Source organism: Rhinichthys klamathensis, unplaced genomic scaffold (genome assembly GCF_029890125.1).
Source record: "Rhinichthys klamathensis goyatoka isolate OS25496 unplaced genomic scaffold, OSU_Roscu_1.1 h1tg000281l_1, whole genome shotgun sequence".
Lineage (NCBI taxonomy): Eukaryota > Metazoa > Chordata > Actinopteri > Cypriniformes > Leuciscidae > Rhinichthys > Rhinichthys klamathensis.
Window position 1 is genome coordinate 2,443,137 of NW_026606800.1, and position 556,790 is coordinate 2,999,926.

The window sequence follows — 556,790 nt, forward strand, 5'->3', positions numbered from 1 at the left end:
AGTGACGCATGGCTCCCGCCGGCAAATCGCCTTGTGCTAATACCGAGCTTATAGCTCTCAGAGGCGCGGGCGCGCGCTGAGCAGCTTTGTTGAATGCCGAGTGCAGGGGTGCGTGTGAGATTACAGGCACGCTCGCCGTAAAGCTCACAGTGTGAGATGGGGAAATGTTTAAGACTGTATGGACAGTGCTTATGGGTGGGGGTGCATAAACTGTGGTAGGCACGCGCGCCACTTTCATAAAACTTCCCGCCCGTGGCGGGAGGTCTTTGGCCATAGAAACAGTGTTTGTGAGTTGGGGTGCGTGCATAACAGCGGGCACACGCGTTACTCTTATAGGATTTCCCGCTTTTACTGGGGAAGTGTTTATAACTGTGGGTACAGTGCTTATGTGTAGTGGTGCATACGTGACAGTTGGCACACAATCTACATTTATGGGGCGTCCAGCCTGAGCTGGGAAAGCATTTGGCACTGTTTTGACAGTTTTGATATGTGGGAATGCGCACTTTGGTGTGGACACGTGACCCTTTAATGACACAGGCAGAAAATGGCTCTTTATGTGATTTCTGTGTGTCGCCGTAAAAACGGCATTTGTTTGCAGGTGAGCGAGCTGTGTGGCTGGCACATTGGCTGATGTACAGACATTTCCAGCCGCCTGTAAGGGGACTGGGTAATGCTTTAAGCGTTTTGGAGAGAACGGTCCGGCTTTTGCGAGACACGCGCTCTCCCTTTTTCTCCCTGTAGCTAGGAGGACTTACGAGGCTCTGGGTTCAGCACAATCTTGGGCCGAGGTCCCCGTCGCTCGGGCGGTTGCTTCCTGTTGGTAGAGCGCGAGCGGCGTCGAAAGTCAGTTTCAGGTCTGGGCTGAGAGACGGGAGGCTCCGTCTTAGCTCGCTGCTGCTGAGGCGGCCTTTGGCGGCTCTGCGATGAGCTAGATCGCTTGGGCAGGAAGTGACGCATAGCCTGCGAATCCTTACGGGCTTCGGTGAAGCGCTCAGCGAACTCCTTCACCGCTGGTCCGAACAGGCCGCTTTGGGAGATAGGCGCGTCGAGGAATGACGCCTTATCTGCATCCTTCATCTCTGTTAGCGTCAGCCACAGATGGCGCTCAAGGACAGTCAGGTTAGCCATAGCACGGCCGATGGATTGGGCGGTGGCCTTTGTGGCTCGCAGTGCTATGTCGGTGGCGCTGTGCAGGTCTTTGAATGCCTCAGGATCAGGTCCAGACCCGTCCATACTGCGGAGAAGTTTAGCTTGAAACACCTGGAGGACAGCCATAGAGTGAAGCGCTGATGCAGCTTGGCCGGCGGCGGCGTATGCGCGACCGGCGAGAGCTGAAGTAGACCGGCAAGGCTTCGAGGGATGAGAAGCTTTAGCTTTCCATCCAGCGTTGGAGGGTGGACACAGATGATTGGCCACAGCCTCCTCGAGGGGCGGAGTCCCCTCATAACCTCTTTCTTTCGCGCCGTCCACAGAGGAGAGCGACAAAGAAAAAGAAGGCTTCAGGCGAGCGGAGTGCGGGGCTTTCCACGACTTCGTGAGTTCGTCGTGAACTTCCGGGAAGAAAGGGGAGGGCCTTTGTCGAGGGGCCTGTCGGCGCCCCTGCAGGAACCACTCGTCCAGTCGGCTGCGGGCGGGTTCTTCCGGGGAAGACCAATCGAGCCCGAGGTCTTCCACGGCCTTAGATAGGATGCGGACGATCTCTGAGTCCATGCTGGAGCCCACGCTCGTGCCCGCTAATGTCGATGGCGCGGGGTCGAAGGACGAGCCCGGCCAGTCGTCGGATGCAGCATCACAGGAAAGGCTGTCATCCTTGTCGTCGTCATCCCCTGACGCGCCAAACGAGACGAGCCCCATCGCTCCGCTGGAGGGGTGCTGGTCCGCCTGTGTGAACTGGACTGGCGGCGGGGAATCTTCGGGAGGCTCTGGCGGCCTCTGTGAGCGGCGCTTCTTCTTGCGCGGCTCGACCAGAGGGGATGGCAGCACGGAGGAAGTGGGCTCTTTCGCGGTGAAAACGGCGAAGCGAGCGCGCAGCTCGGTGAGGCCCAGGGCGTCACACTCGGGACATCCGCCTCGAGTAAGGGCAGCCTCTGCGTGGTCCGGTCCCAAGCAGCGGGTGCAAATGATGTGACGATCCCCGTCCTGAAGAGGGCCTCGACACGAGGCGCAGGAAGGCATTTGAAACAACGCCTTGTAATTTGCTCTTTTAGAAAGTGTCGCGGGGGCCAACACTGTTAGCTTTGAAAAGGATATAAAAGGTGATGCGCGCCGGATGGCTTAGCAGAAGGCGATCGAAGGCGGCTGAAGGCGCCGGCGTCCTCGAAGCAGTCCTGCTGTAGGCTTGTCGACGGCGGCGGCGAAAAGACTCCAAGAAATCCAGAGGATCCAGCGAAGAGAAGGTCTTTGCTGAAGGAGATTAAATCTAAAGAACTCAGACGACGGGGCGCCCAATATATAGTCCTTGGCCATCTTGGCGGGCTCTGACGCGCGCGGGCGCGAAGCACGCTCATTGGAAGCAGGTTCAGAGTCGCCCCGTCATAGGTTCGTGCAATTGCCGCAGCACAGCCAATGACCGAGCTGCCTCACTCATTGCTGTATGCTGTGCAGCTGCTATGCGTTTTACATAAAGACTTCAATATTTCTCGAGAAAAGGAGTTTTCCCATTGCGTAAGCTACTTACGCAATAGGAGGAACCTCTCGAAAGGGAACAGCACCCGTACTTCCCGTGCCCCTGCCCCTCCCCCATCATGAGTGGACACGCCCCTACTGCTGATTGGATACATGTTTGTTGTGGTGCTTGGTCAGATCCACTTATAAACAGCCTTTCTCAGAATTCGCTTACTTCACCTTTAAGAAAATATCTTCATTAGCATATGTCTTCATCTGTTACTTCAGTGCAATTAAAAGACTTATAAAAAAAGGCTTTCCCATTGATTCCAGGAACCCAAAGAGGCATTTCTCAGAAAATTATGAATTATTTGGTAAGACTTTACAATAAGATTTCATTTGTCCATCAATGTCTTAACCAACATGAACTAAGCAATACATTTGTTACTGTATTTGTTCATCTTTGTTAACGTTAGTTAATAAAAATACAGCTGTTGTTCATTGTTTGTTCATGTTACTTCACAGTGCATTAACTAATATAAACAAATACAACTTTTGATTTTAATAATGTATTAGTAAATGTTGAAATTAAAAAAGATTAACAAATGCTGTAGAACAGAAGAGCAGTTCATTATTAGTACATGTTAACTAATGTAGTTAAATAATGTTAACTACTGAAAACTTATTGTAAAGTGTTACCAATTATTCTGTAAGTGTTCAGCTATTTATTTTAATTCACATTATTATTGTTATTAATAATAAAAAATTAATCAGCAACTGACACTTCAATGCATGATGAATCAATTTGGTTTGTCTATTAATATCCATGCAGTTACATAATAATAATAATAATAATAATAAGGTGATAATGATTATTATTATTACTATTTTTAAAATTACTAAATGTTAAAAATTAATAATCTGAAAGTGGGGAGTTCCTCTATGCAGCTTTCCTATAATAGTGCAGCTTTCAGAGGAAGTGTGTGAGTCTGAATCACTACTGTGTGGAACCACCGTCATTACATGAGAGGCAGTGAATTCGAGTCACTTATATTTATTTTGGCACGTTGACGGATCATGAGAGGAGCTTTCTACCAGACTATGCAACTGAAAACAACGGGTGAGGAAATAAAAATATGAGATTAGGGTTTTTTTATAGTTATGAAAGTGTTAATATGTCAAACGAGCATGTTCAAAAACAATTGTTTTTAGTAACAACTGAACATACCGGTATTACACACCCTGTCTAGACAGTGAATTTCTTAAGATGTTCTTCACATTATTTGAGGATTATTAAGTCAGTTTATTAACTGAATGAAAAGAAAAACGCCGTTAAAACGTGATTAGCCTAATTACTAAAAGTATTTACATTCGTGTTTTGTTAGAAATCGCTCACAATAACAGACTGGAAAGCTACACGAAAAGCATTTTTCACAACAATGGACTGATGTCATAACACCAACAAAACCACAAACATGTTGTTAACTGTACCTATAAATGCAAGCAGTGTTCAAGTGCAGCGGGATCTGTTTTGAATCTCATCTATGTGCTCTAGCGGTAGGCCTCACACCATCCTGGGGCTTTCCTACTGAGAGTGAACGGAAAGTAGCGTCCGCTTGCTTGGCGTGAAGTCCGGCTTTGGACCGCTGGACGCCGGTGCGTCGCAGTAACTGGTGGAGTGCAAGAGCGACATCTGGCGTTACCTGAAAGCAATCATGACCGGTATGAGCTTTATTCTACATTATCCAAGGTTCAGTGCATGTGAAGTATACAGGTAACATTTTGTATCGCATCATGAATGTATTGAAAACCTACTAAAATCCACCATGGTAAACTAGTAACTACAGTATTTAGTTACTATAACCTAATTGGAAACTGCCTGGTTACAACAGTTAGACTTAGGTGAATGTTTGGTGGAATTTGGCTGTGCTGTTTGAGTTTTGCAGGTATAACAGCATCTTTATTTAAGAGTTATTTGAAAGGCTTTTAATTAGCTGGTTAGCATTCAGAGTATGTAATACTATTGTGCTTAATTGTCCACATCATTTAGTGTGTCTGGTGGAAGCATTTATGGCCAGTTTCCCCGAAATGAGGATTGTCAGTTCTTAAACACCACATCTTTTTTTCAAAGAAACTGTCCTTTTTAAGTTTTAGCAGAGCTTTAAAGTTGTCTTGAAATCAAAATGGACCCTATTTACTTTGTAAGAGCACATTACTAGTCTTGTGGTGATCAATTAATCCGTGCAAGTTAATACACAGAAACAAATTGTTTGTCATGGTAATTTTGAATCAAAATCTGAAAATTTGCTTCTGCTCTGGAATGGCGTTCCTTCTCTGATAACATCAATTTGCCATCTTGGGTTGAATATCTTTCTGTCTTTCTGAATATATTTATCCGTCAATCTGCTATGAGCAAGGGATGGAGAGGAGGTGCGCTAAAGTAAAAACCCGCCCTCTATTCAATATTTTGTTTCACTTGTTTCACATCTCATTGATCTTATTTTGAATAATTCATTCATGTTTATGTTTCACATTTGGCTGAAAAAGTTCCACATGCAGATTTAGCTCATGTTGGTCATCATACAAATCCGCTGTGATGACCAAAAGAAAGCTGCATGGTTTGAAAGTGACTTCAGTGTGAGCCAGCAAAGTTTTGACTAAATTCTCAAATGTGACTGCACTTTTATCCAATCAGTTAAAAAGGGTTGGTTCACCCAAAAATGAAAATTCAGAAATTACTCGCCCTCATGTTGTTCCAACCCCATAAGACTTACGTTCATCTTAGGAACACAAATTAAGATATTTTTGATAAAATCAGAGCTGTCTCACTCCTTCATAGGCTTCTAGGCAATTTCATTCTACCGGTCAAGAAAAGTTAGTAAAAACATTGTTAAAATAGTCCAAGTGACCACAGTGGCTCAATCTTACGTTTATCAAGCGACGAGAATACTTTTTGTGCGCAAAAAACCCCCAAAATAACAACTTTATTCAAATATTAATTTGCGTCATCTTCTCAGTTCTCGCTCATGCATCGTGGCGCTCTCGGGAACTCACATCAGAGGCCCGGCAGAATAAAATTCTGGAAGAAAACACGGAAGAAAATGAATAGTTGAATAAAGTTGTTATTTTTTTGTTTTTTGCACACAAACAGTATTCTGTCTCACTAGCTCTCAGATTTCAGTCTTAAGGGGTTCAGATTTCAGCTCTCAGAAAGTTTTAAGGGGTTGGAACAACATGAGGGTGAGTAATTACTGACAGAATTTTCATTTTTGGGTGAACTATCCCTTTAAGATATTTTTAAAGGAGAACTCCGGTCAATTTTAACATTGAGCTCATTTTTTTGTACATTTGGAGTGCTGTCAGTACAGACAAAAACGACAAAAATCGGTGTTGCCTAGACCGTGTTATCCTCTTTTTAAAATTCGCACCCTGTTGACTTCAATGGGGCAAGTTCTAAACCTGCTTTTAGCCTCTTAACAACCTTAATGTGTCATTACAAGTGCACAGCCATGTGAGTGGTGTTATTAAGAGTGACCACGGTCAATCTGACTGCAGTAAATGTGAAAGATATGAATAAAAATGATGTTTATTCAGCCAGCTCACATACCCGTATTTACTTCCTGTTTTCGTTCGAAGTCCACAGTAGTCGATTGTCGAGTTCGCGCGCGCGATCATTGGTAACTAATATAACTAATAGTAGTAGTAAAGACATCGTTAAAATAGTCCATGTGACTACAGTGGTTTAACCTTAATGTTATGAAGAGACGAGAATACTTTTTGCACCCTGCAAAAAACCCTGCATAAACCCGGCCCTTCCTTACAATCGATAGCAAGATTGCATTCAGATCAAGTCCCCACCCTAGCGGCCCTATATATTTTTTGATAATCTGTTTGGATGTACACCACAATACGTAAGAAAAGATCCATTGCTACTACATCAATCACTTTATGACTTTATGGAATCTGCAAACTTTTGTTCAGATTTTGATAGTGCTGTGCTACTAACTGGAAACATTTGTCAATTATAGTCATTTCTATTCTGCAAAAGACTCTGGAGGTTTGTTTTTGGAAGGTTTCTGCTGGTGCAGATTTCTTTTGGGCCTACTTCTTGTAGTCCTGTTTGTTAGGACAGACCTTGGATTTTGCCAGTTTGCATCTCTCTCTCTCTCTCTCTCTCTCTTGCTCTCTCTCTCTTGCTCTCTCTCTCTTGCTCTCTCTCTCTCTCTCTCTCTCTCTCTCTTGCTCTCTCTCTCTCTCTCTCTCTCTCTCTCTCTGTCTTGCGCTCTCTCTCTCTCTTGCTCTCTCTCTCTTGCTCTCTCTCTCTCTTGCTCTCTCTCTCTCTCTCTCTCTTGCGCTCTCTCTCTCTCTCGCTTGCGCTCTCTCTCTCATTAATAAACATCTCACTGACACAATGAGTTCCACTATTCCTCCTCCATCATTGTCTCAATAAACTCCAGAGAGAAAGAAAGTGTGGGAGTTTGTCGGACCGAGGAGACGCTGTCAGTGAGAAGGCAAGTGAGACGAGGCACAGGAATCTGCCCAGAGCTGAAGGGATGCCGTGAGCTGAACACCCTGCAAAAACCCAGTGATTGACTTTAAAAAGAGAGATCTGAGAAAGCGCAAGAACCAGACGCTTTACAGAGGATTTAGTTTGCTTGCTTGTTTTTTTGTTGTTGTAAAAAGATTTTGAAGGATTTAATAATTTTATTTCAGAAGTGGTTGGTGGGAGCTTTTCAGGGAGTTTCTATTTCGGTTGATTTGGCTTTCTGAGTATTGGATCAACAAGTTAGTTTACTTTCTTAATTCTGTACTTTAGGACATTAGAGGATAATGTGAGTTGCAAGACAACAGGCTGCTCTCTTATATATTCAGCATTTGTTAGTTATAGATAACCAAGGGGTTATCTAAATAAATATTTTTGTGACTTTAAGAGTTGTTTGTGAGCTGATATTCTTATGCCCATGGCTGTCCCGGAACATGTTGCCACCCGGAGGTTGGCACTGGACTGCCGTACCCTGCTGGATCACCGCCCAAGCCGTGGTAAGAGGTCCTGTCTCTGCTAGGATACTGATGTATTCTTCTCACAGAATCAGATTTGCTCAGTAGAATGCCATTGTGCTCATGGAGCAACTCTGAAGTGATGTCATTTCACATTTAAGTGCAAATGGCTTGAGAATCTCTAACTTAAAGGGATAGTTCACCCAAAAAAGTCAATGGGGCCAATCATCTGTTTGGTTACCCATATTCTTCAAAATATATTTTGTGTTCAGCAGAAGAAAGAAACTCATACAGGTTTGTAACAACTTGAGGGTGAGTAAATGGGACCCATTTTAACAATCTACGCACATGGTCTAAAGCACACGGCGCAAGTGCACTTAGGGCGTGTCCGAATTTCCTTTTGCTAGTTTAAAGATGGGGAAAAAAGGTTGGTTGGTGTGTTTTGGGCGTAACGTGCAATAAACCAATCAGAGTCTTATCTCCCATTCCCTATTTACATGGCAAAATTTGCAAGTGGAAAGACTGAATGCTTCTCCAGAGAACGGATCTGCTCATGCGCGAGGTTAAAGCGCTCAAGCAGACCATCTACAGGACAAGCCTAATTCCACCATATCGCTATGTACACAATAATAATCTTTTACATTGTAATCCTTTTATTTTTTAATATTTAACAAGTTTATGTGCTGCTGCGTGTCCCTGTTTGTGTAATAAGCCTTTTAAATAACAAAATACTGCGCCATTGACTTTAGACCAGGTTTCAGTTGGTCAATGGCGCAGTCTATTTCAGTTGCCTCAATATAACAATGTGCCAACAATGCGCCTGAATACACCACGTTTTCAGACCAGCACGTCCATGGGCGCACAAATGTATTTGCTTTATAAACAACGTGGTGCAGGACGTGAAAATGATAACTGCGTCAGGCTGAAACTAGCAAAAAACACTTGCGTCGTGCCGCATTGCGCCAGGGTGTATGATAGGCCCCAATGATGACACAATTTTCAGGTTGAACTATCCCTTTAAATGCAGTGTCAGCTGGTGGGTTTTAAAATAGAGGAAGCACACTAAATAATAGAGGTCTGGGGATCCCCTCCCCAGGATTTTTTCTTCTTTTTTTGGGGTCACTTTTAGACAGAAAATGGCACATATTCAGGACAGCAATATAATTTCACTAACCTAGCCTATCACTTGAAGCAAACATCTATCCTTCTGTCCCTTTAAATGTCCGTGTTAAAGTGTTAAGTGAAGCTGATTGATTTCATTTGTAGCTGCTGTTAAACGGTAGCTTGGTAAATGTGTTGCCGATCAAATATTTGATATCTCTCTCTATAATTAAGGTAGTTGGTACATTATCAGTGGTAGCAGTTCAAACTCATGTAATCTACGTATCGTGTAATTTTCGTCTCCACGATGATTGGTTGATATACCAAGGCCAAGGGTGGCTGTAGGCTCCTTTGTGATTTTTTTGTTGTTGCTCTTAACACTCTAACCGCTGAAAGTGAAATACTCAAATGGTGATTTGCATTTTTTATTTTTTTTTTACCAACAGAGACAAGTCTCCTGCTATGGATTTTGCCTTCGCTCGCCTTAGCACAGTTTTAACGATTGTAATTACACCAGCAGATTTGGGACGTTCGGGAAAGAGCAGCGGTGGTTCCGACTTACTTCAGTAATATTTTTTGGTGTTACAGTGGTGAAATTGGATGTCTGAGAAACACATTCTGAGAAATGAAATTAATAACTTGCAATTTTATTAACATTAAATTGTCCTTCTTCCATTTTTACCTGACAAGACGCCACTGCTTATGTATTGTATGTTTTGAGGTGAAAAGACAAGTACAAAGTGTAAGAATGTTGTCTGCAAATGCAAAGCGTGCAATGAATGCAATGGTGCAAGATTGGTGTGGATCATGGATGCTAGTGTTGCTAATGCTATGCAGTTGCTAAGTTGTACTGGGTCATTGCTAGATGGTTGCCAGGGTATTCTGGGTGGCTGCTATGTGGTTGTTTACTAATCCAAGTCAAAAGCACCATTATTTCTTGCAAGTGATGACAGTGCGGAGATACCTGGAGTCTGCAATCTTGACAGATTTATTTATTGCGTCGTCTTGGAAACACTCATCTGTGACACTTGGCATCTGTGCTCTGGTTGGTTTTAATTAAGCACATTTAGTTGCTAATTGGCCAAGCCAAATTCCTGTATAAATGTCACAAAAAATGTGTGCATTCATAATTGCTCCAGCACAACAACTGGTGTCAAATGAATATTATCTTTTTAGTTTTTTGACATTTTTAGTATTTGCATCAGATTTGCTTTGACATTCAAAAAAACCTTTGATTACTATTGTAGTCCAGCAGTGTTGATTTATATATTATTGTACTATTTATTCGTATTTTAAAATGGCTTTTATTTTTTTATATTATCAGTTTTTAGTTTCATTTTAGTGTCAGTGATTTTTTTGTGTTTGTCATTTTTTAAATAATTCAGTTTAGCTGTAATTTATTTTTATTTCAGTTTTTAGTCATTTTAGTAACTTATTTTTTTAATTGCAAAGGCAAAAATTCTTTCAAGTTATTCATCTAATATTTATATTTGATTTTTATCTTGAACAAAAGCCATTTTAATAGTTCTGTTTTAGTTAACAATAATGACACTGATATATTCTAGTTTTGATCTTGTTTAGATACAATCACACCATGTTCCTTTAAAAGTGTTTCAGATAAGATGTCTGTCATTGTATTTGCATAACTCGAAGGCAATCTAGTGCCACTGCCAGCAGAATTTTTAGCATGTGTGAAAGCCTACACATCAGCGGTGCTGTTTGTGTGTAGCATGTTTTCCACAGCACACACATGTGAGAGGAGGAGAGAGTGTGTAGGAGGAGAATGATGGATTGCAGGAGGAAAACCATGCAGTTTGAGAGAGAGAAAGGCTATGCTTGGAATAGCATACTAACATACTGCTCTAAAGCCCTATTCTTGCGGTAATTATTTCCCAGGGGGACGTTAAGTAATTTCAGCATTTACAGGTGGTAGTCTGTGATTTAATTGCCATCTGATTCGGAAACGTTAGTGTTTTTTTCTTATGTCCCTGGAGAAAATTCCAGGCTGAATTAACTACTGTTTTTAGACAAACTCCAAGGTCGTGTGGGAATTTAATTCCTGTCTGAATCAATAAAGTTTAGAAGGAGGAACTGATGGAAAAATCTTTTTCAACCACTGCTATGTGACAGCCATTCACACTTACAATGGCTGAATTAGTTGCAACAGGTGTGTAAAGCATAACATTTTCTATTTATTTATATATTTTATTAAAGAGTTTCTCGTAAAGGCCAGAGATTTTAAATATTTGTACAATTTATGATTTATATGAATTTATGTATAGTATTGTGTATACAGTAAATTAAAATAATTGATCTTTACTTATATTAATATATAATGTCGTATCTAATCCATACCATGTGAGAAGTAAACTTCCAGGTTTGTTTGTCCTGCATGCATGATCGATCTGAATGCGTGAGTTTGTTGTTCTAAAGAGCGACACAAATTATTATTATTTACAGACAACCTCCTGATGAATAATTACTGTCCGAATAGGGCTTTTTTCTGCTATTTATACACTACCATTCAAAGGTTTGGTGTAAGTTTAATAAAAAAAGAAGAAGAAATTATTATTTTAATCTAGCAATAATGCATTAAATTGATCAAAATTTACAGTAAAGACATTTATAATGTTTCAAAAGATTTCTATTTCAATGTTCTTTTTAACTTTATATTCATTAAAGAATCCTTAAATGTATTCACAAAATGTATTTCACAAAAATGTTAAGCAGCACAACTGTTTCCAACATTGATAATAATAAGAAATGTTTCTTGATCGGCAAATAAGCATATTAGAATGATTATTGAAGGATCATGTGACATGAGTCAAGAGTAATGATGCTCAAATTCCAGATTTGCCAACACAGGAATAAATGAATATAAATACATTTTAGAATTTATTCTTGAAATATATTAAAAAAGAAAACAGTTATACTAAATTGTAATAATATTTCTCAATATTACTATACTGTATTTTTGATCAAATAAATGCAGCATTGGTGAGCATGAGAGACCTCTTACAGAGTCACAGACCCCAAACTGTGGAATGGTAGTGTATGTTTTTTTGCAGTACATACATTGTTTTCAGTATTTTCATTAATATTTTTGACAATATTGAGAATAAATGGCTCTTTTCTCTTTCAGGACATTGTAATGTTTCTTTAAATATGGACATTATTTATATGTCAGTTTTTCTTTTTTTTCTTTTTTTTCATTTATTAAGAATCAGTGATACTCTACTGTAAGCAGTACACTAGTATTTGATTCTGAATCTGAACACAACCAGAGAGAGAGAGAGAGAGAGAGAGAGAGAGAGAGAGAGAGAGAGAGAGAGAGAGATGTTGAGAATGTGGGAGGAGCTTCTGCTGAGAATGAATGAGCACAACCCACTCTCTCCTCCTCTCTCTCTCTCTCTGGCTCCTCCTTCTTTGAGTGGTGATTGGCGAGCAGAAGGTGTACACTCGTGCATGTAAAATGAGCTTTATTCTTTTGAGACCTGTATGTGCAGGCGTGTGCAATAGCCAAAGTCATCCCAGCAGCATCATAGCTTTCTCCATCACTGTCCATTAGCATGTGTGAATGCTCCCGTTTTTGCATCGCATCAATTCCAGACGTCAGAGCAGCAAGACCGCATGTGTATGAGCGTGTAGATTGAGTGTCTCCAAAAATCTCTCTGTGGCTGCATCTAAGACGCTGCAGGGAAGGATTGAGAAGAGAGAGCACCTTCACTAACATCAAGAGCAATGTATGGTAAGTGCTGAGCTTGTCTGTGTGTGTGTGTCCTGCAGGCTTAATAAAGGGAAACCCGAATCTTTCCTGACAGCATTCCTTGAGTGCTCATGCATGACTTCTCTTTAGTGCACTCAGTAACTCGTGATAAACGCAAGTGTGCATGCTGGATCTGTCCAACAGACGCTGTCATGAGATTGATTCATGGTAGGTTTCTTTGATCGCTATCATGGTGATGGGCTTCTTATGAAAGACAAAGTTTTCTAAGTGTGTGTCCATTTGATCTGCTGAATTGTCTTGGAGATGCCTTGGATGTCTTGGAGACACTGTGTATGTTCGGTGACCCTTTAGTGCAGTTACTTAGTTGTGTTGTTAACAGATCACATTACGAATGGATGTTTATCAATTCAAATGTGTCAGGACACAATTCACCTCCTGTTGACAAGTTAACACGGCATGCATGTCAGCTAATTATGTCACAGTAGAGCTGATTAATGCAATCATAGATATTGCTGTCAGGCGCTTCCTTAAACTGCTTTCAACTCTTGCAGGTTCTACAGTTACATTTTTAGGAACACAGCCAAAAATTTAGGGCGACCTTCTGACAGAAATTAATTTTCTCATTATGGGGAGATATTTGCTCCATTAAATTTAATTCCATGGGCTTTTTAAAAAAAGCTTTTTAAGGGGATTGTTTTTACCTTAAGTGCCATCTTTTATGTCAAATTATTAAACTTACACATTTGTTTAAAAAAATAATTGGTAACACTTTATTTTAAGGTGCTTGTAATAAGCAGTAATTAACAGTTAATAAGACACTTATAAGACCTTATAAGATGCATATAAGATGCATATAAGCATTAACTAATTATAATAAATAAATTAAATTAAATAATACATTTCTCAAGTATCAATACATTGCACTTTTAGAACAGCCGAACAAACATAAATGGTAACACAAACTCCCAGTCACTTAAAAAATGTACCTTCCCAAGAGGGAGTAGTTTCCCTGATCTCTTCAGGGCCTGAACCTTTAATTAACCCTTATATGAAGTAGTTAATGCTTATATGCATCTTATTTGCATCTTATAAGGTCTTATAAGTGTCTTATTAACTGTTAATTACTGCTTATTACAAGCACCTTAAAATAAAGTGTTACCAAATAATTAAAACAAATTAAATTTGAACATGAAGACACAATCTGGCTGTTACTAGTCAAATGAACCACCGGTAGTGTTAGGGGACAGATTGATCATCTTTCTATATTTATATTAATGTGCAGCCTTCATTGAAACGCACACACACACGCACACAAAAAGAGATCGGAGATCACGTTGCACAAACACATAAACATTCAGAAGCACAGAAACATACTGAAAAGCTAAAAAGCTACAGCAAAGTGGTAATGTATCTGTTTTTGAAGCATTTAAACTTGCAGCTTTATTATTATTAGAGAGATGCTGCACAGACTAGGGATGTAAACCAATGACCGTTTGACCGATGGTTGACCGTATCAACATTAACCGCTCAAAGACGTCGGTAGTCGGTAAAAAAAAAGTGATCTCTAAATTAGGCTATTATATAGACAGTGGACTAAACGCTACTACAGTTAGCCATCTCATTCCAAGATATTTTTGTGTGAAGTGAACAAATCCCTCACACTCAATTTTTCATAACTCGCCTGTTTGTACTTAATAAACCAATAAAAACATTTGGCGCGAGGTCACAGCGTTTTGGGTTCGCGCGCTCACAAGGTTTGCGAAAAGTAAAGGCTACAGGCTAAAACACTCGAGGTTAGAGCCAGGGCAAACGACAGGATGAAGCGTGCAAAGAAAAGTAGTATGTGGGACCATTTCACCAAAAAGAATGACACAGATGTAAGTTGCAACTTGTGTGATACGGTGCTTAAATACAGTAGTAGCACATCATCTATGATGTATCACCTGAAAACGCGACACCCGCAAGCCTCTTCGGGTGAGAAAGGTAGCCAAAGCCAACCTACCGTGTCATCTATGCTAGCTGGTAGGAAATGTGATGAACAGCGCTCAGAGACTATTATAGTGTGTGTGTGAGTGGGAGGCAGAGAGATGCGACAGAGTTGCGAAATTGCAGGTGCGGCTCGAAATGGCTGTTATTTCAAATAGTGTAGCATATTTTAAACTAATCTGTTAACCGGTTTCAACCGGCTAATGAGGCTCGGTGGTCGGTCAAGAAAATGTTTAGTTTTCGCCATCCCTAGCACAGACGCAGATAATGCACATGCACAACCTCTCTCTATCTGTCGATAATTATTTAAAATAAATTGGCTGTTATCTTTCCAAAAAAACTTTTTTAAATCAGACATCTCTGTACATTATACTAGATCAGAATACTAGATCCGTTGCTAAAATAAAGCATCGGGTGGTTTCTTGCCATCACCACGGCGTTCATTCAGATCCAATTTCTGGGAAAATTTCGGCCAAGCTTTATCTGTCGGACAGATGGCTTCACATTTGACTGTAGAATACTGAATAGAGTATGATCAACTCAATGACTGCAAGGTGCCCAGATGTGGCTGCAAAACAAGCCCAAATCAAAAGTGGTGCTGTACATTATGGCCAAACGTCTCCACTTTATTCTCGTCTGTCCAAAGGACATTGTTCCAGAAGTCTTGTGGGTTTGTTTTTCAGATGCAACTTTGCAAACCTAAACCGTGCTTCCATGTTCTTTATAGAGAGAAGAGGCTTTCTCCGGGCAACCCTTCCAAACAAGCCATACTTGTTCAGTCTTTTTCTAATTGTACTGCCATGAACTTTAACATTTAACATGCCAGCTGAGGCCTGCAGAGTCGGAGATGTAGCTCTTGGGTTTTTTGCAGTTTCTCTGAGCAGTACACGGTCTTACCTTGGGGTGATTTTTGCTGGGACGTCCACTCCTGGAAAAGATTGCCAACTGTCTTGATTGTTTTCCACTTGTGAATAATCTTCCTCACTGTAGAATGATGGACTTCAGAATGTTTGGAAATGGCCTTGTAACCCTTCCTAGATTGATAGGCAGCAACAATTGCTTCAAGATAATTTCTGATGTATTTTCTCGTTGGCTTTGTGTTAACACACACCTTGAATGCTCTAGACCAGCAAACTGCCAAAACTTCTGCATTTATAGAATTGGTCACTGATGATCAATTAATTAAAGGCATTTGATTAGAAGCTCCTGACTGCTACTTACGGTACCCTCTTAATTCCTATGGAAGCAGTAAGGGTGTACATAGTTTGTCATACATGGCTTCTCCATTTTGGCCTAGTTTTTGTTAAATAAACCATGACACAGTGTAATATGTCATGTGATGATGTTCATCTGAGGTTGTATTTACCAAAATGTAAGAGCTATCAAGGACCAGAGTTTTTTTTAATTATGTCCTGATACTTAAAACCATAGAATTCAAAAGGGTGTACTTTCTTTTTCACATGACTTTATATAGCCAGATCACAAGAAAGAATACAAAGCCCACATATGGCTTAATATTCATTTCTTTGGTAAACAAAGCTTTGTACTTAACTTGTGTCCCAATATCCACGTAAAACTGCATACCACCGCTGCTGGTATCATGCCATCGTGGTGGTGCGATTGTCACGCTCACTGGCACAGCTCTACATTAGATTCACCTTTACTGTCAATGTGCAATCTATGATCATTGTGGAAATATTCATCGATTTTTCTTAATTCAATTGACATCATTACTTATATAGGCCCAGATTTACTTACAGCGTGTGTCAGCGCAAACCCTTTTTTGGTGTTAAAAGACTGCTGTCAGGATTTACTAAAGACATGCAGTGAAAAATCTGTGCTGAAAAGGCATGGACACAATTATCTTTGCGACTGACCTTATTGCATATGCATTTGTTGGAGTTTCCCCTTCAGGTGCAAAATTTATGGGAGGAGAGTATTTAAATGAATCATGCAAGGTGATTTACTAAGGTTTGCGCTCATCAATTTACTGGTATTTTCACCATTATTTACTGCCCCCAAAAATTACGTCTTAAACCAGATGTTAATTTGCGCTGCTCTTGGTAGATTGCGTTGGTCATGGAAATTATCCGGATGCGTCTGTGTTCTTTAATTTGAGTCTTGTCAGTAGATCACGCGCAGAACTTTCCACTCCCATCTGTGCTTTTTTTTTTTTTTTTTTGCTCTCATGCTAATTTGCTCTGTTTAATAAATTTGGCCCATAGTTTTTGAAATCATGTTATTGTCTATCCTGGGCAGCTGATGGTTTCAGGTGTGTGTGTGTGTGTGTGTGTGTGTGTGTGTGTGTGTGTGTGTGTGTGTGTGTGTGTGTGTGTGTGTGTGTGTGTGTGTGTGTGTGTGTGTGTGTGTGTGTGTGTGTGTGTGTGTGTGTGTGTGTGTGTGTGTGTGTGTGTGTGTGTGTGTGTGTGTGTGTGTGTGTGTGTGTGTGTGTGTGTGTGTGTGTGTGTGTGTGTGTGTGTGTGTGTGTGTGTGTGCTGAAGATGTCTGTTGAGACGGCCCTTCTCCCATCTCGTGTAAAAATAGAAGATTGTGGTCCCTGGCTGTGTGTTATATAACATTCCTGAAGGGCAGCACAGCATCTCCTAATGCTGACCCACTGAGCTGTTCACATTGCTGAATGTGTGTGTGTATCCATATGTGTTTGTTGCAGTTGTATTTCTGTACTAATAGTGAGATCTCAATACAAATAGTGAAATTAATATGTAGAAACAATTATAAGTTGCAGATTTGCAGATGGTTTCCCCCTGAAAGGTAAAAACACAATATCTCTGGGGTCCTTTTAAAACAATGGAATTTGAGTTTATTGTCTGACCAATGGCATATGAGATTTATTGTGTTTCACGTAATGCTCTACACTTTTGAGAGGTGAAATGAATCTAAATAGCTTAAAACTTCTTACATTTTGTCAGAAATTACTGTTGCAAACTTTAAAATGAAAATAAATGCAATTTAATTTGCAATATATGTATTTTTAATTGTTACTAATAAAGATGCCAGTAGCTTTTGAAATGAAATTTATTTTAGCCAAACTTCATGTAGGGCTCTATTGATATATTGATGTAAAGTTGTTTCCTTTGCAAAATTATGACATTTTCGGTAACGCTTCCTTTTACAGTACAGTACTTACATTTGTACTTACCTAGAAAGTACTGGCTAATATAAGGTAAGTACATGGGTTAGGGGTAGGTTCAGGGTTAGTACCTAGTTATTACCCAGTAATTAAAATTACTATAATAAGTACATAGTAAGTACATGGGTAACAGGACTGTAAAAGGAAGCATTACCAAATTTTCAATGGTAAAGACTTGGTACCCACTGACGCACTGCAAATAGCATTGTAACTGGCTGAATACCCTGTGAATGCCCTGTGTTGTAGGGCAGTCTATTCGATCGAGTGATTGTAACGTACCCTGAGTAATCGCAGCGAACATATTCTTACACTGTAATCAGGGAACCTTCTCTACGTAATCAAGGCTCTTTTGCAGCTGGGAATGGTGTGCTGATTGTGAATTTACACAGGTGCCTGAGAGAGGAAGCAGGAGGTTTCTGGATTCAGCCTTAAAAATGCCTCATGAGCAGCACTGATTGCTGATAACTGACAGTCTGTTTGTTTGTGTGCGAGAGAGACACTCTGTTTAAAGGGGTTATGACTTGAGAAAACAAATTTGCCTTGATATTTTGACATATAAGAGGTCTTTGTACAACATCCTTCATGTTTCATAGCTTAAAACGTCCTCATTATAAACAAAGCATTTATTTAATCAAGCTTGAAAAATAGCTCGTTCTGATATTGGGTGACCTGTGAAGTCACACGGACAAATACATTTCCATATGCATGCCTCCAGAGCAAGTAATCAACGAATAATTATACATCATCACACCATAGGCCATGCCCACTGGCATTCACTCGCGTAACTGCTGACATTTGCCTACACTGGATGTGAGCATTGCGTTGCATCAAAAGAAAATAGATCCAATTATAATCACTGTGACACTGTCACACTGGATACAGTATAGCGGGTTCAGTTTCTGACATTCTCAACGTACTTCAGTCTGTCAACAGGACTAATGAAAGAATGAAAGAACATTTGCTTTGAACATTGTCTAGTTTAAACAGCTCGTTTGCGTGTCTATACAGACTTCAGAAGGATCCCAGCGTCGGAAACAAAGTGGATGGTTTATTTTAAGTCCGGATCGTGTCGGAGGATTATATGGGGGGGGGGGGGGGGGGGGGGTTTAAGCATTTTTTTTTGTAAACGAGACACAATGTAATGAGAGCTCGCAAAGAAACTTTTGTTGAAAGATAAAGCAGTCAGCTGTATTAAATCTGACAGCAGCTGCATCACAAACCGTCAGTAAATGATTTCATAATGCTTTGTCTGTAAATGACGGTTTTATTTGGATAATGTTTTCAAAACACTTACTCACGTGCAATAGCGAGTGGGTGCTGGTATTGTTTCCTATGGAATGACGTTAGCCAATCATAACAGTGGCCGTTTACTGACAAGCCTTGAAGGAGCCGCCCCTTAAAAACGGATCATTTCAGACAGAGGGTTTAGAATGAAGGTTGAAAATAATTGTTTTTCCACATATTTATTTGTTTAGGTTTTTTTTTGTACTATAAGTGAACCTCAAGGTACATTATTAATTATTTAAATAAAAATTCCATGCCATAACCCTTTTAATCCTCATGTACCCTTAGTATTTACGATATCTTGAGGTCCAGAGGCCTTTAGTTGACTTGTGTTATCATGGCTTTGACAGAATGAAAGACTAAATATTTATTATATTATTATAATATATTTTTATTGTATTTATCATTTATATAATTGATAGATAATAATATACAGTATAATATATATATATATATATATATATATATATATATATATATATGTATATACAGTACAATAATACATTCCTGTTTTCTTTTTTTAAATATATTTTATTTATTTATTAATCTACAATTTATGTTTTTTTTCCCTGAAGTTAACAAAGGTTTATCAAAAACAATTGGTAATGAATGTTTGAGAGTAGTATTGATAGACTAATTCATACATGTCATGATGGTAAATGTAGATGATAATCCATCTAAAGACATAAATCAAGATCAGTGAAGCATGTCTGGACTCTGGACAAGTCAGCAGGGAGTCACATCCACTCTCAATTTAAAAAGTATACCAAAAAAACAGAAAAGAAAGACAAACTCTTCTGGCACATAATATCAGATTTTAATTTTTACACTGAAGATTATAGATGTTTTTAAACGTGCGGAATCAGTACATTTTGCCTTTAAAAGTAAAGGATGATGTATGTATGCTTTTGCTCGAAACCATGCAGAGAGAGGAACAGATTTGTTTCTACTACATCCTGTGATGGAGGAAACCACTTCCTGCTGTTTGAATGACCGTCATTAGCACCATCTCCTTTCTTCCCTCCTTCTCTAATCTCATTCCTTCTGTCTGTTTTTAATTGCCATTTTCTTTTCTTTCTCTGTATAATATTTTACATTCTGTAGAGAATGTGTTCGGATGTATTGATTTCCTCCACAGTTTTGCCCCTGAGACACAGTTTGGTTGGCCTGTTGACATCGATTAATCGATGGTGACAGTTCTGTCTATATTACAGATTCTGGCACAAGAAAAGGACACAGAAAGTTCACTCTTTCCCATCTGTGGCTAAACTCCTGTGATAACTCGGCCTTGCTGTCTTCCTGTACTCTACTCTACAGAGGAACGACTTAATGACACTGAACGTAAGCCGTTCTGCTGTCTTAGTGGTGAAATGCATCATTTGTCAGTGTGAAAAAAACCCAACTTGCCAGACAGCAACAAGGGAAGCAGAAACTATATGTAGCCAGGAACACCCACACAGGGAACACCAACAGCTCCATGAAGTTATAAACACTTATAGAACAAAAAGGATGGCCCTCTGGCCCAGGACCAGTGTAAGAGAGTTTCTGACCAGTTTACAGAAATGCCTGCTGCAAAAAAAAAATTGTTTTACATTATAAATGTCTTTACTGCCATTTTTAATTAATTTTGTGCATCCTTGCTTAAAGGTACAATATGTAGGATTTTTCGCCGCTAGGGGTCACTAACCTCTTACAATAACAAAGGCGTATATATCGATGACGCAAAGCATTAAGCGGAATTATGGATCTTGTCGTCAAGCTGATGGATCTTTTATGGATGAGTGCATAATACATTGATGATTTTAACATGACTGTGGTGTGAAGCAGGGCGCGATTGCTAATGAGAGACGTATACCAGTGTCACACGCAACGCGAGTCCCGTGGATATTAAAGGTCCCGTTCTTTGTGTTTTTTTTAAGCTTTGATTGTGTTTACAGTGTGCAATATGACATGTGTTCATGTTTCGCGTGTAAAAAAACACAGTATTTTTCACACAATTTACTTATCTGTATACTGCTGTTTTCACTGTCCAAAAAACGGCCTGATGACTTCCCTGTTCTATGAAGTCCCTCCTTCAGAAATACGTAACGAGTTCTGATTGTGCCAGCGGTTCCTGTGTTGTGATTCGACAGCAGCTTATCGCACGTTGCCCGGAAAGGTCACGCCTCTTACCATAAATTGGAGATGCATGCGCAGCTGAAGTGCTTCTTCTCCGTGGGAGCGCAACAAGACCACGCCCCCTTTTTTTGTGTATTCCTGTGGGCGGAGATTAGTCAAAAAACTGTTCTAGTTACGTCATTAAAAAAGGAAGTAGAGGGATGTAGTCCAAACCGGCCGTTCGCTGTATGCTTTGAAAGGGGACTTCTGTTAAATAAAATATCTCGCTAGGCATTGAACTTTGAGCTTTATCATTTTACAGGTATTATTTATGCTCTAACAGCAACATTACACACTAATTAAAGTTTGAAAAATGGAATCGCGAAGAACGGGACCTTTAAGGAATAAGGACATTTCATTCTACCAAACTTCACGCAAGTGCTGAATTAATACTCACACAGTTCAGTTTATTAGACGAATTAAACTTGAGGTAACGCAGCGCTGTTTCACTTGCTCTAACAGTTACACTATCACACTAAACGGCATTTGAGTGTGTTGAATGTTGTTAGTTAGGTTTTTTGTTGGCTATATGAGACTAGCAGTGAGCTAGATCAACATTAGAATAACATACAGATCATATTCTAACATTTCATCATGTTGAACTAAATAACATTGATTAGTTTTATGTACATTTGCTCACCTGTCTAAAAAAGTATATGCAACACTCGCGTCTCTGTCAAGTCAAAGTTAGTCGCGGACGTGGAGCTCTCGGCATCTCGAAAGATGTTGATCTTCGTTCCAGTCCTCTTTTTGTCTCAAAGTCTGCTTGCCATGGTTCAAAATGTTTGAACAAAACAACAACAGCATGAGCGTCCTGCTAAGCATAACCCAGTTGTCCACGTCTGTCGCCATGGTTACTATGGCAGTACGAGCGGAAACCGAGGGTAACGCGGATATGACGCCATTGACTGGCGACTCCTCACCCCTGCTCACACGTCCCGTTTCCTTGGTTAAAATCGCAATTTTCTCACGATTTACAAATAGTTGGAAACATTGGGGATATTGTAAGTAATCAACTAAACAAAATAGCCTAGTGGCTTTTGGATATTTTACTGCAAAAATCATACATATTGTACCTTTAATAAAAGTATCAATTTCTTTCACAAAAAAAAATCTTACTGACCCCAAACTTTTGAACAGTAGTGTTCACCAATGATGAGCCAAAATATTATGACCATTATGTTGGTCCTACATGTGCTGCCAAAACAGCACCGACCCGCCAAGGCATGGGCTCTACAAGAGCCCTGTAGGTGTCCTGTGTTATCTGGCACCAAGACGGAGCAGCATAAAGCACCTTACGTTTCTCCCTTAAGTATGAGACTTAAGGCATGATTTCCCCTTACCCAAGGGAATGACTTAAAGGAGAACTCCGGTCAATTTTAACATTGAGCTCATTTTTTGTACATTTGGAGTGCTGTCAGTACAGACAAAAACGACAAAAATCGGTGTTGCCTAGACCGTGTTATCCTCTTTTTAAAATTCGCACCCTGTTGACTTCAGTGGGGCAAGTTCTAAACCTGCTTTTAGCCTCTTAACATCCTTGATTTGTCATTACAAGTGCACAAAGCCATGCGAGTGGTGTTATTAAGAGTGACCACGGTCAATCTGACTGCAGTAGATGTGAAAGATATTAATAAAAATTATGTTAATTCAGCCAGCTCACATACCTGTATTTACTTCCTGTTTTCGTTCGAAGTCCACAGTAGTCGATTGTCGAGTTCGCGCGCGCGATCATTAGTTATATTACTTTACCAATGATCGCGCGCGCGATCATTAGTTATATTACTTTACCAATGATCGCGCGCGCGAACTCGACAATCGACTACTGTGGACTTCGAACGGGGCAAACTTGCCCCATTGAAGTCAACAGGGTGCGAATTTTAAAAAGAGGATAACACGGTGTAGGCAACACCGATTTTTGTCGTTTTTGTCTGTACTGACAGCACTCCAAATGTACAAAAAAGTGAGCTCAATGTTAAAATTGACCGGAGTTCTCCTTTAAGGGTGTTGCATATAATCCCTAAACTGTTCTCTAGGTGAGGGAAACTGTTAAGTTTTGCGGAATAAAATTCTGTTGTTGCCATGGACACGTTAACAGCATAACAAAGTGGCCGCTCAGATCTTTATTCCTGCCCATTTCTCCTGCATCCAACACGTTGATTACAAGAACTCATTGTTTGCTTACCATCTATTCGCTTCACCTGTGACTGGTCATACTGTTTTGGAGCTCAACTCAAAATTATAACTACTGGACCAACTGCAGAAAACATCCCTTCTGTTGAGCCTTGATTGGTTTTTAATCATGAAATATCATTCACAGCAGTGCATTTACAAAAATACACACTTTCCCCTTATTCGTTTTTTATCAAATTTGTGATGTTGTGGAATAAAACTTTGAACCGGTGCAATATACACAGAAGTGTAAACTATGTGGATTGTTTTCGCCTTTAGGCTATATCAAGGAAGAGCCAGCTGTGTTTTCATGTATATTTATACTCATATGTGGCATGTGTGTCGGTGGTGTTTTGCTTATGACGTTGAGCTGAGGCATGTGGCGGATCACCGTTTCAGTGAAAACGGAGCAGCCTGAGTCTTGACTAGCCAAGCAAGAGGCCAGTGCCTATCATGACAAAGGTTAAAGTTTGTGCTTGGGCTTCATTGGCATGACAGATAATACCACTTCTGCTTTGCCAAACCAGCTGCAGCTTATCAGCAGACAATGAATAATAAAAGATGCATAAATAAAGTTTTCTGCTTTAAAGACTCTCTCTCTATGTCTGTATCTTCTAGATGGAGATTTAATGAGTGGGAGAGAGACACAAGTGTGAAACACAGCTGTTTGTGAGAGGGTGGCTGTCAGTGTGGTGCCATCTCTGTCTGTTCATGTGGGTTTAGAGTCACGGCGCAGTGCAGCAGCTCCTCTTCACTCACGTGGCAGCAGCTATCAGCCTCCAAACCCATTATCATAAAACCTACAAACCCTAGAGTAGTCAAGCCAACTATGGAAATTCTGTCATTTACTCACCATGATGTCTTTCCAAACAGGTGTTTAGCAGAATCTCAGAGTTGCTCTATTACTTAAAATTAAAGTTGATAGGCTTTCAAGCTCCAAAAATGACTAAAAAGCTTCATAAACGTATCATGGAAGTAGTTCATAAGTCTCCTGAAGCTGTGTGTGGAACAAACTAAAATTTTGACTTCCAAAGTCTTTATTCAATGAAAATGCACACTATTCACACTGGTCAAAAGGTCAGGAAGATGTTTTTTTTTTTTTAGCTAGAATGAATTAAATTGATCAAAACTGACACACACTGAACACATTTGTAATGTTACAAAAGATCTCTATTTCAAATAATGTTTTTTTATGAACTTTCTATTCATCAGAGAATCCTGAAAAACAATATACAATGGTTTCTACAAAAATGGATTGCAGCACAACTGTTTTAACATTGATAATAATAAGAAATGTTTTTTAAGCACCAAATCAGCATATTAGAATGATTTCTGAAGGATCATGTGACTGAAGACTGGCGAAATGATGCTGAAAATTCAGCATTGCATCACAGGAATTAATTACATTTTAAAATATAATAAAATGGAAGTTGTTTTAAATTGTAATAATATTTCACAGAATTACTGTTTTTACTAAATAAATGCAGCCTTGGTGAACATAAGAGACTTCTTTCAAAACTTAAAAAATATCTTGCAGATATTTTTAGAATGCAAACGATAGTGTGTGTTCCACTGTTTTTACAGTCTTCTGAAGCCATAGAATAGCTTTGTTTCAGAAGACGGATCAAAATGTTTAGTCATTATTTTCAAACAATCTTCCCCTCTGTAGCAGCTTTGAAATTGCATTCCTTTTAGAGGACTTGTTTGCTTTAAGATTAAAAAAAATGGCGAGGATTGACTTCCTGTGTGTTGTAAACAGTTGCATTGCAAAAAATTTGAATATGCTATTTACAAGAGCTATTTTCAACGAATAATTACGTTTTCCCTTTCATTGTATTCAGATAAGCAGCTTGAATATTCTATTTCTCCTTTTGTGTTTTACGGACAAAAGGAAGTCATTCACATTTGAAACAACATGAGGATTTAACGCACATAAATGGGTTCAACATAAATGGGGACATTTGAAGGCAATAGTTGAGTTGAGCAGCAGGGTTTTCTTTGAAGTCAAAATAGAGCAAAGGCTAAAAATAGAGACTCCTTGGCTCTTTTTTTTCTCAAACATTCATTTTAGTGGAACAGATCAGAAAAAAACATTCACAGATCGGAAGATTTTCCTCTCAATGACGTCGTTTAGAGATTAAGGTCTTTCTTTTCTCAACATGAGCCAGATCTCCATGAAATCTGTTTGTTTGTTTTTTCCAAAAAGGGATTTTATCTTACCATAGTTTTCGGTTAGCAGTGTGGAAGAAAACACTTCATGCAAGTTATGCTTGCCTCCAGAAGTTCATTGTTTTGCCGTCACGCTGTTCAGTAGGACACGTGTGACTCATCACTGCTGAGATGCGTGGGCCAATCGGATTGCAGATTTCCCCTCTGCATATTGGCAGCCAATGTCAGATGATGTGTTATATGTTGCATGATTTTCCTTAAGGTTGTCTGTGTTTGACAGATTTCTGACCTACAGGAAGGACCGTCCACAAGCCCACACACCGCCATGTGTACATGTCCTCAGTTATTGAAGTTTGCCTCCTTGGTCCACTAATAGCTTGATGTCCTGTTGTTATTTTTTTCCCTATCCAGGGTCATAGCCAGAAAAGGTGTGGAAAACTGGATATTGGGAGCAAAAAATTATTACAGTATTGTCAGCGATAAATATTTAAAAAGGCTTATCTCACATTTGAAGAAATGTTGTAAGTTTTAAGATGACAGCAAGCAGGTTGCGTACTTCCATGTGGGCCTAACAAAACCAGTGCTTGTGAGGAATATGATATTTTGTCAATATCTTGAGATCGCTTTCTGTGGTGTTGATGACAACCCAGAACCCTTTTTATGATGCCATTTGTGGGCGCAAATTAGCTGTCTTCCTAAAATCAATGGCACTTTTCTTACAGAAATTAATCCTTAACCACATTTCTTCTTGATTTCTCTCTCTCTCTCTCTCTCTCTCTCTCTCTCTCTCTCTCTCTCTCTCTCTCTCTCTCTCTCTCTCTCTCTCTCTCTCTCTCTCTCTCTCTCTCTCTCTCTCTCTCTCTCTCTCTCTCTCTCTCTCTCTCTTTCTTTCTCTGCAGGGGTGTGTGGTTGTTGTGGGGCACTGAGGCCACGCTACAAGAGACTGGTGGACAACATCTTCCCCGAAGACCCAGAGGTTAGGACATTCTCTCTCTCTCTCTCTCTCTCAGCTCCATCCTTTAACATGGTCATTTACACTATCGCAATCGCAGAGAGTCTATTTACAGTCAAACAGCCCTTGTTCGCCTCTCAAACCACCTATTTACAATTGCCTTGATGCTCTTGGCAGATGCTTGCTTTCCGAGACCACTTAAAATAAAGTGTGTAAGAGGCAATTACCTAAGCAGGTGTCCGAGGATATGAGCCAGGAGCGGATCCACTCGCACTCGCAGTCTTTGCTGAGGCAGAGTTCAACACCATTTTATGTTATTTGCTGAGATATCTGAAATGTCTCCTTCAGTTCATTTTTGTGAGCCTATGTGCTGCAGTAATCCAGCAAATTAGCTGTGTTCAATGTGGGTTAAAACCAGCAGGGGTGAGCATTACAATAATAGTCTTCCAGCTACCGAACAACTACCACTAGTAACATTAATCTATAGCACCAAAAACTGTCCATAGCAATAGATGAATAGATGAAGTACTTTCCACATCTCCATTTGCTAAATAATTTTTTCTCCCTAAAGTTTGGATTAAGTGGTTGACTCAACTAGTCAGTTAGGTCATTTACAAGGTTATCTACAATGTTTTAGCTTTAATATTTCATATTTATAGCAGCAATGCAAATGAGTAGCGGAACCAATGGGTAGGTGAGTTAAAGGGATACTCCACTTTTTTTGGAAATAGGCTCATTTTACAACTCCCCAGAGTTAAACTGTTGAGTTTTTACCGTTTTTGAATCCATTCAGCCGATCTCCGGTTCTGGCGGTACCACTTTTAGCATAGCTTAGCATAACTAATAATCAAGAAACTTTACTGCCGTACCATGAGTGCAGCAGGCGTAATGATATGACGCAGCGCCTGAAAATAGTCCCCAGCTGCGTCATATCATTACGCCTGCTGCTCTCATGGTACGGCAGTAAAGTTTCTTGATTATTACGCAGGAATGAGAGTATAGTTGCTAGCCATATCAGCCTAGAAAATCGCAACTTTACATTTTCCGTCGGTCTTAGTGCACGATGTAACTACAGAAGAGTCAAGTTTTAAATAGGAAAAATATCGAAACTCTTTGGTCATTTTTTTTTTTAGAAATGCTAATGGTCTTGTCCACTTCAATGATGTATGCTAAGCTATGCTAAAAGTGGTACCGCCAGAACCGGAGATCGGCTAAATGGATTCAAAAACGGTAAAACTCAACAGTTTAACTCTGGGGGAGTTGTAAAATGAGCCTATTTCCAAAAAAAGTGGAGTATCCCTTTAAGTGAGATGATGACTTGTAACAGACTGTCAACTCACTAAAACAATTTTAGAAAAGTTGCATTTCTAAATTCATCACCCTTTAAAAGCACTATAGCCATCAAAGCACCACTTTTATAGCAAATCCGCTGTCTTCATTTCAAGACAATAACTGTCGCTACCTTAGGTCACCTGGTGTGACTGTGAGCAATGTTCCCATTACTATGCAGAATCTGTAAGTCTTCTTTTGGGATAAGTTTGTGCAATTATTTATGTATTTATTTGAATATGTGTCATTTGCCCTGTTAAAGTGTGTTCTTGCATAATTTCTGTCTGCACTATTTTTAATGCAAATATGCTTCCCATGTAGGGATACGCAATATAATGGTACCATATTAATTACTGGCTGATATTAGATTTTTTTTTCTTTCTATATTGAGTACAGTATATTGAGTCTGTATTGAATGTTTATTTATGCATGCTCATTTTCCCTTTTTTTAATTTTTTAAAAGACTAATAAATAATGCTGCTAAATGCCATCACAGGAATAGATAAAAAAGAAAACAGTATTTCACAATATTACTTTTTACTGTATTATCAAAAACATTAAATCTTAGTGACCCCAAACTTTTGAACGATGTATTTTATTTTACAGTTTCTCAAAGGTTTTTCTATATACTCTAATGATCATCAAGATCAAAGGTTGAAACAAAACTGGATATTTAATTCTTACCTATTCCAGGTCTGTTGTGGTTATTGATTGTTTGTGTGTGTGTGTGTGTGTGTGTCTGTAGGATGGGTTGGTAAAGGCTAACATGGAGAAGCTGACTTTTTACGCCCTATCAGCTCCTGAGAAGTTGGATCGGATCGGGGCGTACCTGTCTGAGAGACTGTCCCGTGATGTAGCTAGACACCGTTATGGGTACTGAAATTTATAAGGCTGATCTGAGACTTCCCGTCTTGTATTTTGTAATACAACTCTTTGACTTTCTCCTGTTCCTCCTGCCTGTATTCAGTGTGTGTTTTGTCTCGTCAGGTACGTGTGTATTGCGATGGAAGCCCTCGACCAGCTGCTAATGGCCTGCCACTGTCAGAGTATCAACCTGTTTGTGGAGAGTTTCCTGAAGATGGTGCGAAAACTCCTGGAGGCTGACAAGCCCAACCTGCAAATCCTGGGAACAAATTCAGTACGTACACACTGTTGTATGGTAGTTCACTGACACAAAGGGTAAAGCACTGAACTTCAGTCACTTACTCTTCATGAGTGCAATTTCCATAAAATTTTTGTTTTACAAAATCCTTGTCCAGTAATCACAAATGACTGGGATAGTAAAGAAAATTCCTAAAATCTAAATTATCACTTTTTGTAACATTGTGTAAATGTGTGTAATATGTCCCTTTTAATGTTCTGTATTTAGGACACCATGTACATACTATATAAAATATGTACTATGTAAAATGTACTATATAAAATATTTATATTTATGTTTGCTGATAAACATTGCAGATGAGCCACAAACACACACACACACACACACACACACACTGCAGTGCATCCATCTAAATGCAATAAAGAAATGTAAATAAAATCAGACTCAATTATAGATCAAAATGAGTAATCTATGGCATTGAACATGCACCCACATACAACATAAAATGCAGTGCTTAAACTCAATGTGACTAACCCATTTTAGTATATTCTGTATCACCCATAACCACCTTAGCTACTGCACACTGCAGATATCAGTCACATATAAAAGCCCTTTTTAAACTGATTTAATGCTCAGTGGCGTTTCACAATGACCTTATTTATCTGGAAATGCTTTAGGATAGAGATGCGTTAGTCAGAACTGCACCCACATCTGTTCTCTGATGGGTCATTTGGGTTCTGCAAAGGCCGCATCACATAATAAGAAGGAAATGTAGGTCTAGAGTTTATGCAATTATTCATTAATAACAGATTTAGTATGCAGGCGCTAGTTTAAAATGAGTCATTAAATCATCTTAGTGACAGGGTCTCATCCATCAGTTCTCTACCATTTCTATAATAAGGCATTTTATTTTTGTTTTATTCATGGCCTCAGTGATCTTGACTCAAAATAGCTAAATCTAAAAATAACCTAAAACCTGTCAAATGATAATAGATTGGGTTCCTTTTTTAATCTGAAACACTAAGTAAGACTTAGTATGTTACAGATTTGTTGTTAATGCTCATCAAATATGAATATAAATGCAAATATGTGAAATTATATGTGAATATAATATATGATACATGGTTTAATAACATTAACATTTAAAAACATATAAGTATTTGAATGAGCATAAACTAATGACCCTGTCCTAACCTTAAAATAGTGTAATAATGTTATTAATTTAATCAATTTACTTCCATGCAGGTGAAGTTTGTTCCTCTATATGGATATTTATTATTCTTGGTTGTAGGTGTCAGAAAAGCTTTTATTGTTCAGTAATGATGATGAGGTCGACCGAGGTTAATGTAGAACAAAATATTACGTTAACATTTAATCTTTGTTAATACTGTCTTATAATCACTCACAAGCTGGCCCTGGTTAGAGCAGCATTTGCAGTCTTTTCAAGGAAATGGGTTTTTAACCTGATTTGACTTTGGTTTTCCTGGCTATGTAATTAATTAGTTTATTTTTATTGAATTGCTCTTGTTTTCCAGTTTGTGAAGTTTGCTAACATCGAGGAGGACACTCCCTCATATCATCGCAGTTATGATTTCTTCGTGTCGCGGTTTAGCGAGATGTGCCATTCCAGCTTTGAGGACCCTGACATCCGCACCAAGTGAGAGAACACACATGTACTGTACACGTCTGACTGTGTGCAGTCAATCTAGATAGATAGATAGAACATTTAATAGAATATAACTATATACTGTATACACTATACACCTTATTTTTAACATAAGAGCATTGCCATTTGTAAGTTAAATGTTCAAGGCTTCCAGTGTCATGTGTTTCCAGTTATTTTACCTATGCAAAAACAGTCTGTTATGCTGATTTATATTGCAAATTGGTATTTATCATATTAGTTTAATTTATTATCATACTCATAAACACACTGTTTTGTTGCACAAATATTTTCACCATTTACTGCACTTTGTTATTCTTATAGTTATTTACCTATAGCAGAGCTAATGAATCAGAAGTCTTGCACATTCACTGAAAACTACTTATTTCCACATAAAAAAAAAAAAAAAGGTGGATACACACGTTTTTCCAAACTAACTGAGTACTTCCTCATCTCAGAATCCGAATGGCTGGCATTAAAGGTCTGCAGGGAGTAGTGAGGAAGACCGTGAACGATGAGTTGCAGGCGAACATCTGGGACCCTCAGCACATGGACAAGATCGTCCCCTCGCTGCTCTTCAATCTGCAGTCTGGTGAAGGCACAGAGAGGTGAGAGTGTTGGGCTTTAACTAGTTTATAATTGACTTCTATGGGATATAAACTTTTCTTCCTCAAGGGACACTTGGCAGCTCTCAAAGCTGAATCCTCCTTTGAGCTGCATCATTTAAATTGACTAATTACATATCATACAATTGGAAATCCAGCAATATAAGCTGTTACGGCAGGCTCGCAAGCTGTGACGAAGGAGGCAACACATTGGATAATGATAAAAAAGGACTGACATTTATTAAAGTAAGAGGAAAAAAATAGGAAAAGACAAACTAAACAAAACAAACAACTGAAAAGGGAACAAAAACGGCACGAAGAGGGGAGCGCCATCACAACTGAAGGGAACTGCTCAAATTGCCGGGGTCAGCTCCAACACGGGGTCACTCCTCAGTCATAATGACGTCACTCACCCAAAGTCCATCCTGCAAAACAAACAGAGAAAAACTAAGCAAACACACTGGGTTTAATACAAATCTGTATGAAAGTATCTTTCAAAGTCTTATCCAGTAATCACCCATTATCCAGATAGGTTCAGCCATTAAGTCCCATCCATTTCTAGGACCATTTCATGCAAACTGCTATTCTGTGTGGGTGAGAAGCAGCATCTTGCTGTCTTTGCACCTACAGTCAGATGCCTACAAGTTTGACATTATCCTATGGGACACGATTGTCCCTGCTGACTCAACTCTGAGCCAAGTGGTTGGGAGGAGGGAAACAACAAAAAAGGAGAAGAAGCTAGGAACAAGCTAGGACTGAGGTCACAATTATGTCAGCATAGCTGCAGTTATCATGTGAATCTATAGTTTCCTTTGACTATTACCGCCGGTAATATATTTGAATGGACTGCTCTGCTTTAAATTTTAATTTCTGTCAAATGTTAAATCAAATATTTGTAGATAGTTTATGAAAAAAAAAAAAATTGTATTATTTAATTATTTTGCCATGAATATAATTTTTGATGCTAATATGGCTATAAAAAATAAATAAATAAGATATATGTGACTATATGAGTAGGGATGGCCGGTATGACCACTCATGGTATTAGTACTTTCATACAGAATCTCAGTAGCACCATATATATCACAATATAGTTTTTTTGCTGATAATTCAACAATTATTTATATTTTGTATAACCATGTAGAAATACCTATACTATCATTCAAAAGTTCGGAACATTGAGATTTTTTAATGTCTTTAAAAAAAGGCTTTAAGCTCACCTAGGCTGCATTTATTTGATCAAAAATACAGTAAAACAATAATTTGTAAATATATATAAATATATTGTAATTTATTCCTGTGATGGCAAAGCTACATTTTCAGCATTATTACTCCAGCCTGTCACATGATCCTTCAGAAATCATTCTAATATGCTGATTTGGTGCTCAAGAAATATTTATTCTCATCAATGTTGAAAACCGATGTGCTGCAGATATTTTTGTGGATAATAAAATACTTTTTTAAGATTCTTTGCTGAGTAGGAAGTTCAAAAGAACAACATTTTGAATTTGGGGTTTCACAGTCTTTTTTAAAATTATTTTCACACCTGTACATCATTTAAATTTTGTATTGATATGTAAAGTTGTGGCGTTTGAAACCATAATTGATCTACAGCTACACCGCACCAAATGTGAGTGGTGTGTTGTGAGACGTCAAACTAAATTGTTGCCATTATAATCATCAAAGACCAGTCTTTGTTGATGTGCCCCCTATGCAGCCATAATTACACCGCAGGAAGAGACTTTAATTACCCCTTTTTGCTGTTTGGTATGTGCTAATTGCCGTTTGATGTAAAGGGCAGCTGATAATTAACTCATCCTGTCAGATGTGCACATTTCAGATTGGCAGAACAGCAGCCACAGCAGTGGACTAAAACACAGTGTGTTTGTTTCTGGTAAACTAAACAGTCCAGCATCCTTCTGGATGTGTGGCGAGAGGCATTTAGCTGAAGTGAGAAGAGCTTCTGCAGATTTCGACAGTCGTCATGCGGTTATATAACCGAGGGACCGTGAGCAGAGCAGCAGACTGACTGACAGCAGGGTGTGTGAGGGCAGAGGAACAGTGTGATTAATTAATGATGAGACGAACCCTGTGAGACCCAACGCTCTTTTTCTGACACAGACAGTGAAGCTCTCACAGGACGTATTCCTTTATTTATGACATATTGTCAGACTTTCAGGGTATTTTCTCAATCTCTATTTTCTATAAAAAAAAAAAAAAATCAGAACATACTTAAGATAAATTTACTTGGGAAGAAAAATATGTATGATGACTTAATATAACTCATGTGACTATAGCTGGACTGTCCTGCTTTTTATGTTCATAGCATAGGCAATGGTTTTATTAAGAAATTTCAATAGTAGATGTTTTTTAAAATGTTCAATTTATATAGTTCTAATGTTGTAATTTAAATATATTAATATATTGTATTATTTTATATATATTATATTGTATTTTTAATTTGAGATTTTCATGCTTATAAATTACACAAACACGTTTTGTCTTGTTTTATTGTATAAAACAAAGCCCATTAGAACATATTTAATGTTTTACTTTAGAACGTACTTAAGAATTACTTAAGAAGCAAATTATGTATGATAATAAAACTTGAATATGGCTAAGTGGAGATTAGCCAATAATGATAGAGGTCATTTTACATTAGTCTTATAATTTCAGTATCAAAAACAGACAGTTTAATTTTAACAGTCAGAGAAAATGTCTAAATTATGAGGTCTTTAATGCAAGAATCATTGCCTAATATTAGAAGGGCACTGCTGGAAATTTGTTAATTTCCTCTTTAGGCCTGTTGTCTTATTGAATTACTGGTGGTCTTTTTCACTTTTAAACACTCATTTGGTGATTTGATATGTCAGTAGTTTTTTATTCAGCTTCTTCTCCGAAACCCAAGCTCTTTTTCAATTCTCAGTTGAGAAGAGCTGAAAACTAAACGTCTCCCTCTTTCTGTTTCCTGTGCAGTCGCTCTCCCTCTCCGCTGCAGGCCAGTGAGAAGGAGAAAGAAAGCCCAGCTGAGCTGACGGAGCGCTGCTTTCGGGAACTGCTGGGCCGTGCCGCCTATGGCAACATCAAGAACGCAGTCACCCCTGTGCTTATGTAAGAGATCTGCCACACATCACGCCTGTCAGAATAGGTTATGAAATATATATTTTTTCATTTATGCTGGTATTTCTTTAGTTTTTAAGGTATAGCTGTATTCTTACATTACTTCCAAGTTAAGATTTAGGAAATTTGCTTTATAATTATCCAGTCTGTTAATGTTGGCATATTGATTAAGAGTAACTCAAGAATATTTAAAACTCATCTCAGTTCTGGATTATTTATGAGTTCATAATTAATCTCACTTCGGGTGGTGTGAATCTCATTTTTCAGTCGCTTCTGGCTTCATTTCTCTAGCTCAAGCTCTCTCGGTTCTCTCACCGCAGGCATCTTGATAATCACTCTCTGTGGGAAGGCAAAACATTTGCAGTGCGCTGCTTTAAGATCATCATGTACTCCATTCAGGTGAGTTTAGTCCTTAATTGAAAAAAGAATCTAAACTTTAATAAGAAACTTTTTATAATTTATGTACAGCAGATCTATCATATTATATTATATTATAGTATACGTATTATATTATAGTGGTACAGAAATTATACACACTTTCTCATACACACACACACACACATATATATATATATATATATATATAAGGTTATAATAATAATATATCTTAATATATTTTATTCTTGGGGTGCTGAACAATTCACTTAAGATATTAAAAACTTTTAATCACCAAGAATACCAACAATTGGGCATCACACACTCAATGTGAATAGTTTTACTTTATATTAATATGTTATCCAATTCTGTTTAGTTCTGATTATTAGTGATGCAAAGATTATCCTTATTAAAATATTTGAATTTAATTACATTTTTTAATAAAGATTTTTAACCTGGTCATTTAAATCTCTCTTCTTTTTCTCTCTTTCTTTCCATCCCTCCAGTCTCAGCATTCTCATCTGGTCATCCAGCAGCTCTTGGGCCATTTAGATGCCAACAGTAAGAGCTCAGCCACAGTGCGTGCTGGGATAGTGGAGGTCCTTCTGGAGGCGGCTGCCATCGCTTCCAGTGGCTCTGTTGGTGGGTGTGGATTTACAATGCCGGTTAAAATGAATCACGGTCATTATTATACTAAACATTAAGTAGTGTAGCCAGTATAAAGCTCATTGCACAGGAACAGAGTGGTGTCTTCTGAATATTTATGCACAAGCTATAACATATATCACATATTTCCTGCCTATGCTCAGTATCTGGGTCACTTTCCCCCAGACGTTAAGCTGCTCCTCTGTGAGAAGAGAAGTGTGACATTGCATCTGACCCAATCTAGATTTCAGCCAATAATATACATTTTTATAGCCAGACTCTCCTCTCTGACGTCAAGACAGTGCTCACACCTAATGTCCCGTGTGAAAGCCCTGTCACACTTCTTCTGGCAGCACTGCTGCTGACCCAAGGGGGCGGCGCCACCTGCAGCTCGAAACTAACTCTGAGTCATTTCATCCGATTCATTTATGTGAATCAGGTCCTTTTGGACATTTTGAAGATTTAAATGACCTGGTTAAAAAAAATATTTTATTCATTTGCTTTATCACTGATTTTATATATTTAAAAAATTATATAAATAATATAATTTTATATTTTATCATATTAAAAAGTATACTTTTTGCATCACTACTAGCATCATCAAAAAGAATTGCAACAAGAATTTTTTATTGCACTACAGAGTTTTTTGTCAAATATTTAGTTTTTTGAAAACTGTTCTTACCGCCCAGAAACTTATAATCGCTTTGCATATTGTTTTGATTAGTAAAAAGAGTGGGTGAAAATCAACTATTTGTTCAAAAATTGGACACTAATATCTCTAGTTGTACTGATTTAGTCTACTCTGCTTAGCTGCAGATGGCTAATGTTAAAAAAGTGGCTGCATATATTAATGTGTGTGTCTGTTTGTTGCTTATTTTAGGCCCCACGGTGCTGGAGGTGTTCAACACGCTGCTCCGGCATCTGAGGCTCAGTGTGGACTATGAACTCACAGGATCCTATGACTGCACCAACATAGGCACCAAGATCATCAAGGAGCACGAGGAGAGACAGCTACAGGAAGCCGTCATCAGGACTATCGGTGTGTTTGTGAGCATAATACGACAGATATTTCACGGTCTTCTTTAAGTTTCTTTATTTTTCATTACTATGGTCTGTGTCTTTTGAAATAAGGCTCATTTGCAAACACGTTACCCACGTATCAGTGCTCGGAAGTGATGCTGTTCATCATGGGAAAGATCCCTATTCCAGGCATGCATTTCACACTGCCCTCTACAGGCTCAGGGTGAGCACTGCAGCCACTACATACTGTTTTTTTTACTAAGAAAATCCCACAAATTAATATTATTAAACATTATTGTGGTAGATAAAAGCATTTATGAGACATTACATTTAATAGACATATGTTTTCTTTATTTTCATACCATTGCATTTAAGTTCGTGGCAATTGTTGTTTGGCTAAAGTCTTTGCAAATCCGATTGTCTGAATTTTCTAAAAAGAACCCATTCAAACAGAATTACTGTTTTATTTGAAAGCTCGAAGGTCTTCACTTTGTACATTTTCTGAGGTGAACATCATTTCTTGTGTCTGTACTGCAGGCCTGAAGGAAACCGAATGATCCAAGTCATGCTGTTGAAGTCCTTGAGACAGGTAAAGTCTACCTGCTTGATGCCTCATGAAAGAGAATTACATCATAGCAAAGATTTGATGCTGCAAAGGTAATGTTTCTCTCTTCTTTTTTTTCTTCACCGTCCAGGTCACATGTGGTTTTCAGACGACTAACATGCTGACAGCTCTGCCCAACTCCTTTCTGGACCCATTGCTGTCATTTGCTCTGCTAGAGGATGCAGAAATTCGGCTGCTGGTTCTGGAAATTCTGGTCAGCCTCATCGATCGCCACGATAACCTCCCCAAGTTCTCCACCATCAGGTTAGTGTCTTTATTGGATTTAGGTCTAGGTGTTCTGATCATGGTGTATACACTACTGTTCAAAAGTTTTACATTTTTTCATGTTTGTTTTTAAAAGAAGTGTCTTATGCTAACCAAGGCTGCATTTATTTGATCAAAATACAGCAAAACAATAATATTGTGAAATATTATTACAGTTTAAATAACTGTTTTTTATTTGAATACATTTTAAAATGTAATTTATTCCTGTGATGGCAAAGCTGAATTTTCAGCATCATTACTCCAATCTTCAGGGTCACATGATCCTTCAGAAATAATTATAACCTGCTGGTTTGATGCTCAGGAAACATTTCTTATTATTATCATTGTTGAAAACAGTTGTGCTGCTTAATATTTTACGAACAAAATTTTATCAGGATTCTTTGATAAATAGCTGGTTTAATTAAAAACGATTTTTAATTAATTTATTTTAAAAAGGAATCTATTGAAACATTATAAATGTCTTTACCGTCACTTTTAATCACTTTAATGCATCCTTGCTGAATAAAAGTAATTTTTTATAAAGAATCTTACTTTGACCCCATTCTATTGGTAATATGTGCTGATGAACTAGGGGACTCTACTGGTCAGCTTCCATCTGCTAACACTTTAAGAGAGCATGAAATCTAAATTGACCCTATTTACTTGAATAATAAATGTCCTATTGTGCTCAGTTCATCAGTGCATATAATTGTAATTAATAAAATAAAATGTATGTAACCATTAAACAATTTATAACAATAATTACTTGCACTTTTCAATGACCATTGAATATTCAGTTTCAAATTTGAAAAATTTCACATTACAGGTAAATTCATTGTAGCGTTTATACGCACGTATAAATATGACTAATTATTATTCATAACGGATTATGATCAATAATTAATAATTTAATTATTTTCAGAATTTACTGTAGCAGAATCAATAGTATGATCATTTTATCAGTTCATCCAATGAACGGAAAGCATAAACAATTATTAATTCTAGGAAATATAATATCTTCCTGGCCAAGAAAGACTAATTCCCAGCTAACAGCTAAATTAAGAAATAATTCCAGGGTAAAAGCATAAGTAGCTTAGATCGCAGTTCAAGACAATAAATTCGTAAGCACATAACACAAGTAATGCTTTTCTTTTCAAATACAAACAATACTTTATTGATTATAAGCCTATGACTAACACATAAAACTAATATCTAACACAAACACACGCACACGCATTCATACAAGTTGAAGAAAGAAAGAGAGTGAGGAAGAATGGGTTTTAGGAGTCAGATGGTGAGATCCCAAGTTTCTATATGCACTTAAAAGACATGACCTGAACAAATCCATCAATCATCGATTTAACCCTTCTATCGTTTCTTAGGCAGGTTATTCAATTTTATATTAAACACCAGTTCAGCTAGAGTCAGGAGGCTACTTGCTTGTCCTTGCTTTGGGGTTCCCTTTTGTCGGTGTAAAGTGGTTTCCCGGGTCCGTTGCTTGGCTAGTGGTCTCCTCGTGCCTGCAAGATCTTGGGCAGCCAGTCACGTGGTGTGTTGGCGGATGGATGAAAGTCTTTGAAGTTGGAAGCGCGTTGCAGTCGAAACGTTTAAACGAAACTTTGCAGCAAAACTTAACTTAGAACCGAGACTTTTAACGGAAAAGAAAAGAAAACTAAGGAAAAGAAAGGAAAGTGAGACGAGTTAGATGGCTTTGATCTTGATTTGGGTCATTTGTCTTCGTTCGTCTACATGGTTACTTTAACCATCGTCGGCTCCACCCGGCTTGTTGTTCTGCCGAGATATTTTCCGAGGGAGAGAGCGAGGGCAAGAGAGTGGGCGAGAGAGAGTCATGAGCGCGTCACATGATGGAGGAAGAAGCAGCCAGCAAGAGAGCGAGAACACAAGAGATTCTGTGTTCGGGTCTAAGATTTTAAACTCAAAGTTGTCCAACCTCCCGGATGGGTTCTGGCCAATTAGAAAAGTGGCCCTATTTCATGTAAATCATGGGTTATCTATGATCTCCTTGTTATCCAGCACTAGCAGAGAGAACAATAGGCCACAATTTAGACATTATTACTACTATACGAATACAAAACATTTTACACAGATTTCAATCGAGCCATCTTTTGAATTAAAAACGTACAATCCTGCTGACATGAAGCACGACACACTTTCATTCACACCTCTAATATTTATAACAATTATGAATTGTTATGGCATCTAAGCATATTAGGCACACACATATAACATAGAATAACATAGAATTGTGCAGTTGCATGATGTTTGAATATAAGTCCATCGAGAATTGTTCTGGGATGAGTTTATGGATATTGGAGAATTGGAGGAAAGTCCTTATGTGTGTGTGTGTGTGTGTGTGGGTATCCTTATGGTCAGCATTTGTCACATCCGTGGTGTGTACCACGTGAGGGTTTAGTTCGCAAATGGTTTACTTCAAGACAAAGGGTAGTTTTGTATGTAACTCCACTTATCAGCCTAAGGAGACATAATAATTGATGAGGGGGGAAAAAAGTTAGCTCGAGACCCTGAATGGAGCAGTCTTATTCTTTGTGACCGAACACAAATTACAAGCAGGGTAAGGGTTCGAGAACAACGGGGACCTGTTTCTTGATTGCGCAATGCGTCATAAACGAAGTTAATCAATCACCTGCATTGGGGCACCATATCACATGATTCAAGGTTTTGTGAATTAAACGTATATGTGTTCATATTTGTTCAGCAGTGAAAGGAAAACAAGCAGGATTCGGTCAGTCGCTACAGTGATTATGTATGACAGCTTCAATTGTGTTCGGTTTATTCACGTAGTCGCTACAGCATTAAAACTGGCTTTTCATGCAGGCTTTACTAGTTTTTCCTGTGGTTTCATGTGTCACTTTGTCCCCATGCAGTATCATCTCTGATATCTCTGTGCTTAAGCTCAAAGTGGACAAGTGCTCACGTCAAGACAACCTCTTCATGAAGAAGGTACAGCATTCTTCTATCCATCACTCATCTCCCCGTTGTCATGATCATTCTGATCTTATATGTCCAAAGGGCTGATGTTGTGTTGATATCTCTGTTTTTAGCATGCGCAGCATCTGTACAGACACATTTACCTGTGCAGTAAGGAACAGAGCAGCGTGCAGCCTCACTTTGAGAAGCTCTACTCACTCCTGGCCCTCATCAGCATGGAGCTGGCCAACGAAGAGGTGGTGGTGGACCTTATCCGCGTGGCGCTCGCTCTACAGGTGTGTTTACACTCCTAAAGTCCTAAAGTTTTGTGACTTTTACTATGAATATGTTTGCTCCTAAACAATGACAAAATGCACTTTTAGAAGATGTATGCATTCAAAATTTACAGTCTCAAATCTTAGAAAGTATTTTAGTCTGATTTGAACAACTGCACACATATAGTACGTCAGGGTCACCGATTCCAACCAGGCAGAATTAGGGGTTACCAAAATCCTTTACCTCACTCTCGGTCTGTCCCAATCGTTATGAGTTGTTATTTAGCTGTTGTGTCCTCTGTACTGGCCTGAATTTGTGTTACCTTAGTTGTAAATTTAAAGGGTAACTAAACACTAAACCAACTTTTTTAAATGAATGATCTGTAAGACTGGGGCTTTATTAGTGCTGTTCATTGATTCGAGTAACTTTTTTGACATTTGGGTATAAAGTGTTTTAATTCTACAATATATGGTGTAAAAACGTCTGAGTGCTGCCCTCTTCAGGTTGAACGGTGGCTAGTGCAGTTGAATTTTCCTATTGGATGTTTGCAGTAGTTCGTGACGGTAGCGGTGAGAGCTGACGTAAGCAGGTTCCAGCTTACCACGCCCTTGGTACAAGCTACCACATTTACATTTATTCACTTAGCTGACGCTTTTATCCAAAGCGACTTACAATTGCTATATATGTCAGAGGTCGCACGCCTCTGGAGCAACTAGGGGTTAAGTGTCTTGCTCAGGGACACATTGTTGTCTAGCAGTGGATTAGAACCCGGGTCTCTCACACCAAAGGCATGTGTCTTATCCACTGCGCCATCACCACGTCCATGGCAGTATAAAAACCATCTTGTTTCGTCAAAACCACTGTAGCGAGTCAGGAGTTGGAATTGCAACTATTGAAAACGATCAGGATAGAGTATCCGTTCATCCCCTCTATCTCCGCTGGGCTCCGCCCACTTTTCCAGCATTTTTCAAATATTGCCAGTTGGTGGAGTCAGGCTCTGACCAGGGGTTTAGTTACCCTTTAATATCTCTTTCTTCTGGCTGCCGTAATCGCTCTTTATTTTTTTTAATCTTTTGTAAAGTCATGGAAATTCAATATTAGTTCCTTTCTTGTGCTGATGGCACAAATGGGAACACATAAAAACTATATTTGCAATGGTCTCCATTACCCTACTATAGTTTACATGCGAGTCCATCAAACCACACATACCGGTAAACACACAACATGCACAAAGAAAACAAAACTAAACTATTAATCTTTGTCAGCTCTTTTACACAGAGTGTGAAATATGTTATGGTTCTATCTATTTATTGTCATATTTTTATTATGAAGCTAGATCATTTTTTCATTTATTTGAAACTCAAACTGTTTTTAAATTAGAAATTCAACATCACATTTTTGAATGTTAAAAATTTTGTTTTTTGTTTCATCATGACCTACGTGGTTTAACAAGGAATTCATAAAGACTTTGGTTTCAGAGTTTCTTCTCATCTTCCTGTGTTGCTTTCCTTCCAGGACTTGGCACTGAGCGGTGAGGAGGCGTTACCGGTGTATAACCGCTGTGCTGTTCATGCCCTGTCCTCTGCTTACCTCAATCTCATCAGTCAGCTCACCACCGTTCCAGCGTTCTGCCAACACGTTCATGAGGTCAGTGCCATATAGATGCTGAGCACAACCGCCTGATCTGTAGTCACTAACAGTTTCTTTTTATCAGATCTATTGCATAACCATTTTAGATGAATAAAATGTATTAACCTTTTTGCAGGTGATTGGAATGAGACAAAAAGAAATTCCTCACCTGTTACCTGAGGATGTCTTCGTTGAAAACCCAACGTAAGACAAACTGTTTAATGTTTTATATTATGCTCCATATTATTCAGCGAGAATTGCGGTTTCCACTTGAATATTAAGCAGAATCATTTTTTCCAACATTGATCAAAATAAATGTTTCTTGAGCAATAAATCAGCATATTAGAATGAATTCTGAAGGATCATGTGACTGAAGACTATAGTATTTTTACATATTTATTTAAATAGGTTAAGTTATTTTAAATTGTAAAAATCTTATGCATATTTAAATTGATTTATTTGATTAAAATACAATAATATTGTAAATTATATATTCTAAATTATGATTCCCTTGTATGATTTCCCAGGATTCCTAAGACACTGGAGAAGCTGGAAGGAGAGGTGTTGTTCCAACAGGCCAAGATCACTGAGGTTCTTGGAGGAAGTGGCTACAACACTGAACGACTAGCTACACCTTACGTCCCTCAGTTTACAGGTGCATGAAGGAGCATTTTGTGCCACACCATACATCATATAATTTCAAAAATTACCCTATTTTTTTAATAGATAAATTTTTCTTTATAAATGTCTTATTGTGTACAAATTATCATTGTGCACCAATCAAATCCCAATGGATAACCTGCTCTTCATTGTTTCCTGCTGAATATTCTTGAATTCTTCGAAACACGTCACATGGCACACTCTAAATGCACTGTGTGTGTCGTTCATATTGTTTTTAAGAAAACAATGTAATTCTTATTGTTGATAAGCGGCTACTCAGGCTTTAGCCAATGCAATCAAAGCATTTGCATTGCAAATGAACTGATTAGCTTAGTCTGATTAGTGTTAGCCTAAAGTTATTTCTGCTTATTATTAGCTGACTGACAGATATTGGTTGAGTAAACAGTTGATTAATTCCACCCTCTTCCCTTAGATGAAGACCGGCTGTCAAAGAGAAAGAGTGTTGGAGAAACAATATCTCTCCAGGTGGAGGAAGAGTCCAGAAACAGTCCGGAGAAAGAGGAGGTAAATGAAACCATACAACCCTTACAGGGACGTTTATGAAACATTTTTTACTGGTTACATTTTTTTTATTGAGGACATTTTCAGAAATTTGGCATTCCCACGAATAGCAAATCAAGCCAACACAGGTTTACCTAGTTAAATTTAACAAGACATAAAAAAAAAATGTTTTAAAATATTTAGCATTTTTAGATTAAGAATATATAATATATATATATATATATATATATACATATAGTTTTAATATATAGTTTTACCTTGTTCATAGATAGTCAGATATAGCTGACTTCTGGGGACAGCATTGCTCTGATGTATGTTTTCTTTTCCTACAGAGAACACCAGCTGAAGAAATCACTTTTGAAACACTGAAAAACGCCATCGGTGGGTTGATTTAATGAGAATTGAACTTTCTCTAAATTGTCTCTGCAGATATTTCCAGAACCTGCATGATGTAATTGTTTGTATGATTATTGCTTTGTTAACTTCTCTATTAGCTGAACAGTGCTAAAGTGTGTATGTGTGTGTATTCTCCAGTGGACAGTGTAGGCGTGGAGGAACAGGAGAAGGAACGCAGGAGACAGGTGGTTGAGAAGTTCCAGAAGGCCCCCTTTGAGGAAATAGCTGCCCACTGTGGTGCCAGAGTGAGTTAACTATAACTTCATGAAAATGTATTCCACTGTTGTCTTCTCTCACACTGATCAGCTCAATATTGTAATTTAGGGCTAATACTTGTTCGTCTGTTTCCTCCCAGGCTTCAATGCTGCAGAGCAAACTTAATCAAATCTTTGAAATCACGATCAGGTAGGTTGCAGCATGGCTCATTTCAAACATCAGCCGTCTCTGGTAAAGATGTTTGTGGTGATAAATCTTCTTATCTTTTTCGCTCTTTCTTGCTTGCAGGCCTCCTCCCAGTCCATCTGGAACCATCACATCAAGTTACGGCCAAACCCAGAGTCGCTCAGTTCCCGTTTATGAGATGAAGTTCCCGGACTTGTGCGTTTACTAGTGCAGCTCAACTCAGGATTCAGGAACCTTCAGTAGCAGCCAGAGGTGCAGAGAGCTGGAGGGTTTTAACTATTCAATGATATTTTGATGTTATAATGCAGGAGAACTAAGAGGTCATCCCTCCTCTATCCTATAAACCTCATTGCTGGATTGTCCCATTCCCCGACCTATGCTGTTACTGTAGAGTGTACACAGTAACTGTTGGAAGAATTTTGGACATTTGGGTTCAGTTACACTGAAGTTTTCCCGATGTAAAAAATATTTCCCACATATTCTTAGTTATTCTGCTCCTCCATAATAAAATCAGCTCACATATATGTATTTGGGCAAGTATTGAAGCAAAATTCCAACTCAACTGGGGCACAAAACCTATTAAGAACATGTCCGAGTAATATTTCACCCCAAAATAAATAAGTAAATTATATTTTGAACATTTTAAAAACTATTTTAGGACCTTTAAGATTTATTTTGCATTGTATCATTATTTTCATGACAATTAAGCACATTTACCCCAAATTCTCATAATTGTAATTTGAGAAAAACATTTTTTTATTGTAAATGATGTGTACATTTATTGTAGGAATATACTGTCTTTGACTATGCGTATTACAGTGCATTACAGTAATTCCTTATTATAATAAAACTATAGTAAAATCACCATTGAGACTAATGAGAATTTTGAAAAACACATTACAATATTGAGACTTTTGGAGGTAAATATTATAATGCCATGATCATGATGCAAAAAAATCTTAATGGTCATTAAATAGGCTTCATTTTCTTTATGATCAATATATATACACACATTTTTTTTTTACTGTAGAATAAATGGTGACCACATTTTGTTCAGATGCTTTTTAAAGGGGAGTTTCATAGAATAAAAAGGGGGAACTTCCCCGTATTGAAAGCTCTGATAAATTGTGACAAATCCCAAACAACCTACAAACCTTTCTACCAAGAGTTTAAATGCAATTAGTATCAGTGAAGTTAATTTATTGCACAAAAAATCTCTGAAATGATTTTTACTTGTTGGTGCTAATTTTTGTTTCTAGTAGTTTGAACATTTAGTGAATCAACTTTGTATTGTTTTCTTTAAACATTGGTAGCTAATGTTTATCACACAGTGTTCTGCAGTCTGTGTAGATATCTGGAGTTCGTATCACTGGAGGTGTGACGCCTGTCTTGTGTGTTAAACACTTTTGTCACTAAGTGGCGTTAAGGAGCTCTCTGGTGCTCAAGGAACTATTTAATTACCGGTAACACTTTTTTCTATTTATCTACCCAGTACCCATACTCATTTGCTTAGCATCTGTAACCTGCTATGTTGTGCTTATTTTTGAGTGCTTCCACAGTCTTGTGGCATCGGACAATTTTTTAAAATTATTTTTATTTTGTAAACATAAGCATAATTTTTACTGTGTATATAAAGTTGCGTATAAGATCTATGAATATATGTAAATAGCTGTTTATTAGTTTTCGAATGCTCTGGTTTAGTCCTGGTTAGGTCATTGTCTGAATGAGAGTGTGTATTTCCTTATAATCATAAGTCAGTATGACACCTTCATTTTAAAAGAGTTTGCAAAATTCGTAGATTTGTTTTTGTGATTGACTACTAGCTCAAGGGTTCAGAGGCAAATGAAGAAAAACAGTCTATCAGGAACGGCAGCATTGCCATAAATCACACCTCTGGTCAAGTTGTGTGTCATCTGATTCACATAAAGCTCTGCAAATATCCCAGATCATGCCGAGAGATGACTGTTATTTTAGTGCTGATCTGTGTCTCTACATTTACATAATATTTAAAGGATAATATACAGCCAGGGTTTATTTTGCTATTGTGACCATCTGACTGTACATTATCCTGCTTATTAATTACTGCTAATAACCAAATAAATAAATATATGGATATGAAATATATTCATTTTGAGTATAAAAACTGCATTACAACGTAGAAAACTGTCAGACTAGCAACAAAACATGCAATGCAACAATATTACTATATTAATTTATATATTACGTTTAATCTGCAATCCAAGTTATATTTTTCATGGACTAGTTAGCTAACATATTTATCTACAATGTAACAAGTCTTCCTCTGTAATAAGTTCTCTCTCATCCAGCTCTTTGTGTTTCTTACCAGTTCATTGTTCTTCCACGCATTTTCTTTAAATTATTTTCTTGCTTCTATACTTGTCAAAAACGATAAACATGCCATGGTTAGATTCACAGTTTAGCGGTCATTATACAAAATGTTTCCTGTTGGCCAATAAGAATCAAGTATTTTAGAGGCTGTATAATAAATTCTATATTTTTATCATTTGATGAAAAGCATTATACCTGTAGGTGTGGAACCTTCCATTTTCCTCTTTTATGTGTTGTCTGCATATTTTAGTCCCATTATGCGAAAGGACTATTTTTTGTTTGGCTGTGGATCTTTATAGTGCCATTAACTGCTGTGCTTTTTCTAGAGGATTCTCTCAGCATGCTGTTATTTACGTCATCAATTGGTGACTGCATACAGTATATGTTTTAAGTGTTACTTTTTATGTTTTTAAGAGCATATAACATGAGGCCAAGTATCAAAACAGATTAAATTATTTTTGCCTTTAATTCATTATTCATTTATATTACACAGACAGAGTAGTAGATATTTTAATGATCCGACAAAAATAACCAGAGATACCTAAAAAGTAAATGCTATGATTCCTGTAGTCAGTAGTGTCTTTACCCCACAAGTAGACCTCTGCCGTCCTTAGTATTAGTATGAATTTGCTATACGAGTATTCCCTTGAAATTAATCTGAATTGTAGCCCCGATTATATCACTGTAAACGCTCAGTGGTTCTGTAAATACATCTCACATTTCTTCAGCAATGAATTTAATGTCTGTGAGAATGTTTTTGGGCTGTGACGTGTCAAAGTTAGTCATTTGTTATAATACCTCTGCAGTTTATGTCTCATTTCTGGTGTAACTGGAGTCAAATATCAGTCACAATGTATGTTTCTTTTTCTAACGAATTAAAGTTTTCCCTATGAAATGCTTGTGGTTAAACTGCAAATAGACAATAAAACATTTTCAATAGAATGCAGTGTCCTCATTGGAAATGTTTTCCCACAAAACTCAAAAAGCTTTGAACTGGGAGTTGTTTTAAACTTATTTTATTTGTTATTTTATTTGTTATTTTAGACTGTTCTTAGCATCTGAAGTTAGACTGAGAAATGTTTAATTTCACAGTCTATAGCTTCGGTTATATACTAGTATATGAAACATATAAAGTAAAAGACATTAATGGTCGTTATAATGTAGTTCAAATGACTTATATAATAAAGTGATATCTCATTTGTAACCAGGCACTAAAGCGATTACCCATAAAACGTGCTTTGAACCAATCGGATTGCTTGGGTCCTAAGCTGGGACTCATCTCTACGGTGGGACTCACCTCTTCACCACACGGGAAAGGGCCTCATGAAGCCTCCGTAGCGCTTTTACTCTCTGACCCCTGGACCATTTGTAATTCATGATTCCATGATTCATGGTCTTTATTTAAAGGGGTACTTCACCACTGGCAAAATGAGCTTTCAATAAAGCTTAACTGATTATAAAGTAGAAAGGCAGAATTTTTTTTTTTTTTTTTTAATCAGTACTACCTGACTTGAGAAATGGAGAAAAAAGTCTGTAGTCTTCCCTTTTGCCAGATAGGTAGGAAAACTTCAACACCCATAATGCACAGGGGATGTTGCTGCCCAAGGCCACTCCCACCAGTCTGCTATGGATACACTTACCAGTCAAAATACCCCCTTGCTTTAGCAGGGTTGGTTCACAAAGATTGTGTCATTAATTACTCACCCTCATGTCGTTCCAAACCCGTAAGACTTTCATTCATCTTCGGAACACAAATGAAGATCTTTTTGATGAAATCTGAAAGCTTTCTGATCCCTCCATGGACAGCTATGCAACTACCAAGCCCCAGAAAGGTAGAAACATGAATTCAACATTTAACAAATAGTTAAACATTCAAAATGTAAAAATGTACAATCTACTAAATTTTACTGCAAAAATAGAATTATTCGAATTCAGCCAAGAGGTCATGCCGTGATGTATCCATCTTCTACTAGTCACACGTCTTCAAGTGATGCGAAAAACTTTTCGTAGCTTGCCGTTTGCGGTCTGACGCATTCACATGTGTATGAATGGAAGTCAAGGGAATGAAAAGTGAATGTGACCGGAAAAGGCCATTATATTACCTGCTTTCCATAATGATCATTTCAGACCAATCAACAAATTTGCAGTTTTTACTCCAGGATATTAGCCATAAAAACATATTAATACACAGATGGGAACATTGCAAATTCATTTTAATGTAGTTCATGTACAGTATATTACAGTAAAACTAACTCAGACATATTTCTGAATATCTTTTCTTTTTAAATCCCAGAGATGGTCAGTACAGTGCTATGTCGAAATAAACTAAATGTCAAGTAATGAGCTTTAATATTCATGTGAAATACCCTGACTTAAATAACTAAGTGATTTCGCCAGTCTTCTTTCTCTTTATTTTTTTCACAGGACAATAACGTTTGATGCCCCTTAATACCGTTATATACTAGTATATGAAACATATAAATTAAAAGACATTTAATGGTCGTTATAACGTAGTTCAAACGACTTATATAATAAAGTGATATCTGATTTGTAACCAGGCACTAAAGCGATTACCCATAAAACGTGCTTTGAACCAATCGGATTGCTTGGGTCCTAAGCTGGGACTCATCTCTACGGTAGGACTCATCTCTTCACCACACCGGAAAGGGCCTCATGAAGCCTCCATAGCGCTTGTCACGTGGTGCGTTCCAGCGGAAGTGGGTCATTCGATACTTCCCTTTGTTCTTTACATTGTTCCTGTTTTGAACATTGAGCGTGCCGCCCTGCCCTCGCTCCACCCGGATGCTTTCCTCCAACTCCTCTGGTTCCACCGGCTCCTCCTCCAGAGCGCCGTTAGTAAAGACTTTGACTGGTCGACGCTTGCGGCCCATGGGTTTACCCCAGCGGAAGTGCTCCATGGAGTAAGACCTCCTCTCGTCATTGCGAGGGCTTTCTCCATTGGGGTCTTGAAGCGCGATCGAGTCAGGAGACAGAGCAGATAAGAGCAGGCCCAAACTGAGACTCTCTTTCTCAACCTCTTCTTCACTGTTCGGCTGTTCAGATGAAGACACACTTCCGTAATTGGAGGATTCTTGCGCAGATCTGCACTGCCTGACACACTGCTGCACAGTACAAGAGGACATACACACATTAAACACGGATGCAAATTTTGGCAAAGGGATAGTTCACCAAAAAAAATTAATTAGCCCATGATTTACTCACCCTCAAGCCATTCTAGGTGTATATGACTTTCTTCTTTCAGACGAATACAATCTGAGTTATATAAAAAAAATGTCCTGGCTCTTCCAAGCTTTATAATGGCATTGAATGGCTGTTTCTGTTTTGAAGTCCATAAAAGTGCATCTATCCATCATAAAAGTGCATCTATTCATCATAAAAGAACTCCACACGGCTCCGGGGGGTTAATATAGGCCTTCTGAAGCGAAGCGATGCGTTTGTGTAAGAAAAATATTCATATTTAAAGGGATAGTTCACCCAAAAATGAAAATTCTGTCAGTAATTACTCGCACTCACGTCGTTACAACCCCGTAAGACTTTCGTTCATCTTCGGAACACAAATTAAGATATTTTTGATTAAATCTGAGAGCTGGATCACTCCTCCCTATAGGCTTCTATTGTAATTGAAACCTGCCGGTCCAGAAAGTTAATAAACACATCGGTAAAATAAACAAAAATAACGACTTTATTCAACTATTCGGTTTCTTCTATGTGGGCTTCAGAGTGAGTTAACGTAGTGTAACAGCGCAGCGCTACGTCAGAACGTAGGCTCACTATTGGCCGACGCTGGTCAAGAATGTGATGCTGGCCAATAGTGAGCCTACGTTCTGACGCCACTCACTTGGACTATTTTAACGATGTTTTTATTAACTTTCTGGACAGGCAGGTTTCAATTACATAGAAGCCTATGGAGGAGTGATCCAGCTCTCAGATTTAATAAAAAATATCTTAATTTGTGTTCCGAAGATGAACGAAAGTCTTACGGGGTTGGAACAACATGAGGGTGAGTAATTACTGACAGAATTTTCATTTTTGGGTGAACTAACCCTTTTAAAACTTTATAACTAGCTTCCAGCCAAATGAACGCACAGATTCGACTTAAGTCTAAGTGCAACTTATGCGAGTAATGCGACGTACTGCTGATATTTACGGCACGCCATGACATACTACGCTACTTCTGACGTCATAGGTTGCGCTTTAGGCATAAGTAGATTGCGTATGGCTGTTTGGCCGAAAGCTAGAATTTTACATTGTAACATGTTAAATATGAATATCTTTCTTACACAAACGCATCGCTTCGCTTCAGAAGGCCTTTATTAAGCCCCCAGAGCCGTGTAGGGCACTTTTATGATGGATAGATGCACTTTTATGATGGATAGATGCAATTTTATGATGGATAGATGCACTTTTATGATGGATAGATGCACTTTTATGATGGATAGATGCACTTTTATGATGGATAGATGCACTTTTATGATGCATAGATGCACTTTTATGATGGATAGATACAGTTTTATGGACTTCAAAACAGAAACAGCCATTCACTGCCATTATAAAGCTTGGAAGGATAAAGCCAGGATATTTTTTAATAACTCCGAATGTATTCGTCTGAAAGAAGAAAGTCATATACACCTAGGATGACTTGAGGGTGAGTAAATCATGGGCTAATTTAAATTTTTGGGTCAAATATTCCTTCAACAAACATTTACATTGTACAAAACTTAACAGATTATTAGTTTATGTGCATTCAAATTGTTTCTTTTGAATCTTTTCGTATGTATTCATTATACCATAATTGGGGGAATCTCATACAACTTGAGACTATATTGGAAAGAAAATATTAGAGTATAAAAAATAAAGTAAGTCTCATTACCCTACTCCTTTTTAAAAAATTATGATTTTTCATTTGTGTTCATGCATTCATTATTTAAAGTACACCTTTGATGCTGATTTATTTCAAATATATTGTGTTCATTTAGTTTTGTACTGTTAAAGTATAAAAGTAAAAATATGAGAATCACCATTGAGAATAATACAAATCAATTACACACACACACACACACACACACACACACACATATATATATATATATATAATATTTATTGAGCAGCAAATAAGCATATTAGAATGAATTCTGAAGGATCATGTGACACTGAAGACTTCAATGATGCTGAAAAATCAGCTTTGCATCACAGGAATAAATTGCATTTTAAAATATATTAAAACAGAAAAAAGTTATTTCACAAAGTTTTACTGTATTTTGAATCAAAGCAGCCTAGTGAGTGTCTATCTTTAAAGTGGTGTTATTAATGCCTTTAAATGCATCTTACCAATCTTTGCTCATTAGATTTAAGGCCCATGCAGTCTATCAAATCCAGGCAGCGGCCGTCTACATATGGGCTGTGAAAACACAAGACTGCTGCAGCCAAAAGCCAGGAAGGACAGAGCATCTGAAAACCAGGAACAAGACAAGATCTCATCAGTTCTTCCATCCCTCAGGTATCATTCGCATGACTCAGAATGGAAAGCTGAAAAGAAAATGGCTGAGACTGAGATAGATATATAGATATATATAAAGTCAAGGACGAGTTTCATTGCTCAGGTATTTATCTTGAATGGCCTTTGATTTGATTGTGCTGAATGGAGTCACTGAATCACAATGATGGCGTGTGGGAAGGTCGCATATGCTTAAGACAAACGGATGTCTTATTTATATATGACCAAAATGTTCTGTGATTGGTGACATTGACTTTGACTGTTCTGGGTGTTTAAAAGAAAGAAGAAAAATTAACTTACAGACTTATATCTACTCATTCATTTGTACCTGGTCTTTTATGGCTAACCGAGAGCTTTTTGGGATGACGTCACGGCACACACAAATCTGTGAGAAAGTGGTCCATTAATATCACACCACGACGTCAACAGCAGTGTTGTGTCAGGGATGAAAGGAAAGGAAAGGACATAAACCAGCTTCAGTTGGCAGATCCTTGCAATTTTGAGACTCGTTACTAAGATTGTCCATGAAGTCCACAAAAATTGGTTTTTGGAAAGGATGATGAGTCAGTTTTTGTCTGAAAACACTCCAGTTCAAAAGCCTCTTATGATCCTGTTATATATTACATTATTTCACAGGGGAAGAAAAAGGTCTGAATATTCTCTAGAAACCAGAAAAGTGGATCAAGTTATCGGAAAAAAAAAACATTTTTTGTTCATTACATTATTAGATATTGCTTGATGATTCACCTTGGTCAACCACATCCTCGCTTGCATGCCATCCACTTTGGGATCCACATCAAATTAATTTGAATAATTTTCATGTATGGTTATACAAATACTATATTTTGATATACTATAAAAAGGCATATCATAATAAATAGAATGATTAAATGTAATATATTACTTGTGTGTGTGTATATATAATTATATATATATATAAACATTTATTTAAAAATTGTATGTAAAAACAATTATTGAATTTAATAATGTTTTTGTCAATGAAATTCAACTGAGGAATAATAACTGAATAATAATCTTAATACATAATAATAATAATAATGTTAACACTTTACAATAAGGGTTTATAAGTTAACATTATTAACTACATTAGTTAACATGAACTAATAATGAACTGCTCTTCTACAGCATTTATTAATCTTTGTTCATTTCAACATTTACTAATACATTATTAAAATCAAAAGTTGTATTTGTTAACATTTTATTAATGTACTGTGAACTAACATGAACAAACTATGATGAGCTGTATTTTTATTAACTAACATCAACATTACGTAAAGTCTCTCCATTAATAATAATAATGACGTTATTTCCAATAAAATAAGTAATTCTCAAGAACATCATTAAATATTCAATCGTTTTTGTCTTTAATTTGAATGCATATTGTTTCATTTACTCTGTATCACATACCTCTAAAACAGATCAAAAACAAAATCGTAAAGTTTGGATTATGTTCTTTAACATTTAAAAAGATAATCATAAATGACACATTTTCTGTGACACTGTTCATAAATAAAGCTTTATAAGCAGTATTAAACAATGATTTAATCATACTAATTCCATATTCTTACCTTTCTAAATGTGTCGATGAGTTGAAGTTCTGAATCTTCTCTTCTTTGGGTCTCCAGCCCTTATCGAGCTCACCTCCACTGCTCTCGGTTAGCACTTTTCCCCCTGGCGTCTGTGAATGAATCTCTCTCTCTCTCTCTCTCTCTCTCTCTCTCTCTCTCTCTCTCTCTCTCTCTCTCTCTCTCTCTCTCTCTCTCTCTCTCTCTCTCTCTCTCTCTCTCTCTCTCTCTCTCTCTCTCTCTCTCTCTCTCTCTCTCTCTCTCTCTCTCTCTCTCTCTCTCTCGTTGTCTTATTTTCTGAATGAGCTCAGTTCTCTTATATACTCACAGGTGCATGGCAACCCCTGAAGGCTGGAAGATGATCAGGTGGGACTCTGCTGAGGTGAGTGAGGGGGTGGATGCACTGGGGAAATTACTTATAATAAAAACCTTTCCTACTTTTTACATTCCTATCTTTATACTTCTGTTTTTGACACATTAGGACATCCGCAGGACGTGGCAGGTGTTTTATGGATGCTGCGGTTCTGTGTATCCGTGCCTTTTGAGACACCTGGAAACCAATGGGACGCTGTTTTAGTCAAAATGAACTCTCAGATTGGACAGGAAATGAAGGTGAGAGATGACGTCATTTCACATCAAAGATTCCTTGTCAGCATCTAAGCAGCGTACAAATCGATCAGACTGACCAGATGTGCATTATCCAAGCCCAACAACTTTTCTAACTTAATTTCTCATCTCTTTGTTGTTTCTTTTCTCAATGAAGCCTATTTATGCCCCAAGGTTCATTAGCAGCGAATGTAATTACTATTGGAGGAAAGGTAATGTTGTGTTGTCGTGGTAACGCATGATAAATCAATTACTCCCTTTTCACTCTCATATGCTCACATTAGTACACCGAAAGAGGAGGAGGAGGAGGAGGAGGAGGAGGAGGAGGGAAAAAACGACTTAAGTGCAATTAAAAACATCATCTTAGCATAGTTTTTCAAGGTCTGGAAATACTCATTTAATAAATGAAGGATGATTATAAAGAGCTTTTAAGTACAAATGTAAACACAAACTTTTTATTGTTACTTGAAACAAAAGAAATGTTAACTAAAATTAAAATACGAAAAAAAATTCTCATTTTTGTTCAGTTTAATTTAAAGTACTTTAATAACAACAAAAAAAACTAAATAATTTAATTGTTAATAATAAACAATTATAAAAATATACAGACAAATTAAAATAAAAAACTAAAACAAATAACAAAAAAGTACATAAAATAAAAAGTACCGGTAATTCAAAATATTAACAAACACTATAATAGTATATAATATGATTCTGAAATTACACTGACATGTAGAGAATGTTTTGAATTTGAAATTTAATTATAAAACTTAATAGTCAAAAACACACATACATATATAGTTATATATAATATACTGTGTGTGTGTGTGTGTGTGTGTGTGTGTGCGTGTGCGTGTGCGTGTGTGTGGTTTAATAGAGACGAAGGTCAAAAAACAAAAATAAAACTTCTGTGGAATTCAGAAATTCATTAAAATTGCACTTATATTGAAACATAGGCATATACACTCACCGGCCACTTTATTAGGTACACCTGTCCAACTGCTCGTTAACACTTAATTTCTAAGCAGCCAATCACATGGCGGCAACTCAGTGCATTTAGGCATGTAGACATGGTCAAGACCATAGACATAATAAATACATAGACGCCCTATTGGCCGCTGGAGCGTACGTCAACGGCGCCGCCATGTTGGGGATGGCAACTTTCCCATACCTCTCATACCGGGAATTGAGAAAAATGCCTGTTTTGTGCGCTGCTGTTTGGGGCTGTACACATCGCCACACAATTGAAAACAGCTTTCGAGGAATTACCTTTCACAAGCAAGACTGAACGTTTGTTTTTGGTTGTATTTGGTCATGATTTAATTAGTAATAGTAACGTTCAGAGGATAAATTTAAAAATACTACTGTTATTGTGTCACGAAATGTAGTTTAAATAGTTTTTCAGTCGACAATGTAGTTGTTTAAAGCTCAAATATGTGGTTTGTTTATAAAGATAGCGCCTATTTAAAAATTTGATCTGACGTTTTCGGAGTTGTAAGATGCGCTCAGCGCTCGTCTACCCCGCCTGGAACAGCCGTACCTCGGCCAGTGCTTCTGAAGTTTTGCCGCTGACTCGGATGTCTGTAGTCTAGTGGTTAAACATGAGATATAATTCGTCTTGTGTATATCTAACGGGCGATCTTTGGTCTCATTAATCTATAAATGGTTCCCTGGTAAATCGTTTTGGCTGAGGGCAAAGTGAAGTTTCATAACTTTATATTTAGGCTATTTTAACGTTGTATCCTGCTGTATGTTTGACTGAAGCTACTTCTGTTATACTGATCAATAAAACTGAAATTTAACAAAAAGAGTTAAATATTAAAGTCACTATTTAACTTATTTTTTATTGTGTATATTCTGTAATTGAGATTTCTTATTCTATTGCTATTATTATAGTATTATTAATAAACTATGCTATTATCAATATTTTTATGATTGTATTATTGTACTTATGATATTATATAATTATACTAATCATTACTATTTTATTTGCTGTATACTATTTGTTTATTTTATTGACTAAACTATTTACTATTACTTCTCACTTTATGTTATATATACTTTTTGCATTGCACTATAGTTGTACCATAACCTATTATTATAAAGGATCCATCAGTTATCTTTGTTATTGCTAAAATCTGGTCAATCACAGAAAATGCTTTTTCCACAATAAGAAAACTTAAATTATATCTCAGTATGGGGGTCTTCACCATTCTTATCCAAGAATAAAAAGCCAGATACATGACAAGCCTGAGCTTTGACCATTCTTTATTAAAACAAAATATTTTACAAGTCTAACTATCGAGATTTTAAATAACTAGAGATGGAACCTTTTGTACACCACATACAAACCACTGAAATCGGTTGATAAATGTAAAAACAGTTTGTTTTTATCCAGAAAAAACGCAGCTCCCCCGTTTACTTACATTTGATTACAGTGCAGTCTTGCCCTCAGCAAAATGGCGGACCCGTTGACGTATCGCAGCAACGTTCCAAAGCGGCCAATAGGGCATCTATGTATTTATTATGTCTATGGTCAAGACAATCTCCTGCAGTTCAAACCGAGCATCAGTATGGGGAAGAAAGTTGATTTGAGTGACTTTGAACGTGGCATGATTGTTGGTGCCAGAAGGGCTGGTCTGAGTATTTCAGAAACTGCTAATCTACTGGGATTTTCACGCACAACCATCTCTAGGGTTTACAGAGAATGGTCCGAAAAAGAAAAAACATCCAGTGAGCGGCAGTTCTGTGGGCGGAAATGCCTTGTTGATGCCAGAGGTCAGAGGAGAATGGCCAGACTGGTTCGAGCTGATAGAAGGGCAACAGTGACTGAAATAACCACTCGTTACAACCGAGGTATGCAGCAAAGCATTTGTGAAGCCACAACACGCACAACCTTGAGGCGGATGGGCTACAACAGCAGAAGACTCCACCGGGTACCACTCATCTCCACTACAAATAGGAAAAAGAGGCTACAATTTGCAAGAGCTCACCAAAATTGAACAGTTGAAGACTGGAAAAATGTTGCCTGGTCTGATGAGTCTCGATTTCTGTTGAGACATTCAGATGTTAGAGTCAGAATTTGGCGTAAACAGAATGAGAACATGGAACCATCATGCCTTGTTACCACTGTGCAGGCTGGTGGTGGTGGTGTAATGGTGTGGGGGATGTTTTCCTGGCACACTTTAGGCCCCTTAGTGCCAATTGGGCATCGTTAAAATGCCACGGCCTACCTGAGCATTGTTTCTGACCATGTCCATCCCTTTATGGCCACCATGTACCCATCCTCTGATGGCTACTTCCACCATGTCACAAAGCTCTAATCATTTCAAATTGGTTTCTTGAACATGACAATGAGTTCACTGTACTAAAATGGCCTCCACAGTCACCAGATCTCAACCCAATAGAGCATCTTTGGGATGTGGTGGAACGGGAGATTCGCATCATGGATGTGCAGCCGACAAATCTGCGGCAACTGTGTGATGCCATCATGTCAATATGGACCAAACTCCCTGAGGAATGCTTCCAGCACCTTGTTGAATCTATGCCACGAAGAATTGAGGCAGTTCTGAAGGCAAAAGGGGGTCCAACCCGTTACTAGCATGGGGTACCTAATAAAGTGGCCGGTGAGTGTATGTATTATTGCACTTATTATGCTCATTGTTGTAAAGTCATTTTCATGTGACAGCTGTATTAGTATCAGTGATACTGGCCTTCATTCATAAAAAAATGCCATTAAACAAGTATTTTCAATATACTGTCTTTGTGTTGTTTCTGCATTCATTTGAAGATTAACCGTGTCATTCATTTCTTTACTTTTTAAATCATTAAAGGTTTTACAGCAAAAAGACCACAACCTGAGGGTCGTTTTTAGAATTATATATTAAATGGCCGTCTACATCCTAAAAAAGTATAAACTATCAATCAGAGGACAAAAGATCATCATGTTGATCATTTAGATGCCTTATAAATGTTATTAAATATAATACAGTATAGCTTTATAAGGTCAAGTATACTGATGGTGTACATTAAGTGTATTAATTGCTGATAAACATGTTTTGAATACACAATACCATCAATGCTTTTTCCTAGTAAAAAATAATTTGGCGTGTTAATTGTTTGTCCGTCTGATGTGATTGTTCAGACCTCAGCATATAGAGTAAGGATAGTCTGAGTTGCTGTTGTTCAGTGCCTGGATTGTCTCTCCTCCCTTTATTCTAATCAGGAATCCAATTACACCGGATTACAAGGATAAGATGCCCACTCTGCAACACATAGGGTGTAGAGAGAGAGAGAGAGAGAGAGAGAGAGAGAGAGAGAGAGAGAGAGAGAGAGAGAGAGAGAGAGAGAGAGGATGGCAGCATACGTCTATATTTCCTCAGAAGACAAACAAAACATCTCCAACTATTGAAGCAGGTAAAGATGAAGCCTTGTAACTGTTTCCCTGTAGAGCTTGCTTGCATTATCTCTGCCGATGACATCTTTTGTAAAATGTTGCCGCTGATCGTAACTGTGTCAGCAGAGCTTTAACAGCTCTCTAAATAGTTTGAGAAATCTCTCATGTGAGATGGTGTGAATCATGAGTCGTGGTGTCATGATAAATCAAATGCCCTCCAAACAAACATTTACTCTAAATTTACACTTGTAATCAAAATGTCACTTCAGATACGTATGATGCTTTATCAATATGATTCATTCTCAGTGTTATTCTTTTATTTATACTGCAGGACATGAGTTTAGTGGCTCTCAGGCATTGCTCTGTATGGTTTGGCATATTCAGCATTCCTCTGTTGGATCTAGTGCACTAGGCTTGGGTCAGAGCCACAAGGTGCTTTGGTAGACGTGATACTTTAGCATTAAAAGGTCTGCTTAAGGTGTTGGTAAGTATGGGTCAGCTCAAGGCATTTCCTGCACATTTTTCCTCCTGAGTTCACCTCCTGTGGTAGTATGACAGGAAAGATTGAATACATGTATGCATTGATTTTGTTTTTGTATATAGATTATATATGACTGTGCAACTAAGTTCCTTAGTGAAACAAAAGTTTGTTTTCTACAATGTATAGGCCTACATTTAGCATAGTAGCCCCATAATGTATTTGTATACTTAAAGCCACACTAAAAAATGGGCGAATTGTATTGCATATATAACAAAACATAAAATATAGCCTAAAACTTCAAATAGTAGCCCGGGCTTTTATTTTCCCAAATCGTCGAACTGGACCGGCTTGTATTTGAGACAGGTGTCTATATGAGACAGGCCTTTATAATTTAGTGCACTGTAAAACCTGATGAGTTAGTTCAACTCAAACCGTTTGAGGAAACCGATTGCCTTAAATCATTTAAGTTTATTAACTCAAACAATTTAAGCTTAAAAAAATATTTTATTTGTGTTCAAGTAACTCAATAACTTATTGTTAAGATAACTTGGGTAAATAAAGTTAATAGTACTAATTCCATTCAGTTAATATAACTTAAATCTATGAAGTACACTGTAAACCCAAATAAGTTGGCAGAACTCAAAATACTTTTATTAGTATAAACTTAGTTAGCTTTAAAAAGCTAATCTGCTAACATAGTAAATGCTAACATATTAGCAATAGTATGTTATACATAAACACTTGCTGTATGAGCACAGCAATATAAATGGTTATTTGCTCTCAAATCAAGCTGCATGCACCACTTGTCACCATGATGGTAACTATCCTAAAGCCAACATTAACAGAAATTCTTCTAAATTAGCATAACAAAACATGAATCACTACTAAATCTCACACATAACATTAATCTTACACACAAACTATATTACACTTAATTTGATCATTTACTCTCCCTTTCGAGTGCCATCGGCAAAGCATGCTGGGAAATAGACATCACAGCTGTTTCAGTTAAACTTAAGTTCGTCTAAATTAAAATAAATAATTTCATAAAACTCAAAACAATGAAACAGTTCAGTTTACTTAATATATATTAGTTCAGTGAACTTGAAAGAAAAAGAAAGTGCTAAATACTCATTAAAGTTAATTTGACTGAACTAATTTGTTTAATTTAAGTTTGTCCTACTCAAACCAATTAATTATTTTGAGCATTAGGGTTTACAGTGTGTTGAGATGTTGTTCATTGAGTGTATAATGTCTCTAATCTCTAAAAATCTCCAAATGCTCCACGTGAAACTGCGGTCTTCCGACCTTTTACTATCGCGTCAATTGATTTTGATTAATATGCGCGAGCGCGAGGGAGAGAGAGCAAGACAGCGCTCGTGTTGTTTGAAGATGGGGCATGCGCGCGCGCGGCCGGGGCGCTCTCTCTCTCTCTCTCTCTCTCTGCTCGTGAACGCGCCCTGTCAAGCGCAGCAGTCATTCTATTCTACATCACTCATCGATCAAAAAAGGCTTTGGAGGGACAAAAATGTGCTTTGGCGGCCGCCAAAAAGCGGGCGATCTGACGGTTTTAGAGGATAAAATACAACCCGAAACTAAAAAAAACAGACCCGGCCTCTATTTGAGACCGGCCTTTATTTACCCAAACCTGCAGCCACACCAGGCGTGTAAGAGACAGGCGTCTATTTGGGACTCGGCTATTATTTGAAGTTTTACGGTATACTCTCTACCCTTCGAAAGTTTGGGATTGGCAAGATTTTTTTATGTTTTTAAAAGAAATCTTTTATGCTCACCAAGGCTGCATGTATTTGATTAAAATAGGGTAAAAACAGGAATATTGTGAAATATTATTAAAATTTAAAATAACCATTTTCTATTTGAATATTATATCAAATCTAATTTATTCCTGTGATGCTACGCTGAATTTTCAGCGTCATTACTCCAGTCTTAATTGTCACATGATCCTTTAGAAATAAGAAATGTTTCTTGAGCAGCAAATCAGCATATTTGTATGATTTTGTATTGATTTGTCACATGATTTCTAAAATCATGTGACACTGAAGACTGCAGTAATGATGCTAAAAATCCAGCTTTGCTATTATTTGCCATTTTATAATAAGTAAAAAAATAATAAAATAAGACAGATAAAACAAAATGAGGTACAGGAAAGAATAAGGAAAAAGTATATTAAAAACTGACTTATGTAATAGTCATTATGTGGTACACCTAAACACCACAACAAATGCTTGCTGAGCATTTCATATTAATAGGGTGTTGGTCCTTGCTGACAGCTTCCACTCTTCAAAGAAAGGTTTATATGTTGACCAACTTGACCATGACTGTGGGGATTTGCTCTCATTCAGACTCAGACTCATCAGTGAGGTCAGGCGCTAATGTGGACTGATTCGAGAATTCAAAGTTCAGCCCTTGCGGCTTTGTGCAGTCAACTTATCCCACACCAGACAAAATCATTTTTAAGGACCTCACTGTGCACAGCATCAGTTTCAACATTTTTGAAATAAACTGCATTTGGTTTGATATTTAGTTATCTGATGCAATAACATGCAGACAGGCTTAGGCTTTTTTCAGGGCCATTGTACATGTTCAAGCTCTTTTTATTGAGAGTTTGACATATTTCTCTAAATGAAAGAGATAAGGGTGTTATAGTTTGAAACCAGACGCCTACTTCGCCTATTTTTAGCGTGCCCGTCCTCTTCGAGGTTAAATACTTTCACTGCTGCTGTGTTCTTGAACCCACATAAGCACATAAAAAAGTGACATGAAAGCACCATAACCTGTGCTTTAATCAGGACAACCAGGCTGACCTCTCATAATAGCAAGGACATGTTTAAAGATGTGTTTGTGGGATTTATTTCAAATACCACATTGAGATTTTATGACAGATCATGTACTTTTTTCCCCCTTAAGCCCAAACCCAAGATGGCCTCTTCAAAACTGTGTGATTTTTGACAGCTGACCTATAGTTCTCTGACAGGGGTGCATTGAGATGTCACAGCGTCAAGTGCTTAAAAAAAATGACCTATATGTTATCATAGACCGTATACATATCTGGCCAGACTTAGTTTTTCCAACTTTTTCGAGTGATTAAAACATTGTGTGGGTTGTATAACTTAATGCTTACAAATCTAAGCTTATAACCCAAAGTTATATTTCTTTGAACCCCAGAAGTGGTGAATCACTGTATCTTTATGCAATATAAAAAAGTTAATAAAAAAGTGGCTGCTAATAATAATTAGATTTTTTAAATTCAAAAGAAAATGTAACTGGTGCTTGCACATGGATTTGCTGCCATAAAATTGAAGTTGACCTAATGATTATTGCAAGATTTCTATGTCTGTGATATTCTTGTCTTTAACTTTATTGATACAATAAGCAGCGTTCAAATTTGTACAGTGCATGTCAGTTTATCTTGTTGCAGTTTATTTCAAAATTATTTTGTATCATGTGACTGTCAACAGTAATACATGTTTTGAAATATGATATATAATAATCATATAAAATAATTTAGAAATAATAAATATTAAAATATAACAAATATCAAAATAAATATATATTTTTTACAATATATATATATATATATATATATATATATATACTAATACAGCAAAAAATATTTATTTATTCAGTTAGTTAGTTACACTCACCGGCCACTTTATTAGGTACACCTTGCTAGTAGAGTTGGACACCCTTTTACCTCCAGAACTTCTTCATGCCACAGATTCAACAAGGTGCTGGAAACTTATCTCAGGGATTTTGGTCCATATTGAGATGCTAGCATCACCCAGTTGCTGCAGATTTGTCGGCTGGACATCCATGATGTGAATCTCCTGTTCCAGCACATCCCAAAGGTGCTCTACTGCATTAAGATCTGGTGGAGCCATTTGTGTTTAGTGAACTCATTGTCATGTTCAAGAAACCAGTTTAAGAAGATTTGAGCTTTGTGACATGGCGCGTTATCCTGCTGGAAATAGCCATCAGAAGAAGATGGGAACACTGTGGTCATAAAGAGATGGACATGGTCAGCACAGCAACAATAATCAGGTCAGCTGTGGTGTTTAAATGATGCTCAATTGGTACTAAGGGGCCCAAAGTTTACCATTACACCACCAGGAGCCTGAACCGCTGATATAAGGCAGGATGGATCCATGCTTTCATGTTGTTTACACCAAATTCTGACCCTCCCATCTGAATGTCACAGCAGAAATTGAGAGCCATCAGACCAAGGAACATTTTTCCAGTCTTCTATTTTCCAAAATTGAGCCAGTGTGAATTATAGCCTCAGTTTCCTGTTCTCAGCTGACAGGAGTGACACCGGTGTGTGTCTTCTGCTGCTGTAGCTCTTCTGCTTCCAAATTTGATGTGTTGTGCGTACAGAGATGCTCTTCTGCAGACTTCGGTTGTAACAAGTGGTTACTGTTTGTCTTTCTATCAGCTAAATACAGTCTGGCCATTCTCCTCTGACCTCTGGCATCAACATGGGATTTTCACCCACAGAACTACTGGATATTTTCTCTTTTTCTGACCATTCTCTGTAAACCCTAGAGATGGTTGTGCGTGAAAATCCCTGTAGATCAGCAGTTTATGAAAAACTCAGACCAGCCGATCTGGCACCAACAATCATGCCACGTTTAAAGTCACTTAAATCACATTTCGTCCCCATTCTGATGCCTAAACTTCAGCAGATCGTCTTGACCATGTCTACATGCCTAAATGAATTGGGTTGCTGCCATGTGAACAAGCAGTTGAACAGGTGTAATAAAGTGGCTGGTGAGTGTAGTTTAATGTTTCTGGTTTTGTTTTCAGGTGAATTGCATTGGAAAAGTTGACAACTGAGTCCTAGATCGTGTTCCTGTGTGACAAGCTCTTCCCAAGACTTGAGACTGGAGGTCAGAGAGCTTGTGCCCTGGCCTTCTCCCCCAGGGTCCTTCCAACAAGGTGGGAAGGGGGGTCAGCCGAAGCGATCACATGGAGGACAGGCTTCTCTCGCCCCTCTTGCTGGCCATATTGTTTTTGGCAACATGTGCGAGCGATGATGACCACTCACTGCACACACATCAGGTCAGTACGGCTCAGTGTGGCGAATACAGCAACCAGGTCCTGGAGGACGGCATGTGCCGAATCATGGCCACATTGCCCCAAATGGACGACCAGCGCTGCCCGGACATGTTCCGCTGTACGGATGAGGTTTCATACTGGCTTCATGAGAATGAGGAACGCAAACAGCAGATTCTAGCCCTGCGGGAGACAGTGTCCGAACTTCAGGAGGAGCTTCGCAACCACCGTCATCGAGTCAAAGTGTTAGAACTACAAGTGAGTCCAAGAATCTTTATATACATGTCATGATTAAAATGCGTCTAACTATCATTGGGACTGACTGATTCATCATAAGCTGTTGGAGAAATATTATAATTAGAAGATAAGATATTTATAATTATAAACAAATAATATTTATAATAAGAACAATTATAAATTACAATATAATTTACATTTAAATGATAAATTAATTGTTTAATTATAAATAATTATAATTTTGTGCATTAGTATCTGTTTTTTGTCCTTCAACTGCTCTTCATCAGAATTCATGGGTACAGCAAAGGAATACAAAAATCAGTATGACCTGTACCTGACTCAATGCCCTTAATAACCTGTGGGTCAAGCTTTTTCTGATTCCATGATTAAATTCGGACAAGTGGCCTGACCTGTTCCCGCTTGTTCTATTTAAAGGACTTCCCATCTAAACAGTAAGGCATGGTGTAAAGAGTATATCTAAAAAACATATTTGAGTAAAAGCAGAGAGACCTTACAGTGAAAATGACTCCATTACAATTCACCAATTCCAATATCACTTGAGTAAAAGTCATTTAGTATCTTATTACAACAATACTTATTTTACTTGTACTAAATGTAGGATCAAATATGTATAAGTTCTCCACACCTAAAATGCATGCCAGTGAAAAACAAGAAATAGTTTTTTGTTGAGGAGAGCAATCACTTATTTATTTTATGAAATTTTAATAAAACTGAAGACCTCAATACTGCAATTACAAGGTCAATACAACAGCCTCTTAAACGTCTAGTCTCAGTTAAGTTCAAGTGCTCAAAAACCAGTAACCTTCAAAAAGGTCTCTTCAATAGAACTGATAAATAGTAAATGAGGACAGCCATGTCCTCATCTCATATATGAAAGACCTGCGATTCAGCAACTACCTGTTAATGCACTCACTTTCGCGTAAAGTTGTTTGGGTGAGTAAAGTCAAAATGCACAAGATACAGTACCTTCAATGCCCTGTAGATGGCGATATTGCTTATTTTGTAGCAGAAATAAACTGCTGCAGAAAAAGTTAGGTACCATTAGGGGTGGGAATCTCTAGGCACCTCACGATTCGATTCGATTCCGATTCAGAGGGCTCCGATTTGATGCTAAAGCGATTATCTGAATCTTTTTTGTGTGTGTGTGTGACTATAAATACTTTGCTTTAAAAGTACAAAGTAATGACCCATAAAGAATTAACGTACAATAAATTTTATTAACATTGCAAAGAACCAACAGGAAAATAAATGTGTGCCTGAACTAGCAGCATACTTGTAGTAAATTAATAATATAACAACGACCGGTAGCCTACAGCCGAGTGTTTTTCCTCCTGGGTGGAAACGTGTCATATGGTTTCATCATGTTTCCGAAATATTTTAGTTTTATTCTATAAAGCTTACAAATAGTGTGGCTCTTGTCCAGCTCCTTTCCCCCTTCAACTTCATAGAAGCCAAAATATTTCCACACGTCAGCTTTTAACGCGGAGGGTGTTTGGATTTCGCGCTCAGCCATTGCGGCTCTGTTATGTGCACGCCACAGACGGTCTGGGCACTGCACTTCTGTCCTTCAGAGTTCTGTCTTTTGCGTTCCGTCAGTATTACGTTATTATAAATATATATAAAAAATGTTTTTTTTTTTTTTTTTGAAAATCGATTTTTGACATTTGTGAATCGATTCAGAATCGTCCTCGTCCGCATCGCGATGCATCTAAGAATCGATTTTTCCCCCCACCCCTAGGTACCATGCAAAATGCAACGAGTAATTGCATTAGTAATTATGAATGTATTGGAGTAAAGAGTACATACTTATTCAAAAAAGTAGTCAAGACATGCAGAGAGTAAAAGTTGCTAACATCTTTGATATATTAAAGTACAAAGTAGCAAAAAAGATACAATGTAACTTCTGGCCCCCTAGTGGTTAAAAAACTGCATGCATTTTAGTTTAAGATTATTGTTTTGGTTGTGCTGCGGCTCTGCGTGACTGTGCGGATGTATAAAACATTCAGTACTCGGCTTAAGAGATATAACCAGCTTATATGGAAATGATTTCAAGCTGACTAGCTGAAGACGTTACTGTAGCTTTACCCATTAATAGACACGGTACTTCCTAGAACAACAGCAACCATAATGAAATGAACCTTCACAATAGATAATGCTTTACAGTCAACTCTTTTAGAGAGCTACATATGGCAATTTATCTGTTCGATAAAATACCTCTCTCACCTGTTGAGTAATAATAACGCCATCTCCTCTTGGCTTTTACTACATTTTAAATCCCTCAGTCTTTGCCATCTCTGAAACACCAAACCACTGTTGATTCTTGTTTTATTACGAGCTCTGCCATGTTCTCTTTTTGCCAGCAGACTCTCCTCTGTTTGGCGTTTGTTTAAAACGTGATTCGCCGGAGGTTGGAGTTTTAGCTGCTCCATGTCAATCTTTCTCACTCGTTGTGACAACTAACCAATGCCGCTCCTACACCAGACACGCATCAGAGTAGCCGGAGCAACTTTTCTCTATTTACGGATATGACGAGACACACGGGCGAGTGACGCATGTACGCAATTTCCCACGAGAACCATCCCTTCGGGTCTAAAATATAAACTCTAATAATAGGCTTACCATAGTGAATCAGGGTAACACAAAAACACATTTTTGACTCAAATGAATTTTGTACATTTTGAACAAAAAAAGTTACAGTGTATCATTAAGTACAGTAACTAATAACATTTACACCACTGCAGTAAGGTACTTTCTGACTGACTTTTACGCGAGAGTTAAATCGGAAATGAATCATGCCACAACTATCGAACAGCATGCAACAAATGGTAGATTATACAAATAATGACAACAAAAGAAATCTGTCAAAAATGTAGTGTAGTCCAAAATAAGTACAGATTATTTTACTGACAAAACTCTGCGTGAAAAAGTTAGTAACTGTGATACAACTTAACTTTTTCATTACTGTGACAGTAGCTCAGCTGATTTCAAACATTATTCAAAACAAAAGCTGATTGCAATAATTTCCCCAATGATTCACACATTTTTGAATGTCCTGTTGTACTGTGGATGCACCTCTACTGCCTAGCGAGCTGCGGTAATCAAACCAACTTAAAGGGATACTCCACCCAAAAATGAAAATTCTGTCATCATTTACTCACCCTCAAGTTGTTGCAAACCTGTATGAGTTTCTTTCTTCTGCTGAACACAAAGGAAGATATTTTGAAGAACGATTGGAACTTTGACACCATTGACTACCATAGTATATATATTTTTTTTCTACTATGGAAGTCAATGGTGCCAAACAACTGTTTGGTTCCAATCGTTCTTCAAAATATCTTCCTTTGTGTTCAGCAGAAGAAAGAAACTCATACAGGTTTGCAACAACTTGAGGGTGAGTAAACGAGGACAGAATTTTCATTTTTGGGTGGAGTATCCCTTTAACTTTCGTCTCTCTCATGTGTAGCACTGGAACATCCTATGCAGTCCATGGAGTGCCATGTAAATACATGAATTTCAGTACATTTCAAAGTATCATTTAATACTGTTACCATGGTACCACTACAGTACTTTTTGTAAGTTCCTTGGACTACTATGTAAATACCATATTTACATAATGGTATATCATAACTGTTCAGTACCATGGTATACTTTAAATTACCATGGTATTACCATCTGATACCTTCGAGTGCTTCTGTCGCTCCGGCCAACTCGGCTTGACGTTTTCAGCCTAAAGTCTCCTTGACCCGAAGGCTAATGAGATTAACACAGGAGACCTTACCTCTCTCCACGTGCCTTCATTAGTATGCACCCTTAAGCTCTTCGTGCTGTTTAAATGAGGGGATGATTCACAGCTCACACTCACACGGCCTGATCCTGTCTGCCTCTCCCTCTCTGCTTTTCACTCCTGGCCTTTCATGCAAACACACACAATACGCTGCAGCCACTTGAGAAGGTCTCATTCTGCAAAGCTAATGGGAATTGTTCTTCACATCACTTTTTTTGATTACGATGTCGTGATGTTTGTCTGTTTGGCCTCTCACAGAGTGAAGAGAAGAACCGCAATAGTTCATCTATTGAGCAGCGCTTGCATGAGCTGGAAGATCATTACGCCGAGGCCACGACCCTGTTGCACATCCAGGGCTCCTTGATCTACGACCTCCAGGCCCAGATCCAAAACCTTTCCCTGCTGGTGGAAAAAGTCCGACGTAACCCTGGCTGCATGATCAACATAGTCCGCACCAGCCCTCTGCTCAGCGCTCAGGAAGCCCTGCATCCCGGTAGGCCACATCTGCGAATTTTGAAAAGCTACATTTTTAAGCTGTATGGTTATATCCTAACCAAATCAACCAGGACTAGCCATTGTTCTTATAAAGTTGCAGATAGTTCATAATATATTAAAAAAAAGAAGCAATTTTTTTCCTTTTAAAGGCGACTCAAACCTCAAGTTTATTATTTTTTTTTTTAATAACCCAGTGTATTAAACAATGGGATAAATGATGGACCAAACATAATTTAAAAAAATAGTTGTTTAACTTTATTTTTTGTTTAGTGTTATAGTGGGTTTTGGGCATGTGTCTCAATCACTCGTAGACAACCTTGATTATGTGCCTAAAACACATAAATCATAAAACACATCCATCACAATAAATGACACATTGCAATAGTTGTTACAATGTACTATTACACTGTTACATTGACCTCTGTGTAGAAGTTGGTGGGCCCTTGGCGATTTCTATCAAGGGGGAACTTCAAAATCAGGTGAATAGTATTATTATATAGTAATAAATCAACTAAGGCTACGTCCACATTAATCCCAAAAATTATTTCTGAGGATTTTAATCATTAAATTGTAGTGTTAGGTATCAGGTAACAAATGTTGTTCAGTGTTTTAAATTATATTTTTTACATTTGCAGTTAGATTAAAGTGTAGGACACTTGGCACAATAATAAAATGTATTTTAGAGTTAATTTTCATGCAAATTTGTGCTTATAATGTCCTGGTGATGAACAGCCTGTTTGAGTTTAAATCTATTTTTCAATAAATTGCCTACTCTCTATTTTTTTGTCTGTTGCTCCTGTTTCTTCTTTTGGCATTTTGAAGTAGTACTTACAACCCGGTTACGATCCACCAGCGCGAAATGCGAATACTTGTAATGTTTACCCCGGTCTAAAGATTTTGTTCAGGAGTGTATCTCTATTGTGTTTCGGAGATTAACCAATGTCTAATTGGTTTAGATCGACATGAGGGTGAGTAAATTATGACATTTTTGTCAGCTCGCCCAAAAAATATCAAGTTTTTGACTATAGAATCATACTGGCATGAACCAACAGATGGTGACAAATCATAGCACAGTTTATCAGACAGAATCCGAAGTTTAATAAGAACTGAAATCGCTCACATACAGTATATCAATGTTTTTGCTTATATGAATGTGTTGTATGTGTTTTTCACTCCAGAGGTGCAGCATGTCAGGAACTGCCCCATCGACTGCGCTTCCATCTACTATAATGGAGTGCGTCGTTCTGGGATCTACACTGTTGTGCCCTCACTGGGGGCCATGCCTGTGGAAGTCTACTGTGATATGGACACAGAGAGTACGAAACCACACAACACATGCAATCACGACTGTCCAGGACTAAACAATAAGGATGAGCCCAGTGCTTTGTGCCAGTTGATGCCGTTGGGCCAGTTTTTATGCCTTATAGCAAACCTATTTGAATTTCTGTGGCACACTGACGTATAAAGTTAATGCATTTTAATGATTATGCATAACTTTATATATAGCTATATTATATATATAGTTTTTGAATGTTAACGAAATTACTAAAAATTCAACTAAAATGATGCGCTTTTGTCATTTTATTAGCGTATAAAAAATATTGCTATTTAGGTTTATTTTTATTACAGTTTTCAGCATTTGTTTTTATTTATTTCCAGTAAAAAATTGTATTGCTTCAACTTAAACTTATTTCAATTCATTATTTCCAAGACAGGTTTTCTAATATCCATGTAGTTTAAGTCTTCAAATAATATTTATATTTTATTTTAGCTTTATTTTAATTAACAGTTTTTAGTAGTTTTAGTTAACGATAACCACCCTGATAAATACATTTGTTTTTTATGCTTGGACCAGTGAAAAAGTTCAAATCTGAACGTTTGCAGTTCACACCCACTGGACTATTAGAATATTTTTTGTTTTGCTAGAAATCTACTGTGGATGAATCATTGTTTTATTTTGACATTGTTTATTTGAAAATTTTGTGACTTTCCGTAGCAAATGAAATTCCGGTAATGAACATCTAAATGATTTCCCTTTTTATGTCTAATGAGACTTCAGTTTTGTGCTGAAATTGCACCAGTGGGGCATATGAGGAACCTCTCAGAGGCTTAAAATAGCATGTGCAATCTTTTTTTGATGACCTGCAAAACACTGTAGTATAATTTCTGTGGTCATAAGATGAAACCTAAATTATCTGGCGTGTCCATTAAACTCATAAAAAAAAAAAGATTTGATTGTTGAATGCTTGAACGTATACTCATTTGGCATTTTCTCCCCAATAGAAGCAATAATTTGATCATTCAAGCACATGCATAATGTATGTCTCAGGTGGCGGTTGGACTGTGATCCAGCGTAGGCAAGATGGCTCCGTGAACTTTGACCGCAGCTGGAAGGAGTATAAGGAAGGCTTTGGAGACCTGCACACCGAATACTGGCTGGGAAATGAGCACATACATGACCTGACCAGCCAGGGAGACTATATGCTCCGTATCGACCTGGAGGACTGGAGCGGGAAACACAAGCACGCTGTTTATCAGAAATTTAGGTGAGGCACATCAATCACTGACTGACTGGAAGGACTTCAAATGGATGTTCAATAGTGACTAAACATCTGGCCTGGTTACTAGAAACCCATCAAACCCTCGATGAATATCAGCATTGTGCTTGCGAGGAATCCATATTTTTTCTGTGCGTTTGTTTGCAGTGTGGAGGACGAGGCCACTCAGTACCGTGTGCATGTGACGGGCTTCAGCGGGACAGTGGAGGACTCCTTCAGCTGGTACCATGACAAGCAGGCCTTCAGCACACCCGACACGGGCAACATCTGTGCCGAGATCTCCCACTCCGGCTGGTGGTATAACCAGTGTTTCTACGCAAACCTCAATGGCATCTACTACAAGGTGTGATGTGGCCTATTGGTTAACTGTTAACCCAAAGGTTGTAGGTTTAAGCCCAGAAGTGTTAAATCATGAGCTGCTGCTGTTGTCTCTGAGCAAGACAATCGAATGCAATTGCATTTAAAACCTTGTTTTGATTGATTAACATTTTTTTATGGCTCTGTTATGAAATTGTGGAACACTTTTTATGTGTTTTGGCCATTCATTTACACGACAACAGCATTTTGGAGGCCTGAAAACGCTAAATCTGCGCATTCGTGAAAACTGTGACGTCGTGCGGATGTGTATTACGTGTTCAATCTTTAGGCGCGTGGGTTTTTTTTTTTTACAATACAGTGCTTTTGTTTTCGCAGATCTGTGACGACTTTGTCTTCTGTACGCGAAAAACGGGAGGAAATGAAAAACTTTTCACATATATAATAAATATATTATTTTGCTAGTTCATATCCAGGTCATTATTTTCAAAAACATTTAAAACTTGTCCAAACTTGTCTAATTTTCTATATATGTTTTGGAAACATGCTCACAAAAGTCTGCTCTGTGATATAATTTCCTGTTTTATGGAATTCTTGTCACATGAACAAGATGGCTTTTTGCAAAAAAAAAAAAAAGAATCTAAAGAGATAAATAATTCAAGATTAGTATGCTGGCATACGAACTCGGGACAATTAAACCAACTAGACATTTTTGACCTTACAAAAATCCCAAAATAAATTTTTATCAAGAAAATCATAATCATCATAAAAGATGTGCATTCAAGTGATTTTCTGAATAAATGCATAGATTTAAAAAGTGACAAAGTAACTTGTATAGACATCCTCACATTTGAAGCTAAAGGATCTTTGATGACGTCTAAGTGGTGTTCTGTCATCCTGATCGACAGGGCGGCCGCTACTCTCCGAAGGGGAAGAACCCTCTTGGTCCGGACGGTATCGTTTGGTACACCTGGAAAGATTCTGATTATTACTCTCTGAGGAAGGTCAGCATGATGATCCGACCCAAAACCTTCCGACAGCATCTGTCACCCTGAATCAGGCCCGACCAATGAGCTTGGCCTCATGATGTCAACCAGCCAATCACAGTTTTCAGAGCCACAGCGATGTAGGGATGCATGGATTCTTTCATGGTTATACAGTAAAAAAAAATATGTGTATGGACTGGTTCATTTCTCTGAATGTACTCAAAGGAGCCCATTTTTTGCAGCAGGTTTATACCAAAGAGTAGCCTAAAGACTAGTGAAGGACTGCTGCTGAAACAGTAAAGTCAGAGTTTGCCATTCAGTGAGCCTATGTGTTACATGCCTATATTTTATATACCCATGGTTTTAACATGTTGTTGACTTATTTTATAAATGTGTATTAAAGTAGATTTCCCTTTTTTCTCTCAAAACACACATGTAGGACTTTTTTTGTATTATACATTTACATTGCAAAATGAATTCTGTTCTAACTAATTAATAAACCACAAAATCACACAAAAAGGTCTTATTGGTGTGTAAAGCACATTCAGACAAACAACACGTTTAGAGACGGCCTCATTCATATTCTCCATAAACACACAGCTGACTCACGAGTCTCGGTCTCTAAACCTTGAGAGCCGATTCGCTGTTAACCAAGTCCTCACTTCGCTGATTTTCAACCCGCTTTGTATTGTTACAATGTCAGCAGTATGAACAATGTTTACTTTCGCTCCGTGTTTCGCCAAGACACCGGCGGACTTTGGCAGCTTCAGGTCTTTAGTGAAAACTGATTTTTGTATCCATCCCCACAGACATCAGATCGACAGAGGGTTATTAATTACGGAGCCACTAATGGACATGTTGGTGAAAAAAAAGTGCATTTTGAGAATTCTCTAGCCGTTGAGCGTACACCAGTTGTACACTCATTGCAGTGCATTATGGGATTGAATGAGTGCACCCGATAATGTCCACTATGTTTTCGGATACAACTACGAATGCCTGTCCCCTCAGATAATCCCCTATCTAAGCTATAGGTGGGAATTTCAGACTCTGTATGAGTGAGTGTCTGTCTAAAAATGAATGCTGTGTAAGTAAAGACAAAACAACTGCATTGCATACAAATCAGTATTTATTAAATCATAATCTCAATTGTTTTGTCATTCTGTGTGCAAAAGACTTGCAAACACTGCTATACATATAAAATATACGAACAACTGGAAAACATGCACCTGACGGAGTATAATTTCACTTTTACAGGATAAGAAAATGGTGATAATTGCACTGAGGTGGAAGCATCAAACGGAGCACCATCTCTGTTTGTAATTTGGCTTTGGGGAGAGAGATAAAGAACTAATGGCAATGTCTCTTATGGGGGAAAAAGGACCAGCCCTCCTGAAATTACCTCCAGGACCATCTAGTGAAAACGATTGGGTTGTTTTTGGCCAAATACAAACAGGATGATGCATCTTAAAGGCCATAGTAAAGTGCAGTGGATAAAAAGCATGTTGTTTTGAAGGGTCTATACAAAAGAAGGCACAATGAAACAAGGCTTAGCCTCATAGTTCAAACGATGGCACCAGTATATGTTCAGATCACTTGTATAAAAGTAGTACATTACATTATGTCTCTTTAAATGCATGTTCATATTTATCTTATATCAAAACTACAAGGGTCATAACAAAATGTGGAACATCCAAATTAACAACCAGACAATTATAATAATTAAAGCCCCCATATAATATGATTCTTTAGACAATCTGCAGCTGCTGTTAAAAAACTCTTGAGCTTGGCCAGTTTTCACGCAGTAGCATGCTTTCTGAGACACTATCTTTGGCCTGAGATCGAAAGGGTATTTTTATGGCACTGATATCATGACGCAAATAACAGGAATAGAAAAAACAGAGCAAGAATAATCATGTAAGAGAAACAGAAAATGAAGAGACACCGAGGCAGCTTCCGAACGGCCGCTCCACCGTTACATCGTAGTGAACCGACTGTGAGCGTGTCGTAGTTTCTCTGCAATCTGCCAAAACACACAGCATTTTAATGGCTTTTACAGAACGTCCATAATGTTTGGATATGTCACTTTTACTGTCATTTAGACACTTTACCATCTCATAGAATTTGACTTGCTCCTCCAGGTACTGCTGCATCACCCTGTTGTAGTCATAGATACGGTTGCTATGGAAGTGGTTCATCTCCGCTGCAAAGAGGACAGATGTGTTAAAGTCATCATGTAAAAGTTTCCAGCTGTGTGAATAAAGACTTGATCACAGACGCCTACAAACACCAGATAGTGTTGTGTGTTGGGTTGGGTTAACACTCTTTCTGTCCAATGAATTCACAGGATTTTCTTTCTTTTTAAATAAATTATTATTTTGTAGAAAAATACTAAAGCATATATCCAGACTGAGATTCACACAAACCCCAAATTACAACAGAGCTAAAAAAAATTACATTAGAGAAGAGAGAAATAATAATAATATACAATACTGTTCAAATGTTTTGGGTTATTACAATTTTTTGGAAAGAAAATTAATACTTACATTCAGCAAGGATGCATTAAATTGATCAAGTGTGACAGTAAAGCATTTATGATATTACAAAAGATTTCCATTTCAAATAAATTATGTTCTTTGTAACTTTCTATTCGTCAAAGGAAACCGATTCCCCCAAAAATATTAAACGTTTTTCAACATTGATAATAATAATAAATGTTTCTTGAGCAGTAAATCAGCATATTAGAATAATTTCTGAAGGATCATGTGACACTGAAGACTGATGGCAAAGCTGAATATTCAGCATCATTACTTCAAAAGGAATAAATTATATTTGACTACATATACAAATAGAAAATAGTTATTTTACATTGTAATAATATTTCTGTTTTTACTGTATTTTTGATCAGATAAATGAAGCCTTGGTGAGCATAAGAGAGTTACAGGATTTATTAAAATATAGGATTTTATACTGCATTTAACTGTGTATATAGTATAAAATATGTAACACATACAGTAAAATACAGTATAACAATCCATCCACCCATTTTCCACAATTGCAGGTAGTATAATAAAATACAATAAAAATGTTGTCCATACATTTGAACTATTCAATATACACTTTTCTGTATATGCACAAAGAAAAATGTCCTGGTCTGAAAATCACACTGCAGAAATTCCAATATTTCCAGGCCTGTAGAAACCCTGTAATTAACTAATAACTCTAGTTTATCTCTATTGAGACTGTTGTAAATTATAGTTTTGTTTCCAGCGTTCTAATATCGTGTTAAGTTGGAGAGTCATAATTACTCTAATTGTGACATGATGTTGTGAAAACCATTCACATCAAACGTGATTACCTACACCTCAGTTACTATATATACATATAAAGGTAGTTAGTGTCTAAATGATTTTTGGGGTCAGTGCAAGTAGGTCACAATACCTTGCAGAGCGTATGACATGGTGCTGGCACGTTTAGACATGGAGGTCTTATCTGAGGGGCTGATTTTACCGGCGGCCACTAGTTTATCGCCTTCCTTGACCTTCTCTATGGCAGCCTGTGCAAGAGAAAGACCCCCAAAAATGCAGTAAGCCGAATTAATTCTCCAATTTTCTGAGCTCCCATCCTCTTTTTATAGATTCAGTGGCTGTTCAAACACCTAGTGAGCTGCCTAAAAGGTCACTTACGCGATTCTATGATGGTCAGGATGCTCACTAGGTTATAATACAGTGTGTCTATTAGAATGAAAAGAGACATGGTGAGAGTAGTAGTTCTTTCATTTACCTTGTGAACTCCAATAGTGTCAGGAAAGCATCCCAGCAGACCTTTGTACTCATTGTTGGTTTCCATGAGGAAGTGAAGGTCTTTCCTAGGCTAGAAAGAGACAGACAAAACTAAATGATTAAAGCAGACAGCGCACAAACACACCCAGGGTCACTTCATTCAACCGCTCACGAAAGGTTTACGTCACTCGAACACGTGTGTATGCGCACACACGGATGCGCTCTTACTCAAACACGAATTGGAATTCAACTGGACAAAAACAACCATCAACTGTGGGAGAAAATAGCTAACTAAACCAATTAATTCCCTTACTCAACTAGACTCAAATAATCTTTAAGCAACAGGCAATTCATGTAAGAAATCAGCATTAAATGCAGGTGTAAAAAAGTTCACATTCAGAAACGCATATAACATTGCATTTGTAGTGTAAACACTAATACACTACAGGTAGTATCTGTCTGTTATTCAGCTGTATTTTTAAACGTAATATCTTTATAGACGCATTGGATCACATGAAGGGTTAACAGAGCTCTAAAAAATATTCAATGTTACACTGGCGCCACAGGACCACTTACCAGACGAGTCCTTCCAACAATCACAGTGTGGAGGCCAAACAACCACCAAGTTTTCATTCATTGCATTTTTCATTCATTGATACCGATGACGATGAATAGCACAAGGCTAAATGATTGTGGACGGGCCTGAGGCAGAGGCTGAACACTCACAACTACGGCTTTCTCCATCTATATAGCAGCTTTTAGGGTCCTGATCATCCTGTCTGGGTTTATTTTGAAATTACCGTACATATACTACTGTTCAAGAGTTTGGGGTCAGTACTATTTTTTTTTTATATAAAAGATTTGTATATTTATTCAGCAAGCATGCATTAAAGGGTTGGTTCACCCAAAAATGTAAATTCTGTCATCATTTACTCTCCTTCGTGCCGGTGAAAAAATCTGTAAGACTTTCATTCATCTTCAAAACACAAATGAAGATATTTTTTAATAACATCGGAGAGATTGTTGTCCCTCCATTGACAGTCCAGAGATATGTGAATAAAAGCTTAAAGGTGCAGTGTGTAGATTTTAGCGGCATCTAGCGGTTCGGTTGCGAGTTTGCACTAATGGCTCAGCCCACTGCTCACCCCTCCCTTTCGAAGAAGCTACGGTGGCTAAAACGGGACAAACATATCGTCGTCTGAGACAGCAGAGAATAGCCAGAGTAAGCCAAGTTTCTGTACAACAGTCCATTATAAACCACACCTGACTATGGCTTTGTAAACTTTATCCATGATGAGGATCAAGGGTCTTAATATAATAATAGTAATCAGCTGATTGTCTCACAAACGTAACCAGCACATTTCTCCCCACATAGCAAACCCATAATACAGCGAGGGAGAAGAACCACGTGAAACTATCCAACTACATATTTTTTCTAACAGGGTAGTAAAAGTTTAGCTGGCTAATATGAGCTGTTATGCTGTAGGGCTGTGGCTGAGCTGGTTAAAGCGTAAAGCATTGTTTATACTCGACGCGTCCGCATGAGCGCAAAGGTATATTCAATGTTCAATGCGCCTCCGCATCCCCTAGACACCATTTACTACACACAAATGAATAAATAATAATGAATACAAATATTGTTTTTTTTTCTCTGGTTTTGAAAACACGATCGACTTGTCGACCGCGATCGACAGGTTGGTGACTCCTGTAACGTTACTGTTTTACGGTCAAGAGTACTAATCAGCTGATTGTCAAAGCCATAACACAGCGAGGGAGAAGAACTAAGTTACATGAAACAATCCAACTACATATTGTACACCACTGACAAGGGAAAAGTCACTACTCACGGTGTCTATGGCTAGCTTCTAGCTTTCTGCTGCTTCTCTTTCAAGGTAGTGACGAAACGCGCTCTGTAGCGCTGTTTGTTCGCTGTCGGCTACGGTAGAAACATGACGTCACAATATGCCGACCTTCATAGAAGGGGGTGCCCGCGGTGATCTAGATATAAATGTCTCATTCTAAGGTAATAAAACATAACGGTTCATTGAGTAAGGTTTTTATAAACCACTGAACACATAGTTATGGATGTCATATTGCATTTCTGTCAATAGATCCTCAGAAATATTACACATTGCACCTTTAAATTAAATATGTTCATCATATAAAGCGATCAAGTCTCTTCAGAAAATGTGGTCTTGATTCATATCAGTTTTACGATGGAGGGACAGAAAGATCTTCATTTTTGTTCTGAAGATGAACGAAAGTCTTATGGGTTTGGAACGAAGGGGAGTAAATAATGACAATTTTGATTTTTGGGTGAACTAACCCTTTAAATTGATAATAAAGTCACTTATGTTACAAAAGATTTCAATTTCAAATAAATGCTGTTCTTCTAACCCTAACCCTATTCATCAAAGGATCCTTAAATGTATTGGTTTCCTCAAAAAGCTCAAATGTTTTCATGTTAGAATGATTTCTGAAGGATCATGTGACACTGAAGACTGGAGTAATGATGCTGAAAATTCAGCTTTGACATCACAGGAATACATTACATTTTAATCTATCTTGAAACAGAAAACCGTTATATTAAATTGTAACAATATTTCTTAATATTACGTTTCACTGTATTTTTAATCAAATAAATGCAGCCTTGGTGAGACTTCTTTTAAAAACTTTTTTAAAAATCTCACTGACTCCAAACTTCTGAATGGTAGTGTAATTTCTTGGTTACCAAGAATGTACAATACATAGACAGCTACATTTCCCCTATCACGTATGAGGTTAAGATATGGTTTAGAAACTTCCTGATATAAGAGAGAACTGAGATGTTCTACAGTGTTTTAATACCTGCTCTGCCACCATCTGAGCGATCTCCTCGTAGGTCTTCCCTGCTGCCGTCATCGCGTCTGTGAGCGCAGCCTCTCCTGTGGGTCAAACACAACCACACATTCAGGATAATAAAAAACTTACTAAAGGTTGAACATCTACTGTAACACAAAGACTGCTGGTTGAATCTCAAGCGAGGCGACAGTCCTGCTTCATCATCATATGGCGCTTTTCCACTGCATGGTTCGGAACGGCACGCTTTGGTGCTTTTCCACTGCATGGTACGGTACGGTACGGTACGGCTCGCTTTAAATGGTACCACCGCTGTCGAGGTTCCAAGCGTACCGTACCGATACTAAAATGTGACGTGAACACACTGCAGATCACTGATTGGTCAGACGGAATCGTCACTACCAGCGTCATTGTATTTGCGAGACATCAAACCCGCTAGATTTAAATACAGCCACCGCTGTAGCACCCGTATTAAAACTACTTGCTTGACTTACTTGAAGAAAAAAGAAAGAAAGAAAACTTCCAAAAATGAAATGGCTGAATCGTGATCAGTGGACGAAGTGCAGACGTTCCTCTCGTTGGTTGCCGAGGAGCGGATAAACTATAACGGTCAGACTATAATCCCACCCACTTTGAAGCGGTACTAACTGCAATGGAAAAGCAAACCGAGCTAAAGCGAACCGAGCCGTGCCTTGCTGAGCCGTACCAGAGACAATTTATATAGAGACATGCCACTTCCTCAATCCTCAATACAACTATATAGGGAAAACCCGTAACGCCAAAGATGGCGGTTGTATGCACATGCCCCGCCCCTCCCGCTGGAAAGCCAATCGTCTGCTTTTAACAGTCAAGCCGGGAAACATGTAAGCCTATCGTCTGGTTCCACTGACGTATGCGCACAGTGCAGTTCTGACTCTCTGCCCATTCATTTAGATAGGAGCCTGGTCTTGTTAGTCCGAAATAGCTGCCCGGAGGCGTTGCCAAGATGGCGGCCGAGTGGCATGACTTGCCTAAAAGGACTTTGGCCGTACCGAGCCGTACCAGCAGTGGAAAAGCGCCATTAGTGCCCTTGTCTAATCTTTCAGGAAGGCAATACCTGCAAATAATATACTACTTGTACAAAGTTGCTTGGTACAGAGGAAAAAAGAAGCTAAATAATATTAACAGGGAACAAGAAGGTGTTTGATAAAGTTTCTCAGAACTAGACCAGATGGTAAACAGAACATTTTTTACCTCATTGACTTACTTCAGTAAGAGGAATTGAATAGTGATACCTTGATATCCACTGCTGATGAACACGGACGACAGGTTTTGGAAAGCTTTGCCAATGCGTTGATATTCCTTTGGAAGGGCTGAGAAAAACAAGCATAACCGGAAATAAGTCTAATCAGCCTGATTATGAGATTTCATTTGTAGAGATTTTTATAAATCACAATACACTCCATCAGAATATAGTTTGGACATGAACAAAGTACAAAATATCAGAAACTGTCACTTTGTTGGAACCATATATATATATATATATATATACACACATTATATATTAGGGGTGTAGCAGTACACAAACATGACGGTTCGGTACGTACCTCGGTTTTTAAGTCACTGTTCGGTACGTGTTCGATACAGCAGGGGGGAGAAAACTAAACAAAATTGCTTCTTTATTTAAACTCTTTGTTTTTTTTAACAAATGTGTATATGTGTTTAAATAAATAGCTTAGTTAATTAATACATTCTATTATAATACATTTTCTCAGCTAATGCTGAAAAATATATGGGGAACCCTTAATTACACATTACTATAATATTAAAGGTTACAATTAACAACAGCGCCCAAATTATTAAATTCAGTTGGTATTTATTTTTAGGTTTAATAATCAACTGTCAAATAAAAAAAACGTACTGTAAATTGCACATAAGCCGGGTTTTGTATTAACTTCTAAATGTAATTTTCTACTACAATTCATTTCTGAAATATAACCATTTACATGTCAAGTGGCTGTCATAACTTGCTTTCATGACAAATGTATTTAAACATACATTAAATAAGCAAGACATTACTAACAGGTTAAGTAAATATAATGAATAGGCTAATATAGTGCAAATACAAAATGCTTCTGTCTAGAGTTAATTTCTCTAGCGAACTAACCTGCTGTCGACACTAAATGCCTGAGGTAAATGTAATGCTACATGAGATAATATTCTCAAGCTGTTTTATTGATATCTTTCCGCAGGTGAAACGCTGGTTGAGAGATGTAAACATAACGATCATTATCTTTTTTTCCCTGCGCTTTTTCCTGGTAGCAAACAGCGTTGCATTAATGCACGCGCCCCGTCTGGATTGAAGTGTGGATCGCCTGTGACTGAATGTATTCGTCGGGCGACTACATGCACCGAACCGTGACATCCTTCCTGTACGGTTCGGGACAAATACATGTAGCATTACACCCCTAATATAAATACTAATTTAATGCATCTTTGCTGAATAAAAGTATTAATTTCTTTAAGAAAAAAATATTTCATACAGAGTGCAACTTTAAGTGTCATAACGAGCGATACTCACGGCCTGTGCAGCGTTTCCAGTGTTCATTTCCTATGGTCAGCAAGTCTTTCACACCGTCGTCCATCGTCTTGGTGAAACGGTTGAACTGCTCACATTTCTGCTCTCTGATGGCAACAAGACAACACAGATGAGCAATGATCCCTCCAATTTTTTTTCTTGCTGAGCAAAACTTTTTTCTATTGGGCGGACATTTTTCGCCACCTGAGCAAAAATATTCTTTATACCTGACCTGTACAGCATAGAAACACAATGGTTTCAACATTCAGTTGTAACTTAACTTGAATGTGCCATTTCTATTTTATTTGACCCTTGATGTAACTTATTGCTATTAAATCATATTTTCGAAAAACAAGCAGTTAATTAAGAAGTCACTAAATGAAGCACATTTTAGGTTACCTGAGATTTTTTTTTACAGTGCTGTTAACTGTACAGTCTTCACCAAGAAATCCTATGAAAAATAATTGACAAAATCTTCTGCAGGACAGTTCAATTCTTTACAATAATAGAATATAGTATGAAAGAAAAGTAGGCTGTTACACTGAGATGGTTTGGGAAAACCATAAAGTGTTTTTGTACAGTCAATTAATTGTGTACAGGAAGCATTAAACCATCAAAGTTAAATGATTGTTTATTGCTTATGAATTTCCAATATTTTCTTTAGCAGGGGGTTTCAAACCTTTTAATGGCAAGGAGCCCTAAACAATACCCTTGTGAGATTCTTTATTTAGGCTTATAATACAATAAAATATAGGCCTAATATAACCTTAACAATACCCTTGTGAGATTCTTTATTTAGGTTTATAATATAATAAAATATAGGCCTAATATAATATAATATAAAAAAACGAATTGAAGTATTTGAAGTGATATAATATATCAGTTTAAATTCTTCAATTTGTTTACATATTACAGTATATTATTATAATATGAAAACAAACTGAAGCATTTAAATAGATCTAATAGCTAAATATTTTCAAGAAAAGTGAATGTGAACTCTTTTATAATCTAACCATGCCTGAAACTCCCCCACACACAAAAACATCTATTTAAACTAATGATGTATTTTGAGTTTGCACGCAGGTGGGTGTGTAAATGTTACCGTTCTGTGTCCATCAACCGTTATTTCCACCACTTTAATCAAACCGCTCTTCTTTAAAACATTATGATGTGATTTTATTTCACGTCTTTGCGTTTCTCGTTGCCATTCGTATTGAGCTATTTGGTCCGCACACACACACTCACTGCCAATTACATGCGCTCACATCGTTCTCTTTCTATGAAACCTGTAAACTGCATTCACCAGTTTTCACTCTATAGCGGTTGACCAGAGCACTGAAATTATTTCTCACTTAAACTACAATCAAATGGATTTCCCCACACATTTCGCATCAGTCCTCTGAGTGGCATTTTATTCTTTTCTGCGCGGCCGCCGCTTCAGAAGTGCGCAGCGGAGGCATCAGAAGTGCGCAGCGGAGGCATCAGAAGTGCGCAGCCGAGGCATCAGAAGTGCGCAGCCGAGGCATCAGAAGTGCGCAGCCGAGGCATCAGAAGTGCGCAGCGGAGGCATCAGAAGTGCGCAGCCGAGGCATCAGAAGTGCGCAGCCGAGGCATCAGAAGTGCGCAGCCGAGGCATCAGAAGTGCGCAGCCGAGGCATCAGAAGTGCGCAGCCGAGGCATCAGAAGTGCGCAGCCGAGGCATCAGAAGTGCGCAGCCGAGGCATCAGAAGTGCGCAGCCGAGGCATCAGAAGTGCGCAGCCGAGGCATCAGAAGTGCGCAGCCGAGGCATCAGAGGTGCGCAGCCGAGGCATCAGAAGTGCGCAGCCGAGGCATCAGAAGTGCGCAGCCGAGGCATCAGAAGTGCGCAGCCGAGGCATCAGAGGTGAGCAGCCGAGGCATCAGAAGTGCGCAGCCGAGGCATCAGAAGTGCGCAGCCGAGGCATCAGAAGTGCGCAGCCGAGGCATCAGAAGTGCGCAGCCGAGGCATCAGAAGTGCGCAGCCGAGGCATCAGAAGTGCGCAGCCGAGGCATCAGAAGTGCGCAGCCGAGGCATCAGAAGTGCGCAGCCGAGGCATCAGAAGTGCGCAGCCGAGGCATCAGAAGTGCGCAGCCGAGGCATCAGAAGTGCGCAGCCGAGGCATCAGAAGTGCGCGGCCGCGCACGCGCGCAGCTTTGAGGGAACATTGCAGATGAGCATCTCCATCAAGAAGTTGCTCATTATTAGCTGGAAGACAATCTCAGACAAGCACCAAATCAGCTTCTGGTTGATCATATCAGCTTGAGTTTGTCAAACTTCCAATAGATCAAGCTAATGGACCAGCTAGAAGCCATCTTAAAGTGTGTATGTCTTTTTTTTTAGATATATTAAATAAGGGTTAGATCTCTGAGTGAAAATGTAATTATCATTAAAATGATTAATGTAATTGCCCTACAGTAAGCTTTATAGCCATTTCTGTCAAGATCATATTTTTAAAACACAGCTGAGCTGTGACGTCAAAAGTTCTATTCAAGTATGGAGAGTTTTGAGTCTAAGGAGATCCAAAATCCCCCTCAAACCTACGATGGCCCACAGCCATACAATTTTGACCCTCCCAGGCGTGAGACAGATGAGGAGCCAAACAGAAATTTAAATAATTCCTATCGAAGAAACAAACATAAATATCTGGTGTGAAGAGAACCAGTGGAGTTGGTCAGGTGTCTTGGTAAGTAGGGTATAGGCATAACTTAAGAGGTGGAATGGTACATGTATTCGTATTGAACCGAAATGGTACGGGCATCACGGTTCGGTGCATGAATATACACGGAGAATACACGGTATAAAAATAAATAAAACTCGCGTGCAAATTAATTATTGCGGGTTATTTAGGGACACCTAATCTGTAGCTCCGCCTTAGCTCTGAAGCTCCGTGGGTATAATGAACAGGCTGCGATGTCAAGATTGCAATGCTGGAATATGTGTGTGTGTGAGTGTGTGAGAGAGAGAGTGAGAGAGTGAGAGAGTGAGAGAGAGAGTGAGAGAGTGAGAGAGTGAGAGAGAGAGTGAGAGAGTGAGAGAGTGAGAGAGAGAGTGAGAGAGTGAGAGAGTGAGAGAGAGAGAGAGAGAGAGAGAGAGAGAGAGAGAGAGAGAGAGAGAGAGAGAGAGAGAGAGAGAGAGAGAGAGAGAGCGCGGGTGCGATCAAACAGTGGAAACATAAAAACTGGAAGAAATGGGCGCTGCAAATGACCGAGGTCTTGGATACCGAAGCAGCACTGAAGTCAGCGCGTTTGGTCCGAACAAAGTTGACCCAGGCACGGAACACAGACCTGCTTTTTGGGGAAAAGTGGACTCTGTGACCGGTTTTAACGGTGTTTTTGCACCCAGCACAAACTCAGTAATTCACCATCGTGAAAATACGCCTGCGTATACCTAACTAACTACCTAACTTAAATAGCTAACTAAATAAATAAATGTCCTAATCACTAATTCTCTCGCTCTATCACTCGTACAATTATCAACACAGCTCACAAACTCACTTTCTCAACGACCTGGGGAGACGTCTCCCTCTTATGACGTCAAGCGATTCGTTTGGGGGAAGGAGCAGTTTTAAGTGAGTACTGAAATAAATAACTTTTATATTCTGCCTTTAGGTATCGAAAAACATACAAAACAATACATCAACTTTTCAAAAGTGTATTTCCTAGGGCTGTTTTCGACTAAGGATTTTCATAGTCGAATCTGATTCGTTAGATTTTGCCGTAGTCGACTGATAGTCGAACCTTTTTTTTTTTTTTTTTTTGATAGCAGCTAGACGTTCGGTTGAATAACTGTTCGTCTGTTATAGGACAACTCGCTCTACGTTTATTTAAAATGAACAGCAAGACAACTAGAAGTGAATGTGCTTTCCATTAAATGAATCCTTAACAAAAAAAAAAAAAAACGTTGCAATGAACGTGCTTTTTAGATAGCAGCTAGACGTTCGGTTGAATAACTGTTCATCTGTTATAGGACAACTCGCTCTACGTTTATTTAAAATGAACAGCAAGACAACTATAGAAGTGAATGTGCTTTCCATTAAATGAATCCTTAACAAAAAAAAAAAACGTTGCAATGAACGTGCTTTGTTTTAAATAAATCACACACAGTAAACAAAACCTTAACAAAAAAACTTTGCAATGAACTTTGCAATTTAGACGCGCAAACTGCGAGCCGGTGCGGTGAGACGTAGCCTACATGCTCGGGCAGATTCGGCTTGAAGTCGTTCATCCTCGGATGCGGCGTCGCGCGCGCTATTACAAAAAAGCTGTGCACACAGCTAAGCGAAATGGGGTCTTGCCGGTCTTGCGCACCCAACGCGTCATTTTTTGCCGTGCGCACCTTCGCGCTCGTGCGGACGCGTCAAGTATAAACCATAGGTATAAACAAGGCTTTAGCCTACTCCGTGTCAGCGCGCGCTCTGATCGGTAAGGTGCACAGACCTCTCCCGAATCATCTCCAGCAGTATAGCCTCTGAAGCACCACTAACTCCGCCTCCGTTTCCCTCGTGAGATGATATTAGTATTTAAACATTCTCTATGATAAAGTATGTTTACAAACAAACAAATAAATGTTTGTAAAAAATATTTGAATAGCACGGTTTTGGCGGTTATAGAGTATAATGACGGTGTTCAACTATAACCGTCGGTCTCACAGTTATATAATAACCGTCACACCCCTATTGGTTACGTAACATAACACTTCCCTACTATTCGACTATGAGGTTCACAGTCGAATCAGACCTCTCCGAATCGAATCGTCGAATCCTCGACTATTAGAAGTCAGCCCTAGTATTTCCCCTAACTATTTTGTGTTAATCATAATTACAAATTTAACCTGACATACACACTTTAAGCTGGATTTTCCATCAGTGAAGTGATCCTAAGGTGGGCTGTAAGACTTACACTTCAACCATGTCAAGGTCTGGCAGTCCCTCAGGCTCTATCGTGGAGAAGACCATGACTCCGACAGTCTCGTCTTTTTCTGCTTTTCTCTTTCCCGTTTTCCAGTCCTGTAATACAGATGTGTAATGAAATAATGCAACAACAACGGCTTCGTCTCAAAACCTACTAAGCAACAAATTCAGATTAAAGATGGAAACACATTTACCTTCTCATCTTTGTAGGAGAGAAACAGCTGGAAGACGTCACTGCAGGAGACAACCGGATGCCGGCACATTCGCGACATCCAAGCCTGAAGCCTCTCCATACGCATTTTTATAAACTCTTCCTCAAATCTGCCTAAAAAAGGGGGCATTAATCAACCTCGTTTTAATTTTAAACTTCTTTACAGGGAACAATGGGTAATGAAAAGTGCTCACCTGTCACCTGTTTATCAGGCAAGCAGGGGATTGGAATCGCCGACCCAAATTTATCCAAAAGCCTTTCATATAACCAATCGAAGTGCTTGTATCTGTGATTGACAGGCTTGTTTGTGGTCTGCAAAAGGATGGCATGAGACAACATCAGCTGGAATGAAGTTATTCATTTAAACATGAATGTTTCTGTACTTACGGTAGGCGTGACTTGGTACTCGATATAACTCTTGAGGCCGTACATTTTGGTGCCCTTTTTAGGGTCAGCGACAACACAGTCCAGCTGATAGTCTGGATACGCCCACACTGGCCCAACTTCTCCAATCTGAAATACAGTATGTATACATATTCAAGTCAGATATGTACTTTACAGAATACGATACAGTATAAACAAGCCTTGATGAAGTCGTGAATACCATTTTAGAACTATTTTAGTAGCAAGTTTAAAAAAAAAAGTTTAAAAAAAGCATTATCAATCAAAGAAACAATACCATAAATGGCACATTAAATGAGTGACTTACATAAATGGGCAACTTGGTTCCTTTAGCGGCTTGTTTGGACAGCAGGTACAACTCAGGACCTGATTTGGAGAAGCCAGGGAATCTGCAAAGAGAAGATGGGGCTTACAAAGGACAAAGCATGAAATGATCAAAAAATATAATTGCTAAATTAATAAACCAGTTATTGGAATCTAGAAAGCATACAAGAAAACTGTGAAAAAGGACATCAACTGGAAAACATGTTATACAGTACGATTTTTAAATAAAATAGCAGTGAAAAGTGTTGGGAGTAACACATTACAAGTAACATGCATTATATAATCAGATTACTTTTTGATGTGTCGAGTAAGGCAACTCGTTACTTTATAAATTTTACACAATATTAGAGTTACTTTAACAAAAAAGGACTGCACGTTACTTTACAGTTTAATTAATTTGCTTAAACATCTTCCATGCGTGTGCAGGAACAGACAGAAAGTACAAAAGTAACCAAACACATTACTTTTAACCAAGTAACGCAATTAGTTACTTTTTTAGGTAGTACCGCAATATTGTAACGTAAGGCATTACTTTTAAAAGTAATTTTCCCCAACACTGATAAATGGACAATGTACATTTACTTTTTTGAGTATATTAATCAAACTTAAAAATAAATATGGTGTAAAATAAGTGTATTTGAGCAGTTTCGTGTGGATCTTGTTTGCTTTATTATGTGTATTATTATGTGACTCTTGGATGTGTGTCCAATCTGTGTGGCGCAATCATCTGACTTACTTATTGAGGGCAATTTTCATGGATGAACCATGAGCTCCACCTCTGTTCATAGCGCCACCTTCTCCAGCCTCAGATTCAGCATAACCACCCGATGACTTTACATCATCCCACTCCTCGTCCCATTCATCGTCTTCTGCACCTATAAACAGTCATTAGACGCACTTCAAAACATACTTCAAACTAAAAAGCACTATGAGAACCAGGTGTTAGTAAGCCAAACCCAAGTGTCAGGACAAATCAGACATGCTAACTAACCTTTGACAAAGCTTTATTGGTCTAGTAGTAGAAATGATGCCACAGCTGTAAATAATATTCAACAATATTATTGATCTGACTGTACTGACACTGTTGTATGAGAACTGAACTGAGTTGGATGATGATTTTTTCCAGACCTGCTTTATAGATGAAATTAATTTAATAATCTTTACAACGGAACTGAATCAACACTGAACTGACTTCATCTGAACAAAAGCCCGAAATGCATCATTTTTCCTGTTTATCACTTTAAAGCTGATTTAAAACAATTTGTTTTGTATAAAGCGCTATATAAATAAAAGTGACTTGACTTAATTTGTGCAAAAACGAATTTATTCATTTTCACACAAAAAACATTTCAATATGTTAGTTCGCCACACTGGGGACTCTAGTTAAAGAATACACAACACAATTCACAGCAAGAAAAACCCTTAAAAACAAACACTCTCATACACATACACAACTGTTGAGCTCATGCAGCTTGTTATTAACACCCACATCAAAGTCCTTACATGAATTTCATGATTTACCTGAGAGGTCAATAAGACATGGGTAGGGGTAAATATCTTCAGAAAAGAATGAAAAGATGATTTGTTATAATAAAATAAATCTTTTAAGCTTGTTTTTCATAACAAATATCAGTTCTACATATTCTAAAGTGCACTAATGTGCATTCCATTTAAAACTATTAAACGGATTGTGCAAGTAAAAATCAAACCATATTTAATTCCTCGATTTTTGTGAGTGGACAAGTAATTCGGTGATAAATCAGTTTTCATGGGAAACCCTCTCCAAAACAAATCTCCACACAAATCTAAAAGATTCATTTTACAGCATGGAAAAGTTGAATTTCAGCTCCTTATGACTCCAAAATGAAACATTTGATCTTCCAGAGATGACATCACTGGCAAACTTTAGCCTAACACATGACTCAAAGTCATAAATTAAATCACGAAACCACGGCCACATTTTCCACAACTAGTTGTAAACAACTTTCATACTTTCATATAAAACAATGCATACTGAATACTACATATTCCACAAAGCAACTTGGCTTTCCATTTCTAGTGTCGCATGAACCTAAAGTAATATCAGCGATTTTTAACATCTTTTGTGCGTCTTTATATGATCTGACTGCCAAGAGTAAAGAAGGTTTTACACAAAACGTTTTGTTCATTAGTCCATATTATGCAATTTAAACATAATAATACACAGTAAATTCTGCACAGTATGTTAATGTTCCATTAATCCATTCTTCCTCTCTTGTAAGTTGTTTGGGTTATAAAGAATCAGCCACGAACATCCATGTATCACAATATACAGTACTTTGGCTAGAGCCTTCCTGTTTTATAAATATGCTGGACTGAAACCCTTAAAGAGGAATGTAACAGCTCCCAGGGAGGAATAAACATTATGGTAAGTATTTGTGCCTTGTGGCTGTGGTGTTCAGTTTTCCATTTAGTAAATAATCAACAGGACAAAATCATAGAAAGAGACAATGAAATCATTGCAAATTATTACTTACAATATATAAGACATATTTGTGAACCAGTTTAACTGATTCATTAACATAAACCCATTCAAGAAAATGATTTGCTCATGATTCAGACATCACAACAGCTTGTGCTTACAAGTTTTACTCTTCACAAGAGTGAAATTTTGGATACATCATAACTAGAAAAATGTGAACCCTGAACATCACAGGCTAGCTAAACAGATCATATCATATTCCTTTGAATACTTTGGATTTTTTCCCCTATTTTAGTCATATTCAGGTTGGAGCTGTGGCCTAACAGTTGGAGCACACACACACAGTCCGGGCCTGTTGTTGAGTATTGGCACTCTTGCAGGACACACCGGTTCAATTCTCTCCCAATTGTATGTCCTCCTGTCTGTATCCTCCAGAATCCCCCAAATACACAGGAAAAGAATCACATTCTGTTTATGTTCTAGTTGCAGTTGTTTAGACCAGTGATAGGTCTTAACCACTAAGGGGCCTAAGCAAACTTCCAAGTACGACTTGATTTAAAATAAGAAAAAACAACGTTTTTGAAAACGATACAATTATCGTCTCCGTGATGATGCAGACAGAGCCGATCCTAACCTCCCTGGGGCCCTAAGCAAAATTCTGTTAAGGAGCCCTCCTACCTGACCCAGGAGCCATATAAACCATTTGCCATTGCCACACAGTCACCTGACGCCCCAGTGCTCCCACTACATTCCTCCCTCCCTCCTAGTTCTAATGAAAATGTAATTCCTGATATCAGAAATATAATTTTTTACTATAAAAAAGTACATTCTTAATATCAAGAATTCACATTTTAAACAGTACAAATTTAATTATTGATATCAAAAATGCATCCTGTGAATGAATAAAAGCTAAAATGGCTTGCCATAGCATGTCACTGTATTTTAAACTATAAAAACAATACTTGATACTTGATGGTTTTTATTTACTGAGGGATGTGCATCCATATTGACCAGTGTGTCCCGCCAATCAACATTTTAAACGCAATATAGCCTATAAATCAATAGTCAATGTCAATGCATTGCTTTCCATCTTGCTTTATTGCAGAGTTGTAACTAAACTGACATTGTCTTGTTTTAAAAGTATGTGCATCTATAATGAGGAGTGCCATCCCGCCCATTAGGGATGCACCGATACCACTTTTTAAGGATCGAGTACCGATATTTTTTTCCTGGTGCTCGCCGATACCGATGCCTGTTGTACTCGTTTTATGTGGCAATTTTCTAAGAACAACACAATGACACTAATGAACACATCAGCATCTTTATTTTAACAACTTAAATAAACTTAAAAAAATAAATCATTCTTATGTACTTATCACAAATGTTCAAAGCCCAAATTTCACAGTGTCCAATAACCTCCAAAGGGCAAAACCAAGGACATAATGAATGTAATATTTACCTGCCTGTCACAAAGTTGACAAAGTGCTAAAGAAATCACAGACATCAAATTTGTCATAAAGTGCCAAAGAAATCACAGAACAAATGTTTATAACATAACACTGAGTAACAATGTAATCACAGCCGAAAGTGTAAAGTGAAATATTAGAGTGTACTATTAAATCTAGCTACACTAGATTTACGTTCTGTCAGTTACGTCACCTGAGGTATCGGTCTTTGGTATCGGGGTATTTTTACGAGTACGAGTACAAGTACATGAGCTTGGTATCGGGCCCGATACCGGTATCGGTGCATCCCTACCGCTAGGGGTGTGACGGTTATTATATAACCGTGAGACCGACGGTTATAGTTAAACACCGTCATTAGAACTCTATAACCGCCAAAACCGTGCTATTAAAATATTTTTTACAAACATTTTTTATCATAGAGAATGTTTAAATACTAATATCAGCTTACGAGGGAAACGGAGGCGGAGTTAGTGGTGCGTCGGAGGCTGAGTGCTGGAGATGATTCGGGAGAGGTCTGTCCCCCTTTACCGATCAGAGCGCGCGCTGACACGGTTAAGCCTTGTTTATACTCGACGCGTCCGCACGGCAAAAAATGACGCGCTGGGTGCGCAAGACCGGCAAGACTTCATTTCGCTTGGCTGTGTGCACGGCTTTTTTTGTAACAGCGCGCGCGACGCCGCGTCCGAGGATGACCGACTTCAAGCCGAATCTGCCCGAGCATGTATGTCTCACCGCACCGGCACGCAGTTTGCGCGTCTAAATTGCAAAGTTCATTTGTTAAGGTTTTGTTTACTGTGTGTGATTCATTTAATGGAAAGCACATTCACTTCTAGTTGTCTTGCTGTTCATTTTAAGAGCGAGTTGTCCTATAACAGACGAACAGTTATTCAACCGAACGTCCTATAACCCCCCACCCCCGGACGCGATATTTTTTTTCACAGGATGGTAGGGGAAGACTCATGAATATTCATTAGGGAACTCATCCCTGATTGGTCTTAACCCCAGTGACGGGTAGGTTTAGGGGCGGGGTTAGGGGTAAGTCATCAGACCCCCAGTGACGGGTAGGTTTAGGGGCGGGGTTAGGGGTAGGTCATCAGACCAATCAGGGATGAGTTCCCTAATGAATATTCATGAGTCTTCCCCTACCATCCTGTGAAAAAAAATATCGCCCCCCGGACGACGACGGTTATGTTACGAACCGTCACATTTGACTCACGTCATAACCGTCATCACCAATTCTGAAACCGGCACACCCCTACCTACCGCCCATATATTGTACTGGTTCCCACAGATGTTTTGCTGGAAAGTGCGCGTTTCATTTCGTGCACCCGCATATGAACGCATGTTAACGCGCGACATGGTTATCTTTTCCGAGTTGCTGGCAGACAGACAGACAGAGAGAGACGCGCATCAACTTCACTTTACTGTTCTTTACTGACATCAAACTTGGAGAGGAGAGAACACAAGTCTACCCGATTGCTGTTCCCGAAATTCACTCTCATGGTGTTTTTTTCTCTCTTTTCGTGACCAGAAGGATAGTTCCGGTTAATTTTCTCATCGATGTTGTAAACTTTGAATGACATGCTTTGACACGAGGGGGAGGCGGGGCCTTGAGTAATTTGCGGGGCCCTACGCAACTTGCGTAGTGTGCGTATAGGGAGGATCGGCTCTGGATGCAGAGATGCATTATTTACATATGCCAAATTCTATCACCACCAATTCCAATTCTGACCTTACCTGGCATGCATAATACAGTATTTTTAATAGTTTTTGCAGATCCGTGCAAACAGGGATCGCTTTGTTGTTGTCTGTACACAAAGTAATTTTGTTCATTTTTAAAATTTTCATTTTTAAGTACACTGTTGTTGTGTAACTGCACCCTAACTCTTATCCACGAAATCACGAACGACTGGACGAGTCATGTGAATTCATTGGTTAAAAAGAGTTGAAAAATTTTGTTGTGGACAACAGGGCGCCTTGGAGTCAAAACGTTTGAGAACCAATAATTTAGACGGAACAATCAAACATGGGTTAATTCGAGTTGTTACCTGGACCCTGGTAAGCCTGCGGGTGTCCGTGTCCTCCAGAATTCCACGCATTGCTGCTGGTTTTCCCCGTCTCTGTGCCCTCAGGCTGAGCTGGCCAGTTATTAGAAACCCCCCCAGAGGCATTATTGTCAAACGCTGCCCATGGATCATTACCATTACTTGTCTGAAAGAAGGAAAAAGAACAACAATTTTACAATTCCTCAATTATCATAATTGGTAAAAAAACAAAACACATTAAATAGGAACATTTTCACTGATGGCCTCAGACCAAAACTCTTAAATTCTTTTCCACAGCATAGCAGAAGTCTGTCACAAACATAAGGAAAAACAGCTTAGTGATTCTGTTCATTTAAATCACTTTCAGCTGGTTCAGGTCAGCCACACGATCTTTTGACCTGTAGATTGTATATATTACAAATGCACATGCACACAATCTTTCATAACACAAGCCACATGTATTGTTTGCCTTTATGTTAAACATGCATTTTTGACCATTCCCTGCCAACCAGTGAAAAGGTATTTTTATCTGTAAAACTTTCCAAAGAAAAAAGAAAAGGAAAAAAGCCCACTCACATCCAATGATAAGTGCTCTAATAACCTTTGGTTGTCACTATTAGCCTGAAAAACACATTTGGCCAGCTATTTTCAGATGTCAGTCGATACAAGGACTTCTAAATAAAGCCCACGAAATGGGAATATACGTACATAGATGGAAATGTTGAATAGAAAGTGATGTTTACCTTCCAGAGATGGATGCTTTAATTAGTCAACACTGAACAATTGACTCTCAATGGACCTCTGGCTGGCCTTGATGACACAAAAACCCAGAGCCACAGAGAAATAAACCATAAGCTCTGTGTTTCCGAATCATCACCTGGCCGCCCACACATACACATCATCCAGACCTCATTCATGGTATCATCCCGTCATAATCAATAACACATTTGAGGAACTCTAAGCACAACAAGTGATTTCTGACAAATGCATGTCAAATGATAGCTGCAAATATCATTGTTATTTTACGCGAGTCGACAACAGAAATGCAGACAAAGTCCAACACTATCTGTTTGGTTTCTACTTATTTGCAAAAACCACGTCATGCATCGAGAATGTAGCACCATGCTGCGAAAGACGGGTTTAGAAAGTGTTTAGGTGTGTTTATGTGGATTGGATTCATGTGTGCCTGGAATTAGGAAATGTTTGTTTTCCTCCTCATCTGTAAGTTGCTTTGGATAAAAGTGTCTGCTAATGTAAATGAAAAATGTAATAGAGAGTATTTTCTTATTTGAGAAATTTAATTCAATAGAGGGCATGTTTTGAGCTCATGAATACGGTTTATAATTTAGTTAGAAGCCAGTACAAGTGGCTCAAAAAGCAGTCTAGATCATTTAAAAACTTGATAACAGAACAGCTTTTAGTTCAGTTCAACAAACACATGAAAAATTAAACAATGACAAACAGAATATATATATATTTTTAAATTCAGTAAGCAAATTCTGCAACATAAATCAGGCAGCTATCCAACATATGACAAAATCTTTGCATTTGTTTTAAAAGCTGGCAAACTGTGATGTGACCATTTAGCTGAAACAGTGCTGATGAGTTTGATTGATGTGTGATTTTGTAGTGAGCTCAATGGGGTCTGATTCAATCTGAATGCATTCAGACCCCAAGAACAGGGTGTTTATGTTTTGGTCTTGTTAGTGAGGGCTCCAGTATTACATCTGAGTCCATCATGCCAAATTAATTTAGGGTACCTCATCTGGTGAGGTGGAAGAGAAGCCTGGGGTAACTGGGGCGACTGGGGTTTCCGGCTGAACTACATCCACCTTAGGGGAAAGACGTGACATCATCATAAAGCGCCTGAAAGGGAAGGGTTACCCTGATATGACACTAAAGTCAAGATCTTCCCCATCAAACCACTGATTTTCTCAATAGCAGAGGCACAGCCGAGACCTTCACGCATACAACGAAGGGTTTAAAATAGAGACAGTTCGAGATATATATTATTCATCAAATAGTTTTGAAAGCCGAGTGCTGACTAATACACAATCATGCAACTTCACCATCAGCGTCCACTTGATTTATGACATTTCAGACAAATGCTTGTTTCATCAAAACTCAACCACAACTTAAGCAATTACTATATATATATATATATATATACACACACACACAGTATATACCTTATATGTCTTACAACATACAGTATATCACTACTTGATGACCCACCCAGTAAAAAAAAAATGTCTCTTGAGAGAGCTGACTACTAATTATGTCTACAGATCACAGGGATGTCTGTGGTTAACAATGCCACACATTTTAATATGACTCATAAATATCTTGCATTTCTGCTGGTTTCACATCTGTTATCAGTGATCATCGAGCACATGCAGACTACAGATAGGTTAAAGTCTGTCCCTTGACTAGTCAATCAGCTTCAGGCTTTGAGATAACACCATAAGCAACTATTTATCATCAGGAGGTGGTTTTACATGATCAGTTCTGATTAATCATGATTATATATTTTATACGCTATACACTTAAAAGGTACTAAAGAGGTATATACTTTATAAGCTTTTGAAACTTAAAGACAACATGAACTCAACATTGATCCTAAATACAGACTCAAAAAATGTACTTTAATCAAAATATAATAACTTTCTATGCATCTGAGGCTGATGGTTAATTTGTAACCAACTAAATCAGGGAACTACACTGCGACCAAAATGGTCGCATATATGCGACCTTTTGAAATGCCATTGCGACCCTAATTTTTTAATGGGTCGCAAATGTATCACTGACTATTTTTGTACCTACCTTATGTTTTAGGCAATATGCTGTGATTTACTATGAGCATTTATTAAAACAGAAATGTGTAGCCTATTTTAAGTATACGTTTTTATAACGTGCTCTGAGCATTCAACACATCAAGTTGGCTTCAGCCCCGCGAGAGAGAGTGAGGCGCAGGCGCGATCGAACTCTGTGTGTGTGTGAGAGAGAGACGCCGGCGCGATCGAACTGTGTGTGTGTGTGTGAGAGAGGCGCGGGCGCGATCGAACTCTGTGTGTGTGTGTGAGAGAAGCTATGTTTCCATCCACACGTTTTTATCCGCATTAAGTGATATCGAATGAAAAATGCCTTATGGAAACAGTAAAATTCGATTGAATTTCATGAATATCGACTCAAATGAAATACGATCGGTCTCATCGGATTTTATCTTGATCAATATACGGCTTATGCGATAAACGCGGATGGAAACGTTATTATGGTGCGAATGCGATCCATTTTGCCTAGTAAAACTTTGTTCACAAATGTTGGCTTGAATGTTGTGCAATTCGGTGAGAAAATGAATGGAAACACCTTAACATGTCTCAAATCAATTCGATCGCAAAACAGCATGTGACGTCATTACGCACAGGTTTTTATCCGCTTTAAAGCCGTTTGATGGAAACACACTTTCACCAGCTTTATTCGCATGAGGGTTTTTTTTTTACCGAACTTCAGATAATTCGATTGACAAGTGGATGGAAACACGCAGGTGCGATCGAACTCTGTGTGTGTGTGAGAGAGAGACGCGGGCGCGATCGAACAGTGTAAACATAAAAACATACTCCGACATTTTGTTCATACAGGACATGATTCAAACTGCAAAGTGTTTACTTATATTTGTGTACACTCACAATAAAACACAACATTGTGCTTTTGTCACACTCTAAACTCTTGTCAAACTGTAACCTACAACTGTAACCCAACCACACACACACACAGTATTAAAAGCAAAACATATTTATCCAACCCCATTTAAAAACAGTCTGTGTGTTCCATCTTTTGGAGATTCATCACATCGCATTGGTTTTCATTTCTTGTCCTCGGAGTCGGAGCACTAATCTGTTTATTTTTAAGTTACACATTCTACATTGATTAAAAAAGAAAATCAAATGTGTTTTTAATGGTAATTATTTTATACGGAAATCATTTATTTATAATTCAGATGAGAATAAAGTTAGGGTTAATTAAAATTAAGGAAAACAATATATATATTGATCTGAAATATAGCAAATTAATTTTAAATTCATTCAGGTACAATTACCAAACATATATCAAGGTCATTTAGTCTTTTTTATTAATTTAATTAATAAACTAATTATATAAAAACTATTGTCAGTGCACTACAAATAAACTGGTTCTATGCCTTTATTAATAAAACTTATACAACTTAAAAATACAAGGCTTAAGACATTTAAAAAATGCCTTCTGCATTTTTGTTTTGCTTTTCCCTCCATTGTACCGAAATCGTACCGAACCGTGATGTCTGAACCAAGGTATGAACCCAACCGTGACTTCTGTGTACCGTTCCACCCCTAATGCAGTACAGTTTCATTATTGTTCATTATTATCCGGAGAGCGGCTTACTATAAATAATTTGTGCGACCAAATCATGTTTTGCACCAGTAACTGAAAAAGTCAGTAGCGCAAGTGCCACCAGTGGAAAAGGTTAGTGTAGTTCCCTGTTAAATGCTTATATCAACAAGAAAATGTGAAAAGTGCTTCCCTGACCTCAAGTGCACTTAATTGTATTTCATTAAAAGAACTTTGTTCACTTAAATTCTTATATTTTTTAAAAACTGTACTTGAAGATAAAATATTACTGAAATAAAAGCCCACTTAAGTGTATTTTCACTTTACTACACTTTCATGATACACTTGCTTGCACTTTGTAATAATATCAAAATAAACAGTTTATTAATTATTTTTACAAGGGTGCAAAACTCATCGTCACGCGGCTATGATGTGTCGGGGCTTTGCTATACAGTTGCCAAAGTTCTCTAAGTGTTCTAATACATTTCATCATAATCAAACCATGATATTATTTCCTGCTGAATGTTCTGAAGTGTGTCGCTTTAAATGGAAGCTTAATGAAAGCTGTTTCATGTTGTCTTTAAAACTGGTAAAAACTATAAAAACTGAGCCAGTGAAGACAAATTTTGTGCAACAGAAAAGTGATAGTTGTCAACTAGCTTCCCACTCATCAAAATACTGCTGATCAAATCATGGTTCCTCAGAAAAACAAAGCAGCATATGCAAAGACTTCAGCCCACTCAATGAAATCCTCTGTCTCAGCACCGAAAGCCAAACCCACAGTACCTCAACTAGTCCAAACACTTCGTCTTGTACTTTAACTAAAAATCATCATCCTCCACATTTGGCCCCTCGCTGATCCTCTGAATAAGCAACACAGGATGTTTTATCCTCAGTCTTAAGAGTTTGCTTGCACACACATTTTTACATTCTGAGTAAGACATTTTATGCTTCGGCACTGGAATCTCCCTTCCTGCTCACTTCCTCTCAGGATGTTACACAGCGGGAGAAATGCACCGAGAAGGAACGTCACACAGAAAATGAACAGAACCGCGCGTTTTGGACACGATAAATAAAACCGAGTGCTTTACGTGCAGCATCAGTCAACAGACTCACTCAACCATTCACATGGGAAACTTCCCATCATACTCATTGTGGCTTACCGGTGCAGTGCTGGCTGCAGTGGATGGGGTCGGCACGTGACTGTCAAAGAACGAGAGATCGAGGGCGGCTGCATTTCCTCCAGAAGTAAAAGGTTGAGCCGGGTTAAGCTAGACGAACATGAAGAGACAAAGAGTCAAATAAGACAAAAATGTCCTGGTGCACCAATTCTGACTTTGTTCATTTGAGACTGAATGTAAGTCGTGTCATATTTTATAGTATAATGGTATAGATAATAATTATTATAATTTTAGTTTCTAATAATAGTTTGTAGTATCATATAATTCAAGATAAATTATAATAATGATTGTTATTAAATATTTTACTTTTCTCTGACCCCTGAAATTTCCTCCCCAAAGAATCCGGTATCTGGTAAGCAATGTTTAGGATAAAATATCTCATGCATTTGGATTGCTGGTATCGTATGAATTGGTAGATGCATAGACAAACTTGTTCCTCTCAAGTCCAAATAGTGCAAAGTCTTCTCAAGGAACAAATATTTTCATAAATGGCTGCTGAAGTTGGAGAAAAAGGTGAAACATTTCGAGACACAGGTGTTACTGAGGCCTTAGATGTATCCATAAAAAGATTAAACATTTTTCTTGATCTTCAAACATAAGCCTTGATTGACTATGTCATCTTTAGTCCCTATCATGCGAAAAATGTGAGATTAACATTTTAGCTGGGTGTGGTAAAATATTTTGCTCATTTTGATAGGAAAATCTTGAAAAGTGGCTTGCCCCTTGATGACTTGATATGAATGTTTGGACTAGGTCAAGGCTATTTTTTCCCTCTACTTTTCATTTATAAAAGAAGCAACTTCAGAATCCAGCAATGAAAAACAGCTTTGGGTGCAATTTGGAGAAGTGTGAACATGTGGTCATTTGTTTGGCTCTGAGAAAAGAGAAATGAAGGAAGCACGCGTGTTTGTACGATAGTGCAGCTGTGAGTTGAGGTCAGGAGGGAAATCTAAATGTATGTCTGTGGCCAGCAACAGGCAGAATCACTACACAGCCTATTTATACAGAGTAAACTGTTTACCAGCTCTCCATGTGCATTACTGCCTCAGGATGGCTTTATAATGTGATTTTATTCAGCTACACAGAATGACGCACCTTAACACAAAGTTACTGCTGCACTGAATGTTTAGATTTCGGAATGTTTTTGTAGCTTCATTTTCAATAAATGAAATTGGTGGAACTCCTATTTCAGATGTTAATGTTACATTTCCACACTAGTAAAACTAGCACATTCATTCAGCCTTAACCCTTTAACTGTCTGCTCAACCAAACGGTTGAGCACATTTTGAGTCACTATATTTTATTGAGAGGAGTACCTAACTTAACTCAAACTGATTGAGCCATCTCTACCATCTGGTTGAGGTATGTTATGCCACTAGATGTCACAGTGTCAGTCAAAAGCACTTGTCACAACACTTCTTCTAACATGGATGTCAGAAACAAATAAATCACCCCAGCCATGTGAACTGTTTTTGGTGAAATTTTGCAAGCTAAGCATATTTTTTTGTACATATTACACTGTAAGAGCCCTACCTTTACAAAATTATGTTACTTGGTGCCATGATTTTTCATGGCACCAAGTATGGTACTTAAGTACGTTTTTAATAATTTTTCAAAAACATGCTCAACCAAACGGTTGATTTGGCACATAACGGTTAACATTACAATGCACTATTAAAACTTGGTTGTAATTCAAGTATGCTTTGGAATAAAGACCTAAGTTTAGTCTTGTTTTAAAGAAAACACTCAGCAGACTATTGCTGAAGTAAAAGCACTTAAAAAAATAAAAGTATGAAAAAGTTATGGAAGTTTAAAATTCACATTAAATCAAATATACTGTACTTAATATTTTTTTCTTTTATATAAAATATATATTTTACAAAATATTTTTTACTATAAAATTACTATAAAATCAAAGCCATATATCTAACCAAGTTGTGTTCCAAATTTGAAGTTGATATAAAAAATATTGAAGTTCTCATGAGATTTTGTTTAGGGATAATACCAAAAATGACATAAATTACATTGAATTTAATTGTATGCATTCTGCTGTAACAAATTAATAAATTGCTGTCCAAATATCACTTCTGTTACAAAATATGGAACCTTGAGACTCAGACCTTTCTGGCAATGTGTTTTGTCAAGACTAGAAAAGGTTTTGATCATAAATTATGATGGGCAATGAAAAAGTATGGCAAAGTATGTGTATGAATTCTGGAACCATTTTTTACCATTAAGTGACATCAACCATTTGGTAGAGGCCGATATTAAAAAAAATTATGGGATGTGTTGAAAAAAAAATACATTGAGTGTGGTTACTAGTGACATAAGGAGATGAGAAGTACAAAAAAAATGTTTTTTCCATCACTTTTTTTCTTGGTGCGGAGGGTTAGTTCACCCTAAAATCAAAATGAAGTTATTATTTACTTACCCTGGTGTTGTTCTAATCATTTCTAATCATGTTATATGCCTTCTTTCTTTTATGGACCACAAAAGGAGGAATTTAAAAAAAATGAATAGGGACCAGCATAAACCTTTTTTAAAAAGATGCAATAGTATCACAGAATGATCCCATGCGACGTGTCGTATATTCCAAGTTATCTGGGGGTATACAATACGAAATTAAAAATATTATGGAGCAAAAATCCTTATCTTGGCCATTGGTCTGTGCATGGCTACAAGACATGCGCGTTCGTGTGACTCTGTTAGCGTCGCAGTTCACTCTTTCTCGCCCAGAAAAAGCACACAGGTTGTGAGAAATCAAGATTAACCAAAACACAACATGAAATACAATGCCTAGTGAAGAAAGTACATGGATACATTTAGGGATTTCTGAGTTAAATATCTTCGGACCAGAACTCTGATGACAGTCAGGATGACAGTTGACAGATGTGAACGCGATAACTTCTTGTTACGAAGAACACAACAGATATATTCATCACCTCAGACAAGAAGGTACATGAATCGTGTTTCATGTTGCGTTTTTGTTAATCATGATTTCTCACATCTTTTTCTGGGTAAGACGGAGTGAAATTGCGGCGCTAACAGAGTCACATGTCGCATAGCCTAGAGCCGAATACCAACAGCCAAGGTCTGGATTTTCATTGATTAATAGATTCAATTTCATATCGTACATCCCCAGAACACTTGGGATGTACAACAAGTCGCATGGGATCATTCTGTGATACTTTTGTGTCTTTTTTAAAAAGCTTGATGCTGGATGCTATTCACTGCCATTATATGGACAAGTGCGAGCAGGACTCTTTTTTTTTATTCTCTTTTTGTGGTCCATAAAAGAAAGAAGGGCAAATGGGATTAAAACAACACCAGAGTGAGTAGTTTGTGCCTTAATTTTCATTTTAGGGTGAACTACCGCTTTAACCATGGAATTGAACACTATACTAATACACTTTAACTCTGGCTGGCCACAGGAAAAGAAAACACTTCCTGTTGAACAAACAGGTCACATTCCAGCAGCGATAGTTTCTCTGTCCTTTTGGTCATAAAACACTGTAATGTGTGTATTTGTCCATGAGAGAGACAACCATAATATACTTTATCATACATAGTGAAATCCTAATACATCGCCCAAGCAATTAATCGGCTAATATTTAGCTAATATTTTGAATATTAGTTGATAAAGAGAAACCTGAACTTTGGAATTATAATATTCAATAATTTTTTTGCTGATTCTTAGTATTTATTGTGTAAAATAAATGTTCTCTTATCTTATTATAGCCCTTACTGTCAGAAAGACTTTTAAAATGTTTTTTAAAAGAAGTCTCCTGTGCTCACCAAGGCTGCATTTATCATAAACAGAAATGTAATTACAATTTTTTTTTTAAAGTTACTTTTTTAATATATGTTAAATTGTAATGTATTCCTGTGATAGCAAAGATAAATTTTAGCATCATTACTCTAGTCTTTAGTGTCACATTATCCTTCAGAAATCATTTTAATATGCTGATTTGCTGCTCAAGAGACATTTCTTATTATTATTAATGTTGAAAACAGTTGTGCTGCTTAATATTTTTTATGAAAACAGTGATAATTGTTTTTCTAGGATTCTTTGATGAATAGAAACTTCAAAAGAACAGCATTTTTTTGAATTAGAAATCTGTGGTAAATGTCACTTTTGATCTTATTTAATACTCCTTGCTGAATAAAACTTCATTTCTTTCCAAAACAGACCAAACTTTTCGAGAGTAGTGTATATACACATGATAAAGCCTTTTGGATGAACACTGCTTACCTCTAAATAGTCCTCTGGTACTAATCCGACATCTCCTCTAGAGTTCCTTGCCTCGATCCATCCTCCTCCAATGTTCTGGGAACAGAAGGGACCGGATCAGCTTTACAGAGAAGGTTCTGATCCACCCAATCACATGCAACATCTCAGAGCAGACATGGAGAGCCAGGTGTTATGAAACATTATGCAAGTGAAATAAACTCACCTGATTGGTTATTGTGATTGTCTCACCCTCTCGGACCGACAGCTCATTATTCCCAGGCTCTGCCGAGAAATCATATAAAACCTGTGCCTGTGTGGAGGTAGGAGGTAGACACCAAATGTGTTAGGACATGTTAGCAATCATTAATGGAATAGAACCAGCTAGACTTGTCCGGTTGGATTTTTTTGGACCACATTAAAAGCACAGGACCTTAGCATTAACCTGGTTAATGTTTAACTCGCACTGTTTCTGGAACCAATAAATTATCATTGGAAATTAATTAAGAGTGACTTAAATGAAAACTGTCAAGAAATCCATTCAGAACAAATTCATATATATTAAAAAATTATACATTTTAATTATAAATTATATATCATTCAAAGAAACTGAGGCTTATTTTAGGACAATTGCATTCTGATTTTCAAGACAATCAATCATATTTTCCCCACAATCTAAATGTATGCAATGCCAAAAAACTAATCTTAATAAAAAAAATTATATATTAATTAAATTTGAAGTGATTATTATACATCACTGTAGTATTTGTTGTACTGAAATTAATTTAATACTGAGTTTAAATTATTTTGTTGGGGGTAAACGTTCTTAAATGTCATGAAAATAAAGTCACTTTATCCTGCAATGAATTTTCCTTGGGCAGCGGCTATTTGCACAGCAACTAGATTCGATTAACACTAAGTGAAAATAGCATATTTTCTTAGCGACAGATGCCATTTACACGGTTTAAATAGCAATAGATTCTATTTACACCAAGTAAAAATAGCAGCATTTTCTTAGCGATATGCTATTTACACTAAGTGAAAATAGTGATAGCAAAAATAGCAGCATTTTCTTTGTAATAAGTCTAAAAATAGTATTTCTGCTATTTATAGCCTACTTATAAATAGTAGCAGATATTACTTGGACCGTGTTGTACATTAAACGGTATGCAATAATAACATTTATTAATATTATTAAATGGAAGCCACCTTATTAGGGCAATAAAGCCCTCCCTATACCTGGCCCTAACCCTAAACACTTTAATATTAAACAAACATTAGACACTTCATTTCCACTTTTCAAATCTGTTCTTAATTTTTATTAAATATAAATGCCTTTTCGATTTGATGTGTGATGGGTAAAGGGAGTAGAGTGAGTTCGGCAAAAGGCGGATTCGAACTCGGGTTGATTTGTGTCAAAACTTTCTGCCACACGGCTTACCCCTACACTCCTGCTACTGTTAGCATTGCAGCATCTCAGGTAATCGTGTCTGACCCAACCAGACGTCAGTGGGTGGAGTTAGTGTAAATAGCCTCGGCCAACAAGTCAGGCCAAAATTATATATCCCATTTTTTCTTTCGTTTTCTTTTGGTGTGAACCTGGACATTTTGTCATGAGATTCATCCATACGGTACTGACCTCCAGTGATAAAAGATGATGGAATTTAAAACAGAATAATATAGGCCTAGAGCATGTTTTTGTGATAAAACTAAGCATACAAATTTGATCACAAAACAGAATCATTCCACAATACAAAGAGGGGAAAAAACACTTTCCACAAAGCTCCCGTTATTCTAACACACATAGAGCCAACACACATCCTGAAGCTAACGAAACAGCAAACAGTGAGGTCTGTATGAACAGTTAGACAGGGTCTCTCTCTGTAGGGATTCAAAAGCCACGACTCAACACACAGAGAGTCTGTGTGTGAGAAACTTCACTTCTGATTCAAATAAAATCACTTAAAAAACGTAGCTATAAGGCGGGCCAGTGATGGATGGACCACTAACTGTCTGATGTCAAATGTCCATGACCATTTTCACAACAAATCTTCAAGTAGAAAACTAAGTGATGATAAATAGAAATCATGAGTGCAAGACAAAAGGAGGAAGTAACATGAGGAATAGAGATCAAATTACAGAGAAATTCATAAAGGCGGGATTGATAAATCAGCCTTGCAGCACAAGTGTGCTCACGACAGCATGTGTCTGAATCCCTCCATCATTAGAAACATCCTCATATAGACAGTCAAGGGAGCAGGGCTAAATTAAGGACTAAACTAAGGTTATTATAGTACAACTAAAAGAAAAGGCGAAACTAAAAGATAAAAGACAAAGCTATGAAAAACTGGAACAATGTCAAAACCTCACAATTTATGTGTAAATGCAGCTCACGTAGAATGCAGTCATTTGATTTAGGTGACATTTAGCCTAGGTGAATAATAAAGACAGTCCTACATTTCAGTCACATTTTACATTTTGATTCTAGTATTGGCTTACTTGAGTTTTTTTTTCAGATTTCATAAAAAAAAAAAAAAAAAAAACAGGTAATGATCTGTATTTTTAAACAGAATTTCCCCTTTTTTCCCTATTCAAAATTTAAATGCTTGTAGTTTTACATATATTTTGTGCAATTTAAAGCTTTACCATTAAAATTAGAGGTAATTAATCAACATAAAAAGATATGATATTAAATATTATTGTTTTAAAGACAATTTATAGTATTTTTACATAATACAATTATGTATTTGTTTATGTCTATTTGTTTCAGATCTTTAGACATTAACTTAATCTAAAAAATCATTTAAAAAATAATAATTATATATATATATATATATATATATATATATATATATACACACACACACATTCCTTGCATGGAGAATTTACAGTTAGTGTGTTGGTTATGATTAAGACTAATCTTGGTGAATGATTTACATTTTACCTACATATCCCAGCATGCATCACAAATGACGTCATGACCCCACTAAAAATGTCACAAGACTTCTAATGATCCATATTTTCCAACGTTCACCAGAAAGCCCATAAACGCCGTTAAAATGACAAAAGAGAACATTTCAGACCCATTTCGGAGTGTTAAACATGTCGGTTATGTTGTTTGAGACAGTTCTAAACACTTAAAGAGTAAATCTATCGGCGTGTGTTTGGAAATACTTTGCCAGTTCAAGCCCAGTGTGATCTCAGTGCAAAACAATGACAGACAGATCAGCCACAAACTTTAACCAAAAACACGTCAAACTAGTCCTTACCTTCGACTCCATTATACAAACATTAACCAGTCATCACAGAAACCTGTAGTTTAATGGCGATAAATTCTCCTCTTCTTCATCCAGACATTTCTCTTCTGCCAGAAACGATCCTTCTCAAACTAGTTTATTTACATCGCCAATAACACTTAATCCTCTTGTTCGACCCTAACAGACTTAAATCAAGCGGGTCAGTAATGTGTGTAAATCCAAACTCGCCGTTTGTCCAGCAGTCATGAGCTGTTCAACTTCACTGCAGCTGAGTGTGTGTTACACACACATAAAAGACACAACCGGAAACTGATCGAGCCCCCTGAAAAAAAAGCCAAACTGCTGCTGTATGCGTGTGTAGGGCCAAAAAGTGTACACGTAATATTTACATATTATCTATAATACATAAAAAACACAACAAATATTTCATGTTATGGTTATCATTCATATAAAAAATATACTATATTCACTTATCGTATATAGGTTACTTCATAGTCTAAGAATGTTAAACTAACATTAAACATGTGCTAATGTTAAATAAACAACATTAATACATAAACAAAACAAAGTCTGTTTTGTTTAAGTAGGTATTTAAGTAGTTTTTTTTATTAAATGCTAGTAGAAGAAAAAAAGAAAAGAAAACACAAACATTAACAACAATTATTGTCATTGTCATAACAAAATACAACAATTGGCTTTATGCACAGCTTCACTACTTCCTGAACTTCAGCCAGCCCTTTGTTTCCTGTCTGTCATTATTGGACAAACTGATTAATCCAGGTGTGCCTGGCCTCAGTAACAATAATCAGCCACACCTGGATTAATCAGTTTGTCCAATGACAGACAGGAAACAAAGGGCTGGCTGAGGTTCAGGAAGTAGTGAAGTTGTGCATAAAGCCTATACTCCAGAGTCCTTCAGTCTAGATTAAGTTCCTTCAGTCTTTCAGTCCAGATTAAGTGCCAAATCCTTAAATACAGCAACTCTTTTAGCTTTTAAGTTTTTAGAGAACTCAAAAGATTTAAAATACCTTTTTTGTTTCAAGTTTAAATCTTTTTAAAAAAGAGGATTGCATTTAGAAAATGTAAGTAGTTTGGTCCACAGATGTTTTAAGTAATGATTACGTCAGCTTTTGTCAAGTTCAAACTAAGAGTGGCGGGCCGAGTGTTAGAGCGGCCTCTAGTGGAAATGAGTTATATTTCCAAAATACACGACAGCGGGGGAAAGGGTTTAGAAATAAGTAAAAAAAAAAGGGGCGTTGCTTATATTTCGTTATTTATTTTTAATGATTTAGTTTATATCTAATGGTTTTTTTTTAAATATTTATTTACTTTACTTTATTTCAATGCATGCTGATTGAATGCGAATGTATTGCCTTTGTGTAATGTTTGTTATTTCAAATAACTTTGAAGAAGTTTAATAAATGTTTTTTTATAGCCTATATAGATAGATAGATAGATTTCTGTGAAACCAGGGCCTTGTGTTCAAACCTCTCTGTTAGAACAAAAGTTCCTGAGATTAAGGAGCTGCATACCTTTTTAGGGCAGTAGTAGCCTATTTTGTATTAGTGTAATGCATTCTGTTTGTTTTTAACCAGGCCCATGTCCAAACTGTAAGTGACTGATTTCATGATACATTATGGACATGCACTCTTACTGTTTTCAAATAATAATAGTATAAATATATAAGATTACAAAAAAAGGTTTCATAACCAATTGCAAATAAAACAAACTTTACAATAATTTAAAGTTTTAATTAAATGAATAAAATTTTAATCAAATGTTTAATCTACAAAATATTTATCTATTTACTTATGTATATATTTATTCGTATTAATCCATCTCTTTGATGTTTTTTATTGTTTCGTTAGTTTAACCAAACGACCCCTCATATTCATTTTGTGTAGATTAATGATTTTAAAGCTTAATTTATCTTAATTTTTTAGGGAAAATTGCGCCAAGCAGGAAGTTTATGCTTATTCCTTTCAGTTATGTGAACTTATTTACTGTCTGTCCCGCAATATAGAGATGTGAAAGAAAGACAATACACACACCCTGAATTATGACCTAAAACATTCTTTCTATTCTTTTCATTTTTATGATAGCCTTTTCTTTTTTACAGTTCTGACCGCTGCTCCTTTGCTTTGACAAGAGGATACTGAAAGGGCAAAACCGGAAAAAAAAATATTTACTTTAGCTTATGTAACATTATTAATGAATCTCTGCCATAGTCAGGAATTACTAATTGCTACAATTCTATGCTGGCTGTTCACTACGTCTCCAAAATAAATAATAATTTTTGTATGTAATGTTTGTTCACTTCTAAAGAACATGAAAGGTGCTTTTGATTGTTGATGGCAACCTCTCTTGTACTACTTGTAGCCTTTATGCTTCCTCAATATAATAAACTAACATCAGGTGATGTGGAACCTGATTCACCAGAGTGAGAGGAGGAGGACTGTGACTCCGGTGAGGGGGGACGGGTTACAGACCGCTTACAAAGAGTTCTGTTCAAGTGCCCTACTGAGCAGTTTCATGTACACTGTCTTCTCAAACATCTGACACAAAGACTTGAAAAGGTAACATGGGCCCATTATCTCTTGTCCTGCTCTTGCTTTCAGCCCAGTGGTCCTGCGCTCAGGAAGACCCTCTTCTGCCATTCTCTGAACACCTGGACCCCGAGCACAATGTGCGGCTGAAGTGGGGCTTTGATGAGATCCAGGGCACCATCTTGTTCGAGCTCACTGTCAACACCAGCGGCTGGGTCGGGTTTGGCTTCAGCCCTAAAGGAGGAATGACTGGAGCCGATATCGTCATTGGAGGAGTTGGACCGAAAGGCAGTTACTTCACGGTAAAGTCAAAAAAGACTGACACTCATAACTGTCAAAGTCACTTACAGTGGATACTATTCTTGATTCTAAATCATATATGTATTTCAAATTTAGTTAGAGTATCTCTTATATAAATTATCTTTCACATTATCAAGATTCAAGACTGATGATAACTGTCAATAACTCACTTCAAGTAGATTTACAAGCTCTTCTTTATATTCTTGATTCTGATTCATACTGAGTGATATGTAATTAATATGTAGTTCATTAAATATAAGATTTTATATTATGAACTTATTTAGTTTTCTCAGTGGCTCTAAGCTGGGATATTTTGGAAGTTATTTTATGAGTGTGACAAAGTCAATGACAAGACAAAGTACTTTTGTATTAGACGTATAAGTTAAATTATATTTGTTTCCAAACTAGACGTTCTAAATAGATGTAAATGTTGGTAAATTAACCTGATATTGTAAGTGTTTTGGCCTATTGAAAACTATAAAACTGGTTTGAACTGGTTTGGGAACTGTACATCTATAAACATAAAGACAAACACCTGTTGCTATGCGTACATATATACATCTTTGTTTTCCTGTTGTTCAGGACCGTCATTCTGAGGGGAATTCAATACCTGTGGTTGACCAGCAACAGAACTACAAACTCCTGTATCTAACTGAGTCTGACGGGAAAACTGTCATGAAGTTTCAGAGATCTATTGAGTCTTGTGATGAAAAAGATTTACCTATCACTGTGAGCATACACATTGAATGTGTTTCTTCCCCCTATACCACTACAAAGGAAGAGTGGTTTAACAACACCATGTAACCCTCCTCTTTCTTGTATGTAATATGTATTCTGCAGTTTTATTCCGAAAACAATGATGGTGAAAATATGGCATTGTTGACAAAAAAAAAAAAAAAACCCAGCAATGTAAGGGAATCCATGATGGCGGTCCTCAGGGATCAGGGTGTTTCTGAGAACGCCTTTCCATAAACAAAATGCTTATCCTGTTTGTCAAGAGGCTCTCAACTGTCCTTCTAAAAACCCTCCTCAGAAAACTCAGAAACCATAAATTACTAGATCAAACAAATAGCTGTTATCAATGGCCATAGGCACACTGCAAACTTCTGTGAGTGTCAACCCCATTTAACTGCATTGTGTAGGTGGCCAAAGAGCTTCTTATTTTCTATTTAGAGATCACGAAAAGTGTTTTCTTTGTTTTATTGCACGATCAGAATCTTCCCATGAAGCTGATCTATGCGTACGGGCAGAGCGATGACATTGTGTACCATAATAACCGAAGGGGAACGAAAGAGGTGAACCTGTTGAAGTACATGCCTCGTGTCAGTCCACCAAACAGCAAGTATTTCGACATGACTATGGTCAATGTAAGAGATTTTTATTTTTCCTTTTTGCCTGAAATTTCATGAGTAACATTTACTTATTGTCATTTAATAATGCAAAAATTATGCCAATCATTTAGATTATAAAGAAGAAAGTACTGGATGTTTAAGTCACTTCAACTTAAATTACGTTAAACTGACCTTTTTTTTGCCAATCATTACGTAGGTTATATTTGGGTCTTTAGCTACCCGGATCTATATCTAACACAAAGCTGTATTTTCAGCAGCATTACTCCAGTCTTCAGTGTCACGTGATCCCTCAAATCAATAAATATGCTGTAGTAGGCCTATTAAATATGCTGAATAAAAGTATTAATTTCTTCTTCTTCTTTTTTTAAATCACCTCAAACTTTTGAATGGTAGCCTACTGAAACTACATGTTGATCTCAAAACTCGGCAGCAATCATGCAAGAAAAAAAAGTGAGTGTGAACTTTCACTTTACTTAATAGGCTGCTTACATTTAAAATCATTTCAGTTCTCTGTACCAGCCAATCAAACCTACTATCACTGCAAGATCACGAGAGCCCCGACTTTTGATCGCAAACAGCACATTTATCGTGTAAGTGAGTATGAACTTCACACACATGATCTATCCACCGATCTGTCGATCATCTTCATCTCTGACTTACTTTCCTCATCTCCAGATTGAGCCGGTCATCACAAACTTCGACCTCGTGCATCATCTGCTGCTGTACCGCTGCCCGCCGAGTGTGACGGACCCATTTGAAGTGCAATGTTACACGGGCGACGGAGAAGAGTGTATGGAGACCGTTGCTGTGTGGGGAGTTGGCGGAGGGGTTAGTCTCCCCTGTCAATGTAGTTTTATAGCATTTTCATGTGAGAAAACAACCAAATTTAAGCAATTACTCACATAACTGATTCAGCTGGTTCACTGAAAATATCTGCTTTTCAATTTTTATAAATAATATTACTTTATTATTGAAATAGCCTACTATTCATGTATTAATATGCTAAACTTGAGGTAAAATTTTTTGACTGAAGCTCTATGTAACCTTTTAATTATATTATGTTTTTCAAGGCTTTTGAACTCCCTGAGATGGCAGGTCTTCCAATTGGAGGAAATGTTGGAGATTTTTTCTACAGGCTTGAAGTGCATTACAACAACCCAAATAAAAGTGCAGGTCAGTCAGTATAGTGCTTTACAATGTCAAATATCACACTGTGATGAATTATTAAAGTCAGGATGAAACAGAAGTTGCGATAGTCTTGTCTTCCCTATTGTGATTTGTGACTAGGCCTATACGAGTGAAACGGCTTCTCGAATGGGTAACTTTGTGGTTTGCTATAGAGTGGAACAGTCAGGTTCCTGAAGGAAAAACTCCATTTAATTTCTCCATAGGGAAATGGATTTTTTAACGATAACTTATAAATCTTTAAACAGACTTACTGTAAGCTACAAGGTTGTTAATTGATAGTATTTGCTTCTGTTTAAGCCGTTTGCCTGAATTATTTCAACTTAGTCTGAAAATAATCGTTTTTATCTGCGGAATTCGTGATGAAAAACCACATTACCCATGATGCTGTACAGAAAATTCCACCAATCAGAGAGTCGAAACAAGCAAAATGTGCCAAAAGATCTCGTTAGCTTCGCCCAAATTTCATAATAGAGTTGGTCTCCTCTCTCTCTCTCTCTCTATAATGAAAATTCTTAAATGAGTGGTTTTATATTTCTCCTTCGTTTTTGATTCAATCATGCTGTCCTCATAATGCTTCATGGAATTGCATTTCTGTAGCCTACCTATTCCGTTCAGTACACGTCTTGTACCTTTGTAGTTTTGTATGATTTTCAAATACATTTTGCTTCAAATCAAAGTTTTTAAGGTTATGATTCACCTCGTAGCTGGTCGGCTTGGTTCATGGCTTAAAATGATTTAGTAAAGACTTTTTTTGTAATCCCTATGGGAGAAATGAATGGAAAAATACTTCCGGAACCAGCGCTGCTGAAAAAGTAAGTGAGGACTATTGCTGTGATCTCATGTGAGTGACAGGTTGTCCCGCCCTCTTTTGATTTCATGATGACATAGTAAAACAATATTATTCCCCTCTACACAGGTCGAGTTGATAACTCGGGTCTGCGATTCTATTACACATCTGAACTCCGTCAGCATGATGCAGCTATTCTGATGACAGGGCTTGCAGTGGCCCCTGGGTACGCCATCCCACCCAAAGCCAAATCCTTCCTCACGTACGGCCTGTGTGACACTGCCTATATTCCACAGGTATGTATGTATTAGCTACTCACATTCTCACAATCAAAGGCAGACTCAGCAGATGACTGGATGATCTGTTATCTACAGGTTCTGGAGACGCCACATGATCTTCAGGTGTTTTCTGTGATGATGCACACACACTTGACTGGACGGAAGGTGCGAGTCGGACACTTCAGGTAAACGTTTTTGGACCAATGACTGAATTGAGGTTCACCTGAAAATAATGTGTGCTTTTCTTTCTTCTGTGGTGCATAGCCTAAAGTTACTGTAACAAATTATTATTTTTGTAAATTCTTATCCTCTTCAGAGGGGGAAAACAGATTGATCTTCTAGCCGTGGATGAAAACTACAATTTTGAATATCAGGAAGCGACAAACTTGGGCAAAACTAAGACAGTGAAGTTGGTAAGTGCGAAAAGATTTAAACTAATATATATATATATATATATATATATATATATATATATATATATATATATATATATATATATATATAAATGTATTGGTAGTAAATGAAATAAAGCAATTTTTTTTGTCTCGCAGGGTGACAAATTGCTGGTGGAGTGCACATATAACACTGAAAACCGCGCCACACTCACATGGGTTAGTACATTTACATAGAGACTCATAGTGTCTTTTATTCAGCAGCATGTAGTTTCAGTGTTGAGGAAAGTTGACTAATTGTGTTACTAATTACTAATAAATAGTACCGAATTACTTTTTATGGAAAGTAATGTGTTCCGTTACTTTTGCATTACTCTTTCTCAACTGGGCTGGGCCTCCTTGTTTGTATTTTAATAACAAAAAAAGTTATATTTTTGGCAAATGTAATGGCCCTTTAACACTAAAAGTGAAACGAATACGCCTCAGGCTGAAGGAAATGCCACTGAAACAAACCTTTCAGCTGTGCTGCCATTCTGGATTGCAGAAGAATAGGACATACTTCAGCAATAAAAACAAACAAAACAAAAACAAATGTGATGTTTATCTAAAGTCCTTTTTGCTTAGTATGGTTGAATTGGATCATCAAAGGTCAGCAGCAAAGACATTGGTTCATAAAGTGAGATTAAACAAAGTATATTTGTGTTATTTAACATATTTAATTATTGCAGGTTTGTGTATTATTCTGAGTTTGCATTTCACAGTTTTTATTTATTTTGAGGAATTCTGAATCTGTTTTTGTGCAAGTGAGATGAGTAAATGCTCACATTTAGAACTGCAATAAGCATCATGTTCACAGCGCACACAAAGACTTTTCTCAAGAGGTGTCAGTAAATAAATGGTAAAATAAACTAACCTGCATTACTTATTTGAAAAAGTAACTCGGATATTTTGTTGTAAATTTAAAAGTAATGGGTTACTTTATTAGTCACATGGCAAAAGTAATCTGATTACTAGGGGGAATATAGAGGTGTAACTCTCTTTTTCTGCCCACAGGGGGGGTTCTCAACTTCAGAAGAGATGTGTTTGTCTTTCCTCTTCTACTATCCAGCTATGAATCTGAGCAGTTGTGTGAGCTTCCCTAATTTACAGACATTAGGATCTGCAATGGGAGCAACAGATACAAGGTAATCTAATTTAAAACATTGTTAACTAACAGATGTGTAAACTAATAAAAAACAGCTCTCAATATTTGCCCTAATGATAATGTGGCTTTTATTTGATAACTTTGCAGTACCTGGCTCAATATGATGTACACAAACACTTGGAATGACACGTCTATCAATCAATACCAACAAACACTGAAGAGAATTGATCAGCTAGTCATAGTTGCTGATTCATTTGTAAGTGTCCACACCTCTACAATAGGAATGAAGCCTTTAAACATGTTTCTGTTCTGACCTCAGCTGTTACCTGACACCTTTTTCCATGTGTATTTCCAGAGCAACAGGTCATACAACCCAGGGATGATTCCTGATCTCAAAGTCATCCCGTCTGAACCCTGCATGAGCGCTTGTGCCATCAAAAGTTTTTCTTTGATATCACTGCTCCTCTGTTTGGCAGTGCATCGGGCTTCTTTATGAAATGTTTATGCAAAATACTAAACCTGATGTAACCTGATGTTCTTTCAGTGTCTGTGATGATATAAGTAAATCAATTTAACAAGCAACGACTCCTGGCTCCCAGCAGGGACATACTTGACAGCAACCTAAAAACCAGAATAACATAGAATTAAACTTAATATATGATATATAGATTTTTTAGCAAATTATATCAGGATGGAATTGGACTTTACATTTTACTTCCATTGGTTTACTTTCAGATCATATCTATTATAAATAAAATGTGAATATATAGAATATTTTCAAAAACAACAAAAATGGCAATAATAATTATGATTATTATTTTTTTTTAAAAACCCCATTTATTTAGCCAATAGATGTGAGTGTTTATGCAGTGGTAATGCATATAAAATGGTAGACGTGTGCTTATAGCGCCCTCTAGTGAGAAGAATAGACTGTCAACTGCTTGCTTAAAGGGATAGTTAACCCTAAACTGAAAATTCTGTCATCATTTACTCACCCTCTTGTTGTTCCAAACCTGTATGAATTTATTTCTTCTACTGAACACAAAAGAAGATATTTTGAAGAATATGGGTAACCAAACAGTTAATGGGCTCTATTGATAGACCTATGGTCTATTGACCATAGTAACGAAAAAACAAAAAAAAAAATTAAGTCATGATCCATAAAACAACAACAGCGTGAGTGTGCTGATAAACATTACGCAGTTGTCCACATCTGTCCAGAAACCAGGGATAAGGTGGATATTACGTCATTGACAGGCGACAAATTGGGACGGGCACTATTTAAAATTGTGAATTCCTCTATATTTACAAATTTTTGGAAACATTTAGGATAATGTAAGTACATAATTTAAAGAAATATATAACACTGTGAAAGTGGTTTTTGGATATTTTGATACAAAAATTCGTACATATTGTACCTTTAAACGCTCGTTTGTTGAGGTGGACAGCTTATAAAAACTTTTAGCTTGTTTGCTGTACACCTTGTCACATGGGAGCTTTTAGCTTTACATTGTTTTTTTGTGTTTTTTTTATAAGTCAGAAATGACAAGGAGGCAGCTTCTCGCAATGTAAAGTCAATGGAGACTTTTTTGGAGGTTGGATTGTTTTCCCCGGTGTGGGCGTGGCCTAGATGCGCTCTGTCTGCTGGGCTGCAGCCTGCGGTGGACATCCAACCCCGCCCACTTCTAAATGTGACGTTGAAAGCCACGCCCATGTCCAATATGTCACCTTCCTTGTGACCTTGTGACTCGCTTTGTTGTATGCAATTTTCCCTGTGCAAAAATTGCGCTGCTTCCTGTCGGAAGAATGTAGAAGTAGCCTAAATGTTATCTTTCGTAACTAATCTTTCGATAGCTAATACATGATTTATTATTTTTGTAATGAATGTCTTGGCTAAAAAGGCACAATTTAAATCTAGGACACCCTAGAAAAAGAATGTCTAAATATACGGAGCTAATTTCCTCATCAAAACAGCCAGTAAAACGCTTGCACTGTTTGATTAAAGTTAGACTAATTGTTAATAAAAAAAAATAAGGTATACCTTACCTTATTAATTTATGTAATGAGATAAATTAAAATTTATTATGATCGATTTTGACCAACCTAACGTTTTAAAGGTGCAGTATGTAAGAATGACAACTAGTGGTCGAAATAGGTACTGCAGTCGTTTCTCCCACCACCTGCTCCTCAGACAGGACGGCGCTCACACGGGTTGCCAGTTTGAGCACACGCAACAGGAACGAGCGCAATGGACAATGAAAATTGGCAAATTGTCAATGTGCAGTATCATAGACCAAAACAATAACAAACATTCCAGCCTGGAAACGCATATTTCAAAGTTAAATAACTGGCTGTAAAAGTGTTTTTCTGAGAAACGAGTATGTGAACTTAGCATGTTTCCTCAATATATGCAAACATATTATGGTATTTTTATACTTTAGTTGAGTGAAAAAGTTACATATAGCACCTTTAAATGTCTCAAATTTAAGTGGACTATTAGATTTTGGTTGTCACGCTTAACATATTTTCATTAATTTATAATTTTCATTTAATTTTCTAAAGATATGTTCCACTTATCATAAAGTGTGAACATTAAAATGATCGGATCGACAGTTCTCGATATGCAGTATATGCTACACATAGGCTAAATAGAGAGAGATTGCTTGCTTTGATTGATTATACAACTTAAGTGATCATCCCCCTAGTGATGGGGATTCAAATCCGAAAACAAGAGGATATGCGTTGATGTTACTTTCCCGCCAGAATACGCCCCCTCAGCCGGACTGAGTGGCAAAAGATCCTGCATGCTGCATGAATGGATTTAATATGGGAAACTGCGGAAATGTGAGTTAAACAAACAATTATCAGTTTAAACTAAAAGTTTGACTCAACATCGTGTTCCTTCTGATCCAGTGATCCATGGATATTGACATGCAGCCCATTTTAGGTTTTGTGTGTTTTTTTGCGGCATTCACACTTTTTGCCACTCAGTGGGCGTAACTGCAGTCACTCTGGCCGACGGAGATGTCACGCACATACCCTCCACAGACCCTCTTATTTACAACATGACAATCAGACTTTCAGCAAACAAACATGAAGGATGCTCGGGCCAGTTAACAGGCCAGCACTGCATTGTCACAAAAGTTTAAGTCTGGAGAATTTAAATATTCAAGCGCAAGAAGACACGAACGCGCTGTGTGAGAAGTTTAGACATCTGAAGTGAAAGTTCTTCTCCGACAGCACACAAAAACTGAATTGAGCTCTCTTTCACGTCTTCTTGCACTTAAAAGGACAAATAAATAAAAAATGTGTCAACAGTACCCGTCTCGGTGAGTATTAGTACATCGCCGGTTATGGCTTAAGTAAAACGTAAACAGTTGGGCGTTCACAATGATTCCTGGGTAGGTATAACTAGTGTGGAGAAAGTGCAGGCTTCGCTGAAGTCCGCATCGAGGGCACAAAGGCGGCGCTCGCGAGCACACTTCTGATCGCTGAAATGCCAAATGGGACACCCTGGCCTACGGACTCGTACACTTGGTGAGCACGCGTAATTTAAGGCCACGAGCTTGCAAGTCCACATGAAGTGTGCCATTTGGGATCCAGCCTATCTCTATATGGCTCTGGTGGTAAAGGATCGGTGCTCTTCTGAACGGAGGCGGGGAACAGCAGCTCATTTGCATTTAAACACACAAACACGGAGCGTTTTTGCTCACAAACAAGAAGGGGCAAATTTGACAAGCTATAATAAATGATCTGGGGGGTACTTCGAGCTGAAATTCCAGACACATTCTGGGGCACATCCTGACACATTGGCAGGTGTGCCAAAAAGTTATTTTTAGTATGCATATATTTTATACATATTTACATTTACAATTCAAATATATCACATCATATCACATTTTTCTTAAAGGAAGTCTTTAACTACATTGTAAACATTAACATTTAAAAGAGAAAACTTCCTGAGCTTTTTTTTGTTGTTCATTTCAACATTTCTTTCTAACAATATCCATGCTCAGTGTTTTCCAATAATAAAGTAACATCAGGTGATGTGGAACCTGATTCACCAGAGTGAGAGGAGGAGGACTGTGACTCCGGTGAGGGGGGACGGGTTACAGACCGCTTACAAAGAGTTCTGTTCAAGTGCCCTACTGAGCAGTTTCATGTACACTGTCTTCTCAAACATCTGACACAAAGACTTGAAAAGGTAACATGGGCCCATTATCTCTTGTCCTGCTCATGCTTTCAGCCCAGTGGTCCTGCGCTCAGGAAGACCCTCTTCTGCCATTCTCTGAACACCTGGACCCCGAGCACAATGTGCGGCTGAAGTGGGGCTTTGATGAGATCCAGGGCACCATCTTGTTCGAGCTCACTGTCAACACCAGCGGCTGGGTCGGGTTTGGCTTCAGCCCTAAAGGAGGAATGACTGGAGCCGATATCGTCATTGGAGGAGTTGGACCGAAAGGCAGTTACTTCACGGTAAAGTCAAAAAAGACTGACACTCATAACTGTCAAAGTCACTTACAGTGGATACTGTTATATTCTTGATTCTGATTCATATATGTATTTCAAATTTAGTTAGAGTATCTCTTATATAAATTATCTTTCACATTATCAAGATTCAAGACTGATGATAACTGTCAATAACTCACTTCAAGTAGATTTACAAGCTCTTCTTTATATTCTTGATTCTGATTCATACTGAGTGATATGTAATTAATATGTAGTTCATTAAATATAAGATTTTATATTATGAACTTATTTAGTTTTCTCAGTGGCTCTAAGCTGGGATATTTTGGAAGTTATTTTATGAGTGTGACAAAGTCAATGACAAGACAAAGTCTACTTTTGTATTAGACGTATAAGTTAAATTATATTGTTTCCAAACTAGACGTTCTAAATAGATGTAAATGTTGGTAAATTAACCTGATATTGTAAGTGTTTTGGCCTATTGAAAACTATAAAACTGGTTTGAACTGGTTTGGGAACTGTACATCTATAAACATAAAGACAAACACCTGTTGCTATGCGTACATATATACATCTTTGTTTTCCTGTTGTTCAGGACCGTCATTCTGAGGGGAATTCAATACCTGTGGTTGACCAGCAACAGAACTACAAACTCCTGTATCTAACCGAGTCTGACGGGAAAACTGTCATGAAGTTTCAGAGATCTATTGAGACCTGTGATGAAAAAGATTTACCCATCACTGTGAGTCCTGCAACAACATTCCCATACTACCATGTTTTGAAAGACATTAATACTTTTATTCAGCAAGAATGCATTAAATTGATCAAAAGTGACAGTAAAGATTTCTATTTCAAGTAAATGCTTGGACTTTCTATTCTTCAAAGAAAATGTATCACAGTTTCCATAACAATATTAGGCAGCACAACTGTTTTCAACAATAATAAAAAATGTTTAGCATATTAGAATGAATTCTGAAGAATTATGTGACACTGAAGACTGGAGTGATGATGCTTTGCATCACAGGAATAAATTACATTTGAAAATATATATTGAAAGTATATATTTACATTGTAATAATATTTCACACTAGTTTTTATTGTATTTTTGTGACAAATGCAGCCTTGGTGAGCAGAAGAGACTTCTTTCAAAAACATCAAAATATCATTATCATTTTAAAAAAGTCTACCTTTCAAAATGTGAGGATTACGGACTTTAACAATAGAATCAACCTATAATTTAACCTTTCAAACTACCATTTTTAGAGATTAAAATGTTTAAGGTTTGGGTAGTTGAACAAATCCAACAAAAATCCAACAAATCCAGCAACAAATGATGTACTTGAGGATAAATATACTGTTTGTTCCTGGAACTGGCCTAATGATAAACAGAACACCTACTGAATTTGATATCCTATTTTCTGATAAATCACACCCAAGGCATGTTTGCAATTTACGAACTGTGATGCGACTACAAAAAAAAGTACTTACAACACCATCAGTTTCTCTCCCCTTTTATTATGTAGTACTCAGAAGTTTTACCCAGAAAACAATGTGAACGTGAGACCTACTGCATTGATAAAACCCTGAATTGTAAGATTGTAAGAGTGGTGTGGGTGTCCTCTTTCAGGGTCCGCACTCTCATATGGAAATCCACACTGGGACCAGGAAGTTTCTACCGATTCTGTTTGTTTAGGGACTGTCAATTAGGCTACTTACTGTAATCTAAAGCTGCTGATGTGATAGACTGTCTGACTGAACCATAGACTGTAAAAGGACTGAACTCAGAAACCCTGAAAGTCTCGATCCGAAACTACTAGCTAAAGAGTTTTTCATTTTTCAGTTCAGATTTTCCAGTTGGTATCTGTGGATTAGATGTCTGTTTTGTTTTATTGCATGATCAGAATCTTCCCATGAAGCTGATCTATGCGTACGGACAGAGCGATGACATCGTGTACCACAATAACCGAAGGGGAACGAAAGAGGTGAACCTGTTGAAGTACATGCCTCGTGTCAGTCCACCAAACAGCAAGTATTTCGACATGACTATGGCCAATGTAAGAGATTTTTACTTTTTCTTTTGCCTTATTTATTTTAGTCAGATTCGTTAAACAGAATTCTTAAAAAATATATTTGCCAATTCGTTATTTGAGCTTTTGATAATCAAAAGAATGCACAAAACTTTGACCTGGTGCAAAAAACAAAGAGACAAGCAATATTCCATGTCAAAGTTCATATTTATCCTACTAGGCTGTGACCACAACAAGCAACAGAATGTTTGGTAATTGGTCCAAAATCTAGGTGCACATTAAACATGGTTATTAAGAAAAAATTATGCCATAACATTTAGACTAGACTATAGACAAGCCAAGTCACCTTTATTTTTTAGAGAGCTTTATACAATACAGATTATTTCAAAGCAGCTTTACGGTGATCAACAGGAAAATAAATCACTGTAAAGTACAACAATGTAGGGCTAATTCACTAAAAAAATATGTATACATTTCCGTATTTGGCATTCGCTTTATGTGACTTAGCATTTAAAAGGGTCATGAACTGAGAATTCAAATTTTCCTTGATCTTTTGACAGTTACGAGTTCGTTATACATTATTTGTTTGTATTTGGTGCATTTCAATGTGGATTATTTGGTAATTCAGTCGTAGTTTCGGCGCAGGCTTTACAAACAGACTTTTATGATATGGATCTGCCAGCAACGCCACAAACATGTAAGTAACCACGTTTATTCCAATGCCTGATCAGTGATTTCTGATGTGTAATCAAGTTCAGAGAGATATTCTTTCTCTCAAAGTCGCTCAATATGCATCAGTATAAATCAAGCTAGTGACTAAAAGATCAACGTCACAGTTTCTCTTAGTAGGATGAAAATAATCTTATTTAAACTGTTTATAAAATATATACAGAAAGCATCAAAGAACGATCCCTTTCAAATCACTCAAGCTGTCAATCAAACAGTGCGAGTTTATCGGGGCACTTGCCAAAACTCGTTATGAAATCAATGACGCTGTTACACTGCACAAAGAAGCTCTTTTATTGTATTTACATCGTGTTTGCACTGTTATTTGGTGAAAGCATTAGTGAGGGTGCAGAAATCTTTACCTAGAAATCTAAGATGTTTTCATACGCAATCAACAGACCATCTGTCATCTGCTCAATGCTCATCACTGCAACCTTTCATGTGATGGAATAGACCTAAATACTTTAAAAACTTCTCACGATTGGTTAATCTCGATAGCTGTAATAGTAAAAACGCTTCTTTTACTGTCTATCATGTAAAAACGTAGTAAAAGTATTCGAGAGATTTCCACATGCAATGCTAGCTATTTCATATGCAAACATGTCAGCCAATCACAGAAGTGGGCGTTTACACTGAAGTCTCACAGCAGACACGCCTCTTCAAACAGCGTTCAAATCAGAGGCTAAAATCAGGCTAGGAAAAATGCCTTTTATTTAGTAAAAGTTTTATTTTACGTAGTAAAAGTATTCGAGAGATTTCCACATGCAATGCTAGCTATTTCATATGCAAACATGTCAGCCAATCACAGAAGTGGGCGTTTACACTGAAGTCTCACAGCAGACACGCCTCTTCAAACAGCGTTCAAATCAGAGGCTAAAATCAGGCTAGGAAAAATGCCTTTTATTTCTAAATTATGACACTTTTTGATTTAAAAATCATACTAACATTACAAGGGCACCCCATGAAACATTCTAAAATAATAAAATAATCCAGTTCATGACCCCTTTAAGGTACATTTGATCAGTTCAAGCTGGGAATCGAACCCATGACCTTTGTCATTACTAGCGGCTGCTCTATGTTTGATCTACAGACACTATCTATCAATGGTTCCTTCTTAGTGAATTTCCCCATAATCCTCTTTGGCTTAAAATGTCTAATGTTGGAACTTTCACTTGACATGTTGATTAAATTCAAAATCATTTCAGTTCTCTGTACCAGCCAATCAAACCTACTATCACTGCAAGATCACGAGAGCCCCGACTTTTGATCGCAAACAGCACATTTATCGTGTAAGTGAGTCTATGAACTTCACACACATGATCTATCCACCGATCTGTCGATCATCTTCATCTCTGACTTACTTTCCTCATCTCCAGATTGAGCCGGTCATCACAAACTTCGACCTCGTGCATCATCTGCTGCTGTACCGCTGCCCGGCGAGTGTGACGGAGCCATTTGAAGCGCAATGTTACACACAATTGAGAATCAATGAGTGTATGGAGACTATTGCAGTGTGGGGAGTTGGCGGAGGGGTCAGTATATGTTCAGAAATCAAACAATCTCTTGGGTCATTTTCATCTCTTGCTTATATTTTCTCATTTTTAAATGACTGTCTAATATGCAGGGGCGGGTTTACCATTTTGGGGGCCCCAAGCAAAGTAATATTGAAAAGAATTAAGTGAGACATTTAAAAAAACATATTTATTAAAACTGCATACCAAAAATTGTCTACACTTTGGTACTTGCTCCCTTAAGCTTTAAGATATAAACCTTCTTGGTTTTGGATTCATCAAGAGTCTTAATTTTGTCCATTGTCTTCAATATTCAAAATTACACAGAGTCCATTTAGCTATTAGAAAATAAACCTCTTGGTTTTAGCTTGAACAATTGTCTTCTTATTTTGAAATATGGCTATCTAATATTCTGATTCTCAAATATGGGTTAGTAGAATGCTTAGTCGCCCTAAGCATTTGCGTGGTGGTTAACAACGACACTGCTAATATGGAACATTTGTGGGGTGTATGATTGATCAAAATATTTTGTTTTGTTTTTATATCCCTTTCTTTCAGGTTTTTGAACTCCCTGAGATGGCAGGACTTCCAATTGGAGGAAATGTTGGAGATTTTTTCTACAGGCTTGAAGTGCATTACAACAACCCAAATAAAAGTGCAGGTCAGTCAGTAGTGCTTTACAATGTAAAATATCACACTGTGATGAATATTTAAGGTCTTTTGACATGATTAAAACAATACTTTCTTCTCTACACAGGTCGAGTTGATAACTCGGGTCTGCGATTCTATTACACATCTGAACTCCGTCAGCATGATGCAGCTGTTTTAGGAACAGGGCTTGTAGTGGCCCTTGGGTACGCCATCCCACCCAAAGCCAAATCCTTCCTCACGTACGGCCTGTGTGACACTGCCTATATTCCACAGGTATGTATGTATTAGCTACTCACATTCTCACAATCAAAGGCAGACTCAGCAGATGACTGGATGATCTGTTATCTACAGGTTCTGGAGACGCCACATGATCTTCAGGTGTTTTCTGTGATGTTGCACACACACTTGACTGGACGGAAGGTGCGAGTCGGACACTTCAGGTAAATGTCTTCTGATCAATAACTGAATTAAAGGTCCCGTATTATGCCCCTTTTCACAAGATGTAAAATAAGTCTCTGATGTCCCCAGAATGTGTATGTGAAGTTTCAGCTCAAAATACCCAACAGATCATTTTTTACAGCATGTTTAAATTGTCATTTTTTGGGGCTCAGAAAAACGCGTTGATTTAGTGTGTGCCCTTTAAATGCAAATAAGCTGCTGCTGCCGGCACAGGGGGCGGAGCTTCATGAGCTCGCGCTCAGTCTCTCAGGACAATTTCATCTCACGGAATAATGATAATATCAGAAACTCTGATAGTCCAAACGGGCCGTTCGATGTAGGCGACTTCTGTTAAATAAAATATCTCGCTTGGCATTGAACTTTGAGCTTTATAATTTTACAGATATTATTTATACTCTAACAACAACATTACACACTAACTTTAGGTTACTTACGTAACCCCGGTTCTCTGATAACATGAGTGAGGTATCTCACTATGGGAACGCCTCTGAGCGTGAAAGATCTGGAAGTACCAATCACACCACTCAGTTGACAGACCAATCACGACAGTGATGCGGGAGTCCCACCTCCCTCATATAAACCACTGCCAGTGGTCCCTACTTCATTCTCTGCATATCTCTTCTCCGTGCACTGCAAGGAGGGACGTGTGGTGAGATACCTCACTCATGTTATCAGAGAACCGGGGTTACGTAAGTAACCTAAAGTTCTCTTTCAAACATACGCTCGGTATCTCACTATGGGATATAGACAACTCCCGTATTGCAGATATGCTTCCCTGTGTGTGTGTGTGTTTTTTTTTTTTTTTTTTTTTTTTTTTTTAACACACTTAAGACGGAATGAGCCAGTGATGGCTCAGTGACATCCATTCTATAAAATCGGACAAAAGTGTGAGGCGAAGCCCAGCTTGCTGCTGCACATATGTCCTGAACTGAAACGCCCTTAAACAGTGCCCATGAGGTAGCCAAACCTCTGGTAGAATGAGCCTTCAGCCCTTCCGGAGGACAGAGACCCATGCCATTATAACCTAATATAATAGCTTCCACTACCCAGTGGGACAGGCGCTGATGCGAAATAGGTTTCCCTTTATGAGAATCAGCCCATGAAACAAATAACTGATTACTCTTCCTTAGTGCTTTCGTTCTGTCCACATAATGACGCAACGCACGGACAGGGCACAAGCAATGAAGCCGCGCATCCTCTGACGAGGAAAAAGGCTGCGGATGGAAAGCCAGTAAATCCACCTGTTTACAGGCGAGAGCTGACTCGCTAACTTTAGGCACAAACGCTGGATTCGTTTTGAGAGTTACTCTCGAGTAATCCATAGCGAACTGCATACAAGAGTTATGAACCGATAGCGCGTGAAGTTCACTAACCCGCTTTGCGGTCGAAAGAGCCAATAATAAAGCAGCCTTTAGCGAAAGGAGCTTTAATTCAACACTCTCTATTGGCTCAAAAGGGGGCTGAGATAGTGCGTTAAGGACCACAGACAGATCCCACGGCGGAATCAATGGCTTTGAAACCCTGTTCAAACGTCGCGCACCTCTCATAAACCTGCATACAAGCGGGTGTTGACCTATAGTGTTTCTCTCAACCCCCACATGACACGCAGAAATTGCGGCAAGATAAACCTTAACAGTTGAAAAGGCTCTGCCCTTATCCAAAAGTTCCTGCAGAAAACATAACACATCCGCCACAGAACAGAGAAAAGGAACAATGTGTTTTGTGCGCACCATCGTTCAAACACAGTCCATTTCCGATCATATGCAGAGCGCGTCGAAGCCGCTCGTGCATTCTGAATTGTTTCAATCACACCCAGAGGCAAACCCGTCACTCTCAAGTTTAACCTCTCACGGGCCAGGCCCAAAGAGCCACTTTGTCTGGGGCTGGGTGAAAGATCTCCCCGCGCGCTTGTGAGAGAAGGTCCCTGCGCAACGGGAGAGGCCAAGGCTGGTCGCAAAGGAGTTGAATTATCTCCGTCAACCACAACTTCCCCGGCCAGTTCGGGGCAATCATTATGACTGAGTGACCGTACTCTCTTACCCTTCTTAAAGTCGGAAATATCAGACTTAGTGGCGGAAACGCGTACAGAAGTGCGTTTGGCCACGGGTGCGCTAGAGCATCCACACCCATAGGCGCACCGTCTCTCGCCAGAGAGAAGAATAGAGGACATTGAGTGTTTTCGTGCGAGGCGAAGAGATCTACGGCAGCCTGGCCGAACCTCTCCCACAACTGGCTCACTACCTGAGGGTGGAGAGTCCATTCTCCATACAGAGGATTTCCTCTGGACAGGAGATCCGCCCCCACATTCATTATTCCCGGGACATGGGTTGCCCGTAGTGAATGAAAATGCTTCACGCTCCACACGATAATTTTCTGCGCCAGACTGTGAAGCAGATGGGAACGTGTGCCTCCCTGGCGATTTATGTATGCCACCGCCGTTGTGTTGTCTGACCTGATCAAAATGTGGTGGTTCCTTAAGAACCGCACAAAATGTTTCAGTGCCAGAAAAACTGTTAACAGTTCCAGGAAGTTTATGTGTGCGTTTTGTAGCGAGACGGGCCATTTCCCCTTCGCTATCCTGCCCTCGCACACTGCACCCCAACCTGTGAGCGATGCATCCGTTGTAACCACCTTTCTCAGAGAAACTGCTCCCAGCGGAGTCCCTGACTCGAGAAATGAGCGATCTCTCCACTGACGGAGAGCGCGCATGCAGCGTGACGTCACTATCACCTTGCGGTTGAGATGGCGTTTTGGACACAAACCCTGCGCCGCCTTCCAGTTCTGAAACTCCCTCATTCGCAACAGTCCCAGTGGAATGACAGAAACTGTCGAGGCCATCAGCCCTAGAAGACGTAAACAGAGTCTGAATGGAACTCTGTTTCCTTTCTGAAAAAGGGATAAACAGCCGCGAATTGACCTGATGCGCTCTTCGGACAGAAAAGCTTGATAAAGGTCAGAGTTCAGTCTGAGACCCAGGTAAATTATCTCTTGTGTAGGCACCAAGCAGCTTTTTGTTTCGTTTATCTTGAAACCTAAGCTCTCCAAATGAGACACAAGCATTTGTGTCTCTCTCTCTGCCTGTTGCCATGACGGCGCGCACAGCAGCAGATCGTCCAAATATGCTGACACTCTTAGACCCATTATTCTCAGCGGTGTGAGCGCTGCTTCCACACATTTGCTGAAAACCCTGGGAGCCAGACACAAACCGAACGGGACTGTCAAAAACTCGTAGGCTGTGTCTCGATAGGCAAATCTGAGGAATTTTCTGTGCGCCGGGTAGATGCTTATGTGAAAATATGCATCTTTCAGATCGACTGACGTAAGCCAGTCCTTGGGACTAATAATTTGAGATAACGTTTTTAAAGGACAACATATTGAACCTGTATTTTCTGAGGTGTTTGTTGAGGTTCCGTAAATCCAGAATAGGACGGAGACCCCCCCCTCTCTTGGGAATGACAAAGTACCGGGAGTAAAAACCTAGATGGCTGTTCTCCGGCGGCACAACTCGAATAGCTCTTTTGTTCAATAAAGAGGTTATTTCTTCCTCCATAATCTGAGCTGACTCCCCTTCTGCTGTTGACATTAACACACTGTTGAAAAGTGGAGGTTTTACAGCAAATTGCAGACGATAACCCCGGCTTATTGTGGATAAAACCCAGGGGTGTACTGCGCATGCGCGCCAGCTCTCTGCGTGAGCAGAGAGCGGGCCGCAGCAGCTCTCGTCCACTAGTGACGCAGCGGCGCCATCTAGCGGTGGAGCTGGGGACTGCAGCTCTGATTTGGAATTTTTTGTTTTTGTGTGTTTTTATTTTCAAACATTGCTGTGCCCTCGGCCCACTGCCTGGATGCACAGGGAACGTGTTTATTATTTTCACAGCACACATATCTTTCAGAAAACAGCCCTCTGCCCTCTGTTTTAACCCCGTGGGTGGAGGGAGGGAAACTTTTCTGTGAGGCACTGGGGGAACTGGTGCTTTTCTGTGAGGCACTGGGAGAACTGGTGCAAACTTCACAACTGAACCGGTCATAGGGTAACTTTTTTCTTTGAACAATTCCCGTGTCCGACGCCTTCTCTTGGCGGGAGGGGGAGAAAATGACCGCTCTCTTTGAGGGAGGATAACAACAGATACTCCGTGAGTGCTGTTGCTCATCCCTTCTTTCTGAACCTGATATAATATTAGGTTGCTCGCCGTTTCTTCCCTCCCTGAGGGTTTGCTGGTCGGTGTCTGGCTGCAGCCGCTGCAAAGGAAGGTTTTCCCTTCGGCTGAGCTGACTTAGACTGTGGCTCAGTCTGGTGAGGCTGAGAAGGTCTAGGGCCTCTGAAGTCTGACCGACCTCTCTGCTGGGGGGCATCAAACCTGGATCGTGGTGGTTGAGAAACCTTAACGGTGGATCTGCGAGGGAGGCAGGTTTGGAAAGCCTCACCCTCTTGTTTCTTTTGATCACACCTTTGTCGCATAGCAGTGACCGATGCCCCGAAAAGAGCTTTGGGCTCAACCGGAGCATCCAAGAAGTCAGCCTTCTCTCTGTCTGACAGCCCTGACAGCCCCAGCCAGAGAGCTCGCTCGCCGACCACTGCTAGGCCCATGCTGCGGCCACAGCTCTGGACCGCACCTCTGGAAGTTCTCAGGTTCAGATCTGCAATAACGCAAATCTCCTCCCAGAGGGCTGGGTTTGGTGTCCCAGCATCCATTTGCCTCCCCATCTCTTCCATAAGCTCTGCTTGATAAGCAGTGAGGAGAGAGGTGGCATTAAGAGCCCTCACTGCCAGTGCAGAAGAGCGATAAATCTTCTGAAACACTGAGGCTGTTAGACGCTCAGTGCGTCCTGGCAGTGAAGCTGAAGCCGAGGAAAAGGCTGCCCTGCGGTTAGGGTGGAGATGATGTGCCACTGACAGCTCGACAGGAGGGGAATTTGACATCCCTAACTCCTCCATTTTATCCACATCCAGCCTAGAAAATCCCTTTACAGGAACCCTGTGTGAAAAGGGCTTATCCCAGAAACGTTTCATTTCTGAAACGCACGCGGGGACCGCTGGAATGAGCTGTTTAGCTGGTAGGGCACGTGCCGGCAGTCTCTTGCCGTCATAGAGATCTCTCTCCGTCCCCTGGCCCGTCTGCTGCGACGGCCAGTCTATGGAGAGTTTCGCCGCCGCCCTCCGGCACATTTCCAGTAGGTCGAGCTCCCTCTGAGCCGGGGAGGGTGAACCTTCGCTTAACGCGCTGCCTGGCCGGGAGGGATTCGGCGGGAGGATCGCATCGTCGTCATCCTCCTCACCATCGTCCTCCAACAGACGATCGATGGCCTCGTCGTCCTCATCGTCCTCCTCTCTTACATCCGTAAAGGATCCAAAAAGGGGAGGTAGTTGGGGGGAGACCTCGTCCATAAATTCGCCCCAGCTGCATGACGCAGGGGGCTTTTTAGCCTCCTCCGCGGGCGGCGGAGAGAAGCAGGGATCTCCCTTGTTAGTGGCCGCGACTCGCACTCTTCTCTCTAGCACCCTCGACGGGAAGCGAGAACAGTGAGGACAGCCCTCGGGGTTAGCGAGGGCTGCCTGAGCGTGTCTAACCCCCAGGCATGCGATGCACAAAGGATGAAGATCCTTGCCTGAAATCATCGAACCGCACGCACACGGACGTGAAGTTTCTGCTTTCGGACCGCCGCTTGCAGAACTTGCAGTTGCCATAATAATAATAACCGTATCCAAGCTCACCACAACGTGTAACTCAGAAGAAAGGAATATCCAAGAGAATTCGGCGTAACACGTTAATTCTCGTGGTATACCAGACTCAAATAAAAAATCACCGTTACAGTGGTAAAAGACCTGCTAACAAAAAATAGCTGCGTTCGGTGACGTACCTCGACGGCTCGTCTTAGAACAGTTAAACAACTATTTTGAAGACAGGTCCAACTGAAGGAAAGCTTCCAATTTTGATCTTCACGGGGAAGAGATCGAAGAATGAAGTAGGGACCACTGGCAGTGGTTTATATGAGGGAGGTGGGACTCCCGCATCACTGTCGTGATTGGTCTGTCAACTGACAGACGTGGTGTGATTGGTACTTCCAGATCTGTCACGCTCAGAGGCGTTCCCATAGTGAGATACCGAGCGAATGTTTGAAAGAGAACTAAAGTTTGACATGGGATCACGAAGAACGGGACCTTTAAAGCTCACTGGAATATCAAAATGAAATATAATTTACTCACACTCATGTCATTCCAAACCTGTGTGCTTTTCTTTCTTCTGTGGAAGACAGAAGGAGATGTTAAGCTGAATGTTCATGCTGCTTTGTCAACTTTCATATAATAATAATAATTTTTATTTGGGTGTTTATGACGGTATTTGGGTGTTTATGATGGTGTTTATTTTAAAAATGTAAAAGGTTTGTTTGACCTGATAAAAATAAGAGTTTTCTCATTTTTCTAATGAGCCTCTGACCCGACGAAATCCTCAGACATTTTTCTTTAAAACTACTAGTTCTTCTGATCCCTAACTTTATGATCCGTTTCATGTTATGTTGTTTTCTGCCCTATCTGTACTGTCTCTTTGCCTGCTGTCGTGTTTACATGCTAATATAATATTGTATTGACCTTGAGTTTGCAGAAAGGCACTACATAAAATAAACTTATTATTATTATCTTTCACTGCTCAAAATGTCTATAGGAAAAACAAAACAAAACATTTTAAGTATGTTGTTGTCTATTTCAGAGGAGAAAAACAGATCGATTTCTTAGCTGCAGATGAAAACTATGATTTTGAATACCAGGAAGTGACAAACTTGGGCCAAACTAAGACAGTGAAGTTGGTGAGTGTGAAATGATTTGAATCGTTGAACAACTTAAAGTTGTTAGTTCACCAAAAAAAATTTAATTTGTCATTAATTACTCGCCCTCGGTCGTTCCAGCCCGTAAGACCTTTTCGGAACACAAATGAAGATATTTTTTATGAAATCCGAGAGCTTTCTGATCCCACATGGACGACAACGCAATTACCACTGTCAAGGCCCAGAAAGGTAGTAAAGACATTGTTAAAATATGTGAACACTATGACGCATGCGTGTGATGCTGACGCAGGAGCCGGCGTTCTGACGTACCCGGAAACGCTGCACTGTGTTTACAACGTGAACAGCGCCAGAGACTGACACGGAAGAGAAGAAATTGTTGAATATAGTGGTTCCCCCCCCCCCCCCCCCCCGAACAAAATAACATAATATTAAAGTTGAACCGCTGAATCACTGTCTTTACTACCTTTCTAGGCCTTGAAAGTGGTAATAACGTTGCAGTTTCATCAAAAATGTGTATTAATTTGCACAATTTGTGTTCTGAAGATGAACGAAAGTCTTACGGGTTTGGAAAGACGTGTCATTTTTGGGAGAACTATCCCTTTAACATGCTGCTCACTTTACAGGGATTTAAATACTGCATCAAATATATGCAATGCACAATGCCATACATCATGCTTATATGTTAGTCGAGTCAAAAACGATGGTCTTGTCTGAAGGAGGTTTAGTTATTAATGCACAATTATTATTAGTATTATTAAGCAAAATAAAACATCCTTTTTCTCTTTTAGGGTGACAAATTGCTGGTGGAGTGTACTTATAATACTGAAAACCGCACCACACTCACATGGGTTGGTACAACTATCTAACTTTTCTTCATGCAACTTCATATTTCAACTGCTTCTTTACATTGAAATGTCTTTTGTGTGTGTGTGTGTGTGTGTGTGTGTGTGTTTGCCCACAGGGGGGGCTCTCGACTTCAGAAGAGATGTGTTTGGCTTTCCTCTTCTACTATCCAGCTATGAATCTGAGCGGCTGTATGAGCTTCCCTAATGTAACCACTTTAAGATCTGAGATGGGAACACCAAGTCAAAAGTAATTCACTTATAAACACTAGTGTCATCCAAAATGTGATCCATGAATGCATTTAGCCCCATAATGACCTTGGCTTTTATTTGATAATTGCAGTGCTTGGCTCAACATGATGAACAACATGATTTGGAATGACACGTCTATCAATAAATACCAACAAACACTGAAGAAAATCGATCAGCTTGTCATAATTGTGGATTCATTTGTAAGTGTCCACACCTCTAAAACATGCATCAATCTCTCATTTTTCTAAGTTACCGCCTAACAGTGTTGTGAATGTGTATTCCCAGAAAAACATATCACGCAACCCAGGGATGATTCCTGATCTCAAAGTCATCCCGTCTGAACCCTGCATGAGCGCTTGTGCCATCAAAAGTCTTGCTTTGATATCACTGCTCCTCTGTTTGGCAGTGCATTGGGCTTAATGAAATGCTCATGCAAAATACTAAACCTGATGTAACCTGATGTTCTTTCAGTGTCTGTGATTAAAAGTCAATCAATCTAGATCAGGAGCTCAAGGCAGCTCCACCTTCAATAACAACCAGAGGGAAATCCTACACAATTTATGTTTCATATCAGGGAATGTCAAATGTGTGATTTTCAGGCCTAGAAAAATCATAATTAATAAAATCTCAAAGGGTCATGGAAAATTCTATATTCAATATGAATTTTTCTAATATATCATCTTCATTGCATGTTAAATAAACAAGCTAACACAATAAAACTACACTGACATAAAAAATAACATGCATTCATGCTGACATATAGATTTATTTTTCTGCAAAAGCTTTAAAAAGATAACTCAATGGCTTGATTATACCTTTTCTAATGTTTTCAATTTAAGAATTCAAATTTATTGTGATTTTTGTGGGGCAAATTGGGTGTAACTGTTGTGATAATTTAATAAAAAATATAATTAAAAGGCAAAAAAAAAAAAAGGATTTTTATTGAAATGTTGTTCAATATGATGTTACGTTACACCTGGTTTTTGTAGCCAAGACTTTGTACTGTAGCCGAGAAATTTTCACTGGAGCAAAAAGTGCGACAACTAGCCCTGGTCTCCGTAGGTATAACATGTCAATTTTTGTTGGTGTACTTACATGAATGATGTAGTAGTAACCTGTTATGCAATGCTTGTTTGACAGTCACAGCGGGCACGCCCTTGCCGCCCGATTCATCTTCAGGTTAGTGGCTTTATAAAGCTGATGTGAAAAATCAAAGGGCATTACAGCAGCAGAACTTCATCTAGACCTTTCTTTTACTGTCTATGATCTAGACATGTCGCGCGCTTCCGTCACTCCACCGAACTTCTCGTGGGTTCAACCTCAGAAACTCGCCGGACTGGCGTGTCCTTCAGAAGCTCAGCATTTCAAGTTCCTGGTGGAGAATGGCATCAAACACCTGGTGTGCTTGCTAGAATCAATCCCACCGAAATATGAGACCTGTCCAGAGCTCATCCTGCATCACATCAGCATAGTGGACTTCACGCCACCGAGTCTGGCTCAAATACTGCGATTCCTGAGCATCGTGGAGGAAGCCAATGCTAAAGGGGAGGTGAGGGTGGAAAACACTTTTATAGTTAATCCATGATCGGATTAAAAGCCAAAAGCTTAATTTTACGTTTTTTTTTTGGACATTACTACATTAAAAGTATAGTCGTACAAATGTTCTTTTTTTAAAGTTCAATAATCATAAATGAATGTAATTGGTCGAGGAGTCAAACGGTGAGAAAAGAAACGGGAGACATGTGACACCGCTGAGTGCATGAGCTACCCCAACAGAGAAAACTAATACTTCACTATATCTTAGTTGTCGTGTTGCGCTACCTTTACCTATGGTAAATTTGTAAGACATAATCTGAAATCGAACTAGCATATATTTACAGATCACTGATTCTATATAGATCAGTGGTACAGATACATAGTATAGGCTACATTTAATTTTTTTTAATACGACAAATTTATTTCAATTCATATATGCCCATTTGTATTCTTTTCCGTTTTATGCAATATAAACATAAGTGCAAAAAGAACATGTGCAATTAACATCGTCAAAATCAATTTTATATAATTAAAATGCTTGAAGGCCCGTTCCGTAGAACAATAACTAAAGATAACGATAAAGATATAGTTAAACAGTTGTGTTATAAAACATATTTATTATAATTTAATAAGTACTACTTATCTGTTATGTAGTGTTTTAATGCCCTATGTTAAAATATCATAGCTATGGGTCAACAAAATGTTAAGTGTTTTCATAAACTGTTGTCAGCCAGATGAAACCCTGATTTTGGCCCTTTCTCATCCTCAGGCTGTTGCGGTTCACTGTATGCATGGTCATGGCAGGACAGGGACCATGCTAGCCTGCTATCTGGTGAAAACAAGGAACATCTCCGGTCGAGAAGCCATCAAGGAAATCCGCAGACTTCGAAAAGGGTCCATTGAGACAGAAGACCAGGAGAAAGCAGTGATAGAGTTTCACAAATACATTCAAAACTGTTCTCAAAAACATTAAATCCACACTCACATTTATATCCACATTGACAGGTGTCTGTGATCCATGTTCTTCACCAGGTGTTAAGTCTCTCTCTCTCTCACACACACAAACACACACACACACACACACACAACAAACAACAACTGCTTTGTGTAACCTAACCTACTCTTTAGGTAACCGATGATATGTGTGTGTTGGTAAATACAGAAAACATGAACTTGATCAGCTGTGCTCCTACCTTTATAAAATAACCCTGATATTAATACACAACGCAGATTAGGATGCCACAGCTACATCATGTTAGCCTCGTGAGACCATCCTGATCTCGCGAGCTTTCAAGGTTTCACTCGCAGATCAGTCTGGATACTTTCCGTTAAAGAAAATTTGGGAGCAGTTCACCAAACGAACGTCCAATCAGCGTTGGCTTTGAGGCGGGTTGAGGTGTGACGCAACGAGAAGCGCGTCAGTTCAGTCTAAAGAACATGTCGGCTTCAGCGGATGAAACTAGCATCAGCGTGGCTATCGAGCAAGTTTTATCGGAATTACAGAGTATTTCTTCACTGAAAGAAGAGCAAAACACTGCTCTGGAGGCTTTTCTCAGAGGAAAAGATACGCTCTGTTAGTACGTCATATGCTTCGTTGATCTAATTGGTTGATTTGGCCCGTCTATCACCAACATAGGCCAATCAGCTAACCAGTATTTTCGCCCCTTACCAAAACTACTTCAACGGAAGGTTTCCAGATGGATATGCGGAGCAAATCCATCTGGCGGAGTCAGGTTAACATCATGTTACATGAAGTCTATTTCTATTTAACAGTCCAGTTAATCTTGAATGCAATGCAATTTGGTCTATGACGCTTTTGTTTGTATTCAGATCAGATCTAATGATTGATTAAAAAATGCATTAAAAGTAAAGCTCATTCACAACAGCTTGATTTCACCTTTTCTAATTTCCTTTTCTGAATTTAAATCTATTGTGATGTTTGTGGGGCAAAGTAGAAAAATGGGTATAACTTTCCAGATATTACAATGAAAGTCTGATTAAAAGGCTGAAATTACAAATTAAATATAAAATCCTATAATTAAACCCTTAACTATGTCAGCATATTTTTTTCTTAATATATAAAATATAAACAATTCTTACAAAATATAGATATTTTGACTGCTTTTTCTTGTAAAATAACAGAAACATAAAAAAAAGATGTTTTCCCAAAATAAAATACTGAAATATTCAAAATATATTTAAAATATTGAATATATTTGACATTTATATATATCAAATATATTTGGTAAAATATTGGCCTGAAATTACATAAAAATATCATTTAAATAAATAAAAAAATCAACTATTGTGCAAGCATAATCAAAAAAATTCCATTCCAAAATATAAATGAATAAACATATGTACCTATATTTTTATATGATGAATGATTCTTACAAAATAGACACTTATTCAGCTTTTTTTGTAAAATCCGTATTTATTTATGATTTACAAAAGCCTATGTAACAACCATTAAAATGAATCAAATAAATTCATCTTTAACCTAAAATGTGTGTGCATATGTGTCAGTTTATGTTTCTCAAAGTGGCAAAAAAGAAAGGATATTGACATTACCCTTATGCATCATTTGAATGTACAAAGTCTGTGTTCACTGGAAAATTATTTACACAGGCGCCAACAGGCCTAAACTATGAATGAAAAGACACAGGTGCTTAAAAAACCGAAGAGACAAGACCAGATCCTTGATTTAAATAAACATCTGCAATACTGAGCTGAGGGAAGCCGTTTAATGCACCATGAAACAGTGGATAGTGACTTGTTTACTGTGTTTAATTCTCACGTTTGTCGCTCATCCATCAAATTTAACCTGCAGACTTATAAATACAAACAAATCTGTCACTATATCAATAGGTTCAAATAAATACCTGCTAATCAAAAGGCTCCTGCATCTCATCTCCACAAACCTCTTTATTTAGATCATCTCGTTTTAACATTATGCTACCATCAAACTTCGTTTTCGTCAACGTCAGAACTGTGGACTACACATCGTCCGGATCAGTTAAACACAAAAAAAAAAGGAAAATCTGGCAATTAGAAAATTCTAAACATTTTATAAAAGTGGTAAACCTCAGCGCTCTTACGGAATGACAGACTTGCAGATGATGCAGCACAAATATTCAAGAAAAAAAACGACTACATTCTCAAAAGGAAAAACTGAATTTCACAAATGGTGCTAACAAGGTTACGAGAGCTCATTTCTGAGCTAAATCATGTGAATGCAGACACGAGACGTGGCGGAAAGGTGCCCGTGTATCCATGAACGCGGAAGAACCAGCTGGAAAAAATTAAATGAAATAAACAGTGCGACAAGAAAACCGCGAGCCTCCTATATAAGTTTCGTTCACACGCTACTGTTGAGCTGTTCAATAATACACCGGGACCGACACGGACCCTGATCTGTACAGAGAGCTGTTAACATTGCTCTATAATATCGGCACTTACTTTCAAAAAGAAAACAAAAAAAAAAAACAGAGGAAAGATGTAGAAAGAGAATAAAATAACACCATAAAATATCCCACTTTACTGCCTATTAAAAAAAAAAAATGAGCAAGAAATGCGTCATTTTTCAATAACATTTCACAAACAAAAATATACCCCCTTCATGTCATTTCAATTTTCTTACTAATATAATTAAAACAATTTACAGTGCTTTATTATAATATATCTTTCGAGGGAATTTATGGAATATCATCTCTTATTGCAGCTAAATGATACTTAATCGTCCAGTTATTCAATAAAACCCAAAAAGTATGATTGGAAATGACTGGGTGGGAAGCCAAAGCTGGATGTGTTTTGTGTGTTTTTTTTTTTCTTCCAGGGATGGATCACGTACTGGCAATTAGTCCGGCTGGGGCTCTTCGCTACTGCTTTATGTTCAGTTCGTTCTCCAGTTCCATGAGCTTCCGGGACGCTTTCACTTTATTCGACACTTCCTTTCCCTGTGAGAAGAGTCTCTGGCGCTCCTTAAATGTCATATTTTCTGGAGCTCCGCCTATTGTGTTTTCCTGATCGGGGCCGCTGCAATCAAACACAATCATATGTGAGCAATGCAGGCGTCACCCGCTATTATTACTCACCCTCATGTGAAACACAAAAGGATAGAATACGAATTTCATCCATTTTCCGATTTAAATATTGCATATCAAATTGTATGGAAGCTTTTATTTTTCACTTTTTTTTTTCACGCAATTGCAATTCAGGCTTTTTTTTCTCAGAATGCAATTAAAAAAGGTAATTGCGACTTTTTCATCGATTCGTACTTTTTCTAACAATTGCGTGTTTATATCACAATTCTGACTCAGAATTACACGTTATGAACTAAATAAATAGTAATAAAGTCACATTTGACTTGCAATTAGTCAAAAAAGAAGAAGAAAAAAAGTCAGAATTGTGAGATAAACTATCATTTAAAAAAGGTATTTGCAATTTTTTTACAATACTTTTTTCTCACAAGAGAAACAGTTTTTATATCGCAATTCAAGGTTTATAACTTTTCATTTCACAGTTCTGACTTTTTACTTGCAGTTATGCGTTTATATCTTGCAATTCTGAGGAAAAAAACTCATAACTGCAAGAAAAAAAAGTCAGAACTGTGAGATAAATCGCAATTACCTTTATTTACCGTATTTTTATTCCGAGGCTGAAACACGCTTCCATAGTATCATGCCAGGTTTAATATATATATAAAAACATTGTGCTAAACATCATCTTTTGTGTTCCTTAGTAGAAAGATTAAGTTATATGGGTTTGGAATGGCATGAGGGTGAGTAAATGATGACTGACTTTTCATTTTGGGTAAACTAATCCTTTAACTTTGTCTCCAAACAGGTCCAAGATAGTTTTGCAATCAAAAACATCATTTAAAGCCTTGATAAATGTCCTAAGTAGACGGGTTCTTCTGTGTGTCTGGGTGGTGGTTCTACCACACCCAATGCTGTGAGCTCAGAGTTTGAAGGGTTAATGATGTTTGTAGAGGCTTACAGAAATACCACAGCTTATGGTCCAACCCAAGCATGACATCTTTGGTTTAAATGCAGCATACAAACGTTCTGGGTTTTAAGAAACATTTAAAAGTGCATGATTGTGCTACTCACCCTTTCATCCACTTCTCTCTCGGGTCATTGTAAACTTCTCCTGATCCTAGTCCTGTTGTGCTTCCAGTGTACGAATTAAATCCTGTTTTAATTTGGCCAAATGGTAAAAACAATGTGAAATCACATGAAATATCAAGAATATCATTTCAAGAGCGATTAGCAAGATAATTGCAAAAGCTGTTGGGCTCTTAATGATGGTGAACTGTGTATGAATTATATATAATATATATTTTAGTGGTGTCAAATTAATTAACCATGACTAATCACATATATATATACACACACACAAACTTTAATGTTAGATGCGATCTATTTATATATATGTATAATTAAAATGTATATATAAATATATTACATCATATATTACCCTAGATCCCCATCATAGACCCTTAAATCTGTTTAATATGAAGATCGTTCAGTTCAACCGCACACTAGCCCAGCAACTTGTGTTCTCCAAACGACTCCACAGACCAGAAGCTGAACAGCGAGAGGAAAGCTTGTTTAGTTAGTATGTGAAGCATTCAAAAGCACACCTGACACAAGGTCTGTGGATCACAGGTCAAAGGTGGAGGTCAAGCACCAGCTGCTTCTAAACTTGTCTGGCGTTGAGGAACGTCTTGTCAGCAAGACGCTCCCCAGCTCCGATACGACTGGCCTTTACTGCGACCCCCACCGCTGACCTACCGTAGGCGTCATCTATAAGGCTCACGTGTCCTTGTGTCTGTCAGGGTGAAGGGGCGGTCCGGATTGACCCGGGGAACGCCAGTTTGCTTCTAAGCAATGATGTGCAAGAGCACCACCGCAATCCAAATGCATGTTGACGGTTTCACTGATTGACTGATAATGGAATGAGTTTGGGCCGGAGGGAGAAAGACACAAACACATTGACTTGTGAACCAAAAAACAAACAAAAAAACAACCTTCTCCACTGGTGACAACCAAGTACTTCAAGAGCAAAACAGGGCAGCTGTGGTTTAGCCTAAAACTAGTGGCTCGAAAAGCATAAACAAGCACATAGCCAGAAGAAAGGTTTTGTTTCTAAAGGCCAAATGTGTTTTATATTGTGGTTTTGAATGCAATACAAAATATGCAGGAAAAGTCTGTAATTGTTTGTATGTTTGCACAGAGCTGTTCAGTTTGTATTCATAAAACCTGGAAGAGAATGAGCATCGATTCCCTTCAAGAACATTCAAGGATTTTTTTTTTTAAAGTTGGTTTTTGATTTATGAGCAAAATAAGATCTGTGGTTCACATTACTTTGAGGCTTTTTTTTGTTTTGTTGTGTAACATGAATTACAGAGTCAGATATTTTGAAACCATTGTGTGCTTTAGAAATGCAAGTTGTGACATAAGGACTACAACAATTCATCAAGCATGTAAACTCACATTTTGGTAGTAGTTATAGTCCTTATGTGCTTCTACACTGTCAAATATTTTACCTTTAGAAGTACAAAAGCTTGTTTGAAGCAATGTTAGATATTTTGAAAGTAGTTTATTAAAGTAAAACACTAGTTTTAAAATGTATAAGTTCTAGTCTAAACATTTTAGCAATATTTCTATATCAATTTCAAATTCATATAGATGCAAATTTCTGCATTCAGTTTTTCCTCAAAAAAGAGAATATCTTTGAAAAAGATGCATTATATATATATATAAATGCATTATATTTTAATTATCATAATTAAATAAATAAAAATAATAATTTAATAACAGGTGCATATTAATACCTTAGAGTAGGTAAATGTACACCACATTTTTTAAGGGTACATAAATAAATAACGGCCCCGATGACAAGCTACTGTACCCATAAAGGTACAAATTTTGCCCAAAAAGTTTTTTTGTGAAATTTTTGAAGTAATGATGACCAAACACCTTTTTACTCAAATCAAAACATGCTTTCTAAAAACCCATCAAAGATCCCCAAGGAAACGCATAGTGAATAAGCCTACAAACTGACATCATGACTGAACAACTCTACAGTGGTATATGACTGGGAATGTTTTTCCTTTCATCAAATCCCAACAAAGCCAAAAACAAAATTTTACAAAATTTTCTGATTTTGATAATGAACTTCTTTAACAATAAAGCAGAAAATCAACATTAAAGGCTTTAAAGTCCACAGATAGTGATCTTTTTTTGCTCAGAGACTTGGTTGTTCCAGCAGGTCGGCACACCTTCTCAGAGAAGGTGATGGGAGGGGCTGTGGAATCCCATGATTCCATGCGGCCCAATGTGAGAGGAAGCAGGGGAGGGTGGGTGGAGCCAAGCAAATGATGACGGCAAAGACACATCCATATAAAGATAAACTGGGCAGCAAGACAGCAGACAGACAGAATATAAGAGTGAGAACTACAACACAGCTGAAAGCAGGCGAAATCAATGTTAATCAGCGCTAAATCTATGTTCCAAAAACCAGTGAGCTGCCTTCTACGGTAGATAGCATCTGAATGTAATAATCTAATACACAATTTATGTTACACATTAATATTGGTTAAAAAGGTTCAAGTAAATTAAAAAAATCTAAATGATATTTTTCAATAATCAATTAAATATTTATTTATCAATATATTTTAATACATTTATTCTTATACATATAATTATCATCTAAATTATATTTTGATATGGTTTTTTGAGCAATGAAAGAAATATAATATTTATTATATAATTAACATTTACAATAAACGTTAAATCAAATATTTACTTTATCAAATACACATGCACATTATCATTATCTACGTGTTATTTTCATTTGATATTGTTCAGTAATAAATTAAATATTTATAATTAACATTTAAAATGTAATATTTATTTTACTAAACACACTTTTATTATTATTAAACATGCATTTATTTATTGTTCATTATTATCATTATTACTATATTTAACATATCCCTAGACTCGTCCATCATCTTAGATTTACCTTTTTTTAAATCTCATTTCAATGCATTCTGGAAAGACAAAGTTTAGAAGACAACGTGTACCTGCAATGCGTTTTGTCTAAATAGGCAGCTTACTAGGTTTTGGAACTGAGTGTAAAAGTAAAGATAACAACCAAAGGGTGTGTATAAAACAATGGGTTTGGGTCCATGAGGCTTCAGCAGTGTTGCAGACAGAAATAATGACATTTATATGGTAAGAGACGCATTAAGCAATGCAGCAGCAATTGATTCATGGCTTAAAAAAAAGCTTCATTCAGTCTGAGCAGGGAGAAGTGTCGTGCTTTTTATTGGCTGATTAATGCAAAGTTAGTTCCTCGGTAAGCGTAAATGCAATTCTGATCACAACAGGCCCCAATGACATTAAGTGGAGGGAAGCTTTGTGCAGATTACATGCAAGGTCAGATACACTGGGCATCTTTGTGCAATAGGCTTGAACAGCTTTTTTTGCACATGACTGTTTAAAAGTTTCACATCTGTTGCAAAGTCACTCAAAATAAGTGCATACAGACAATTGCAAAAATGAAATACTAAAATAAATAAATATACAATCAAGTTTGAAAAAGTAAAACAACGACTTTAATTTGATCAAAATATGAATAAAATATAATATAAAATATGAATATAATAAAATATTTATTTAAAATAGTACTCATATGTAAAATAAAAATAATTATTATAAAATGTAATAATTATAATTAAATTATAATACATTTTTTGCATCATTTTCCAAAAGGTACAATTAATTTCCTTAGGGAAAAAATTACTGTGCAACTTCAGCAAAATTCAAAGCTATATGACCTTGAAACTGATATACAAACATTACTTTGTGTGTTAAAACAAGAGTTGTACTACAACTTTTTTTTTTTTCAAACAGGTTTGACTTGGCAGAACTACATGCACTGATTTAAACGCTTAACACTTGAGGGAGCCAAACCCTAAAAAAACCTTTAAATTCTAGCAGGACTGTACGCGCCAAGATTGCTAAAGATACAAGTAAAACAAATTCAGATGGATTTTAAGCAGTCAAGCACAAGAAAAGCGCCTCATCCAACAGATCTTTTCCCCGTTGCCAAGTGTAAACAAGACTGAGGAGAGGTGCAGCGTTGAGCCCACCACTGCAAGCGACAAGAAGCCAGTGTCTCGTTCCCTGAGCTGGTTATGTTCGAGCATGGGGTCTGGCCGCTGAGGCCCGGGCCTACCCCAAAAGCACATCACACACACATGAAACGGCTGGCAACACCAACAGTACTTGGACTGATTTTGGACCGCACAGCGAATCACGAGGTCTACTGACTGCTTGTACGGCGCTAGGATGATTCGAGGAAGAGGAATCGGGGAGAATAGGTGATCGGAAAACAAACAAAGAAAAAACTAATTGCTATTTAAAAGGAACATTATGGGTTTAATACAAGCTGAGCTCACTTGATAGCATTTGTTAAATAAAACAAGTTTGATAACTTAGTAAAAAAATAAATAAGAATAACAGTAATTGTACCAATAAATTGCATCCAAGTCATGGTTAAAATGTTGTTCTGCTGATTCAAGGCGACGGTCCTGAACGACTCGTGTAAAAACACCAACCTTTCTGGTATTCTTGTGTGAACAGTTTGCAAAAGTTGCTTGCTTCAGTTTGCAGGCTTTTTTTTTTACAGTAGTTATGTCATCATGACAACAAAGTTTGGATACACCTTTACATAGACAACGTGTAAAGTTATATCCCCCCCTCCCCCCTTTCTGATTATTATACATGTTGAAAACCAAAAAAAAAAAAAAAAATCTGGATCTTTGATATAAAGATCAAAAGAAAAGCATTATAAATAACTTTATTTTCACTTTCGATCGCTAATGCATCCATGCTGAATAACAGAATTGATTTCTTTGAAAATAAAACAAATCTTACTGACCCAAAACTTTTTGAGTCGTAGTTTAAAAAGAAAGAAACGAGTCGATATTGTTTTCTATGATAATGGACAAATGCTGTCAACTGAGCTCAACTTGTACTGAACCCAGAAGATTCCTGCAAAAGAAAAAAAAAAAAAAAAAAAAGATAAAAACCAGGACATTTGATTCGATTGATTGGCTATGATACTACGTAAATTTACAGATAGAAAGGTAGAGGGAATATGGAAAATGTAGAGCGCTGAGTCTCCGTTGGAAAACAGAAAAAGGAACAAACAAACACCCAAAAAAAACAAAACATGAAAACGAATAACCCAATAACAAACGGAGGACGAGTGGGCTGAGGTCGGGCCCTTCTCTCTCCTCGGCGTCTCTACCTTTCGAGTCGGCTGACGGGATGAAGCTGGGTTTGGTGGGAGGGAGAGGGGGCTGCCCTGCCTTGAGAGCAGTACTGTTGGCATTGGCCGCTGTGGGCAGCTGGAATGAGTTGGACAGAAAGATGCCATCTGAGACGGGACGGGGCTTGCGCGCGGTTGGCGGCGGCTGGGGCTTTTGGGCGGGCGGAAGGTCACCGTAGGACTTCCGGGTGGCCGAGAGCTTAACCTGACCTGTTAGGCCCGCGTCCTCCTCATCCTCATCCTCCTCGTCATTGTACGAGACAAACTTGGCAGTGTATATGGTGTCGGGGGAGGCGACCTGGGTTTTGAGGTAGGAGGTGTTTCTCTGAGGCGGGGGCGGAGGGGCGCTGTTGTTGATGTTAGTGGTGGGGGTGCTTGCGGGTGAAGGGGGCTGGTAGTCCCGGGGAAGGGGAGGTCTGTACAGACCAGGCTCGTCTGGCGTTAGCAGCTTACGCTCGGCTTCCTCGTGCTGCCGGCGCCGCCCTGCCTCCAGGCGGGTGTAGTACTCTTCCTCCTGTCTCCTCTGAAGGGGGAACATGGGAAGAGCTGGTTAGAGCTGCCTTCGCTAGCCTGCTCCGCTCACATTGACCACCAGGGGCACCGGCGAGGCCTGGGTCAAAGCTAACGGTACTCTGGCTAATGGATGCACCAATGTAGTAAAGCTACATTGTAGAAGAAGAAATGTGTTTGCTGATGTGATGTAATGTGTTTCTGAGTGAATCAAGTTGCTAAAACTTACTCCTGCATGTTTGGGGAAAGTGGGCCAGTGGCTTTAACAAACAGTCTACACTGCAAGCAAGCAAGCAAAGGCACAAACTAGACACAAAGCAACAATATTGCTAGCTTGCATTGTCGCTTGTTGCATAAAGAGCCGTGTTATTTATAATGCGAGTAGTTTTGCAAGTTCAGTGCACGTTGCAGCTTAATCTGGCCAAGAACCACCCATTTGGACAGGAAATGTCAGGCTGATTGACATGAAAAGGGACCAATCACTTACATATACACATTTATAAGCGTTTCAAAGATTTCACTTAAGGGTACGTTTACATGACAACGATGTACTAAAAATGGAAAAGTTTTTTCTTTGTACAGATGACGTTCTCAAAAGGATCCCCATTCACACGGATTTGCAAAAACGACTAAAAACGCTGTATTATGCATGCCAGGCCAGTAGTTGGTGGTGATGTCATTTTGTAAAGAAAGACTATGCGCCTGTGCACATACGCATTCTTTAACAGGGCACTCGCCTTCCTATGTGCATGCCATCACCTTTTTCACAGATTCACATTTTTGTACTTTACATGGAGACAATAACGGTATTGTTTTCAAAAACTTGCACTTTAAAACCCGTTTACAACAGTTTTTGATCACAGCGTTTTCAGGCCCCAAAAACATCGTTATCGTTATCGCATAAAAAGTTTTCCGTTTTTAGTTGAAAATAGTGTCATGAAAACAGCCCCTTAATCTTTCTCAATAATGCTAACTGTATAAACACAATCTAGTTTAGTTTAGTTGCATTGTGTTGCTTGCTTGCAGTGAAGACATTGTATAAGACTTGCATTTGATTGTAAGCACACCAGATGGCACCAAAGAGGAACAAGTCACTACAGCTGACAGATGCGTCTTGTTTTAACTCTAATGGAAAGACTGGAGCATATGATACGGTTACAAGCTCCATGTCTGGCTGGCATTTGGCGGTTTAAAACACCCAGTGGCTGGCTGCTCTGGTCTCTGTGCATGGATCCCCTAGGTTAGTATGCGGTGGGAATGTCTCTTATGAGAGCGTGTGGAGGCAAAACACACATGAGCTAGTTCAATCTGGGACGGCCTCCATGAAAACCAAGGTGGGCCCATTTCCAACAGCACTTCCAAGCAATGTTGTATGGAATGGCAATGGCCGCCCAACAAAATGCTGGATTGTTGTGCAAAGATCTGACATGTGATTCTCATGCGTTTCTTTGAAGGGGATGGGGATACATCACAAACACAGGAGTGGAGATGTTGTGAAGACATGCAGTTGGACATCACAACTGGCCTCTAAAATTACCAGTGGTCTGAAAATGACGCACACAGGCACAAATAAAACTGGATGGTCACATAGTGGGACGATACTGCTCACATTTTAGATGGAGAATGTAAATTCAGACCACTGGTAAGTCAATGACCTGCTGAGGCATTCCAGAAGTGTAACACATAGGAGTTAAACAAACTCAATTTAGCCTTTATCAGTTAACGGTTCATTACTAACTCCAGGACTGCAGTAAACATTATTATTATCAGCACGTATAGTATATATACTATATATATACATAGATGCACATTATTTTAAATTAGACAAGGGGCTGTGATATTGTACAGCCTGACGTATTAAACATCAGCTGCTGTCTCTAATCACACCCACTTACAAGATCGTGAGGAACCATCCACATGGAAATCAGGCGAAAACCTTGAAAAAGCTTTGCATTAGCATAAATAAACATGGCTGATCACATGTCTCCTTCAGATAAATATGTCAAAAGACTGATTCATAAAGGTGCAGAGAACGTTTTGGGAGAACATCTCACTATAATTAACCTGACTAATAATAGCAAGATTACAGGTCTGAGACATTGAAATCTATCTGCTGTAGTCGTGACTTGTGTTTAAGGCCTGTTTGAGGGGGGAAAAAGACAAAGATAATCTGCATTCCATATGAAGTGTGCTAAAACATGCCTGCAATTGCACATTACACAAAAAACTTAACATATGCATGCTGCATTTTCTGTCTATGAGTCCTTTTTCATTAGAAACATGATCTTAAATAAATGCATTTAACTACATATAGAAAGTTCCTAGTTGTCGCTGGTCCCGTTTCGATCTCAATACCTTCTCCTCAGTCTCTCGTCTGGCTCTCTCCTCCTCTCTCCAGCGTCTCTCCTCCTCCTGTTTGGCTCGTTCTTCTGCTTCACGCTTACGGATTTCCTCCAACTGCTGTTTCCGTCGTCGCTCCTCGTCCTGTAGCTGAGGTGCACAATACATAACCAGGTTTAGAGGAAAAACACTGGACCACAGAGAATATGGATTGGACTGACTGAATTTGCCATTTTAAATCCTGGTGCTAAACCTAAATGATTGACGTAAACCTAAATTGTTCCTAAATGAAACTGATGACAACCTAGAAATGTAGAAAAAAATTGGTTTATTGGTTAATAACTAAATTTCATGTCAATTTAATCCTAAAACTACTGATATACAATCTAGAAAAACTGGCTTTATTAGTTAACTAGTTTTGTGATTTTAACACTACCGTTCAAAAGTTTGGGGTCTATAAGATTATTTTGTTAAATTAATACTTTTAACGACATTTATAATGCTTCAAAAGTTTTCTATTTTCATTAAATGCTTTTTTTAACCTTCTATTCATTAAAGTATTCTGAAAAATTTATCTCGGTTTTCACAAAAATATTATGCAGCACAACTGTGTTCAACTTTGATAATAACAAGAAATGTTTCTTAAATACAAATCAGCATATTAGAATGATTTCTGAAGATTCATGTGAATGAAGTCTGGAGTAATGATGATGCTGAAAAAATTCAGCTTTTCCATCATAGGAATACATTTTAAAATACTAAATACAAAATATGTATTTTAAATGGTAATAATATTTCACAGTATCACTGATTTTACTGTATTGATTAAATAAATGCAGACTTGGTGAACATACAGTAAGAGACTTATTTCAAAAAATCTTCCTGAGCCCAAACATTTGAACTTCTATTTAAACTTATAAACCTATATTTACACACAACATCAAACCAAATACTATTTAAAAAGATATATTTTTTACAGTTTTAACAGTCATCTAGATAAAATGTGTAGTTTAATTTATTAATAGCTCATTTATAGACTAGCCTGCTGTGATGATTTGTATAAAAAAGGATCCTGTTGAATTATCACCAGTAAACTTGTTGATGTGATCACTGTGACGAGAGGTATCGTGCATCAAACACAATCACACATTAAAAGAGAATGACATGCACATACACCGCTGCATGCAAAACAACTTACTGACAAAAACGCTTCTTCACATCTACAGAAAATCATTCAAAAGGTAATCCAAACACCTCGATCAAACTTCATACACAATACATCTACAATGCTCAACAGGTAGGGAAATACAAATCATGGCCATACAACGTTTCCATCGGAAATCAGAAGGAAGAGGACATACACAGAGACATGTCCAGTAGTCAGGATAGGGGAAGAAGAAACCCAGCACCAAAAACCATGGAGAAACGCAGAATAAAGGAGCGGCAAAGCGCCAGGGTCAACAGACACAGAGAGCAGTGATGAGTGGAGTGGAGGAAGAAACCGGAATGGTGATGAGGCCCACATGCAAGCAAGCTCAGGGCCGGAGAGACTGGGCTGGAAGAAAACATGCTCCAACCCAGCCCTCATGATGACACTGCATTGAAACAACGGCTGCCGAAACCAGCAGAGCTTCATCATGTTCTCCAAGAAGGGAAAAAAAATTCAAAGCTTTCTTTTGAATGAATTTTGTGGTTTTCTAGATGCAAATGTTCATGTCTAAGCCTTGCGCACAGTTCCAGACATAATGTTGCTATCCTGAGCACAGTTAAAGCTGAAGTGTGTGATTTTTTAGTTAGAGGAATATTTAATACAGGATAAACTCAATCGACTGCATTTGTGGCATAATTTCAACTTCTCCCTCTTTTTCTTAAAAAACAACAACAAAAAAACCCAGGGTTACAGTGAAGCACTTACAATGGAAGTGAATGGGGCGTCAAAATACCCACGGTTTCAACAGTATAGCCACAACAACGTAAAAAAAACTTTTAGATTAAGTTTTAAAATCCAATTTTGTTGACATGACAACGTCATAAACCTTAAAATGACGATAAAATGAAGCCTTCAAAACATGGCCTCATTAACTTCTACTGTAAGTGCCTTGCTTTTTTAAGAAAACGAGGGATGAGTCAATAATTTTAATTATCAATTATTAAAATTAAAAAAAAAAAATTAAGAAAACAAATACTGGGTCAAAATGATTTTAATTATCTTAATATTTAATTAATTTGATTATTAATTAAAAATAATTATTTGCATCATTTTATTAAATCAAAATTAAGCATTCGTAGGTTGATCTGGAGTGAGTTTGGAGGCGAGACCGTTTTCCCCAACCAATGGAAGATGAAAACTAGTTTTGAATATAATAACTACAATACTTAGTCCATATCATGACACTGGCTTAAAAATGACTAACTTTAGCTTTAAAAATGTATTTTCTATGTCGTCTTTCCTTACGGATTTATTCGGCTCATTTTTAGATATTGTTGCAAAGCAGCAGTTTTACAGTGAAGCACAATGAACATCCCGAGATGGAGTCCCCATGATGGTGTCCCCTGCTTGAAAAAGTGGTACATCTCTCTCAAAATAATACCCATGGGTAAAGGAGCCACCACGGCCGAATGAAGGGAGGGAGGTAGTGAACAAGAGGAGACACAGGTGGAGCCGAAACAGGAAGACAAGTAAAGAGCGTAAAGAACATACCAAGTCTAGTACAGAGATTGCTGGAACAGCAGTCTGCTGCAAGAGAAACAAAAACATACAGAGCAACCAAAGGGGTGGGAGAGAGAATAAATAAAGAAGTAAGAAATCAAGAAAAAGAGGGGTTTTAGAGAAGGTAAAAGTAAAAAAAACAAACAAAAAAAACATTGGCGCAGTGGGCCGGGACGTAGTGATGTGTTGCCAGGAACATTCCAGGGCAGTTTGGGTCTGATTAGTGCCAGCGGTCCACTTCTCTCCACAAACACTTGAGCTGGTGAGGAATTTCCCCATCATTCCACGTCCCCCCACTGAAGCACTGGCAATATTTTCCTTCAAACACACAGGATTGTGTTGACCTTCCCTTAGACGGCTCGACCTGCCAACTCCTCAGAGATGGAGCGATATCAAAGTTAGCTTTGAGCACTGTGCTGCACACAGCAGAAACTCAGGTGAACGCTATGCTACGGCAGGTGTTGGGAAACATTAGTGGACTTCAGGGGGCTGAAGTTTGTGCTAGCACTGAATGTCTCAGAGAGTTGGAAAGCACAAAAAAGCCATTTGGAAATAACACACAAACCAGCCCACCAAGAAGTCAAAAGCCTGAATTCAATTGAACTGAACTCAAATGTTTCGACATTAAAGGCTGAACTCATTACAGGCTGTTTCCTGAGCACAGATTAAGCCATTAGTTACTAATAGGGCTGGGCATTCGGCAATTTTATGGATATATAAAATCGAACTTGCCATTTTGAATATTAAACAGTTTATTTAGCCAATATATATCCTAACGGTTACGAAATATCTTAATGGCAAATCGACTCAATTGAAATGATTTGCATACACGATTTGTTAGCCATCTCTAAAAAATTAAAAATATTTTAAAAATATGTATATTTAAAAGAAACGTTTTAATTTAAAACAAAATATATGTAAATATAGAATAAATAAATCCATATATTAATGGGTACATTTAGAAAATAGATATATATTGCTGATTATTATGTATAGTTATATTGGTGCATTAAAATGATTAAATATTAAATCTATCGGTGCATATATAAATATATATAGACGCATCGATAGATTTAATATTGAATTATTTTGATTTATTTTATCACCCAGCCCTAGTTACTAACAGAATCAATGCTTTTGATTCTCCACCCTGGTCAGAGACGAGGCTTAATATGTGCCTGAAAAGTCCTTGCATATAAATACCGGTAATAAATGTTCATGTCTTGTTCGAAATTGTTGTTAGCACATTTCAAATAATATTGATTCTGATCCTAAATGGTTGGTTAGCCAGTAGCTAAAAGTCAGAAATGGTTCCCCGACTGATCTGTTTTTAGAAGTTAAATGAATATCAGATTTTAAATGACAGATGAGATCAGGAGAGATGTACTGATCTGGACGAGGCAGGTTGATGCTGGGGCAAGCAGTGGAAACGTGTCCAGTGCTTGGCATCGTAAAGCCCTGGCTTCACCCCTCCGTCAGCGCAGCATATATCAGCAGTGCAGCATGGAAAAGCAATGACATAGGCATGTTGCAGGAGCACATGGCAAAACATTCATTATAACAGCGGAGGCTAAAAATAATAATAATAAAAAAAACATTCACGCAAGGATTCCCAGGTTAGTGATTAGCGATTCCATCACCAGTCTGTCCTGCTTCTGACTGCGGTTTCAAGCATAACGCAAAAGTCTATACGGACATACAAAGAGACCGGCACTCAACTTCAAACAATACTGCAGAGGTTTGCAACTACCTTAGACGATTCAATCTGCGCAGCAATGGGAAAAACACATGTGCAAGTGTACTCAAGTAGAACTAGTTCTTTTTCAAATTTCCTGACTCTGAGTTGTTCCAAAGCAGCTGAAAAACAATGTTAATGCTCTATACACGCGTGAGGAAAAGGTACATCACAGAACCATTTATCAAGATATAGTAACATTTTAAGTACTTAAAGTCAACATGAAAAGCATCACAACATTGATTGCAATTGTTTAAACATTAAAATACGTTTTCCTATAGCTTAATATGAAGCGACAACTAGTACACCAATTGTAGGTTCACTAGGTTGGCTATTGGCTAATATTATTTTCCCTGCCCACATGGCTTATAGCCACACATTTCAGAGGTGGAAAAAGTTATTACATTTTGATGAAAGATTGCAAAGACTTCTTTGGATTAACGTGTCCTGATAATTCGTTCACAATAAGACCAGGAATGTTCATTACGAAAGTAAACGAGGTCAGTTTTGATTTCATGTTGACTTTAACCATTTATATCCACATAGCAAACTACAGATATCAATTTCCCTGTGTCTGCTCACCCGTGCTCTCTTCTCCGCCTCCAGTCTCTGCATAATTAGTGTGGTGTCTACATCTTCGTCATCCTCCTCCTCCTCATCCTCCTCGTTCTGCTTGGACTCCTGCAGTCTCTTCTGGAACTGCCACTCCAGCATGAGTTTGCGCATACGGTCGCTCTCCTCGGCGGTGCGCTCGGGCTTGGCCTGAAGCTCCTGGATCTCCTTGTCCAGGAGGTCCACGATGTGAAGCTGCTGCTGTTTCTCCAGTTTCTCGCGGGCGTCCCTCTTCCAGGGGTCGGGCGACAGGCTGTCGCTGGCGGACAGTTCCTCTTTGCTGATGGTGATGTATTGCAGGTCGCGCCTCTCAATGGTGCGCGGCTGCTGCTGAGGCAGGAGGTCACGGATTACAGTGTCCTGTGGTGGTTGGCGAGGAAGGCTGGATAGTTTATCGGGCCGAGTTGGTTGTGGCGGCGGCGGTTGTGGCAGCTGGACCGGGGGAAGGTACGGTTGGGGCACCTGCACTGGCATGGGGGGCTGTGGATGGGGCATCTGTTGGTGCTGAGGGGCAGGTGGCAGCGGGCCGTGCTGGTTGTTGTGCATGGCAGGGCCAGGGACGGCAGGGTTGCGAATCTGTACCAACTTCCTCTCCTGGTCTCTTCTCTTCCTCTCTCGCTCCTCTTCGAGCCGGGCCTTTTCCTTCTCATACCAGCGCTGTTGCTCTTCGCGTTTCTTGCGATCGGCCGCGGCCACCGCCTGTTGCTGTGAAACAGACGGTGGTGGAGGAAGCGGCATGTCTGGTTGCGGCTCATAGTCGTAGTGTGCGGGTGGAGGAGGAGGAGGAGGGGGAAGGTCAGAACGGGAGGGTTGGGAGACGCCCACTGGGCCGGAATTGGGAACTATTGGGGTTTTCCAGCGGCCAGGGCCGCTCTTGTGGTTGCCCTGGGACCTAGAGCCAGAGGATGACGAAAAGTTGAGATGTTCTTGGCTGGAGGTACTGGACTCCACCGAAGAGGACACCTGGTGGTTCCAGTGCTCGCCTCCACCTCGCTGGTACTCAGCCTCACGCTGCTGCTGCTGCAGGAGCATCAGGTCTTCCTGACGCAGACGTTCACCTGGGTATCCGCCCGGAATGTCACACAGCTCCTCCTGAGAGCGCGCCACCCGCTAGCAGGACACAATAAGACAGCAGTGAGATTCATTTCTTATTTTTGTGTGAAAATGTCACAGATGTTGCAGACAAATGTAAATTGTGACTAGAGAGGAATTACATATGAACTTTTATTTAATGGATAAGCTCAAACTAGCAAATTACAAAATAATTAAGTATGATATTTAATATGTTTTTAAAAGATTTTTGAATCTCAAAACAAAAAACAGGGGGAATAATAAAACAAAAAACAGGCTAATTTGTGTGAAAACCACATATTAAACATACAGTTTGAAGTATTAAGTCCTTGGTAATGTAATTACATTTATTTAATTTGTAAGATAATGCATCTAAAATTTAAATGAATGAATTAAATTAAATCTTAAAAAATCTGAACATTAAATTAAATTTTCAGAAATAACTGATAACGTAAGAGATACTATACACTACCGTTCAAAAGCTTTTGATTTGATTTTGATTTGAAGTCTCTTATGCTCAGCAAGGCAGCATTTATTTGGACAATTTGATGTGATCAGACAATTTTTGTTTCTGGATTCTTTGTTGAATAGCATTTTATTTTTTATTAGAAAACTTATAATATATAAATGTCTTTACACTCACTTTTGACCAATTATTGCATTCTTGCTGAATAAAAGTACTAATTCCTTCAAAAAAATTCTTACTGAAGTCAAACTTTTGAATGGTAGTGTGCATTATAACAATAAAAAAATATTCAAAATAAAAATACCAAAATAAAAACATAAATGGACACAAAATAAACATAGCATTTTACTGCAGAATGCCGAAATAATAGTAGCTCTCATACAAATGGTTGTATCTAATGTACAGTGCTGTTTAAAAAATACTGTGAGACTGCCAGTGTCGTGATATTACTGTGTCACCAGGACACCATGCAGAACTCTTATGCATTCTCTTCCTAAAAAGGCTAACCATGCTGTTGTTAGAGTGGTTATCCATAGGGGGAAGAGGCTCCGGTTCATTGTTTTGCCAGGGCTGGCCAGGGCCCATCCTGTCCTGAGATTTGGAGGCTGGGAAGGTGAAATACTCCCTTGGGTATGTCTGAGTGGGGATCGGATAAGCCTCTGGACGGGGTGGAGAGGGCTCCTCCTGTTGGACAAACAGCGTAAAGACAGATTAGACTGTGCTGTGACAGTGTAAACTCCCTTTCCACAACTTTTTAGTGCAGCGTTATTGGTTATAATTAATCTAAAATGGAAACTAGTGTGAGAGCTAATCAGATGGTGGTTACAGACATGATTAGGATAATTACAAGAGGAACACAACAATCAGCCATGAATCATGTTTCTATTAGGCTTCTATTAGCCTGTGGTTTCAGAGACAAAAAATGAATTCAGGAGACTTCACATGAAAAGACACACCCACATTACAACACATTTCCGCATGAACTATACTGATGTACTTCGGGATATAAGGGAGTAATATAAGGGAGTAACTACCTAAAAGAGGTGGCACTACCAAATTAACTACATATTTTAGTGGCATGTCATTAGCTCAGCTGCTAACATAATAGTTTAGTTTCTCTAGTTATAATGAGTCATTTTTCCAATTAACCGTGTAGTGTGACAAAACTCTAGGATTCATTATCAGGTTCGGTCCAAAAAGTTAAATGCAAATAGTCAATCAAAAATGTTCCCAGATGTCCAGTGTAGCAAATTTACATAATTTTTGTAGCAAACTTTTTAGTCAAACACTATTTTTAATAGCTTTTGATTCAGATATACAAAGTAAGTTTCTGTTATTGTCCAATTAAACAGCTTCAATGTGATTGAAGTAGCCAATTTTACTTAGTAAGTTAGTAAATGACTTACTAGGGATAGGAATTGTATGGAATTTAATATTGACTCTTAATGATTCTTTAATGTGTATGTGTTTGATTCACTAACCAGCTCATAACAGTCATTTGCCTCCACAACAGGAATTGGTTAAACTACACTGATCATGCTGTATGTTTTTGATTCACTAAAAAAGAACCAGTTCATAATATTCATTTGTTTGAGAATCAATTAGACTACTTTTTCACGTCCTCATGTATTTTTTTTTTTTTTTTGATTCGCTAAAAAAGAACCAGTTCATAAGAGTCATTTGTTTGGGGATTGGTTAAACTACACTGGTCATGCTGTTTGTTTTTGATTAGCTAAAAAACAGTTTATAAGAGTAATTTGTTTGGGAATTGGTTAAACTTCACTGGACAAGTTTTTGATTCGCTAAAAAGAACCACATCATAAGACTCATTCGTCCGGGAATCAGTTGGACAACAGTACACACTGCCAACAGCAGTGTTGCAAACACTCGATCCACTGGGGAAAAAGAGCTTCGGCACACACGTGCAACATTCCTCTTAGAGGTGCCGATGATTACTCACATCAGGGCAGAGGTTTCCCGTTGAGACTGAAGTGATCTTTCCTGGGGCTCCTGGGTAAACAGGCTTCCCACCTGGACTCTGAGCCTGGTCTTCAGGAGGTAAAACGTAGACATAAATATAATGTCAACACTTAAAATAAGCACATATGACAAGTCTTTGAAGTGGCACACTTACTAGCCACATTTGGGCTGGAGCGGTGGTCTGCACGATTCTTCAACAACCTGTCCTCCTTCTTTGGTTCAGGATAGGTGTCCCACGTGCCCTGGGGGCTCTCAGGAGAGCCATTCTGCACAGAGTTGTTATAGAGCTCAAAGCCCTCACTCTTTGGTCTTAGCTTTCCCTTGTCTCCACGTCCACGGTCTGATGCTGCAGAGATGAAAGAGAGGCTTGAATGAGACAAAACTCAGCACTGAGAATGTGCCCATCTCTCTGTAATGGGGGAATTCACCCACAACACACCAAATCAGAAACACTACCAGACATGTGTCGAAAGCATTTAGATTTAATGCATCACTTGAACCATTTTGTGTGTGACTGGGAACGCTGCGGGTGCCAGATCCACCACATTTCCACCTCTTTAAGGAATTAGTCATGCACACTGGGTGGCAGCTGCTGATATTTTTAAGTAGGACACAGAAGCTCCTACACACAAGCCCGTTAGAGCTGTAAAGAGGCCATATTATGCTATTGTAAAAGTTTGATTTTGGGGTCTACTAGAATAGGTTTTCATGCTTGAATGGAACATTTATTTAATTTTTTTCATATTTTACACTGTTGCAGCACCTCTCTTCCCAGTCTGTAACTCTGTTTAATTCCGCTCTCCATGAATTGTCACTCCCCTTCCCATAACTGCACTAGGGCTGTCAACGAATATTCTAAATTCGAATATATATTCGAATAGTTTTAAAAAACACGCCCGCGGTAGCAGAGGCGAGGCTGTCTGCTTTGCGAGTGGCAAAATTCTGAAGCTTTAAATGTAAAACGCATTTTCCAGCTGCACAGATAGCACAGTGAGTGTCTGGCTCACTCATTGGCTATGCTGCGTCAACTGCACATCCAATGGCACGGGCGCCTCCAACGTGTGCGCCAATGAGCTAGCATTACATCAGACACGTCAGAGCCCGCCAATGGGGGCGTGGCCAGACGCCCTCGAAATAGCCATAGTACTAGCAGGCTAGCAGCAGTTTACCACAGCACAGCTCGCTCGGAGCGTTCAATGTCGGTTCTATATACTGTAAAACTTCAATTAATGTTAATAATATTTGTTTCAATCACCGAATGAAGCCTGCTATATTTAGGACAAGAGTCGCGAACTTAAATTGCTTGCACAAAACTCTTGATCAGCACTCAACATTTGTTTATTGTTGTTCATTTAAACCGTTATGCGCAGAGAGAGAGAGAGAGAGAGAGAGAGAGAGAGAGAGAGAGAGAGAGAGAGAGAGAGAGAGAGAGAGAGAGAGAGAGAGAGAGAGAGAGAGAGAGAGAGAGAGAGAGAGAGAGAGAGAGAGAGAGAGAGAGAGAGAGAAAAGAGTGCCTGCGAGTGCGAGCGAAAGTAAGGTCTGCGGTCTTGGCCATTAGTTGATTTACTTGGTTTTGTGTAAGTTAATACGATGTCAAATATGTTTAAACTTAAATAAACTACCTATACAAGAAGTTGTGTCTCTTTGTATTAATTTGTCCTGTTATTGACGTAATGCGCGTCATTGACAAAATGCGCAACCAGATATTCGAATAGTTCGAATATATTGTTTTTTTTTAGAGGGAATATTCGAACGTCATTTTTGAGCAATTTTGACAGCCCTAAACTGCACATGCCTTTGGAATTATTTAAATGAGGAATACTGTCACATGCAAGTTCCCAAAAGAAAATCACTAAAATCGAGGCGTTTCAGGGAGTTCAGAAACAGCGCTTACTGATATAGAGAATAACTCCCTGTAGAGTGGACTTTGTAACATTGCAGTCCTTTTTCATGCTCAAACATCAACATTACACACTAAAGAAAGTTGAAAATGTAAAAAAGCATAATAGGTCCTCTTTAAATAAATATTCACGCCGCAGTTGTGTGATGTGTGCTTACCGCGGGGCATCATGGGGGATGGCTGGCTGAGGAGCGTGGCCAGGCCGTGGTAAATGGCTCCCTGTTTGGCCACCTCAAGCGTTACAACCGAGCCGGTTCGTGTCATCAATTCCGCCGCCCTACAAGACAGAGACATCTTATGAGTAAAACACATAAAACAGCAGACTATGTGAATTTCATGACCAAAGCATTCATGTGCAATCCCACAATATCATGAGAGCTTATTTCAAGAGACTAATCTCTTAGAATGTCTGTTTGGATTTGCCGTCGGCTAACTGTAAGCAAATGCCTCAAAGAGATGGACACTGGAACGAATACCAGGCAACTCAAGTTGTGTCCATTCACAACTGGTTTGAGCCATATGCTTCTCATTTAACTCCAATCCGCAGATTTAAGAGTTTCATCAATTCCACCGCATCTCAAAACTACATGCAAGACACAAACGCAATTTTTTGGACAAAAACAACAAATTTATGCCATTTTGACTTTGCAAACACAAAAGGTGCTTTGTACATGTAATTATAACTTAATGGCTATAAATGTTGAACTAAGTTCAAGTTAAATCCAGGATAATTACATGACAAACCTCAATGTCAGAAGTTAAATTCTCATTAAGGCCCAATATTCTCTTTTTATTTTAATGAGTGCATATTTGTGTAAACACATAATAATGTTGCCTTCTTCATGCAAAGTCATTAAATCATCCTAATAATGAGACTTTCCTCTTTCAGATAAAGTTAAATCAACAAAAAAACATAGAACCTTATTGAACTGTTAAATTTCAGGGGCATTTTTGCCTGAGCATCCCATCAATTGCTCTAAAAACAAGAGACATCATATATTATTCCTAAGTCACTTAATTGTGTGTATAAAGACACAGTCCTTGCTTGTGATGTGATGTAATAAAATGGTTTTAGCATGCAATCCTCCTGTTTATTTCACTGAGAAGCTCATCTTCTCCGATGTAGCCGGATATTACATGCTTTACCTGTAAGTCCATTTCAAATTTTTTAAATCCCATTCTACAGACATCATTATTAATGGTCTGAATGCTCCAGAATTACCTCTCCTGAGAGAGACCGACCAGACTTCGTCCATCCACGCTGAGCAACTGATCTCCGGCAGTCAGACGGCCATCCTGAAGAAAAACATTCAAAAACAAGACAGTCAAGCAAAGTTTGATTTTTACAGATTTTACAGTTGAACACTTAATAGTGCTTTTAATTATAATAGTAGTGTAATATTAATGACACTAATTGTGAGAAATAACACTAGCAATGCTAGCTGCTAGTGGTTTCAGAAGAAATGAGGTCACAGCATCTGCTTTTGCCTATAAAAAACATTAAAATATAAAAATCTAAATAAACTCACCATGTCTGCCGCACCTCCTTTGACAACAGACTTGATGTAAATACCAAGTTTGTCTTGCCCGGCACCCTAAAAAACACAAAACAAAGAGCAAAACATTTTATTAGCACTAGGAGAAAGATTTAAATGTCCTAACAGGCTCCAGTAGTTTCGCTGTGGAAACCGCTGGACAAGGAAACCAGGCGTTCATTGACTAAAGACTATAAATCTGGAGCCAGCAGTGAAGACATTCACATAAATAAACTCATTCATGAATTCAGACCAGATCTGGGCTAGTTTTTGTTCAAACTAGCCATGTTTAACCCTCTCTGAGTACTTCAGCCAATATCCGGGGTCAGAGGTCATCATCTGACAGGGGCCATCTGGCTGCTGGACTGTGCAACCATTGAGATATCAGCTCGACCCTAAATGCCAATGCATGCTAGAGAAATATTGCTCAAAATAAAACCTAGTAATTAACTTCAGGATAAAACAATGCATTCATTGAAGCACTTCCTGTATTCTTGAAATGGAAACACCACACAAGCTTTAACACTCAGCCATAACATTTCTATCACGTAATGCTCCATAACTGGAGTTAAATGGTCTGTTCAAGGATTTAAGCTGACAGAGCACCAGTGTATGAGCTTTAAAGGGGTTTGCTTAAGCACTGCGGTTTCAAGTTAGCAACATTTGTTTTTTTCCGATGGCTGGATTTGCTATTTGAGCAAGTAAGTACCCAAAATCCCCTGGCTGCTGCCAGCGGTTCTATTTTAGGGAGATCATGCTAAAATGTAACTATAAGAATAAGATGGCTGACTGTATTAAATTCCTAGCTATCTCAGCTGTTTCTCATACAGAAACCCACCTGACAAACTAATAACAGAAAAGTCTGACCAGACCACAGCAAATTGTCCACAAGAATATTACGCAGCACAACCGTTTTCAACATTAAATGATTCTTGAGCAGCAAATCAGCATTTTAGAATGGTTTCTGAAGGATCATGTGACACTGAGGTCTGGAGTAATGATGCTGAAAATTCAGCTTTGACATCATAGGAATAAATTGCAGGTTAAACATTGTGCTAAAATAACTGTGCTGCTTCTCTTAAGTGGAAAAAGGAAAGAAATTCTCCTTTATAAAAAAAAAGAAAAAAAAAAGCTTTATATCAACATAATGCCTCTGCTTTAGCAGCCTGGTATGAACTCTTTCAAAAGTACAATATTTAAGTCTAAATTCCAGGGCCAGACCTCCTCCAATGTCCATGTCATACTCCAAAAGATGCTTTCATGGTCATAAACCATTTTCTAAATGCCACCCAAGTCTACAATATTCCCTCCATGCTGGCCGAGCACACTGGCTCTGTTTTTCTTGCTCTGTTGGTGAAGCTACAACTACTAGGTGCTAAAACTGAAAGATAACTTCAAATAGTTTCATTAGATGATTATGATATACTCCTTCCTTCAAATCTACAACCTACCAGACTGGTTTCCTCATTTTCAGAGGTTTTGGTTATCACTTGATTAGAATGGTATGTGCACCACATTGCTCATAAGCACTAAAAACTTAAACGAAGCTGACCAGAAGCAATGGATCGGGAAACCCAGTAACAAAATCTGCCTGGGAAACAGCAACGTCTTTTATTCTGTCCACTGAAATAAAGCCAATGTTAGCCACAGACCCCCATAACCCACTCACATTACACTGGCATAAACACACCCTACAATTCTACACCCGGAACATGAACACCACACAAATATCACCCAGAACATTCATGACTTAACCACAAATATAAGAAAAATATTAATCAACATGCAGTGTGTGCTAACAGGCCCAAAAAACGATTGAGGTCATGCCAGTTATAAAGCACACGGCCAAAGAGAATTTTAACAATGAAAATATTGTTTTGTACAGTCTGAAAAAGTGAAAAACCACAAACTTCCAAAGAAAAATCTGCTGCATTAAATCAAGAATGGGTAATCAAATACAGATTGATGAGTAATTTGCATGTAAATCACATAAGGAAAAAAAAATAACCACACAGAAATGAGGGATTATAATAATATAACTAAAACTTAATACAAATTTTCGTTAATTGAAATAAAATAAATATCAATTGAAACAATATATACACTCACCGGCCACTTTATTAGGTACACCTGTCCAACTGCTCGTTAACACTTAATTTCTAAGCAGCCAATCACATGGCGGCAACTCAGTGCATTTAGGCATGTAGACATGGTCAAGACAATCTCCTGCAGTTCAAACCGAGCATCAGTATGGGGAAGAAAGGTGATTTGAGTGACTTTGAACGTGGCATGATTGTTGGTCCCAGAAGGGCTGGTCTGAGTATTTCAGAAACTGCTAATCTACTGGGATTTTCACGCACAACCATCTCTAGGGTTTACAGAGAATGGTCCGAAAAAGAAAAAACATCCAGTGAGCGGCAGTTCTGTGGGCGGAAATGCCTTGTTGATGCCAGAGGTCAGAGGAGAATGGCCAGACTGGTTCGAGCTGATAGAAGGGCAACAGTGACTGAAATAAGCACTCGTTACAACCGAGGTATGCAGCAAAGCATTTGTGAAGCCACAACACGCACAACCTTGAGGCGGATGGGCTACAACAGCAGAAGACTCCACCGGGTACCACTCATCTCCACTACAAATAGGAAAAAGAGGCTACAATTTGCAAGAGCTCACCAAAATTGAACAGTTGAAGACTGGAAAAATGTTGCCTGGTCTGATGAGTCTCGATTTCTGTTGAGACATTCAGATGTTAGAGTCAGAATTTGGCGTAAACAGAATGAGAACATGGAACCATCATGCCTTGTTACCACTGTGCAGGCTGGTGGTGGTGGTGTAATGGTGTGGGGGATGTTTTCCTGGCACACTTTAGGCCCCTTAGTGCCAATTGGGCATCGTTTAAATGCCACGGCCTACCTGAGCATTGTTTCTGACCATGTCCATCCCTTTATGGCCACCATGTACCCATCCTCTGATGGCTACTTCCACCATGTCACAAAGCTCTAATCATTTCAAATTGGTTTCTTGAACATGACAATGAGTTCACTGTACTAAAATGGCCTCCACAGTCACCAGATCTCAACCCAATAGAGCATCTTTGGGATGTGGTGTAACGGGAGATTCGCATCATGGATGTGCAGCCGACAAATCTGCGGCAACTGTGTGATGCCATCATGTCAATATGGACCAAACTCCCTGAGGAATGCTTCCAGCACCTTGTTGAATCTATGCCACGAAGAATTGAGGCAGTTCTGAAGGCAAAAGGGGGTCCAACCCGTTACTAGCATGGGGTACCTAATAAAGTGGCCGGTGAGTGTATATATAAAAACTTAACTTAACTTATTTTATCTCAGCTAGTTGCCAAGGGAACATTTTATTTCATTTTAATTTAGTTGATGTATTAAAAAACAGAAATAAAAATAAATTAAAACTCACTAAAAAACTAATAAAAATTACAGAAAAACTAAATTATTAAAACCTTAAAATAAAGATTAAAGCAGAAAAATAAAAATGTTCAAAATATTAATAAAAACCATAATAGTATCTCAATTATAAAAAATTACACTGCCAATAAAACCATCAAATAGCTACAAAACCAGTCTGCTGTGAGATCAAGTGATGAAATCATGGAAACAGTAATGGAAAAAATACGCAATCAGATGTCATAAATCATCTTATGGTGAAGATGAATAAAAACAACCTACCGCTATGTGCTCTGCCTTAGTATAGCATAAGTAACTTCGTTCCTGTGTGTTGTGGGGGTGATGTGATATGATCCTGGACAATGGCTCCTCCTCATAGGGAGTACACACAACAACAGGATGGGGTTTTTCCAAAGCATCAGAGGGAATACAAACCAAGTGTTGGAAAACTACTTGAAACTGTAGTATACACAAGCTACAACATACTGATGATTAGGGCAACAAATTAGCAAACTACATAGCTAGGAGGCAAAGAATGCCAAGCAGACAATTTAATGGTAACACAACAATTAAACAGAAATTCTGCATATGCCGTTTCACAAGGGGCATCAAACTGTGAAACTGTGTGCATATTATCAACAAGTAAGAAAGCTGAAATACAGATATGCCAATGTTGTCCATGTGAGGAGCTTCTCATCTGCTGTAAGGTCTCAACTTGTCTGAGTCCTGAGATAAATGTCAGCTGGCAAAGCTTTCTGATTAGACTTTGAAAGTACGTATTACGCTGTGATGAGAAACAACCGTTCAAAAACCAGTCTCTCCACATTAAAGGGGTAACCTGCGGTGAGAGACACATGAGAAGCCCTAAGGTTGAGTTCTGAGGCGGAGGCGGTTTCCACGCCGTCTGAATACGACTGATGCAGGAGTCTCGTGCAGGCCCAGCGGGAGAGAAACTGAGGTGACCTTTCCTCAGGAAACTTGCGTTAAACTTGCTTTGATCAAAGCTGGAAAACCTGGCACGCAGAACATGAAATGGAGTAAGGTCTATAAAAGCCACTGATGAAAAACAGATGCATGTTAACAAGAGAACTAATAGCTACTGTTTTTAAAACAAGGGGTGAGGAGATACTGGCACAGAGTTCATTAATGTTTGATAAAAGGGTAAAACAAGTCAATTCAACTTAGGATGGGGCTCTGTTCTTTTAGACTGTAAACCTCAGCAACAGAAGAGCGTGTTTGAAATGTTTTTATGGAGACTATTGTCAACAAATTTACTGAGCTCTCTTCCGAAGTGACAACAAAAAAAGTCATTAGCGGAGTACTCAAAACATACTCTATGCAAGTACACAAGTAAAAAACCTAATTTAACATGTTAATTCATAACAAAACTTTTCTCAGTGTTGTCGCAAGGTGGCGCTAGCATAAGTTGATCTTACATGGGCACTTTCTCATTAAGGTTAATTCAATTTAAATGAAGTTTAAATGATTCATTAAGGTTAGTTAAATTTAATGAAAGGAAGTAGAAATGAAATGAACTGAAATTCATATAACTTCCAAGGCAAACTTTGAATGCTGAAGGTGTATAGGCCTTGATAGCATGATAGAATAATGATAGCATGACAGAATGATAGCACGATAGATGGGTACAAAGAATGACAAACAAAGAGAACAATAGATAGACAGAATGACAGATTGATCATATTTAATTAACTTTTGATCACTGTCCGATCAGAATTAAGAGGTCAGCTGTTACTCACAGCAACACAGAACCACGCCTCATGTGTGAGTTCAACACCCTTGCATAAGTGTGTATGTTGCCGAGCGTGTGGGATTGTATTCTAGGCGTGGTTGTTTATGTGCTCATATTTCAGCTCAAAGAAAATGATAATGTCTGTGCAGCTAGTAGACATCTCGGCATATCTAAATGTGAGCATGATCTCATGTTGTGAAGAATATTTTACAGGTGCTAAATCCCTTGTAAGCAAAAACAGAAACTGTTATTCACAGTAGCAGGTTATTTGTTTTTTAGTGTGTCAGAAGGTAAAGGTCAGTAAACTTGGGGATGAACAGAGTCTGTTTGCTTGGGGCCCAACATTGGCAACAAGAACTTCACACACAACGATATACCACAAAAAGACTGTTCAAGCACATATTTACCCCGCAACCGGTTGTCTGGCGTAGTCGGCATGTAAAATTATGCTTGCATCTGCAGTGTGTTGAAGTCTGAAGGTGTTCACTGATAACAGTACTTGGAGCAGATGCTCAAACCACAGAATTCCAGCTTCCTTTGATGGTCCTAAAACGGCATGCAGCAAGCAAACAAAGTCTACAGCTTCTTGGTCCCACCCTGACGCTTCCCGTCTACGGAAAAGCTTCCCAAACCTGCCTTTGCAAATACATTTGTAACAGAAGTAGAATTGAACTTCAGTACTCAGTACTCGTGCCACCCTCTTCCATTTCAAAACACTCGTGGCGTACTATCTAGCCACCGTACCCCAAACACACAGCTTCCTGTTCAAGGTTACGGTTGTGGATGTGATTGGCAAATCGAAGTCCTCAGGGAGCTACACGTGTAGACATAAATGGCCGAGTGTAATTTGTTAACAGCCCCAGGGAGTCAAGGCAGTGTCTGACCTCTGACAGAGCTGGCGGAGTCCACGGTGCACTAGAAAAACAGAAAATACATCTATTCACTGAAACTTGACCGGTCATCATCATTTCCTGCCCCAATTAATCACCCACAACAAACAGCACTCAGGGGGAAAAAAGCAGCCGGGACAGTAGTTCGCTCCTGAACGTAGCCGGTCCTTATTGTCACGTCTAGACGGATGGAAGACAGATGGACTGCTGAGGCTGTTGGCTAATGGTGGGTGCAAAATATCATGATTAACTCAAGAGGCTTTCAATAATGAGCTGCTTTCATCCGACGGTCTTCATCACGTCTGAGTGGCTCTAATGATCTGCAGACTCTTGGGCTACTTGCTTCAGTTAAGAAAGACCAAACAAAGAAATCTGTCTTCCTTCATAGTCCACTGGTGGTGTTTAGAAGACAGCTCCGTTTTTGGACACAAAGGAAACATCTCTCCTCTGAATATTTTGCTGTAAAGGGACAGAATTATGTCCAAGACATGAGTCATAGCTTAATAGAGGGTTCGGTTTTTTACGTGCAAGCTTGACATCCTGTTTTTCAAACATAAGAATGTCCTGAAGTTTTACTTACTAACAACTTGGTTTTAGTCCTCTCATGTACTAAAATAGTTCCTTCCTGGACAACACATCTGTAAACTTTTAAATGGAAGATAGTCTTATAATGGGACACAATTCCCTACTCTTTCCTTCTACTTTCTCTGTCAAAGCACGCAATGTCACAAACGTGATCATCTTGATGAACGCAAACTGACAGTTTGAAGCATCTCTAGTTGGACAATTCTAGGGGTTTCAGGTTTTACTTTGCCCAAGGACTTAAGCAAACTAGTTCTTGAGGTGTGGTCTGCACCAACTCCTTTCAAAAGATCCCACCCCTAGCCACTAGAAAGTGCACACGATCCTAAATCCCTAGAAGAAATAGTCAAAGAGTGTTTTCATGGTCATGTTTTCTTTTGAATCTGGGATCCAAAACAAAGTGTAATTTTGGTACATTTCCGGAGTGGGTAGTCACATTGGTTTCACTTCATATCAGTTCAGATTAGCAAAAGATTAGGAGACATAACGTTCGAGAAAACTCCATGTTGGGCTCACACTCTGTTCTCCACTCTCAGAGTCCTCAGGAAATCCAGGCTCGCGTATGGGAGTCACACATCCTTCCATTGTTGTCATACATGAGATCAAGAAGCCCACAGAGAAGGAAGTCAGTGAGCTATTGTGCTACAAATCAAGTACACAAACAACATTTTGAGTTTTGCTTTTAGAAGTTGGGTTCTGCAATAAAATTGAAGGCCGATCCCGGCTTTGATTCTTGTAGCAACAACTTATTTTGGCGCCGAAGTAGAAATCATGTGAAAGTGAGAAAATGTCAGGTAGGCACTCAACAGTGTAAAGTATGGTGGTCAGGATTTCCCTTGTTCTTTCCCCTGAAACTCAACACCATCCCAAAAGAGCTGTTATCGCACAAACATCTGCAGCCTAAGAAAATCGAGCCCTGTGACAGTAGCGCGGCCAACCAGCTGGACCAACCCCACCGGATTGTTTGCAACAAGTGATGATGAGTCACTAATACCGGGACACATGATGGGGAACTCAATGTACAGAGGTTGCAATGATTACAAGATACCGCTGTGCGCACAACCATGCACATCTATGGTAGAAAATGTACAGTACAGTACAAAGTTATCTCAAACGAACACAGAATTAAATTGAGATATGCGTTTTGCTACAGTTTATTTGGTAAATTCACGCTTACGTGTGTTTTTGTACCTAAACTAATATAGTTTTAAATGTGTGGAGAGAGCCAATAGAGAAAATTTACCACCTGTACAACGTTCATGTGCATGTTTGTGCAGTCTGGTCGCATGACTCTGTTTACATTGGCAAAACATTGCTTTCTTACACTTGATAACAGTCGCCGGAATTGATGTGTGCAAGTGTGCATGTCCTTGTCAGGCATTTATATAACTGATTCAAGTCATCAACAGATCTCAATTTTACAATAATCTGATAGCTTTAATGTTTTATAATAATGTGCTATACAATGACATTAGCAATAGCTAACATGAAATTATAAAAATAATAAACTGTATTTTTACACCATTTATTAATCTATAAATTCCACCCTGACGGCAAACTATAAACAAACTAAATTCACTGTGATGTATTTTTAGCACACTATTAATCTCTTAGCGTTTACTTGCTTACTCTCCCACATAAAAAGAAAAAGAAAAGGACACGCGCTCCATGTCAAGTGGTTTCTTACCGGCTCCTTCTTCCCGACCACAGAGAACCACATGGTACTGCGCTCCTCTTCAGAGTCGAGACTAAACTGAGGAATCAACTAATAGCAGTCCAGGAAAACTTATCCAAATCTTTCAAAGCAGGCAGGACTACTGAGGAGCGACTCTTGGGCTACATGTTAAAAACCATATGCAAATATCTGAAGCCAGAGTAGGAAATACCACATCCAGACTGTTATGCAAGAGAAACTCCCACAACTCACTAACAGTTAGGTGAAGTTAACTCTGCTTCCAGCTGCGTCCCAGCTAGCTTCACACCGGGACAAACCGTCTCTCCTCTTTAGATCCACCCCTTTGTGGCACGCTGCCTTACACCCCTTATTTTTCACTCCTCCCATTTTTCACTCCTTCCCTCCCTTCTTTTCCTCCACTCTACCAAACTTCATGCTTCCTCAGAGACACTAAGAGATGAAAATAGAAGCAGTAAAGGGGAGGTTTTGCTATGAAAATAAACAGTTCCTGATAGCCCCCTTCTCCAGCCTCTACACCTCCCCTGAACCTGATGCACATCTGGAGGGGGAAAAAGGTTCTTCTATCCACCAAAGTGGTGAAACACAGGCTACTGAACTGCAACTGTCTGTTCCATTAAACCCACCAAGAAAAATCCAAATCTGAAACAGAACGTTTACTTGAGCAGTAACTGGTTCATTTTCTAACTGCATATATCAGCCATTACTATTAAGAGTTTAGAGTATAAACAAAACCCTAACATGCAATGTTGACATCGAAACTAATCTTTCTATGCTGACGAGAGTAACTGGAGGAAACAAGCCAAAACATTGAATATTTTAGCATTTTAACTGTGCCATAAATTCTAGCATAAACGATTGAATTTTGTGAAAGGTGTGAAGACCCAAAAGGCATTTCCTTCTGCTGAAAACAGTAGACTAGAACAGCGCTCTGTTCGACACGGAAACAAATGATTTGCTTATGACTTCTTTTTAAATTTGAATGTTTCATAAGCACAAAGACCAGTTTGGGACTGAAACAAACCAAGTGTATCCTCTCAAAAGCACATGCCTGTTTGGATATCTGTTATGACCTGAGCTTGGTAAACTACGCCATACCATTACTGCCCACTCAGATTATAGCAGCTCCATCTTTCAGCAGAGACCAAAATGGTTATAGCAGCTACCAAGATCAGGAACCAAAATGGAACCGAAACGGTTCACTTTAACTGCATCAAAGTGCTATTGGATCGAGATCTATGCCAAAACCAAATGCCCTCCTCAAGGACTGCTACACCACTCAGACCCCTGCAAGAAGCGCACATAAATTGAAAGTGGGTCAATATTATTTACCCCCAAAAAGAAAAAGAAAAATTGTCTCTGACCTTGGCTGCCACAATACTGAGGCCCATCCCATTGTGTTTCTTCAAAGTCACAGTCACAATTTCCGGTTCCTTCCGCATTGGCTGTGGAGAGAGAAGACAGGTGAGTTTACTTGTGAAAAGTACTGTATCTTCAGCTTTAGGTCCAAACTGCTTCTGGGAGCTGCGTCTGGTGGCTGTTCCTAGAGCAAACTGAGCTAAGATGAGGAGGAGGAGGAGGAGGAGGAGGAGGAGGAGGAGGAGGAGGAGGAGGGAGAATTAGGGAGGTTCTGCCACTGCTGGTTCTCAGAGCACAGCCGACCGCAGAGCGAAACGGCGGGCTCTGGAGACGAGTCAAGAATGAAAGCCACATGCGTCGGCTCCAGAGTGCATCAGGCCTCAGTGGGCTCACATATGCACAGGCCGGGCCTGGGAGAAAGAGAACAGATTCCCATAGAGGAACGGTGCCACAGACTCTCCTTTAGCGAGCCCCACTGCATAAATGCTGCACATGGCACGCATTCATTGAACAGGGAACTTCAGCTATGTTGCCCATCCACATTTTTGAGAACAGCGTGTGGGCTGGGGGCAGAATTGGTTTAATTGGTTGGGTAAAAAAGAAAAGAAAAATCCCTGCATGCAAAAGGCAAGAGGGCAAATAGCTTTGCTAAAGCATGCTCTCTTCAAAAAGGTTTTCTGGGACAGCATGTTTTCAAAATGTCTAGAAAAAAAAGTGTATTTGTAAGTCATTTTACTTCTATAATGAAAGAACATACAATGCGGAAAAATGGAAAAAGCAAGGTAATATTATTTTTAATAATAATAATAATAATGTGGACTTATCTTGAAAAGGATACTGTAAATATATAAACAAACAAATTATGGGTAGGAGTTTTGAAAGCCAGCTACAAGCTATCATCTACAACAGTCGCCTAAAACAGTGTCCTATTTTGCTATTGGTGAACATTTTGTCTGGGCCAAGATAATGTCATGATTATAAACAATCTTTTATCTTTAAAACAATGTGTGCTGAATCATGCACAATAAGACCAGGAATGGCAAACAAGGTAAATTTTGATTTCACATGTACAATGTGTGAGTTTCACGGCAAGCATTGGTCCTGGGACGGCTTGTAAGAAAGGGATGTGGGAGTGGGTGGGTTGGTCTGGCACACAACCAAGCTACGTTCATAAGATTTCTGTGTGGTATTTAAAAGTGCTTCGAGCTCCAGCTCGGTCTGCTGTGGGGCGGACCAACATTATGTTACATTTTTTTTAAATAATAATTATGACATTATGACATGTAAAAAAAAAATCCACTTACGTAAAAATACGAGAGACAGTAAAAGCAGACTAATTACAGGGGAAGAGCAGCAATTAAGGGCTTTGCGTGTTCAGGGTGAGGAGAAGGATATTATTTACAGCCAGACCTTGGGAACTATGGTCAAATATTGCCCTCTGTGGTGTAACTGGTGTTGGCTGGAATGTTAGTCTGACAAAAAACACACTAGCAACTGACATCTATCTATCTATCTATCTATCTATCTATCTATCTATCTATCTATCTATCTATCTATCTATCTATCTATCTATCTATCTATCTATCTATCTATCTATCTATCTATCTATCTATCTATCTATCTATCTATCTATCTATCTATCTATCTATCTATCACTGTCTGTATGTACCTACCATCCATCCATTTTATTTTTATTTATAAGTTTATTTGTATAGGGACAGTACAAAAAAAACATGATCCCAGTCAAAACTGGAAAATATGTATTGCACATAGAGAGTATAGCAAGAGCTAACTTGCATCACAGGTCCCTAGGAAGGCTTTTCTAATAAAAAAAATAAATAAAAATACAATAAAAAACCTACGACTCATAGAATAAAAACTACCACAATGTGTCACTTACAGACAATCAAATACCTACCTAAAATTATACATATCAGAAATGAGCTTACAACTCAAGCATAAAACTTTAACATCACAATACACTTTTATGTTACATTACACTCTTACATTACACTTTAATAAAATAAAATAAAACTTTTACTTTTACATTACATTACACTTTTACATACTAAAATTATTACATTTAAATATGCGTGCAGTTCTGGTTTATTTTAAACCACCGTTTTAACTTCAGTGTAAAGGACTTTATTTCAGGTATTACCTTAAACTCATTTGGCAGCAGGTTCCAGAGTTTGGAGCCCTCTACAGAAAAGGCTCTTTGGCCTTGTGTAGTCTTACGAAAATTAATCCTACAATTAATCCATCCATCCATCCATCCATCCATCTATCTATCCATCCATCTATCAATTCATTCAAATGACATTATAACTTACCAGTTCTGACGTGTCAGCTGAGAAATGACTGTCGCAATCGGCTCCTTCGAAATAGATGGTCCAAGTTCCCGGAGAGCGTGGATGAGGGGTCAATCTACAGAAACCTGGAGGAGAACAAGCGGATCAGAACATGTCCACCAAATGTAAAACTTGAAATCAACTGGTCTCTCACTGTCTTCGTCAGACACCTGTAAAAACACACACGCACTCTCTCGAAAAAACAAATACTGATAGGAATGGCAGCAAACAGACTTTTCTACAGGACCTTAACAAACCACATTCCACTGACATTGCGTCAGCCTTAAACAAATAACCGCAACAACCTCTGATTCACCATCCACCTGATACTAATTGTGCGGTGTGCAATTGTACATCAAACGCTCTGAAACTCATTTAGAGTCGCAGCAGTCTGTGTATCATCTGTACCTCTCTGGCAAAGCGGATCTAGGAACTCTTGGAATCCATTGGGAATGTTCCGCACCACATCGCATGAGTAGCCGTCCTCAGGCAGTAGGAAAGGCAGCTGGAGGTCAGGGTCCTCTTCCAGCTGTACTTCCCGCCCATCACTTCGGGCCAGTTCGTCTGCCGTGTTCTCGGCCACAGCCACCACATGATCGATCAGCTCCTGTGGGCATGAAGGGGTCAATGATCATGATGTTACACAAGAACTCTAGCGAAACTTGACGTGCTGCTGTTCTCCGCCATTCAACGATGTGTATCTTTGTAGAGTTTTGGAAAAATACGGTGCGTTTAATTTGGTCTGGGAGAAGTTCCAGATTGGCTAAAATCAATTACAGCACATTTTACAGTATGAGTGTGATATTACCTTTTAGAGTATGAGTGTGACATGAGTGTGAGTTTTCAATCAAACAAAAAGGTCATTCTACGAGAAACCCTGAGGTTGAAGGAAATGAGCAGAGCTACTGTGAAAGTGCAGCGCACCTTTTTCGATTTATCTCAAAAAGGACACATGTCATCAGAGCAGGACTACACAGCCCAAATGAGTCAGTTCACTTACAGGAGGAATGTAGGGTTCATCGGGAGCGCAGTGGTAGTTGCTCAGCAGAGCGTTGAGCTGCAAAGAGTTGAGCTTGAAGCAGGTGTTGTTGATGTTCTGCACGTCTTGCATGGAGTACTTGTCCATGGTGAGGAGGGTCGTTGCCTTGAGAGAAAGAAGGTCAGTTATGATCAAGTTTATTAAGACAGTGGTTTTTAAAACTTTCAGGACAAGTACAACCTACGATCAAACCAGAACATCACCTAGTCACTACCAATGTTCCCTCTATGACAGAATGTAGTCTGTGCATTAGGGTGTTAGATGGACATATCTATATTAAATGTCTATATATTAGAAAAAAAGAAAAAAAAGAAAAGAAATCATAAATATATATATATATATATATATATATATATATATATATATATATAATAATTAAAATAAAAACATTAAAAGATATTTAAATAATAAATAAATAATAATAATCTGTATTTTTAGTATTGTAAATTGTCTCTGCACACCACTAGTGGTACGATAACTACAGTTAGTGGTACAATAACTACAGTTTAAAAAACATTGAGGGCAATACAATCATATTTATATGTTTGCACTAAATTTGCAAAAAACAACAACACTATTTGTCACTTGACAGCAATGTCACATTTAAAAGTATTTTTATGATATCATCATTGAATTAAAATATTTGTACTTGTAAAAAAAGAATCCACTGTCACACTGTAAGAGATTTCAAGTGAACTTTCAAAATCTGGTGACGAAAAACTGTCAAAAACATAATACATACAGTCTACACTTTCTCTTATACATTCTTATATATCTAAAATCTTGACGTTGGGAAGTTGCCATTGTTAATTATCAACTACCCCTATACTGGAACACAAAATATTAGTAAAAGCATGAACGGGCACCATAACCTAAGGTCACATTTTGAAAAATGACACATTATGTTCCTCCATCTTATAAAAACAATCATTATATACACACAACAGACTAAGCCATAAGAAAGCAGCTCAAGTGATTTTAATCCTGTTGTGCATGTACATGCATGTTTTGCTGATGTTGTGGGAGTAAATGTTTCCAAAAGAATAGAAAGAGCTCTTTATGTGGATGTGCCCACAAGAAAAAAAAGGTTAATAAATGGGGCAAATCATGTCTCGATTGTGTTTTAGGATTAGGCTTAGCGGTTGCTCCCAAACTGGGGTATGAGATGTGACAGAGGGGTACACAAACACAATGACGAGTTAGCCGTTCATTTAATTCTACCCTACTTTAAAATAACATTATAACTGAGCGTGTATTTCAAACAGGCAAAATGCAGCATCTGGTGTAAAAGGGAAGATTGTAGTGCCGTATAAGGTCGTATACACAACATCCAATCAAATTACCTCATCTTTTGCGGTCAAAGCTGACTGCATCCACACAAGCACCGTGCATATGATAGGTTATGTGCAGAGTATGCTGCCTTAGCAAATCACGTTACATTACTGCCCTTCACGACAATTAGCACTTACTAGCATGAAGAACAAATATAGACACAGAAAGTGCATAGAGATCGATTCAAGACTCAAACTCTCTTCGATACAGAAATACACCCTGTGTGAGTTCTTCTTGTTTTTAATGTTGATCATATATTACACGAATGCAATTCCCGAAAATCAACACAACTGCAACTGAGACATTGATTTCATACAACAGTTCAACCAACGAAAAGGTAATACTAAGTGATGTACATTTTAAACAGTATTGTCAATATTTTTTGCTCTATTTTGCAACAAAACAATAGTTCCAATGAAAGCCACAGCAGAACTGTCGTGCATCTCCAATGCACAGCAGTGTTTCGTTATTGAACGAAACTGCGGCTTTGAAAAAATTGGGAGAGTCAATGAATACTGTATTCATTGACTCTCCCAATTCAGCCACTGAATAAACACAGAATGAATACAGAATACAGTTCATAAATACAGTCAGCCACTTGCTTCGTTACTGAATGACTCGATGACTCACTCATTAAAACAGTGATTATTAGTTTAATTTGTAAAGTATCACTTTGTTTTTACCATCATTTCATATTTCTCTACTGAACATTTTTATTTAAAAATGGCATTGTAATTGCATTCATCCCATCTCTGAGCGGCATTAAACTGTGTAAATACATCTAGATGCACCACTCTACAAAGTTTGGGAACCACTGGTCTACAGAAATGCAATTTATGAAAATGTTGTCAAATATAGTTTGAAAAAAAATCACTAATAAAAATGGAATATTTGGACCAGATAAAGACAAAATGTGTCTGTAATGGTTAAGGTATGGGTGTAGTAAACATAACTAGTTTAACCTCTAACTTATAATAGCTTAATTAAAAAAATAATAATAATAATAAATGCATAAATAAAAATGCAATTCTACAAAAGGTTTTGATAAGTTTAAGTATAACAGTATATATATATAAATTTGCGTGTTACCTGGACTATGCGGCTGAGGTGACAGTCTGCAGCCAGCTCCAGTCCCTGTTTCTCAGCCCATGCCTCGATATGGCTGAGCTGCTGGCGTAAGATGGCGCCCCAGTAGTGCGAGCACAGGCCCGAGTCGGCCTCCGTCACCAGCTTGTTAAAGAGCCACATATTGATGAAGTGGAAGAGCTGCGAGAACAGCTGGATGGTGAGGGCCGCATTGACTCGGCACCGCCGCAGAAGGGACATGGCGCCCGTCAGCGTGTGCAGAACATCGTCTGTTTCAAAAGGGGAAAGTCAGGGGCTTTTTATGCAGCATAAACAGAAAAGGTACCATCATTCTTGTATTTATTTTATTTGCAATTAAAATGGTCCAATGTTAAGGACCTATCGCTATTAGCTAGGACAGATATTTATTAAATGCATGTTTTGTGTTTTTTTAAAGTATTCCCTATGAACAAATGTTTTTGGGGGTGGTCCCTGATGTGGGTCGTCCCTTAAAATGACCGTCCCTTGTGAAAAGGGTTGGGAAACGGTTTTCTAGAGAACAGGAAGTGTTACTGTGTTACTTAAGATGTTGACATTGTTCTAGTCGAGTGAGCATGTTTGTCTATTTGTCAAAGACATTTTGGTAAAACAGATTCACTTGTCCAAAAAACCCCCCCAAAAAACTACTTAGTCTACAATGACCAAGATAACATAGAAATTAAGACACTGTAAAGTAAAAGAACTGAAATATCACTGGTTTGGGAAGAGCACTTCTGCTGTTTAGTTTCAAAACCACCACTAGGTGGTCCCACAACCATTTCAATTCTCACTCCCAACTAAGACAAAAAAAAAAGTGTCCTTTAAACACAGGTTAAGACCTACCTATCTGCTCATATTCATACATCCCAGGTCAAAAAAAAAGCAACTGTTGTGCATCTGAAAAGGTGAGATTGGGTCCTGCTCACCTATCTTGGGCCTCTGAGGGTTCTGTTCATCAGGATCTTCCAGGAAAGCTGGCATGTAGTTATTCAGATCCGACTGCAGGCAGTGCACCAAGTACCTGCAAGAACACACATTATTTATTGTCCATATCCACCAGCAAGGGCCTAAAGGAACTTCCTGTAGAATCCCACAGTAAATCTGAGACCTGGCCGCTTCACAAACCGCACGGCCCGCACAAAAGCACAGTTGTTTCAGCTGGTCATACCAGTGCTTAACCTGTTAACCTGCAACCCCATTTTTGAAAAATCCCCAGATATGGCATTCCCAAACCGAAACAGATACAGTTCATGAACCCTTTGTACTAAAAGCACAAGTAAGATCTCATTTGAAAGCTGACACCTGGAAGTTTATTGTAAATGTAGAATTAATTATTGTCATAATGAAAAAAAATAGTTATAAATAGCTTCAAAGTTTTGTAAAATTATTATACATTTATTTTTATGAAACATCTTCATGAAAATAAAATTGAAGTTGGCATTGTAGCAATCTAGAAATGCACTGCAGCTAAAGCCACATGTCTGGCCATGTTATATTTAAAATCTGAAGATGATAAGTCTAAAACTCTGTATTTAGTTCAATGTTTTTCAAGATCATGTCATATGACTTTATTTTGATTAGACTGGTGTTTATTGTCATCTTATAAGCATCTATTCAGTCTATTGCCTCTATTGTTTTGTGATGCAAAAACGAGCCCCATTCAGTGTCAGTCTCCCCTGCACATATTCACACCTCTCCAGCCTGTTTATTGCTCTAAATATGCTTTTCTTTTGTCTGCATTATAATCACTAACGACTAGCAATTCACACTGTTTCAATCCCTCATTTCTTTTATAAAAGTTCTCACTTCACAGTGAAACTGTATCAAATGCCCTTTTTGAAAAACGAAACATTTTAGTAAGCATTCTTATTTAGAAAAAAAAATCATAAAAATTACACCGAAGTTAGGTAGCAGGTGCTCAGTACTAGCTAGCATGTTAGCTTAGCACACCATCAATACACGACAATTTATGAGAATAAAACTATGTTTGTGCTCCAAACTTACTTTACAGCGCAAGTCGAGTGTTTTTAATAACTTTCTGTAATCTGATTTGGCTTCAGATAAAAAAATCAGATAGAAAATATATTATTTTATTGTATTCTGCACAATTTGAAAGTCTATCTCGATTAGCATTACATTATACATATAATCTATTATTATGAAAATACCTGACATGACTCGAAGAACACAGGTAAATCAAATATCATTGCAATCATGTTTATTGTCTTCAAAACATCTTTATCTGCACTTTACAGCGATCTCTGATAGCTTTGTTGTGTCAGGACTTCCTGAATGTCACATGATTATGGCTCTTCTTCATGTGATCCATATATGGACTTTACTGTCCAACAGCGCCCCAGACTTCAGTATGAATTGATAATATACAGTAGATCAGAGTATCCAGCGCTCAAAATGATTACATCGACGCATTTGGGTATAAATTCAATAAATATTATTCTTGTCTATAGAAATCTGATGTAAACTTATGAGAATCTATCAATATTTCTCCAAATCTGCACATGTTTGAGCTAAAAGCCCTGAGGGACGTTGTTTTGTCAAGCGCTGTCATGACGATCGCACGGGAGTTTTTTTCTGAATGAGAGCAGCTGACGCTCATAATTCATATTAAAGGTAACGACTCGTTTTTTAATTTCATAACTCCTGACACAAATTAAGACATAACTGTCACTATAAGTTTCTCAGAATACAATAGTGGTCAAATACTGAAACTTGAGTCTTATATCGTTTTAATGATGTATAGTTTGTCAAGTTAATAACATTAAATATGTAGTAACTTTGAACTATTTAAAAAAAAAACGCTTCAGAGCGCCCACGCACTGGTGACGGTTAACAGGTTAAATGAAACGGAGGCCCTCTGACCGCATTGTTTTTGCTGAAAACCGGGCCCAGGACCGTAACTCTGTCTCATAAACCCAAACTACAACTCAGCCAATACAAGCCAGACCCAGACAATTCCTTACATTCAGCACTTCCTGCCACCTGATAATGGTTACAGGAACACAGTATGAACAAGTTAAAATGTATTTTACAAATCACTTTTGTAATTGACCATTGACCAAATACAATTAAATTATGGATTATTGTTTTCATATGACATAGAAATAGTGCTGAAATGGTGTTATGTATAAATAAATTAGAATTTAATATGTTTGCAGCTCAATAGGTTTTTTGACAGAGCTAATATTTTTTTACGCATGAATATGCGTGTGTGCAAGCACTAACTTGAAAGCCATCTGAACCAGGTGAGCGAGAACATCCTGTGCGTCTAGCGTAATGCGACTCAGATCCTTGTCCTGCTTGATGAAGTTCAACAGCTCCGAGGCGTTAGCCATCCAGAAGGCCAGAGCCCCGGCGATGTTCTTCTGTTTCTGTGCAACGACAGATGAACACAGAGATTACACACAGCTAAAAATGAACCAATCCAACATACAAACAAAAAAGAAAAGAGTTACAGCCATGAGAAGCACTGAGTAGCACTCCCAGGATAGACATGTGCCTCTGTCCAACCCTCCCGGCCTCCAACAACCAGTCACCGCGTCCAGACAGAGTTGAAATCATTCAAGTGTTAGAGTTAGCTCAAGCTAGGCAGGACTGAATGGGAAGCTGCGGTGACTGGTTGCTCTGGATCCCACATCCCTGCAACACAGAGCGGGGATACACACGGCCCGGATCCAACCGAACCCCTGCGTATACCCGCACACGTCTATCCCACATAATGACGACGACAGCAAACCCCCCCGCCCCACCATGACCCTACGTCATACTGGCCACAGGACGCACCCATAAGAACAATGACGTTAACCACAGACATGAAGTCAAATGAAAAGGAAATTAAAAGTTTTCAAACAAAGCAAAAGAACATGGGGTAGTCTCTCATCCACACTGAAGTGCAGTAAGCAGAGGTCAAAAATGGAGGATGCCGCAATTAAAATGTTCAGAGTTTGTTTTTTAGTATGACATGGTCCAGGTTGAGTCATAATGAGGGGTTATAAACGATTGCGTCCAGCTGTAGGAGGAGGGATTACTTAGTCGGCTTGGGTTGTTTGCTTTCTGTTATGGGGGGATAAAAGGGGCATGGAAGACGGAGCGAAGCTGCCAGATAAACAGAGAGAGAGACAGGAAGAATGAGACGCCTCCCTAGCAGTGCAAACTCCTACCTGATCACCTTCAGCAATCTCCTGTAGAGATAGTAGGTGTTGGGGGGGGGGGGGGGGGGGGGGGGAGGAGGAGGGGGAGACAGACATCCGACAGGACAGAGAGAGAGACTGTCAACAACAGCCATGGCATGGACAGAATTCACAGGCATGTAAACACATAGACATACAGGCTCACACAGAACAGGTTACAACATCATCTTGCACCCACTGCCGTACGGGACAGTTCTGCCACGTTAGGCTTGATTCTATGTGGTGGGATCCGTCACAGCGTTAGGAACCAATTATCTAGAGCAATTTTACTCGCTTTTATGATTACTGTTGCAGTGTAACGGCGCCTGTCAGTGCAACAGCTTTTCTTTGATGCCAAGGAGAACACTAGCTGGACGGCATGGATAAAAGATCTCAGGAAGGTTACAGAAATGTTTATGTAGATACAGGGGAAAGTGTTTTTATAAAGGTTGCATGAGGTCATTCACAATACTGTACTAAGATATTTTCACAGCTTTAAAGGGGTCATCGGATGCCCATTTTCGACAAGTTGGTATGATTCTTTAGGGTCTTCATGTCGTGGGCAGAGCATGAGCAATATGATGTCATTTGCTCAGAAAATCCAAATGGCTTGATTATTGAGTGTTTAGAATTTTTGAGGATAAAAAAAAAAAAAAAGGAGAGAATGGATTTTTTTCATTGTATGGTGGTTGTGTCCACACACTGCAAAGACACATTTATAAGCAAACACCACATAAAAGTGAATTTTGCATCTGATGACCCCTTTAAGACCAGGCCTTAAAAATGAATCCCTTTTCTTTTTCTGACATTGTTTTTCATCTTCTAAGGTTAAAAATGTGAGGCTTAAGATTTTGGATTTCCCCAAAATACAGAAAACCTTTACATGAATTATGAAACTAATGCTGGTTTTTAAAGAGAGACTGAATCCGTTCATATAAATGATAGTCTGTCTCTCATTTTAGATGCTGAACCACAAATAAGGTCTGGTTATAAGGAAATTGAATATTTATTAAACAACTATATGCATTTGAATATTGCAGTAAGCCTATGAGATAGATAGTTTGAACACCTGGGTGGGCCACTCAAAAAACTGCAGGCACTGACCAAAAAAAGAACATAAACAGAGAGCATGTGGACCTCATTTCTGAACTGTAAAGAGGCATTCACAGTCATTTGTGGTGACCAAATGATGAAAGTGAACATTGGCAATGCAATGAGTGCATGTGCAGCCGAGAAAAGTTGAACTTTTTGACTTATGTTACTGTGAACGATTTCACTATTCTGTAGAATTTGTCTCATTCAGTCTTGTTCATGATATGATGTATTATGCACTGCTGATAGATACACCACTGTTCAAAAGTTTGGAGTCTGTAAGATTATCTTTTTAATTGATTTAATATTTTTATTCAGCAAGGATGTATTAAATTGATCAAAAGTGACAGTAAAAGTTACAAAAAAATCAAATAGATGCTGTTCGATTAACTTTCTATTTATCAAAGAATCCTGAAAAAAATGTATCCGTTTCCACAAAAATATTAAGCAGCACAACGGTTTTCAACATTAAGAATAATAAGAAATGTTTCTCGCTGCTGTAAATACGGCTCATGAATCAGGTAAAACAAGGCACAGAGATATAAACACACACACACAGACATTCACATACAAACAGACACAGGGGAAACACTGAGTGCAGTAGTTTAAGCACTGTTTGCTGAGGCAATGACCTGAATCGATGAAAGCAGAGTGAAACGAGCTTTAACGCTAAAACTACAAAAGCATGTATAATGCAACTCCACAGACAGATCTCTACATCAGAGCTACAGCGACATGTCAAAGTATTAATGTTAAAGTTGTAATATAATAAAGTTACACACAACTCCCATTGTAAAAAATAAGGTATCAGAAGATAATTCTAGTAAAAATTGCAGACACCCACCTGGATAACTCCTTCCATCATGCTCACCATCTTGTTGACAATGGCGATGACCTTGTGCGTGCGCTCGGACGGGCTGATGTCGGGCCGGTATTGGCTGGACATGACGTAACGGCAGGTCATGTACAGCACGTAAGTGGGAGACAGCTTGAAGTGCACCGTTGAGCTGTTGGTGTAGTTAATGATGGCGGACAAAAAGGCATCTTCGGCTATGGGGGGTAATGATGGGATAAAGGAAACAAACAGAGTATTAATTGGGATGGACCAAGAAGGAGAGAGCTAGATTATAGCATGCCCATTCATTTAAATCATCTTTTTTTTTGCCAGTCACCTGAGCCGTAAATGCCATGTTACTGATTACGCTATATTATAACTTGCAGTGAAAAGCATGTGGAAAAATCAACTGTAATATTTTTATAAATACATTTAATTTTGCTAAGTGTATGTTGCGTGCAAAATGTTATAAGGATCCTGCTTTTAGTTAGCCCATAACATAACTTATGATAACACATAACATACATATAACAAATAATAACACATTACATATAACATAACATGACACATAACACATCACATTACATAAAACATAACACAACACAACAATTAAACCATAACATATAACATAATACATATAACAGAACGTTTTAAACTCAGGTCTTTGTGATCTTATTTTGAGATGCTTTCAACTAAATAAATATGAAAATTGGAATGTATGAATGCAAACAAAACATATAGTGGGTGATTATTTACTTTTACATTATTATATTTTTTACATTATATTTTGTGCATAGTAGAAGAACATCTCTGTCTCCTAGCATAACACTCACTCCTGCCACCTAGTAGCATGGATGGACAGGTATATATTATTATTTTTTATGGACAGAATGATTTTTCCACAGAAAAAAAAATGATATATTAAAATATAAATGATCTTGAACTGACTGAACACTGATAGAAGTTTTTTTTTAGCAGTCATCAATACTTTCCATCCATTGATCTATGATGCAGCTAACCATTAGTGATTTCTATAATTAGCTTTCTGATTTGCTCTGTAATCAGCACAGCCAATGAAAGCACAGCTATACTGTGCCTGCAACACCCAGGAAAAGCTAATGGCAAAACAACAAAAAGCCGCCACACACCAGACAAAACACATGATCCATGACCCAGTTAAGGTCAGAAGGCACAAACAAAGGAAAACAGCACAAATCAATTTGTAAATGAATGTGGTACTCACAGTTTTCCCTGAACTCAATGCTGGCCGGCAGTGTGAGCTCTGGGCCGTCCTGGGACCTGCAGGGAAAGAACTGTTGCTCGATGAACCAGTTAAGATAGGACAGATTGACACCACTGTCTATAGACGCCCACCGCTCCAGAGACCCCGCTCCTGTCCTGCCATACAACATCCTGTCACAGATGTCAAACTGTGCTGTGCGTGTGTGAATGTGTGTTCTCATCTCCACTGGATTATTGATGATGAGACTGAAGCCAGGTGAGCGGCGGGCTCAGGTGTCTCAGGTGCAGACAGAGAGACAGGGTTAGGTTACATATAGAGACCCGGCACCGACTCCATAGAAACCCTCACTGACTGAAAGCTGACATGCACAAAACGTGCTGTTACTGAACAGAGAATGCAACTGACATGGCACTGTTTTCTGTGTCATACACGAAATCTGATTTCATCATATTTTCTGCGCAACTGCAGAGGAAAATCAGCAGAATTCTGAATGTATTTAAAGCAACATTACATCAAAATCCCCCCATAAAATGGCAATGGCCTTATTTTGCATAATTTAACAATAGAATAATAATGAATTATGCAAAAGAGGGCTAGCAAGATTTACTAAAAGTAATTATAATTAATAACAAAATAATGTGTATTAATAAAACAATATTTTAATATTATTAATTGTACTATTAATAAAATAATAATAATGGTTATTATAAATATTATTACTTTCTGAATAAATGTCCCTGGACTTATTTTGTATAATTCATAGTTATTTGCAAAATTATTTGAATTATTTCTTCATTATTTCCTTACTTACACAACAAGATGATATTACTTTCATCTAAATATTTCAGAAAAAAGTACTTGAGTGTAAGTGATCAGGACGTGGTAGTAATTTTCAAAAATTTGCAATGTTTTTTTTTTATAAATATAATTAGGATACAACATTTACCATACACATGACACAAAGGACAAAAAATATATAAAACTTATTTATTTTAGTCTGTTACAAAATTCTGATCCATTTTAACTTTTACAACAACCTATGGACAATTTTTTGTTCGGACTTGGAAAAGGGGGATTATTGAGTGTGGTGCACAGCCTTACCCAGTCTTCACAAATCTGAAATAATAATAATATTAATAATATATTTTTCAAAATTGTTAGGCTATTAGATAACTAGCTAAGCTAGGCTAGTGGTGTACTATTAAGCTTTAATAACATGACCACTTTGGGTGATATGACCAAAATCTTATAAGCAACCCACAGCAAAACAAATATTCTTTTTAGTACTATCAAGCATATCATACTTTTTATTTGGTCATTCATCCATGTTTCTTAATCGCTTCGCCCTGTCCTTTGAACTCATGTGAGACAGCAGGTGGGGAATGTTCGCTTTCGCTTTGTTTCACACAGACCACTCACTGACATAACGTGCGCGACATCTGTATCATCGTGAAAATAATGCATTGCAACTTAAATTTAAATTAGGGATAGTTCAATTAGATGATAAGATAAGAACGGCCAAGTTCTTACCTTCCATCATGCTTGTTAAAGTCCTGCTGTTCTCCTCTGATCATGGGCTTCACCAGGCCTCTTTCACTGTTGTTTCCAGGACGTTCCATCTCCAGCTTCCCTGAACTCTGAAACAACCAAACATCCCATACGAGATGCATCACACCACACACAAATACATGCACAGAGATCAAAATATGAAGCAGGCAGATGTGATACCTTGCTTGTAGGGAGACCAGAGCCACTATGAATGTCCCCGTGAAGGTCAAAGGTCGTCTCTGCGACGCTTCTGGGATAGAGAAAGACAGACACAAAAAGAAGGGGGCGGGGGGTGAGTTAAAAGGAAAAAGCAATAATTTCAGCAGATGTCATGAAAGTAAACACTGTCCGTGGCCAAACAAACAGACCTGCACACGCTCTAAAACACACAATTACATTAAACCTGAGCTGAATGGAAAGTCAAACAACAGCAGCGGCCCACAGCCTCACGAACACCCGGATACATGAGAGTGTGTGCAAGTGTGTGTGTGTGTGTGAGCTCTGAAGACAATCAATAACACGCCAACATTCTTACCAGGCTAAATGAATGAGCAGAAATCCCACAGACTAACGATACACCCACACAGTGTTTGAATGAAAATTATACAAACGAAAAGTACCGTAAAACAAGATTACAAGGCAGCAAACTGCTACCGTGTTCAACAGCTGTCAAACAGCTGTATGCAGCTCTCAGCTTTCAGATAGACATAGTATATCCAGGTATCATCTATACTGCAGCTTGGGTGTGGGCACTTCAAAAAGCTGCTTTATATATCAAATAACCATGTGGTAATGTCCCTTTTTTAATAATCCAGGGAATTAAATATTTTACAAATTAAAGATAAAGTACTTTTTTTGGAACTTGATGGATGCAAACCAAAAGATACGATTATTCTGATAATATATTAAGCCTGGCATTAGTGCGAAAACAGCTTCACATTATGTAACTCCAAACAGTACAAGTAGTATTTTAAAATGGATAGTTCTCATTCAGATCTCTGATATTTGAGAGCAGAACTGATTTTGATCAGAAATTGATCTACTGGTGTATTAATAATAGTCAAGCAAAAATGCTCAAAGACAACCTAAAGTTGCAATGTGCAATGCTGTTTACAATACACAACATGAAGCAGATTTACAAAAAGAGATTTTTTTAAAGAAACTAATACTTTTAATCAGCAAGGATGCATTAAAATGATCAAAAGTGACAGTAAAGAAATGTATGTTGTCACAAAAGATTTCTTTTTCAAATAAATGCTCTTCTTTTGAAAAATGCCACATTTTCCACAACTGTTTTCAACATTGATAAGCATAGTAGAACGATTTCTGAAGGATCATGTGACACTGAAGACTAGAGGAATGATGCTGATAATTCAGCTTTGCATCACAGGAATAAATTACATTTTAAAAGGTTTACAAATATCATAAATTGTTATTTAAATGTTTTATTTTAAACTCTAACAAAACTTGACAATACTGTTTTTACTGTATTTTTGGTCAATTAAATACAGAACTGGTGGGCATAGGAGACTTCTATCAAAAACATTTGAAAAAAATCTTATCATCCCCGAAAATTTCTTTGCATTAACCTGCAGTAAATTTTTGTACATATGTGTACAGCACATAATCAGAAAAATCAGATACTACAAGGACTGAGCCCATGTCTGATCCTTGCCATCAGCAAGCTTCCCTGTCCTGGAATGAGCACCGCTGTAATCCAGCGGAACATCAGGACATCAGATTAGAGATTTCCGCTTACTGCCACAAACACGTTTGCTAAGAGATGACATGTTTTCACATCAAATTAATGCAGGAAATGAACCTAATTGAACCTAGACATTACGAATGAATGACCTGAAATGACCACAGATTTAATTACAGCACATTCACATACTTGCATGCCAACAGGATCTGCATGGAATCTACATGCTCACACAAACAGCTCAAAACACAAAATTACTTTGTAGAGTTGCAGGGAAAAAAACTCAGTAAGTCAACATAAGAAACAGGAATTACAACACGGGGCAGAGCTCACATGTTCTAACAGACAGTCATAATCTAATAATAAACTATTACTAATGAGGTGGGCTGGGAAAATTGGTGTGTTATGCAATTAATGTATAATCTTTTTTTCCCATTTCTTGAGGCTGCATTTTAATTCACAAGAATTCATATATAATTTTTAGTGCTGTCAAAACGATTAATCGCGGTTAATCGGATCTAACATAAGTTATATATATTATATGTGTGTGCGCGTGTCTGTATATATTCGTATACACATTTATATATGCAGTATATGTATAAATATGTGTGTGCGTGTGTTTGTGTGTATAAACCGTATACACAGACATTTATATAATATATAAATATAATAATATATATACACGCATATATATTTGGTAAACAAAAACTTATGTTAGATGTGATAAATCGATTTGACAGGACTAATAATTATACACAGGTATAAAAAGCCTTGAAGTAAATTGTTTGAAATTTTTTACAAATTACAAAAAAATCCCCAAACTTTTGAATGGTAGGGTATTTTTTATAAAATATATTATTAACTAAATATGTTGTAGTCGATGTATGCTTTTTCCTTGTGAGATTTAGTTTTTCTATGCATTTTTTGCATAGTAAAATAAAACCTGTAGCTGTAGTTTGCCTTTTTTGCCAAATAATTTTGTCATGTACATTTTTTTTTAGTTCTTTCCTCATATTTAAAAATAATAACAATAAAATATGTTCCTCATATTTTGATGATTTAACTTGTAGGATCATTAAAAACAAATATCCCCTCGGGACATCACCTTTGATAGAGTAGGTTTTATTTAACTAATATACAAGTATATATAGATATATATAGATAGATATAGATATAGTGAATCTTTAGATACACGCATTGAGTTTAAGAGTTAAAAGAACGCTAATATCTAAATTAGCATTTGTCATTAGATAATACCAAAACTGTAAAAAAAAAAAAAATCCTAATAAAGCCTGCTTATACTTAAATCAAAGTTTGTGAGTAATAAACAATACAACAAATCTTCATGGTCACCTGATCACTCAAGTGTACAACTCGTGTAAAACATGGATGTACTCACCAGGACAGCTCTCCACTCCTCTCTTCCCTGTCTGATATGTTTTACAGTGAAGCGTGTGTGTGTGTGTGTGTGTGTGTGTGTCACTACTCTCTCCGCCCTGTCTCAAACACACTTCGCCAGCGTTTCTCTCTGAAATGACACTGGGACACACCCCTCTCCAACCCACGCTGATCAGATTATAGAGTCTCTCTCCGCCTGTGGCCGACATAACCTTCTGCTCACCCTCTCCCTGTCACTCCTCCAGCCTCTTTTCCAACATTTCTCACAGTAAAGGCTGCATTTAAGACTAGAAATCTGAGAGGACAGTCACTGCAGAAGACACCATGAAACTCCTGTTGCCATGGCAGCAGAGCATCCCATAACACAACGCGCACTGGTCATTCAGAGTGACGGCAGACACACATATAAACGTCATAAACAGAGAACAAACAAACGAGAATGTGCAAGAAAGACACTTAACCATCTAAATACTGCCATCTAATGGCTCCACAAGTGCAAACCATCTCATGAAGAACAGTGACATACTAGTACACGTCTGTAGCATTTTGAAGTCAACTTTAACAAAAACAGTCATAATATATAGGTGCTATCATTATATAACGAAAAACATTCCCTGTTTTTCCTAACTCTATTTTGTGGCTCTTTTATTTTTTAATGAGTAGCTTGTTTGTAGTTTAACTACTTTAAATAAGTAGCTAGGCAAGCAACAAAAGAAGCTTCCTCAGTGCAGTGTCTAATGTTACACAGAACAACAGATGGTTCATTGTGCAATACAGCTACAGCTGGTCAACAAAAGATCCGTTGCTATCGTCAAAACATTTAAACTATATTAACACCTAGTAATATATTAAAAGTTGGATATATAGTACATACATACTGCATGCATACAGTATACTCTCTCTCTATATATATACACACACACACCAGTGTTTCCCCTACCATTGTTTTGGGGGGGCGCCCCGCCCCCCCAAAACGACCCCCCCGCCCCCCCTAAAATGCTGACGAAATCCAGTCATAAAAAAAGAATTTAGTGTATAACGCGGAATTTCACGGAATTTGTAAATTTGAGGAAAAAATAGAAAGCAGTTCAGTACCTTTGAAATCAAATCGCGATGTAGACTAGTGTGTGTGAATATTAAAACACAAAGACTATTTAAATACGAATCCTGCATGTTCTGTGTGAATGAATGGTGCCACCGACGCGCAGTTTCATTTACCACACACACACACACACACTGAAGCACGTGTGACGCTTGCGCTGTTTTTTGGCCTATATGAAGACACAAATGCATGAACTTCCTCTCCCGGCTCTAGATCCACTCTGAAAGTCACTTCGTGATCATTTCACCGCTTCATTTGAGAAAAACTATCATCATGACATAAACCGTAGACTGTGTAAACACACAGAAACTCAAAAGGTCTTCACGGCAACCCGTCAAAATAAAAGTTCGGTTTAACTTGACAGAAATATATTACTGTTGTACATTAGAATTTAGATATGTCCCAATGTAATAATACACGAACACTAATCCAAATAAATTATTATCAAAACTGAAATTTTTAAGGAATAATCCATGATTTAATTTAAACAGTAAAGCTCATTGTGCAGCAAGTTATTTGACAAAAAGTTTATTTAATTTCATTTGATTAAAATTGATGATAAATGATACAATTTGTGTTTTATGTCTTCATTTTATTACCAGAAAAAACACAACACAGAATTAGTGTGACATTTTTTTCATATATTTAAAAAAAAAGTATTGTTTAATGATTCATAATACATGATTTCAATTAATTAGACATGCTTTTTGATTGCAAAAAATTACACCACGTATCCATAACACGCCCGCTCCGCAACACTAGCAGTCCCCCCCCCCCCTTAAAAAAATCCTAGGGGAAACACTGCACACATATATATATATATATATAGCATATCTCAAAGACAAAATCTGAACTATATTATCCCTCAGCTCTAATCTGCTAAATGTAATTAAGTCATGAATATATTAAGACATAAACATGAACATGTTTTTATTGTAAAGCTGCTTTGAAAAGATGTGTATTCTGAAAAGCACTACATAAATAAATATGTAATAAATAAGGTCTACGTGGTTTCTGTTAAAATGAAAATGGCTCACCCTGATTTGTGTCTTCCCTTCATCATGAGCCCGGGGTCTCTCTTGGACATGCTGTGGTCGTAGCTGGGGTCTACGAATTTGAAAACGTGAGTGGCCCCGAACTGGACAGTCACACCGCTGCGCAGAACCGTAGTGTCCGAGATCCGCTGTCCATCTACAAACGTCTCGGCGTCCAAACTGACAGGGGTCACGGTCACCAAGCCGTCGGCATGCATCAGGTCACAGTGGTGAGGCAGAATCCCAGGCCCAGCCAGCTGCAGTGTGGGAAAATCAGGGAAGTTATAGGTCTATGGATGTGTCTTTAAACGTTTCTCCCCATTTCATTGTACTACGCTGCAGCTCCAAAGTTGCCAAGCGTTTTCCTTACCTGGATGTTTCCCTCTTCACTCCGATCAGATCCGACTTCAGTGACGCTGTGCTGTAGTCGGTAGAGTTTGGGTTTATCCCTGGAGTCTGACCCATCTGCAGAGCAGCCACAGAGCAGTGAGACACACACATTTGCATTTTCTGCATTTTACTCAATTAAAAACACAGCATGTGCACGTTGGCACGTAAGTCACTTCTGTGCTTACGGCCATGTAAAAGATATGCAAAACGACATGTTTCCAAATTCGTCAAGTCAATGGGTTAACTAAACTACTGTATAATTAGTTTTCACCCCTGAATGTAAAGGCGCAACTCCCCCGAGAGGGTGTTCCAGGGTTGTACAGTATGCTAATTAAAGCACTGCCTCTAAAAATACACTACTGTACAAGTTTGAGGACACGAAGATTTTTTAAAACAAATTAATACTTTTATTCAGCAAGAACACATTAAATGGATAAAAAGTGACTTTAAATTATAAATGTATTTACTGTTACAAAAATGTTTTTGTCTATTCTGTCTATTCATCAAAGAATCCTGAAAAAAATGTCAGTTTCCACAAAAATATTAAGCCGGACAACTGTTTTCAACGTTGATAGTAGTAAGAAATGTATCTTGAGCAGCAAATCAGCATATTAGAATGATTTCTGAAGGATCATGTGACATTGAAGACTGGAGTAAAGCTGAAAATTCAGATTTGCATTACAGGAATAAATTGCATTTTAAAGTATATTAAAACAGAAACCAGTTAATGTAATAATATTTCACAAATAAAATGTAGCCTTGGTGAGCAGAAGAGCCATGAAAATAAATCTTAGACATCAAACTTTTGAATGGTACTGTATATAAATGCTAACCTCACTAATCAACTAGTTGTTTCTTGATTGACTAGTCAACCCTCATGACACATCCTTACTAATAATTGTCAAGTACATTTTATGAATACTATGCAAAAACAATTACTTTTTTATTTATCTGAAATTGGAACTTGATCAAACAGGAAATCCAGTGTTGTAAATGATGATGGAATGGTTATGGTTATGGTTCTATTTTAAATCTTAGATTAGTGAGATGATTGGCAATTAGGAGTTATAAGCAAAATGCAAAGCACAAACAGTAAAAGAGGGAAATAAGATTTAAAAACATCATGTGTTTTTTATGTTTTGTGGGGGTTTTTAATAGCCAATAACCCGACACAGCCTACATATGTGTAGGTTACGTCAGGTGAAAAGTATTTAGAGTAATTTTAGAGACATTTTGTTGAAAAATTAAAAAGACAGTTTTTTCTTTATAGCATGCACTAATGAATCGTGCACAATAAAACCAGGAACATACAACAACAAAATGTAACCGGGTCATTTTGGCTTTTAGGTAAGGAATCTCTAACCATGAATACATGGTAAAAATATATATATTGTACACGCTAATACTTTTTTGTTTGAAAACGCACATTTGGCCTTCCATCCACACTGATACAATGTTTTTTTTTTGTCCTGTGAAAACTGAGCTTTTTGTGGATAAATTTGAAAATGGTGTTTTCGCGAAAACGGATTGTGACTGTGAAAACAGGGATTTGAAAACGATGACGCATGTTTAGTCATGTGACGCACATTAAACCGAAAAGTATGTATGTTTATACTGCTATCATGCCTGTTATGTGCTATTCACTTTCACACTGTTGCTAAAGATATGTTACTTTGTAAACTCTTCATAATCACAGTACTTCTAAGATGGCAGAAAATTTACTTACAATTGCTGTCCTGCGACAAAACATGAAAGCAGTTGCGTTTTAGACCAAACATATAGCGGTGACTGAGTGCGAACTGGATGCATGAGTGAATGGTGAGATATTTAGCTAAATAAAATGATCCTGCCAGAAGAACAGCATGAAAACTTTATCATGTCTGCTCCGTCTGTATCATCTCAGTGAGCTTTTGAGGTTTTACGCATGCACACTAGGTGTGGCTGAGAAACTTTTGGAAAATGCTAGTGTGGACGGAGAGAATTTTGAAACGAAAATGCTGATTTAAAATGTATCCAGATTAATTTTGACATAGCCTTAGCAATTATGCAAGAATCTGAGTGAGCAAAGCTGGGAACTTTCTACCAATACAAGTAACAATGTGCTGTAAAACTAAATGCTTTACCCGAAAATACCACATCCGTCTTCTCTAGTGCCAACAATCAGACCACATTACTGCACACATTTCTCTTTCAGAGTGTGTGAGAGAGAGAGGTAGAGCTAGGGGAGGGGTGGAGGTGCAGGCAAGTTTGTGTTACCTTCATGATGGCGGTAGTAGTAGGCATAGTGACTCCCTCGCCCTAGGATGGGACACATGCACAGGAGCCAGGAGCAGACAGAACGGCGGGACACACGCCAACAACGCGCCAAAGAGAGAGACAGAGAGAGGAAAAGCCAAGGAGTACCAAACGCAGCAAGAAAGAGAAAAAGCGCCATAAGCAAGTGGTCAGTCTGTCTGCTGACACAAACTCAAGAGATGAGTAAATATGTCAATCAATTTCCAAGCCCCAAAATTTGTTTCCAGAACCCTCATGACCACTTCTAGACCGTATCTACACCAAAATTTGGATGATGAACAGCACAGCTACTCCAGCTATCACCCATATATATGGGAGATAGCTGGAGTAGTTGTGTCCTTTGGATTTCTGAGTAGCAGAAATCCATTGCCATAATTTTATATTACATGGGCTATATAGCCCATGTAAAATAAAATGATGGCAATGGATTTCTGTTTTAATGCTTTCATTGTAGGCATCCTTGAGTTTTTGCAGTCGCAATGAGAAATCAGTCGCTTCCAGTGTAGAGACGGTGTCATTACACATCAGGAGAGTTTCTGCTCAACTCTTTGCAGTTAAAAAGCATTGGTTATAAACTCAGTGGGAGGGTTAGTTGCGGGTCATAGCAGGGGGAACAGTATGCAAGCAGCAGTTAGACTGAGAGACAGCGTTAGTGAGGTTTAGGTCTAGATGATGCGAATTTCCAACTCTAAAAAAAAAACCATCAACTCAACTGAAACTAAGGTGTATTTTAAGGGTTCTCGCTAGCTGACTATACAGCGGTCCAGTGACTAAACTCAATTGTTGGCCACAGCTCTACTCATGCGTGAATGTCAGTGGGCAATTGGTGGGCCACTCTTCATAGCTGTCACATCAGTGCAACTGAAACTCTAGCGCAGGCTTAAATCAGCATGACTGATCTATGAACAGCTCTGCTACCATTCTATGATACACACAAGTCTCTGTTTCTGCTCTAATTTTCCTTATAAATGGATGTGATGTCATTCTGTATGTTTGTGTGTGTGTCACCTGGGCTCAGTTCAACCAGGTAGGGCAGTTTCTCCGGAGGAATGGATCCCTGCTGCCCCATCCTGGTGTCAGGCTTACGTCCTTTCCTTGGAACGTAGTCTGGAGGACGCTTTTTCAGCTGGAATACTAAGGCCTCTGTAAAATGGACAGTTTTGATGTAATAGCACATTAAAGTCAACAGGTGGTGGTATAAGCTGGTGTAAATGAGAGGCTTTTTATTATCTAACTCCTTTAAATGCAATTTTAGCAATTTAAGCATGCAAGAATGCATAACTAACATAGTGTATCTACATTCCAAAATTTGTGAGAAAATGACAGCAGAATAAGTAATGGTATGTTTTGCTGACCTTTATCACTGGTCCAGTCTCTGAGGATCTGCAGAGGGCAATCGGTGTCATCTAGGATGGTCTCCTTCACTTGTTTATCATTTGCATGAATCACCTGCACAAAGTGAACATGCACACACTTTAAGGGCCAAATTTATTAAACAGGGCAAAATAGCATGAGAGCACAATCCCATAAAAGCACAGATGGGAGTGGAAAGTTCTGCGCGTGATCAGTGGTTAAAGTGGGATTTGGCAGGTGGGGGAACCCTTAAATTCTGTAGGTGCAACAGGGAAAAATGGCTCACCATGGGCCAACCTATTGAGTATCGTGGTATAGCAATACTTTTTGGTATAATTATCATCCACAGCTCCACCCACAGACATTAAAATTTGAGGTACTCAGGGGGGTTCGGGGGCATGCTCCCCCGAGAAAATTTTGATTTCTCTGACCTACAAATGTGCAATTTAAGACTTTTGAAGGCCCAAAAAATGGATAATAAATAGCTTTAAAACCATGTCATTAGATTATTTTGTCAATACCTTCTCTCTCCTCATACATCTTTCTTTTTCTCTCAGTCTCCTTATCCTGGCCTATTTCTTCCCCTCCTAAAGCTGAAATTTGACTGATAGTCTTTTCATTTTTGTCTGTGTCAAGAAAGTAAACATAGGCTTAACTGATATTTATGTGTTTTATGAATCATTTTCTTAAACAAGTTAATTATACTCAAGGCTACCAGGTCAGTATTGCCAATAGGAACCTTCTACACGCTTTGGAATTTGAAAAGTAATTTTAAATAATACAAATTATAGGCTACGTTTAACGCAGTTGATGGAATTGGCAGACGTTCCCTCATCATGCGCTGTGCAAACGCGTCAAAGCATTCTCAGGTATAAATATGCAGCATTAATGCACGTAGGTGATTTTGAAAGATTTTGTCGATATACAATGGTTACATAATGTTAAAACTAATCCTGCTATTGATATCTTTATAAGACCCTAGAACAGTGGCTAGGGAAAACAAATGTCAGGCGAAATATATCGAACCTAAAACTAACTTTACCGCGCTCAACCACCGTGAGTGCATTTCACGCATTTGTAATCGCTCGCGTTCAGCAGGGAGGAAGGGAGGTTGGTCAGTCGGTCGGCCCAGCTCGGGACAAAGCGAGATTCGTTGAGATTAATGAATCTATTTATTTATTTATTTGTTAATTTATCTGAGGTGCCGGAACGCAGTGCCGGAACGTTCCGGCCCACTTTAACCCCTGCGCGTGATCTACTGACGACACACAAATTAAAGAACACAGACGCATCCGGATAATGACCAACGCAATCTACCAAGAGCAGCGCAAATTAGCATCTGGTTTAAAGACATGCTTTTTTTAGGGTGGTAAATAATGGTGCAAATATTCGTAAAATGACTAGCGCAAACCTTAGTAAATCACCTTGCATGATCATTTAAATGAACATGAAACTCCTACAAACGCACATGCAATAAGGTCAGCCACAAAAATAACACTGTGTCCAAGCCTTTTCAGCTCTAATTTTTCACTGTGTCTCTTTAGTAAATCATGACTAGTTTTTTAATACCAAAAGGGGGGTTGCACCAGTGCATGCTGTTTGTAAATCTGGCCCTAAGAGATTAAAAATACAATTTTGTTGCCCAGAGAACTAGTAAAGTTCAGAGAATTTGGCAAAGCACAGTAATATTTCAGTTTGCACTCCAGGCAGGCAGTAAACACCTGTTTTAGTGACAGATACACACTCCCTGCCACGATTTAACAGCAGCTTTCTGGACAAGCCGTGTATGTAATTAAAATTGGCCAGAGTGATGGGATAAGATATCACAATGGCACACTTCTCTCAGAAACTCTCAATGTGATTGGCTGAGATGGCGGCTGAAAAGAGCTGTGACCAAGGGCGCAGACAGCCCAAGGTTGACACTTTTGTATCAGCGATGTTTGTCATGTGTTGACAGCAGAGATTAGACCGGCCACTTCAAGCTCTTCCTGCTCTCCTCCTCTACACTTCCTCCTCATCCCCACGTATATATCTCTCGCACCATACAGCACTAAACACGTGCAGGCGGGGCACTTTAGAACTGCACAATTCAATTACTCTCAGCTGAAGAGGTGAAGCAGATGCCAGCTCCTGGCTTTAATCTGGAAGATAAATCATGCAGTGGCCTGATGAAATATGCGTGATGAAATATGCTGGATTTGATCACTGGAAGAGGAGGGGATCCACAGAGAAAGACGGACATGGAAGGGATGTTGAATCTGATTAATAACTCAGACTCACATGGTGTGTGCAACCAGAGAATTATGAAGAAAGTTCCAAAGATTTCAACAAAAGGTCCATCATTAATACAATTCTACATATGCCTTACATGCTCATTAACTGCATATTTTGGCTTAACTCTCAGCTGTTTTATTAAGGAATTGTTTTTATTTATTAAAAATGTATTAATAAATAGTTAATTTATTAATTTATCTATTAAAATATGCATGTTTTATTTTATTATTAATTCTAAACATATTTTTACTTTAAAGGTGACCTATAATTCAAAATTGAATTTACCTTGGTATAGTCAAATAACAAGAGTTCAGTGCATGGACATGACATAGAGTGAATCTCAAACTGGACTGTTTTCGCGTTCTCATTTAATTCACGTTTATGAAAAACACCCCTGAAAAACGGTCGGTTCTCCACACAATACCGACTGTGACGCAATAGTCGGGATCATTAATATGTACGCCTCCAAATATTTGCATAATACCAGGCGGAACTGCGCAGCCGAAGCATGGCAGTTGCTCAGTGTGGATGTACACATGAACACAAAAGTATTTTTTAGTTCCTTCATCTGAGCCTCTGAAGAAACAATGGGTTAATTTTATTTTCTCTGGAAATTTCCAAACATTTCACCGAGTGTTTCCTCAATTTGGGCCAATACAGAGCTGGCCTCGGATCGAGCTACCAAGCAACACTTTCTGATGTGTAATTGTTCAAGTTCAGACAGGTAATCTTTCTCTCAAAATCGTTCAATACTGTTTATGCATCAGTAAGTCAAGCCAGTGACTAAAATATCAGCTTCACATCGTTTCTTTTAGTAGGATGAAAATAATCGTATTTAAATTGTGAACAAATTATATACAGAAAGCGATCAAAGAACAATCTTTCCACACAGCGCGAGTTTATCTGGACACTTGCCAAACTCGTTATGAAATCAATGACGCACGTTACTGCACAACGAAGCTCTTACTGTATTTACATCATCGTGTTTGCATTGGTGAAAGCAGAGAGAGTGCAGAAACTGCTTTGCAATGATAAGATCTTCATTCTCGCGATCAACACACTGTCATCTGCTCAATGCTCATCACGGCAACATTTTATGTGATGGGAATAGATCTAAATACTTTTAAAAACATCTCACGATTCGTTAATCTCGATAGCTGTTATAGTAAAACGTATAATAGCAGTAGTAAAAGTATTCGGGAGAGAGTTTCACATGTAATGCGTACTAGCTATTTCATATGCAAGCATGTCAGCCAATCACAGCAGTGGCCGCGGTTACACTGAATCCCACAGCAGACACGCCCCTTCAAACAGAGTGTTCAAATCAGAAGCTAAAAGCAGGCTAGGAAAAATGCCATTTATTTCTAAATTATGAATATTTTTTATCTAAAAAACATACTAACATTATAAGGGTAACCCAGGAAACATTATAAAATAATAATAAAAAAAACATTCTAGGGCACCTTTAAAACGTTCAGCGCTCACATTTATTTAAGTGAATCATATCCTTTTTATGTTTAATAATCACATTAGGCGGTATTGTGGTTCTTGTTTTCCCATCCTCGGATTTAAGCCCTCTTATAACCATAATTAAAGGTTCTCTAAGCAATGTCGGGTGACGTCACTTCTTGTTGACGTTTAAAGTATTGTCAAACAAAACGGAGGCTAGCTAGACCCTCCCTCCTCCTCATCCGCGCACTAACCCCCCAAACCCCGCCCCCAAGTCCTTCTTGCGCTCGGAATCAACAAATCTCCTGGTGGTCCCGCGCACGTACAGGAAATTGAGAGGGGACCGCGCCTTTACAGCGGCTGCCCCCAGGTTGTGGAATTGTTTACCCCGTTATATTAGGGAATGTTCCTCTATTATTGAGTTTAAAGGTCATTTAAAAACTTACTTTTTCACTTTGGCATTTGATTGTCCATGAGTATGTGCTGGTTTAATAGGTTTTTTATTTTATTTTTATTTTTTTTGACGCCACGGCCGCTTAGATGTTGAGGTGTCCATGGCAATGCGTAGAATTTAACTGTGATTTTATGATTGTTATTTTATCTTATGTACAGCACTGTGGTCAACTCTTGTTGTATTATTATGTGCTCTATAAATAGATTTGAACCTTGAACCTTGAACCTTGTCGGTGATTGGCTGGAACTGTTTGTCATGTTTCGTGGAGCGGGTTAGCCCAGTTTGTTTTTGTTGCTGTTTGTGGAGCCTGGGCTGTCTACAGAGATCGCGTTTCTTTACAGTGTGTTCAGGGGACAGGCAGCCAGTGGTTAGTGAGGAGATATTTGCTGTATGTGACAAAAAAATGTTTTGGCCTAAAAAACGCGTGACATCGCTTAGAGCACCTTTAAGACTTTTGTTGCACCATTTAAGATATTTAAGACTTGACCTTAAATTTGATACAACTGAAACAGACTTTAAGGACCTGCAGGGACCATTTAAATAAATTAACACATAAATACAAGTGAATTTAGGCATCACAACATTATAACAGTATAGTATGAAAAATGGATATACATTTGAGATTTGTTAAAGATTACATTTAACAGTGTTATTTACATTCATACATTTAGCAGATGCTTTTATCCCAAGTGATTTAAAAGAACAAAACATTTAACAATATTGTTTCATAATATACAATACAAAGTTTGTTAGTTATTATTAGTGTTTTTAAAGATTAATCAAGTGAGCACTAAATGACAGCAAAGGTAATCTAAATGTAAAAATAGGGAGAAATGAGCACACATAATTTAATATCCAACATAGTCTCTGATTGATACTGATTAAATTGTTAAATTAATAATATCGGCAGGATAACAATAGACTACCAACATATTGTGCATCCCTCCATTCTACCATATTTAAATCTATCCTGCAGATTTTTAAAACACTGTCATACGATGCTGCACCAACTCTCTGAAAGTATCCCCTTAGAAAGCGAACACTGTGTTAAACCTCACCTGGGCGATGCAGTAATCTCTAGGGTTTTCCTTCTCCAGACCATATTTCTCCAGAGCCTCGGCCACAGCAAAATCAGCCATATCAGTAGTTGAGAGCAGAATGGTCTTGTAGGGAATGTTGGGCTTTAGACTATCGGCGTAGATCCTCAGAGTCCCTCCTAAATGAGAGAGATAGTGTCAAAGAGAATTAAGAACTAATAGTCCGTAGATTAGCAGTAGACTGATACATTGGCGAGCCCAATTAATCAGATGATACTTGGCTTTTCCAGATTATCAGAATTGGCTGATAATCATGCATATTAAATCATATCTAGCTTGAGTCAGCTCCTAAAGGCAGACCAATACTCGGCATTTGCGTCAGTTTAAAAACCTGCTGACAGCATAGTCAATGTACAGTTTAATGCCGATTTACACTGTCAGAATTAACTGAAATTTTGCTCCTAAAACACCCTCCTATATTCTGAAAAATCATTTTGGTTGTGCCCAATGTAGGTTGTAGGATTTTATTAGTTTCGCAGCACACACAGCATGAGAACTCAAACATCCCCAACACTGGGATCTAAACCCCACCACGTGCTGTGCCTCTAACTATTTCACACAGTGCTTAACTCTTGCCGGACGGGGTGAATGTGATGACTAACTGGGAGACTTTTTATGTGTGTCACATTGAGAATTTGCCTCTGGTCTAAACCCTCGGTAGCAGACATACGTTATTATCCTGATTACATAAGCTCGGAAAATCTAAATATTCATGTCTGCCCAGAAGAGAAAGGCTATTTTTGGTGTCGGTGTAAACAGAGCTAGAATATAAAGTTTTATGTTGAGGCCTGAAACAGTTTCCCAATTGAAAGTAGGTGGTTCTTTGGCAAAAGGTCCCAACAAGTGTAATGGACCTGCCAGGGTTCTGGTTTGGTGCTCTCATTATAAAATTACAGTTTACAGTATCCCATGGAGACATACTGCTGACATCATAGCTCATTTTGCATGAAAAACAAACAGAAAGGACTTTTTTTTGGACCAAATGATTTCTAGATCCACATATAGACCTTATGCGCAAGAGAAACGAGCAAGCAGCCATCTTTAGAAATTTGTCTTAAAACTACTGTTTTTGCAGTAGCTCTGTATATTTCTATGGCATCGATGTCATAATTAGCTGATGAAGAGGATTTACTTATTGCAGAGTTGACATAAGTTATCATGAGAATTGTAATGTTTGGGTGGGAGCACAAAATCTGTGGGAATGAGTAAAATTATGCGCAAATTCAACTGCGTTTCGCTGTTGGAGAGGTCATGAGAGAGCAAGAAAGCGCAGCTGGTACAGTGTATTTATTCCGCCGGAAATTAGCGATATTTCGGTATCAATATGTATCGAAAAATCTGTATTTTTACACTTAGTTTATTATTTCAGAAGCCTTTTTAAAAGACTACAATTGAAAAATATATATATTATAAAATTCAACCCACAAAAATGGCTAGTAGGAGTGTTGTTTGTGTCAGAAAAACAACAAGTTCTGAAAAAATTGTTTCAATAATTGGTCGTAAGACTTCCATATGCAAATAAGCTCCATCATGACTGGCTAGCCTCTTCGCAAGCAAAATGATTAACAATGGATTCTACTGAATAATCTGCTATGTAAATACAGGTGGTGATATGTCACTGTAGAAAATGTTTACCTATGCCGTACAAACCTGAATCCGGTCGACCATCTCCGCTGCGGAATTCCTGCATCCTCTTCTCTAGCTTCTGCTGTCGTCTCCTCTTCATCACCACCTCGGGGTTAGAAATAGTCCGTGTAAAACTGGTCTCTGGCATATCTTTATATACCTCAGCAGCCAACCTGGAGTCTCTATCAGGAAGAGGGTTAAAGAAGGTCACAGAAATTAGTTATCCAGTATAAAACCACACAGTAGTGTTGCTTTCGTCAACGAAAATTATGACTAAATATCGTCGTCAACGAACCTTTATCACGTGACGAAAACGAGACGCAACGTAAATGCTGGTCATGTGACGATGACTATAACTAAATGTATAATGCAATATCGTTGACGAATAAAAACGAGACTAAATATGGTTTACAAAATAAAAAGTATGCTAAAATGTCTCTTCATTTTCGTTGACCAAAACGAGACGAGACGAAATGTTATTTAACGTTATTTCGTCTCGTTTACTTGCATTTTATTATGCAGCATCTCTGTTTCGTGTGTCACTTCAGGGGCTGCATCAGATCGCACTGCGCAGACGCAGGAGACTTCACATCCTCAAGCCCCACTCGCGGCATTATTTAGAAGATCCAGCTGCGTGAGTTACGGCTGTTTCACACATACTCCGTGTGTATGCGGTGCGTGTTGCGGTGTGTAGGCCTATGCAGGAGCAGCACGAGCTATTTTGCTTTCACATGTGCTCCGTTTGCAGTGCGCAACTGATCTACGGCTGTACCACTGAATCACAACATTTATTCTCTATTTTTTATTTCAAATCAATATTTTTAGCCTACATCCATTATGTCGCGTTGTTGAGGTAGCTACTGTGTAGATCTCTGCTCTGCTGTTATGCACGCACGCATTGACGGACGGCATCCGCGTGCCTGTGAGCGCTCTAACCATAGGCTCTACATGGGTGCAGAAAAAAAATTCGGAGTATGTGTGAAACAGGCATTAGCATAAACGACAACAAACAAAGTTAAGTCTGACACAGAGAAAGGGATTCGTCTTTGGGAGAAAAAGAAGAAATGACATTAGGAAAAACTTTCATTTCATCATGTGTGTAGGCTACTTCTAACATGTTTGGTTGGTAAAATAAATATGTTGTAAATTCAAATCAGAGCATTTTCCGTGTCTGGAATGGATGTATTCTTGAGTCTATAAGGTAACAATAATATAATGATAACAGAAGATAAGATTGTTTGAAATGGGTTTGGCTAAAAGAAAATTTTGGTTTTGTCTATACTATAGGTATAGGCTACTATATTGACTGGGTTTAATAGAATTCTAAAAAGAGACTAAAATACAATTTTCATTGACTAAAACTAGACTATGTCTTTCGTCGACTAAAACTAGACTAAAATGTCATCAGTTTTCATCGACTAAAACTAGACTAAAATGTCATCAGTTTTCGTCGACTAAAACTAGACTAAAATGTCATCAGTTTTCGTCGACTAAAACTAGACTAGACTAAAAAGAGTATGAATGTGACTAAAACTAATAAAAACTAAAATGACAGCTTGACACAAAGACTAGACTAAAACTAAAATTAAAACAGGCCGCCAAAAAAAAACACTACCACACAGAGAGAGAAACCAAAAATGTTCTTTCGTGACTGCTTAGGACAAGTGAAACAAAAAAAAGCTGAGTGGATTTGGTTTTTTAAGATGCTCTTATACGATTTACCCACAAACTGAGTCTTACTAAAATCCCTTTAAAACGACTATTGCCTTTATGTGCCTGTCTATCATACAAGGCAAATCATAATCCTCACCCATCCTCACGGTTCAGTGTGTGATCGTCTCCATCTGGAATTCTAGAAAAGGCCTCCTTCTCCCTCTTCTTCTCTTTCTTCTTCTCCTTCTTGGACAGTGTTCTTTTGAAGTTCTGGATCACCCCCTCCTTCTCCTTCTCAGGGCCATTTGTCAGTGCTCTCTGGTGGAGAGATCGAGAGGAAAAAGAAAGATAAAGAGAGATGTTGAGAAAAACTGCAGTGGGATATCAAGTAGAGTAGGTTATGGCTAGACCCACATGGATTCTATTAGGAATAGTAGAATTAATCCAAAATGTTTATGTTTATGTTAAATGTCCATGTTTATTTGTTCTTCCCTTATTGGAACTATATTCTGAATAAACATTTAAAATTAAACTGTAAAATTTGAATATTAACTTTCAATTTTATATTGCTTTTAGTTTCCAATTAGTAGAGAAGTACCCTTTAAAATATTTCTATATTAACTTTTATTATAGTACTAGCGGTTAACAGTTAACAATATTATTCATTTTAAATGTTTTATTTAATATTTTAATTATTTTTAAATAATCTTTTGCATCAACAACTTTTATTATTAGTTAAAGGGAGTGAAAGACTAATGCTGAATTATGTGGAACAATGCGTTTCTATTGATTTCAGTTCTAAACACAGCTGTGATTTTGCAATGCATCATAGGAAACACTCCAGAATTTGTTACAGAGGGATTTCAAAATATTGCATTATGAATGAATAATAAAAGGCCAAAGCAAGGATTGCAGAGTTCATATTCAAGCATCCAGAACAAGTTACTCTACAAGAGAGCGGCCAGACAGATGTCACAACACCACTTCAGCTCTACATCATCAAATGGTTGAGCTGAGAGCAACTGAATAGCTCATTTTATGAACGTATCGAGTTCACAGTTTAAATAAAAGCAATCCGTCATAAATTACTGACATGAACCACTATTTGCACGCTCCTGGTTACACTTTTTCAACTTGTTTTGCAACGTGCAAGTTAGTTATTTTCTGTGAATGTGTGAGAGTCATTAGCTGTTATAGATTAACTACAAGAATAACAAAGTGCTGTAAACAGTAAAGCTATTTGAGCTACAAACCAGTGTGTTTATGATTAAGATAATAAATTAAAATAATATAACAAGTACCAGTCTGCAATATTAAGCAGCCTAACAGGCTGTTTTTGTACAGCTAAAATAACTATACGCAAATGACACCGGAAGCCGCGTACATTCAAGTTACAATTAACCAGATCCACTCTTATGTTAAAAATAAGGCAGATAGCAAAATGCATAAAAAAACCATGACACTGGTATCTTCTTATCCTGAAATGTTACCAAGTTTTAGTGGTAAACAGTTGCCACAAACACTTATGTTGATGAGTCAAACATACAGTCCCACGTTTAGGAGGGTGGAATCCAACTTCAGTTCGGACTGAGCAAGTGTGAAAACAGCCTAAAACGCAGAATATTGTTGGGATCTACCGCCCACACACCTAAACACACACATTCTTGCAGACTCAGACAGCCCTAGCTCTGAGTTTATGTCTCTTTGGGGAGTATTGCTGCACACAACCCTAAGAGCCACTGAAGTGAAGAGAGAGAGAGAGAGACAGATGGAGTAAAACGAAAAAAAAAGAAAGAATTGATCTGCTCCAGTTAAGCGAGGAAATGAAGTGTCTGCTGATGCCTGTGTGTTTGTATGTCCTGAGAGGGTTTTTAAGTGACGTGCAATGGGCAGGCTTGCGGAGAAGATGGTTTTAGGGGCCGTCTGAACAGCAGGGGACTAAAAAAACTGTTCCAACATAACCAAGAGCAGAAAACTCAACAGGAACAAACACAGACACCCTTAGTGAATCATTGCAAATCTGCAGCCCCTGCATACAAGCAGAACAAACCAAAGAAACAAGCTCTGTGAAAGGGAGTCGGCCTGGTCTCTCTCTTATCCACGTTTCCTCACCTTGGGCATGATGTCGTTCTCGTTCTTGAGAACGAAGCGGCCCTCCCTGTCGTCTTTGTTCCAGTTCAGCTGCACGACCAGTGGTTTCTCGTCCAAGTCCAGTTTCCTCTCTTCTGTCACAGAGACAGATTATGCCAGTCAGAAATTCACCTCTCTATAGACTTTAATCAGAGTAGACTGAAACGAAAATGAGGCTAGTCCAAATGGGTCTCATTCTTTTCTTAATTATTGCATTTAATTGAATGTGATATTACTAAAAAAAGAGATTAAACGTGTTTACAGAAATTTGCTCTGCTCATGTTTTGAGAATAACCCAAGGTTTTGTTATTTACGGATATATTGTGAATTACAGATAATTTTATCCACTGCAAACTTGAAGATAGTTACATGTATTGAATGGACTACAACTCAACCTAGTACAATGCATTCAATACAATATTACAATACAATATTTATTTATAAAGCACATTTAAAAACAACCAAGGCTGACCAAAGTGCTGTAAAAAACAATTCTTAGTTTTTAGTCACTAATCAGTGACATAGCATAGCATAATATCGTATGTATGCAAAAACAATATTAGTGTTTTCTAAAAATAAAAGGAAGAGCAAATATGAAGTGCCATCAAATGCAATCAGATAAACTAAAATTTAAAGTATGCAACTACATACAATGTTTTATGAACTACATTGTGACAACAACATGAAATCGAGAATGTATTGCTAAGTGTTCTTTAAAAAACATTTTTAAAAATCTTACCGACCCCAAACTTTTAAATGGTAATGTATGTCTCATGAAAAATTTATTATAACTTGTTGCTTCTGAAAGTATTCATTGTAAAAAGTCACAAAATGGCATCATCATGGGGTGTTTTTTTTAGTGTTCCCATGACTCACCGCCACTGACGTGGACCTCATAGAGGGAGTATTTAGGAGAAGACAGCATCCTCATGTCGGGTCTGAACTTCTCTGCCAGCGTCTCGATCACATCCTGCGTGGTGGCCGTGCTGGACACTCGGATACACTTTGTAGCGAAGTTCCCCGCCACGCGGTCCTGGAAGTAAAAGCGCATCACGCCATGGAACTCCAAGTCCTGAAAGAAGAAAAAGAATACAACAATAAGTTCATGCTGTTTCAACGCTCATTTAAAGAGCATCGTCAACATTCAGATTCACATTCAGCCTGCCGCAAAAGATCATCTCTTGCCCATCTGCGGTTAAATCTAGCAGTAGGCTACATCTGTACCATCTCTGTTGTGTGAAAAAACGAGCAACTCTGTGTGGCAACATTAAACTCGTAACCTGCAGCGGAGGCTGATATTTGAGCTGGCCGAGCAGGATGTATCTGGGACAAAAGGACAGCAGCCTTAGGACAACAGTGAAGACGTACTTGAAGAAGCCTTTGTGTCTGTATAATAGACAATATTAGTGTATGCTCCTCTGATTATACCACAGCAATACGAGCATCACGAGTGTTTTATGCTCATCTCGATGAGCTGTAACACCACACCACGGATACACAACACAATCACACTGTACGCTGATGTTTCTGGACACACCCGAACACACGCCTGCTTGTGTCTTACAGATGAGATTTCTGGACCCTCAGGGTCATGGTCATGAAGTTATATTTAGCACAAAAAAAACCCAATGTATTCAAATTGTCCAGCACAGAGCCAGAGACATATGAAAGCTATTACAATTTTGTGAGATAGACAAGCCCTAGTCAAATAACTATAATGATGGCATACAATCAAATGCATATATTCTATATCATAAAGGAAAAGTAGATAAAAATGACATGAAATTGCTGTTGCAATGCATTTAACTCCTATAATATGACACACTTCTTAGTTAAAACAGCAGAAACTTCATACTGCAGTATTCATAAGGATTTGATTTTTGAGGCTGACCAATGAATTTCCCTGACTTTTTCAAGATCTTACCAATCGTTTATACAGATAAAGATTTGAATATATATAAATCAGTATATGATATATTTATATATATATATATATATATTCTTCAATAGCGGCTTTAGAAAAAAGGTGCCTTGATGTCTTGAAGCCCCCAATAAGCAAGGAAAAATGACTAACCAGTGCAGTGGAGGGAAACAAAGGCTCATTTTGGAGCATAATAACTACACAAAACACAGATAAGGGAAAACATTTTGGGATTCTAATTCATGAAACGTGAATGTGTGTGCGAGAGGTGTGTCTTCAAACATCAAAAGAACAAACACCATGGCAACCAGAACAATGAATGTCAGGAGAGTCACCATGTGTTTCCTCAAAACACAAAGGGTTATTTCCTGTCAGGTCTAGTGTGTACACCGACTTCAGCCGGTTTGATTACATCTGTAACAAAAGGCCTAATAAAGAAATAATCAACTAGCATTACAGTGAATTTACCAGTTATGGGCGGTTGCTAGACACAATCACGATAAAATTAAATATAAAAATTAATAATAAAATAAAATGAAAAAAATGTAAATTAAATAAGAAATTAAGTGATGTATTATTTCATTGTTAATCACAAAAACTCCACCAATTTTTTTAATACATTAATCAGATTTTAGAACTAGAACTGTTCATTTTATCATGCTGGATTGTACTAGACTTCATAGAGTTCAATTATCTAGCACACACAGACACAGGGAGACAGCAGAACACACTCTTCGGCTTCACACAAGAATGTCTTTGAAGCGTGGTAAGAGGGTTTGCTGATGAAAAGGAGACATATGAGAGCTACGGCTGACTATTTGCCCCCCGTCGTCCCACCTTTGACCTTGGAACTCTAAACCCTGCTGGAGAAAACTCATCCCAGCTTTATCATCATGCGTACAGAGGGACGCACAGTCTGAAGCCCTGCACTGTGCCGTGGAGCTCATAAATCAGTTATGGGGCGAGTAGCGGCCTTTCATCTCTTATCCATTTGAATTTGAGGAATTCTGAAGTCGAGTCCAAACTTCCATCCAGGCTGCTATCATCAGGCTTGTCTGCGGAGGACCATAAATATGTCAACTGTCACCGCTTTCAGCATATGGAAAAACACGTGTGGAGCAACTGGAAAAATATCAGAGGTGGAATTTGAAAAATTCCCAAAAACCTTGACGATACCTGATCCATTCAGGGAAGCTGGGTCCCTCGGTGGTGGTTAAACTCCAGTTTTTCGCGCATTGCTTTTTTCCAGAGGTGGAAACTGCACATTTGATTAAAAAAAATATACACTCTATGCATTGACAAATCCTTTCAGGCACAGTCAAAAAAAAAAAAAAAAAAAAATTACATTTGCAGGGAAGTGCCTGACATAAGAAATGGTGAAATCATACCAGCAGGGGGCGACGACAGGTTATTACAGCCTTCATGCAAATCACCAGACAGTTTGACAACAACAAGCTTATGAGCTCATAGGTCCATCTCAAAGTGGAGAAAAGCATAATAAAACATGTCAGTGGGGAATTTCGGTCAAGCTTGTGGCGACCCGACCTGACGATCACTCCCAGGATAACTCAAAACACATGGGAGTGCAGCCACCTCCCAATTCACACACCAGAAAGCATTTTAAAAGCATTTATCTTCCCTGAAAGTGGCGTTTAGTGACAACGACACAAGATTTAGAATTTTCAGATTTAAAAAAAAATGTGAGTGATATGCATTAAAATGTGGTTGCTATGATGTTCTGGGTGGTTTCTAACTTGTTATATGTATGCAGTAGATGCTAAAATCCAAAGGCACTTCATTTATTAGTTTATGTGTTCCCTGGGAACTGCATTTATCATTGTTAGTTTCATTCCACACTGCTTATCTGCACTAAAATACCTTGTTCAAATCAGCCTGTATAAGCAATAATAATAGTGATGCTTGCCTTCACCAGTAGGCTACAAAAAAAAAAAAGGTTGTCATCAGTATGAAACAATAGTGGAGAATGCAAACAGGCTAATCTGCTCACCACACCGTGTATGACTAAACATTTCCATGTACCAAACTGACAGTTCTGACCATTGAGATAGGACTGAGTCAACACCTTCAGCCAGCATCCATCTGCAACGTCTACATTCAAGAATAGCCCTAAAGACCACAGGGTCAGTGTTCATCTCTGCTCGAGCGCAATTAGCATACTAATAGCCCAGCTCTGCTCTGTTCTTGTCTCCTGCCTATCAATCTCCATAAAGAGAAACAAAAAACAATCACTTGCAACACCAGCAGGCCTCGGTTGCCTACTCTAGTAATCAGTTTAAAAGGGATAGTTCACCCAAAATGAAAATTCAGTCATAATTTACTCACCCTCATGTTATTCCAAACCTGGCAGTATGAATTTCTTTCTTCTGCTGAACACAAAATATGATATTTAATAAAATAAAACATTTTGATTTGACAAATGTTGGTAACCAAAAGGGAATTAAAAATACTCCTATCATAGAAAACAATATTTTTCTTGCTCTTTTGAAACAAAAGTAGGGATGCACAATATATCAGGACCATATTACTGACCTTTTCTTCAATGTTGGTATAAGTGTTGATGCTTAATGCAACCTATTTTCAGATTTTAGACAACTTTTGCTGTCATGTAGCATAACTTGAAACTATACCATAATCTTGCACTATCGCTTTATCACTTTAAGAGCAACTTTCTCATTACATCATCTTAAATACATAGTATTAAATAATATCAACATCCATATTTCATACAGTACATTATAATGCTGTAAAAGCTAAATAGACTTTAGCATCACAAAATTGATTTGACATTATTTTATTGATATTTTTAACAAAATACTATAGACTTTTAATATTGGCCATAATAAAAATATAATTTTTATTTAAAATTAAAAATTGTCACTGTAATTAACATATACATTTATTTAACATTTTATTTAAAAATGTGAGTGAAATTATAAAAAATTTAATTATTAGTAAAAAATTAACAAAGAGAGAACTAGATAATTTAGTAAAAGTCTTAACAACTAACAAATTAACATATGGCCACCCGTTATTAGTAACTTTTCCTGCCCAGACGAACGACAGTGTGATGCATGCAGAGGTTTCTGCCAAAAACTACAGAGGTCATTTACGTGTTAAATGTACAGTAGCAAAAACAGGCTGTTAATTAAGGTTCTAAACGAGGGTCACAAATAGTCATCTCAATCTTGCAAAGTTTTATGGTGCAAGAAACCTTGACTAATATTATAAGTATACTTCAAAGAAAAATATAAAATGTTACAACCGGATACAATATGTCCCCTTTAATGTTCAGATAATTAAAACCTAGTAAAGTACTAGAGAGGTCAGTGGGGCCATATTAAGTTGGTTTAAAAATGCAGTTAAGCAGAGAAAGCACATTCCTGCGTACGCACCTTTCACCTCTGACAGAGGCTGATCCCAGGGGAAATCAATGTGTTCAACAGGTCTCTGACCTGGATTAATGCAGTGGTGTGTTCATAGGGGCAGCGTAAACCCCACGTCAGCAGGACCCCTCGCTCGCCGAGACAGAGGCTAAATTCCCACCACACCATTAACCCAGACAAGCGTTCGCTGATTTTACCCCCCATAGAAAATGTCTGGGCCTGCAGAACAAACTATTGAAATAATGTAGTAACAGAGTGCCAAGGTCACTAAATTCAAACTTTTGCTCCTTAACAAAAGCAATTAGAGTTAAAAAGGAAGCAGCTGCTTTAGCTGTCCTAAATCAGATGAGGAAAGACCAAAGCAGAAGTTGAACATCTAATTACATCTGAGTTTACAGAAGACAAGCAGCAAAACACTATGTAAACAACACTCTAAAGCCTTATAAACACACATACTGTACAGAGAGAGAGATGGAGAGTGAGATAAGCTAAAGAATGTCAACCCAATATAAGTGAACAGGAAGAGGAAAAACTGGACCGCAGCGCACAGAGAGAGAGAGAGAGAGAGAGAGAGAGAGAGAGAGAGAGAGAGAGAGAGAGAGAGAGAGAGAGAGAGAGAGAGAGAGAGAGAGAGAGAGAGAGAGAGAGAGAGGTTTGTCCTCTTCCTTCTCTGACTCCTTTAGTTCTGTCTCTGAGGGAAAGAGAGCTGTCCAATGTCTATGCAATTGTTCTATGCAACACAAGTCACAGGAAGGGTGGAGCAAGGATGGATAATGAACATGCTTCTGTATAAATCAACAAAGCAGTGTATAAAAAAATTTATATATTTTTTTTTTTATTAAATTGAAATAAAATAATATTAAATAAAATAATTTAGGCAATACAACAAATCGTATCTAAAATAAAATAAAGAAATTGTTTGGCTAACACTAAAATAATATATACTTATCTCAATTCAAAAATTGAGTTGTTTAAAGGAGTATATTTTTTCTCACTATTTTTAAGAATATTCATTTATTTAACGCTTTTTTTATTGCCGATGTGTGAACAGCTTGTAACGACTTCCAATGTTGTCTATGAAAGCCTGTAGATTGATCTTTACATAAAGGACACGAGACGTTTTTGCCGGGAAAATCAGGAGGATGTGACGTTCTAGTGCTTCCCAGAGCCTCTCATCCATTCCTTTCTGTACTGTAATGTCATTGTCATGGAAAGAAAACGGATTAATTCAAACAATAGCCTTACATAGTCATAGTAGTCAAATATACTTGATAATCAAATTATCATAACAGTGTCATTTTAAATCATTTTAATTTTAATTTAACTGTCAAAATGATGCCGGTGAACTGCAGAGCTCATGCAAACATGCATATCACTATGATCAGATGCTTTCTTAACTGCGGTTTTCTCACCTCTGTCATTTTTTTTGTGTGTTTATTTTGTTATTGAGAGGAAAGGGCGCAAGTTAAAAGTATATCACTGCAAAGGTATTTCCAACTTGTTTTCACTTCTAAGAGAAGAACGAAAAGGAACGTATGGCGCTTTTCCACTACACAGTACCAGCTCGCCTCGGCTCGACTCGCCTTTGTTTGGTTTTCCACTGTGTAAAAGTTGTACCTGTACCTGCTTTCAGGTACTTTTTTTCGTAGCACCCCTGGCGAGGTTCTGAGCGAGCTGAGGCGATACTAAAATGTGACGTGAAAACAATGCCGACTGCTGATTGGTCAGAGAGAATCGTCACTATTCGCTGCATCATCATTGCACGCGCCAGATGGAGTATCCAGAATAACCCCGCCATTTTTAAATAGTTTGGCCAGAGATAGTTACTAAACTTACTACTATTATTATGGCAACTCGGAAGAATACGCCGTGGTCAAACGAGGAGGTGCAGACATTCCTTTGTTTGGTTGCCGAAGAGAGGATCCAGCGAGAGCTTGATGGGGCAACGAGGAACGAAAGGCGTCGCTATGACGACCGGGTACTATTTGTGGCGGTACTTTCTGCAATGGAAAACTGAGCAAAAAGCGAGCCGAGTCGAGGCAAGCCAAGGCGAGTCGAGTTGAGTCGAGTCGAGCTGGTACTGGTAATGGAAAAGCGCAATTTGCCGTGAGTGTATCGGGCCCTTGAATCATGTTCAGTCTCTTGTATGCTACAGTATGTGTGCATGAGTGCGAGCATGCGCAATAAGTTGCTGGTTGCAGTTCACTTAACAGCCACTGGCTTTGCTAACAACAAGGGTTTCTGAATTCTACATACAGACCCTGTAAGTTACTTTTTATTCTATTCGAACAAAGACAGAATGTGTGATTTTGACAAAGAAGCCTCAACTTAGTTTATCAGTGACATCTCCACCCACATATATCTCCCAATTAGTCATTTCTATCTATGAAACTATTACAACACTGTTTCTGGTATAGTGATTCACACACACCCATAATGCTTCATCCAGTGTGGTGGATGTAGTAAGCGGTTTACTCCACAGAGGCCGTGTGAGGGTTTATTCACAAGTCTGTGACAGAGTTGTCAGATAAACAATGAGCCATGGATGAGGTAAGCGTGTGGAAATGCAAAACATGTGACATCATAGGAAGATAAACGCCACAGGACCACAGCCCGAAGCCACAGATCTATAATCACAGGTTTAAAAGTTGGTGTGTGTGCTTTTTAAAACATAGCTGCTGTGCACAAGAGGACCGAAAAAGTGTTTTTTAAATCAAAATTGACATTTCTAGAGAAAAATGACCCAGTAAAGCTACTATTTTTATTGATATGAAAGAAACCAGCATCAGCTGAGCCTACAAACTATTAGGGAAGCATATTTATAGATACAGATGTTACTTTGTAAAATTAGTCACTGAAATAAACGTATAGTAAAAAAATAATAATAACTGCTTATTGCTCAGCCTGTATCCTGGCATAGAAAATTTACAGACTGATTTGGGGGGAAAAAAGTCCTGATATTATAATAATATAGCAGCTATAGCTGCTTCCAACTTCCCAAAAAATAATAATAATAGATTATATATACACACATATACATATAAGTTAGTAAAATGTATAGAGTCATTTAGTAAAATGTCTGAACTAATGATCATGACAAACATGACAAACAAGGGCAAAAGAAAAGTCTAACAACACAAAATGAGGACGACGAAGTGGACACATCTGTTCAATTTGACATCAAACCAGCACTGTTCAGTTCTCTGTGGAGCCCTAAACGAATGTGACAGAGAGCTGAGAGCAGGAAACAGAAAGATGCTGCTTTGAGAGCAGCCATATATTACAAATAAACAGAGAATGGGAACAGAGGGTAGAGAAGAGAGGTTGGAACAGTTGGTATGTGAAGTCGGGTCATGGAGAGTGAGAGGACTTCTGTTACTTTCATGTTTTTAACCAACACTACTTGTGTGTTATCATTCTCCAAAGCCCTGAGCCTGTGGGACTGTACTGATTAACACTAAACTCTAAGTGAACTTCCCTCTTTACACACAGCTCTAACTAAGACACCACATTCTAAAACTCAGAATCTTCCATATTCTAGAGACACAGAGATAATGATTGACTAGTTTAAAAAAACTGCCAAATGGAGCAAATGGTGTGCATTTGGAGAGGGATTATCTTTTTACGGATTACTTCACCTTTAAAACTAAAGAAAATAAGCAGTCGTGTCTGCACAGCTTTTAAAGTATACCAGTCAACCGGTGATGAGCGCAGACCAAAGACAATGGAGAATGATATGCTTTCTTTGTTTACTGTTCTTGGCGCATTGTGTTGTTTTGTATTGCTCTCGCCACACTCTTCTTCTACTAATGCACCTAAAGCAGACTCTTCTGATGACGAAAATGATGTCCCACTGACAGAGCGAGGAACGTGGAGGGCCGAAGTACTTTGGGCTTGAGGCTTTTGGGTGCACTCTAGTTAATAATGGGAATTTGTAATATATAGGTGACTATATTGGCATCAGGCAACTTTTTATCATTATCATCAGTCTGAATCAAACAGAATTCAAACACTATTCATTTCATAATTCCAATTTACAATGTTTAAACTATTAAACAGTTCCCTAATAGACAGTTTTATCCACTAGGATTTTTTTTCAGGGGGGGGGGGGCTGCTAGTGTTGCGGAGCGGGCGTGTTATGGATACGTGGTGTAATTTTTTTATTTTTATTAATTGAAATCATGTATTATGATTTCAATTCATAAAATAATTGAAAATTGATGTCTGGTAGTGAATGTCCACTGATTAAAGATGCATCTCTCATCAAGCACTTCATCTCAAACATAGCACCTTCCTCCTTAGTAAGAATAGACAGCAAATTTAAATGGACACAAAGGAAAACAAGGCAGCGAGTGATAGACATGCAGTCAAGTATGTCGCAAATATGTCATGTTAAGTTCCTTGGTCACAACTCATATTTACAACTCATAATTTCCAAATTTCACTGGAAGTTTTCTACTTATTTTTTAAAATATTTTTATCGACTGAATGATCGGCTCTAAAGTACAGAACACCACAACCTGGTGACCATTCCTTCTATCCCTTGTTTGCATCAAATTTAATATGCCGTCTATAGTCTGTTCCCAAACTTTTTTGCCAGCTTGCTCTTGATGTATGGGCGGATAAGCGCAGCCCTACCTTCATCTCTGATTTTAAATAGACTACCGTGTGGAAATCAAGGAGGAAGGGTGTGGTCAACCGTGCATTATTAACGCGGTTAACTCTTTATTCTCGCACGCGTCCTCAAGCTTAAACCGAACCGCGAGGAACGCTTGGGCCGGACCACGAGGAATGCCTAATCCTGCTACACAAACAAGCTGCTAATCAGATTTAACAGGGCTGTGTTTGGCTCAAAGCCACTCCCTTCTCAAGCAGCTAGACCTGGATGAGGTGAAGGGAAAAATACTGTCTCCCTATTGGCTGAGCAAGCATGCAGCTCTGAGCTGATTTGCCAAGCTGGCCTGGCCTCATCTGCATGTAGTGGTGTTGTCATACTAGTCTTGTGGTTGTTCTAAATCCTTTGTTAATAGAAAACGGCACACACAAGCATGTTATATTCTACACTGACCCCAGAACAGTGAGCGTGAATTGGTACATGCATCTAGAAGATTGTGGGGGGAAAAGTCCTAGGCAGTGTGTATGTGCTTGTCCATGTGTTTTCAGAGATTGGAGTGACAGATGGAGACCCAGATGTGTTATTCTGTTGCAAGAAAGTGTGACATTGGTCTTTCTAGCAGCTGAGTTTTTAGCCCAGGCTAACACAAACACACACATTTACAGTGTTTTAATATACGGAGGAACAGGTGGTCTCTGGTGTGCTGTCTGGACATGGGGCTGCTATTGAGTCAGGCTGATTTGATAGATTAAGAGATTTGCTTTTTACGGAGATTATCCAAATTAATTGGTTAGTTAGCCCAACGTTTTCATGTCCTGAGGAAACAAAACTAATTACCATTTAGTTGGATTGACCAGTACACAAAAGATGCTTTATCTTGCACAAAATTAGATTGTCACATGATGCACTGGGATATCAAGAGTAAGAATGCTTTTTGGAATTACATCACTTCCTGTGTAGGATTTTGTTTTCTTTCTCTCATTATTATTATTATTATTATTATTAATTGTTATGGATTATCCAAGTCAAGTCACCTTTATTTATATAGCGCTTTACACTAAACGGATTGTTTCAAAGCAGCTTTACAGTGATAAGATGAAATGTATGCATTTCGGCTGTTGTTCAGCTGAAGTCAGTTCAGTGTTGATTCAGGTCAGTTGTAAAGATCATCAATTATTAAATTAGTTCATTTCATCTATAAAGCAGTTCTGCAGGGACAGTGGCAAGGAACCCAAACTCCATCAGGTGACAGAATGGAGAAAAGAAAAGAAAAAGCCCTTGGGATAAACCAGGCTCAGTCTGGGTGCCAGTTCTCCTCTGGCCAACAAACGAACAGTGTGTGATTATGATTCAGGCTGCATCACAAGTCAGAATTCAGGCCGGGATCGGTAGCATTCAAATTAAATTATTATTCATTATTATCCATATTAATTTGCAATATTTCTTGCATAATATTATTATTATTCAATATTCAAAGGATCACCATTTGCAAGATAATCTTGTATGTAGTCTTTTTCTATGCCATACTACAGAAGTACTAATCCTTTTTGTAATTATATAAAAGTTCTAACCTTTTATAATTATATAAAATAACAAAATAACCCACAAATTTGCCCACTCTTCCAACCCTAAAACCAGTCATTGTTTTGAATGGACCTATTTGTTTGCATGGATAAACGCAAAAGAACATGAGACCCCATGGAAGACTGGTCAGTGGTCATGTGACTGGTGTGCGTTGGAGCGTGTCAGGAGGCACACACACACTCCTGCTAACAGCAGCTCAGACAGCATCAGGATTAGTCTTCCCGCCTGAACGCTGGTCAAAACGAATGCTGGTCCAATCAGCAGGAGTCTGCTCTGCCGGCCTGTTTATTAATTCTTTTCCCACTACTGCTGTGAATGAAACTAGGTGGAAAACACTTCTGTAGTGTTCTTAAAAACCTAATAATCAGCTATATGACATGGATTTTACGTGTACCCAGCATATTTCTGTCTTTTCTTTTTCTTTATACATTACATAAGGCTGAGATTGTGTGCGGTCCGAAAGTGAAAATACACTAAAGTTTTCTAGAGTTCTTTCAGCTTTCTCACTCAGGACGCTGATATATAAGAGGTGTTGTTATCAGCGGCTCACTGTTCTGTGAGCGTCCCGTCCACCGTAACAGCATCTTCACCACGAGCTCACGGCCAGATCTGCCAGCTGCCAGCAGGGCAAACCATCAGGATGCTTAAATATGTTTCTATTCTGGGATGCAAGCAGGTTGTTTATAGCTGGACATGGTCTATTTCCATCAGAAATTCACAGTCCTCTCTGGACCGAGTGGAGAGCCTCTCGTTTAGCTCAGCATTTTACTTTAAGATGCTTGGACGCATAAAGAATTGATGGAGCTTGTAAAGTGTGAGGTTTAAAATGCTCAAGAAAGGTTGGTGCTTTTACTGCGTCTGTAATTGAAGGTCTAGAACATTGAACGCAAGGTGATTTTAAACTAGATACTTGGCTTTGTCATCATGGCTCATTTACACTGCATCTAACATTGCTTTATTGAATAATCTTACTTGCAGTGTCATTTTGTTGTGTATAGGGATATTAGTGTGTGTTTACGTCTTAATGAATATTCATGTATGGCAAAAAAAAGATCTTTATGGTCCTACAACTGCTGTGTCTGCAATAAAGCTTTGTTATCTCTGGCAGAAGCTGAATGGATAAATGCTTACTATGGGGATGCACCAATATTAAACTTTTTACCTATACCAATGTCTGATAATTAGGTTTATTAGGACCAATATCATGGCCAATATTTTAAATGTGTACAATATGTAAAATATGTATTAGGCCTATTTTTATCATTTATCTTGAATTTATTCTTTGATACATGAACACATTTTCAATCCCAGTGTTTCCCCTACCATTGTTTTGGGGAGGCGGCCCCCAAAACAATGGTAGGGGAAACACTGACTATAGACGGCATATTAAATTTGATGCAAACAAGGGATAGAAGGAATGGTCACCAGGTTGTGGTGTTCTGTACTTTAGAGCCGATCATTCAGTCGATAAAAATATTTAAAAAAATAAGTAGAAAACTTCCAGTGAAATTTGGAAATTATGAGTTGTAAATATGAGTTGTGACCAAGGAACTTAACATGACATATTTGCGACATACTTGACTGCATGTCTATCACTCGCTGCCTTGTTTTCCTTTGTGTCCATTTAAATTTGCTGTCTATTCTTACTAAGGAGGAAGGTGCTATGTTTGAGATGAAGTGCTTGATGAGAGATGCATCTTTAATCAGTGGACATTCACTACCAGACATAAATTTTTGGAAACAGGGCATCCCTTCCCCCCCAACGTCAAGAATCCAATAATGGCCTCGTGCCCTCATGTTCAATAAAAACACAGTGCTTGCACAACTTTAACTCAGTTCAGTAGGATCTGGATTCATTCAACCCCATCAGACATTACCACACAAACTTGAAAACATGTTTCTTGAGCACAAACTCAGCATATTGCCATCACAAGAATAAACAGCATTTTAAAATATATATATATATATATTTTTTTTTTTTTTTTTTTAAGTTGCCAGCCACCACCAGCATTTTTGATAATTTTGATCTGGTTATTTCATTTGTATCTTTTTTCTATTGTATTTAACTATGCTTGTAATTTGTTTATTATTTTCTATGCAGATACACTCTCCTACAAAATCACTTGAATCATCCTAGAATGATTAATTCTTTACAAATAGAGCTATTCAAATCATCTGGTGTAATTGTTATCATAATCACAGAAAAACTAAATATTCCAATGTCAGTTATTCCAATATCGTGCAGCCCTAACGTGTATAAGCAATAGGGCTGTCACTTTTGTGAAAAAATCCTGTTCGATTTTTGAGACATAAGTGTTCATTGAATCGATTGTAAAATTGATTTTCCATGTCTAAAGACGTTTCCATTTTCATCACCAAATACAGGCAAATCCAGGGACAACTAACAGGCATTAGGACGAACGTAAAGAGGGCGCTTGAGACATGCAAGTCAGCAATATTTCTGATGATTTATTGGCGTGAAGTTTCGTGCACAATGACAAACAGGAGCGCAACATTCAGAGATTGAAATTAACACCCTCCAACCCACCAAATGCGGGTAAAAATGAACTTTGGCGGGTAACGCTGTCACATCACGAGCCAATCTGGCGTATTTCTGTTTACTCGTGAGTCCTCATGATATATTAAATACAGCGTATTGAGCAGAATCTGCGCATTTCTGGCTTACTTGAACACACACGTCACTACGCAACAAATAACGGCACGCTTGTTCACTTGCATTGAAGTAATAGCGAATTTTAAAAAGTATTTGGTTAACAGAAAAGACATTGTTATTTTCCGCCATCCTACATGTTCTGTGTGCTGTATTGATCTGTCCACCTAAAACACATTTTTGGTAAAAAAAAAAAAAAAAAAAAAAAAAGGCCGTTAAAATCGATTCCCTATTTTCGTTTTTGATACTTGTGTTGGCTGGTCCGATCGATTGTGCAATCGATTTTCGAACGTAAAGTGACAGCCCTAATAAGCAATGCTTTTATCACTTGTTTTTGCTTATTTTTTTGCCTGTGTTTTGATCCAGAAGTTGCATAATAGCACCCCCCACCGTATAACAGTGAAAACACAGAAAGACAAAAAATTCTGTCAATGGTGGGGAAAGCAGCAAAAAAAAACAACCCACACATCTATTTAATTTTTCTCACTGTTATCACCATCAACTCCTTTTATAGAAAATGACTGCAAACATCCACTGATTTTTCTGCTGAGCAAGAATCATGCCTAACTTGGTTTGACTACAAAAACAGGCTCTGTCAGCTCAAACGTTCAACAAGAGTAAGACCCAATGATAGCTGATGACATTGAATACATACGCCCACGAGGAGCATGACCAACATTGGTCGCTGAGCCGGGGCCCTGGTTTACAGTAGGGCTGCAACTAACGATTCTTTTGATAATCGATTAATCGGACGATTATTTTTTCGATTAATCGGATACAAATTTCAATTCGATTTTTTTGTTTATTATGACTAAATAAAACCCGGTTACACTTTATTTTAAGGTGTCCTTGTTACAGTGTAATTATATATTTAAGTACAGAGTAATATTAAGTAACTACATGTACTTACTATAGGAATAGGGTAGGATTAGGTTGAGGGTTAGTTGCATGTAATTATGCAGAATTTACTGTTATTACTACAGTTAAGTACATGTAACAAATGTAACAAGGACACCGTAAAATAAAGTGTTACCTAAAACCCTAAATTAGGGTATTTATGTGTAAAAGTGTACTTTAAAAAGTGCAAAAGCCCCACATTGAGTTTTACAAATATCAATATTTGCATTGTTTTTAATGATAATTGCTGATGGCAAGTTGACAACCATGATTAATGTAAAAAAAAAAAACATTTATATCCAACATATTGTTTTAACACAATTTTTGTTAAAACAAATTTACAGACATGTTGTTCAGATGTGAAGATATAAACTAAAACCATCTAAAATATATAATTCATTGAATTTTTATTTAAAATTAATTGAATTATAAGGATAATTTGTAAAAAATAAATATAGAAAGACTGAAAACAAGCATGTGAACATAGAGCCCCAGTAGATCGCGTTTGAAAAACAATTAAAACTTAATAGTAGACAAATGCTATATAAAGAGAACGTAATGGAGGTACGCAGCAAGCTAACAGGCTTGATTAAAAAGACAGGAAAAATGATGCATTAGTGCACAAACATTCGCTGAAAACCACTGAGTAGGCTACAGTGACTAAAAAACAATATTTTACTGTTGCTGTTATTAACTGCCTTTATATTTAGTGCTTCGCTTTGTAAAGACCGTTTTAATTTAATATTTCTGCGGTAGCACTATTTTAATCCATCACTTATGTTGCGAGTGAACTGATTGCGCAACCTGATGCTCGAGACGCAAAATACAGACATCCCAAGTCTCCCGGAAGTTCTGGGAGTCACCCGCATATTGATATGCTCCCTGATGCTCGCAAATTAGTTCAAACTCCCGGGATTTGAGCGCGCAAGCAAGAGCGCGCATGCGAGACAGAAGAGACTGTGCTCCAAACCGTGTAGCGCGAGCGCGGGGCAGAGCAACGGAGGGAGAGAGACCTTGCGTGTGTGTGCGTGTGTGCCTCATGAAGCGCGTGTAAGACAGAGAGCATCCTGATTGGCCCGTTTCAACCAATCACCAGTAAACGCTCCCCGTGACGTAAGCAGACCAACTAATCGATAATGACATTTGTTGACAACGATTTTCATAATCGATTATTATCGATTTTATCGATTAGTTGTTGCAGCCCTAGTTTACAGTGGGGACCCAGCAGCTGTTATCAGTGGGGTGATTTGGAGCCCGTCTAGTAAGCTTACAGTCGTTCCAGTGTGATGGGCTGAGTGCTGACGGCTGCTGACCCAGGGACAGTCTCTCCACGGAGAGGAACAATGAGGTTCTTTTAAGCCGAACACTTGTTGCTTTCTTGCCAAATCCCCCCTGCATGAGTCAACCCCTCCCCGAATCCTCAACAAGATAGAAAGTGGTTTCGGTCTCTCTCAAAAGAGGGAAAGAAAGAGAGGGGGCGGGGTACGTGTGATGCTGATTGAGAGAGGGAGGAATAGTTGTAAATCCAACTCTTACACATTCCTTTCCCAATACATGCAGTCGACAGTTTGGGAGTGGTTTGTCAAGGGTTACTCTTAACCACTGGAAATAGAGCGAGACAGACAGGGTCCAGAAATTCCATAGAAGAACCATGGGTTCCTCTAAGAACCTTTCAGTGAATAGTTCTTAAAAGAACCTTTTTTTTTCTTAGTCTGGAGAACATTTTAATTATCTAAAACCTTTTTCCACTATAAAGAACAAGGGAAATATTCCATGGATATTGAAGGCTTTTCATGGAACCATCAATGCTAAAAGAACCTTTATTTTTAAGAGTGCAGGGAAATGAGAATCTCTGGGCCACTGATTTACCAACAGGAATGTGGACTGCACATCTCCGAGAGTCAGTCAAGCCTATCCGCAGAGCTATTCCTCCTTGGAGACCGCATTCAGCTATGTGCTGGTTAGCACAGTCATGCAGGATAAATGGCATGGGGAGAAAAACAAAAGACCTGGTGCATGCTGGGATACTAGAGAGTGGCACTGATCCTGTGGCCAAGCTCGATGCTTGAATTCAATGAGGGGCACAGAGTCATGACTGAGATGTGAGAACGAAGCCAAGCTCATTTCTCATGTGTGACTACACAAAGCGCACAGGAAACATGGATGAAAGTTCACAGAATGGCCACATCCTGAGGGCCAAGGCGCCACCCTATGGGTCTGATGAGTAAATCCATGCATTTGGCTGTGCTTTTGCAAGGATTCTGCAAGCATGAGACAAGCACAACAGTGATGCGGACTTTGAAACCCTTAACACAGAAATCTAGGCCTCCAAAAACAGTAGCATCTACTCACAGCTCAGAAGGGTTAAGCAGGTCACAATGGGTGACTAAACAACTATTAGTTGATTAGTGGTCTAGCGGTTTTTTTACATTTAATTTTTTTAAATAAAAATAAACACCACCATTCAAAAGTTTGGGGTCAGTAAGATTTTTAAAATGTTTTTGAAAGAAAGAAGTATCTTATGCTCACCAAGGCTGCATTTATTTGATCATAATAAAAACTGTAATATTCTGAAATAATAGTATTATTACAATTTAAAATAAATATTTTCTAGTTTAACGTTTTAAAAATGGAACATTCCTGTGATGGCAAAGCTGAATTTTCAGCATCATTACTCCAGTCTTCAGTGTCACATGATCCTTCAGAAATCATTCTATTATGCTGATTTGGAGCTCAGGGAACATTTGATGAATAGAAAGTTCAAAAGAAGATTTTTTTTACATATATATAGAAATCTTTTGTAGTATTATAAATGTATTTACTGTTACTGATCAATGTAATGTGTCCTTGTGAATAAAAGTATTAAATTCATACTGACCCCAAACTATTGAACAGTATTGTTTTTGACAGAATGACAAGGGAACAGAAAACAAAAATGAGGTGTGAGATCTCTAATTACTACACAAAGGCGTCTTTACAATTTGTGTCTAAATTCTCTGGGTCTCCATAGGAACTGATACAACCTGAATACCTCTGTTGATTAGGGAATGTTCGTGTCAGAACAGGAACTTGAGAAAACAGCAGTATGCAAAACCAAGAGCCGGTCCTTATGATTACTGCATCAACACAGCATGTTTGCAGGGCGTTACAAATGACTCTCAATCAGCCATAACAGTGCATGACAGCCCAACAGCAACATCCGTATCCAAAACAGTCTGTGGCTGTATTGGAAGTTAATATGCCTAACATAATAGTTAATAATTTATATTATTATTATTATTACAGTTTATATAATTATATTATAGTTAATATCATTATTAGCATAATAAAATAAACTTTATACATTTATTTAGCAGAAATTACTAAAAATAACAAAAACACATACTGCACAAATATAGCAGAACTACACACACATCTAAACTGGCCTAGATGTGGTTGTTGATCATTTTCAGTCTTAAACAAACAAACAAACAAACAAACTAACCACAGCACTGCAAGTCATCTTGAATGAAACTTGCACCAAGCTTGTCGAACTGCAGTCTGGGATTGCATTATCAATGAAAGGTGCATGCAACACTGCATTCGATTTTGGCCAAAAACAAGGTATACAACCAGCATTTTTTCCTGCATACAGTTTGAAACAAAGACGTGCCTAAGGGTGTGATCTGGATCAAAAAATTATACATAGTCCTGGTTCGCTTAGCATTCACACTGTCATTTTTAATACCAACCCCAAATGCGCTCATTGCATGCATGTACATATGATGGTATTTTTACCAGCTGAGAACTCACAAAGTGCTTATTAAATCTGTAAAGAAGTCAGAACAGTAGTAGGAATTCCTCTGTTGCACACAAACGAAGATCTGCTGCAAGGAGACAGCGTTTCCGACACCTGTACCGAACTGTAATGAACAACGTAGCTCTTATGACAAGAAAAAACAGGTATGCTTAAGCATTCTGTCCTTTTTAGGGTCACATTTAGTGACATCACGTCATGTTTTTAGTTTAGATGTCCTTGGTCTGTGTTGCGTTCATATTTCAGTCGAACTACACCAGAGTTCATTGGGAAGTGGATCGAGACCCACCTCTTCAGCAGTCTCGCTGCGCTTGTTTGGTGCGCACCAGGGTTCAGATGATAGCGTTCACACTTATTAAAGTGAACCACAGTAACAGAGCAATTGTACCAGAATTCGCTTTAATCTAACCAAATCTGGCAAATGTGAACACACCCTAAGATGCTTAAAAAAGTTGTCTAGATAGGCTAGAGACATGTTAAGGTAGACCTGTTGGTCATCTCAGCCTCCGTATGTTTCTTGTACTTGAACAGCAAACTAAAATTTCTCAATCAGCGGTTACACAATATTGCCAAGGTTTCTTGAAGTTATATGGAGAACAGCTGCATCTGTGCGGCTCCAGGCAAGTGGTCTCAGACAGGATAAGTGTAAAAGCTGAGCATCACTCTCCAGGGCCCATCCATCAGGGCCGAGGGTGAAGGGGGGGGGGGGGGCAGGTCTCTCGGGATCTCTCCATCACCACACAGGCAGGAATAGGCCAGGGAAGAAGGGTCCGCTATCGTCAGCTCTCCACTCACCCAGGGGAACACAAGCGCCTGGCCACTATTCCTCACGTCTACACGTCCTTCAACTGCGAAGAGGGATCGGGCTCCGGCCGTCCTTGGCCTGCCGAGAACGAGTGCCCATGTGTAATAAGGATGTTGCAGGGGACACATCGATCTGAATTCAAATATCCGGTAGTGAGTCTCAGGCCACATCTAGATTAATACAGATAGCCTACATTTGAAAACGCAACTCTTCGTTTTGGACTTCAGTCCACACGGACATCATTCTTGTCCTGCGAAGACTGAGCTTTTTTGAATACATTCTCTCAATTGATTCAATCTCTAAATTTGAAATTGGCATATACACATAGTAGTGTGGACTGTGAAAACTCAAAAAGGTATTTGAAAACGATGGCGCATGTTTAGTCAAGTGACGTATATTGTACCAGGATTGTATGATTATATCAGCATTGGTGTGCCTGTCATTCATTTTCAAAGTGTTGTTAAAAATAAATGCTAATTTGTACAATCTTCATATTACATTCCTGCAAAGATGACAGAAAATTCACTCAGAGATGTCAATTTGGAGTGCACATCAGTAAGTAGTGGGATATTTCACAAATAAAATGATTGTACCAGAAGAATATAGCATGAGAACTTTTTTATGTCCGTTCTCTCGGTCATCTCAACGAACTTATTACATTTTTGTAAGGGTTTTTCCCGACATTTTAGTGTGGACAAGCAACTTTTGGAAAATGTTAGTGTGGATGGAGAGCGTCTTGAAACAAAAACGCTGTCTTTAAATTTATCTGGATTAATGTAGATGTACTCTGTTGTGGTTTCCAACCCCTCCAGGATAAAGTTACAGCGCCGAAGGCCTCCGAACTCCAATTGGCTTCCATCAAAACCATGGAATGCTGTGATGGAAACAGACAGGTGTGCAGAAGGAAAACAACTTAAGAGGAAGCACACTCTTGACCTTTTAATCACCAAGAGCAAACCACAATTTCCTCTACGTGGAAAGTTTTGACACAGCAGTCCTGAGGCAAAAGTGGTCTACACCCAAAACTGAGGCTCAAACACCACTATAGAGAAGCCAAAGCTAATATCGGTTTAGTCGCATTGAGGCCTTTACAGCAGCCTCCAGCATCTACAGCTCAGAAGATCATCCCATGATGGAGAACCTTCTTTGTATTCTTGCTAAAATGTCCAATAACAACAAACAGCATGACAGTCAGTTTTTGTGCAGCTCATTCATCATTGGTGACACGTTGGACCACAAGTGATGGTACACTGAGACCGCATTTCTGGTTACTGGAGACACTCTGGTGGACGTTGTGCTTTGGGGCGATGTGGTCCCACAGCTGTCAGAAAGCCAAACCAGAGGCATTTCTTCCTCAAGGGCAAACTATGGCCTGGAATCCGGTAGTCTTGCATTAACATCGCCACCAATTTGAAGCCAGGCCAGTTGACCTCTTGTTTAAATACCGGCACATCAGCAGGCACATTAATCCGTCTGTCAATGTCAATGTTTGCAGGCAAATAACAGGGCCATAATCATGAAGGACATGTGAAATCAGGACACTACGATCCAGTACTTACAAAAGAGACAGGATTAATGAAAGAGAGGGAAGATCCTACAGGGTTTTGTCACTTACATTGAGTTCAAACTTCTCTTAAACAGGCACAACAGAGACATGGAAAGCAGCAGACAGCAAACGTGTTAATCGAGATAAAATACAGACTTTGCTTGGGGGAAATGGATGCTCATTGCCAGCAAGCGCATCAACGGTTCCAATTATCAGATAGTAAGCTCTGATAGTGTAAATAATCTTTACTGTGCATGACTGCAGTCTTTCCTCAACTTTTCCAAACTTCTCAATCTTCTTCTCAATCAACTTCTTCAATCAAGACTGGTTTAAAAGTACGGGTACTACTTTGCTTAAATATGTGAAAAAACACTAAACTAAATTGTTTAATTGCTATTGTAAAAAAGTTTTAAAAGATTACCTGTATGAGCGAGCGTTAGATGACACCAAAATATTATGCACAAATAAGGGGGAGGGGGGGATGTTCACAAAAAAAAAAACTAATATCAACTGAAAAAAATGTAAAATAAATTCTAAATAAAATTAACTAAAATGTATATTATACATGCATCCCTAAAAACAACAAAGTTCAAAATTACTTTTCGTTAAGACAAAATTCAACCTGTTCTGATTGAAAAAAGGCTTTTTGAACAACAGGAATGTCAATCTACACTTGAAACCAAACCCACAAACAAATCCTCCACAGGACTTCTTCCTTAAGACTTATACTATTTTGTAGTTCTCATGGTTGCTGCATAATACTTCATAAGCCCAGAGCATTTCATATAAATGTGGACTGCTTTGTTGTGAATCCACCAGAGGATCCGGGCGGTTTCCTACAGGCAGACTGACAAGGATTGCGGTCCAGCTGGTTTACCAGCCTCTTGTTGTCCTTTTCCTGTTCGAGACAGGAAGAATAACAGCCAGTGGTGTCATGAAGACAAATGTCATACAGCTTTTGCCCCCTACGAAATGGACATGATTAGTTTCCTTGGCTTACGGGGAAAATGACTATTTAAGGGAAGTTACTTCAGCATTCCCACAACTTTTGACCAATGAATTTTTTCTATTACTTTTCCTTGACCTTTTTCAGCAGTTTGTAATTACTGGATGGTTATTTATATGGTTATAATTATTTTCATTCCAAATTATTCACTCAGAGATTCATTGAAACCAATTCAAAAGAATCAGATATCATAAAGGTTTTTGAGTTTTACTCTACCCAAAAGCAAAATATTGCAAAAAAAAAAAAAAAAAAAAAATTAAGGGAGGGGAAAAAAGCATTGTTATATTACTTTTCCCATGACGTTTTAAGATTTTCCAGGCATTTTAAAATCCTCTGGTTTTCCATGATTGTGGGAACCATGCACCGGCAATGGATGGTATCACAGGTTGCAGAACAGACATTTTCAATTGCAGATTTCCTGGAAAGGGAAGAACGATTTGTCTGGACATTCAGGGAGCTGGTGCACCAATTCCAAGCAACTTATGTAATTGCCCACTGTACAACTGGACTGACTTCTTCACTTAAAAATGTTGCTGCAGTGATTTCACATTAAAAATTGCCAAAAGTTAACACTGTGGTCTTTCCTGTAACAGGAAGAGGAAGGCCACACAAAGATAATTAAGCATCCTGAAAAGATTCATCCATCTTACAAAAAGGGCATGACTGAACGGAGATCATTTGTGCAAAATATCGACAGGACACCCAAGGTCGGAAGGCTAAGCCATACGCCCTCAGGCTGTCCTGCAATAGAGAGGAAAGAAACAAGGGATGTTTAGAAATCAGCCCAAACTGAAATACTTGACTTGGACTACACCAGTGGTCACCAACCTTTTCAAGCCTAAGATCACATCCCAAGTCCAAATGTAAACCAAGATCTACCACTTGCAGAAAATTATGAAAAAACAAGGCCACAATGTAGTTCTACTTTGACATTCTTTAAAATTAACATTTATTTAATTTAAAAGTTCTTCTTTTGGCAAAATTACATTTCCTTTATAGCCTAAACAGAGGCTTTAGCCTACTCCCTTTAAACTTAAATTGTCAATGTTTCATTTTTGAAAACAATCTTATCGGAATAATTTTTTTGTACCTTTATAAAGGGCATTTTCCCCCTAATTTTATTTAATGTACTGGTATGCTCTAAATTTCATTTCAAATTCTTACATTTTATCAATACATTCAATTAAAATAATAAGACAAGGCTGTTACCAATCAAATTAAATAATTTACATTGAAAAATTATAACTGTATTAAATGAGATTATGAGATTGTTTTGAATATTTTTTGAATATACAAATAAGGAATGTTGAAAAGAATGATACTTTGAAACTAAACCGCCAGTAGAAGCGGCAGGCGGCCGTCTTAATGAGCGAGTCATTGAGTCATTCATTCAAACGATTCGTTCAAACGGCTGATTGATTCAGAATGAGGCGGTTTAATAATGGGTAACGTTAATTGAATCTTTGACTCGAGCGATTATTCAAAACGCTGAATCATTCAGTGATGAATAATGGATGAGTGTTGCTGTGAGATGCGCTGGTTCTGTTGTTTGGAACTATTTTCGCTGCTGAAACAAAACAAAAACAGTAATTGCGTCTAAAAATGTAAGTAACTTAATTTTAACTATTTGTTTATTGAACTGTTATGAAATCAATATCTTGGTTTCAATCGTGCTTGCATTCAGGAAAACAGCACTCTGGTCGTGTGTAGTCTATAACGTTATATTGTTTCTTAAATATAAATTTGACGGAGGCGGCCGCCTCATAATTGTCTATGCAGGAAAACCCCTGAAGATTTCAAACTAGCAATAGCCTACTCCCTCACCGTTGTGCCATCGTTTCGTTAGCTTGCGTATCGTTAGCTTGAAGAGCTTGATGTGAGCGTAGTGTGAAGTGGCTGAGCTGGTTAAAGCGTGAAGCCTTAATTGTTTATACTCGATGCGTCCGCATGAGCCAAAAATGACGTCATTGTAACGGCGCGCGCGCATCCCCTAGACATGATTTAATACACACAGTAGGCTCACACATGGTGCATTTTTAATTAATAAATAATAATGAATACAAATATTGGTGTTTTTTCTCTGATTTTGAAAACTCTTCGCGATCGACTTAAAATGCTTCCAAGATCGACTTGTCGATCGCGATCGACGGGTTGGTGACTCCTGGACTACACTATTAATCGAATAACTAGCTAATCAAACATGAAATGCGTCTATAGCCGCATTCCATCCAGTCAGGGTCCAGAAACAAGAACATATTCCCTCTGACAAAATTCCTTTGCTTTTCCTTTTCTCCAGGCTGCAGCACTATATCATGCCCTGTTATCGGATATATTTACCTGTTCGTCTGGCAGCTGTCACCTGATAAGCAGAGACAAGCAGCCAAGCCTCTGAATAATGCATCGAGCTCCAGCGTTCTACATCTCGCCAACAAACAGGCCCAGCAGCTTCCTCTCTGCTAGGCCAAACCAAGCCAGAGACATGAATCGAGAGTTTTAATATTCACCCATAACTTTGTGCATTATTAAAAGTGTGTCAAAACCATCTTCCAGTCAGTTGTTCCAAAAAAAAAAAAAAGAGGAAAAAAAAGAAAAGAGAAGGACTTTCAGAGAGCAATGACTCAGTGGGAACATCCGTGTCCTCCGTTGCCAGTAAGGATTCACTGAGGTAGCAAAAAGAAAAAAAGATTCTCCTTTTCTCGGTGTTGACATGAAAGAAAAAGCTTTCCTGTGTACGTCTCCTCCGCTGCTATGCTCTGCATATAAAAACCTCTCTCTGGGTTTTCCTGCGTCACATGAGTTTCCTGAGTATAATGAGTCACATTACATCTTCCCACTCAATTAATCTGATTCTGATTTGATGGACTATATTGGACAACGTTTAAATAAAAGAGGAAGCGCAGAGGGACAGTCTTTACTTTTTCTTGTCTGCAGACACTTCAGAATTCAAGCAGCATCACGTTCGCCTTTATCCCGTCAAGAGATCGGCTCCTTCACCTTTGAATAGCTGAAAACACTTAGCCTCAAACAGCTAGCGAAGTTATTCTGTCTCGTGCTTCCTCCGAACACCTGACCCTTTCCTAAAACGCTCCCAAGACTAGCATCAAGTCATCTGGATAACTGCATAATTAACTTGATAATTGGCATCCATTATTTCTTCGCCAGATTAAAGATGAGGAAGGGAATTAAATGGGAAATCACGTTGAGCGAGAGAGAGAGAGAGAGAGAGAGAGACTAAGCTCTCAAATGTGCCGCGGTGTCATGTGATGGTATAGCAGTAGAAAATCACTTCACTAACCTCAAAGTAACCGGGAAATAAATCAGACAGCCATGATAAAATAGCAAAGCTTCCGCATGCAAGCTCACAGCACAGACTCAGGAAATAATGGCTTTCTAACAACAACAGAAACTATATTTTGTGAAACATGCTAGATAGGGTGCTTAAGGGGTCCGGAAACGAGGAGCAAGACTCAGCTGTGCAGAAGGACAAGAACCTCCGGGCAAGTTAAAGCAGGGGTGTGACAAATGGCACCCGACACCAGCTGTGGTCATACTGTCTTTGAGTAGAATCAACATGACTTGACAAGTTTGGATGGCCTTCTGTTCACTACTGATGGAACATTAGCGGTCAATGTGCCAAAGCATCTGAAGTCAAATCGGAGCACTGCAGGGAAAATCTTTGGTAAAATGATTTAAACAGAACTGAGAGCGTAACACTTAACTGAAATAAAAGTAGCCTATTCCTGAATAGGAAAAATAATCATTTTATACAGTCTCAGAATGGTCAAAATCCTCAAATAGCCTGGCTGATATCATAGGGCCCTATAATTTCCGCGATCACGGAATCGCGGAATTGCCCAATTAACGCAGAATCTAGTGTTAATGCGGAATTTCGCGGAATTTCACATATTTGGAATGAAATTCTGTTTTTGTTTGGGAGAAGAACGTATGTCTGGAGAAAAAGCAGACAGGGGGAAGCAAATCTGGGTGACAACCCCTCCCGTCATTTCAGCTCCAATGACGGCATCGAAACAATGAAAGCGGCTCTCCACGGCTCTGCTTTCGTCGGCGAAAAAGTTAAGAAACTCAACGCCAAGCCCTCAGTACCGAGCCGAGCAGTTCGCACGTGACTTTTATGAAGTGTTTCCCACACATAGACTAATTCGTGGAGCTGCGCCACAGAATCAACACCGGCCGCCACAAATTGCGTTTCGTTCATTTTTTTATGCTATTTAAAACACGCAGCGTATTCTTTCAGTTGCACTCACTCACTCGCTCGCTCGCTCGTCTATGAGGTGCCGGACTGGACAAAAGCAAAGTGACACTGCGCGAGAGAGACCGAGTGTGTCCGAGAGCACGCTCGACAGTGCGCGAGAGAGAGACAGAGTGCGACTTATTTAAACTTGTATAAACTAATATAATTTATTTTACTGGACAGTTTAAAGCTCATAATAACCATATTTTGTTGTTACTTGAAGTACTTAGAGTGCAGTGTTATGTTGCATCATGCAGTATTTGTGCTGAAAAGTAAGAGCAAATGTCTGTTACCTCAATAAATTTAAGGTCATTCCTATTTTACTTGTGTACATTTTAATCATTAACATTAAAAGCACACTCTTTTTACAACTAAATTAACAGTAAAGGGTAAAATAACCTGAATTCCCAAAAAATAAAAATGGAAAAAATGGAATTTGCAAAAATTAAAACGGAAAAAAACGGAATTTGGGAAAAAATAAAACGGATTTTATAGGGCCCTAATATCAATCTATCAATGATTATTAAGAAGAAGAAAAACACAACAATTCGGAAATTTTTTAATGTTGCATCTTTCAATTCCACAGAAATCTGCTGAGCTTTCTTCTGAATTCTGCTTGCTCAGATAGCATCTCTTGTTCATGACATTGCAGTGTGACTGCTGTGAATTTTAAGCCCGAGTAAATTCACAATCACTGTGTCACAGATCACATTCTAGATTACAACTTCACAAACCTGACATTTGTCATTCCAGAAACCATCTAATGTTTCAAAAACAATTCTGATACCAAAAAAACTGGTTTCAGGAACAAGTGGCACACATTCTTTCACACCAGCATTTGTACTTCTCAACATTATTAACCCTTAATGATTTGTAATGCGATTAATGAGTGTATAATTTGTGCAGTGACTGTTTTCCCTGGCTGTAATACAATGGAGGAAGAAATGACAGAACAAAAAAGCAAAGAGATTTTTTTCTCCACTTAACAAGCAATTTCTGCGTCTCCTCACAGGATGACTGAGTAGAGGAGCTTATCCCCTCCTCGCACCAGGCCGAGACGGGACCGCTGAGGTATGCACTGACCGGGACATGACGAAACCCAAACTTTTGCTTTCACAAAAGACCACCACATGCAGAGAGAGCACAGAAGATACAGCCAAAATCTTCAGCCCCTCGAGAAATCGAATGAGACAAACCCTCTGGAATTTGGGAGGGTTCATTTGCACAATGGAAAATACTTTGATCATGCAGAAATAATTTCAGTACACTGCATCACTTCTTGGCTCTTTCTGTTGACATTTGGGAGTGTGACTATGAGACTGTGTTGGCAAACTCTCTAGTTTTGCTGCATTGTGATGGACCAATCCATGCGATTTGACACCACTCGAGCAATGGTAACAAATAAAGGCTACGCCTCTTTCTGAGAATTCAGAGCACTCTCTTACTGGCCACTTCCTTGTGTCACTGTGGAAAATTACATGTCATTTAAAGCTAATAGCTTATTCCTAAGCTTTCCTGGTGAGGCTGCGCTGAGAAATGCAATATAACAAGAATACTTGCGAAAAGCTTTCGGTTCACGGTTCAAAATACCCTAAATCTCCAAGCTAAAGAGATCAAACATGTCCAGCACTTGAAAAAACATAATACTCCCAAAAAAAGAGTCAAACTGACCAGTGACCACATATGGGCAGAAAAAGCAAACCGTTCATGCCTGATTCAGGTAGAACATCAGAGAGCAAACACCATAATAGGACATTTCTTCTCTACGGTAACCAGTTATTGTTGGAGATCTATATGGAGCCAGTTTAAGCAAACCCAGCTAAACCTAGGAGGTCCAAGAGCACAATCTGGGTCCATTCTCCCATCTCCACCAAAGAAACATGTGGTCCCCGTTCCAAACCCATCTTCTGCAGAACATAAAAGACGACACATTTGAAGAACATTGTTGGGGTCCAAACAAAAGTGGATCGCACTAAATGGACACAAAAATATTTTCAAAAGATCTTAATTTGTGTTCCATAGAAGAAAGTCATTCGGGTTTTAGAATGACATGAGGGCAGGTATATTATGATCATTTTAATTTTGGGGTGAATTATCCCTTTAAATCTGATTTAAAAAAAAAATAGATAAGCCTACATCAACAAATATGTCTGCAAAGGGAAGGTTCTGCAAAGCAATTTAATATAATTTATTGTGCTTGTTTGTCTGATATTAATAAATCTTATATGAACTTTATCATTTCTGACCGTACACATATACACCGCTAAATTTAATTATTTTAGTTTGGATGTTAAAATGTGTTTAAAAGTAGGAGTAGGGCCCTATGATTTTCACAATGAGTTTTTGATAAATCAATTTAAACATAAAATAAGCTAAATTAATACAGACTACACAGAATTTCTGAAAATATAAAAAGATTCAAAGGGCCCTATAATTGTAAACATTTGATTTCAATTAATTCAATTAACTTTGATTATTAATCCATAAAAACAGAATTTAAAAAACACAGAATTTGACATTTAAAAATATATTTTTTTAAACTTTCAATAAATTGTTGTTTCATGATTTCAATTAATTAGTCATGCTTTTTGATTACTAAAATGTATTTTAACCATTAAAAGTGGAAGTGACATTTAAACATAGATCCCGAAACAGCAGGTTTGTCGTTCTGCTCTCATGTCAGTAGAACTGCAGGCCGCTTCTAAAAGAGCTCAACAGACACAACGGGCACCAGCTTAATTTGAAAGAAAAGGGCTAAAAGTGGGCCAGAAGGAACAAGAGGAGCAATCACCATGACTAAGGAAGTGTCGAGTCTGAGCTGATTTACAGCACAGGCCGCCCAACTCACCTCACTGAGGTTATTGCCAATTGCAGGTGGGCAATTTAAAGTCCTGAGATTGAGGGATTGCTTTGCGTAAATGGCTGACTTAAAAGCTAACAGAAACCGTTAGACTCAGTATTTTCAAATCTCCAGCTGGAATAACCATTAAGCAAACCCATGAAGTCAGAGCTAAACGCTTTAAATCCAGTCCCATGCTGAGCGCCTACTGTTACAAAAAGCATCTAAAATAAGCTTTCAAACTACTTGCGTTCGATCCGTGTAAATGGGATGTGCAAAAACAGCACAAGAAATGATGCAACGGCCAAAGATGTCTATCTGACTGTGTACGGCTGTATCAGCAGTGCCTTGAAGGGGATGAATAACTTTGTTTTTTTCATCACCAAAAAAACAAGATGCATTAAAATTGACCAAAAGGATCAGTTTCCAGAAAATATTAAGCAGCACAACTGTTTTCAACATTGATAATAAGAAAAATTTCTTGAGCAGCAAATCTTTTTTTTTCTGAAAGATCATGTGAGTGACACTGAAGACTGCAATAATGATGCTGAAAATTCATCACAGGTATGTCATCACAGGAATAAATTATATTTGTAGAACAATTTCAAATAATTTATTTTAATATGGAATATTCTTGGTGAACATAAGAGACTTCTTTTAAAAAACATAAAAAAATCTTTTCAAACGATAGTGTAACTAGTCAATCTTATCAAACAGCTAGCTCTTGGATGAATACTCGACAATCATGACTCATCCCCAACTGTGAAAAAGCAGATACAAATGAATAAACCGTCCTCTCTGTCTTCATCTCAACATCAAAGTCAGTCTATTCTTCTTACTTAGAGTCGAGAGGGACCAATTAGGCTGCGCCCTGACAGCCTTCTAAAGTGCCAGCCAGTCTTTTTTTAAAAGTCTTGTCTTGGCTAAATAAATAAATGATAAATATTTTTTCCTCCTCCCCACTAGCAGCTCGTGTTCACAGGCTGACATTAATGCCAGAGTCTCCATGCGGACGCAGCAGGAGTTTGTAGTGACTGTAATTTTCATTGTCAGTGAGGACATCCTCTGAGCCTTGGTGGCTTTAATTAGAGGAGCAAAACTGGCAGACGAAGACACCCATGAGACAAGACACCTGAGACCACCACGAGTCCAGCCAGGCACGTTTTATCAGTGCCGACAAGCCCATCTGGGGGGAAAAGACCCAGAGAGTTCAGTTCAAACATGGGCGTCAATCAATGAGATTAACAGATTAATAGCAGTTCTCTTTCGCAAATTAGGCCGGATTGTTATGTCATTTGCAGACCACATGAACCATTCAACAGATGCCTGTTTTCCAAACAGCTTTCAAATGAACCAAACTCTGACGTCAAACAGAAAGTGTGAAAACACCCTAAAATGGTTGGTTGCCTTTCAAACAACACTTACTTATTCAGTCCTGAATCTGATCTAGTTGACTGTTTATTGGTTTACTAGGACTGAACTTGGTCTTTTCCAGCTTTATGGTATCACACAGCTCATTAGACGAAGTAATGCCGCCAATGTGTGAGGAAAAAAGGCACTCTGCATGACAAAAAAAGAAAAATATGGGGGAAATGAGAATGGAGGAGAAAGATAATAAGATGAGGATCTCCACTTAGTCACAGCAAAAGCAGGTTTTAGCAGAAACGAGAATAAAACTTAACACCATTTAGAATAACATCTGAAGGCTGTTCCATTAACACCTGCTTGTCACATTTAACTACAAACTAAACTACTGCAAGCTCAGCATTTCACTGCATGTAGCTCTCCCAGCTTGATGGAGGCAATATTTACAAATTATATCAGATATATGATGGCAAATTGGCAATCATCTCACAACACATCGGCTCTCTAAAAGCAAACTGGCACTCCAGACATTCAAGAACAGTCCAATAGTTTGCTACTTTGACCCTGCTGGGATCAAAACCATGCAATGGTCAGTTAAAAGATTAATCCACCTACATGAAGCAGAAAAATAAAACCATCAAGGTGATCACAACAACCCAAAAAGTTGTAGTTTAACTACCAGCTATGAAAGACTCCTCTCTGAGCTTCAGTGTTTGGTTAATGATCAATGAGCCACAAAAGAACATTTCAAACTAGAGTTTCTCAAAAATTACTAGCATATCAGTTCAAGTTTTCATTAATAAAACTTTACCTACTTGAACTACAGCATCAAAAGACACTTTTAAAAAATTAAATCTATTATAATACCACAAAATTGTTGCATAACTAGTATTTGTTATTTATTAAAGCAATACAAACCACCACTATCACTACCATTTCTAAACCACCACGAAATGCTGTTAAATTGTGTTTTTCGTATAATTATTTTTTTTAAATGTATTTTGTGCATGCTTAAGCCATTTGCAGGACAAGAACAGTTTATTAAGTATTGTAATTTGTTTAAAGCTGACGTCGGCAACATTTTTTTGATCATATTCAGTGAAATCGACACTATAACCCGACAGAACAACATAAATAATGTGGTTTTAGAAAAAAACGCGAGCTTCTTTTTGTTTTGCAAAAATCCACAGCTCCCGGATCATCGGGTCCAATCAGCGCAGGGGGGTGTGAGATCTGACTGTCCATCACAGATCGGGCACACGCCACCCCTTGCGCATGTTACAATCACATGCACACGCCTGAAGTTTGTGGAAGTTCGCGCAGTAACGAAGAGTGATGGCGGAAAATCAAGTAAGCTCATTTAGAGTATAAATGACGTTAGCAATTGCAATCTATCGGTAGATTAGCCAGGACAGCATACCTCCAAATAATCCATGGTATTGATGGATGCTGATGAGACGGGCGCGTTCACTGAAAATCTGATGCACACGCACTGACGAGCATGAACTCGTCACGGTGGGAGGGTATTCGTTGATAGTGGGGGAGGGCCATGAGAGTTGTAAAGATTAAAAATGTTGCCTAAGTCCACTCAATCTGCCAGACTTGCCGACTTCAGCTTTAACCAAAACTATCAATTAAACATATATTCTATTATACAGTTATTTGTGAAACAAATGTCTATAACTTTTCCAGGCGTGGAAATTGCCATTTTAAAATTAAATGACTCCAGGTTTTTCATGACTGAAAGAACCCTGTCAATAGTTATTGTTCGATAACTGAACACAACTATTACATGTCTAAGCAGAAAAATGGCAATACATCTACAGTAACGCCTGTACGTGAAATGAGTTGATAGTCGGTCCATGTCCAGATTTTTACGGTTCTTAAATGTTACAGTACTGTACATTCCTAGAAGCTTATAAAAAGCATCACCTGCTGGTGTATACAATTCATACCAGCAATGAAACGAGCCCAAATGGGTTGTTTTATGAAGCACAGCGAAGACGAATGGTTACCTCAACATTCATATGTTTTAATGCTTTAAATAGAAAAGATGGTCTGGAAAAAACCCTGATGTCCAAACTGATATGCAAAGGTGTGAGCAAAGAATTTAAAATCCAGAGAAGATGACGAATCATGGAATTGTGCTCGTTCTCCATCTTCCTGGTTATTAACAAGGGGGAGCCTGAGTTCATTTGTTAATCATCTGCACAAATACACAGAGCAATGAGACGGCTCTGCCGGGTCAGACTGCGGGTCAGGATATGTGCGGCGTACAGGAACAACATCAAGGTCTCTCTATCTCTCTCCATGTAGCATTTGCTTTCCCTAGAGCGGTTCTGTGAGGTCTTAGCCAGAGGCTGCATTAGTTTGTGTGAATCACTGTGGATTGTGATGCCAGGACTATTCCCTGAAGCTTATTACATTGAAGCGCTGCATTCATTTTCATATCTGCAAAAGAACGAAAGTATCAAGTCAATGTACAAGACTGATGCGAAAGCAAAAGTAGCAATCTCTGAGGCTACAATATTATAATAATGAATTTATTATTATTATTATTATTATTATTATGAGATGACATACTGATTTTTTCCCCGACCACTATTTAGATGACACTGTTTTGGTTACCTAGAAAGTAGAAGCTAAATGAATAATTATGTACAAGTAATAGTTAACTACCCTGAACACTGTTTATTGTAATATCTCTGATGAAGAGGGTTTCCCATGCAGGGAATGGGAAATTCTGCCAGGCCACAAGCCCTGAATCAATCATGGATGGGCCATGACGGCAGCAAGAGACCGCAGGGACGTGTTCTTTCTGTCATGTCTGTGTAACCCAGGTCAAATAATGCCTCCTAAATTCAGAAATTCCTGAAAGACAAGCCAAAGTGCTCAGCAGGACAAGAGGGGGGGGGGGGGGGGGGGGGGGGGGGATAATGAAAGGATATACTGAAGGATCGAGAGGCAGTTCTTCACAGTGAGACTCGACTATGAAAATGACATTAATGGACTTTCACAAGGTTTTTCTGCTGATATATTGCAGCTTTCTTGCTGAAATAACAGACGTCATCAGAGGTTTAGCTGAGGCAGATGCTCCGCAGAACTGAGTCAGACTGAGGCTGGGTCGGTCAAGGGCAAGATGGAGGCCACAAGGGACCATGCTTGCAAAGGAAAGGACGTGTCTGCAGACCGTGGGTAAGCTCTGGGGATGACATGAGCACGCTTCTGCTGACAAAAAAACAACCATATACCCCCCATAAGGTTGGGGTTGGTTTAGGGCATTACACAATTGTGAAAACTGACAGCTCATTTGAATGATAGGAATAGGGCTGTGTATTTGGGGGGGGGGGGGACATACATACTTACAGTATAACATAATATCACATTTCCAATTAACACAAATATTAATTTGAATGATATCTATATACATTTTTTAAATCCCAAGACAAACAACTAACAAGTGTAGCCAGTTCCTTTTAAGTGATCCAAAAACAGAGTGCAACCAGTGCAGTCACATTCACAAACAAACCAGTCGAACCTTTGAATAAATGATTCAATACTCATGAACACCAAAGTTACTTTTTGAATCAAGAACAAGTGATTATTATAAGCCAATCCTTTCAATTAATCATTCAGAAAGACACACAAACACGGAAGTCACTTGTTTATAATTCAGTTCGTGACTCTTATGAAACATTCCTTTCAATGAAACATTCAAAAAGACTTAAACACATAAATGACCTTTTAAATCACAAACAAGCAAGTCTTCTGAGCCAATCCTTTCAATGAATCAGTCAAAAACACCTAAACTCAGAAGTAACCATTTGAATCAGTTCGATTGATTAATCACTCTGACGAATTCAGTGATTGATATATCAATGTCTAGTTATAACTTCCAGGATAAATCCTTTTTTTTTTTGCATTCTAGAAGCCAAGGTTCCTTGTATAATTTATAGCATTAGCTTAAATGGAATATCTTTCATATAAAATCAAAATAGACATTATATCTGAAACATCCCCCAATGAATTGGAAACAAAATTGAAATCAAATTGAATAGGAATCAATCAATCAAACTGACAATCTGTGAATAAGAAACGAAGAGTAGTGCAGAGCAGACATCCTTAAATTCATCTTAATAACTTTTTGAACCAATGAAATTTCACTACAACCCAGTGCAACAGTCAAACAGAGGCCAAAAAATGACCAACAAAACGTTTTGTTGTGGCCACGGCTGGTTAGGACACTATTAAGGTGAAATCTTAAATGAGACCGTTAAACAAATTTAGACACGATAAGATTCTCAATCTATTTAAGGGTCTTATCTTCAAGTGGTGCTGATCTCAGCTCTGAAGAAATTCCAGCACAACCAAAAGATTTTCGCTTATCATTTAGAGATTAGCATAACATCTGCCACCTCTCGCAGAGAGCTCCGCTATCATGACTCACTATCACTGAACTGAGACAGTTTGTGAACTACACTAACCAGAAGTTCTCTGTAACAGCATGGTTTTTTGTGGCCTAATAAATCTGTCAGACTCCAAGACTTTTCCAACGATGCCTCTCAACAGAACTGGATTTACAGGTCTCCAGAATCAAAACATCAAAATCCTCATAATACATGACGACAATGTCTAGTCCTACTTCACGAGGTTCATCTGAGGTGGATGTGGTTAACAAACCTAGACAGCTGGTGTGGTCCATTTGATGGGCCGCAGTGTTTTTTTTTTTAAAGAACAAAAACACATTTGAAGTCTATCCACATGGTTCTTCTACAAGGGAGAGCACTGCCCATCATCCTTCAACGTCCTGACAAATGAAGCACAGCTCTGCCAGGTATTCACTAGAGGAAAAGCCAGCCCATTTGCTGAGAGACCATTAACCACAGCAGCTTGTAATGCCATTAGCTCAGTGTGCTTTGTTAAACAAAGAGACATCCTCGCCCAGGTCATAGAAGACAAGATTCACAGCTGTGCTGGACCACTGCCCCTGAGATGATTTGGCAAAAAGAGCAAAAGACAGACAACAGGTTTCAGCTGATCACTTGAGATGTCAGCATTACGATCATCAGATATCATTAGACATCCAACACTGCTGAAAGTCTTACATTTAGAGAGAGAAACCAAAATCTCACGGTACGAGTTATTCTATAAACCAACAAATATTTGTTAACAAAAAAACAGCTATGTAAAATGTTTGAGTTTAATCATTTTAAATAACAAAACAAAATTTTAAATATTATAAAACAGTAGTGTAGATTGTAGTTTAATGAGAACTCCGTTAAAAAATGTTTGAAAGAAGGCACACCAAGGCTGCATTTATTTGATCAAGAATACAGTAAAAACAGTAATATTGTGATATGCGGTTACAATTTAATAAAACTAATAAACTTTATTTTATTTTTTATAATTTTCTCAATTGAATGCATCCATGACAAATAAATGTATTAATTGCTTTCGACAAAAAAGAAATCTTACTGACCCTAGACTTTTGAATAGTACTGTACATCTACATTAAAAGAATCACCTGGAATGTGTTCTTTCCTTATCGTTTAATTCTTCCTCATCTTGGCTTGTTTTGAATATCTCCTGCCTTTTAATTTTGGGGAAATTAAGGTCTGCTCTAGCCTGGTTAAAACCAGACCATTCTCAGTTGTAACTGAGTTATGGTCTGGCAAATCGTCATAGACAAATCATTTCCAGAGGGGCGTCACCAACGGACGTCGCGGATAGACCTAAACCCAATCAGAGCGATGAAGGAGATGACGTATGCAGAGCGGCGGAGAAACGTCTCCGAGTGTTGTTCTTTGCTCGGTTTTTGACAAAAGGGAAACGTTCAAAACAGACGCGATAGCTGATTCGAACGAGTGATGTTCGACGGCGGCATCCATCTTTGTAATGTAGGCTACAAAATCTGCTTCAAAATCCCAGCGCTGTCGTCATCGTGTAAAGCCCGCCCCAACGTTTCTGATTGGTGCCGCGATTTCGACGGATTGGAAAAGGGCTTGAATGAGCTCTTTGCCAGACTCACTTTCAGAGCAAATCTAAATTTGCCAGAAGTTGTATGGGTTTTCCCAGGCTAGGTCTGCTCTTTATTATTGTAAAAACCAGCTCAGATCTTATGAAAAAAGAAAAATCCAAACATGTTTAAGCCGAAGCAGAGCTTGCGAGGACCTGCACACCTGCCTGAGCTCCCCAGCGGCCATTTGTGTTCACTGAGGTGATCAAAATACAGAGGAAAAAAGTGGACAATTTACAGGCTATCAGTGTTTGTGTTCCTGTCACGGCATTTAGCAGACAGACACAGACCTCAGGCTCCACCTCACTCTTTTTGCACCGTGTTTTTAAAATCAAGGTTGCAAAGTGTGAATTTCAAAAGGCACAAAGGAGATCTTTGATCTCAGTCACTACAAAGTACAAGGAGAGAAAAAAAACATTCACCAAATCATATGGCATGTCTTGGAAATTTTTCATTCAGTGCTTTAATACCCTGTGCTTTTTCAAAGACAACCTCTTAAAGACAACATAAAATGACATCATTGTGCCACATTTCCAAATGAAAATTAATATCCACTGAAAAATAACATTTTACCCAATTTGATAGGATCAACCAAAGTACACTTCCATCTTATTTAAAACTCTTATTTACTTTTATATAGGAAGGATGATTAAATTGATCAAACGTGAAAACAAAGCCATTTATAATGTTACAAAAGATTTCTATTTCAATTAAACACTGTTCTTTTGAACTTTATATTCGTTGAAGAATCATAAAAAAATACTCTCCCTGCTATAAATGCACTATGATACAAATAGGAATAAACCATCTAAAATGCTTTGAATACTTTGAGATACTACTAAATGTGATATGGTGATTTAAATAATGTTTCGAATGAATGCATTCTGATGTTTAGACTTGTCTTTATAACAACATCCACAGATGAATCATGTGCAAATAAGGACATTAAACAAAATAGGGTTGATTTCATGTTGATTTTTAAGAAAAAACTTGGATGGTGTCGAGTTTCTTTTCCAGACAACTACCTATCCGGATACTGGGCTAAGATCTCACAGCAATGTCGTGTAGTTATGCAGAAGGCCCAACACTACTTAAAGGTGCCATAGGTGATTCTCTGCAGAACATTTTTTGTTATGCTGGTTGAAGGTCTCCTCATATCCTGATAGCAATCACTCTGTCAAGCGGTCTAAATGTATTTTTATAAATGTCGTCTGTGGAAGGCGTAGGACCATAAAATGTTCGTTCAATCGTTGCGTTCCCTGTCGATCAAGTCATCAGCGCGTTCACGTACGCTTACAGACAGAGCGAGAATGGCAGGCAAGCAGCAACAACCTAACTTTCCTTCTGAACCAACAACAAGTGGCACTGGCAAAGGATCTACGATCTATATTTGAAGAGTTAGGTTCCAAAACGCAATAAATCCATTTAGATTATTTTAAGTAAAAATGTTTTCTTTACCAAGAAAGTGGAAAGATGAAAACCACTATTTTCTGTTTCAAACTTTCACATAGCATTTGTAGGTCATAATAACAAAAAAAAAAAAAATCCAGGTTTTGATTTTCAAAGATTTATTATAAAAACGGATTATTTTTTTCCCCAAAATGCAATAAATTTTTTATTAAAAATGCAATTAATCCATTGAATCAATATAAAAGTTTTTTTTTTTCATATTGAAACTGTTGAAAATACACAACAACGTAAGTTTATTAGTATAATATTTTTATTAAGAACTGTAAAGAAGATTGAAAACATTTTTCCTCCTCCCGAGTGCCTCATCTTCTTAATCTCCTCACGTAAATAATTCGATTTCGATGCCTTATGTTTCTTACCCACTGCAGAAACAACCACAGGTTCATCAATGCTGTCAAAATAATTCTTTTTTTTTTTTTTTTTATCGAAAAGTACAAAATAGATAAGAAAAACTAGGAAGCCGGGTGTATTTAAGGCGCTGCCGTTACTGTTTACATTGCGTGGAATGGTGCGTTGTGATTGGTTGAGAGCGGATATATCGCATTCTGCAGAGAAGGGAGACTGGCGTTTGTCGCGGTTTGGAAAGAAAGGGAGAAAACATGACAGAATAACACGGCGGATATCGCATTTTACTTAAAATTAAACATTGACTTTTCAATACCAACCAGATACAATACTGATTTTTGCAGTAACTAATTTTTTTTAAAAATGGCGTTTATCGCGTTTTGGAACCAAACTCTTCATATCTTCATCAGAGCCAAGCAGACTCTCATCGTGGAAACCCTGCCATGCAAGAAATATTATTACACACTGACAAGTTTTGCTGGCTGAACAAACCGAAAATTTGCTGGATCTAATTCTGTTTTAAGAATTTGTTTACGTTTGTAGTGTTACTAACTGTACTATAAAGTTCTCTCACCAGTGAATGACACATGATGTATTGCAGTAATGTTGACTCCGGTCTTCTTGGCTGTGCGCGTTCATGCTTTCAGGAGGCGTGGCTTTGGACAGCGATTTGCAAGGAGGGTGGGACGTACGCTTTTACTGCTATCAGGCTAAAGTTAGCATTTTCCCAGATGTCCTACAGCACCTTTAACCTGGCATGGTGTCTCTAGAGTAAAAACAACAATTGTGAAGCCGAAGACAGTCTTTCCGATAAAAGGCCTGCTCCACATCAGTATCAGTAATTAATTCCAGATGCAAGATCTCTTGTGGATTCATGGCCTTCGTCACACACCCACCCCTCCCATCGCTGAGCGCTCAGTAGGAGTAGAACAGCTGAGTGAATGAGTCTCCTTTCTGAGTAAATATTTGCTGAGGATGATCAATGCATGACTACAGACGACTGTGTACAATTATGTCAGAAACTTCCTGCAAGAACACTTTACACTTAAGAGAAACCAAACCTATTAACAACCCATGAATCAAAACAGAACACAATTTATTTGAACATTAAACATAAGCATGAATCTGCCATTCAATAACCCTCAGTGTTTACTCTTTCATTTTCAGTCTGTATTGGTGAAGGAGTTACCAGATACGAAACAGAGCGGATAGGTGTAATTTATTACCTCAACAACTGCAATGTCACAAATCAAGCTCGGCAAATACTCAACTGCGATGACAGGCGTGTTAATAAATGAGAGGACCAAGGTTAGGCCACGGCATTACAGCAGAAGCATTGTAACCGGAGCGATCACGAGGGTGCCGCTCCATTTACTGTCTCCTGAGCTGGAGTAATTTACCTCAGTCCTGAAATCTTCCCACAAGGCCACTGGGCCTGATGAGAACTGCCCCTTCAGCTCAGACTGGCAGTAAATTGAGGGGAGGAAATAGTCCCGGGCAGTTAAATAAAATCCAGTGGTTAAGTGGCAGAAGATTTAAATGCTCTACCGATCACAGAGTGAAAGAGATTTTTTTTCCCTTGACACTTGCAATTCAGCCATGAGTCATGGGAAGTTACAAGGATCTCTCCTATAAAACCCTTAATCATGGACACACCGTGTCATTACAGCTGAAAAAACATAAACCTGTGGTGCGACAGGACAAGGGATAATCAGACAAGAAAATGACACACTCCAGAATACAGTCAACGTGATATAATGGACGTCACTTCATGTAAACGCAGTCATAAAACAAGGTGTAGCTGTCCAGATGGTTCTAACCTTTAATGGAAAGGTCACATATACACATCCAATTTATCTTCATGTCTTATAAAAATATCATCAACTGCAAATAAACAACATGTCATCATATGAACAACTAGTCAGTAATCATACTAATTAACGGTTAACTTTAAATACACAAAACTCGCTTTGTTTTGAGACAGACATCACTTGAAGTAATGAAAAGTTACAGTTCAGTGAGTGAGTCTGATTTAGTGACGTGAGTGATTCAGTGAAGGGTTCATCAGACTGATTTAAACCAGTTTATGAGTATTTTTGAAGATTCAGTAAAAGATGAAAGGTTTAATACTAAGAGACGGGATATGAACAAACCATTAAGGATCATGTGACACTGAAGACTGTAATGATTAATGATGCTGAAAATTCAGCTTTGCCATCACAAGACAGGAATAGATTACATTTTATAATACATTCAAATAGAAAATAGTTATTTTAAACCAGAATATTCCATAATATTACTGTTTTACTGTATTTTTAATCAAATAAATGGATGCTAGGTGTGCATAAGAGACTTCTTTCAAAAACATTAACAAAATTGTATTAATCCTCCTAAACTCATTTTGTGTTTCACAGAAGAAAAAGAGTTCCACTTGACTATTTCTTTAATATTTATGATGAGGGATTTTGAGAACACAAAAATAATTTTTGCATTTTTGGAAAACCTATGGGACGTGTGCAAACTCATAGGTTTGACAGATCCAAAACAGTGTGTGTGTGTGTGTGTGTGTGTGTGTGGGTGTAAACAACAGTATCAGGTTCAACTAGTGACAAACACACACACACCAAGGCCTCTAAATTATGCAACAGCGCACAGTCCTATTACATCTGCCTTGAGTGGACTTGTACAGTAGGAAAAATGTTTTCCCTGACGCATCCAATTATGCCTGATTAATTCACAATTCATCAGGAAATTATTATTGTTCAGATTGCATCCATATTTTCCTTTCGAAGGCTTGCTTTAGTAAAGTTAACACTCGGTGTGTGACTAAACAGAGAAACAAGAGGTGAAACTTTAGCCTCGTTTAAACTTTCATTACGGCCACACACTGGGGCGATGAGCTACTCCTACAGTCAATGAATGCAATGACTAAAGAGGGGAATACAAGCCACACAACGAGGGTGTGCCTGTTGTTCACTTTAAATAGTTTATAAACAAACAACTCTGTTCATAAATGCTCAAAAACCAACCATTTTCAACACCTCCTTCCCTGCTTGTCTGTGAAAGCCAGACTGCAGCTGGACTGCTCGTTCCATATGGAAGTGATTTTTTCAAGCAGGATTTCCCCCAAGGTTCACGCCAAGCACTACGCCACCCACCAGAACCAGAAAGCATACAGTGGACCATCAGATACAGATCCATCTGAGAGCCAACCGCATCCCCACACCTACAAAACCACCCAGAAGTCCCGCAAACCTCGTCTGTCCCTGCATCTGCAGCCCGAGACGGTGCTCACGTCATGCTTGTAACCTCTACACAAGTGATTCCAAATTGGGCAGAGCAGGTTTCATGAACAGAAACAGATGAAGTGAAGACATCTGGCCAGGGAGGAGCTGCTTTTCATGTCGAAAGACGCTCTCTGGGGTCAAATTCGCAGTCTAGTTCAATAACCATCTGAGAGGCGGGCCTGTACTTGGAAACTCTCCCCTGCAGAGGTCATCTCCCATACATGCATTGTCTACTTGTTGCAATATTATTGCTCTCGGTAGGTAATGTCCCCCCAGCTCGGGGCCCTGGCGGGGTGGAGAGCTACAACGGAAAGGCCCGGACGACTGCCAAAGAAAGCACTTGCTCCGCTTAGGTATGGCTGTTACAATGCAGAAAGATCTGCTTTTTCAGGCTGGATTTAACATTCAAAAAAATGTTAATGGACTAAAACACAAGCTAACACTGTTTACTGGCCTTATGGTGGTCTGCATGGACTAAACGCAGGAAATTAAGGCAGAACTGATTAAAAGGATTGTCGTCCTCATTATAAACTAGCCAATAATAGGCTTTACATCACAGCCTGCCAAAAGCACAATTTGCTACTTGCTATTGCCAGTCAATTGTAGATGGTATTGGAAGTACCTTTGGAGAGAAGTACTTTGTAAAAGTGTAGGCTATACTTTAAAAACTTGCCTAACACACTAAAACAATTACACTAAACAACTAAAAGCCACAAATGATTTTCCTTTCACAGAGCTCTTTAAATGAAAAATAAAATATGTTCTTTAGTCAGACATTTAGACCTCCAAAACACTTCAAATGTTATAATCAAAATCACATTTAGTTAGGGCTACAGGATATGGGGAACAATCAAATTTGTCTAAAAATATTGAAAGCTTCAGGTCTGCTGTTCTTGTCTGTAGGGTTGCATAATTTGGTCAACAATTTTGTGATTAGGCTATATATCAACATGGCAATAAAATAATATTATTATTATTATTATTATATAAAAATGTAAATGTAATAATTACAATACTAATATTTCATTCTCATTACAAGTTTGGGAAGATGGTTGGTGCATGTTGCATTCCCATATACACATTAAGCAACCCAAACGAAGCACATGGAGAGATGAGCTCATGTGAAGCAGCATTTACTGTGAACCGAGCCGCTCTGAGACACTGAAATCATGAGCTGCTCGAGTGTAGAAGAACACGTTATTTGGATTAATCATCCAGGCCTACATACAGTTGTCACTGAAAACTTAACCAAAAAAACTGAAAAAGTTAGAGCATTTTTCCTTTGTGAGATCCTAAATGCATTTAAGAGCCAAACGAATAGATTCAGGAAGCAGAACATCCTCTCTGAGGCCTGTGGTTCTTCCACGCTAGACGGGACCATCAGTCATTAGGCATTTCCTGGGCTGTGATTTAGCGGAGCACTTTCAGACAGCGAGTAGCTGACAGGGCCGTCCCCGTTCTCCGTCCCATGAGAGCAGGAGGCCTTTCTGCTGTGGTTGAACTCTCATTCCAGTGTTATCTTAAGGCCAGCACACACACTCACAGGATGGCTGTGCTTATCTCCTCTGTCCAACACAAACAGAGAGCTGACGCTGTGGTCATTTTCCCTCAACCCCTCTCAGCAGCCGAGCTCGGCCCCCATTATTCAGCAGAGATTACGAGCACTGAGTTCTAAGCACTGTTTATTTTTACTCATATACTTTAGACTGAATCAGTAGTAGGCTTGCCGCGATAGACGGTGTTACCGGTTTTAAGCCCCATCACCGGTGACATCACTTTCCCACCGTGACACCGCGACGTCTTGACTTTTTTAAAGTATTCGTTTTTGCTAAAATATTTATTTGAATTAATTAAAAATAATAATTATCAATTATTTAGTTCAGAAGAGAGCATACATTATAATTAAACTGAACTGCGCAGTGCGTGCCAAGAGCCAGTCACGTCAGTGATCAGCAAGCATCAGGATTCCATTTAGCACGTGTGGAGATGAGAACGAGTCAAATTACAGAAAAGCAAGATAATGGCGGAATGTGTAATTTATTTAGGCCTGTTTTATTTTCTTATTCGTTAATAAACGTTTTATGGTTCTTATTTGTTTGGGCCCACAGTTTGACGATTTTCAGCCTATGCATGGGGTTATTTTTATTCGTTCGTTATGCTAATAAAAGTTCTGTCTATAAATAAAAGTTTTATTATCAGCGAGCCGAGTTGTTGTTTTTTTGTCCATTCAAGCAATTGACGCTGAATTGCCAATTGACGCTTATTTCGAAAGTGAAAGTATAACGCGCACGCATTTAAAAGCTATTTAACCCCCCCCGCCCCCCACGGTGACACCGGGATTACCGGTGTTGTGACACATCGATTAACCGGTGGGAAATTTTCCTCACCGCGGCAACCCTAATCAGTAGATGTTTTTCTGCACTAATTTAGAATAAAGTGAAATGGATTTAAATACAATAAATGCATTAAACAGAGCAATACTACAAACGTATTCTTAGCCAAAAGCTGACAAAATACTGAATATATAATAGTTAATGTAAAAATTCTTGCATGCACAACTTTCAAAACCCAAGTGTTTTGTTTTAGTATTACTAGTAAATACACCCATCTGCTGCTGAACGAGGTCATATAGGACCAGCCATCAAAATTGCACAACAATGGCCGTCTTCAGTGCAACACGCATTACAACAACAGTGATATCAGCCGGTACGATACGGCCTGATTGTGCTCTGAGAAACCACATTTTGCACTCAAAAGCACTGAAGTAATAATGCAGCAACTGCACCGTACCATGAACCTTTCAACGAGCTGTAATGATGTCATAGCCACACATTCTGTGATGGACATTCCTCAGTCCAACCAAATGTAAAGCTCTATTGTGCTGAAGTATACGGACAGGAACACTATACCTTACAGTTTCCAAGATAATATATGATGGCGGTCGTACGGGGAGCGTGGATGAACCAACACAATGGGTAGTGAATGCACACCCTACTTCGACCGAGTGAGATTGTTTAGACTTAATGAGTTTGAACTAGGGCTAGAACTTATTAATCGATTCATATTTTCTGGTTAATCTATTGTCTATTATTTACTGAATAGCCAATTAGTCCTTTGGTTAATTTACCAATAAATAATAACTAAATCTATGTATGAACTTGTACTTAATGATACTATTCATGACAAAAGATAAGGTTTATGCAGTGTAGGCCTAATTAGGAAAGGTGTTTACTATGGCTGCGTTCAGTTATTTAAGTGTAATTTAATTATTTAAAGTGTAAATCCAGAAATATTTTGTTCATTCAGGAAATTAAAGTAGTGCTTGAATATGTTCATTCAGCTGTATGTTCAACAACCGCATTCTAACTAACCATAGTGGCAGTATCAAACATGATGGTGTCCATAAAACCGTGAAGTTTTAAAATGATTGACAGTGCGTTATTAAATAAATGAGTCCAATCGTGGCGTGAGGTCATCCATTAGATATTTTAAATAATCACCAACAGTGTTAAATGCTTTGTGACAGGTTTTAGAGAGCTCACCCACTGCAGTTCGTTTTTAAAATCTTTTTAAAAACCGGAAGTTGCAACCAACTTTAGTGTTGTGAGTGACGCATTTCCAAAAACAGGGTTTTATTTTAGCGCACCTCCTCTCCATCCCTCGCTCATAGCAGATTGACCGTTGGAGGGGAGTGGCCATTAAACTGATGTCATCAGAGAATGAACACCATTCCAGAGCGGAAGCAAAATGTTAGATTTTGATTAAACTATTTTTTCCTGTGTATTACTGGAACTGAAGCACGGATTAATTGTTCACCACAAGACTAGTAATGTACGCTAACATTACTTAGCGGTCAGTTTTGATTTCATGACTATTTTAAACTGAATTCTGTGTGAACGCAGCCGTATTAAACACAAAATATGGGACTGACAACTGTATTCTAGTGGTGTGAAAAAGAATTCACTATAATAGTCCAAATACTCAAGCTGCCGTCTCATCGTTTTGAAGAGAGCCCCGGTATGTTTTCTCCTTCAGAATGATGCTCCTGCGTAGAAGTTGTAAATCGACTGCAGGGAAGACGCGGGAGATCACAAGCTGCTATTGTGAACGCGACGCTCAAATGCTGTACTTGTTCCGGTGAGAAGACGTACAACAAGGTGAGATGGTGAGGCGCTGTCAAATATATTTTGAGCGCTGTTATATATTGTTCATACTAAGCATCACTGAAATATAAAAAAAAAAAAAAAATGTTTATCTAAATTAAAAGTTAAGTTACGATCTATTATTTAATCTTACCGTTATATTTTTAAATGATTCGATGACATTACAAAGTGAAACTATTAGATGTGTTTTTCATTGCACGTTTTTCAATTTAAAAAAAATCCTTCCATTTTTATAACTTTTAGTGAAATTGTTTGGTAGTCAGAGATTGTGTGTGTGTGTGTGTGTGTGTGTGTGTGTGTGTGTGTGTGTGTGTGTGTGTGTGTGTGTGTGTGTGTGTGTGTGTGTGTGTGTGTGTGTGTGTGTGTGTGTGTGTGTGTGTTTGAGAAAGTTTGAGAACCAATGGATTATGTTGACGCCTCATTCCAGCCCTAGTTTGACCACACAGAAAATAAGACTTGCCCTGTTGGTCACTGAAAGAGTTGAAAGTGTGGAACATTCCAGAACAATGAAAATGGGCCAAAGTGTGCCTCAAACATGGAATTTCCACTTGCTTAGTTTTCCTTAATTATGAGAGAAAAAGCCTTATTCCCATCAACCTTATTCCCTTATTTGACATTACGGCTAATCCCACCAACATTCAATTTTACTTTAATTATATTTGGATTAGATTTTAATCCAATCTGCATAAAAATATCTCCATCAAGGACATGGCAGCAAAGTGAGTCCACAATATTATGAAATCATATATTGAGAAAGATATGGCTTACATTGGTAACAGCACCTGTTTATTGTTTTGTTTTTTTTATATATATACGATTTTAAAGAAATATATATAATAATAAAATATACATTTTACCATTTGACACAGAACTGTACCATGGCACCATTCACAGTACTTTCTCTAATTGTTGCAGTAACCAATGCAGTAAACAGAACCGGTCTCATGAGCGGTCAAGAGAACTTGGACAAGGCGTTCCAGCCTGCTCGCCAACTGAAAGAGCGTTTCACGCTCATGGGAGGACACATGCGTAGTGTAACAACAAAAGATGCATTCCAAAATGTGCAATCCGCCACAAAATATTTGGCTAAGCTTTGAGGAACATTTGCACTTTAGAAACAGGCTTCAGGAGGGTGTGATGGGTCAGATTTCTCAACACCAAGCATTCAAAACAATACCATCAGGGATTTACTCTAAAATTATATATTGTAAAAAGTATATTCATGCCTAAATTTAGGAAGGATATTCATTCAATGAGTCTGGGGAATGTAAAAAGAGAATTAACTGAAATAAAAGTGTCTGTCTGTGGTTGTAAATTGATGAGAAAGCATGTTGGAAAGAACAGCACAAACAAACAAGTCAACAGCTCTGAAAAGCCGTCTGATCCTGTGAGGTCACCTGTGTGTGACTATACACACACACACACACACACACACACACAACACACACAGGTCTGCGCACAATGGGTGTTTGTTGGAGGGAACGATGGCCAATCAGGTCAGCCCTGGAGCGGCCACTGACTGACCATCGGGCCTCCCAGGAGATTAATAGAGACTGACAACCCAAGGCTAGGGCTAGGATCAGACCTCCTCTTCACAGGACATCTATCCAGTCTAACGACAGACATTCAGCACTGTGACAATAAGGCGTTTGTGTGCACAAACCACCTCACAAAAACAACAGGATCAAAGTCAGTGGGTGGATGAAGTAAATCTAGGTGCCTTGATCCTGGACTATGTGGATAGGTGATGCATTATATGCATCAAATTCTATAAAAACAACATACTGCTTCTGAATTGCTACTTGTAGTCCATTTTATATCCAAAAAGATATGCAAGGCACTAATTTATGTTTTTGACATGCTTTAAAAAAAATTTAGGCCTTTGTGAAATTAACTAATAAATAGCTATGTTTCCATCCACCTATTTGTATGTGAATTTTGGGATATCGCATTTAAAAAAAAAGCACTGGGTGGAAACACCAAAATGTGCATAAATTCCCATAAAATGTGCATACCCATGAAAATACCTTTGCGCTCAAATGAGGGGGATCATTTTGGATAGAAACACATGTACCGAATAGAGAAGTCAACTCATGTGACATCAACAGAGAAGTCACAAGAATGTGATTAGATAACTGGACTAACCAGCGGATCAATTTCATTGCACAGCATCCCAAATGTTGGTTTGATCATTCTGTAATGCCTGAGCCAAATTTGGTCATCAAAATGGTTGGGTATAATGACCTCCCAGAAGTATCTCACACAATTGCGTTCCCAAAGACCAGACATCCGCTTCTAAACTCAAGATAACATGACAGTGTTTATTGCGTTTCATCTACACGCTCTGAAACACAAGTCATTTATGATGTACGAATAAAGAGCCGCAATGGTTTCCCTGATTATTACAGATATTTTGTGACAATTTCCCAGGAAGTGATGATTTTGTTGTCTTGGACACATAGGATGAAACCGGTGCTTTATTCACTAATGTCTTATGCAATATCCCAATTTTGCTAATTTGCGATTTTGGATAGAAACATAGCTAATATAATCAAAAAGTCCAAATCCATTGTGTTAAAAACACATAAAAAAATAAATTAAAAAAAAGTAGGCCTAATTAAAAAGCATTTCATTGGTAAAAAACAAATTCCTTTTTGCTATATCTTTCCATTATATTTTTATTAAGAAAAACAAAGGAGTTAAATTTCGCTATTATCAAATTAACCATAAATGAAACATTCTAAAGACAATGCAAGTAGTACTAATATTTTTATATAAGCAGTAACTTTAATGTGATTACTGAAAAACTAAGACTACTCATTTATAAATCAATTATCAAACTAGCTGCAGCCCTACTTCGTAAACTTAACCCCAATTCTGATTCTCTGTTGACAACCTCTCACGCTGAACTTGCACAACAGAGCCGATTAGCTGTTTTCCAAGCTCTCCTGCAGGAGGGTGAAGCACATGTGTGTGTGCGAGTGGAATGCAGTCGCTGTACGAGGAGGAAAAGCGTGAGAGTGGAATACAATGATTCCGATAGGAACCCCACCCTCTGCACCACGTGAGGCCACTTATGATTCAACACACAGCCTTTGCACAGGAGCTCAGTCAACGGCTAAAAGTTCAGAGAAAAACACCAGCCCAAACCTGAACCTGTCACAGAACCTACTGTAGTTTCTTCAGGGAATCACAGAGATTTATAAACAGATTTTTCGGAATAATAAATTAATGCCAAATGACTTCATAACGGATCAGAACTAGGAAATTGCTAAACATGGGATATTTTAACAACCTCATGAAATAGCTTTTAGTCCATGTCTGTTAGATTTGAGCCTATACTAGTGAAATCCTAGCCTGGGAAAACCCAGACAACTTCCGGCAAATTTAGATTTGCTCTGAAAGTGAGTCTGGCAAAGAGCTCATTCAAGCTCATTTCCAATTCGCCGAAATCGCGGCACCAATCAGAAACGTTGGGGCGGGCTTTACACGATGACGACAGCGCTGGGATTTTGAAGCAGATTTTGTCGCCTACATTACAAAGATGGTTGCCGCCGTCGAACATCACTCGTTCGAATCAGCTATCGCGTCTGTTTTAAGCAATTTGAACGTTTCCTTTTTGTTAAAAAACGAGCAAAGAACAACACTCGGAGATGTTTCTCCACTGCTCTGCATACGTCATCTCCTTCATCGCTCTGATTGGTTTTAGGTCTATCCGCGACGTCCGCTGTTGACGCCCCTCTGGAAATGATTTGTCTATGACGCTTTGCCAGACCATAACTCAGTTACAACTGAGAATGGTCTGGTTTTAACCAGGCTAGTGAAATCCTAAATTGACAAAAAAAAAGACAAGTATATATTAATTGTCTTCTAGCAAAATGGACCAAAAATATTTAAACACATTTTAACGCTTTACGTCATTTCCCATTCATCAATTGTTTGCAAGGAATATTGATCGACTTTACGTATTTTGAAAGCGTCTTCACGGTACAAGTTGTCAAATGTGATGCAATTTAAACTGAATGCTATTGGCCATTTTAATCAAAAACATCTCACCCTTTCCTGTTTTAACAGGAAATACACCAACACAGGGGAAAAATCAGCTCTAACCATTTTATGGGAGTTTTTGTGATAAGAGACAGTTCCAAAGCAAAAATAAAAGACAGATAAAGCACAGATATTCTTGATGATGTACCCAAAAGTGCATTATAATGCCCTCAGATTAGGGAACCATGGATTAGGATTTTTAAATTACTGCTGAGTTTTATACCTACACAATTACAGCGCAGACCGCAGTACATTTCTCACAAAAAGGGAAATACAGGCTCAGATTATGCACATTTAAAGGCATGAAAATCACCATGGAGATGATTTCCCAGAGAGCCACACGCTGTTGAGGTGACAAAGCCTCTTCATTTCTAATACAACATTTTCATACCCACCAAAAAGTTGCATCTTTTAGCTTGCGCACCTCATTGAACACAAAGACTTGAGTCTCGGATGCCCTGACAAATCAGAATTAAAGTTCATTTAATGCAGTATGTGATTATAATCCACCAGTAAGCAGCACTGTGTCCTAATGCAGAGCTTGTTCTGCAAAGAGGTCACATCTAATGTTCTCTAACATCACTGAGTGTAAAATTATACAAGATGAAGTTTTGCACACAAGAACACTATTTGCCTACAAATGCTACACAGCCACATGCCTCCACTAACAGTTAGCCTATTTATCAGCAATTGTGCATCATAAACACATTATGCAAACATGCAGAGAGACTTAAAATCATAATATCAGATCTAAAGCTCTATATAAAGTCAACAAGTGTAAATGGTTGCCAAATTAGCACTATTATATATTAAATACATTCAGTTAGAAGCTTCAACCATGAGGAAGAGAGAGCGAGTCTGTATGCGCAAATATTTTCCCACGTCCAGAAGTGACACTGAACTATCACCTGCTGGGAACAATCAGGTTAGGCGAAGATACTACCATGGGAAAACCTGATTTGATAACTCTTTCACGTCACCTTTACCCTGAGCTACACATTATATGCTGAAAAAATATGCTGACTGTGTCACAATCTGTGTCACAATCTTTAAAGGTATACCCTCTAGGACACTTATCCATTTTTGATGCACAAACACTAGAGATTGAGGAATATTGATTTGTTTTATGCTTAATTGTCCAATAAACAACTTGCAGAACTGAAATGTAATAATTTCTACTTTTAGATCAACTAATATCTAAATCATTAGCTTCTGAACAGCCTGCTTTACTTGACTAATACTGTACATTAGGGTTGTCACAGTACAAAAATGCGTTTTCAAATGTATCCACTTTGGAGAGCGTTTTCAAAAAGCTTTGTTTTCGTTAATAAAACCGCTGTCTCAGTGTGGTCGGATGGCCAAAACGGAGAGAAAAAGATGCGTTTTCAAACGAAAACATACTAGTGTGGACAAGGCCTAATAAACAGAAAGCAAAAGAAGAGCCTTATCTACACTAAGGCTCTCAATCTCTAAAGAACAAGCTTACTGAACTCTGCAATCTCGCGAAAACTCCTGTTATACAAAAAAAGGTGTCTTATTTGTACAATGAATCTCTTATTTACATCATGTTTACACTTTGTTGGTTATAATGAAAGGATATACTAGCGTGCGACTCGCATTGGACAAAACATTTTGCGTTTTCAGCGTGTTTTTCTTTCTTTCTTTTTTTCTGACTAAAGCCCAAGTATACTTTGTTTTTTATGCGTACATGCATACAGTCGAACATGTAGCCTTTCAAAGTACTCCATTTGATAGTGTGTGCAAACGGAGGCGGTTGACACATGCGCTCTAAAAAAATTTCATCTTCGTCCAGTGTTTCAATTTAGTTCACATTTATTTCTTTGTATAGCGCTTTTCACCATACATATCATTTGGCAGTAGTGTCTGTGCTATTTTTCTCCAGATATATAAAATGTTATATAAAATGTCTGTATTCTTTTAAATTAAAGTTAAGGTCTGTGGCAAGCAGGACGAGGGCCGTGAGGACGAGGGCCGCGAGGACGAGGGCCGTGTGGGAGGACGAGGGCCGTGTGGGAGGACGAGGGCCGTGTGGGAGGACGAGGGCCGTGTGGGAGGACGAGGGCCGCGAGGACGAGGGCCGCGAGGACGAGGGCCGCGAGGACGAGGGCCGTGTGGGAGGACGAGGGCCGTGAGGACGAGGGCCGTGAGGACGAGGGCCGTGAGGACGAGGGCCGCGAGGACGAGGGCCGCGAGGACGAGGGCCGTGAGGACGAGGGCCGTGAGGACGAGGGCCGTGAGGACAAGGGCCGTGAGGACGGGGTGAAGACGGTTGCATGATTAATAAATGAGCGTCACCTGCGCGCTGCACCGGTCTCGGGTTTCTCACGGAGGAGCTTCGGAAGCATAAAAGGAGGACCGATGAAAGTAAAGGAAGAGAGAGGACCGGGCCTGGATGTGTCTGTTTATGTGTGCGTCTTTTACTTTTGTTTTTTGTTTGTTTATCTTATATGATTAAAGTTGTCAACCATTCGCCGGTTCCCGCCTTCTTTTTCCCTGATCCTTTAACTTCGTTACACATTCTTTGGTATTTTGTTGTTGTTCCATCTCTTTAGTTTAATTTCCTACTGTGAAACAACAGCCTGCCACCTTTTGAAACAACTGATTAGTGCAAAACAAATTCATTGCGCAAAATACGTGCAGCTACAAAACTCGGGCAGAGAGCATACTATTCTAGTGACGAAAATTAAGTATTCTGGAATCTAAAGCCAGAGACATTTGCTTTGCTAGATAATCATTTCCATAATCTTTTTGTTTTGTTTAGTTTTTTGCCTTTTCAGCCATGGAATGGGCATCCAACACTTGCCAAAACAGTTGTCACAGAGCCAATCTTAGCCAGTGTGAGACACATGGGAATGGAATCACAAGGCTTTAGTAGGGTGGGGACAGTGAGGGCCATGCAACTGTTTCTGGTGGACATGACAGATGTATACAGAAAATGATGGCATGCCTCATTTTGTTCCTCCATTCTCCTAAAAACACTGCGCTGATGGGTGAAAGGCTTGATTTTTGTATTTCGGAATCAAATTTGTTTCATTAAACCATTCAGTTGTCTTATTACAAACAATTGCCTTATGCATCTTCTCTTAAAGCACAAATAATGTTATGAAAGATTGTGAAAATGTCATCTTTTAATCATCTTATCTTGTAACTTTTTAATTATCATATTAAAAACAATGTTCCATTTCCATTTATTATCTTAGTAGGTGCTTCATCCAAAGCAAATTACAAACGAGTAACATCACAATGTTTAATAAACAGAGGGAGCTACAGGAAGTAAGCAGACTTCATGAACACTATCCACACACATATTCAAACATGAAAAGTTGTATGCAACAGGAACAGGAAGATGCCACATGCAAAACCATCCCTACAATCCTAGAAAACCAAGATGATAAATTATGCATGTAATAAATGACTAAGCTAGTTAAACACACTCGCTTATTTATTAAATGTATAACAAGGCACTTAAGTCTGCCCAAAATCTCCAAATTTGAACTGTAAACGCACCGCAATCCCAAATGACTGTGATATAAAACTGACAATAAACGAACAGCAGAGTCCATCCTTGCACTACACAGAATAGAGGCACAAAACAAATCCTTACATGAATCCAAATGCAGCCCAGATGCATGCAATTAGGCTTCTTCTCTTTAAAACTTGCATGCATCTATGAGCTAATGAGATGACGTTAAGAGAGATAGACTGATAATCAGAATATGTCCATTTTAACGTCTGGTCTACTGATTTACAACATCATTTGTGTCTCCAAAAATATACAGTAGCACCAGCAGCACCCTTCAATTATACCACTGCACATTCTACTGTAAACAACAGTGTCTCACAGGTAAAGTAACCAACTTATCTAATGAGTGGTTAAGTGTTTATATAAATTACTCCTTACATGACTCATAATCAAGTGAGAAATGCAAAGCATTTTAAACGTGACATCCCTAGCCAGCCATAGCCCAAAACTAAAAGATAAATTTGCAATCTAATGACTACAATAGAAATTAGTAGATTCTGCACATTGGTTATTTGAGAGAGAAAAAAATCAGTACAGCTGTAAAACAATAATAATATTAGGAGATCTAGTTACTATACAATGTGCCAGTGAATAAAATGTGACAATAGAAGCAGGCTTGCAAATCGCCTGTCACAATTGGTTGGAGGACTAGACGATTACGTCATCATTGGCTCTTCAACACTCCCGCTGATCTTAGAGGAGTTTGTGCTCTTAAAGGGGGTCTTGTATGGGGTTCTGTTATGCACTGTCCACTTCTTCCTAATCACCCTCAAAAGACCAAAACAACCCTAATCTAGGCTTTTATTATGTCACATCAGCAGGTGCTTCGGGGGCTCAATATCACTTATGCATGAATTATTAAGGGCCAAAGAATATTCTCAGGGCCTATGGGGGTTTCCAGTAAATCAGCAGGAGAGACCCCCGACCTGATGCTTTATCCCCAACCCCCTTCATTCAAAGCATTCACGCACTGCCCGCCTAAAAACACTAATTCCCTACCAAAAGTGGCTTGCAATCCAATGCTACTGCAGGTGCCAAAGTACATGCATGTACTCAAGAAAACCAATGCTTGTTAAACACCCCATTGATCGCGCGATTGTTTGCATCGAAAACACGCTGATCTAATATTCAAGCAAAAATAGTAATGCATTCTCATGCACCAGAATGACAACATGCATGACATTCAATGAGGCTTGCGTTTTAAATATACACCGTGCAAATAAATGCACAACCATCGGTGCATTTCAAGTTACATCATTTATATCTAGTTTCTAATCGCTATGTTGGACACCGACACATCTACAGACATCCTAAAAAAACATGTTTATTACATACGTACCATCTACAACCTCATGCAACATCATCATCCCGCACTATTATGCAGCTGGCCTGATCTAATCTGACAGTTTTGCATGCAGCTCTGCTACAAACTGCAAGCACCGATTTTTCCCTGTAAATGACCGGCTCGTGCACGATAAGTTACGTTTTAACGTACACCGAAAAGGCCAATACAATGCTGACCAGCAACAGGGACCCAGCTAAAAGTGCTCGCATCTCATTCATACCAAAATATTTGTCTTTACTTCACCTTTATAATAGGCATAACCTGTAATTAACTGACTCAAAAATACACGAAATAAACATAATATCCCTAATGTCGAGATTTAATCGTTCCAGAGCCACTTAGTCATTTAAAAAAAGATCATTTATGACAGATCAGGCGCACGTTTCTTCACTGTAACATTCTCGCGTGCTGAGGGAATGATTCTCGCGGCACGGACAGCCAGGAGCTCGTGCGGCCTGTGCTCGCTCGCGGCTCCGGGGACTCACCTCAGTCGGTTGGCTGATCTCGAACAGGTCGAGCCGGTTGGCGTTCCAGTGGTTGATGATGTCGGCGAGTTTCCGCCGCTCCTCCTCTCGGCTCCCCGACATTCTCAAATCCCGACTAATTCTAGTCAAGCCGGAGAGAGAAAAAATCTGCCTTTTCCCCTCGTCGATTCGGTTTTATCCACTCAAACTGGCTTCTAATCCGACGACCTGAAATAAAAGTAAATCTGTTACACCCAGAATCTGGGCTTTCAAACGCGGTTTCTGTGGTGAGTGTCGCTCTTTCCCGCAGTCGCCGGTTAATGCACCTCAGCTCTATCGTCAACCGCTTCTACTGTTTCCGCGTTCCCTGCTCTCGTTTCGTTTGTCTTATCGCGCTCCGTGCGCGCTCCCTATGGCAAAGCAGTGGGACTGACTGGAGCTGTGCGCGCGCCCCCTATACTCCCACACAAAATTCATGAAGGACGCGTACGGATACGCGCATAGCAACAAATAATGAAAGAAACATCTCGTGCCAGGCACTTACTGCCCTCTCCATTCAAAATACTTTATTGTGTTCGCGGATGTCGTTGATTAAATTGCATAGCCCTGTTTAAGATTTTCCAACGAGATAGATAGATAGATAGATAGATAGATAGATAGATAGATAGATAGATAGATAGATAGATAGATAGATAGATAGATAGATAGATAGATAGATAGATAGATAGATAGATAGATAGATAGATAGATAGATAGATAGATAGATAGATAGATAGATAGATAGATAGATAGATAGATAGATAGATAGATAATTTCAAACAGACAATAGACAGACAGACAGACAGACAGACAAACAGATATAGATAGATAGATAGATAGATAGATAGATAGATAGATAGATAGATAGATAGATAGATAGATAGATAGATAGATAGATAGATAGATAGATAGATAGATAGATAGATAGATAGATAGATAGATAGGCAGATAGATAGATAGATAGATAGATAGATAGATAGATAGATAGATAGATAGATAGATAGATAGATAGATAGATAGATAGATAGATAGATAGATAGATAGATAGATAATTTCAAACAGACAATAGACAGACAGACAGACAGACAAACAGATATAGATAGATAGATAGATAGATAGATAGATAGATAGGCCTAGATAGATAGATAGATAGATAGATAGATAGATAGATAGATAGATAGATAGATAGATAGATAGATAGATAGATAGATAGATAGATAGATAGATAGATAGATAGATAGATAGATAGATAGATAGATAATGATAGATATAGATAAAACTTATAAGTATGACCTGAACAAGCATTAAGCTTGTTCAGGTCATACTTATCTGACCGCTACCATTTCGTGGAGAAATGGAGAAAAATCGATCATAACTTCGGCAAACTATGGAGTGCCGCAGGGATCTGTGTTAGGCCCTTTATTATTCTCAATATATATGCTGCCACTTGGTAATATTCTAAGGAAACATGGAATTAGTTTCCATTGTTATGCCGATGACACTCAAATATATATTTCATCAAGGCCAGATGAATACGCTAAATTATCCAAATTGACGGATTGTGTTAAAGATATAAAAGATTGGATGATGCGTAATTTTCTTTTATTAAATCCAGACAAGACAGAGGTAATACTTATCGGTTCTAAAAACCGTCCACAAAACCTTTCACAGCACGACTTTAACATATTAGGATGTCCTGTTACTTTATCCCCTACAGTAAAAGACCTGGGTGTTACATTAGACTGCAACCTGTCTTTTGAAAAGCATATTTCATATGTTACAAAAACAGCCTTTTTCCACCTTAGAAACATTGCTAAGCTACGTAATATGCTATCAGTCTCTGGTGCAGAAAAGTTAGTTCATGCATTCATGACCTCGAGACTAGATTACTGTAATGCTTTATTAGCTGGTTGTCCTGCATCTTCAATAAACAAGCTACAGTTAGTCCAAAATGCAGGCGCTAGAGTTCTTACTAGATCAAGAAAATATGATCATATAACACCGATTCTATCATCACTTCATTGGTTACCTATAAAGTTCCGTATTAATTACAAGGTATTGCTTTTGACTTAAAGCTCTGAATGGTTTAGCTCCAGTCTATTTAACGGATCTTCTATCGCCCTATAATCCATCGCGCTCTTTAAGATCACTAAATTCGAGGCTTCTGGTCATTCCTAGGATATCCAGATCCACCAAAGGAGGGAGAGCATTTTCACATTTAGCTCCGAAGCTGATACTGTGAAGCAGCTTTGATACAATCTGTATTGTGAAAAGCGCTATATAAATATATTTGACTTGACTTGATAATGTCAAACAGACAATAGACAGAGTTAGATAGATAGATAGATAGATAGATAGATAGATAGATAGATAGATAGATAGATAGATAGATAGATAGATAGATAGATAGATAGATAGATAGATAGATAGATAGATAGATAGATAGATAGATAGATAGATAGATAGATAGATAGAGGAACGGACGGACGGACGGACGGACGGCTAGATGGATGGATGGATGGATGGAGAGAGAGAGAGAGAGAGAGAGAGAGAGAGAGAGGGATGCATTTGATGGCCACAAGGCTGCTCAGTCAAACAGCATCATTATAGACCTGACATGACCAGCTGTGCACATCTGCAAAGCAATCAGCTCAATGAAGCAGGATGATCCACCATATAAAACTAATGCAATATGAGCCTGTTACATCATCATAGAGCCCTGTTCCTTTGTGCACCCAAAAAGTACTCATTTCAATACAACGCCCTGCAATTCTGAAGTTTGCAAAGACTTTTTTAAATTAGTGGTGCTTTCGATTTTTCAAACCCCTTGGCCAACTATTAAACATTATGTAACTCGTCCAAACCATTTGGAATGAGACCTGAAATGATGCTCATCTGAGTGATCTGACTTAATCACATTCTTCACATAATGTGAAATACTTTGGTTAATAAATTAAATGGGTATGTTAACACAGCACATTGACCCTAAAGAAAAGGCAGACAAAACCAATACGAAAAGCATCTCTCCTGTTAGCCTATTTTGTCTGGTCTCAGTTTTCCACTGCTGGAAGATTCTGTCTAGCGCTGCACTTTGGTGGTCTGGAGAGCCAGACATCAATTGTCCATTTGAAGGGCAAATTAAAGAGAAGATAGATTGGCAAATAAATCATCATTTGCTATCTAACTGTTATGTGCTTTATGAGTCAGCTTTCTTTGTGGCAGCTTTCTTCACCTCAATCTTATTTCATTGACGCAGATCCTGGGGCAGAAACTGACAAAGCACAAATGGAAAGATCTTATTAAAAGTGCTGTAAGTGATTTTTTTTTAATATCATACATGAAATATATCTACCTGACTAATATCACTGCTGGACTCTGTTAATAATCAGAAACTAGTCAGAAAACTAGCATATCTGCCTTGGCAAAATATCTATAATGTAATATTTACGATTCATATGCCCAAGCAACTGTTAGAATTAATTTCATAAGAAGTTTTTTTTTTTTTTTTTTTTACTTCCTCTGTCCATTATCATGATCTTAAAACCTGTAAATAATTTCCCTGCCTCTATGCGGTGATATAGTGGAGAGGTCAAGGGTAACAATAAGTAAATCACAGTGTCTCAAGCTGCAATATCTGTGGTAGAAACAGGAAGCTTGTGAGAGCCAGAGCAATATGGTTTCCTGCTGCGGTCTCTTTTTAACACCCGTTTCATTTTATCTGCCTATACACACACTCACTTTAAAGCTGAAGTTTAAGACTGAACTTTGAACTCAGAAATGTTTTTCTACAGACATCTGAAAGCACTTAGAGGATCTTTATATCTGCAACCTTCTTCTGTGATAAGAATAGGTATTATACTGTTCAGAAACGCATACTGAGAGAGCTCTTGATCTGTGCTCTTGCAGTAAAAGCAGAGGAATGTTCACGCTGCAGGGTGGAGGGGGAAGGAAGGTGCAACAAGGGCAACATGGAAACATCCTGCATCCTGATCCCTCCTGCTGACTCTCATATATTATCTCATTACATTCATGTAGGCAATTAACCATCACTGACATCAGAAAGACAACACTGTTGTCATGCCAGGTCTCAATTGGAAGTTATACACTGCCCGGCCAAAACAAAAAAGTCGCTGTTTGGATTTAAATGCTTACGAGTCTATGATTGGATCATTAATGCTGTGATTATTATATTTCTAGCATGTTATTGGCAACAGTTCTTCTAATCCTAATTGATGGAGTGTGTAGCTTTTAATTTCTTAAACAACCATAAGACACATCATGGCCATATTCTGGGATTAAATTAATTGAAAGTCTTAACCAAAAATGGCTCCGATAAACTCTTAAGTATTTGCATATTTAAATCCAAACAGCGACTTTTTTTTTTGTCCGGGCAGTGTATATTCATAAGGATATATTGCAAAAGGGATAAGAAATTGTAATATTATACAAATTAATATATATAATATATATATATATATACTGTATATATATATATATATATATATATATATATATATTATACAGTAGTGGTAAAAAGTGATGTCCGGCCTAGGAAAATTTACATCTTTTTTTCTTTCTTAATTATTAAAATTTTATTAAACATTTGTTAATCATATTATGTAACTGTGGTCAGAGTAAATTTTTTCTTTGTGATAATGCAATGAAACATGCCAAATTGTGCGGACATCATTTTTGGCAGGCTATCATACAAAGAAATTATGAACACATGCAAAAGCAAGAGAGAACCAATTAGATATTAATAACTAATTAATGAAAATTAAATATCAAAAAATTATATGGTATGATATGGTGAATGGTATGCTTTTTGCAAAATGTATGTTATATATGCATTTTTTTTTGCATAGTAAAATAAACCTGTAGCTGTAGTTTGCAAAATAATTTTGTCAAATAAATTTCTTAACCAAGTTTAATGTTTTGTTTTTCCTTATATATAACAACATATAAGGAAATATATAAATATTTCCCTAATATTTAGATTTTTTAATCGAACTTGTACACTGTAAAAAAATTATATAAGCAATATATATATATATATATATATATATATATATATAAAAGCAACTTTTTTATACAGTGTAGGGTCATAAAAAACAAATATTCCCTCTTGGACATTTAGCCACTGTATATATCAAAATGTATATATTGAGCAAAACTATTCCAGAACTATAATATACTGTATACTGTATAAACAGTAAAAAAGTTTTGCTCAATGGAAATTTTCTCAAATTTTTTTTCTTCTTACTGAATATTTCACTGGAAGTAAAACTGGTTGTGAATGCTGTTTGTTGATATTACTGTAAATGTTTGGTGCTTTTCTTACTCGTAATCCTGGCAAAATACAAAGTGGCGAATATGAAGTTAGGAACTCAGCGTCTTGAGAAAAGTTACTCTTTAGGGACAAAAAAAATGAAAGCAGCTGTAACTAAAAATGACACACCCTGAGCTTATCTGGAATATCATTCATGATTTAATAAACTCCATCTCTTTTTATATCAGCTTGCACACAATGGTAATGTATCACTTCCACATTAAATATTTCATGGAACCAGAAAACATATTGTGCATTTCAAGTAAAAAGAGTACAAGCATAAGTGCATTCATCTGCTTTAAAAAAATCCCTTGTAATGTTATGCTTTTGTATTGTGCAAAATACCAATTTTAAAGATAAAACTGTATTAAGTAGTTCGCAGAAGTGTTCTAGATCATTATTAAGGTTAATAATAGGCATTTGAACACTCAAAAGTTGGTCTGATATCATCAAACATTGAACTGTCTTTGCTGAGCACCACCTCAACTTGTGTTGCTCAGTAAAATCTGTATTGACATAGAACTGTCTGTTTCCACTGACATGTCATACTGTAGGCCCATATGGTCAGAGTGCCACTTTCTTTATATCATAGGAGATGAACTGTGTGTGGAAGTTCTGACATTTACACAGAACAACCCATGCTAAAGAACACAGGACATGCACAAAGCAGTGTCCAATAATGCAGTCAATGTGAAATGTTGTCAATCCATTTTACATCCATAATGTGACATATTTATGAGGGAAACAGAACATTCAGTGAGAAAAAATAGATTTTTAAATCATAATGACTCATTTACAATAACACCAGACATTTTTGCCTCCAGGTGCTTCAAGATATACATGCCTTATGCAGAGCCAAAAGTGTCTATGGACAACACAATACGAAACATCTCTGCTTTGTCTCACCCAGCCCATCTGTAAGTCATTGAACTCAAACCCAATGAGACTAATTACCCACCGTCTTGAACGTACATCACATTTTCACTGAGAGAAACCAAGGCTGAATCAGGTGACAGACATCAAGCTCTATTTCGAAGCCTAAAATCTGAAATGAAACTTAATTCATTGGTGTGGTGTCAATGAAGTGGATTCTAAGCTTATGTTGTATTTAACAGTGTGGAGGAATGTGTTGAAGCATTTGACATAGTCAGCACTTTCTGCAGAACTATAATTACATGTTCATCCTGCTTTAGTTGGCAGAGTGCAATATCTGTGTAGTTTTATGTCAAATTATTTTGCTATTGTAAACTTAAGCGTTACTGCTCTACATTTTGTCATTTAACATATACTGTGATATGCCTTAACAGAACAAGATAAAAACCCAGTTTTACAAGATAATTTGACTGCTATCATGTTACAAAAATGCACAAACAATACAGCCAATAGCAAACAACAGCACATGCAAAGTCAAATGGAAAATAACAATGCACTTTCTGGACTATACAACTGAGTAACCTAGCTAACAGGGAACCTTCTGACAAGGTTCTCTCAAAGTTATGAGCAAATTCTTTGTGTTAATTTAATCTTCAAGTTATCTTGTTATGTGTTATCTGGTTTCTAATGCTGTTCTCAAAATGTTAAAAGCACAAAAATGTTATTTATACATTAGATCATGAAATGTTTTATTTTGAAACTTGTTAGTTGGATGATTCTATAACGTTTTTGAAATATAAGAGAACATTCAAGTCAAGTCAATGTAACTGGTCCTACTCGACCTGCTTCCTTGTGCTAACAAGGACGCTAAAGACCGCAGCCGCTAGCATCAGTTGCTAGCGCGCCTCTTGAGGCCAGGGGAGTTAGGTTCTCTAACTGGCCTATGTCCACACTCAGCCACCTAAACCTCACTCCCGTCCGGGTCACGGCACCAAATTTAACCGGTCCAACTCGCTCCGAGTGGGATTCGAAGTGGGATCTCTGGCGTGAGAGGCGGAGGCCCTTTTGAGGCCAGGGGAGTGAGGTTTACATACACAGCTCTTACTGGTCTACGATACATCAAGTCACATTATATTGGCTGTACAGCCGCTCTAAAAGAAAATAGTGTCATTGTTCAGCTGAAGTCAGTTCAGTGGTGATTCAGTTCTGTTGTAAAGATCATCAATTAATAAATGAGTTAATTTCATCTATAAAGCAGTTCTGCAGAAAACAGTGATGTCAGTGACCAGCTCAGTTCAGTTCTCATCCAATAGTGTCAGTGCAGTTAAATCAGTAATATTGTTGAATAATATTCTTTTATTCATATATCCAAACATCATCAGATCACAGTATTCAATAACATAATGTTCAGAGAACATTCAGAAATAACGTTTTCATAACCTAATGAGAGTGTTAGCAAAATGTTCTTATATTTGTTAGCTGGGAACACAAATACACAACATCCAAACTTACAGCAAAATATAAACCTACAATCAACTTTAAATACCAAAAACCAGTTTCAAACTTTTAGTCCTATAGCAATGAATGCTGAATAACCCGCAGCGCCACAATACTGTTAAATTTCTAACACAGAATTCACCTTCATTTTTAGGAGTGGCCCACAAGGCCTGTTGGGAAACCATGCAGTTTACACAGCTGTCCCACACATCCTAATCATGATGAATATTTCCATTGCACTGGAAACTGCTTTCAGTTCTTCCTTTAGTGATGTTTAGGAGCAAACCCAACTTTAGCAATACACTAATGTCTGGAATACATTATTAGGGGAAAGATTACAGCTCGATTGTTACAGTTCACTGATCATTTTCTCTGTTTCAATTTTCTTTATTTTCCAAAAACATGAACACAAAGACAATGATAAGTACTAAAACTAACTGTAAAGCTTTTTTAGGCAAATTTAGCGTGGAAGAATATTCAATAAAAAATATAGGTTACCACAAATGACACAATGCTGGAATTATATAGAATGCATAGTTGGTTTGTAATTTTAATTATTATTTTATGCATTTTAAGGCCTTTTTTCCCCGGAATTCAGTAGCCTATTACACTATATTTGCATAAACAGTAAGGTCAAAAGTTTCTACTTTTGCGTGGTAAACCCTTTTGAACCAGTGACTTTCTAAGACTCTGCCATTTGTTTGTGTTCACTGGATTTTTAAAAATCATTTTTAGCCAAATATAATTCAACAAGTATTATATGTTATTGCATGGAATGTTTTTATTATTATTAAAAAATACAGAAAAAGGAGCAGAAATGTGATTAAAAATGATGAAAAACTTTAGTGACCACCACAACAAATACATTTTTCTTTATACATAAATCAATTTTACCTGAAATCTTGATGTTAGAATAAAGAAGCCAATATACATGTCATATAAACTCTTTAGTCAAAAAAAGCCCCCGGTATTTCCCATTTGCTGCAAATGCTGCTGATTTAAAAGCCATGGACTCATTTGTCAGTTCCATAGTAGTACCCGATCAAATTTTCAAGGCTGATTGAATGTAAAAACCTTCAGTGTTGAGGTAAGGTTGCAAAGACTTGCTAAGCTAACAACCAAATGGTCGCCAAATTAGAGCAGCACTCCAGTAACTGACACAAATTGCCAGCTCTTGGCCTGCGAGATAGCGTTCTGCCGGCACAGCTGTGTTTGATATTACTGCAGCTTTACAGTGAGACAGCAGAGGCCTCGGCGCCCACAGAGCCAGAGGAAGTCTTCAGGGGAAGAGTCTGCTCTCTACAGCTCCTTTTCAACCCACTTATTTAGTGCAGATAGAAGCGGTGGGCAGTCGCCTCCAGTCCCTGAGGATGAGCTCTGGCACGGAATGCCGTTTCCGTGGCGATGGCTTGGCAATGGGGAAAGCTTCACCTCATTGAGCCTCGGTGCTGCTTGTCAAGTGGCAGACGTCTCCGCATCTGCTTAGCCGTCTACACAAAAACAGAGAACCCTGCTAGTGCGCTTTTATGAGAGGCTGCTCCACGCTGATATAATTCAGTTTACATGGGACAAACAATAAGTTCCTGCTCTTGCATTCAACTGATATCTTTTGAACGGGTCTGAAGAGGACCACCAGTTTAAACCATAAAACATGATGGGGGACGATTCACGAGCATTAAGTGAATAAGAGATGCCTTGAAGTTGCACCTGTTAATTGCATTTACCATAGCAACCGGTGCAACTTCTGCATCTGTGGTGTATAAGAGAGAGTTTCCACCCACACGCACACACTCAAGCAGAACTGAAAGAAATTCATCTAGAAAACCACCAACTTGCAAAGGGTTTATTAGTTTACTGTAACAGCCACAGACATTAAGGTTTCACTTATTTGGCAAACTGTATTGCTATTTCAGGCTTTTAAAATTTGAGCTGATTTGTCTGAAGTAGAAAATGTGCAGTGTGTTGCATATCAAAGAATTAGTTTCTCGCTGAAGGTCTGACAATGCAGAAACGGCTGTCTACAGTGTTCAACTTCAGATACACTGTCTGGGGGATCTCTCATTCAGAATGTATGATTGAAGAATTCAGTCAACAAATGTATTTCTATCATCATTTATTCAGCCAAACCAGGGATTGCTGTTGTAACTGAGTTATGGTCTGCAAAGCGTCATGGACAAATCATTTCCAGAGGGGCGTCACCAACGGACGTCGCGGACAGAGGTGGGTAGAGTATCCAAAAACTGTACTCAAGTAAAAGTACAAGTACTTATAGAAATATTTACTCAAAGTAAAAGTAATAATCTCAAAAGTTACTTGAGTAAGAGTAAAAAAGTATCCAATGAAAAAACTACTCAAGTAGTTAGTTACTAGTTACTTTGGATTACATAGGCATATAGCCTATCATGATATTCTTTAGATATTTTTTCATTTAAATGACTATTATCATCATAATTAGATAAGCTATCTTTGCAACAAAAACAGAAGAGACAAACATTATTTCTGTATATCTGTATATTATAGCCTGAAAACCATTGCCTGTCCTTTGGTTTGTATAATAGTATACGTAGTAACTTATACAACTACATTTGGATTATTAGACAATGTCGGAATAAAGTGACTCTATGGAGTTTTGCATTCAAATGTAAAGAGATGGGAACCATTGACACAGATTAGAAAGAGTTAAAACTCTTCATGTGCTCGCAGTCATGTCCAACACAAACAACGATCAAATACACGGATCTTCTTCTGTCTGTTCTCCAAAATGTATTTAAATGAAGGCTATATTTATGAAAGCATCTTTAAACTGGTTAACTGAGTCTAATAAGGCAGGCAAAGGCATTCGGTTTCAAGTCGAGTTCGCACGCCACACACATATTGTGTGTGTGTGTACACTACACACATTCATAAACTGAACGATGATAGCTTATTTAATGTATAAAGTAATATATATGTCCAAAAAAAGGGTAATGCCATACTTTGTAGTAGTGCTATATGGCGTAATAATCTGTTTGGTTGTAAAATGTATTACCTGAATGATGAAATCGAATGTATCGTCGTGTAGAATAATTCATTCACAGACAGCTTACGAAGTAACATACGAAGATGTTCAACTAATAAAGATCTTCATCGCTGGCAAAAAATATGATGCATTTGCAGATTTACTTTCTAGACTGTACTGTAGACTGTGGACCGCCACTTCATACAACGCTCTTGATGTTCTTAAATCTTCCTGTTACGACTCCGAGACGATTCAGTGCGTGCAGGAAAAACATCATTCAAACTAATTCGCGAATCGATTTAGACAGATCTGCCCAACTTGTTTGATGAAGTCTTTGAACAGAATCGACTCAAAAGAGTGATTCATTTGTGAATTGAGCATCGCTCATGCCCAGAAAAGAGAGAGAGAGCGCGCTTAGAATAAACTACGCTTTTAACAACATATTGCATTAAAATAAAGTAACGAGAGGAACGTCGCCCAACGTAACGAAGTAAAAGTACAGTTTTTTCATTAGAAATGTACTCGAGTTAAAGTAAAAGTACCCACAATTAAATCTACTCTTAAAAGTCAAAATTTTCTAAAAAACTACTCAAGTAAATGTAACGAAGTAAATGTATACTTCGTTACTACCCACCTCTGGTCGCGGATAGACCTAAAACCAATCAGAGCGATGAAGGAGATGACGTATGCAGAGCGGCGGAGAAATATCTCCGAGTGTTGTTCTTTGCTCGGTTTTTAACTAAAAGGAAACGTTCAAATCGCTTAAAACAGACGCGATAGCTGATTGAACGAGTGATGTTCGACGGCGGCAACCATCAATGCTCGACAAAATCTGCTTCAAAATCCCAGCGCTGTCGTCATCGTGTAAAGCCCGCCCCAACGTTTCTGATTGGTGCCTCGATTTTGACGGATTGGAAATGCGCTTGAATGAGCTCTTTGCCAGACTCACTTTCAGAGCAAATCTAAATTTGCCGGAAGTTGTCTGGGTTTTCCCAGGTTAGGGATTGATGCTTTCAACCTTAAAATATTATGCAAAAGCACCATATCATAAAAGTGGTCAGCATGACTAATGTAGCCTACTATATTCTAAGTCTTAGTAATTGATTTGTGTGAACACACCAGGTTTTTTTTTTATTACAGTAACTGACGATTTAGCTCTAGAACTGAATTATTGAATCAGTGAGTTTAACTTAAGCATCAAATGAGTCCAATTCATGAATTAATCAGTCAGACTGTTTTTTTTTAACTGTGGATGAACCAATTAATATGATTAAAAAAATTATTCATTCACAAATCAGAGATTGCTACTTACATTTATTCATTTAGCTGACGCTTTTATCCAAAGCGACTTACAATTGCTATATATGTCAGAGGTCGCACGCCTCTGGAGCAACTAGGGGTTAAGTGTCTTGCTCAGGGACACATTGGTGTCTCACAGTGGATTCGAACCCAAGTCTCTCACACCAAAGGCATGTGTCTTATCCACTGTGCCATGCCATCACCACCCCTACTTCTTTCATGAACTCTCAAAGGCCGCATTTACATTAGGCTACATGATTCATTCAGATTTTCCCCTCCCATATGGCACAGATCAGACCCATATGACCCATGAACGTGTAAGCAGGAAAAAAGCACATGGATTTCGATATTCCCAGATTGGTTTCAGGCCTCATTCATATGTGGAAATAAATCTGATATGAATCGGATACATGCATTTGTGTCTGCCATGTAAGCGGACAGATCAGATTTTCCCTTGTCAATGCGAGTCTTTGAATAAGTGATGGTGGCGAATTACTTTAACTCAGGATGTCAAGAATTTCAATGAATGACTTTTACTTTACTTTATTATTAATATATAATAATAACTTAAAAGAACAGGTCAACAGAAAATGAAAATTCTGTCATCATTTACTCACCTTCATGAGCAAACCTTTTTGACTTTCGTTCTTCTGTGGAACATAAATATATGTAGCTACATTGAAAAACACTGAGTTCAAAGAACATTGTATAAAACTTTCATTGTATGGGAAAAAACAAACAAACACTGAGGCATTTGTCAAAATACAGTAAATTAATTCCTGTTCCTGTTCCTGAAAGTAAGGTTAAGTAAATAATGACAGAATTTTCATTTTTGGGTGAACTATAACTTTAAGAGAAAGTGTGTTATTTTTATAACTGTAATGGGACATCCCACTGACAAGTCTATGCAATTATTCACAACTCTTTGTTTTCTCCATTAGAGGTCGATGGTTGGCAGATTAACTAAATCTCTCACAAATCCTCAAAGTCCTCTGTCACTGTGCTACGAATGTAGCGTTTGTATTTTGTATGCATGGTCTCATGGTCTACAAATGCTGCCCTGGCACTGCTAAAAAATAAAAAAGTAAACTTTTTGGGGGGGGAAACAGAATTCTGAAAATGATCACACATGGACATAGATATACAGAGCCAAAGGAAGTAATGCAACTGTTATAGACAAAATTGTAATTATTTTTATCTGTGTGATTAGAAATAACACACATGCTGTGAATATAAAATCGGTGCGTGATAAAATATTCAGGGTAAAAGAGAGACTGATACTTTTAGAAGATGCTAATGGTAGTGCTTTGCATTTTTGCCTCAATAATAGGTTCCCACTGGCTGTTACTTCTCTTTACAGTCAGCAGACAAAAGAAAGCTTGAGGAACACAAATTTCCCACAGTTCCTTTTCCCAATAGCTACTGCGAGCGTCGACTGTAATTTGTCAGACCAATTAAAAGGCCATTTTGGGAAGTAAGAAGGTGCAGAAAGCCACACTCTTTTCTCTAGACCGAGCTGAAATAAAGCTGTCGAGACTGTGTGCTGTGAAGAGGAGCGTACGAAAAAGGGGGAAATGAATAATTCATGCTAGTTTTTTGTCACAGTTAAACTCCTTTTCTGTCTTATTTCTTTCAGCCTGACCTTGACACCACTCGTTCAGCAGAAAATCCGGTATTTAACGCCTCACACATGATCGCTAATATGTCTTCTGTCTGTGTCATTCATGCAGGCGTCCTATCTGAGTCAATTCTGAATCACACATGAACAGGAAAAGCCATTGTATGTTTGTCTTATCATCACTATCATAGTTATGATAAGGTGTTGGAGACAATGGGTTTTGTTTAAAATATTTGCAGATGAGCGGTATTCACTCTGACTGAATGCTTAGAACATTTTATTCTTAATTTGGAACCAAATGGTCAAGAATTACATTAGAATTAAATTACACTGAAAATTATTTTAAATGATTATTTAATTAATTTCAATTTATCCAGTGAGATACAAGCCTGTTTTATTCATGTTTGAGGGCTTTTGACACGTTCCAAATTCTGAGGAAATTCTATTTGCGATGCATTATTATTGCATTATTAAGTCTCTATGGATACAGACAGCTTTTGTAGCCCATGTTAATTTATTTTTGTGGTCAGTTCCATCTCTCACACTGTAAAGTAGAACACGTTTGACACTACCAATTGGAAGATTCGGTTTAAACGTTCAATCATGATTTGCACATGTGCTATCAATATGTGGTTGTTGGCAGTAACGCATAGGGCTACAAGTAACGTGAGTTACTTTATTCAAGTAGCCTAACTATTAAGTAACACATTAGGCCTACTTTTAAATTTACAATAAAATATCCAGTTACTTTTTCAACTAAATAATGCAGGTTACTTTGTTTCCCCATGTATTGACTGACAGCTATCCTGTCCGTTGAGATAAATCGTGAGTAAATGCAGAGGGGTTGTGTGAACATGATGATTATTTTAGTTCTACTAAATGTGAACATACATTTACTCATCTCGTTTGCACAAAAACAGATTCAGAATTCCTCAAAATTAATTAAAACAGTTAAAAGCAAAATCAGAATTGAACAATGACCCTAGCCTACTTTGCCCGCGAAATTTCGTCGAAGTTTCGCTAATGTGACCGTGCCTTTATCGCAGCTAGAAAAATCGGTCTGTGCTGCTGACAATCACTACATCATATAAGAAACAGGTATTAAATATAACCAGTAATAGTATTTTTTTTGTGTGCTTGATTTGTGGACAGACGAAACAAATTTACCACCGTCAAAACTTTACAAAACAAAATCATTCTGAGGCTTGAAGTCCGATTTAGCCCAACAAATGGAAAACCCTCATCCTCTCCCTTCCTGTCTTTCTCTCTTTTGGGAAGATGAGGTTAGGGGGAAACAGGGAGGACTGGTAGTGAAGCACACACATGTCATCGTGAGCCGTTTCAATTTTGCTAAATAAAGACATTTTTGTAGGGTGTCAGCATCTCTGTGGCATTGTGCATTGTGCTGGGACCAGCAACAGAAAATGCCCTCCAGATCTACATCCACATCAGCAAACAGCAAACAATGGGCACTGCGAATGACTCACGCCTGTCATCGGGAGCTATCAGCAGGAAAAACCCGTCTGGCCTGCTGAATCACAAAGAAAACAAATGAGGTTGTGTGGGTCATGGAAATCGGGTGGCAAATGCCTAAATGCAACAAGCACCAGCGCCTCCTAGCATTAGAAACTAGCACCATGCTCTCATCTATCTAGTCTATTTACAGTTCATGCTTTCTGTTGAATGTCTCCAGTCACAATGACTCCAGTAGGAAGTTTCTGAATCAGTTCAAGATCTTTTTAAAGTCAACATGAGTCTATTTACAGTACATTCTTATTGCAATTTCCTTTTTTTCCAGTTGCAATGTTTAAAACAGAATTTTGTAAATGTCTTTAAACCCGTTTTTAATTCACAATTGATAAAATCACATTTTCCCATCATTAAACATCCTGATTCACAAGAAATACAGCACTTTACAAATGTAAAATGATTTGCACATTGACTTTAATATCTCATTTGTCTAATATCTAAGTTGTCTCAGTTGTCTGATATCTCAGGATTGTTTTTTAACTCTACACTGTCAATAATAGTGTGTCTATTTTTATTTCTCCAAAGGAATTTTGGAAGAAACATCTGAGATAACTTGATACGTATTAAATAGACTGTAACTCCATTAAGTTTGACAAGCTGTGAATGAGCAACTTCGAAGCAATAAAAATTCCTCCAGGTATAAGCAAGTATATTTATATATTTATATTTCAGTCTCTCAGTTGGTCGGCCCATGGAGAGTGTTTTAACTGCCCCGAGGATAAGACGGATACACTGCTGCATGAATGTCTGGCATTCCTTAAGGGATTTGCACAAGAACAGGAGGCTTGAGAAAGGGGGGAAACTAGACAAACTCCCACAGAGGCACTGCAAAGTGAGTGTGTAGACAATATCTTCCTCAGGTATTTCAACCTGGTCTGAGAACTTAAGCATACATTTACATTTATGCATTGGCAGACAAATTTAACCTTTAACATTGCACACATTTTTCCAGTTCATGCAATCCCTGGGAATCATACCTATGACATTGGCTTTGTCATTATCTAAATATATAAATGTAATTTCATTAGATAAGAAAAAAATCATCGTAGGCCTAATGTGTTCATCATATGCAAAAAAAGAAAAAGAAAAGTACATGCACACATTAAATGCCAAACTTTGAAAGTGTGTTAGGGCTGAAAATACAAAACAATAGATATACGGATTATTTGGACACTTTCTAGGTGTCAAATGTTATTGGAACATGTTCATACAGTAGTTAATGTCATGAATGTGGCTACTCTGCTAGGGCACCTGTGTGGACCTTAGGAGAACTGACTTCATACAGGCACTAAAAATCACCAAAAACACCATAAAAGATCCTCTAGCCATGATTTGTTATACACTGACCTCTAGTGGTAGAACCGGTAGACGCAACATCCAGAACGTCTTTGGCTGTTAGAATAGTTTTTATTATTCTGTAGAATATAGTATGCATATTGTATTCTATCAGGCCATTTTATTAAAGCAATGTAAGAGATGGCAGGCACGGTGAAGGGCCATGTTCGGTTTTGTCGTGGGGAACGTCAAAGTTGGGAATGTCATATTACAGTTTTTCTTAGTCGCTTTGGTACATTTCTCGAATCATCCTCGACATTTGCAAAACAGTAAGTGCATTTCTCAAAACAATTTGTACAAATAGCAAAACACCATGGATTAACTGCAAAAGCCAGTCTCTTGCTCAAAATCCTTAGGTCATCTCTCAAAAGTAAATATCTGTGTCAATGAACATGTCTGCCGTCAGAACGACAAGTCCTTGTGTCATTGTGTCATAAGACAGTCAAATTGCTTAGTCATGTTGTCAATATAACAGTGTACTCTGGAGGGATGTTCTGATGTAAACTATGGATAAAGTTTTGATGACAAGTATTGTAAATTGTAGGTTACACCTTAGTGTATGTGGGAGTTTGATTGCAAGAGACTGGACAAGATTCACATTTACGCTTTTACTGTTTGTACTGTAATTTGTTGACAGACCATGTCATTGCAATACACAAGGAAATGACAGCACTTCATAGCACAAAGAAACAAAAAAGAAATGTGAACAGGACAGATTTAGAAAAAAAGTGGAAATGTATAGAAATATGCTTGACATATTATAACAACTTGTTCAACCATTTTGCATGTAAAGACTTATGCTATGAACTAATGCCTAAATGTTGTGGGGGGTAAGACTATTCAACAGAGACCCATTAGAATACATTTTGATGACATAAGCAATTGAATTGATAATGTAGGAAATAGAGAATTGTACGTAATCATTTGCATGGATGTACCAAAGCATTTGCAACTTGTTCAAAGAAATGAGAAACTGCTTTTTTGATGTGCACAAGTGACACAATGATGTGAAGATTGAACAGAATTTCAATTCCGATCTGAGAAATGTACCAAAGCGACTGAGAAAAACTGTAACTCGTGGGAACGTGATAAGTCCAGGCGGTGTCAAGTTGTGGTCTCGAAAGTCATCGTATGTTGAGGGAACGATATAGGCTTTATAGTTTTATCGTGTGCAGGCCATGACTTCTTTATGTTTAGGGAACGATAGGCCTTTATATTTTGGCCACGAGTTAAATGTGTTAACAACCTGCGCGACCTATAGCAATCCTGGTATTGCCAGAAATGGAGGCCTATAATGATATTTATGTGTATGGAACGACATGAAGGTGAGTAAATGATGACAGAGTTTACTCTCTAAAACAATTTAATGAAAATTTGAAATGTTGCCTTGACAACTAAATGAATTTTAGTTGAAATAATTGTCATCATTATTTCACACACAAGTGTGTTTGGTGAGTTACGTCTAAATCAATTTCTTATTCAAAGACTGTTTTTGTAATGCAAGTTTTTTTGTGTATTCATCAGCTGCATATTTAGACCAATAAAAGGCCGTGTTAACTAGCTATAGCAGAGGATAAATGGTCCTGAAAAAGTCACACTTGTACTCCTTGCTGTCAAAAATGAATCGGAAATTGGAAATGAATGGAAAACAAATTTCATCTAGTGGAATGTTTGGTACTGCGTCCAAACAAAATCTTTCTTAAAGCTCTTTTTTTTTGAGACGCCAACCTCAAATTTAACACTAAATTGTATATCCCACCTTTGCTCTTTTCAGCTGCATGGTGTGAAAAAGTCCAAGGTTGGTAAACATGAAGTTGCAGGTTCGATTCTCACAAAGAGTGAGCAACTGAACCTTTGTGCTCCTGAGCAAGACACATACTTACAGTAACCGCACTGAACCTTCTTTCTGTGTACTGTAACGTCAGATAAAGACAAGTGAACACTTACTGCAAACAATATTGCCTCAAATAAAGTCTGAGGTAAGGAGTGAAGCGCACAGATAAACCCTGGTGGAATCGCTGATGTGTAATTATGACTGTCCCCTCCTAGCTGCCAGAAGTGATTACATCAGTTTATCACATCATATGCATCACAAAACCTAATCCAGCTGCTAAAACATTATCTGAGAGTGTTGACTGTAAAAGGTGCGTCTGCAAAGGCAAGTCACAATAAAAAATAATAAAAATCCTTCTGGCTATCAATAAATGTAATCATTATACTAAGCCGTGTCAACTAAGACAAGCATGTGTAGTTATGATGAAAATTTACAAAAGTAACTCTGAAAGGATACATTTGATGTTGCTTCATGATGCTTTGATGTTTGGTTATGATACGTTCTTGCTAATAACTCTAAACATGCAAATAACATCTTGATATTCTACTTGTGCAAAGATGATTAATAACTAAGATAATTGAATAAAGATATAGAGTGATTATCACATGCGGCAAATATTCCTGATAAAACTATCTATTTTTAATAATATAGGTCATGCAAATGACCTTTATTCTAATTGGACACGATAAAAATAAGTTATCAAAGTAATAATCATTTATATATACTTTATTCTGTCAGGCGCTTCATGTAGAACTTTTTAGGGGTTCCCATCATGGGATCATTTGATTGATTTTGTTTTAATTCATTTTCAATTTTAATAAAATGTTAAGAGTTAAACAGCTTGTAAACATACTTTATCACTAGAACAAAAATTAAAATTAAACATGAAAATATGCAATCATTTAAGACATTTCCCCTATTATAGAAACTTTTTGGCATAATGGGTTCTTTAAAACTAATCCTAGAAGGTTCTATATAGAACCCTTTTTTTCCTTTTTTTGTAGAGAAAAATAAAGCTGTACACCACGTATCTTGCCTAACGACATTCACAATATAGCATGACCTCTAGTGACTTCAACACTATCAGAAAAATGGTACAAACGCCTTCACTGGGTCAGTACCTTTTCAAAAGGTACTAATATGCACCATTTAGGTGCTAATATGTTTCTTTAAGGTACTTATGTGCACCCTTTAGGGGTAAATAAGGTACAAAGATGTACCTTTTGAAAGCTTGACAGCTTTTTTTCTGAGAGTAAATAGACCAACATCATTTTTTATGATAGCAACAAAAGTTCAAGGTTTGTAGCTATGGTAAATAAAGAATACAACCTCATATATAAATGAATTAGATTTCATTGCACAATACATAAGGGTGCGCATGAAGTAAACTCTGCAATTAAAGGCTGTAGCAGTCCAGCAGTTCCGTTTTATATTGTTTTTGTTTTTCATTGTGTTATCATGGTAACTGTGCTTCCAAGTGCATAAGGAAGTGGTGTCATTTATTATTTATTATTGTTATGACCAAACTTAAGTCTGTGCTCCAAAGCATTCAAGATTTATGACCGTTTAAGTTTCATTTGAATTTAAAGGGGTCCTTGATTATGATTTCACCTTTTTAAACTTTAGTTAGTGTGTAATGTTGCTGTTTGAGCATAAACAACATCTGCAAAGTTACGACGCTCAAAGTTCAATACAAATGAAGATATTTTCTTTTACAGAAATCACTTTTTAAGGACTATACAAGAAACGGCTGGTAGGGTCTACAACGAGCTTCTTCCCGGGTTGGTGACATCACAAACCCTAAAATTTAAAGTAAACCCTGCCCCCAGGAACACAAGGGGGGTAAGGCAGGTCATGTTGGGCTGCTTTAGAGAAAAGGAAGAGTTGTTGTCGCTGTTTTTTGTTTTATTTTAGTTTGTCCTGACGAACTTAGAGAGGTTAAAATGTATTTTTAACACTGTTCCTGAACATTATAACCTCAACGTTTGTCTGTGTGCTGCACATTGTACGGAGAACAGCATTAAGACAGAGTATGATGCAGGCTCGCACAAAAGCTTCTCCTGAAAGACGGAGCCATTCCCATTTTTTCGGGACAATTTGTTGTTTATGGACTTGTAAGTATGTCTTATTATTTGTAGTTGTGTTTTCTATTAACAGCTCCAATTATAAGCTTTATGTATAAGCTTTGCTATGATAGCTATGATGTAAATGAAGGGCAAAGCTTTGCCTCCGCTAGCCTGCTAACTAACATAACAGTATTGATGTAGTGATATACTTTAGCTTTTGTAAGCTCTTGCTTTTGTAAGACTGTTCACCGCCCCTTAGGAAAATTATCCATGATTTTGAGATCACTGTTTGTATTACCATAGTTTTCAGACAAATATGATTAAATGGTGGATAACATCGTATCTATAAAAAAACAAAACAAAACAAAAACAAAGACATACCACTGAAACATCCTGTGAAATCCGTGCTTGCTAAGTCTGTGCTTGAAATCCATTCAGCACAATCCTCTTGTTTGTTAACATTGTCAGGGTCTGAATCGGGCTCGAAATGGTTTGAAATTGATGCCATCGTTAATATTTACATCTGAGTAGAGCTCGCGGTTATGAAGGGGCGTGACATTTCTCGAACACGCGCTAAGTGCTGCCAAACTCAAAACACTGGGCCAGCTAACCAATCACAGCACATTTCGTATTTCGGAAGGAGGGGCTTCAGAAATACGAAATGTGCTGTGACGACACGTTCAACAATCAGACTAGGGCAGTGGTTCTCAAACTTTTTCGGTCATTCCCCACTTTGGACAAGGGGGAATTTTCAAGCCCCACTGCCCCCATCGCCCCGACACAATGCTAATGAAATACGTAACAAGCTTAAAATGTTCCAATTTATTGAAGTAACAAGTAGTATCAGTATAGTAACAAGTTGTATCTAAATACAAACTAACAATCTACATCAAATAACAGCAAGTTCAAAAATAAAGAAAATGAAGTGCATCTGTTTCATAACTTGCATGAAATTCAAAAATAGAGAAAATAAAAGTGCCTCAAAAATAGAAAAAAAAAAAAGTGCCACTTTGCAATCTGTTAAAAAAAGAAAAGAAGAGAAATCCATTTGGCAAGACAGGTCTATTTATCCCTGCATTAGTGACTGCAATGAGCCTGTTTTGCATTGCACAATTTCTCAAAGCAGGGTTGCAGGCTTGATACTGCCACTTTCAAATCATGTTCAATGTTCAGAGAAATTTCATGTCTTGTCGTAAGCCACAACATAATGACGTCACATATTTTCCAACCCAGCCCTCAGCCCCCACTTACGCATGAAACAGCTTCCAGCGCGCCTGGCTACCCATCGGCGCGAAACATAGGCTACATATCTATGGGCGCAAAAGTTTGTTCCGCTACAATTAATATGCCAACGTCACGTCAATCATTATTTTGGGGGTGGGGAATTCCTGTTACTTGTTGTCGCCCCCGGGGGTGATCGGTCTAATAAGCGGCAAGACACAGCTATAAGGACGGTTTGCTCTCACACGCGCTGCATTAATAGTCACACACACACACACACACACGCGCAGTCACTCTCTACTCTAGTGCGCGGCCTTGCTCCAGATTCCGGGAGATTGGATCTCATTTGCGGGCGTCAAGGAGCCGCTATCAATATGTGGGAGACTCCCGGAACTTCCGGGACATTTGGGATGTCTGGATAAAGATATAAAGGCATAAAAAGGAAAATTTCCTTCCGTTTGCCGCGCCCCACCTGTCACGTCTCTATTCCCCACCAGTGGGGCGCGCCCCACACTTTGAGAACCGCTGGACTAGGGAGAGAGGAGCTGTAGTAATGTAAAATATCAGCATTTTTTTGAACATTTAAGCATGAAAACATATTCTAGTAGTACACCTCAAAAACAAAATCAAGACTTCGTAAAAGGGCATAATAGGACCCCTTTAACAGGTAGGCCTAATACATGTATTATAACATTTACATTTACATATATTCATTTAGCAGACGCTTTTATCCAAAGCGACTTACAAATGAGAACAATAGAAGCAGTTAAAGTAACAGTAGGACAACAATACGTAAGTGCTATAACCCCTCTCAGTTTAATTTTAGTGCAGTGTTTTTTTTTTTTTTTTTTATAGAATAGAAGAGAAGAGAAAGTGTTAATTCTACTGAATCAAGTGCTGCCGAAAAAGATATGTCTTCAGCAGTTTCTTGAAAGTATAACTACTGCATATAAATAATAGTATAATATAGAAAGTATAACTACTGCATATAAATAAATAAAATTTAGTACCATAAAATTTCTTTAAATATTAAATAAAAAACATCAAACTAAAATGTAGTACATTCATTCCATTGAAATAAAAAAAACTGTAATTTTTAACCGTCACAGGAGGAGAACCGTTGTCTGTTAAACTTGTATTGCATGTTTGCAGATTCAGAGAGGACAAGCTATGCAGTAAAATTTATCATTAAATTATATTACTGGTAAAATCTGCTGCACATATCTTGGCTGACGTGACTACACGCATATAAATACATGTGAAATGTAGCAATCAGCACACTGACATCATAAATACATTCTATTTGACAACTGCGTGAAAGACTATTAGCACAATTTTGACAGCCCCGGACGAGCTGCTGGCCACACAAAACAGAAACAAAACACAACATAAAATCAGGCCTGTTCCTCTCTCGATCTCCATGTCGTCGCTCCTCCTTTTATGCCTCCGCTCCTCCGTGAGAGATACGAGACCGATGCGTCGCGCAGGTGTCGCTCATCAGTAATCACGCCACCGGCCTCGCGCTGCTCTCTCACGTCCCTCATCCTCGGCCTGCTCAATAGTATCCAGCTGGAGACCCGCAGCACCACCAGTTTCAGAACCCCAGCGCCAGAACCGGAAGTAAGGGGCGGAGCTTACGTTCTAACACCAGCGCCAGGACGGAAGTGAGGGGTGGAGCTTACGTTCTAAACCGAGTAACGCCACCTAACGTTTTGGAGCGTAATTTGCTTAGACACGAAACGGCATTATTACACACGAAACGTCATACTTTATACGTATTATTGTTATGGTTGAACAGGAACGAACCCAAGCGCAGACAGTATGCGAAAACACAAGGTTTATTTAAAGACAATAACAGGAAAACAAAACCCACGAGGGGGCAAAACAGGACTGGAACAGGGCTGACAAATCTAGGTAATGACTTGACGGCAAACAAAACGGTAGACGAAGAAACAGACCTTCTCGGTTGACAACACACTAGACAGGGTACTCACGAGGATGACAAAGTAGCAAAACACTCCGACATGAATCACGAGATATAACAATGAACCGACACAGGACAGCAAACACAAGGGTATTATCAAGGCAACACTAATGACAAGGACAGGTGAAACTGACTAGACAATCAAGACGAGACGAGGATAACAAGGGGGCGGAGTTACATAACGAGACAACACAAGCACATGGCCAAACAGCTGGCCATGCGCTTGCACACAAAACATGATTCTGTCATGATCCGGTTCTGACACGAGGAGATGCGCTGGGGAAACTTGACTGGGACAGGGCAGGAGGCGGCACAGGACAAATGACAGGGAGAGAGGTAGACGACTGAGGAACGGAGAAGGGCAACAACGGAACTGGTTGCGGAGCCACCACAAAGGGATCAGTGTTCACTGAAGCTGAACCAGAATCAGCGCTCTTATCCACAGACTCGGAAGATGCGCACATATCAGACCTGGAAGAAGCGCTGTCTGTAGCGGGCTCGGCGACTGCGCTGACTGCAGCGGGCTCGGCGACTGCGCTGACTGCAGCGGGCTCGGCGACTGCGCTGACTGCAGCGGGCTCGGCGACTGCGCTGACTGCAGCGGGCTCTGTGACGACACTTGACGAAGGACAGGAGGCTCCCCTCTTTCTCCTCTTTCTCCTAGATCGAGAAGCAGAGGCCGTAGCCGGGCTTGTGACCGGTTGGGGAAGCACGGTGGTAACTGTGCTGGGCGAAGGAGGAGATATATCTGGCCGGATAGACTCCGACGCTGAGGACTCAGAAGGAGAGTCCCACGAGGTTCGCCGCCCTCGCTTCCCACGGAGGTCAGCAGGTGCAGATGGAGTGCCAGGAGTCGTGAGAGAACCAGCCTGGTCCCCGAGCGTCGCGACGCCGATCATACGACCCTCGGGAATAGCTGGCAGGCAGGCGGCAGGCGAAAACCATGGGAAAGCCGTCTCTGACTCCTCCCGGGAGAAATGATCAAAAACCTGAGCGAAGTTCTTTAGGATCCACTCACCCTCAGGCGAGCATGGCAGATTGACGCTCCTCCTGTCGCGGGGAGTTGATAACCGACATTGATCAGAGGGGCCCGAAGGTTGCTTGGCAAGAAAGCTCATACTGTCTGCTGGGTTCTGTCTTGGTCGGTTCATTCTGTTATGGTTGAAAAGGAACGAACCCAAGCGCAGACAGTATGCGAAAACACAAGGTTTATTTAAAGACAATAACAGGAAAACAAAACCCACGAGGGGGCAAAACAGGACTGGAACAGGGCTGACAAATCTAGGTAATGACTTGACGGCAAACAAAACGGTAGACGAAGAAACAGACCTTCTCGGTTGACAACACACTAGACAGGGTACTCACGAGGATGACAAAGTAGCAAAACACTCCGACATGAATCACGAGATATAACAATGAACCGACACAGGACAGCAAACACAAGGGTATTATCAAGGCAACACTAATGACAAGGACAGGTGAAACTGACTAGACAATCAAGACGAGACGAGGATAACAAGGGGGCGGAGTTACATAACGAGACAACACAAGCACATGGCCAAACAGCTGGCCATGCGCTTGCACACAAAACATGATTCTGTCATGATCCTGCCTTACGACCAGGGAAAATAAAGAACACGAAGGTAGAACCATGACAATTATAATGATACATTAAGGTATAGGACAATAAGCATTTTAAAACATTGATTTTGTGTAATTCTATATAGTTATCCGTTTCATTGTATTGCCATTGTATGCCATACGGAACCGTATGCCATACGGAACCGTTTGCCACTGAAACTGCTTAACGCACCAGTGGGGCTCGACAGCCTTATAGACAAACGGGTCGGTCCGTATGGTTGCGGTTGGGTTGCGGAGAGTTTGGGTTGCGGAGAGTTGTGAGATTATGGTTTTCTAACACCTACTCCCGTGTAATGGAAATCATTATGAACATCAGCTATGCTAATTTTTTTCCCATCTGCCTTTCTGCTGTTATCTCGGGACGCTTGTCCCGAGAAAAATGGCGTTCGTAGGCTCCAGTTTGGTATCCTGCCTCTCACGGGGATTTCGGATGCCTCAACGCCTGTGATGAGAAGACCAACGCCTGTGAAGAGACGACTCAACGCCTGCGAAGAGACGACTCAACGCCGGCGATATGTTATCCCCTAAATATTACATGATTAACTAAATGTATTTTTTCCAGGTACTTTCTGATATGCACTTACTGTAAAGCTATGATTGTTAGCCAGAGGAGAACTGGCCCCTGACTAGCCTGGGTTCTCCCAAGGTTTTTTTCTCCATCCAATCTGATGGAGTTTTGGTTCCTTGCCACTGTCGCCTTGCTTTTGGCTTGCTTAGTTGGGGATATTTAATATTCAACAATATTATTGAACTGTGTTGTACTACTTTCATGTTATCACTGTGAAGCTGCTTTGATGCAATCTGTATTGTGAAAAGCGCTATATAAATAAATGTGACTTGACTTGACTTATTATGAGAGTTACTTCCTGATCATGATGGTGAAAAATAATGCTTGAAACTTATGGTCATTTTATATAAAATATACTTTATTTCACAAGAACATGTGCAGCATGCATTTTTCTTTATGTAAAATAATTTCAAAAATCTAAAAAGAGAGAGAAAATCCGGCATTGTTTTAAAAGAAACCATAAAAATGTACCGTACTTCAAATAATAGCCGAGTCCCAAATAGACGATTGTCTCTTTACACGCCTGGTGTGGCTGCAGGTCTGGGTAAATATAAGTCCGGTCTCAAAAAGAGGTCGGCTCTGTTTTTTAGTTTCAAGTTGTATTAAATCTTCTGAAACCCGTCAGATCGTCCGCTTTTTGGCGGCCGCCAAAGCAAATTTTTGTCCCGCCAAAGCCTATTTTGATCGGTGAGTGATGTAGAATAGAATGACTGCTGCGCATGACCAACGCATTCTCATCCCAAAGCGTAATATATTGACTCTTTTGCCAAAGCGTCTATATCCAACGCATATGGCACCCTTTAGCGTCAATATAACACGCTTCGGTTTTGGGTAGGTTTAGGTCTGGGGTAGTGTTAGGGTTAGACCACTAGGAGGCGCCATATATCTGTGTCTCATATGACGCTAAAGGGTGCCATGTGCGTGGGATATAGACGCTTTGGCAAAAGAGTCAGTATATTACGCCTTGGGATGAGAACGGGCTCGCATGACAGGGCGCTTAACGAGCAGAGAGAGAGAGAGAGAGCCCTGGCCACGCGCGCGCGCACTCTCACGTCTTCAAACAATACGAGCGCTGTCTTGCTCTTTATTTGTTACATACCAGTTATAGTTCATACAACGAGCAGTGACTCACTGTGTAATAAAAACATACCCTAAATATTATTTAAAAGGTGCAACAATTTTAAATATTTTTAAATACTTGCAAAAATAACCATGCTTGTGTCATTGTAAATAATTCCGCCAATAGTCGGAATTCCGTAATTCCGTAAATAGTCCGGTGTCTTCGCGTTGTTATCACCCTCTTCCATGTGGATTCCATCTGATCTTGCACACAACACCATGGCACAAAACAACTCGCTGTCGCCAAATCGTCTCCGCTGTCGCAAACCTCAATTGTGCGCATGCGTCAGTGGAACCAGACTATAGGCTTAAATGTTTCCCGGCTTGACTGTTAAAAGCAGACGATTGGCTTTCCAGCGGGAGGGGCGGGACATATGCATACAACCGCCATCTTTGACGTTACGGGTTTTCCCTATCTACCTTATTCCTACGCCCCATGACGCTTTGCGCGAATTATGGGTGTAACTTCCGTTAAGCTGTAAACAATCAGTGAAAGGCTCGCTCTATGAACGCAATACGTTAAAAAAGTGTCACAATGAGATGACATTAATCGACTCACCCTTCAACCATCGAACATTAAAATGAAATTTAAAACTTTAAAATAATCAACAAGGTCAATAGACCAAAAATAGCGCCAAAAGCGCGAGCAAATACAGGTCCTTCTCAAAAAATTTGCATATTGTGATAAAGTTCATGTTTTTACATAATGTAATGATAAAAATTAAACTTTCATATATTTTAGATTCATTGGACACCAACTGAAATATTTCAGGTCTTTTATTGTTTTAATACGGATGATTTTGGCATACAGCTCATGAAAACCCAAAATTCCTATCTCAAAGAATTAGCATATTTCATCCGACCAATAAAAGAAGTGTTTTTAATACAAAAAAAAGTCAACCTTCAAATAATTATGTTCAGTTATGCACTCAATACTTGGTCGGGAATCCTTCTGCAGAAATGACTGCTTCAATGCGGCGTGGCATGAAGGCAATCAGCCTGTGGCACTGCTGAGGTGTTATGGAGGCCCAGGATGCTTCGATAGCGGCCTTAAGCTCATCCAGAGTGTTGGGTCTTGCGTCTCTCAACTTTCTCTTCACAATATCCCACAGATTCTCTATGGGGTTCAGGTCAGGAGAGTTGGCAGGCCAATTGAGCACAGTAATACCATGGTCAGTAAACCATTTACCAGTGGTTTTGGCACTGTGAGCAGGTGCCAGGTCGTGCTGAAAAATGAAAGCTTCATCTCCATAAAGCTTTTCAGCAGATGGAAGCATGAAGTGCTCCAAAATCTCCTGATAGCTAGCTGCATTGACCCTGCCCTTGATAAAACACAGTGCACCAACACCAGCAGCTGACATGGCATCCCAGACCATCACTGACTGTGGGTACTTGACACTGGACTTCAGGCATTTTGGCATTTCCTTCTCCCCAGTCTTCCTCCAGACTCTGGCACCTTGATTTCCGAATGACATTCAAAATTTGCTTTCATCCGAAAAAAGTACTTTGGACCACTGAGCAACAGTCCAGTGCTGCTTCTCTGTAGCCCAGGTCAGGCGCTTCTGCCGCTGTTTCTGGTTCAAAAGTGGCTTGACCTGGGGAATGCGGCACCTGTAGCCCATTTCCTGTACACGCCTGTGCACGGTGGCTCTGGATGTTTCTACTCCAGACTCAGTCCACTGCTTCCGCAGGTCCCTCAAGGTCTGGAATCGGTCCTTCTCCACAATCTTCCTCAGGGTCTGGTCACCTCTTCTCGTTGTGCAGCGTTTTTTGCCACACTTTTTCCTTCCCACATACTTCCCACTGAGGTGCCTTGATACAGCACTCTGGGAATAGCCTATTTGTTCAGAAATTTCTTTCTGTGTCTTACCCTCTTGCTTGAGGGTGTCAATGATGGCCTTCTGGACAGCAGTCAGGTCGGCAGTCTTACCCATGATTGCGGTTTTGAGTAATGAAACAGGCTGGGAGTTTTTAAAAGCCTCAGGAATCTTTTGCAGGTGTTTAGAGTTAATTAGTTGATTCAGATAATTAGGTTTATAGCTCGTTTAGAGACCCTTTTCATGATATGCTAATTTTTTGAGATAGGAATTTTGGGTTTTCATGAGCTGTATGCCAAAATCATCAGTATTAAAACAATAAAAGACCTGAAATATTTCAGTTGGTGTGCAATGAATCTAAAATATATGAAAGTTTAATTTTTATCATTACATTATGGAAAATAATTAACTTTATCACATATGCTAATTTTTTGAGAAGGACCTGTATATTGTATAACAAGCCTTAATCAAAAATGTTCATTAACTTCAGCATTACGTGACACTATATCAAAGTGATTTCCGTCATTTTGACAGATTATAAATTGCATTTACCTGTGAAAACAAACCTGGAAAGAAACGTGAGGATTTGAGGAGAATAACGAGAGATTCTTCGTGCATTCCAGTGAATTATTAATGGATTATCGTAAATTAAATTTGGAGAACAGACCACAAATGTGCCGTATATGTTGTACTTTTTCATACTTTTACAGCGGATTGCAAAGGAAAAAATAAAAATCATCATGAGGAAAAGAAAGCAGCGACTGAAAAGAGCACTTGCCATTGATATTCTTGTTATAACATGTCAGGTTAAAATACCAAGTATAACGTTATTCTCATGATGTCTGAAAATAAATCATGAAGGAAAATTGACAGCTCATCCAGTCAAACTGACGGATCAGCTTTATTTGTAGAGCAACCTTATGATTTGAAATGATTAGTTTCAGCCTTTTTGAATGGATGTTCCCCAAACCGGAAGTGCCACCCATAATTCAAAACGCAGTAAGGTCGTCAGGAATAAGGTAGTTGTATTGAGGATTGAGGAAGTGGCATGTCTCTATATAAATAGTCTCTGACCAAGCTTTAGTCATGTAAATACTGGATGCTTTTTGATTGCAATTTCACTGAACTTTGTCCTAGAGTATGTTCAGCATAGCTATATTAGTGTAGTGTACTACTGTCCAAATCAGTTTAGAATCCGTTTTGACACGTGACACATTCACTGGAGGAATTCTTTCTTCTTGATGCATTTACAGGATTTCAAAATGAAAAAATGTATGAGCCGAACCACCAAAAATGTCCTTGTGGTTTCTTTTGGATTTTTGCTGTTATTCACAGCATATGGAGGGCTGCAGAGTTTACAGGTAACGAATATAAATCAGAGATCATAGATTGTGTTGCTTTTTTTTTTATTTGTATGTCGCTTTGGACTGCGTTTGATAATGATGTAAAAATCTTTTTGTTGACATTTCTCATAATCAAACTCTTGCAGAGCCCTGTACAGCTTCAGTGTAATTTTCATAACCAAATAGAAATTGAGCTCTAAATTAGCATGATGTTAGATGACAGCATATGTTATACTGTATATGTAAAAAATATATACATAAAATAAAATAATAATTGAAATATGATTATTTGCAGAAAAGGTGCAAAGTATAGTTTATTGATTTTTACACATCCCTTTACTAAAGAGGAAGTTGGGGTGCATGGGGGAAAAAAATCATAATAGTGAAAGTATGGTACATTTTACACAAATTATTTATAATTTATGAAAGCAATTTATGATTGATTTAAAGCATTTTTTTATATCTTTAAAATCATCTAAAGGGACAGAATAGTTACCCAACTGAAGAAACTCTGAAATTGCTTTGCTAAATAAATGAGTGTATCTTGGTATTGATTTGTGGATGTATGTATATTGACAGAAGCATGTTTGTATGTTACAGAGCAGTCTCAATGCTGAGGATGGAATGGGCGTTATATCGCTCAGCGTCATCTATGGAGCCATCATTTTGTCCTCAATGTTTCTGCCCCCAATAATGATCAAAAATCTGGGCTGTAAATGGACCATCGTCATTTCAATGGGTTGCTATGTGGCATATTCCTTTGGAAACCTTGCGCCAGGCTGGTGCGTGTATTTCTCCACCTTTTGTACTTGCTGATCTGTTGAATAATATACACAAATACTTAATGTAAGTGTTTAGTTTTAAGCTAAAATGTGAGAGACAGTTTCAAATCCCATGACAAGACTATTATGTGTGAGATATAAGACAGAGCTTAAAGGGAAATTCTTTCATTAATTACTCACTCTCATGTCGTTCACACAATATCTGCTCTTGTGTCAACACAACACGCAGTGCTTTTGTGAATGTGCGTTGTAGATTAATATTTTGTAAATAAAGTGGTAAATTAAGTTTTTTTGCGCAAACAAAGCACTCACATCGCTCCATAAAACTGAGTTTAAACCATTTGTGTCATATGGATTACTTTAATAATGTCTTTACTACCTTTCTGGGGCTTAAAAGTGGTAGTTAACTGTCTATGGAGGGTCAGAAAGCTCTCAGATTCATTAATAAAATATGCATTGGATTTCCGAAGATGAACACAAGTCTTACAGGTTTGGAACGACTTGAGGGCGAGTAATTAATGACAGAATGATTTTTTTTGGATGAACTATCCCTTTAAAAGGATAGATCTGTAAAACCATCATAAAAGTGGTCCATATGACATGTTATGGAAGGGTTATGGAGGCTAGCACAAAATATATGAAAACAATTATATTTAAACTTTTCAGAAGTTTGGGGCCAATAGGATTTTTAAAATCTTTTTGAAAAAAGTATCTTACCAAGGCTGTATTTATTTGATTCAAAAATACAGTAAAAACAGTAATATTACTAAAACTAAGAACTGTTTTCTATTTGAATACATTTTAAAATGTAATTTATTCCTGTGATGTCAAACTGAATTTTCAGCGTCATTACTGTCACATCATCCTTCAGAAATCATTTGATGATTTGCTGCTCCTGAAACATTTCATATTATTATCAATGTTGAAAACAGTTGTGCTGCATGCTTAATTTTTTTTTTTTTAAACGTGATACATATATTGATACACTTTAATGAATAAAAATTCTAAATAATTTTTTTGGTAACATTATAAATGTCTTTATTATCATTTTTGACCAATTTAACAAATTATTGCTGAATAAAACTATTAATTTCTTTCCAAAAAAAAATCTTACTAATCCCAAATATTTCAAAGTTAAAAAGCTGAAGGTTCTGTTAGTTCAGTTAAGTTAGAAAAAAAATCTGCAGTCTCTGAAATCATTTTGTTTCTGCAGGGCGAGTCTGATGACCACCTCTGCCATTCTGGGTATGGGAGGTTCTCCGCTGTGGTCTGCAAAATGCACCTATCTCACAATAAGTGGAAACTTGCGTGGCCAGAAACTCAACAAGAAAGGCCAGGATCTTATAAACCAATATTTTGGCATTTTTTTCTTCATTTTTCAATCTTCTGCTGTATGGGGAAACCTCATGTCATCTCTCATATTTGGCCAGGACTCTAACATAGGTACAGTTGAATTAAATACTTTGCCAGCATCTCTGTATTTTGGTGACTGCAAATGCACTGAGCGTCTATCCGTTTCTAGTCAAAGTCCCTGAGGAGAACCTGCAGTTCTGTGGTGTGGCAACATGCCTTGACAATTTCACCATCATTGGAAACTCAACACGTCCAGCAAGACACTTAGTAAACACACTACTAGGCTGCTACATTGGTAGGTCATATTTGTGTACAAATATAACATCAAAAATGTTTGTTCAGCACTGTGTGTAGGCAATTCATTTTCATTATACTATGAAGGTCCATTAAGACTGTATAACCTAGTGTGTCCTGGTCTGTGCAGGTGTGGGGGTTCTGGCCATGATTTTTGTGGCAGCGTTCTTGGACAACATAGACCAAGGTCTGGCTAAAGAATTTCGAAAGAACAAGGGCAACGAATCATTTTGCAGCACCTTTCTGGCTACCTTCAAGCTCTTGAGAGATCCCAGATTGTTGCTGCTCATCCCATTGACCATGTACAGTGGGTTCGAGCAAAGTTTCCTCTCTGGCGAATACACAAAGGTACCAAACCAAATACAGACTGGGGCAGAGTCAAAAAATAAAGGGGGCTTAGGAAACAAAATGCCACTAGAATTAATACAAATTCACCCAAAATTTTAGATATGGGGGCAATTTTTTTTTTTTTTATATTTATAACATATAAAACAGTTAAGCAAATGGATGCCTTACACAGAACTTCAGTTATCCCCTTATATTTAAAACATTAATATCTCATTGCATTATTTGGTTACACTTTATTTGAATGTTTCCACGTTACAGTGTTATTACACATTTAAGTACTGAGTAATAATCATTAACTACATGTACTTACTATAAGGTTAAGGTTAGGATTAGGTTTAGGGTTAGTTCCATGTATTTAAGCACAATTGATAGTAATTACTATAATAACTACATGTTACGTATAACAAAGACACTGTAAAATAAAGTGTAACCCATTATTTATGCAATTGTAATTACTGCTTTAAACAGTCTGTAATTAAACAGTCTGTGTAAATACATTTACAGTAAATGCCACTTCAGATGCAAAGATGGATTTTGTACAGTATTGTACAGATGTCCTGTACATATAGTAGAATTTAAAATAAAGTTGAAACTTATTGGCTGTATCCGAAATCACATACTTTCATACTATATTGTAGGCGAAAAACGGTATGTGACAAAAGAAGCATGTCTGAATTCACAGTACTTATAAAAGAGTAGGCAAAAAGTACCCGGATGACCTACTACTTCTGGCGACATTCCTAAGTGTGTATACGATGGACACTTTACTCTCCCATGAGGCCACAGGAGAGGATTTGTCAATGGCAGTGAAGTGACGCAACTGGCGCTTGTAGGTCATGCACCCTTTAAGGGTATTGCTATTGCATATTTACCCCTAAAGGGTGCAACATGATAGAAACGTTAGGATTACATTCATACTACACACACTTTTAGCTGTCGTGAAGTAATTACTCACTCAAAATAAGTAGCTACTTGAGAGAGTATGCGATTTCGGACGCAGCCATTTTGTTTGATTGGTAACAGTTCAATTGCTTATTCTAATTGAATTTATTGTTTAAACATTTTTATATTCAAATTTAAGATCATAATGGGAAAGTTAATTTCTAATTCATTCTCATGAAATATGATCATGTGTTTGTGATCCTCTTTCCCGCAGAACTATGTGACTTGTGCGTTAGGAATACATTATGTTGGCTTTGTGATGATCTGTTTCGGTGCTACTAACTCTCTGTGCTCATTTGCGTTTGGGAGACTGGCTCAATACACTGGAAGAATCGCCCTCTTTTGTCTGGGTAATACATGAGCAGGTTGACATATGGTTTAAGGTTAAATATTGTCTCTAGAATTGATGCTCATTCTGTCTTACACTTTACACTTTCACAGCTGCACTGACAAACCTGGGCTGTTTTGTGGGGCTTTTGTACTGGGAGCCTCATCCAAACCAGCTGCCTGTGTTCTTCGTGTTTTCGGCCCTCTGGGGCATGGCAGACGCTGTGTGGCAAACACAAACCAATGGTGAGACCTTCACACTGCATACTAACGTTACTTAGCTACCTATACAGTCAAGTTATTGTTATGAATATTAAAGGGTTAGCTCACCTAAAAATGAAAATTATCCCATAATTTACTCACCCTCAAGCCATCCTTAGTGTTTATGACTTTCTTCTTTTAGCCGAACACAATCAGAGTTTAATTAAAAAAATATCCTGGCTCTGAATGGCAGTGAATGGTACCTTTTTTTTAAAGCCCAAAAAAGCGCTTCCATCCGTCATAAAAGTAATCCATACAACTCCAGTGGGTTAATAAAGGCCTTCTGAAGCAAAGCGATGCATTTTTGCAAGAAACAATATCCATAATTATAACTTGATAAACTGTAATCACTAGCTTACGGTAACGGCCGTCCACACGTTCACGAGAGAGTCGAGTTCGTGTGACGTAGGATGTAGGAGTAGCGTAGCGTAAACATTTATCTTTAAAAATTCTCTTTTTAGACTTCCAATTTGTGACCGGTGTTTTGTTTTGCTCTATCCTCTGCGCTTCCGCATTCGTCAATATGTCATGCGTCGTTTAAAAAAAAGAATAATTTATTATTATTAATATTATTATTATTATATATTTTTTTTAAATGCTTCCACAGATGTTTAATGTGTTTTATATTTGTTGTATTACATTTTATGGTATTCAAATTCACATTATGTTGTTAATTTATAAATATATGTTATAGTTATTCATTATACTGTGTATTATTCTTATACATTATTATTATTATTATCATTGCAGCACTTTATGGAATTCTCTTTGCTGAGCACAAAGAAGCAGCATTTGCCAACTATCGCATGTGGGAGTCACTTGGTTTTGTTATAGCCTTTGCTTACAGCACATTCATCTGCCTGTCCACCAAGATCTACATTGCTTTGGCTGTTCTGGCCCTTACCATGGTAACTTACCTTTACGTTGAGTACGAGGAGTACAAGCATCCAACTCCACCAGCGATAATGGACGACTTGCAAAAACCAGAAAAGGCCGACCTCAAAGAATTGAACGATGAAGTTATTGCCCAGACACATTTGTAAATAGATTTTGGTTGATATTTCTGCCTCAGTAATGTAATGGAAATTTTACATTTACATGTGTTTCTACTTTTAGATGTGTTCTTTTATCTTTTAGATGTGTGCAACTTTTATTAACATTGAGGATTTATGTACTCATAAGCATTTAAAGGAAGATGTTCATATAAGCTAAAGGACATTATTAAAGATATAACCAAGCTGTTAGAAATGCATAAGTTAAGATAAGCTATCTGGAACAAATTGTATGTGTGACAGAGAACCAAGTAGCAAAGGAACTATGTGTACTCCAAGTGACCTATTGTATACTTCAAGTGTGAAATGTATGTGTGCAGCTTTTGATTAAACCAGAGATAGGCAAAAGGTGTGAATTCGAGCAGTAGCTGAAAACAGGAAACTTTAACGAAGATGTCATTGTTCTGTCTAGACGAATTTATGTCCAACAAGAGATCTTGAACAAACACGTTTCCTTTTAAGGCAACAAAGGCAATCTTCTAAAACAGATGCAGCCTACTCAGGATGTGTTAGGGTATATAACCTGGCGAAAGGGATCAGCCCTTCGCCTTCTCATATAGATGCTGTCTATGTGTGAATGCCAATTCAATTTTACTTCTTGCAAGAAATAAACATGTGATACTTTGACTTTTCAAAGGTTTCCACTTGTCTCCTTCCTCCTAACTTTTCGAATAGAATTATTTCCATGACAAATGGCGACGAGGAGGATGGGATGCATTAAACCGATGATCGGCGTGAGGAGGGGAACAATTTGGCTAAAAAAAAATCCTCAATCGTAAGGAGAGAGATTGTTCTGCTCATCACGACGACCGAGGTGGACGCACTCCTAGAAGTGAACTCACAAGGTCATCAAAAAGACTGTGAGAGAAAATTATTTACGTGGTAAATAAGAAAATTACTTGCGTATTGAATACTTTTCCTAAAAAGGGTCAGAGTTTTGGAATAAGCCTGAAAGTAATTTCCAAACAGAGTTTGAGAATAAGCCTGATAGTAATTTCTCGAATGCAATGTATTAATTGTTTTCCCAAAAGGGCCAGAGTTTGAGATACGCCTGATAGTAATTTCTCAAACACCAGATAAGTGCCTGTTTGAAATAAGCCTGATAGTAATTTTCGAACAGTACAGAGGCACTTGTTTGGGAAAGACCTGCATCGACGGATGCAGGTAATTTGAAAGTCCTATATTGACGAATATAGGCAGGTGCGTGGTGGCCACGCGGGGGAAAGAATTAATACAGTGAATATAGTGCGTGGTGACCACGCGGGGGAAAGGTTTAAATACGCAAATATAAATGCTGTTGAGTAAATGGAATAAGAGAAATGGGTAATGAAAATTTGAAAAGAGAGGAGGTAAAGGACGAGGAATGGGTAACAGACCCGCAATGGACTAACTAAGGTCAAAATGGACATTGTAAAAGTGACTGTCCATATCCTCCAAGGCACAGAGGATTTCAGCAACATCAACAACCAAAGAAGCAAGGAGAATGAGAGGGGGAGGGGAGCGACGGTGAGGGGTCTGACTCCCAGGGGGTAAATATGTTTAATCTCATTTCTATTTCTGCTTCTTGCAATGAAGAAATCTTGCTTGCAAACACTGAACGAATGTATAAAGCATCTGCTAGATTACCAATGATTGAAGTAAAGGTTGAGGGCAGAAAAGTTAAGTTTTTAATTGATTCAGGAGCAACAAACTCTGTAGTTAAAAATAGAGAATTGCTTGATTTAACTATTATCTGGTAAATGGGCAACCTCCAGGAGCGCCACAGGGCATTGGTGAGGGAACCATATATGGCAGATTTGTCTTGTCAAATTGGTGATCGTTGGTTTTCGCATGCTTTTCTTGTGACAAAAACTTGCCCGTGTAATCTGCTGGGCAGAGATTTAATGTGTAAACTGAAGTTGAATTTGTACTGTGATGACAATGGCCTCACTGCTGATATGACTATGATACGAATGCCTGCTGAAATAGTGTATGTGTTTGAATGGAGCACTCCTCAAAGTGGTCTAAAAATTAAAGCCACAAATAGGATGCCTCCTAACCATGATTTCATGGAAGAAAGTGATTTGCATTGTACATGTCACGTCAGCAGTGAGCCAGATGAAATTTTTGCTGAAAAATGGACTGGAAATAGAGTTTGAGGAACTGCAGTCCTCAGAGCTATTTTGGTCAGATAAGTGGTGTGCTGTGAAGGTTGAATTGACTGATAGTCAGCTTGCGCTGTATGAAGTGGTGGGGGCCGTCCCACACATCTCTCTTTCAAAGCCACACACTGCTGAGTGGCAAGACTTGGGGCCTTTTGTAAAACAATGTGACTCGTTAAAAGATTTCCAACCACTGACAAAAATGTGTGGCAATCTGAAAGCACAGGGTTTTACAAACAGTCACTAAGAAAATACATTAAGGGAATTAGGACTGTTGAAATGTTATGTGATGATACAATGGCAAAAAAATAAAGAAATGTCTATTCCTGAGGGTTTAGAAGCAGTTCCACATGGACTCTGGGCACGTGACAAATACGATGTAGGTCTGATTAAAGGGTGTGACCCTGTTAAAATCACACCAAAAAGTGACTACAGACCTAAGAAAATGCAATATGCTCTGAAACAGGAAGCTATTGATGGTATCACCCCAGAATTCAATTCATTACTGGAAAAGGGCGTGATTGTGCCGTGTCCAGATTCACCTGTCAGAACACCTATTTTTCCTGTGAAAAAACAATGCGGTCAACAATGCTGTTCAGGCCAGAGCTCCGAACGTACCAAATCCGTATACAATACTGTCTCAAATTCCGCCCAAGACACTGTTACACTGTGGTAGACATCTCAAATGCCTTCTTCAGCGTACCAGTGGACAAAGACTCGGAGTTCTGGTTCGCTTTCAATTTTAATGGTAAACCGTACACATTTATGAGGTTGTGCCAAGGGTACTGCGAGAGCCCAACAATTTATAATGAAGCGCTGAAACGAAGCTTAGAGCCATTACACCTGCCAGAAGGCATTGCCCTGTTGCAATACGTCGACGATATTTTGCTATGCTGCCCGTCTGTGGAGGTATGTAAAATTGCAACAGTGGCTCTGTTGACACACCTGGCTGAACAGGGACACAGGGAAACTTTTCACTATAAAAAATAATAAAAATCCTTCTGGCTATCAATAAATGTAATCATTATACTAAGTCGTGTCAACTAAGAAAAGCATGTGTTATGATGAAAATTTACAAAAGTAACTCTGAAAGGATACATTTGATGTTGCTTCATGATTGAACCGTTGTGGGTCTAGGTCTGGTACCGCAACATTTATATATTGAGTGTACTGTGTAATAAAACAGAAATACAAGGAGTGGCGCTCACTTCTTACCTGGTGTGTCTAACAATTATCTGCTACGGGTGCAATGTATATCGCGATATACTTATGTTCTTTCCCCAGAAAAGCAAACAAAAGGTTGACAACACAAATTAGAGGCCTGCATTTCAGCCCGAGCCCGACGGGCCCCGACTTATTTATGCTCCTAGGGCCGGGCTTCGGGCCAATTTTCACGTCATAGTTCACACGCGGGCCGGGCCTCGGGCCTGTTTTAGGCTTATCTTTTTTATAGCCTATTTTAGACATTAATTAAAATAAAACATGAGAAGATGACGATTGAAAAGCAAACATAGAAAGACGTTTTATAGCCTATCACACTGACATATGACTGACACATGACAGTCTGCTCATGCTCACGCTCACGCACACACACACAGGTTTCCCGGCGGCGCGATCTGAGATTCGCGCGACCGGCTCGTTCTAGTGTCCCGCTATGGTAGCGAGCGTGACTTCAGCGCAGCTGGAAAAAGTACGACTGGATTAAAACCTTCCACTGTGGATGCTGTGCTTTTTCTTCACGATGCTCTGAGACTGTTCTTAGCCATGTTAGGAGGAGGTTGTTTTTTGTTTGATTGGACTTTATTTTCATGAGTCTGTTGGAAACTATTGGAAATGGCCATGTTCTGTAGTGAAGACTTGATTTTTGAGGTAAGATAACCTGCATGTTTGTTTTTAATGTAATTTATTTGATTTGTTTAGATTGCATTCTCTGTATTGTAGCCTATATTATAAATTCATTTAGTTTGCGAGCGCTGTTGCGACTGAGCAGCAGAGCAGTTTGCCTCAGCTTTTCAAAAATGACAATAAACGTTTAAACTAACGTTAACTGTCTGTGTGATATGCTTAAGTTGTTTTATATCTATGGATTTTATTGTAGCCAAGTAAAGTGTTGATTTGAGAGGCTATAAATCAATCAATGGATCAAACATGTTTAACTCGCTGTCGGCTGCTTGGTCGTCATAAATTTTTGTTGTTGTTTTTTCTTAATTAACTGTATAAAGAAATGAAAATAAACTTACCGGTAAATACTTTGCCATTGAAAACAAAATATATCTGGTTTACTGACTGCAACATAGGTCAGGCTGTTTATCTTTTTTTTTTTCTTTTTTTTTTTTTACGGGCTCGGGTCGGACTCGGGCTGATCATTCTGATGAGCTGTCGGACACGGGCCGGGCTAGGGCCTGAGCGTCTCGGGGCAGGGCCGGGCTAGGGCCTAGATTTGAGGCCCGTGCAGGGCTCTAACACAAATGAATCTCACCCATCCAAAAGGAAAACATGTCAAGTACAAAGCACATAGCACAACACTCATTCAGGCAAAAGCATACACAAACTCATTCCACTACTAAGAGCTCAGATTGCTACTAAGATCACAAATCACTACAAAGAGCACAGATCACTACAAAGAGCACAGATCACTAAGAAGAGCACAGATCACTAAGAAGAGCACAGATCACTAAGAAGAGCACAGATCACTAAGAAGAGCACAGATCACTAAGAAGAGCACAGATCACTAAGAAGAGCACAGATCACTACGAAGAGCGCAGAGTTTGCTACCAAAAGCTACAGAGAGAGAGTGCATCAATGAACACAACATCCTTTTAACCAGTTAGGACGGCCTCCAATTAATCATCAAGCCCCGCCTCAAGGATGAATGACGTCCGACTCGGCCAATCACAGCAACCTATAAGGAGAGATAGGGTGATAGAGACAGAGAGAGGATAATGAGCATAACGACCAACACGTGATAAACACACCAATGTGCACAGAATAATAAAAACATAACACACACACACGTGTGGAACGTAACAATGATGCTTTGATGTTTGGTTATGATACGTTCTTGCTAATAACTCTAAACATTCAATTAACATCTTGATATTTTACTTGTGCAAAGATGATTAGTAACTAAGATAATTTAATAAAGATATTGTGATTATCGCATCCGGCATATATTCCTGATAAAACATCAGACTTGCTCTATTTTTAATAATATAGGTCATGCAAATGACCTTTATTCTAATTGGACACGATAAAAATAAGTTATCAAAGTAATAATCATTTATATATACTTGTACATTGCATTTTAATTTTATTTAATACAATTTAATGCGGAGGGAAAATTAGACATACTGTAAGCTAAACTTTTGAAGCTCTGGTTGAATTCATTGTATTTCTAAATATTTTTTATTTTTTATCACAAAATGGACTGCATTTTGTTTTAGCAGGAAGACACTTAATGAATTAGCTTAATGAAAGAATGGTTTAATGAAAAAATATGTCCTTAATATTTTATTACATAGTAACCCTAGAAAAAAACGAATAAGGCATGTGAAGCAGTGCTATATTGTATAATCTTAGAATAAAAGGTTCTATATGGAACCTTAAAGGGTTCTGTCAGGCGCTTCATATAGAACTTTTTAGAGGTTCCCATCATGGGATCATTTGATTGATTCTGTTTGAATTCATTTTCAATTTTAATAAAATGTTAAGAGTTAAACAGCTTGTAAACATACTTTATCACAAGAACAAAAATTAAAATTAAACATGAAAATATGCAATCATTTAAGACATTTCCCCTATTATAGAAACTTTTTGGCATAATGGGTTCTTTAAAACTAATCCTAGAAGGTTCTATATAGAACCCTTTTTTTCCTTTTTTTTGTAGAGAAAAATAAAACTGTACACCACGTATCTTGCCTAACGACATTCACAATATAGCATGACCTCTAGTGACTTCAACACTATCAGAAAAATGGTACAAACGCCTTCACTGGGTCAGTACCTTTTCAAAAGGTACTAATATGTACCATTTAGGTGCTAATGTGTTTCTTTAAGGTACTTATGTGCACCCTTTAGGGGTAAATAAGGTACAAAGATGTACCTTTTGAAAGCTTGACAGCTTTTTTCTGAGAGTAAATAGACCAACATCATTTTTTATGATAGCAACAAAAGTTCAAGGTTTGTAGCTATATGGTAAATAAAGAATACAACCTCATATATAAATTAATTAGATTTCATTGCACAATACATAAGGGTGCGCATGAAGTAAACTCTGCAATTAAAGGCTGTAGCAGTCCAGCAGTTCCGTTTTATATTGTTTTTGTTTTTCATTGTGTTATCATGGTAACTGTGCTTCCAAGTGCATAAGGAAGTGGTGTCATTTATTATTTATTATTGTTATGACCAAACTTAAGTCTGTGCTCCAAAGCATTCAAGATTTATGACCGTTTAAGTTTCATTTGAATTTAAAGGGGTCCTTGATTATGATTTCACTTTTTTAAACTTTAGTTAGTGTGTAATGTTGCTGTTTGAGCATAAACAACATCTGCAAAGTTACGACGCTCAAAGTTCAATACAAATGAAGATATTTTCTTTTACAGAAATCGCTTTTTAAGGACTATACAAGAAACGGCTGGTAGGGTCTACAACGAGCTTCTTCCCGGGTTGGTGACATCACAAACCCTAAAATTTAAAGTAAACCCTGCCCCCAGGAACACAAGGGGGGTAAGGCAGGCCATGTTGGGCTGCTTTAGAGAAAAGAAAGAGTTGTTGTCGCTGTTTTTTGTTTTATTTTATTTTGTCCTGACGAACTTAGAGAGGTTAAAATGTATTTTTAAAGGTGACCTATAATTCAAAATTGAATTTACCTTGGTATAGTCAAATAACAAGAGTTCAGTGCATGGACATGACATAGAGTGAATCTCAAACTGGACTGTTTTGGCGTTCTCATTTAATTCACGTTTATGAAAAACACCCCTGAAAAACGGTCGGTTCTCCACACAATACCGACTGTGACGCAATAGTCGGGATCATTAATATGTACGTCTCCAAATATTTGCATAATGCCAGCCCTCAATGCCAGGCGGAACTGCGCAGCCGAAGCATGGCAGTTGCTGTGGATGTACACATGAACACAAAAGTATTTTTTAGTTCCTTCATCTGAGCCTCTGACAGGGGCGGACTTAACCATTAGGCAAAGGTCGGCAATTGCCTTGGGCCCCGAGCTACCTAGGGGCCCCCAAAATGCCCCATTAAATTATGCTGACATTTATTTTATTTTTTTACTTTTCGCAAATTATATATTTCTAAAAAACATTTGCGAAAAAAGGCATCAAATCATTAGTGTCGCAGACAGGAGGGGGCCCCCCACCTCACTACATTGGACTATTCCATTATCTCACTTTCTGCGTGCGAAAGTGACAAGGCTAATGCGCCAAAAAACTGACGGAGAAAAATAAGTTATTGACAGACAGTGTAGGCTACAGAGTGACAGACAGAGAAGCTACCCAAGCGGTGCTGAAAAAGCAGGAAGCGGGAGGAAAGCAAAACGTTTTTAGCAAAATTGCAGAAGGTAACAAACTTTTTTGTAATGCCCGGTACGTGCTAACGATATGTTACAAGTCCATGGCCGTAGCCAGCTATGAGGTGACCGAGGTCCGGAACTCTGTCATATTTTACATTCAAAAATAAAATGTCAAGTTCTCTGAATGATTAATTAGCCGTTTAAACCACCTCATATGAGTGTTTGCAATGCGAGAAGCAAAGCGCAGTGAACGGGGCTTGAGAGTGCGTTGTGAGTGAGGGCGCGCGTGCAGCCTCCGTGTTGCCAGATCCACCTAATGAAAAGGTGGCAGTAGTCTGGACCTGTTTTTCTGATTTAATGTGACACTTTAGGAAATTATTAAAGTGGAAAGTTGCATGTTAGGGTTAGTGATATATTAATCTTATTTCCAAAACACAATAAGCTTTGAACTTATTTCGGATTAGTATTATTTTGTTTTCTCGTTTTTCGTAGCAATATCTGGCAACATTTTACTGTCGGCATTAATTTAAAAAAAAAAAAAGCTTATAGACAAACTGTAATTGCATAAAGCTATCACATTCGGTAAGACAAACGCAATGATCATCGTGATTATCTGTAAGAAATGTATAACACTATCAAAAACTATAGCATAATACAGATCTGTATGAATGAAATTTGCCAAATAACTTACTGGCCAGCAGGAAGACGGCTCATGCTGTTTAGTTACCCTTTCACAAAGTCATCATAAAAACATTAATTAAAGCAGTGTTTCTCAACTAGCAATCTATTCAGTCAGCATATTTGTGTTTGATCTCTGTGAATTACAGAAATATAAGACTTGCTAGACCTACTTTTTTTTTCTATATTTCTTTGCACAAAACTCTCCAGAAAGTGCCATGTAATAGTTTATTTAAAAAAAAAAAAAAATCTGAATTTTTTGTTCTCTTTTAAAGATCGGATGGGGGGCCCCATATTACCTTCGCCTTGGGCCCCCAATTTGCTAAATCCGCCACTGGCCTCTGAAGAAACAATGGGTTAATTTTATTTTCTCTGGAAATTTCCAAACATTTCACCGAGTGTTTCCTCAACTTGGGCCAATACAAAGCTGGCCTCGGATCGAGCTACCAAGCAACACTTTCTGATGAGTAATTGTTCAAGTTCAGACAGGTAATCTTTCTCTCAAAATCGTTCAATACTGTTTATGCATCAGTAAGTCAAGCCTGTGACTAAAATATCAGCTTCACATCGTTTCTTTTAGTAGGATGAAAATAATCGTATTTAAATTGTGAACAAATTATATACAGAAAGCGATCAAAGAACAATCTTTCCACACAGCGCGAGTTTATCTGGACACTTGCCAAACTCGTTATGAAATCAATGACGCACGTTACTGCACAACGAAGCTCTTACTGTATTTACATCATCGTGTTTGCATTGGGGAAAGCAGAGAGAGTGCAGAAACTGCTTTGCAATGATTAGATCTTCAGTCTCGCGATCAACAAACTGTCATCTGCTCAATGCTCATCACGGCAACATTTTATGTGATGGGAATAGATCTAAATACTTTAAAAACATCTCACGATTCGTTAATCTCGATAGCTGTTATAGTAAAAACGTATAATAGCAGTAGTAAAAGTATTCGGGAGAGAGTTTCACATGTAATGCGTTGCTATTTCATATGCAAGCATGTCAGCCAATCACAGCAGTGGCCGCGGTTACACTGAATCCCACAGCAGACACGCCCCTTCAAACAGAGTGTTCAAATCAGAGGCTAAAAGCAGGCTAGGAAAAATGCCATTTATTTCTAAATTATGATTATTTTTTATCTAAAAAACATACTAACATTATAAGGGTAACCCAGGAAACATTATAAAAATAAAAATAAAAACATTCTAGGGCACCTTTAACACTGTTCCTGAACATTATAACCTCAACGTTTGTCTGTGTGCTGCACATTGTACGGAGAACAGCATTAAGACAGAGTATGATGCAGGCTCGCACAAAAGCTTCTCCTGAAAGACGGAGCCAATCCCATTTTTTCGGGACAATTTGTTGTTTATGGACTTGTAAGTATGTCTTATTATTTGTAGTTGTGTTTTCTATTAACAGTTCCAATTATAAGCTTTATGTATAAGCTTTGCTACGATAGCTATGATGTAAATGAAGGGTGTATTATTTAGTCAAAAAACGACCAGAGCCTCAGATCATTTTCACATGCGGGTCCGCTCTTTTTATTCACCTCCTAGCTTTCTTTACACATATTTCACCCACTGCCCCCTAGAGCATATATTCAGGAACTCCCTAACAAATATGGGAATTACAAATCGATATTCAAACTTGAATATTACATCCCCTTTCTTTGAGAGCTTGGCATACTATGTCAATAAACACAATGTGTCAACTGTGCAACTCTTTAAGATATAACATAAGTGCAACAACCAACATAAAGAACGAAAAGTAAACAACATAATTATATCAACAATAATGACAAATTATTATTTTTTATATAGGGCAGCGATCCGCCTACACCCTTCACAGTTAAAGATCAAGGACGGCTCTTGGTTTCACTTCACGTCCGGATCTGGTAACGTAAAGTGGAGCAACAGAGTCAGTTTTCTTTGTGTCTGTCTGCTGAGGTTGATCCATGGGCACTGTGTGCTGAATGCTCGAAGACATTCCAGGCTCGGCAGTGGTAGGCTGTGCTCTATCTGGCAAAAGGTGACGACGATTCCTGTGGAAAATTTGGCCTCCTGCAGTACTCACATGATAAGACCTGTAGGTGTCAGCAGGTTTAATGACTACAGCAGGCTTCCATTTACCCGACTCCTGAATTCGGACGTGGTCCCCATCCCTTAGTGGCGTGAGTGGTTTTGCTGACCTGTTGTAGTACTTTGCTTGATGTTGTTGCTTTTGCTCACGCCTTGCATGAACATCATTTCCACTGACAGTTTCAGGTTGCAACTGTTGGCTGGTAGTTGGTAAAATGGAGCGTAGTCTTCTGCTCATCAGTAGTTGGGCAGGTGATCTGAAACCATCCACTGGGGTGTTCCTGTACTCCAACAGACTGATATATGGGTCTTTCTTGTCCGCTTTTGCTTTATCCATTAGTGATTTGGCAATCTGCACTGCCTTCTCACTGAGCCCATTGCTCTGTGGGTAATGCGGACTACTTGTGACATGCACAAAGTCCCATGTTCGAGCAAAGTTTTCAAACTCTTTTGAGCTGAATTGAGGCCCATTGTCTGAGATGACCTTTTCAGGAATCCCATGTGCTGCAAATACTTTTTTCAGTTTCATGATCACTGCAGCAGCTGTGGTGCTCTTGAGCTTTTCCAAATCAAAGTATCGGCTATAGTAATCTACCACCACTATGTAGTCGTCACTATTCCAAGTGAGTAGATCAGTACCGACAATCTGCCATGGCCGGTTTGGTATAGGATGGGAAATGAGAGGCTCTTTTGCATTTGACATACGACGCTCAAGACAAATGGAGCACTGTTCGACCATGCAGGCGATCTGTTTGGACATGCCTGGCCAGAAAAGAATGTCCCTAGCGCGTTGTTTGGATTTCTCGATTCCCATGTGGCCTGCATGAATGCGTTTAAGCATCTCTTCTCTCAGCTGCATGGGAATTACAATCTTTTCTCCCTTGAAGACCATGCCGCCCATCTCAGATAACTCGTCCCTATGATTCCAGTATTCTAGAATGGCTGTAGGGCATTGCTTTCTTTCAGCAGGCCATCCTTCTTTGATCACTTTCTTTAGCGTGGACATTTGGACATCTCCTTCAGTTTTTTCTTGAATATTTCTGAGCTTCGCATCACTGACAGGGAGAGCGCTGAGTACGGTATGCACTTGCACATCCATCTCCTCACTAAGGCGGTGATCGGCGCTGGGCAACGATTTCCTTGACAACGTGTCGGCCACTGGAATATTTTTCCCAGGAATGTGTACGATGGTGAAATTGTACTTTTGCAGTTGCCAGATCATCCTTTGCAGTCTTGGTGGTGCTGCAGCTAATGGCTTTCTGATGATCGATTCAAGGGGTTTATGATCAGATTCCACTGTTACGTGCCGTCCATAGACATATTGATGAAATCTTTTGCAACCCCAGAGGATGGCCAGGAGTTCTTTCTCTATTTGAGCGTATCTTATCTCTGAGTCCGTGAGTGACTTTGAGGCATATGCAAGTGGTTTACCTTCCTGCAGCAACACTGCACCTAGTCCATATTTGGAGGCATCCACTTGCAGTGTGAGGTCTTTGCTTGTGTCGAAAAATGACAACACAGGTCCTGGTTCCCTGGTAATGATGTCTGTCATCCTTTGGAACGCTGCGTCATGTTGCTTGTCCCATACGAACTCATGATCCTGCCGCAGTAGCTGTCTCAGAGGTGCATTTATGTCTGAAAGATCTGGTGCAAATTTTGAAAGATAATTGACCATTCCCAGAATTGTTTCTAGTTCAGCACGATTCTTAGGTGGAGACATCTCTTTTACGGCTTCCACCTTGTGAGGGTCCGGTTTGATTCCATCTTTGGAAAGACGGTGGCCAAAGTAGCTGACTTCCGGGACACACACAGTTCTTTTCTCAGGATTAAGGCATACCCCTTTTTCTCTGGACCTTTCCAGCATCCTCCTGAGATTATGATCATGTTCTTCTTTTGTTTTTCCGTATACCAAGATATCATCCACGATGGCCACAACCCCAGGCAGACCTTCATAAATCTCATCTATTTTCTGTTGAAAAATGTCCTGGGCTGAGACAATGCCGAAGGGTAGGCGAAGAAATCGATATCTACCGAATATCGTATTGAAAGTGGTCAGTTTCGAGGCTTGTTCAGAAAGCTTGATTGCCCAGTAGCCGGATCTAGCATCCATTACACTGAAGTAACGGGCTCCTGACAGCTTTGGTGTGATGTCATCTAGCGTAGGCATAGGATAGTGTGGTCGCTTTATAGCCTTATTAAGATCACGTGGATCCAGACAGACTCTCAGCTTACCAGTTTTGGGCTTTTCGACCACGCACAGGGCATTTACCCAATCTGTCGGCTCTGTCTCTTTCACAATGATATTTTGCTCCTCCATGGAGTCCAGCTCCTCTTTCAGCCGATCTCGCAGGGCGAAAGGAACTCTCCTCGGTGGGTGAATGACGGGTGTGGCTGTTGGGTCCAACTGAATGTTGCTTTCCCCAGGAAATAGACCAATGCCTGTAAACACATCAGTAAATTCATCTACAATCGACTCAGACTCTTTTTCTGGGGAGGATACAGACAGCACCAGCTTAATCATGTCTAAGTCCAAACATGCTTTTAATCCAAGCACGGGTGGTGACTGGGTGTCCACAATGAAGAAGTCTAGTGGCATGGCATTCTCTTTATATTTGCAGTGTAGTTGGCAGGTGCCTTTAACTGACAATTGCTGTCCACCGTATCCTGTGAGCTTTTTGTGAGTTTGCTGCATCTTTGTTTTTAGTGCAAATTTTTTGAAGTCTCTTTGAGGTATTACATTAACCTGAGCACCCGTGTCCAGTTTGAATTTCAATGGCAAACCGTATTCTCTTATTTCAATCTCAGCAAAAGCTTGCTCTGATGAAGTAAATGTGTTTGCATTTGTGACACAGTCAATAAAGAATTCACTACTCACGTCTGGGTATGCATCTTCATGTTTGTTTTCACTTACACAGTGCACAGATTTCGGTTTTGACTTGCAAACCTTTGCAAAATGGTTATACTTTCCACATTTCGCACACTGCTTTCCCTTTGCTGGGCATGTCTCTCTCCTTTTGTGTTCTTTACCGCAGTATCCACATATTTGGAGGCGTTCTATGTGCACATTGTTGTTTTTTGTGTTTTTCTGAAAGCTCTGACGCGTTTTTGCATGCTTTCCTATAGTGTGCACTTGTTGCGCGTGCTCTGCATTTATGCTGCCGGTGGCCATACTTTTCATCTGCGCCTGCGCAATCTCATGCGATCTGGCAGTGTCGATTGCTTTTTCTAATGTTAGTTCAGCACCCTGATTGAGTAATTTCTCCCGAACATGTGGGGAATAAATGCCGAAAACGACACGGTCTCTCACCATCTCATCTGGATTAGTGTAGCCACAATCTTTAACGAGCAGTCTGAGTTCAGTGACGAACTGATCAAATGTTTCCGTGGCGCACTGCGTTTTCTCATTAAACTTGTATCTGGCAAAAATTGGGTTCGCCTTTGGTACTACGTAAGCTTCAAATTTGTCGTAGTAAGTTTTGAGCAACTTAGCTTCATCCTCAGTGAGAGTCCATGTGTTACAGATATCCCGTCCTTTCTCTCCAATCCATAAGAGCAGGTAGCTGCATTTCTCCGTCTCCTCCTTGCGGCGAAACGGCCCCGAAAACATCAGTTCAACGTGCTGTTTAAACTTTCTCCATGCATCGGGAAGATTCTGTGACTCCCAATCCATTCGCGGTGCAGGCACTCCGGCAGCATCCATCTTCGCGATTCACTCTGACACCATGTATTATTTAGTCAAAAAACGACCAGAGCCTCAGATCATTTTCACATGCGGGTCTGCTCTTTTTATTCACCTCCTAGCTTTCTTTACACATATTTCACCCACTGCCCCCTAGAGTATATATTCAGGAACTCCCTAACATATATGGGAATTACAAATCGATATTCAAACTTGAATATTACAAAGGGCAAAGCTTTGCCTCCGCTAGCCTGCTTACTAACATTACATTTGTCAGGATTCCATCCACGTCACGATCGCCATCACCGCCCACTCATTCCCAATCACCCAGTCGGACACTCCCCCGTTCACAATCACCTGATTACTGATCACCGTCACCTGTGTCCCATCACCCATGCACTATATAGCACTCACCTTCACTGCAGTCACTTGTCTGGTCTCGTCGTTACATGACTCACAGACTCTCCTTCCACTCACCTGCTACTTACCAGATTCCCGATCCTTCCGTCTCATCCGTCTCCAGTGTGACTGCTTCTAAACCACCTGCAAGAGAGAAAAAGACATTAGGCCTACCATTTCAGCTAAGCCAGTTCTATGTTTCCATATCATTTGATCCTCACCTGTTCTCTCCGACTGAGTATTCCTCTGCACAAATAAACGACAATAACTTACCATCCAGTCTGTTTCCTCTGTGAACCCTGACAACAGTATTGATGTAGTGATATACTTTAGCTTTTGTAAGCTCTTGCTTTTGTAAGACTGTTCACCGCCCCTTAGGAAAATTATCCATGATTTTGAGATCACTGTTTGTATTACCATAGTTTTCAGACAAATATGATTAAATGGTGGATAACATCGTATCTATAAGAAAAAAAACAAAAAAAAACAAAGACATACCACTGAAACATCCTGTGAAATCCGTGCTTGCAAAGTCTGTGCTTGAAATCCATTCAGCACAATCCTCTTATTTGTTAACATTGTCAGGGTCTGAATCGGGCTCGAAATGGTTTGAAATTGATGCCATCGTTAATATTTACATCTGAGTAGAGCTCGCGGTTATGAAGGGTCGTGACATTTCTCGAACACGCGCGCCGCTAAGCGCTGCCAATCACAAAACACTGGGCCAGCTAACCAATCACAGCACATTTCGTATTTCGGAAGGAGGGGCTTCAGAAATACGAAATGTGCTGTGACGACACGTTCAACAATCAGACTAGGGAGAGAGGAGCTGTAGTAATGTAAAATATTATGCATTTTTTGAACATTTAAGCATGAAAACATATTCTAGTAGGCTACACCCCAAAAACAAAATCAAGACTTTTTAAAAGGACATAATAGGACCCCTTTAACAGGTAGGACTAATACATGTATTATAAATAAATAAAATTTAGTACCATAAAATCTCTTTAAATATTAAATAAAAAACATCAAACTAAAATGTAGTACATTCATTCCATTGAAATAAAAAAAAACTGTAATTTTTAACCGTCACAGGAGGAGTACCGTTGTCTGTTAAACATGTATTGCATGTTTGCAGATTCAGAGAGGACAAGCTATGCAGTAAAATTTATCATTAAATTATATTACTGGTAAAATCTGCTGCACATATCTTGGCTGACGTGACTACACGCATATAAATACATGTGAAATGTAGCAATCAGCACACTGACATCATAAATACATTCTATTTGACAACTGCGTGAAAGTCTATTAGCACAATTTTGACAAATGCCAGACTCTTTATATAAATATATTTGTATCTTAGAGAACAGAATAGGTGCTTTTCCATCCTAAAATTTCCTTGGAAAAACTTGTTAAAAGCACTTTTTGTGACTGATAAGAGATCAGGAATCATTGACCAAGCTTTAGTCATGTAAATACTGGATGCTTTTTTATAGCAATTTCACTGAACTTTGCACTAGAGTATGTTCAGCATAGCTATATTAGTGTAGTGTACTACTGTCCAAATCAGTTTAGAATCCGTTTCGTTTTGACATGTGACACATTCACTGGAGGAATTCTTTCTTCTTGAAGCATTTACAGGATTTCAAAATGAAAAAATGTATGAGCCGAACCACCAAAAATGTCCTTGTGGTTTCTTTTGGATTTTTGCTGTTATTCACAGCATATGGAGGGCTGCAGAGTTTACAGGTAACTAATATAAATCAGAGATCATAGATTGTGTTGCTTTTTTTTATTTGTATGTCGCTTTGGACTGCGTTTGATAATGATGTAAAAATCTTTTTGTTGACATTTCTCATAATCAAACTCTTGCAGAGCCCTACAGCTTCAGTGTAATATTCATAACCAAATAGAAATTGAGCCTATAAATTAGCATGATGTTAGATGACAGCATAGGTTATACTGTATATATAAAAATATATACATAAAATAAAAAAATTATTTACAACATTACAACATAATTTTACTTAAATATGTACTAATTATAATTGAAATATGATTATTTGCAGAAAAGGTGCAAAGTAGTTTATTGATTTTTACACATCCCTTTACTAAAGAGGAAGTTGGGGTGCATGGGGAAAAAATCATAATAGTGAAAGTATGGTACATTTTACACAAATTATTTATAATTTATGAAAACAATTTATGATTGATTTAAAGCATTTTTTTTTTATCTTTAAAATCATCTAAAGGGACAGAATAGTTACAAATAGTGCTTTGTTAATTAAATGAGTGTATCTTGGTATTGATTTGTGGATGTATGTATATTGACAGAAGCATGTTTGTATGTTACAGAGCAGTCTCAATGCTGAGGATGGAATGGGCGTTATATCGCTCAGCGTCATCTATGGAGCCATCATTTTGTCCTCAATGTTTCTGCCCCCAATAATGATCAAAAATCTGGGCTGTAAATGGACCATCGTCATTTCAATGGGTTGCTATGTGGCATATTCCTTTGGAAACCTTGCGCCAGGCTGGTGCGTCTATTTCTCCACCTTTTGTACTTGCTGATCTGTTAAGTAATATACACAAATACTTAATGTAAGTGTTTAGTTTTAAGCTAAAATGTGAGAGACAGTTTCAAATCCCATGACAAGACTATTATGTGTGAGATATAAGACAGAGCTTAAAGGGAAATTCTTTCATTAATTACTCACTCTCATGTCGTTCACACAATATCTGCTCTTGTGTCAACACAACACGCAGTGCTTTTGTGAATGTGCGTTGTAGATTAATATTTTGTAAATAAAGTGGTACATTAATTTTTTTTGCGCAAACAAAGCATTCACATCACTCCATAAAACTGAGTTTAAACCATTTGTGTCACATGGATTACTTTAATAATGTCTTTACTACCTTTCTGGGGCTTGAAAGTGGTAGTTAACTGTCTATGTAGGGACAGAAAGCTCTCAGATTTCATTAATAAAATATGCATTGGATTTCCGAAGATGAACACAAGCCTTACAGGTTTGGAACGACTTGAGGGTAATTAATGACAGAATTTTTTTTTTTTTTTGGATGAAAGGGATAGATCTGTAAAACCATCATAAAAGTGGTCCATATGACTTGTTATGGAAGGGTTATGGAAGCTAACACAAAATATATGAAAACAATTATATTTAAACTTTTCAGAAGTTTGGGGCCAGTAGGATTTTTTTTAATCTTTTGAAAAAAGTATCTTACCAAGGCTGTATTTATTTAATCCAAGAATACAGTAAAAACAGTAATATGGCAAAAAATATTACTAAAAAATAAGAACTGTTTTCTATTTGAATATATTTTAAAATGTAATTTATTCCTGTGATGTCAAACACAATCACACAATCTTTTAGAAATCATTATGATGATTTGCTGCTCCTGAAACATTTCATATTATTATCAATGTTGAAAACAGTTGTGCTGCATGTTTAATATTTTGTTTTAAAAACCTTGATACATATATTGATACACTTTAATGAATAAAAATTCAAAAGAATTTAAATGTCTTTACTATCATTTTTGACCAATTTAACAAATTCTTGCTGAATAAAACTATTATTATTATATATATTTTTTTATATTACTAACCCCAAACATTTCAAAGTTAAAAAGCTGAAGGTTCTGTTAGTTCTGTTAGTTCAGTTAAGTTAGAAAAAAAATCTGCAGTTACTGAAGTCTCTGAAATCGTTTTGTTTCTGCAGGGCGAGTCTGATGACCACCTCTGCCATTCTGGGTATGGGAGGTTCTCCGCTGTGGTCTGCAAAATGCACCTATCTCACAATAAGTGGAAACTTGCGTGGCCAGAAACTCAACAAGAAAGGCCAGGATCTTATAAACCAATATTTTGGCATTTTTTTTTTCATTTTTCAATCTTCTGCTGTATGGGGAAACCTCATGTCATCTCTCATATTTGGTCAGGACTCTAACATAGGTACAGTTGAATTAAATACTTTGCCAGCATCTCTGTATTTTGGTGACTGCAAATGCACTGAGTGTCTATCCGTTTCTAGTCAAAGTCCCTGAGGAGAACCTGCAGTTCTGTGGTGTGGCAACATGCCTTGACAATTTCACCATCATTGGAAACTCAACACGTCCAGCAAGACACTTAGTGAACACACTACTAGGCTGCTACATTAGTAGGTCATATTTGTGTACACATATAACATCAAAAAGGTTTTTTTGTATGTCTGTATAGTGAGCTTAGAATGTTCAGCACTGTGTGTAGGCAATTCATTTTCATTATTCTATGAAGGTCCATTAAGACTGTATAACCTAGTGTGTCCTGGTCTGTGCAGGTGTGGGGGTTCTGGCCATGATTTTTGTGGCAGCGTTCTTGGACAACATAGACCAAGGTCTTGCCAAAGAATTTCGAAAGAACAAGGGCAACGAATCATTTTGCAGCACCTTTCTGGCTACCTTCAAGCTCTTGAGAGATCCCAGATTGTTGCTGCTCATCCCATTGACCATGTACAGTGGGTTCGAGCAAAGTTTCCTCTCTGGCGAATACACAAAGGTACCAAACCAAATACAGACTGGGGCAGAGTCAAAAAATAAAGGGGGCTTGGGAAACAAAATGTCACCAGAATTAACAACAATTCACCCAAAATTTAAGATATGGGAGCAAAAAAAAAGGTTTTTAATATTTATAGCATATAAAACAGTTAAGCAAATGGATGCCTTACACAGAACTTCAGTTATCCCCTTATATTTAAAACATTAATATCTCATTGCATTATTTGGTTACACTTTATTTGAATGTTTCCACGTTACAGTGTTATTACACATTTAAGTACTGAGTAATAATCATTAACTACATGTACTTACTATAAGGTTAAGGTTAGGATTAGGTTTAGGGTTAGTTCCATGTATTTAAGCACAATTGATAGTAATTACTATAGTAACTACATGTTGCGTATAACAAAGACACTGTAAAATAAAGTGTAACCCATTATTTATGCAATTGTAATTACTGCTTTAAACAGTCTGTAATTAAACAGTCTGTGTAAATACATTTACAGTAAATGCCACTTCAGATGCAAAGATGGATTGATTTTGTACAGGATTGTACAGATGTCCTGTACACATAGTAGAATTTAAAATAAAGTTGAAACTTATTGGCTGTATCCGAAATCACATACTTTCATACTATATTGTAGGCGAAAAACAGTATGTGACAAAAGAAGCATGTCTGAATTCACATTAGGCAAAAAGTACCCGGATGACCTACTACTTCTGGCGACATTCCTAAGTGTGTATACGATGGACACTTTACTCTCCCATGAGGCCACAGGAGAGGATTTCTCAATGGCAGTGAAGTGACGCAACTGACGCTTGTAGGTCATGTACCCTTTAAGGGTATTGCTATTGCATATTTACCCCTAAAGGGTGCAACATGATCGAAACGTTAGGATTACATTCATACTACACACACTTTTAGCTGTCGTGAAGTAATTACTCACTCAAAATAAGTAGCTACTTGAGAGAGTATTGTTTATTAGTACAATTATTTATTGTTTAAACATTTTTATATTCAAATTTAAGATCATAATGGGAAAGTTCATTTCTAATTCATTCTCATGAAATATGATCATGTGTTTGTGATCCTCTTTCCCGCAGAACTATGTGACTTGTGCGTTAGGAATACATTATGTTGGCTTTGTGATGATCTGTTTCGGTGCTACTAACTCTCTGTGCTCATTTGCGTTTGGGAGACTGGCTCAATACACTGGAAGAATCGCCCTCTTTTGTCTGGGTAATACATGAACAGGTTGACATATGGTTTAAGGTTAAATATTGTCTCTAGAATTGATGCTCATTCTGTCTTACACTTTACACTTTCACAGCTGCACTGACAAACATGGGCTGTTTTGTGGGGCTTTTGTACTGGGAGCCTCATCCAAACCAGCTGCCTGTGTTCTTTGTGTTTCCGGCCCTCTGGGGCATGGCAGACGCTGTGTGGCAAACACAAACCAATGGTGAGACCTTCACACTGCATACTAACGTTACTTAGTTACCTATCCACCTTATTCTGCTCTAAACAATGCGCGCCGCCATGACGGCGACTCCGGTTGCCTACTTCCGGTTCGTACTGTATTAGCAGTGAGAGAATGAGTTCAGGCTCTACATGTGATGTTGTTGGTTGTTTTAACAATTCAAAGAAGATCAAAAAAAACTTTTTAGAAACTGGGTGCTTTGAGCATAAGATAAAAAGGAGAGAATGCCCATGTCCGGTTCGTATCAGCTACATTCAATGCCAGAGAGTAGATGTTTTTGGTAAGCTATGCTAAAACTGAAGCATCCAACGAAAAAGGTGTATGTCTCTCCGCACCATTTTGTTGACAAACGCCTAATACGTTAACAGTTGGGATGGGCATTTCAAGCAAAAATAATAATCGAAGATCGCTGGGTATTATTTACACTTACAGAAACACTAGTTTATTAATAAACAATTCAAATATTTCATGCACAATCATTACTTTTTTTTGTGGCAAGCTTTATGCGTGCGTTGAGATGCAGATGCAGAATAGTCAATATATTACGAAAACGCCCATTATGGTTTAGCATTCTCTCCCATATAGTATACATAACTTCCAACCCAACTCAGTCAGGCACGGGCAGGGGCAGCCCTACTTATTTCACATATTTTCTAACTAACCAGCACACCACTGCGGCGTTCTGAGCGAGCGGCGCTTAATCTTCATAAAGCTTCGAACCGGAAAAGGACAACCGGCTTCCGGTTCAAACCCGCTATGAATCATGGGTAAATTCGCTAACCAGGAAAAAGGTGGATAAGACCTTATGCACCAGAGAAACGAGGGCGCCGCCATCTTTAGAATATTGTCTTTGAACTTCCGTTTTTGCGGTCGCTCTGTATATCTCTATGGCATCGCTGTCCAGGATGTTTACTTATTGTAGAGTTAACGAAAGTTATCATGAGCATTGTAATGTTTATGATAAGCATTGTAAAGAATATGTCTGTCTTAACAAATGAACCTTGGGAATTTTTTTAACGAGCCGTTCATTCATAACTACGCAAGATCGCTGTGAAAATACAGAACGGAAGTCAAAAGACAATGAGCTCAGCGCGGAAAAGGGGCGTGGCTACATAAGGTCTTCTATACAGTCAAGTTATTGTTATGAATATTAAAGGGTTAGCTCACCTAAAAATTAAAATTATCCCATAATTTACTCAGCCTCAAGCCATCCTTAGTGTTTATGACTGTCTTCTTTTAGCCGAACACAATCAGAGTTAAATTTAAAAAAAATCCTGGCTCTGAATGGCAGTGAATGGTACCATTTTTTTAAAGCCCAAAAAAGCGCTTCCATCCGTCATAAAAGTAATCCATACAACTCCAGTGGGTTAATAAAGGCCTTCTGAAGCAAAGCGATGCATTTTTGCAAGAAACAATATCCATAATTATAACTTGATAAACTGTAATCACTAGCTTACGGTGTTACAATGTGGTTCTGTGTCCTGTCATGTTTAGTGGTTCCCTGTCTTGTCATTAGTTGTCCCAGGTGTTTCCCATTTACCACGCCCCCTTGTTATCCTATCTAGCTCGTGTGTCCCTGATTATTTAAGCCCTGTGTTTCAGCCTTGTCCTTGTGAGTTCTTGTCTAATGTTTAACGTCATGTTGGTTGTTCCTGTTCCCGAGTCCTGTATCTAGTCTTGCCTGTTGTAAAGTTTGTGAATTAAAGCGTGTGCTGCAGTTGGATCCTGCCTCATCTTTAATTCAACCGCATCACGTAACAGAAGAACTCACCCCATCGTGATCCAGCAGCCATGCCGACCTGGAGTCCTGATGTCCAGATCTTCCGTCTTCGCCAGGAGAATCGCGCCATCGAGGATTATGTCGCAGAATTCCTCGAGCTGGCATATCTCGCGCAGATGAACACCCACGGCTTGAAGATCTTCTTCCGCGGGGGTTTGTCTGAAACACTCCGGTCCTGGATGCCCGAACCTGGTCCGCACGGGTCTTTGGAAAGGTACGTTGACCTGGCTCTGTTGTGGAGCGGTTCCCCGTTTACTGTGGGCGAGGAGGAGAAGCACCCTGAACCCGCGCTCCCTCAGACCGCGCTCCACGTCTTGCCAGCAATCAAGCCAGCCACCGGATCGGTCTATGGCCGAACGGGACTGATCTCCAGCGTGGCTGATCCTCCTATGAGGTCTGCACGTGCTGCCAGGAAGACCGTCATTCCAGGGCCCCGCCATGTCGAGCCCGCGCTTCGCCCCAGCCCTGCCGAGACCGCGCTCCGCGAACCCGCGCTTCTCGTCCGCTCGGCCGAACTCGCACATCACTTCAGCCACGACGAACCCGAGTCAAGTGAGTCAAGTCCCGCCAAGTCATGTGAGTCAAGTCCCGCCGAGTCAAGTGAGTCAAGTCCCGCCGAGTCAAGTGAGTCAAGTCCCGCCGAGTCAAGTGAGTCAAGTCCCGCCGAGTCAAGTGAGTCAAGTCCCGCCGAGTCAAGTGAGTCAAGTCCCGCCGAGTCAAGTGAGTCAAGTCCCGCCGAGTCAAGTGAGTCAAGTCCCGCCGAGTCAAGTGAGTCAAGTGCCGCCGAGTCAAGTGAGTCAAGTGCCGCCGAGTCTACCGAGTCAAGTGAGTCTACCGAGTCAAGTGCCGCCGAGTCTACCGAGTCAAGTGAGTCTACCGAGTCAAGTGAGTCTACCGAGTCAAGTGAGTCTACCGAGTCAAGTGAGTCTACCGAGTCAAGTGAGTCTACCGAGTCAAGTGAGTCTACCGAGTCAAGTGAGTCTACCGAGTCAAGTGAGTCAAGCCCAGTGACGCGTCGTCGCAGGAGGAGAAGGAGGTCTCGTTTGCCTCGCCAGGCTCCGAAGGGCGTTCCCAGACTCCTCGCCCTGCCGGCCCCGCCTCTGCGCCTCGCCCTGCCGGCCCCTCCTCTGCGCCTCGCCCTGCCGGCCCCTCCTCTGCGCCTCGCCCTGCCAGCCCCGCCTCTGCGCCTCGCCCTGCCGGCCCCACCTCTGCGCCTCGTCCTGCCTGCGCCCTTCAAGCTTCGGGAGGCCTGCCCGGAACCCTTTTACCACCTGGAGGTTCCTCCCGAGGATTTCCCCAAGTATTTTTTGGGGGGGGGCAGAAGGTACTCCGTGAGGGCCATGGAGACGACGTCGACATGGTCCTCATCCTCGTCTGAGTCTGCTCCGACCTGGCCACCATCTCATCGTGCTCCGCCCTGGCCTTTGCCACGCCATGCTCCACCCTGGCCTTTGCCACGCCATGCTCCACCCTGGCCTTTGCCACGCCATGCTCCACCCTGGCCTTTGCCACGCCATGCTCCACCCTGGTCTTTGCCACGCCATGCTCCACCCTGGCCTTCGCCTCGTCCTGCTCCGCCCTGGCCTTCGCCTCGTCCTGCTCCGCCCTGGCCTTCGCCTCGTCCTGCTCCGCCCTGGCCTTCGCCTCGTCCTGCTCCGCCCTGGCCTTCGCCTCGTCCTGCTCCGCCCTGGCCTTCGCCTCGTCCGGCTCCGCCCTGGTCACCGGCCCAGTCTGGTCCATCCACGCTCTGCGGCCCAGGCCCGCCTTGGCTACCTCCTGGTCCCGTTCCCCTGCACGGGCCTGGCCCTCCGTCCCTCCCCCAAGACCGCCTCCGCTTCACCGCCCTCCTGAACTTTTTTTGCTGTTTTTATGGGCGTCAGGAGCCGCCCATAGGGGGGGGGCTATGTTACAATGTGGTTCTGTGTCCTGTCATGTTTAGTGGTTCCCTGTCTTGTCATTAGTTGTTCCAGGTGTTTCCCATTTACCACGCCCCCTTGTTATCCTATCTAGCTCGTGTGTCCCTGATTATTTAAGCCCTGTGTTTCAGCCTTGTCCTTGTGAGTTCTTGTCTAATGTTTAACGTCATGTTGGTTGTTCCTGTTCCCGAGTCCTGTATCTAGTCTTGCCTGTTGAAAAGTTTGTGAATTAAAGCGTGTGCTGCAGTTGGATCCTGCCTCATCTTTAATTCAACCGCATCACGTAACATACGGTAACGGCCGTCCGCGCGTTCACGAGAGAGTCGAGTTCCAGGCGTGTGACGTAGGAAGTAGGAGTAGCGTAAACATTTATCTTTAAAAATTCTCTTTTTAGACTTCCAATTTGTGACCGGTGTTTCGTTTAAAAAAAAAGAATAATTAATATTATTATTATTAATTAAAAAAAAATGCTTCCACAGATGTTTAATGTGCTTTATATTTGTTGTATTGTATTTTATGGTATTCAAATTCACATTATGTTGTTAATTTATAAATATATGTTATAGTTATTCATTATACTGTGTATTATTCTTATACATTATTATTCTTATCATTGCAGCACTTTATGGAATTCTCTTTGCTGAGCACAAAGAAGCAGCATTTGCCAACTACCGCATGTGGGAGTCACTTGGTTTTGTTATAGCCTTTGCTTACAGCACATTCATCTGCCTGTCCACCAAGATCTACATTGCTTTGGCTGTTCTGGCCCTTACCATGGTAACTTACCTTTACGTTGAGTACGAGGAGTACAAGCATCCAACTCCACCAGTGATAATGGACGACTTGCACAAACCAGAAAAGGCCGACCTCAAAGAATTGACCGATAAAGTTATTGCCCAGACACATTTGTAAATAGATTTTGGTTGATATTTCTGCCTCAGAATGTAAAATTTTGATTTTTTTTTTTTTGTCTATCAGAGATTATTTTTTACAGTAGTTTTTACAAAGTGTTGATATTTTGATAAATCTTCTTTATAACTGTACAAAGGCACATCATTTCTTTTTGTGTTTTTATGTTTCTGTTTACCTCATTTTTACACTACAGATAGAATGCTCATATGTTAAATGTGAACATGTCTGGTTAACATTTGGCACTCAAGGGCCTGGTGGTTTCACAAACATGGCTTAGATTAAGATCACCTTAGTTCAATAAGGACATTTAAGTAGCTTTAATAAATGTGCCTTAGTAAAAAAAACATTACTGGTGTGCATCCTGAGACAAAACAATGGCACAGATATATTTTAAGATATGTCAGTGCAAGTTGCTTAAAACAGCTCAAACATGCATTTTAGTCTAAGACAGTTTAAGCCTTGTCTGTGAAACCAGGGGGGAAGTATTTGGTTGATTAGGAGATTATATAAGAAAATATTATCATAAAGTAGGCTTGTTTTTACTGATTTTGGGATAGATGTCTATATGGAGTAAATAAAGTGTTTTTCCCCACATAAAACATGACTCTAAATTAAATTACAACAGCATCACTGTGCTGAGTCAAAGATCAAAGTTTGGTGTTGAATAACATGCCAAATCTACATAAAGAAAATCATTGGGTAAGATCCTGATAATAAAATGTGTAACTGAGACCATAAAAAAGAAATTATGTATATAATTATCTTAATATAATACTATATAATACACTTTACAGACAGAAGATTAATCCATCAGCACCACTAAAGTGGCAAAAACAAGACAGAATATATGCAAATATTACCACAAGATTAAAATTAGAAGTAAATTTTTTTTGGTAATCTTTACAGCTTTTATCAGATATGGCTAAAGGGTGTATCTGCATGCAGGTTCTTCCCGAGATACTCATATAGATAGTATGTGTGAGTCATCATGAAAAAAAACAACAACAACCAAAGAATCATTTGCAGATTAAACTCTTCCGGAAGCTCAAATGGTGTTTCAAACTTTGTATGGATTATAGCAATGGCTATTACTTTTATTAAAGGCAACATGCTGAAAATGAGAAGTGAAACAATGTAACAATGAATCAAAATAACAGAAGAAAGAAACTCATACAGGTTTGGAACAACTTGAGGCCGAGTATGAAAGCATTTTTATTTTTTGGGTTAGCCTTTAAGCAGTGAGTATTTTACATCACATACCTCCAATTTTAGTTGCATGACAGGAGTTAATTCATTCCCCAATATACAAACAGCTGGACTATCAAATTCTGTATGCAATCAGCTGCTATGAAGGCTGTAATAGCTCACTGTTTTCAAAATGTGCTTTCTCCCCTATGGTAAATATAAACTAATGCTATGGTTTATGGTATATAGCCTGGCCTGCACACTAATGTACAACGTAGCCTATAGTACTGTACAGACCAACGAACTACTGCAGCTACATTGTTTTGCATTGTAACCAGTAGATGGTAGCATTCTCACTGAAAATAAACTCTCTCCCCTCGGGCCTCTTCCTTAGCTTTCTATTGGTGCATTTTGATCTCCAGCAGGTGGCAGTGTTTTCTTATTGTCGGATCTGAGGATAGAAAGAGCCATTATTTTATTAGACATTCTCTGTGATAGAGGAGAGAGAGAGAGAGAGAGAGAGAGAGAGAGAGAGAGAGAGAGAGAGAGAGAGAGAGAGAGAGAGAGAGAGCAATAATAACGTCAATAACATGGCTCATCGCTTTACCTAAATTGTAATGCTATTAGGCCTACTACGCGACATTAGGTCTACGTTTCGACTTCACTTAAAATGTGTTATATGGTTGCCCGTTTAATTTAGGCCTACATAACATTTTAATCTTTTGGCAATTACTGACATTTTTTTAAAATACTTACAAAATACACTAATCTTTACACACAGCACAAGTGTAGCTAGTTATTCGACCTTCGAAACATATTTTTAGACAGATATAGCCTAATATGCAAACAAAAACTTACGTTTGGAAAATATGTATTTTAAATGGTATTATTAGTATTAGTATTATTATAAAAACACAAAAAATACAGAATGACAATATTAGCCTATATGCCAGGGAGCAAGAAAATAATGGAGGCTACCTTTTTAAAGGATTCACAGTTTTCATTAGAAGAATCCGAAATCAGATACACAGTATAAGAAAAGGGTTGAAGAAACTATTACTGTTACTAAATTTACACTTGTGTATAAAATATTTAGCCAAGTTTGGAAAATATGTTGATATCGCTGATTCACGCATGGTGACGTCACCTGCTCTGACCGCGCAACACAACACTCACATGTCAGCAGCTCACATGGCGCGCTTTCATTCAAAGGTTTCCTAGCAACGAAAGATGACCAGAGCAGAGGACACAAAAGGAGCCACAACCTGTCTGACAGGAGCTCTGAGTGTAGAGGTTCTCCCAGACAACAAAGCCCGGGCAGGTAAGAGTGATTTATACTCTACACACGGTAAAAACTAAAACTGGGGTCAATTATATGAATAGAGGTTTTAAAAAAAGATGCTGGGAGTGGCAAGTGTGTGCTTTGTTTATATTGACACTGTCTTCTTAGTAACGTAACGTTAATTATCAGTCGCATTTCTATTAATTGTCACGTACTTTATCATAAAGCTTACCGTTTTGAATCGAGCTAAGGCAAGCAGATAGTTTTGCTGGATATGTAGGCTACTTGCTCAAAAATTTATTTTGGATAAGTTTTAGTCCCTAAATGTAGCATAGTCCCTAAATGTATGTAAATGCAGGAAATGGGATTCAAATTCGACCATTTTGTGTGTGTCCCCCCCCTAACCCTAACCCACTTTTCAAACCAAAGTTACACCCTTGACTTTATGCATATCCTGACTACCACAACTAGATAAGCCACACGCATATGACTGTATTAATCAGGAATTTGTACACACACATACACACACATTGTGTTTTCAAGTTTTATGGCGACTTTCTATAGAAATAATGATTTTTATACAACTGTATATTCTATCCCCTTACACTAACTCTACCCAATAGAAAGTTCAAAAGAACAACATTTATCTGCTTTTTTAACATTATTCACGGCCGTTCAAATGTTTGGGGTCAGTAAAAATGTAAAGAAATGAATGCTTTTTTTTCAGCAAGGATGCATTAAATTGATCAAAAGTGTCAGTAATTTTTTTTTTAAATGTTACAAAAGATTTCAATTGTAATGATGCTGAAAATTCAGCTTTGCCAACAGGAATAAATTGCATTTTAAAATATATTCAAATAGAAAACATCAAATATATAAACAGTATACATATTAGATATACACAAACTTTGATGTTAGATATGATTAATCACATCATAATATATAATAATATATCATGGCCTGCATTTGTAAGAGTCACGTGACTTGTAGTTAAGAGGCTGTTTACATTACTGTCCAAAAAGATTATCCAATGGATAATTAAATGTGATTTCTCCTTTTTCCCATAATTCGAGATGGTCCTCACTGCAGAACACGAAATCCAGATCCAACTCCTCCCACCTTACATATACCTAAACCTACCCATCTCCGCCCCCTGATCCCTAACCACACCTCTAATCCTACCCATCTCCACCCCCTGATCCCTAACCCCACCCCTAAACCTACCCATCTCCACCCCCTGATCCCTAACCCCACCCCTAATCCTACCCATCTCCACCCCCTGATCCCTAACCCCAACCCTAATCCTACCCATCTCCACCCCTTAGATCTGGATCCAACTCCGCCCCCTGGATCTCGTGTACTGCAATGAGGTGCTACTACATAATTCAGAGAATTGTCTGATTTCTTGGAGGTTCTGGGATCTTCTCTATGGCTGAAAATGTATTAAAACACTTACATTTTTAATATATTTTATAATGTAATAATTTCACAGTTAATCTCCTAATTAATGTAGAAACAACATAAAGAAAGTATATTTTAAATAGCTACTTGTTTAATGGCATCTTTTTATAAATAAAGCCAAGTATTACTGATATTAAAACAGCTACTGATGTCTCAATGAAATAGATTTTTTCCCCCCAATTTTAAACTTTAATTATAGCCATTCAACATTACAGTGTATTGAAAGCTATAATTTTTTTTATATTGATTAGGCTTAAAAAAATATAACAACTTTTAATTTAACTTCATATTTATATCATTGTGTAAAAACATGTGCCCTTCCTGCCTGTCTAACAGGTAGGAAATATACAGAAATTGAACAAGAGCGTGATCATATAGCTAATGTAACGCTAGCCAAAGGATGACAGAAATTATCGGATGCTGCGTTAATTGCGTTAACTATTTTAACTTGTTAATCTGGACAAAAATGAATCGCATGTGTTAACACGTTCACGTTGACAGCACTGAGCACTATAATAATAATATAATGTAGGCATATTTATACTGTATATATCGCATGGCCTGCATTTGTAACGAGTCACGTGACTTGTAATTAAGAGGCTGTTTACATTACTGTCCAAATGACTATCCAATGGATAATTAAATGTGATTTCTCCTATTTCCCATAATTTAGAGAATTGTCTGATTTCTTGGAGGTTCTGGGATCTTCTCTATGGCCGAAAAGGAATGTGGTTTTGCTCCTCTGGTGTTCCGACTGCATGGAGGAGCTCCGCTGGTGGTGCGTGAGGTTCTGCTGGAGCGAGGATGGGAGGAGTATGATGAAGACGAGCAGGAGGAAGGAGACTGGAACCTCTACTGGAGATCCTCTGGCTTTCGAAACTCAGACTACAAAAACATCCTGCCCTGGCAGAGACTGAACCACCATCTCAAAATGACCCACATTACACACAAGGACTATCTAGCACGACATTTGAGAAGAATGAAGAGCGCTTTCGGCGCAGCCTTGTATGACTTCAGCCCTGCTGCTTTCATATTACCAAACGAATACACAAAGTTTCTAGGGGTGTATACTAAGAATCGCACCACTGATGGAGGGAAGTCTTGCTACTGGATTTGTAAGCCTGTTCACCTGTCGAGAGGAAGAGGTATATTTCTGTTTAAAGATATCAAGGACTTGGTCTACGACTCTTCAGTAATCATACAAAGATACATCAGCAACCCGCTTCTCATTTCAGGCTACAAGTTTGATCTCCGCATTTACGTTTGCGTAAAGAGCTTCTGTCCTCTTGTAATTTACATGCACCAGGAAGGCCTAGTGCGTTTCGCGACAGAAAAATACACCCTTGCTTCTTTAGACAACCTATACTCTCACCTGACGAACACCAGCATCAATAAGTTCGGATTGTGCTACGCCATGGACAAAGAGCGAGTTGGCCGAGGATGCAAGTGGACCATGAGCAAATTCCGCAGCTTTCTTCACAAACAAGACATAAACGAACTTCTCCTTTGGCACAGGATCAGCAATATCATCACGTTGACTCTGCTCGCAGCCGTTCCTTGCATTCCCTCCAACCCCAATTGTCTGGAACTGTTAGGGTTTGACATCCTCATCGACTCCAGCTACAAACCGTGGCTTCTGGAAGTCAACCACAGTCCGGCACTTTCATTAGACTGCCCTGCTGATGTAACTGTCAAGAAAGGGCTGATCAATGATATAATCGACCTGATGAATTACAGGATGATGGATGGTTTCAGACAGAAGGAAGACCTCAGAAAGAGATATACAAGATCAGGTAGATGGTATTTAAAGCCACAAATTCCTCTGCTACCCAAAACTTTGCATGCTACTCCATCAGGCAATAGAAGCTGGAATCGGTCTATCTCAACCTCTTCAAGTTCTCAAGACACTGTGTTGTGTTCTGTGAATGATTGTGCTAGAAATAACAGCAGGTATGCTTCTCGCCCCGTTCACCCCAATTCAAAATCCACTATGTGCAGTGGACATGAAAAGGCTCCACAGAAGCTGGAGAAAATGAACATTGAGGTGGAATCTGATGACCTAAAACTCACAACCCTTAACAGTACGAGGCAGGCTCACAGAAATACACCATCTTCCGTATTCAAGTTGCCTTCTCTTCACATACATAAACTCAAATCCCCAACCGTCCCATGGAACCGCAGGACTCAGGACAGAGACATCCCTCCTTGTCGTGTTGGAGACTTCATACTGACGTTTCCCTTTAATGAGGCTACGTGGAAAGCCTCTCAGGACCAAGTGGATGTTAAGGCTATTGTGAATGAGGTCCGTAAACTCACAAACAGACTGGGATCTTCCTTTAACGAAAAAAAGAGGACAAAGGCGGACAGCAGTCAGAGTTGTAATGCTGTCAGGGACAAATTTGAGTTTCTGCTTTGGGGGCCAAAAGATCCACCTCTTCTCAGCGAATGCTACTCCTCAAATTCAGAAACTAAGTAAAATAGTTTACGTTCTTTTTTCAACGATTTGTAATCTCTTACAAGACAAGACAATTAGGGAGAGCATATATATCGTACTTGCACATACCGGTAATAGTTTTTTTTTTTTTACTAATTTAGACAGAATTTTATTTCTGCCTTATACATGTTAGCAATCGTTATATGACAATTAAACTCACTTGTGTATTTTTTTATGTTTTTTTCTTTTCTTTTATGCTCACCAAGGCTGCATTTAGTTATGCAAAGATACAGTAAAACACTAATATTATTAAAAATGTTCTATTCAAATATATTTTTAAAAATTAAATGTATAATTTTTCTGACATAGACTTTTTAAAAGTAGTGTACATGCTACGATTAGACAATACAGAAAATAACCCGAAACACATCCTCAGATGTAATGCTTATATAAGATATTTATCCCAGCTCTTCCTTACTATTTTAGGAATGTTCCTCTACTGAAACCAGAGAGTTGCAATGTAGTACAATGTCACGACTCGGTCAGAGGGTCTTCACTCTTCACCTGAATACAGTATCAGATGTGTTCATGCTGAGAGAAACTCTTAGCAACACAAGACACCTGCTGACAGCACATGTAAAAAAAAAAAGGCAGGCAGGCTTAGTTCACCCGATTGTCATTTACAGTTTATTGATATGTTTAGATCAAAGAGTTTAGATGATTTACATAAAAAAATAAATAAAAGGTAAATGGTTTTTTAGAAGTTCACTTTTTGTCCATTATAAGGACACATTCATTGTTCTTAATGTGAACCCTCCCAGATGAGAAATTTGTCTCTTGTCTCCCATCCCTATAGACAGTTTTAACGGTTCCATCCGGGTACATCCTCCTCTTATACAGTGAAGTATGGATCTCTCTCTGCCCATTAGTAAACTCCACCATCTTTTCACCATGTCTGTGGAAGCAGTGTGTAAGGGAGTAAATAAAAAAGAAGCAGAAAAAAGAAGGAAACAAACAGGAAAGGCAGACATTCATCTTACTGTGATATCTTGACAACAGTTCCATCTGGAAAAATGCTTTCCTCTCGACCGTCGGAGTGGAGAATCTTGACGGTGCCATCCGGGAAGGATATTTCCCTTGTGCCATCAGGATGGTGTTTTTCTAGGGAAATGTTACATTTAAACAGACATTTAAAATCCCATATTCAAATTACACTGACATTTTGAAATACATTCACTCAGAAAGTAGTAGCCTAAATTTGACAAATTACAAAGAAACTGCTAAAAAGGCTAATTCCTGTAGTAAAAAAATAAACCAAAATGTTTTTGAAATACATTTATTTTAAGCTAAGTATACTACATTTACATATTTATGCACTTAATACCATGTAATTGTACATTTACTACACTAAATTGATATACTTAAAAGTCTGCTAAATTGGATACTAAATTGGAAACTAATTTTGTACTTAATGTACTTTAGTTATCCGGAAATAGTGTTGAAGTCCAACTAAAGACATACTTAAGTATATAATATGACTGTGCTAAAATTATAATAAAACACATTTTAGGCTCAATATTGAGAAATGTGCTTTGTTGCAATAAAGTTATTTACTTCATTCCCTGTGAATAAAGTACTCCAAATAAAGGCTAATTATAATATTTATATCTGTTAGTCTCAGTAATAAATTTACATATAAGTAATATGATAAAGCAATATATCAGTAAATATCTTAATGGTTTTGTAGTATACCTAATATGAAATAAATGTATTTTAAATACATTTTGGTATAGGTTTTTTTTTCACTAGGGTCACACTGCACTGACGGATAAAGACTAATGCCAACAATCACCAGATTACAGTGCGTCCTTTCTCAAACATTACACGACCTGACAAAAGCAGACTGAACATGGAAACATTATGTAACACACTGATCAGACAAAACCCACCGTAGCGTCTGTCGCTGTTGGTCAGCGTTTGTTAGTGCAGTGTGGATTGGCATTAACACATTGAATTAAACATGAAATGTTGAAGTAGAAAGACTGAAATAGTAATGTACTCCAATAGGCTTTTTTACAACTTTGAAAATTCTGTTTTTTGTTGTTGTTTTTTTACAGTGTATGTCAACAAAAGAACATGTTTTTCTAACCTCTTTGGTTGTTTGGAAACTGTACAACCTCCAAACCAGATGGATAGGTTGAGTGTGTTGTTTGAGCGTCACAATAGTAGTATATCTAGACATATAGAAATTAAATTGTTAACTTAGAAATTTAAAACAGTTTAATTGTTAACTTAAATGGCAAAACCAAACAATAATTTGAAAATGAACAAAAACTGCCTGGATGTTGTGCATTTGAAGCACGAACAAAAAGCTAAACAACTTTCGTAATTTGCAGTGCTTTGGTATAAAAAAAACTAAAACTATTACAAAAATGCAAATGAAATAAAAACTATTTAATCAGCATTAAAACTAGAGGAAACCATACTAAACCTGGAAACCAAAATACAAAATTAAATAAAAACAAGTGACATTTTGAAACCTTAAAAACCCTGATCTGAAGACTTAACTGAAAAACACAAAGACAAAAGGTGTGGTGAATTACGGGAAACAAAAACCGAAAGCTTAAGCCTGTAGGAACATGTAAATATGACCACAAAATATTAAGTAAATTTTGAAATGTTGCAATACTGCAGCAGTAAATATGGGAACAGACTTGAAAAGACATCCTTATTCTCTAAGGGCCTCATGATACACACCACAGTCCCGTCAGCCTGTGTGCGTTTAACATCTCCATTGAAGAAGGTAACAGTGACCGACTTGTCAACACCAATCTCTTTCTTTGTTCCATTGCGAAATGTGATCACACGGCATCCATTCAAAAAAAGACGTTCTACCTGAGAGAAAGTAGAACATTTTGAAAAAGGAAGACGTGCGTAATACAAATTTCTAATTGCAAAACACCCTCCTTACTCTTCCATCTGGATAGTGAGTTTCCTCCCGTATTTTGTCTTTTCTGGCCTGGGATGCCATTTGTGCATCATTGCAGTCAGTATGATGATAAAACAAACTTCCCTGTGAACAAAAGTGTCATTATGATACTATGATGCATTGCACATTTCATAATAGGGACTGGGTCAGAGTCTTTCATGATGAGTGATACATGATGGGATAAACACTCAGAAGAAAGGTACAAAAGCCGTCACTGCTTTTATACGTTTTTTTCCGGAGAGTGTACTGTGCAAGTGTGTGCCATTCCATGCTCTGAGAGTACTGATGTTGACTGCCTGTATTGGATGAGCTGTGCCTTTAAGAGAAAAGTAAATACCTTTCCGCCACTCATGCCATTGTTCTGTGGACTGTCAGTGGAAAGTGCAGAATTCTTTCCTTTTGACAAACATAACAAACAAGATATAGCAGGTTGAACACAGTAGGCTTAGATTCAGTGATGACAACGTGTATTTTAGTTCATAAGAGATGAAGCACAAGAAAACATACATACTCAAAGAGTCGGCTGAGCATTCTGTTATCCTGTTCGCTTTGGTAAGAGAGTGTCCATTTGCCTGCATCAAAGAACAAGAACCAAGAATAACTTGAAAAATTAAGTATTTTTGTTCTGTTATCCATTAAAATATCAAAAAAGAAAAGTAAATTGATTTATTAACTTACATAAATCAAACAAATATTATGAGTTGTATGCTTATGCTTGCATGTCACAACATGCAGAGTGATTGAATAAATATATTATGTGCAAGTGATTCTGCATTTATTCTCTGTGGTCCATTTATATTGAATAGCTGAGCTATTGTTTGCCATGTTCATAATTTATGAACAAAAAGAGCTATTATAGCTCTTTTTGTTCATAAATTATGAACATGGCAAACAATTACAAAATAAAATCAGGATTTAACACTAACACTGTATGAAATGGAGATGGGTAGATGCATTGCACAAGCATGAATTAATTATAAAGAGCCGAGTCAATTATCTGACACTGGGCTTTGAGAGCCACCATGAATTATTTCTGAAGAGATTAAAGGGCACTTGAGAACACATTACACACCTCAACGGCTTTATAGCAATTGAGTTTAGCTGAACTAGTTGTATGGGTCCTTACAACAAATGACTACAAATAAAAAAGAAAATATTTACTTTAAAGTAAAATAATATTTTCATAATTAATATTTCATAGCAAGACCATGCACATTAATAATGTTAGCATACTAACATCGCTCTGTTGTGTCCTGGTGGTTTTGTTAAAGGCTGGAGTTGCGCTCCTAACACGAGGGGTCTTCTGTGGTTCCTCTCTGCTTTTCTCAAACTGAAGCACAACATATACAGTATGTTATTCATTGAGGCATTTATAAATACAGATATTTGCTTTTGTTCTGAGTAAAGATCATAACCTGCTGAGAAATATTGCCCGCCATGTTTAAATATTTAGGTATATGAGATAACATTTAAAATATTAAAATATTTTTTTCAGAGCATTTTTTGTATGTTCGTTTCGATAGACCACTTTAAACATTCTTCTAAGTAACTTTGCAACTACAATACATGCCAACTAGCAGTCATTAGGGTATTAGTACTGTCTGCTTAATATTTGCTAGCACTTTAATTGATGGTCCCCATCAGCATTCTACTGAATATAAGTAACTTTGCAACTACTTGTCAACATATTATACTAAATCTAACCTGACAGTCTACTAGTGAAAGTTAGTTGACATGTAGTTGCAAATTAAGTTGACACGTAGTTGCAAAGGTAATTATAGTTAGTAATCAACCGTATGTTCATTCAAAAATATCATTTTCATTTTGCCCTGCTTTCCAAATACAATATCTAAATATTCTTAAAATAAGAAATTTCCTTTGAGCAAAATTGCCAAATGTACTAAGGCACTTATAATAAAACAAAACTATAGGAGACTTGACATCTATATTATATTTTGATAAATAAATAAATAAATAGTTATATATTTAAATTGTATTTCAATAAATAAAAATAAACTTCAAAGTTCAAAGGGAAAGTGTACAATATTGGGAAATATTGTATAAACCTCTTTAAATGTAGTTAGGTTTCAGACAGGGCTTAGATTGAGCCAGGATTTGGCCTTAGTTCAATAAGGACATTTAAGTAGCTTTTATGTGTATAAAAATATAGTTTAAATCAAAATATTGAATCTGTGGATCATTATTGAATAAGGTTTGAATTTACTTTCACTGCGCTGTATGATCCAGCATGAGGAGCAGAGGAACCAGCGCTCTGGGGAAAACTCTTGTTCACATTAAACCTGCTGTGAAGCTCCTGGTTCTCTCGGATGAGGGCTTCCACACGGCTCTGGAGGAGACTGTGGGCCTGTGACCAGTGAGACTCCCTCTCCATCAACTGCTGCTTCAGAGATGAGATCTGCTGTCTCAGATCCTACAGTAAATGCACAGGGATTTAAACATGATATGAAGTACTTTCTGAATGCATATTGCTATTAAAACCATGTAAGGATCCTAAAAAAAACATTGTTTGGCATCAATAGTTCCATGAAGAACCATCGACATCTATAGAACCTTTCCACAAAGGTTCTTTATAGTGGAAAAAGTTCTATACAGAAAAAAATGGTTCTTTAAAGAACTACTTACTGAAAGGTTCTTTGGGGAACCCAAAATGATGGTTCTATGAAATCACTGTGAAACCCCCCTTTTGTAACTTGTATTTTAATAGTGTATAAAAAGTAAAGTGGTGGTTCTTTACAAGGTCACACTTTCCTTTTAGACCAAAGGAAACTTTGGTCTAAAATGTCTTGTTTCTACCTGAGGTTCATGGAGTTCTTTCGTAAGCCCGAGCAAAGGTCTGCATCCATCCTCTCCTTTGAAACCATGCTCTTCCATCTCAGACCTAGTCAAATTCAGGAATATGTTTCAGGGCATATAGAGCATAGAGTTTCTTTTCAAAATACCAAAAAAAAAAAAGGTAAAAGTCATAATCTTTCTACAAAACCTGATTGAAGTATGTGGTTTCTCTTTCTCCATGCCATGTGTGACGTCTTCTGGAGTAACCTTGACTTTTGGAAATGTCTTTGTGAGAGTGTCAGGAACAGAAGGTGGTCTAAAATCACTGTGGGTCCCTCTTTCTTCTGTTTTCTTGGAGCAGTTAGCCATTGACCCCTCTAAGCTCTTGAGTTCAGAGTCACTGCTGAAGCTCGAAGAACTAGACGGAGGAGTTGAAGTGCGATGTTCTTCATTAAATTGAGTCTCACTCGGGGCATCACTAGCATAGTCTCCATCCGACAGATCCAGACTCTGATCTTTGTGATCCGTGTGCCTTGAAAGATAATGAGGAAACGGACTGTGAGGCTGAGAGTTGGGTCCGTCCTCACTAGTGCTGTCGTTAGATTCACTAAGAGCCAGTGACTCCATCACCTCATCGATCAAATTGACTTCTTTAGACGTCTCTTTGGTATGTCCACTTTGATGGTAGTTTTTCGTAAGACAGTTTTTCTCATGGATTTTGACAATGTGGTCATTAACTTTTTTAAAGCCAACACTCCTGCTTTGTGCCGGAGCAGATCCACTTGGCTTACTTCCATTTGTTTTACCATAATTCCTCACAACTCCTTCCCTGCGCTTAATTTTAAGTGAGACTGCATTGTTAGCAATATTAGCAGTTAAAGCATTGACTTTCCCTTTGTTGTTTGATAAAAAATAATCGTCTTGTAGAGCAATGGTCTTCTTCAGAGAGTCTTCCAGGCCAGGTTTTTGGTCACTGAGGTTTCCCACACCCTTCAGTGCAGGACTGCTCCTATTTGGTATCTCTTCAGTGGGTCGTACTGACTGCTGACTGGGCTTCGTGTTCATTGTTTGTGAACTAATAGAGCATCTCCTCTTTAGACTTAGTGAGCAGTCCTTAACCTTCAAAATTTTAGATGTTCCTTCTCCTTTACGAAGAAAATCCCTCTTCTCTGCTCCTTTGATTTGTGTACTAGCCTGTAAAACAGAAAGGATAATGCTTAGAACACACTTAAACTGCAGAAGAGTTTAAGAGTTTAAATGCTCATACCTGATTCTCATATTGGAGAACAGCCTGGTCTGTTTTTAGATGTTCTTCAACAAACTCTTCAAATGTTTTTTGCTCTTCTCTCAGTCCTGGTCGAATAGGCCTGTGTTTAAATGATATTTCTTTTTAAATTGTACAGCTCTCATACTACACATATAGCAAAGGTCTTCTATTATACACTCACCAAACTGCATTTATTTGGTCAAAAACACAGTAAAAGCAGCAGTATTGTGAAATAGTATTACAATTCAATATATTTTATAATGTAATTTATTCTTGTGATGCAATGCTGAATTTTTTTCAGCATCATTACTTCAGTCTTCAGTGTCACATGATCCTTGAGAAATCATTCTAATATGCCGATTTGCTGCTCATGAAATATTTCTTATTATTATCAATGAAATCAGTTGCTGATTAATACATTTATAGAAACAATCCCATGATATTTCTTTAGGAAAAATCTTATCCCAAACTGTGAAACCAATTAGCCTCTTAAGTGGCCTGGGTGGCTTAATGCTTTTATTTAAAAAAAGAACAGCAATGTAATGATACATATCAATAAACAGTTAAATTAATCATAATAATTATCAACCAAGTAATTAGCCTAATTGAGGCAGTTATATTAATTTATAACTTTAGATTTAATGTAGGTCAAGTGCGTGTTTCAGCATTTGACAACATTTCAAAAGTGGCTCATCCAGTCACAATTTAGAGTGTTTATAAATGTTTATAAATGTATTTTTGCATTATATAATACCTTTCCTCTGGGTTTGGTGGGAGACCTTGCCTCAGTCCGAAAGGGCTAAGAGGACAGTCGTCTTGTGCAGGTTCTGAAGACTCTTCTTCAATAGGACACAAGCATCTGAGCTCTGCTGATGGTACAATACCTGCAATGCAAATTGAGAATCTCTTGTAATATTATGACTCACCTTCTTGGCATATAGTGTACAAGACGTCAGGTAACCTGAACTTCGAGGAAAATTTTTTAATGCAATTCACCTTTCCAACATTATGCAAGATATAATGTCTGTCTAATGAATGTCTGCATTGTTAGTAGTAGTGACCTAAAAGTCGGCTTGCTGTGCAAATATATAAGGTGTGGCAAATCTTTTAAACAGGTCATGTCCTTATGCTATAAAAGGCAATACTTGCCCTTCAGCTATTTCTTCTTTCTTTCACATATCTGCTCAAGCTTGTCTGGACAAGCCACTAAATAGACCTATAATGAACAAGGTGTTTAGGACAGAATATCAATAACCATCAAATTTTTGTGTGTACATTTGTTATAACTTGCATGGTGAAGTCAACACACCCACTATTGTCCTGCCTAAATATGCTCAGTTCTTATATGATCTTTGCAAATGTCTTTAGCTGATTTTGTTTTTTTTTATGTTTGTTTGCTTTGTCCATTGTGTCAACCTTCCTGACACTTGATCTCTATCAATGCACGCTCACTGAGTGCTCTAAAGATTTAAACTTCAGTTGTCCTTGATGACTGCACTTTTTTTTTGTCTTTTTCAAAGCAGTTCGTGACATCAGGCATTTAACTTCTCAACAGGTAGAGACTTGAACGCTCAGGCGGAGGAAGGGCTTTGCCTTTACGTCTGAGGAGCTTTAAAATGCTCTGCTTTGAGAGCACAGACATTCAACATCTACACACATTAGGAAGCGGTTCAGACCAGGGATCTGTCAAATATGGAGGATTCAAACGACACAGACAAGAGCTGTCTGGAGAACATCGACAAAAGCAGAGCGCTGTATATTTTCTACTCTTCTGTGGTTGTGCTGGAGTTTATCTTGGGTCTCCTGCTGAACATTTCAGTTATCCATCTCTTCATCTTCAAGCTCAAGTTCTGGAAATCTAAAACCATTGACATTTTCCTGTTCAATCTGGTCCTGGCTGACATTTTGTTGCTGATTGGATTGCCCGTAAAGGCGTACAACTTTCAGCAATGTAGTGAAAATAAGGTAGTGTGCAAAGTACAGCTCTTTCTGCAGTTTCTCAACCGAGGAGCCAGCATCGCTTTCCTGACGGTCATCTCCATTTATCGATATTTTAGCGTAGTCCATCCAGGGAAGAGGAAACGGCTAAGGATTTTGAAACGATCACCTCAGATTTCTATATTTATCTGGGTGCTACTGGGAATTTTGACTATTCCAGCCATGTTACAAAGTTTTATCAGGTGCAACAGCAATGAACATGATGAGGACTTCAACTATGTCGTTCTACTGAGGGAAATTGTGTTTTTTACCCAGATTCTGATCCCCTTTTTGGTTCTTGTGTTCTGCTCAATACTGATTATCAAAAGACTCAATCAGAAGTCGGTGGGTGACAAGACTAAGCTCCGGAGAGCGATGTTCCTCGTCACTACGGTGGTTCTCGTCTTCGCTGTCTGCTTCTTGCCTTATACCGTTACAAGAGCGGTGCAGCTAAAGAAGAATGGGCATGTCATGAAAGAGGAAAAAGTTACTGTCGTTAAACTGTACGATGGGTTTGTTTGTCTCTCTTATCTGAACTGTCTGCTGGATCCAATCCTGTACTGCCTGAGCAGCAGTAAATTTAAGAAGTTATACATGTCGATGTATCTCCCCTTTCTGCTGGAGAAGGAACAACCCGACAGTTCAGATGACACTGCGGATGAGTGAACCAGGCATGCCAGCTGAAAAACAGGATCCTTGGAAAGACTGTTGAGGGGAATTTTTTAGTAAATTATTTGCAATTGTATTGTTTAATACATTTTGAATAGTTGACTTGACACAACCTGACATCATGTCCAAGAGTTATTTATTTTTGAAATGTATTTTTTTTTTAAATCAATGTCTGGATTTTAGTAAAAAAAAAAAGGAATGTATATTGCAAACAGTCTCTATCTTATGCACTGTGATCATTTTAAATGACCATTTTGCCTTTATAGTTTATTGTAAATGGTCCTGCAGTGTGACAATTTTTAATTCACAAATAGTCTATGTGTTCTCATTATGCTTTCTACTTATGTCCTCATATTATTTGACTATTTAACAATTAATTAGATATGAGGTTATGAAGTATGCATAATAATGACAACACAATTAGTCATATGCCATTTAAAATAGTTTTAAATGAAGTAGCATGTCACACTGAAGCATTTTTAACAGCTTTATCTCCTGTTTACACAACGTGTCTTGCACATATTGGACATTCTGATGTGATGTATTTGTAAATGTGACTCATGATCTGTAGTCACAGACAGTTGTCTGGTTTCTCTTTAACTGTAAAGTTATGATTCTAGAGACTTCTCTGTCAGGCACAGAGGAGGAAGAAATGTCCAAGTTTTTGTTTCTATAATTTTTTTTTGCATGTATTATTATTGTTTTGATTATTGATATGTAGAGAATATATATCTCAAACTGATTTTTATTACAACAGTATTGTAAGATAAACTTCTCTGATAAGGACTTCTCCATACCATTGCTGTTATTAGTTGCCAGCAGAGCTTCTGACTTATTCTCAACCTGGCCAGAATATGAAGGTTTGGTTGAGCTTTCCTTGAAGGGATCTAAATTCTCAGAAGTGTTGTTGAGATCAGCTTCTGAAGTGCTCGGAGGTGTCTGGGCTTGCCAGTGCGCTAAGAATGTGGGAGATAAAATCAGCCCTGAAAGAGAAAGGAAGGTTCTGAAATGACAGTGGTCAACTGATACTGCATTTGCAGGGCTGGCTTGGGGTTAAAGCTGAAAAAAGGTTGTAATGCAAATGCCACAGGTCTAGTAACAGATGTCATTTGCATTACACTTCCTGTAAGTATAATTTGAAAACTACAGCATTTCAGATATGAAAACCTGAAGAATGAAGATTTGTTTTTCTCAACCTGATAACCATCATAAACAACTGTTATATGAATGAGGGTTTCTCCAGTCATACCTGGACTGATGAGAGAGAGCAGTGTGTTCTGTTCCTGCAAAACCCTCTGCAACTGCTTCACCTGCCGCTGAAGGAGAAGCTCATTTTGGCCTGGATTCTGTTCAGACAGAGATATAAAAATCTAAATCTGTATTGAGATTCAAAATGTAAAGGTTCTACTCTATAATCTGCATCAAGCTAATAGAGTCACTAGTAAGTGTTGCAACAAAACTATTCCACACTTCTTAATATATATATATAATTATTAGAATCAAACATTGACGGAGAAGAATTTGTACTTTTAGGTTTTATTAATTTACAGTTATTTAAATAATCACAGTTAATCACTGTGAAATCAAAATTCCAAGACAATTCCTATTTTTAACGGAATATTTATTATAAATGATTTATCCATGCATATCACTTTTTATTTTTTCATTTGATATTTTAAGTAATGTGCCCTCATAATCTTTAATCAAAAATAAAGCAGCGACATCTCTTCTACTGATGTGAGGCCGGGACAACCTGTCACTCACATGAGATCCACCAAAAGCAAACCACAAACATCCAATCATCCTATCAATCCCCCATAGAGAAAATCAGGTCCCGTCCTACATTTATTCTTGTTCGAGAAGCCGTTTAACCCAGATGTATGTCAAAAAGACTAAATTCCCTCAAGATTTTCTTATGGGTTTTTATAATGGGTTTTTCAATTTATGAGTGAAATGAGGTCTGTGGTAAACAACTTGACGGTACTTGCACGAATAGCTCTACAACGTAAATTACACACACCCACATTCAGCATTCCTCATGTCCACTAACTCATTATTAAACAATACAAATTAATAAAAATGTAAATACCAAAAGAGACTAACCTCCTGAGGGGATATTTTAGACATTTTATGTTGGGCAGGTTGGCAGGCGTCTCTGCATATTTCAGATATCCGCTGTTCCTCTAACCCCTCCTGTCTCACCGACTTAGACGGAAACCTGTGGTCAGATTCACTCATTGGAGGTAGTTGGCAGATCAACTGGTTTTCTTCATGATGCTGGACAGCAGAGCCGACAGATTGAGACCCCAAACTGTCTGTCTTTGGGCTTAAACTTGTTTCTACCACAGTTCGGTTTTGGGGTATTTCTGCAGACATTGCCCTCAAATTTGACTCTAGAACTTTGGGGAAAGAGGTTTGATCATTGTTAAGAAATCAATATAGCCTTAGTTTTGGACAAACAAATGAAGCAAACTAAAACAAAATCAATACAATCCTAATAAATCTTAAAATGTCATGCCTTGAACAACTTAATTCAACTCCATGTACATTGTAAACACATAACTGAAACACAGAATCTGTGCAATTTAACGTCAACAAAACTACAACTTACCTCGATCAATTCTTTAATCTGGTTAAAGTAAGCAATGAGCATATACATGTGCAGACTTGTGCGGCCATGCACACCCTACAGCGGACAGTTTCAACTGTACTACAGTAGTTATAGTAACTGTAAACAGTGGACGTTGATACCAGATTAAAATGACAAACCTTGACGGCTTTCTACGGTTTTGCTGAATGGGGTAGACTGAGGAAAACAAGCTAAAAATCTAGTGTATTTTTCTGAGACTGCATGTTTTTTCCCCCATTGCATTATTTTTGCCTTGCTGGCTTATTTTGCTATTATTTTCTCTATTTTCCCTTCAATTCAAATCTTGAGTACACTAGTACACTAGTAACCATTTCTCATGGTTGCTTGGCTCAACGTTCACAATTGCAAAATTAGGCTGTTCTGTTTGTGTATTGAGTAGGATGGCTCCTAGTCTCTCAGTTGATAATTAACTTGTTGATTTGTGACACTGATGAGAATGGTCTTTTAAGGAGGATTGAATGTATTTAATTTCATTACTTTAAATCTGTATTCAAATATTGAAATGAAATACATTATTTTGCCGGGTCTTAGGAAACAATCTTGTAGTTTCATTAATCGATTGCTTTATAATTGATGACTTTCTCTGCCTATCCTTTCTTCTCTACTTTATTCCTCATAGTTTTCTTACTCAATGCAATTTTAGTACCAAACCAATATGAAAAGGTCCAGCTCTGATAAATCATGTGATCAGAAACAGTAATGTTGGGTTCAAACGGACTGATCGACAAACACTATTTGACCTGGTCCATGTCCTTGTTAGGACAATGATTGACTGATGAGTGACGACCCTATGATGTTTGTTGTACTGACATGCTTATAAGATTGAAAACCTCTCAAAGTCCCTGCCTGTCAATGCTCCAACATGAAGGTTCACAAAGCTGTTCTTTTACTTAGTCTATTCCTTTTTACAGGTAAGCCAACAGATATTTATTCATAGCGCCTTAATTATTAGGCTATTTCTGCGATCTATAAATTAACACAAATAAAATGAACTGAGTAAAACCTATAACTAATAGCATTAAATTATCTGTATATCATTAACGACTCATGTTACCTTCAGATTTCCTAAGGGCCCAGACCGAAAGCACAGGTAAGTAAATCTGGGCATCTGCAAATGTGTTCTTTCAATTCATGTTTTGATACATAGTTCTGTTGATCAAGTTTCAGATCTTTATATTTGAGAAAAAGTCTGCAGTACAGTTGGTAAGGGAGGGCTTACATGGGTTCTTGTTTAGGATATTTTTGCTTTGTTGGTTTCATTGAATCTAGATAGCACAGTCCACAGAACCTATTCGTCTTACTTCATCAACATCAGTAATCATGTGTTTGTTATTAGAAGCTTAACTTTATTTTTTTGCCACCCTTTTTTACATTCTACAGATGTTCTGGAAGCATATATTAAAACGGACGGGGCCTGGATAGTGAAATTGCCTAAAGGTCAATACACTGTGAAAACGGTGGAAGAATGTGCCTCCAAGTGCGACAAAGAGACTTCCTTTACATGCAGGTGCAAGTCAGACCATAACTATAACTCTCAAAATATATTGTGTTGCACTAGTGCAGACTGATCTGAAGTTAGCGAGCAATGACACATGTTTTATTCTGTTCTATTATGTTAAAATACTGGGTATATATGTGCTTTGCAGGTCCTTTTTGTACATCGAAAAAGATCAGGATTGTGTAACATTACCTGCCAACTCAAAAACTGATCAGATACTGCGAAGAATGAGTGCTGTTCTCTATGAGAAAAAGGGTACGATTTTATAGCCCAATCTATTTTATCACTTTACAGATTTGAAAGTTTAATGGCAGATGATGTTATGAATTATCTTCAGCATGCATTACTCTTGTTTAAGTACATTATAAATTATAACTATAACGGGTTACGCTTTTTCTTGTTGTTGTTTTTTAAAAGTCTACCCGAGTTAATATTTAATCTAGATTTATCAAAGTGTAGTTTGTTTGTCAGTAAACAAAGTAAAGAGGATTATCTGAAAATCTATCGTCCAATGAGGGATTTCTCCTTCAAATGTATCAAATACTGTCTAGGTTAAACAATGAGAAATGTTTCAGTTTTGGATCGCTAAAAATATACAGTACTTGATGGATGTTGTCTTAACAAGCATACTTTAGGTCAATGGTTCTCAAATGGTTTTGTTTTAGGACCCAGATATTTAAATACATTTAAAATCATGTAGTGAATAGTATTGACATTAAAAAGTATTAAGTATTATCATTAAAATCAAACATTTTAAAATTGTCCCAAACTGCATAAGACCATCAATGTAGAAAATGATTGACACAACATAGGTTGATTATAAAAATAGACCATTGTTTAAATGCATAAACAGCAGAAGTGTAATTCACTAGGCTAACCTTTGGCTATCGCATGAAACAAACATTGGGTCAAAATATTGTAGAGCTTGTTTTACCATACGTTGACATCAATAGATTTTGCCCTACCTTTGATCTAAAAAGCCAGTTTCTTTTGCCATCTTATCTAAAGCACTTATTTTGCACCATTTCAGTATTAGCATTTACCATATTTCCCTTATGTCAGAAAAGACATGAGACCCATTTTTGTATCACAAACTACATACCTTGTGAGAACCACTCCACTTGTGGGCCATAAGAATGTACAGTAACTACCAATAGGGAAATTAATACATCATCATCAGTACATGTTTTTAAGTATGTTGTAATGAATGCATTGAATTCCTTCATACAGAGTACTTACTGGAATGCGTGAATGGCATTGGCACGGACTACAGAGGGACAAAATCCAAGACAAAATCAGGAAAAATATGTCAGCGATGGGAGGGAACTTTCCCCCATGTGCCAAAGTATGTCTTAATTGGAATTTTTCAATCGTTGTGCTGTAAAAGAGAAAACAGCTTTAGGAAATACAGAAACTACAGTGGTTAAGTAAGCTAATTAACCTCAATAGTAACTTTCTACAGCATATCGCCAAGGACACATGCAAAAGCTGACTTGGAGTCAAACTTTTGTCGAAACCCAGATGGAGACAAGGGGGGTCCCTGGTGCTACACTACAGATCCACAGAAACGATGGGAGAACTGCGATATCCAAGACTGCACAGGTACATTAAGCAAAAAAAAAAAAAAAAAAAAAAAAAAAAAAAAAACTGCTAAACCTTGTGGGCTAACATACTGATGTGTGAATCTCATGCAAAAGTTAACCTTATTATGAAGTGCACTTGAGGTGAGCACTCTGAAGTGAGCAGGGCATTAGCTGTGTCACTACCACTTTATCCTTTATCCATATATATTCTGAACAATCTTAAATCCATATTTACAGTATTTCAACTTGTATAAAGTCTCTTTGTGCAGGGTTTGATAAAACTGGATTTAAATCCCTGGGAACATCACAACAATGATAATTAGCCTAGGTGTTAAAATAAATCAAGAAGATGTGCCACCCAGAATCATGTATTCATAAAAGAGAAGATTAGTTGCTTGAGACGTCCGAGCACATTTCACTAACGGCCTTGTGGAAAAGCCTTTCATGAAGGGATTCAGTTACCCACTTTCATTTGGAGCAACCTTTTGAAGCAATGTACAAGAGTGCAAAAACAGTTTGGAATTTGTCCCTTGAATCTGCTCTTTAATATCTCCAGAGGAATGTATACAGTGCAGTGGAGAAAACTACAGAGGCAAGATCTCCACTACTGTGAGTGGATTTACCTGCCAACGTTGGGACTCGCAAAAACCCCACAACCATGGTTACATCCCTTCAGCGTGAGACATTATAATTTATAGCACAAATGAGATATGGTCTATTTTGTGCATATTTTTACTATGGTCTGTCTTTTGCAGTCTTCCTGATAAGTACTTGGAAGAGAACTATTGCAGGAACCCCGATGGAGAGCCAAGGCCCTGGTGCTTTACAACCAGTCCATCCAAACGTTGGGAATCCTGCTCCATTCCACGTTGTGGTAAGCAATGTTCTTGTCAATCTGTAACACAAAGTTGTGCTTCAAATGATTAGTTCATCATTAATTGGTCACCGTTTTCTTGTAGCAACTGAACCACCCACAATTGTACCAGAGCTTACCTGTACAAGTGGAGAAGGTAGCTCCTACAGGGGCACCATTGCAGTGACGGTCTCAGGAAAAACTTGCCAGGAATGGGCTTCCCAAAGTCCCCAAAAGCATTCCAGAACTCCAGAGAACTACCCATGCAAGTAAGCATCCACATGATGGATTTGATGAACTGGTTTTGAGAGACATTCAGGTTTTGGTTAATTTCCCAAAGGTGTCAAATCCTACACGTGGAGGACCACCTTTGTGTTGATCAATCAGGGTGTTCAAGATTACTTGAAAATTACAGGCAAGTGTTTGATCAGGGTTGGAACTAAACTCTGCAGGACAAGGCCCTTTCCGGAGCTCCAACCCAATTTAGCACACATGAAAGGTCTTCAGGATTACTAGAAACTTCCAGGCAAAAGTGTTGGAGTTAAACTCTGCAGGACAGGGCCCTCCAGGAGCAGGATTTGACACAGTTGAACTAGAAGAACTAAGTAGACAGACTTCTTCAAAGTCTGAATTATTCTGTAGGGGAAAGCTGTGAAATTGTACTTGCCCCAGTATGCCAAACACATAAATAATAGTGACTGCACAGGGAATGCAACTAAAGTTTGTTTCCATCCCAGAGGCCTTGATGGAAGCTACTGCAGAAACCCTGATAATGAAAGAAGTCCATGGTGTTACACCACAGATCCAGAGACCCGCTGGGAGTACTGCAGTGTGCCAAGTTGTGGAGATCAACCGAGACCTGGTCGGTTTTGAAGGAGCCATTACAAATCATATAACATTAAATGTAGATTATGATGTCCTTTCTTTGTATGTTACTTCATATGCCCCTAGAACTGGTGAAAGAGTATAACGTAAATATTTCATTCCCAGAGGAGCCGGTGATCCCTGAGGGTGAAGGATGTTATGAAGGTGATGGAACCTCCTACCGTGGTGCCATGTCAGAGACGATAAGTGGAAAGAAATGCCAGTTCTGGACATCCATGGAACCTCATCGACATTCCAAAACACCTCAGAAGTTCCCTAAAGCGTAAGACACTACACTGAACTACATCTTGAACTGTAGCAACATTTGACTCCACTGATTTCCCCTCTGGCTCCTGCCATGATTTCACTCATCATGCAGAGATCTGAGGAGGAACCTGTGCAGGAATCCAGATGGTGACCGAGCCCCTTGGTGCTACACCACAGATCCCACAGTTCGGTGGGAGTATTGCAACATCGAGCGGTGTGAAAACAAGCCCAGCTCACGGGAGCCTCCTACCAATCCATCAGAGGCTGCAGCTTCTCCATCTATTTCTCCACCATCTATTTCTCCACCTACTTCTCTGGAAATAGGTTCATCCACCTACAAGCTAACAGATTATGTCAAATGTCAAGAGAACTATAGTATTGACTAAGGGAGGAAGTGAGTTACAATGTGCTTTGTTTCTTTTTACAAGATTGTAAGGTTGGTAACGGAGTAAGTTACCGGGGTCCCGCATCCACTACTATTATGGGAGTGACCTGCCAAGCATGGAGTTCTATGACCCCCCATCAGCATGCCAGTTTTACCCCTGAAACGCATCCAGACAAGGGTCTAGAGTCAAATGTAGGTCTATGTAGAAATTCAAGCATTTTTTCAATTCCGGCAATTCAAGGCAATTCCGGACATTTTAACACATTTTTTACTTGATTACACAATTAGCAATGCAGAAACCCAGACAGTGATGTGAACGGACCTTGGTGCTATACAACAGATAGAAATAAGAAGTGGGATTACTGTCAGATCCCAGACTGTGGTAAGTGTTCTTAATATTCCTCTTGGAAATGCTTGACTCCAATGGCAAGGATTGTTGTTTTCCAGGTGATCAAATATCCTTGCTGTAAGATACATGACATGCATATTCCTTTCTAATCAGATGGCCTGAAATGCGGACAACCATCAACGAAACCCAAGCGGTGCTTTGGGCGGATCGTTGGGGGATGTGTTTCTAAACCCCACTCCTGGCCTTGGCAGATCAGTCTTCGGACCAGGTATACCAACAAGCCACCCTCCTCTGCCTCTGTACTCATTTCCAGGCTCAGATGAATTGTAGTTATTAACTGTCATTTTCTGTCATGCCAGAGGGAAAATTCATTTTTGTGGTGGAACGCTAATTGATGCACAATGGGTTCTAACTGCAGCTCACTGCCTAGAGAGGTGAGTGACTTTTTTATTTATTGTTTGAGGAGACAAAAATTCAAATAAAGGGTTGAAAGTGTTGCCAATGTTTAGAAATAGACCAGCACAGTGAATCCTCCACTACTAGGCATTCACAACACTGTACATTTTAATTGTCTGTGGACTCCCTGAAATGGAGTTTACAACCATGTACTCCACTAGCATGTAGGGTTGCCGCGGTGAGGAAAATTTCCCACCGGTTAATCGACATGTCACAACACCGGTAATCCCGGTGTCACCGTGGGGGGCGGGGCGGGGGGGTTAAATAGCTTTTAAATGCGTGCGCGTTATACTTTCACTTTCGAAATAAGCGTCAATTGGCAATTCAGCGTCAATTGCTTGAATGGACAAAAAACAACAACTCGGCTCGCTGATAATACAACTTTTATTTATAGACAGAACTTTTATTAGCATAACGAACGAATAAAAATAACCCCATGCATAGGCTGAAAATCGTCAAACTGTGGGCCCAAACAAATAAGAACCATAAAACGTTTATTAACGAATAAGAAAATAAAACAGGCCTAAATAAATTACACATTCCGCCATTATCTTGCTTTTCTGTAATTTGACTCGTTCTCATCTCCACACGTGCTAAATGGAATCCTGATGCTTGCTGATCTGTGACGTGACTGGCTCTTGGCACGCACTGCGCAGTTCAGTTTTTAATTATAATGTATGCTCTCTTCTGAACTAAATAATTGATAATTATTATGTTTAATTAATTCAAATAAATATTTTAGCAAAAACGAATACTTTAAAAAAGTCAAGACATCGCGGTGTCACGGTGGGAAAGTGATGTCACCGGTGATGGGGCTTAAAACCGGTAACACCGTCAACACCGTCTATCGCGGCAAGCCTAGCATGTAGATGACCTCAAAGCCCCAAAGAGACATGGAAAAAACCCCACACAACTCTTTAATGGGGTCTTTATGCAGCAAATGGTTAAATGTGTACCTACCACTATCCAGGTCTGAGAGTCCATCTGCCTACAAGATCTTCCTTGGAGTCCACACAGAACGTGCAAATGAAGCATCCAAACAGGAGCGAGAAGTTTCGAAGATTATTAAGGGGCCAGCTGGTACTGACATCGCTCTTCTCAAGTTGGACAGGTTAGAGTATTCTGTGTGCAACTGTTGCCAATGCAATTGAAACAACACTCTGAATCTGGTGAAGTGTTTGTTTAATTTGTTTATACTTTGTCGTATCCCAGTTTAATATACAGATAAAAGTATAAGTAAGTGATTCAACAGTTGATTTCCCAACACATGAGTTTTAGATGGGATTGTCTGTACATTGGAGTAATGGCATATGGAGAGTGTTGAGGAATCCTTATTGAAAACTGTCACTATCTTTGCAGTTACATTTGATTACACTAGTGGCACAATCCTTCTTGTTTAAAGGTGGGATCAGTAGTTTTTGAAAATCACTTTTGAAAACTGTGATGGACCGACTACCAAAACAAACTTGTAACCAATCGGCAGTAAGGGGCGTGTCTACTAATGATGGGGAGGAGAGAGTGCTCAGTGCACACAGCACAGGCATTAGCTGAATGACAGAAAGAGAGATGGCAGATAAAAAAAAAGAGGAAAATGTCTGTGGAACTTAAAATTAAAAAGAAGGCTTAAGATCAGGCAAGAGGTAGAACTCGTGTTAATATCTGAGAAGCTTAACTTACCAGCGCTGGAGAGAACTCAAGGAGCAGGAAGGCCTAACATCGGACGCCGAGTTTGCTTTATTTCTTCTCGATAGGTGAGTAACATTGTTTAGCTTTGTTTCACAGCACTATATGCTGGCCATTGCTTGATTATGCTCGTGTGTCATCTTTGCTTGTTTTTTCATTTGTGATATTATTGATGTTCGATTCAGCTATGAAAATGACACGTATAAGCCTGGCTCGTTTACACAGGTCTCCTCTGTCTGTTTCAAGCGTCGGGTCTAAAAGTGTGTCTGAAAAGTAAGATAATATACTCCTAATGTTTGTTTCCTTTGGTTCCTCATTTAGTGGTCGATATAACCCCCTCTTGTTATAGTTGTAATATATTCGTTACTATGACTGTCATGCTCGTGCTATCGAGATGATCAGGCTTAAAAACATTTTTTGTTTGGTTCCGGTTTCCGACCGACCCTGTCAATTTATGTGCGACCCAAATTTATTTTATGAGCTTGGGGAAGAAATAATAAAAATTAAATAAATACACAAATAAAAAACTTTGAGGCGAACTATAATTTACGTTTTTGTACAGCACGCGATGCAAGATGCCATCTGTTGTCCTCCAGCAAAACAAACGAGGCAGCTACATGGTCGTTCACACATCGTTCGTCAAACTGAACTATAATACATATAGGCTACAAGTTTTTTTTGTTTTTTTTTTGTCATTAAGGACACTTTTATTCATATACGCACACATACAAATGCATGCATTCATAGGCACGCACACACCACATGATGAGTTACAGAGTAACCTCCATCCGCCTCCCAAGTTTCATTAAAAATCATCCCAAATCCCAATACCCTCTTCTGCTGTCTACCACTTCTTTCGCCATGTATTTGTTCGTTTCTTTTATTATTTTATGCAATCCAAAACACTCTAACCTGCCGCGCTTCGTATCGATCGTATCGTATCGTATTCGATCTCCAGAGCCCGTCTAACTTGTCCGCGACAAATGGATTTTTGAAGGACAAGTAAAAGAGAATTTTACTTGCCCGAACGGACAAGTAGCCTGATTAGAACATCAATAACAAACAAACAAATAACTAGGGAATCACTAAACCGAGAGAATGATTTTATTACATTTATTGTAAGTTGCGATCAATTGTGGATAATAAATGCATTAGCCTGCTGACGGTGAGGTTGCGCTGTTGACGCTCGCGCAGCCTCTCGAGGAGAAATCTACACACATGAGCGCAGCACACACACACTCAGTTAACAACATACTGCCTATAAACAAATCTAAATGTGGAGTTTCTATATTTTAACATATGTGTTAAGCAGCCTCAATTATTTTTCCTGAATACCATATCACGATTGAAAATGTGACATTGATTTCCTACAACAGTTCAATAAACAGTTACAATTAAGTCACTTACATTTTAGATGAAATATTGGCTGTTTTTGTTCTGTTTCTGCAGCGAAAATAGTTCCAAACAAAAATCACAGCAGAACCACGGCGCATCTCACAGGAACACTCAACCTGTTTTCATTATTGAATGATTCAGCATTTTGACCGAATCGGTTGAGTCAAAGATTCAATGACCCATTAATTAACATCTGTCTCATTCTTGAATGAATCAACCGTTTAAACGAATCGTTTGAATTAATGAATCAATGACTCACTCATTAATACGGCCGCCTGCCGCCACCTATTGGCAGTTTAGTGTTATGTTTATAAGTAGCCTAGTATACTTCTTTCCGATGTTTCTTATTTGTACATTTAAATCAATTTCATAACATTATTTTATGCAATTGTAATTTTTCAGTGTAAATTATTTAATTTGATCAGCCCTACTTAGGGTAACAGTATGCTTCATCTTTCATTTTAAATTCCTAAATTTGATCAATAAATTCAATTATTTAGAATAAGACGACACTATAGGGCATTTAATAAGATTGGGGGAGGGGATGCCCTTCAAAGGTGCAGATATTACAATATGCCAATTTAAATATCAAAGCTGATTGAACACTGATGAGAACATTGCTTCAGAATAAATAAATTAAAAAATTAAAACAAATCCGGACAAGCAACTTTTTTACTCTGACAAGTGAATGACATATTTACTTGTTCGGAGGGCAAGCACATGAAAAGGCTTAAGGTCGAGCCCTCAATAATTTCCTACCTATTACTTGCTGCTGCCACTAAAAAAAAAAAAAAAAAAAAAAAAAAAAAAAAAAAAATCCCTACCGACCCATGACCTCAACTGACAACAAACCGGAACCAAACTTTTTTTTTTTTTATGCCCCATAATAACTTTGTGGGTGTTGAGCGCCGTCTTCCACGTGAAATGGAGCTGAACCATTGGCGCGTTAAAACATACATTACTACCAAAACACATTCGACATGGATTATAGTAACACATTGCTTTCACTTACCCTCGGCCGGCAGGTACAGCAGATTCCGCCATAGTCGCTGCCTCGGTTACGGTCGCGTACGTAAGTGTGGGGTGGAGCAATCAAATAAGGGGCAAGATCATTTTGGGGTTGGGGGTGTGTTTGTTTTGGTGATTTTAAATATCAACATTGACCAAAAGTGTTTTTCAAAAACGGATCCAAGTGTTATTTAATCTCCCTGTTGTGCTAAATGCAGTTCTGGCTTTTGAAACTGTAACCTCATTTTATTAATAATGACATTACGAATTTATGTTTTTGAATTAAATTTATGAATTAATACAAAAACTAATTTTGTCTGATTTTAGGCCTGCATTAATAAATGATAAGGTATTGCCTGCGTGCCTACCAGACAAGGACTACATTGTACCAAGCAATACTGAATGCTATGTAACAGGCTGGGGGGAGACACAGGGTAGGTCACTTTAACAAGTAGATTTACTCTTTTACTCGATAAACATGATTGATTATTGATTAAAGATTTCATAGTGTTCATAGCTTCAAGACCTTCTGTTTCCTAGGAACCGGTGGAGAAGGTGTCCTGAAAGAAACCGGCTTCCCTGTAATTGAGAACAAAGTCTGCAACCGTCCATCTTTTTTGAATGGTCGCGTGAAGGAGCATGAGATGTGTGCAGGAAACATAGAAGGTGGAACTGACAGTTGTCAGGTAAGGGAGCTTGCACTATTTAGGTTCAGTCACCTCACTGGCTCTGATTTAAACCCTTGTAAGCTGCCTACCTAGGCACCACTTTTAGCAATAATTATAGTTGTGTCCCAAATGACGCAATATACACTATGTACTTATGCACTATGTACTCATCCGTGTAGTGTAGACATTTTATAAGGTTATTTTGTCATTCAACATTGGAGTCTGATGCCCCTCTCCCTCCATTACGTAATTAAATTTGCGACAGTTGAGTGCATTAAGTGTCCATTCCACACTTAGTTTCTTTCCATTCATTTAGAGCATCATCTGGGTATTTAAAGTGCACTTTTTCTTTTTGGAATTTTCAGTGTGAACACACTACTTGCACTGTTTATACTTAAAAACGTCATAGAATAGTGCACAACTATGCTAATTAGGACACACCTTATGAATACAAACAGATGTAGCCATGTACAAATACCTTGAAGGAAGGACTGCAAATAATTGTCACTGATAATACATTTATTCAACATCGAAATAAACTGTTAGAAAATAGTTTTATCCAATTAAGAAAATGACTAAATACTTGCATATTCTGAGAATCATTAGCTTAGTAGCAACATAGAATATCCCACTATTGCAATATTAGAGTTTAAGTTGGCTACTTCATGTGGGGAGCACTATTTGTGTGGCATGCTAGAGGTTTGGAACAGAGCCACCTATTTTCCATGCATGTTATCATTTTGATCACAACATGTAATCATTGCTTTACTTTGCTCCTTGTTTTTGCTTAAAGGGGTGGTATAATGCCCTTTTCACAAGATGTAAAATAAGTCTTTAATGCCCCCAGAGTGTGTATGTGAAGTTTTAGCTCAAAATACCCCACAGATATTTTTAAATAGCATGTAAAAAATGTCACTTTTTAAGGGTGAGCGAAAATGCACCGTTTTTGAGTGTGTCCCTTTAAATGCAAATGAGCTGCTGTTCCCAACACAGAGGGCGGAGCTTCGATTACCTCCTCACACAGACATGCACTGAAAATTTCAAAAACTTTTAGCCTTTTATGTAGCCTGGTTAAAACCAGACCATTCTCAGTTGTAACTGAGTTATGGTCTGGCAAAGCGTCATAGACAAATCATTTCCAGAGGGGCGTCACCAACGGACGTCGCGGATAGACCTAAAACCAATCAGAGCGATGAAGGAGATGACGTATGCAGAGCGGCGGAGAAACATCTCCGAGTGTTGTTCTTTGCTCGGTTTTTAACAAAAAGGAAACGTTCAAAACGCTTAAAACAGAGGCGATAGCTGATTCGAACAAGTGATGTTCGACGGCGGCATCCATCTTTGTAATGTAGGCTACAAAATCTGCTTCAAAATCCCAGCGCTGTCGTCATCGTGTAAAGCCCGCCCCAACGTTTCTGATTGGTGCCTCGATTTCGACGGATTGGAAATGAGCTTGAATGAGCTCTTTGCCAGACTCACTTTCAGAGCAAATCTAAATTTGCCGGAAGTTGTCTGGGTTTTCCCAGGCTACCTTTTATGTACAAACCGAGTCGGACAAAAATGGAGAGACTCCAGAAGAAGTGACAACATGTAGAATGCAACAGGACATTTCTGAATGGTTTATGAATTCATGTAGCTTATGTGTAGTTATCTTTTAGTCATTGATTATTAGCATATTCTGTCATGATAATCAATAAATCACGTTCCCGGGGGCGGGGTTTATGTACATTTGAGGGTTATTGATGTCACTAACCCAGGTGGAATGTAGTCACTACCAGCCGTTTGTTGTAGTCCTTAAAAAGCAATTTCTTTAAAAGAATATCTCCCTTTGCTTTGAGCGTCGTAACTTTGCAGATGTTGTTTATTCTCAAACAGCAACATTACACACTAACTAAAGTTAAAAAAGTGAAATCATAATCAACCACCCCTTTAAATGAATAAATGATGTTAGCTAACTCCGGACAAGTTTTCTTGCGTGAGTCCGTTTTCACCGCGTCTTGACTGCCGTACAGTCTGACATTAATGACAACTGGGATCTTACAGCGATGATCATGTTCGTACAGTCTGACAAGCAGCAATCGTAAAGGACTATTATAAATCGCACAGGTTGCACCCGTCTTTAGAACTGTAATTTCCTCAATATGGACATTAGCCTATTTTGACACAGCCTGATAACAGATTACTCTTAATTGTAAAGTAGAAACATGCATTTTCTGTGAAGCTGCTTTGAAACGATATAAAAAAACAAATAAATATGAATTGTGCATTTAAAGGAATAGTTCACCCCAAAATTCTATATTTTACTATAGGCTAATCATTAACTCTCATGTTCCAATCCTTAAAGGGTTAGTTCACCCAAAAATGAAACTTATGTCATTAATGACTCACCCTCAAGTCGTTCCAAGCCCGTAAGACTTCCGTTCATCTTCGGAACACAGTTTAAGATATTTTAGATTTAGTCCGAGAGTTTTCTGTCCCTCCATTGAAAATGTATGTACGGTATACTGTCCTTGTCCAGAAAGGAAATAAAGACGTCATCAAAGTAGTCCATGTGACACCAGTGGGTTAGTTAGAATGTTTTGAAGCATCGAAAATACATTTTGGTCCAAAAATAACAAAAACTACGACTTTATTCAGCATTGTATTGTCTTCCGGTTCTGTTGTCAATCCGCGTTCACGAGTCCGCAGCGTGCGTCTCCCTCAGACTGTAAACGAAGCTCACTCGTGAACGCGGTTTGACAACAGAACCGGAAGACAATACAATGCTGAATAAAGTCGTAGTTTTTGTTATTTTTGGACCAAAATGTATTTTCGATGCTTCAAAACATTCTAACTAACCCACTGATGTCACATGGACTACTTTGATGATGTCTTTATTTCCTTTCTGGATAAGGACAGTATACCGTACATACATTTTCAATGGAGGGACAGAAAACTCTCGGACTAAATCTAAAATATCTTAAACTGTGTTCCGAAGATGAACGGAGGTCTTACGGGCTTGGAGCGACATGAGGGTGAGTCATTAATGACATAAGTTTCATTTTTGGGTGAACTAACCCTTTAATAACTTTCTTTCACAAGTGAGATTTGAGACCTACAACAAAGGTAAAGATTTGAAGTGAATAACAGCTTAAATTGTGACGTGTTCCTCACACTTATACAGGGTGACAGCGGAGGGCCTCTTGTCTGCTACGCACAGAACCGCTTCGTCCTTCAGGGAGTGACATCATGGGGTCTTGGCTGTGCTAATGCTATGAAACCTGGAGTGTATACTCGAGTCTCCAAGTTTGTCAGCTGGATAGAACGCAGTATGAAAGAAAACTGAGAATTAGTCGAATGATGTGCAGCGGAATTTAAGTTAACATCTGATGGTAAAATAATGAAATAAAATGTTATTGATGCATAAGCCGTTTTAAAGTTTAAGTAACAGACCCTGTTCAGATGTTCAGTTTTACAAAACTGTCAAGCCCACTTTCAGTCTGTACGGTTATATGCACATGTTTATTTACAGGACTCTTCAAAGAACCAAAAATGTAACCAGAAAAAAAAAAAAATGTTTTCCTACATTAAAGCGATGGTAAACATCTTTGGAGAAAGTCTCTTTATTTGTGCTCCACAATGCAAACAGTTTTGCTGTTACAGTAACAATGCTCTAAAATGTCCAAACCCTAGTAAGTGCCAGAAAAAATAAGTACAATTGACTATTATCATGAATAATTTAAGCCAACATTTAGAAAAAAAATATATACAGATATTTTTATTGGGAGTTATTTTACATTTTTTTTTAAATAAACATCTTTGTCAAAAACATGCATTTAAAGAAATGTAAAATTAAAACTATAACTATAACTATATATATATATATATATAAATACAGTAACTACAGTCAATAATAAATCATTAGTTTGGGAACAATAATTAAATAGCTGCGTAAAATCATTGGTCCTTTGATTAGATTGCTACATATTTTATAACTTTCTCAGCTTGATTACTAAATCAAATTCATATTTTAATAGTTCATTAACTTTTGGAATGACAAAACTTTTTGATTAAAGAGAAATGGTTTTCAGTTTGTATAATTTAGATTAAATCCTCAAAGGAGAAGGGATAAGCAGCATCACAGTCAAGTTAAGGAGGTCGCAGTGTTCAGACTGCTGTAACTTCTTTGTTCGATGTCAGATCAGAGGGCAGCAAATTCTCTAGCTGTTGACCTTTCAGATGGTTTTCTTTGTTTCTGCATGTACAGTTCACATTTGTGAAGAAAGGTTCAAGGTGACAAATGTTACCATGGTGAATATGTGCAGGGAGTAAAACCTCACCTCTTTGGACATTCAATGTCAGCAATGGTTTCTGGAAGAGGCACACCTTTGGTTTCAGGTAACAGAAGAACCAGTCCACCAGCCACAAACGCAAGAGCACCTGTGAGAGTAAACATTGACTTCACCAACCTCACACTGGAGCTAGAACATGCTCAACATCGCAGTACTATGGCCAGGGGTGTCATGCATTTATTTTGAGGGGGCACCAGTGAAAGTCATGCTAAGATATGACCAATGGAAAACCCTTTTAATAGTAGTTGTTAATACAAATACTAGAGTTATAGTTTCTGTGTAGCATTCCAAGGGGACCTGGGTTCAAACTCTGCGATAATACCTCATTTGCTTTGTAATAAACAAAACATTTGAATGGAACATCCAATGAGGAAATGTTGGTCCAAGAGGGTCAAAGTTTGTCTGGTTAGCATGAACCTACTAGCCCCTGTTTGTAGATGCTGTAAGTACACCGTGCAGTGGGCAAACATAATAAATAAATAAATAAGGTATACATTAATATATAATTTATCAATGTATTTTGGATAAATTTTTATTAAGTACAATTAACATTTTATATACTATATACACACATACAAATTTGTAATAGTATGTTAGCGCCCAATTATTATTATTATTTTTTGTAGGTCTGTTAAAAGCCTGAAATTGACTGCTGGAGGGATAATTATACCAAAAATGTTCAAGTTGTCCTTCTCAAGTTGTTATAAGCCTGTTGAACACAAAAGAAGACATTTTGAAGAATGTTTGTAACCAAACAGTTTCGGGTCCCCATTGACTTCCTTCCAACGTATTTTTTTTTCCACACTATGGAAGTCAACGGGGACCAGCAAATCTTTGGTTACCAACATTTTTCAAAATGTCTTATTTTGTGTTCAACAGAACAAAGAAACTCATACATGTTTAAAACAACTTAAGGGGGAGTAAATGGTGACAACATTTTCATTTTTGTGTGAACTATCTCTTTAACGTCTCACCTCAATAGTTTCTAGTGAAGTGTTTGGGACGGTGTGTGTTCTTGTGGTGCAATAAGCCATTCAGCAGTCAGGATGTAATTTCCAGCATCTTGTAAATCCTTACATGCGGTGCTCTACCTAACAACTCAGTCTGATTGTATGTGAAATAAACATAACATCTGTTTTTGTACCGAAAATGATAAGAGGTAGTTCTAGCCAGATGACCGAAAGCCTGTAGAGCAGGAAGGGCGCTATAATCCCTCCAATGTCACACAGTGTGGAACAGACCGATACACCCAGATTTCTGCAGCCAAACAACGTCATATACAGTAGCATTATTGACCAAATAGACATTATATACTGATTCTTCACATGTTATATACTACATGCAATGCATAATGAAAGATAAATGCGGCCCCTCTGCAATATAACTCACCTGATAACAGTGGGATACAGTTCAGTATTCACAAACACTACCATTTCAAAAGCCATAGTGATGCCCAGCCGTCCAACACAAGCAACAGCGCTTTTTAACCAGAACATACCTGTAGAAGATACAAAATTGAAAGTAGGCATACATATATCACCATTTTTCAGTCAACTTCAATTAACCACAAATGGTAACTCACCTTCCGGGATGAATGCTGTGATTAAGCAAGCCGCTCCTGCCACGATATTCGCAGTTGCAAAAGGAAGCCGCCGTCCGATCCGCTCAATAGTGAGAAGGATGAGGAAAGCTGCTGGCAATTCCACGATTGCAGATATGAGGAAGTCCACATACACGTTTCCTCCGAGGATTCCCAGCCTCATTATAAGACCCTGGTAAACCACAGCACTGGTGAACCTACGACATGAGGTTATAGATAAATGTTCACCCTAATGCACTTAATGTGGTGTTTTGGGTCTGACGTACCAGTTGAAACTAAGGATGAATGTGTATCTTCTCAATTTGGAAGTCTTGAACAGATCCATGAAAGAAGCAGTTGAGACAGACTCTGTGTTGTCACCTGACAGTGTCTGATGGATGAATTTGGGCATTTCAGAGACATTTGGGCATTGGGTATTAAATGTATGCTCCTCTCTATGTGCATAATTTGTACCTCAATATTCTTGGACAGTGTTTTCTTGTTCTCTTTGGCTATCATTTTTGCGATCTCCAGTGCTTCGGTTCTCTTGTTTTGGCTGAGGAGCCATCTTGGTGATTCTGGGATAAACCTGAAAAAGTGTATTTAAATAATGAAACATGGCTACATTTATCTAACAATAGTGTAACACAAAAATATTTAACTACACGTATACAGTATCTTAAATGAAAAACCTGCTTAAGATTGTTCTTTGCGTTCATCCAGAAACCAGCCATGTCATTACAGTTTGGAGAGAATAATACTAAGGTTAAAATGTTACAGTTTAATGTTCATCTGAAATTTGATGAAAACGCACATATCAAATACACTACCGTTTAAAAGTTTAGGTTGGTACGATTTTTAAAAAATGTTTTAGAAAGAAGTTTCTTATGCTCACCAAGGCAGCATTTTAAATTACAGTAAAAACAGTAATACTTTAAAATATTTTAACAATTAATTTTTATTTAATTATTTTAAAATGTAATTTATTCCTATGATGTCAAAGCTGAATTTTCAGCGTCATTACTCTACAGTCTTCAGTGTCACCTTCAGAAATCATTCTAATATGCTGATTTGCAGCTCAAGAATAATTTATTCTGAAAAATGGTAAAAACAGTTGTGTCGCTTAATATTTTGGGGGAAACCAAAAGAACAGAGTTTATTTAAAACATAAATCACATTATAAATGTCTTTACTGTCACTTTTGATCAATTTAATGAGTCCTTGCTGAATAAAATGATTACATTTTTGTCAAAAATGTTACTGACTTTTGAACTTTTTTAATGTAACCCAAACCTTAGAATGGTAGTGTATCTTGAAGATATACATGTGCTATAAAAAGTACTGGGTAAAATACAACAGTGCTTGTATTATAGTTTATATTTAATCTGGAACATTCTTTCAAGTTTTATAGAGGTGGGTTGCTGAAGATTATAAAAGGACACAATAATTCAATACAAATTTGCACACAAACCAGTTAATCAATCTGGAAAACTCAATCAATTAAGTGCAGCCTTCCGAAGACTCTACCTGTATTGCACATAATGCACAGGCCCTTACCAATAGTAAGTCAGGAAGAAGATGTAAGGTACGGTAAAGACCACCTGCAGCCAGCGCCAGTTTGGTATGAGGTAAGCTAAGAGAGGAAGGACGAGAAGGCCCAAGCTGAAGAACATCTGATAGGTTACTCCCACCGTTCTCCTGTAGTCCACCCCAACCAGCTCTGTGACTGCAGCCAGGAAATATGAGGATATCAAGAATCCAAATACTGCGGTAAACATTTCAATCAAGAACACTGCAGCTGACTGATTGTTAGACCATAACTATGAAAGTACAATGAGCTGCACACAGAAACGCATTTCATTTAAGTGTGATTAAATAACTGAAAAATGTTTAGTTAGGCTACTTAGCACGTATCCAACCATCCAGCCGCCCTTCACTCCGAAGCCAAAGAGAACTCGGAACACCAGCAGGGCGATGTAATTCGGAGACGTGGCCACCAGAATCCCTGTTACTGCGATGAAGAAGTTGGTCATCAGGAAACTCTTCATTCTGCCATATCTGAAAGAAAACGGACAAACAATTCACAATTGGATGGTTACTGAAACATTCATGTCGACATGCTAACATAATAATAATTTGGTTTTTATTTTGTATAGGCTAGCCTACTGCTTGATAACATTTACTCTACCGTTCAAACGTTTGGGGTTGGTAAGACAAGTCTCTAAAGCTCACCAAGGCTGCATTTATTTGTAAAAAAAAAAAATGGTGGGCTATTGTAAAAATTACATTCATAATTGGCTTTACAGGCCCTGCAGCTTAATTATGTTGCTTATCAAGGAAAATGTATCTAGTTTAAGGAGCTTAAGATATTTATTTCTAGAAAAAAAAAAGGTAAAAAAAATAAAAAGTGTCTGTCATACTTGTCTGCCATGTATCCAATTGCAATGCTGCCCACTAAGAAACCAACACCGAGCGTGGCCTGGAACATGTCAGCATACCAGGCGTCTGCACACACTAGATCAAACTGCAAACACACAGGTCTCATAAGACATTTTGTTCTATTCATTCACACAATTACCACTAAAAGAAAGTCTTGTTTTGTGATTACCTCAGTGACAAACGACTGTCTTCCCTTATAGTCGTACTCCCAGCCGTCTGAGCAGCCCGTCGTAGCAGAGAGCTGGGCCTGGACAAAGTCACTTTCCGGATTGTCGCAGGCGAGACCGGTGGCGTTCCAGTCCATGTCGAACCTCTTACACTGACTGTACGTCACCCCTGCAGAGCCGTTCATCTGGGGTACAGTGGCCCTGCGTGCGTCTTGAAGGCTCCAGCCGCATCTCTCCCGGATCTCACTGACGCCCGGGTCACGGCACCAATGCTCCGGGGTGAAGCCCTGGAACACAATCCCCACATAGACGAAAGAAAACGGTATGGAGACCAAACTGAAAATGATAAAAATTCGCATTTGGCACCGACCAAATGCGCCGGCCTCCTCTAAGATGTCATCGAAAGTGGCCATGGTCAGTGTATGTCTAGCGGTGGAGGCGTCCACAGGTTTAGAAAGAGGTCTGCTAAGAGGAGGCACAGATTATTTACCCACATCTGGTTGACCAAAAGTCCAGAGGAGGTCGAAACTTGATATATTCGTGCTGTGACTGACCAATTACATGCTGAGATGGGACGGGGGCCACAAAGTTACAGTTTAACCCCAGTGACATCTGAAGCCCGTTATGCAATTTGTTACTGTATAATTTCTGTTCAGCAAGTGTTGTATGAAAACGGTTGAGTAAGTGTGAAGTAAACCTCTATTTTATTTGATTCCATTTCCAATGAGAAAAGAGGCACTTTTTTTTCCACCCTAAAGCAACCTAATCTAGTTTATTAAGCAGTTTTTCATCAACTAAATTTGGATATTTGAAATACAGTTAAATATTAGAGGAAAAACTTTAAACAAACAATAGAAATGTTGCATTGTAAACTAAAAGCTAAAGCACTAAAATTACTAACTGGAAATAAATAAACTATAAATAAATAATAAAATATAACCAGAATATCTACTCACCATTAGATGAAAACAAACTAATATTGGAAATGTTGCAATGGCAATTAACTGAAATAGGTTTAATTTAAATAAAATTTAAGCACTAAAATTGCAAACAAAAATAAAATAGAACAAAATAAAACTGAAAAAAAAAGAGTAATATTTAAAAATAATAATATAAAAAAACAATAAAATGAAAAGTAAATATAGGCTATATATATATATATATATATAAAAAATTTAAATAAATTCTAAACCGTATATCTACTCAATATTAGATGAAAAACAAACTAATATTAGAAATGTTGCAATGACAAATAACTGAAATAAGTTTAAGCTAAATTAAGTTTAAGCACTAAAATTGCTGACCGTAAAAACTAAAATTGAACAAACTAAAAAAAAAAGAAGAAAAAAAAAAAAAGAAGTAATATTTAATAATAATCATATAAAAAAACATAACAAAATCACAAAAAATAACCCAAAAATTTAAATGACAAATTAAAAATAAAAGCTAGATCAAAATATTTATAAAATCTATCATTTTATACTGGACCAAATTCACACCGACACCATCCTTCTACCAACAGCCGTTTGATTCAATTGCCTGAGCGAGAATCAGTTACTGCGCTCAGAATAGTTAAAGTAGCGAGATGAACCACAAGAACTCCTAGTAAGAATGCATGCAGAGCAGCTGATAAGTTTTATTGAAATAATGCCATCATATCTCAGCATAAACTATTTAAATCCAAAAACAAGATGCTGCATAACATGACAAATACAGTCTGAGAAGAGCTAAAGCTTCTAACAGAAAAAAAGATGATCCCAGGACTCTGGAAGTTTTTCAGAGAATTAAACCATACAATATCCCATACAGCAGTCGCAGACATTTTTTTAGTAGGGAGAGGGGGAACCCGTGACGACCAATAGCTATCGAGTGTACCGTCCACCTTCTGCCCTAAAGGACAGAAAAAAAAATGTCCACCAAAGTGCAAAGTACTTAAAGAGACAGCCAGTCGTGCTTCACCTCAGTTTGATGTACTGTCTCAGGAACAGTGAGTCATGAAAGACATACAGAACTGCTGTGGCTTTATTTGGCAACCATATATTTGAGGAATACACTGATGGATGGGTAATACAAGCATATGAGACAAACTATTAGAGCCAGAGTGAAAAATACTGTTTCATTGCCATGTGAGAAGAACGTTTTGGTAAATCATTTCCGGACAGCAGAATGCAACACAGCTTATGCAGATGTATGCATCTTTCTTAAAACCGAGTTAGTCAGCAGGACATTAAAGGTGAGCTGAAACTGATAAACACATTCAGCAAATAAAACGCATAAAATTCGCAGGTGTTCAGGGTGTTGTATTCGATTCATGTGACTAGCAACAAAACTATTCATGCTAACGGGAAAAGTGCTTTGTAGGCTTTCTGCTGCTCGCTGTACATGTGACTTCTTTCATAGGCACGGATTTCTTCTGTGCAAAGCGGAGATTTAAAAGAACAAAGAAAAAAACACTTTTACAATTAAGTTCAATTTGTTAACATTAATTAGTGCATTAGATATCACAAACTAACAATGAACAAGACTTTTACAGAATTATTAATCTAGGTAAATGTTCATTTCTACATATATGAATACGTTTGTAATACATTAAGTTGTATAAATTAACGTTGGTTGAACATGAATAACAAGTAACAGTATACTTATAAATAAATGTGGATTAATAAATTCTGGAAAAAACCCAAAACGTTGTTCAGTTAGTAGTTCATACGAAGCCAAGGTGAAATGGTGATTATAAAATTATATTTCAATGCTTTGCATTCTCTCGCAAAAGCACTGCTTTTCCCCAAGAAACTTAAAAATCGCGAAATATTTGCAATCGCTTACACAAATATTGCGTTCCCCTGAGAAACTTTGCGCTTGCTTCCAGAAGCACAGAAATATAGGTTTTTCCGCCAACTCATTATTTTCCCATCATTTTCATCACAAGTTTTGCGAGTGAACACAAACTTTCTCTGGTGAACGCAAAAGTTTGGTGAGAGAACGCAAAAGCATTGAATATCATTTTTCCTCCCACTCCCATTTCATTTTTTTTTACCATCACCGTGTCACTTTAGAGGCTCTGTAAATTCATGATATCTACTATATTAAATAATGTTAATGAATTCAACCTCATTGTAAAGTGTTACGCAAATATAATAATTACATAAATTTAACAATAACGCAAATAAACACTGTGAAGCACTTCTGTTTGCGATGAGAAATTACAATTCTAAAGGAAGCCTGCTGCAGTCTTACATGCATTGTCATTCGTTCGTGGCACTAAACCTCTGTATGCGCTCGGTGTTCTAGTAGGATAAGTAGAACATGCTTTTTTGGCAGAACAAGCGGGCAAAAGCATTGCACAAAACACTCGATGACGAATGGATGTATTGGTTAGATTAATGCTGATGCGGAATGCAAGCGCGAAGCGTGATATTTGAAGCTTTGTGATTGAAATATAAACTTGGCAAAGCGAATCAATCTCCTTTCGGTGCTACATGACTCAAGATATGTGAAATACTGCTTCAGATTGTAGTTTAGAAAAGGTCTTTGACTGTATCTGCCACAATCAATCAAAATCATTCCATAAAACAGTGTATTTTTCCAGTGAGGCGGTGTGTTAACAAAAAAACAGTACCCAAAAATCTTTAAATAACAATAAAAAAATCTGAATAGTCCATTTCTGTAAGTTCGTGGGAGACCGAATTCACATAAGATGCTGTACACAATTCATCTTAATCAATGGGAAACGAACAAACAAACGAATAAACGATCAAATGACAAAAACATTTTTTTTGTCAGGAAGGCATCAAGTCTATTTAGTGGACGAAACGACTAACTTGCTCCTGAAAGCGGTCTCGTAAAGATTTCCCTTTAGAAAACCAAAAATGGAGCAACTGAACATTTAAAGCGTGGTGGCAGAGACATTCAAAAGTTCAGTTCGGCTGCCCGATGCGCTCAGACTTTAAGTAGGTCCTCGTCGCTGTCATCAGGGTCTGGCTGGGCTTTCCTCTGGTTTCTATCGCTGTATCTGGTCTGATTTCTGCTCCGTGTGTCCACCAGGAGCCCCACCAGATCCTCATCGCTCTCTGCTTTCAGCAAAGCCGACTGCAGCCGTGAGGAAGAGGACGATGAAGGGGCCATTCGGACCCCTGGGACCGTGAGCACCTCGTCCTCGCTGTCCTGTTCGTCCAGGGAGAAGGAACGCAGGGCGTCTGCACTGACGGGTTTGGTGGTGATGTGACCGTTCTCTTGAGGCTCCCGCGTGGGCGTCCCGGTCTCCTCCATCAACCACTCCATCTCATCTTCACATCCATCCTCATCGGTGTTCACCTAAAGAGAGAGAAGAACAAAGACCAGGAGAGTTAAGCACAAACTCGTTCTGTTCAACTTGGGACTCATTTTGAAATGATAAAGGTAATGATAAAATTTAAAAAATAATAAAACGTTACCCTGGAGTACTTGTAAGACACTGGATTTCCTTTCTTGAAGCAGCTTGACACTTTCTGCATTACAAGTTGCCTAAAAATATATAAACACATTTTAAGCAGCTCAAGTAGAAGTACAATTCCTATATATATATATATATATTTGCTGCTCATGAAACAATTTCTATTATTATCAATGTTAAAAACAGTTGTGTTGCCAAATATTTTTGTGGAAAACCCTAATACTTTATTTTCCCTCAGGATTCTTCGATGACTAGAAAGTTCAAAAGAACAGCATTTATTTAAAATAAAAATCTAACATTATAAATGTCTTTACGGTCACTTTTGATCAATTTAATGCATCCCTGCTGAATAAAAGTATTAATTTCTTTTTTAAAAAAAGCACACATAAAATTTAAGTTGCATTTACCTCCTTTCTCGTTTGTGCAGCAAGAGAACAAGCAAACAGATTGTGAGCACAACCAACAGCAGGCTAAGCACCGCCCCTAAAGCCTGACTCCGCCCAGACAATCCGGCATGCTCCTCCCCTCCATCAGTGCTGTGCGGGTCCATGGAGCTGGATGAACAATAGGAGAACCAACGTTCTTTACCCAAACTTCCTTTGCTGACATATCTCTGTCAGAACTGCCTGGAAACATGTTTAGGCTTTCTGATACTCACAAAAATGTACAAACGGTGGAGGTGTGCCAAACAAACAGATACTGGCAGCCATCCGTTTCCAGCAAGAATTCTGGGATACCCTCTCCTGCTGTAGGGCTGCAGTGGAACAGGATGGTCGAGGACACGGTTTTGGTTTTGTCTCGCCCACATACAGATTCAGACGGTACCAAGACGTCGAGGTTTCCACCTGACAACATGCAACATGCCAACAGTTACAACATTACAGAAATATTTTTTCCCCCTCAAAGTAAACTGTTTACAGAAAAATAAGTAACCTAAACTTAAATTATGAATAATATATAATTTAAAAATTCACCCTAAGTGATGAAAGTGGACTTTTGATCCATTTGCTAATTGTAGCCAAAAACTAATACTACAAAAAAGACCAAATATAGATAAAGTTAAGAAAAATCATCCAAAATATATTTAAAAAATATATTTTTTTGCCATTTTCGTGTTACAAATAGAATTTATAAATTAAAAATAAATAAACAAAAAAATAACATTTTAAACAAACTATTTCATATTTTAAATTATTTTGCCGATTTTGTGTATAAAACAGAATAAATAAACAAAAGAATAAATAAAGGAGGAAATAAACCCTTCTTTGCCTTTCATCTGTCCCAACATGCCTGCTTACATATTGTATTTTCCGATATGGTTCCTTAAAGAATTCCTCTTACCTTTGATATAATACTTGGCTTTGCTGGAAGAGCCAATTTTTCGGCGGTAACTGCTTTCAATCTTAACCTGACAAATATTGGCACCCAGGCAATTGGAAATGGAGCTGTCGGTGATGCCTGATAGCTGGATGTGGTAGATATAGCGATCTCCATTGGAACGTATGTCTCCTGTGGCGTTGTGGAAACTGGGGACAGATAAAACATTGTTTATCTCATGCACATAGCTAGATGTATTGTGGTGTAGTTGTAGGCTCTGTATTAAAGCGGGAGAATTGAGAGAGAGCAAGAGATACTCACCGGTAATAAAGCGCTCCCAGGCTGAACATGGCTCCTGTCTCTGGGATTGTGATGGTTCCATTGACCATCTCGACTTCCTCCTGCTGTACAGCACATGCAGATCGAGTCTCCCACTCCACCCAGAACTCACATGCAGTTTTATCCTCCCTAAAACACACAAAGGCAAAAATATGAATCTCCTGCCTGAGAAGTACTGTGGTAAAGCCCTGTAAAAGTACATTTAAACTACAGACCAGATTCCCAATGGAAACTTTATAAATATGTATACATGTTTTTTTCATATGGTTAAGTGAAGTTGGAAGTTGATGTAGTTAAAGTCAGCATGGAATTAAAATGGTCAATTATTGTTGTTTATGGAATAGTGCAGCATTTATTATAAATGATTTACCTGTGCAAAACTTATTTTTTTTCTAAGTTCGTGTGCCCTCGTAATCTTTAATCAAAATAACTCTCCCTCCCTCTTGCAGCAACATCTCTTCTCTGATGATGTGTTTACTGGCGCGAGGGCGGGACAACCTGTCACTCACATGAGATCCACCAATAGCAAACCACAACCATCCAATAAATTCTCGATTACCAAAATCAAATCCAGTCCTACATTTTTCTCGTTTGAGAAGCTGGTTTACTCGGATACACGTCACAATGGGTAAGAAAAGACTATCGCAACGTCCAATTCATGCCAACAGATTTTAAACACCAACACCACAAGTTAAGAATCCATTCAAGCCAAGTTTCTCATAACTTACTTAAATAGTAATTTTGGATGGCCCATTGTGCTGCCACACTTCAGCTGTATGATTGTTCTGGCTGGTTTTTTGTTTCCACACACCTCGCCACCCATGGAATAATTGACCAAGATCTTTCCATCTGGAGAAAATACATGCTGATTAGAAACCAACAAAGTAATAATTATGTCAGAGAAGGTTTAAAAGCACTTACCGATTAACTCCATGGTCTGCGTGTGCACACGGCCCAGAGTCTCTGTCTTTCCGTTGGCACGTCTGCGACACACGGCGGCTTCCGCTGCACAACCTGGCAGGCCTCCATGGATGGCCTGGCACAGATTGAAGTAGTAACTGTGGGAACAAATTATACATTACTGATTAAATGAGTTCTGTCCAAGTTCTACTGATTTGAAAGCGTCACACAAAAACATGAATACTCCAGAAATGCATGTTCGCGGACAAAAAGGAAAATACTTGCACACAGATATAGCAATTTTGGTTGATACCAATAATTGGTAATTATTTTTTTTAAACTGGTATGGCTTCAAATTATAGGTCAATATAATTTTTTGAAAAAAAATAAATAGTGCAAACATGTATGTAGATTCAACATTTTTGTCCATCTTACTTATAAATTAGTATAATATATTTTTTACATTGGATATACTTTCAGCCAATCTTTAGACACTATAACATAATCAGGTAATGAAAATAAAATATAATAAAATAAAAAATTATTTAAGGATATTGGCCCTCATTTATCAAAAGTGCGTACACCAAATTTCCAGCGTACACCTGGCGTACACCCAAAACCACGGTGACTTTGAAATTTATCAATATGGACGTTGGCGTATGGCACGCTCAAATCTTACGCCAGCTCAGGAGGTGGTGTACATGTACGCACGTTTTGAGTTAGTGCGGAAATGCGCAGAAAAACAATTCCTAACACCATAAAATGCACTGACAAACTAAAAGATATGATATATTATGACCCACTGTAAAACAAAAAAACAAAAACATAGTAATTATTTACTTCAGTGTTTATTTTTGTGCAACATGGACTTCAATGTTTAATTTGTGTGACTTTACCAAAGCATTTGATTTATAAGCATATGTATTCCTTCAGTTGCGAGCCTGTGCGCTTTACCCTGACGTTTCATGGTTAGGCCTATCCCCGGCAGGTGCGCACGGACTGGGTTCGGTAACGAAAGGCTTGGGCGTGTTATTCTAATGACGATCGTTTTCAGCCGTGGGATTTATCAAGGGCAGGTATTGCGTACACCTGGATTTCAAAGGTACGCACAGCTTCATAAATCAGGCGGTGAGAGGAGTGTAAGCATAATCTTACGCCAACATATACGCCCGTTTCTATGCAAGAATGATAAATGAGGGCCAATATATTTATTTATAAATGTGTATATTTAGGTTCAGTTTTACTTACTGATACTTTATTATTATTATTAGTAGATGCAACAGGGTCAAATGAAATTCAACAGAACAACAGGTGCGAGACTCACGAATCTTCCCCGTCGCTAAATTTCCACGGCTCTGTAAGAGAAGAGAGGATGCGCAGGTCGTAGGTCTGGTGTTGTCCTGCCAGCTTGCACTCCATCTTTTTGGGTGGGCACACCACATTCGTCCGCCACTGGAAGGTGGCAGAACACCCTTGGGTTTCGCTCATCAGCTGGGGTGTGCCACGGCCCGCCGCTGGGTCACACGAGAACAAAATGGACGATTGACGCTTCCCTCTGAGTGCTGTGAAATACACACACAAAAATAAAAATACCCTTAAAGTCCCTGTAAAGTAAAAATTAAGTATGTGTTCTGAGTTTGTCACACCACAGACAAATGTGTTATTAGCCACCCAGACAAATTTGAATGATAAAAAAAGCCAGCAAGTACATAAAATAAGTACATCAAAATCTTGAAAAAATTTGCTCTCAAACGCTGGGGGCGTGTCCGCTGGCTGCGCTGAAACCACGCTCACTCGCGGGAAAGCTGCCGACGGTGATATTTGTGATACTGCTTTCGGGACAGGGAGATGAAGGCCGAGGCGGGAGATAGTCGGTTCGGCCCCATTCACCAGAAACAGCGGATTATCAGTGAATCCCAGTTGTCTCCGACGAAAGTTTATAAAACTATCCAGTGTAAAATGATCGCTACAGAGGCGGGTGTTGGCGGTGATCCTCAGCTCTCCATCAAGGTTGGCTCTTCAACAAAATTAATCCACCTCTTCTTGATGTGATCGTTTTTAGGAAATTTAAATAAAGACACCGATCTGTTTGTACATGATCGCATCCAGGTAGTAGCCTACGCATTTCCGTGTCGAAGGCATAGCTAACTAGCAAACTGTAGGCTGTAGTAACTAATAGTACTGACAGGAGGTCGCGATTGAGTGGCCTCAGTGCGTCATCAAGTAGGGGCGTGTTCAGGAGCTCAGGGGCTCCAGTGCGTCATCGAGCCCCGCTTTAGCCCCGCCCAAAAAATCCGGAAAATAGCAATGGTGAAAAACTGTTTAACGGTCTAACTCCACAATTCAGTAATTCACAGTTCACAGTCTTTGTAATAATTTTTTTTAGAATTGCCTTTACAGGGACTTGACTAAGTCAAGTGCAGACAGAAACACATTTCTAATTCAAATCTTATAAAACACATACAATTTAAAGGCATACAATACAACTTTTGGCCCTCTGGCAGATAAAAAAACAAAACATGCATTTTGTGAAAGAAGATTGTTTTGGATGTGCTTCGGCTCTGTGTGACCGTGCGGATGAATATGACCATTCCCAATACAATGAACTCTGTTAAGAGAGCTACATATGGCAATTTATCTGTTCAATAAAATCGTACGCAACGATTTTGTACAATTTCCCATGAGAACCATCCCTTCGGGTCTAAAATATAAACTCTTATAATAGGCTTACCATAGTGAATCAGTGTAAGACAAAAACACGTTTTGGAAGAAGGATTGAAATACATAAAAAAAAAAAGTTTCATAGTGCACCTTTAAGTAATGTTGATGTTATGTGCTGCCAAAATGCTGAACCTAATGATTAAACTAGGTTTTAAATATTACTTGTTTAAATGAAACCTAATGTAATTACAAAATTTATTAAATAAATAAAAAACCATTTTGTAAACAATTATTTACATTTGTACTTCAATTATTTATGTATTATTTATTATTCAGAAGAATATTAATATTTACTTTATTTTTTTTCCTACACATGGAACTGAATCCATTATTTAAAAGAAATAGATTAATTAAAGCTCTTTTTACATCAATATAGCTTGTCCAGTTGCTTTATCCAAAAGAAGTACATGTATTTTATGAGGTTTTAGGCTGCCAGGGATTCGTACCATCAGAGCAGAAGCCCCATTTCTGATCTTTGTCATAGTTGCTTGTAGTTGCACACCACTTCCTTCCGTCAGTCCTGCCTTCAGTTGTGCAATCAGTATAAGACTTGCCCAGGAAATTAAAGGGGAAAGTGCACACTTCATCTTTATCTGTAACTGAAAGACAATTAACACAAATTTTAATGATTTAGAAACAAAGTGTAACTGGATTCTTCCATCTTAGATTTTGAGCTTGCTTGATTGCAATGCATTCTGGGATTGCCTTTACTATGAAACATTTTCTGCGTCCCAATTCGCATACTATCCGTCCTAAATAGTATTCGAAAATAGAATTAGTACGTCCCAAATCGTAGTATGTTGAAATGAGTGTTCCAAAGAGACCCGGATGGTCTACTATATCCGGTCAGAATCCGAAGTGCAGATCGATGCACAGTCTAACGGCTAATATTGCCCACAACCCATCGCGCGTTGGACGAGGATTCGGTTAGAACTACAAACACGAGTGAAAAGTGTTCAAAAACTACAGACATGGAGGACACGTGAGTCCGACGGTTATGTAGAGAGGTTTAGATAAAGGGGTTTGAATAATTAATTATCAGTATCTAACCTGACGAAAATGTATTTATTCAATGTTGTCCACATTATATTGCATCTGCAGCAGCATTGTGAACTTTTGCAAAGATATGTTTAGCCATTAACTTTTAAATGCATTATTATATTCAAATTCCAAACACACGAGGAGAGTCTCGGCATGAAAGACTCACGACTGGCAGATGAACGTGCTACAACATTTCTCTCTGAAACCATAAGAAATTAACTTAGATTGAATGGAGGATTTTAACTGTGACGAGATGGGCAGTTTACGGTGACATTATGCACGCAGCACGCGACAGATCTGTCCGTTAAAGATGACGAAGTAGTATGTCCCAAAGCTTACCTACTCTTTTGCTACACACTCAAAAGTATGTACTTTTTGTTCACAAAAAGAGTACATACTTTTAGGGCGTAGTATAAGTAGGCGAATTGGGACGCAGCAATTTACTTTGCACCTTACAAAGCACTACAGTTAATTATTACCTTCTGCCAAAGATCCGTCTATTATGCCTTAAAATGTGGTTTAGTTCACTATGTTTTTAGAGTGATTTAGTGTGTCTGTCTTACCTTGAGGACAGGTGTCTCCTCCACTATACTGCATGATCACAGCCTGCTCTTCCCTCTTGTAGTCTAGGTTCATGACTTTGCTGTTCCCATATGAAGCCGCTGAGCCAGTGGAGATCAGACATACTGCGCTGTCTTTACATTTTGTGTCTGTCACAGTCCCACACACATTGATTGTAAAGGAGCCAGAGCTTCCAGGAACCTAAAAGACACAATAAAGTGAGCTCCAGAATCATTCTTTCGCTACTATGCTCCTATAAGCTGACACTTTTTAAAATATATACAGTATATATATATATATTTATTATATATATATATATATATATGCACTACCGTTCAAAAGTTCGGGGGCCCGGTAAGATAATTTTTTTAAGGAATTAATAATTTTATTCAGCAAGGATGTATTAAATTGATGACTAACAGTAAAGACATTTATAATGTTACAAAATATTTCTATTTAAAAAAAAAGCTGTTCTTTTGAACTCTTTATTCATTAAAGCATTCTGAAAAAAGCATCACAATTCCCACAAAACTATTAAGCAGGACAACCGTTTTCAATATTGTTATTTAATAAGAAATGTTTCTTGAGCACCAAATCAGCATATCAGAATGATTTCTGAAGAATCATGTGACTCTAAAGACTGGAGTAATTCAGCTTTGACATCACAGGAAATTACATTTTACAATTCAAATAGAAAACTGTTATATAACTGTGATCACATACATGCAGCCTTAGTGAGCAAAAGAGTCTTCTTTCATAAACATTACTATTTCAAAATTTGGTGTCTGTAAGATTTGTTAGTATACTTATTTAAAATGTTCAGTCTTTGTTTTCTGGAAAAAAGTCTCTTGTGATTACCTGAACAGGCCCTGACAGCGTTGAGAGGTCAAAGGTGTAACGCAGTTGGGAGACGGTCAGACTGCAGCCCTGCGCCGTGACGGTCTCCGGGCAAACCACAGGAGTGGCCCACTCGAACACATACATACAGTCCTGTTCCCGGATCATCTGGGGAGAACCCTGTTCGTGGAAAACAAACACTTACACTCATGTATAACAGAAACGAATACCAAAATGATTGAATTAACAACAACTCGGTTGAAGTCGACAATTTATGACTCCAACTAAGATTTTGGGTTGATCTTTTACCAACTCTGCCCCTTTCTGGCAGGTGAAAATGATCTTGGAGGAGTAGTTGGAGGTGCGGTTAGAAGGGCAGATGGTGGTGCTGGTAAAGGTGATCACCACCTCGTTGGTGTTGGTGTTATAAAGAGGAGGGGAGGTGATTCGTCCGATGTCCTGCACAGAAAGGAAAAGCCCACACTGAATTTAAAATCTGATTCAAACATGTCACTATAGATTAGGGTTGATTCAATAGCAACCCCTGGTACCTCTGTAGGGTTGCAAAATTCTGGGAATTTTCAAAGATGGAAACTTTTCATGGGAATAAACGGGAATAAAGTGGGAATTTTCAACGTTGAGGGTTGGCTCTTCATAGACTTAAATATAGTTGAGGAAAGTATATTTTAGCATAATCTTGTCTAAAACAAACAGATGCCATTCAAATACACTTGAATATCCATGCCATTCCTCAATCACATCCACCTAGAACACTGCTTACTGCATGGCTATTGAGACCACACCCCCTACTGGCACTGTGCATGCCTCCATCACATGTACAGAAGCCCAAAGCACAAGACTATTGAAGGCACACATTTGAGCCTGTGGACTAAACAAAGTGAAGTAAGTTTTGATGATATTATGGGGAAATATATTTATTAAATGTTTAAATTGCAAATATCACATACAAATGTATTCATCTAGTAGCACTGCTGATAAGTTAGATGCTAAATAAGCTAGCGTATTCATCTAGTAGCACTGCTGATAAGTTAAATGCTAAATAAGCTAGCATAACTTTATTTACCACATAAGGGAGATGCTAGCTACCTCATGTGGCTGTTTTTTGTCATATTGCCTACTGCAATATGTTTTCAAGATTATTCCAGTTGTTTAGCTAGCCTTACTATTTATGTATCTGTTCATGCCATTGCATTAGTATTCTTACTAGGGTTGGGCCAATGGATGATATCATCGTCCATCGTGATGGCTGACAGACATCACGATGTTTAGCCGACATCGCAAAGATTTGCATGTTTAATGGGACGTTTTGGAGGAGAAGTTTTTTCTTTTTTTTTTCATTTAACATTTTGAATGGGACTTTGTGGGGATTTTTGGATGGGGGTGCATTTTTGATTGAGTGGGGTTGGGGGATGAGTAATATTTAACCCAATATTCCTGTTTTTGTTCTTCCATGAAACAAGTGATTGTCAATGTTCAGTAAAATAATTAAAACTTGTTCTGTTCTACTTACAAATAAATCTGTTGAAAACATTTTGAAAACATTTTTCAACATTTTGTTGAAAACATGTTTTCTTATGACTTCTGTTTATATTTATGCTTGGATGTGATACAATGATCGATTACATTACAATGAATTCCCAGTTAGTTCCCCTAAAGGCCCATAATTCCCATGGAAAGTTTCTAATATGGAATATTTCCAAAATTCCCCAGCTTAACTTTCCATGGAAATTTACCGGACATTTTCCGCCCCTTTGCAACCCTAATCAGTAATAAAAAATACTTCATGACATTATTCCTATTCATTTGACTGATAGTATGAACTTTCTTCATCTAAATTGTGACATTTAAAGTGCAACAAGTTATGCATGCGAGATGGCTTTTGTAGCATATTGGTTATTAATTAAACTAATAATACTATATTTTTTTGTCTATGATGTAATTGTGTATAATTAATAGAATATTAAGCATAAATTAAATATTTATGACTGTATAGCTGGTGTGCGCAAGCTGATGGTTTGAGTGTGCAGCGGCACAGAAGCGAGAGCATGTTGAGAGCACATTCATGATGTCACGATACAAAAATTATGACTTCGATAATATAGCTGACTAAATTTTTGCAATACCGATACTGAATCGATACCACGGCAAAAACTAAAATAACAGTAAAACTAATTGAATAAAATGACAACTTAAAATGTTTACGTTTTATAAATTAATAATAAAAAACAACAGTATTAATTATATTATCAGTCACATTCGCTACAATTACACAATTCTGAACATGTTGAAATAGGGGTGGGTGATATGAACAAAATCTTAATGATATGAGTAATTAAATTTTGTTTTTAATGTCATTTTATATCACAATATAGTTATTTCATTTGATTTTATCTTAAAATATTATTTGCTATTTGCTAAACAAATCAAGCCAACTAATATGATTCATATTCTTTCTTCACCCAATATTTTTATATTTTTAAATAATTATTTACTTAAATGATTATATTTAAATTATATAAAAAAATGCACTGAAAATACAGGTATCGGTACTCAAATTGGCGAGTAACAAAATTTAAAGTATCATAGTATCACAGACGCATTATCCCTCTCTCCAGCATCCCCACGTCTGTGCTTCTCAGAGAAAATGGAAAAACTGGTGTATGCTGGAACCAAACTATCCCACTCTTTTGCTGCAAGCCCCCAGATGTCAACCAAAAAACGGCAGGCCCCACTCCTCCTCCCCCTCCTCCTGTGAGAGCTCTTCGGCCTCTGCCACAGCGCCAGGGCTCACACCCTCCTCCATCGGCTCGAGGTGAACCAAAAACAACTGATACCAGCTCTCAGTGATATGTGTCGGGTCCCCGCTATGATAACAGTAACTTTCTTAAAGGTTTACAAAACAAGCATCGAGCAGGGTCCGACAAGGTTTACAAGGAACCCAGCGTGTTTTTACTTTAACGTTACTTTATTTTATTTTTTATTCTTAACTGTTTTAATTATTCTTATTTGTTTTTGATTATTTTAATTTCTTCTATGTAAAGCACTTTGAACTACCATTGTGTATGAAATGTGCTATATAAATAAACTTGCCTTGCCTATCATATCGGAATTGTTTAAGAAAAAGTGGTATCGTGCCTCCCTACAATACACCATCTTAAAAAAGCAAGAAAAGTGGAAATCACTGCTCATGTGTTTACTCACAATTGGTTCTCCATTAACAGGGTCCATGCACACAGCGGCCCCTGGAGGACAGTTGACCCCTGGGATGGGGTTGAGGGGCTGGCAGATGTTGATGTAGAAGTCAGGAGACTTCTCCCTGTCTACATCTTCATCGATAGCGGTGTAGTAACCAGTGAGATGGATCAGAGGACTCAGGTCAATCTGGTTGGTTCCATTCCAAACGGAGCACTTCACCTGCAGAAAAGATGCACTAAATATGTTGCCGGTTCAAATGAAGCGAGGTTCAGAGGATTGAAAGTTTTAAAAGACTTTCCATTACCTGTTGTTCGCAGACCAGAGCGGTGTGCCAGAAGAAGAAGTGAGCGCAAGTGGTGTCATCCGAGTACACCAGCACGGGCTCATCCGTGCCTCCTCCCTCAGACTTGCAGACGAAGCTGAAGACGCTCTTGTGTTTGAAGGAAGGGTCAGCGGGGCACGGGTCTCCATCCTCATAGGTGAGCTCCACCACCTGATTCTTATAGACCAGCTTCCTTGTGGCGTTTCCAGCATTTATGGCCATTGAATTGTCCTTGATGCACACACCTGCAACAAAAAAACATCTTAAAGCTGCTGTAGGTAACTTTTGAAAAAATGTATTTGCTAAAACTGTCATTATGTCCTGACAGTAGAATATGAGACAGATAATCTGTGTAAAAATCAAGCTCCTCTGGGTCCTCCTAGTGGTCCTATTGCCATTTGCAAGAAATACACGCTCCCGGTCAGAAACAACCAATCAGAGCCAGGAGGAATGTCTTAGCAGTGTCAATCACGCTCGTGTACGCGCTGATCACACCCCTCTCTTGCACAGCGCGAGCCGTCGTCCAAACTCAAGATTGCCGGCGTGCTGCAGCTGTGCTTATGACGGAGAAACAACCTAAACTGCCAATTCTCGAGTGACACCTGCTCATAAAACAAAGAGGTAAAAGGAAAAAGACTGATGACGATAAACAAGCGAAAAAGAAAGAATTACAAAGAGCCCATTGACTCGGTGTCAAAACTCTAGCCGCATAACATGTAGATAAAATGTCACGCACTCTGCTAAGCAACAATTGAAACCTGCTAATTCACTGGCTTGTTATGTTGCTGAAATAATGTACTATCACACCTCATCTAGCATTATATATCGCTAGAATAATTACTTACATACTGTAACGTTAGTTACCGTTATATAACGTTATCTTACTAGCTATGTATAACTTATAGAAAGAGTGCAACGTTATAAAGTTACATGTAGGCTATTGCAAAATACATAATGATTTGAGGACCAAGTTTGTAGTCAAAGTATGGGCAGGCCATAGTCAATGTAAAGCATATTATTGACGTTTAGTCCCTATTAGTGAATGTGCCATATAACTTTTTATCCGCTGTTATCGGTGGCCCTGTTTACTAGCCTGCGCGTTCACGACAGGCTCCGCTGTGGAGGACGAGCTGTGGAGGGAGGGCTGTAGCGCAGCAGAGAGCAAGGGGGTGGGACCTGTAAGTTGTGCTTGTTCAAATTTTCAGGCTAAGTCAACGTTTTCTCAAAACTCCCTACTGCAGCTTTAACAGTACCATGTGAAGTCTTTGTTTAAGGCCTAGATGTATTAAAACAATTATTCTGTTCTCACTGAAACAGAAATGCTGAGCAAAACAAAGAAAAATCAAAACTACTTGTATCTGTCTGTCTGTCTGTCTATCTATCCATCCATGATTCAGGGACAAACAGCAACCAACGATAGATGGACCGATGCCGAAGTCCAGGCATGTTGTGTTCTTATCTCAGCCTCGATCAGGGATCATAAAGATTTTTAAGAGTGAAATTCAAGCACTTTTAAACCGTGGCAGCGGTGCTTTTCAGGGGTGGGTACAGGTGAATAATTTTTTTTTTGTTTTATTTATTTTTTTGACAATGAACATGCCAGAATGAGAACATGAAAACACGGATGAAATCCACTACCCACCTACCAATCCCTATTCCAAACTCTGCTCGAACCCTGCTCGATGATATGTAGCACTGCAAGTTGCCGTAGGAGATTTCGTCTCTTAGCTCTCCTTTTTGCTCTTTCAAATCGCATAACTTATATGTCTACATTCCATCTTCGTTATCACGAAACCCACAACACACAACAAAAACACAGCTCCGATTATGGCGTCCTCCATTCTCCAGTTGTTGAATGCCGTGCTTAAATGACATTGCTGACTGGCAGTGTGAATGCAACCAGGAAAATGGCCCTAGGGGAAAATTAAGTTCTCGGGGGACCGCGCTGGTGACTAGTTCCTATAACTACCTGGTGCAAAAGCCCCTATAGACTCCAAAGTTCTACTTAAAAATAATAATCTAAAAAAAATAATAGTTTTTCACTAAATGAAGGGGACAAATGGAAACATACCTGTTCCAGATGCACAACCAGCATTGGCTACTTCTCCACACACGTTCAGTCTGAACATCTTCCTATGGGCCAGGGGATCATAGACCGTATAGCCACCTGTTCGACTGAGGCCGTTAAGGTCAAAGAGATGACCTGTGGAGACCAAACACATACACAGTACATTCATATCTTAAGATTGATTCAGGGGACAAAAATAAATGCAGTATGCTAGAGGTTGTGTGAAAAAAACATTTTCTGTATTAGGCTATTTGCATGCAACAGACACATGCACCTAGAAGACAGTGTTATGAGCAGACAGGAAGTGTCTGGATAAGATGATTCAGTTGTTCTGGTTCTGAGTGTTCAAGTGAGTAATTGTGTATTCTGTGTGACTGACGCTCAAGTGGGTGACTCACCTGTAGCTGGATTTGTGACTTTACAGTCTCCATGCTCAGTGCTGTTGAGAGGACAGGCTGCAGCAGTGAACCACACAAAGTTATACACACAGTTCTCCAGTGCCGTGATCAGAGTGGGTTCAGAGTCCTGTAGACAGACAGCAAGTCAGAGAGACAGACAAGAACAGGGTTACAGATACTGTAAATACATAGAAATAATTGTAATTATTATTATTTACATATAATTATAAATTTAGGTCAGTAAGATTTTTTATGTTTTTGAATTTTCAGCATCATTACTCCAGTCTTCAGTGTCACATGATCCTCCAGAAACTATTCTAATATGTTGATTTGCTGCTCAAGAAATTGTATTATTACTATCAATGTTGAAAACCGTTGTCTTAAATATTTGTAAGAACCCATAGAGAGTTCAAAAGAACAGCATTTATTTAAAATATAATTTTTTCGTGATATAAAGTCCATCTGAATTTTTTTTTTAAATTAGCTTTTTTTTAAACTCCTATCAGTGATTTTTTTTAATTTAAATAAGGCATTTCAATAACTGACTAAGAACCTTTTCATTGACATTAAAGTGAAATTAAAGTGGACTTAGAGGTTTTTGCATCTGAAGTCTTATATACACACACATACAGTTATGGTCAAAATTATATTTAAAAGCCTTAATAATTACAGACCACTTTGTCAGGGTCGCATCTAAAGCGAATGATGGTGGTCCGGTTTCTCTTCTGGTCAGGACAGGCTTGTCCATTGGTGTACTTCAAAATCAGTATATTTTTATCCCACTGCGGTCCTGCCTCTGCCTCCCCCAGATTCACATACTTGTCTCCGTCCTTCAGACAGGCTGCAGCGCTAGACGGGCAGCTCCACAACCCTGAGACAAACACCAGTTATAAAACCTATGCTGAATGGTCAATACGCTCCAGCTGTGCTGCTGACACTCACCGGTCTGAGGCACCAAAGACTTGCACACATTGATATAGTAACGCTGCTTCTGATTGTCCTTTTCTGGCACGATCATCCAATTAGATTTGTGCAGGGCCAGAGAGGATAGATCATAGGAATGGCCATTGCCATCACTGCCAAAGAAAGAGTATATGATTTAGACAGTTATATTATGTGTTAGGTGCAAATACATTAGCAAGAAAGTTGGGTTACACTTTATTTTAAGGTGACATAGTTACATTGTACTTACTCAAATACGTACGGAGTAATATTAATTAACTACATGTACTTACTATAGAGTTACGGTTAGAGTTTGGTTTAGGGTTAGTTACTTGTAATTATGCATAATTTACTGTTATTCCTATAGTAAGTACATGTAGTAAGTTAACTGCGTCACCTTAAAATAAAGTGTTACCAAAAGTTGCTCTTACTTGTAAGAGCAGGTTGTGGTTTTGAAGGAAGGGCAGGCCAAAGCTGTGTGCCAATCAAACAGATATGTGCAGTCTGCCGTCTCCTTTATGAACTCTGGCTTACCCTGACGAACAACAAAAAATTATTTAGGGAAACCATTCAACTTTTTAATAAACTTGTTCATTGGCTGCAAGGAACTCACAGGATTCTTGCTGTGGTCGCAGGAGAAGAGAATAGCCGTTGATCTCTCGTAGACCTTGTGGCACGTTTCCCCATTCGTGTAGTTGATCATGATAATCCCATCATCAAATGTGAGGTTTTGATTGGCTACCCCTGCAAAGGAGCATGGGAAAGGTTAAACATGAAAAAAATTAAATAATCTACTACTAATCACCTACTAGCTCAGCACTGAGACTGAACTAAAGAAATAAACTCACCTGCTATCCTGTGTGTTTGGCCCTCGACCTGACAGGAGGACACAGTCTTGCTGGTGTCGTGAGGGCAGACCGAGGTTGTAATGGGGCTGCACACTGCAAAGTGATACTCATAACCCAAACCCTTCACTTCATAGTCCTTTCCAGCCAGCGGTGTGAGATTGTATTCATAACCACTCTTGGGGTCCTGGACTTTACACTTTTCACCTGCAAAGAGCAGGAAAAACATTGAGTTAAAGCGAGAGCATTAGTTAACTGTCCTGCGAAGGAATTGGCTGTTCATCTTACCCTGCACTCTTTTGATTGGACAAGCTTCTGAGGTTCTCCAGATGAAAACATACTCGCAGCCGTCTTTGCGATCAAACATTGGTGCACCCTGTTAATAGAAGCAAGAAAAATGTGTTTTAACAGCTTCATCATAAAAACCTTCAGTCTCAGTCTTAAATACATGGGACACTTTCCAGAAATAGAGAAAAATACACACAAAAAAATCTACACAAGTGTTGTAAAGTATTTTCTGCTCACCAATGCTGCATTTATTTGATCAAAAATACAATACTATTGTGAAATGAAATATTATTACAATTTAAATCAAATTTGATGGATAAAAAACTTTTGAGGAATAGAAAGCTCAAAATAACCACATTTTTTTAAATGGAAATCTTTTGTAATACTATAAATGTCTTTAATGTCATTTAATGTCTACTGTCAAAATGTCTTTTAATCAACTTAATGCATTCATGCTAAATAAAATAATTAATTTCTTTCAAAGAATAATAGTAATAGTAACAACAATAATTTTACTGACCACAAAGTTTAGAGTATATATTTTTCTTATTTCTTTTTGTTTTATACATTTTTTTTGTAATCCAGTTTCCAAAATAGGGGACATGAGTTTTATCGTTTTTGTGATCCTGTTATTTGCCTAAATCTAAATCTAAATAAATAAAATACACCAGAATCGATAACCCTAAGGGGTTACAGAATTTGCTTATATTTTGCTGTCACTAATTAGGGACCAAATATTGGTTTGTAGTTACTTAGAAACTTACATTATACTTATATGAAAAATGAATATGGAAGGAGATTTTTTGCTTCTAGCTAAATACCAATACATTTTTGATCAATAAAATAATTTAACAATAAACATTTAGACACGAGGACACATAGATGCAATATACATTTTAGGTTTGATTATAGTTTAAATATACATCATTTTTATAATCTAATAACTTTCATTCAAAAGAATATGAAATTACCTGTAAATTATTTAAAAAGTTAATGAGACACCAATTTGTTCCTTATTTGTGGAAAGTACCATGGATAAAATTTATTTTTTTACTTGTAACCATGCACTTGCTTACAGGACTGTCATCACACTGGAAGATGATTCGGGTGGAGTAACGTCCTAAACTACACTTGTCCCCATTCAGATAAACAATACTGATGGAGCCATCTGGTGCAGCCTGCAGGCTGGACTGCACGTATCCCAGGTTCACACTCCTGCCGTTGATCTGACCACACGCTCCAATCGCTCCAGCTGCCAAAAGCAGAAGTCTATTAGTTTATTGCGTGGTCATTCAGACCAGAACTAATGCGCTTTGATTAGGGCTGTAACGATACGCGATATAAAATCGAAATCGCGATACTCAGGTCCACGATCCTGTATCGCGATGTGAGAAGGCAGAATCGCGATCACACCCCTTCCAACTCCCAGAGTTATCCTGAACTACCACATCTTTAAATTACTATTAGTATTATTTGAAGTTAACATTATAAAATACGTAGACCTACACCACAAAACTAGTTGAGGATAAATTATTTAAAATTTGGCAATTTCAGCATTATGGACGTGAAATTTGCAGCCAAAACTTGAAATGATGTTTTATAAACAAAGTTCGGGAGGAGCACGTTCAAATAATCATTCCAATCAACTGGTCATCAAACAATTACCATGTCTACCCTATCAGCACGAGAAGGAGCATATAAATATTCACCCTGTCAACTCACCTAACATTCCTTGACAGTTTCAGCATCCCTCCACCACCCCGACTCCTCACTCTTGGCTTATCTTATTTATTTCACAGCCAGGAATACGGGGGGAGTGGGTTCGGGCCGAATACCTAACTCGGAGCCCTCTCCTCGGACAGCACGCCAAATACGCATTTATTCTATCTGACTTATTTGTAAGTGTGAACTTGTGAAATATAAATTCTCAGAAAGTGCATTAAATTAATCCTCAATTGACCGGCAACACGTCCAACATGGAGATGCATATCCTACGGCACCATCCCGAAATCAATTTAGTTGGAGTACAGAACACAACCCAAAAGCAGCAGCCTACACTGCCTTGTATAGTTTAATAATTTGCATAGTTATTGTTGTTATTTGGTGTTTAGATTATACAGGTTTTTCCTAATGTTATTTAATAAAAATACCGGTATTTTTTCTTCTTCTCTCAAAATCTCTTTTTTTCACCACAAGCCCCGCCCCCTCAAGCCCCGCCCCCGTGATAGAATCGCGATACGAATCCAATCGTGGGTCAAAAATCGTGATACGAATCGAATCGTGGGTTTGGTGTATCGTTACAGCCCTAGCTTTGATGGTTTGTTTATAAGTGGAACCAACTATCAGAAAATACCCAGAACCAAGCTAGAAACAGGTAGACCTTTCAAAGAGTCTGTCAACACATCAGTAGACACTCACCAGGGCAGCCCTGGACGCGAGGCAGTGGTTTACACACGTTGATGTAAAACTTTTGAGACCGGGCCTGATCCGAGGTGTCCAGAGGAACATAATATTTTTCATCCAGGCTGAGGTCACCCAAGTCATACGCTCTACCTTGTGAATCTGGAAATGCAAGGGGAAACAGCTTGAGTTTGGTGATAATAGTGGTGCAGAAATGACACTCCTCAGTTTTAAGGTCACCATGAAATCAAAATGGACAATAGTTCGTTTTTATGGAATATTACAGCGTTTATAATAAATGGTTTATCCCTGTACATCATTATTTGTTTTAATTCATGTGCCCTCATGATCTTTAATCAGAATAACTTCCCCTCCCTCTTGCAGCGACATCTCTTCTCTTTTCTGATGACGTTTACTGGCAAAAAGGGCGGGACAACCTGTCACTCACCTGACATCCACCAATAGCAAACCACAACCATCCAATAAATTCCCCATGGACAAAATCAAGTCCCACCCTACATTTGTTCTTATTCAAAAAGCCGTTTCACTCGGATATACATTACAATAGGAAAGACTCTAGCAAGTTCCATTTCATGCCGACTTTAAAAGCATGTTTTTGTTAAGTGAATGGAGCATGGGAAGGCTTACCAGTGATTTGGCAATCTACAGGAGCAGGCTCGCAGGCTAGAGCAGTAGTAAGCTCAAAGAACACATTGTGGGTTACGTGAGTGCTTGTGCCCAGCTCTTCCTGTATAAGCCTCAGGGATGCTGGAGTGGCCTTTTGGTCACACACAAGATTAATGATGAAGGTGTCTTCGGTACCTACAGTAGAGATGAGAAACAGGGTAAAAGTGGGTTCAGTCCAGGGCAGAACTGTTGTAACTTTAATGCAAGACTCTCTATAATACTTGATTCTGATGATCAAATTATCTGATGATCAACTACATTTGTGTAATATTGCTGACACTGGCAACAGATTTCCTACAAAGCTGTCCTAGTCTCATGATCACCCTAATATGATCATGTTAGGTACAAAAAAAATACAATACTATTCATTATACAATATTGGTCAAAAGTTTAGCGTCAATAAGAATTTCTTTCTGAAAGCAAGTAATACTTTTATTCAGCAGGGAATACATTAAATTGATCAAAAGTCACAGTAAAGACATTTCTAATGTTACAAAAGTTTTATACTTCAAATAAATGCTGTTCTTTTGATCTTTTGAATTATTCATTAAGGAATCCTGAAAAGAAAAATTCCACAGTTTCCACAAAAATATTAAGCAGCACAACTGTTTCTCCAATATTTATAATAATAATAATGTTTCTTGATCAGCATATTAGAATGATTTATTCTATTTCTTTTTATCTATTCTAACTAAACAGTTATTTTAAACTAAAAGTAATAACATTTCACAGTATTACTGTTTTTTTATCAAATAAATGCAACCTTTGTGAGCACAGGACACTTCTTCAAAAAAAGAAGAAAACCTTTCATCTAGAAGCTATTTAATAAAGTTTTTTTTTTAAATGGGGAAGCATAATATCTGTAACTAACTGTGCAGGTCATCAGGTGATCTTTGCACTGGCTACGCACCTGTCGGTATGTCCATGACCCCTTTGTATGTAAGAGTGAGAGCGCCATCGGTGGAGAACTGGAGAGATTGTTCCACCCCGACCTGACTCACAGGCTTCTTATCTTCCAGCTCACAGCCGGACACAGGTTTATCTCTGACAGTTCCGCACTCTTTTACAGGGCCGCAGATGTTCACCTACAGTAGACAGGAGGGGTATGTGACTTTTGGTTTCAATTTGTTATAATTGCACTAAAGACACATTTCAAGAGGGCAAAAAGAAACTGGAGACAAACTTAAGAAAGTAGGACTGCACAGAATAATTGCGCTGAAAAAGTTCAGCAGTATCAAAATTTTAGAACAATATGGTTTCATTATTTCTCAAAATCGAACTTAATAATAGTGAATACTTGACAATTACGGAATCTACTGAAAGTCCCAGTTTCATTTTATTAGTCATCCAATGCTGTTATTGCTATTTGTTGCCTACGGCCTAGTATCGATATTAGTATAGATACAACCCTACTCAAGAACATTTGAAAGATTTGAAAGTGCTTCATACGACAAAGTCTTTTCCATGAGCCTTGACATGGTATCCGCTTTCAGAGGCCAGCGGCTGAAGGTTGAACTCAAAGCCATTGTTAGGATTTTTCACTGAGCATGTCTGTAGATAAAAAGAGAAATAAGAAACAAAATCTTCTTCATTACCTCAAAATAATCACCCAAAAAAAAAAAAAAGGTTGACCTGATTGGTGTCAACAACAGTTGAGATGGCACAGGCTGCTTCTGTGTCCCAAACAAAGTCAATGATACATTTCTGGTTCACCACAAAGCGAGGGCCAGACGGCTAAAGAAAAAGAGCAAAGAAAAATATACTGTTATCATATTGTTGTTGCCACTGATTTAGAACTAAATAAGTCTTAAAAACAAGTAAAAGATCAGGAATGACTCTCACTGCTGTCCCAGATGAGCAGACAAAGTGGATACGTGTTGTGTACGTGGTCGTCACTCCATCCGCTTCACACATCGAACCATTAGTGTACTCCAACATAAGCTGGTCCTGCTCCACTATCACCGGCCCTTTCTTAGCAATGCCCAAGTTACTGACCTCTACCTTCTCAGACCGGCCTTCCTGCTCAATTAACATGTACACACGCGTTTGTTGTCAGTGTTGCAGTTTTATTTCACCATGTCGATTCTCTTCTAATGTTCACAGTTAGTGGACTAACCTTGCCAGTCTCGAATTTTATCTCACAGACGGAAGCACTTCTGTCACAGCCAGGCACGGCTTTAAGAGGTCGACATACATTGATGTAGTACTTCCTTGGGTCACTGGGGTCAGTCGTCTGCATGGCCTGCCAGTTCCTGCCTCCATTAGATACCGACAAACTGCAGAGGGGAAGGAAACAATTGATTCAGTTTAAAGACATTGTTGTTAACACTGTCTAGCTTTCCTACCAGCACTTGTTCTGACACTGTCAAACATGTATAGAGAAGAGATTACAATAGCCGCGTTTCCACTGCCGGGCCAGGGCCAGGCCGTGCTAGTGCGTGCCAGGGCCAGTCGCGTTTCCACTGTCACTTCCGGGGCTTGATCGGGGCTTACTCGGGGCCAACGGCCAGGATTTCTGGCCCGTCGAATACCTTGGGCCAAAGCGGGCCAGCTCGGGCTAGAGGAGTGGTTACGAACAGAGGCGGAGTTTACCTGAGTCGAGAGACGGGAGCGCCGAATGATTCTGTCAGCATTAAAGACTTTTAAAATAATTTAACTCACTTTCATGTTTTAATGCCTTCTGTTTGTGATCCGATGTGGATTCTGATCACCGTATAAGGTAGAAATATTTATACGCGATGCAAAAGACTATGCGCGCTAACCATTACCATAGTAAACATATTAAACGCTTGAAGATACGCATAGTAAAAAAAACATGGTGAACGCTTGAAGAAGTCAGACCAATCATAAAGGCTATCACAATCATGTTTTTATTTTATCTGTCACTAGGCCTACGTCTCGTCTCTTTATAGGCTACTGGACTATCGTAAAAAAAGCTACTTTTTTTTCGGGAGCTTCCTGTTTCTCTGACTGAAAATATCTGTAGCCTAGCTACTGGGAGTCGAGACTGTGCTAACGCTCCTCAGGTCGTATTTTTGGTGGCATTGCATATAACGTTATTTGTAGAAATTATCATTCTTTCTAAATGTGATGGTATGTCCTGTAACTACCAAATAAACAGAAACAGCCTCGACTGAATAATGTAAGTGTGTCCTCTCTTTTGTAAAATAGACCTAACGGTAATTTATTTCTGTGACTAATGTGCAATTTTGACATAAATTAATTAATTATGATCAATGTATCACTTTTTATTGTAAACCTGTGGTAAAACATCGATGCTTGGGTTTTAAATATTCAAGTAAACAACAAAAATGCCAGCAAACGGCCGCTTTTATCATGTTTGTTTTGCGATGCACGCGTTTTCCAGTGATTTCTTTCTGATTATTTTTCTGATAAAACTTCCATTTGTTGGTGAAATGATGGGTTGGTGTGACGTTGTTCCAGAGAGGCGTGTTGCGGGCGTTTTTTAGTGACGCGCTGTGGAGCTTCTGGCCCGACAGTGGAAACACAGGCCAGGTGCTACTGGCCCGAGGCTATTAACCCGGCACGGCCCGTTTAAAGCCCTGGCCTAGCACTGGCCCGACAGTGGAAACGTGGCTAGTGTCTCAGGAAAATTGTTATATGGATTATTAGTGCACTTATATCTAGTAATCTAGTATCCAAAAACGTCTCCGGTATGGCTACAAATGAAAAGAGAAAGAGTTATAAATAAAAATAAAGTAAAATAAAAGAAACTCTTCAAAGTAAGCTGTGTTGAATATTTTGCATGAAAAAAATAAGTAATAAGTAACAAACTAATAATTTATAAATAGTACAAACAAATTACATTTACAAAAACGCAAATGTGTTGTTTGTGTTGTTACACTGAACATTTTCAGAAACAAGAGAAGAAATACTCTTTTGTGTGCCACTTTGTTCAGCATCATCCAAATTTAACAAACCAACAGAAATACACATATTTAGTAGATAAAAGAGTGATGGAAATTGATACATTTTTAAATGTATCAATTTAAATGACAAGTCATTTCTATGCCAAAAGGTAATTTTTTCAAGTAATTTGTCCATCTTAAAATATCAACGCCTATATTAGTTTAATATACAGAGACAAGACATTTAAAGGTCGATTCACTCATAAAGTGTGCAACTATCAAAACATGGCACTGTTTGTTTAATCATCTGACCAGCAACACTGGCTCAACCAATGGGACTATCTGTTTGATTAATCAATGGCAAATGCGGACGTATTCAGGTAACCAATTATTTGTTTAAACCAGTTTGATGACACTAGTGCAAAAATGTCACAGTTCACATTTACAGTAAGATATTTAATATTTCTCTAGGACATGAGTCTTTTGTGAAAGGAAAGCTAACCTGGACAGGTCATACTGCTGCAGAGTTTTGGGGTCCGTCACGACACACTCGTGTGGTCTCTCTGGACAGGCGTAGGAAGTGTACCACTTAAAGTTATAAGTGTACTCATCCTCATCCTGCAGAAAAATATTCATAAATGAAGGATATTTTTAGTTTGAAGACAAAACAAAAGCCTTAAAGCCCTGATATACTTCAAGAGAATTTGAAGAAACAAACAGGTGTGACGTCATTTTAAACAAAATCAGGCCAAAGCGAAGTTCGTTTGGAGTGCGAAAAAGCCCACAGAACTGCCTTGAAACACGCAGCATTATTCAATGTGTTGACGTAATTTCCACTGAAACAGGAAGACAGGGCGGGACATATTGAACAGCCCCTCTCCTTTATAAAATAGCTAATAGCGTTTAGTTTATGTCACAGCTCAGCCAGAACCGTTAAGCTCGGCAAAGACACAGTTTCCTCCTAATCTCTAACCTCTTTTCCTCCTAATCTCCTCCATATTGCTTTAAAAAATAGCATTCTATGCAGAATTCAAATGAGTATGATACATTTTCTGGTCTGCACCGACTTGCGCATAAGATCCGCTCTGTGTATCGTGTCTTTGATCCGGAGCAGACTGTGTGTGCGCTACGGCGGCTCGTGTGACACTAATGTAAAACCAGATTTCATTCGCCCCAATGGGAATCATATTTAGACTGTCTGAATCGTTCCCTATCCCCTAAATAGTCCACTATGTGCCATTCACCATGTAGAACATAGTAAGTGTGTGAACAAGTGACCGATGTTAGCAGGAGCTTCAGTGTCTATTTATAATGTAGGGGGCGGGACGCTTTAGATTCTAGAGAGCATTTGATTGGACAGAATATCTGATGAGAAGCTGAAGTGCAGATTGATGTCATCAAAATCATAGATAATATTGGCGGAAGTGAGAGGCTGTAAGTTTTGAACACTTATATCTTCTAAATGCACATTTTTTCACTGTTTTAGAGCACACTAGCGTATACAGTAGATAACATGTTCATACTAAAAGCCAAAAAACTTCAATTTTGATTTCATAGGGACTTTAACTGCTGTTTTTTCACTGCTGTCATTTTTGTAGTGTGTTTATTTTGTTATTAAACGGAAAGCACTCAGCACATATTTTCATATTCATTTAAACACTGAACTAGCAGTGTGAGTTGCATTAGGATGTACAGTAACCGTATAGAGCAGCAAACTTACTTCAGGTTTACCCATAAGAACAAAAAAACATTGCTGTGAGTATATCAGGGCCTTTATAAGAATAACGTCTGAAGGTGTGTCCAATGCAAAGCTTGAGACTAAAAATGCTTAGCAAACATCCCTTTATGCTAGAGTAGCGTTACTTGAGGTGAGGCTAAAAATATTTATTGTGTGTGAACAGTCAGCACAAACACAACAAATGAGCAGGTGTGATACCTGAAACTCTGGTTTGCCTGGACCGGCATCTCTGTCACAGAGGAAGGAAATATGAGTGGAACGCTGCGTGTGCTGCTTGTTGTTGTACTGAGAGCCATTTTTGTAGGTCAACTGGATCATGCCATCATAGTAAGAAAGCCCGGAGTTGAACTGGCCGAGATTCCAAGAGCTTGTGCCGCTGCAGAGACCAAACAAAAAATGGTTCGCTCCACCCACAGTGATATCTTATTGGTTCAAAAATCACTGTTAAACATCAAATATGTTGTGATTGGTGAGATTCCGTTGCTTCATATTACACTTCACAAGTGAGGACAGAAGAAACTTGTTGGATCGCACCTTGTTAAATATAAATGACCAAAGTGAACTTACCTCTGGTCAACTTGACAAGCCCCTGCTGTTTCTGGACACTGTGCGGCCTTAACATTGCCACACACGTTAATGAAGTAGTCATACTTTGCCCTGGACATGTTATAATAACCTCCACTAGGTTTCTGAAGGGGGGATAAATCAAACGAAATTCCTGCAAAAAAACAGAAGCACATTTAAAAGCAGCCCTAAAAGAGGGCAAATAAACCCCATGACCTTTAACCACTAAGCCACACATCCCAACAACAATTAAAAAAGCAGAAAGTCCACTAAAATTATACACTATCGATCAGAATTTTTTTTTTGTAAATAAAATATAAATTATTTTCATTTTAGTCTAATTAAGTGTAGTTTAGTTTATTTTAAATAAAAAATAAACCAAGCTTTAAAAAAAAAAAGTTTTTGCATAGAAAAATCTTAACATGGTGGAATAATCAAGTTTGGGAGAAGACGTATTATAAATGGACACAGATTAAACAGTTTTTGCCAAATTTACCGGCGTAATTACTATTATAGGTTTTATTAATATTTTGAATTACATTTTATGCTGTTCGTTTTGTTCCGTTTTCATTTTAATTGCAGTTAAAGTGTGAGAAACTTTGTTAAACTAAATGTATATGAGAAATATTTACATTTTATTTTATTTCAGTTAACGTTTATTTTATTTAAAGTGAAACTAAAACCATACAAAAACAATTGTTACTTATAATAATAACCCTGCATTTGAACTAAAAGTAAAACTATATAAAATAGGTTTTGGAAAACTTAATATTTTCAACTTATTTAACATTTCTTGTTGACAAAAGGACATAAGAAAACTACTAAAATAAAAATTAAAAACTGAAATTATGAAAATAAAAGCTAATTAAATATATTAATAAATACTATAATAGTATATATAGATAACACCAAAATAACACTGTCCAGTACCTGCTTGTGGGTCTTCCACCCTGCAGTCGTTCCCTTCTGTTTTGGAGAGGACGCAGGCCGAAGCAGTGAACCACTCAAACTCATAGATGCAGCCGTCACTGGACACACTCCTCAGGACCGGAGCGCTCTCAACATCTCCAGGTTTACACTTCAGAGTGATGATTGTTCTCACCTTCATGTTCTCTCTGCATTTGTCTCCGTCAGTGTAAATGAGTCTGATGTCATCTCCTTCAGCCACCTTTTGCGGAGACGACAGGAATTTGCCCAAGTTCAATGTTTTCCCATTTCCTAAGAGGAGAAAAATTGGGTTAGAATGAATCATCATGAGTATGATAAAACTGAACACATTTATCTAGATTTATCCAGGATCTCTAAGGGCGCACTGACCAACTGCACATATTGCTGCGTCCTCAGGGCAAGAGCTGGCCGCCCCCTCCTGGATGATTTTATGGCAAACATTGATGTAAAAGCGCTTCTTATCAGACTCCGCTGCCTTGGCGTCCACAGCCTCCCAGTTTTGAGATCCTTCAGATTCTGAGAAAACAAACATTCGCAATAAGTCACATGAGGAGTTGGTACAAGTACTTTTTAACCCTCTGGGGTTGTTCGTTTAACAGTCACACTTGTTTTTTATAAAAAAAATTATTTTCTTTTTTGGTGTTTTGAGATAATTTCAAAAATAAAAATGATTCATAATTAATATTAATGCAATAATTATGACCCATTTTTTCCCCATTGAATATAATAGATTTTTTTTTGTTTTTAAAGCTGTATTTCATTTTAGAGTCAAGCCTAGGCATCATGAAAGCAATTTTTGAAATGAGATGGATGCCATCTGGTGGACAAACTGAGCATTTTAAAAATTCAAAACCCATATGTAATCTGAATTTATTAGTGTGTATGTGTATAAAAGTGTGTTTGTGTGTGTGTGGATGTGTCTGTTTTGTACTCTTGATGTTTTATAGATTCACCCCTTCACTGTTGTGTGCTTTTTTTTCTGGATCGTGGCTGATTTGTAGATTGTACGCACAAAAAAACTCTGTATTTTCACATTTTTGCCAATTTCCCATTCATTTCCTATGCGGGTCCATTTGGACCCGAAGGTCCTGAGTGTGACTATTTTTTTTTACAACCACTTAGACTATTCAAATCCTGTCCCCAATTTTTTTGGGTGTTCATATACCAAGTACCAACAAAGTCACCAAATTTCGGACCGTTCCGATAAAGCTATGATTTAAAAAAAAAAATGTATTTATATGCTTCGGGTCCATTTGGGCCGAACAACCCCAGAGGGTTAAGATGTTTCCAGAAACATTAATAGTTTAGAGATTGGGTTTCAAACTACCAGCCTGAGATCATTTTATATGGCACATCAAATACTCATGATTTATACTTTAATTCAGCTTGCAAATAAGTATTTCCACTTATTATACTACATTATGGTTTGAGTTTTAATGTTACTAATTTTAAGTCTGTTCCGGTGTCTAATCATATGGCTTGGAATAGAATGTAAAATAAAATAAAATAAAAAATAAAAATAAAAAAAATACTACTTTTTAGTACTTTTATTCTGCAATTGACAGACATTTCTAATGTTACAAAAGATTTATATTTCAACTAAATTGTTCATTTGAACTTTCTATAATTCTTTTCATCAAGAAAAAACATTTATCACGGTTTCTAATAATAATCACAGCACAACTGTTTTCAACATTGATAATAAGAAGAAATATTTCTTTAGCATCAAATCAGCATATTAGAAGGATTTCTCGGAGACTATGTGAAGACTAGAGTTATGACGGGCGAAAAATCAGCTTTGCCATAAAATATATTCAAATAGAAATTGGTTATTTTGATCTGTAATAATATTTCACAATAGTACGGTTTTTCAATAACTTAAATAAATGCAGCTTTGGTGAGTATGAGTCTTCCTTTAAAAATATTACAACAATCTTACCAACCCTAAAATATTAACAGGCCCCCCCCCCCCAAAAAAGATTTATAAAGCCATGCAGTTTTTATGATCGATCATTGCCGTCACTTCCCAGTACACAAGTAATCTTGCTCATCTTTACCTGGGTAGCGTGTTAAAGGTGACAGATCGTAATGCTTCTTGTGGTCTGTGACTCGACACAGCAAGTCCTCCTTCTCCTTCACGCATGCGTACGCGGTTTGCCAGTCGAAGTAGTACGTGCAGTCAGACTCTCCCGTAAAAACTGGCAGGCCATTCCCTGAAAACCACAAGCCTGCTGTGAGCGGAACATTTTGAAAAAACGAACTAAATTTGGACATGAAACAAGGTCATCTAGGTCACGATGTTGCAGTTCCTTCCTTTTGGTTCTCAGACCATTAAGCTTCCTCAATCAGGCAGTGTTAAAACAGTGGTCTCATCAGCACGACTTCACAAGTCACATCTCACATGAGTCATGGTGTTACTCACCAGCAGTTGCATTGCACTCAAAGTTAATAATGGTCATGCGCTGGAATCCTGTGCTACATCTGCTGCCGTCTGGGTAGATCAGTGTGAGATCTCCATCAGAATATCTTAAGATAAAAAGCAAAGAGTTAAGACTGCTCTTCAGTTTAAATTCTGCACTGCATTTAAGGGTTATGTAAATCAGTAACAAATAAAATGTGAGTAAAACCAAACCTCAGTGTTTGGTTCTGGAATCTCCCAGCAATCTTCTTCACATTCCCGGTGTCTTTGACTTGGCAGATGGATACGTAACCTTTGTCATCAACACACTGACCAGCAGTGGTCTCCCCGCACACGTTCAGATAGAAGATATAGGTGTCGCTGCCACTTTTTGCCTCAGCCATATAGGGTCTGTCTGTAACTAAAATATGAAGAATGGCAAAGCATTATAAATCATAAATAAGCACTTGATGATGAACCACAACTACGTGTACTTGTTATTGAAGGAGGGTTTGGTGTTTTTGCTAAATTGTATAAAGTTCTGCTAACACCAACATTGATTTAATGAATGTTTCACTTTGTAACAGTAGGGGTGCAACAGTTCTCTGTAAAAAATAAAATAAAATTGCACGGTTGTGAACATAAACAGTCAAGAGAGACAACACGTGTATTAGTATTTTAGATACATGCATTATGTCTTAAAGTAACAGCAGCCTAACATTCCTGCTGATATCTGTGTTTTTAATGTTAATCAAACAACCAAATACAAAGAAACCACTTATTGCTCTAGACTGAATAACTTTTGTATCTTTAATAAGGATTAATTGTTATTTAATTTATACAGTGAAGATTATATATGCACTATTTTACATTTGATTACTTTATTCAATTTCTGTAACTGAATACTACTGTTAGACCTACCTGAAAAGCATGGTTTATTTTAATTGTATATTTGCTCTATTGTATTTATTTGTGCTTTTGCTTGTTTATTTGTTCTTATTTTCTTTATTTTTGTTTGACAGTAGTTAACTAAACTACACTTCTATTTTGCCTTTAGTGGGGAAAACAAACTCTATATCCAACAAACTGCCCATCTGATTCATCTTACTAAGATAAAAATTGTCAAAATATATCATACCAAAATAGTACCATGGAAACACCATGTTATTTGAACAGAGTACAATGCTAATGTCGTGTTATTTGACTGAAAACCATAGAAATACTATGTTTTTGGGACAAGGTACCATACCATTATCATGCACATCACTTTCTAAACTATCGATGTAACTCACAGCTGTGTGTCAGGTGACTTAGGTCGATGGAGATGTCGTGCTGATCACTGGTAAGTTTGCAGTCTTGACTCTCCAGGTAATCTCTGTGGCAGGCGTACTCCGTAACCCACTCGATCTCATACCGACAGTTTGAGTTGCTGATCATCTTAGGATTACTTCCCTGATAAACCATTGAGAAAACTGAGCTGAAGGAGTACAATAGGTACAATAAGATGAAACACTAGGCATCTTCTTACCGCCTGTCTTGTAGAGGGACAAATAAATGTAATCGTCACTGCTGGACTGTGGCCATCACATAAGTCTGGGATTTTTTTGACTCCCTCGTACCGCAGCCTTAGTCTGAAAAAAAGAGAACATCAGTTATGCTGTTCCTGTTTTCAACACTGATAATAATGAGAATTGTTTCTTGAGCCGCAAATCAGCATATCAGAATGCTTTCTGAAGGTACAACAGGTTTACATGCATCAAAGGTAAAAAAAACTGTTTCATTTCCTCATAATATACATTTGCACATCACCACATTTTCAATGATTCTCAAACGACTCGTCAGATGAATCAATCTCTCTAAATCCCTCCTTTCCGCAAGCTACTCTGCTCTGATTGGCCAAACAGCTCAGTCTGTTGTGATTGGTTTACCGCGTACAGCGCGTCGAAAACAAAAAAGCCCATTGCCATAACAACATCAGCTGTGTTTGTCCTGAGGCTTCCTACACCGTAAACTAAACAGACTAACGAACAATGACGTCGATTGTACCATATCAATGCGAGCGCGAGTCTGAAGATGAAACATTTGAAGAACTATTCATTAAACCCGAATCTCCATCGCAAGGACGACTCGAGCAGGACGATTCTCAGTGATACGCTCCTCAGTTTGAGGTACATTATGAGATGTTGCAACTGTAATTCCTCAACATCAGCATTAACAAGTGCATGTCCATCAACAAACCGATTATTTACTTGTACTTATTTATTTACTGAGTATTTTTCTAATATATTGCGGTGAATACGTGGAAACTGTATCAATAACAGTGCATGTATGCAATGTATACATTAGCCGAGCTCTAGCGTGAATGACTGATGTAACATAAACGTTGGTAAAACAATTCTTGCTCCATTCTTAATCTTTCCTCAAAGTAGTGAGAACGACAGATAATCTGCATTAATAGACACAGTGTTAGGTAATAGTGGCCCACAGCTGATCAGCAGAAGTGTTTCAGTAAGACAGTGAGATAACATGAGTTAGCCAGTTAGCAGGAGACCTACACAATATCAAACTCAAAACTAAGTATTTTGAACACCTTTCAAAAGGTTTGCGAATCCTGCATTTAACTATGAGATTTGAGAAGCAGTCGTCAGTTTAAAAAAAGGGAACACCACAAAAGTTTAGGCTACTGCTGTGATATCATGGTAAAGATGAATTTTAACCACTGATTCTTCACATGCTCGTCCTTGGGCAGTGAAAAAAAACTGGCTTTACCGTCACATTGTAGAGCACAGCGTCTTCTCGACATGATGCTATCCAGTATCCACAGGAATCAGCTGCAGTGTTTGAGGTTCAAGTTTTCCCTGGTGTCTGCGCGTGCAATAAGTAGGTGGGCAATATGCTAATGTTTCGTCTAGACGTCACGACGAAACGGCTTATGACTCGTTTGAAAAACGATTAATTTCATCGACTCTTACTTTTGAAAGACAATAACTTTATACGGTGCACTTTCAAATTTAAAACTTTGCAGGATGTTTTCATTCAATTAGAGCAGTTACACACTACATGAAAGGTCAATAGGGGCCCTTTAAATATAAATTTATATATATATATAAACCCCTTTATTAATTTTTTTTCCTGAACAGCAGTGTAATAAGCTTAATAACAAATGAGCTAATAAATGATCCCATACTTGTCATTGGAGAGCAACTCGAGCTGGTGAACAGGCTGACCCATGTCGAAGGAATCTTTGCCAGAGATGAGACAGGCAGCAGATCCCTCGGGACAGACACTTCCAGCAAGGTCTGAACAGAGAGACATTATCTTAGTTATCTGCATTGCACTGTTAAATGATTTGGTTGTTTAAATAAGAACCTGCTCAGGTGCTTTATGGATTGTTTGGTTTAAAGCAGCTATATAATCAAAATGTTTGTTGACTGGTTTCCAAACTCATGAGAAGTGCACACCCTCACACTGTGTCCCAACACAGCTATGGATAAATATGATAAAAATATTTTTATTGAAACTCACTTAGACTTCTGCATATATTAATGTAGAAATCACTTTCATCATCTGGGTCGTCAACCAGGTAGCCGTCCGACAGTTTTATCAGCGGGTTGAGGTCATGCTTCTTTCCATCCGAGTCAAAGACATAGCAGGGGACCTTTAAAAATGTATTGAGTGGTGATTCTTTTTTATACAACTTTACTACAAGAAAGTTTCAAGTCACTGCCATTTCCTCTGTTTGTTGTAGTACAAATAAGATATATATAAGATATAAGGCAGAATATCTAAAAATATCTTCACTGTGTGAAGCAATTAAATTAACTTATATGTGCTTTTCACAAGTTGAACATGTTAATGTTCTTCTTATATCATTCTTTATGCAAAAAGTATCTGTTCAAGCATGAGTTTAATTAATTATTTTCTCACTGAGAACAAATAAAAAAGCCAAACACACACACACACACATTTAAACATTCACACCTCCCCCCACATTCATGCACCAACTGAAATGTCAGCACGTCTCATCAACTTTACTCACCTCTTTATGTGGTGTAAATTTATCACGTCTGCAGGCGAAATACGTCCTCCATTCAAAGTAATGCACACACTCAGAGACGGTGACAAACTCAGGTGTGCCCTTTGAAGAAAAACCAAAAAAAAAACAAATGTAATGCAAATCAGCAAGCAATGTGGGTTATTATTGTACACAAACTATTTAAAACATTTCTGTTAATTGAAATAAAAATGTAATATATATATATATATATATTAGTTCTGTCATATCGATTAATTGCATCTAACATAAAAGTTTGTGTTTATATAGCATGTGTGTGTGTGTGTGTGTGTGTGTGGAGATGTATACTTTTATGTATCGATTAATCGATTTGACAGTCCTAATATTGGTTGAAAAACTATGTTGCAATGTTGCCTTGGCAATGAACTGAAATAAATGTTAAAAATTTGCATTAAGAAAAAAAAAAATCTATATATAGGGACAAATTTCAGCACAAACAAACAATAAACAAATATAGTCTAGTGATAGTAATAACACGTTCAAGTATCCATCAAAGCTAATTTTGAGTAACTTCAGCAACACCTACTTTTACTTTGCCTCATCATTATTATATCAAGTTTTCCATCTATGTCATTTCTTCCTTTGCAGCAAGAAGGTGGAAGGAAATGAACAGCTTTGCAAATGCCACAATCTGTTCACAGGCACCTCTGACTAACAGCGCACGAAAGCTCACCATTGTTTTGCCGCATTGAAAGGTGATGCTGCTCTGAAAGTTGCTGCTCTCGTCGTTGCATTTCCTCGAGCTGTTGAAATCAAGCACAGCAGGAGAGTCCTTCCGCAAGGAGAGCTCACCTATGGAGAAAAAAGCAAGTCATTTCTATTGTAACAATAGAAATTAAATATTTCCCAAAAAATATTTTACACGTTTGTAATATAAATTTTTCACTGTATTGGGTCTTCTTTATACATTTATACTTGGGGACCCGAAAATTATTGCTATAAATTATCACACTCTATATGCAGTTAGACTTTAGTAATAAAAAATAAAATAAAAAGTAATTTCTGTAAATGCAGATTTGTGTCTAGCACAAGAACAACAGCCAAACAAAACTATTCGTTCAAACCCAAGTCAACTAAAGTTTATCAGCACAAACAAATCAGAAAATGTCTCAGCAAAAAATATTACAGCATGTGATCTGGAGAGGTTGGCCAAACATCTAGCAGGTCACAACCCATGGGAACACGCAGCTTGAGAAGATGATAACCTAATAAATGCAACAACGTAACAGACGGTTCCATAAACATGTTGACTAGAGCCAGACAAACTATGGCTGAAATTTTAGGCCACTCGAGAACATTTATCATGCCATGTGATGAGAAAGCTAAGCAAAAATAAATGCTTACAAAGCATTAGAGCACTACATTGTCATCACATGACCTCATTGTGTTGCATGTGCCACTTCATTTTATTTAATTGAAATTAGAAATGTTAATGAACCAAATATTATGCATGATTATTCCAAATTAGTGTAAAACTGTCTTAACCTATTGCAATGGTCTCAAATAATGAAACAATAAGCAGAATCAAAATTGTCATACGGACTGCATTGTAGCAGTAATGCTCATGCAGTGTGCTCTGCTTATACATTTCACATTTTGCCAATTGTATGATATCATAAAGGTATTCCATGCATAAAAAAAGGCATATTGCACACAGTATACACACTGCATTAACCTCTTCCACTCTGATCGCCCGTGGGCGGGGCATAGAGCTACGTCATTATATTTAATAATGTTTCTGGAGATACTATAACCCCATATCTAGTATCATTTTAAATCTTAAACTCTCATCTTTACACAGAATATAATTATATGTGTGTATATGGAACACAAATAATTAATATAAAGCTTTAAAAAACAATCGTCACAAAATCGCTCCTCCCCCAAAATGGCGATGCAGATATGTAAATATGAATATGTATTTTTTATGTATCTCACAAAACAGAAAAATCATATCAAAAGAAAGCTCTCATTCTCAGAAATGTGACTATGTAGTTTGTTTTATTGTTTTAACATAATAGTTCACATTATCTCCACAAGAATCGGGCAGTAAAATATGATTTCTGTGAAAAAACAAAGACAAACGTCTCATTGCTACTTCGATTACAGGTGCTCTAAGCTAAAATCAGCCACAAACTCTATATCATCTTTTACCTTAGGATGTTATCTTTCAAATGAGCCCATTTGTACTTTTCTGTGAGCTCCTCTTGGTAAATAATCCACTGTCATTCTTTATAGATCAGTGGTCCTCTAATCATGACGATGATATACATATCAGGCACGTGTTCAAAGCTGAGGCTGTCAGCTTTCCAATCACATGTCAATCATTTATCTAGTCCAGTCACATGCTGAATCAGCCAACGAATCAGTGGAGTAGGTGGGCGGGATCACGACCGGCTTTTGTACATCACGATGTGATGATAGGCGCGACTCGCGCGCGAGTAGATAGTAACAAGTGAATGACAAGTGACGAAGACGACTGACAGAAAATTATTGGACATATATTTGTATTTTTCGAGCGTTTTGATAAAAAAAATGGCATCTGGAGAGGGAAAAGCAGCTAAAAAGGTGTTCTCTTGCGTTGAAGCAATAGAAGAGCTTGAAAGAGAAGTGACGGTGCATCGTGTTCGTGTAGCGTGCATCTTAGGCCTAACGTTATCTAGGCCTACTTTCATATTTCTATAGTCTCTCATTTTTATTTATGTTTCAATTTGTACAAGTGGTGTGTTAATTTAGACCACATAAATTCTACAAGGCAGTTTTTTAAGTGATTAGTGTCTCCTGAAAGGAGAATAGCCTACATTTGTTGTCCTATTATTTACAAAACACAAATGTTACTTAGTCTCATTCCTTTATACCATTTTGCATTAAACCTGAATGAAAATTAAGAAAATCAATCAATAATTAAGTAAAGTGCTTTAGTATGTATTAAAAGTAGGATTTTTGGGGTAGTATTAGTAAAAAAAAAAAAAAAAAAATGCATTTGAGTATTAGAAAAATCCAAAGGACACATATATGCACTAAAAATGATACTTTACCTCCCTTCGGTTATATTTGAATAACTCTTGCTCAGAATGTGATAGAGAAAAAATATTTTTTTCTGGTGGATACTGCCACCTAGTATAGTCAAACAATATAATCAGCAGGTCCCCAGAGCAAACAGTACACAGAATCACAGATTTTCAAAGACAGGATTCTATAAAAAAATAAATAAATAAAAGTCCTATTTTTTTATGTTTATCGTAATATTTTAAAAGCATACAATGCTATTTATGAAGTTTTGCAATCTGATTTAATAAATCTGAAGTTTTTTTTTGTACAATGACACTAGCTTTTTAAATTTCCTACACTGTATGTGTCTAGGGTGAATATTTAAACTTGGGTGTGTTAAATTCAGGCGGAATTCCAAAATATGCCTTAGAGTGGAAGAGTTAATAAGAATTGTACATGAAAAGTAGTATCCTATGCTATTATGTTTTTTATACAATGGCTCTGTTCAGGATGCAACATTCTAAAGCTTTAATTCTGTCAAAGCAGTGGCCGCAAGGAAATTTAGGGCCCTATTTTAACGATCTGAAATGCAAGTATCAAGCGCAAAGCGAAAGTAACTTTGTGGGCGGGTCTTGGGCGCTGTTGCTATTTTACCAGCGGGATAAATGACTGTTGCGCCCGACGCAAGTTTAAAAAGGGGTTGGTCTGAAATAGCTTCATTATTCATAGGTGTGGTTTGGGCGTAACGTGAAATAAACCAATCAGAGCGTCATCCAACATACCCTTTAAGAGCAGGTGCGCATGTTGCATGGCAGATTGTTATTATTATGGCGGATTTACCAGCCGCGCGCCAGGAGCGGTTCACAGGGTTCACAGCCGAGGAGACCGACGTTCTTGTCAGGGCAGTGAAAGACAGAGAAGTGACGTTGTAGGGATGGGAGAAACCCACCCAAATCAGCGTCGGTTAAACAGGCGTGGGAGGAAAAAAACTATTTTTTTTACATCTTCATGGACACCACAATGATTTCCCTCATGTGTTAATATTTTTACTTGTTATAATGTATGATTTGCAAAAATAAAAACTGCTGCATCTGTGTTGATGAGAGAATCAAAGTGTATGCGCATTGTGCACCCGCTACATTATGGCCAAGCATGCGCGCTTAAAATAGCATCTGAATGTATGCGCAATGCGCCACTGACCAGAAAAAAACTAAAGTCAGTGGCGCGTTGCGCGTACATTCAGATGCTATTTTAAGACTTTAGTCTTAAACTTTAGACTAGTTTTTTTCTGGTCAGTGGCGGAATTGTTTTCTGGTACTGCAAAATAGCACTAAAGAATGTTTGCGCCGAAACACCCCTCCTTTTTGCGCCGACCCGGCCAGGGAGCGCAAGTTAATTTCTTAGTTTACCGACGTGCGTCTGTGGAGGGAAAAGCCTGCTTTGCGCGGGTGCAAAATAGGAATAATACATGCGTCAGTGTACAAAGTCATTTGCGCCGGGTGCAAGATAGGGCCCTTAGTGTAAAACTGTATAAAATAATTATTAATATAAATATTAGAGCCCGACTGATATGGATTTTTGGGGGCCGATGCCGATACCGATATTAGGTAGTAAAAAAAGCCTGATACCGATATATCGGCCGATATTATTTATGTGTATATTATAATACAGTAGCAATATTATTTATGTGTATTATAGTACAGTATACCAGTCAAAAGTTTTGACACTTTCCTATTGGTGTGTACAAACTTTTGATGGGTACTTTACACAGTATAAACAGAATAAATATATACACGTTTTGCAATGACCACTCAAATGTGGTGATCAAACACTTGTGTGACACAGATATGTAATGGAGGCAGGGGGAATGATAGAATGAGAATTATACAGTTGAGCTGTAACCAAACTAGTTTGCATTGCATGTTATATTATATTATATTCTAAATACTGTTGCATAATCTTCACTAACGACTTTGTCTTTTAATTTAGTCACGTTATATAAAACATAACTTGTATCAATAAATATATAAAAAGTGTCACTGACAAAACCTTATTATCTTCTATTTTTAGTCTTAATTCCTCTAATCTCTACCAGTGGAGGAAGAACTCAGATCTTTTTACTAAAGTAAAATTAATAATATCATAATGAAAACGTTTTTAATTACATATGTACAGTACTTTTATACTATTTTAAATAATTAGTAAGCAAAATGTACTAAACGTGAAACTAGGCTACTCTTAATGCAAAATGGCCCTATATAAAGTGTTATAATTATATAAATTATTGGAATATAGCTTGATGTTGTAACGTAGCGTTATAGGCAGAATGAGCTTTAACACTGTGTCTACACCGGACGCGGCCGTTATTGCTCGCGTCGCAACAACTGTTTACCCTAGACAAAGCAGAATCAATTTACTGTCGGAGATTTGTCGCTCGCGCCGCGCATTTTAATCAATGTTTCATCAACCAATTGCCTGGATTTAATAAATAAGAAGTAAATATAGCAGACAATATAATCAGGACTTCTCAGCTGCGCGCTTGCAATAGTCACAAGCTCACACAATACTTGACAGAGGCTTGTAGCAGAGAAATCAATTCTGTGAATTACACTGGGCAAATCACAAGTAGCCTAGGCTACTACCCACCGGATGAAGAAGGGTTGGCTCTCAGTCTCCACAGGCTACATAAAATATTCAATATTCAAAAAACAATGTTACGGACGCGACAGTTCAGCACTACGGACGTGAGCGCTCTGAAAGTGGCACTAAAATATGCTTTAAAGCTTTCACATAGACATCAAACAGAAAGCACAAAACCTTTCGTTTCAAAGTGAATTTCGTTTTGTATTAATTGTATCTTAGGGTGTATTCACACCTGCCTTGTTTGGTTCGATTGAATCGAACTCTAGTTCGTTTCCCCTCTTGGTGCGGACCTTTTGGGCAGGTGTGAATACAGCAATCGAACTCGGATGCGGACCAAACAACCGAACCGAGACCCAGCTGAAGAGGTGGTCTCGGTACGGTTCCAAACGAACTCTGGTACGGTTCGTTTACGGTGTGAACATGAACCGACCCAATTGCAAGAAAGCACTGCGCCTTTGAGTTAACAGGCTTCAGTAGCCGGAGATTTTGGCATAATGGTTTGTGTTATTGTTGTTCAAGTGCGAAAGAGAATTCCATTCCGGCGCGCTGTCTGGCCACACGATACTGTTGCACGTCTTTCTGCGCGTCGTGTGTGCATCATTGGAATGGAATGAATGAATGAGTGTGTGCATCAGGACATTCACATACAGAGCGTTCTCTTTAGTATCGCGCATAGATGCAAAACAAGCTTTTGCAGTTCATATAATGAGTTCATATAATGTAACGATAGTTACAATACAAGGATGATGCTGCGTTAAACTGGACAAACTTAATCGCAAGCGTTAACATTGACAGCACTTGTTAGCAGTATACAATAAGAATCTCATTATTTGAATGTGTGAACATAGCCCCTCTCTATGAATGAAAACTTTATACCTTATCCGTCTTCTGCGCAGTTTCTTCATATTGCGTTTGTACAGAATAACACAAAATTAGTAAAATAACAAATATTGCAGTACGAAATAACTCCATGCTGAGCCTTTTTAGCACTTCCTGATTTCCCTACTTGAGAATCCTTGTCCAATGAATGGACGACCTTAGCACACGTGTGGTTTTGTTTACAAATTTTGGTTCACTTGCAAAAAGAGCAGTGTGAAATCGAACCGTACAAAAAAAAAAAAAAAAAAAAATTATTTGGTCCGGACCAAAGCAAGTGAACTATCGGACTTTCCTGGTGTGAATACACCCTTAATTTTAATCAATGTTTCATCAACCAATTGCTGGATTTAATAAATAAGAAGTAAATATAGCAGACGATAGATAATCTCGACACGGAGGCGCCGGCGGGTGAACTGGAGCTCGTCTCATGAACCGAAACTCGGAGTAGAGTTTGACCTGAGACCTGAGAAATATATCTATATTGAAATGTCTACTTTTAAACAGAACAATTCAAAACGAAAGACAGACAGACTTATGTAATCGTATGAAATGTGCATTTCTCTCTGGCGTGTTCACTGAAGATCGCGAGTCAGCATCGTCAACTTCATCTTTGGCCGACACTGACTGAAAACACTTGTTTATTAATAAACAATTAAAATGTCTCCTTGCTATATTTGTTGTATTCATAATCATTACTTTTGCCAGTTCTTTGTGACAGCTTTTAGGTGCTTTATTGGCAGCGCCACCCTTACATGAATCACCGCACCCGCATTTTAAAAAATATTCATTTATCGGCCATTATAAATGCCGATACCGATAGTTAGGAAAATGCCTAATATCGGCCCGCCGATATATCGGTCGGGCTCTAATAAATATAAATAAATACTAGGGGTGTAACGATACCCTCATGTCACGATTTGATACATATCACGATACTGAACTCACGATACGATATTATAGTGATACTCCAAGACATATGATAAAAGGTTAACAAAATATGTACTGTTGATTAAAATGCTAACTTTGATATTATATTGTGGGTTTAAATGAATAGGCTTGGACTCTGTGCTTTTAACCAGAGGACAATGGTGACACCAGAATAAAAATATTCATGAATGATTCTGAAGCTGAAAATACAGAATAAGACGAATATTCTTGCACTTTTTCACTGACCAGATATATTTTAAATAATGTTGGACACTTTTTACTGGTCAGGTAACATAAGACATTTGGTATTATCAGGACCCACAAATATTCCCCCATTCCATTATTATACATTATATTCAACATTATATATAGTAGTTTAATGTAGTACTGACACTAAAACTCTAAAAACTTGAATTTTTTTCTCACACAGTAATTTTTTTTTGGGGGGGGGGAGGTGGGCTATCCATGATGCATATTGTCACTATCCACGATACGTATTGTTGCATTTTTGCATTGCGATATATTGTGGCACGATATATTGTTACACCCCTAAAAATAAAATAAGTAATACAGGTAGTAGAAAAAAAGAATGTAATAGAAATTAAATATTTTCCAAATAATATTTTACACATTTATAATATAATATTTTTCACTGTATTAATTGGGTCTTTATACATTTATACTTGGGGACCCCCAGGGGGCCGCAAGGGAATTCTAGGGCTTCAGTGGAAAAATGTTGTACAACAGTACAAATTTTTTTTATTTTATTATATAAATAAAAAATAAGATTAAACTAACATAAATAATCCGGGACAGCATTAAAATAAACAATCCACTTGTTTCCGATGCTGGGATCCTTCTGAAAGGGATAGTTCACCCCTAAAAAGAAAATTCTGTCATTATTTACTCCTCACGTTGTTCCAAACCTTTATGAGTTTCTTTATTCTGCTGAACACAAAAGAAGATATTTTGAAGAATATGGGTAACCAGACAGTTGACTTCCATTGTATTTTTTCCCACTGTTTGATTACCAACCTTCTTCAAAATATCTTCTTTTGTGTTCAGCAGAATAAAGAAACTCATAAAGGTTTGGAATAACTTGAGGGTGAGTAAGGGATGATAACTTTTTCACTTTTGGGTGAACTATCCGTTTAAGTCTGTACACAGACGCAAACGAGTGGTTTAAACTGGACGCGTCAAAGCAAACGTTCTTTCATTCTTCCATTTGTCCTGTTGTCGACAGACTCAAGTGCGTGGTGGAGTATATGTCAGAATCTGAAAGCGCATCTGTATACTGTATCCAGTGTAACAGCATCAGTGATTATAATGGGTTCTATTTGCTTTTGACGCAACGATCACAACTAGGGTAGGCATTTCAGCAGAAAACAGGCATTTTTCTAATTGTCATATTCTACTAGTGCACCTGCTTCTAGATAACTTTGACCTACTTACTGTGAATCATAAATAAACGACAGCAGGAACACAAGATAATGAATACCAAGCAGCATACACACTTAAATGAATGAAAAAAAGCTTTCAGATGCATTGACACTATTGTGTGAACCACACATTAAAGGGCCGGAAAGCCCCATAATGGATGCAAACCAACCACCAAAGAGTGACACAGAATGACCGAGGACAACTACAGTATACATCAGCACAGCATGAAATAATATATACCGTAAATAGACATTACACAATGGTGTTTGAATGCTTTTCTTATGCAACTTATGTAATATGGCTGAAAGTGAATATAATGACTACATAGCACAGATTCAATCAGCATTATTAACATTTGCAAGTTGTCTTATTTTGTCATTGGGTCACATGGTATGTGATGCAATATCTGGTAAATAATGCTGTTTGTTCTGACAACAAATGAAATTGACTTCATTTAAATCTTGGGCTAACAGAAGCAGACTCAGATCGCTATTGGTCAGGGTTTTCATTTAGGTTTGTCTCATATGGAGGTCAGCTGACTAGAAGGATAAGGCCAAACAAACAAGTGCTCTGTCATGCAGCTCTCGCTTACAAATGTAAGGTGTCGTGCGGTTATATGACCTGTACTATAACAGCCCTGGGTTTATTGGGATGTTATCTAATGCAAAGACAGAAAATGAGAACTATTTAGCGCACTTCCTTTAAAGAGTTTTAATGTTCAACAAGAATATCCAGACTAAGCAAAAAATCGATCGTTTCTTTCTTTGTCCAACTGAGTGTTTGATGCGACTTGAATCAATAGGAAATGGTATCACAAGACCAAAATGATTACAAGCGTGATTCTTGAGCGAAAACATGTTTAGGTCACATTTCACCACAAAATTAAAAGGAAAAGGGGAAAAAAAAGTAGTTAATGGTAGTTAAGTTCGTACTTTTATTGCTCAAGGATGCATTAAACTGATCAAAAATTGAGAGTAAAGACATTTATAATTTTATAAAGATTTTGATTTCAATTAAATGCTGTTCTTTTAAACTTTCTATTCATCAAAGAATCTTAAAAACAAACAAAAAAAGTATTAGTTTCCAGTCAAATATTAAGCAGCACAACTGTTTTCAACATTGATACACAGCAAATCAGCATATTAGAATGATTTCTGAAGGATCACGTGACACTGAAGACTGGAGTAATGCTGAAAATTCAGCTTTGACACCACAGGAATAAATTACATTTTATCATTTATTAAATTGTTGTTTTAAATGATAAAATATATTTAATATTATAACCGTTTTTACTGTATTTTTAATTAAATAAATGCAGTCTTGATGACCATAAGTCACTTCTTTCAAAAATATTCTAAAGTCTTACCCAATCTTTTGAATGGTAGTGTATAAGTAATTATATATTGCATAAAGAAAATAACCTCTATTTTAGGACCGATAAAATTGAAAAACAAATGAAGAATGAGAATTTGGATGTTCCAAATGAATGTTGAAGTTAACGTTCTCATAGAGGTCTAGGGTCAGTGCTACTCTCACAGATGGTATCATGTCTATCTTAATTACTACTAAATCAAACAATCATTCAAAATGGGTTTCTGCAGGTTTCACAAAGTCAAATTTAAGACTTTTTAAGACCCCGCGGAAACCCTGCATGCCAGAAAACAGAATATTCACAATAGAAAAAAACAACAGCACTTGGACCTGATAAAAATGAACATTAATAAATGTATGCAATAGTATTTAAGATGAGAAAAGCACAGGTTTTGTGCTTTTATTTTATGAACATTGCTGTTGCAGTTTGGCTGTGTATTGTGTGATCTTGGCACATTGATGCATTGCACTTACCCACTGACTGGTGCTGGCTGCTCGTAAGATTGTGGACACAGACTGCACTTCCCTTTCCACATTCTGTGTCTGGAGACGAATCACAGATCTTCAAAGCGTAGCTCACATTGCTGTCCTGGTCGATGGCTTCCCATTTGTAACTTCACAGTCACACACACACAATTTCATTTGAACCCATTTCAAGAGATCAGAATGTATTTCAATTGCATGACATCATTGGATCATAAAACAAGCTGAATGAATGCATTTCTTTTGTCTCAGGTGAGACAAAGTGTCTGTTATGGTTTTGAGTAGGTCCAGACAGGTACCTTCATGCACCCAGGCTAAAGAAGGGCCATACACTGTATAAAAGCAGTGATCAGCAAACTAGATCATATTTAAACGCATGCATTTCTTTCTCAACAAGTGTTTATATGTTAACCATCACGGTTTGCCAGCAATGATCAGCATTAAAAGTGTTTGTTTATTTATTTAAGATCTCACCTGCACAGATCCTTGTACCATGGGCTGTCACCCGACTCCACTGCTGATGTGACATACTGAAGCAGTATGAAACTAGAAATAACAGTAGCGACGATTCCGCAAACACGAATACGACCCATATTTTACGCAAGGAAATAAATTAGTGTGCACAGTCCGACATGATACAGCAGTCCTTTCTGATTACTGATCACTACCCGTGTACAGGAACCACTCAGTCACATGACGGCATGACATGTGGTACAGGTCACGTGGTTCGCTCCGCTCGAATAAGTAGAATGACAACAACGTGGAAAGGATTGTCCAAAATGGGCGTGACTTAGCGGCACAGACATTTTTAAATAACATATGTAAGAGATTATTTAAAATACTGCGTCATTATAGAAAAATTAAACCCTGACCTGAATCATTACACTCAGTAGTCACTTTTTCTGCAACGTCTGTCAGTCGGCTTTACCAAATAAATAATTATATCGGTTTGTGTTGATAGGATTGTTTTGACATCTTATATTTTGCTAGGAAAATATCCATCGTAATTGTAGCCTATAACAAAACAACAAAAAGTGTAACAATGTTACATACAACTATAATTGTTATTATTAATCTTTGGTAAAAAAAAAAAAATCTGTTTAATTATCTAACCAATTTTACGTCTTCAAAGTGATCTCCCTTTCTATTTTATCATTTGTTTTTAAAGTCTATGATTTTACCCCCGCATTTGACCGGTGTTCATTTCAAACCCTGATTATATACAGAGAATGTCTAATAAGGGCTCAGTTATATATATATGATCAATGGATGATTTGGCTGTTTGAGCCGCCATGCGTCCCCTCGTGGACGATTTTTGAGTCGCATGAAACATTTAAAAATAAGTGATATGTGCCATCCAATATTTGCCAATGAGTCATCGTTGCAAAACAAGTGCATGTCCTGTTTAGCTAACTACACTATATTCCACAGAGAACAATAAAACATTCATAAAGCCAGTGATGTGTACATGCAGTCAAAAGAACCATTGATTGTATGGATGCACTGACTGTAATAATTATTAATAATTGTGTATTAACCATATCACAACAGTCAGGATGGCCGAGCGGTCTAAGGCGCTGCGTTCAAGCTGGGGAACAATAGTCCAACAAAGGTGGGGAAGAAGGGAAGAAAAGGGGGAAGGAAGAAAAAGAGAGGGGGAAGAAGAGAAAGAAAAAATGAAGAAAAGAAAGGCTGAAATTTGATGTTCAAAGATATACCTTCATTAGCATAGGTCTTATGATACATTTTCCGGTTTCTTCGTGTGTGAAAATCACGCATTTATATTACACTGTTTTCTATTGCAGGTGTTCACCAAGACCGGGGTTCGAATCCAGCTAAAGACAACTTTTTGTCATATGTATTATTTGAATAAATAATCAATATTTTTGAATGCATACTGTTCCAGAATAAATAATCAATATTTTTGAATGCATACTGTTCCAGTGTTAATAAAATATACATATTTAATTTGTTTGTTGTGTTTTTTGATATTCTATCATGAAAAATAATGTTATTTGCATTATTATGCAATGAAGAAAGATGCAAATCATTAAATAGTAACTAATATGAAGAATGTCTGTCACAAGAATAACAAAATGTACAAATTATCTTTTTAAATACAAATGTTATATTGGTGCAGTGTACTGATGAAATATTGTGTTATATGAAAGTAAATGAGCACATTCTGTTATAATAAAGTAAAAGAAAATAAGCTAATTTTTTAATGCATACTTTTCCAGTGTTAATAAAATATACATATGTAATTTGTTTGTGTTTTTTTTATATTCTTTTATAAAAATATATAATTGCCAATAAAAAGTGATATTATTTAGTAGTTGTTGTATTATTATTGATCTAATTAAGCATTTTTTTAGGTTACATTCAAACAAGAAACTTGCAAAACTGTTATTTGTAATGAACAAAATGCAACCCATTAAATAGTTACTAATATGCTGAAAATGTCAATCACAAGAATAACAAAATGTACAAATTATCTTTTTATATACAAATGTTATATTGTTGCAGTGTACTGATGAACTAGTGATATATGAAAGTCAAAAAGAAATCACTTGCCAATTTGTTTTTATTTTCCAATCATGCCAACAGAACAGTAATGAATATTAATATGTTAAATACTGGTAACATGTTTTAAAAATAAATAAATAAAATGAAAAGTTAAATAGGTTTTCAAAAACAAGAAATAAAAAGTTAAAATGTTAAATAACGTTAAAAAAAACAAAATTAAATAATATTCAACACAAGTATTAACTATTTAAACAACTGTTCACACTATATACATGATGCTATATACTGTACATGAAAATATATACATTATTTGGGAATGGTTCTGCGCATTTCCTCTAACCACACCTCTTTTGTAACAGTCTCAGTCTGTGGGCAGAACACCCTGCCCCTGTACTGGCTATGACCTGTTGCACTTGTTTTATATTGCCCACATTTTTTGCAAGTGTTGGCCGCAACTGTTCTCCTGTAGGGTCTCTTGGGCATGGCGTCTGGATGGGCAGCTGGTGCAGCGGGTAAGCGAGTGCCCTGTACAGCTGTTGGCTGTAACAGTGGCTGTATCATTTGCATCCCCTGGACCATTGGGATGCCCTGGATCATTTGAACTCCCTGGATCATTGGCACACCCTGAAACATTGGCACACCCTGGAAACCTGGTGCTGATGGTATGAGTATATTTGGGACCATCTGCAGTGATGCTCCAGGTGCTGATGGTGTCAGCAACATCTGACTCTGCGCTGGTGCCTTGGGTCTGAGAGGGGGTCGCCCAACAGAAGTCTGCCTCTGCTTTGCCTGACCAGCTGTGCTCTCTGGTAGCTTGTACTGGTGCTGCTCCCCTGGTTGTTCTGGCTCAGTCCGTAGACGTTTGGCAACCTGGAGAGGCTCTGGAGCTTCAGGGAGGGGCTGAGGCAACTGAATACCCTGAAGCAGCACAGACAGCTCCTGCTTTTTCTGTCTTCTGTTATACCACTGAATCAGGGTGTTCTGGTTAACCTCCACCAGCTGCATCGATGTTCCTCCCATCACCAAGCTGTTGCCCAGTACAAGCTGCCTTATCCTGCGATAGTCTTGCAGGATCAGAGACCATCTTGACAGGGCTCCCTTGCCTTTTCTTTTAGGGCTTGGGTGGACAGTGCAAAGTCTGATGAAGATGGTCTCCACCAGACGGCAACAGTCAGGCCACTGAGCAGGTGAGCTGCTTGCACCCAGCACACATCTGGTGGTGCTCTCGACACCAGGGTGAGTGGGCCTCTTCGGGACTTTGAAGCGTCCACTCAGCAGTCTCTTTCGGCATCGACTGTCATACACCACCCGTTCCTTGTCCCGGTCATCCAGGTTCTGCCAAAGAGCAATAATGGTGTTGGCTTCCTGGTTGGTCAGGCTGAGGGCTGTGTGGGCCCGGAGATCCACCAGATATTCTGCCAGCTGGTCCACATGTTGATAACCCGGGACATTTTGGTAGTCAACAGCCTATTAAAAAACACAAACACGCAATACAATTATTACATCACATCTGTCTAATGCATAATTCCATAACTGATTGTGTTATTTTCCTGTTTATCACCGTAAAGCACTGTATAGTACAAAGCAGAGAGCCCCATTCTTGACATTTTCTTAACATGTTCTTTACAAAGCACCAAATAAATAAAGATGACTTGACTTGATGTGTATTTGCAGCTTACAAATGAATTTAGGCTGTACTTTTACATTTAAAATATGTGGAAAGTCTGTATTTAAAGCACTGGATGTTAATTCATCATAATTATTCTAGTTAATTTGAAAGACATGCAAAGGACTGGTATTTACCGTCTCTTCTTCATCATCATCCTGACCAGCATCCTCTGGATCTGAGGGGAGAGTTGAAACAGATGTTTCAGAGGGAACAGGTGTGACGGCAGTCCCTGAGGGTCCAGGTGATGAAGGAGACTGTGTGAGGACAAGTTTGGGGTCAGGGACCAGTGAAGGGGATGTGGAGCCCAGTACAGGTGTGGCACTGCTGGTGACCAGGGTGGAAGAACCCAGTGTCAGTGTGGAAGAGGGCGGTGACAGAACAGCCTCCGGATCTGCTATTGTGTGATCCTCGCTGATGTCACAGAAGCCCTCATCTTCATCTCGCTCCTCCACACTGAGGTCCTCAATGAGCTCTGCTGTCTGCTCAGAGTCCGGATTCATGTCCTGCAGTGCCTGACCAGTCTGCTGGAACAGATACTGCACTCCAATGAGCTCACCTGAAATAAAAACAATAAACAAACAGAAATTAAATAGAATGTTGTGTATCATATTTGATACATTAGGCTTTTGTATTAGGCTAGCTCATATAGTGTGAGAATATAGAGCTCATCGTCAAGGAGAAAAAAAAAACCAGTTTTATTCAGAGGCCCAACACGTTTAATTATGGGGGCAAAACATGAAATGAAATGCAATACAATGGTGACTGAGAGAAAAGTCTGATGATAATTTTGATATTTACATGTAACATGGTTTTCTAATCAAGTGAACCCAAGCTGTCATTACATATTTATTACATATTACAGTCATTACATATTACTAACAATATAAAAGTTATTCTTACAATTACTTTATAAAAATCAGTAAAGGTTTCACAGTGAAAAGAAACGTGAAGCACGAGCTGAAGGTGGACACTTTTACAATAATATTAAAAGACTATAATCAATCAGACGACAGAGGCCATGTTTCCTGAAAAGTTTTGACCATGTTGATCATTTAGAGGCCTTTAGAAACTTGCATATCAATTATGATACAATCGACTCTATAGGATTAAATCTGACATATAGACGGAGGTTACACAGAAATTGCAAGTTGATAAAATAAAAAATATATACAATAATTCTCACCGGTGTAACATGCAGGGGGACAAAACGTGGGGACCACTTTCCTGCCAAACAGCTTTTCATAATTGCCGTTTACACAGTGAACAAGTTCTCCTGTGTAGCTGCGCAAAGCTGATGGCTCCGATGACAGGGAAGCAGCCTCCCGGTCCTGGTTCCACCGGTGTAGACCCTCCAGCAGATAAATCTGAAAGTTCAGACTGTTTGCACTGGTCCCTGTAAATAGACACAACAGTGTTTAGGGGGTGTTAAAGAAACATACAAAACACTTAATGCTCTTTCTTTACACATGCACAGTGTGTGTGACAAAGACAATACCTGGGATGAAACGGTTCAGGTGTAAATGAAAGGACTCGAGAGAAGTGGAGCCTCTGGCACATCTGTAGGTCTTCAGAAGAACGCCTCCCTTGTTTAGACTCCCTGTCTCTGTATAGAGCACAACACCAGGGGGGTCTTGAATGCATTTCACATGCTTCTTCTGGACATTCCAGATGTGCTCCATCCTTTCTCGGTCCAGGAGAGGAACACCCAGGGAGTCTTTGCCCTTGCTGCTCAGGAGCTCTGTGAGCAGCCGCTCAAGGAGAAGGATGGTAGTCTCCTCTCCACAGGTCCTCCTCCGGCAATGGAGTGCCAGCTCATCCCTGGTAAGATGCTTGTTGACATCTTCATCTGTCAGCGCAGGCCAACCCTGGGATAACAACAGCTCTCTCTTTGCTTTGCGAAGCATAGAAACATCAGCCGCATCCCACTCAAAAATGCACGCTGACAGCCGTGACATGAAGATGGGATACAGCTGATGGGCATCAGTTGTACACCCCACGGCAATCCTGCGCATAAAATGCCAGATGTCCAAGCGAATCATGAGATCAGGCCAACCTCTGAATCTGGTTTTCAGCTTGGTCTCACCCACATCAGTGCAGCAGCCACAGTCCACATACAAAACAGCAGGTGGATCCACACTAGCCTGCTGGTACCTTTTCACCAGACCATCGACCATCATGTCCAGTCCTGCTCCTTCCTGTGCTGTCAGCACACTCATGAGCACCTGACCAAACTCATTGCCAACTGAGGTAAGCCAGAGTCCCGTTCCCCTTGCCGTCCCAGCCAGCTTCTTAGTGATCTGCAGTAGATGACAGGAAGCATGCAATGTAATGAAACATCACACCATGTAGAATATGATACTCATGCTCTGATAATGATATAACAGTAAACACCATAAATGAACAAAAATCCCCTGCTAACCTTTTTAGTGGAATCCATTTTCAAGACTGAACCATACGTGGATGTTATCCTTGCATGGATTTCATCCAGTCTTGTCAGGATGTCTTGGCTGTACACGGTGAGCAGCCACTTGCAGCTTGGCACCACTGTAGGCTCTGGGGGTTCCTGGAATGGTATTTGCAACACCCCGGGTCGTTTGAGGAAGTCCACACATTGGGTGGTGTACCGGGCCATACGCTGGAGCCACTCCTCGCTGTGGTTCTCACGCAGCTGTTTGATGACCCGCGTGGGACTGTTGCCTAGGCCACGCTCACGCAGGAGCCGAATGACTCTCATATCACAGGCATACCTTAGGAAAAGCAAAATCCACACATTCATATATTTTACATGTTTGATTTGTAAAATATTTGCAAATATATGTGATGATGGTCTATCAACTGGATGTGGAATGAAAGTGTACTTACTTCCGCGTGAGGATGACCCGAAATTCAGAGCGATGACCCAGATCCAGCTGTTGCAGGACAGTCTGACTCCAGGACACATGCGAGGCTTTACATTTGGTACAGATGAGGGTTTCTGTGACCATGTTGTACATCCTATCGATGTCCAGAACCTGCCGTGCCCTTTTGTGCAGACCGCCTCCTGTTAGCTGATGCTGCCCGCAAGCAGAATTGGGACAGACAGCCTTGATCTTCCACAGCTTGTACGGCATCCACAGCAACAGAGCATGACAAAAAAATCTGTCTGGAGCTGGAGCCTGGTTATAAATAAGTGCTGGCTGTGGTGGGTAATACCAGAGCTGTAGGTTGTCTCGAAGCTCTGGTTTTCCCTTGGGCCCCATTTTAAAAAGCCTGCTGGCAATCCACCTGTGGTCCTCTGGCGGCAAGGTCTCCGACCACAAACGGTGCAGTCGAACTGCAGATGGAGCTTGCAATGACGCCCCGGAAGGAGCAGTCTGTGAAGGAAAAAGAAAAAAACATTTAGTCTAGCAGGTCATTTATTTAATTAGCGCTTTATCTATCCAAGTCTACCCTCACATAAAATAGAAAATATTGGATGTCAATTACGTACTTAAGGAAATTTGAATATAATTGGTACATTTGTTCCAAATGTTTTCAGAATTGTGTCAGCTGCTAGCGCTATTTTGTGCGACTCTAGTGAGTTGTGACAGTTAATATGCAAAATAAATTATTTTAGACCAATAGAATTTGAAATTGCGTACCGAGACAATACCGCAAGACTCAGGACTGGTCACATCTGCAGTGGTTCTGGGGACAGAGGCTGGAACTCCAGGATCTTGTGTCTGTAAAATCATGCAGTGAAATATAATAGATTTTGTATATATAACAAGAGAAACAGTCAAACATACCTGTCCAATAATTGTAACTCATCCTGGATGGAATTATACAATGCTGTTCAAAAGTCTGGGGTCAGTAAGTTTATTTTATGTTTTTGAAAGAAGATTAAAATACAGTCAAAAACAGTTATACTGGGAAATAATATTGCTGCTTATTTTAATGTATTTTCAAATGTATTTATTAATGTGTCATTGCTGAAAAAAAGTCTCAATTTACTGAACACACAAACTTTTGAACAGTACTGTACATAAAATCTATTTAATTCAAAGAGTATATAGTACTGTTATTACTTCATTATTGTAAGATTTCCTGGAATACAAGATATGTGTGCACAGGAGTGGAATGTGTATTCATAGAATGCAATGTGGATTATGCCAGTACTTACAGAGACAGTGGTGCTTGGTGTAGGGGCACTGGACACTGCTGTGCTGGGTTGGTCATCAACCTGAGATGGTCTCCTAGACACACTTAGATTTGGCTTTGCGGCAGAAATGTGGGACCCACCAAATCTTGGCTTGGTAAACTAAAATAGGGCAAAACAATTTCAACTAAATGACAAAATAAGCTGTAACAGCACAGTGGCAGAAAATATAATTACATTTTTGGTAAATGAGAAAATATCTGTTGTTTCAATATTTCATATAACTAAATTAACTGCTTTCTTGCTGTACATTTGTTCATATTACAACCCTCTGCTACTTATATAGATTGAAGCAAGCACAGTTAGAATAGAAAAATGAGTGGGAAGACATTGCTAGAATGTGAGTATTATTGTAATTCAACAGGTACCTTTTAAAAATGACATTGATTCAAAACTAGTTTGCACATAGCTTGTAAGATAAAGTGTTTATTAACAGTAATTAAGGTTATACTTGAAAGTAGATGCATGATGACTGAATTAATAATACATGTATTAATAAAAATGTTATTACCATTGACAAACTTGGTATTATCCTAGATGTCACAGATGCAGTAGGCCGTGGCTGGGGCTGGAGTCGAGGCTGAGGTTGACTCTGCTCCATGACCTCCTGTGCTGGTCCAGTAGCGGCAGACTGTTGCTCCACAACCATTGGTGCTTGTCCAGTAGAGACTGTGGCCTGCTTAAGACAACCAAAAAAGACATCAGCTTCAATCACTTTTGAACGAGAAACATTTATTCAGTAAATTATTATTATTATTATGTTTTAATACTTGCAACATCTTCACATTGTTACCTTTTGAGTGTGAAAACCACACGTGCACTTTGGGACCTCTCTGAACAAGGTCGTCTGGCCGCGAGACTGCATCGGACATTTTTCAATCTGTAAACATTATGACACATGTCATATACACAATACATGCATTTCAACTAAACCGGAATGGCAAACTAATCTACTGTCATTTTCCATGACGTGTGTCATATTTATTTTTATTCATGTTCTTTGAAGGGGAGATACAAACTGTAAAATTAGAGAGAAAGAGTGAGGAACATTTCACACGGTAACACTTTACTTGAAGGGGTGTGCATAAGACTGACATGACACCCTCATAATCATGAATATGAAGGAGGTTTTATGCATGTTTATGACAACTGCCATTAAGTGTCATTCGGTCAATTATGACATTTTTAATGCAAATATGACATTTTTTGAGATGTCTTTGTTATGACAACTTGACATTAACCAATACATCATAACTGGTCAGTGTCATAACAACTTGACAATACCAAGATAACATAATATGTCATAAACATGACATAGCAGATTAATTATCAAACTTAAGAAACCACTTAGCTTTATAGGTTAACATTACATTAAACTGTTATGTGGTTGGTCATGAGGCCATTATAACTTTGTCATGAATGTTTTTATTGACCTCAACTACAGTGGTACGAATTGAATTTGTCATTAAAATGTCATTTTTACATTCAAATGTCATTTTTATTCCTTACTGCCATGCAAAGGTGACAAAAGCACACTCACCTTTTGATACACGTCATGCCACTTTTTCTGTCGAGGAGCTGGCCTGTTACCCTCATTTGATGGCCAAACTCCTGTGCTGGCAAACTTTTTTAGCCTTGAAATCCAGTCAGCATCCGACATGGCTTTATGGGATTTTTTGCCCGACATTCTTTTATTTTTTGGGGGGGGGGGGGGGGGGGGGGCTAGGTAAGTTAAGGTTAAATCGTTTTGGACAAAACTAGTAATAATAAAAAGGTTTTCTTTAAAAAAGCACACACGACATATTCAAATATACAATTACATTATTCGTTCTTACCTGTTGTCCGAAAATAACGTTAAATTTACCGAAAATTTTGTTTCGCAGTCCTCCGTTCAAATTATGCAACCTGACCCCCCTGACAGTGATGCTCGACGTCTAACTGAACTTTTTTTACCTCTGACACGCCCCTGAGGATCATCACTTCGTACCGCTCCGTACACTTTCGGCTCAGTTCGGCAACTTGATTGACACTTGGCTATCTTCCTGACTTCACCTAGCGGTGATAAGCATAAACGTGCCGTCGAGATTTCTTTTTACTCTGATTGGTCAAATGTCGAAAATTATAAGAAAATCTTGTACTCTGATTGGTCAAATGTCGAAAATGATAAGAAAATGTCAAGAATGGCGCTCTCTGATTGGCTGCAAATGTTATAGCGCGTCTACGTGATTGGCTGTGGCGTTCAACATTGTTCAACATTATCCCCATATTGTCGGACTATCCTTCGGCAGCTGGCGTTCAGGTCGCAGTCTCCCCTGGAGGCGTGGGTTCGAATCCCACTTCTGACAACAAACTTTTTAACCAACATCAACATTATGCTTTTATTGTGTTTCAACAAAACTGGAAACATTACCATCTTCACAAAAAAAAAAAAAAACACAATGTTTTTACACAGTAAAATCAAACTGAGGTCAAATGTCAATCCTTTTAATAATAAAAAAAAGGTTTTCTGTTCAGATCTTAAAGCCATCATAGCAATCAAACTGATGGTATATTTCATCAGTCACACGTGTCCATTTAAAGTTACACAAGATCTGCCAAAAAAGCTGCAAATTCACTCCTCTAAACCTAGATTCTTTAATCAAAAATAATGTGATAGAGTTGCATGGTTAAAATGTTTTGATTTTAAGATCTTACTATGACTAATGTTTGAACAATACAACCTCATAAAGCAAAATGCTCTATTTTTCCAAAACAATTAAAGAACATCATAACTAGAAGGTTAAAAAACAAAAACAAAAAAAAAACAGCCTTTCCAAAACTGGATTATTCTTTGATACAATGCAGAGCGTAACCCGATAGCTTCTCGGTTCTGAAATAAACCAGTGGGAAAATTAAGTTCATCTACATACTAAACATACAGAGAATCAATCAAAATTTGTAATACTTACATGAGCCTTCTCACATCAGTGCACCTAAGAAATTAAAGAAAAAGACATAGGTTATTTATTAGGGCTTGGTATTGACACAAATTTCACAATTCGATTCGATTTCGATTGACAAGCTTGAAAATTCGTTTCGATTTCGATTCAATATTGATTATTTTGGATATCAGTACAATACATGGAAAATGTTCTCAAGGAAAACAAATCTATGGGAGTCAGTTGTAGCCTACTAGGCTTCATTAGCCTACTATAATATGGAAGGTAAAAATTAAACAAAATTGTATATCGCTGACTAACGAGTTTATGGTCACTGGATATGTTTCCGATTACCGATAAGTTGTACTCAGTTGTACTTATAACACACTTTCAGATGCTCATTCATGTGTATTTCACACTGTAATTGGTATTATTAAGGCGAAAGAGAAGATCATGTGCTTCTCTGGAGCAGAGCTATGCCAGAGCGATCTCACGCCACAACGCCAAAACTGTATTTATGTTTTTGAATTTCGTGAGAAAATGGACGTAATTTGAAATCTGAGACTTTGTTACATATCAATAGTAACAAAGCACAAAGATTATTGTGATTTATTGAATTGGATGCGCGCTACAATGTTTCATTCATTCATCAACTGAAAACAGGATGACTAGCCTAATCGATTCCTGGGATTAAAGAATCGATATCGGTTCATAAAAATGAGAATCGATTAAAGGAACACTCCGACTTTTGGGACTTTAGCCTATTTACCTTATCCCCCAGAGTTAGATAAGTCCATACATACCTTTTTCATCTCCGTGCGTGCTATAAGTCTGTTTGACGCACCCACCGCTAGCCTAGCTTAGCACAAAGACTGGATGTAAATGGTTGCAGCTAGCATACTAATCCAAATAAGTGACAAAATAACGGAAACATTTTCCTATTTACATGTTGTGATTTGTATAGTCACAGAGTGTACAAAAAACAAAGTCACATGAGACACAGACATATTTTAACCGTATAAATACTGGGAACTATATTCTCTGAAGGCGAAGCACTGCTACTTGGGCGGAGTGATAACCGCAGCACCTGAGACGTACCGTGGTAAGGAGCAGAGAGCGCGTCTCAGGTGCTGCGGTTATCACTCCGCCCAAGTAGCAGTGCTTCGCCTTCAGAGAATATAGTTCCCAGTATTTATACGGTTAAAATATGTCTGTCTCATGTGACTTTGTTTTTTGTACACTCTGTGACTATACAAATCACAACATGTAAATAGGAAAATGTTTGCGTTATTTTGTCACTTATTTGGATTAGTATGCTAGCTGCAACCATTTACATCCAGTCTTTGTGCTAAGCTAGGCTAGCGGTGGGTGCGTCAAACAGACTTATAGCACGCACGGAGATGAAAAAGGTATGTATGGACTTATCTAACTCTGGGGGATAAGGTGAATAGGCTAAAGTCCCAAAAAGTCGGAGTGTTCCTTTAAAGTCGAGAAATCTGTATTTTTTACCCAGCCCTATTATTTATAGGTCTTTAGAAAACACTACCAGTTAAAAGTCTGGACAGTAGACACAATTTTCTGATTTTATATTATATAATCTTTTAATCTAAAGTCTTAGATTTATTTTCAGAGGATATTTCCTTGACTTATTTTCTGAATATTTTAACCCATATGACCACAGGAATCTAAAGAGATTTTTGTTTTACCAACAATGGCCAGTAGGTGGAACTATCACCAAACTTCACAGGTATACTTAGCTCAAAGTGCCACTAACACCTACTGAGCTTTGTTTATGTCCAAGCATTGCAGAACTACAAGCTAAATGTTTTTTTGTAGAGCAGACAATATGGAATAAAAGATATTTACATTTTTTTGTTGTTGAAATAATCAATTAGTTAAAAAAAAAAAAACTTACAGTAGCTGTCAAAAGTTTAGAATAATTATTTTTTATGTTTTCTAAAGAAGTGTTCACCAAGGCTGCATTTATTGAATGAATGCAAAATATCATTAAAAATTAAAATAACTGTTTTCTATTTGAATACATTTTCAAATGTAATTTATTCCTGTGATGTCAAAGCTGAATTTTCAATCATTACTCCAGTCTTCAGTCACATGATCCTTCAGAAATGCTTTCAAATTTTTTTTTTTAAATCTGACCAGAAATATTTGAATGTTATCATTGTTTCCACAAAAATGTTAAGCAACAAAAACTTTTCATTGATAGTTCATTGATAATAATTATTAATGTTTCTTGAGCAGCAAATCATCATATTAGAATTATTTCTGAAGGATCATGTGACACTGAAGACTGGAGTAATGATGCTGAAAAATTCAGCTTTGCATGACAGGAATAAATTAAATTTTTAAATGTATTAAAATAGAAAACAATTATTTCAAATAATAATTTACAAAGTTATTGTTTTTACTGTATTTTTGACGAAACAAACGCAGCCTTGGTGAACATAAGAGACTTCTTTCAAAAACATTAAAACAATGTAATGTTTCCAGACTTTTGACAAAGAAAAATAGATCTTGTAGAAAAATAGACTTGTGTTCTACTATAACCTATTCTGTAACATTATATAGAACTATATATTTTTTTTCTCCCCCCCCCCCCCCCAAAAAAAAAACATGAGAAATTGTTAAAAACAGTGTAACCACCCAAAAGTTACCTCGAATAATTAACCCCTAATTAAGAATACGTAGGTGTGTCCAAACATCTGACTGGTAGTAACAGAAAAGACAGTTAAATTAAAACAATAAATCAAAATTTTTTCATTCTCACTCACATTGTTTGATACCTGATGGTGGACTAAGCATTGCCCTCTCCACAGGTCCAAGATGATCACCACTGCTGTTCAAAGGGAATGACGTGTCTTGCTCCACAAAAGAATCCTGAGATGACTTTTGATCAAACATGGACTCATTTGAAAAGATCTGCTGAGAACATGTGGCTTTGCATGTGTGCTCAGTCATTATGGATAAAACATTCACTGTGGTGGAGATGTCTTGTTTTTTAGACTCTCTATTGGCTCCTTGCTCTTGCTCAAACCTGATTCCAAGCATATTATCGATATACATGGCATGATCAGCATCTACTAACTCTTTTGCGAGATTTCGCTTTCCCGTGATAATGTCAACCTCCCATTGTGTCTCAGAAACAGGCTGTCTGAAACGGATCTGTAGGTTCCCATGACACATACAGTTCTGGAAGAAAACAATGGCATCATCAGACCAGTCCGGGCCATTGGGTTTCACTCCCCTCAGTAAACAATGATAGGTGACTTTAGGTAATCTACCGAGCTCCTCTGGAAGTCTTTTAAGCTGGCAGACATCGTGTAGGGACAAAACTGAATACTGCCCATAGTCAACCAAGTTTATGAGCACAGAAGTGGAATCGCACTGCACGATCTCGGCCCTGCACCATTTTTTCTTCTCCGCTGATTTCACCAAACAGCTCGCACCAGGAACAAAATCAACCTCCGGTAACGGCACCAAAACTTCGGAAAGGTTCTCAAGAATAGCAGAGACAGTATCTACAATCAAAAGCAGGTCTTCAAGAATGATGTAAAATTCAGATGGGGTTGTTACTGCAGCTGCAAATCCTTTGTATTCAAAGTTCATTTGGACAGGGGCCTGGAGTAGGGTCTGTGGTCGATCCAAACTGATCTTTGAAGAAGTGTCTGGGAAGGGACGATGGTCATCAACAACAAGCAACCCATCAGTACTTTCCACTGCCTCAATATCTTCCACATCCTGCAGAGCAACGCTAGCAGGTGACTTGGAGGTTTCATGATCATTTGCATTAAGTGTAGAAACATTTTCCTGCAACTTTCTTGAAGTTTTAGTCACTGGTATGCTTGTGTCACATGGTAGTTTGGAAAGAACCACGTCCTTAGGCTTTAAGTTATTTTGCCTCTTCTTGTACTTTCTATTCCAAAAGACATACGTCGGGAAGTAAAAGCCAGCTTTCTTAATTTGCTTTTTTGGAACTGTCTGATTGTTTCCAAGTTCACATTTGCGTTGTGTGTTTGACTTTGTCTTTTGCTGGTAGGTTCTAACTTCTGCATGATTCTTTTTGAGTTCACATTCGCGTTGTTGTGTGCATAACTCAGTCTTTTGCTGGAAGGTTTTAACTGATTTAGCCTTGTGGGAGTGAGAATCAGTTTGGTTTTCACTCTGGGACACTTTTGGCAATTTGTCTTGGCTAGACAAGACTACATCTTTGCTCTGATCACCATCATACTTTGAGTTCCCATGCATGTGGCCATCCTCAATCTTAATGCTCACTTCCCATGAATTTTCAAGCTTTCTAATTAATTCTACCATTAAAGGCTTGCCAACTGCTTCCTTGATAAAAGAGTCGTCGTTTTCAAAAGAGTAAGGTTTCGCAAGTGTGCACAGAGTGCTCAATCTGGGCTGAGACAAAAAAGTATTGGTTAGCATATGGACATTCTTTCTGTCGACAGTTGCAGGATTGCCATAATCAATAAACTCAACTGCTAAGCGGCCACAGTTTGAAACGTTGGTGACAACAGCTCTGTACAAAGCCAAGTCTTCTTCATACTCGGCGGCAACAAGGTCTCCTACTTTTACTTCGGTTGCCACATTTTCCATGTTATCCTTGAAGACAGTGCTGTTTAGTTCTTCACCCATTTGAAGGATGTTTGTTTCATCGTCTTCCATCTGGATAAAGAAGCTTTTAACAGAACTGCAATGAGAGATGAAGCCCACGCCGCGAGAACCTGGTTTCATTTTGACAGCAGGAAGATCACATAGTTTTGGCAAGTTCTTATGTGATGGCACTACTTTAAGAGAACAGGTAGTGTCCTGTAGTTTCTCTTTTATTGCTGCTTTATGTTGCGTTTTGGGAGGTTTTATGGGTTTCGAAGTTTGCTTATAACCCGCTTTAGTTTTACCACATCCCCTCTGTTTGGTGTTCACTTTACTGTTTAAAATGCAGACATCCGCTTCTTCTCTGTGGGAATCTAAAGCAGGTTTACTGACAGTCAGATTACGTTCTGCCACACTGCAAGTTGCCGTGAGCTCTCTGACTTTTTCATTGATGTGCACATTTCCATCATAAAGATCACAGACAAAATGTCCATTGTTGTCCCTTGACATAAACTTGGCCTGGAAGGATTTGTTGAGGATGTCAGTCTCAAGCCACATGTTGACTTCTGGCAAATGTTCCCCCTCTGGAACATTCAAAAGGCTGCATCTCAGAGCCTGCATTGGTGTCATCAATAAATCAATCGCTGTTTTGGGAATTGGTATAACATTAGTCTTTTCAGAAATTTGCTTATCACCATAATCAACAAAGAACACACTCACATGTTGATGAGATTGGACGGGGTGTGTCAGAGCCCTGTACCACTGGCCGTCACAGAAATATTTGGCCAGGCAAACATTACCGCTGCAGTTGTCAGATGTCGTAGTCAAGAGCTGACTTTCTTCAGCAACTCTCTCCATCAGCGCATCAAGGATCTCTGTATTCCTGTCGAGCTGAAAATAGATTTCCCAAGGACTGCAAACTTGAGTAACATGCACCAGTTCTTCGCTTTCAGAACTCAAGTTGAAAGATGAGTAAATGAAGGAACGAGGATACAATGATGAAATTAGCTGCTTTGGAGATTGCATTTCCACCGCAACACCTTTCTCTAAAAGATACGTGGTAGCCTGTTGATGAGGTGTATGAATGGTGACCACATAAAGGAGACCTTTTCCTTGCTCATAGAGCTGGGAAAGAACTCTGCATATACAGGGTGAATCCTCAGACACAAAATCCTTGAACAATCTGCATGCTTCTGAATTCCAAGAACTTCCTCCAACAGGTTCAATCAAGTTCAAACTACATCTAAATGCTTGTTCATGAAGTTCAAAGAACTGTGGTGCAAGAGCTTGGATGTTTTGCATCCTTTCCTGGAGAATGATGCCTAAGTCGACCAGGATCAAGCGGAGTTCCTCATTGCTTTTTCCTAATATGCATGCTCTATGCCATCGGTTATCCTGTGGAGACTTTACTGCACAACATCCTGCTGGCGTTTCAAGTGCAACTGTGTGCGTTTGGTAAAATGCCTGCATCTCTTCCATCAATTTGTCCAGATCAACTTTTGTGCTCTCATTTTGGCACCAAAAGTCAGATGGAGAATTTATATGTAAGAAACTGACACTTACTTCAGATCCAGGCTTGAAATGCATCGGTTTGAAAGCCTCAGCAGAAACGACCTTCAGTTGTGGCATCACATTTGGAGTACGTCTTTCAAGGTCATTCTGTTGTTCCCACTCTGGTTTCAACTGATTTGGATTGGGTGAAGAGGTGACTTTGCAAAAGGTCACCACATGAAGGTCCTTTCTATTTTTTTTCTTGCTCAGAGCATTTCCTTTGTCTTTACATGACTTCTCCGCTTCAACAGATGCTAATGCCGGGTTGTATCTCCAATCCAGGGCCATTTTTGCTGTTGTCATGATGTTTGCAATGCTATAGCTATTTTCAGCACCTCTCTCAAAAAGATCAACAACATATTTTGCATTTCTTCTGTGAATGGCATGAACCACCAAGGTTTTGTTTGATGTGACTTGCCTGAAGAAGTCGGATGCTGTGGTTGTCCAGATGTCCTCAAATGGAGCCACATGCGCTAATGCACATTTCAGTGCAAATTCTGGATGAATGGCAAACTTTGGGGGAAGCTTCTTTATTAATATGTTTGGCACCTTTTCAGTGTTTCCAAAGTCAATGAAAAACACCTCAGCTCCCTTTTCCAAAGTATCTACTACAATGGCCCTGTAGTAATGCATGTCTTTTTCGTACATTGCACAGCAAAGTGCACCAGGCACTGGGTCTTCAAAAACCTCCTCTTTCAACTGTAGTTTGGTGAAGTAATTGGTCATTTCTTTCGTCATGTTTTCAAACTTAGGATTTTGTTCTTTGGTCCTTATCCAGAAATGTTTTGGACTCTGGACATGCACAATATAGCCCTCAAAAATAGAACCATCAGGTATCGATTGACTAGAAACTGAATCAGAAGTCTGGACCGCTTTCGTTTCTGTAGCATACATCTTTGAAAGGATATTGTGGGGAAAGTTGGACTTGCTGTCAAAAACTTTTCCAAGGAGTTTAACTTTGGCTTGCTCCTCTGAGTGTTTCTCAGCAGTGCTCAATGTGACCAAGTAGAAGTTCTGATCTTTGCAAAAGTCATCGATTGCAACCTCTAAAGCTTTCCCCAGCAACCCGGTTTTCAGAGCCACTAGTTGTTGGTTTTTGATGGTCTCATCTGGTTCTTCCAAGCATGAAAGTGAACATGAGAATGCCATAATCGGTGTTGAGATTAATTCTGATGGTAGCTGCAAGATGTTTTCAACTTTCACAGATTCAGAATAGCCACTGTCGACAAACACAACTTGGACCTGGGAGTTGAGGGGAAGACATTGCACAAAACCTCTGTGCCATTTTTCATCTTTCCCTTTGATTGCACAGAGCAAGCCAAGATTTTCAAGTGGTTTATTGCTTGGGTAACCACTGACTGATTCACATGCACGTGCTAATTTATCTGACATTTCTTGAAGGTCCTTGTCTGTGGATGACAGTCGGCAGTAAAATAATCCAGGATTCACGGCAGCAGATACAACAACTCTTACTTTTTGACCAACTTTCAGCTTTGGGCCATTAAGTGAGAGAATTTCTTCAAAGCCAAGCAGGCTTGAGGATTTGAGACAACATTCTTGCCCTATTTGCTTTTCAATCAAGAGATCAGGGACAGATTCATTGTTTTGTAGAACTGGTTCCCCAATAAGAATCTCAACCAGTAGCAGAAATGTACTAGTGTCCACATGTCTCCCAAGCCTCATTTTTAAAAAGTCACGATTAATGTCCGGAACTTCAAGAATGAGGACATGGTATGGAAGACGGGCGTGGATGTATCCTTTGATTTGGCTGCCTATCAAGGAAGATAAATAGTTCTCTGTCAAACTGTCCCATCGGTTCTGGACTGGCAGTATATTGGCAAAGAAACCGCAGACAATCTTTGGTGGGAGCATTAGGAGTGTGTCAGATATAGACGACAAATGGCTGGGCTCAACAATCAACACATCTCCATGGTCTAGCAAAAACATGTGGAACAAATTGTTCTGTATGTTTTGGACTCTTCCTCTGTACCAGCGACCAGACGCTGCATCTTCTACCAGGCAAACTTCTCCAACCTGACCAGAAACTTTCGATTTCACAGCATTTTGAATTTCAACTTGAAGAATGTTGTAGTCCAGTTCACAGATAGTCATATATTGGCCCTGAAAGTGTATCAGTGTCTCCTCAGGACTACAGTCAATGTGAGTCAGCTTCAGCTCCACAGGCCACAAAACACATGGAGCAGGGAGCTTTGTCTCCTCTTTTGGCCTAAAAAAAATAAATAATAATTATGGTTACAAAACTTTCTCATATAGCGTCTGCATTCAGCAAATATGCATTTATATAATTTAAACAAGTCTTTGAATATCTAATAAACATTTAATTTCACAATCCTTGTAGCTGTGAGATCTTCTGAAGGCCCATTTGTAGACAATAGGGCTAGGACAATAAATTGATGCATCGTGAATTGAGAAATGATTCTGAATCGATTCTGAGATTTGAGAACAGCAGGTGGCACTGGCATTTAAAAATATATATATATTTATTTTTTATGTAGCAAATGCAAACCTCTATTGCATCTTGCCATTTTGATTTTTGTTTTTTATAAGTTGTAAAAAAAAAAAAAAAAAAAACCTTAATGAAATACAGTATTGTTTAGTTGGACTCTATTGGTCAAAGACTCGTACTTGACTAAGGTGGATTCGAACCCAACACTAAACGTGTGTACTCTGCCCCTGCGCAACTTAAATGTGGACAGGAGAGTTCAGCTGTCACTACAGACAAATGAACAACAAACTTTAAACCCTTGATTTCAAACTATGATGAGCTATATCCAGTTGCACACTGTCATATTCCAGTCATTTTCATTGTGTGATGTATATAAAAATGTGCTACCATGAAACTACACAACCCAATTTTTATATATAGGCATCTAGTGGTCACAACACAATAATGCATATAATATTAATAATTGTTCCCACCAAAAGGCCTGTCTGACTGCCTCCATTTATTGGCCCGCCATTGTTTCATAATGAACCAAAAATATTTTAAAACTTCTCATAATAACCAGGAACGTGTTTGGGAACTAGGGCTGCATGATATTGAAGTACAATATGTTATGCGATAATAATTATTTAATTTTATACTACAGGGCTGTTGAATGGTTGATTCTGATTGGTTGAGAAACGTTCTAAGGTGTGCAATTATTTTCAGGGAAACGCACGGCTAAAGTAGTTCAAGGCAGGTCTTGACCGCATTACAGTTCCATATCACTTTGCGTAGTTAACTGTAATAACGGAAAATAGGATACAATTCATAACAAGAAAAACATGCAGCCACATGCGCTTGATCTGCAATTTCCGATGTCTAACTTCACAATCGATGGACACATGCAGTTTAATTTTATAAAATAAAGTATATAGCCCTATATAGTCAATAGAAAATTAAACTGAATAGGTCTATAAATAATTGATAGTCCTGCTGCACGGGTTTTCGTAATTATTGCAGATAATAGGCTATAACAAATTAATAATTATTGATAGGCCTATACTTGTTAATAGGACGTTGTGTTTCATTTATTACTGTCAATATTAGGAAAAAAACATGAATGAACTAATTAAAATGAATTAAATTAATTAATAAATAATAACATTGAAGCACATGCTTCTCTCTCTCTCTCTCTCTCTCTCAGCGCGCTGTTCAGCCCGTTCAGTTTAAAATCTTCTGCAGTCGATGGAAACAGTCAGAGAATGTTTCAGCCAGTCGGTAAGTATGTCCATCATTAGTCTGCTATCAGTGCCTCAAACCTCCATTACTAACTCTAAAATGACGTTTTGAAATTAGCAACGGAGGCATGGGATTAGATGCGCAAGAAATTAGTCCTACATACAAGAGCGTTTTAATGACAAAAACTTCACAAACGTCTTGAAATACATCATTTGAACAATGTTTCGGGGTGTGGTAACTGCAGTATAAGCGGAATAATTGACTTCAGACCGTTGAATTATTAGAAAAAATAATGACAAATAATAACTCCGCTTCGCGTCGTGACCGCATTACCACCTCGAGTGTGCATTATTTTTCTAATAATTCAACGGCCTGTCGTCAATTATTCCTTACATAACGTTAAATAATGTGATATGATAATGCTTTAAGTGTGTAAAAAACATTTGCTGCAGTCCGGCGTTTTTCCTCTTTGTCGCCATCTCTGTTCGAAATCTCTGTTCGCGGAATTATCAACTTTACGCGAGTTGTACTTCAACACCCTCGACACCTCACAGCACGGAGGAACACAATGTTTGAGGAGAGTGTGAGGCTGTCAGTCACCGCGTCGGTGTGGATACTGTCATTCAGAATCACAGATTATTCTTTTTGGAAGTATGACCAACATAAGAATTTTCACCGGAAAATGTCATTTGAACTAGTAAGAAACATCCACCTTTGTTCTGGTTCTGACATTGCAGTAAATCGCGCTGATTAAATCTAACAATCGCTTTTAAGTTATCATATCACGCAAAACCCAGCAAATTATACTTTGTTCTCAAATTGTTAACAAACCGAACGATTCCTAGGACCATTTTTCTGCCGACAAAATCCGCGCTGGCGCGATCACCACAACGTTACGCAACATCAAATGGCAAACGTAATGAAAGCGGAACGAAACTGCGCTACTCATTAGGGGTGGTTAATCTGTCTGATTTCCCGATTCGATTACGATTATTGAAGTCCCGATTCGATTACAGTCGATTTTCGATTATTAACGATTCTCGATTAGCGATTATTGATTTTCCATTTCACAACAGTAAACGAAAAAACACTACAAAGTGATTGCAGTATTAAAAAAAGTCAGCTGCTAAATTACTTAACTCTTTTATTGAGTAACAACAACTCAAAGCACTTTCTGTGTCGTGTAGTTATAACTTCAGAATTATTTGTATGTAGCTTATGAACACAGAAATGAAATGAACTTATTATGAACACTAGAAGACAGAAATGAATACATCACATTGTGTTGTGACTCATCAAGTTGAAGGAAACAATAACAAATAAATGAAAGGCTTATTTCCTTTAGGAAGTAGATCAGAACCAACATACTGTAGAAATTGGACAATTTTCTTCTAGAAAGACAAGGTGTTGTTCAGGTGGAGGAAGACTGCAGGTTGCAGTCGAAACATGTCAAGGTAAATAAAAAGTTTATAATGCAAAAAAATGTTTGCATTATATGCGGTTAGAACAGCTGTCAGCAGCGCGTCCTCATCCATATCAAGCGCCTCGTCCCCTGAGAGGCGGCGGCAGCGCGGGCGGGAGCCGGCGGCTGCGAGTCCGGGAGAGGGGGCGGAGAAGGAGAGATAGACGCTCGAGGGAGTAATTCCGGCGAGCATTTGCATCAGAAAACGACAGCAGTGCAGCCCGCAGGGTCAACATCGGAAGTGCGTCGCTGAGCTCACAAACCCCTGAGGGCAAGAGCTGCGTGTTCCTGGCCCAGTCAGAGAGCGCAGATCACATGGCGGTCTCCGTCGCTGTGCGGGGCTCTGCACGCGCCGCAGGAAGTGCAAAGCATCTTGAAAAAGACGCTCGCTGCTCTTTTAGACAGTACGTTTTGCAAGAAAGGATCCGTCGCCGGATAGCATAGATCGCACGGATGGCTGAAGGTGGCGAAGACGGCCGGCTTCTTCAGGCGCTGTCTTGTCGCTTCCTCGACGGCGGCGGCGGCTTCTCTCTAGATCCAGCGATGCGGCAATAATAATAACGCAAATTTTTTTTTTTTAATAATAAAAAATCGATTTTTGAAAATTTAATAATCGATTCATAATCGTCCATAACATACTCGCGATTAATCAATAATCGATTTTTTTAACCACCCCTACTACTCATTATATTGTACTTAACGGACCATTTATCAGTTCGGACCAGCAACATCTGTGCAGCGCAAGATCAAGCGAAGAGATCCAGTGAAGAAAACATTTGAATTCGCCACTGAAGTAATAACATTGCTGCGAGATCTAGTGAGAAGCATTCAAATTTCTCCGTTATTAACCGTAGATCTCTATTAGATCAAACAGCGCTGACGTGGGAACCAGGAGGAACATTTTGCCGTGAATGAACATGGATTTAATGTTGCACTTCAAAATTCAAATATTATATAAATATATATTTAAATGTTATTTTTAATGTGATTACCAAAACATTATTTGTTCATCCTTCAATGATTAACCCCATTTATAAACCTGAAAGTTTCAAGATGTAGGAAAACTCAAACTTATATAAAAATATTTTTTCTTTTAATAAATAGGAAATTTCTCTGGCATTTCTTTCTTTTTGCTGTATCGTATCAAACCGAACCGCGAATTTTGTGAACTGTTACACCCCTAATGTATATATGTATATATATATATATATTCTCATTATTTTTTTTAAAAGACTTTTTATTTTTTTGTTTACATGCCTGCCGGGTATGTTAAGTTGAAGTGCTATTTGTTTTTATATTAGACTTTTTCTATATTTACTGTTGCACTAAAGTCCAAAAGTGAAGAATTTATGTTACTTATTACTTGATTGTTCAAGCTACCTCACAGAAGTGCTCTGTTTGTTAACAGTTGTTGAATGTTAAAATAAGGTGAATCAAATAAAAAATAAGGAATATCCTGGATCTGGGTTTTTTTCACTCTTCTTTATTCTTTTCTTATGTATTATATAAGTATCGGATCGGGACTCGGTATCGGTAGATACTCAAAATCAAATGACTCGGAGGCAAAAAAACCTGATCGGGACATCCCTATTTTTTTCTGTAAGTTAGCCTCTCCGAAGTCCGAACGAAGTCTTTTGCATTTTACAGCGGGTGAATCTGTTGTCACTGGTGATTGTCGTTTGAACCTTTCTGGATCCGCCATCAAATTGATAAGTTTAATTAAATCAAGTGCAGTGAGAAAAGGCTATAAATCTCCACCTCCAACATCCTCACACGCAATATAGCCTACTAGCCGAGACTCCTTCTTTATGTGTACAGATGTGACGTAATGACGCAAAGACATGCTCGAATCTCCCGCGGAAATCCACCAGTACCACTAAAATTAAAAACATTACAAGCTTACCGCTTTGAATCGAGCAAAGGCAAGCAGAGAGTTTTGAACACTGGCTGGTTATGTATTTTCTCAAATATGTATTTTGGATCATTTTTAACCCCAAAAAAGCTACGGACTGCAGCTTTAAATTATATTTAAATATATTAAAAAATGAAATTGATATAACCATAAATTATAATGTCTAGGGTTTAGGGTTTCAGGTAGGCCTACATTCGTTTTATTTAACAACAGCAATCGAATTAATCAAATATACAAAAAAACACTGCTTAGTTTTCACTGTATGAATTACATACTGATTCTTATTAAAGCTACAAAAATGATTTAGTCAAGAGCAGTGAATGATTTTCTATTTGTCTTTTGTTGTTTGATTAATATTAACCACACAGGCGGACGCAGGTTTATTAGACTGATGCCACTTTAATAGCTGCACGGATTTAATAAAGTGTTACACGCAAGCTTTCTTTCTCAACTGTTTAGTCCACTTAAGGCATAACTGACCGTGAACACTCACCAAGACGGGCATTTTGATATAATTTTGTGTGTATTTGACCATTTGAACCCCTTAAGTTAAAGCCATAGCCATTACATATTTAAAACAGTAATATCCTATACTAAACCTATGACAAACTATATATCATTTGAAAGCTTACAATCTGTAGTTTTCATATTTGGTGATTCTCAAAATAAATTACAGAAGAGCCGTAATCTATCAATTTGCAACAAGAATATTTTCATACTCCTAAGGCGTGTGACCTTTATTTTGAAATAGTGATAAACATGAAAATCATGAAAGAATGGTAGAAACCTCAGTTTGTTTTTATGCCAATAGTTCAGGGCTCTAGAGTGCGACCAATTTGGTCGCACATGCGACCAAAATTTGTAAGGGTGCGACAAGAATTTTTCCTGGGTCGCACCAGTGCACCTAACGTTCTCGCATGATCGCAATCGCATCCGCTGCCTCTCCACAAACGAGTCTTTTGTTCTCCTTGCACGCTTGGTTGGATCATATCGTGGTCTAAACCAATCAGAGATAGAGATTGGGTGGGTCTTTGCCTCTGATTGGTTGTGGTTCAGATATTCCTGTAGGACTAAAATGCTCCGTGCAGTGTGATTGAAATAAATTGCGACCTGTCACCTGAGCACCAGAGAATCAGTTACGGCAATCAGCAACATCAGCTAAATAAACGCAGGAAAACAGACGACGAAGAAACTTTTAAAAATGTAGGCTTTGAACTAGGTAAAAAATATTGATTTCTCGATTCTCATTGATTTTTACGAACCGTTGGGCTATCAGTTGATGAATGAATGGAACATTGTAGCGAGCATCCCATCCAATAAATCGCAATAATCTTTGTGCTTTGTTACTATTGATATGAAACAAAGTCTCAGATTTCAAATTAGGTCCATTTTCTTACGAAATTCAAAAACATAAATAGTGTATTGACGCTGTGGCGTGAGATCGCTCTGGCTCAGCTCAGCTCAAGAGAAGCAGCAGTGCATGATCTTCTCTTCCGCTTTAATAATACCAGTTACAGCGCGAAATAAACATGAACGAGCATCTGAAAGTGTGTTAAAAGAGAGTACAACTTATCGAAATCCGTATCATGTCACATGGAATCGCTCAATCAGTGTTTCAACCGTGGAAAGACGTCAGTAAAACGCTTGTAAACAATGTAATGTAACGCCACATTTACCTCAGAAAAAACATATCCAGTGCCCATAAACTCGTTAACTAGCTAGAAAAATTAACTCTAGTCTAGAGGAGCATTGTGCCTAATATATGCACCATATTACATATTCATTATAATTTATGTTTTTCAATATTTAATGCATGTTGTTTGAAAAAAATCTGGCAAGTTTTTATGCAGCCACCATTTAAATGTTTATATTTCATATAACTTTATTATTATAAAAAAAAGTGTAATTTAGGTGTTTGTGTACAAATCAGGTAATTTTTACCTTCAATATTATAGAAGGCTAATGAAGCATAGTGGGCTACAACTGACTCCCAGTTTACAGCATTAGTTGAGATTTGTTTTTCTTGAGAAAATTTGCCATGTACTGTACCTGATATCCAATATAATCAATATTGAATCGAATTGTAAAATTTGTGTCAATATCCTGCCCTAACTTGAACAATGTAAAAACAGCACTTTAATTTAAAAAAAAAAAAAGATTTATATTTTTATATACAGTATAATTGTGCTTAAAAACAAAACAAAAAAACTACACCTTATTCTTGTTTAAAAGCATTTACATAATATACATGAATATATGGAACGTGATAAAAAGGTGACCTTGAAATTGTGGCGTTAAAGGCGACACGAGGAAAAATTTGAGTGCACCTAAATTTTGTGCTGGTGCACCTAAATAAAAAAAGTTAGGCACACCAATGCAACCAAGGCAAAAAGTTAGTCTGGAGCCCTGTAGTTCAAAAGATAACATCCATTAATTTTTTTTTTTTTAGAAAAAAAGGTCTGAAAATGTTTTAAATATAAAGAAAACAATTATAGATTAACCATTTGCGATGCGGCAGCGAGCTATAACGCACATACGTGTTATTTTTATGTGATTGTTGAGGTTGAATTCATATCGAAATATGCCAAACTCCCCTTAGTACTTCTACTTCATAGGATGTCTACTTCATACATTGTATGAAAATTGTGGAAATAATGGTTCAGATCACTCAAAACACATATGGAAATAGAGACGCCCTTATTTTGGCAGTAATGGAGTCTGGTTGTGACCTAGTGAAAAAGTTTGGTACTGCGCCCAAACAAAATCTTACTGAAAGCTAATTTTTTGAGATATCAACCTAAAATTTGAAACACAACTTGTTCAGAGTTTTTGCTTTGATTTTCTTGCAGTTTTGGAAAAAATATATTTTATATAAAATATGAATAATTAAATTTTTACATTTTCATTAACTCAAACTTCTTAATTCACTTTCTTAATTTATTTAACTTCTACAAAAATCTGCCAAATGTCTTCTTTACAACAAGACCAATCTTACATCTATATTCCAAAGCATTCTTGAAATACAACAATTTAAGTTCGGATTGTGCATTTTCATGTTTATTCAAAAAAGGGGGCTCGCCACTTAAAGGGTTAGTTCACCCAAAAATGAAAATTTGGTGGTGTAAATATAATTATTTATAGGAACAAGTGGTCATACATGGCATGTGGGCTTTAAGGTTACACCACCTTTAGAAGCATTTTAACAATTCTGTTGGGCATTTTTTTTAGATCATGCCATTGATCTTATACATACATAAACATGCATAAATCATTACTTCTGCATGTGAAAATATTCAAGTGAATGGATCATCGGTTAAGTGTTGCCAAGTCCGAGGATTTCCCGCGGAATCGTGCTACTGAACAAAGTTCCCGCGGGTTGTTTATCTAGGTGCAAAGTTTCTGGATGCAAGCTGTCGTAAAAACCCTTAAACCGCCCAGTCTAGTCCGCGGGTTTAAGAGCTAGGTAGAAGTTTGGGTAAGTTTTGGACGTGATTTGGATAAGATTTGATTTGCAATAGGCGGGCTTTGTTATGCAGACCTGGCAACCCTGCATCGGTTATTCAGTCAAAGCCTTACCTCTCCATTTGACTCGAAGGCATTTGAATCCAATCTAACCATGCAGTCCTGGTAAATGTTCAAGTACTGAGCACGTCAGCCACAGCTTGGGATGATGGAGGTCAACACACTAATAAAACAGCGTTAATACAAATCATAACGTTAATATATGGACCGAAATACCTGCAATAGAGTCATATTAGATTGTAACGTGATTTAGGCTATCAGAATTGCACGGTCATGCAAGTAACACTTGATGATTCTATGATTTACATTTTAATACAAAAACTATATCCATAAACAGTACGGCAGTTCATCATTTATGAATCATTTAAGCAGTATTTTCTGAATGACACAACTGTCGAATCTGTCGACATGACAGATTTTCGACTTCATATGTATTTGGGTTGAAAAGTAGTTTTCTACGGTGTTTTTTTATGAATACCGAATACATTAAGTATTATTTACAGACAAAGTAGTTCTTTTGTCTGTAGCATTTATAAATTGAGTAGTTGTTTTTGCATTAGTCTCTGACAAAATTATCTTACCCTCTCGCGCATCATGTTTTCTGCAGAATACGCGGCCTTGGCACGTGCTGTAAGAGGAACGCTAAGCTGTAAACTCGTGGGCCAATCAGGAAGCGCCTAGCTACACATTCAAAGAAATTTTAGAGGACACCGGGGCAAGTTGTCACTCGGGTAGGTTGCCTGGATCTCTATAACTATTTGGCTTTGGATTCATGTCCAATTAAACAAATGTTTGTTTTCAAGCTAGTTTCATTGCTACTCTTGGGTGAACAAGTTAACGTAATAAAAGCAAAATAAATTTTAAAAATTATATTAAAATGCATATGAAGTTAAGCATATGAAACATTATTATTTATTATGTTTTTTATAAATACAGGAAAAAACTACTATTGTGAAATATTATTTCAATTTAAAATTATGGTTTTCTATTTGAATATACTTTAAAATATAATTTATTTCTGTGATGCAAAGCTGAATTTTCATCAGCCATTACTCTAGTCTTCAATGTCACATGATCCTTCAGAAATCATTCAAATATGCTGATTTGATGCTCAGTTATTATAATGTTGGAAACAGTTGTGCAAATTTTTTTAAACCTGTGATACTTTTTTCAGGATTTATTTGATGAACAATAAGTAAAAAAGCATTTATTTAAAATAGAAATATTTACTATCAATTTTTAATCAATTTAACACATCCTTGTTGAATAAAAGTATTACTTTAAAAAAGAAAGACAAAAAAATGACCTACCCAAAACCTACAAAAGTTTTCTATTTTAAATAAATGTTTTATTTTTTTATTTTTTTTTTATTCATCAAAGAATAAAAATTTTCATCAATGAAAAAAGTATCACAGATTATAAAAACATATGTTTTGTGGCAACATTAAAAAGTAATCCTAATGACAAAAATTACTTAACTTTACAAATTTACTAAAACTTTAACTAAAATTAAAATGGCAAAATGTAAAAAAAAACACAAAAAAAACCCAAATTCAATATTTTAATAAAAACTATAATAGTATCTCAGTAATACTAAAAATAAAAATAAGCTGAAGTAAAGTTTTGCTAATTTGTATCCTACCTTTTACATTTGTTTCTGACTCATGTATTGTTTCGTAATTGTTTTCTAAATGTTTTACTTTGAAAATCCTATGATAATCTGTTTAATTGAAGCAAGGTTGCTATAACGGGGCACGTTGTCACAAAATGTCAACACTTATACAGACATTACAGTCAAACTGTCCCACAACAACTCAACTCCTAAAACTTTTAGATGAATAATATGCTTTCATTGTCCAGTTTTTGTGTTTATTTGTCCATTTTACAATTTTCCTCTTATTTCCATGCTTCAGATATGGCGTTTTAAACTCTGCCTATATACAAGGCCAGCAGAATCTTCTCCTCACTATTACAGATGAAACCAGCAAAAAAAGTTCCAGAAAATAGTGTGTTAATGGATGTAAACGAAAGGGAAAAGTATAACATTAAGGAGGCTGGCTCTGATTGGGTCTATAGGCGAGCTGCAAGATTTCCAGATTTCAAGGAGATGATATCCCTCTAGGTTAATCATTAAATCCCAGAATCCATTGCCAGTCTTCTGTAAATAAGATAAATGGCCCTAAGGCACTCACCTCTGTGACGCACCATTTCAGAGAGAGCAGAGCTTTAATTAAGACTGGAAGGTGTTATCTTACCCATTCTTGGATTAATGAATTTTTACAGGATTATTGTTATATTTCAGCTGCTATTTTTAGAGTTTCCATCGTGCTACAGGTTTATTTTGTGAGCATTTGTTTCTAGTGAGGAAAGAGGAAAAGCAACACACATAGTTGACAAATTGTTTAAATGTTGTTCTTTTTTTGGGATGCTTTGGAGATGTGTATCATTTCAGGAATGGATATATGCATCACTTTGCCAAACGTGAGAATGGGCCGCGTTGATTTTGGAATGTTTTAACAATTTAGGTTTTGAGGGGCTCTATTTTTTTTCCCATTATTTCACTTGGTTTTAATTTTGCATTCCAGTTTTTCTTTTTTGATTTCTCCTTGAACATGCCAATGAAAAGAAATATAGGGAGTCCTTTGAAGAATGAGACGTTTCATCAACTACAAGCGTCGCAGACAAAGAGAGCTTGCAAAAACGCAGATGACCTCCACGCGACAATTCATGTTGACCAAGACAATCTCGGAAAGAACATGTTTTTCAAAGCCAGGCTTGATGAGGAGGAGGATTCTGGCATTAAATCAGGTGGGGAAAAATCATCTTTGTTGTAAATTGTTTTCAAACTTGCTTTGATTAAACTAGTGCTATGCTTTCTTTCAATGCACAGTTAGAAATTCTCAATCTGTCGCCAGTTTGTTTTGCAATTATACGTTGTGAATAGTTTTGGCACACGTCACCGTTTGAAAGCTATGTATGTTATTCATTTGGCAGAAGCTGATGAAAGTAATGGAAGCATTTCCTCTGAAGAGGACCTGGGCCACCTGGATTTTTCTAAGACGTTCTCTGTCAAACAAACGGTGCCAAAGAAAAGTATCAGTCAGATCATCAAGGACAAGAAGAAACAGACTCAGCTTACTTTACAATGGTACTCTCTGATCAATTCTTCTTTTGAAAATGAAGCTTGCCATTACAAATAATCTACAAAAAGTGGATGATATTATTATAAGCTTGCGTTTTGCTTTTTCTATTAGGCTTGAGGAAAACTACATAGTTTGTGAAGGTGTTTGCCTGCCACGGTGTATCCTTTACGCTCATTATTTAGACTTTTGTCGGAAGGAGAAATTAGATCCTGCTTGTGCTGCCACTTTTGGGAAGGTAAGAGGAGTTTTTATATCTTCTGTTATAATACAGACAGTTATAAGTCTCTGTGATAAGTATTATAATATCCGATTTCGAAAACAGATACCGATTGCACCGAAACCTATTGCATTTTCGGTGTATTTTAGTTCATCTTTAGGATTAATACCTAAAAGGCTGTGCTTCCCAAATATGTACATTATCAGTTATAAATAGCTGTTGATCTTGTATTTACAGTACATGGAGATCGATCTTACGATGTGTTAGAGTTCTAATGTTATCATTTCAGACCATAAGGCAGAAATTTCCTCTGCTTACAACACGAAGGCTTGGAACCAGAGGCCATTCGAAGTAAGAAAGAGCCACATGGCCCGGTCACTGACTGAAAACTTTATTTACTCCTATTTAATAATACTTAAATGCCTAAGCTAAAGCTCTTGACAGTGTTTGTCCTCTGAATGTTTTTCAGGTATCATTATTATGGTATTGGAATCAAGGAGAGCAGTGCGTATTATCACTCTGTGTACTCAGGAAAAGGTTTGACACGGTTAGTTTTGACCTTCATGCCTTCAATTCAGCATCCAATCATAAGTCCTTGAATGTTTTGAATAATCACATGAAAGGCGAGTGATTTTGCAATGCCCATGCTGAGACACATTATATTTTTCAAAGTTATTTTTCATTTCGGTTTTTAAATGCTCTTATGTGTTTTGCACAGATTCTCTGGAAGCAAGCTGAAAAATGAGGTGGGCAGTCTTACTATATATATATATATATATATGTGTGTGTGTGTGTGTGTATAGGACCATTCTAGTTTGGGGTCAGTCATTTTTTAAATGTTTTTTAATGTTCTCACCAAGGCTGCATTTATTTGATAAAAAAAAAAAAACAGTAATATTGATAAATATTCTTAAAATTTAAAATAACTGTTTTCTATTTTAATAAAATAGAATGTATTCCTGTGATGACAAAGCTGAATTTTCAGCATCATTACTCCAGTCTTCATTGTCACATGATCCTTCAGAAATCATTCTAATATGCTGATATGGTGCATAAAAAATATTTCTTCTTATTATAAATGTTGAAAACAGTTGTGCTTCTTAATATTTTTGTGGAAACCTTTAATAATTTTTCTCTGGCATCTTTGATAAATATGAAGTTCAAAAGAACAGCATTTATTTAATAAATCTTAAATCTTTTGTAATATGGATGTCTTTAGTGTCACTTTTGATCAATTTAGTGCAAAGTATTAATTTCTTTTAAAAAAAACATAAGTCTTTTGTGGTGGAATGTATGCTTGCAAAATGAGACTTTACATACATTCCATATACATATTTAGAATATGTTGTAATGTGTTTCTATCAACAACATAGCAGAATATGATATAATATTACTTATATTCCGGCTTCTTATTTTTTCCACAGGGAGGATTCACCAGGAAATACTCTCTTAGTTCTAAAACAGGAACTCTTTTACCAGAATTCCCAAGTGCACAGCATTTAGTGCTTCAGGAGTCTGTTTCAAAAGAGAAGGTCTGTTCATTTCAATGGAAACCCATTCCAAAATGCTGTTTATATGTACCGCTTTTAATGTACTTACCTCAGATTCTGCTATGCTCTTTATTTTTTAGGTCGACACATTGATAATGATGTACAAAACTCACTGTCAGTGCATTCTGGATAATGCCATTAATGTCAACTTTGAGGAGGTGCAATTTTAAGCTCTTAAAGAATCTCTTGTCATCATATCTAGATTCTAGAAAAAGATTCACTGTAATCAATCCCATTTGTTCCAGATCCAGAACTTTCTGCTTCACTTCTGGCAAGGAATGCCTGAACATCTCCTCCCGCTGCTAGAGAATCCAGTTATTGTGGACATCTTCTGTGTGTGTGACTCTATACTTTACAAAGTGAGTGTTTATGAACCATATCTGGGTGTTTCTTCAGAAGGTTTGGGGTCGGTTAAAAATGGATGTGCTGTTTAATATTTTTATGAAATCTGTGGTACATTTTTTCCAAGATTCTTTAATGAATATAATGTTCAAAAGAACAGCTTTTATTCGAAAATAAAAATCTTTTCAAATTATAAATGTCTTTACTGTCACTTTTGATCAATTTAATGCATCCTTGCTGAGAAAAGTATTCATTTAGCTTACTGACCTCAAACTTATGAATGGGTATGTCTCAGAGAATTACATTTTTATCATTTTCTTACATGGTTACATTAAAAGTGTCCAGGACACTATGACAATCATTTATTTTTGCTACTTTTCAAGTGCCATTTATGTTTAGATTTTATTCTTGTATCATAGTTCCCAGACCAAGACTTTGAAAGATGAAAATCAATCACAGAAATCTTATTAAATTTTTAAAGCTACACTCTTAGAAGAAATGGTTCTATATAGAACCTTAAAGGGTTCTGTCAAGCACTTCATATGTGGAACATTTTAGAGGTTCTCATAATGGGATCATTTTATGGATATAGTTTTAATTAATTTATTTAAAAAAATAATAGTTTTATGAATTAAGCAGTTCGTAAATATACTTTATCACTAGAAAAAAAATTAAATTACCCATTGAACATGAACTTATTATGAACCCAATTAAACAATTTTTTCTAAAAGTGTATAATAATATAAACCATTTACATATTTATTGTGTGAAAATGTGATCATTTTTTACACAATTTTTGTTTTTGTTTTTTACAGTAGTTCATAATTGTCACATCATGTTTGACTTATCACCAGCTGGCTGAATTGTTTTTCACAGGTTCTGACCGATGTTCTCATCCCTGCTACTATGCAGGACATGCCAGAGAGGTTTGTCTTTGAGACTGCTGCATGATATACACAACATTTGTTTTTTTATGCAGTGGATTCAAAAAGATGTTGAATTTCATATTGGTAAGTGTTTTTGAGTGAGTTTGGGAAAATATCTCCAGTCTTTTGGCAGATATTCGAAATTTTGCCAAGCACTGGGAACACTGGATGGTGTCTTCCTTGGAGAATCTCCCAGAAATCCTCTCAGACAAGAAACTGCCGATAGCTCGACAGTTTGTGTCCTCCTTAAAGAGACAGACCTCCTTTTTACATCTTGCACAGGTAGATGATTTACAGACATCAATAATTCTTGCTTTTGTTTATTTTGTAAATATTTGTGCAACTATAATGTACAAATGTCTTTTCAGATTGCAAGACCTGCACTTTTTGACCAGAATGTTGTGACTTCTATGGTGAATGATATTGATAAGGTGGATCTGAACAGTATTGGTTCTCAAGCACTCCTTTCAATTACAAACGACCAAGATTCAGACTTCTATTCCGAATGTGAGTTACTGGTGGCTTGGTAGTCAAACCTTTGGATGTTTTTTTTTAGAGGGGCCATGAATTGAGAAATCAAATTTTCCTTGATCTTTTGACATAAAAGAGATCATTACTATACAAATATGCTGTAAGTTTCAGAACTCAAAACTTCCTCGTTAGTTCAAATACAGCTATTGAAACCAAGCTCTCAAAACAAAAAGATTCCGGAGTTTGTCTCGGTATGACGTAATAGTGCGACGAAAGACCTTCTGTGCAGAAGATCAACGCCTACATCATTGCCTCTTTAGCCCCGCCCACAGATTTGCATATGTCATGTCGTAGTAAATACGAGAGAGACGCAAACACAGGATTACTCCAGCAACAAAACGATTGATGCCTCTGAGGATTACAAGACGTTTTGCAGTGCCAAATTGTGGAAAACACAGAATTTGCATTGCCTTTCTTGTGATCCTAACATTGAGGAAGTGTGGAAGTGTAATTGTTCATTTTAAGTTCCAGATCGCATCAGTAAGACAGTGTTTGTTTGTTCACTTAATTTGACTCCGTACTTAAACTTTATTTGCCACAACCAAGACTTATAAAGTGTATGTAATACGCATAAATGTTTCACAGTTGGCAAATGTTTCAACTATGTCACAAGATAAACATCTTTCTGTAGCATCTTCGTTTCAACTAATATAATGTAATGTAATAAAATAGCCTATTACTTCTAAATTAGGATGTTTTTTTAAGTGTAAAATATCTTGCTCAAAGTGGACCTCAAAGTAGATTACAATTTTCTTTTTAAATGCGGTTTGTGACCCTTTTACAAAAAATCTCATATGCTAAGCCTCGAAATGTATTTATGATTTCTTGATCTTTTCTGCTAGATGACTCCATTTCAGTGTTTCAAGAGCTGAAAGACCTCCTGAGGAAAAATGCCACTGTAGAGTCTTTCATTGAATGGCTGGACTCGGTGGTCGAGCAGAAAGTCATTAAGGTTTGTTGCACTGCAATCCCACAGCAGTCAGACTAGCAATGAATGTTAATATTGAATTTGCATAATCTGTTTTATAGCCCAGCAAGCAAAATGGTCGGTCGGTGAAGAAGAGAGCTCAAGATTTTCTTCTGAAGTGGAGTTTTTTTGGAGCACGAGTGATGCACAATCTTACCCTAAACAATGCTACCAGCTTTGGTAAACCTTTAGCATGCATTCATACACACAGTAATCATTGATTCGGTTTCTTTCAAATACTCCAGATTATTTTAAAGTCAGCATGAAGTAGAAGTTGCGATCGTTTTTTATTCCCCTATTGTGACTTATCTCCAAGTGAAACGGTTTCTCAAACTAGAAAAAGTGTAGGGCAAAACTTGAATTTGTCCATGGGGAATTGATTGGATGGTTGTGGTTTGCTATTACTGTGATGTCATGTGAGTAACAGGTTGTCCCGCCCTCGCGACAGTAAACACATCATCAGAGAAGAGATGTCACTGCAAGAGGGAGGGAAAGTTATTTTGGTTAAAGATTACGAGGGCACATGAATAAAAAAAAAAAGATGTGCACGGCACGGATAAATAATTTCGAATAAACACTGCAATAATTCCACTGAAAAACACAAGAATTGTCCATTTTGATTTAATGGTGACTTTAAAATCTTTAGGTATAATTGGAGCATCCTAGTATATAGTCAAATTTATACCATTTGGTTTTAGCTGGGGATCCACTGCGGAGAATAAGCCATAAAAGCCTGTACAAACAATCCTTTATCTTGTGCCGTGTGTGTGCGCCCTGATTAGAGCATGACCTTTCTCAGTGTTCCTAACATTTGATGACCCTACAGGTGTTCACAAAGCCAAACAGTATCACCTGGAAGCACTAGCTCAGTGAAACCCGTGGGAAAGTGAAGTTGAGAGCATTGCATTGTGGGATACAGTACTCTGCGTAGTGTGCTAGTGTAGTTGCACTCTGCAAATTTTTTGAGGGCAAAGCCAATTTATGAGCAGCATGAGTGAAGCAGTCGGATACCTATTATTTTGGATTATTACTGTTTAGGCAGTGAGTTTTGCAATAGCCTACTAAAACTATTTAAAGAGATATGAAATATGAATTTCTTTCGTCTGCTGAACACAAAAGAAGATCATTTGAAGAATATGGGTTAACCAAACAGTTGATAGGACTGAAAAATACTCTAGTCAATGGGGCTCATCAACTGTTTGGTTTGGCCCATCATTCTTCAAAATATCTTCTTTTGTGTTCAGCAGAAGAAAGAAATTCATACAGGTTTGGAACAACTTGAGGCTGAGTAAATAATGACAGAATTTTCATTTTTGGGTGGAGTATCCCTTTATGCTGGTTTCTTGTAACTTACAGGCTCGTTCCACCTCATTCGGATGCTTTTGGATGAATACATCCTGCTAGCAATTGAGACACAATTCAACAACGACAAAGAGCAGGACCTTCAGAATCTACTGGAGAAATATATGAGGAGTGCAGGTACCCTAATAATTTAGTTTTATTTATATAATGAGTTTGTTATTTTACTGGACACTGCCTTTCAAAAGTTTTTTTTTATATATATATATATTTTTAAAAAAAGTCTCTTAGGCTCACCAAGGCTGCATTTATTTGATCAAAAATACACTAAAACAGTAATGTTGTGAATATTATTATTACAATTTAAAATAAATTAGAATTTTCAGCATCATTACTCCAGTCTTCAGTGTCACATGATCCATCAAAAATCATTCTAATATGCTGATTTGCTGCTCAAGAAACATTTATTATTAGACATTATTCCATTTCTTATCTGTTTACATTTCTTAAGCAGCATTTATTTGAAATATAAATCTTTGTAACATTAGAAATGTCTTGACTCACTTTTGTTCCCTAAAAATAAAATGATAAATCGTACTGACCTCAAACCTTTGAATGGTGGTGTATATGCAAATAAATTTAACCCAATTATCTGTGATGTTTCCATTTTGACAGATGCTAGTAAAGCTACATTCACCGCCTCCCCAAGTTCCTGCTTCTTGGCCAATCGGAATAAATCCAGTGTGGCGTCCAATGATTCGACTGTCAAGGACGAGAACCCTCCAGAACATGATTTCCTGTCGCTCACAGCTGCACAGCAGGGGCTCGGGGCCAGTACTATCGTGTACCATAGTACCGATCCGGACAACTTTACTATTACTGGTACTTAAAAACAGCAGCTCACACGAATTAGAGAAATGTTCATTTTTTATGTTTTTCGTTAAAATTATTTGTTATAGAGCGCACATGTTTCAGGAGCCTTTATTCCAGAAGTATTTTTTCTATTCATTTTCTCCAAAAGTATTTCAAACAATCTTTCAGCTTCAAGATGAATCACAACATTGCAAATTTATTTGAAATCAAAGACAAGGGTGTCAAAGCAGGGAATCAAACTGTTAACTGTCAGTGTGTTGGTAGCGGGACACTTGGCATTTTGAAATCGGACATTGCGTTACCGTGGATAAGGTACTTTAAAACCTTTTAGCGGGCTCAATTCTTGTGATATCAACTTCAAAATAATTAATTTGCTGATAATGTATTACCAATTATTATTGGTGCTAAGTTATTAATAATAGTTTTTATTATTATCAATGTTGAAAACAGTCTTTTGCGGCAAAAAAATCACTTTTGATCAATTTAATGGATCCTTGCTGAATAAAAGTATTTCTTTCTCATTTTCAACATTGATTATAATAAGAAATATTTCTTGAGCAGCAAATCAGCAATTTAGAATGATTTCTGAAGGATCATGTGACTGAAGACTGGATTAATGAAAATTCAGCTTTGCCATCGCAGGAATAAATTAGATTTCAAAATATATTTTAAATTGTTATTTTAAATTATAATAATATTTCACAATATTACTGTTTCACTGTATTTTTGATCAAACAAATGCAGGCTTGGTGAGGATAAGAGTTCTTTCAAAAACCTTTTTTAAAAATCTGAATTAATCAAAATTTTGACCGGTAGTGTAAATAATATTTAATATTAATACAATTAAAATGATTATTAATAATATAATAAATAATTGTAACATAATTTATATGAATATAATGACTCATATTTTTCTAGGTCAAATGGATTACTCGCAGAACAGCGCCCCCCTGATGACCCCTCCGATCTCTCCAGCCATGATCAACCGTAGCAGCGTGATCAACCAGGGCCCGATGGCTGTGAGGCCGCAGAGCAGCTGCCCCATACAACCCCAACTGTCCTGCCAGACTTTCCCCGACACCATGTACCAGAGTCTTCACAATGCTAGTTCTGGCACCTACCCCAACTCCTCTTACTACCAGCCTGTGTTCAGAGCTCAGACTCACACTCCCACGCCAGCCTATCAGGCTCATACCGAAAGCGGACGCTACGCACCCTTTTCTGGACACCAACTGACTAAAGACTGCTTCAGCAGCAGCTGTACCGGGTCTCCCTACAGCTCGAGGGTTGCATCGACTGGATACGCAGCCACAGGTGACCCTGCGATGGACACTGAGGGCGTACAGCTGCTGGACTCCACAGGGTACAGCTTTGGAGGAAGTGCTGCCAGTGGAGATGGATGCGCAGGTTCGGTTTGCAGCTCTGGGCACAATGGTAAGAGATGCTGAAATTATTATTGGCCAATTAAGAGTGCACTTTTATACAAATGTACACTACAGTTTAAAAGTTGGGGGTCAATGCGGTTCTTTTGAACTTTCTATTCATCAAAGAATCCTGAAAAAATATTCAGCAGCACAACTGTTTTCAACATTAATAATAATATGAAATGTTTCTTGAGCAGCAAATCAGCGTATTAGAATGATTTCTGAAGGATCATGTGACACTGAAGACTGGAGTAATGATCCTGAAAATTCAGCTTTGACATCACAGTAATAAATTACATTTTAAACATATTCAAATAGATCAGTTATTTTAAATTGTAATAATATTGCACAATATTGCTGTATTTTTGCTCAAATAAATGCAGCTATGGTGAGCATAAGAGACTTTAAATAAAAAAATATTAAATAAGTCTTACCAACCCTAAACTTTTGAACAGTAGTAGTTAGATAAAAACTATTTAGTTAAGATTAGCTTATGCATATACACATGCCTAGTGGTGACCTTAGTTCAAATGTTGTCTCTTTTGTCTTTTATTAATGCAATTTAAAAAAAAAAAATTATGGAATATATTAAAATAAATGGAAAGAATATATTATACCCATTGAAGCATTTCCTATCCTTTCTTCAATAATCCCTTTTTTGTAATTTTGCAAGTTTTATGTGTGTGTGTGTGTGTGTGTGTGTGTGTGTTATATTTTGATGGTCCCCTTTAGACAATATGTTGACTATAAGTAACTGTGTACCTATATGTCAACTAACTCTCATCAGAGTATTAGTAGAATATTAGTAGACTGGTTAATATCTGCTAACATTTTAATTGTAATGGTCCTCCAACAGACGATCTACTGACTATAAGTAACTTTGAAACTACATGTCAACTTATTCTCCTACCCCTAACAGTCTACTAATACTCAACTAATACTCTAGTGAGAGTTAGTTGACATGTTGGTGCAACATAGTCAACAGACGGCCTAAAGGGGACCATCAAAATAAAGTGTAACCAGGAATAATAATATAAACATACAATGAAATAAAAAAGTGATTTACCCCCAAATTTATCTGTAACATATAACAAGAGGACAAGATTTATCATGTATTTTAATTATGTTACTATGGTGCTCAGAAAGGTAAATATGAGTTTGTTTGCAGATGCTCCTGTTGAAACATTACTGTTCATCTTTCTCCTGAGCAGGATATTACAACAGCAGTGGTTACGTGGACGCTCAGAGGATGGGCACGTTTATCGATCAGCATGTGTCAGTTATCAGCAGCGTGAGCAGCATCCGCTCTGTTTCAGCCTACGCCGAAGTGCACGACCCTCTGAACATCCTGGACAACACGAGCAGGAAGACAACAAGACCCTACTACACTGAACTGTCTGCAATGGGCACACACACAGCAGGTGAGGACAGAAATCCTTCTAGGGGAGACCGGGGCTAGTTGTCACACGGGTGCTATATCTCAGCACTTAAAACAGCTGCTGGGAAAACACTGACTGAGTCAACAAGTTTAGCACGTTTTATTTGTACACGATCGTTCCAAAGTTTAGGGTCTGTAGTCTAGTTTAGAAGTCTCTTATGCTCACCAAGGCTGCATTTATTTGATCAAAAATACAGTAAAAACAGTAATATTGTGAAATAGTATTATAATTTAAAATAACTGTTTTCTGTTTTAATATATTTTAAAATATAATTTTTTCCTGTGATGTCAAAGCTGAATTTTCAGCATCATTACTCCAGTCTTCAGCGTCACATGATCCTTCAGAAATCATTCCAATATGCCGATTTTCTGCTCAAGAAACATATTGTATTATTGTTGTGCTGCTTAATATTTTTGTGGAAACCAAAAAAAAAAGAGTCAGTGATACTTTAATGAATGAATGCATTTATTCTAAATATAATTCTTTTGTAACATAATCAACGTCTGTACTGTCACTTTTGATCAATGTAATGCATCCTTGCTGAATAAAAGTGTTTAAAAGTGTTAAACTTACTGACCCCAAACTTTTCAATGGTATTGTATGTTGTAAAATGTTGCATTTCATTAATTGCTTCATAACATAATTTACTCTTTAAGTTTTTCAATTAAATGTTATATAATGAACTATTTAATGGCAGGTTCTTACTGTGACAACTTGCCTCGCTCAATGTGTTTTAAATAAACTACAAATATCTTTATTCTGTATTTATGTTCAATAGCTGTTTTCTAGCCAATAATATGTGCTTTGTACGGAGTGTGACAACTAGTGTGTGTATATATATAAAAGATGTATATCTGCTATTATATCAGTCTTATGCAATTTCTGTTCTATTTCAGGATCCAGCATCGCTCATTCCTGCTCCGTCTCAACACCCTGCATGTATGGAACTCCTGCTCCTTATCACTCCCAGAATGCACTGCTGCCTCTCCAAGGAACCACAGAGATCAGAGAAATCGTGTCGTCCCTGCCCCCCATCAACACTGTGTTCATGGGCTCAACTGGTGGGCCACCCTGACTGATACCTTATCTGTAATTCTACATCTCTATTATACTCACAGGAGGTGAGACATGTTTTAGTTCATCTGTATATTTTACAGTATATATTTAATTGCCAAATAAATTGCAGACAGGCTAACTGATTTATTTTTTATTGTTTGATTTGAAATGGGGGGGGTTGTGCTAACAAATGACAGGTAATGACCCAATTATATAATTATCTTTTCTTTAAGGTTGTGTAGTATATACTGTAATATAATCACAATTCATCTTTGTTCTTAGTTTAGCATTCTTGTATATACTAATAAAAAATATAAAATTTGTTCACATTATTCTGGAGGCTGAAATGTATTATATAATAAACTACAACAAACTAACAAACATCACTGTGAAAATCTGATAGTGGATAAGTTGATTTCTGCATTATTCACTAGACTAGGTTAAGTTGATAAAGGTGTTGACTAAAACTAGGCATCCAGGCCACAAGCTGTTCATACATTGCGACTCTTGGTGTGGGTTCTTTAAATTTAGCTTTGTTAGTCTTTGAGCAGATGGACGCTAATAAATCCATAATCAGATCGGCTGAAATGATATCATTGCATCATAATATATTTGTATGTATGCTGCTGGTGCAAACTCGCCATGGCTCGGATGAGGATTTCAGCATTTGTCTGTGTGTAAATACGTGACGATAAATGATAAAACTGGCCACATTGTGCTGGCCTTTATCTCCTCAAAGGGAAAATCCATTTCAAGCCTCGGACAGGAACAGATGGCTTGAAATGTAATGATTACAAAATCCTGACGTTAAAATAGTTTAATTACAAAGTCAATAATGCCTCCAACAATTGCCAGGGCTTTAGTGTAAAAACAACAGAAGGCAGAACGCAAACCTTGGGACAATGTTTAACCAGAACTTTGCATTAGGCAGGGAGACTCCATATGCAGCTCCGGTAGAGCAAAGATCAACAGATCCTGTGTAATTATGACTGTGTGTGTGTGTGTGTGTGTGTGTGTGTGTGTGTGTGTGTGTGTGTGTGTGTGTGTGTGTGTGTGTGTGTGTGTGTGTGTGTGTGTGTGTGTGTGTGTGTGTGTGTGTGTGTGTGTGTGTGTGACAGAGAGAGAGAGAGAGAGAGAGAGAGAGAGAGAGAGAGAGAGAGAGAGAGAGAGAGAGAGAGAGAGAGAGAGAGAGAGAGAGAGAGAGAGGTTAGTGCAGTAATGTGTGCTTACCTGACCGGTCACAATCATATTTACCACTTATGCTTTTACAATCATTTTACACTCTTCTTTCAATTGTTAATTCACATCTGTAGGCTTCTTTCTCAGCACATGAGTATAGCAATCATTCGTTGCATCCATGTTAATACTCTACCATTCAAACGTCATGCATAAGCTAATCTTAACTATAGTTTAAAACGTTTTTGTCTAAATACTGTTTAAAAATATGGGGCCAATAAGATTATTTAATGTTTTGGAAAGAAGTCTCTTATGCTCACCAAGGCTGCATTTATTTGATCAAAATACAGTAAAAACTGTAATATTTTGTGAAATATTAATTTAATTGAAATGAACTGTTTTCAGCATCATTGCTCCAGTCTTCAGTGTCACATGATTCTTCATGTGATGAATAGAAACTTCAAAAAAGCAGCATTTATTTGAAATATCACTATAAATGTCTTTACTGTCATGTTTGATCAATTTAATGCATCCTTACTGATTAAAGTTATACATTTCTTTCAAAAAAAAAATCTTACTGACCTGATACTGTTACATATGTTATTTAATATATGTGTAAGAAGTTTTTGTATGTAATAATGGCTAACTTTGATGCTAATTTCATCCAATTTAACATTAAATGTACATTTAAATTCAACCAGCAGGGGTCGCTAAAGATCATTTCCAGTACTGAGATCGGAGCATTCAGGGAGATTTATTTGTAGCCCCGAATTTTATTTGATATGACGGGTACAAGTGAACTACTATCTAAATAAATCAAACATAGTCCTACTGTTACTAAAATTATTATATTGTTTGCTACACGCTACTTTGTTGTCATATGAACCCAAGTTGCATGTGTAACTCAACCGAGTTGTGTAAACTTGGAAATAAAAAGGATTATTTTGGTTTTTAATTCAAGTTTGTGTAAAAATTACTCACTTTTTGTCAGGCCGAGTCAAGAAAGAGATAAAAATTCTAAAGGACATTACCTTTAGAGAAGACGCTTTAATTGGTTGGTTAGTAAGAGTTTGTCAGTTTGAGGGTATTTATTTAGGATAACAAAGTCATTATTTTCGGGCGGCACACAGCTATGCAGATTCAGACAGTTTACACGTTATCGCCAGGATCAGCTCTGCTGTGGAAGTGTTTCCTCAACACTTGAGATTGCAGGGTTGAGAGGAAAAGGCCCTACAGCATCTGTAGCAACACATCCATGAAGGAACTTTATCAGTGTGTACCGTTTGCGGAGGAGGCTTTTGACTAGATTTCCCAGTAGCGGTTTGTTGGCACTTAACAGGTTGTCAGAGAACTTAGTGCCAATAGCCAAAGGAATGAGTAATATAGTCCTTAAAGGGATAGTTATTCTGTCATCATTTACTCACCCTCATGTTGTTCCAAACCTGTATGAGTTTCTTTCTTCTGCTGAACACAAAATAAGATATTTTGAAGAATGTCGGGAACCAAACAAGTTATGGTCCCCATTGACTTCCGTATGGGGGGAAATAAATACTATGGAAGTCAATGGGGCTCATCAACTGTTTGATTTGGCCCATTTTTCTTCAAAATATCTTCTTTTGATGACAGAATTGTCATTTTTGGGTGAACCTCTTTAAGGTTGGATACTCTATCAAAAAACAATGTGATGTGTGTCTATTGTTTCTAAGCTTTTTTTTAATGTACTTAAATTGTTTTCTGTCTTGGCCAATAGAATGTTGTCACACTGGATGGGTTAAGTTGTCACTTGCAACTGAGTTTGGTTTCTCGCCAGGTTTTTTCTCCATTCTGTCGCGTAAGTTTTGGTTACTTGCCACTGTCTTCTTTGGCTTGCTTTGTTGGGGTTTAAACACGATTGAATGAGAACAACATTATGAATTGAATCTTTTTTTCCTGTTTATTACTGTGAAGTTGCTGTGAAACAATTATTTTTGGATAAAGAGCTATAGAAATAAAAGTGACTTGACTTGCCATTCGCAGGCTTTTCAGCAAACAGTAAACAGTAAAACAATAAGTGAACTCTACAAATTGGGGTAAAAACGATGTGACAACCAGCCCGACCTGATCATTTTCTCTCAGTTGCATTCATTTAGGCACATGGATGGAGAGAAGTGTTAACTGATTTTGGTCCTCCATCTCTTTTGTCTAATTCTTGTATTCTCTTCTTATCACTCTCTCATAAGGCCACATGTATTATGATGTCTTCTGTACGAGTATTGTTAGATGTTATGTGCTGTATGTCCACATAGGGGCAGTGTAGTGAAGGAGATTGAAACACTAATGTCCCTCACTGTTATGTGTGCATCAGAGGGTTCAGGAGCACTTTTGTTTCATGCAAATCGCTGTTTTAGAAGATGATGTATTTAATTCATCTTAGCGTTTTTAATCTGGTTGCACTGACATTAAATGTTTCTATTAAAACATTTGTTTTAATGTTTTTTTTTTGTGTGGACATTTCCTCATTCGTAGGTCATTTGGATAGAAGCATCTGTTTAATGAATAAATGCAAATATAAATATACAACAAAGGGCTGTTATTTTTTAAGTGGACCTGAAATAAGGAAATGCTGAAAATATGTATTTTATTCCTTTTTAATTTAGCTTGTTTTCCAGGAAAAGGTTTCTTGCACTCTTAAAAAAAATAAAGGTTCTTTATTTTCAAATGGTCTCATGAAGAACCTTTAGGCCTACCATCCATGGAACCTTTCCATTGCACAAAATGTTCTTTATAATGTTCTTCATTACGGGGAAAAAAAGGTTCTTTTAAGATGATTCACTGAAAGATTCTTTGGGTGACCAACAAATGGTTCTTGTAGGCGTCACTGCGAAACCTGCCTTTTGGAACCTAAAAGTGTGTGGAACAAAACTTCGGAATATAAATTTAGTAGGCTAAGGAATAATTGACGACAGGCCGTTGAATTATTAGAAAAATAATGCACACCCGAGATGGAAGGCTACGTTACACCTGTGCACTATTTTTCTAATAATTCAACGTCCCGGAGTCAATTATTCCGCTTATACTACAGTTACCACACCTCGAAACATTCTTCAGATTATGTATTTCAAGACGTTTGTCAAGTTTTTGTCATTAAAACGCTCTTGTATGTAGGACTAATTTCTTACGCATCTAATCCCATGCCTCCGTACTAATTCCAAAGAGTTAATGGTTTGAGCCACTATAGACTCATGCTGGGGACACACTTAACGACGACTAGCTGGCTGAAACATTCGACTGACTGTTTCCATCGACTGCAGCAGACTTTAAACACCGACTGTGAACACAGACTGAACGCGCTGAACACGAGTTTGGGCATGATCAGTCAGAAGTAGGCCTAGGCCTATCAAATTACATTCATAACCGGCCTTATGTGTCCTCGGCTTTTGGAGTTATTAGATAGAGAGAGAGAGATGTTGCAATAATGAGACAGAAAAGCATGTGCGTCAATTCTTTCTTTATTAATTAAATTCGTTTCAATTAATTCGTTCATTCTATTATTTCTATTATTGACAGTATAGGCTAACTAGCCTAATAAATGAAACACAAAACCCTTTTAACAAGTAGGCCTATCAATAATTATTTATTTGTTATATTATCTGCAATAATTACGAAAACCCGTGCAGCAGGACTATCAATTTATTTATATATTCAGTTTAATTTTCAATTGATTATAGGCTAGCTAGGCCTATAGGACTATAGGCCCTACTTTATTTATTCAAATTAAACTGCATGTTTCCATTGATTGTGAAGTTAGACATCGAAAATTGTAGATAAAGCGCATAGGGCTGCATGGTTTTTTACAGTCTATGTTTTTTTCTTGTTATGAATTGTAGGCCTATCCTATTTTCCGTTATTACAGTCAACTACGCGAAGTGATATGGAACTGTAATACGGTCAAGACCTGCCTGGATCTACTTTAGCCGTGCGTTTCCCGGAAAATAATTCCACACCTTAAAATGTTCGTCAACCAATCAGATTCAAGCATTCAACGGCCCTGTAGTATAATAGTTTCAGTTTATTAATTTTCTCATCTTATTGGCAAACTGTTTTTAGAGCATAAACCTCACAAAATTATATTATATTTGTGCTTAAGTTATCATATTGAGTATGAAAGATTTAGTTTTATTATCTTACAGTTTTGCTTCTCAAGTAAATTTATTGGAAAACAATACTGCTGAAAACAACTGAGACTGGTTGTTGACATTCACAACTAAATATATATATATATATTATCATTATCTTTATTTTCATATGGTTGATATTTTCACACCTTAGCTCATAGATATAGATATAGATGGATGGATGGATAGGCAGATAGATAGATAGATAGATAGATAGATAGATAGATAGATAGATAGATAGATAGATAGATAGATAGATAGATAGATAGATAGATAGATAGATAGATAGATAGATAGATAGATAGATAGATAGATAGATAGATAGATAGATAGATAGATAGATAGATAGATAGATAGATAGATAGATATCTTTAATGAGTGTATGTCTAAATAAAAATCTTTAGTGCATCTTCCCAGACAGAAATGTTTACCTCTCAGACAGATATTAATTATAGCCTAATGTTGTATTGCTCAGATGTCTGTTCTGGAGGCTCACTCAACCCAGAGAAGAGCTCCTCTGACGTCAATCCGTTTCTCTCAGATGCATCATGTACATGTCAGATCACAGTGAATCATTTACCCCCCAAAATACGGTTTAATCCGGGGAGTTGATTTGTTTCTGTCCTTTTTAATAGTTACTTTTCTATTTGCATCAATAATGTATTCGGTGGACACTTTTTGTCCAAAGCAACTTTCGATTCAACGGCATATCAGTATCAAACCCATGGCCTTGGCGTTGCTAGCCATGCTCTACAAAGAATGCATTTTCAAGTAAAAATACCAAAACATCCTTTTTGATTTGTCAACCAGATGTATTTACTTGAGGAGCAAAATTGTATAATACGACTTGTTTTTCTTAAAGCTGAAGTGTTTAATTGTTTATTAAAGGTTAAAAAAAAAGAAAATACTGATTAGCCTATTTATTTATTTATTATTATTCTATCATGTACACTGACTTTCCCTTTACAATGTTTCTCCAGGTTGGTCAAAACAACTTAACCTCCTTTGTGCACCCGATTTTTATTTTAAAGCAAAAATAATTGCAAATCTTAGCTTTCTTAATCATGTCAGCGTGGATTCGAAGGCGCTTTATGCCAACACTGAGCATCCAGCTGGTTGTTCTCCTGCTTTTGCCCTGTATGATCTCCATTTGACGGAGATGGAGTCTTTACATGTTTATCTATTAGCTGGGTGGAGTGAAAGGATTCTATTCAAAACATCATTTTAATTAGAGCGGGAGGTGAGACGCCCATTGAGGGCCACTTGAGGCAAATGGAATGAAAGTGTCAAATGGGTGAAATCAAATGAATATGTTTCTCCACGTTCATGCCTTGGCCTCAAGAAGCAAAAGATATGTGAACAAAATCTCCATATAATGTTAGTAAAAACCCGATTGAAAGGTTATTTGCAAACATCCTCCTCGTCTTTCATATCATTTGCAGCTGATGCAACCTTAATGCAGAATCACATAAGGGGTTTTTGTTATTCTGTGTAGCTTTTTGATATTTTGCGCTTGCGTTTTGACTGTGTACCTCAAGCCATATGAACGTCCCCCATCCCCCTTGTCTCTTTGTTATGGACCCTTTGCCTCACTGGTCTGTGTCAGTGTGCCTCTTTTGTGAAGACGTCCCATGTCTCTATGGCAGCCCAGATGAGGTTCAGTGAAGGCAAGACATGTGATGTCTGGTGAGATGGCCAGGTGTGACGGGACGCTTTACAATGGGGCTGCCGAGACAAATCACTCCCACAAATATTAAGACAGCATTTAGAGGTAACACTGACTATCATGTGGCAATGCACACTTTTTTGTTTGTTTGTTTATTTAACACATGTCCTAGACCTCCACCTAAAATAGAAAGTTTTAGAAATAGAAATTTTAAAATCATTGTATTGTGACAAATTATATTGTATTATACAATTTATATATCTATATAATATATATAAGGTCTTTATTTAATGTTTTTTTTCTTGTGACCAGCTATACAGTATACCATTATTCAAATACCTATCTATTATATATATATATTAATATGTTCTAATTGAATATTTGTATAATATAATCCTCTCTCTCTCTTCCACCTCCTGTTTTCTACTTGTCCTATAAACAAAAGTAATACAAATATAATATAAATGAAAATTTTATATGGCTTTTTTGCATGGTTTTCTAATTGAATAAAAACAAGTTTCATTACAGATTATCTGCAGTTTTGCACAAAATGTGCAAAGTTTTATTGAAAATGTATATATATGAGTACATTATTGAAAAGGAAATGTTTTTCCCATAATGTAATCATGAGAACTGCTGTGATCAAAATAAAACTACTAAGAAATTCTTTAAAACAAATTCCCTAATTTTATAATAATAAACGGAAAAAATTCTGGATCTTAATAGCTTTTTTAAAGTTTGGAAACATGAATTAACAGAATTTCTTAGTGTATATATTGTAGGCTATATATATATATATATATATACACACTCTCACACACACACGTTGTGTTTTCATGTTTTACCTGACAAGTTATAAAGTACAGTGAACTGATTTAATTTAGTTAAGTAAACTTCGAATTTAAGTTTAGCCAACAAAAGTTAAGTTTTCTAAACTACATCCAATAAGTTCAGCAAACTAAAGTGGTGTTTTGAAACCTGCAGCAGTACAAAATAATTAATTACTACTAGAATATTAATTTGTAAAATATATTTGATTTAAAAAAAAATATATGGAAAATGAACGATCACTGATACAATTTACAATAGTAAAGTCACCTTTATTTATATAGCACTTTGTATAATACAGATTGTATCAAAGCAGATTCACAGTGATAACATGAAAATAATACAACAAAGTTTGTTTCTAGAAGAAAATTGCGTCATCGTCCACCTTAAGTTAGGCAGATCAATAATATTGTTAAAGCGACAATAGTTTTTTAGGTATTTTATTATCTAAAATCAATATTTTTATTCATAAATACAGTATGTCCTCAATGGTGTACAAATACTTCTGCCAATTATCTGACTTATCCTCGTAAACAAAGAATTTATTATCTTTATATACATGGGACGGGTAGGTCCACGGAGGCTTCCATGTAGTTCCGCCATCTTGAAAAACTATAATAGCAGAGAGGGACAAAAAAGTACGCCAACGCGTTTCCACAACGCGTTTTCGTTCAGAGCCAGCGTGGCGTAACTGAAAGCAGCAGAAACGGAGGAGCAGAGCAGTGAGAGGCGCTTGTCACTGTCACGGCAAGTTTAAAAGGCTGCATTGCACTGTTATTATTCATACTGTAACATTCGTTTGTTTGTTGTGTCAAGTTGCAGTTTGTTTGAAATAAACCTGTTCACCCAAAGGAAAACTCGACAAAAGTGCTATTAGAAGACATCCTGTCATAGCTTTTTGGTACATAACAGCTACCGTAGATGCAACACGCATTTGAAAAAGCGAGGCGCTGGAGAGCACAATTCGTTTAAATGCAAAATACAATTTCACCGCCAGATGGGAGAAATTCCTACACGATGTCCCTTTAAATATTAAATGTCCCCAACTAAGCAAGCTAAAAGCCAAGGCAACAGTGGCAAGGAACCAAAACTCCATCAGTGACAGAATGGAGAAAAAAACCTTGGGAGAACCCAAGCTCAGTTGGGGGCCAGTTCTCCTCTGGCCAATGAACGAACAGTATGATTATGATTCAGGCAGCATTATAGATCAGAAGTCAGATTGGATCAGAACATTCAGAATATTTATCCATTTCCATCTGATTGGAAGTCGGAGTCACGCCAGTATGGAGACGAGTTTGTTGAGGATCAGTGCTTATGGCTGTTATGTCGATGAGGCCTTCACAGGGCTGATGAGGCACTGGCACAGGGATGCGTTGTGGATTGGTCCCGGTGCAGGTCCACCACCTGATCTGGATACGGCCCGGATCCGGCTGACTTCAGTAAACCTTGGAATAAACAGAAAGACTAACATTAGTGTAAATGCCATTCTTCTTATGATGTATAGTGTACATCAGGTGTTATATACAATACACATTTTTTTTGCAATAAACTGCAATGAAATTGCAGAAAACAACCTCATGGAAAGGTGTTTTACACCCGTCTCAATGCAGGTCTTGTGGATTAATCTGTTACATAACATTAAACAAGATCAACCCACAGCATTCAATATAGAAACATCCTTTGTTCCAAAAGAAACCGTTAAAACTTTGTTAAACACATTAAAGACCTATGAATTGGCTTAAATGCCATTTTATCATCAACTAAGTTACCAATTATTAATGCTCTCAAGCTTCAACAAATTCATCAATTAAACTAAACACTCTAAAATGCCACTCCAACAACATACCAACAAATGAAACATCCTGTTCACAACATTCACAAAAAGAAACTCTGAAAAGCATTAAAGGTGTTGTTCCAACCCCGTAAGACTTTCGTTCATCTTCGGAACACAAATTAAGATATTTTTGATGAAATCTGAGAGCTGGATCACTCCTCCATAGGCTGCTAGGTAATCGATGTCTGCCGGCCCAGAAAAGTTAGTAAAAACATTGTGACAATAGTCCAAGTGACTACAGTGGCTCAACCTTAAGTTTATCAAGCGACGAGAATACTTTTTGTGCAAAAAAAAAGAAAAGAAGAAGACTTTTTTCAACTCTTAATTTTCTTCTGTGTGGGCCTCTGAATGAGTTCACGAGAGCACCACGAGAACTGAGAAGATGACGCTTGCAATCATTTGATAGAAAAGTGTGAAAGGTAAGCCATTAATTTTGCGCCACTGGTAAGGCACTTTTACGTTTTCTCATTGGTTTCTCACGATTCGGACATCTAGGAAATGCACACTTTAGAACCATTTTAAACACTATATTGAGACCCATCTACTTCATCTTCTCAGTTCTCGCGCATGCATCATTGCGCTCTCGTGAACGACCTTGACTGAAGCTTGAGGAAGTACAATCAGCGAATCTTCTGTGCAAAAACACTTTGACTCGAAATGGATACTATAATTCTAAAAATCTGCTTTTATTGTCATTTGCACTTATAAATTTAATATGATTTATATATGTCAGAAATTACGTATTTGTGAACAATATTTACACTGTGACTGTAACAAACATTTAATTGTGTGCTTTACAAATCTTTAATATTCGATAACACAAGACTATAAAACGCTTATTATGAACTAAAAACGTGCATCCACTTTCACAATATAAAATGTCACACTTATACCTCTTCTGAAGACACGTGTAAGGTCGAACATGGAAAATCATCCGGTTGCCACATGCTTCTCTCGAAAATTCTCAGAGAAAAAAAAATGATTCACCGAATCATATTGAGAGGTTCATTTTCATGAATCGCTTAATCCGCCCATGATGGATTGAATCTAATTCTGACCATGAATTAAAACTGAAACAGCTAGACAAATTTTTAGTGTAATTTAATTACATTTATTTAATTAATATGTGCTCATTATTGTAAATAACAGTAGGCTAATCTTTTTAATGTACAAACTAAAATAAAATTGAAGTTTAGATTTTAATGCAGTCTACCAGCCAGCAATATACATATTACAGTAAGTTTAGTTTACAAAGTAAATTTACTGCTATTAAAGCATTATAGTATAATTGAAGTAAAACCCGCAGAAAATGTAGTGCAGTTGTTTCAACTTACATTTATAAGTTAAAATAACAATTATACTTGTTAATTCAACAGAAAATTTACTGCAGTTGTTAAAACATACATTTTTGAGTTAAAATAACAATTTAAGTTGTTCATTCAACTTTCAGTCTAGTTGAGGACAAGAAAACTTATTTGAGGACAAGACTAAATTATTTGAGCAGTTCATTAGCATTTTTCTTAATGTGACACATACGTCACATCAAAATTCCACCTACTGTTTTACTGTTAAAAGCCCGATGTGACACATATGTCACAACAACATTTGCAAAACTTGTTTTATATCAATTTGTACAAGAAACGTTTTAAAATCAAGTCAAGTGTAATCTAGGTCGGGATATGTTATTAAAACATTAGAATTGTTGCATGGGTTGAAACATACCTTTAGTAACAAAAATAAGCATCTTTAAAAAGTGCTGACACTGCAACATGTGCACACAAGACAGACCACCATTTTGGAAATGTTACCATGGCAACAAAAATGCACACATTGTCACATGACTGAACCTGGATGTTCCTTATATGTCCCTTAGGGACTTCCTGGGTTGAAAGTGAGGTATAATTGTTTAAAAAAACCTTTTCCAATGATCATTAGTGTTTGTGACACCCACGTCACATCGGGTTCTTAAGGGTTAAAATGTCTTGTTATCTGGACAATCTAGTTATCTCTACTCACAAAAATAAGTTGAAACAACTAAATTGCAAAAATATTTTTTACAGTGTACCCATAAACCCATCACAGAAAACTTTCTGCATTTTTACTTTAAAACTTTAAAAAAAACAACACCACTATATGATTTATAAGCTGTTTTCCTCACGGGGACCAAAGATGTCCCCATCAAAGACAAGGATTTCGGATATTGCCATTTTGTGGGGACATAACGTAGGGTGTAACAGGACTCACGCACATGCACGTATGTACGCACACGCACGCACACACACACACAATATAACATCTAAAGAACAAAGACATAAATCACTTCAGATGCTCTCCATTCGCTAACTGCTTTCTAGTACTTTACTCTGAACACTAATAGATCTGTTGAGATCTACACGGATGCTTTCTAACCATTTATACAAACAGAAAATGCTTTGCTTGCCTTTATATATAACATGGAATTAAATAAAACATTTGAAGCCTCTTGAGGGGCACTATTTTCCCTTTTCAACCTTGATGGAACAGACCTCAATGTCATTTTAACAAATAGGACGGGAAAAATAAATGTGGGGACTTCCAGAATGAGCCAAACACTTTAACAACAATCCTAACAAAGTCCTTGTTGTGGAAGAATACAGTTCTTTTCACGTGCCACCAGATGGGCACGTGTAAAGATAAACTTGCTTTGCATTGCTTTTTGATTTATTGTATGAAAGAAAAAATATTAATTTTTTTAGCAATTTTTTGATGTCAAATAAAAAAGTAATTCCTCCATCTTCATAATGTATTTCTTCTCTCTCCACTACAGTATGAATAAAAACGGATGTAAGGTAGGCTAAAATCATAAAATCATAGTTATAGCTGGTATTTTTATTTATTTATTTAAACACAAGGATTTAAAATCTGATATCTCTCTCCGCTGTAATATTTTCTTTAGAAATTCAAATTTCTGTCTTTGCAATTTTCATATCTCTTGTATTATATGGAAAGATGTCCTGCATTATTTTATCTGTTCACCTTGTCTTACTTGACCTTTTATTCTAAGTTGAATGGAAACCCGGGAGACAGAGATGCTTTATTCTTGGACTTTTTTAATACTATATTGTTGTGTTTCATAAGAAACCATGTGCCTCCTGACTCCATTGTATGAAATATCCTATGCTTCCTTTCAATAATACTGACTTTATACATCGGTTGGTTACTATAGAACAGTGCACAACACAACAGTCTCTTAAGGATGCTTCATAATGAAAACTCAGAATCACGCTCTACTCACACAAAGGCTCTGCATGGACATTCAAACATTAAACACAAAAAACGCAGCCCTTTGAGAATGTTGTACATAACAAACAGGGGGGAAGCGTCATATCACCAAAACACAATCATTTTTTTATTTGCACCTGTTGTGGTGTGAATTAGAGGAATATGTAGAACGCAGATCTTTCATCTGTTAATGAGTGACATCCTTTTCATCCCCTCGGCTGCCCTGCCTTTTGTCCCGGCCGGCTCACCTACAGCAAACGCACTATATGAGCAATGCTGTGGAGGAGACGAGCAAGAAAAACAGGCCTATTCTTCCAGGAGGACATTGAAAATGCTTGAAAGGGGTCTTAATTAGGAGATATGTCTAGATGTTTAATTAAGGTGATGCCGGGATAACGATATCGGTGCGTCAATGAACAAATTCTCAGATGATCCCAAATGGAGCAAAGCTAAAATGTAAGAAATGTTTTTCAAATGGTGTATTTAGGGCCGTATAATGATGCCTTTTATAGCCGCAGAATGAATGACCTGTCTGACTTGAAGCTGATGAATACCTGGGCCCTCGGCAACTGTAATATATTCCTCAAAAAAGTCTCCGCTGCCCACCCGAGGCCAAATTCACATGCCCGTGTCCTTCCACGGCATCAGCATACTTAACTGGCTTTAATGATACATAGATGTTGATTAATACAAATACCACGACTAATGAGCTAATTAATGGCTCCTCAGGCATTGCATATCAGTTTGCAGATTAAGGACTAATGTGTTTGATTAACACCTCGATACAGACACACAGACAGACAGACAGATAGATAGAACGAGATGGATCAACATTCCAGATAAATCGATGGACAGAATGATGAATCAATAAAATGATAGATTGATCAATAGATTTATATTTATGCATTTAGCAGACACTTTTATCCAAAGAGGAACAAAAGCAATACAGACAGACAGACGGACGGATGGGTGGGTGGGTTGATAGGTACAGTAGATAGATAGATAGATAGATAGATAGATAGATAGATAGATAGATAGATAGATAGATAGATAGATAGATAGATAGATAGATAGATAGATAGATAGATAGATAGATAGATAGATAGATAGATAGATAGATAGATAGAATGTTAGAATAGATAGATAGATAGATAGATAGATAGATAGATAGATAGATAGATAAATAGATAGGTCGATAGAATGTTAGAATAGATAGATAGGTATGATAGATAGGTATGATAGGTATGATAGATAGATAGATAGATAGATAGATAGATAGATAGATAGATAGATAGATAGATAGATAGGTATGATAGATAGATAGGTATGATAGATAGAATGTTAGAATAGATAGATAGATAGATAGATAGATAGGCATGATAGACAGATAGATAGATAGATAGATAGATAGATAGATAGATAGATAGATAGATAGATAGATAGATAGATAGATAGATAGATAGATAGATAGAATGTTAGAATGGATAGATAGATCGATAGAATGTTAGAATAGATAGATAGATAGATAGATAGATAGATAGATAGATAGATAGATAGATAGATAGATATGATAGATAGATAGATAGATAGATAGATAGATAGATAGATAGATAGATAGATAGATAGATAGAATGTTAGAATGGATAGATAGATAAATAGATAGATCGATATAATGTTAGAATAGATAGATAGATAGATAGATAGATAGATAGGCATGATAGACAGATAGATAGATAGATAGATAGATAGATAGATAGATAGATAGATAGATAGATAGATAGATAGATAGATAGATAGATAGATAGATAGATAGATAGAATGTCAGACAGACGATAGATAGATAGATAGATGATAGATATATAGATAGATATATAGATAGATAGACAGATAGACAGATAGATAGATAGATAGATAGATAGATAGATAGATAGATAGATAGATAGATAGATAGATAGATAGATAGATAGATACACTCAACTCTCCTTGCTCTCAGGCTCATATTTTGTTTCTTGTGTCTCTTTTTCAGCTGTCCTAGGGTTACAAGGCTGTTTATAACTGGTGTCTGTCCGAGTGTGTGGAGGCCCCGTCACATGACCGTTGATTCATGGGGACGCCCATAGAGCTGTCAGTCCCGAGCCAGGTGTCGAGAAACTGGCAGAGCGCCTGAGTAAAGAAAAAGATTGTGACCTCATCCTGAAATACTGCAAGATGATGGCCCTGCTGGTCACAGGACCCAAGCCACTGACATTAAAGTGCTTTTCTAGGTTCTCAAATGAAACCTGATCGAGTTAAAGCAAAAGTCACACTGAAGACTTATGATGTGTACACATGACAGCGACGACAGCCATTTCTGAAGCGGCTTCCCCGCTAGATACAAGTAATTGGTTATGATAAATACGAATGTGATATAGATGCAGATACAGTAAATGTCATTAGCCCTCATTCATGTAAAGACAAGCAATTTCTGTGTAAATTATATTATCTTTATTATTATTTAAATTGCCACTTTTAACATATTATCAGTAAACACTGCATTTTTTTTTTACATTGGAAATCATTTGTGATATATTTTTTAGTTACTCTAAAAAGGGTAAATATAAATATATATAAATTTTTTTCAGACAAAAAAGTTAGTCACATTATGAACTATTAATTATATATATTTTTAAATACAACATTTTTAAATATTGACTGATAAAAGACTTATGCCCATTCACAATGAAAGCAAGAGACAACAAAGTATATAATATACCATCATTAAAATTAAATATTAAAACATTAAAATATATAATTTAAAATAAGAAAATATAAAAAACATTCTTTCGTAAAAGTTAAAAGTGGCAATTTAAATAATATTAATGATATACACAGAAAATCGTTCTGCTTGTCTTTACATGAATGAGGGCTAATGACATTTACTGTATCTGCATCTATATCACATTCGTGATTGGCGTTTTGACACTCTTTATCGAGTAAGGCGATGCGTTTTAATACTGTACATGCACGCTTATTTACTGTCTGTTATTATTGAGACGCCATAAGAATCAGGAATCCTTGCCATGCAGAACACGATCCATATGTAAGTGCTACCGTGTCTCCGAGCGAAACAAGCATTTTAAACTGGGGCAATGTTTCCCAAGGTGCCATCCTGTAAAAGTGTGCATTCTCCCGGTTCACTGCTCACTTTAGCGCCCAGATTCACACTATCGCTGTGCATTGTCAGCTTTTAGCTTCCATCAGTCAAGAGTTTAAGGTTTTAGTCGAGACCACACAATGGCGCCCAACTCGTTCAACTAAGACTCCAGCAAATCACTTTCCAGCTGTCCGTGACATAAACCTTTGTGGCCCAGATCCTGGAAAATCATTTTAATCGTGTGAGCGGGTGGTGATGATCCACGGTCACCCCCTCACCCCTGAGGTCCCGCTGAAGGCTCGAAGGCATGGTGGTTTAAGCTTCAGATTCTCAAGATTCCCCACAACATTGCAGCAATGCTTTAGAGAGTTTCTGCAGCTTGTTATAGGAGATGCCTGGGATGCTTCTCCCAGTGTATATTTTCATTTACTCTGAGTGCTTGGCACACTCGCTTCATAAACACAAGCCTAGGTACACATAGACAGAATTGTTGCTTTGCACTCCATGTGATGAAAGAAGTTATTCATTAACATATCTAATTTACATAGCTGAGAGGTGATATTTAGGGCCCCAAGGAGCAGCGACCAGACAGATGATGGTTTCTTAAGAAACCATAGCAAAAGTTACTTTAATAGCGATTTAAAATTGAATCAGAGACATTCAAGAACATAGAATCTTATCAAACCTATTTTTTTTATTTCCTCTTATGTTTCTGATATTCGCACTGACAAGAATTGGATTTCATTACTAACTTTATTTTATTTTTTTCTCTCAAATATTTCACCTCTGTATAAATGTCCTTATTTTTAAATCACAACACTACCGTTCAAAAGTGTGGGGTCAGGAAGATTTTTTGTTTGCTTGTTTGTTCGTTTGAAGGAAATTCATTATTTTATTCAGCAAGAATGCATTAAAGTAAAGACGTTTACATTGCTACACGAACTTTCTATTTGGAAAAATGCTGTTCTTTTGAACTTTCTATTCATCAAACAATCTTGGAAAAAAAGGATCATGATTTCCACAAAAATATTAAGCAGCACAACTGTATTCAACATTGATAATAAATGTTTCTTGAGCAGCAAATTAGCATTTTAGAATGATTTCTGAAGGATCATGTGACACTGAAGACTGGAGGAATGATGCTGAAAATTCAGGAATAAATTACATTTTAAAATATATTCAAATAAAAAAAGAGTCAATTTAAATTGTTAAAAAACATATCACATATTACTGTTTTTTCTATATAGCATAAGAGAATTCTTTCAAATACATTAAAAGAAATCTTACTGATCACAAACTTTTGAATGGTAGTGTATACTGTATATATACAGTATATATATATATATATATATATATATATATATATACATTTATATAATTACTGCATTCAGAATGGACAAGTCATGATCGAACACAGAATAAGTGCAAGGGGGGTTTTCTTTTTCTTTCTTTTTTTCTTCCAGGTGACAGTGTTCCCCTGCTGTCTATGGTCCCACGCTGGCTGTTTTTGTGCACCCAAATTGTGTATCCCATTCTACCCATGTCTGTCATGCACCTTGTTTCCAAGTATGGCCACTATGAGGGAACTGTCACTGGGGGCCCTTGTGGGAAATTAATGGCGACAGAGAAGGGCAAAAAAGACAGGACAGCTGTCACCACCGGGGTCAGACTTCAGGCACTGGGTGGCTTTAGGTGCTCCACGGTATGTACCTTACACTTGTTTTTCTGCCAATATGATTCTGCTGTCATCATCTGTCTCTCATTGGTTTACATTATTCTTCTCAGCCCCACACACACAGTTAATGAAATGTTCTAAAAGCAAATTTCAATCATTTACACTTGAGTTGAGTACACTTGTTCAATGTTCAACTTTGAAAGAAATGGATAGCCTACTTTTATTCAGCAAGGACCCACTAAATTGATCAAAAGTCACAGTGAAGACATTTATAATGTTACAAAAGATTTCCATTTCAAATAAAAGTTGTTCTGTTGAACATTCTATTCCTCAAAGAATCCTGAAAAAGTATCACAGTTTCCTTTAAAATTAAGCACAACTGTTTTCAACATTTTCAAGAAATGTTTCTTAAGCAGCAAATCAGCATATTAGATGCTGAAAATGAAGCTTTGCCAAATAGAAAACTAAAGAAAATAAATCCAGCCTTAAGCATAAGAGACTTTAAAACATTAAAAAATGTTACCGACCCCAACGCTTTGAACAGAAATGTACATTTAAGAAAGAACTTTGTAGGAACATTGTTTTATAATGTTACACTGTAAAAAACAGTTGCTGCCTTCAATTTTTAAGTACAAAAAACTTAGATGTTTAAAGGGTTAGTTCACCCAAAAATTAAAATTCTGCCAGTAATTACTCACCCTCATGTTGTTGCAAACCCGTAAGACTTTTGTTCATCTTTTGAACACAAATTAAGATATATTTTTTATTAAATCCGAGAGCTGTCTCACTCCTCCATAGGCTTCCTTTAAGTCATTTCCCTTTATGTCATTTCAACTTAAATGACATTAAACCTACTTGAAAAAATGAGTTGAATCGTGTATAACTTAAAACATGTTGAAAATTGCTTAACTTATTTTGATGAGTTAAAGCAATGTTAAAACATGTTATCATAAATTATTGATCATATAATTTTTTACAGTGTACTAAGGGAGCCATGTGTATTAATATGAATTATGTATCATCATGTGTATTAATATGAAGTATATATATATATATATATATATATAAAGGACATTAAAACCATTTTCTATCAACACAGTTACATCTTGACTAAATACAGTAAAGACTAATGATACCATGAACTATTTTAACTGTTTCTTTTACTTAAAATGCATCTCGCACCATTAGCGGTGCATCACATGTGCGTGAGACAAAGACCTCCAAAAATTCAAAAGTATATTGACAATGTGTGAATCGCACCTATAGTAAACAGTAAGGTATACTTTCATTGGTCTGTCACCATTGACACAAATGTGCATTACACATTCAGCCATGTGCAGTACAATCATTCAAACTGAACAATCAATCAAGTGACGTACAGTACATTAGAAAAATCGTACGTACATAAACCTTGGAACAGTAAAACAACAATTGTTTCGGTTCTTTTTTTAATATAAATGACCTCGCCAGCCCAGAGCTGTGCTTTTCTAAAAGCAGAATCTTTAGGTTGTAAAATCAAATTACTGTTTAAAAGCTAACCATTAGATTTAATGTAAAATAATGATTTTTTTTTTAGTGTGTGAAAGAAATTTTCTTGCAGAGATGTGTGCTGTCCCACAGCCCTAATGGCCACTTATAAATAAGATGTAGAAACAAAAACTTCAATAGAGAGTTCAGAGACCAAGGACACATCTGCCCGTGTGGTCTCCAGAGGCACAATCAAATCATGTTAGATTGTGTTGCATTGTCCACCAGGTGCCCTAAACGCCCCACCGGAGCTGAAAAACACAATTTTTCAGCAAACTCTTTTGATTCCAAATGCACATGCGCACAAGCTAGTTGTCTTTCCTGTGAGTTTCAATCAACCAACACTGATAATGTTATAGGACCCCATTCATGACTTCACAAAAAGCTTTGGCCTGAGGGTGTCTACTACCCAGAACCCCGCTCTCAGCTGTCTCCCAAATCACAGGACCCAATGATGATGGACGGCACATGACCATGACACCGCACCCCAGCGCTCCGCTATCCTCACCGTCGCACGCCTTTGTTGGAAGAGAGTGTGTGTTGTTACAAGCGGACCACCCTAATTTTAACCGCTAATGGGCCCGACCCTGCCTGGATCCAAGTCCCTGCCAGAAATAGCCCACCGACTGACAGTCATGGGTTTGACGAGGAGCCAGGACTGCAGCCAAAACACATTCGAGTCGGGTGGAATTTCTTGCCCCTGTGAAAATGCAGTACTAATATCTTCCTCCTCGATTTTTGCCCCGTCACGACCTGTCCGGCTTCACCCCAACCCCTAAATGCATCTTCGATTGGAAAAGTTGACAGTACCAGCATTTCTGTAGTATCGCAGGTTTCTCTGAGCATCAAAGGTTTCTATTTACAGTGTGTTTTTAAAAACATTGAGCATTGTAACCAATCACAATCATATCTGTTGAGTGCATGAACGCAATGGCCTATCAGAGGGGCTGTCAGTAAGTTAGCCAGAATCCGCTTACGGCTGAAAATGCACAAGGTTTTCTTACAACCAACAAAGTGTAAACACAATGTAAATAAGAGATTCATTGCACATTTAAGACAGCTTTTTTATTATAACGGGGGTTTTCGTGAGAGTGCAGAATTCAGTGAGCTTGTGCTTTAGAGATTAAGAGCATTTATTAAGGGAGGCTCTTCTCTTACTTTCTGTTTATTACCCATTCACAATCTGAATACAAGTTAAGTTATTCATGCTGCTAAATACACTGCAGTTTCTGGATTGACAACCTTATTTTAATTTCGCAACTCAATGACTGACACTGATAGCCAACGGATGAGACAATACAGGTTTTAAACATGTTTTAAAATACTTAATTCAAATTTTTTTGCTCTTATACCGAAATTGGTAATGAGAAATTTTACTGGTATTAGTAACGACTACTGAAATTTTGGTGCCGTGACAACACTATTGGGCAGTGGCCACACAGTAAGGAATGATGTCAAGATAGAGTAAATGGGGAAAAGAAAAGAAAATATGTTTTTTTTGCCATTGCACATTGGTTTGAGTTTACTATAGTTCTAAAATGTCTTTCAGCAAATAAGCATGCAAAGAATCTGATTGCTATGACAATTTTTTAACGCATTTGATGCTCCTTCCTGCCATTCTCTCAGTTAGGGCTGCACAATATGTCTAAATAAAATCGATATTGCTATATGTTGTGATCGTCAAATCGCAAATTTTATTGACTGTATATGCGCTGTGACTTTAAAGCGACATTAAAGCACCTCGACAGGGTGATCAGGACCCCGACGTGAAGCTTATTCGAAATATTTAATTAGGTCTTTAAACGCAAAGCTTTCAAGGAGAGAGCAGTTGCTAGCACGGCAAGTTCGAACTATACGGACATTTATACGGTACAGTCATATCACTTATTACACAGCATTCGCCCCATAACTAATTATGGGGATAAAAGATATTGATTTGAGATTAAACTCGAAAATCGTACCTGTTTGTTATCTTATAATCCAACAGTGTACAAACAATAGTTGCAAAATGACAGCAGCTGCATTTGTGTGAAAAGAGAGAGAGAGAGAGAGTCTACAATACTGACATAATTAAAGAACTGTACACAAAATATTGTTTTGACTGAGTTCACGCAAAACTTCCATGAAGAAAAACCGTTGCAAGCATATAGCGCTGCTGAATTCAATCAGTAACACGGATGAGCCTGTGTTATCTGTTTTAAGCGGTGGTTATCAGGGAAAAACATATCGCTGGATGGCGCGATTGACCAATCAGAATAAAGTATTCCACAGAGCGGTGTAATAATAACATATAGCATCTCAGAATGGCTGGGTTCATTTACTGTGCATCGAGGGTCAGGGTATATTCTGGCAAACCGTTTGCCAATCACTTCTAGCAATCGGCAAAGCAAGCTGTGCTACACGCCATTTACCAACAAGCGATGGGTATTTCGCAAAGCACAATGTTATTTTCTATTTTCCCAGCACGATACTATAGAACGGCATAAAGTAAGAGGTTTGAGAAGTAAGAGGCGGGGCACCAGTTAAAACATTTCAAAGTTAAAGTTCAGGCAAACAGGTATTTTTATTCAAGTTTTAGTCAAATATTGATTATTTATAGCTGAATTAAGTAGAACACAATTATATTTGGAACAATATAGCATATGAATCCAATAAAGAATCCAACAGTAGGCCTAAGATATTGGCATGAGCATGACAACCCCATTCTTATGTAATATCTTAATAAAATATAGAATTTCTAATATCTTTAAGTTCACACCTCCATTGTGTAATATAATTGTAAAGTCCATTAACATAGATTTTAGCAGTGGTTCTCAAACTGGTGGCCATGCCCCCTGTAAGGCTGCCATATGGTACAGGGTGAGCCACACCAAGACATTTTATTAACTATAGAATTTTTCATAAATTCAGTGTAGCCTAATCATCAGAGAAATAAGACTTCCAACCAACATAATTTATTGAATCATTGCATAACGCATTCTGTTGTAGGCTATGATTTCATATGTATGTTTTTTTAAGTTTCAAATTGTTTTGTGTTATTAATTTTCTGTGGGAAAAATCATCTACAGCTTGATCGTTTAATACGAGGCTATATATGCACGGATCATCTTAAACGTCACCCGAATCGCCTGCTTCTAATTAATAATGCACCGCCAACCACCCGCAACATAATTGTCTCTGATTTATAGATATCCGCACCCGAGCGCTACATTACATTTATTCTAAGGCCGGTTTCATACCGCACGCCTGAGTGGTGCGTCGGAAGAGCGTTTGCTGCGCTGTGAAACACCGGCTGTACCGCGCACAGTAGCCTACAACAGTCGCATTAGCAAGTTCTTTATTACTTTATTTTACATACATTTATAAACAACTTTTTGACTGTCAATATAGTTTTAATAACTGTGATTTGTTTAATCCACATTGTGTTCGTGCTTTTCTGGTCCATGTAGCCTACCACAAAAATCACTTTTCCTCACTCAGAGTTGCTCTCAGATCCGTAGAAGCTTCCTACGTAGAAGTTTTAAGATAAATTAGGAGCTTTATGAGAGTATATTCTGCTTTGAGAATACGATATATATATTTTTTTGCAGTCTATGATTATAAACCAATAAAATCGGTTGTGTATAATTGCATTCTACTAATTCTATGGGGTGCCGTTTGTAAAGTGGCTCACGCTGAAAATAACAGCAACATTTTGTCACATTTAGCTTCAAACTATGTTTAAAAAACTGGTATTAATTTTTGACGGTCACTTTTTAGCACATTTACAACAATATTTGTCAACTTAGAGATATTTTAAATAGTTAAATCTAAATATTAAATGTTACACCTAAATGTTAAATCTAAATGTTAAATCTAAATGTGAAATCTAAATATTAAATCTAAATGTGAAATCTAATAATGTAAATGTTAAATCTAATGTAAATGTTAAATCTAATGTAAATGTTAAATCTAAATCTAAATGTTAAATCTAAATGTTAAATCTAAATATTAAATCTAAATGTTAAATCTAAATGTTTCGGGTGAAACTAAATATTTAACTAATATGCAAATTCAAAATGCCGGTAACAGGAAGTGCCAAAATAAAAGCTCGACGAGGTCAGTGCGTGTTGTTTATAGTGTCAGACAAATAACGAATAAAAACCATCTCATCCGGGAAAATGGACTCTTGGACATGGATTGTCGTGATAATAACTAGCCTACCTAAAATAACAAACACGTTTGTTATTATTATACACGTTTTATTAGCGAACATGACAGATCAGTCAAAGTGAGCCCCCTCGTGGCTGGCGATTATGGCTACAGGTCATAAGTCCCGCACCTTTCATAAAAGTGACACTAAAAGTTCAAAGTAGCCTACTCTTTAAATACAGTTTCTCCAAACGTGTTTATTATTTTAGGTAGTTATCACGATAATCCATGTCCAATAGTCCATTTACCCGGATGAGATGTTCTTTATTCGTTATTTGACACTATAAAGTTTAAACACACACTGACCTCCTCGAGCTTTTATTTTGGCACTTCCTGTTACCGGCATTTTGAATTTGCATATTAGTTAAATATTTAGTTTCACCCAAAACATTTAGATTTAACATTTAGATTTAGACTTAACATTTAGATTTAGATTTAATAATTAGATTTAGATTTCACATTAAGATTTAACATTTAGATTTAGATTTAACATTAAGAGTTAACATTTAGAATTAGATTTAACATTTAGATTTAGATTTAATATTTAGATTTAACATTTAGATTTAGCATTTGGATTTAACATTTAGGTGTAACATTTAATATTTAGATTTAAAATTTATTTAAAATATCTCTAAGTTGACAAATATTGTTATAAATGTGCTAAAAAGTGACCGTCAAAAATTCATACCAGTTTTTTAAACATTGTTTGAAGCTAAATGTGACAAAATGTTGCTGTTATTTTCAGCGTGAGCCACTTTACAAATGGCGCCCCATATAATTCAGCTATAAACAATCAATATGACTAAAACTTGAATATTAATAGCCTACCTGTTTGCCTGAACTTTAACTTTGAAATGTTTTAACTGGTGCCCCGCCTCTTACTTCTCAAACCTCTTACTTTATGCCGTTCTATAGTATCGTGCTGGGAAAATAGAAAATAACATTGTGCTTTGCGAAATACCCATCGCTTGTTGGTAAATGGCGTGTAGCACAGCTTGCTTTGCCGATTGCTAGAAGTGATTGGCAAACGGTTTGCCAGAATATACCCTGACCATCGAGCCGCTATGAGACGCTGAAACACCGTATCATAAGCGGCATGTGGTTAAAAGAACAGTGTCGTTCTTCACTCTGAAACCTCCAGAGCATATATTTATTGGCTGGCACTGTGGCAAAATAAAGGTTTTATGGTTTGATGGTTCGAAAATTTAAAAAAGAAACAAGTATGAATCATTCACAATAAGACTAATAACATGCATTTACAAAAATTGGGTGAATTTCCATTTAATATTAGCACTTTTGAATGTTCGGTTCTCTAATGTTGGTTCATGGTCACAAATTAAATATTTAATATTTCTAATTGTTTTCTTTTACATTTTTTATTATATACATTTTTTTAACTAAATGAATTAAATGAATTAAATGAATTATGAATTAATTTAATTCAATCAGTTCTCAATTCAATTAAATGAATTAAATGAATTATGAATTAATTTAATTCAATCAGTTCTCTCACGAACACTAGTTTGGTTCTACATGGATTTTCACGTTACAGTAGCAGCATCTCTTTGTAATCTTTACGAGACAAGACTCAAGAGTTCTTCCAAATAGATAACCAGAGAAGAACGACCTTTTCTTCCATCTAATGATCTATTTTAGGGTCTAAACAAGCATCTCAGACATATGCTCTTTTAAAAACTAATTGGATGTTGGTGCTCGTATAGGACCAATTTTCAGCACACTGTTCAGTAGAATAACATTTTTTTTTTTTTTTTTTTTTTTTTTTTCAATAACAAAAAACACTTGAAGATAAAAAGCATCTTCCTGAGCATCAGTCCAAGTACCCTAAAACATTATGCTCTGATGAACTGCATGATGCATCCCAAGTAAATGTAACCAGACTGGTCAGTACAGATCCATCATTGTTTATCAAAAGGGTCAAACCTGACATTGCCTTCGTTTCTTTAAAAGTGGTTCCTGTCCCCTGCTAATTCTCTTTTTTAAAATCACAAATAAACAAAGGAACCACGCCGACTGACTGCATGTGTAGTCAAACAGGAGATTTCAAATTGATTAGTGCGGTAATTCTTCAACAGAAACACATTAACACTTCATAAGTCCCTGAACTTTCAAGGTCCTCACTGCAGAAACTCTACATTAGTCCTTTCTGCACCAGCTTGGATATCCAAATATCTCCACCGAACGACTGGGTTATTCAAACAATTTAAATAGCTGGCCTTGCGATTCTCCACAGTAAGAATGACTTTAAAAATGAATGGAAATTGCATTTAACAAAACATAATGACACTTGCATAGGCTATTGAGTTTGATATTTGAATGGGCAGTGGCTTATTTTCAACAATGAGGCAGGAGAAAGTGTTTTCTAAAAGGACTCCCCAAACTGAATAATAGCAGAACTTGGCAAGGAAAAATAATCAGTTTCTGTAATTGACCGTGAATGAAAAAAGTAATTAAAATTCATCCATGTTGAATTTTGACACATATCTGTTTCAAGTTATGCAGAGTTGATGTAGTTTTTTTCCATTTAATATCTGAATAAAGAGAATTTTGTGTAGTCTGATGTACAGATTATTGCAATACACAACCTCACTTAAAAGAAATCAAAAGCCCGAAAACTTAAAAGCTCAAAAAGTCCTGTCACATGAAATGTTTTCTATAGTTTTTGAGGAGCAAAAGATCTTGTTGATCTTCTGTAGTGCATGTTTTTTTCTTTAAAATACAAACAAATTTCAGCATAATGTACATTTTATTTAGAATTCAATACAGCGAGAATATAATTTACTGGCCCAGGGCCTGTTTAATAATGAGACCTGTGAGAGCCATGAAGAGCGTGTCTAAAGCAAAGCTTTATGGAAGGGATGACTGAATGGAGACACTGTGTGTGGATCTGTTTCTACTGACACTCGAATGGCACTGGGAGCTAAATTCACAGCTGACGCTGTGGTGTGAAGAGTTGATCCGGTGAATGTGGATTTCCACATTTCCTCCTCAGTCTGGGTCACTACTTCATCACTGCCCAAAAGCAGCAACAGGTGTGTCATTTCTACTTGGACGACTGCAGTTCATCCTAAAAACATCCGTTATTTGTATGAACTTGTTTGTCACTGGATATTTCGGGCTCGTTGTCATTAAATATTCTGGGCAACCGTGAACAGAACATTTGAAATGCACGATCATGTAATTCTATTATACTTTACATGAATATTGTTCACTTGGTAGCCTAGTATGGCTAGATAAATAATGCAATGCTGTAATGCTCTTGCTTGATGGAATTCGATCTTCAAGCAAAAGGAACTGGATGAAATATTTTAAAGCTACCGATCCACGGTTCGTTCGTTGACCAAAGGGCGTGATTTTTTCCCCCCAAACCACTTCAGCGGAAATCCCGCCCTGCAGCCGATTTCATTGGTTTAGGTTACAGTGACGGGTAGGTTTAGGGATCAGTGTTTGGTGTAGGCAATCAGTACAGTGATTGACATGACCAATGAAAACTTTAGAATCGGCTGCAGGGCGGGATTTCCACTGAAGTGGTTTGGGGAAAAAATCACGCGACCAAAGGAAAACTGGCACCCCGACTGAGCCTGGTTTATCCCAAGGTTTCTTTCTCCATTCTGTCACCTGATGGAGTTTGGGTTCCTTGCCACTGTCGCCTCTGGCTTGCTTAGTTGGGGAAACTTAATATTCTTAATAATAATTATTATTGATCTGACTGAGCTGGACGATGACATCACTGTTTTCTGCAGAACTGCTTTATAGATAAAATGAACTAATTTAATAATTGATTATCTTTACAATGAAACTGAATAAACACTGAACTGACTTCAGCTGAACAATGACACTATTTACTTTTAGAGCTGCTGTACAGCCAAAACGAACTCTGTTTGCATCATTGAATCATTTTCCTGTTATCACTGTACAGTTGCTTTGATACAGTCTGTATTGAATAAATCGCTTTATAAATAAAGGTGACTTGACTTGACTTGACTCACATCTCGTGGAGTTGTACTATATATATTCCCGGACATACTATAGTATCTCCTCAACTCCCGTTTCCTCGTGCAAAAACAGTTTCACAGGGGTCAGGTATTGTTTACGCTTTGCTTCATGTACGCTGAAAATTCAGACTACTCTTTTAACTGTGACCTATACTGCTGTTTGCCTACTACGCTGAGGAAGTGCGTACTCGGACGAAGGACAGGTGTCACGAATGCACATCCTGATTTTGCTGAGTTAGACGTGTTCCTGGGTCAACATATTTTTGAAGTGTTTCTGGGTCAACATATACAAAGATGTTGCACTTGGCGACAATGGGGCAGTTGTGGCCTAATGGTTAAAGAGTCAGACTGGTAACCCGTAGGGTGTGTGTGTTCAATTCTCAATAATGGCAGCAAGGCACCTAACCCCCAATCTCTCCCAGGGTGCCACAGCAAAAATGGCTACCCACTGCTCTGGGTGTGTGTGTCCATGGTTTGCAGTGTGTGTGTGTTTACTACTCACTACTCCTAATGTGTTGGAACTATCTTGAATGGGTTAAATGCAGAGGACAGATTCTGAGTATGAGTTACCATACTTGGCCTTCACATGTCACACAAAAAAATCAGGTTCTGCATTGCAAATGATAACAGATGTTTTACTGCCGTCACTAACTTCAAGTTTACCATATCTATATCCATACTGTAGATGCCTCATGTGAATATCTATATCTGCAATAGACTTCAGCAGATGGCTTTCATAGGATTTAGTTTATCATTAATGTTATATAATATTATTTATATTATACATTTGCAGTTATATATATTCTGTTGGTCATCCGGGTACTTTTTACCCACTCTTTTATGAGTGTATATATATATAATAGTTATTTATTTAATAGTAATTTTTATGTTAATGGCTTAATTAGAATTATAGACTAAAATATGAAGCTTATTTTTTTTATAATATTTATAATTGTTATGATAATTCCAATACATTTAAAAAAAAGATTTAATTAATAACAATAAAAAATAAAGTATACATAATAATTTACAATTTTGTTGCAAACAATTGTTTAGCTGCATGATTTTTATGCAAAATATCATCTGTAATTTATAAAGAAAATCTCCTAAATATCACCTGCAATTTCTAAACCTGACCTTTGACCCCACAACAACCATTAAACAGTAAAACAAGAAGTTGTGGTGGTCTCCATGCAGGATCTAAAGACCCTCAGTGGACTGAAATGGTTTGTGCATACGTTGTGCTGTCTCTGCGGCTGGGACAGGTGCCACTACAGCTCTCCTAAAACAGACACTCTCTGTTTCGTGTTCCATAGCAGGCCCCCCTCTTTCCTCAACAGTTGCCGTGGTCACATTGAGTGCAGTGGTTCACTTCCATGTCACAAACCCACAATTCACCAGGGCTTCTGTTGCCTCATCAGCAACACATGGAGCTCAACTGTTCCCCTGACCACAGTCCAGCTAAAATCCCTTCTGTCTTGTTTTTGCAAAGTCCAAAATGAATATTCTGTCATCATTTACTCACCCTCATGTCGTTCCTTTAACAATTTTGCATCAAGCATGAACAAGACTGAATCAATAAATCTGCTTATGGAGTGCCGTCCCATGTGGGCTCACCAAAAAATCACTATGTGTCAGTATTTTGTTGAAACATTTCTACATCCTTTACTCAAGTACATGTTTACATTCCATTCTCTCTTCAACTTGCCTTGACAATGTCTTTGCTCTCTCTTTCTCTCATCTCCTACCGCCCCCTTCTCCCTCGTTTTGAACGCACCCAGGCAGATTACCTGCAAATGGATGACTGGGGGCCAAGGGTTCCCTCTGTCAGCAGAGGCACAAAGCCAGGAGGCTCCTTTATTCTCACATATTAGAGAAAAGAGCCCATGTTGAAAACTGTGGGCCTGTTAAAGCTGTAAGTGATGTGCCCTGATCTTCTCGGATTCATTAGATGTGTTGAATGCACTGCTGTTTCAGCAAGTTAGGTCCTATTAGCTGGGTGTTAGCACTCAACATTTCCTTGTCCTTAAGCTATTTGGGTAGAAATAGAAACCTTGTCAGGTTACACAGTCTAAAACCCCCATTGTTTGAGAGCTGTCACATCAGAAATGGAGAGTTATTGCTCGCTGTAACTCTATCTGTGAACAGGTGTGAAAGCGCTAAACTAGAAGCGGGAAAAATGAATTTGAGTTGAATTAAAAGCAAATAGTATCTTTTTGTTGCCAAATTGACATATTTAATGCCATATTCAATCTGCAATCAAATTAAAAAAAAGTTTATATTTCGAGAATTTATAGAAAAATATATTTTATTAAAAATGATTTTGTAATAAAAAATATTATTATTCATTTTAATTAAATTATTAAAATTATTTTCGTCTTAATTATTTTATTTTATTTTAAAATTATTATTTTCTACACATTAACATGTTTTTTTTCACACTGTATTTTCTGTTGATTGTATACAAAAATATTCAGTATTAGTTTTTGTGTATATTTGAGCTGTTTCCTCTAATATATTTTAGCTGTGTTCTTACATTAAAAAATTGTATAGGTAATTTAAGAATAATGCTGTATTTTAATGGCTCTCTGGAAAATGTGGAATGTGGACGTTTTTTTGCATGATTTTCGTGATAGTTGCAATATACAGTATATTATATAATGTCTTTAATTAATAACAATAAAAATGAAAGTATAAATAATATATATAAGCTATATACTGTATATATATATAGGCTACATATATATATTAGTATTATTGTTATTTATAATTGTTAGAAATATTTTCTCTAAAGTAATTATTGATTACATTCTTGCTATGCTTTGACGCCATTTCATTATGTTATTTGTTGTCATTTGACAATGTAATTTGTATGTGGACAAAATATAGTTTCCTAACTATGCTCTTCTAGCAAGAATTCTTCCAGCACAAAAAAAATGTTTTTTCCACATTAATGAATCAAAGATTTCCTCCTTGGTTATGTTTTTACAACAGCCATGACAAGAGTGGTAAGATGATCTGACAAGCCATTCGTTTTACAGGCTCATATGAGTATTTTATTGTTGAATAGAAATCCATTTGTCTCATTATTTGGGCCCTTGGAAAATATATGCGAATGTCTAGTACAAGAATGTACAAATCCTGGGAAAATCCATCAACAGTAAATACAGAAGTTAAAACTGAGTGGATCGTTTTACACCTCAGATACTGGTATTAGTGTTTGCTGAGAAATAAGCAGAATTTTTCACCTCCAGCACTCTGGACAGCGCTAGTTTAGCTTAATTTGTGAAAGACTCCATGAAGTGGGTTATATAGTGCCGGAATACCAAACATTCCTGTGAAATTCCCAGTAAAATAACGATGAGCTTTAACCACCACTTCAGCTGCTCTTCTGAAGTGTATTGGTTACTACAGCAGCAGTGTCATTGTCTCAGACTGAGCAGTGTATCAGTGTTTTCTCAGTTGCAGCATATTGTTGATTTTAAGGGTCCTGATGACAGAAAAATGCCCCTTGACCCCAGCACCAATTGCATGAAAACTATTTGACCTTCGACCTGGAAATCTAAAGAGCCCAGGGCAACTGGGCACAGAGAACCATGGCATTTTAGATAGACTGATGGCAGCACACAGCTTCTTTTCTTTTAAATTTTTTACAAGCAATCGGATTTTAAAAATGACACATTTTCAATTCAATAGAAAAACATGTAGGCCCATTCAAAAATATTGTAATAGCAGAACACTTTGATGGTAAAAGGGAATTGAGCTACCTGTGGGGTGTAGGCCTATTCATAGGGAGCTGCTGTTGGCCTCTTTTGTAGAGATACGGTACGTCAAAACGAGTCGTTTCATAGAAGTCCGATTCTTGGAGGAGACGTTAATTTGAACCGATTCATGCACTACAAGTAGAGGCTGCATACAGTGAGTGCACAGGGACTTCTGGCAACACTTTGAGTGATGATTCAAATGAGTCGACTCATTAAACCATTCATCAGTTGAATGAACCGAATCTCTTAAATGAATCAGACTCGTGCGTAAAGACAGAGTACAGAACATAAAAGGTGCTCAGTGCGCTTCAGCCGCAATCGACACGGAGCTTCATTTTCTGACTGTAGACACTGAACCAGCGCTTTATTTCAAATGAAGCGTCCTCTCATTCCACTAATAATTTTTTATACGTGATATAACAGCTGTCTTCGCCATGAGCTGCTTGGATGTCATGTATCAAGTTTATGGTCCACCTCAACCGTATTTTGCCGCAGCATACACACCTTATCACCATCAGGTATGTTCATCAAGTTCAATTTATTATTATTCTGTTGTGTTAGAACAAGACAATTTTGTGTTTGTGGTTTGTTTGGATTACGTTAGATTTGTGAGTAAAACTTTCTCTCCTCGACTTGTTGCGCTGCGCGTGCATGTTGACGAAATAGTTTTAAAATGAGTCACGTAGTTAATGTTGATGTTTTTTTTTTAAACTTGATTAATGGCAGTTTAAGTGTTATTTAAAGTTATTAAAAACAAAACGTGAACATATTTTTGTTTTCTGACAATGTTGTAGTAGGCTATATCACTTGTAGCATGATACGACATTGGCTATTTTATATATTATATATAATTATATTAATTTCCTTAAGAAGCAGCTTGTAGAAAAGATGGACTTGGAAATAGATTTTTCTTTATTTGACAGATATCATGTTATCTTCAATGCATATTTAGTTTAGGGTAAATACATATATTATACATATAATACATATTGAGTATATATTATATATTGGTGACATATACCATATACAATATATGTTAGCATTATAGGAACATAAATTGTGCAACACCAAACACACTGGTGGAATACACTACACACTATATAGTTTCTCCCTATATGTCTATGTATGAATAGAGTGTGTGTGAGTGTATTTCTGTATCATGTAAATAGATTTTGCCTTGTTTTTTCTTTCAGAAATTGGCATTTTACTCGAAAATGCAAGAATCACCAGAAACTGTCATCGGAAGCAGCTCTTCTTTTTCCAACCTCTCTGGGCCACCCATAAAAGAGGAGGACTGCGCCCGGGAGAAAGATCACCCACCGGAGGCTGAGTACATCAGCTCCAGATGTGTGCTTTTCACGTATTTCCAAGGGGACATTAGTTCGGTGGTGGATGAACATTTCAGTCGAGCTTTGAGTCAGTCTAGCAGTTATGCACCTGGATCCACCAACAGCAAGACCGGGAGAGGCACATCGTCCTGGAGAGGTGGGAATCTGATGCAACCTGCATTTTGAATCGAATTGAATTAAATTGAACTTTATTGGCCAAGTATGCCTGCAGGAATTTGTCACCGATCTAAGGCATCCACACAGTGCATTTATACATACATGCAATGTATGTGAGTAATTATAGATAACAAAAATACAGTGCTCGACAAAAAAAATAATGTATAAGTATAACAAATAACAGGACACATTACCGTGCCCAACATACCCGATTTTGGTATACAATACAATAACACACTGATCCGCACAGAAATAGCAATGAAAATCCTGTTACTTACAATAGGTTATATAAATAAGTATCGCACCTAAATATGATATTGCACAAAAAGAGATGGAAATAGATACTATAAGGAGTATGTCTTGTCCTTGCATCCCTTATGATTGTACAGCTATTAATCATGATAATGGGCACAATTTTTCCTTCTTTTTAAAAAATTGTTTTAAGGTTGCTTTTTAAAAGCAAATTAATTAAATTAGTTTGATTATGATTTTTATTTTTTTTACAATTAGTTTAATTAACATATTTTCTTTGCACCATCTATGATTGCACATGTTTGATTTTATTTGATTTATTTTGCATTGTTATTTTGCAAAGCTAATGCAAAACAATTAAATATGTTTGTAGAGGACAGTTTGTCGCATTTGTTTTGTTAATCCAAATGTGTGAGCATTCATTTTAAATCTCAAACAGAATATTTGAATTGTTGTATATTTGAATTATCACAGGCTTTAGTGCAATTAACATGCAAAACATCTAAATGTGTTCCTCCCCAGAAGGCTCATTCCCTATGAGCCAGAGAAGCTTCCCTCCCTCGTTCTGGAACAGCGCGTATCAGCCGTCGGTCTCAGCATCTCTCAGCAGCGCCCTGGGTTCCTCCCACACGGATCTCCCCTTCTCAGCGGACCCTTATTCCACCGCGTCTCTACACAGCCACCTCCACCAAGCCACCCCGGAGCCCTGGCACCCCTCTCACCACCATCACCCTTACTCACTCAGTGGAGCCATCGGCACCCAGGGGTCCGCTTACCCCCGGCCCTCCATGCACGACATGTACGGAACGCACTTTGACCCCCGTTACAGCTCTCTGCTCGTGCCCTCGGTGCGGCCCCATAGACTTCCCCCGGCCACGGTCCCCGCAGCTGGAGCCTCGCCGTGTGACATCAGCAAGAGTGAGCCGGGCAGCTCGGCGTGGACCGGCGCTTTCACAGCGGCGAGCTCTGATATGAGTCTGAACATGGATACAGGTGTGAACATTCAATCCACATACAGCAGACCCACAGTGTATTTATGCACATAACAAGCTACACTTAAAACACATATGGATGTCATTGCTTTTGAAAACAAATTACCAACTCAAAAGGCATTTATTTTAAAGAAAATAAAACATTTTATTAAAAAGAAGCTTGGTTTCAAATGATAAAAAAAAGGAGACAAAATGTTTTGAGGCACTTTCTAGTTGTTTCTGGTCATTTAAAAGGTTTTATTTGATGTTTTTGAAAGAAGTATCTTATGTTCACCAGGGCTGCATGTATTTGATTAAAAATACAGTAAAAACATTAATATCGTAAAATATTATTACAATTCACATAACTGATTTCTATTTGAATATATTTAAAAATGTAATTGATTCCTGTGATGGCAAAGCTGAATTTTCAGCATCATTACTCCAGTCCAGATGTCACATGATCCTTCAGAAATCATTCTAATATGCTAAATATTTGTTGTGACAACCGTGATACTTTTTTCACGATTCTCTGATGAATAGAAAGTTCAAAGAACAGCATTTATGCACAATAGAAATTTGCATTGTAAATGTATTTACTGTCACTTTTGATCAGTTTAATGCATCCTTGCTAAATAAAAGTATTAATTTCGTTCAAAAGCAAAACATTTTTTTTACTGAACTCAAATTTTGAATGGTAGTGTAGTTAATGTGATATGTGATGTGAATTAATTATGAATTGCAGGAAAATGTATATCATACATGCACACAAAAAAATCACCTTGACACCAGTTTATTAAGACTGAGTACAAAAATTGTGCAGGAAAGTTCTGAGAAAAGCTTTGTCTGTAAATTCCACTTTCCAATTATCTAATGCAATGACATTTAAACAATTTTTTTAAGTGTGAAGAGTTTTTTAGGCTTAAAGCATACTTACTTTTTAGGGCCGCCAAAGGTAAAACTCACATCATAAAAGTCAGAGAAAAAATATCATATAATGTCAAATAATACTGTCTATAAGAGCTTCTGGAAATACTGTATACATGATCAATTTGAGAATTTATTTTCAATCTTGTTATTTTCAAGGTTTTTGACGTTGACCTCGGCTGACATACTGGTTTTTCACTCTTCACCTTTAAGACTTTAATGCTTTCTTTGCTTCAAGTCTTCTCACTTTTCACTCTGTATTTGCTACTCCTTTTCCCTCTTTTCATTTCTTTATCTTTTTTTCCCTTTCCTTCTTCCTCTCAGGTCTACAGAGCCAGGATAAGAGCAAGGACTTGTACTGGTTTTAGTGCCCTGCGGCCACTTCTTTCTCCGCCGGCTTGTCTTTCTCTGGCTTTTCTGTAACAGATTCTCATCTCACTTGCAGCTCGGCGCTACACCCTCTGCAGCGGGACCATCTTAAGCTGAAAATGGATAAGAACCCTTCGGATGAGTGCAAAACTCTCTCAGTAAAGAGGAGCAAACATACTGTAGTGGTGTGACTAGCAGCTGCTCTCGCCCCTTCCCTCCCCCGACCCTCAGCGCTCTCAGCAAAACGGACCCAAAATAAGATTTAAAAAGAGACAAACGTTACTTTTGGGGGACATTTGAGAGCCGAACTTGCAGAAAAGACGGACTGGCTATGAAGACTTTACTTTTGACCAGAAATGAGTTTCTGAGCAGCATTCCCTATCATCGCTGAAGACAGAGAAGGGCTATTTGAAGCCACTTGACTCTATCTATATTGCTTTCAGCACCTGTCATCGACAACTGTTGTGGAACTTAGCAGACGCACAGACAAGCGCTTTGACCGAGCAAGCGCCCTGGATTTCATAAAAGAGGCGTTTTGTTGTATCTGGACACACTGCGAAAGGGAACAACTGGTTTGGCTTTTCATTTTTTTTGTGAGGCGTGGTGTAGGTTCGCCTGGAAGTAGATACGAACACTATTAAGCCGTACTGTATATACTTTGTGTCTTAGTGTGTCCAGTGCTACATGTAAGATCAAACAGCATGATGATATGCATCAGAAATATTGATTCTTTCATTTGTACTTTTTTAAGAACCACTTTTAGTCGCCGTCAGCTTAGGTCGACGTCTCACCACGCTATATTTGAATGTATCACATGTAATATATTACCTTTGAAAGTATTTTTCCAGTGCGTTGAGGACAATGAGGCGTTATCTGTTTTGTTATTATCAGTTGTGTATCTTCAGCCTATGAAACAGAAATGGAAATAAAACCAGGCGATACACACTTTTTTTTGCTGCCCTTAAGTGTTTTAGAGGTTGCTTGTAAAATTGCGAATGCGATCTATTAAACAAACTTGAGTATAGTGACATTTTAATATACCAAACACATCTTGACAATGACATTTATTCAAGCTTGCTTTGGGCTCTAGGAAACAAAAGACTATTATAAACCTGCTGCAACCATCGAAACCTTAAAATCGACTCCATCAGAGATTAAATTATTGATTTATTTCAATATAGATGTTTTTTCTGTGTCAGTATGTTTGACATGTTAAAGAAGGGTGGGCTACTTTTAATCACACTCTTAAAAATAAAGGTTCCAAAAGCGTTTTTTCACAGCAATGCCATAGCAGAACCATTTGTGGTTCCAGAAAGAACCTTTCAGAGAACAGTTCTTAAAAGAACCATTTTGCTCTTAGTGTGAAAAAGAATTTTAACAATCTAAAGAAGCTTTTTCTACTATAAAGAATCTTTTGTGCAATGGAACGATTTATTGGATGTTAAAGGTTCTTCATGGAACCATAGACGCCAATAAAGAACCTTTATTTTTAAGAGTGTGTGATGTTTTTGTCCAATGAAAAGGAATTGAGAAGCGAGAAAGAAAGCGGGAGGCTCAATGTTATCACGCTGACATTTGATCCTTTGCCTTTTGGTTGTGTTCGCAGTGAATACCAGACAGCTGTTGATTAATATTGGCTTATGACAACAGCAATGATGGACAAGAGATGTGTGGCCAGGAGTTTCTCTTGCTTAAGTGTGTAAAACAAAGGCCTCCTTTTTAAAAAGTAGCACTGAGTGCCCTTCTAAAGTGCTGGGGGTGCATGAGAAAATAATGTAGTTCATATGGCAGATTAACCAGTCACATTTCAAAATGTATAACTCGTGTAAGCAGTTACTACTAAGCCAAATTGTGTTTTTTTTGTGACTGCAGTGTTGCAAAGTATGTGTAATTTTTTTAAATGATGTCTATTGAAACTCTACTCTGGTTGTATTTGTAGCCTGTTTCTCTCCCTTGAATTCAAAGTTGAGTTCATTTTATTTGTCATATACAACAGCAGCATATCTGCTGACTGACAATGAAATGTGTCATTCAAGCTCACTATTTGAACGAAAATAGAAATAAATTATATTGAAAAAACAAAGTAATATAGGTCTAGAAAAATTTGAAGTGTAGAGGAGACCGGGGCTTGCTGTCACTCAGAGTTTATTTTTGAATGTCAGTTTCAATATAACCATTTCTGTATTGACATTAGTTTCTATAGATTTTGAACTTTAGCAGAGCATGTTGCCACACAGTATATGGGCCCCTGCCAGTTATAGACTTTAAATGAAATTGCTTCACAAAGAAATTTAAAAGTAAACCATTAGGAAAAGCTAAACAATTAATGAAACACTATGTACAATATTATTTCGAAGAACAGGAGGGTAGAATTCACAAAAAAAAAAAAAAGATATTTGAAACCAATTAGCATTAAAAAAAAACATTGAACACTTTTGAAACCACACCCTATGCCAGAGTGCACGCGATAGGAAAATAAAACAATAGGCCTACAATAAATTAGGTTTATACAACGGCTAATGTGCTCATGAATCTATAAACATATGATTACGCAAAGCTGTCACATTATCCCTGCCCGGTAACTCCGTGCCAATATTAGCATGACTGGACTATTTACAGCCGCGCCGCGCGCGCACAGCACCAGAAACAGCGCGCGCAATTACTCGCAGAGCGACACTCGATATCCGCCGTTTCAGTGACTGGAGGATTTGTGATGTAGAGAGGCATAATCTCGCAGCAGTAGCTCCTTAATTGCCGAGCACTAATTAGGGGCAAGAGGCCGAGCTGTCAGTCACATTATCCCAAAAATTCAAACGCACTCCCATGTACTTTTTTGGAGTGGCGTCCAGGAACCCGCAGCCAGTTGTCACTAAGCCCACCGTTTGCCGAAAGGACAGACATCAGCCATGTGAAAGGTCAACTCCCCACACTTTAAAAAGCAGATCAACAGTCCGCTGGCATTTTAATCAGCTTAAGTCTAATGTTCTCTATCAATAAAGTAGTTAACTTAAACGACCATGTGATAACTGTTACTCTGCCTGGTATAATTATTACGGGCGCTGGTTTCTAATACATTTACAAAGGGTTACAATCCGAATTGTGCTAAAAAGAAATTGATTTATAATTATCTATTATAACCACATATTTTATCCACATTTAAAAGAATGCATCAGATAAAAATATATAAAATATAGGCCTATTATTTAAAACATATTTTATATTTATATTTTGTTCCATATTGACATGATAGCATCATGCAGTTGCTGCAGATTTGTCGGCTGCACATCCATGATGTGAAGCTCCTGTTCCAGCACATCCCAAAGGTGCTCTACTGCATTGAGATCTGGTGACTGTGGAGCCATTCGAGTTTAGTGAACTCATTGTCATGTTCAAGAAACCAGTTTAAGAAGATTTGAGCTTTGTGACATGGCGCGTTATCCTGCTGGAAGTAGCCTTTAGAAAATGGGAACACTGTGGTCATAAAGGGATGGACATGGTCAGCAACAATACTCAGGTAGGCCGTGGCGTTTAAACGATGCTCAGTTGGTACAAAATGTGATAAGAAAAGATCCCTCACACCATTACACCACCAGCAGAACTGTCATGTTGTTTACACCAAATTCTGACCCTACCATCTGAAAGTCGCACCAGAATCGAGACCCATCAGACCAAGCAACGTTTTTCCAGTCTTTTCCAATTTTGGTAAGCCCGTGGGAATATAGCCTCAGTTTCCGGTTCTTATCTGACAGAAGTGGCACTGGTGTGTATTCTGCTGCTGTAGCTCCTCTGCTTCATGGTTGGATGTGTTGTGCGTTCAGAGATGCTCTTCTGCAGACCTCGGTCTGGCTATTCACATCTGACCTCTGGCATCAACAAGGCATATTCCCCCACGGGCGAAACAGCAGCTCACAGGATATTTTCTCATTTACTGATTATTCTCTGTAAACCCTAGAGATGGTTGTCCGTGAACTTCAGCAGGTCATTTTGACCATGTCTACATGCCTAAATTCATTGAGGCGTACAAATACATGCGAACTGCCATATTATTTGATGATTTGATTTTGGTGTTAATGAGCAGTTGAACAGGGGTGCCTAATAAAGTGTTCGGGGAGTGTATGTATATATAAAAAATACACACACGTTGTGTTTTCATGTTATATGGGGACTTTCCATAGACATCATGTTTTTTATACTGTACAAACTGTATATTCTATCCCCTTACACTGACCCTACCCATAAACCTACCCATCACAGAAAACTTTCTGCATTTTTACTTTTTCAACAAAACATCACTTAGTATGATTTATAAGCTGTTTTCCTCATGGAGACCAAAAATGTCCTCACAAGGGCAAGGATTTCGGATATTGCCATCTTTGTGGGGAAATTTTGTCCCCCCACACACACACATACACACACAGTAAATAAGAGATTTCTGCCTCGGCTGTTTAGACAAATACCTATAGTAATTGTATAACTTAATTATCAAAAGATTAATTTTTCTTTGGAAGTTGCATTTATAATCCACTTGGCTGGAACATCTGACGAGGCCCATGCAGTCTGAATGAGCATGAGACTTCTGGATGCTGCCGTGCTCTCCTTCATTTGTCCGAATGAATGCACGCAACAAAGCATTACAGCTTCCTATCATTTATTCTATAATAAGCGACCAGAGCCCTGTCATCAGAATTCTGCCAAACATAATCTCAGTGTATCGCCTGTGGTAATCCAACCTCAATACTCAAGATGCAAATGTAAACACGTGTTGGCCAAATCACAGAGGGAATTGATTTTTATTTAGACTAAATAAACTCGCACACTTTGAGCTGCACAAACACAGACTGAATATCCACCAAGCTCGACTACGGGCACTGCGCCACAACTGTTACTGTTAATAAAAGAACTTGCCTCTAATGGTAATTCATTCTTGAGAGATCAGTGAGTATATTAAAAGACACCTTGTAGTAACTTTGGCCACCTTTGGCTCCTACAAGCATGATTTGCATAGTTCAACAAAGAGGGTCTGTCAATCTCCAAAAATGACAATCAAAAAGCACAATATGTACCAAGCAGTACATATTACAGATCATAATTTAACCAGACCATAGTTTTTAAATCTCAAGCATTACCATTCAAAAGTTGCACCATAAGTAAATATAATATGTGAACATGAATTAGACTTGACAGCTTACATTTCGTCTCTTCTTCACACAAAGCTATTGTCATGGTTAGCTGTCTATAAAGTCCACAGATGATAAAGAGACTAAGAAGATTTTAAAAATAAAGGTATTTTAATAAAACAAACTCAGAAAGTCCACAGTAGAGTTGCCAAAAAGTACCGACTTGGTACCGAAGTCGGTAGATATTGAAATTTAAAAATGTGAAGATACCAGCATTTCCCTCTAGCATTTTGAGCACTGTTGAACAGATTCTTAAACACCTCTGATTGGCCATTGTGTTGACGCGCTCAACATATATGCTATGTCTGTGATTGGCTACAATGATCAACAATGACATGTTGACGCTCTTCACCGAGCGCTTACACAGATACACACGGGGGCGTTTAAAAGCAGGCGTCTATCAGCAGATCCCTAATATATCCGCTGATAGACGCTCCCGTGTGCATCTGTGTCAGCGCTCGGTGAGGAGCGTCAAGGACAACATGTTTTTGAAGTGTTAACCATTGTAACCAATCACAGACATATATGTTGAGCGCGTCAACACAATGGCCAATCAGAGACATATATGTTGAGCGCGTGAACGCAATGGCCAACCAGAGGTGTCTAAAAATCTGTTCAAAAGTGCTCAAAATGCTGGTATACACAGATAACGAGCTAAAAGACTAACAGGTGGGATGATCAAATGAATATCCATAGCAACTAATGATGGCGGAAAACATGAACAAAGACAACAGGAAATAATGAGAAGCAAACTAAAAGTCCATGATAATGAACCTAAACTAACAAATGACCGAATCTCCCTGACGGCTAATAGAGCTTTTGAAGACTTTGAATATTGTGCATATGGACTACTGTTATGGGACTTTTAGTAGCCTGGCTCCGCCCTCCTACGTACTTGCGCTCAATTTTCATTTTCCTTCAGTACTACGTCTGGGTTTGCTGTATATTCTTGGGTTTTCTCCGATCAATTTTTTACCGGTCCAATCAGAGAACAGAGGGAGTGGCTGAGAACGATGACGTTGAGGTGCGCTGTTTGAGTAGACATACATCATGACCAAACGTTAGCGATTGGTTATGGCAGATCCAGAGTGACTCTGGGCAGATCCAATAGTTTTAAACTATAACAGAGTACCCGCCTACAAGGAAGTTAACGCTTGTCAATGGAGAGTGGCCAGACTCTCTGTACAAATGAAATGTGGCAGGGCCAGGCTACTTTTATAGTGCTTTTTGTTTTTCCTTAGCGTTTTTCCTTAGCGTTTTTCGCGTACAGACACACAACGTTGTCAAAATGATCTCCGTTCGCACCGATCCTTGAAACCGATTAAAAACGCTGTATTATTACGCATGTGCATGAAGTCACAGTTTTCACAAATTCACTTTTTTTTTGTTTACACGGAGACGATAACAGTATTGTTTTCAAAAACTTGCACTTTGAAACCCGTTTATAAAAGTTTGCGTTTTCAGGCCCCCAAAACGCATTTGTCGTTGAATGAATGGCCAAAATGCATTAAAAACATTTTTTTTTTTGAAAACAGTGGCGTGCAAGTGGCCCCTAAGTTGAGCTGTTTCTTTAAGATCTCATGTTTTACCCTCATGACAGCCAATTGAGCATGTCACCTCTTTCTTGTGTGGTCTGTTTTTGAAACAGTTACAAACACAGGTAAGTGATCAGGGTTGTGGTTTTTGTCTCAGAGAGAACTTTCTCTTTGCGGGCGGAAGAGGCAGATGTGTGAAAACATCTCGCCCGTAGTGGATGAGGAATGTGAACCTCGCTAATGCCGGAGCTGAAGGCCAAGCTCTATATGACATGCCATTCAGAACATCCACAAGTGCCACATGGCTGTCAATTTTCACACCACTGCTGGTGGTATTTTTCACATTAGTCACCATAAGCAGTAAGTATTTCAATACAGACATCTGATTCACAGCTGAAATGTACAGATCACAAAGACAGATTTGCATAGGAAACATATTGCTAATTCTACTTTATTATTAGGCAGGCCAGACTCCCCGGAACACTGTGGTCTTTCTGTATCAAGGGCACTACCGCTGCACCAAAGCACCATGATGTAATACTGTTAATCTAGCTAATTAACAGCATAAAACCATGTTGAAACCATTTTGAGCATGTCACAGGATTGATATTACAATTTTAATTACGAGGGTAATGACTTCTTTAAGGTCGAGGAGCTGCAGAGATGCTTTAATGGATGGAGAATGTTGCTGATCCCACATCTAAGAGCAGCAGGTTTGTGAAACCTTTATCTTTGGACCATATCCCAAAGCCTGGAGCTGTCACTCATCAGCAGAGGACGGACAACACAATGCTCCTGAACAAACATCACACCTTTGGCTTTAAACAAGGGTCTTTTGTAAATGTTGCCTTGTTTAATTTCACATAAATGGTGAAGCAATCGTTTTTTATTTGATTTCCTGGATTTTTTAAAAATACTAAAATAAGTTTTATATTTGGTAACACGTTACTACATGCACTTACTATAGTAATAACAGTAAATTATGCATAATTACAAGTAACTAACCCTAAACCAAACCCTAAATCTATAGTATGTCCATGTGTTTAATTAATATAACTTAGTACTTATTTGAGTAAGTACAATGTAACTATACGTCAAAGTGTAACCTTATATTGTATTATAAAATATTTTATTAATATAATTAATATTCATCAATTATTAATATAATTTAATTAATATAATTAAAACATCATCGATTTACCAACGAAACATAAATCAGAATAAATAAACAATTCGGAAGTGTAATTGTGTGACCTTTTATAGGATCTATACAAAGTGGTTTCAACCAAAGTAACTTATAATTTCACATATAAAATCATAATTTCAAGATTATTAAAAAGAAAATTTTCTATTATATTTTATAACACATTAAATTATAGTATAACTAAAGAAATCATTAAAATAAACAAATTTTGAATTTTAAGGCAGTTACATGAAGTGCTTTCAACAAAAAAATTAATGGTGAAGGAATCAATCTTTACTTTTACATTACAATATATTATATTATAAATACATTAAATTATCTCAGTATTACCACAGAAATAATCAGAATTGTGTGGCCTTTATGTGCTTCTAACAAAATTAACTTGTATATAAATTCATATATAAATGTATAAATTGAAGATTAAAAAAAAAAAGTACAGTAAAAAAATTTTTATGGAAACACTTGAAAAACATTTTCACGTTTTGGTTCAGTGGTAACATTTCCTCATATAAATACTATAGTATGGCAGGGACCAATCTTTTAGTACCATTGTATTTATCAAAGTACTGTATCCAATACTACGGTACAACCACAATCTGTCACGGAGCGTTGCTAAAGAGTACTCACGAAGACGAAATAACAAAGAGAACAGTCTTTAAACCAAATAACTCAGGGCGATAAAAAGAAACAAGCTTGCAACACTTCACAAACACGACGTTAAGGACAATTGAGCTCGGGAAACATGGATTATAAATACTAAAACAAACGAGGACTAATAAGCTATTAATAAGACAGGTGAACTGAATACAGTAATCACACTCTGGGAAACTGGGTCAAACAAGACACTGATGACAAAACCAACAATACAAAGTCCACACGTGACACAATCATTTTCGTAAGGTTTAGAATGATTTCGAAATGCTTTTAGAGATTTTTTTTCCAATAAAGACTAATTAATTAGATAGGGGTTTGATATCAAATGCATTAATTCCAGCAAACAATACCCATGCTTAAGGGTTTTACTAGAAAAATTCCACTCAACCGGCCTTTAATGTGCGGAGATGAAGCATCACTTTTACTTTTAAGTATCGTGCCGATCTGGGAGATAATGTTGTGTCTGAAGTGTTAAGCCTAGATATCACATTTCACTCCAGTGCGCAGTGTTTGGCTTTTCACTGAAGCTGAACACACCTTACAGCAGCAAATGAATCCAAAAGGTCTTGAGCTGGGAATTCCTCACATAACTCTTGTGATTTACTACAGTTCTTTCGATGGAGGACACAAATCCTTTGGATTCAAAAAGGCTGTTCTGTTAATGTTTTGTTAAAGGGCATATGATGGATTCGGGACGAATAATCATAATCCAACTTGAAAACGGGTCAGTCTGTGATTTCAACGGGTGTCTTCCACAACTGTGGTGAGGTTTGCTAACATTTCCTGCTCCATAAACTCACGTCATGCCCTGGCAGTGCGTGCGCCGCAATAGACTTTAAATGAATGTGAGAACACATGTAAACACAGGACATTTGGTCAGACCCAAAGCTCACTGCTGAAATACAAGCGTCAACAAATCCATTGCCAGCTTACATTAACTAATTTGAGAATGTGCGAGTGTTTTGTCACTTCTACTACTGATTGGAAATATGGACCTTTTTAGCAAAACGGTCAAGTTTCTGCTGCCCAAACAGTCTACTACCTCATGAAAGCAAAACATACAGTAGAGTGACTTTACTGAGTTTTGTTTATGGCTCTCTGTGGCTAATTCAATGACATGTCATTTATACAGTGAAAATATTAACAAAACCCAGAATAATATGCCAATTTAAAGTTAACGTTTTTCACCATACCAGGATCAGATATATCAAATAACCTCAAGTCCCAAATACCCGCAGACCGTTTGCCTGCAGATGTCGACAGACAAATGGACAGAACATGTCTGTGTGTGAATGAAGAGTCAATCATTGAACAATTACTTCCCATCAGCAAGAATATAAAATAAGCAAAATAGTTTGTGGGAATCACGTCATATATTCGGTCACGTCGCGCTAATCTAAGGCAACGTTTAAAGTGTGTTGCACACAGATTAAAGGAACAGAACATTCCAGAACATTTAAAAAATGGAAGCGTAAACAGTGCTCATGTGGTTATTCCTATTTCAGGACCACCTCCTGTATGTTCGTACACAGGGCCTTGGGTCTTTTTATGGATCAAGGCTGCTCAGATCACGGTTGGGTAGCTGCCATCTCACACGTCACGTTCTCTGTGTTAATCTCAGTGACTTCAACGAGTAACTCAACTTGGGGGAAGCGATGCTGTTACCGACTGCCATACAGGCCTGACACGTGTCTGGAGGAACATGCTGCACTTTTAGTGGTAGGCTATCTGTTAAGAGGTTGTTAATTGTGTCAGATCATTCATTTGTCTTTCAAAACATGCTTTGAGAATCATGTTGACATCATGTTTCAGGGTTGAAGGTCATTGCAAAAGTGGTTATTAATGGCCTTAAGAGTGATATTTTAATCACAAATAGGTCCACAAATGCCACAACTTCTGAGAATTTGCAATGCATAAAGTATTTTATATATATATATATATATATATATATATATATATATATATATATATATATATATATATATAATTGATGACCTCTTGATGGAAATAAATCTTTTGATGTTAATTCCATCAAGAGGTGCATACATTTTTGGTCAAGATCTTGTATTGACAATACAAGAGTCGAGTCTACTCCAAAGATATATATCTTATATATGTACTGTACGTATATTTGTTTTGTAAAATTGTTAGCAAAAGTCATATGAACTAAATATATTATGATCCACTTCAGCTTGCCACCATGACCGGTCACCTGATGATTCATTAAAAACAGAGAGTGTCTCTCAACATCTACATGGTCTTCATTCACTTTTGTTCAGAGAATTACCATTTGTTCAGAGGTTTGCCTTTGCAGACATACACGTTTGTTTTGTTTAGGCTGTGAGAAGATCAGAGGATCTAATATATATCTGCACAGCCCAGGCAGAACCACTCTCAGTCCAGATATATGACTGCTTTTGGGAATGTGTTTGCCTCAGTGTCCTAAACTCTGGAACTCTGGATTGAGTGTCAGTCTTTTCAACATCAACAAGTCTCCACCTTCTAACGCTTCAGCACTTCTTCATGTCCCATGACCTCCGGACTTGCAATGATAAAAGTAAACAAACATTGTCTTACCTGGCCAGGTAACATGAGAGCTGCTCACTTCCTGTGGTGGATCCGCTAAGAGCTCACTTCCAACCACCCCTGCCATTAGGGCTGTGCCTTAAGGGTGCAGGGGCTTTACGGGATGGGGGGAGGTGGAGAGGTTTGGGGGGCTACTAATGGACCTCAGATACATTAAGTTGAAAGCAGCAACTGAAGGGGAAAGGGATGGGGGAAAGAGATCTAAGATGAGAGGTGATTTGTAGAGTGTGAAACTGAACTATGGTTTGTGCAGCTTAACTAGAAATGGTTATGGTTCAACACAGATGTGTAAGAAGAACGCTTGTGAATCGATAACTTTTGATTACATGAGAATTATAGGATTTTGATTATAAATTATTATTGTATATAAGTGATTGTATGATTTTGATTATAAATTAATTTGAGCTGTTTAATGGTGTGTTTCATTATTATCGTTACCTAAAACTATTAAAAATATTTCTGTTAACTGAAATAAAGCTATAAAATATTTTTAAATATAAATATTTGTTGAAATACAAACTAAATGAAAATGACAAATGTTGCTTTGGCAATAAACTGAAATAAGTTGAGGTTGAAGCACTACAATTATTGACTGGAACTAAATAAAAGCTAAAAATGAACTAAAACTAAAACTGAAATAAAACCAGCAGATGTAAATGGTGAGTTGAACACAATGAAGAGAGTTGAATGGAACTTAGCTGATGAATAACAGTATTGTCCTGCACAGGTAGAGAACTGAACGAGGCTGATGGCAGACGTGTATGAGAGTCACTGATGATATGATAGCAGGTTTGTGGAACGGGATCGGAAGACGAGGATGGCAGGTAAGTGGAACGGGTAAGGATCGAGGTAGAGTCTGTGTGTCCATGGAAAGACGAGATCAGACAATGAAGAGTGGTGCAAGTGAATGTAAATAGTGAACAGGTGACGAGGTACAGGTGTGGTGATTAGTAATAAGGGGAGAGTGAACGAGTGGGTGGAGTCTGTAGATCTGGTGGAGTCTGTAGATCTGGTGGAGCCATGACAGTACCCCCTCCTCCATGGGCGGCTCCTGACGACTGGGTGGAAAGATGATGACGACGGCGACGAGGTCTACCACGACCCCTGGGAGCTGGACGATTTAGGTGCTCGGTGTGGAATTGGGTAAGGATTGCTGGATCGAGGATATCGTCACGAGCAACCCAGGATTGTTCTTCTGGTCCGAAGTCCTCCCAGTCGACTAGGTACTCTAATCTGGCACCTCATCGTCGTGAGTCCAGAATGTCTCGAACCCGGTAGATAGGCTCCTCTTCTGCAAGGTTGGGAGGAGGAGGTATGTCGGCATCACCAGGATCTGTGGGAGGAGGAGAGACAGGTGTGGGAGGAGGAGAGACACCTCATTCTAAAGTGAGGTGGTAAGTTGAGTCTATAGGTAACTTCATTGATCTGCCTCTGGACAGTGAATGGTCCAATGTATCGAGGACTCAGCTTACGGCAGGGCAGGCGAAGACGGATGTCCCATGTAGAGAGCCATACTTTCTGTCCTGGTTGATACAGTGGAGTGGAGGTGCGTTGACGATCAGTTTGAGTTTTGTGCTCACGTGCACTGCCCGTTGGAGATGCACGTGAGCTGAGTCCCATACCCTCTCGCTCTGCTCAAACCAGTGGTTGACAGCTGGAACCTCTGAGGGCTAACCCGAACAAGGAAACAGCGGAGGTTGGTAACCAAATATGCACTGGAACGGGGTGAGCCCAGTGGTGGACTGGCGAAGAGAGTTTTGTGCATATTCTGCCCAGGGGAGGTATTGGCTCCAGCTGTCCTGGTTCTGGTGGCATTAAGACCTCAGGTATCTCCCAATTTCCTGGATCTTTCACTCAGCCTGGCCGTTGGTTTGTGGGTGGTAATCGGAGGAAAGACTTACGGAGACTCCTAGAAGTTTGAAGAAAGCTTGCCACACTCTCGAGATAAACCGAGGATCCCGGTCCGACACGATATCTTCGGGGAAACCGAAATTCCTGAACACTTGCTGGAACAGAGATTCCGCGGCTTCAAATGCTATGGGAAGACCGGGCATTGGAGAAACGATCCACAACGACGAAGATACAGGTGTAATTCTTCGACTTCGGCAGATCAGTCATAAAATCGATACCGATGTGAGACCAGGGTCGACGAGGAATCGGTAGAGGAACCAGTTTACCCTCCGGAAGTCTTTTCGGGGTGTTGGTAATGGCGCAGACTGAGCAACCCTTGAAGTATCGGGAGACATCCTGAGGCATGGAGGGTCACCAGTAGCGTTGACGTAGGAGCGAGAGGGTACGCCTACTATCTGGATGTCCAGAGCCCAGAGATGTGTGGGGTGAGTCCAGAAGGGCCAAACGAAGAGCAGGTGGAACGTAAATGAGCCCTTCTGGACCTCTCGGCGGAGCAGGGTTGGTACGGTTATCTTGAGAGATCTGTTCATCGATATCCCAAGTGATGGGACTGACGAACATGGCTGGAGGGAGAATAGGTTCCGGAAGGGTTTCGTCTGGAGTAGTTTGGTGAAGACGGGAAAGTGCATCGGCTTTGCAGTTCTTGATTCCAGGGCAGTAGGTTACAGTGAAGTTGAACTGTGTGAAGAACAATGCCCATCGGGCTTGATGGGGATTCAGTCTTTTAGCCTCTCTGAGGTACTCCAGATTACGGTGGTCGGTGATAACTTCAAATTGGTGAATGGCTCCCTCCAGCCAATGTCTCCATTCTTCTAGGGCCAGTTTGATAGCGAGCAGTTCTCTATTCCCGATGTCGTAGTTCTGCTCCGCCGAGGTCAGCTTCCTAGAGTAGAAGGCACATGGATGGAGTTTAGGAGGGTCACGCTGCCACTGAGACAGAACCGCTCCGACCCCGGTAGAAGAGGCATCTACTTCGACGGTGAAGGGAAGGTCAGGATTGGGATGGACCAGGATCGGAGCGGTCTGGAAGGCGTCCTTCAGCCGTTGAAAGGATTCTGAGGCTTCGGGGTTGAAGGACAGAGACTTGGGCCGGCCTTTGAGGGAGGAAGTCATAGGTGAGCTGATGAGACTGTAGTTGTGGATGAATCTACGGTAGAAATTGGCGAATCCTAGGAAACGTTGAAGTTCCTTGACAGTTGTGGGTTGTGGCCAGTTCCGGATGGTGTCCACCTTCCTCTGGTCCATCTTCATGCCGTGTTGATCTATGACATACCCAAGGAAGTGGACCGAGGTGGTGTGGAACTCGCACTTTTCAAGTTTGAGATAGAGCTGGTGGTTTCTAAGTTTTTCTAGGACCTGCGTAACGTGATGATGAGGTTCTGAGAGGTTCCGGGAGTATATGAGGATGTCATCGATGTAAACCACTAAGAACCGATTAAGGAATTCTCTGAATACCTTTTTCATGTATCCCTGGAACACAGCTGGAGAGTTGGACAGGCCGAACGGCATAACCCGGTACTTGTAGTGACCTGTGGGTTAGATGAAGGCTATTTTCCATTCATTACCTCGACGAATGCGGGTGAGATTGTAAGTGCTACGCAGGTCCAACTTCGAGAAGATACGGGCTCCTTTCAGTTGTTCCAGAGCAGCGGGGACCAGAGGAAGGGACATAGCTGAACTTGACGGTCTGTGAGTTGAGGTGGCAGTAGTCGATCCACGTCCTCAAGCCCCCATACTTCTTGGCGACAAAGAAGAAGGTGGAAGCGGCAGGGGACGTGGATGGACGAATAAACTGTTGTTGAAGAGCTTCCTCGACATAGTCCTCCATGGCCTTCTGCTCAGGGAGGGACAAGGGATATACCCTACCTTTAGGTAAGGTGGCTTCAGGTAGCAGGTCGATAGCACAGTCCCAAGGCCGATGAGGTGGTAATTTGGTAGCCAGTTTACTGAAGACATCCTGGAACGCCCTATTCTGATGGAATTTCAACCTGATGAGTGATGTCTGGACTTTCCACGGATGTGGAGTGGATGGCGAGACTCTGATGATTCAGGTTAGATGAAGATGAAGAGTTGCCAGGAATTCTTTGAACAGAAGATAGACAGGATACAAAACACTCATCACTCCATTGGAGTATCTCACCGGATCTCCAGTCGATGTGTGGTTGAACTTTTGCGTTTGTTGCGAGGGAATGCAAAGTTTCTTGGGGGAACGCAGGCATTTGCTAAAGAACGCAAAAGCATTAATAAATCATTTTTCCTCCCATCTCATAGTTTTTTCCTTTTAGGGGCTCTGTAATTATATATATATATATATATATATATATATATATATATATATATAAAACATTATTAAAAGTTAAACTAAAATTAACATAACTTATTCAAGATATAAACAATAATAAAACTAACACTGGTTTCACTTCAGCAAACATGGACATAATGAAACTCAATAGTGATGTTTGACTATAAGGGAGATTGGGGCATGTTGTCACACCTTTTTACTATATTGAAAATATTTCTTACGTTGGCCTTATTTTCAATGTCCGACCGTATAGACACATACCCTAAATATAAAAAGCATCTTCACCATTATTGGCGATACAAAAGATACAGTTAATTTAACACATGTTGAAATTTTGTGACAACATGTCACAACAAAAGGTAAGTTGTGTCACAAAACCTGCCATTAAATATCCTGTTAAAAGCTATTGAATGCTTTTACAAAGAAATGTAAACAGTAAAACGTAAAGGCGGCAACATATAAAAATCAAACAATTTTTTGGGAAAACAGAACAATTGTAATTACTGAATTAAACAATATATACACTACCATTCAAAAGTTTAGGGTCTTTTTAATGTTTTTGAAAGAAGTCTCATATGTTCACCAAGGCTGCATTTAATTGATCAAATATAAAGTAAAAACAATATAATATTGTGAAATATTTTTACAATTTAAAATGTTTTCTATTTGATTATATTTTTAAAAGTCATTTATTCCTAATGGAAAAGCTGAGTTTTCAGCATCATTACTCCAGTCTTCAGTGTCACATGATCCTCCTTAGAAATATTCCATTCTGTATTCCATGATTATATAATATTTATTTGATATTTCTACCCCACGTTACATCATATAGAGCATAATGACAATAAAAACACAATTTAATTGAGTATATCAGTTTAACTAACTGTTTAATTGTTGACTGTGAATATATTGAAACAAGTCTATAGTGTTGATTGCATGTCAACTAAGTTCATGATCAGGTCATGGTGACTAAGTGCATGCGATCTGTCAGACCAACGCATTCTCATCCCAAAGCGTAATATATTGACTCTTTTGCCAAAGCGTCTATATCCAACGCATATGGCACCCTTTAGCGTCAATATAACACGCTTTGGTTTTGGGTAGGTTTAGGTCTGGGGTAATGTTAGGGTTAGACACTAGGAGGCGCCATATATCTGCGTCTCATATGACGCTAAAGGGTGCCATGTGCGTTGGATATAGACGCTTTGGCAAAAGAGTCAGTATATTACGCCTTGGGATGAGAACGGGCTCGTCAGACTGATCCCAGTCTTTTAGACGGTCACACTTCCACAGCAGTTGTTGCATGCGTTATTATATTAGCATAGAATTCAAAGATATTTCATCAGATCTGTGCTGAATGCACATTAAAATCTAATTTGTTGGGGTGATTATCTTGAGAAGAGATGATGCAAGTAAATCAAAAGATTTAGCTTAAAACCCATAAAAAATTATCAAATCAGATTGAGTGTAAGATCCATTTCACATCTTAATTATGTGTACTTTGTGTACTATATTATCTTCAGTGAGATAATAAAAGTCTTGCGAGTCAGAGAGTAAAAGGAGTCCCCCGGCAGCCAATAATTTTATCTATTAAAACTCATCTTTGATCATCAAAATGACAAATTAAAAACAAATGTCCCTATGTAAACAATTTCTTCATGCCTTAAAATAGCTTGAATGAAACTCTACACCCTTGCTTCATTTAGTATACGTGGAACCATGAAAATGCAAATTAGCCCTGCCTCCACTCACTCACACCATCTTGGACTATATACAGTAAACATACAGGGAAACCTGACTAGTAATCAAATCTAGTAACAAATTCTGTGATAGGATAATATTTTGGGGACGCTTTGTCGATGATATTCTCTTTGTTTGGTCTGGGAATGAGGAAGAACTTTTGCAGTTTCATGAGTACATCAATACAACTAACCCAAATATAAAACTGTCAATTGAACATTCAAAAACATCTATTAATTTTTTGGATTTGACTATCTCCATAGATGATAATAATCTCTTGTACACAACAATATAGGAAAAGCACAGATAAATACTTTATTGAGGGCTGACAGCTTCCATCCAAGGAGCCTGAAAGATAACATTCCATTTGGACAATTTCAGCGTCTTAGACGCATCTGTAACAAAGATTCTGATTTCGAAATGCAGGCTCAAGATATGACATTAAGGTTCAGGGCTAGGGGCTACTCACCAATGATAATAGAAAAGGCAATAATAAAAGCACGCTCTGACCTACTACTAAAAAAGAAAAAGAGGAGGAAAGACATGGCTAAAAACAACTCCAGACCTGTCTTTGTTACCCAGTCTAGTAGTAGTGCTTTTGAAATGAAACAAATAATTAAGTACAATTGGGGGTTAATTCAAAGTGATCAGATTCTGAAAAACGTTTTTCCAGCGCCGCCTATGACTGTGTTCAAGAAGACACCATCCATAAGGGACAAACTTGTAAGAAGCTACCTTCCAGGTCCTAAACAAAAAACCATGGCTAGAAAAAGGATTGTGGGGGATCTATAGGTGTGGGTCTTGCAGTCATTGTGAGGGTGTCATTCAGAGTAAGATTTTTTGTGATTTGAGAACGCAGAGAGAATTTAAGACGAATGGTTTTATTAAAGGAGAACTCCGGCGCAAAATGAACCTTTGGTCTAATAAAACATTGGTACCTAATCAACCGTTCTCTGAGATTTGTTTTTATGATAATCGAATGTAAAGAGTTTTATCTCGAAAAACTGTTTAGCGTATAACGCTAGTAATGGGGGCATATAATAAGTAAAAAGAAATCGCTAGTTTATACCACTAACAAGACTCAAAATAACCCCACACTAACACAGTAACATAATGAGGGTCCCTACATGCAAAACGAAGCATTGAAGTAACTTTGTAAGTGTACAGACCGTTTAATAAGAAGATATTTTATGAAGACAGTCCACTTCGTGTATACAGACAGGAGCCATCTTTGGAAAACAGTCTCGACTAGTCAAACCACGAACGCCATTCATACAGTTCAGAAGTTCACTGAACTTCATACAGTTCAGCTCACTTAGCACGTCGTTCGTGGTTTGACTAGTTGAGACTAGGGGTGTGACGGTTATTATATAACCGTGAGACCGACGGTTATAGTTGAACACCGTCATTAGAACTCTATAACCGCCAAAACCGTGCTGTTAAAATATTTTTTACAAACATTTTTTATCATAGAGAATGTTTTAACTAATATCAGCTTAAGAGGGAAACGGAGGCTGCTACTGCTGGAGATGATTCGGGAGAGGTCTGTGCACCTACCGATCAGAGCGCGCGCTGACACGGAGTAAAGCCTTGTTTATACTCGACGCGTCCGCACGATCGCGAAGGTGCGCGCGGCAAAAATGACGCGTTCGGTGCGCAAGACCGGCAAGACCCCATTTGGCTTGGCTGTGTGTTTATATCTATGGGCTGTGTGCACGACTTTTTTTGTAATAGCGCGCGCGGCGCCGCGTCCGAATCATAGACTTCAAGCCGAATCTGCCCGAGCATGCACGTCTCACCGCACCGGCACGCAGTTTGCGCGTCTAAATTGCAAAGTTCATTCCAAAGTTTTTTCGTTAAGGTTTTGTTACTGTGTGTGACTTATTAAAAAATAAAAAGCACGTTCATTGCAACGTTTGTTTGTTTTGTTAGTTAAGGATTTGTTTACTGTGTGATACATTTAATGGAAAGCACATTCACTTCTAGTTGTCTTGCTGTTCATGTTAAATAAACGTAGAGCCAGTAGCTATCAGTGTCTGCTTGTTTATTCAAACTAAGTTGTCCTATAACAGACGAACAGTTATTCAATGGAATGGTTATTCAACTTTGTTTATTCAAACTAAGTTGTCCTATAACAGACGAACCTTTTGGATATGGAGTTTTAAAGCAATGGACTATCCAGGATTAAATAAGGAGATAGATTATAGACCTTTTCTGTGACTGTAATATTGTTTTTTTCTTGTGATTACCTACTTTTCATATGTATTGTATTGTATATGTATATGTGTATGCATGAATGTGTATGCATGAATATATGCGTGCTACCTGTTGCTTGTGTTTTTACTTACAATGTAACCAACAGCTTTAGTGCTGTGAATCATGTGAGAGGCGTGCCCTATCAATATGCATGAGTGTATATGCATGCTATTTTGTTGCTTATGTTTTTCGTTTATTATTGTGATCAACAGATTCGTTGCTGAGAACCATGTGAGAGACGTGCCCTAGCAATGTATGCATGAATATATATGCATGCTATTTGTTGCCTGTGTTTCTGTTTATTATTGTGATTTATAGTTTTAGTGCTGGGAACTGTGTGAGAGGCGTGTCTTAGTAATTACCTGCAGACCTCTAACACTGATTGCCTGCATTGTGTGTTTGCTTCTACTTGTGTGTCTTTGTCATTATAAGATCAGTTTTCTATCTGCTTCACTATGCCCTGAAGAAGGCTCCATGCCGCTACGCGTGGGTGTTTTAAAGTTGTCCGTTTAGGACATGTCATTTTTGTAATAAAGACATTTTAATTAAGGAGTGCCTCGGTTATCAGAGAATTCTTTCTCTACTACACTGTCTCTTGCAGGGAAACCTGTCAGCTGGTATGATTTTTAAAGGTTAAAATTAACAACGCATTCTTATACAATTAATATAATGCAGATTTATAATAATGTTACAATATTTTTTTAATGATATAAGAGTAAAAATATAATAAATATGTAACAGTGCATATTTAGCAAAAGGCTAGTAAAAGTGTAGTAACTATGGTTGAAACACTCATTTAATGAATTTATGAGGCATGATGCATTTCAGTAAGGTGTACTGTATCTTTCAACATACCTTCTGATGTTCATTCATGTTTATTTGGTGCTATAACTAGTAATAAAGAGCAAGACAGATCGGTTCACATACCGCTTGAACTGAGGCGCTACAACGATCTGTCACACCACATTTAAGAGCGCCCAAACAGTATTTATCGTTTGAATTTTGTCTTTAATTTGACAGAATTTGAAAGCTGAGACTTTCTTGTCTGTCGGCGCATTGTCAGTGTCAGATGTTTGCATCACTGCGTGAGACAATAGATGTGTGGCGTGAGAGCGTGAGAACAGTGTCAAATGCGTGAGAGTTGACAGCCATGTTTGAACTAGAAACTGATTCCGAAGAAGAAGAAGAGGAGTGAATTATACAGGGTCGTCTACAAGGCGATGTATCAGAATAATTTGTTTTATGTATCACTCTCTATGACGGCACACATAGCGGTAAATTATATGGTTAGACTTTGGACTGACTTACGTTATCAAACAGCTAATAATATTAATTTTACACAAACCATGTTTCCGTTCACCATCTCAGAGTCAGACAGCTGCCTTCGAAAAATCAGCATCCTCAGAAACACTTTGAACATTGTAGAAAATAAGTGGAGAAAGGCATAGAGTTCATCATAACATCGTAATATAATGTACATCATATACATTATCCACTTGCTATATTGCTAAATATCAACAGAAAAATATATCGGGATAACCTTGCTTCTCTTGAGACTCCCCCGTTATTCAGCAGTTAATGATATGCTAAAGCCCGCCCACACGTGACGTAATTGGATACAAGGTAGTTTGTGATGTCAGAAACACCAGCGATTTCAAACTGCGTTTTTGAGACTGTCTTTGGTTCACTGGTGTTGAATTATGAATTTGCACATGGGTTGTCTTAAAGCACATTAAAAACGTCACATAGACATATAAACAACATTAAACACTTGAAAACTTGACCACAAAATAGATTTAGATGGAGTAAAGCAAGTCACACTGTATACCACTGCTGTTACTGCTTGAAATGTCATGTCATTTGGATATTAAATAGAAAAGATTGTGACATAAACAGTAGCCTATGTCATAAAAGTGCACATGCGTAATCTAAGGCTTGAAAAGCACAAGCAGCCAGACCTCTGACTGTCACACACGTAGCCCCAAGCTGTGGCCAGGAAAGCAGTGCCCACGAACAGGTGGGCATAGCGCCTGTCAAGCGGGCAGAGATTGATGTGACGGGTTACGGTGCTGCTGGGTATTCTCTTACCACACAGACAGCTGTGCTGCACTGAAGGGAGATGTGTTGTCTCTTACAGGGACGGGACACACTGGAGCTCTCCAAATTCTCTAGTCAATTGGGGTCCAAGAATGGTCATTCTATAGGCCTTTATTTTTCACCTTAACATGAGAAGATTACTATTTTATAATCATGCCAATGTCACAGATCTTCTGAATGTATTACAGTTCTTACAGTAATATTCCTCTGTACTGAGCTAAGAGCTGTACTTTCTTAACTACTCAAGAAAGGCGACCTTGGTCTTTTAAAAAATTGGAGACCAGTTTAACTGGAGTGTTTAACACTCTCAAAGCTTTTGTAATTGTTTTTTTATTGATCTTTTATCAGGGATAAATCTTTTAGTCAGACAGTCAGACAGTTTGAATAAATACAGGGGTACAGGGATGTACAGGGATGTCCTTTATCAGGACAACTCTATTCTTCAGAAGTTTAACTTTGTCAATAAAGAAAACAATAACAATGTTTTCCAGTTTTTCTTGTTATATTTTTTTGATAATGAATTGATTGTAGACCTGAGGTATGCGTTTATGTCACGTTTTGAGTTTATTTGTTCATGTTTAGAGTTAGTTTTTGTTCTGTTCTGTTCATGTCTTTGTTTCTAGATTGGTTTTTCTAGGTTGTTAATTAGTTCAGTCTTCCTCCGTCCCCTGCCTGTATGTCTCCATTACTGATTGGTTTAGCTCTGTTCAGGTGTGTTTAGTTAATAAGCCCCTCTTGTTTGCTGTTTTTTTAAGCCCTTGTGTTTTTTTCAGTTCATTGTCAGTTCTACGTTGTGTTTAGTTGGTTGTTCTGTTCCTGAGATTCTGTTTTTTGCAGATTTGAGTTGATTTCTAAATAAAGACTGCTGCACTTAGATCCTGTTTCATCTCTGCTGCAACCAACGCTGACAGTTTAAGGGTTAAAATAAAGCCTAAACATTTAAGAAAAGGTCTCATCTGCCAAGGTCAACTGGAATAAAAGTGAAGGGTTTATTATAGAGATTTGGCAATAGAAGCCTCCTCCAGTACTCCTGGGTGGAGTTAAATGGGGAAAGGAATGGCTGAAATTTCTAGGGGTATATCTATGGAAGGAAAGAGATCAGGAAAAGAACTGGGAGGGTGTGTGTGTGAAAAATTGTCTAGATGGAACTTGGTGTTACCTAGACTATCATACAGGTTGCTGTAACTTAGTTGTCCCCGATCTGGCATAAAATGATTGTAATAAACCTATCAAATGATGTTGTTTGTGAGATTCAAGAGAGATTAATTGACTTTTTTTTGGGCTGGATACCACTAGACAAAGACAGCTGTGCTTTCTTTCACCAGTTAATGAAGGTGGACATGGACTAATGGATGTACAAATTCGAATTATGACCTTCAGACTCCAAGCAGTGCAAAAACTGTTGAATTCTGGGAATCCGTGTGGACTGATATGGCTTTTGCATTAGGCTACTGGACATTTTTAAATATGATAAACAACAGTTTTTAATAAGCCTGACAGATTTGGATTTGAGTGGTACTTTTATCAGTCAGTGAAGCTTTGTCTGTTTGCCAAATGAAGCTTGAGATGTATCTTTGAGCTATTTTAGAGAACTGCGTTTTGAGGGGTAAGACTATTCAACAGTATAATATAATACATTCTGAGTAACATGACATTAGCAATTGATAATGAAGGAAACAGCAGACATCTGTACATAGCCAAATGCATGAATGTACCAAACCATTTGCAACTTGTTCAAAAGAATGAGAAATTGCTTTTATTATGTGCACAAGTGACTAGATGGTGTGGAGGTTGAACTGGTTTTGAGAATTTCAGTTGCGATCTGAGAAACGTACCATAGCGTCTGAGAAAAACTAATAAATAAATTCCATCCAGCTTGAATCAAAGTTGAAAAGAAAATGTGCACAGATGTTTTACTGCTGTAATTGAACATCACCTTTGGCTTTACCGTCACAATGATGTTTTGATGTTTTTTACCCAAAGCACCTTGAAAGCAACAAATAACCTACACATTCACTTTTATTCAATGTATTTTTCAATTTATTTATTGTTTGAACTCATTTATTTATCACTCAGCTGAATCTAAACCAAATTTCTGTAAAAAAAAAAAACATTTCATTGATTTGTCAAAAGTCAAAAGAGGCAAAGTATGTTTTTGTTCCTAATGCTCCCTAAGGATTTATAACAATTACAAGGATATTAAGAGACGTCAGAACAGAAGTGTAAGCACAGTATCCTTGGACTTCTCAAATTCATCCTTTCAGTCCAGTGTCGGAATAAGTGTCTGACATTGTCAACCTAAACCAGTTTCGGCTCAGACACGATTTATCCGTACATGTACATTGCCTTTGTTGGCCTAGAATAGCTATTATCCATCAAAAACCTTGAACCAGATGAAGGTATAGTGATTTTTACAAAGCGCCACAGCATGTTCTGGGTTCACACAATGGAGTCTATGGGTTTTAGAGAGCATGAAAGCGAGTTCCATCACCTCAAATTCTTTTCCCAAAAGTGTTCCTGATGTCTTTGAAACCTCATCTCGAAGTCCATTATGAAGCAGCAACGTTGAAAGACAATTAATAGAGTAAAGGGACCCTAAATGCTCGCTCTCATATGATTTGAAACAGTTTGGTCAGGAATCTGTTATCTTCCTTGAACATCCGGTTACTTTGAAGATTTTTTTCAATAAAAAACAAAACAAAAAGACCTCATATGAGGAGGAATGGAACTATAGGGCTAGGTTTTTAGGACTATGCCTTGATGCTTTATGTTATTTTTTTAATTAATGCTTAAAATACGTTTTTGAAAATTAACACAATGCAAGTACATTCAAAAAGCTGAAGCTTTGCATTGCAAAAGGCCTTGGTATATTTGTTTGTGACAAGATGTTCCATAAAATCAATTCACACTGGAGAAAGCGTACCCTATGTGCATTAAAAATAGTCAATGCAAGCTTAAAATGTGAATAAACGAAAACGGTTAAGGGGTATGAAGGATTTTATTTCATCCTAAAACATGGAAGTCAAATACAAGGTCACTTCAATTTCTCAACCTATACCGTAATTGCCATCTCCAAATGACTGGAATGACACTACATAAACATAAAAAAGCTTGCATTGAAAAGCGGTCCTGTTGAATAAGGAAATGTAACCTTGCCTTTCTTCAGTAAAATGTGCCTCATTCTTCTAAATATATCTTTTTTACAAAAAAGGAGGAGTGTTTTTTGGCCCATCGTCAAGCACTTAACATCACTCCACGCTCCTATAAACTGAATCGTAATACGACATCGGTTTAAAAGAGTAGTCAATAGACTATCCTTCATGTAAAAAGGGGCTACCAAGGTCGCACACCATTGTTTCTTTGTTATCTAGCGATGAAATCTCTCAGGTATTCCAGCAATCCTCTTATTAATTAAAGGAAAAATGCATATCAAATACTCCAGTGGCAAATAAACACATTCAGTTTCCTTCACTTTTTACTTTTCTGCCTCTGTGCTTTGCATTTTTTGCACTTTCATTGTCACTTTAAAACGCATTCAAGCCTATACAATTTAAAATCTATACAGTACGTCCATCTATTCCGTTTACATCTTGTATTAGGAAGCGTTTTCATCAAACCGATCACAAGAGGACGACTCAAAATAGGCCTACAGTTGTAAACGGGGTCTAAAACGTTTTGAGCTTGTGTTCTTTCAACCACTTCCAAAGGTAGACAAAATGCATTCGACCGCATTGCTTGCGTAGTGTAAACGCTTATGTGGTAAAATGCGTTCGAACAGCCACAAAAGATCGCTTACTCTCCGCCTACTCTCCGCCTACCGGAAGAGCGCTGGCCGGGATTTAAACTTTGTCGGCTGAAGACCTAAATTTGGTTTGAAGATGAAAAACGTACCAAGCACAATGTTCTCTCACCATTCCTGCAGAAAAGAAAGCTGATGCTCTTAGTTTTCCTGTCATGTTCCCAAGGGGACAGATTTGAGTGACGCACGGACAGATTTGAGTGACGTACAGACAGAGAGCTAGGCTTTAGCCCTGTCCCAAATGGCGCACTTCATGCGGACTTTCGGTCATGTGGACTTAAATTGCTCGTGCTCGCCGAGTCTACGAGTCCGTAGGCCGTCCCATTTAGCATTTTAACGCTCTGAAGTGTGCTCAGCAGCGCCCCCTTTGTACCCTTGAAGCGGTCTTCCGCGAAGCCCGCATAGATGCAGGCTCCACGCACTTTAACTACCCAGGAATCCTTGCGAAAGGCCAATAAGACAACGGATGGGAGGAGATTTCGCTCACGGACAATTGTTAACATGGCTGAGAAGAAAATATTTAAGTGTAATTATCATTACGGTTTTTATGACAAGTTTATACAAACATTATGATCATCGACCAGTGGTTGATGTCTCAAACATATAGGCTAATAATAGCGAGCTGAATAATACGATCGCATTATGATTCATTAAATAAATAGAACAGAATGTCAGGGCTTTATTGAGTCATATGTAAACACAACAACAATAGGCAGCATATTTCCCCGAACCTGTAGCTCCTGTCCATAACAACAATCAGACCGTCTTCCTGTTTCCGGGCTGTGACGATCGAGTCTGTCCCAAAAATACCTCTCAATGCGCCCTCGCGGACTCGCGCTAAGGGCCCTATAGGTCTGCACTACATGACGTCACCAAAGTGTGGACTCTGAGGAAGTCCACATGTCCGGAGTGTGCCATTTGGGACAGGGCCTATGGCACTTGTAATGCTGTTTTCCCCTCCGCCATATTTAAAGTTTATGGCCCGCCCAACTCGGGAACTTGGGTATCAAAATTATCCCCAAGCTTCCCAGTGGTAAATACGACTTGAGAGGGCTTTCATGTCCAATTTTTAACAAGGAAACTCGTATTTACGATAATTCCGATAGCAGATTAGTGAAGCATAAAACACCAGGGGTGCTTCTCAACACTCAAAATTATACTTCCTCGTTTCTTCGCTCCTCTGTCTCCAGCCTGTGACCTGGAAACCGATCAAAGTTAGCCATCTTGAAGGACATCTCAATTCTTTAATTGCACCACGAGAAGGCAAGGAACGAAGAGTGAAGCTTCCTGAGGAGTCATGAGCGAGGATACACAGGGGGTGAAGCTGAGACGCGAGGAAAGGAAGCGAGGAAAGGATACAAATAAGAAATGAGAACCACCCCAGGTGTAAACGGGAATGTGCCTCCCTTTATACTTACAAAATTCATCTTAAAGGGGTCATATAATGCCATTTTTGTACAAGCTAATATGATTCTTTAGGGTCTAAATTAAAATTTTGTAATATACTTTAATTAAAAATTCTCATTAGTATTGTAAGAAAACACTTATTTTACCTGGTCAAAAACAGCTCTGTTTTCAGCACGCCGTTTCAGTGCATATGACTTTATGAGCTGCGCTCACTCCGCCTCTCTGTTCTGTGCATACACCGTTTGTAACACAATAACACAATAACCATAACGCATTGTTCACAGAGCCATAGAGATTGTTCAGTATAAACGTGGGATTATGAATTATATTGAGAACGTCGTACATAGAAAACATGCCGTAATGTACCCTGAGTGTAAACCTTAGACTCATTCATTGTGAAGCGTGCAGCTAGCGATTTGCAAAGATTAATATATTAATATAAAGTTTAATAAAACGTTACACTCACTTCAGTTCTTCTGGAGATTCAGCAGGAACACGAATATCTGGTACCGATCCTTTATTCGTGGCAGCTTCTTCCTTTATTCGAGCAGCTTCTTAGCAAATCCAGCTTTATACTGATCCTCGTTTATAAAGCAGTCTGGTGTGAAATGATTCGCGCAAACATGAGAGCGTTGACGTTGCTCGTGTGGAATATTCCCTTCGAAAACAAACTCAGCCACTGCGTCTTCAGCGGTTCGGGTTTAGGAACATTAAAATGACTGCTGTGTTCGTTATTACACCCAAGAACAGAACACCACAATCGCTTATGCCGAGTTCAGACTGCACGATTTTCAAAATAATCGGGTCACTGTTGTTTTCACACTGCATGACTATCTGGGGTAACATTCAGTTGCTGCTGTGTTCACACTGCACGATGGATCGGCGACAGGAGGTTTCACACTGCATGACTTTAAAAAAGAAAGAATCGCCGACAACTTCTGCCTGGTCCGCAAACTACGTTTCACAACCAAACAAACGCGAGAAGTGATAGGAAATAACGGAAGATCACGCGTGCGTGAGACCGGAGTTCTCGCGCGACACTGAATTTATTATTAAAAATGATAGCCTACAAATTGTCTGACTGTGCACTGATTTGTAGCGAAAAAAAAAAAAAGAAAAAAAAACACAGTTTATGCAGGAAATGGTTGGGAAGACGAGGGGAGCAAGGACTGTGTTTTGCAAAGAGAGTTGAATACAGAATAATTTTGCAAATGTCCTGCTGTTGCTGCTGGTCATGCAAATGTTTGTGCTTTGTTTCTGTTTGATATAATTGTAAATATAGGCCTATCTATTAAAATACTGATATTCTGGTCTATAACTCCTCCTCCTCCTCCCTTTATCTTGCTCTCTCATTGGCTGTCGGTCATCGCCGATGTAGTTTTCAGTCAGAACACATTCACACAGCAGGATTGTGAATCGCGACCGACAGGTCCAGATATTTAGCATGCCAAATATCTCACGGGCGTCGGCGACTTGTCGGCGATTCTCTCAGATCGCGTCTTTGCTCATTCATACTGCGTGATTGTCACTCGCGTGAACGAGCACCGATTTGCCTGTGATTTCGGGCATTTGTCGGCGATTTCTCAAAACCTGTCGGCGAGCCAAAATCGGGGCTAAAATCGTGCAGTCTGAACTCGGCATTAGACGCCATTCTGCTCATAGACAGTGCTCCAGCATATCAACAATGACCGCGCCGGTCCGCGCAGACTATGATTGACAGCTCTCACGAGCGAGGGCGGGTCTGTGTTGAAACTCCTGTGCTGACTCCTGTCAATCAACAATCGTGGGAGGGGCGTCCGTTTTATTGACGTCACAAAAACGAACGGCTCAATTTGAGGCAGGGGAAAACATATAAGGAGATTAAAACAAAAACACTGGATGGATTTTTATCATTATATGATGGTTGTGTACAGGCACTGCCAACACACATTTCAGTACAATCAACTTGTAAAAGTGCATGTACCATTATATGACCCCTTTAATACCAGGGGTAAACAAGGCAGCTGATTGTGTTAAATGAATCGTATGTGAGGAATGTGATGCCAATGAGTAGAAACCCCATACAAAGTTAAGCTTCATCTTTGAAGTAGTATGTGAGCTATGAGGTGAAACACTAACCTGTGGTTTCAGAGACTCTCGGTGGTATTTCTATGATTTCGTGTCATTGATAAATAAATCTCATCTACAGCATTTGTTCCCCAGATAGCACAAGTCTATTTGATGTTATATTTACATCTGGAAGACGTATTTTTAAGAGTGTTTGCTCATCTGCAAGACGTCTATAGGACGTCTCCTGTCAGATGTCAAATAGACGTTTAGAAGATGTCAGTTTAACATGCATTCTAAATCATTACATCTTAAAGACATCTTTTAAACGTCTATTTGACATCTGACAGGAAACGTCCTATAGACGTCTTGCAGATGAGCAAACACTCTTAAAAATACGTCTTCCAGATGTAAATATAACATCAAATAGACTTGTGCTATCTGGGTCATGATGTCATCCTCAAGCACGGGGGTCCTGAATGACTTCTCTGCAGAAATGGAAGAAATGGAAGAAGTCAGACAGTGATTAAGCTGTTGAACTCTGCAGGAGTGTATTAAAAAAAACCCAGTTTAGTGTTATTGTGTGTTACTTGCAGAGTGTGTTAGCAGCAGGGAAACAGTTATCATTAGTTACCCCTGTTATCATTATAGGGAGCAAGAATATTTCATTTGAACTTTAAAATGAAATATTGATAAAGAAAAAAGAAAGCTTTCTATAACTTAAAATATGTTGACATTATTATTTTAATTAGGTAGATGATGTTGGCCGCAGTTTTTTTCCAAGCTAGACCACTACTGAACCTGTTTCATGAGTGTATTAATATTACACTATTTATTATTATTAATTTTATTATATTAAATTATATTATATTATAATTAATTGATTAACTTTTTGTTGTTTTATTTTTAATGTTTAGGTTCAGGTATAAATAATCCCAAATGAATCACTGTTTTTCTGAGCGTTTGATTCGTCTAATATCAACCACATTTTTGTTCTTATAAAATGAACATTTTCATTTAGCTCATTTTAAATCAAACTCAATCAAGAAAGAAAGAAAGAAAGAAAGACTTTAATGCATTTTTGAGAACTTTTTAAAACAAACATTTTAAATCATTCTCAGTAATATGTATCTGCTCTGTTAACAATTATATGGGCAGTTCAAACAGGTGTAGTGTAACCCAAGTGTGAATGAGACACAATGTTGTACAGCCTCTGTATTGCATTACAGGTCTTCATTCAAACCATCTGTCTAAGATGATTCAGTTATGAGCTGCACTTGTGCTTATGGCAGTACAGGTGCCAAAAGGATGAGCCATTACTCACATTTTTATTGCAGATTATTTTGAAATTTGTATGTATTTCTATCAGTTACAATTGCATTCATCTGTGTAGGCTAAATAACAACAACAATAATAATAAATCATATTTGGCACAGTTATGTACATTTTTATTACGACAGAACAGACAGTCAAACCTCACTAGTGCGCTGTTTACAATTACTTTCGATCATATGATACTCTTAACTAAGTTACCTGCCTTGAGCCATTAGATGATTTCAGAAGATTGTTTAGTTGTCAAATAAATATAACCAACAGCACCATCTAGCGTTTTACAATAGTTTTCACTGGATGGAAAACATATGTGCAAATTATAGAGTGATCAGTGTTTCAGTAAACATCCATTATATAACATTTCTGGTCAGTTTAGAGATCAAACTGTGATTTGTTTAGGTGCTTTACAGTTTTTTAATGAAATGCTAGAATTGCAAGATATATGATTCTCATTTCCATCATAACCAAAACACCTTCTTTTTTTTATTTAGAAAAACTAATTATTCTCAAAAAAAAAAAAAAAATGCTGTGATGACAGTGACTCTTTGTTATTAAAACATTACTAACACAAACAATAGAAATAAATTTGCAAGATTATATTTTGTACCCTTAGCCTACATATACATAGTTACATACACATTTAAACTGGTAGGCCTACTGAAAATAAAATACTGCTGCATTGAAACGGTGTGATAGAGACTAAAGTTGAATGTTTTGGGTTTTTTTTCAGATTGAAAAAATGTTTTGGACCGGGAAATAAAAAAGTAAAACAAACACCTATACTGGCCTGTAGAATGTGTGATATCTCTCCAGCAGAGAGCGCAATAGCTTAAGCTATCATAATAGCAGATATACAAGTATATATATATATATTATAACAATCTATTTTTGTGACATTACTATAAGCCTATCAGATGCACATGCAAAAATGAGCCTTTTTACTTCATTATCCTGGCCCGTGGGACTACGGATGGAAATAGCCTTTGGCTAAAATCCGGCATTTTTACATGCATGTATACTCCATGTTATGTTCATTAAAATGCACTGTCCCAATCAAATACATTTAATTTAAAAAAAAATAAAAATAATTATCATTAACTTGATCTTTGCACGGTGACTGTCTGCAGGGTTTTTAATAATGACAGTAATAAAACTTTATGGCCCAGGAAGTTAAAGCCAGGCCTGTGCTCTTCTGGCACAGATGAAGTGTCATATGCCGTGGAGTCTAGAATGGCCATATGTTACTGGAAATCCACCACCCACTGCCTGACATTACAGCAACATAAAACACATAGTTTTGTTCAGATTAATGTTTAGAAACTTTACTTAAACAGTGTCTCGTTTGTTTATTTTGTCCTCTAACAATGTCTAGAAATACACTCATCACAAGAGAACGTTCACTCTGGGTTTTTTTCTTCTTTAACCATATCATTAATTCTTTGGTGCAAATGTCATTTTAAAGATTTTTAATAAAATGTGTGGCCATTTTATATTGCTAATGCATTCATAACTATCATTTATGTATCCTTAATACACCCAATTAAACAATATTTTCACACTTATTTGACAAAATGTGTATTATTTGTCCAAATTAAAGCATGATTTGGGAGGTGATGTATAAAAACAATATATTTACCTTGCTTTTTCTTTGTTTTCTCCACAAGATACATGATATCTCCACAAGAAATCTCATCTCTCCTTAGTACACTAACTAACTTTTTAAAAAACTTTATTAGTGGTTTGTGGCGGAAATGACGACATAGAGTGAGAACTTGAGGGGAAAATAGAGATAATTTTCACACAATAAATATTGAATGTAATATTTCTCGCTTTGTTTAGATCAGTATTGTAAATGTAATATTTTATCATTGTCATATTTCACGATTAGAACGCTGGGTCTAGCACAAGGGACAAACAATAGGATGTGAAAAGCATTTAAAAAGTATCAAAGATATTTAATGATAGGTCTGCATTTTAAAAAAAATAAGTTTTATAAAAAATTAATACAATTTATTATATGCTTTTATTATTATATATTAAATATAAATGTCATTCTTATATTTTTTATAAATGCCTATATAATTGTTTTATTATTATAAAATAATATTTAATATTATTAGAAAACATTTTAAAATAATAAAGAAATTACTTTGTATTGCTAGCATTTCTCAAGATTAATCGCTTGTTGTCGCTTCAGATAATACATAAATAAATAAATAAATAAATAAATGAAAAATAAACATAAAAAATAAAGGCAATTTTAATGTGACAGGATAGCACAAAGAAAAACATTGAAATCTAAGTTTAATACAAGTCATGTCTTGAGATATAAAATTGGCCGAATTTGAAAAAAATGCTCTTTCTATTCAGTATCACTTTGTATCCATTCCATACTGAGTATCATTCCATGAGTATCTATACTAGGCTAGTAGGCTCCCATACTAACAGCCGCGGACACAAGACAGACCAGTCAGACTGGTCTAGTAACCGCTTGGTGCCGCCTGTGGGAGAAACGCGGAAGAAGAGTTCATTCAAGGCGTTTGGTGATCCGCACGGACAGGACACACACGTACACGAGTTCCCCCCCGGTAAACATGCTATCGTGAAGCTTCTCCAATGCGCCCTCGCGTTTTCCTCTCATTCACAGCGGTTTCGAGTGGAGATGTCTGGACACACAGCACTGCATGGACTGATACTCTTATATTCAATTCACCCGCTCGTGCTCGCAGAGAAACCGGGTAAGTGAACAAAAACACGGCAGATGATCGGAAACAAAAGAGTCTGTTTGCTGAGGCGTCAGAGGTTACTGCTGGAGGATTTTGAGTTGTTTGCGTGCAACATGCATTTATGGTTGTAGCATATCATCGTAAGTAAACGTACAGTTGCTCCTGGGGAGTTATAATGTTTCGAACTGAGCTTCAGATCCTGTTAACTCTTGAGCGCGGTACGTTTCATTCTGAGTTCTAAACATTAAATTCCAATGGATTCAAATCTAAAACGGGATGTGTGTTTTTGCTTACAACATATGCTTTACATGCTTACAATTTATGTGTTTATGATTAGTTTCGTGTTGCATGTGTTTCTCATAGAAACTGTAGTTTCTTTTAAAGTTAAAGGTGATCTTAATTTACCATAAACTTTAGATATGGACGGTGGATAAGATTTTTGATGTCAAATGGTGTGCTGAGTCTGACTGTATAGTACATGCAACGCTGACACAACATGCTGGCGGTGCCTGTCCATAAGGACAACTTTCCCTCGAATCTCTCTCACAGCGGGACTGTGTGTGTTAGTCAAAGTGTCTCTGGGTGGTCAATGCAGCATCTGATCTGCATTGTGTAAAAACATGTATCTTTTATCTAGGATGTTAGTAGGCTACTGTATAGACTACAGAGGTCTTTTTACTGCTGGGATATTCCTTTATGACTCATTTTTAATTCAGTATCCAGCGCATTACAGAGACAATAACACTGGAGTGGAGAAACATTTGGTTATTAAAGTAACAGTTCAGCCATTGTCTATTCCCAGAACTTGTATGACTTTTTTCTGTGGAACACAAATCGAGAAATCTTAATGGTTGCACTTTTGCATACAATTGCTAAAAGTAGGGATTGAGGTTGTCAGCAATGTGAAAACATTAAAAAAAAAACATCCTTATGACTTGTGCATTGTAACTTCCAAGACTTTCGTTCATCTTCGGAACACAAATGAATATTTTGATATGAAAATAAGAAGATATTTTTACTAAAATCTGAGAGCTTTCTGTCCCTCCATAGACAGCTATGCAACTACCACTTTGAAGCTTCAAAAAGTTCATAAAGAGATTGTAAAACTAATCCATATGAATTGAGGAGTTCAGTCCAAATTTTCTGAAGAGACACGATTGCTTTATATGATGAACAGTTGAATTTAGGCTTTTATTCTCATATAAACATTGATCAGCACACACAAACGAAGTTCAACCAAACTCGCTTGACGCGCGAGAACAAACTTCATTGGTTGTCGCACGTCAAGCGAACATCCTTGAGCTTCCATTTACCGCAACTGATGTGAAAGCGATCATGTCTCTTCAGAAAATTTTGACTAAACCACTCAATTCTCATTTTGTTTTCCATTGAAGATGGGAGTGACTAAATAATGACCAAATCTTTATTTTTGAGTGAACTATTCATTTAAGTGTTTCAGTCAAGGGTGAAATACTTCAGTTCAATACTGCATGGTATCACTCACCTTGATGTGGTCCTTCTTTTTGTATTATAATTGTTTATCCAAGAGTTATTACTTTTTGGCAGTATTGCTAAGCACAGTGTTTTTGATTGTCCCCCCTTAAAGAATAATGGTTGTTTAATTGGCATTAATGGTACCATGAAGAACATTTAACATCCATGGAATCTATCCATTGCACAAAAGGTTCTTTAGAGTGGAAAAAAGTTTCATCATATTATTAAAATGTTCTTTACACTAGTAGTCATTTTAAGAACTGTTCACTAAAATGTAATTTGGGGAACCTAAAATAGTTCTTCTATGGCATCACGAAACCCCCTTTTAGAACCTTTATTTTTAAGTGTATCGCAGACTAAATTGAATATCCCACTAGTGTGAACCCATAGCTGGTGCATGTTAGGAGACAGTGGGATTGTCTGTACATGCAGAACTCTCTCTTATGTGAATATTTGTGCTCCACCCTGGGGCAGACGATTGCCAGGTGTTCCTCAACATGCTGAAAGAGCTGGTTTCAGAAGCTCCACCATGTTTTTCCCCATTGGAACGAATGCAAAAGTGAGCTACAACTGCTTTTGGTCATTTTGAATAAATATTATTTTTGACATTTACTGAAATTCTTAATAAACCCAAAATATTATTTTAATGTGTAGTCGTTGTAGCTTAGTTTGTTTGAATGGCCATGATTAACATGTGATGTCATTCCTCTACACCTGTCCTGAGGTTTCCGTCCATCAAATTAAAAAAAGCCCTACATCTGGATGGAGTTCAGACGCCACCACAAAGGCCACTGTGTGTCCGCGAGTATTTAGCACTGACGTAGTACCAGCTGAGGTCAAAGAAAGCATTTTTGGGTTAGTGTGGGCGAATGTTCCCTTAGAAAAACACTGGTGCTATTTATAGCATTAGTCCTGTTTCATTCCTTGTGTCATTTAAGAATGCCTTCAATGTCACAAAACTCTGGGGTCTCTGAGTTTGTTATATGCATACATCAGCGCCAAGTTCCTGAGTGGCTGCTGGAGACTCAGCTGTCTGGAAGGAAAGGAGGAGTTGGTGGTGCCATCACAGGTGTGAGTGCCTTTACCATGGGAGACAGTGACATAACGGAGCCATAACATATCAGCGAACAGTAGTCTTGACAATACATGCACAAATGCGCATATACATGCGCTAACCCCCCAGCGTGGGAGCTCTTCACCCTGGGATCATCCACAAGACTTGTGTCCGGCAGCTGACATTTTCTAACACCACCTTTGTCACTGATCTATGGACGCGTCACGCATGTCTTCGCCATGGAATAAAAAATAAAAAAGGTGTTGTGACTTTTTATCTCACAATTCAGACTTTTTCTCACAATTCTTAGTTTATATCTCACAATTCAGACTTTTTAAAAAATATAAACTCAGTCAGAAATGCAAGATGTAAACTGTGAATTCTGAGAAAATGTTGTTTTTAAGTTTGAAAACTTTAGTCTCCATGAGGACTAAGTGCATGGAAAAGAGCATAAAGTACAATTCTCATTTTGTTTTCCATGGAAGAAATAAAGTCACGGGTTTGGATTTGGAACTAAATGGGAGTAACTTAATGACCAAATCTTTATTTTTGAGTTAACTATTTCTTTAAAGGTACAATAATATGTAAGAATTTTGTAATAAAATATCCAAAAATCACTTGCACAGTGTGATATATTTCCTGCAGTTGTGTACTTACGATATCCCAAAAGTCTCCAAAGATTTTTTATTTCAGAGAAATTCCAATTTTAAATAAGTGGTCGTCCCGGAAAAAAATGTCGCCTGTCAATGACGCAATATCCGCGCTATCCTCGGTTTTCGTTCATACTGCCAAAGCCATGACGTAACCATGGCGACAGACGTGGAAAACTGCGTAGTGCGTAACGTTTAGCGGCACGCAGTTCTTGTTTCTTTCAAACATAGACCATGGCAAGCAGACTTTGGGACAAACAAGGAGAACTAAAATGAGGATCAATATCAGCGTGGCGTTTTTGAGGTGCCGAGAGCTCCACGTCCGCGACTAACTTGGACTTGACAGAGCTTCACGAGTCACGACTTGACAGCTTTATTATTAGACAGGTGAGCAAATGTACATAAAACAAATCAATGTTATATAACGTTAGCTCAACATGATTAGAATATGGTCAGTATGTTATTCTAATGTTGATCTAGCTTAAAGTTACTGCTAGCTTCGTATAGCAAACGAACTAACACGTAGTGTAACATTATAACTTTCAACACACATTTAAATGCCATTTAGTGTGATAGTGTAACGTTAGACCAAGTGAAGCAGCGCTGCGTAGTTTAATTCGTCTAATAAACTGACCTGTGTGAGTAATCCAGCACTTGCGAGTAGTTTGGTAGAATTAAATGTCCTTGTTCCTTTATATCCGCGGGACTCGCGTGTGATATCTGTCTCTTTAGCAATCGCGACCTGCTTCATACCACTGTAATGTTAAAAAACATGAATGTTTGCACTCATCCACAAACATTATTAGATCCATCAGCTTGACAGCAAGTCCCATCATTCAGCTCATCACTGCGTCATCAACCTACGCCTTTGTTATTGTTGGAATCTGCGCCCTCTTGTGGTGAAAAAAACCTACATATTGTGCCTTTAAGTGTTCAAGGATGAAATAAAAGCTATTGCGGCATTTGATCTCACAATTCTGACCTTTTCTTGCAATTCTTAGTTTATATCTCACAATTCATTTTTTTATAATATAAACTCAATCTGAATTACTAGATGTAAACTGAGAATTCTGAGGTAAAAAGTCTGAATTGTGAGATATAAACTAAGAATTGCAAGAAAAAGTCAGAATTGTGAGATATAATGTGAGGGAAAAAACTGAATTGTGAAATGAAAAATTCGAAATTACTTTTGGCTTTTTTGATTACGTGGCAGAAACAATCTTCCATTACTCGTATTTAGAAATCGTATTTCCTCTCTAAATGTGCTTATCGTCTTTTTCTTCTAATTACAAAACTTATAGTAGTAGATGTTTCTTCTGGTGCTTTGACTTGTCTAAGGGGTATGTGCATGTTGAAACAATGAGTTAATTAAACTTTCTGCTTGCTGATATAATATTATTTGGTTTATGTTAGGTTGACATGCATTGTCCTGTTGAGTTCATGCAATCTTTTGTTGCAACAGAATCAGACACTTATGTGCACTTGGAGTCTTACTTGCCATTACATAACTGGTTGGATTGCTGTTTGATCTTCAAGAGAGAACGGGTTTGAGGCTTGTGCCAATATAATATTGTCTTTTAAAATTTGGGAATAAGCTTTAAAAACTTGTGATTATTGGTACCAAACTGAATTGCAAAAATAATGAACATAGGAGACTTAAAAGTACTAAACATTCAAATGTTAGTCTTGTTCTTCCTGGGTCTGAATTCACCATGCTTCATTACAACAAATTCTCATATTACTTTTTACAGATGATGGCTGTGGTCATTATGTCCTGGGCCAAGAGAGTGGTGTCCTGTCCTCTAAGAACTACCCAGGAACTTACCCCAACAACTCCTGGTGTGAATGGCGGATCCGTGTACCCATCGGCCACACGATCATCCTCAAGTTTGGAGACCTGAACATGGAGAAGAAGGACTGCGAGTCAGACTATTTAAAGGTTCTAAAAGGATCATATGGGGCGGAAAATGGTAAGCTGTTTCAATCATTTATGTGATGAACATGCTGCTTACATAATGTTTTCTCAGCCATTATCTTGTGATTTCCCCAGTGGTCACTAGATCATGTGTCTGGGTCAAACAGTATATGAACCAGATATTCTCAGTGGCAACTGATGGGTTCTTGTCTTTATCTTTTGTCTTAGTGCATCAGGGTTTCCTTGTTTGATTAATGGAAAGTAGGATGGATTAAGTTGTTTCTGTTGTCTAAGTTTTGTTTGTATATTGCTTTTTGACTGCTGTATTTGAATTTAAAGGTGAAGTTTGGCACCAAACATAATGATTATTTTCAAACAGGTTTCCAGACCCTCTATTGGTTGGATAAACAGATCTAGTCCTACCCCAATCTGATCCTGTTGGTTGAGACAATATTGCTGTGTTGGGCAGAAATCCTGTAGGAAACATTTAGAAATCTAATTTAAGCCTAGATGTTACGTCTTGGCGCAATCATATTGTGATATCGTTGATCATATGCTCTTGAGTCAGTTTAAACTCATCTAGATCACATTACTGTGAGTAAACATGAGTAAAGCACTTTAAATCAGAGCATTACCATGAGTCGGCACCAGTCACACATTGATAAATTTACTGTAAAGCAAGAGGAAACCACAGAGGCCAGTGTGTCAGAGGATGTTTTAGAGATTATGGTGAAATGTTGGTACTTCTGCCTGTTTCCTTACGGATATTGTCACTTGTTATCTCCCATTTAATATCTTTCTTTTCGAATGAGCTTGCTGTTTTTGCAATTTATTGCCGTAAGTGTAATTGCAGAAGCAGTCTGATGCATTTCTTTTTGAACAGGAAATGTGCCCAGATTCTGTACTTATGCGACGGGGGTCACGCTCGCTGGGGGGAGGGGGGTGTGGTACAACCGTTTGATTGATGGACTTACTGTCCAATGATTCTGGTAGTCTTGGAAATGATTGGCTGCAGTTTTTCGAGTCCTGCCCGTTCCACAGATGATTAAATTGCTTAATTTTCATTTCAGTGGCTGTAAGTGGGTTAGGAATAGGATTTCAAGTTATTTTGAAAAAATGTACAAAAAAGAGAATCACATACCCCACCTTTAAGGTAGCAAGACAATTCATATCAGTAATTTATGAAATATTTTCCTGATTTAGGTAAATGTCTAAACGGTTGCTAAAATATGACCTTTGGTTATACCCAGGGGTTAAATTGTGCAATTTTTTTTTAATGATTGGCAGTTTTTTAATTAATTCTATTTCCTGTATTTGCCAGTCTTTTTTTGTTTGTTTGTTTGTTTGTTTTTGTTTGATCCATTCCAACATTCTGAATTCCTTTAAAGGTTAAAAATGCTTTAAAAAAAAGTTATTTACATTATGCTTCCTTCTAGTCATTGGGAGACCTTGGTAGAAGTGAGAAATTCCTCAGTAGGTGGGTTCATCAGTGATGCTCTAACTGTTCTCTCCAAAATCAATATATAACCCCAGGTTACATCTGTAACACTGTGAATGAAATTACCCACCTACTGTTTTGTCAATTATGGATGGAGAGGGAAAAGGATAATGTAGCCCTTCACTCGAAGTGAATGGGCTGTTCTCTTTTATTAGCCTATCATCTTTCAGCCCTGGACCTGAGGTCTCTTTTGGTCATCCTGCCCAGAAAAGGTTTATTGCCTTTCCTTTTGTGCACCCATAGATTATTAACTTTGGTGACATTATTTTCCTATCTACATTGAAATGTTGTTCTGATAAACCAGAGCAGTGGGTGTTTTTATTGAAGCCAGAACCATTGGGTTAATTAACTGTGTAGACAATTAACAGCATCAGAAGAAGAGCCTGGAGTACATGAATCTCCCCACACTATGGCTGGTTCCTCCCATGTCAACCCTTTTAACCACAAACGCTGTTATGGTGTCAGAGTCGAGCCTCAGCCACATTCACTGATCAAAGCGTCCTGCAGTGGAACGACTGGAATTCTTCTCAGAGCGATTCTTAAATGGTGGTTGAGAGACATGGGATGACTAAAGCTTTGTGTTGGTGCAGAGTTTGACACTTGCGTCATTCACACTTCTTAGTGTGTTGACCCTTTGGTGCGTTCGGTCATAATGTTTTATAGATTAAAGTGTTTTGATTTCCATCAGAGCTTATCAGAAACTCATCTGTGTAGGACGTGTCATCCTTCAGTCAGCAGACATGTCGTACATTTTCTAAAAAAAAACACCATTTCTTGGTTTTATATAGACTTCTACACCTTTCTTTTATGGAGACTAGAGACTGTTGATTGAGAAGACATTCAGAGTTAGCTTCAGAACCGTGCCTGATTATTTATTTTCACCTTTTTGATAAAGTTTGCTTTAAAACAATTTTTTTATTTAAATTTTTTTTATTGATATTTGACGGTTAAATTTGTGCAAGAATCAAAGTATGTATTCATTTATTTATTTATATGAATTTTTTTAAGTTGTCGGCCAACTGGCTGTTTTTTTACTCTTCTTACAATATTTTTTACAAGTTGACTGGTGTTAAGTTTGGTCTGATTTGTACCTCACTGCTAATACCTCAGTATGATTCTAATTCCTAATCTTTCATTAATTAATAAATACATTTCCTTCCATTTCACCTAGTGTACTGGGAGTACTGCGGGGGTCCGATGCCCAAGCCTACGCAGATTCACACAGACTCCAGCGAACTGACTGTCCGCTTTCGTAGCAGCCAGCACATCTCTGGAAGAGGATTCCTGCTGTCATACTCCACAGAAAACCACAAAGGTATCTTTAATTTAAAAGGAAACGTGTGCCTTCCTAACACAACTTTGTACATGTTTAGCTTCAGCTCTCAGGAATCCAATATTTTTCTTGTCTCTTGGCCGACCCCCATGTTAACCACAGTGCAGTGGACCCATGCCGTGGCTTGCCCCCTTCCCTCCTCTGGATGCTTACAGATCCTTTACGGATGTTTCTTTAAAAGACAAGTTTGAACAATATTAAAAAAGCAATATTAAAAGTTGGTCCAAAAATGAAAGTTCTGTCACAGTGCATATCCTGCAATGAAGCCCGCAAATGTCCTTGTAATTCGCTTCAACCTTTCCGAACTTTATGAAAGATTATTTTATGGAAGGTTCGAGTGGTGGTGTGTGTGTATAAGGAATTGGAAGCAAGCAGAATACGGGTGTTTGTAAAGAACACTCAACATCATTGCGCATCTGGTTAAAAACTAAGCTCAGAATTGTTTTTTCTCCCACCCCTACACGCCAACACCAATTTGTACTCTACAGGTCCTTCTCAAAAAATTAGCATATTGTGATAAAGGTCATTATTTTCCATAATGTAATGATAAAAATTTAACTTTCATATATTTTAGATTCAATGCACACCAACTGAAATATTTCAGGTCTTTTATTGTTTTAATACTGATGATTTTGGCATACAGCTCATGAAAACCCAAAATTCCTGTCTAAAAAAATTAGCATATTTCATCCGATCAATAAAATAAGTGTTTTTAATACAATAAAAAAAGTCAACCTTCAAATAATTATGTTCAGTTATGCACTCAATACTTGGTCGGGAATCCTTTTTGCAGAAATGACTGCTTCAATGCGGTGTGGCATGGAGGCAATCAGCCTGTGGCACTGCTGAGGTGTTATGGAGGCCCAGGATGCTTCGATAGCGGCCTTAAGCTCATCCAGAGTGTTGGGTCTTGCGTCTCTCAACTTTCTCTTCACAATGTCCACAGATTCTCTATGGGGTTCAGGTCAGGAGAGCTGGCAGGCCAATTGAGCACAGTAAAACCATGGTTAGTAAACCATTTACCAGTGGTTTTGGCACTGTGAGCAGGTGCCAGGTCGTGCTGAAAAATGAAATCTGCATCTCCATAAAGCTTTTCAGCAGATGGAAGCATAAAGTGCTCCAAAATCTCCTGATAGCTAGCTGCATTGACCCTGCCCTTGATAAAACACTGTCCACCAACACCAGCAGCTGACATGGCACCCCAGACCATCACTGACTGTGGGTACTTGACACTGGACTTCAGGCATTTTGGAATTTCCATTTGCATGCTTGTTTGTTTTCCTCGTGTCTCTCTCTCTCTCTCTCTCTCTCTCTCTCTCTCTCTCTCTCTCTCTCTCTCTCTCTCTCTCTCTCTCTCTCTCTCTCTCTCTCTCTCTCTCTCTCTCTCTCTCTCTCTCTCTCTTCTCTCTCTCTCTCTCTCTCTTTCTCTCTCTCTCTCTCTCTCTCTCTCTCTCTCTCTCTCTCTCTCTCTCTCTCTCTCTCTCTCTCTCTCTCTCTCTCTCTCTCTCTCTCTCTCTCTCTCTCTCTCTCTCTCTCTCTCTCTCTCTCTCTCTCTCTCTCTCTCTCTCTCTCTCTCTCTCTCTCTCTCTCTCTCTCTCTACCATAGAGACTAGATGACAACTCTCGGTTCCTTAGCATGAACTAGAGCTTAGATTCTCTGCCCGAACTTGACCCGACCCGGCCCGACACTATCCTCGGGCCGGGCCCTTGATCTAGAGACGTGCACTCCAACGCAATAGAGTGCGACGCGGGACTAGATTTGATGGCCGGGCCCGGGCGGTAATGCACTCACTCTGTGTGTGCGGGCTTCGGGAGAATAAAACGATTCGCGGGACTCCCGCAAACTAGAAATATCTATGAATAAAACATATAAAAAAGAATAGATTTTTATTCATTTGTTGCAGAAAAGCAACAAGAACAACTAAAACAAAACGATTTACAGGCCAGAGTTTATATTCATAACATGTTTGCAGCGATGAGCGATGTAGCCAATCACAGACATATGTGTTGACTTCTTGAACGCAATGGCCAATCAGAAGCATTTAAGATAGACTCCCCTCACCGCTCAAAACTGACTTTTTGTTCAGTGCTGAATTCTGTATGCTGGCAAATCCTCGAATTATAACAAACAAAGTGTGGATATTATGAAAGATTCATTGTGCAGTCAGCTTCATTGATAATCATTTAGGGTAGGGTCAGGTTTTGTTTACATCCATTTTATTTATTGTTTTTGGTATTTATTCAAGTGCATTTTTTGTTAGCAGAGAGATTGTTTTTGGTTGTTTTGTTCATTTATTGTGGATATTTAAAATGTTTTCCATTTTCAGTGTTAAATAGTCTTTAGAAATAAAAGTTTATTGATCTTTGAAAAGGTGTACCTGCATTATTATGCCATTATCATTATTTTAGATGTAAATGGTCTCGGAACGACAATATTATCGTTTATCGCAATAATTTCTTGGACAATTTATCGTCCAGCAAAATTTGTTATCGTGACAGGCCTAGTCCAGTGCTGCTTCTCTGTAGCCCAGGTCAGGCACTTCTGCCGCTGTTTCTGGTTCAAAAGTGGCTTGACCTGGGGAATGCGGCACCTGTAGCCCATTTCCTGCACACGCCTGTGCACGGTGGCTCTGGATGTTTCTACTCCAGACTCAGTCCACTGCTTCCGCAGGTCCCTCAAGGTCTGGAATCGGTCCTTCTCCACAATCTTCCTCAGGGTCCGGTCACCTCTTCTCGTTGTGCAGCGTTTTTTGCCACACTTTTTCCTTCCCACAGACTTCCCACTGAGGTGCCTTGATACAGCACTCTGGGAACAGCCTATTTGTTCAGAAATTTCTTTCTGTCTTACCCTCTTGCTTGAGGGTGTCAATGATGGCCTTCTGGACAGCAGTCAGGTCGGTAGCCTGACCCATGATTGCGGTTTTGAGTAATGAAACAGGCTGGGAGTTTTTAAAAGCCTCAGGAATCTTTTGCAGGTGTTTAGAGTTAATTAGTTGATTCAGATGCTTAGGTTAATAGCTCGTTTAGAGACCCTTTTCATGATATGCTAATTTTTTGAGACAGGAATTTTGGGTCTTCATGAGCTGTATGCCAAAATCATCAGTATTAAAACAATAAAAGACCTGAAATATTTCAGTTGGTGTGCAATGAATCTAAAATATATGAAAGTTTAATTTTTATCATTACATTATGGAAAATAATGAACTTTATCCCAATATGCTAATTTATTGAGAAGGACCTGTAATTTGGCACTTGGTGAGGCCTAAATTTAACACAGACACATGCACACATATAAATATAAATTCAGCCTTGGTATATAAAATGTGTTCATTTTTAGAGCTTGACAGTCTGGGGTAATAGTCTGTGACTTTGTCATGTGAGCATGAGTGAGGTTTATATCTAAGTATGTATATGTTTCCATCCCAGACATGGTGCAGGAAGTAGGTCTGTCATCCTGTTGTGATGCTTATGTCCTGTTGTTCTTGTTTTTGTTGAGTCGGAGGGCCTGTTTCCTTTGTGGAGACTTATCATCTGCTCCATTTTTACCCTCATTGTGTGTCCTCCTCTGCTTTCCTCCTCAGAGCTGCTGACATGCTTGGACAGAGGCAGTCATTTCCCAGCATCACAGTACAGGTGAGAGTGAGTGTGTGTTGGGATATAGACGCCTTAAAAAGTTAAACTTACACAAGTTGCCCGATATAGCTCTATTTGTGTATATATATATATATATATATATACATATACAATCACCTAAAAGATTCTTAGGAACACCATACTAATACTGTGTTTGACCCACTTTCGCCTTCAGAACTGCCTTAATTCTACGTGGCATTGATTCAACAAGGTGCTGAAAGCATTCTTTAGAAATGTTGGCCCATATTGATAGGATAGCATCTTGCAGTTGATGGAGATTTGTGGGATGCACATCCAGGGCACGAAGCTCCCGTTCCACCACATCCCAAAGATGCTCTATTGGGTTGAGATCTGGTGACTGTGGGGGCTATTTTAGTACAGTGAACTCATTGGCATGTTCAAGAAACCAATTTGAAATGATTCGAGCTTTGTGACATGGTGCATTATCCTGCTGGAAGTAGCCATCAGAGGATGGGTACATGGTGGCCATAAAGGGATGGACATGGTCAGAAACAATGCTCAGGTAGGCCGTGGCATTTAAACGATGCCCAATTGGCACTAAGGGGCCTAAAGTGTGCCAAGAAAACATCCCCCACACCATTACACCATCACCACCACCAGCCTGCACAGTGGTAAGAAGGCATGATGGATCCATGTTTGTAGTGGAGATGAGTGGTACCCGGTGGGGTCTTCTGCTGTTGTAGCCCATCCGCCTCAAGGTTGTGCGTGTTGTGGCTTCACAAATGCTTTGCTGCATACCTCGGTTGTAACGAGTGCTTATTTCAGTCAAAGTTGCTCTTCTATCAGCTTGAATCAGTCGGCCTATTCTCCTCTGACCTCTAGCATCAACAAGGCATTTTAGCCCACAGGACTGCCGCATACTGGATGTTTTTCCCTTTTCACACCATTCTTTGTAAACCCTAGAAATGGTTGTGTGTGAAAATCCCAGTAACTGAGAAGATTGTGAAATACTCAGACCGGCCCGTCTGGCACCAACAACCATGCCACGCTCAAAATAGCTTAAATCACCTTTCTTTCCCATTCTGACATTCAGTTTGGAGTTCAGGAGATTGTCTTGACCAGGACCACACCCCTAAATGCATTGAAGCAACTGCCATGTGATTGGTTGATTAGATAATTGCATTAATGAGAAATAGAACAGGTGTTCCTAATAATCCTTTAGGTGAGTGTATATACACATACATATATACACATACATATATAAACACATACATACACTCACCGGCCACTTTATTAGGTACACCTGTCCAACTGCTCGTTAACACTTAATTTCTAAGCAGCCAATCACATGGCGGCAACTCAGTGCATTTAGGCATGTAGACATGGTCAAGACAATCTCCTGCAGTTCAAACCGAGCATCAGTATGGGGAAGAAAGGTGATTTGAGTGACTTTGAACGTGGCATGATTGTTGGTGCCAGAAGGGCTGTGCTGAGTATTTCAGAAACTGCTAATCTACTGGGATTTTCACGCACAACCATCTCTAGGGTTTACAGAGAATGGTCCGAAAAAGAAAAAACATCCAGTGAGCGGCAGTTCTGTGGGCGGAAATGCCTTGTTGATGCCAGAGGTCAGAGGAGAATGGCCAGACTGGTTCGAGCTGATAGAAGGGCAACAGTGACTGAAATAACCACTCGTTACAACCGAGGTATGCAGCAAAGCATTTGTGAAGCCACAACACGCACAACCTTGAGGCGGATGGGCTACAACAGCAGAAGACTCCACCGGGTACCACTCATCTCCACTACAAATAGGAAAAAGAGGCTACAATTTGCAAGAGCTCACCAAAATTGAACAGTTGAAGACTGGAAAAATGTTGCCTGGTCTGATGAGTCTCGATTTCTGTTGAGACATTCAGATGTTAGAGTCAGAATTTGGCGTAAACAGAATGAGAACATGGAACCATCATGCCTTGTTACCACTGTGCAGGCTGGTGGTGGTGGTGTAATGGTGTGGGGGATGTTTTCCTGGCACACTTTAGGCCCCTTAGTGCCAATTGGGCATCGTTTAAATGCCACGGCCTACCTGAGCATTGTTTCTGACCATGTCCATCCCTTTATGGCCACCATGTACCCATCCTCTGATGGCTACTTCCACCATGTCACAAAGCTCTAATCATTTCAAATTGGTTTCTTGAACATGACAATGAGTTCACTGTACTAAAATGGCCTCCACAGTCACCAGATCTCAACCCAATAGAGCATCTTTGGGATGTGGTGGAACGGGAGATTCGCATCATGGATGTGCAGCCGACAAATCTGCGGCAACTGTGTGATGCCATCATGTCAATATGGACCAAACTCCCTGAGGAATGCTTCCAGCACCTTGTTGAATCTATGCCACGAAGAATTGAGGCAGTTCTGAAGGCAAAAGGGGGTCCAACCCGTTACTAGCATGGGGTACCTAATAAAGTGGCCGGTGAGTGTATATAATATATATATATATATTAGTATATAAAATTATTATTTTTATTAATGTACAAATACAATGTCGTAAAAAAGAATCCAGGCATAAATTTCAACTGATTCACAGAAATGTATCGAATGACTCGTAAGGTGAAGAAGGAATGTGAAATAAATAAAATGACACACTCTTTTGGTAAATAAAAATGAAAATGGCATTTAAATAGTCTGAAAAGCATTGTGAATATACACTCACCGGCCACTTTATTAGGTACCCCATGCTAGTAACGGGTTGGACCCCCTTTTGCCTTCAGAACTGCCTCAATTCTTCGTGGCATAGATTCAACAAGGTGCTGGAAGCATTCCTCAGGGAGTTTGGTCCATATTGACATGATGGCATCACACAGTTGCCGCAGATTTGTCGGCTGCACATCCATGATGCGAATCTCCCGTTCCACCACATCCCAAAGATGCTCTATTGGGTTGAGATCTGGTGACTATGGAGGCCATTTTAGTACAGTGAACTCATTGTCATGTTCAAGAAACCAATTTGAAATGATTAGAGCTTTGTGACATGGTGGAAGTAGCCATCAGAGGATGGGTACATGGTGGCCATAAAGGGATGGACATGGTCAGAAACAATGCTCAGGTAGGCCGTGGCATTTAAACGATGCCCAATTGGCACTAAGGGGCCTAAAGTGTGCCAGGAAAACATCCCCCACACCATTACACCACCACCACCAGCCTGCACAGTGGTAACAAGGCATGATGGTTCCATGTTCTCATTCTGTTTACGCCAAATTCTGACTCTAACATCTGAATGTCTCAACAGAAATCGAGACTCATCAGACCAGGCAACATTTTTCCAGTCTTCAACTGTTCAATTTTGGTGAGCTCTTGCAAATTGTAGCCTCTTTTTCCTATTTGTAGTGGAGATGAGTGGTACCCGGTGGAGTCTTCTGCTGTTGTAGCCCATCCGCCTCAAGGTTGTGCGTGTTGTGGCTTCACAAATGCTTTGCTGCATACCTCGGTTGTAACGAGTGGTTATTTCAGTCACTGTTGCCCTTCTATCAGCTCGAACCAGTCTGGCCATTCTCCTCTGACCTCTGGCATCAACAAGGCATTTCCGCCCACAGAACTGCCGCTCACTGGATGTTTTTTCTTTTTCGGACCATTCTCTGTAAACCCTAGAGATGGTTGTGCGTGAAAATCCCAGTAGATTAGCAGTTTCTGAAATACTCAGACCAGCCCTTCTGGCACCAACAATCATGCCACGTTCAAAGTCACTCAAATCACCTTTCTTCCCCATACTGATGCTCGGTTTGAACTGCAGGAGATTGTCTTGACCATGTCTACATGCCTAAATGCACTGAGTTGCCGCCATGTGATTGGCTGCTTAGAAATTAAGTGTTAACGAGCAGTTGGACAGGTGTACCTAATAAAGTGGCCGGTGAGTGTATAGTGAATATTTCGTTTATATTGTCCAGACATATCTGAAACTATTCCTTTGAAATATATCCAAGCCACAAGACATTACAAAATCCAAAATGAACCCTGGGCAGTAGTCACAGTTTTCCAGACTGTATCTCATTGCATTAGTGCTTATAATTTTAGTTCCTCACTCAGCTATTATCAACACACTATCCTTTTGCTTTATCTATAGCCGTCAGCTATAATTAACTGACATGCTGTAAGCAGATATTTGTCTTTGTTCTCACCCTGTGTAGGAAGTACTGTCCGGCCGGATGTGCAGCGGTGACGGGAGACGTGTCTGGGGACATTTCCCTGGGCTACAGACATGTGAGTAGCGTCTCATTGTTTTCCTCAGGTGTGGGTGGCATGCTGCAGCTCATTTCGCATCCGCAGAAGAGCATTAGCCAAGCTGCGGGGTTATTTACAAGGCCGACTTGCATCCAAGCAGATGCTCTGCGGGGTGCTTCCCAAACAGGTTTCAGATGCAACAACTCAGCCAAGAAAAGCGGCTGCTCTAAGCAGATTTTCCCACAGGTGCTCAGGCCTCTAGGGCCTTCACAGGGAATGTTAAGCGGGCCGGCAGTCGGGGGTGGAATGCACTAATGGCTCGTCCCATTGTCTGTCAGGCATTTGTTGTGACAGGACTTGTGTGTATGAATGTGTGGACACCCCAAGGATACGCAGTGACGGGTCATTTGTGCTGGCTCCATTGTTCTCCCTGGTCACTTAGTGGGCAGTGAACTCTGAATGAAAGGCGTTTATGTAATTGTTCATACCTCTCCAGCGAATCGGGGTCAGAGCATTGGGTTACTTGAGGGACTGGCCGAACAGCAACGGATAGTTTGATGTGGAATGAATCATGTGCTTGGGCTTTGAGCTATAATTCAAGATGTTAAGGGCTTTTCTGAAGGATTTGCATTGTGGTAAAATCTCTTCCTGTTTGTGAAAGCTAAGCTGGTCGAGCTTTATGTGTCACTGCAAGTTCTGGTTGCGTTGAATTTGTGAGGGTAATTAAAAAAAGGCCTTTTCATTTAAACCGAATGTTTGTTGCATGTGCGTAGCTTAACCTCTTAAAAACCAAAAGTAGAACAAACCTTGCTGATCATTGTGAGAAGGGAAACTGTTGTGTTGCAGTAGCAAAAATACTGTCAGGTACAAAAGTCTGAGACCTCAAGTGAAAATGCTTTTATTTGGCAATTTTCTAATTTGATACAGGTTTTTATTTTATTTGAATATGACTAGTGGTTTGAGAATGTTCCAAAGAGTTCTGGACCCCAACAATCATGTAAAAATAAGGAAAAAATATGAACAATCAAGTTATGATCTAAGAAATACATTTTTGATATATACTTATAGTTTGTAGTAATTGAAAGGTTTAATACTAAAAACAATAAAAAAGTTTTTTTGAAAGAAATTCATTTTATTCAGCAAGGACACATTAAATTAATCAAAAGTGACAGTAAAGACTTATATTGTTTTGTTAAAATATTATATATCAAGTAAATGCGGTTCTTTTGAACTTTCTACTCATCAAAGAATCCTGAAAAAATGCATCACGGTTTCCATAAAAATATTAAGCAACTATTTTTAACATTGAGCAGCAAATCAGCATATTAGAATGATTTCTGAAGGATCATGTGACACTGGAGACTGGAGTAATGATGCTAAAAAGTCAGCTTTGCCATCACAGGAATAAATTACATTTTAAAGTATATTAAAATGGAAATAATTTATAAAAAAATATTTTAAAATGTAAATTTCACAATACTACTGTTTTTACTGTATTTGTGATATACACTGCCATTTTAAAAGTTTGGGATCTGTAAGATTTTAATGTTTTTTTTAAAGCTGCAGTCCGTAGCTTTTTTAAGTAAAAAATAATCCAAAATAATTATATTAAAAAAACTTATTCTGCCAGTGGTCAAAACTATCTGCTTGCCATAGCTAGATTCAAAACGGTTAGCTTGTAATAATGATTTTAATTCCAGTGGTACTGGTGGGTTTCCGCGGGAAATTCGAGCATGTCTTTGCGTCATGACGTCACACCCGTACACATAAAGAAGGAGTTTCGGCTAGCCGGCTATACTGCGCGTGACGAGATGTTTAGATGTATAGGCTTTTCTCGCAGCACTTTACATGATTAAACTTATGGCATCCAGAAAGATCCAAACAACAATCATCAGTGTCAACTGGAGATTCAGCAGTTATAAAACCCAAAAGACTTCGTACTTCGGATTTAAGGTGGCTAGAGAAAGAGAAAGAAACCGTCTCATGCGAACACAAGGATTTAAACATCGGCGGGGCTTTTGAAAAGTGCGTGAACTCCGTGTTTTGAAGGGGTTCAAAACGGAAGAAGAGACGGCTTTTTTCTGCTGAACAAGTAGGTTAAGACATTTCAATAGTTCAATCGTGTAACAGTACGTTTTCTTAATTCACACAGTTATGGAGTTTCCTTTGTTGTGCCTTTCTTGTTTTGCTATTATGGAGAATATGAATTCTGAACTACACAGGTAACCATAAAACACATTAAATTTAACATTAGTCACGCAATGCTGATGTGATGTTGTTAACATGAATTTGAGAACAAAGTAGGCTATGATTTGCACGGTTGCTGTAAATCGCGTTGATTAAATCTAACGAAGCTTATCATGTCGAATGCTTTTTCCCCCTTAGTTGGTCAGAACAAAAATGGATGTTACTTACTTGTTCAGAAAACATTTTCTTATGAAAATTCTTATGTTGGTCAAACTTTCAAAAAGTGAATCTGTGATATGACAGTATCCACACAGCGCGGTGACTGACAGCAGCACTCGCCTTAAAGCACTGTGTTCATCCGCGCTGTTTCATGCCGATTTACAACCCACGTAAAGATGATAATTCCGCGAATCACTGCAGTTACAGATTTCGAACAGAGAGATGGCGACAAAGAGGAAAAGCTACGGACTGCAGCTTTAACACCAAGGCTGCATTTATTTGATTTAAAAATACCAAAAAAAACTGTAATATTGTGAAATATTACAATTTAAAAGAACCATTTTCTGTTTTAATATATTTTAAAATGTCATTTATTCATGTAATGCAAAGCTGAATTTTCAGAATTCAATTTATCAAAAGTTTCAGTAAATACATTTATAATGTTACAAACGATGCTATTTAAAATAAATAAAATAGAAATTTCTATTAAAATATCAAAATATTTTGTCCACAACTGTTTTCAACATTGATAATAATAATGAATGTTTTTTGACAATCAAATCAGCATATTAGAATGATTTCTGAAGGATCATGTGATACTGAAGACTGGAGTAATGATGCTGAAAATACAGCTTTGCATCACAGAAATAAATTATATTTTAAATATATTTAAATAGAAAATGGTTATTTTAAATTGTCATAATATTTAACAATATTACTGTTTGTATTCTTAATCAAATAAATGCATCCTTGATGAGCATTTAAAAACATAAAAAATCTTACCGATCCCAAAAATGTGTACGTGTGTGTTGTGTGTGTGTATATATATATATATATATATATATATATATATATATATATATAAAAATACAAATTAGGGAGTAAATAGAACAGGAATAGACTAAAAGATGTAAAACACAAAAGAAACCACAAAATGCACATTCTGGTTGTGGGAAAAGTCCAGAGTATCAGAGCGTGACTATCTCTCTGTATTGTATTTTACTTATGATACATTTCCACAGAATAAAGTGATGGTAGGAGGAACGCTCTCTGCTTTAAGTTGTCCTAACCCCTATCACGGATCACAGATTTTCAAGAAAGACAACAGACACACGGCTGCAGGCTCAATACTCACACAACAGGGTCTTAAACGACAATGGAAGACAAGGGCACGCATTTCCACCCTGCTGCCATCTGCTTTGATATGCGAGTGTGAAGGGCTTTAGAAAGAGCCAGAGCGATTGATTACTTCACATTGGCTTTTGTGTAGATTGGGTGGAGCAGTGGACTCTGGGATTACAGGCAGATAATGCCACCACGGTGAGGGTGTGGATCTGCCCACCAAAGCCATTCAGCAGTCACTTCAACACACACACATTTATTCATTATTTTGCCACCTTAATCTCAGTCCTAGTTCGTCAATACTTTGTAAGACTGAATGAATCATCTGAATGAAATCTGTTTGCACAGATAGTGCCACCCTCTACATGCAAATGAGTGAAACTGACATCTCTTCCTGTTAGTAAAGAAATTGTAGTTTAAGGTAGAAAAGTTTACATTTTAATAATATTTCACAATATAACTGTTTTACTGTTATTTTTTATTAAACAATTGCAGCCTTGCTGAGATTTCTTTCAAAAACAATACAAAAAAGTTACGACCCCAAACTTTTTAATGGTAGTGTGTGAGTTTGTTGTCAGCAGGAAGTTTCATTGATTGTTGTGTAAAAACCGGAAGGCTTCGTGGCTTCATGCCGTGGCTCGTCCTGCAGTGAGGAGATTTGACTCAAGCTCATGTTCTCTCGATGAATTAGTCCATATACAAAGGTCTTTCAAAGGACGGTTAAGAATGAGGACTTTGTATTTGCATAAAGAAGCTACATATGAATGACAGCACCGTACAGTCAGTTAATAAACAAATAAGCATGCAAATCAACGAATAAAACGTGCGCTTGCTCAGTTGCTAAGAGCCGTGTGTAGTTTGGATCATATGCGTATGACTATGAAGAATTTCCGGGTCCAATTTGAGCTTCGGATGTTTAAATATTTTGACTTTTGTGGCTAGACTATTAGTCTCAGACGTCATGCCCACGGACCGTTGGCTGATGCATATGGCACACTTAACTGATTGGTTGAATACTACAGGATGTCCGGGAGACATTTGTGTCGTGTTCTTTAACGGTCCACCTGGAAACAAAGATGCCGTGACTCCGAACCCCCAAATGAAAGAAGCAAGCCAGATGTCATTATAGGGTTATTATAGGGCAGTGGTCTCAAACTCGCGGCCCGCGGGCCATTTGCGGCCCGCGGGGTGATATTTTGTGGCCCCCTACTTGACATTAAAGTTTAATGTTAGTGCGGCCCGTCGTTGCGTGTACCGCGTTTTAAAAATATATATATATTTTTTATCCCTTATGGGCTACCATAGATAGTCTCATGACAGCTTACGGTGGGTTTGTTGTCAATAGTTGTCATAGATAGACAATAGCGAAGTACAAACTTACTGCGCCTGGAAAAAATGAGCGCGTCGCTTATGAGCGCGCTTGGCGCGTGCCTACATTTGAAATAACGAACTTGAGCAAGCAAAATATGTGAGCGCGATATGTGAACATGCCACGAGCTACTGGTAGCTCGCGAGCGACGTGTTGGAGACCCCTGCTCTAAAACAATGTGAGAATAATCATTTTGAGCTTGTAATATGTGTCCAGCAGGTTGATAAGAAGGTTTGCTTTGATTTGTGCAAAGTCAGTAATTTGCCTGAGACACTATACATGTGTAGAAATAATTAAATAAGGCTGAATTCACATTTAGCGCCCAAAAACGCGTAGAAAACGCTAGGTGCGCCGCGTTCTCCTTTTTCCAAAGCGCTAGGGCGGTTGCGCTCCGTAGGCGTCTGTCGTTGCTAAGCTACGGTGCGCTTGCGGCATTCTGAAAAGTTGAGATGTTTTTTATCTCGATGCGGCGCGCACGCGCTTGGAAAAAACGAGCGCGTCGCACCACGACCGCGTCGCTTCCATTATGAGCGCGCATACCGCGCACCTACATTTGAAATAACGAACTTGAGCGCGCAAAAGACGCGATATGTGAACAGGCCCTAAGACGGGCAGACATGACTGCAAATATTTGCATTTCAAAAGCAATAATCGTTTTTCTAAGTATAATAAAAGGAAATGTGCCTTCCAAAAAAACATTCAATATCATTAATGTGTTGTATAAAGAAAATAAAAAGGACGTAAGCAAATATAAGTATCACAAATATGTGTTATAAGGAAAAGAAAAAGAATGTTTGTAAAATGAAGTATCACAAAGATTTTGTGTATAAGGAAAATGAACTTCAACTGTCAGAAGGACAGCTCTTGAAGATTGGATCAGTTGTGCTCCTTTTTTGGTATACTTGAATACTATTTTTTGTGGAATACTTGATGCGGCCCAGCCTGACCCAGACTCTACCTCCAGCGGCCCCCAGTTAAGTTGAGTTTGAGACCCCTGTTATAGGGTCATCAACTTTACATTGTCACGCCCTTAAACATGACGCTTTACATGTCAGTCAGATGGCCTCTGGGTGGTCCTTGGCCAATGAAAGATGCGATGGAGTCCAGACCTTCGGCCATCAGTCTGAAGGTCTGGCTACGCAAGACTACTAGACCATATGCAACTACCCGGCGACCGGATATAATGTAGAGCACTGAAATGTTCACTCCCTAATAAGTCACACAATGTACCATGAAAACCAAGGAGCATCGATGCTCACCATGTTCCCTTTACGAAAGTTCTGAAGCTTGAAACAAAAATCACATGAGCCAACTCTCAATGTGTAGTGAGTCACTGTCCTTACCAGTGCCCAAATTAGTGTGCACGAGATACTGGTTCACAACCTAGGGAGCTGAATGAGATGCACCTGTAGAGACTTGTGGTGGGGCTTTTTTTTTTTTACTTTGCTTGGGTGTTCTGTGTGGTTTCTTACTAGCCAATCACATAGCAATACATTAGACCCCCAAGAGCACTGCAGCATTGCGGTAGTGAGTTTTGCATGGGACAGCACAACTTTTACGTGTCATATATCAAAGGTAGAGACTGCAGCAGTTAGATAGGGCTGTATTTATGGCCCTGACTGGAGGAGGCATGTTCAGGTTAATGAAGCATCTCAGTCTGAATGCAGAGCAGCTGTTTCTGCTGATAACTCACAATACGTCTTTTGTAACCTCATCACGGTAATGATTTGCAAGTGGCTAATGGGCTCGGTGTAGAGCATCTAACCACCTTAGAGACTGCACTCTCTTCTCAGTCTTTCTGCCATAATCTGTCATTTGACTCAAGCTTTTTTAAGTGGCTTTATTTTTGTTATTCATTTTCTCTTAATCTGTGGGTTGAAATAATAGATGATAGCAGTGAATTCAAAACAAAAACGCATTTGAACATTGGTGCAACTGTGTGGTTAATGTGTTGTGTTTGTGTTATTAATATTAAAATTAGTTTAAATTAATATAATCAATGATCGTTTCCGAAAAACATCTTGGCATATTGACACTTTCTCAACCCTAAATGTTGCAAAAATCTGCTTAATTTTGTTCTTAAATGGAATACTTGATGTCCTTTGTCATATTACAGATAAGCAAGTGAAAAATTCCAGATATACATATTCCAAAATGTCTGCAATGATTAGACCAAATGCACGTACTGTCAGGGTCAAAGCTTAATGTTACAGTGTTAAAAGATCCTTTATCACGCTCTGGCTGTTACCTGGCTTAGCCTGTTAAATAAAAGGGACTTTAGAAAGGTCATGCGGCATTTACTGTGACAAAGCGCTAGAATTAGCGGCAGTAGCTGAAGAATGCTAAGCATTTCCACTGGCTGCTACAATTACTGTAATTGCTGCCTCAGGATGAAATTATAAAGCCCACCTCAGTCAGAAATTTTAAATTAATCTATGTTGTGACTAAAAACATGCATGCTTAATGTTCAATGGCGGCCTGTCTCAATAATTATGAAATGCCAGAGCAAATTGAATTGAAATGCCTGTGCTAGTAGTGTTCATAATGGTGTTTTATGGTACTGTAGCTCAGACTGTTCTCACAACATCAATGCAGGATTAATCTAGTCAACGAAATTATTGGGAAATATGTATATATATGTGTTTTATGGATGCACAAAGACAGATAGAAGTTTCATATATAATTCAGATTCAGATTAAAATATATATGTATATATAAGTAATATCACACAGATGATTTCTGAATCATTCTGGGGTGCGTTTCCCGTACAACGACATAATTCGCTGCTTAACTGCCATAGTACGATGCATCGTTGAAGAAATCAACTAGCTAGTCACGACTGTGTCCCGAAACCATATTGTCGCAAAGTGGTGTTCAACCACATTGGTTTATGACGTCACGCACATGGTGGAGTAATAACTTATTTTAATTAAACTGTTTGAGATCGAATTAATGCTAGATGTTTTGAAATAAATTACAGACATGGCATCTGAGGAATATTTCTAATTTCACTCAGTTATTTCGCTTTATTTCCAGATTTAATCATAGGCTCGTTCTTACATAGTAGAGCACGTTCGCACATGCGCACTCTTCAAAAACGGTGCTTTAAATATCTTGACAAGCTCAGATGTAAATGACATTTGTATGTATTCTAAATAAAATACACAGATTGTACTGAATGTCAGCTTGCTTATTTTGCTCAAGATACGGATTTATTAAGTCCACATGTCATGCAATTTAGAAACTATGCTTCTAGCCTGTTCCAACCAACCACACAACTTTGCGATGCTGTTTGCGAATGTTCGTTGGAACGATGGTTTCGGGAAACACCGACTCGTTGAACTATTCTGATAACGACGGAACTTGCGACCATAGTTGGCTAACGATGCTTTCGGGAAACGCACCCCAGGATGATTTCTGAAGGATCATGTGACTGAAGACTGGACAGAATTAATTATTTTTTTAATGTATATTAAAATGGAAAAATGATATATATATATATATGTATATATATATATGTATATGTGTATATAAGACCAAAAAACAAAGGTTGTGTTTGAGTGAAAACATGCATGTTACGTCTTGCAGGCCAATCTTGGTCTATCGTTTCATTATTGTGTCTGAGTGCTATCTGTACTTTCCATTTCAGACATCAGTTTTGTGTAAAGCAGCGGTGCATGCTGGGGTCATCATGGACCAGTTTGGAGGACCAATCACAGTGGAGGAGCGCCGAGGGCTCAGTCACTACCCTGCGGTCAGAGCCAACGGCGTCCAGTCAAAAGAGTGAGTTCCTGCAGTGGTTTCTGTTGTTTCTTAGGTTTTCTACAGGCTTTCCTGTAGCTCAAACAGTAGAGCGTTGGCGCTTGCAACGTCAAGGACATGGGTGCGATTCCCAGGGAAAGCAAGAACTGATAAGAATGTAAATGTGTACCTTGAAATGCAATGTAAGTCGCTTTGGATAAAAGCCTCTGCCAAATGCAGAAATGTAAATGTTCTTTATGACAGAAGCTTGAAGCCTAAGATTTGATCATGATTGCCTTTATATTCTTAGGTGGGTTAGACATCAGCTTGTGGGCTTTCCTTGTACATGAAAAGAAAAGAAAAAAAGTAGACATTTATGCATTTACTATGGACGTCATTGGGGCAAATACGCATCTGTTGCATAGATCATAGATCATCTATCTTAAGTGCATTTCTATCAACATGTTTGTTTGTTGTAAGTTTCCCAGGGAAAACGGTTAGATTACAGTTAGAAAAATTGAAATAGTCTGTCTTACAAATTCCCCTGACATGTCACAACATGTCTTATTCTGGTGCTTCAACTAACGGCTGTGGCTGAAAGTGACCTTGGTTTGTTCTCTAGCCGTGCAGCAGTTATTATTAAGTGGCGATTCCTGCCACCTTTAGCGTGATGGACGGTTTAGGTAGTACCTAATGTCAGGGACACTGTCTGGACTGCTGGTTTGTCACCAGGGAATTGGGGGCAGGTTGAGAAAGAAATCGAGATTGCCTCTCGTTATAGTCTCTGAGGAGTGTTTGAAGTGTCCATTGAGGAGTGATTTATTAAGAGGACAACGGGCAGCTCTCTAGAGCCAGAGATACTTCCTATGATCCATTTGAAACCTAAACACAACAAATCCACACTATAAAGATAGTAATTTTTTTTCTTTTTGTCTTTTCTTTTTTGAATGGTTTGGCACTTTTATAAATAGGAAAAGTAAATGGTGAAAATGGGAAATGATGAGCAGGAGAGGAAGAAAAGGGGGATCAGGAAATGATGCAGGTCAGACTCAAACTGGTGTCAGCCAAATTACCAGTACGGTTTAATATGTCCTGTGCTTGTTCTAGACCATGGCTCCCTAAAAGTAAGCTAAGGATGTATTTACACTGGCCAATTCCGATTTGTTGACTATATTCGATTTCTTTTTTTTTTTGACGACCAGCTTACATCTTCTTTTAAAAGAGACCCATATCCGATATCTGCATTTACACTATACACTTGGTGAAACATCCCAAGGTAGACATACTGGTCTGGAAAAGCTAAGGCCGAAAAGGAAGTCAAAACAGCGTGATTTGCAATGGGCGCAGATGAAATGATAGTACAAGCTTTTGCTTTACGCACCATCTATAAAGCTCAGCAAAACATTGAGTTGAGCCTTCGTCCTCCATTGAGCCATTGAAAAGAGTCATGTGATCGCGGTTGGTGTCCACCTGAGTTGATGTAATTCGCCACCGTATTACTATGAGAAATAGTAATAGTGTTGCTTTTACTAGCAAGCACTACAAAAAATAACTCATATGAAAGATGCAAATGAACCTGGTGAAGTTGCATCTTTGCCATTAGTTGCCATTAATTTCTCAAACCAATTGATTAGTGAAACTAAATCCATCATCTGCACTCTAAGACGATTATGTTGATGATGTAACAGTTTTCAGGGTCCGCTTTAACGTGCCTGAATAACGACCATCAATATCACTTCCTGTTATTACATTGCTAGGGTTTTGATCTCAGGCTTTCGTATGTTTTATTGCGTGCGCTTTTTAAACCGTTATTTCAATCTGCCGACTCTGATCAGCACTTGATTCATTTTGCCGTTGATTTTATTAGATTATATTTCTGTCACCAGCAGTTTATTGCTTGTATTTCCAGGCTTCAGACTTTTTGTTGTTGTTGTTGGCACAGCATCCACTATATATCCTATTTCAGTTCGTTCACGCTGTCGTAAACCGCTTTGTACCCTGAACTCTGAAACGGTTTGCTGAACTGCCATAAAAGTAATGAAAAAGTAATCACATCCAGGAAGCCTGTGAAAATGACGGGTTTCTAAGTAATGGCTGACAGAGATGCAATTTCCCAGCCTGTTCCCCTATAATTACCACCAAACTGCTCTTTTCACCGGCCCAGCTGTACCCCAGTTCTCCTGTCAGAGGGGGAGATGCGGGATCCAGTGAGGGAGATCCTCTGAAATTGGCAACACAACAGGGTTGACAATGGGAATCTCCCTCTTGGCCTCTGTAGGCGTTACTTTCACATGACAGGGTCTTAATTAATCTCTGTAATAATGATCTTTTGTGTCTAAAACGCTCAGTGCTCACTGATATCTTTGTTTTTCTATGTCTTTCAGTGGCTCGTTGTCTGAAACCCTCTTCACGTTTGTGACAAACGGTAAGCACTTTTGTTTTATGGTTCAGTGGTGATGTCCACATATTGGTGTGGGATTAATCCTATTATTTCCTGGACCGTGGTGACATTGATTGGTTTTCGCCACCTGCTGTTATTCCTGCTGCCGTTGTGTGTTACAGTTTTGTTTGACTGGTATATTTGCGCACCTCTGCAAAAAAGGAAGTAGCTTAATCACTATGTGGCAGTCTAACAGGTTTTTTTTTTTTTTTTACCAGTTCGGATATGTGAAGCCCTGTTTGCACTGTATCAGGGTGAATGGAAGGCGTGGGAATATCTTATCACCTGAGTTTGTTTTTCTCTGGCTGTTTGAGTCCGGCACAGACCGGTTGTCATTTACCTGTGCGGACGCGCTGATGAATCAAATTACAAAAACGTATGCATGTGCCAACACTTGCTCCAAATGTTCGTTTTCCATGATTGTGCGGAGTGTTGAATTGAGAATGGTTTGCAGGAGCAAATAAAAAATTCTGAATTTGATAAAATAGGATTTTTAAATAACTTTTTTGGTATTTAATTTATATTTATTTCATTATATTTAAAATTTATTTCCCTTTTTTTCCCCTTGCAAATAGAAGATCACTTAATTTCCCAGAATGCACTGATTTACTCAATATGGTAATGAATTTATAGATGATACATTTTTTTGTCAGTATTTTTTTTTTTTTATAAAGTTATGCAAAACAATTTAGTTAATTTTGACACTATTTAACTTGAAGGGTTAGTTCACCTAAAAAGGGTTACTCACCCTAATGTCGTTTCAAACGTGCAAGACATTCATTCATCTTTGGAACACAAATGAAGAAGTTTTAAATGAAATCTGAGAGCTTTCTGTCTTTTTCCTCCATTGACAGCCTACGCAACTACCACTTTCAAGCCCCAGAAAGGTTGTAAAGACATCATTAAAGTAAACCATGTGACTCCAGTGGTTTAACCTCAGTTTTATGAAGCGACGTAAATGCAAAAATTACAAACATAATTTACCACTTTATTTACAAAATATTAATCTCCAATGTGCGTTCATGAGACCACAGTGCATGCATGTTATGTTGGCTCAACAGCTGCGGTGGAAATTCATATTTTATAAATAGAGCGGTAAAAAAAAAAAGCACTTGCATCGCTTCATAAAACTGAGGTTAAACCACTGGAGTCACATGGTTTACTTTAATAATCTCTTTTCTACCTTTCTGGCTTGAAATCGGTAGTTGCGTAGGCTGTCAATGGAGGGACAGAAATCTCTCAGGTTTCATTAAAAAGATCTTCTTTTGTGTTCCAAAGATGAATGAAAATTTTACAGGTTTGGAACAACATGAGGAATGACAGACAGAATTTTCATTTTTGCGTGAATAAACCCTCTAATATGTTTTTTTTCTTTCTCAAAATACATTTATTCTTCAGGATTAGTTAAAAATAACAACTTGGACTAATGAAATTCCACTGTTGTGTGACTGTTGATTGTCTGCATTTCGGTCAATTCAAAATGATCTTCCTGTGGGAAGTAACTTTTTTTTTAATTCTATCTATTCTATCAATTAAAAGGGACCCTAAAATCTGTATTTTGTCCAACCCATTAACCTTCTCTCATTACTACATTGGGTGTACAAGAGTAGTCCGCTACATTATTTCGTACTGACAACCTGGATACATTGACTGGTTGGTTACTGTTTGCTTTAGTGATACACACACACTAGCTTTAGTCAGTTGTTCTTATAGATTTATGGAAGTACCTTTTCTGATCGATGTGACCCTAATCTCTTCTGGTCAGAAGTGGACCTGTGTTCAGTGTGCGTTGATGTATTGCAGGGGTTCCTGATGACAGGAGTTGATAGATGTGTGGACACCAGTTGATGCATATCAATTGATTCCCATTAATCCAATTATCTTAAAGCACAGCCGTGCACCCAGCAATGACTGCTACCCTACCCTCACTAACCCCCTAGCTTGATGCTAACACTCACAAAAAGTATGTGACAAGGGAGCTGAGGAATCAAGATGCAATTTTATGACGTTATACATCTTACTAAACACTCAAACGTGTGTACAGTGAAGTCCAGATACTATGTTGAAATTCTGAGATTGAAAATCCTGTTTAAACCTGGAAGTAAAAAGTTTTAGAATTTTGAACAAAGAAACATTGATATTAGGCCTATTATACAATATTTAAGTTTCCTTGCTATTTCTAGGTAATAATAATAAAATAATGAAAAACAGAAGCATTTTCTCTAGTGTTCATAGACTTTTGGATCCCACTGTACCAATGAGAATGCAGAAACTTCAATCGGAGGATCTTTTCCGACCTCCTGCTGGGATTCTTCTTGTCTTTTTCCTGAGTTTCCTCTGCCCACATATGCTAAATGTGTGGAATGTGATAGTGTTAGCCAAATCAGGGCTAAGCAACAGGATGTATTGGCCCTGTTTTTCTCTCTTTCAAAGGAAGTGGGAGCCTTCCCCCCTCTTTTATTGTAATATTGTTGTGTTCATAGCACATACGTCTCCATTTAACTGTACACATGGTGGGTATTTTAAGAGCTCAGGGCTTCCTGTTGAGTCAATGTACACGTAACGGAGTTTTTGCTCCACATGTGCGTTTTATTATGTCAAAAGAAAACGCTAGACACGACTATAAATAACATTACTCTTTTGATGTTTTTAATGTATTTTTGTTTGTTTGTTTGTTTTTGTAAGGTTTTTGTTTGGAATTCATTAATATGTTACCATCACAAAGATATCTGACACTTACAATACCATTCAAAAGTTTGGGGTTGGTATTTTTTTTTTCATGTTTTTGAAAGAAGTCTCTTAGGCTAACAATTTTTTTGATGCATTTATTTGAACAAAAATATGAATATATTCTGAGATATATATATATATATATATACACTCACCCGGCCACTTTATTAGGTACCCCATGCTAGTAACGGGTTGGACCCCCTTTTGCCTTCAGAACTGCCTCAATTCTTCGTGGCATAGATTCAACAAGGTGCTGGAAGCATTCCTCAGGGAGTTTGGTCCATATTGACATGATGGCATCACACAGTTGCCGCAGATTTGTCGGCTGCACATCCATGATGCGAATCTCCCGTTCCACCACATCCCAAAGATGCTCTATTGGGTTGAGATCTCGTGACTGTGGAGGCCATTTTAGTACAGTGAACTCATTGTCATGTTCAAGAAACCAATTTGAAATGATTAGAGCTTTGTGACATGGTGGAAGTAGCCATCAGAGGATGGGTACATGGTGGCCATAAAGGGATGGACATGGTCAGAAACAATGCTCAGGTAGGCCGTGGCATTTAAACGATGCCCAATTGGCACTAAGGGGCCTAAAGTGTGCCAGGAAAACATCCCCCACACCATTACACCACCACCACCAGCCTGCACAGTGGTAACAAGGCATGATGGTTCCATGTTTTCATTCTGTTTACGCCAAATTCTGACTCTAACATCTGAATGTCTCAACAGAAATTGAGACTCATCAGACCAGGCAACATTTTTCCAGTCTTCAACTGTTCAATTTTGGTGAGCTCTTGCAAATTGTAGCCTCTTTTTCCTATTTGTAGTGGAGATGAGTGGTACCCGGTGGAGTCTTCTGCTGTTGTAGCCCATCCGCCTCAAGGTTGTGCGTGTTGTGGCTTCACAAATGCTTTGCTGCATACCTCGGTTGTAACGAGTGGTTATTTCAGTCACTGTTGCCCTTCTATCAGCTCGAACCAGTCTGGCCATTCTCCTCTGACCTCTGGCATCAACAAGCAAAGCTGAATTTTCTGCATCATTACTCCAGTCTTCAGTGTCACATGATCCTTCAGAAATCATTCTAATACGCTGCTCAAGAAACATTTATTATTATTTTTATTATTATTATTATTATCATCAATGTTAAAAATGGTTGTGCTGTTCAATACTTTTTTCTGGAAACTGTAATGCATAATTTTTTCAGGAATCTTTAATGTATAACAGAATGTTCAAACAGCATTTATTTGAACAGCATTTCAAATAGAAAATGTTTGTAACATTATAAATGTCTTTTACTGTCACTTTTGATCAATTTAATGCATCCTTGATAAATACAGTTGTTAATTTCTTTCAAAAAAAATCTTATATACCCCAAACTAGTGTTAGAAAAATAGTGTAAATGCTTAATTTGAAATGTGCTCTTGACTACAGTGCTCTCTCTCCTACAGATTGCAGCCAGCAGACTGTTCTTCTTCATCCAGTGGGCTCTACTACAAGCTTGTCATCACACAACATCTCCTCCGATGGGTCTGAAGTGGACTGGTCCCCTAACAGTACCCAACGGGGTATCTCTGATGAACTCAACCATAACCATCCACAGTGGCTACAGATTGATCTGGGAGAAAAGAGGAGGATCACAGGTAATACTTGTAGCCTTCCTAACCTGATCTCATTTACTTATTTATGAGATTGTTCATCTATGGGTCACCTGACTGTGCCAGTGTCCTCTTTGACACCTCCTCAAAGTGCAGGTTTGGTTTTCTTGCATGATGGGAATCCAAATCCAATCCACATAGTTGAATAGGTTGTCTGTAATTCAGAGAGAAATGTAATGCTATAATTCTGAATTCACACCATGTCATAATTAATTACGAGATGACAACCCATGATGTTCTACAGTGGTCAGGTGGTACAAGTCTGGGCTCTCCAAAATTCAGAGTTGTGATTAACTTTGTCCTCGACAGCATTTACTAAAAAAGTTGCCTGCCAGTGTTTTTGATCAGTGACCAGTCAATATATCAAAAGAAAGATCAGAGCCTCTGCTTTAAAAAATAAAAATGTCTAAGCTTTATGCATTCCGGGTCCTTTATGCATAAATATTGGTATTGTATGATATGGAAAATAATTGTGATAATATTTTTGCCCATATCTCCCAGCCCTACCTAACACCTGAATGGTGGGGAAAGAGTTAAGAGTTAAGTGAGGATGTGAGCACTTTTTTAGTCAGAATCTCATAATTTCCATAATTACGACATGGCTTGAACACACCTTCAGATCCCAACACACACACAAACATTTCCGAAAGACCCAAGGTTTCCAGGGGGTGTTAAGTGGGGTAATTATCCACACAAAAGGTCTTTCTCGTGATCGGCTCTGGAGTGCTGAGGAGCATTACACCCCCCCCCCAAACAACTAACTGGGATCTGCATAACAGTTCCTGGTATTGCATAAAAGCAGAAAGGCCCTCTCTGTGTCCATTCATCACACATACAAACCCTCTTACAAAAGCACATTTAAATTTAGGAACACGCCGGACATGCGTTTATTTTGAGCATGACTGTTTGTAGACGGCACAACCGAGTTAATTTCATACAGCTCAAGGGGCAAAAGAATGCTCACTTTGTTTCCTGTAGGGAATCTGCGCTTTTGGACATGATGACCCTGAGTGAAACCGGCCCGTCTTAAAGAGGAAGCACTGTTATCATTGTGAGGCTAAATAAAACTAGGGAAAAAGCATGTCTTTATTTGTGAAGTCACCGCTCTGCATTCACACGATGCTTTCTAAGAAAGATTTTGTCAAGAACCATGAACAATTCATGTTTTATTTTCTCAAGAAAAATACATTAGTGTAGAGTATGGTGAATGAAAGCAACGAGCCACAGTTTTTACCACAGTTAAGGGGAGCTATTAGGACCACCCTTGAACATGGTAAAATTACTGTAATGTACAGTGCCATTCAAAAGTTTAGGGTTAGTATGATTTTTTTTTTCCTTTTGAAAGAAATGGTTACTAATTATTGCTCAGCAAGGATGTGACAGTAAAGACATTTAAAATGTTACAAAAGATTATCTATTTCAAATAAATGCTGTTATTTGAATCCTGAAAAAATTTATCATGGGTTCCAAAAAATATATTGATAATAATGAGAAATGTTTCACCAAATCAGCGTATTAGAATGATTTCTGAAGGATGATGTGACACTGAAGACTGGAGTAATGGTGCTGAAAATTCCGCTTTCCCATCACAGGAATAAATGACATTTTAAAGTATATTTAAAATCACAATATTATGTAACAATTTTACTGTATTTTTGATCAAATAAATAAATGCTTTGTGAGCATAAGGGATTTATTTTAAAAACATTAATCTTACCGACCCCAAACTTTGTGACCAGTAGTGTGTATTGTGTAGTGTGCAAGTTGGATATACTGTACGTATAATAGTTAGTAACTCGTCTTGCAGTGGTATTGAGGATTACTAAATCTGCAGGATTTTGGTGGTAATACTGGTATTCGGAATGGGATACACTGAAATTATCCCACTTCTGAACACATAACGCTTCAGTCATGCTATATTCCAGACAACTTGTAATTCTCCAAAACAACCAATGGAATGTTGCTTTAGTAGGTGCCATTTTAGAAATAACATCAATTGACACTTCTCACCAGCGTCGAATGTCTGATCTTGAGTGGTTATTGTTCAGAATTACAGGTCATCCAGTCAATAATTTAAAACCGCAATTATGCATTTAATACTCCACTTTAACTGCTTGTTTAGTTTTCAGTATTTTCATCTTTGACCTCAAGAAGGGGCATCACTGTCTTAAAAATGGTTCTTTCATTTTGTAGCTTTGATTCTTTAGTTTTGCTTCCTGACTTTCTTTATATAGTGGCGTCTCTTTGAACTCTTCAAGCTTTTCTCTGATGATGAGTAACTTCCTTTCTCAACTTTCATGTGTCATCACACTTCAATCTCACAGCTTCACACTTTGAATTGCTCTTATGATCACGGTGGTGTCCTCACGTCTGTGATGTAGTTAATGTTAGGAAGTAATAACAGAGCTCGGGGTCTTCAGTTGGTGTTTCTGTGTCTGCTGGGAACATGCCACTTGAGTGTTTCCCTCAGGAATGTGTTTTGTAGCCCGAAAGAGGCCGACCGCAGGTTTCCTGTGATGCAGATGACGGGCCGCACTCTGAAGTGAAGTCTTTAGCCTACATGGTGTCACATTCCTCAGCTGGCTGAGCGCGTGCATCACTGTATCAGGAGAATGACCTCTGGAGAAATGCTGTGTGACTAGACATTTAACTGAACAGTAGTTTTTTGTGCTTTTCAAATGAAATAATTCGGGGTCACTGTTTTTGTTTCATAGGCATTCTGACCACAGGCTTGACTATCGCAAACATCGAATATTTTGTGAAAAACTACAAGATCGAGTACAAGGAGAGGAACCGCTGGCGGACATTTGTCCAGTACAATAACTCTGATGATATGGTAAGACTTTGTCTTTATATCACTCCATCATCATACATTCAGTACAACGTAAATGGCATTTTAACTTGTGCTCTAAGGTACTTGGAAAGGAAATAGATTTATATATATATATATATAAAATTGCATAATGTGTATCCCTGTCCAAATGGCATCAAAAATATACCAAAACTTTATGAATTTTCTTTTGAATTAAGAGCACTAATGGATCTCACAATGAGACCAGAGACATTTATTAAGAGTCAATAATGTCAATTCAGATTTTTCTTTTAACTGTCTGTGTATTAGAGCTGCACAAATTATCGTTCAAAAGATCATGATTTCGATTCAAACATCCACGCAATTCATTCCTAGACGACAACGATTCGCCTGGGTCTATTAAAACTGACAAAATCACACCAGAACATTCAGATCTGCGTCTGCGCTGCCGCTGAGCCAGAGAGAGATGATGTCATGTATATGTATGAAACAACAGCTTTTCAACCACACAGTATAGTTATTTTTGTTACAAATATTCATATCACGGAAGAACCGGGATAAATGTTTATAGTTCAGATATAAACACGGTGTATGGAAGAGATCATGAGATCATAAGAGCAAATCACCTTTTGAAAGTAACATTGATGGCACTTGTTTGTATCGATTATATCGTTTTGCCACCAGGGGGCGACAAGTGACTGTTAAAAAGAATTCTCATTGAATCATTCATTAAAGAGATTCAAGAAACCCTGATTCATTTAGTAATGAAACAATGAAGTATTTATGAGTGAGTCATTGAATCATTCATTTATTCATTTTAAATAGACTGCAGCAATTAACATTTCTCCGAACCTCTAGTAAATTACATGTTAGTTGTCTGTTCAGAATTGTAAGAGAATCTTGATCTCTGTTTGAAACCAAAAAAACGTGATTCTTAATTTCTCCAGAATCGTGCAGTTCTACAGTGTGTATCATTCATGTTTTTAATGTTGCAGTGTTGTATTTTACCTTAGACTTTTGAAGGAAATACTGACAGCCTCCACCAAACACGCAACACCTTCCATCCCTCCATCGTAGCACGAAGCGTTCGTGTCGTACCTCAACAGTGGCACAGAATAATTGCCATGAGAGTGCAGCTACTGGGCTGTCCTTATGTTAAACCCATCCAAGGTGCGTGTCAGACACACAAAGGCTTTACAATTTCATTATTCATAATAAATGTTCATTAAACCTCAGTTTTTTCTCATGCAGTGAATTCATCGTCTCAGGTGACACAGGAGGCCCAGCCGACACAGCCCATTCACAATGACATGACCAAACCAGTGCCCTCTCAGGCTGATCTTGGTACGGTTTTAAGACTGCACACTAATCACTCATTAATTAATACAGATTATGTTACAGAAGTACTGGACAGATGTCTGAGAATGTGCAAATATTTCCTCCCTAACCTTATTCAAATTTCAACCAAAAGCTCTATTTTTTTCTCTCTCAGTGTATTGGTTGTCCTTATCTACCTCAGGGTTATTATCGTTAACTAAACCCGTAAACAAATCTTTTGATTACTTGAAATAAAATAAGCATTAACTGAAATAAAAAATATATATAACTTAATAAACGTATTTTATTTCAGCTCGATGTCGAGGCAACTTTTCTCATTTTTGTTTAGTTTAGTTTAAGTTAAACTACTAAAATAACAAACCAAAACTTAAAGAAAATCTAGACATAGTTTTGCAAAAGTACAATTACTAAAATAAATTCTTATTTAAAATATTAACAAAAACTATAATAGAATATCTTCATTTTTATATTTGTACTGTTTTGTTGTAGTACTACAACATTCTATTGTTTTGTTCTATTATATTTTATACAAAGGGTGATTTATTTTTTATTTTTTTCTCATCTCTAACTTGTACATCTCATATTTTCTTCTCTTTTTAGTTAATTTGGTTGTAATAATTGTGCCCACCATTCTTCTTGTGGTCCTGATCCTGGTGGGAATCTGCTTGGTTAAAATGCTGTACAAGTAAGTCAATTTTATAAAGTGTTTTTTTATTAGTTGCCATATTTGTTTATATTTTCTAGGGCTGCCCTCGACTAAAGATTTTTTTAGTCGTTCGTTTAAGCGATTAGTCGACTAATCACATGTAAATTAATAAGCCAAATCATAATAATGAGCCTTTAATTGCCTACATATCCTAATCAGCGCACATATAAAGCTTGCCACAGCGCACCGACAAAAGTCATTGTTAACATATAACATTGTCGTGAAAAAACAGCAGGGGGACTCTTAACAGTTTCATAATTTATTAATGAACTAGTGTTTTCTGTGTTTTGGGCTGCAGTGATGAAGTTGACGATGCTGACTCGTCATCTCCGCAGAATTGTGCATGCACCTATATGGCTTTTAAAGGCCTTACCTTTTAAGGCTTTCGGGATGTAAATGATCTCTGTTATGATCTACCTGCGTCAAGAAGTTTACAAAAACACTTGTGCACAGTAAGACCAGAAATGTGCATTAACAAAGTAAATGGTTCTTTAAAGTCAACCTGAAATCAAAACTGACCTAACGATGAAAGTTATGACTATTTTGTCGGTATTTTCCGTGTTGTGTCTGACTTGAGAGGGAGGTAGGGTCAGTCAGATATGTTAAGATTCATTGGAGCACAGCATGCTGATCTCAGTTCAGTTACCGTCTGTTACTAGTCCTGTTATCAAACACAACAGACAGTCTCAGCATTGCGTATGTACACACACCAGTGATTCCCAGCCTGCCCTAATAGATTCCACAGCCACTGGTGTCAATAAAACAGCGAGTGTAAGCTGATATGAGTGAGCATGTTGTGATTCCACAGCAACACATTGCAGTGATATTTAGATTTGTAAAGAATGGGGTGACTGAGGGTTGAGGGTCAAAGGTCAGTGTCAGGAGATGTGCCAGCTGCATTAGTCCCCTGAGAGAGAGCTCAGGGACAGGGGCATTGTGGGGAAATGAGGATGGATGAATGAAAAGCTCTTATGGACATGTTTCAAGGGAATAGTAAGGCATCTTCTCTTGTTTAAGAGTGATGAAGGTGGTGAGAGACCCTAGAATGTGCCACCTGTGTCTCTGACGCTGATGTTTTTCACTTTCCCACAGTAAGAAGACAAAGGAGAACACGTACGGCTCTGCAGAGACACATCATACAGGTAAAACATTCGCTTTAACTCAACTGGCTGGAACACTTCATCCATTAGAACATTTTAAACTGCTGTTTTCCATACAATTTTGTGCTTATCAAACAGTATGATAGCTTTGTATATCAAACTGACTTTGTTTGTTGTGATCATCTATGACTGAATAAGATTTGGAATAGAGCACATGGGCTGCTTTTATGGTGCTTTCGCTTTTGTAGCCACTGGTCTCCACCTATTTTTTAGTTGTATGAAAAAGAGCAGCTTAAAGCGTTTTCGTCAATCTCTCGTTTTGTGTTCCACCCAAGAAATAGTCGTACAGATTTATAACAGCAAATAGAGTAAATGATGTCAAAATATTAGTTGTTGGGTCAACTTTTCCTTTACCATTGGTTTCAGAATAACGTAAAATGCAGAAAATCATGCAATGCACACCTTTGCATTAATAAAACGTGACTGCACCACATATGGTAGACTGCACCGCCATTTTTTTTTTTTTTTTTTTTTTTAACCTTTATTGTTCTCCAAATCTTCAAAAAAAATTCTTAGTCATCATGACGGATCCCTTCCCAATATATATGTTGTGTTCTGCACTTTCAGACATGTATAATTTAAGGCTTAGCTGCTTGACTCGCACAGAGATAAACCCATCTTTCAGAGACCGGCTGACTGATAAATGATTCTTGTCTACAGGCTGTTGGAGACAGATAAAACAGCCGTTTGCCAGACACCAGTCCACAGAGTTCACCATCAAATACAGCTCTGAGAAAGACCCCATCCAGAAGCTGGACCTGGTAACCAGGGAAATGGCAGGTAAAGATTGACCGAATTTGATTAAGTTTCTTACATTAAGTTTGATTAAGTGTCCCATCCATTATCAAGCATGTTTTCTGTCCTCACTGATGATCGCACATGTGTTGAGGAAGCTGCTGGAAGACTGTTGCACATTAAAGAAATTCATACTTTTATTCATTCATTACATTGATCAAAAGTGACACTATTTTATCTTACAAAAGATTTTGATTTCAAATAAATGCTGTTCACTTTCTTTTTTATTCATTAAAGAATCCTGAAAAAAGTAATCAGTTACCACAAAAGTATTAAGCAGCACAACTGATTTCAACATTGATAATAATAATAATAATAAACGTTTCTTGAGCAGCAAATCAGCGTATTAGAATGATTTCTGAAGGATCATGTGACACTGAAGACGAGTAATGATACTGAAAATTCAGATTTGAATCACAGGAATAAATGACATTTTAACATATATTTTTTTGTTTTTTGTTTTGTTTTAAATTGTAATAATATTTCACAATATTACTGTTTCTAGTTTCTATAATATATTTTTGATCAAATAAATGCAGCCTTGGTGAGCATAAGAAACTCTGTTCAAAAACATAATAAAATATATATTTTTAATAGTATAAATGACTATAATAATCCAAAGCAACAAAACAGTTGAGCCGCTAGCATGCAACTGAAAATGTAGTTTAAGTTAGTTAAATGTTAAATACTCCCCAACAATGAAGCTACCAGACGGGACCGTAATAGAGAGCCCAATTGACCAACAAAATATCTCATAGCACAGTTTGCTTGTCATAGTCTGAGCAAAATTATTTTACATAAAAGAGATAGGATATAATGATTTGTTTTATTGCTTGTCATGCTCTGTTAGGACATTGTGTTCAATTGGAAATATGGACTCAAAGAGTGTTGAATTTATCTGGCCGCAGCTGAAGTCTGAGAGGAGACGGCACACTTTCTCAAGCTGAGTTTTTTATTGACTGATTATAAAGGAGTTCAACTTGTGAGGCCATTTTTCATCCTCCAATGTGCCAAGGGAGTAAAAAAAAAAACCCTTATTGAAATAGTTGTAACAGCCTGAACGCTTGCCAGATGGAAACGCTTGCTGATATTTAATTGTCAGTTTTCCCCCTACTCTCCTCCAAGGCTGTAATTATTGATGATTCAAGGTTTGTGCAAGACGTCAGACAGATTACAGGCGCTCCGATTTCAAGCCTGGCGCTTAACTTGGGAGTCCCTTTGAGCAAATACTGAAACGTTTCATTGATTTCCTTTTTGCTATAACATTTTCTTTCATGTTGATGCCATAAGAGTTTATGGTGCCATATTTATGATCATGGCTTATTGGTTAGCCAGGTATGTTTCAGGATAGCTAGACAATAAACCAAAGAACAGCAAAGCCTGGTTTATGCTGGCACGGAGCAAGTTTAAAGGGATAGTTGACTTTCTCACCCTCATATCGTTCCAAACCTGTATGACTTTCTTTCATCTGTGGAACTGTTTTCATCTATAAAATGGGGTCCAAAACAACATTGGACCCTACTGAGTTTCATTGTAAAGAGTATGGAACAATAAACAGTGTTATTTTAAACTGAAAACAATTTTTTACATTGATATTAATATGTTAGATTAGATTTTTTTTTTTTTTTTTTTTTTTTTTTTTAGTTTAATTTTGGTTTTAGTTATATTTTATGTCTATGTAGTTTTTATGTTTTCATTTTACTTAATTTAGCTTTAGTTATTTTAAACTTATTTTATTTCAGCTAGTGGCCCATGCAAAATTTCTCATTTTCTTATTTTAATGTTAATTTCAAATTCAAATAATGATTTTATATATATATATATATATATATATATATATATATATATATAGATTTAGTTATCAATTATAACACTGACTAAAACTACTACAAATTGTTTTCTGAATTTGAAATAAAGCTGAAATAAAATTAAATAAAAATATTAGATGAAAAACCTATGAAAATTAGAATTGTTGCCTTGGAAAATAGCTGAAATAAATGTTGAAGTTGAAAAAAAAACCTTAAAAACTAAACTTTCTAAAAACTAAAACAAAAACTGAAAATATAAAAATAAGAGCTAATTCAAAATTAAAATGAATACTAAAATAGTATATTAATAATACTCAAATAACATTGAGCATTTTTAGGGTAACTATTCCAGGACTAACACTTTCTCTCTTCTTTTTCTTTAGCCGAATACCAGCAGCCACTCATGCTTGGCACGGACACTGTGTCTCGAAAAGGCTCGACGTTTAGGCCCATGGACACCGAGGCCAAAGACAAGGACAGCGAGGCTACTTCTCACTACGACCAACTGCAGACGGGCATCCAGTACGCCTTGCCACTGACCAATCAGGAGCCAGAGTACGCCACGCCCATCATCGAGCGCCACGCCTTCCGCAAAGATCCCTTCCTTCCTGATCCCAGCTACAGCGTCCCAGGGGTGGTACTAAACAAAAGCCCGTCGTTTCGAGCAGTAGAGGGCGGTAATTGCAGGAAAGTGATCGGAGGACTGGCTGGGGGCTACCAGACTCCCCAAGTCAAGCTAGACCGGGGGAATTACCCAGAGGACATCTACGACAGCCCTAAAATCCAGAAGCCCGTCGTGAAGAACGGTAGTTGCTCGGCGTACCAAAGACCCCAGATTAAGTCCCCGGAGCAGGAGTGCTATTCCACTCCGAGAGACTGCGTCAGACTGCCCTTCTCTGGACTCAGACCCGACCCGGAGGGCAGCAGCTCAGAGGGAAGCTGAGAAGAACTATACTGTGATGTTCCTGATTTACCTGACTCAACAAAATCACCTCCAGACTCTTCTTAACTTATTTGTGTATGAGGGACTCCTTGTTTGTGTATTTCTGCAGTTGTAAAGGACAGCGGAGGCCGTGATCAGTTTGTGTAATTTAAAGGGTTTTTTTGTATATGCGAGATGCTTTGTCTTGACGAATCAAGATATTTTTTTGTTCCAGTTTTATTTTCAATCAAATGCAATATGCAGAGATTTTGCAGGGATAACTGCGACGATGCATTTGTTCCCTAGTCAGACACAAACTGTGAATGTAAACCAGATTTTCATGTTTTCTACTATGTGACCATTATCTAAATCTTCTTATGTTCTTTCTCTGAACATGGACAACTTCACAGATTTTCAGCCAGCTTTGTGTCGGTAATATATGTAAATGACCAATGTGTGCTCTTTCTCCATGTGTCCTGCACCATGAAATACCTGTTTATTTGTCAGCAAATTTAAGACTTTTGCCTTAATTCTGGACTTTTGGCGATCAAATGGGGGGGTCTGGGTGAAGGTAACATGGAGAAAGAGTATAAACTGTTCATTTACAGATACTGTACTAACAACATTGTAACAATACAAAGCTGTTTGACAATCGGCAGAGGTCTACAGATAGAAAATAAGATGTTATAGCAAGCAGATCAGAAGCTCTCCTGGTGCAAGTAGGAGATCTTTGGGAACTTCACAGTTACTTTGGTCCTTCTCATAAAAGATGACCTAGAGGCTTCATGTTCATGTCTGAACACCAATCAAAACACATGAAATAAGGTGAAAACACTATTTTTACCCAAAATAGTGGAAGCAAACTTTGTTTATGCCAAAAAAAAAATGGCTTGTTCCCATAATGCAAGTGAAATGATGATCTGAAAGCGATCTGATTTTGACATCCCACTCGTTTTTAATCTGTATTGGGTGTAAGGGTTGTTAGATTCAGCCATTTTGGACCGTTTTCAATCTCATTCTGCTGTGTGCATTAACAATGTTGAATCTCAGATGATCTGATCTTTTGTCCATGCTGAATATTGATGTTGATTTCGTGGTTTTGGATGCCTTTGTTCCATGTGCAAACTGAGCAATAACAGACTAAAATTTATTATCAAATCCTGTTTTTATTTGGATTGTCTATATGCATAATG

General features: G+C 38.1%; 21 protein-coding genes across 28 annotated transcripts; 13 read left to right on the top strand and 8 right to left on the bottom strand.

Annotated features, from left to right (window-relative positions):
* The first annotated feature begins 3,607 nt into the window (after positions 1-3,607).
* On the top strand, positions 3,608-44,500 carry efr3bb (EFR3 homolog Bb (S. cerevisiae)). Of its 4 annotated transcripts, XM_056269274.1 has the most exons (24): positions 3,608-3,724; positions 4,160-4,326; positions 26,249-26,325; positions 28,376-28,503; positions 28,618-28,768; positions 30,268-30,389; positions 30,854-31,003; positions 33,977-34,111; positions 34,441-34,519; positions 35,002-35,137; positions 36,021-36,179; positions 36,272-36,383; positions 36,698-36,749; positions 36,856-37,028; positions 39,935-40,010; positions 40,112-40,273; positions 41,769-41,900; positions 42,019-42,086; positions 42,410-42,537; positions 42,976-43,067; positions 43,397-43,445; positions 43,599-43,705; positions 43,816-43,865; positions 43,965-44,500. In XM_056269274.1, the coding sequence occupies exons 2-24, from the start codon at positions 4,320-4,322 to the stop codon at positions 44,068-44,070; spliced, it is 2,451 nt and encodes an 816-aa protein (XP_056125249.1). In that variant the 5' UTR covers positions 3,608-3,724; positions 4,160-4,319; the 3' UTR covers positions 44,071-44,500. The 4 variants fall into 4 exon arrangements, with proteins under 4 accessions (XP_056125249.1, XP_056125247.1, XP_056125250.1 ...); XM_056269272.1 differs by lacking the exons at positions 3,608-3,724; positions 4,160-4,326 and adding an exon at positions 7,486-7,644; XM_056269275.1 differs by lacking the exons at positions 3,608-3,724; positions 4,160-4,326 and adding an exon at positions 12,182-12,451.
* Positions 44,501-48,761: 4,261 nt separating this feature from the next.
* On the bottom strand, positions 48,762-53,468 carry pomcb (proopiomelanocortin b). Its single transcript, XM_056269333.1, has 3 exons — positions 53,316-53,468; positions 51,561-51,680; positions 48,762-49,333 (listed from the first exon to the last, which is right to left on the bottom strand). The coding sequence occupies exons 2-3, from the start codon at positions 51,678-51,680 to the stop codon at positions 48,863-48,865; spliced, it is 591 nt and encodes a 196-aa protein (XP_056125308.1). The 5' UTR covers positions 53,316-53,468; the 3' UTR covers positions 48,762-48,862.
* A 4,760-nt stretch (positions 53,469-58,228) lies between these two features.
* Positions 58,229-72,447, top strand: si:ch211-203k16.3 (angiopoietin-related protein 7). Its single transcript, XM_056269507.1, has 7 exons — positions 58,229-58,334; positions 63,620-64,126; positions 68,169-68,403; positions 69,584-69,721; positions 70,735-70,951; positions 71,111-71,306; positions 72,187-72,447. The coding sequence occupies exons 2-7, from the start codon at positions 63,782-63,784 to the stop codon at positions 72,331-72,333; spliced, it is 1,278 nt and encodes a 425-aa protein (XP_056125482.1). The 5' UTR covers positions 58,229-58,334; positions 63,620-63,781; the 3' UTR covers positions 72,334-72,447.
* A 921-nt stretch (positions 72,448-73,368) lies between these two features.
* On the bottom strand, positions 73,369-106,585 carry snx9b (sorting nexin 9b). 3 transcript variants are annotated; one of them, XM_056269172.1, is made up of 20 exons: positions 106,320-106,585; positions 103,277-103,363; positions 103,075-103,149; positions 98,805-98,912; positions 95,037-95,108; positions 93,280-93,442; positions 88,826-88,861; positions 88,041-88,179; positions 87,288-87,369; positions 86,966-87,091; positions 86,773-86,890; positions 86,562-86,692; positions 86,357-86,463; positions 81,442-81,545; positions 80,156-80,233; positions 78,891-78,967; positions 76,045-76,134; positions 75,703-75,817; positions 74,373-74,464; positions 73,369-74,284 (listed from the first exon to the last, which is right to left on the bottom strand). In XM_056269172.1, exons 1-20 carry the CDS (start codon positions 106,329-106,331, stop codon positions 74,237-74,239), a joined length of 1,860 nt encoding a protein of 619 aa, XP_056125147.1. In that variant the 5' UTR covers positions 106,332-106,585; the 3' UTR covers positions 73,369-74,236. The 3 variants fall into 3 exon arrangements, with proteins under 3 accessions (XP_056125147.1, XP_056125145.1, XP_056125146.1); XM_056269170.1 differs by lacking the exon at positions 88,826-88,861 and having other exon boundaries at positions 106,320-106,583; XM_056269171.1 differs by lacking the exons at positions 88,826-88,861; positions 95,037-95,108 and having other exon boundaries at positions 106,320-106,582.
* Positions 106,586-108,789: 2,204 nt separating this feature from the next.
* On the top strand, positions 108,790-114,805 carry moxd1l (monooxygenase, DBH-like 1, like). Its single transcript, XM_056269334.1, has 13 exons — positions 108,790-109,155; positions 109,736-109,882; positions 110,368-110,520; positions 111,012-111,095; positions 111,181-111,333; positions 111,576-111,678; positions 112,610-112,776; positions 112,855-112,943; positions 113,075-113,171; positions 113,310-113,369; positions 114,204-114,334; positions 114,442-114,550; positions 114,650-114,805. Exons 1-13 carry the CDS (start codon positions 108,889-108,891, stop codon positions 114,788-114,790), a joined length of 1,701 nt encoding a protein of 566 aa, XP_056125309.1. The 5' UTR covers positions 108,790-108,888; the 3' UTR covers positions 114,791-114,805.
* A 3,641-nt stretch (positions 114,806-118,446) lies between these two features.
* LOC130103137 (DBH-like monooxygenase protein 2 homolog) lies at positions 118,447-132,556 on the top strand. Its single transcript, XM_056269335.1, has 13 exons — positions 118,447-118,770; positions 119,357-119,503; positions 120,663-120,815; positions 122,720-122,803; positions 122,891-123,046; positions 123,584-123,686; positions 123,783-123,949; positions 124,028-124,116; positions 130,843-130,939; positions 131,707-131,766; positions 131,880-132,010; positions 132,104-132,212; positions 132,298-132,556. Exons 1-13 carry the CDS (start codon positions 118,504-118,506, stop codon positions 132,430-132,432), a joined length of 1,698 nt encoding a protein of 565 aa, XP_056125310.1. The 5' UTR covers positions 118,447-118,503; the 3' UTR covers positions 132,433-132,556.
* Positions 132,557-133,136: 580 nt separating this feature from the next.
* Positions 133,137-134,612, top strand: dusp23a (dual specificity phosphatase 23a). The gene is made up of 3 exons (XM_056269336.1): positions 133,137-133,191; positions 133,284-133,561; positions 134,318-134,612. The coding sequence occupies exons 2-3, from the start codon at positions 133,286-133,288 to the stop codon at positions 134,519-134,521; spliced, it is 480 nt and encodes a 159-aa protein (XP_056125311.1). The 5' UTR covers positions 133,137-133,191; positions 133,284-133,285; the 3' UTR covers positions 134,522-134,612.
* Positions 134,613-136,529: 1,917 nt separating this feature from the next.
* On the bottom strand, positions 136,530-258,900 carry afdna (afadin, adherens junction formation factor a). Its single transcript, XM_056269452.1, has 34 exons — positions 258,536-258,900; positions 204,009-204,204; positions 203,115-203,227; positions 201,160-201,320; positions 199,374-199,531; positions 197,685-197,842; positions 192,452-192,545; positions 192,105-192,239; positions 191,058-191,099; positions 188,782-188,876; positions 188,415-188,668; positions 183,356-183,425; positions 183,158-183,264; positions 181,628-181,683; positions 180,394-180,599; positions 177,514-177,659; positions 175,197-175,291; positions 174,256-174,521; positions 171,796-171,939; positions 171,204-171,402; positions 170,778-170,881; positions 168,450-168,530; positions 158,749-158,814; positions 158,442-158,515; positions 157,378-157,496; positions 155,474-155,665; positions 155,300-155,388; positions 153,847-154,023; positions 151,773-152,912; positions 149,447-149,482; positions 146,761-146,895; positions 144,106-144,418; positions 138,660-138,741; positions 136,530-137,583 (listed from the first exon to the last, which is right to left on the bottom strand). The coding sequence occupies exons 1-34, from the start codon at positions 258,635-258,637 to the stop codon at positions 137,427-137,429; spliced, it is 5,562 nt and encodes a 1,853-aa protein (XP_056125427.1). The 5' UTR covers positions 258,638-258,900; the 3' UTR covers positions 136,530-137,426.
* Positions 258,901-288,482: 29,582 nt separating this feature from the next.
* On the top strand, positions 288,483-294,000 carry LOC130103082 (protein unc-93 homolog A-like). Its single transcript, XM_056269276.1, has 8 exons — positions 288,483-288,643; positions 289,226-289,407; positions 290,621-290,850; positions 290,930-291,055; positions 291,185-291,402; positions 292,559-292,694; positions 292,786-292,917; positions 293,683-294,000. Exons 1-8 carry the CDS (start codon positions 288,524-288,526, stop codon positions 293,973-293,975), a joined length of 1,437 nt encoding a protein of 478 aa, XP_056125251.1. The 5' UTR covers positions 288,483-288,523; the 3' UTR covers positions 293,976-294,000.
* Positions 294,001-310,041: 16,041 nt separating this feature from the next.
* Positions 310,042-319,277, top strand: LOC130103276 (protein unc-93 homolog A). Its single transcript, XM_056269504.1, has 8 exons — positions 310,042-310,247; positions 310,854-311,035; positions 312,239-312,468; positions 312,548-312,673; positions 312,833-313,050; positions 314,154-314,289; positions 314,381-314,512; positions 318,846-319,277. The coding sequence occupies exons 1-8, from the start codon at positions 310,149-310,151 to the stop codon at positions 319,136-319,138; spliced, it is 1,416 nt and encodes a 471-aa protein (XP_056125479.1). The 5' UTR covers positions 310,042-310,148; the 3' UTR covers positions 319,139-319,277.
* A 4,466-nt stretch (positions 319,278-323,743) lies between these two features.
* Positions 323,744-325,545, top strand: ttll2 (tubulin tyrosine ligase-like family, member 2). Its single transcript, XM_056269349.1, has one exon. The coding sequence runs from the start codon at positions 323,779-323,781 to the stop codon at positions 325,540-325,542; it is 1,764 nt and encodes a 587-aa protein (XP_056125324.1). The 5' UTR covers positions 323,744-323,778; the 3' UTR covers positions 325,543-325,545.
* A 326-nt stretch (positions 325,546-325,871) lies between these two features.
* si:ch211-140l13.3 (uncharacterized) lies at positions 325,872-338,137 on the bottom strand. The gene is made up of 17 exons (XM_056269551.1): positions 337,807-338,137; positions 337,299-337,594; positions 336,445-336,541; positions 335,993-336,178; positions 333,304-333,433; positions 332,550-332,649; positions 331,491-332,476; positions 331,304-331,388; positions 330,714-330,920; positions 329,727-329,819; positions 329,001-329,061; positions 328,827-328,885; positions 328,472-328,573; positions 328,258-328,395; positions 327,650-327,734; positions 326,541-326,661; positions 325,872-326,455 (listed from the first exon to the last, which is right to left on the bottom strand). Exons 2-17 carry the CDS (start codon positions 337,569-337,571, stop codon positions 326,266-326,268), a joined length of 2,913 nt encoding a protein of 970 aa, XP_056125526.1. The 5' UTR covers positions 337,572-337,594; positions 337,807-338,137; the 3' UTR covers positions 325,872-326,265.
* On the top strand, positions 334,227-335,291 carry gpr31 (G protein-coupled receptor 31). The gene has a single exon (XM_056269552.1). It carries the CDS (start codon positions 334,242-334,244, stop codon positions 335,190-335,192), a length of 951 nt encoding a protein of 316 aa, XP_056125527.1. The 5' UTR covers positions 334,227-334,241; the 3' UTR covers positions 335,193-335,291.
* Positions 338,138-338,669: 532 nt separating the features above from the next.
* plg (plasminogen) lies at positions 338,670-352,577 on the top strand. Its single transcript, XM_056269553.1, has 20 exons — positions 338,670-338,756; positions 338,906-338,935; positions 339,226-339,352; positions 339,492-339,598; positions 340,574-340,688; positions 340,806-340,945; positions 341,483-341,603; positions 341,682-341,800; positions 341,886-342,048; positions 342,517-342,641; positions 342,770-342,926; positions 343,023-343,234; positions 343,339-343,487; positions 343,584-343,677; positions 343,798-343,912; positions 344,004-344,078; positions 345,071-345,211; positions 348,514-348,620; positions 348,727-348,872; positions 352,018-352,577. Exons 1-20 carry the CDS (start codon positions 338,708-338,710, stop codon positions 352,177-352,179), a joined length of 2,454 nt encoding a protein of 817 aa, XP_056125528.1. The 5' UTR covers positions 338,670-338,707; the 3' UTR covers positions 352,180-352,577.
* Positions 352,441-357,885, bottom strand: slc22a2 (solute carrier family 22 member 2). Its single transcript, XM_056269554.1, has 11 exons — positions 357,373-357,885; positions 357,185-357,288; positions 356,668-356,822; positions 356,322-356,490; positions 355,239-355,353; positions 355,052-355,155; positions 354,768-354,982; positions 354,575-354,683; positions 354,330-354,442; positions 353,174-353,273; positions 352,441-353,088 (listed from the first exon to the last, which is right to left on the bottom strand). Exons 1-11 carry the CDS (start codon positions 357,781-357,783, stop codon positions 353,001-353,003), a joined length of 1,683 nt encoding a protein of 560 aa, XP_056125529.1. The 5' UTR covers positions 357,784-357,885; the 3' UTR covers positions 352,441-353,000.
* Positions 357,886-360,797: 2,912 nt separating this feature from the next.
* igf2r (insulin-like growth factor 2 receptor) lies at positions 360,798-405,796 on the bottom strand. The gene is made up of 47 exons (XM_056269549.1): positions 405,485-405,796; positions 405,002-405,141; positions 394,950-395,068; positions 394,241-394,339; positions 393,727-393,859; positions 393,389-393,500; positions 391,730-391,832; positions 391,494-391,653; positions 390,436-390,622; positions 390,226-390,329; positions 389,861-390,016; positions 388,173-388,319; positions 387,786-388,073; positions 386,859-387,009; positions 386,490-386,667; positions 385,056-385,171; positions 382,801-382,960; positions 382,527-382,703; positions 382,317-382,418; positions 382,134-382,235; positions 381,595-381,769; positions 380,646-380,819; positions 380,016-380,159; positions 378,674-378,849; positions 377,598-377,685; positions 377,313-377,516; positions 377,078-377,208; positions 376,896-376,999; positions 376,465-376,598; positions 376,197-376,393; positions 375,523-375,649; positions 375,128-375,259; positions 373,039-373,301; positions 372,741-372,953; positions 369,828-369,977; positions 369,540-369,698; positions 368,684-368,882; positions 367,526-367,678; positions 365,683-365,920; positions 364,380-364,516; positions 364,187-364,307; positions 363,441-363,587; positions 363,144-363,328; positions 362,461-362,647; positions 362,210-362,356; positions 361,804-361,873; positions 360,798-361,684 (listed from the first exon to the last, which is right to left on the bottom strand). The coding sequence occupies exons 1-47, from the start codon at positions 405,601-405,603 to the stop codon at positions 361,310-361,312; spliced, it is 7,383 nt and encodes a 2,460-aa protein (XP_056125524.1). The 5' UTR covers positions 405,604-405,796; the 3' UTR covers positions 360,798-361,309.
* A 3,499-nt stretch (positions 405,797-409,295) lies between these two features.
* LOC130103132 (uncharacterized) lies at positions 409,296-411,436 on the bottom strand. Its single transcript, XM_056269330.1, has 3 exons — positions 410,701-411,436; positions 410,389-410,598; positions 409,296-409,761 (listed from the first exon to the last, which is right to left on the bottom strand). The coding sequence occupies exons 1-3, from the start codon at positions 411,419-411,421 to the stop codon at positions 409,301-409,303; spliced, it is 1,392 nt and encodes a 463-aa protein (XP_056125305.1). The 5' UTR covers positions 411,422-411,436; the 3' UTR covers positions 409,296-409,300.
* A 4,894-nt stretch (positions 411,437-416,330) lies between these two features.
* Positions 416,331-433,205, bottom strand: tdrd15 (tudor domain containing 15). Its single transcript, XM_056269492.1, has 3 exons — positions 433,101-433,205; positions 419,090-424,692; positions 416,331-416,354 (listed from the first exon to the last, which is right to left on the bottom strand). Exons 1-3 carry the CDS (start codon positions 433,121-433,123, stop codon positions 416,341-416,343), a joined length of 5,640 nt encoding a protein of 1,879 aa, XP_056125467.1. The 5' UTR covers positions 433,124-433,205; the 3' UTR covers positions 416,331-416,340.
* Positions 433,206-435,524: 2,319 nt separating this feature from the next.
* On the top strand, positions 435,525-447,145 carry rfx6 (regulatory factor X, 6). The gene is made up of 19 exons (XM_056269508.1): positions 435,525-435,854; positions 436,041-436,194; positions 436,301-436,424; positions 436,696-436,757; positions 436,876-436,953; positions 437,125-437,152; positions 437,831-437,938; positions 438,037-438,114; positions 438,202-438,315; positions 439,175-439,224; positions 439,347-439,506; positions 439,593-439,731; positions 440,598-440,707; positions 440,785-440,902; positions 442,079-442,201; positions 442,697-442,903; positions 443,813-444,328; positions 445,530-445,739; positions 446,654-447,145. Exons 1-19 carry the CDS (start codon positions 435,659-435,661, stop codon positions 446,830-446,832), a joined length of 2,754 nt encoding a protein of 917 aa, XP_056125483.1. The 5' UTR covers positions 435,525-435,658; the 3' UTR covers positions 446,833-447,145.
* Positions 447,146-478,217: 31,072 nt separating this feature from the next.
* vgll2a (vestigial-like family member 2a) lies at positions 478,218-483,428 on the top strand. 3 transcript variants are annotated; one of them, XM_056269491.1, is made up of 4 exons: positions 478,218-478,553; positions 479,229-479,520; positions 480,318-480,785; positions 482,015-483,428. In XM_056269491.1, exons 1-4 carry the CDS (start codon positions 478,470-478,472, stop codon positions 482,056-482,058), a joined length of 888 nt encoding a protein of 295 aa, XP_056125466.1. In that variant the 5' UTR covers positions 478,218-478,469; the 3' UTR covers positions 482,059-483,428. The 3 variants fall into 3 exon arrangements, with proteins under 3 accessions (XP_056125466.1, XP_056125465.1, XP_056125464.1); XM_056269490.1 differs by having other exon boundaries at positions 478,220-478,553; positions 480,315-480,785; positions 482,136-483,427; XM_056269489.1 differs by having other exon boundaries at positions 478,221-478,553; positions 480,315-480,785; positions 482,015-483,426.
* Positions 483,429-514,585: 31,157 nt separating this feature from the next.
* On the top strand, positions 514,586-555,822 carry dcbld1 (discoidin, CUB and LCCL domain containing 1). The gene is made up of 15 exons (XM_056269329.1): positions 514,586-514,843; positions 519,781-519,999; positions 522,614-522,757; positions 526,357-526,408; positions 530,557-530,629; positions 539,137-539,270; positions 541,613-541,653; positions 545,850-546,041; positions 548,771-548,892; positions 549,882-550,038; positions 550,120-550,212; positions 550,807-550,891; positions 552,005-552,054; positions 552,733-552,852; positions 555,059-555,822. Exons 1-15 carry the CDS (start codon positions 514,768-514,770, stop codon positions 555,616-555,618), a joined length of 2,118 nt encoding a protein of 705 aa, XP_056125304.1. The 5' UTR covers positions 514,586-514,767; the 3' UTR covers positions 555,619-555,822.
* The last annotated feature ends 968 nt before the right edge of the window (positions 555,823-556,790 follow it).

Coding starts and splice junctions, on each gene's coding strand:
- efr3bb (XM_056269272.1), top strand. CDS start 7,560: ATGCCCATGGCTGTCCCGGAACATGTTGCCACCCGGAGGTTGGCACTG. Junction 28,504..28,617: donor GTAGCTAGACACCGTTATGG/GTACTGAAATTT, acceptor TTGTCTCGTCAG/GTACGTGTGTATTGCGATGG. Junction 30,390..30,853: donor GACCCTGACATCCGCACCAA/GTGAGAGAACAC, acceptor TCCTCATCTCAG/AATCCGAATGGCTGGCATTA.
- pomcb (XM_056269333.1), bottom strand. CDS start 51,680: ATGCTCTGTCCTTCCTGGCTTTTGGCTGCAGCAGTCTTGTGTTTTCAC. Junction 49,334..51,560: donor AATCTAATGAGCAAAGATTG/GTAAGATGCATT, acceptor TGTACTGTGCAG/CAGTGTGTCAGGCAGTGCAG.
- si:ch211-203k16.3 (XM_056269507.1), top strand. CDS start 63,782: ATGGAGGACAGGCTTCTCTCGCCCCTCTTGCTGGCCATATTGTTTTTG. Junction 68,404..69,583: donor TCAGGAAGCCCTGCATCCCG/GTAGGCCACATC, acceptor TTTTCACTCCAG/AGGTGCAGCATGTCAGGAAC. Junction 69,722..70,734: donor CTGTGATATGGACACAGAGA/GTACGAAACCAC, acceptor TGTATGTCTCAG/GTGGCGGTTGGACTGTGATC.
- snx9b (XM_056269172.1), bottom strand. Junction 86,693..86,772: donor GCCTGATAAACAGGTGACAG/GTGAGCACTTTT, acceptor CCCCTTTTTTAG/GCAGATTTGAGGAAGAGTTT. Junction 80,234..81,441: donor CTGGAAACGCTGCACAGGCC/GTGAGTATCGCT, acceptor TGTTTTTCTCAG/CCCTTCCAAAGGAATATCAA.
- moxd1l (XM_056269334.1), top strand. CDS start 108,889: ATGGGCCCATTATCTCTTGTCCTGCTCTTGCTTTCAGCCCAGTGGTCC. Junction 111,679..112,609: donor CAACCCAAATAAAAGTGCAG/GTCAGTCAGTAT, acceptor CCCTCTACACAG/GTCGAGTTGATAACTCGGGT. Junction 114,551..114,649: donor TCATAGTTGCTGATTCATTT/GTAAGTGTCCAC, acceptor GTGTATTTCCAG/AGCAACAGGTCATACAACCC.
- LOC130103137 (XM_056269335.1), top strand. CDS start 118,504: ATGGGCCCATTATCTCTTGTCCTGCTCATGCTTTCAGCCCAGTGGTCC. Junction 123,950..124,027: donor ACACTGCCTATATTCCACAG/GTATGTATGTAT, acceptor TGTTATCTACAG/GTTCTGGAGACGCCACATGA. Junction 124,117..130,842: donor GTGCGAGTCGGACACTTCAG/GTAAATGTCTTC, acceptor TGTCTATTTCAG/AGGAGAAAAACAGATCGATT.
- dusp23a (XM_056269336.1), top strand. CDS start 133,286: ATGTCGCGCGCTTCCGTCACTCCACCGAACTTCTCGTGGGTTCAACCT. Junction 133,562..134,317: donor AAGCCAATGCTAAAGGGGAG/GTGAGGGTGGAA, acceptor TCTCATCCTCAG/GCTGTTGCGGTTCACTGTAT.
- afdna (XM_056269452.1), bottom strand. CDS start 258,637: ATGTCGGGGAGCCGAGAGGAGGAGCGGCGGAAACTCGCCGACATCATC. Junction 192,240..192,451: donor AGACTGGACCAGTGATAAAG/GTCAGCAAAACA, acceptor TCCATTTTACAG/AGGCCTTAGTATTCCAGCTG. Junction 146,896..149,446: donor CAATCTCTGTACTAGACTTG/GTATGTTCTTTA, acceptor TGTGCACCTCAG/CTACAGGACGAGGAGCGACG.
- LOC130103082 (XM_056269276.1), top strand. CDS start 288,524: ATGCATTTACAGGATTTCAAAATGAAAAAATGTATGAGCCGAACCACC. Junction 288,644..289,225: donor GAGGGCTGCAGAGTTTACAG/GTAACGAATATA, acceptor TGTATGTTACAG/AGCAGTCTCAATGCTGAGGA. Junction 291,056..291,184: donor ACTACTAGGCTGCTACATTG/GTAGGTCATATT, acceptor TGGTCTGTGCAG/GTGTGGGGGTTCTGGCCATG.
- LOC130103276 (XM_056269504.1), top strand. CDS start 310,149: ATGAAAAAATGTATGAGCCGAACCACCAAAAATGTCCTTGTGGTTTCT. Junction 311,036..312,238: donor GGAAACCTTGCGCCAGGCTG/GTGCGTCTATTT, acceptor TTGTTTCTGCAG/GGCGAGTCTGATGACCACCT. Junction 313,051..314,153: donor TCTCTGGCGAATACACAAAG/GTACCAAACCAA, acceptor TCTTTCCCGCAG/AACTATGTGACTTGTGCGTT.
- ttll2 (XM_056269349.1), top strand. CDS start 323,779: ATGGCCGAAAAGGAATGTGGTTTTGCTCCTCTGGTGTTCCGACTGCAT.
- gpr31 (XM_056269552.1), top strand. CDS start 334,242: ATGGAGGATTCAAACGACACAGACAAGAGCTGTCTGGAGAACATCGAC.
- si:ch211-140l13.3 (XM_056269551.1), bottom strand. CDS start 337,571: ATGTCTGCAGAAATACCCCAAAACCGAACTGTGGTAGAAACAAGTTTA. Junction 329,062..329,726: donor CCAGGACACAACAGAGCGAT/GTTAGTATGCTA, acceptor TCTTTGATGCAG/GCAAATGGACACTCTCTTAC. Junction 328,396..328,471: donor CTCACTATCCAGATGGAAGA/GTAAGGAGGGTG, acceptor ACTTTCTCTCAG/GTAGAACGTCTTTTTTTGAA.
- plg (XM_056269553.1), top strand. CDS start 338,708: ATGAAGGTTCACAAAGCTGTTCTTTTACTTAGTCTATTCCTTTTTACA. Junction 342,642..342,769: donor TGGAGATCAACCGAGACCTG/GTCGGTTTTGAA, acceptor TTTCATTCCCAG/AGGAGCCGGTGATCCCTGAG. Junction 343,678..343,797: donor CTGTCAGATCCCAGACTGTG/GTAAGTGTTCTT, acceptor CTTTCTAATCAG/ATGGCCTGAAATGCGGACAA.
- slc22a2 (XM_056269554.1), bottom strand. CDS start 357,783: ATGGCCACTTTCGATGACATCTTAGAGGAGGCCGGCGCATTTGGTCGG. Junction 356,491..356,667: donor GATGGTTGGATACGTGCTAA/GTAGCCTAACTA, acceptor TCCTGGCTGCAG/TCACAGAGCTGGTTGGGGTG. Junction 355,156..355,238: donor CACTGTCCAAGAATATTGAG/GTACAAATTATG, acceptor TTCATCCATCAG/ACACTGTCAGGTGACAACAC.
- igf2r (XM_056269549.1), bottom strand. CDS start 405,603: ATGGGTCGTATTCGTGTTTGCGGAATCGTCGCTACTGTTATTTCTAGT. Junction 393,501..393,726: donor TAATATATGCAGAAGTCTAA/GTGAGTTTCAAT, acceptor CTCTCTGTTCAG/ACCTTGCTGGAAGTGTCTGT. Junction 364,308..364,379: donor GCAGACCATGGAGTTAATCG/GTAAGTGCTTTT, acceptor TATTTTCTCCAG/ATGGAAAGATCTTGGTCAAT.
- LOC130103132 (XM_056269330.1), bottom strand. CDS start 411,421: ATGAGTGTGCTGACAGCACAGGAAGGAGCAGGACTGGACATGATGGTC. Junction 410,599..410,700: donor CCTGAACCGTTTCATCCCAG/GTATTGTCTTTG, acceptor GTCTATTTACAG/GGACCAGTGCAAACAGTCTG. Junction 409,762..410,388: donor TCCCCCTGCATGTTACACCG/GTGAGAATTATT, acceptor TTTTTATTTCAG/GTGAGCTCATTGGAGTGCAG.
- tdrd15 (XM_056269492.1), bottom strand. CDS start 433,123: ATGCCTTCGAGTCAAATGGAGAG. Junction 424,693..433,100: donor CCTTCGAGTCAAATGGAGAG/GTAAGGCTTTGA, acceptor TATTTTTTTTAG/GCCAAAAGAGGAGACAAAGC.
- rfx6 (XM_056269508.1), top strand. CDS start 435,659: ATGCCAATGAAAAGAAATATAGGGAGTCCTTTGAAGAATGAGACGTTT. Junction 439,507..439,592: donor CCTTTTTACATCTTGCACAG/GTAGATGATTTA, acceptor ATGTCTTTTCAG/ATTGCAAGACCTGCACTTTT. Junction 445,740..446,653: donor AATGGGCACACACACAGCAG/GTGAGGACAGAA, acceptor GTTCTATTTCAG/GATCCAGCATCGCTCATTCC.
- vgll2a (XM_056269489.1), top strand. CDS start 478,470: ATGAGCTGCTTGGATGTCATGTATCAAGTTTATGGTCCACCTCAACCG. Junction 479,521..480,314: donor AGGCACATCGTCCTGGAGAG/GTGGGAATCTGA, acceptor GTTCCTCCCCAG/AAGGCTCATTCCCTATGAGC. Junction 480,786..482,014: donor GAGTCTGAACATGGATACAG/GTGTGAACATTC, acceptor TCTTCCTCTCAG/GTCTACAGAGCCAGGATAAG.
- dcbld1 (XM_056269329.1), top strand. CDS start 514,768: ATGTCTGGACACACAGCACTGCATGGACTGATACTCTTATATTCAATT. Junction 550,039..550,119: donor TTATGTTAAACCCATCCAAG/GTGCGTGTCAGA, acceptor TTTCTCATGCAG/TGAATTCATCGTCTCAGGTG. Junction 552,853..555,058: donor GGTAACCAGGGAAATGGCAG/GTAAAGATTGAC, acceptor CTTTTTCTTTAG/CCGAATACCAGCAGCCACTC.